Below are 550101 nucleotides of genomic sequence, written 5' to 3' on the forward strand. Positions count from 1 at the left end.
ATATAGGCCTTTCCCAAATACGATAAAGTGTTAAGGCATTAATTACTGGACATCAGTTTGTGCTTTTGACTTCTTATTGCAGAGAAACTAAAGATATTTGAGTCTGTTGGTAAACATGCATTGTGCTTAACTGATTCACAAATTTGCCTTCTAAAGAATTCTTGTGTAATAGTTCACAACTGATTACTATTTAGTTTTCTCTGGAAACCAAGGTTTCTAAGAATGCAAAATTCCGCTAAATGTAATTTAGACTGATGGAAATAAGAGAAGCAACTCTGTATGTGTAAGAAAGATATAAGGAACGGGAATACATTTTTGTTGAAAGTAAAAGAAAGCAATTTTGCCCTAAATGAGACTGGCTGTTTGAAGAGAAATGGCTTGGGACAAAATCTGAATGCAAAAGAAAGTTGTAGAAGATTTGTGATGGGAAAACATTGGAAAGGAATTTTATGTACGGTCAGGATGGAGTAAGATTGAAATGAATGGATTTTAAAAGCATACTAGTCTAAGATTGAAAGTCTGCATTTTCTCTGTTAAAAAGACAACGTTTTTTTGAATTGTCTGCTCTTGATGGGAAAACGTAAACAGTTGTTTTCTCTTTGCCTGACAAGAAAAAACAGTTTCTATATTTTGCCTTTATCAGGTCTTTGTTGCTCCCTAACCCTATTCAGACATGTGCTTTAAAACTTTATAAGGTTTTGGGGCACCTGGGTGGTTCAGTCAGTTTAAGCGTCTGCCTTTGGCCCAGATCATGATCCTGGGGTCCTGGGATCAGCCCCTGCATCAGGCTCCCTGCCTAGTGGGAGCCTGCTTCTCCCTCTCCCTCTGCTCCCCTCCTTCACTCATGCTCTCTCTATTGCTCTATCTCAAATAAATAAATAAATTCTTTTAAAAAGTTCTAAGATTTTAACACCTTCCCCAAGATTTAAATCATGAATGAAGTCTCATTGACTAATCAGGTTATTTATTTAATATGTTACACTCTGGTATAAGGTCATCATCACTAGATATTCTGATTATTAAAAAAAAAGATATTCTGATTATTAAAGTGTTACATGTCACAGAAATAAGTGAATTTCCCTGTCAATTGTATCATAATGAACTCTCACATCAGATCATTAAAAATGTCCATTTCTGAGTTTTTGACATTTCTAATTGTTCTTATTCTCTTACCAGATGAATTTCGTCTTCAAGGCGGTTAATATAAAGGACTTTTAAGACAAATACAGGTACTCAATATCTTTAAGATCATAAAACTGAAATGGCTAAGAATTCCCAGAACTAACTGAAAGGCTGCTTTCAACTTAACAAGACTTAGTAACATAGGACTAAATGAACTAAAGAGGTGATGATAGTCTTGTGATTCTTGTTTGAAACATTGCTGGTTCTCTAATGTTTACTCTTCCAGATTAAGGAAACTTTCTCTTAAGATATCTATAATTTACAGAAACATGATAAAGTATTCATTTGTGAACAAATTGAAGCATTTTATTCTCTCTACCTGAACCCTCTGCAATCCAAAAGGTCTCAGTATTACTATTTCCTCCTTAGCAATCATAGTCATCTGCATAAGTTCAATAAGAATCTGTTCTCCTTGTAACAGGACACCATTGGAAACATTGGTTATTTTATCAAGGCTTGACTAGAATATCATATTTGAGAGAGACATGCATAGACTCAGATATGACCAAACAGCTTTAAGGAACTAAGGTTGACTTTATGAAACATGGAGCCATAAAGCCCCTTGGAACTGTTGGCCTGATACCTTGCTTACAGAGTTCCCAGCAGCCTCACCAGATGAGTAAGGAATGTCACTTCCTGGCAGGTGCAGGAACCTCAGGATACTTTGGGAACCTCATGAAGAGGAATTTTCCCAAATCCATGAGTATTGCAGGCATCAGTATTAAAAAAAACTGATATTTATATTGACTATACTATTAGGCTTGGCTTCTGGACCTGAGGCCACCCAAAGTTCAATCTATATTCCTTATAAAGTTTCCAGCAGAGCAGATTTTAAAAGATCTATATGGCCAATTGCTATTCTTGCTGAGCTTATATAAATCATTAGGCCAAGTTTGTTAAAACTGGACTTGTTTTGCAAAAAAAAATTAGTCTTGATTTGGCTACCTTTGGAAATAAGGGCGAGTTTAGAGAGAAAAATTATGTTTCAATAACACACCTTTGCAGATGTTAAATTCTAGTTCTGATTGCCTTCGAGTGTTGTTTACCTAAGCTATACAACTTGAGGTAAACTTCAGAAAAATTGCCACAATAGCTCATGTACAGACAATCTTCTTGCTTGTTATTCTGTGGGGATAATAACAGGACCCTAAGGGCATGATTATTTGAACAGCTGAAAAATGGGATTGATTCACCAACAATTGTATAACTTGGCTAACACCTTGACCAAGTCTGTGTGTCAGGCATGACAAAATCACTCCTTAAAAGCCAAAGCATACCCCACTCTATAGGGTTAACTATGGACTTTTGGAGAAAATGAATGACCTCACTTTCTTTATGATTGCACTGGATGATGCCATGGGAATGCCCTTATCTCTTGAGACAAGTCTTCTCCCACTTGCCAATGATTCCTTATCATTAGGACATTATTAAGTATGGACCTCAAATAAAGAGGGCTTCTTGATGGTTTTGTTCCTTAGTCATATTTAACCTTGGAAGCCATGTCTAATAATATAAAATTGCAAGTAAAGCCTTTAGCCAAGGATTCAACAGTCCTCTTGATAGAAAAAGCCTCAAAGCTCACTATGGTACAGTCCGTGACTATAATGGCTTCATGTCAGATCCATCAAAGGATATGACCTTAGAATCTAAAAGAAACAATTCAGTAGGCCGTGCAGCCAAGTATACAGCACAAAATAAACAAATATTAAGTCTTTTACCAGTCTCACCTCCAATTAAGTCCATAAATCCAGTCTATTCAGACCAAGAAATTTAATTGCCCAGGAATAAAGATACTCAAAAATGCGCAGGACTGATTTGTTAATAATGGGGGAAAGTCTTTATACCCAAAAATAACCAGTGTAAATAATACAGGGTTTACATCAGGCTACTGATTTGGGTAAAAAGGCCATGGAGGGGATCCCTGGGTGGCGCAGCGGTTTGGTGCCTGCCTTTGGCCCAGGGCGCGATCCTGGAGACCCGGGATGGAATTCCACGTCAGGCTCCCTGGCATGGAGCCTGCTTCTCCCTCTGCCTATGTCTCTGCCTCTCTCTCTCTCTCTCTCTGTGACTATCATAAAAAATAATAATAAAATCTTTTTTTAAATAATAAATTAAAATAAAATAAAATAATAGTAAAGGATAGGATGGGGAAGATATAAATCTATAAAGATAAAGTGAAGGTGCAAAAGGACTTCAACTATTTTCATTTTGACCTCAAACCTTCTGATTAAATTTTTCTTTCCAGCTTATCTCTTAATTCAGACAAAAGACCTGTGAACAAAATATCCTGTAATGGGAACCAAACTACCCCCCTCAAGCAATAAGAATTACCCTGAACCAGCAAGACCCTGAGATAATGATTGACCCTAAGATAATGATTCACCTGGGCTTTACTGCTCACCCACATGTATCCACCAACCCTTGTCCCACGTTTGTCTTATATAAGCCTCAAAGTCGTTTCAGCACTTTGTAGACAGTCATTGAGATAGTCTGTATCTTCCTAGTGTTGGCCTCACTGAAATTCCTTTCTGATTTCACCACCACTCATCTCTATACCTTTGGATTTTGTCAGCGGTGAGTAGCTGTTTGAGACCCCCAGAACCAAGTGCTCTTGCACACACACACCCCCGCCCCCACACGCTAGTTACAAATGGAAGAAGAGGTGCCAGCAGATAAACATTTAAATACATTTTTGGACAATGGAAAGAAGATGGGGGGAGGGGCCTAGATGATACAGCAGAGAGTAGTAGTTGGCCAGCAGCCAAAATCGGAGGACTGAAAGCCTAGACTCAGGCCCCCTCCTCCACCAATCACAGCTAGGTAAATACCCAACCCCATCAGCACCAGGCAGATAACTGATGCTATAATCCGAGAAAATGGATGTGAGAAACTCTGGAACAGTAGGCATGCTATGAAGGCAAAAACAGGTATATGCCTTTCTGGCAGAAAACTGTCAGGTTCCTTTAAAGAAACTGAAGAATCCTAAAGAATGAACCCTCCACATACTGACATGTAGGAGTTTCTCAACCTAAAGGAGAGCTCCCAGCCCAATAACTTTAGGTCATCAAGCCCTACACAATATATATATATATACCCAATCATCCCTATATCCAATCAACTTTGTAATTCCTAGTTTGTATATGAAAGGACAGTCACCATCATAAAAGAGACAAAAGAAACAAAAAGAAAACAAAAATCCAGAGGAAAAAGAAAAATGTAGAGAATAAAAGGACAATGACAAATATAAATAAATAAAAGAAGAAACCTTCCTCCAAAATCCTTAATTATGTTCTCTCAGGAAGCTAACAGATTGTGTGCTACATAAAATAAGAATGCTGGAGTACCTGGCTGGCTCAGTCAGGGGAGCATGCAACTCTTGATCTTGGGGTTGTAAGTACGAGCCCCACGTTGGGTGTAGAGATTACTTAAAAATAAAATCTTTAAAAAAATTTTAAAAAAAGTTATTCCAACGTAAGAAAGAGGTCTTGGAAATTAAAAATATGAGACAGACAAGGGAAGTAAGTGTAACTATTAAGAAGTAGTTGGTGGTTTTGGGTGATTAGTTTCATAAATGTTGAAGATGAATAGCAAATTTTAATGCATATAAAGACTGGTGGGTTAGTGTGTTAATTGGGGTAAGTTGAAGCAGTAATTTTAAATCTTGGGGTTTGACATCACAAAGGTGGGCAGCCTGGGTGGCTCAGCGGTTTAGCGTTGCCTTTGGCCCAGGATGTGATCCTGGAGCCTGCTTCTCCCTCTGCCTGCATCTCTGCCAATCTCTCTCTCTCTCTCTCTCTCTCTCTCTCTGCCTCTCATGAATAAATAAATAAAATCTTTTAAAAAAAACACACCACAAAGGTTTATTTCTTACTCAAGCCAAGTCTGGAGCCCCTTCTCCTACCTTATAGCAATACCATACAGAACATATGGCCCCTGCAAGGTTACAATAGCAAGGGAAAAGAGACATTTGGGAGTCACTCTGGCTCTTTACTACCTTGGCCATTTCTGCTTATAGTTCATTGGCCATAACTAGTCACAGGGTCCGAAGCTGACTGCAAGGGAGTTGAAAAATCATAGGCACATGCATGGATATTGAGTGAGTACCAACCCCCACGTCTGCCATGGTGAGAAAGTGAGATTATTTTCACAAAATTATGGCAGGGAGGGAAAGAGGACAGTACTACAGAGAAAGCCAAGGTGTTCTAAGATGGGAAGCCCTACTGATAATAATAGACAGAGATCAAGGAGCCAATGGGAAGGAAAGAAAGAAGGGAGGAAGGGAAAAATAGAAAGACATCTTGAGATTGCTGTAGAGGGAAGGGAAGGACAGGGAAAAGTAGCAAGAAAAGAAGGATCTCACAAATACATTTTGTTTATTTCTATACAAACACTCCCACTTCGTTTTATAATTATCTCTTCATATCTTTCTTCCCACTAGGCACAGAGCTTCTTGAGGGCAGGGATTGTCTCTTATTCATCTTTGTATTGAGGGTCCAGCACAGACCCTGACTTAGTAAGTGCTCGGTGTGTTTAATTACAAAGTGAGAGGCCATATAATCTCTTCCACTCACCAGTTACTGTAACTGGGGAAAGAGGTGCTGCACTGGAGCAGTAGGAAGAATGAAGAGAATGTGTCTGACCAAACACTTGAGGAGAAAGGAAAATAGGCACCTGTTGTGTCAACAGAGACACAGCCTCAGTCCCATGCCCACCCTTCTTTTTTTTTTTTATTTTAAATTTATGTGTTTATTTATGATAGTCATACAGAGAGAGAGAGAGAGGCAGAGACACAGGCAGAGGGAGAAGCAGGCTCCATGCACCGAGAGCCCGACGTGGGATTCGATCCTGGGTCTCCAGGATCGCGCCCTGGGCCAAAGGCAGGCGCCAAACCGCTGCGCCACCCAGGGATCCCCCATGCCCACCCTTCTCTTGGAACACCAGCAGCGCAAGAAGGAGCAGACATGTTATCCAGTCATATTAACACAAAGAAAAAACAGCTTTCTGCATTTTAAAAAATGATTTATTTATTTGTTTTTTGTTTGTTTATTTGAGAGAGCATGCACGTGTGCACAAGCAGGGGGAGGAGCAGAAGGCAAGAGGCAGAGAGTGGAGACTCCCCACTGAGCACAGAGCTCTACAGTTGGAGCTCAATTTCACCATCCTGAGATCATGACCTGAGCTGAAACCAAGAGTCAGACACTCAACCACCCTGGTGTCCCACAAGTTTTTACATTTTTAAACAAGGTCTAATTGACTAGATGCTTTAACAAATATATTTTACTTATTCAGCAAATAAGATTTTGTAACAATCTGAAATAACATCTAGCCAAACACTTCAGCAAAATCTAATAAAGTTAAAGGCATGCATAACCTACAACCCATAATTCCCCTCTTGATCACAAACACTAGAGAAGTCTTTTTTTCAATGAGGATCATGAACTATTGGTACATATTGATATCAAGTTAGTGGATCTTAATCAACAATTTTTAGTGCATTAAAATAGAGGAGAAAGTGTCAGAGAACACACACTAGTATGGCAGCGTGTAATGTGGATATGTATGTGTAAGTATTATATGTGTATGTGTCTAGTGTATAAACATATGTGTATACTGGATAGCAATGTGTTTCTTACAGAAGATCTCAGTTAAAAAAAAAAAAGTTTGACGTCACAGGCCTAGAGAAATTCTCACTCTTGCTTAAAGGAGAATGCTCACTGCAGCAAAGTTTGTCATAAAATAAACAAATAGGAAATGATCCAAGTATTCCTCAACCTGACTTTGAAAAATTAAATGTGGTATAATCATACAATGAATGGATTAGAGCTACATGTAAAATCATGACTATATCTCAATAAAGATTAACCATAAAAACAACCTGCAAAATTATCCATTCACTGTAACACCATTAATATTAAGAGCATGCAAACTATATTGTATGTTCTCTTTAGATGCACATTGTATGTAAGGTAAAAAATAGGCATGGGATTGATAAATATCAAAGTCAGCAAAGTAGTGACCTCCAAGAAGGGAAAGAGGGAAATGCCATGGGGAAGGAATATACCAGCCTCTTCAACTGTATATGAGATGTTTGTTTCTTAATCTAGGGGGTAGGAGAGAGTTATCTTATTTTCAACTGTTCTGAATATTTCATATTTTTAATTTTTTCCCTAAAAAAATGGGGGAGGGAGATGAAATTAACAGACTTTTTTAAAAAGGATTTCGTTTATTTATTCATTTTTTCATTTATTTATTCATGACACAGAGAGAAAGGCAGAGACATAGGCAGAGGCAGAAGCAGGCTCCCTACAGGGAGCCCAATGCAGGACTCGATCCCAGGACCCCGGGATCATGCCCTGAGCTGAAGGCTGAGGCTAAACCGCTGAGCCACTCAGGCGTCCCAAATTTAACAGACTTAACTTTAAATTCAGTCTCTACCACTTACTGGCAAAGGAACTTAGTAAGTTCCTTAATTTCTCCAAGCTTCTGCCTATAAGAGGACATCAAAATTAAAAAAAAAAAAATCCTGTTTCACAGCCAAATTAAATGCGATAATATGGATATAAGTGCTTTATGATGCGCAAGGTGCTACAGAAGTATATGCCATAATTGCACAAGAACGTTCCACAAATTCCAGTTTTTACAAGAAACTCTTAGTGTTCTTTTGTTACGTACTCTCGTAGAACCTTGCTCCTTTCCTTCAGAGCACGTACTTTTGCTTTCAACTACACATGCGTTAACACTATTATGACTGTGCATCATCCCCCACTCCATAGCTTTGGGCTCATCATTATATTCCCCAGAGGACAGCACAGTCCCAGGCACACTTAGCAAAAAGCGCTCAACACATTTTTGTTAGCGCAATCCAAACAGTGGTTACGTTAGGAAGAATGGGGAAGCAAGGTGGCAAGAAAGAACTCTTATTTTAAGAGTTTAAATAAAAACTGTTTGAACCTTGACCATGAGCCCGTATTACTTAGTGACAAATTATTTTAAATGAAACTAAAAAGGACTAAATCGGCATACCTCAGTTTCCCCGCCTCTCGGAAGAGGGTAAGGGTTTAATATAAGAAATTACGTGAAAAGGGGATGCATGAAATAAAAGGAGCAGTGTTCTGGGGTGCTGGGCTCCCCCTAGACCCTTGCGGGGTGAAGGCGGCGCACCTAACGGTTTGAGAACGGCCCGGAGGTGCCGTTAGGAGGCGCTCGCGAAGCCGCTCCAGGAATTCCCGCCCTCTCCGTTACATGCCCCAGTAACCCCGGCGCGCCGGCGACCGAGAGTAACCTCGCGGTCGGGTGACGGCTCCCCCCCCCCCGCCCCGACTCTCGCCTGCTCCCGCCTCAGCCAATAGGGAGGCAGCGCACGAGCCGGCCGGACACTCGCCCTCACCGACTCCTCCCCCAAGCAGTTAGAACCGAGTTGTACAATCACCTCGCCGCCGGGTTTAGACTTTTCCAATCGCAACTCCAGTTCCCGATTCCAAGCCCCGCCCCCGGCCTGCCCCGCGTTCATTCTCGGCGGGAGTCACCTTTGCTTTACAAACGTTCAGACCCGCCCTCTGCCTACCTTGCTGCGTTAGGCCCCGCCCCCCTGCTCGGACCGACCAATAGCCGGAGGAGCCCGGAGCCGCTGGGCGGGCCCGCAGCCAATGCGCACGCCGTGGGCGGGCTCCGGGCCGGAATTGGGGGTGAAGCTACAGCCTTGTGCCCACATTCGGGGCGCGCGGAGCTGGGGTCCCTGGGGGACGCCCGGAGCTAAGATGGCGTCCGCAGCTGAGGGGGACGTGGGAACGGTGGCAGAGCTGGCGAGGGTGCTGCGGTGGGGGTTCGACGAGCTGAGCCTTAACAAGTTGGCGACGTCCCTGGGCGCGTCGGAACAGGCGCTGCGGCTCATCATCTCCATCTTTATGGGTAAGGACCCTCCTGCCTCGCTCCGCCCCCTCGCAGAGCCCCGGGGAATGGGGACGTGACCCCCTCCCTCACTTTCCGGAGCCACCGAGGGAGGCTTGGTGGGGGCGCGGGTGTGAATCCTAAATCACGCCAACCAGCTATCGAGAGGAAGACAAGTCTTTCCTCGAGTCTGGGGGCGCCCTCTGAACCTCTTTACCTTCCTCCTCGACCCCCTCTGTACCCTTCTGGCCCCTTATTTGGCGCCACCACCGTCTCATCCTGCCGTGATCTACCCCGTGTCCCCGCGACCTGTCCTTATTTGTCTCTCTCTCTTGAGTTCTACTCTGTCCATGTGTACTGCTGTCTGTTATTAATATCAACTCTCACACATGCGCGCTTCTTGTCGGTAGGCATAGGCTCCCTAACTTAGGTATTACCCTGTGGGTCCCTACCCCGTATCCTATACTTCCATATTCGGAGTCTTTTTCTGCATTGCCAGCTTATATTACACTTTCTTCTCTTTTTCTGTCCTGTTTGTAATATTTCCTCTGATACCATATTGCTTCCCCCCTCCCTTAACCTCTCACCTATCATTTACCCTGGGATATCATTTTAACGCTGCGCTTGGGAAACTGGATTGACAGCTCCCTTAAAAACTATGCTACTCCAAGCGTTTATTACCCATATGGTTCAAAGGATGTGCTGTGTCTGACTTTGTGTCACAACAAGCTGTATTATAACTGCTTTATAGGCTTTTTTTTTACTGCATCCTTCCTCCATGGTTTTTTTAATATAGGGAAGCAGCATGGCCTAATGAGGAAAAGAAAAAGAAGTGTAGACTTGGAAGGCAAGCAAGGGAAGACCCACCCCTGCTGCTGCTTGCAAACTGTGAGACTCTGAGCAAGTCACTTAACCTCTCTGCGCCTTGATTTGCTTATCTATGAAAGGAGGACAGTAATGCCTACCTAACAGGATAGCTTGCAAAGTCCTGTAGGAATTCAAAGGTCAAGATCTGATGCATAAATATTTGAATAGTTGGAAGGTTTTATGAAGGTTATGGGACTTTAGCTAGGAGAGTAGGGGTGGGGAAAGCAAATAGGACTAGAACAAAAGCAGATTAGAGATCAGAGTCGTTAAAAGTTAGAGATAAAAGTTGGGCAGATGTGGAACGCCTTGAATGCCAGAAGGAAGTTTGGAATGTACCCAGTAGTCAGTAGAGACATTGGCATATAATATCACTGAAGGGTGTTAAAGTAGGTCTAGATAATGTGAGGCATTATTTTATATTTAAATAACATTAGCAGCTAATAGAATTGTTACTTGCCTTTTACATATAAAACCAAGCTGATCTTCCTTTCTTCCAACTAGTCACCTTTTCCCTCCCTTGTAGAATTGTAAAATTTTCGAGGCGAAAGTCACCTCAATCTCTCTCAGATCTAACCCAGATTTATCAACACCCCTAATCTTCTTCGCACCACAGCAGCTTTGAACTTCTCCTTGAGCCTTGTTTCTCACCCAGTTATTTGTTGGGATTGTAATTGGCAATTAAGAGTGTTTACATTCATTAGTTTGGAAGCTCACTGTTGATTTCTCAACTATAAATTGAAAACATAACACAAGTAGCAACAAATTATTAGGGGCAACCTGTTAAATGGAGCTAGGGCTGAAATTAGGACTTGGAATGTGTCCTTTTTGTGCTGACATCATCAAATACTGCCTGTGTACTCCTGGTGAGCTACTGCTCCGTACTATCATGGGGGATACTGGGGAATTGTTTCTCCATATCTTTCCCATTATGATCCGTCATCAAGTGATAAACACTTTGTGCAATACACCTACTGCACTCCCAAGTCCCTTTGACAGTCTACCATTTTCCAGATCCCTCCTTCCTAACTCCCACGTGCTGTTGCCTTCAGTTAACTCAGTATTTCTCATGTTTAGATGGGCTTGGGGCTTCACGTTGCCTCAGATGAGGCATAGCTCTTACGCGTAGATATACAGGGTTGTGTTTTCTAGGTATGGATTAAATATGTACATGTCAACATAAGTTGATAAGCTTGACATGTGCATGAAGGAAAGAGTGCATTCTGGTTGTAAATGCTTTCCTTACAAAGGTACTACCATTTCTGTGTATTGTAACCTAGAGACCAGTAGCCTTTCAGCACTGGATGGAGTTCCTGTGGATGGAGTTCCTGGTTCAGGAACCCCACTGTCTTGGGGAACTGGGATACTGGAAAAAATCCTTGTTAGCTCTACCAAGAAGGCCTGTAGTCCATAATGATTTATGACCCACTTTCCACTAATTTACAATAAATATGGGTTAAAGACACTTTAATGCAGATACCCCAAGGAAAGAACTAGGTATATCAGACATTCATGTTTTAAAGTATGAATACCCTGTTTTAAAAAAGAGATTTTTTTTCTCTTTTTCTTTTCTTTTTTTTTTTTCTTTTTTCTTTTTTTTTTTTTTTTTTTTTTTTTTTTTTTTTAGAAAGATAGCAATTGGGGAAAGAGTGGGGAAGGGGCAGAAGAAGAGGGAGAGAGAGAGAGTTTTAAGCAGACTTCATGCTCAGCGCAGAGCAGGGCTTGATCTCACAACCCTGAGATCCTGATCTGAGCTGAAATCGAGTCGGATGCTTAACCAACTGGGCCAAGCAAGCACCCCTAAAGTATGAATAATTTTTAATCAGATAGTCTCATTGCTATTTCTTAACATCTTACCTTTCCTACTTGAGTTCTGTGTACAGATCTTGGGGTCGGCTGTAGATCATTAAAGCAGTAGTTTTCAAACCTTTTTGACTGGGACCCATGGCAAGAAATATGCTTTAACTATGACCCAGTACACAGACATGTATATATATATGTATCTGAAACAAAAGCTTCAAGAGAACATTACTCATCCTTACATAAGCTGTGTGTTTAGCTAGTTTCTATTTTGCTTTTTCTTATTACTTAATGACCCACTAAGTTGATTTCATGACTTATTAATGGGTTACAAGTAGTTTGAAAAATCTTGAGTTAGAGGCTGTAATTTTTAATATCCAGCACTTCAAGGAAAGGATAAGCTTATGAGGATTGTTGCATTGGATTATTTTGTACAGCCAGAAAACTCCATTAAAGGTATATGTGTATGTTTGTCTTTTTTAAGATCACAGGGAATTTGGTGGAAGGTGAATTTTGCTGTGGTGAAATTTGCTGGGAAATACAACTGGAAAATAATTCCCCTTGAACACCTGGGGTCTCATCACTTAAGTATCACTTAGGATACTTAATTCTGTAGTTTTGGAATGTTGCAAAGGTCCAGAGCCCACAGCCAAGAAGGAATTCTTGAGACATCTTTGGTGCCAAAAGGTGATTTTATGAAAGCACAGGGATGGGACCCGTGGGCAGAAAGAGCTGCACTGGCTGATTATATACTTGGGAGTCCCAAGGAGGTAAGGAAAAATGGAGGTGTCCAAAAGGACTTGGAAATGCTAAAGAAGAACCTCAGGATACTGGAGGCCTTACTATTATCAAGCTAAGGTTTACTTTTTCCCTCTACCAAAGCATTGGCCTTAAGATAGTTCAAAATAGGGGTGCCTAGGTGGCTCAGTCTGTTGAGTGGTTGAGCATCTGCCTTCAGCTCAGGTCATAATCCTGGGGTCTTGGGATTGAGCTTCCTGCTCAGTGAGGAATCTACTTCTCCCTCTCCTTCTGCAGCTCCCTCTCCTTGTGCTTGCTGTCTCTCTCTGTCAAATAAATAATTTTTTTAAGGTAGTTGGAAGTTTCCTGGAGGAATGTCATACATATCCCACCCAGGAGTGGCAGGGAGGGAGGAGTTTGAGGGGTGTCAGCTTGTGCTTTGTCCTCAGTTTGCTTTCTGATCCCTTGTCAATAACATGGATTGTTCCCAATAAATTCAATAAAATGTACCTACTATGAGTTAAACCCTTTGCTTGACCCTGCAAGGACAAGTACACTGTGCAGTATGAGTAATCAAGCCAGGCACTCAAAAGTATTCCATAGGGTTAGAGGGATGAGATAAGTACTCTAATAACCACAATACAAAGCAGAAATCTAAGTGCCATAAGAGAATTACAAAACTTTATGATACTGAAAGATTGGACCTTTAATGAACTTTGAAAGCTGAATAAGGTTCCAGCAGACTTAGACGGTAAGACTAAAGGAATAGCGTGAGCAGAGACATTGAGGTAGGAATGTGTGATGACATGGCCAAGAACAGGAAGTAGTCTACTTGGACTAAAACAGGACTTAAATAGAGAAGTGCTGGAAATAAGGCTGGAGGGGTGCCTGGTTGGCTTACTCAGTTGAGCATCCGACTCTTGATTTTGGTTCAGTTCATGATCTCAGGGTCCTGGGATGGAACACCATGTCAGGTTCTGCTCTGGCATGGAGCCTGCTTGGGAGTCTCCCTCCCTCTCCCACTGCACACTCCCAAAAAAGGAATACTGGAAAGGTAGGTCATAGAGCCTGGAAAGCCTAGGCAAAGGGTTCGTACTTAATTAAGTAGGTGATAGGTAGGTATTTGAAAGGGCAATAATTTGACCAGAGCTGTATTAGGAAGATAACACAGCATGGGGTGATATGAAGTAGACACAGACAAGAAGTAGGGAAACCAATGAGAAAGAACAATGATCCAGATGGTTATATTGATTTGGAGGCAAAGTGGTTACACCAAGAGGGGAAAATATGAATCTTGTGTGAGATATTTTCAGAACACAGAATCTTTTGAAAGGTAGCTTCTGCATACACTTGCATCTACATAGCTGCTCATGCCAGAAATCTAAGGATCAGCCTTGCCTCCTCCCTTTCACTCTCACCCCATATCGCAGTCCCCAAGTCCTGTCAGTACCACCTCCAAATTTCTAAATTGTGTTTCAGATACGTCCCCTTTTCTCCATCACCACAACCGCTGACCATCTGTTACCAGAACCACACGAATAGCCTCCCAACTGGTCTCTAATTCTGTTCTCGCCCCTCCCAAAGCAAAATGGTCCAATCCTGTGCCTCTCTTGCTCAGAACTCTTCAAAGGCTTCTGAACAGTCAGTAAGCCCCTGCCTGCTCTTCCAGCCTCATCTCAAACAAGTTCACAACTTTTTAGCCACATAGTGGTCTTCTTTCAGTTCCTTGGAGAAAGGCATTAAGCCCTTTCCTACCTCGGAGTCTTTGTACGTGCTAATGCAGCTGCCTAGAATGTTCTTCATTCATTAGTCACCTGACAGGCTCCTTTCATCTTTTGGGTCTCAGTTCAAATTGTCACTTCCTCTGAGAGTTCTTTTCTGGTTCTCATTTTATATGATGTCTCCTGTTTTACTTTCTCGTACAGACTGAAATTTCCTTCCACTTGTATATTCCAATTGGTAATTCTGTATTTGTGGATGAGAGGATGAGAGCCGAAAACGTGTTAGTTTTGTCCACCATAGTATTCCCAGAGTTGAACACTGTGCCTGCTTTATGGGAAAGGCCCAGGAACTATTTGTTGACAAAGTGAGCATGTGAATGAATGACTTGGCAACTGATTAAATGGATGATGAAGAAGCAGTTTAAAAACAAACAAACCCAAAAAAAGTTCTGCCTGAATAGCTAGAAAGATAATGATATCTCACAAATGCAGAGACATTAGGAGGATCATCAAATACTGTTTGATGCCAGGTAATGATCTCGTTTTGGATTTGTTCTAGGTTCCCAAGGCATCTCCAGGTGTCTTAAGAGTTGAGAAACCCAAACGAGCTCAGGAGAGAAGTTAGACTACAGATACGGTTTTAGGAGTCAGTACTGGTATCATAATTGAATCAGGGAGGGCATGAAATGCCATGGTAAAGCTTGTACGGAGAGAAGAGCACCCAATTCTTGTTGATGGAGTATGTTAACATTGCCACCTCTGATCAATAATAACAACTGTTGACATTTATGAAGGATTTGGCACATATCAGACATTGTCTGAAGTGCTCAACAATACCCCACCTACACCTGCTAAGTCACCCATAAGATCATTAAATTGCTGTTATCATCACCCTTGTGCAGGTAGGAAATGGGGGCCTTCAAAGGTTAAGTAGCTTGTCTGAGGTCATACCCATTTCTACCCAACTCTAATGTCCCTGCTGTTGAGCACATTGGAATTGCGAAGAGAATGCAGGGATGGAAACGGTAAATGCCCATGGTGTCCTCTTCTCTTCACTTAGGTGGTTAAACCAAGATGTAATCAGCATGTGAAATACCTCTCAGCATCCAAGGCTGGAGCTGGCCAAATGGAGCAGATGGCCACCTGCTTAGCCTGAGTGTGTTCTCCTCTGGTGTTGGCCATGACTGCAGCTTGGCTATTAGACTTATCAGAAATTGCATTTGGGGGGTACCTGAGGGGCTCAGTCAGTTAAGTAGCTGACTCTTGATTTCGTCTCAGGGTTGTGAGATTGAGCCCCATGTTGGGCTCCCTGTTCATCAGGGAGTCTGCTTCAGAATTCTCTCTCTCCTTCTGCCCTTCCTCTTTCTCTCTCTCAAATAAATACATAAATCTTTTAAAAAGGAAGAAAGAAATTGTACTCAGGAGGGTAAGGATTCATTCTTCAGAGGTTCATGTTAGCATCACTAAGGTTAACAACCTTTAAAATCAAAGTAGATCCTGCACTCAGTTCCCTTTGGACTAAAGTCAGGTCTGGCCCTTCAGAACTAAATCTGTTATTCAGTGCAAAAAACTCTCTTCAGGTAGCACTGAAATTGCAATATAAAGAGACCAAAGCCAAGCTAGATGGAAATTAAACAGCATTAGCTAAACAAATGGGACTACTGACCATAATAGGAAGCAGGGTCCAGAAATTCTACTACTAGAAAATAAGGGGGTTGTCTTAGATAACTTTAAAGCCTCCTTCCAATTCTAGAAGCCTAGATATATTCTACGTTTTGAGACTTTATTCTAATTCTTAGCCACAGATTTTATTGTAGTCTAAATCTTTCTGTTTGAAGATTTTTCTTTCTTTCCTTTCCTTTCCTTTCTTTCTTTCTTTCTTTCTTTCTTTCTTTCTTTCTTTCTTTCTTTCTTTCTTTCTTTTTAGAGAGGGTAGGGAATGGAGCAGAGGGAGAGAGAGAGAATCCCAAGCAGGCTCCACATCTAGTGTGGAGTCTGATGCAGGGCTCAGTTTCACAACCCTGAGTTCAAGACCTGTGCTAAAATCAAGAGTCTGTTGCTTAATCGACTGAGCCACCCAGCTGCCCCTGGCTATTTCTTTAAATTTATTTTTTTATCCCTTTTTTATCTGCACTCCAATATCTTACGTTGCACAAAACTTCATGTTTTGAATGCCAGTATAACTTTAATGTCAAATGGAATCATTTATTTGCAGAGGCATATATAAATTTGGGCCCATGAGACTGTAGGCACACACTAGCAAAAATAATTATATACCCACTGACATTAACTCTGTCTGGGCAGCCATCAGAACTCACTGGAGGTGTTCAATGCAGCAGCCTTTCAAAAATGGGATTGGTCTTCAAAATGGAAATGGCATTTCAGCTGGACCTTAAAGATTATGGAAGATCCTAGTAAGGTAAAGATGAGAGAGGAAGCTTTCCAGCTGCAAAGAATAATGAACCTATATGTGGAGATCAGGAAAAGGGAGAAGAACCTGAAGAACAGCAAGTGGTCCTGTTTGATTAGAACAATAGAGAATCCATAAATGAGTGATAGAGAGAAACCTGACAACCTTTCAGGTAGGCGGGGGTGAAAGAATGGAGTAGGTCATAGGATGTGCATTGTCTTCAGACACCTGCTGGCGTAGGCACAGATTGTGTTTGGATTAAGTAGGTACTAGTTGTGCCACTGTAGTCTAATTATTAAACTTCAGCCGTCCATTTCCTCATGTTCCCAAAGGGCAATTTTGCTAACAGATGGAGGTTAAGAGTTAAGGAGTTTATCTGATAATTACTTAAATTGGATTTAATTCGTAACAAGCACCAATATTTGGCAATGGTGAGAAATATACATGAATTTTGAAAAATAGCATAAGTCGTCAAAGAAATGCCTTCCTTGTAGAGAATGGCTCAGGCATAGCCTTGGTGAGGATGCATCCCTCCTCCTCTGCTCTGGAAAAGTTAGGGGAGCAAACTGGAAAGATCATTAGGCACCTGTGAGGACTGAATGAGGTTACGACGTGTAAACATTTGACCAAGCATGACCCAAAGTCATTGTTAAGTAATTGTTCCCTTCCTTCCCTCAATAAGTACTCATCTCCTCCTTTTCTGAGTTTGGTCTTGGGTCCAGAAGCCCCAGGACCTCCTAGCATCTCCTGGCTTGCATCCTAAGAACTTGTTAGAAATGCCATTCTCTGGGTGCCTGGGTGGCTCAGTGGTTGAGCGTCTCAGGTTATCCCTGGGTCCTGGAATCGAGTCTCCGCTCTCCCCACAGAGAGCCTGCTTCTCCCTCTGCCTGTATCTCTGCCTCTCTCTGTGTCTCTCATGAATGAATGAATGAATGAATGAATGAATGAATAAATAACTATAAAAAAAAGAAATGTCATCTTATATCACTTGCTGTTCTTCAAATACTATTATTCTTACTGAATCTTACTGTTAATATTATTACAGTGATATCACTGTCATCTCTACTGTCTAACTCACACTCTTACCTCCACCGTCTGTTTCACACTTTTGATGAAAAGGTTAAATATGTAGGGTTGTTTTATTCACATCAGGTGGTTGGACTCCTAGTTTCATCTTTCCCCTCCTGGCTTGTGTCAGTCACCTCAAGCCATCCAACCTTCTCCTCATCTATTGTCTCCCACTTCAGAATATAGTTAATAAACTGTAACTTGTAGCTTTAACAAAAATGAAGCGCCCTAGTTGCAGCTGCCAGGGAAAGCTGTTCTAAGTAAACTGGCCTCCTCAAGCATAGAGTTTTTAAGGTAGGGCTGTGTGTGTGTGTGGATATTTTTCAGCAATTGCTGAAGTAAGGGCCCGGAGATTTAGGGCCCATCTGGAGTTCTTGGGATAAAGCAGCAGTAGTTCCTGTAGAGACCCTCAAAGCCTGTCCCTAATTCCTGCAGCCCAAAAGATGTTGTATGCATCTTTATTCCTCCCAGTTTTCAAAATGAGAAGGGGGGGTGGCGAGTCAGACACTAAAAATAAGGATAAGTAATTTCTGGATAAGAATTGCCTTTGGGCTTAAAATGGACTCGTTTTTAAATCCAAGTTCCTCTCTATTCAAACACTGGCTTTGAAGATAAAGTGAGATTCATTAAATTCTGGACACCTTGAATGAAGTATTCTAAGAACCATATGTACCAGAATTGTTAGTACTAGAGGCTTCGGGTAGAAATATCATTGCCTTCTAACTGTAGGGACATTTTGTCAGAAAGCCAGTAGAAGATCAAGCCAGAAATTATCAGACCCAGGTTTTGGTTGGGCAAATAGTCAACATGAAGTCATCAAATTGACTATTTAAATGTCCCACTATAAGCATAGGCTAAGTTTAAATTAAAAATAAAAAGCTTTTGTCAATTAAAGATGCTTTTCAGTACCAAGTATTCATGTTGCTATGGCATTTTCATAAGAAAAGCCTACATGGTCATTCTGCTACATAAAATTATAAATGGTGAGATAGTAATTTTGCAGGCAGTTCACTATAAAAGAAAAGGATTCATGTGCATATATCATGTGCAGATCTGAGGAGGATATGAGCTCCCATTAGGTTAAAGTTCTGATCACTGTATATTTGTGTATGCTGTAATGAGAAGTGGCATCCACAGAGACGTGGTAAATGCCTTCTGGCTCCTAAAGTTTCCAATTTCTGCTGTGATAGCAATTCTAAACTCAGATGGACTTGGACACCACTCTGGATCACTGTTCATAAATATGAAACTTCTCTTTGTAAGCCAGCAAACAGAGGCCAACTGGAGTGGTGCCTGTAAGTCTCCTAAGGCATATACCTCCAACAAAAGGGGGAAAGATTGATTATAGTTCGAGTACAAATATACTGGGGCCCTGACAAAAAACATTGAACCATAGTGCTTCTAGAAATCCTCATCCTCTAGCCAAAGGATAATCTGGCTCCACTTTTTAATTCTTCATTGGTTCTTCCAAAAGAGTAATAAACAGGGGTGCCTGGCTGGCTCAGTCAATAAAGTATCCAACTCTTGATCTCGGTCTTGTGAGTTGAAGCCCCATGTTGGATGTAGAGATTATTTTAAAATAATGATAATTTTTTTAATGAAAAAGGAGAGGTGCGTGGTGTCTCAGTCTGCCTTCAGCTCAGGTCATAGTTCCAGGGTCCTTAGATCAAGCCCCACATCAGGCTCCCTAGTAAGCAGGGAGTTTGCTAGTCCTTCTCCCTCAGCCCCTCTCCCCTGCTCATGCTTTTTCTCTCAAGTAAGTACAATCTTTTTTGAAAAAATGAAAAAATGACAAATGACAGAGTAGTAAACAAAAGCAAAACTAGGAACTAGACGGCATGCATTTATATTATATACACTAAGAACCTAACATAATTATGGGGACCCAGGTCATGATATCATCAAAAGCTCCCAATTTTTCAAGTCTTACCCTCTTGTTTTATAAAGTATTTAATAAATATAATTTTCTAGGGGTGCCTAGTTGGCTCCTTTGGTAAAGCATTTGACTCTTGATCTCAGCTCAGGTCTTGATCTCAGGGTCATAAGTTCAAGCCCGCATTGGGCCCCATGCTGGATGTGGAACCTACTTTAAAAAAATAAAATATATAATTTTTAAGTGTTTTTTAAATTCTTCCCAAATCTTCAAGTAACATTGAGATGCTGATAAAGAAGTAGATAATTTCCAACTTTTGTACATCAAAGGATACTATCAAGAAAATGAAAAGATAACCCACAGAATATAAAAGTATTTGTAAACCGGGCAGCCCGGGTGGCTCAGCAGTTTAGCGCCGCCTTCAGCCCAGAGCGTGATCCTGGAGACCTGGGATAGAGTCCCACGTCGGGCTTCCTGCATGTAGCCTGCTTCTCCCTCTGCCTGTGTCTCTGCCTCTCTCTCTCTCTCTCTCTCTCTCATGAATAAATAATTTTTTTAATTATTTAAAAAAAGATATTTGTAAACCACATATCTGATAAGGATCTAGTATCCAGACTATATCAAGAACTCTTATAACTCAATAATAAAAGGCAAATAACTCAATTTAAAAATGGGCAAAAGGGTATGAATAGATGTTTGTCTAAGCAAGACATACAAATGGCCAATAAGCATAGAGAAAAATGCTCAACTCATTAGTCATTAAGAAAATGCAAATTAAAATCACAGTGACATACTACTTCACACTCGCTGGTATGGCTATAATAATTTTAAAAATGGAATCAGGGGGGGATCCCTGGGTGGCTCAGCCTTTGGCCCAGGACGTGATCCTGGAGTCCCGGGACGAGTCCCGCATCAGGCTCCCGGCATGGAGGCTGCTTCTCCCTCTGCCTGTGTCTATCATGAATAAATAAATAAATAAATATTTTTTAAAACATGGAATCAGGAAGTGTTAGAACATGGATTGCTGATGGGAACGTAAAACAGTGCAGCCACCATGGAAAACCGTTTAGCAGTTTCTCAAAGTTAAACAGTTACAGTAATGACATAGTAATTCCACCCCTAGTTATATACTCAAGAGAACTGAAAGCATGTGTTCACACAAAAACTTGTACACAAATAAATGTTCATAGCATTATTATAATGGCCAAAAAGTGAAAACACCCCTTTGTCCACCAACAGATGAATGAATAAACAAAATGTTATACAGTGGAATATTCTATAGCCAAAGGGATGAAGTGCTGCTACCTTCTACAGCATGGATGAGCCTTGAAAATATTACAGTAATGCTTTCGTTATGTTAATATTATGCTAAGAAATAGCCACATTTGGTATGATTCCATTTATATAAAATGCCCAGAATAGACAGATGTAGATTGGTGATTGCCAGGGGATGAGAGGAAGATTGAATTGGAAGTGACTGCTAAAGGTGTGGGGTTTATTGTCCCAGCTAATGTAAATGTTCTGGCATTAGACACTGGTCATGGTTGCACAACACTGTGAATACACTAAAATTCCCTGAATTCTACACTTAAAAAAAAAAAACCAAAGAGGGACTGTGTATGATCTCAGGTAGAGAGAACCCAACAATTACACCTATTTAGATTCATGAGGACAATTACAGGGTGTAATGCTGTTATCTTTCCTCTTGTTAAGAGTCTTGGCTGTAAGAAAGAGCTTATTGTTTCATTTGCTGAAATGCCTGCTGAGAAAAAAGTTTCACCTACCTTGTTTGTATTTACAAAGATTAGATTTGGCAACTCCAAACACAAGAGAGAAATTCTCATGACAAGTATTTGGGAGTGTTGGAGAAAGAGCAGCTAATTAGCCACTTGACAGGTGCAATGGGACAACCCTTGGGCAACCCTAGGCCAGATCAAGTCACAACAGGAGCCAACGGGCCATTTCTCCACTGAAAACCAGTGCCATAAATTAAAAGAGGGGAAAAACCCAGGTTACTTCGTGCTAGTTAGGTATTTTTGAGAGTGAACCCATAACATGTAAAATCCAGAAAGCATTAAAAATAGGGGATTAGGAGCAACTGGCTGACTCGGTTAAGCATCTGACTGTTGATTTTGGCTTGGGTCATGATCCCAGGGTCATTGGGCTCCCTACTCAGCAGGGAGGCTGTTTCTCCCTCTGCTCCTTCTCCCTGCTCACTCAAGTTCTCTCTCACTCTCTCTCTGTGTCTCAAATAAAATCATTTTTTAAAAAACGAGGGATTGGGACATCTGGGTGGCTCACTGGTTGAGCATCTGCCTTTGGCTCATGGTGTGATCCTGGGTCTGGGCATTGAGTCCTACATCTGGCTCCCTGCAGGGAGCCTGCTTCTCCCTCTGCCTATGTCTCTGCCTCTCTGTGTCTCTCATGAATAAATAAATAAAATCTTAAATAAACAAACAACGAGGGATAATACATTTCAGGTCTATACAAGGGAAGGAAGAGGAAAAAACAGTAACAGAAAGGAAAGAAAGGAAAAGAAGAGGCAAGAGGAGGGGCGACCTGTCAGAGAGCAGGGAAGGGGGGGTGGTCTGTGGGAGCCCAGCCAGCCCACTGCTACTCACTGTGCCTGTAAAGGGCCTGTTTTCCCAGGTGATAAACATCTATGCTGAATGATTTCTATAATCCTGTCCTCTCCTGGACTTGAACAGATGCCTCTGCTGTCTGAAATACACAGCTTTAGCAAACGAAATACTGGATACTTCACCCCCAACCCCCATCTCATGGCCCCCTCCCATTTTAACCACTGCAAATCAGACTGTTAATGAACAAGGAAGAGGGGTTGTAGGGAGCAGGACACTCCCTTACTCCACATACTCACCGAGAGGTGACAATGTATCTCAAACTTCTTTTCCATATTTGCTTCCCACATACCACCCTTGCATCCCACATCCCAGCTGGCTCTTCCTACCAGTCACAATCCTGTCACAGCCTTCTCGGCCTCATGCCTCCTCAGGCCTGTGCAGCCATGGAGCCAGGATCCCACTTATGCCAAATGCCCTACCCCACCCCAAACCCCCACCAGAACTTATGTGGGGAATATGCCTGTCATTTGGAAGACCTCAGATGAAGCCCAAAACACAGGATTCTGGGAGTAGAGTATTTTCTGACCTGTGCCAAGTTTTGTTGTAGTGGCTGATTTTTTTTTTTAAATCCAAGATTTGGGAGACCTGAAGTTTTTCTAATCTTGGGGACCTTTTTTAAGAAAAAGGCTACAAAAATAGCTTATAAGTTTCACAAATACTTATGACAATGTGAACATGTTAGCTCCTACCTCCACCACCACTCTACCCTCCCCAGGGACTTAAAAAGGGCCTCTGCAAAGGAAAGGCCTTGAAACTGAAGCTTTATTGGCCTCATGGCCAGTGGGCCTCTTCCTGGGAGTGCCAGGTGCAATTCACAGACCTTTATTTTTGAAACTTGCTAGAGGTTTAATTTAGTTAAATTATAATGAGGTGGATAGAGGCCATACCAGTTAAAAGAATACTCTAAGTTAGGCATAGATATGCTTATATAAAATATTTGCCCATACATAAATATTCTTAAAGTGGCCTCAAGGGTGTCCATGTATGATACTTTTACAGATATTTTCTCTTTTAATCTGTACAACAGCCTGCAGATATGGCTGGCACTTTGCCGAGTTCACAGATGAAGACATTGAGATACAAAGGGCCTATCTATTCACCTAAGCTGCAGAGCTGAATTTCTCAACTAGATAACTCTTAACCCCTGAGTCCAGGGATATTCTAGTTGATCAGATAATCTGGCTGGAAGTTGCCACCATGTGGTTTATTAATTTACAAAGAATTTTAAAATGTGATAAAATGCACTGAATACAGGCAACAGGGTGTCATTTCATCTTTGCTAGTTAAGGCATTTTGGTGTCTTAAAGTGCCTCAAAGTCAGTCTTGAACAGCTGTTTTCCCTGTTTAACTAAAATGGAGAAATGCCAGTCAACAGTCTCTTTTAGCATTAACATTCTTTCAGTTTAAATTTTTGTAGAATAAGTTTTAGGGAAAAACTGCTATCTAAAGTAACAAACTATGTGACCATTCAAACAAACTAGTAGTACAGAAAAATACCATAACCAGATGCTCAGATGTATGGCTAATGCACTTGATGTCTCTTCTGCCATCCAATCAGACTTGAAACGCTCGGTAGGGCTTGCCATGATGGATAGCTAACTCCCAGACTAAGAAGCTAGTGAGAACCTGTGCGTGTCTAACTCCTTGTGGCATGACAAAAGGCAGCATTGGTAACATCCAAGTCAGTCTTGTGTTGTATCATAATTTTTCAGCTTTCATAGCAGGTTTTACGTTTTTTTTTTTTTTTTAAGATTTTATTCATGAGAGACACAGAGAGAGAGGCAGAGACATAGGCAGAGGGAGAAGCAGGCTCCCTGTGGGGACTCGATACAGACTCAATACGGGACTTGATCCCAGGACCCCGGGATCACAACCTGAGCCTAAGGCAGACACTCAACCACTGAGGCACCCAGGTGCCCCATAGCAGGTTTTACCAGTTAGCCAACATGTGTCCATGAGCGAGTAGCACTAAGCTTGAGATGGCCTTGCTTATTACTAAGAGCACTTGGCGTAAATGGAACCATTAAAGAATTACTTTTGGTAGGGCTTTGGGGCAGCTTGGGTTCAAGGTGATTTGGTTGGGTCAAGTGACTAAAAAACTAGTATTTCGGGGATCCCTGGGTGGCGCAGCAGTTTAGCGCCTGCCTTTGGCCCAGGGCGCGATCCTGGAGACCCGGGATCGAATCCCACGTCGGGCTCCCGGTGCATGGAGCCTGCTTCTCCCTCTGCCTGTGTCTCTGCCTCTCTCTCTCTCTCTCTGTGTAACTATCATAAATAAATAAAAATTAAAAAAAAAAAAACTAGTATTTCTTAACCTTCTTAGCAAACTCTTTTTCTTTCTTTCTCACAAGTAACAGCCATTCCACTAGTTTACCTTTGAAATATCCCCTCTATTATTCTATCCCCAGGACATTTTGATCACTTGTCCCAGTTTTCTTGAATCCTGGATCAGAGTTGACAAAATGTTTGAGACACTCAGGGGGAGGAAACTTTCAGAAAGGAACTGCTATATTCTTACTACACTGCATGAGGATAGGGACAGGGAGTCCCCAAGAATTAGATTAATGAAGAGAGTACAGGAGAGCACCTAGATTTAATATTAAAATGTAGTTTGGGGGCAACTGGATAGCTCAGTCAGTTGAGAATCCAGTCTTGATTTCGGCACAGGTCACGGTCTCCGGGTCCTGGGATCAAGCCCCGCATCCCACCCATCTGGCTTCCCACCCAACGGGAAGTCTGCTTGTCTCCCTCTCCCTCTGCTCCTCCCTTGCTCACTCTGTCTCTCTCTCTCTCTCTCAGATAAATAAATCTTTGGGGAGGAAATGTAGTTTTTAATTGTTTTTAGATAGGAAGATGAACAATTGTGAGTGTGCATGCATCTGCAAACAGATGCTTGAATATAGATTGTTGCTGAGAAATCAGAGAATAATACAGCTGTAGCTTTAAAAGCACACAGCTAGTTACTAGTGATTCCCTTGTAGGTCATTGACAAGTGCCAAGGCATGTGGCAAGAAGATCAGAATGGAAATCAAGTGATGTGGATTCTAATTTGAGCTGTGCTCTGTTAACCTTGAGCATGCCCTCTATCCCTTTTAGGCCTTCATTTCTTATGTATCTTGTTTAAAGATTTTATTTATTTGAGAGCAAGAGTGAGAGAGATCACAGAGAGAGGAAGAAGCAGACTCCCTGCCGAGCAGAGAGCCTGATGTGGGGCTCGATCCCAGGACCCAGAGATCATGACCTGAGCCAAAAACAGATGCTCAACTGACTGAGCACCCTGACTTCATTTCTTATCTAGTGAAGGCTTGAGAGTCAGTGATTTCTGAGATTTCTTCACATCCTGGAAATCTATATCTATGACTCAGCCTGAGCTATACAGGATTATCAGAGGATGGAAGGTGTGTTGGCACCTTGCCCTTACTATCAACAAACTTAATCTGGTAAAGAGAAACAAAGGACCAGTTCTGAAGAAATTCCAAAGATGAGAGCTTCCTCCTCACCTAAAATGTCCCTAATTTGTAAGTGTGCTTCCAGCTGACAGAGTGATCAGTACCTCTACATAAGTGCCTAATCAGTTCCTGATCGCTTGAATAGGCAGTGGCAAGCAATGTCCTTCCTATTTCTATGTCTTCTTTTCTCTGCCTGGTTGTTTAGCACAAGGAATTTCCACTTTGGCGGAAAAAGAATTGAATGGCAGATCTTCATAGTTGAAGTAATTAACGATAAAATTAACGTGAAAATAATAGATAAAAATTAACTGCAAAAAAAAAATAAAAAATAAACTACAAGTAAGCCAGGTTCCAAAGTAGTCCTATTTTATATTCTGGTCTGTGGTCCTTGGGAAAATTTAAATGAAATTTAATAGATCCTTTCAATATTGCCCAAAGCAAAATACCCGTTATCTATGGTAACCTTCTGTGGTCTAGAAAAATTACAACATCGAGGTAAGATAAGGAAAAAACTGAGATTTTTTTCAGCCATCTCTAAGTAGACATTCCAAAGAGTTGCCATAATCTTGTCAGTAAACAGGCTGATAAAGAAACGGGGGTAGGCAAGAAATAGAGGATAAGTTAGGCCATGATTTTATGAGATTGACGACAGGGAGTAAGTGAAATTGAACAGTAGCTAGAAGCAGCAGCAAAGGGACACAGTTGGGTGAGGAGACCTAGAAGGGAGAGCCTGTGCTGTTTGAAGGTAAAGGAGATCACAAGCTAGAGCTAGAAGTGAGACCCGGAGCTTAGCATCTACCTGCATCAATTACTCACTGATCAGCACAGACCAAGGAGCTAATAGCTTTGATGTGTTTGCTTATTCAGACAATGAAAACAATAATATTATTCCTTACTTTAAATAGTTATGGGGATTAAGGGAGTTAATGTGTGTCAAGTACGGAACTCAGTGCGTGACTGTGCATGAGTAAGAATTCAGTAAAGGTTCGTTGGTATTAACTGGCGTTAGTGACAATAATAAATTGTTATTGTTGAGAAGGAAAGAATAAGAAAGCTAGCAAGAAAGACCCAAAGGAAGTTCCCGGGGAAGACTAGGATGGATAAGATTCTGAGGATTGGGACCCTGGGAGGGAGGAGGAGATGTTTAAAGCAGAGAGAGGGACACCTTCCTCTGGATCTGGAAAAAAGGATATAAAAGCATGGATTTCAAGCCGAGCTTCACAGTTTTCTCACAGAGAGTTCCCTGCAGACCGTGGTGGAAAACTAAATAAATGTGTGCTCTCAGGCTTGGGGTCCTTACCATACAGTGTCTGTGCACAGACAGAAATGTCATTGAAGTCTCACATTGTGTCTTTAAAATACAGGGCAACTGTGCATTCTGATGTGTATGCTTTATTTGTTTTAATACAATGAAGTTACTTACCAGTTATGTTGCTTGGAATCCTTTGTGCAAAACTTCTCATAATGCAGATGTGCCACGGGTTTGTCTTGCAGCCTCCATCAGGCTCCCCTACTGGAGCAGCTCGTGTTCAGACAATGATAGATGTAAACTGGCAGCAATGCTTTAAATCAAAAGTCAGAGCTCTCTGCCACATTCCCATAGAATTGCCAACTTCTGAAGAAAGAAAAACATTTCATAGGGGCGCCTGGGTGGCTCAGTGGTTGAGAATCTGCCTTGGGCTCAGGTCATGATCCCAGGGTCCTGGGATCGAGTCCCACATCAGGCTCCCTACAGGGAACCTGCTTCTTCCTCTGCCTATGCCTCTGCCTCTCTCTGTGGCTCTCATGAATAAATAAATAAAACCTTTAAATAAAAAAAAAAAAAAGAAAAGAAAAGAAAAACATTTCATAGCTGAGGAATTGCCCACTGCTATTTTCAGTAACGTCAGAGAAGGAGGATCATCTCATTGATGGATGCCCTGGGGATAGGCTGTTTCCCCACAAGTCCCCACCCCTGTCACACTATGCTTCTCCTTCACTCTGTTCTCCCCAAGAATGACTCCCATCACCCCTTTCACTGAGGAGATGAAGATTCTTTCCAGGAGCTTTGTCCTCTGCCTTCCATGTTTCTGTGCCAGTCTCCTCGCCTTGCCCTCCAGTCTCAGGGGAAGAGTCAGGGGTTTTCCTCCTTTCTAAGGTAAATCCTTCGTCCTATGGCATACACAGTCTCCTTTCTGCTCTACTACTTTCTTCTCCCATAAAACATATGTGGACAGGACGTCTCTGTGTGAGAAATTGTTCACCTTCACTCAGTGGCCAAGCTCTCTGGCCAACTGTCCTTTCCTGCCAAACTTCTCACCCAGGGAGTCTTCATATCCCGCCTGCATTTCCTCTTTATCTGTTCACTGCCTTCTTACCCGGCCTCCGTCTCCTGGTCTCTCCGTCCCCCGTCCCCCCCCCCCCCCCCCCTGCTGCTGCCATTGCAGGTCCTAGTGACGTCACTAGGAATTCAGTGACCTTGCCCTCTTCCTCACCCTCCTTGGGCTCTGTAAGGTCTGATGTAATTAAATTCCTTTCCTACTGAAATACTCTGCTTCCTTTCTCACATGTACACTCTCCTGATTTACCTCCTTATTTTCCTGTTTTTTTTTTTTTTAAGATATTATTTATTTATTCATGAGAGATACAGAGAGTCAGGGAGAGACATAGGCAGAGGAAGAATCAGGCTTACTGCGGGGAACCCAGTGTGGGATTCTATCCCGGGACCCTGGGATCATGACCTGAGCCAAAGGCAGATGCTCAACCACTGAGCCACCCAGGTATCCCCTTATTTTCCTGCTTTATCTCAGTTTCTTTTACTCGCACTCCCTTAAATTACAGGCATTTTCCAAGACTCAGCCCTGGGGCTGCCCTTCTTTTGTGGCCTGTCCCCTGGAGAGCTTATCTTTTTTCCTGGCTTCAGCTCTCCCTAGCAGCAGCACTGCCAGAGCCAGCAACTCCCCTCTAGTCTTTGTGTCCCTGTGAGTGGCACCCCCTTCTTTCTAACCTCTGACAAGGGAGACCTCAAGGCCAGGGGTCTTCATGTTGGGGTACACGTATTCTAGGGGTACACAGACACTTTCTCCAGGGGACACATGAGCATGGATAACAAATTTATTTCCTGATTTTCAGCTTCCAGGTGTACTCTTGTTTAAAGCGGATATGCTTGAGACTGTCTGCTCCAAAAGATCTCCTTTCCCAATTACCTTAAAATCATTCTTTAGGGACACCTGGGTGGCTCAGTGGTTGAGCGTCTGCCTTTAGCTCAAGTCATGATTCTGGGGTCTTGGGATCAAGTCCCACATTGGGCTCCCTGCAGGGGGCCTGCTTCTCCCTCTACCTCTCTTTCTGTGTCTCTCATGAATAAATAAATAGAATCTTTTTTTAAAAATCAAAAATAAAATTAAGTCACCCTTTAGCCCTTAGACAAGGGGGAAAAGGCGTAGTGGGTTGCCCCACGGTATAAAAATTTCACAGGACGCCACGAAAGTAATGCAAAGAGGAGCAGCCCCTTATTAAAAAAAAAATTTTAAGTATAATGAACATACAGTGTTATATAAGCTGAGCGCCCCTTGTTTTATCCAGGTGACAGACTCAAGGCAACTGTATCTATCTGTCTAAAAACTAGAATTCAGAAATAAGATGGTCATTCTGAGGGGACGTATTAACATGTTCACTGGAACTTAAAAAGATGAGCTTAGACCTCTTTAGACAGAAAGGAAGTCTGATCGAGCCGATTAGCCTGCCATCAGCAGACATTTTCCATGTATACTTAAAGGACATCTTCAATGGACATTTAAAAAAACACATCCTTTGCTCTCGTTGAAGCTTACAAATGATAGATGGCAACTTAAAACTATGACAGGAAATATAGAGTTGTTCATATTTTAGGGGCTATTCCAGTGAAAATCTTAAAAACCACCATAGTGGCTCACTCATCTTCAATGTATCCTTTTGTATCATCCCCCACATCCAGTTTCAGTCAATCCATTGATCTTTTCCTGTTGTGTCACTTTCAGACTCTTACTGGGTTTTCCCAGCCTTCCTGTCCTGTTACTCTGTATTACCCCTCCTGTAATTAGCCCCCCTTGAAGTGACTCTTCCAGGTTCTCTCCTACCTCTGTCTTTAAGTTACTCTCCTCTTCCTCCTCCTCCTCCTCTTCCTCTTCCTCCTCCTCTTCCTCATCCTCTTCCTCTTCCTCCTCTTCCTCCTCATCCTCTTCCTCCTCCTCCTCGACCTCTTCCTTGTCCTTATCCTCATCCTCCTCCCTCTCCTCCTCGTCCTCCTCCTCACCTCCTCCTCATCCTGCTCCTCCTCCTCCCCCTCCTCCTCCTCCTCCTCCTCCTTGTCCTCGTCCTCCTCATCCTCTGCCTTCCCCTCCTGTTCCTCCTCCTCCTTGTCCTCCTCATCCTCCTCCTCCTTGTCCTCCGCCTCCCCCTCCGGTTCGTCCTCCCCCTCTTCCTCCTCCTGTTCCTTCTCCTCGTCCTCTTCCTCCTCCTCCTGTTCCTCCCTCTTCCTTCTCGTCCTCCTCCTCCTCCCCCTCCTCGTCCTGCTCCTGCTCCTCCTCCTCCTCTTCCTCCTCGTCCTCCTCCCCCTCATCCCGCTCCTCCTCCCCCTCCTCCAGACTGCTCTTTCCTTATCTTTCTTCGTCCTCATTACTCTGGTCACTGTTGATCTCTCTCCTTTCTGACTTCTACAGCATTGGCTGTCCCTTGCGGTTAGCACTTACAGAACATTGGCATCTGAGATTTCTTTTCTCGCTCTCTAAAAAGTTCCTGAAGAGTTTAAAAAAAAAAAAAAAAAAAAAAAACACCTCTTGGGCAGCCTGGGTGGCTCAGCGGTTTAGCGCAGCCTTCAGCCCAGGGCGTGATCCTGGAGACCTGGGATCGAATCCCATGTCAGGCTCCCTGCATGGAGCCTGCTTCTCCCTCTGCCTGTGTCTGTGCCTCTCTCTCTCTCTCTCTCTCTCTCATGAATAAATAAATAAAATATTTTTAAAAAAACACACCTCTTTCAGTTCTGCCACATCCCCCTTTTGGCCTAATGCAAAGCTGACCACATAATGGACGCTTAATAAGTATTTTATTGACTGCCTAGAGATAGAGTGCTCACTCATTCATTCTTTCACTCTATCACCCATTCAACAAATATTTGAGACCTTTTTTACCAGGATTTGTACTAGGCACTGGGGTACAGCAGAGGAAAAACCAGACAAAATCTCTACTTCCAAAGGCGGATAAATAAATAAAATATCTAGTGTGTAAAAGACTAAGAAGTGCTAAGAGGCAAATAGAAAAGTGAACCAGAAGAACAGGAAGAGTGTGTTGGTGGTGGGTGTGGGCTGGGGGGAGCGGGAAGCATGTGCAGTTTTAGATAGGAAGGTTAGGGAAGGCCTAACCGATAAGGGGACATTTGGTAAGGACCTCAGCGACTTGAGCTTATCTGTGCCAAGGACATTTCAGGCTCAGAACCTATGAACATGGAGGCTCTGGGGCCAGACCTGCCCGACAACCAGGAGAGAGAGCTTTGGCTGGGGCAGGGTGGTTGAGATGAGTCCAAGAAAGCTCAGGCTGGGAAGGGCAACCAGATCCTATTCTGTTTGGATTTTGGCTTCTACTTAGCAAGATTGGAGACTTGAGGATTTTGAGCAGAGGAAGGAGCTGATCTGACTGTGTTATTATAGAATCCTCGTGGGTGCTGTGTATGATAGAAGCAAGAGGTCCATCAGGCTGCAAACGATAACAACACAGGCCAGAGATGGTATTGGTTTGGCCCAGGGGAAGAGAAGGTCAGATTCTGGGTTTATTTTCAAGGTAAAACAGACAGGATTTGTTGACTGATCAGGTTGAGGTTGGAAAGGGGGCCGGTCAAGAATGGTGGCAGGGTTGCAGGGATTCAGTCATAGGGGAAAGAAGGTTAAGTTGCTGTCTGCTGAAATGGAGACAGCTAGGGAACGAGCAGGTTTAGTGAGGACGGTACGGTACGTCAGCAGTGCCTGTTGACTTGGAGGTATCTGTTTAGGAATGCACCTCCCCCCCCCAAAAAAAAAAGAAAAAAAGAAAAGAAAAGAAATAAATAAATAAAGGAATGCACTTCCCCAAAGTATTGAGTGTGCATACCCCAGTATGGGGTCCAGGGGAGAGGTCCAGGCTGAAGATGAAAATTTGGGAGACGTCAGCAAATGGATGGTATTTATAGCTGTGCGACTAGACGAGATCGCTGGGCACTTCACTGTTAAGGCAGAGGTGGAGCGATCTCACATTTGCTGAGCGTCTGATGTGTACCAGGCTTACTAGACAAACCCACAACTGGATGCTCATTCTACCAATGAGAAAGAGGGACGGGGATGCCTGTGGCTCAGCAGTTAAGCTTCTGCCTTTAGCCCAGCGCATGATCCTGGAGTCCTGGGATCAAGTCCCGCATCGGATTCCCTGCATGGAGCCTGCTTCCCCCTCTGCCTGTGTCTCTGCCTCTATCTCTTTCTCTCATGAATAAATAAATAAAATCTCTTAAAAAAAAAAAAAAAAGAGAAAGAGGGACAGAAAGGTTAAGAGTCAGCCAGCCTGAGGTGACAGCTAGTAAGTAGCAGGACAAGAGTTCAAATTGAGATGTCTTCACTCCAAAGTCCATGTTCTTCTAACCATCCTGCACCATAATTCAGTAGTACACTGCATTTTGGGAGAAGTGCTCTTGGCAAGCCAAAACCAGTATCCTTCTAAAATAAATATGCTATCTTTTGAAATACAGATGGAAAGGAAACCCCGTAGTCATTTGGTCATCACATGGAATGAAGATTAGATTCAGAAGTTCTGATATCCATTTGCCCTAGAATTTCTCAGAAAAGCCTGCCCTTCTCCCCCACTAACTTCTTTTTTTTTTTCCTTTTTTTTTTAAGCAGAAAAAAAATGAGCTAAGGAGAGTGGTAAGGGTCTGAGAAGACAAAGGGAAGAAAGGCCATTAGCTGGAGGGTGAAAGGAATGTTTGGAGAACAAACATTGCCCTGTTTTCCTCCCTCTCACTCTGTGCAAATGTGTATTCGCATAAGTCTGTGGCCACCTGCAATATTTTAGGCACTGTGTGAACTGCTTTATATGTGTCGTCATCTATAGCTCTTAGAACAACTCATTGAGGCAGGTGCTAGCCCATTTCACAGATGAGGAAATTTAACCTTGACCAGATGTTCAAGGTCAAATGGCCATTAAGTGTCTGTTACCATTAATCAATCAATCAAAAAATCAAGTATACAGGATAGTGTGCGAGAGAAGATCCAAAGACATAGGAGGCCTATGGGAAAAGAAATGGAACAAGGGCACCTGGGTGGCTCAGTAAGTTGGGCATCTGGCTTTTAGTTTGGGTCATGGTCCCAGGGTCCTGGAGTCAAGCCCCACATTAGGCTCCCTGCTGGATGGGAGCCCGCTTCTCTCTCTCCCTCTGCTGCTCCCCCTGCTTGTGCTGTACTCTTTCTCTCTCTCTCTAATAGATGGATAAAATCTTTTTTAAAAAAGAAAAGAAAAGAAAAGAAAAGAAAAGAAAAGAAAAGAAAAGAAAAGAAAGAAAGAAAAGAAAAAAAGAAAAGAAAAAAGAGATTGAACATATAAAAATTGTAATATAGGGGTGCCTGGGTGACTCAAAGGTTGAGCATCTGCCTTTAGCTCAGGGCATGATCCCAGGGTACCAGAATCAAGTCTCACATCAGGCTCCCCGGTGGGGAGCCTGCTTCTCCCTCTGCCTATGTCTCTGCCTCTCCGTTTCTGTGTCTCTCATGAACAAATAAAATCTTTTTTAAAAATTGTAATATAAAACAAAAATATAAGGAGTGGCATATTCTAGTATACAGTGATTTACCAAATGAGTTGTAGTCCTAAGTGCCGTGTATTTAAGGCATGAATCCGTAATACACAGGGCCATGAGTTCAGTGTGGTCTGAGATGGCCTTAAGAGAAGGAAACATTTGAGCTGGGTTTCCGAGAATGGGTAGGAAGAATTTCACTTGGTAGAGGAGCAGTCAGAAAGGGTGTTCCACACAAAGGATTGGCATGAGCTAAGGTCTAGAGACAAAAGACATAAGATATGTTTGGGCAAAAACTAGCAGATAAGTTTTAGCTATAGTCAAGAAATGGAAGCTTTACCTAGAAATGTAGTTTAGAAGATGGACCTTGAGTCTTAGACTTAGGGACTGGTCCTATGTTGAGTAGTCATTTGGGGGTCACTGTTTTCTGAGCAGGACTTGAAGGAAAAGTATTCTGGTGGAGGGTGGCTGGGAGCCTGAGGCTGCACGAGAGATCAGGTAGGAGTCATGGCAGGAGTTCAAGGGCAACTGCTTGAAGGTCTTAGCTGCAAATGTAGCACAGAATGCAAAGGATGGGGGGTGGAGGTGACAGTGGTGAGAACTGTTGGAAAGGAGGGATGTCCAGGGAACCAAGGATAGGGAGGAGACAAAGACACCTTTAGGCTTTTGAATGTGATTGAGTGATTTGGAGAATGGAAGCTCCATAAATTTATTTAAAAGAAGAAGAAGAAGAAGAAGAAGCAGCCGCCACCGCCGCCACCGCTAGAAGAAGAAGAAGAAGAAGAAGAAGAAGAAGAAGAAGAAGAAGAAGAAGAAGAAGAAGAAGAAGCCGCCGCCACCGCCAAGAGAAGGGGGAAAGTCATGTTTTTGTAAATACAGAGTTTGAAATGGTATGCAATACCAAACGAAGAATGTCCTGCCAGGAAGTAAGAAATGCAGAACCGAAACTTGAGAAGTTAGGATTAAAGATGAAGATGTGTTTGTCTTTGGCATGAAGATTCTATTAAGGTGCAGGAGAGGAGATGTGGTTTCCAGGGAGGCGGTGTAGCAAGCACAGTAGAGGGTCAAGGCCGAATCCTTAGGACCCAGAGAAAAGCCCTCAGTGAATGAGAAAAAGAAAAGTCCGTGCGATCTATGCAGATTCTAGCCGGCCACCCCTTGCCAGTCAAAGCAAGCCCAGAAAGTGAGAGAGTAAATGTTTAGGAACTTTTGTAGCCTGTGATTTGGTATTTTGCAAAAGTATTGGTTCCAAACAAATGGGAAATTTAAAAAACTGGTCTACACCACCAATGGAGAGCAGTGCAGGGCTCGAGAGTAAGAGGACTGAAAGACCCGCTCTTAGGTTTATGCCTAAGAGAACAGAAACTCTATGTTCCCAGGACGCCTGGGTGGCTCAGCAGTTGAGCATCTGCCTTTGGCTCAGGGTGTGATCCTGGGCCCGGGATCGAGTCCCACATCAGGCTCCCTGCATGGAGCCTGCTTCTCCCTCCACCTGTGTCTCTGCCTCTCTGTGTGTGTCTCTCATGAATAAGTAAATAAAATCTTTAAAAATAAATAAATAAAACTATATGTTCCCACGTAAACTTGGACATGAATGCTCCATAGCAGCATTACTCTGTAATACCCAAGAAGTGGAAACAACCTGAATCTCCATCAGCTGCTGAATGGAAGCATAGAGAGGAGTTGAATCACTGTTATACACTTGAAACTGATAGAACATTGCTTATGTGTCAACTATACTAAAAAAAAAAATTGTTTTTAAATAAAGCATTGGTAGGTGCTTCAACATAAATGAACCTTGGAAACATTATGCTAGGGGCTCCTGGGTGGCTTTGTGGGTTAGGCATCTGCCTTCAGCTCAGGTCATGATCTCAGGGTCCTGGGATTGAGCCCCACATCTGGCTTCCTGCTCTGTGGGGAGCCTGCTCCTCCCTGTCTTCCCTGCTCATGTTCTCTTTCTCTATCTCTGTTGCTATCTCTGTATCCCTCAAATAAATAAATAAAATCTTTTAGAAAAAAGAAAAAAATTATGCTAAGTGAAGAAGACCAGACACAAAAGTCCACGTATGACAGGATTCCACTTATATGCAATCCCCAGAATAGGCAGTCTGGATAGACATAAAGTAACCCCAGGGGCTCCCAGGGTCTGGGGACAGGAGCAAATGGAGAGTAGTGACTGGGAAACAGGTATGCGGTTTCTTTTGGGGAGCTGGAAACGTTCTGAAATTAAGTAGTGGGATGTTTCACAACCTTTTGAATATACCAAACACCACTGAATTCTACACTTTGAAATGGTGAATTTGATGGTATGGGAATTATACCTCAGTAGAAAAAAAAAAAAAAAAAACACAGGAGAGCAGGTGAGTAAAGCAGGGAGGAAGAAAAGGCCTCGATTTGAGCATTAAAGGAAGGAAGATGAAGCCAAAACATGACTCCATATGTCAGCAATTCAGCAGTTCCCCAAGTGTAGTCCAAGAACCCCTAGGTTTGCTGCATCAACATTTGCTCTGATGGTACAAAAGCAATGGTTGTAACTGCTGGTGCCTGACCGTGAATCAAGGCAGGAGCACCACACCACACTAGCAGTGTTCTTCAGTGCTGCACACTCTTAGTTCCCCCCAATCCCCCCAAAAAGGCCATGTTCACTTAAGACTGTCCTTGATGGGGGTGCCTGGGTGGCTCAGTCAGTTGAACGTCTGCCTTCAGCTCAGGTTATGATCCTGGGGTCCTGGGATAGAGGCCCACCTCAGGCTCCCTGCTCAGTGGGGAGTCTGCTTCTCCCTCGCCCTCTCCCCTCCCTCCTATTCATGCTCTCTTGCTCTCTCTCTCTCTTTCTCTCAAATAAACAAACAAACAAACAAACAAAATCTTAAAAAAAAAAAAAGTCCTTGGGGGACACCTGGGTGGCTCAGCGTTTGGGCATCTGCCTTTGGCCCAGAGTGTGATCCTGGAGTCCCCAGGATCGAGACCCACATCAGGCTCCTTGCGGGGTGCCTGCTTCTCCCTCTGCCTATGTTCCTGCCTCTCTCTCTGTGTCTCTCATGAATAAATAAAATCTTTTTAAAAAAAGTCCTTGATGAAGCATTACTTTATTAAATCTCAGCCCTTGAATACAGTCTTTTTCACATTCTGTTTGAAGAAATGAGAAGTCTGCACAAAGCACTTCTACATACTGAAGGGCAGTGGCTGTCTGGAGGCAAAGCTCTTGTGCTGTGCTTGAGCTGCGTGTTGAACGAATAGCTTCTTTTTTCATTGAACACCATTTTTTTTGAAATAATGACTGACAGGCCAACCATGGCTGTTTAGACTTAGGCATTTGGCAGATCGTTTCCCGAAAATGTACAAAGTGAGTCTCTCACTTCAAGCAAAACAACTGACAGTATTTGTAGTCAGTACTAAAATTCAGGCTTTCAAGTGAAAATTTGAATTTGGGAAAACTTGTATCTGTTACCAAGAGATTGACAACTTCTTGGTATATAAAGACTTTGCTGCTAAAAATTGGTGGTGATATTAAGATATAGGATGGGAGGTTGGGGCATGCAGCTGAGTGGCTCAGTAGGTTAAGCATTTACCTCTGGCTTAGGTCATGATCTCAGGGTCCTGGGATTGAACCCCAAGTCAGGCTCCCTGTTCAGCGGGAAGTCTGCTTCTCCCTCTCACTCTGTCTCTCACTCTGTCTCTCTCTCTCTCTCTCAAATACATACATACATACATATGTAAATAAATCTTTTTTAAAAAAAGAAATAGGATTTTTTTTTTCCGTATCGTATTCTAACGACATAGGTCAGTATCTGGAAGATCTGCTTAACTCAGTGAACTAATATTTTCCAAATGACCAATGCATGGTGTTAGAAAAATCATGCCTGGATGAAAGATCCATTTGAAGCACACAAGAGGCCCGTAGATTTTAATGTAACAGCAGAAAGTTCACTAATATGGTTGGCAGGTCCTGCGTTGCAACTAACCTTTAAGAAACTACTTACTTGTCCAGTTTCAGTATAGTATCAAAGAATAATATTCAAAACGATCTGAAAAGACTATTAAGGTTCTCTTTCCAACTGTATATCTGTGTGAAGCCAGATTTTCTTCATATGTTTTAATCAAAACAACATATTAACAGACTAAATGCAGAAGCAGATTTGAGAACCCAGCTATCTATTTAGCCAAAGGCCAGAAATTTGTAAAAATGTAAAAACAGTGCCATTCTTCTCATTAAATGGTTTGCTTTATTTGTTTGTTTTGGAAAATATAGTTGTTTTTATTAAAAGTATGTTATTTACATATGATGTCATCAGTTTACTGTTTTTAAATGAATTAGTAATTAAATTAAGTTTTTCTTAGTTTTGTTTTCTAACACAGTAGATATTGACAGATAGTATCTACACTAACATGTTGCTTGAGGTCCTCAGTAATTTTTAAGAGTCTAAAGTGGTCCTGAGACCAAAATGTTTGAACTCCACTGGTGTGCTATGTGGATTTTATGTCATCACTTTGCATGGTGTTTGAGGTAGATTGTTTTTTTTTGACAAACCAGTATCAGTATCAGACTAAGCCAACACATGCCAGTTCTGTCTAATTCTATCTTCTACCACACACTTGCCAAAAATGCTCTATTTTCTTTTCACCAGGGTCATATGAACCACTGACTGATCAAATGGGGTCATATCCTATCTAGAAATAGCTATAAAGGTTGAAAGGTCAAAGAAATTTATCAGGCTGTAAATGTAAACACCTCATTTCTATTTCTTCAGATGAAACCTCAGAACGTGTAGGATTAATAAGTAATTTCACAACTATTATAGAGAATAAGGAGTTCCATGAGTGATCTAGGTTGTGACAGATCCTAGTTTCTGACTCAGATGGCACTTAGACCCTGGTAAACATCCAGGGACTGACTGGAGAATACAGCTGGATACTCCATGACTTCCTAAACCTCTGAGGAGGACCCAATTCTGTGAGCTTTAAGGTTCACATCATTTTGAATGCCCTAGTTTTTGCTGTTGGAATGTTCCCATTCTAGTCGGGGTTCTCAGGTTTAGCATGTGTATTAGATCATCACCCTGCATCTGCTAATAAGTTTCTGAAGGCCCTCTCCCCTTAAAAAAATAATCAGAAGAAACAGTTACAGTATAGCCAAACAAATGCTTACATGCTTCATAAACAGGATACCTGGTATTAGTGAGCACCGAATAAACATTTGTCAAAGGAACAAATGAGCCAGCAATCCACCGGATATCTAGAAAATTAACTAGTTGCATGAAGCTATACATTTGTTTATAAAACAAACCTCTGCTTGTTTGGTGCTATTAAAGGAAAGACCATCACCCCCAGTTGACAAGCTCAGAATTTTATTCTCGGGACCTAGTACAGACCGCTGCCTTCCCTTAGGATTTTTATAGTAAAGCGATGCTTCTTAACCCAGGCCACACGTCACCATCCCTCAGACCTGTCAAATCAGACTCACAGGTGGGTGAGTGGGTGAAGAGGTGCTTTGTTGGCTTTTAAAAATTCTTCAGGTGACTACAGCCATTATATTAAGCATTGGCTCCCATGAAAAAGCATTAAGACCCAGAAACAGCTTGTAGGACAACACCCTCCCCAAAGCAGCACATCCCTGAAGAGCAGCCAGGCCCCAAAGCCTGCTGAGCTGAGCGGCAGCCAAGAGTAAGGTTTGATGTTTACACACTCAAAAATCAGCTCTGGGTTGTCCCAGCAACTCGCCCAGCACGATTCCTTCTTCCTCTCTGCGGCTTCATTCCCAGCTTTGCTATTCTGTGTGATAATCCTCTGTTTGGGTCACCTGGCCTGCCGTGTTTTTATTTTTCTGCCGGTCACTCCATCTTGTGTGTTTGTTTACCTGTGTGCACCAATACTTCACTTACCTGTATGGAACTCAGTGGTCCCCACCACACACACACGCACACACACACCCCAACATATACCTGAAAACAGGTGAAAGAGGGTTTGAGTGGCCAGGACAGATGTCACCAGGCCTATGCACTGAGTCTATAAGGAAAGCACCTAAGACTCTTGCTCTTAGATCTTTTTTTTTTTTTTTTATACCTTTAAAACATGGTTATGGTTTCTAAGGCCTGCGATAAATTAGAAATAGGGAAAGGAAGGGTTCTTGGCAGGCACTCTGAAAAAGCTCAAGAAGTGACTCCTGATCCCTGAATAATAAGGAAAGGGGCATAAAAGCTCTAAGGAATGGATACGAGAACTCAGAATGCAGGGCAGTGGACGGCCTACGAGGGTCAGCGCAAACAGTTAACACACCTTGATAGGTCATGACTGTACTCTAATTATGGCCCACATCACCAAGAAAATGTTAAATTATGTTCATTAAATTATGTTTGACTTGAGGCAATGTGTTGTGTTTTTTATTTGGGGGTTTTTTGTTTTGTCTTTTAATTTTAAGCATTCTAAATGGCTTTAGGGCTTCCATTTAGTTAAGGCTCTTTTTTTTTTTAAGATTTTATTTATTTTTTTTAAAATATTTTTTTTCTTTATTTATTTATGATAGTTACACAGAGAGAGAGAGAGAGAGTCAGAGACACAGGCAGAGGGAGAAGCAGGCCCCATGCACCGGGAGCCCGACGTGGGATTTGATCCCGGGTCTCCAGGATCACGCCCTGGGCCAAAGGCAGGCGCCAAACCACTGCGCCACCCAAGGATCCCAGATTTTATTTATTTATTCATGAGAGACACAGAGAGGCAGAGACATAGGCAGAGGGAGACGTAGGCTCCATGCAGAGACTCCATTGCAGATTCAACCCTGGATCTGGGATCGCTCTGGGATCACGCACTGAGTGGAAGGCAGACACTCAACTGCTGAGCCACCCAGGCTCCCCATTTGGTTAAAGTTCTTAGCACCTAAAGAGGTAAACTCTTGGCTACCTGAACTTATTTATCAGTACTCTAGAATTTAAAATCTACCCTATTTATTGCTTCTATTCATTTTACCCCCGTTCCTAAAACATTAAAAAGCAGGGTGCCTGGGTGGCTCAGTCAGTTAAGTTTCTGCCTACGGCTCAGGTCCTGGGATCTCAGGGTCCTGGGATGGAGCCTGGGGTTGTCGGAAGCTCCCTGCTCAGTGGGGAGCCTGCTTCTCCTTCTTCCTCTGCCCTCCCCACTTTGTGCACCCCTTCATGTGAGCACACGCTCGCACTCTCTCTCTAATAAATAAGTAAAATCTTTAAAATAAAAAGCAAAAGATTTAAGGCAATTAGACCCCATTCTATACTTTCTAGTATCTAGCTCTGGTTCTTAGCAAAACTTGCTGCTAACCTGGTGCTCTGTCCCTGCCAAATTTCTGCCCATGTGATATGTAATGAAACTCAATCCTGTTTCTTCACTCATTCATCTGACTGTGAAAGGGTCATAAGTGTCTCCCTCTCCCTTGAGCTAGTAATCGTATATCACTTCATCTCAGCTAGCAAGAAAATAAACCCTGACATGCTACCTCCTCACTCATCCTATGCTCTACAAACAGAATACCGGGCATACAGTAGGCTTTAACAAATGTGTCGAATGAATGAGCCAGTGATGCACAGGATGTCTGTAAAATTAACTACTTGCATGAAGCTGTAAGCTTGATAAAGAGCCTAGTCCTTGATGAGAACAGCAATCCAAGAACATCAGACCCTGGCACCAAGATCAAATAGTTGATACACTGTTACATGGGAAAAAAACAAAACAAAACAGGATAAGTTGTGTTTTGTAAGTACCCAGGATAAGTACCCCACTATGTTGTTAAGTTAAAAGAAAAAGCATGGGAAAACAGACTAGCAGGACATAGGCCAATATATAACATGGTTATCCATTTTCTTGTTCACTTGATAAATAATTAAGCACTTTCTCTGTGTATAACACTTTCCTGAGCACTGCAGAGTTAGCCAAGCTCACCATCATGCTGCCCATGAAAAACTAACTGCAATCTATAATTTGACGGCAAGAATTGCAGCAACTGTAAACCATGAGCAACTCAAGAATGCTAATTATGCAATGATAGGGTAGTTGAAATGTCCTTGCAGAAAGACACTGGGATTCCAATTCATTGCACACACACTCCTGCCATAGAAGTGTTGCTGAGCACATTAGCCAGACTTCTTGATGGAACACTGAATTCGGACATGTAGTAAAACCATGGAACATGCCAATTGTAGTTGAGGAATACCCAATCTTTAGTGACCCCTTTAATTCAGCAAGCTGCCTTTCACCATGCATAATCAGTTTATGGCCTCACCAGAGATCCCTTATAGTTCAGGCATGGCCCTGGGACCATACTTGGAATCACAGCTTTAGATGACATTTTTCCAGGATACTCACAAGGACTCCTAACACAGTTGATGCCCAGACCTCAGTATATGTGGAGTATGCAACTGTGTATGCAGTCAGGAATACAACTTGGCAGCCCGACATTAATTTATGTATGTCCTCTTAATCTTAAAATAAGCCGATCTTACTCTGCTAACATGACAGGTGATGAAATCATAATGGATCATTAAGATGTAAAATAGTGTCTTTGGACAGAATTGGGCACTCTTAAGTCCTTGAGTCATTTAGAAAAACGCAAGAGAGGGATGTTGTATGGCTCAGCGGTTGAGTGTCTGCTTTCGGCTCAGGGTGTAATCCCAGGTCCTGGGATCAAGTCCCACATCAGGCTCCCTATGAGGAGCCTGCTTCTTCTGCCTGTGTCTCTGTGCCCCTCTCTATCTCTCATGAATAAATAAATCTTTAAAAAAAAATGCAAGAGAAAAAGCCAAGCAATATTTAGTAGGGCCATAAGGGAAACCTAGTCTTTGGACCCAGTTTTGTATTGCCTCCATATACAATTCATATCTTCAGTTTTAAATTGTATTTGCAAGAGACTTCTGATTCTTGGGAATGCTCTTATCTTCTCTGTCGCCGTCCATATAATGTACGTATTTTCCACTCTGGGCTGCATTTCATGCCAGCTAAACTTCTAAGACAAAACCAGGAGGGCATCAGGCATGGGTAACACTCTACTGATTTCTCTCCCCTCTAGGTTACCCCTTGGCTTTGTTTTTTCGGCATTACCTTTTCTTCAAGGACAGCTACCTCATCCATCTCTTCCACACCTTCACAGGCCTCTCAATCGCTTATTTTAACTTTGGTGAGTGAATTAGCAGTGGCACCACGATTGGAGGGAAACCCAGGAAAGAGGAGACTTGAACAGAATTTCCGGAGAGAATTTGCTGGATAGGGAAGTTAGGATGTTCTGCTTGCAAAAAAAAAAAAAAAAAAAAAAAAAAAGCGTTTGTATGCACAGGAACAGAGCTTAATTTTCCTCTTCAGTACATTCCGATCATTCCGATAACATTTTGAGAGTGGCTACCTTGGGCTGACTCCATCATTTTCTCTGGAAAAATGGGCTGTCACTGGATGACATGCAAGTAGCCTTCTTCGGGAGCATCCCTTTAGCTCAAACATTCAAAAATACAGTAACTCCCTGACAGTCCCTTATATTTATACAATTCATTTCCTTCCCTACCTCCAAAACACAAGTCTCTTTTTCAAAAAGACCTTATACCAAGGTTTCTTCTTTAAGTATTCTCTTTGTGTTTAGAAGTTTCAGAAAGGGTGGGAATGCAAAACAACAAAAACAACAACAAAAATTCCCAACAACCACAAGCTAAGCTGTGCTCTCTTCCCTCTGCATGCAGGAAATCAACTCTACCACTCCCTGCTATGTGTTGTGCTTCAGTTCCTCATCCTTCGACTCATGGGCCGCACCATCACTGCTGTCCTCACTACCTATTGCTTCCAGATGGTAAACGCGCTGCTCCCTCAGCAGCTCAGATCACAGCTGACAGCACTTTGGGGTGGGGGAAGGTTGGGAGGAAGGTGGCAGAGAGAAAGCAAGCTAGGAGATACAGTTTCTAGTCCTTTCTCCCAGCATCACTTTAGCAGCACGACTTCAGGTAGGTCACTTTTCACGGGCGCCAGGTGGCTCCCTACAGATGGTATTGGTGCCTCCAGGGAAGGGTGCCAGCTAACCCTTTACTCAGGATTGTGGCCACTCGGGGTCTTTGTTTCTGACCAGGATTGGCCCAGCTAGCTGGCCATGAGTGGTGTCACTTAAAGGCAAGGAAGGAAATGAGCCACAGACTCTAAGCTCTGAATTCTCTGTTAAGCCCTCATTTTGCTGAGAAGCCTTGAGCACATCTCTTCCCCTCTGCAGGTTCGCTTTCTTCCATTTATAGGAACTTAAAGCCTTTAAAGAGGAGAGCAGGAGAAAGGAAAAAATGAAAGAATACAGTAGATTTCAGAGCAGGGTGAAAATGAAGAAACCCTAGCAAGTGGTAGAATAAACTCCACCCCCCTCGTAGGCCTACCTTCTTGCTGGATATTATTACACAGCCACTGGCAACTATGATATCAAGTGGACAATGCCGCACTGTGTCCTGACCTTGAAGCTAATTGGTGAGTGGTGGCTCGCTGCCTTTCCCTTTTACACTTAGGCTCCTCCCTGTCCCACCATAAACTTACTCTGTGTCCTGTGCCCCGCCCCCTTATGCTCCTGGCTACACTCAGCCCACAGGCCACATCCTCAGTGCCCTCCCTCTGCTCTACCCACACCTTCTCTCTCTGCTCAGGTTTGGCTGTTGACTACTTTGACGGAGGGAAGGATCTGGTAAGTATCCTCCACAGAGAGGTTAAGGAATGTAGCCAGAGGGAAGGAGAAAAAGGTTCCTGCTACCAAAAGACTGGACCCCAAGGCCAGGAGCAGAGTCTCTCCCTCATCCCCAGCCTGAGTTCTGTTTCAGATAGCACTGAGCAAGGATCAACAAATCTAATTTCCCCAGATCCAGCTCATGCACAAAGTCCAGAGATCAGTGCCAGCATGGCATTTGGAAGAGAGGCAGCCAGCTGTTGCTAAGTTACCCTCACCCCCCCCCCCCCGCCCCGCCACTGCCCAGCGCATACTCATTCCAACGTGAAGCAAATGACTTTTCTCCCTATTGTGCCCTCAAAGAGACAGCTGTTTAAGAACCCCGGTTCAGTGGGGCACAAGGGTGGGGAACACACAAACTGGCTCTTGTGGGGAGATGCAAGGCTATCCTGAACCATTCATTCTCTTCTCGGCATAGAATTCCTTGTCCTCTGAGCAACAGAAATATGCCATACGGGGTGTCCCTTCCCTGCTGGAAGTTGCTGGTTTCTCCTACTTCTATGGGGCCTTCTTGGTAGGGCCCCAGTTCTCAATGAACCACTACATGAAGCTGGTGCAGGGACAGCTGACTGACATACCAGGGAAGATACCAAACAGGTAAATGCCCCTCTTGGTCAAGACCTCTGTGTAGGTGTCTCACCCAATACAAAGCCACTTCAAGGTGTCTTCCGGAAGGCCAGTCCCAGCTGGCCCCCCCACGTGTCTTTCAGCATGGTCCTGGCTCATAGTCTGTGCCTCGTCGTCCCTGGGCCATCTGCTGTCATGGGCACTCTGTACCTGCTCATCACAGGCAGTGGGCCTTTTTCAACCTCGACTACTTCCAGCCACCCATTCTGACCCTGTAGCACAAACATAAGACTTCACTCTGATGCCACAGGATTTTGCCCAAACAGTCATGTCCATGCCTTTAAAACCCATTTTCTCAGTTTAAAAAAAAAAAAAAAAAAAAAAGACTTAAATATATAAAAATGTTATCTGTATATCACAGTAGCAAATTGAAGTTATCAGAAAAAAACCCTTTCCTGAGAAGTTGTCTAGCCTGTGTGGAAGCATGGATTCAACCAGGGTAGGAAGGTGCAGATTCAGAATTGGTCACTTCCTGGCCTCTGCATTGGCCTTTCTGTCCCAGTGTGGACCGGGAAGGCCAACAAGGCCGTGAGACCTGTAGCATCCCCAAGGGGAAGCTCCCCAGACTCCTGCACACTGTTCCTTTGCCTGTGAATGGCAGGGTTTTGCATTCACCGTTCCTCAAAGCCAACCACATAAAGCTTCTTCCCGGACACTGAGTATCGGCTTTGGACAGAGAGCTACTTGTCCCATTCCAGGCGGGTAGCCACTCTGAAACACTCCTCTCCGTAAATTAAGGTTAGAAGGTAGAGGGACCGGCCTCTGCCTGTCGTGACCCTGCTCATTCCTTTCCAGCACCATACCTGCTCTCAAGCGCCTGGGCCTGGGCCTCGTCTACCTAGTGGGCTATACTCTACTTAGCCCCCACATCACAGAAGACTATCTCCTCACTGAAGACTATGAAGTGAGTGGTTACTAACACAGCAGCAGGTTGACTGCATCAGAGCTAGAAATGGACAGGCCAGGATCCCTGTAGATAGCCAAGAAGTGGGTAATACCATCTACAATTGCATGTTGGTTTTGCTCTAGATCTGTGAGAGTTGGCGTCCATGCCAGCCGGGCCGGGACATGTTCATCAGCCAGCATTGAACGACCTTCGCGGGCACAGGGCTGTGCCAGGTGCACTTTTAGCACCCCTTACCTCCCTCAGGAGCAGCTCTTAGCTTGATTTATTACAGCCAGTGACTCCTTGGAGCCTAGTAGCTTCCGGTCCTCTCCAGCCTGTTTTCTTCTCTTGATAGATTGGGGGCTTCTAGGGAATTCAAAAACCAAGGGAGGGGGAAGTGCTGGCTTTTGCTCCTGCCCAGCTGAAAGGCTTGCAGCAGTTCCCTACGCACTCTGGGTAGGTTTGCCTCTTAAATTAACATTGACCATGGATTTATAAAAGTCCCTCAATACTTGGTCTCCTGAATGCTCGATGCTTTAGAAGAGTTAGGGACAGCTGTTTCTGGGACTCTACAAAGGAAAAGGTGAATGGATGTTCACTGGGTTCCCTGTGTGTTCCTCGTAGCCTGTTAGAAGGACAGCCCAGCAGATTGTCAGGTGGACGTGCAGTAGTCAGCAGCACGTTTGGAAAGGAAGAGCATTGAGGGAAATTTGCCTTGCCCAGGTAGTCGCCCTAACGTGTGTGTTCTTTTTTCTCCGAAGAACCACAGTTTCTGGTTTCGCTGCATGTACATGCTGCTCTGGGGCAAGTTTGTGCTGTACAAGTATGTCACCTGTTGGCTGGTCACAGTAAGTAGAAAAGACGAAATAGGGTCCTCATTCAGCAAGCCGTGGGGCGTGGTGGGGAGGAGAATAGCAAGAAGGCTAACAGAGTGGCTCCTCCCCTTAGGAAGGAGTGTGCATTTTGACGGGGCTGGGCTTCAATGACTTCAATGAACGTGGAAAGGCAAAGTGGGATGCCTGTGCCAACATGAAGGTGTGGCTCTTTGAAACAACCCCCCGCTTCACAGGCACCATCGCCTCATTCAACATCAACACCAATGCCTGGGTGGCCCGGTAAGCAGCTGGAGGGGAGGTCTGGGCCCGAGCTCCTTCATTCAGCCGCTTTCCCAGATTTAAGGGCACAGATGTGCGTACCATCCATCTTTTACCACTTTAGGTAGAACCTCCAGTCATCCACATACCCACACACACGTACTTAGTTTTATCCACACTCCCATCTCCCCAAAACCCATTCCTGTCATATTTGCAAGACACAAGCAAGACCTGGAAGTGCCTTGAGTTTTGTTTTTGGTTTTTAGAGAGTGGAAGGGAGAGATGGTGAGGGGCAGAGGGAGGAGAATCTGAAGCAGGCTCCATGCCCAGCTCAGAGCCCGATGCAGGGCTCCATCTCATGACCCTGAGATCATGACCTGAGCTGAAATCGAGTTGTACACTCAACCGACCAAGCCACCCACGCACCCCAAGAAGTGCCTCAAGTTTTAATCTCATTTCTGCCACTGGTTTTATGTTCCCCATTGCCATTGACCTCTTTGTGCCCAACACACGAGTGTAAGCGGCACAAGAGCTGGTCTGTCCTGCTCACCCCTATAGGCACAAGTATGCAGCAGGTGCTCAGGCACCTGTTGACGAAGTGGCTTGCCCAGGCTCACCCAGCTAAGCTTGGGGTCTGTTTTCTGTGTCTGAACTGAGTGGTAACTTCACCTATGTTCATCTCTAAAACTAATCCGATGGTGCTGCCTCCTTTACCCCAGGTGGCCCCAAGCAGGAGCCAGTCGCCACCACTGCACACCTCAGGGCACTAGGAACCCAGAGGCGAGATGGTGGTGGTGCAGACTGGTCTGAGGCTCATCCCCGCCACCACCCCCCCCCCCCCACTCTTTACTCTAGTTATTTCTTCAAACGACTCAAGTTCCTTGGAAATAAAGAACTATCCCAGGGACTCTCATTGCTCTTCTTGGCCCTCTGGCATGGACTACACTCAGGATACCTGGTCTGCTTCCAGATGGAATTCCTCATTGTTATTGTGGAAAGACAGGTAGGCCTGAAGGGTGGTGGGTGAACAGGGAACATGAGAAGGGGCAGGACACTGATGACCTCTCCCTATGTTCCCCAGGCTGCCCGCCTAATTCAGGAGAGCCCGACCCTGAGCAACCTGGCTTCCATTACTGTCCTGCAACCTTTCTACTACTTGGTGCAGCAGACCATCCACTGGCTCTTCATGGGTTACTCGATGACTGCCTTCTGCCTCTTCACATGGGACAAATGGTTTAAGGTAAACAAGGGCCTGTTGGCAAGGTCGGGTAGGGGAAGAATCGCTGAAACCTCAGGCCGTAAGGGCTGGTGTCTGCCCCGTGTCTACCTCAGTGGCCTGTATCTCTCCACAGGTGTATAAGTCCATCTATTTTCTCGGCCACGTCTTCTTCTTGAGCCTACTCTTTATATTGCCTTATGTTCACAAAGCAATGGTGCCAAGGAAAGAAAAGTTAAAGAAAATGGGATAATCTATTTCCCTGGTAAGTAAACATCCCTGTAGCCAAGTTACAGAATAGAGCAATAGATTGGGGGTGGGAGGCAGGGAGTACTGGACATTTGGAGTGAATCTCAAGTTGGCCTGGCTTCTAGGAAACACAGCATGGGGCATGGACTACTCAACTTGGGCTTGCCAGGAAACAGCTGGAAGGGCTGGAGACCAGGGACTAGAAGGAGTGATTCTGACCAGACTGCCAATCAAGTATCTTTCTCTTGCAGGTGGCCTAGAGCAGGGCTGGTGCAGAAATGACTCGTATCCCTTTCCACAGCACTCCTTCGCCTCAGAGCACAGAGAACAGAGAAGCCAGGGAGTGGGAAGACATGGTACTCCTAGCTGTGCCTCTGCTGCCAGCCAACTCTTCACCTGGGGCCAAAGGGGAGACTCTCGTGGGAGGAGTAGAGGGCCCATGTCTCCCCTCTGGGCTCCCCCATGCACGTTGCCTTATCTCTCCCCCTCTAGCCAGGAATCTGTTGTGTTTTTCTTCTGCCAATTTACTATGATTGTATATGTGCCGCTACCACCACCCCCCCCATGGGGGGGACGGGAAGGTGTCAGGCCCCACCTGCTCCACTTTTTCTACCTTGGAACTGTACCAGATAAAATCACTTCTCTTTGTTCAGTTTTTCACTGCTAGCATTCCTGGATGCTTTCTTACACACAGCCCTCCAGGCTCACCATAGCTGAAATAAGCAGGGCTCTCTCCTTGATCTCCCAGAAGTTTGGAGTCAGAGCCTACCTGCAAAGCCTGGAACCAAACTGCAAACACTGTAACCTCACGTCTTTTTTCCTGAAGCCTGAGGACAAGAACCAGTTTACACCATTAGATACTGCTAATTTTAGAAATTCTTGCAAACAACCAGGTTTACAAAAACAGTATTTATACGATAAACCAGCAGCAAATATACAGCCTCGCCTCCCCGAGCCCCCACAGTCTGGGTGCAGGAAGGTCCCCTCCAAGCAGTGAGCTGAAAGCAGGGTCGAGGGATGCCATGGCCAATCTCTGTCCCAGAACAAGACGCTACTGTCAGATGACCCCCCAGACTTCTTCAAAGGCTGTGGTGAGTTTTGCGCAGGTGAGGGCTGCAGAAAGGGGGTAGTTGCTGATGGACACCATCTTCTCTGTATATTCCACACTGACCTAAAAGAGAAAGAGTTGTGTCTGCTGACTGTCTGTGACAAGTTCGGCCGTTCTTTGGGGCAAGAAAAACACAGTTGAGCTAGTATGTCACAGAACTGTTGAACATCGAATTTGTACAAAGGATGAAGAAGGTCCTGACTTTCCCTGTCACATACATGCTGGCAGCCCTCAAAAGATACAGCCTGGGGCAGGATGTAAAGGCCCCATTTGTCTTCCAGCTGTGTTCTCACCCTCTATTTCCCAAGGTCATCAAAATGCCAGCTGTTCTGAGAATGGTATACTAAGCCTCCGCTCCATGAAGAACCCAAGAGTTGAGCCCAGACCTTACCTGGCCGTGGGCAAAAGCCCCCACCACAAAAACAATAGGGTCGCTGCTGGGCACCAATTCTCGTACATCACTAACGACTGGGATGGAAAAAGATGTGCCAATCTTCATACATCCAACCGGAAAGTGATCTGACACTGGATTCTTAATTACCTGAAGAAAGAAGGGGGGGGGGGGGATCAGCCCCAGAAATGATCTCAGAACCCTACCGCCAGCCAACCAGTAGGTGCCTATACCTCACCTTCAGGAGTTTTTGGGGGCCATCAGCTGCTCGAACACTCAGCTTGTGTAAAAGCTGAACTGGGTGGGGAGGTCAAGGGGGAGAGAGAAGAGAGTTCAGAGCTAGGTAGAGACCCTATTTCTTCTGCCCAGAAATCTAACCAGAAAAATCCATAGTTCAGGTAGTTCAGGTGGGCTCTGTGTGCCCTTTACATCCACACTTGGTCCTAAAATGTTACGAGCAAGCAAATTGTTGAGCATATGACTAGGTGGATGACAAAGGCAGTCCCTCTCCCTTCTTCACTCAGCGAGGAAGCCATGCAAGTCTTACCCATGCCCCTGGAAAGACAATGAAGAGCCTTTGTTCTGGTATCAAACATGTTCCCCACTCCCCCCACTCAGAAAGTTCATGTTTCATTTAACCCTTGTCCTCTTCCTCCCTTCTTCACTACTTCCAAGTTCATTCTGAACTTTAGTCCTAATGGTCTCACCCATGAGGCCACAGAAACGGTCAAAGGTTCTGGGAATTCGAGTCTGGGGGTTCACTTCAATCAGCACATTCTTCTGTGTGTGGATATAGACCTGTAGCAAGCCAGCTCGGTTCAGGGGACTGTCCATGAGCATCAGTAAACTCTGAGGGAGGCAGAAACCATGGCACAGTTCAGCACGCTGCTGCCTGGTCTTCTGCTCAAAGACTCAGGGGGTTGTAAGTTCTGTCCCTGGAGTTACCTGGTGAGCTATGTCCGGTCTCACTTCCCCAGGGTCCCGTCCATTCTTCAACAACACAGACTTGTGCTTGTCACAGTTTAGTAGCTCATACGTTTTCCCTACCTTAAGAAAAGAGAACATGACAGAGAGCAACATAACCTTTTATCTCAATTAGTAGTTCTCAAAGTGTGGTCCCCAGACCAGCATCATCATCATAATCATCATCTGGAAACTTGTTAGTCAAATTCTCAAGTCTGCTCTAGATCTTCTCATTAGGAACTGGGGGGGTGGGACCCATCAAGCCCTTCAGGGAGTTACTGTGTGGCCGCTGACCCTTTCTCCCTTTCTACCATAACTGATCTTAGAAAAAGGAAAGGAGGACACAGCCTGTTTATAGATTTCACATGATCTAAACTCCTGCAAGGCAAAGGAAACCAAAAAACAAAAAGGCAACCTCATGAATGGGAGCAAGTATTTGCAAATGACATATCCAAAATATATAAATAAAGATATGCAAATGACATCCAATAAGGGCTTAATATCCAAAACACATGCATAACTCAGCACCCAAAAAACAAACAGTCTGCTTAAAAAATAGGTAGAGGACCTGAATGGACATTTTTCTGAGAAAGACCTACAGATGGCCAACAGACACAAGAAAAGATGCTCAACGTCACTAATCAGGGAAATGCAAATCAGAACCACAATGAGATATGACCTCACCAGCCAGAATGGCTAGTATCAAAGACAAAAACTAAATGCTGATGAGGATGTGGAGAAAAGTGGTGCACTGTTGGTGGGAATGTAAGTTGGTGGACAACCAATTTACCAAACCACTGTGGAAAACAATGGAAGTTCCTCAAACACTTAAAAATATAAATACCATACAACCCAGGAGTTCCACTACCAGTATTTACCCAAAGAAAAAAATATTAATTTAAAAAGACCTATGCAACCCTGTATTTTAATTACAGCATTAATTTACAATAGCCAAGATTAGAAGCAACCCAAACCCAGGTGGTTCTTGATAGATGCAAACTGCCTTGTAAACTGCAAGTTCCTCAAGTATCAAGCATAAAGCCAGAAATAATCCTAGAGTAACAGGGACATGAATTGAGTGAGGAATATTATCCTGGCAACTCTGTACTTGAAAAGACACTAGATAGGGCAGCCCGGGTGGCTCAGCAGTTTAGCGCCACCTTCAGCCCAGGGCGTGATTCTGGAGACCCCGGATCGACTCCCACGTGGGGCTCCCTGCATGGAGCCTGCTTCTCCCTCTGCCTGTGTCTGCCTCTCTCTCTCTCTCTCTCTCTTTCTCTCTCTCTCTCTCATAAATAAAAACTTAAAAAAAAAAAAAAGAAAAAGAAAAGAAAACACACTAGCCAGAAGTGCAATACTAAAGATCTGGCCCAATACATCTACAGCAGCTAAAAGAAATAATTACAAATTGCAATTTGGACTCATAAGGAGCATTAAAATGATCAGTAAAAAGTCTTAAAAACACACCATTAAATATAAATACAGGATTTGAAAGGCTATGTTTCTATGAATCAGAACATTTGCATGTCTGGCAACAGCTTGAGATCTAGAACTCCACAAAGTTTGGGGGCAGAAGCATGTAGATTTTGAAACTAAGTGAAATGACAGGCATGTCAGAGAGTAAGCACAGGGAAAAAACAAAGGACCAAGAACCACCTCCATGAGACTATTAGTTATCAAAGAAAAAGAATCTCTTGAATAGAACATCTAGTTTCTATTCACTAGTAAGTTATAACTAGGGGTTTTGTTCTTTTAACAAAATAGAGTAGAAGACCGAATACTTTACATGTAGTAATGGTAGTTAGTGATTTATGAAATTTTTGGTATCTTATTGTTGCATGTGTGTACTTGCTCACGACATAATTTTTTCATTGTGGTTTGTGTTAATAAGCTTGAAAACTATTAACTAATCAGAGAATGAATACTATGTGTATTCATTTTCTGTAACAGGTATTGGAGATATAAGAACTTTTAAAACTTTATTCTCTGCCTTCATGGAGACTTCTAGTGGAGCGACAAATGGTAAACAAGCACCTGAAACTACAACCAAATTGTGATAAACATTTTGAAAGAAAAGTAGATGGTTCATTAAAGGATGAACAGGAAGGCCTGGTTTACACCAGGAAGAGAGTCACTTCTATGAGGAGATATTTAAACTAATTAATTGAAGAATGAAGAGCAATAACAGATTCAGTAATTGTTAAATGAATGAACATTAAGTAGGAATTAATGAATCAAAAGAGATGAGTAAAGGAGACTCAGAGAACACTATGTGTAATGGCCTTAAGATATCAGAGAACACAGTGCTTCCAAAAGAGCTGAACAAAAGCCAATGAGGCTGGAATATAAGGATAAATGGGAGAGAGAAGGCTTTGTGAGGCTAGCAGAACAAGAGATGCCAGCAAAGGCAGGTAAGAGAAAACAGTATAGACTGCCGCCAGCTATGAATTCAGTCATCCCTGGAGTACCATTAATGACAATGTGACCTAAATTCTTCCACCACGCTCTAAGAATTTTAATTTGACCATGACGTTTTCTTTTTCTTTTTTTTTAAGATTTTATTTAATTTATTCATGACAGACACAGAGAGAGAGAGAGAGAGAGAGGCAGAGACACAGGCAGAGGGAGAAGCAGGCTCCATGCAGGGAGCCCGATGCAGGACTCAATTCTGGGTCTCCAGGATCACACCCCAGGCTGAAGGCGACGCTAAACCGCTGGGCCACTCGGGCTGCCCGACCATGACGTTTTCAACTTTTTTTTCTTTATAAACTGTATGAGTGGGGGGTGGGAGGGGTTGGGGCAGAGGGAGAGAGAATCTTAAACAGGCTCGGTGTGGAACCAGATACGGGGCTTGGTCTCACAACCCTGAGATCATGACCTAAGACACCCAGGTGCCCCCATTTCAATTTAATAAGGAACCTATAATCAACAGTAATCATTCCAAGTGACAGACATTATTCTGAACCCTTTACTGATCACCTCCTTTCATCCCCTCAACAACCCAGTATGATAGGTACTATAATCCCCATGGACTATATGAAGAAGCAAAGTGGTTACCTGACATTCAGAATTAACAGACTGGAAAGACAGCAAGTGATTAAGTGAAGGATGACTATCAGATCCTATAATTAAGTTAGAAATATAAATTACTTTTTTAAAAAAATGAAAAGGGGCTTTCTAGTCCCTTTTTAATAGCTTAATATAGTAACTGGTTGAGGAAGCTGAAATGGAAAAGAATCACACTATATTACTATCAAAATAATTTCAAAGCACTTTCAAAGTATTAACCCCCACTTTACAAACTGCAAACTTGTTTTCTCAATCAAGATCATTTAAAATAAGTATAAAAGCCAAGATAAGGGATCCCTGGGTGGCGCAGTGGTTTGGCGCCTGCCTTTGGCCCAGGGCGCGATCCTGGAGACCCGGGATCGAATCCCACATCAGGCTCCCGGTGCATGGAGCCTGCTTCTCCCTCCGCCTGTGTCTCTGCCTCTCTCTCTCTCTCTGTGACTATCATAAATAAATAAAAAATTAAAAAAAAAAATTTAAAAGCCAAGATAAAACCCAAGTATGACTTATAAACCAGGGCTATTTCTTCTAGGTCTACTAGAGAGAGAGAGACTGTGAACATCGCAGTTTTAAGATAGGAATTTGCTGGATTTATTCGGGAAAACAGCCGAATGATGTTTAAAAATAACTTGTAAAAGTATCAAAGGATAATCTGATCCAGTGTTTCGAAGTGGATAGTAACATAAAGGAAGCTGACAACAAACGCAGGTTAACGAATTAAAACACAAAGTCCTGACGGATAAAGGGGCTGAGCTACAGTAACTACCTTTCTCTTTTGCTCAAAATCTTGGTTTAGACTATGGGATAACGCCATGGACATACTTCCCCTCCCCTCAGATGCCTGCCTCTCTATCGCAGAATCCCAGTAAATCAACTGGTGGTCAGGACGTGACAGCTGCTGTGGGATTCAAGGACAGAAGGGACTCCTGGGTGGCACAGCGGTTGGATGTCTGCCTTCGGCTCAGGGCGTAGTCCCGGGTCCGCGGATCGAGTCCCGCATGGGGCTCCCTGCGAGGAAATTGCTTCTTCCTCTGCCTGTATCTCTGCCTCTCTGCTTCTCTCTCTCTCTCTCTCTCTCTCTCTCTCTCTCTCATAAATTAAAATCTTAAAAATGAAAAGAGCAGGAAAAAACGAGTGACGCCAACCTAGGATGTTAAATCAAGAGCCTACTGGGCCACTTTTCCTCCAGAAGATCGTTTCCCCTCTCTGCCTCTCCATCGTCTCATCCCTCGGTGTCCCATCCTATCCATCTAGTATTTCTCCACTTCCTCGTCCCAAGCTACCTTGACCGTCTCCAGACTGGCCCCTTCCAGCACCACAATGAGCCTTCGCCCTCCGATCTTGTTTCCCGCCCCAAGTCGGGGCCGCTTGGGAACCACAGCATCCCAGCTCTCTTCTGGCTCCCGACCACGCCGCTCACGAGGTTGGAATCCGCCACTGGGCGCAGCCATCTTGCAACCAGACCGGAAATTGTGCGAAGGTCCTTAGATTAAACCTCGCGCTAGCCCTACTCTCAAATTTCCTTCCGGCTGCCATTTTGAAAGTGGGCACCTGGAAATGTCAACTGCTAGCAGCCTGGCGCTACTGAAGCCTCTCTGGAAGGGCAGAGTTCCAGAAAGGGGCGGGAACTCCCGAGTGCGTAATTCCTGTGCGCGAGGTTCGGGCCCGCCGTGGACGCTGGGGAGGGTTTAGAGGGGAGCGCACTTCCGGTGCCCTTTCTCCCGAGAGCTCCGCGGGCCCCGGACCCTCGTGGGAAGGGTGCGATCTCTAAACTGGAGTGGGGTCGAGGTAGGCCGGCGCCCGCTTCTGACGCCTGGTGCCGCCGGCCTCAGGATCCGACATGGCCCAGAACCTGAAGGACTTAGCGGGACGGCTGCCCTCGGGGCCGCGGGGCATGGGCACGGCGCTGAAGCTGCTGCTGGGGGCCGGCGCCGTGGCGTACGGCGTCCGCGAGTCGGTGTTCACCGGTGAGCAACCTCTGCCCGCTCTCCGGACCCTGCGGCTCCCCGCAGACCCCCTGCCCGGTCCCGCCGGGGCCCCGCGCAGACCCCGCCCCTCTCCCTGCGCCACCGGAGGCGAGTACACACTCCGCACGTTTGGGCCTGATCCCCACCCCTCTCCCCACAGTGGAAGGCGGGCACAGAGCCATTTTCTTTAATCGGATCGGTGGCGTGCAGCAGGACACCATACTGGCCGAGGGCCTTCACTTCAGGTAATGGCGGGCAGAGCGGACTGACCCTGACCCTTCACCCTTGAAAGCCAACCCACCAGTGGCTGCGGGAGGACTTCAAAGGCTTGATTCAGCGCTGCCCTTTTACTTCCCCACCCCATGTCCTGGACAGTAGGTGCTGCCCAAAACTCCTGCAGCACAAAAAGTGTTCTCCAGAGGGAGAAGAGAATTTCTCCTTGCCCTTGGTCATTGAGAGGTGGAGCAGGCCAGCAAACACGTGGTGAGGAAAAGCCGGCAACCTCGTGAGACTGCAGGCTCCTAATACCTGTCCCTGCACCCTCCCCTGCAGGATCCCCTGGTTCCAGTACCCCATCATCTATGACATTCGGGCCAGACCGCGAAAAATTTCCTCCCCCACAGGCTCCAAAGGTAGGTCTGGGCACTTGGAAGTCCCTGGCAGGTGGCCACATGAAGTAAGCAGGGGAGCCTGGCAGGAGATCCTAGGGGAAGAGGAGAGGTCACATCTCTTGGGCCTTAGTTTCTACATTTGCAAAAGAGCTGTGATAAAAAGTATCTGCCTCTGAGGTTAAAGCAGTACATTCTGGACACACTGTGTTCATATCTATCAAGTGAATCTTCCTGCTAATGTAAATTCAGCAAGAGCAGATTGTCCTTTGTCTTATTCACTGCGTAGATCAAGGCCTTATTGTGAAGCCTTGTTTTAACTGCTTGACTGATTCTATCCACTAGTTTCCCCTGTCTTGGGGAAACTTGGCCCCACTTTTCTCTGGTGCACGTGTTCCCTTCTAGACCATACATAGAAGCTGTGTCTTTGAGATGCTCTGGACTCCTTTCTCTTACACAGTAATTCAAGTAATTCACCTGTAATGTACTGCTTAGTACTGTTTTTAGTGTGATAGCTTAGCATTCCCTGAATCCTAGGCCCTGGGAATAAAGGGTTCATAAAACAATCTTTGTTCTCAAGTCCATACAGTCTGGTAAAAAAGGCAAATGATTATGATGAAGCTTGACAAACCTATGGTAGAAGTTGAACACAGCGCAGAAGCAAAATGGGAGGTCAGCTTTACTGGTGCAGAGCTGGTGGATAGGCAAGACTTTACAGTGGGAGAGGAACATCTGGCCTGTCACCCTTCACAGCACCGCACTGGGTGTAGAGAGAGGCATGTGGAGGAGAAAATGCTTGGGGCAGGGTGCTTGGCTAAAAGGCCAGATGAGGCCCCCAGTGCCCTGATCAGCCCCTGCTGACCTCTCAGACCTGCAGATGGTGAACATCTCCCTGCGAGTGCTATCTCGACCCAATGCTATGGAGCTTCCCAGTATGTATCAGCGCCTAGGGCTGGACTACGAGGAGCGAGTGCTGCCGTCCATTGTCAACGAGGTCCTGAAAAGCGTGGTGGCCAAGTTCAATGCCTCGCAGCTGATCACCCAGAGGGCCCAGGTCTGACCTGTCATCGTCTACATAGCTTCACACCTTCCCTTCTCGGCCTGGAGCAGTGGGTATTAGGAAGGACAGCTTGTTAGGAAAGGCTCATGACTCTGGTTTCTTTTTCACCTTAAAACTGGACTAACAGCCACTGTGGGGAAACAAGGAGAGTCAGGACCAGTATTCAAGGGCGTTCAGCCTTAGGAAGCATGGGAGAAAACACTAGCAAGGTCTAGAGGTACACACTGTACAGGGGAGAGCAGAAGGTTAGACTTCACTGTGACGAGCTGGAAAGATTGGACCAAGTCCTTTCCAACTCAGATGTTGTAGTTGAGGAACCAAGAAAGGGTTAGTTGTATCTGCCATTTTCAGGAGATCTGGTATTCAGATGATCACAGCAATACTCCTCCCTTCCAGTTCTCCAGTCCCTTCAGTCAACCCCTCCCTGACCCCCAGGTGTCCTTGTTGATCCGACGGGAGCTGACGGAGAGGGCCAAAGACTTCAGCCTCATCCTGGATGACGTGGCCATCACAGAGCTGAGCTTTAGCCGAGAATACACAGCTGCTGTGGAAGCCAAACAAGTGGGTGAGTTCCGAGAGGGATGCGGCCAGGGTTTCTGAGAACGTGAGAGGTGGGGTCCCAGACGCCTCACATCTGTGACTTCCTGACTTTCCCCACCACAGCCCAGCAGGAGGCCCAGCGAGCCCAGTTTTTGGTAGAAAAAGCAAAGCAGGAGCAACGGCAGAAGATTGTGCAGGCCGAGGGTGAGGCTGAGGCCGCCAGAATGATATCCTTCTGCTAGAGAACTCTCTGCCCAGCACTGGCTTCCCCCTTCTCCCTCCTGGGCCGGCTGATGACACTAAGGCGAATGCGACTCTGTGCTTTCTGGCCCTTGGCTCCCTGGGGTTGGGGGTTTTGAACGGGATCTGAAATCTTAGTGGGGTGCCCGAGGCCTGGCTCCTCACTATAAGGCAGATCCATAGCAATGCCGGCCTTGTCTCCACTTCTGCTGCTGCCTCCGGTTCCTGGCAGCCGCCTGCAGGGAGGCCTACAGGTGGGGACCAATATGGGACTGGGCACGAGCTATCTGAGCGCAACCTTGGATCTGACAGCCCATAGAGGGGCTAGAGTAGTAAGCACAGCCAAGGGTTGCGGCCAGGCCTTGTGTGAACCCTTAACCCAACCTGCTCACCTTGGAGAAGCCCTGAGCAAGAACCCTGGCTATATCAAACTGCGCAAGATCCGGGCAGCCCAGAACATCTCTAAGACGGTGAGCCCAACGTTCCCCGCAAGGCAGCCATGAGTCTGGAATTGTTTTAAGTGAAAGCACGTTGAAATGAGGGGATTAAAATCCTGCTTGTTGGGGTTTCTACTCAAACGGCTTTTCCAGCACACTTCCTCCATTAAACATTATTTCTGTGGGCTCCCTGGCCTTTTTATGCTTCTGTTCGGTGCTAATACATCATAGTTGCTCCCTGCTCTGGATCTTTGTCTGAGGGCAGACACCATGCCTTCTTCACTGATTGCCACAGCCCTGTTCCTAACCCACGTGTATTCCATCAGTGGTTATTGAATTGCAAGGTAGGCATCCAGGTGTGAATACTAGCATCCGTTTTTTATTTCCTGCCTCTAGATCGCTACATCACAGAACCGTATCTATCTCACTGCTGACAACCTCGTCTTGAACCTACAGGATGAAAGTTTTACCCGGTAAGACACATGGCCTACACGGTGGAGTGTCAGAGCACGGGACCTGAAAAGGTGCCATTTCTGGTTGCTGAAAGACACCATTTCTCTGAAACAAAGTTAGAAAAGTGGGTGGTTGACCATCTCTAACTTGATTTTTCCCTAAGATTGGTTTTACGAGCTCAAACAGGATTATTCATATAAAAAGCACTGGATTTGTGAGGTTTCATCCTAACCAAAAAGTAGTAAAAGATAATATTGCGTACTGGGAGGCCCTAAAATTGCAGCTCGAGGGCGAAGGAAGGATGCTAGAAAGGAGATGTGAGAAGTGGCAGTGGCCAAGGGAACCAGCCTCCTCCTCCTTGGAGTGAGACTCCTGGCTTCAACCATTTGTCCAAGGAGGGTTTAGAGTGGGTGGGACCCGAAACTTTCTAATCACTCATGCATTTTTCTTCTCTTCCTGTGTTTCCCATTTGCCTGTTGATCTGGTATCCACAGGGGCAGGTGAGTTGTTGGCGCATCCTTGTTCCTTTGGGGTCTGCAGTCCCTGCCTCTTTCCCCCCCACTCCCTGCGTCCCCATTCTGACCTCCTCACAGGGGTTGTCCCCTCACTCCGGAGGAGGGAGTGCCTGCGGGGTTCTGCCTCTCAGGTTTAGTTCTTTTAACGTGCGTCTTTCCCATTTGCACAGTGACAGCCTCATCAAGAGTAAGAAGTGAGCCTGGTGACCAGGAATCCGACTCCCAGAGAAGTTGATGTTTCTTCCCTGGTGTTTGAGGAGCCAGCTTGAGGTCCAGCATACCCCTGTCCCACCCCCAGTATCATGTGATGGCCCCTTCCTACATCTTTCCTCCCAGCCCTTGGATGAACAAAGCCTGACCCGTTTCCCCCCTGGGGAATGATTTTTGCTCCTCCCTGTGTTGGCCAGAGGTGTTGGGGACAGTGTGATTTCTGAGTGATTTCCTACAGTGTTGGTTCCTCCCTCCAGGTCGGGAGGCAATAACCACCATCCCAGGAATTCTCAATAAATTTTTATTACTTAAACGGAAGTCTTTGCGACAAGTGTCTCATCTGGGTGAGGGGAGGCACGCATGCGCAGGTTCACATTACGCCCTGCTGGGTCCGTGTCTGCCAGCAGGGGGCGTAGAGATTCCGACCAGGGCAGTTCAGGAGTTAAGGGCCCGGGCCTGCTGGACTGCAGCTCACCCTCGAGGCCCAGTGGAATAAAAACCAAAACAGGACGCTCGCTGGGAGCAACAGGTCCTCCGTGAGGCCCAGCTGCACTTTTCACTCCACCCTCCACTTGTACATCACCAACAGTTATTCACCAACGTTTCCTTTTTAAGGTTGGAGCAGCTGTGGCTTTGCTGAGCTAGACCAAAAAAATCTGATGACCCCAACACGAGCTGCTTCCTTGGTAACAAGGTTCCATGTAGCTGTGGGGGAAACCAGTTGTGCCTGTCGAGGGACTTTGTGTTCAAAAGCCCAGTGGATCATGTTCCTTGCTGTGAGCTACCCACGCTCAATCTCAGTCACCGCGTGTGAGAAGCCGTTTGTGGAACAGGGTTTTACCTACAGAGGTAGCTCTACGCCCGCAGCTCTGCACCCCCCACAGCAGGTACCCTTTTAGTCCCTACACAGCTACCTCATATCCTTCCCAAGGCAGCCCTCAGCATCTCAAGCACCAGAGAAATGAATTGCCACAGCCCCCATGTCCCATCCCTTGTCTTTATGGGGAGACAAGGAACATTTGGAACCATTAGCCCTGGGGGCAAAAGTATGGGAATTACAGAGTACAGGGTAGGGAGAGGAGATGAGTCCTAGAGGGTCAGGGACTGGATTCATCTTCCATGCCTCAGATCGTCGAAGAAAAGTAGATTAATGTTCCTCTGCTCTGCAGGTAAGTATCATAAAAGAGTCAGGGAGAGGAAGCAGATCTGGAAGCCCCACTCGGGCTGGGAGCCTGAGATGAAATCAGCAATTAGACAAAAGACGCGTCAAGCGACCTGAATCAATCCACCACCAGTTCCGATCCACACTTTATTTCTTTCACCTTCCCGAGGCGGGAAGAGAATGGAAGTACCTGGCAAACAAGTGTGTTTCCAAATCCTGCTGCGGCTCCGGGGGCAGCCATTTTGTCTCCTCCCCATTGTTCCCCTTTTCTAGTGATTTATACCCCCCATCCAGAGGCTAAAGGTCAGAGGTGATTCATCAGGAGGCCTCCATGGTCTTCAGGGCGCCCTGAAGGTCACTGCTGAGGGAACCGGCCCGGGGGCCATCTTTACCAGACAGTGTTAGGAGCTTCGTGACTAGACCATCCAACACTGTACTGGAAGATGGACCCAGAGCCGGCGGACGTGCAGCTCCAGGCCCGAGCTGACCAGTTGCTACAGGGACCCTGGCCACAGGCCAGGTGAGGCCTCTTGAGAGGATGTAGCCAATCCCAAGCTCAAGGTCGGCTGTGGGTTCTGGATCCACCAGATGACAAATCACACCGGGTTGGGGGAGGGGCTCGGGGCCATTGTGTCCCTTCAGTGGGCAGCCAGCCAACCGCGAGCCACCTCTTTGGCAGCACCCTTCACTCAAGATGAAGAGGCTTCCACGGTGTGGGGGAGGTTCGGGAGAGGGGATCACAGCCAGCAGCGGGGGCCAGGGGCCCCAAGGCGATAGATGTCGCTGACACAGGGGCAGGGGCCTCCATCATTACCCGGCAGTATTAGAGACTCCCGACCAGCACCCAAACACTGCTGGGTAAGACGGGGGCCCCCACCCAGCCTGCCCACGTCCAGGTCAGGCGGTCCTCCGCCGGGGCTCCTTGTGGAGAGGCTGCGGAACCCTGGTTCCCATCCCCCCACCACCCGAGTCCCTGGGGACACTTCCGGGTGAGCCCTGGAGCCCGCGCCAGCCCCACCCTGAGCTGAGGATCCACTGCGCCCCGGCAGGTCTTCCGCAGCCCCCTGCCCAGCCGCTCTCCGCCTTGGAGCCCCTTCCCCGCCGCCCGCAGGGCCTGTCCTGCCCCCACACACATCCATCAGCCCTGAGCCCCACTGCGAGGTCCCCAGCTCAGCCCCAGAAACCAGCTCCCAGAGGCCTTTACCTGTCACTGGGCCGCCTGCCCCCAAGGAGTGAGTGCCGAAGAGAGGAAGGGGAGTCGAGGCCCAGGATCCAAAGGCCTAGAGCCCGCCTGCCTGGGCCTCCACTCTTCCTCCTTCCTCCTCCGCCTGCCTGGCAGCGCAGGCTCCTCACCTGGGCCCCGCCCGCCGCCCCTGCGCACAGGTGTGTCCTCCTGCCATAGGCTGCCCCCCCACTGCCTTAACCCCTTCCCTCCCCGGCCGCCGCAGGCACCTCCTCTGAGGCCTGGCCGCCTCACTAGGCCTTCCTACCCTTTCCCACAGGTCTCTTCTCTCCGACCAGCCTCCTCTGCCGCCTGGGCCTATACTCGGGAGCCTGATCTCCTTTGGGAAAAGAGTGGGACTGGTCTTGGGCTCCTGTGCCTTCCTCCTTGGTCTCTCCCCACAGCTACTCCTGCCCTGCTAGTCCCTTTCTCTGAGGCCTCCTACCCTGCCCATGGCCAGAGAGCCCTGAGGTCAGTGAGGGGTCGGCTCGGCATGGGTTGGGGTCCCCCCAAGCTTGTGCTGGGCAGCTCTGCCTGTTGTAGGGCAGGCAGATCCCAGAGGGGGTTGCCTCCCTGTCCTCAGCCCTCATGTTGGGGAGCCCACCCCTCCGGGAGGCCAGAGCTGGCCAGAAACACCAGCACTGACTCTGACCATTAAAGTACTGAGCAGCTCCCCTGCAGCCCTTGCACTGGCCCCATTGGGAGAAGCGACCCCTGCCCCGTCCCGTGGGGGTGGGAGTACCAAGCACCCTTTCAGGGCAGAGCCGCTCCTGGACCCACTTCAGTGAGCTGGGTCTAGGTCCCAGCCCATGGGCAGTTAGCCCTAGGGAGGCTAGAGGGGTGGGACCTGCCTTTCTTTTGTGCAGCCCTAGGCATTGCAGGGAGAGGAACCTTGAGGCCCACAGGCGATGCCCCACCCACTCACACCCCCCCCCCCCAGGGCGATGGCCCCAGGAGCTATAGTGTGGCCCAATCCAAGCTCTCCTCTCTGGAGCCATCTCTCTCTCTCTCTCTCTCTCTCTCTCTCTCTCTCTCTCTCTCTCTCTGTCTGTCTCCTCCCCCCACCCTGCGCCCCCTGTCTCCTTTGTTTGCATCCTTAACACCTATCTGTACGTATTCGCTGTTTGTGGCCTGTTTCTGCCTCCTAGCTCCCCACGACAGGAACTGTCTTGTTCACACCGTGCCCCAGCACTGCTCCAGGGCCTGTGACACAGTGGACACCCAACCATAAAGCACCTGCTGTACAATAGTCAGGGTCAGTGCCCTTCTTGGCCTGGCCTGCAGTAGGGAGCCAGTCCTTCCCAGGCAGAACTTCACAGGCTTTCCTCGCCAGGACCCGGACCTTTAATCAAGGTAAAGCCCTAACACAAGGAAGGAGTCTCTAGCAGTTCACCCTGGACACAGGGCAAGGAAGAGGGAACAAAAATAAAACTGCCAGGAGCACAGGGGCAGAGGTGGCCCCAGAGAAGGGAGGAGCAAGAGGCACTCATGAGCCCGCAGGAGCCCAGAGAGGGGAGGGGTGGTGGGTGGTGCTAGGCCTGTGCTTCCTGGCCTTGGCTCTCAGATCTAGAAGTCAGTCCCAGAGGAGTGTGCTTGTGTCCCCTCAGGGCGACCCCGGCCATGCCTCCAGGAGTATGTGTTCTGGAGCCAGGCAGCCTGAGCTAGAATCCTAGCTTCACTACTCAGTAGTTCTGCACCTGTGAGCAAGTCATGTAGTTGATCTGTGCCTCGGTTTCCCCCACAGTGAAATGAAAGTGACACAGGTACCTAGACTGAATTAATATGTGTAGTCTTTTGGGGGCACTTGATTGGCTCAGTTGGTTAAGTGTTGACCTTTGACTGGTGATCAACTCCCACCTGGGGCTCCCTGCTCAGCGGGGAGCCTGTTTCTCCCTCTCCCTCGGCTGCTCCCCATGCTTGTGGCCTCTCTCTGCGTGTCAAATGGTTAAATAAAATCTTTAAAATATATATATCTGTAGTGTTTTAAGTGGTGCCTAATGCATGACAAGTGTGTAATGAATTATCATTGCCAGTTATTTTTCTCCCTTGTCACAATGATCTTCACAATCACTCTGTCAGGATCATCCTCCATTTTATTATATATATATATATTTTTTTTTAAGTGAAGTATAGTTCACACACAATGTTACATTAGTTTCAGGTATACAACATAGTGATTCCACAAGTCTGTATGTTACACTCGCTCACCACAGTAAGTGTAGCCACCGTCTGTTATCATACAACTATCACAACTCCATTGACTATATTCCCTACGCTATGCCTTTGATCATTCTTCCCTGAAAGGACAGGCTGAGGAACCTGGCCCACGGTCACACTCCTAGTATGTTTAGCAGAATCCAGAACCAGGTCTGTATGGCTGTGAAGCCCTAGCTTTAATTCATGCGAGCGCGCTCGCGCGCACACACACACACACACACACACACGCACACACTCACCTCCCTCTTCGTCCCCTTCTGAGCCCCTCCTACCCAAGCGCTCAGAATTAGAGACCCACACACAGTGATTCCCTGGGGCTTTATTTACAAGAGTAAAGGGCCTAGGTCCGCCTGGGGCCTTGCTGGGCTATATACAGGGTCAGGAAGAGGGAAGTAGGGATGCAGTCATTTAAATTACAATAGAATGGGGGCGGGCTCCTAAGTTCCGGCTGTGGTTGGTCCACGGGAGGCCTCTGCAAGGATTAGGCCTGAGGCTGCAGAGAGAAGGGAGTAAGAGAGTAAGAGGGTGCCTGGACCCGAAAAGGGGACCAAAAGGATCCATAATGGTTGGAAAGGGCAGGGTGAGGTTGTAGCCACCCCAACCATCCAGGGGAAAGTGTTGGATCCAGGGAACACTTGGGGCAGGGCAAGGCGGAGCCCGGAGCAGAGAGGCCATACCCTGGCTCACTTCCTCTTAAGGGAACCCTTGCTCTTCTCCTTGTCCGCCGACCGCTGCTTCTTCACCTTCTCCTCCTTCTTGTTCTTACTCTGCAAATTCTCATATACGTCCTCCTTGTGTCTGCAGGTGGGGTGGGCAAGTGTGGGCAGTTGCCACAGGTCAGGAGATGGGGCAGGATTACCCAGCACCAGCAGCCCCCTCTGGCCCACCCCTGTTTCACAGGTGAACAAACTTAGGCCAGGAGAAAGGAGACCCGGTCAGCGTCCTTTCCCTAGACTAGAAGCTCCTTGCGGGCAACAGCTCCATCTCACACATTAGTAATACCACCAGGACCTGGCATGGGACCCAGGTAGAGGACACTCAGGGAATATTTGTGAGCAGAGGTAGTAAGAGGCAAGCTTGAACTTGAACCCAGGTCTCTCTGACAGCGGCACTTGTCATCTCTGGAAAGGAAGGATCGGGCCAGGGAGGAGGGTAGGCAGGGGTCACTTACTTGGAAGAGGTGCGGGATGCCTTGGCATGGGCGTTCTTCATGGCTAGGGGGTAGGTGATGTTCCCATACTCTGACTCCCGGCCCTTCTGGGACTGTGGGCAGAAGTGTGGTGGGAGGGCAGTGGTCCCAGCAGGACCAGGAGACACCCACGGCCCCCCACCGCTCTGCTGGGCCCTGCTCTGCACATACCTGTATGACCTCCAGCTTCTTCTTCGTGGTTTCAATGAACTGGGCGATGGCCACATAGATGAACTTGTACTGTGCCTCCGTTTGCACCATGCCCGAGCGCTGCGCCCGCACCATCTGGATTGTCTTCTGGATGTCGATGTCACAGTCCAACCCTGGGCAGGCATGACAGTTGGACCTCAGGCTCAGGGAGAAGAGGACTCACCCAACACCCCCCAATACCTGCATCCCCATGGGTCACCCTCACCTTTGGTGGAGATGCTCTCCATGAGCATGTCGATGACAATGATGGTTCCTGTGCGACCAATGCCTGCACTGGGGAGGGAAGGGGGCACCATCAGAGGCCCCGGCCATGCCTCACCAGGAAGGGAGAGCCCCAGCGTTCAACTCCAGCACGGTGGCAGGATGAAACTGAGGCTCCGGCGAGATGAGGTTACGTGCCCAGGGTCACTGGGCAGCCTAACCAGAGGCAGAAGCCTGCCGGACCCTGAGGTCCGGGCACTTGCACTCAACACTTCAGCCAAGGGATTTGTGGGTGGGCCCAGTTCTCCCAGGGCCGCCCCACCTGGCCTTCCTTCTTTCCAGCATCTCACCCTTCCACTTCCTGCTCTGCCTCCTCATTGCTGGCTGGGGGCTGCTCTTCAGCCCACCAGGGTCCCTCCCCCCACCCACTCTGGCACTCTGGGCCTCCCCTGGCCCTCTCCCGCACCCTTGGCCTGAATGAGGCTTCCCTGCCACTGCACACCCCAGCCCCACCTTGCACTCTTCAAAAGTTTTATTTAGATCTTCTTTCGAGAGGACTTTGTTTCCCGTTTTTTTCAGACCCTGAGGACCAGGAAAGGGCAGCCCTTGAGGCAGCAGGGCAGAAAGGTCACTGGGGTCAGGAGATGATGTGGAGATGCTGTATGAAGTGTGAGGTCTCCCTTCTTTCCCCACCCTCCATCAGCATCCTAAAGCAAACAGATCCCAGGAAACTCAGGATCCCTCAGAGACCCCAGTCCTGTCCGCTTCACGGGGCCGCCAGGCTAGTGGCCTGAGTTGCACTAATTTCAAACCCAGATTGTCAAAAATAACCCCCCCTTACCCACTTCCTTCCTGTAACATCTAAATAAAGGCCATGGGGATTTCAAGAAGTGGAAGGGGAGTAACAGGAGGGTCGTACTTAGCAATGGGCCAGCCCCCAGAGGCAGAGTCCCTGAGATGACATGTGAGGGGCACCCCCAGATTCAGCCCACCCAGCCCTGCCCCAGGGCAAAAGTTTTTGGTGGGAAGAAGGAAGACATGTGAGGCCCCAGCCTGGGGTCACTTGAAAGGAGTAGGAAGGGAAGCAGATGAAGCAGGCTCCCATTTCCCCATTCCCAGCCTGATGGGAGTTATTAAACCAGCAACGGCTCCCATTTCTTGAGGGATTACTACATTCCAGACACAGGGACGGGGTCTTATTGAATCCTCACATCAACCACAGGAGAGCCTGAAGTGACAAATGAGGAATCTAAGGGTCAGAGAAGTGAAGTAATTTGTCTGAGATCACACACACAGCCAGTGAGTAGAAGAGCCAGAATTTTAATCTACGGTGTCTGTCCAGGAACCTGCACCCACAGCCCCCCACGGACCCAGGCCAGGTCAGTGAGGACTCTGCCCCTCACTCCTCCTTGCTGACCACACCCCCCTTGCTGCCTAGCAGGAACAGGGTCTCCTGATCATGAACACGAGGTCCTCCAGTGACCTAGAGATACATGTGCCCCTTTGGAAGACATCACCCATCCCCACACAACCCTGGAGGCCAAGCTGGGGTCACTAGCTGGGAAGGGGGAGAAAGAGGAAGGCTAAGCATCCCTGGGGCTACGGATAGAAAAAAGAAAAAAATGGAGAGCCACACCGACCCCAGATGGAAGGTGGCAGGGCCCAAGAAGAAATACAGGCTGAGGAAGCCAGTGAGAGACAACAGGAGCGACCAGAGCCTAGGTGTGTGGTGAGTGTCAGTGCACTTTCCCGCTGGCCAGCTGGCAAGTCACTGGGCCTATTTCCTCATGGGTATTTGGCAGGGTTGGGTGAGATGGTACGTACAGGGAAGTCTCTAAAGAAGCCACCCCTCAGGCACAGGATCAATCAGTGGGGTTAGCTCAAGCTACGCTTCCGCTTCCGCCTTGGATCTGGAACCATCAAGGAGCCCGGATGAGGCCATGAGCAGGCGGAGGCATTTAATGCGTTAACATGTAAATTAGTGCTTCCAGGGCACTGAGTTAGCAGTATTTACTAGCCAGCTACTACTTTTATTTTAAAAAAATAAAAGTTTTTTTTTTTTTTTTTTTTTATCTTGCCTCGGTGGCAAGAGACACTTTAAGGAAGAAAGCCCATTTAAAACCTGGGTTTGGGGGTGCCTGGGTGGCTCAGTCAGTTGAGCGTCTGACTTCAGCTCAGGTCCTGATCTCAGGACCTCTCTTTTATTTTTATTACTACTACTCACATCATTATTGTTCTCACCTGCAATGCACAATGATGGGGCCTGCGTGAGGCAGACTTTCCTGCCGTTGGTTGATCTGGTCCAGGAAGCTGAGGACACCTCCAGGCTCACTGGGGACCCCATGGTCAGGCCAGCTCAGGTACTGGTAGTGCCAGATCTCCCGAACCAGGTCCTCCTGGGCAGAGCGCATAGGGCCAGTGCCCTCTGTTCCCACACATCTCCCCATCCCACCCAACCAGACAAAACAACAGATCCAAGGAGGGGCCCCAAGAGTGAGGCAGGAGTGGAGGATACTCACATTTTCCAGTGGGGAGACCTGTAAAGTACGGAGTTTGTACTCTGCAGTGTCATGTTCCCTGCAGTTGGTAACTACGTAAGGTCCATACACACGCTGAGTGCCCACCTCTGGCCAATACGGGACACACTTGTTCTGCAAAGGGAGGGTGGCGGTGAGAAATGAGGCACAGAATGTACGGGGGCATGTTCCAGGCCCCTTTTGAGGTCCTGAGTCCCTGGTGCTGGCCCAGTTAACATTTGCTAGATGAATAGAGATGCTGGCCAAGAGTCAGAGGCGGGATCTGGTCCTGCTGGCCACCAGCAGGTGGTGAGCCCTGACTGAGCCACTTGGCCTTACAATTCATTCAGTAAACACCGGCTGGGGCACACAACGTATCTGAAGTTGTACAGACCATGCTGGAGTCCCAAACATAACTACAAAGCAATCTGGGCCTCTATGTCTCTAGGAATTCACAGAGAGCGGAGCAGGGAAAACAGAACCGCTCAGGGACACAGGGTACAGAGGGAGAGGGTAACCCTCCCTCTAGATTATGGAGGAAATCAGAGGTGGCTTCACAGAGGAGGGAGCATTTGAGCGGGGTCTTCAAAAATGAGGAGTCTGTCCAGCAGAGATAGTACAGAGAGAGGAAGTCCTTTCCTAGCAGAAAGCAAGCTTGTGCCAAGGCGTGAGAACCTGAGGCAGGGCGGAACGTTGTAGGGAAGCCACCATGCCTTGAGTGCCAGGTCTTAGAGTGTGACTTTATCCGGAAGACCACTGGGAGCCACTGAAAAATTCCCAGGGAGCCAGGGAGCATCTTGATGCAGTGAATGCTCTAAGAGCATTGAAGAAGTCAGAGCACCCTCTGACTTCTGTGCAGACATGTGGGAGGAGGGGGCAGCCCCCAGGGAGGGAGGCCAGCTGGGCAGTGGGGTGAGGGTGAGGGGCAGACTCCAGAGAGAGTTATGAGGCAGAGAGGACAGGAGTCAGGTTGCTTCTGGCAAGAGACACTTTAAGGAAGAAAGCCCATTTAAAACCTGGGTCTAGGGATCCCTGGGTGGCGCAGCGGTTTGGCGCCTGCCTTTGGCCCAGGGCGCGATCCTGGAGACCTGGGATCGAATCCCACATCAGGCTCCCGGTGCATGGAGCCTGCTTCTCCCTCTGCCTGTGTCTCTTGCCTCTCTCTCTCTCTCTCTGTGACTATCATAAATAAATAAAAAATTAAAAAAAAATTTAAAAAAAAAAAAATAAAACCTGGGTCTGGGGGTGCCTGGGTGGCTCAGTCAGTTGAGCGTCTGACTTCAGCTCAGGTCCTAATCTCAGGATCCTGGGATGGAGCCCCATATCACATGGGGTTCCCTGCTCAGTGGGGTATCTGTTTCTCCCTCTCCCTCTGCACTGCCCCCCACACACAAACTCATGTGCTTTTTCTCTCTCTAATGAATAAATAAAATCTTAAAAAAATAAAAATAGGGATGCCTGGGTGACTCAGCGGTTAAGCGTCTGCCTTCCACTCAGGGCCTGATCCCAGGGTCCTGGAATCGAGTCCCACATCTGGCTCCCCACAGAGAGCCTGCTGCTCCCTCTGCCTGTGTCTCTGCCTCTCTCTGTGTATCTCTAATGAATAAATAAATAAAATATTTTTTAAAAATAAAAATAAAAAAATAAAACCTGAGTCTGGTGGTCAGGAGAACCCCAGGTTGGAAGCAGAGATCTGGGAGATAGTATATCCCCAAGAGTGTCTCTGTGCCTCAATTTCCCAACAAGGGTTGAGGTTCCTTCCTGCCCTGGTATCTGGAGTTTCTCTGGTTTAATGGTGGTGGATAGCAAGCACTGGGGAGGGGTTGGAGGTGGGGACCAGGGGACAGCATGGGACTCGGCCTTACCCGGCCTTTCTCCACCTCCCGGGTGGTCATGACGATGACGCGGGTGTTCTCCTGCCATGCCATTTGCCAGAAGTCATTGACTGTGGCCTCCAGGCAGCCCTGGCTGGCGATGTAGGTCTTAGTGTTCTCATCGGGGCCTAACAGCTCGTTCTGGAAGCAAGTGTAGAGAGCTGCACCCCAGGACTGTGAGTCCATTCACCCTCAACCCCCCTCACCTGCTAACTGGCTGGCTTCGGCCTTGCCTACATGTCTCTGGACCCAGTACCCGCCCAGAGACGGGGAATCCCCAGGGCCCGGCTTCTCCTCCCTTAACAAGTGGGTGCCACCCACCTTGACATAGTTGGCGTTGATGTAGTCGGACCCAGGGATGTTACTGTCACGTCCCTGCAGGATCACTCGGGTGTGGTCAACTGGGAGGAGACGAGACAGGCCTGGGTCAGCCAAGAGTTCACCAGCCCCTGGATCAGACCCTTCCTAAGCTCACAGGCCATTCTTGTCTCAGAAGCCAGGAGGCTCTTAGAGCACTGTGGGCAGGCAGGGGTGGAGGATCTGCATGGGAAGGGGGGTGAAGGTTTCCAAGGAGGGAGGATGGTGGATGGTGGGGAGGAGGGTGGATGGCGGGATGTGAGGAGGCTCCCCTGACAGGAGCAGAGGCTTCCTGGATGCAGGGAGGCTCTGTTGTGTGGGTGTGGAGGTAGACCCTCCTTGAGCGGGGGGCAGAGACCCGTGAGATAGGGTGGAGGTTGGCTCGGGGAAGGGGAGTCTCCTGGGTGAAGAGACGCTGCCTGGGAAGGGGGAGGGATGGAGGCTGCCTGCAGGTATGGTGCTCACACGGGAGAATGTTCTTATAACGGTTCTTGCTCTTATTCTCTGGCCGCTGCCCTTCCAGCCGCTGGTGCAAATTCTTCACCTCCTGCTTCTGCAGACTCTGAGGGGAGAGAGAAGGAAATAAAGCTCCAGCCCCTGGAGGGGCATCGTGCCTGGAGATACAATGGAGCAGACCAGTGTGAGAGGTGGGGAGACAGGGAGCGGGGTCGCCACGTCAGTCGCCCTGACGGTGCCCACCACACACCTCAAACTCTTCCCAGAAGCCGGCTTTGGCTGTGTCCTCAGACTCCTGCTTCTTGTTGAGTTCCAAGACCCGATTCTCAATGTCAGCTGCATTCACCCGAGTGGCATAGTATGGCTGGGCGAGGACAGGGGGAGGTCAGCAACTTGCTATCTCAGAAGCCCCCATGTCTGAGGGATTGCTCAGGAAAATGGAAGGAGGCAGCCAGGCCCACCCCTCTCACCTGCCGCAGGTAGACGAAGGCACCCGAGGCCTCCTCAATCCCTGTCTTCTTGAAATGCTCCACCAGGTCTGTGAGGCTGTCAAAGGTCTCTGCACCACCCACCGTGTAGCGTCCACCCTGAGGGATGCCAAGTCAGGCCACTCACATGACCTGAGTCTCCCCCCCTCGACCCCCAGCCTTGGACCAAAGCCCAGGCTCATCCTCCCCACCATCCATGCTCCACCTGGCAGGATGCCCTCCCACCACTCAGTGGCCTTACCTCACACATGACCTTGATATGAGTAACTCTGAGCGGGGAGCCCAGGCCAGCCTTGGGTTGGTCACTGAGCACGGACAGCACAAAATCTCCAGGCTGGCTGAGACTCTCACGCACGAGAAATGTCCAGGGTTCACCCTTGGCCTGCAACAGTGTCTCTGCCTGCCCCCCAGACATGTGGCCATGGTACCACCTAGAGAAGGCGACATTGGGGAAGGTGATACTTGAGCCAAGGGGCCAGCACCAAGCAGAGACATTCATAGAGGGGGACAGGGAAATCGAGTGACTGTGACGTGCCACGCATCATGTTAGATGCTTTCAAATCCACCATATTTTTTTAAGACTTTTTAAAAAATGTTTTAAAGATTTTTTTTTTTTTTTAAATTTCAGAGAGAGGGCAGCCTGGGTGGCTCAGCGGTTTAACGCCGCCTTCAGCCCAGGGTGTGATCCCAGGCTCCTGGGATCAAGTCCCACGTCGGGCTCCCTGCTTGGAGCCTGCTTCTCCCTCTGCCTGTGTCTCTGCATCTCTCTCTCTCTCTCTCTCTCTCTCTCTCTCTCTCTCTGTCTCTCATAAAATAAAATAAAATAAAATAAAATAAAATAAAATAAAATAAAATAAAATAAATTTCAGAGAGAGAGTGAGCAAGAGTGAGTGAGAGAGCACGAGTGGCGGGTGGGGAGAGGCAGAAGGAGAGGGAGAGGCAGAGTCTTCTCGGAGCAAGGAGCCCGACGTGGGGCTCCATCCCAGGACCCTGGGATCACGACCGAAGCCAAAGGCAAATACTTAACCGACTAAGCCATCCAGGCACCCCAAGACTTTTTTTAAAAGATTTTATTTATTTGAGAGAGAGAGCTAGAATGTGTGAGAGCACGAGTCAGGGGGACAGAGGGAGAGGAAGAGGAAGAAGCAGATTCCCAGCTGAGCAGGGAGCCCAATGCAGAACTCGATCCCAGGACCCTGAGATCATGACCTGAGCCAAAGGCAGACACTTAACCAACTGAGCCACACAAGTGGCTTAAAGATTTTTTTAAAGTCATCTCTACACCCATCGTGGGGTTCAAACTTAAAGTCCGAAATCAAGAGTTGCACGCGCCTCCAACTGAGCCAGCCAGGCACCCCTCAAAGCCACCACCATATTTAGGTCCATTGCTCTCACAAAAATGCTGAGAGGTAGGGACCATCTCATTTTACAGATGAGGAACCTGAAGCTGAGCGATCGTACACTGGCCCAAGGCCCTGGCCTGCTAAGGAAGCTTCGGGAGTTCTAACCAGACCTGCCTCTGAGAGTGTTAAGCCAGAGACAGAAAGGCAGGCCATATGCAGAACAACTGGAGGGGAAAAACTGAGGAAGGGTCCCAGGAAAGCCAGGACTGATTAGGGAAAGAGGAGGGAGACCAAGAGAAACAAAGAGGCCAAACAGCAAGGGCAATGGAGATGGGGGTCACAAGGGATTCATGGGGCCACCCACCCCTCAATGACAGGGAAGACAGACAACCCTGTGGGGGAAGCGGTGGTTTGGGGGGCTCTGGGGGGCTCAGGATAACATCACTGGAGGGGAGACTGGGGCTCAGAGGGGTTCAGAAAGGGCAGAAAGCAGAACTAGGACCTTTCCCCGAAGCACACCCCCTTCCCAGGAGGAAACCGTAGCCCCACAATGCCCAGCCCCACAGGAAACCACGTGATGGAAAAAACACAAAACTCCTTCTGGGGAGAGAGTGAGAAGTGAGGGTGTGAGGTTTCCTCAGCCCAGGGACCAGGGGAGGGGGCATTTTCCAACCGCAGGGATGGGGGGGGAGGATGGAGGAGCACATGGGTCCTGCCCAGACACACTCCTGCCCTGTCCAGGAGCAGTACCGGGAGGCCACCCCACCCCACCATTCAGGGATAGACCAGGGCACACCCCACACACACGCCCACTCTGGCAATGGGGTGGGGGCTGACACTGGTCCCCCTGGCCCAGGATGAGGAAGTTTCCATGCAAATATCAGGCTGACCACAGGCAGAGTGCTAGCCATTGGCGGGACAAATGCAAATTCCCTCAGAGGAGGAGGGGCAGCCTCCAGAGCCAGGAACACAAGAGAGGGTTGGAGAAAGAGCCTCCCATACACAATCCCAAGGTCAGGGGTTAGCCAGGTGTCCTGATGTGAGGGACCAAAAAGGCTTCTGAGAGTCAGCTTCCCTGGCCTCAATACCCTCTATTCTTCCCTCCCTGCCAGCCCCCAGCTCTGTCCTCCTCCTGCTACTCCAGGCCTCAGGCTCTCCCAAGGAGAGCTTCTCCTTCCTTCTTCTAGCTCCATCCATAACCTCCTGCTCCTCTAGGGCCTCCACCAGCCCACCATCTAGGAGGGCAGAGGCTGGTTTAGGCCAAAGAGGAAGAGAGGACCCCAAGAGTTCAAGAGGGTCTGAGTGGCAAACCCCCATGAATGCTGTCAGCAGGATGGAGGAAGAGGGCAAAAGGGTGTGGATACCAAGAAAGGACCAAGGAGGGCCACCATGAGCAGTCATCCAAGCTTGGGCTTTACTCCTCCAAGAGGTGGCTTCAAAGGAAACGGATCTATGGCTTCATGTTGGCTGGAGAATGGCGTCCAGCAGTGGGCCACGAGGCCCTCACCTAGGCCTCATCCTCACGCATCTCGAACTTGCCATCAGTGACTTGAACAAAAATACTGGGCAAGAGTCATGCATCTTAGGAAGAGTGAAAACTGACGGAATCAAGGTCCATCATTAGGTCAACAGTCAATGCACAAATACAGGACAAGGGCAAGCTGCCTTGGCCCCAAAACGTAAAAAAAAAAAAAAAAAAAAAAAAAAAAAAAATTTCCTAGAATTATTCGTCTGCCATTCACCTTAATGGAGCTGTCACTGGGATACAGCTGCTGAAATAAGCTCCCAACCCCCACCCATGCTTTAGGAAGACCATGTGAGGGGCAGCCTGCCCAGTCCTGGAGACCACATCTTTGGAGCCAAAGGGGACAGGAGGGCAATGCCTTGAGTACTACCCTGTGCCCAGGTACTAGGCCCCTTGCACACGCGACCATATCATAGTTATCCCCTGATCTGTGTTCCAGGCAAGGGACTGGTCAAGCTCTCCCAAGTCCCCAAAAGCAGACCCGTCATCACTGTGTTACTGAGATAAGGCATTAAATGTCCTCATAAATATAAGTCCCTATGTTCCTCCTCAACATCAATCTCTCCATGTATTAACCTGTGCTGGGGGAGAGAATAGTATGGCAAGGCAGATTTGTTTCCACAGAAGGAAGGAGAGCTTTCTAACAACAGAGCTGGCCTACTACCAAATGTAGCCACTAGGCCTCTCCATCACTAGGAGGGCCTGGGTTGCCAGCTGGTGGAGACCCTGGAAAAGGGGAAGGTGATGTTCCCTGCTTTCCCAGGGGCTGAGGGAAAGGAGTGGGAGGTCAGTCCCCTGAGGCACAGGCCTGGGATCACACAGAAGAAAGAGGCCCACAGAGCCCTGGGCAGGACAGGGTGGAAGTCAGCCCGCCTCCATGTGGGAGTGGGCCAGGAAGCCCCTCACCTCTCACTGGTGGGGTCGGAGCAGTTCAGCGGGTACTTGAGGTGGATGATGGTGCCATCTCGATCCTGCAGGACGCCTTGCTGCTGCGTGTAGTACTCCACTAGCTCTGTCAGCGTCGCAAACTTTTCCCCTCCATACAGGTCATAGAAATCTCCTGAGTTCTGGATCCGAATGTGGGTCACCTGATCCCCCACCCTGCAGGGCACCGGGTGGTGAGACCAGTGGGTGCAAGAGGAGAGATGGGGACAGAGGGGGGATGGGCTGAGGTCCAGAGTCCCAGGCACACACAGGGGGCCGGGGGACACATTGGGTGCCGGGGCCTGGGGAGTCGGCACTGCCACAAGGGAACCAGAAGGGAGCCACTTGCCCTGGCCGGAGTTGAGGGCCACCTACCTGACAGAGAGGGAGAAGTCACCCTGGTTCTTGCGACTGGGCCGGGCCAAGAAGCTTCCATGGACACCGCGGCCCTTGAGCAGGGTCTCTGCGTCCAACCCGCTGAGGTCTCGGTGAAACCACCTGGAGGCCCACAGAGCAATGAGGAGAGGTCCTTCGTTCCATCCGCAGGGCCCCCCCTTGCCTCCTGCATCCCGCAGGCCCCAGGACCTTACCTCACCATCCTGGGGGCTCCCTGAGAGGAAAGGGGTGCAGGGAACGAGGTGCACTGGCGAGTCCGGGCGGGCAGAGAGCTCTGGGCCTAAGGCCTCCACACGGCTCTGCTCGAGCGCCCAGGCTGCCTGTCAGCCCTGGCCGTGGGTTCTGGGGCTGCCACTCCACTGGCCCCAGGGCCAGGCGGCAGCAGGGCGGGGACAGGAAGGGGCGCGGCCGACCCCTTGGGGGAACTCACTGTACTTCTCGTTTTAGGGCAGAGCGAAGAGAAGCCAAGCGGGGTGGCAGTGGGGGTGGGGATGGGGCCCACTTCCCACACGGCTGCCATCAAAGGCTCCAGGAGCATGGCACTCTGCAAACGTGACGACACACGACATAGGGACACAACTATGCCTGGCACCTGATGAGTGGAGGCCACGCTTCATAAGCATGAACCCCCGCAGTCACAGGCCATCTCATCTTCCTCCACAGGCTGCTTCCACACACCCTTCCCCTCCCCTGTCCAAGCTCGTGATAATGGTGACGGTGACAACTCTCGTTCCACGGAGTCTCACTGTAGGCCAGGCACCATGCTAGCATGTCATTTATGTACCTCATCTGGTTCATTCTTCCTAATAGCCCCACAAAGCACATGCTGTTTTTTCCCCCATTTTACAGAGGAGGAATCTGAGGCTCACAGAATGTAGGGAACTTGCCTGAGGTCAGCCGGTCAGTAAGGGGTGGTGCTGGGACGTGACCTCACACTGTGGTTCCCAAGCCAGGGATTTTAGCAGCTGTATGCCAGCCCTTGGGGACTCAAAGGACAGAGGTGGGGACCTCTTGTCCACTGGGGGCTGCAGGGAAGGGGAGACTTTATTAGAAATAATAGCCAAGGCCAAGCAGATGCTTGCAAAGGGAAAGGCACCCTCACCTCCTCTGGCACACACATCTGAAGAGGCACCGCCGGGACAGAGGGATGGACAGAATGACTCCTGCACAGCTGTCAGACTTACACCTTTTCTACTTCTTATCCCAAGTCTTTGCCCCACTGTGCCCTAACCAGGTAGTGGAGCCAAGGAACAGAATGCAAGGGGCATCAGATCTAGGAATGCAGGTGGGGGTAGCCCCCTTGGGTATGTCCACCCTATGCCTGAACCATAGATTCTTGTCAAGGGGTCTGGTCTGAATCGGTTCAGAGCTCAGAACTCTGACTAGGGGCCTGTCTCCTGTGGGCTGGGGACCGAGGTCCCTGCCATGATTGATATTCTCAGGGCTGGTTGACATTGAGAGGCCCTACACCCCAGGAGCTCATGATGATCCCCATGTGTAATTCCACATACAAACACTGGGATCCTGAGTGGCGCAGAGGTTTGGCGCCTGCCTTTGGCCCAGGGCGCGATCCTGGAGACCTGGGATCAAGTCCCACATCGGGCTCCCAGTGCATGGAGCCTGCTTCTCCCTCTGCCTGTGTCTCTGCCTCTCTCTCTCTCTCTCTCTCTCTCTCTCTCTCTCTGTGACTATCATAAATAAATAAAAATTAAAAAAAAAAAAAACCCACAAATACTACCAAACCAAAACAAGAGGAAAGCAATCCAACAAAGGAAACACAGAAAACTCAGATTGGTGGCTTCCCCCAGGGAGGGAGCCTGGGGGAGAGGGCTGAGAGGGATATTTACATCTCCCTTATGCCGGTTTTATTTTTTTAATTGACGTGTAGTTGACACACAATGTTGTTAGTTTCAGGTGTACGACATAGTGATTCAACAGGTCTATGTAGTATGCTCCGCTCACCACAAGCATAGCTACCACCTGTCACCATCCAACATTATTACAATACCACTGACTATATTCCCTATGCTGTGCCTTTCATCCCCATGGTTTTTCACTCTGTAACTGGAAGCCTGTACCTCCCACTCCCCTTTCACCCATTTTGTCCCTCTCACCTCCCCCTTCCCTCTGGCAACCATCAGTTTATTATCTGTGTTTATGGATCTGTTTCTGCTTTTGGTTTGTTCATTTGTTTTGTGTTTTAGATTCTACGTATAAGTGAAATCATATGTTCTAGTCTTTCCCTGACTTATTTCACTAGTACCCTCTAGATCCATCCATGTTGTCACAAATGGCAAGATCTTATTCATTTATGGCCAAGTAATATTCCATTGTATGTATGTACTATATCTTCTTTATCCATTCATCTGTCGCTAGACACTTGGATTGTTTCCTTACCTTGGCTACTGTAAATAATGCCACAGTGAATATAGTGGCACCTGTATCTTTTCAAATTAGTTTTTGTTTTATGTGGGTAATTACCCAGTAGTGGAATTACTGGATCAAATGGTTTTTCTATTTTTAATTATCTGAGGAACCTCCATACTGTTTTCCACAGTGGCTGGGCCAATTGACATCCCCTCCGCCCAGCAGTGTACAAGGGTCCCTTTTTTCACATCCTCACCAACATTTGTTATTTCTTGTCTTTCTGACTCTAGCCATTCTGACGAATGTAAGATGGTATCTCATTCTGGGTTTGACTTGCATTCCCTGATGATGAGCGATGTTGAGCATGTGTCTGTTGGTGATCTGGATGATTTCTTTGCCTACATTTTTTTTTAATGTTATAGCATGGATATGTATTACCTTTATAAAAATTAATAAGTTGACTGGGAGATGGCAATTTCTAGGAAACCACTGGGGTGCTGGGAACACTCTGCATCTTAATCTGGCTGGTGTATACACAGGTGTACATAAACATGTTCATCAGGCCGTTTGCTTAACATTCATGAAAACTATGCTATACCTCAATAAAAAATAAGAAAAATAAAGTGCCAAAGCTCAGTTAAAGTCTTGGTTTCCTACAATGACTACTTTATCCCTTTTTCAAACATCAATTTCTCCCCCCAAAAATGGGCTTTCCCCCTTTCCCCCCTCCTTTCTGGTACCTGGGAAATTTGTTCTGTTTATTTTATGACCTAATACTGACTACCCTTTCAGTCTTGGACTTTGAGCCCCACCGAAAGCCCACATATCCCTTCCCTGAGCTAGAGGCATAAAGAGGATCTGCAGAGTGGGGTCCACTGCAGGGGGTGCGGGGGTCCACAGTCAGTCATGCTCACCTTCGGAAGTTCAAAGGCTAGCATAGTGCCTCATGCAGAGTACGTGTCCAATAAACAAGCTCACCAATAGCCATGCACAGGCATGTTCAGCTCTCAGTCCTACACGTACACACCCTGCTTGTCATACACAGATGACATACAAACATACACATGCACACACAGTCCCACTCCGTGCATGCACCTCACCATCTGTGTCCATCTACACACGTACCTGGCCCAGTGCAAATACCCACACATGGACACACCATCCTGGCCACACATGACACTGCGGGTCCATGTCTCCCTCTCCACTGCTTTGCTCTGTGCACCCCTTCCTTTGTTCCCACAGCGGGGCCTGTGCCTCCCAGGCATTTGACTCTTGGTCACCACCTGGCTGGCTCTTAATCATCATCCAGCTCTCGGTGTACCTGTCATCTCCACAGGAAAGCCCTCCTGGATCCCTCCAGTTAATGATGCCATTGGCGCTCCCAATCATTTGCAAACACACGAAGAAGCCACCTTCGTTTTCCACATAACACTTCTGAAAATCTAAAATTAGTCCTATTTATTGGATTCTTTGTGGTGTCTATTGCCTCCCACTTGAATGAAGCTCTATGAGAGCAAGGACTATGTCTGTCTTCTTCACTACATGGCTGCCAGCATCTCAAAAAGTACCTGGCCCCTAACAGATGCTCAACATGCATCTATAGAAGAAATGATACATGGGAGGGGGAAATGAAGGGACACCGAAAGAAGGTGGAATGAACACCAGATGTTGGGAAGTTACGTGGAAAGGGGGAGCTCTGTCAGATTTGCCTTTCAGACGTGTTCCATTTCTGATGATGTGGGCTACCCCAGGTTTCGGGTAAGCAGACAGCAGAGGCAGGGGACCAGAGAGTGAAGGGAGACAACCAACCCAAGAAGAGAAGAAATACACATCTGTCAGGGGGAAAGTGCTACAGAAAAGGAGGAAGGGGCTGGGGAGCCTAAATGAGACTGGAGTTCCTCACATCTCAAGGGAGGGCCAGGAAGCAAACCCAGGCCAGGGGGCAGCGGTAGATCTCACACACTCATGCTCTGCACACCTGCCAGCAGCGAGGAGTATGAACCCTGCCCCTCTCTCCCAACCTAACAGGAGACTGTGGCATCCAGGTGGAGCCGGGGACTTACCCACGGGACAGCATCTCCCCAGAGGGACGGGAGAGTCACAGGCTGAGGGCCACAAGGGGTGGGGCTGAGCCTGGGCGCAGCTGTGCACAGCAGCACAAACAGGTGAGGAAGAACACTGGGAGCTCGGCTACTTCCTCCTTGATGCAGCCCGCCAGGCCAATGACACCACAGCAATGAGCCACTGGTCTAATAATCCCAGGAAAAGGGACCGGTGGGAGGGCCGCACCTCAGACTGCCCACAGCCACCTGCCTCTCCCTCAGGCCCCACTGAGTAGTCCAGGGCCCGCCTGTCCTCACCTCCCTCCCTTGGGAGGGGAGGAGCCACCTGGAGCTCCACCTGGAGCTTAGGCTGACAGAGCTGCTGGAGGGAAGATGGGTGGGAGCAAAGACCAGGAAGTAACCCTGGCCAAGGGAACACGAACCAATGGGGGAGCCTCCCCGCACACAGAAGCTAAAGGGATTCTGAAAAAGCTCAGGAAGCTGCACTCTTCAGAGGAGGCGCCACCTGGGCAGGCCCACCCCCATCCCTACCACCAGGGTGTTAAGGGGCAAGTCCATCCTCCCACCCTGCCCTGAAGCACAGCAGGATTGTTCCCAGCAGGAGCATAGGAAGGATGTGGACAGGGAGATGAAGCAACCTGGAATGGCGGAAGGAATCTGGGACCAAGAGGTGGGGGATGTCAGGGTCACAAAAGACTAACGCTGAGGCTGTCACAGGCACGTTTATTATCCTCCGGAATGTCAAGATCTTCCCTTCCTGGGCAGTGTTGCAGAGGAGGGCCAAGCCTCAGGAGGCAGCCACACTGCCACCAGAAGCAGGCCCGTGGGGAGGCAGTGTCATGGGTGGCAGGAACAGCGCCTTCAGCTTGCCCGACAAGCTGGCAATCTCAGGATCCTGGGCTTCGTAAGACTTGACCAAGCGGGCAAACTTAAGGACACCTGCAAGGAGAAGTGGAACATCAACCCACACCCCCAGGGGACAGGTGTGCCCCACACATCAGGAGAGGGCAGCGTGAGCAGGAGTCACTGGCTGCTCCCCCTCTGGTCAGGTAGCTGTCTACAAAACAAGGCACAACTGGATGGGATGTAATGAATGAAGTATCCCAAAGCAGTGTGCTTCTTGTGATCACGTGGACCATTTTGGCGATTCAGTCCCATGAACACGCACAAGACCCCAAATCTATAACCTGAACACACACAGGAAGGCCATGGGCCAGCAGGGCAGAATCAAGAAGCACCCTTGGGGAACACCATGATCTCATCAAGGAAACTGACCAGCCAACCCTCCAACAGAGATTAGCTAAAACACCTAAGAGGGGCTGCAGGAGACATCCCACTACAAGTTATCAGAAGAGGGTTCAGGTCCAGCTCTGCTGTGACCTCAGGCACTTAGTTTCCTACTAGAGTCTGTTTCCTCATCTTACAATGGGATAACAGTATAATAACTGGTAACCACAAAAAGCACTTTGGACTTCACCAGGCCCAAGTTCAGACTAGGCTCTGAAGGGCTCTGACAGCCGATACTGTCGGTCCCAATACTATCAGTCCGATTGTGGTTGCCTCCGTGCGACACGAGGAGGATCCGATGGATGCAGCGCCCTCTCCTGGATCCACTCCACCCCAACTCCCAGGCCGACCCACCTTCCCCGTCGCAGCTGAAGCCATAGGCCTTGATAACCTCCTGCTGGATCTGCGTGGCCACGGGCAGCACGAACTGCAGCATCTTGCCCATGTCGTTGCAGGCGTTGTCCCGAGCCTCGTCCATGCGCACGGCGTTCTCCGGGGCCGAGAACGCCTGGATTACCTCGGCCAGGACCACTGCGAGATCAGACGCGTCCCCGGGTAGGCGCGGAGCAGGGCAGGCGGGCCCGGCCGGCAACGCAGGGAAGAGGGCAGGCAATTAGTGGACTGCAGGCATAGCAGCCCGATAAACTCCCTCGCTCCAGGGGGCCAGGGCTCCTGGAGGAGGGGGGTACCGGTGCACCCACACCCCACGCTCTGTACCTCCCCCCGCACCGTTCCCCAGCAGGGAGCCCGCCGGGCGGCTAGAACGCTCCTCACCCTTGGCTTGTTCGGCGCTCAGGGCCGCGGGCGGGGCCGAGGCGGACGCCATAGGGTAACGGTAACAATCGCTGCACGTGCAGCGGGGCCAGAGCCGCTCGGGAGAAGAGAGGAGCTCTCACGGCTGACGGGAGTGGAAGGGAAGCAGCATCCACCGCGGCCGGAAGCAGAGGCAGCTTCTCCGCGCCGCGCGGCACCACCGCCCAAACGTCTTCGGAGAGAGACCACCCGGGCTCCCCGGCCGTCGGCAGATGCACAGGAGGGAGACGACCTCCGCAGCTGAAACCCCTCTATTGTTGACAACGAGCCGTGGGGGGGTTTTCCGGCGAGGGCCGGAAAACCTGCTAGACAAATTCTAAAAGAGCTGTAACACTACAGGAAGTGGCCTGGAGAGACCATGGGGTATCCAGGAATGCCACTCTTGGTGAGGGTGAGCTCAGGGTGGTGTTTCCTAATCTCGATTGACGTATAACCAACGGGCAACATTGTGACTTTCAGAAGGAAAAACAGGGGAAAACGAAACTTATTTATATCATTCATTTCTAGAGTTTGTGAACATTTGATTCGAGTCTATGCAAATTAACTCGAAGCTGATTGGCTGGCAAGGCTGGCCACACCCCCTCAGATGTTTGAGAAAGGGATTCGCAGCAATGAAGGCTGAGAGCTAAGGCGGTTCTTCGGCTCTCCCAAGATGGTCTGGTCCCTGCTGTGCGCTCCAGCCTAACGTCCTCCGATTCTTCCTCTCTTCTAGACGTCTGAAAGGGGGTCTCCCACCCCCTTCCCAAACCATGGGGTACTTAACGCCTCCAGAGTTCTAATCGCTTTAACCTAATGAAACTATGCCCCTGCTCCTCCGCTTCGTAAGCGTTTCTCAATCTCTCCGACCGAAAGGATTCTGGCCTCTGGTGGCTCCCAGCTGTGGGGCCAGCGGCTTCTTAGACCTGACCCTGTCCGAGGAGTGCCCGTCCCCCGCCTCCACATCTGGACTTCCCAGCCTTGGATGCAGGGACCAGGTCTGGGTACCCCTCCGGCAGAGCCAGGTTCCAGGGCCCTGGGCTCTCCCAAGAGCTCCTCTGCAACCCTCCAAGGTCCCTACACCCACTTGTTCCACAGCTTTCTCTTCAGGCACCGCTGGCAAGTTCCCCACCGCGCCCCCTCCCCCAACTCCGCCCCATAACCCGCAAAGAACTAGTCACAGCCATCATCCTGGGGAGTCGTGAGGATGTTTTTGTTTGGTTTTGGTTGGGATATTTTTTAAAGAGCGTCATATAGATATTTATATATATAAATTATTAATGTGGGGGAGGGGCAAGGGCCATACATCGCAGAAGGGGCGCGCGCACAGGGACTGAGGAGGGGCGGGGCGGGGGCAGCACACGATGCTACGCAAAACAGCCACATCTAACAGATGAAATAATCACACCAAAGGGGTGGGGGAAGGGCGGTGGCCACCAGGGGGGTTGAGCTTCAGGGAGGAAGAAAGCAGAGGGACTAGAAAGAGGGACCTGGCCCAAGATTACTGTGCGCTTTCTGCCCCCCCCCCCTCACCTCACCTCCCCACCTCTGCATACCACAGGAGGCTTGGCCTTCCATCTGTCCCTCCCTCCCTCCCTCTGCCCAGCTGCTGAAACTCTGCAAAGGAGCAGCACCCCTCCCTCCTCAGCTCTGGGCAGCCGGATGGGACAGAGGGCCTCCGAGTCCAGATGCAGGGGCCATGGGTACTCTCTTGATTGCAGGTTCTACAGTGGTTTGTCACTTTCCTTCTTCAGGTGACTGGTGGAGAGGGGATGCAGAGCGGAGGCATGAGACTGAGGTCAACCTTGACCGAGCCCCAGTTAGAGGCTGGTGGAGGAGGGGTTCCCTCCCTCCCCCAGGAGCCTGAAGCCCAGCAGTCTGCTGCCCACACCCCCATCTGGCTAAGCTCATATCCCATCACTCCCAGCCTAGGGGAGTCCAGGGGTACCTGTAATAGTCTTCCTGGGCAGGTAGCGGCACACTGTGCAGTGGGTGATGAGCGTGCAGCCACTGCTGCTGCTCCAGCGCGAGGCGCTGCAGCTCAGCAGACTGTGCGTGCATGGCCTGCAGCTGGTGAGCTGCTGACATCGGGGCAGAGAGGGAGGCTGGCAGGTCCCGGTAAGGAGCAGCTGTGGGCAGGAAGGGCAGAGGGCATATGACTGGTGGAGATAGCTAGCCACCTTACATCAAACTGACACTACAACAGGGCAAAGCCAGACCTGCAAGTTGCCAATAGTGGACAGGATTCAAACTTCCACCTGGCACTAAAATCTGTGCCTCTCTTGGGCAGAGGGCTTGGGCCCTCCTTCTCCTATTCCCAGCCCCTCTGGTGCCTCCTCACCCCTCCCCAAGCCCAAATAGCCCAATCCCACCACCCAAATTCATCCTTCCTGCCCTTCTCTCATTAGACCTTCCCCACCTGTTCCTCCATCCTTACCAAAGAGCTGGTGACGAAGAACTTCGTTCTCGTGCAGAGGGTGAGGAAGAAGGGGGTTGGGGAGGGTCCCAGCTGGGTAGGGGATCCGGGTAAGGTGAGACCCTGAGGCCAGGGGGTCAATGAGAGGGTGCACAGAGGCAGAAGCTAGAGGGTAGAGAAGAGGAAGGTGTCACCAAAAGGCAGGTTTGGGGAAAACCATGCATTTGGGTGAAAGGATCCAAGCCTGGAACGAGATGGATGATCAAACACAGGGAGACCCAGTGAGGAACAAGGAGGTGCAGTGGGAGAACTAGGAGCCTGGTGGGCAGCCAGAACAAGACCTTACTGCAGTAGGGATATATGGATGGCAGAGAACAGAACATTACAGTTGTCAGAGGGATCTGAAAGGAGAGACATGGACTGCTTGGGGGGGTGGCGCAGAAAGTTTAGAAAGACAGGGAGAGAGTTGGTTAAGAGAGAGAAAGCACAAGGGAGCCTGGAATGACCGTGACTATAAGGCTAGATCAGGCAATGTTCTGGACAGTAAGAAATATGGCAAAAGGATAATAAATAAAGATCACTAGCACCTATGAAATCCCCAGCCAAAGCTATAGAGCTCTTTCTGGAAAGTTGCAGATCTAGAGATGGGCAAGAACATGAAATACCTCCACCTGGGAGGAGAGAAGACAGCTAGAAATGACAACAGAGTTGAATCCAAAGAAGCAAGGAAACAAGTATGTGAAGCAGGGGAGGGACTCTGAGGGAAGAAAGGTAGCATTCCGTCAAAGGTTTCCTCTATCATGGAGGAATGCTAGACTCTGAAGAGGGGTGGGGTGTGGGTTATTAGTCTCTGTGGCAAGGCTGGGGCATGAGAAGGTGGAGGGTGACAGGGAGGCAAAGATCAGGGGAGCAATCCCTGAAGAGAGGCTCATGCCAGACTAGAGGGATGTCTTGGCCTGAGCAACCAAAGAGCCCAATCACTTACAGGGATCAAGGTGGCCCCCAGGGACCAAGACAAAGGAGTCTCACCTGCATGGATGGCATCCTGCTGGTGGAGGTGCAGGTGGGAGTGGATGTGGGAGTGCTGGTGGTGATGGGGGGTCACATTGAGCATCTGCAGCCGGGCCAGGGGGTCATTGCCCAGAGCTGCCACCCTTTCTGCATGCTGCCTCTCAGCTGCCAAACGCTCGGCGTAGGACATGTCAGGCCGCAGGGCTGGCCCAGCTGCCAGCGCTAGACGTTCTCTCTCCAGGGGCCCCAGACTCGGATGAAAGGGAAAAGGGTGCAGGCCAGGTGGGCCAGGCTGCAGAGCCAGGCCCCCGTGTCGGGGGAAGGGATCCAGGCCTGGCCCAGGGACCCCATGCAGGGGTTCCAGCTCACTGGGCTTCACTTCGAAGCCAGGCTTGAGGCGGTCACGGAGGTCTCGTTCACGGGCTTCCCGCTCCCTCTCCCGGGCTGCTGGGTCACTGCTGTACAAGGCCGGGACATTGTAACCCAGAAGCCCCGGGTCCACTGCCCCTAGGGGCACGTAGAAAGGATGGTTGCGATTGCCAGGAGACATGACGTGGGGCCGGGCGTATTCACTGAGCGTGCGCAGGGCCGGAGTGTCAGGACCCAGGTAGGGGGGCACCGTAGCTACGGCACTGCCCGGCTCAAATGGAGGGCGATGGGGCACCGGGCCGAGAGATGGGCACTCCACTGGCGCCCGGCCCTCCTGAGCCAACTTCTGTGGGACACAGGGAGAAACAGAGTCAAAAGGGCAGGTCTGGGAACCGGGGCTGGCCTCGAGCCGCTCACTTGTCTCACCAGCTGAAGGCCCTCTGCTTGCCGGCCCAGCGCAGCAGGCGCTCCCCTAAGCCCTCTCCCGATGTCGGCCTCCCCACCACCCACAGGGACTCTGATCTGAACTGGCCTTCCACCAACGCAGGAGCGCCAGGATGCCTCCCGCGGGATCCTTCCGCCTCCACTCCCGGGGCCGCCGTGCTTCCTCCTCTCCGACAGGAGGCGCAATGACCACCCCCGCCCCCCCCGGCCCTCGACCCTCCCTGCGCGGCGCGGAGGAGGGGCCGGGAGGCGGGCGGCGCGTGTGGTGACGCACTCACCACGCTGCGTTCCAGCTCGCGCTCCTTCTCGCGCTCCCGCTCCTTCTCGCGCTCCCGCTCGCGCTCGCGCTCCTTCTCTTCGCGCGCGCGCTGCTCGGCCTCGCGCCGCACCTTCTCCACCAGGTCGGCCCGCTTCTTGGCCAGCTTGGAGCCCTCCAGCGGCACGAAGTACAGGTCGCTGCGCGCGCACGAGTTAAAGCCGCGGTCCAGGTGCTTGTTGAACCTGCCGGGCGCAAGGGCGGCGCGCGCTTAGGCCCCTGCGAGCGGCCGGAGCGGTCCCGCGCGGACCCTGCCCCGTGCCCGCCTGCGCACACCGCCAGGGGGACGCAGGGCTCCGGAGTCAGCTTTGAAAAGCACCGCAGGAAGGCAGCGTTCCCTCTTGGGCCTCCACCAGTCTCTCCCCATCTTCATCCCCCATTCCAGGCCCAACCGCACCCCCCCCCCCCCCCCCCCCCCCCGCTCACCTGGCCGACTGGCTGGCGTGGCTGGGCACGTCTACCACCTTGGGAGGGGGCGAGGGGCTACGGGCCGGGGGCACTGGGCTCTCGGGGGTCTCATACTCTTCGGCTGGCTCTTGTTTGATCTGCGTGGCATTCAGGGGCGGCCCCGAGGCGGGGGCTGCAGGCGGTGGTGGCAGGGATGACAGGCCTGCAGGCCCGGCAGGTGGCAAGGGGCCCTGCCCCACCGTAGGCGAGCCCGGCTTGAAGGTCCCTGGGCCCGCGGGCGGCGAGGCGCCTCGGTAGCCGGGTGGGGTTCCCGTTCGGAAGGAGGGAGGTGACCCCGGCTTGTACCCCGGTGGGGTGGCGGTCTTGTAGGCCCCTGGGGACGGGGCTCTCTTTCCATACGGCGGGGGCCCAGGTGGGGAAGCTGTTTTGTAGCCTGCTGGCGAGGAAGCCACTGTGGCAATGACCGTGGAAAGCGTAGCCGAGGAGGTGGTGACCGGAGGCACCGGCGGGAAGGGGTAGGGAGCTCCCTGGGGGCCCTGGGAAGGGGAGGGGTGCGAACATGGGTAGGATCCTTGAGAGGAAGAGGAGGAGGAGGCGTTGGAAGAAGAGGAAGAGGCAGGGGGCCCATTAGGGCCTGCTTGGCTGTAGGACACCTGGCCGTGAGGTGGGGGCAGGTGTGCTGGCCCTGGCGGGTAGGGCCTCAGAGACCCCAGGGAGGGAGACATGGCATAAGGATGGGCATGATGGGAGCTACTGCTCTCCAGGGGGTGGGGATATGCTCCAGGGGGAGGGGGCCCAGAGCTCCCATGATGCTGTTGCTGTTGCTGCTGCGGCTGCTGCTGCTGCGGCTGCGGCGGCGGCGGCTGCTGCTGCTGTTGTTGCTGGTGGTGATGGTGGTGTGTTGGGGCTGGTGGGTGGCCTGTGGATTGGCCTCCAGTAGAAGGAGGGAAGGGGCCTGGGTGAGCATTGCTGTTGGCTAAGAGACGGCCATAGGGAGGAGGTGGGGGGGGACCCTGGCTCCACACAGCCTGGGATGGAAGGGAAGGCTGAGTATACTTAGGTGGCTGATTAGAGACAGACAGGCTCGTCGGAGGAGGGAAGGAGTGGGGATAACTGGGCAATGCCTGGGAAGCTGGGTACTGGGAAGCAGAGGAAGAGGAAGAACTGGAAGAGGAGGCTGCTGCCGAGCTACTACCAGAGGACGAATATGGATACCTCATTGGGGGGGCTGGGGCAGAAGAGGAGGAAGCAGGTGGCAGAGGATGGGGTGAGGGAGCAAGAGTGGGGCCCTTCTCTGAGCCAGGAGGAAGTCCACCCATACCCTGCCCCATGGCATGGGGAGAGGGCAGATGCCCGGGTAGTGGCTGGGCCCCCAGGCCAGGAGGAGAGGCTGAAGCATTGTTAAGGGGTCTCAGAGCAGGTGGAGGAGGCAGGTTTGGTGTCACATGAGGGAAGGTGGCTGGTGGTGGAGCAGACGGTAGGTTTCCACCACCCACTGAAGTGTTAGGTGGTTTTGTTGGAGGAGCACCACCAGCCCCAGAGCTTGATATGGAAATGGGGGTGGTGGGTGGGGGGTGCTGTTTGCCCCCACTAGGAGCCCCCACTGAAGAGGCAGCTCCTCCTCCCTTGGGACCTATTGGAGGTCCAGACAAAACTCCTCCACCAGTGCCCCCAGAGTAGAGCTGTGGATGAGGGGGAGGGGCCCCAGGAGGAGCCTGGAACATTCGAGATGGGGGGGGCTCCATGGGAGCATGATATCCAGTGGGTGTCACAGAAGGATGGGGTTCAAAACCAGGCTCTGGCTGTCGGGGGGCACTGTCTGGCGGCGGGGGGGAGGGAGGAAAGAGTGGAGGTGGGTGGTAGGGGCGGGCTGGGCCCTGGGAAAGGCCAGAAGATGAGTCGGAGTCATTCTCCACGCTTCCAGGGCTGTAGATGCTAGGAGACGTGCTTCGGTTATCCTGGTCAATATCCCTAGGGTCACTGCTGCCATCATCATTGAGGCTCCGCCCATCTAAACTATCCAGATCGGAGGGAGACTGTGGCCGAGGGAGCTCCTGCTGCAGAAAAAGGAGGATCATTTCATCTCTCTTCTTTTTCCTTGCTTCCCCTAGATTTGGGGCCTCCCTTGCACAAAATAATTTCCCCCTCCCAGCACACCACTGTACCTTGTGATGAATACTCTTGCTCAAGCCCACCTCCCTGCCACATGTGGGGATGCCCCTGTCTCCCCACATTGTCAGTGACTCCCTGGCAGCCAGTCTTGTTTCCCTCCTTGGAAAACTGCATTCCTTCCTCAATGTCCATCTCAAGCACCTTCGCCCACCATCCACAGCTAAGCCCAAATCCCTCTCTTCCACTAGCTCATACTCACCCACCCCCATCTCCTTTACCCTATTTAACTACACATGCCAGAAACCCTTGGTTCTTAAAAAGACCACTCCTGCATTTTCCTTATGATTTATTTGTTCCTTCCACGAAGACCTCTCCCCTTTAACCTCCTCCCCAGCCCCTTCATGAGAACCAGGACCTTGAAAAGGAAAGGCTGGAATCCTCCTCACTCTCCCAGTCCCCTCTGGCCCTGCCTGGTCATCTGGTGGGCTGGCTACTAGCCCTAAAGATCTGTGACACATTACAGACAGGACTCCTTTAATAGGCACAGCAATAGGACTTTTCCCTCCTATATCAGGCAAGATTCAAGTAGGAATCAGGAGTGAAAGGGAGTTTTCAGGAACGAGTGATGAGAAAATGGGTCAGGGTCTCCCACCTCAGTTTTGGTCTTTTTTGGTGCATTGGTCTCCTCACTTTCGCTCTCTGAGATCTCCTCGCTCCGGCCCTGTTTGCTGACCTTTGGGGTGGAGGCTTCTTCCACACGGGCCTTCTGTTCAGGAGAAAGAGAATATTCCTGTCTTATGCCTCCCAAGCCTCCACCGTTCCCCTCTGCCAGACAGGAAGGTCCCTCACAGCACGCACACATGTACGCCCTCGGCCCCAGTGTCTGGGCATCCTGTGGGAGGACCTGAAGACAGAATACCTTGGCTGTCTGCCTAGACTTCTCGGCTTTGCCATCACTGCTGGACGTGCTGACCCCTCCAGGGGAGGCCCGGCCCCTCGATCTCAGTTCTTCCCGGGGCCCAGGGGCCTCTTTCTTCCGTCCACTCCTCATTGACATCTGTGGGAGAAGGAAGGAAGCGGGTAGTGTAGGGTTTTTTTTTTTTCACAGAGCACCTAACTTTACCATGTGCCTTATTTCTATTCTTCCTCTCCAGGCCCTCACCCCTAGTTACTTTGCCCCTCATCTTTCATGTCTCTCGTTTTAGCTGTTACTCACTGAGTCTTTATTCTGTCGTGTCTTCATTCTTCAGGCTGTGGAGACCCCATTCTCCTCTGCCTGGGCAGCTGAATACAGAAACTTCTCTGCTTCACCCCAAGTTCCCCACAGCTGTGGTCTGGGAAGCAGGAAGCAGGATCTCCCAAGTTCCCAGTGGAGGCGCCTGGAACTCACGGGATCTGTTTCCAGTGAAGCCTGTTAGGAAAGACCATCAGAGTCTCCATACTGGGGAACAGTGTCTGAGGGGCTAAGTGGCCCAGCCCTAGGCCTCTGAGCCAGGAGGCACACGACCCGTTAAGATGTTGTTGGCTTGCCCCATGGACTACCCAGCTATCTACAAGTGGAGGAGACTCTGCTCACAACATCATCTCTTTCATTTCTGGAGAAGGCACAAGATTCAGATGTACCTATGAGCTCGCGTTATTTATCCTTCATGATACCTAGGAAATACCTGTGTCCAGCAGTTCCACACAGCCTTACCAGGGAGCATAAAGAAATGTAGCTGAGGTATTAAGGAATTTATTGAGTGCTATCTTTACGTCAAGCCCTTACATTCAATTTCATTTAATACTTACAACCAACCAAAGTTGGTTGTATCCTTGCAAAGTAGGTTATATATTCTTATTTCTATTATATAGGTGGGGAAGCTAAGGCTTGAAAATTGAGATTGTGACTTGCCCAACTTCATGTGATAAATACACAGAAACCAGTGATAGCACCAGAATCAAATCCACATCTCCCTGACTTCAAAGCCCATGCTATTTCTTCCAGACTTTGCTATACTCTCGTCAGAAGCAGGTAGGGAGAATTCTCAGAAGGCCTAGATCAGTCCTAGAGATATGAAAAGAGTAGAGTAGGTGGGAGAAGCATGTCCCATTCTATAACACAAGTGCACAGAGTCCTACCCACCCCAAGCCCAAACCTGGGTATCCTCAAAGTACAGAACTTCACTTTTGCGAGCCCCATAGAGACCCCCTCTCTAGTGCTTAGGTTCCCTAAGGCTAGAAAGTCACAACTTTCAATTTACCAACCAAACCAATGAGTATCAGTGAGCACATAATACAAATTCACAAATTTCTGAGCCTGCACCCCCACTTGGCTTAGCCAGGGACACACACCTCACCACTTGTCTACATCTGTACCTATATATATGTATAGTCAGCTATTTTCATTCACACTTGTTTGTATTTCTTGCTGTTATGTGTCTCCTTATGACTGACCATAAGATCTTTTGAGAGCAAGAACGGTAGCTTCCCACTGTTTTCTTCCTTTCTGTATCTCCCACTGATGTCACATATATATGGGTGCTCTGTTCTATCCTTGATAGTGACCTGTAAACCCACTAACTTCGATGGATCTTTTCTAATAAAATCCTGCTGGCTTTGGTGAGAACAGGGTAAACTTAGCTACCTATCCTGAAGTAGGAGGCCTGGCTAGGTAAATGGCATTTCCATAGTCTATAACATATTTTTCCCGAGGAATACAGAGTAATTACTTCTCATTCATCTCCACTGAACCCTACTGAGACAGGCAGTGAGGGGGGAACCTGACCTTTCCAGGAAACTTAAATAATAATAATTTACTTAGAGTCACAAAGAACTGACACAGAGCTCCAGATCTTCTGAAGTTAGAACTGATGCTCTGCCCAGTAAGCTAGTCCTTTTTCCTCAACTACAACTATTACCACATTTTGGAAATGTGTAGATTGGTTTTAAAACACTGTCAAACCCCCAAAATCCAAAGAACAAAACCCTATTAATAGAAGGGTTAACAGAAGGGAAAAACACTCTTTAACAAAACCACAGCAAAAATGACTATTTGTGACTGGTGTGTCTTTGCCCTCCTCGAGAGGAGGGTGCCCAACTCTCCTCTTCATCCCAGAATCCAACCACCACATCAGTGAGAGTGAAGAGATCCAAAAGGTCAGTGAAATGCATGAATGTAACTGAAAAACACAACAATCAGCGTGCCCCTCCCCCTACCGCAACTGTTTTAAACAGCTGAAATCTGATAAAATTATCAGTTAGTAGCTTTGAAGGAGAAAAAGAAGTCATAAAAGCACAGGCAATCCTGGGGGAAAGGAGTGGCAAAGGAGAGGAGTTAGGGTTGGGCTGTGCATACGTTTCTGAACTCCGAGCATGTGTTACATCAACGAGGTGAGCTGTACTCGTCCTGCCCTAGTAGCCAGTCACCGTAACTGATACTTCTAGAGCACCTACTATGTATCTGGCAAACACACTACCCACATTCCCCTTCACAGCCTTACTACAAAAGAAAAATGACAAAGACCATGTGCACCTGGTGCACCAGGTGCGGTTGAGTGTCTGCCTTTAGCTCAGGTCATGATACTGGGGTCCTGGGATCAAGTCCTGCATCAGGCTCCCTGCAAGGACCCTGCTTCTCCCTCAGCCTGTGTCTCTGCCTCTCTGTGTCTCTCATGAATAAATAAATAAAAATCTTTAAGAAAAAAAAAAAGAAAAGAAAAGAAAAGAAAAATGACAAAGACCAGACAGGCAAAAGTGAGAAAAAGGGAGAGGTCTCTAAGAAAAGGAAAAGAAAGGGGAAATAGAGCAGGATGTCAGAGGGAATACACAATCAAGGCACAAGGCTTTCTGGGAAAGGCTTGCAGGGTGAATTTCAGGATCACTGGCCCAGCCCCCATCATCATTCCAGACCTACCAGCCTAACAAACCAGTCCAAAGCGACTCCTAGATAACAATGCAGCCCAGACCAGCAGATAACAATGCACCAGTCTAAGCCTTCTTAGAATCCGAGGTTGTCAGAGGGGCCTCAGAAATCATCTTCTCTATAACCCCATCATCTTACAATGAAACCAAGACCCAAAGAGAAGTGACTGGCCCAAGGCCACAGTTGGAGGTACAGCCAGGACTAGAGCCAGGTATCCTGGCTCCTGCTCCAGAGTATTGCCATGGCCCTCTCTCCTGGGCCACCCTCACAAGGTCAGGGAAATAGAAGGTTGAAGGTTAGCTGAGGGAAGGGGTCACTGTCTTGATAGTCTGGGAAAGAGGCAAAGGGAGGCTCAGGAAAGGACACTCAAGCTTAAGAAAATGGAAGAATATCAGTGCAAAGAATCCTTAGGACTACTGTACACAGAAAGTTCCTAATAATAAGAGAGGTAGAGGCCAGAAAGAACTAGCAAAAGATGGTGTGTAACTTAAGCATTTCTATGCTCTCGCCATGCCTAGGGGGAGGAACCTGGAACAACACTATGACCTGCAAATAACATGTCTACCTGTTCCAACAGACTGCTGGATGGAAGGTGGGGGTTGGGGGTGGGAGTGGGGAACCCCTGGGAAACCTCCTATCCACCAGCAGCACCAGAAACACCTTCCAGAACCCAGCCAAGAGTCCCAAGGACACAGCCAAAGGCCAAGATCCAATCAAGATTCTGAACCCCACCTATAGGACATCCCACTGGATCATTGCTATGGCAACAAAATGGTAGAACCTGCCCCTCAAGAGTCTATCCCAGGAGTCTATCTGCCAGCCACTCCCCCTCCAGTTGCCAAAGCAACTCCTACCCTCCTATAGCACCCTCAGGGAAGGGAGCTTAAGAGTACCTACCTCCGAAGAAATAAGCCCCGGCACAAAGGGAAATCTGAGTTCAAAACAGAAATGAAGATATGCCCGCCCCCTTCAGAAACCACAGCTAGAGGGGAAGGGGGTGCCCTAGGGATTTGAGGGTGGAGGTCACAACTTGCCTGGAGTGCCTACAAGATCGTCCAGTTTTCTCCTCCTCTTCCACCCTCCCAGGAAGCCCTTCTCCCTAACTCTCTTTTCAATGCTCCCATCGTCCCCCTCATTAGTTCTTGGGGGACCACCCTCCTCTGCCCCAGTGTACCCCCCTCCAAGAAGTAAGTCTGCCTGGGGTTGGGGAAACAAGGTCAGAGGTGACCTGAAGTAGGGGAAAGAAAATCGAGTCACAAAGGCATCCCCTTCGTCCCTGTAACACCTCTGGTTCTTCTCAAAGGTGGAACCTCTCCTTGGCCCTTTCAGAGCCCCCTCTCCCCAGGTTCCCTACTCCCTCATCAGCTACAATCCCTCTCTCTCCGCCTACCACACCCCTTCCCCCCTTTCCCACTTCCCTTCCATACCTAACACCCTCCACCCGAGTTCTGAAACACGGGCTCTGGGCCTTTTGCTGGAGCCTTGATGCCCCACCTCGCTGCCATATCTCCGTTCCTTTTTTGCCTTCGCCCGAAGCCCCCTCGCGGGCACCCCCTTTTCCTCTGCCAACCCTCCGCCTCGGAGCTCCTCCTTTGGTCCTGGGCTCCTGGCTCCCCTCTGGCCCCATCAGCCCTCCTCCTGAGACCCTCCCACGTCCCTCTCCACCTTCCCGACCCTCTGGGTGCTCTGGCCCCCATCCCTCCTCCGGGGCCGGCCCCACCCCCAGAGCCCCCCAGCCTCAGGCCGGCCAGAGCCCGCAGTGGGGGAAACCGGATCGGGAAAATAACAAATGGAGGCGGCGGCGGCGGCGGCGGCGGCGGCGGGAGGGGGAACTGGGAGGGGTGGGGGTGGGGAGCCGCGGGCCAGAACCCGGGCGGGCCCGAGGCCCGGGCGGCAGCAGATCTTACCTGGTCGCGGCTCGGGACGGCTGGCTGGCTCCGAGCGGGATTCGGGGCTCCGGCGCCTCTGGGGGGGCGGCGGCGGCCGCTCCCCCGCCCCCCTCTCCTCTTCCCGGCTTCAGTCGCCGCCGCGACGGCGGCGGCGGCGGCCCCGACCCCCCCGGAGGGCGGCCCCCATCCCCCTTCCCCCCACCGGGCCCCGATCGCCCGCCTGCCCCCGGAGCAGCTCCCGACCCCGCTCTGGCTCAGCCCCTCCCCGGGCCCGCCGCCCGCCGCTGCCCCCGCCCTCCCCCGCCGCCCGGAATGCCCGGGCCGCCCGCCCCCGCCCCCGCCGCCCTCCCCCGCGGCCCCGGCCGGCCCTCCGCGCCGCTCCGCCCGCCGCCGCCCGCGCCCGCGCCCGCGCCCGCCCCGCGCAGCCCGCACTCGCGCGCTCCCCGGCCCCCCGCGCGGCCTCCGCCCGCGGCCCCCGCCCCTTCCCGGGCGGCCGCCCCCCACCTCGCCCTCTCCTCGCCCCCTCCTCGAGGCCGGCGGTGCCCCCCGAACGGGTCCCGGCCGGAGGCCCCGGCCCGACGCGGGGCTGCGGGCGGGCTGGGCGGCGCGTCCGGCGACTCGCACAGGAAAGCGGACGGCGGAGGGAGGGCGCTTGGGAGAGGGGGATGGGAGAAGGGAGGAAGAGGGAGAAGGAGGGAGCGCGGAGGAACGGAGGAGAGAGGGGCCAGGAGGGAGCCGCGAGGGAGGGAGCGAGGCAAGCTGCGAGGGGGGGCGGCGGGGGAGCCGGAGAGGGGAGGCGCCGCGCGACTTGGCCGAGGCCGGCCGCGGGGGTTGGGGCGCGGGGAGGGGTTCGCCGCGGCCGAGGCGGGGAGCCGGAGGGCTGGGGGAGGGGCCGTGGGCTGTGCTGGCAGAGGCGGGGGCGGACGGAGAAGTTTGGGGGCCGAGGGGCCGTGGCACGGAGGAAGTGGGAGGCTGTGGGTGTGCGGCTGGGATTGGCCTGTCGGGGGTACGCGGGGGCTTAGGGGGCGGGGAGGCGTGGACGGGAGGGGCGGCTGGAGCTTGGGGTGACGGCGTCTGCGGCCGACCTGTAGCGGGAGACGTGGGGTCACGGGGAGGGGAAGAAATTGGAAAGATGGAGATATATATATATACACCCTATATCTATAGTCCTATATCTATATAGATATGTGTATCCTATACCTGTAGTATGTATCTGTATATACGGATGGGGTTTCTGCATGAGAGTAGTTTGGAGGTGATTGGTGTCGGGAAAAGAATAGGGAACACAAGAACTGGGGGGGCGGTGATGAGGGAAGGCTGAGGAGAGTCCAGAGGGGTCAGCGCGGAGAGAGGGGGAGAAGTGAGGAACTTTTAGAAGCGATGAAGGAGGTGGGGGAGGTGGGGCCGGAGACTTACTCTCGGGAGGCCTGAGTGCTGGGTGGGAAAGCTGCGGGGAAGACACTGGCTGGACCGCTGGGGCGGTGGGGGTGGGGGTCTCCGAGGAGGATTTCGGCTGGCTAGACAAAGGTAGATAGAATGGGGTGGGGGCCAAGGGGGAAGTAGGTAAAGAAGATTAGAAGGAAATGGAAGATAAACAAGGCCATGGAGGGAGGTCAGAGATTGGGAAGACAAAGAGTGGAGATGGGAAGGGAAAGCAGTAGAAGGAAACCATAGAAGCAGGGGAGGGCAAGCCCCCATGTAGGGAAGGGATTCATTTATAGGAGTGGGACACTATCTTCAGGCCCTTCTGTCTGGTGGTGTCTCAATTTTCCTTCTCAGACCTGTTTGAAGTCACCACAGACAGTACTCTGAGCCACAGATAAGGGGCCCAGTGGGGATTAGGCTCAAGGTAGAGCCAAATCTCCTCGATGTCCTGGTTCCTGGTTCCCCAATCCCAGTTGTTCTACTGTGGAGACAATCCCCACCCTACCCCCAGACCACAGGTTCTTCCTTCAACCCTCCTCACTCTCCAGGCAGCCTAACTGTCAGCAAGCCAGCCATTTCCAGTCTTCAGCCTGAAGCCAGCACCCCATCCCAGTGTCTTCTTCTGGGATGTCTCCCTGGCCCCACACCCTGCAGCAACATCTCCCAGGACAAAGGACACCAAGACGCTGGGTGATTTTTGGCAGCTAAGATTGGGAAGGCCAGAGAATAGGAGGGAGCAGGCTGGGAAACTGGAAGAGCTGGAGCTGGAGCTGGAGCCTGGATTGGGAGCTCTTACCAGCTCTCCAGATTTGGGGTGGGAAGAGGGCAAATTCGGGAGCCCAGCCAACCAGAGGCCCAGGATGGATGGGCCCTGGATGGCAGGATCCCACCATCCTTCTGGGAAGGATGGAGATTGGATTTGTAGCAACTCAGTGGATTTTGCCTCATATTTCCTTGGGCCAGACTCAGCTGAGTTCTGGGAATACCCAAAAGCTCTGAATAGATTCTAAAGTACTGACGAATCTGAGCAAGGTGGCCACCTTGGCCCAGCAATGAATCACCACTCTTCATCACTGCTGAATTGGTGGGCAACTCACTTTTCTAGCCCAGCTTCACCTTCTTTATCCCCTCAGTGCCTTCCAGAGACCTGGCCAGCTCCTTATCTCCCCTCCATGGGATTCCCGCCCTCCCTTCCTCAGTGCCCTAGGATGACCCCTGCTCCCTCTCTCCACCCCACAACAACTTTGTTCCAAGACTCCTCCTCTTCCTCCTCATTCCCCATCGCATTTCCTCTCCTTCCTCACATCTCAGCTCATTCTCCCACTGGGCCTGGGCTCAGGCCCTTCCCAGCTCCCTTGTAGGCCGGAGCTGCTCTCTCTTGTTTTTTAACCACCGAGGGATGGGCTAAGGGTGGTGACATACCTGAGCCTAAAAGAAAAATTTGAGGCAAAGGTAGGAACAGAAGATAGGGAGAGTCAGAGAAGCCAGGGCCTATCCTCTCTGATTCTTCCCCAGCCTGAGGACCAGGCTCACCATTCAGCTTTGGGGTGCATCATCACATACACACACCCCACACCATCCCTCACCCCAGCTCTCTTTATGGCCTCAGCCCCCCACAACTCACTGGTCTCCAGGCAACAGCACAAAGGGAAAGTGGAGAGAGGGGCCAGGGAGGCCCAGATGGAGCTAGCTGTAACCCAATCCAACCCAGTACCTGGGGGAGCGGGGGGAGGCATGGCTACCAGAGGAGGCCACCTAGCAAGGAGTGGGGGGAAAGGGCAGAGGTTAGGAAATATGGCTCCAATCACAATCGTCTTGATCAGTCCAGGAATTGGAGGAGAAAGATGGATATCACGGACCCCAGAGAAAACGGAGAGGCACAGAGAAAAGCATGCCCCAAAGGGAACAGAAAGGGGCGCCAGGAGACAGGAGGGAAGAGAAAGATGAGTTGCCCACCCTGAAATTAAGAGGCATAGAGGAGCAGAGGCAAGAAGCTCTCTGAACTGAAAATGGCTGAGGTGTCAGTGACACAGGAAGAAGAGCAGAGACATGGGTCCTGCCCATTCAGGACGAAAATCCTCTCCTTGTCCTGGAGCTGGGCAGGATGGCAGAGAGCCCAGGACCAGAACTCAGAGTAGAAACAGTTTAGGAGGCCCACAGAGGGGACAACCTTGAAATTCCTCCCATCACACCCCTAGCTCGGGCTGAGTGTGGCGTCCCACGGAACCTTGCCTCCCTCTAGTGGCCACAGCTCCCGTGTGTAGCCCTTGCCTGCTGGGTTCTGCTCTGTGTCCCAGCCCCAGGAGAGGGTTTCTCCTCCTGGGGAGTTCCTGGGTCCCTGTGCCAAAGTCAGGGCTCCCTTGGAACTGAAGAGTGATAGTGGGTCTCCAGCCACACACTGGGGTCCTGCTCAAAGGTAAACCCAACACTTGTGGCTTTGACTCTCCAGTTTCCTGAAGATTCCATTTCCTCAGACCCTCCTTTGTAGCCCCGGGTACCACTCCCCTCCCTGGGTCCCCATCTTGCAGGGGGTGATGCCCATACAGTGCTCTTACCCAGAATGACCAAGACTGCATTGGGGAGAGGCCTAGATGGGAGCTTTTCCAGTACACAGCTTTATCCCCTCTTTGGTCATGGCCCTCTAGGAACCTGAGAATAGTTTGCACCCCTTTTCCTAAAAAATGCTCACACACATTTTTGACACTTCTGGGAATTCTCGGTGGAGAACTTTTGGTTCACCCCAGTCCCAGGGCCAGGCTTGATGCTGAGAAGGCAGTGGGGGGGGCAACAAGGGTCCCCGCCTGGCCAGGGAGGGGAGGCAGTGCCATCGTCTTAGCCATACTTGTTCAGTTTCTTCCTCTTTTTGGGTCCTCCCCAGCTCTGCTATCCGAGTTCACCAACTTTCGGGTGTGGGCGCTCCATCTTCTCTCCCCGCATATGACTAGAGTAAGACTCTTCAGACACAACAACGCACTGTGATTCAGACTTTAATGGTGGTGCTCATTCCCACGCCACAGATGTGGTGGCGACTGTGGAACATGGCACAGGGGAGCAAGACATTGCTCTGGTGCAGCTGGAGGAAGAACAGGGAAGCCAGGGCTGAGGAGAGAGTGATGGGGAAGCGTCCCCAGGGTACACAGCCCCCACCTCGACCTAGCCGGCTTCGGTTCAGGGCTGGTGTAGACACAAAGGGGCGGACACCAAGGCCCTTTCCTTGTTACCCTTCCAGTTCCAGCAAGACCCTCCCAAGCCCAGGCCATCTTCGATTCTACGACCCGTGAAATACACACACAATCTCTCCGGTCAGGCCAGATTTGGGCTCTGGAGTTAGGGAGAAACGATCAATCAAGACTAATCAACGATAAATAAATAAATAATCCCCTAAAGTCTCAGGCCAGGCGCATTAGATCATGCAGCCAGCGCTCCCTTCCACCTGGGCATGATGACCTTCCTGGGCTCCCCGAGACATGGAAAATGGGTGGATGCAGCACAAAGCACGGTGACCCATGGCCCTTCTCTGAACACCTCACCAACCAACCCTGATGCACCTGTGAGACCCTGATTGCTCTGCCTGGATGTCCTTATAATCCTCAGTCCCATGGCCAATTTTTGAGGAGAAAGGACAGAGAAGTGGAGAGTATGGAACCAGGGCAGGGGGGGGTGTAGTGGGGGGGGGGGGAGCACACAGCAGGGGGCCAGACAAGCCAAGGAACATGGCGCAGCAGGTCAGCAGGGGTGTCCAGGGTGAAATGTCCTAGAGCAGGACAGGAAGGAAGAAGCTCCAGGAGGACGGGAGGGGGGGTTCCAGGTCTCCGCGCAAAGTCAAGGGATCACAGCACGCTGGGATTGCGGAAATTATGTCCGGCAAAGCGGGCTTCGTCTCCCAGCTCTTCTTCAATTCTGAGAGAGATGAGCCAGAAAGGAAAGAATCAGGGAAGCAGGACGCTCCTGCTCTGAGGAAGCCCCTATGCTCTGAGCCAGGCACACCACCTGCTTCTAGGTCTTGGCCCAAGCGTGGACATGCCCTGGCTTTGACCTCCAGGAGCTGTGGATCAGGCCCTCAGTAAAGCCATCATTCAAAAACAAATATTTTCTGGATATCTACTGTTTTCCAGGCCCTGGGTATTGGAGATGGAATGGTGGGCAAACAGAGCTTTTAACCCTCTGGGCCCTGGGTTCCCATCATTCCCCAGGTGTCCTCACCTCATGAGCTGGTTGTACTTAGCCAGACGCTCAGAACGGCATGGGGCTCCAGTCTTGATCTGAAACATCCCCAGAGATAAGCAGCTCAGTGGCTGCTTCATCCCCTAAAAGAAAACTTACAAGCTCCCTTGACATTCCCTTGACACCTGCTGACCCCTGGAAAGAGAGCCCCACCCACCTGACTAGAACCCACCAATTCCACACAGATCTCTCTTGCACTCACCTGGCCTGTGCACAGCCCCACCACCAGGTCAGCAATGAACGTGTCCTCAGTCTCTCCTGAGCGATGACTCACCATGACCCCCCAGCCATTCTCCTGGGCCAGCTTGCACCTGCAGCCATACACACCAACACTGATCCCCCAGCCCACACACCAGGCATTCTCTTCCTAGCCCATAGAACCAACACTGGTTCTATGTCAAGAAACACCTGACAGAAAGCTCTCTGGGAGGAGCACAGAGTGTAGGGTGGATTGGGGGGTGGGGCAGAACCAAAAGAGCTGGGAAGGTGACTGCAGGTTTCCCACTCCCTTCAGCATCTGTACCAGTATGAGGCTGGGCGCACTTGCCAGAGGTGTCCTATAGAAACGGGCTGGGTTGGGGAGAGTCTGGGGACACTCACGCTTGGATGGCTTCAGTGACCGAACCAATCTGGTTGACCTTGAGCAGCAGACAGTTGCAGGCCTTTTCCTCCACCGCCCGCTCAATACGCTTTGGGTTGGTCACTGTCAGGTCATCACCCACAATCTGGATCCCTACATTAGCTGTGAACTTGGACCAGGCAGCCCAATCATCCTGGTCGAAGGGGTCCTCAATGGAGACCACTGCAGGGAGAGCAGGAGGGGCTGCTGACCCTCCCTGGGGCTCTGCAGCAAGCAGGAACACCTTCCCCTATCACTCTCTGAAATGTCGAATCCCCTGGCTAACTGAACCTGCTTATCCTTGCTCCCTGCCTCCAAGATAAGCCTGCCCTGATTCCTATCTCAATTCTTTCAGAAATCCTTCCAGGGGTGCCTGGGGCGGTGGGGGGGGCGGCAGTTGAGCATCCAACTCTTGGTTTCAGCCCAGGTCCTGATCCTGGGGTCATGGGATTGAGTCCCTTGATGGGCTCTGTGCTCAGCATGGAGTCTGCTTGAGATTCTTTCCCCCTCCCTCTCATTCCCCTCTGCTCCTCCCCTGCCTCATGCTCCTTCCCTCTCAAATAAATATTTAAAAAAGAAAAGAAAAGCTGCCAAAAAACAAGGATACAGAGTTTTTCTCAAAACTATCTTTGCATTTTTCCCACTTTCACTACTGGGAAGCTTTTCCTTGGTGCTATTCTAAATCCTCATTCTGCTGCTTTCTCTTGCTCTGTCTCAGGGAAATAGAAACCAGCTTCCTCCATGCGGGGGTCACAGCCCTTGGAAGGCCTGGAGAGAGGAACCCAGCTCCTCCTCAGCCTTCCTGTTCTGCTCCCACAGAGCTTCCAGCTCCGCTCCACATCCACAACTTCCTTAGTCAAAAACACCTATAAGTACAAGTTCTCTGCTGGGCCCGGTAACCGTCTCACCATCTCTGGTTCCTTCCAAAGCCCTCCCCATGATCCCAGTAGCTTTGGAACTTTGATCAGGACGAAGTAGATGAAACAGATTCACCATAGGTACCTGCACATTTACACTACAGACACAGCCCGTCTCTGCAGGAGGCTCCTTCACCCCCAGGCCTGATTCTCAGGCTCTTTTCAGACCTCTGACACCTGAATCAGCACCCCATAAGGTCCAGAGTTGCCCCACATGTCCCTGCCTGCCCCTTGACCCTCGCGCTGCCCTCCCTCCCACAACCCTTGTTCTCACCAGGATAGTCCCTGACAAAGTCCTGGTAGAGGGCCCCCAGCTGGTCCCCAGTGATGTATCGGGAAGGATCAGCAGGAGACTTGAAGTCCAAGTCATATTTGCCATCACGATGAAACTCCGAGGCAGCGACATCCATGCCAATGACAATCTTTTCTGTGTAGCCAGCCTTGTCGATGGCTTCCTTCACCAGTTCCAAGGCTGGGGATGGAATACAGTGAAATTATCAGCGGGAAGGGTGGGCAAAGGGGAATGAGAGTAAGAAAGGAATTCAGAGCCCAGGCGGAGCACTGTTGCTGGGGAGAAGCCGTACTCCAGTTGCTGGTGGGGTTATCCCCAGAGCTGGGAAGAGAGGCCCATCTTCTAAGAGGGCAAAGGAATGCAATTCTGTTCATAACAGATTTTTTGTAAACAGTTATTATTTATTGAGAGCTAACTATGTCACCTAGTACAATGATGCTAAGAGGTAGATACTGTTATTATTCCTGTTTTACAGATAAGAAAGATAAGCACAGAGAAGTAAGAAAGATCACGAGGCTCCTGGGTGGCTTCGGCTCAGGGCGTGATCCTGGGGTCCTGGGATCAAGTCCCACATCGGGCTCCCCACAGGGAGCCTGCTTCTCCCTCACCCATTGTCTCTGCCTCTCTCTCTGTGTCTCTCATGAATAAATAAAATCTTTAAAAAAAGGAAAGATCACCAGCCAGTAACTCTTCAAGTCAAGGTTCAAATACAGGCAATTTGGCCCAAGTGGCTGAACTCTCAGCCACTTCTTGTTATTGTTTCTATTCATTATACAGCTCCTGCCAAGGCAGAGAAAAATTGGACATCTTCAAGGCCTGAGAGGTTGGGGTGGAAATGGGATAGACTCAGAATAGAATCTCTAGAGTATGGTGTGTCTCATCAAACTGAGAATCCTATGAGGTTCAAGTCCAGGATGGATCCAAGACACCTAGACCACCTCCCAGCATTCCCAGGGGCTCTAGTAAGAACTTACAGTTGCTAACAGATCTGGCTGTGCAGATGAGGGCTGTCCTCTTAGGCCTGCCTGTGAATGAATGTGGCAGACCCTCGGGGACCCAGCCCCAGCACTGGTACCTCTCTGAGCCAGATCGAGGGCCTCCCACCCATACTCCTCAGGCCCCGATGAAGTATGCAGCTCTTCCTGGCCCTCCGTCCCAAGACGGAGTGAGACCCAACGCAGTCAGTGGGGCTCCTGGCCTCACCTTCACTGTTCTCCAGGATGTTGGGGGCAAATCCGCCTTCATCTCCCACGTTGGTGGCATCCTTGCCATACTTGTCTTTGATGACGCCCTTGAGTGTGTGGTAGACCTCCGCCCCAAGTCTCATGGCATCCCGAAAGCTCTCAGCGCCCACTGGGAGGATCATAAACTCCTGCATGGCCAGCTTATTCCCAGCATGAGAGCCACCATTGATCACGTTAAAGGCCTGGGGGCCACAGAGCAGAAAAGTCACAGAGCACTTCCCTCCTCCACTCCTGGGAGTGTTAAGCCCCAACCTCCCAGACTCGAAGTCTGCTGTCACCATCTTTTCACTTTGGTTGACTTGATGCACTTTGCCCTCATCATTCCTCACAGGGTTTCATGCTTTCCCCCACCCCACTCCTAGGAGAGGCCTGGGCACGGCGGGCAGGGCTCACCGGCACGGGCAGGATGAGGTCCGAGTTTCCAGCCAGCTGAGCAATGTGACGATACAGGGGCAAGTCCCGCTCGGCCGCCCCTGCCTTACACACGGCCAGGGACACACCCAGGATGGCATTGGCCCCAAACTTGGCTGGGAGATTAGAGAGGAAGGTGCTGAGCATGTCCCCTGTCTTCTTGAGCCCTGGCCTCCACCTATACTCCCCAAACGGAGCCAGTAAAGGAGACCCCCCCCTTCTGCATTCCTAGAATACCTCCTTGGTACTCTCCTAAAAACAGTGGGGAGACACGCACACACACATGTGACTTGATGGGAAAGGGCAGAGAGCTCCACCTATTTCTAAAGATCCTGAGACCACAGACTATCTCCTGCCAGCTCGCCCTCTTGGTGCTGCAAGAAGTTCTCCCTTCTGTCCTAATGTCACTCCCTCCCACTACAGTTAAATTCATTCTCTTATTTTGGCTTTGGACGAGAATGGGAGATGGGCTCAGTCCTGGCAGGCCTTCCTTGGGAAGCCCCCACAGTGCTCCATGTGGTCTGCTCCACACGTCCTCCCCCTCATGCCTCCCCACTTGCTCCCAGCCCTGGCTTACATTTGTTCTCGGTCCCATCCAGCTCCAACATCAGATTGTCCAGCTTCTCCTGTTCCACCACAGAGAGACCCTGTGTGCAAAGCCACCATCACCACCCGCCAGAATGGAGGCTGGGCCCTAAAGAATAGGGCCCCACCCCATACACACATACTCTCCTTGAGAGCAGCTTGTCTGCATCGGGGGACCTGAGCTTCATGGGAGCAGGGGCCAATGAAGGAGCCTTCCCACTCTTCCCTTGGTAACCATGATTCCCAAGAGGTGGGCCTTTCTCCCTTTTCTCCCTCCTCCTCTAATCCAGGATTCCTTCTGGGGACCCTGGTCCTGCCCATCCACATCCCCCACCCCCGCCCCTGCTGCCCCCAGCAAATTGTGGGCCTCACTGAGCTGATGAGGGCAGGAGCAATGGTGGTGTTGATGTGGTCCACTGCCTTCAGGACACCTGGGGAGAGGCAGAGAGGCCAGAATGGGTCAGGCTGGGAGGGGCGGTGGGGGGCATGCAAGAAGGGAGTCAGGAACCTGTGGGAGGTAGGAGTATAAAGCTGAGCAATGAGAGAGCCTGGAGGAGAGCAAAGTCCTCACCTTTGCCTAAGTAACGCTGCTTGTCCCCATCCCTCAGCTCCAGGGCCTCATAGATACCAGTGGAGGCTCCACTGGGCACTGCAGCCCGGAAAAGACCTGGGAGAGGAACATGAAATAAGGGGGGGGGGGGCACAGAAGGATACTAAGGGGACCAGAGATTCCTTCAGCCTTCCAGTTCCAAACTGCCTGCTTCGTCCAGTCCCATCCCCACACTGCTCGCTCGCGCTCTCTCTCTCTCTCTCACACACACACACACAGTCTCAAGCACAGGCATTGGCCTCCTCATCTGCCCAGCTGAGGTCCCACATGCACAAGTAGGAACCCACAGATATGAAGCTATGCAGGCAGCACACACATGCACACATGCACATGCACATAGGTGCACACACAAAAGTGCAGAGGCACGGTATATTCCATATACTAAAATAGAACACAGAGATCGGCCTATCCTGGCGCCCCTGGACGAGGAGGACCCAACCCCCATAACCCAGGCTTTCAAGCCTGGCCCAGCACCCCATCCCCACTGGGAATCAAGGCAGCTTCCCTCCGGGGCCAGGGGAAATCCAGCCTGAAGGCTGGGGAAAGGCTCATGCCCTGCTCACTACCTTTGGCCGTGTGGAGATCCACCTCCACCGTGGGATTCCCACGGGAGTCCAGGATCTCCCGGGCCCAGATCTTCTCTATCGACATGATGGCTGAGATCTTGGGTGGAAAGGAAGGAAGGAGAAAGATAAGAGGTTTAGAGAGGTGGAGCCTGATCAGTGGGCGGGGCTAAAGGCTGGGAGGGACGGGAAAGAGGTTACTGCAGTGGGTGGGGGGTGGGGAGGAGCTGGCTGCAGTCCGGGCTTAGGAGGGACCCCCCCCCCGTGGGGAGAGAAGGTCAATGCAGTGGGGGGCGGGGTAGGATCAAACGGTGAGAAGGGAGGACACCGCAGGGAGGAGGGAGGGGCACTGGCCGAGGTTCCCTGGCGCCCCCTCAGTAGCTCCAGCAGCCGACTGGTGGGGTTCCCCCATTTCAGAGTGTAATGGCTGCCAGGCTTGCATTTCTCCTTGGAGCCAAGAAGAGGATGGGCTGTCTGGGCAGCTGGGGCCTCTCCTCCGGAGCCCCCATCCCACGCCAACTTAACACCCAACCCCCACTCTACGATCCCAGGTCCTCTCCCAAACTACGTACGTCCCTCCTCTTCCCAAGAGACAGACAGTGGAAAAGTCTGGGGAGGGGTCCTAAGGAAGCCCTCAGTCCCTAGGGGTTGAGCAGGGAGGGAGAAGAGATCTGGGGAGAGAGGCAAGGCTGGGCCCATCCTCCCTGTCCCAACCCCTGCCCGCCCTCCCCACCCCCCCTCTGCTAGACAAATTCTCCCCTCCTCCCATCCCTCCCCCGTGCAGCAGCAAGAGGTAATGTAAAAGGAGAGAGGCAATGTGGGGGAGGAGTGAGAGAGGAGAGTCTAGAAGTCTAGGGATGCTGAGGAATGGGAAAAGAAGATATTTCCCCACAAGCAAAGCCAGGGGACGTGCCAGGATAAAAAAGCACAGTCGGCGGGGGGGACCCCTAACTTAACATCGACAGAACCGGAGGCGAAGAGGGGTATGGGGAGAGGGTCAGTCAAGGGTGGAGAAAGGCCCAGTTAGAGAGAAACAGGTGTAGAGAGGCCTGGTGCCCAAAGGAGTTGGGGGCGACGGCCAGAAACCGAGAGGAGAGGTCCCAGAAGGCCGGGGAGGGAGGGTGCCGGGGAAGGTGCGGATGACGGAGCAGGTGCGCAGCGCGGCTGGGCGAGGGATGCGCGCGGGCCCGGGGCGGGGGCGGGGGACGCGGCGGCTAGGGCAGGGGGCCGGAGGGGCTTAGGGGCCTGCTGGGGCTTCACCTCGGGGCTGCAGACTCAGCCTGTGGCGGCGGCGGCGGCGGCGGCGGCGGCGGCAGTGGCGGCAGCGCAGAGAAAGCGGGAGTGGCGGCGACGGCGGCTGCGGCTCCGGGCGGGGGGCGGGCGGGGGGAGGCGCCGATAGGGCCGGGCGGGCGCATGTGACCCGGAGCCCCCGATGAGTCAGGAGCCTCCGGCGGAGGAGCACGTAGGAGCGCGGGCGGGGGGCCGACGGCGGTGGGATGAGGGGGGTCCCGGAGGAGAGCGATGCGGAAGAGGCTGGGGGCGACCCAGGACCCGGACCCCAGCACCCACGCGCGCTCACACCCACGCCCCGCTCCCCTCGAAAGTAACAGGCACAGCCCCGCACCAGTGAAGCCCATGACAGCCTTGGTGTCTCATAAACTCCCTCAGACACAAGAGTATCAAAATGTCTCTTTATTTGATAACCAAATTGTTCCTAACACACCCAGCCGCCTCCGCAGCTCCTCCGCAGCCAACTCTACAAGCGTCCCCTGGGTGCAGGCCTGGCTCCCCCAGACCTGCCTGAGGGCCCCCCCGCCCCACCCACCCCCACCCTACCCCACCCTACACACGCACCCCCAGGTTCCAGGCGGGGCTCGGGCCCACCCCGAGGCTGCCCAGGTGCCCATCACAGAGCCTGGACGGCAGGCGGGGATGAATTCCCAGGGCTGAGGCAAGAGAAGGTGGGCTCTGTCTCAGAATGAGGGGTGTGACTGTAGCAGCACGGCTCCTAGGAGACTTCTCAGGTCCTGGGGCCAGTGTCAGATCTCCTGGAGGAAGACAGCAGAAGTAAACCCCGGGCCATGCCTCATTCCCCTTGCTGTCTGCGACCAGGTCCAGAGTGCCCAGCCACCACACTTCCTTGGCTCATCTCCTCAGTCTCTTGCTGCCTCATCCTACCCTTCTTTCCCTACCCTCCTTGTTTCCTGTCATTTTTGGCTTCAGATTTTTAGTGCGAGATCTTCTTCCCCTGCCTCCTCTCCTCCACCCAGCTTCTATCCTCCACCACCACCTCCACCCTCCTTCCCCTACCCCCACCATGCCCCAAACCTGTCCTTTCTGGCTGATCTACAGATGTGTCAGATGTGGCTATCTGCCCCACACAGGCCTCTTCCTTCCTTTCCCTCTCCTAATGTATTCTCCTAAGCCTTTCCTCACCCCTTTCCAGGCCCCTCTGGTCGTCTCTACTCACCCTGAGACACACACCCTCCACCAGACCCCTAAGTCTGTCTTTCCAGGGGTTCTCCTTGCTATATCCCTTCCTCAGCCACCTCCTCAGTGAGCAACTTCTCTTGCCCTGTCTGACAGACCCTTGGCCTCCTCCTGCCTCTCCATCAGCTTCCTTACTATCCTGGGAGGCGGGAAGAGCTACATAGATGTCTGGTCCAGTTCTGAGTCGTGCTCAACCTCAGCCTCCTGCTCCTGGGTCTCCTTCAACCTCTGACGGATCTCATCAGCATCAGCCCGCTCCTCCTCTTCATAGAAATCTTTATCCAGGCGTTCGAGGTGTGCTATCTGCACCAGGGCCTCCTGGCGGTAGTCAGCCTCATCTGTACATGGGTTGTCCAATAGCACCAGGGCTCGCAGCTTGGGCAGGTCCCGAAGCTTGGCCAGCTCCTCCAGGTGGGTCACCATGTTGCCCCTGTGTGGTCAGGAGGGATTTACCCCGGGGGCATAATGGGTTTGGGGGCCCCTCCACTGCCAGGAATAGGACCTCTGGGGGACTCTCCCACTGGGTTCTAGTTTCCCTAGAAACTGCTAGGCATAGCCAGATAGTATGGCAGAGCCAGGGCTGTCCGACCTTCCTCCACTCCTGCCTCTCCCCTTCCAGGAAGCTGTGAGAGCCACAGTGTGTTCTGTAACACACCAGTGTGCTGATCATATTTCTCCTTCTGCAGCCACAAAGCTAGGTCACAGCCCTGTCTTGTAGTTGGAGGGATGGGGAATCTCCCTCTCAGGGTCAGACTTCTTCTCTGTCAGTCTTATCTAATCAAAGGTTAGAAAGGAGGCCCCAGGCCAGTGGAGCAGGAACTAGATCTAAGCTCAGGAAGGTGGGTGCTGTGTTGGTGCTCCCCTCAGAAAGAAGCCTAGGGTTAGGGATGGTCTGAGGCCTCCTGGCCTGAAGAACAAGCTTCATCTAATGTGCCTCACTGTGCAGTAAGTTTCTTTTCATGTTCTTGCCTCATGCCTTTATGAAATCAGATTTTTTTTAAGGTTTTATTTATTTATGAGAGAGAGAGAGGCGCAGAGACACAGGCAGAGGGAGAAGCAGGCTCCACGCAGGGAGCCCCGACATGGGACTCCATCCCAGGTCTCCAGGATCAGGCCCTGGGCTGAAGGCGGCGCCAAACCACTGAGCCACCCGGGCTGCCTATGAAATCAGGTTTAATCGTTTCGGCCTTAACCTCAATAGAGGTGACTAAACCTCATGAAGAGTTTATCACTGGAGCGCTCCGTGCACTCTGTGCTGGACTGTCCTGTGCTTTGCAGGGCAGGGGGCTTAGTATCTTTGGCCCCAGAGGCATTTCCTAGTCATTGAGATACCTCTTTCCCACTACCCTTCCTTCCAAACAACCCCAGTTAGCAGCCACTGAAGGCTGGGGCAGGGGGGGAGGGGTCTCTTATCTCTATCTGGACCATCAATAAGAAAAGAGCACTCCCCCAACCCTACCCAACCAGAATGGCAGAACTAATTAGCAAAAGATCGCTCTAAGAACCATGGCAGGAACTGGGAGCTTCAAGGTGTAACCATCTCTCCCTACTTGGAGGTTCTCTTTCCATTGCCAGCTTTGAGAATTTGACCGTGTTGACTAAGCAGGCAATTTCCTGACATCTTACTTAAAGAAACATGCATAAAATCCTCCATCAGACGAGGAAAATCCCCCAAATCAATCCCCAGTGGCTTTCTATCTAAAGATTTTCTCTCAAATACTCTTATCTCCTCAAATAGCACATCTTTTTTTTTTATATCAGTAAGGGAGCCATCTTCTCAGGAGAAGAGAAGCAGGAAATGGGAAGGGGAAATAGGGGTCCAGGAGATGTATTAGGGCAGTGGAAATTTACATGGAATAGGACCAAGAAAAGAGAATTGGAGCCAGACTGCAAGTCCCTTGAGAATGAGGACCATCTCTGGCACATACCATGTTCTCAATAACTGTGGATTTATTGAATAGAGAATCAGAGAGGGATGCCCGGGTGGTTCAGTGGTTGAGTGTCTGCCTTTGGCTCAAGTCATGATCTGAGTCTTGGAATCGAGTCCTGTATCAGGCTTCCTGCAGGGAGTCTGCTTCTCCTTCTGCCTTACGTCTCTTCCTCTCTCTGTGTGTCCCTCATGAATAAATAAATAAAATCTTTAAAAAGAAAATTATAGCAGAGAACTTCTTTAGTCTGGAGAAGGAAATAGCCATCCAAGTCTAAGAGGCACAGAGAAACCCCCCTCAAAATCTGTCTCTTATGAATAAATAAATAAAATTGTAAAAAAAAAAAAAAAAAAAAAAAAGAAAGAAAGAATCAGGGATCCCAGGCTATACACAGTCAGGAAAGGAGGGGTAAATATCAGGTTGAAGAATGAGGTGAGAATCTAGGAGTGGACTAGGATTGGGGGTTTGGAACCAGGGAAGAACATGAGGTCAAGAGCTTCTCCTGGTCTAGGGCAGGAACAAGGTGGGACCTGGAAGGGGTGCCTACCTCAGGTTGAGATACTGCAGTGATGCCATTTCCTTGGAGAAGCCACTCAGAGTTTCAATCTGGTTGTCTCGAAGATGCAAGGTAGTGAGATTGCTTAGGTTCTCCAAACCCTCCACCTTCTTCAGCATGTTCTGGGCCTAGCCCCCAGGATACAGTCCATGGATTGGGAAAAGGTGGTAGGGACAGGGAAGAGAAGTCAGAGATGCAGGAAACTTAAGAGTGGAGATGGAAGGGTGAAGGAGGGGAGTGAAGATGGGTAGAGATAGGTGTAAACAGTAAAGAAGCCTAGGAGAAGCTGCTGGTCCAGAGAAAGGCAGCAGTAACCCCCTGCTGCTCATCCCATCAAAGCCACCTCTGATTCAGGAGGAGATGCTTCAAACCACCCGGATGCCCAAGAACCCTCACTGCTCCACTAAGGAGGAATGCCTTCAGCACCATCCTAGAATGAAGAAGCTCACAAGTCAAAAAGACTTAACATTTCAGTGGCTCCCTTGGCTTGATATCTGTACCTCGGTTATGGCAAATTATGCTACTACCTGTGTCAAAACAAATTGTCTCTATTCTCATGTATTATACATTAGCAGCCCTGCTAAGTAAGTAAGTAAGGACCTTGTCTTGTCTGTTTTAATTTTGCATCCCCACAGCATCTGGCACCAAGTGAGTGCTCAATAAATGATAATGATAAATGAACCAAATGATCGTGGTGATGATGATGGTGTTAGTAGAGCCTACTAGAAGCCAGGCATCCTGGCCCCCAGAACACCACCCTTTTCCCTACACCAACCACCCTCTAACCCAGCGAGCTACCAGGTAGAGGTTCTTCAGCTTAGGAAGATTGATTCCCAGAGTGCTCTCCAGCTGGTTCCCCCGAAGCTCCAGTGTGTGCAGGCTGAGCAGCTTCTGGGGGTCCAGACCTGTCACCCTGCGGATGCGGTTCCCTAAGGAGCAGGAGAGTGTTAAGAACTCAGAGGGCCGCTTCAAATGTTCAGCAGCAGAGCCTGAATGTTGGGAGCCTCTGCATCATCCTCTCCCTCCCATATGAGGTGGCTATGAGGAGGGACAGCTCCAGACTTAACACCTCTGGGGCCCTAGGGCACTCCTTCTCCTCCCTCAAATATTGGCTCAGATGTCAGCTTTTCAATGACCCTTGTCCTAACCAACCTGTTTGCAGTTGCTACCTGTGCCTATCTCTAGTCCCTTTATCCTAATCTATTTTCCACCACACATATCTCCTCTTAACATACTCTATAGATTTACTTAGTTATTACGTTTACTGATAGTTGTCTGTCTCCCCCTGACTAGAATGGAAGCTGTATGAGACTAGGGATTTTGTTTGTTCACTGCTACATCTCCAGCACATAGAAATGTCATAATGGAGCATAAGGACTGTCTGAATGGATGGATGGATGGATGGAAATTGCTGTGTGGCACAGCCAAAGACCACACTGCCCACTTCTGTTGGCCCCAAGCTAGGAAGGAGAGAACCTTGTGTAGCCCAACTTAAGGACCTACCTTTGAGATCCAGGCTGCCCAGACGAGGGTGAGAGATGCCCTCAGTGTCAGTGATCTGGTTATAGGCAAAACTGGCAACCTGCAGGTAGGGCAGTTCATTCAGCTGGGCACTCCGCAGATTATTGCCATCAGCCTTGAGCCAGAGCAGGTGGGTAAGGTAATTGAGTGGCGACAAGTCTGTCAGGTGGTTCTCAGAAACATCCACATAGCGCAGATGGATGTAGGAACGCAACAAGTAGATGTCTGTCAGGTCCCTAAGAGATGAAGGAGGCCAGAGTTAGGGTTAAGTACCCAGTAAGGAGCAGAGGTCCTAAAGCAGAGGACAATGTGGAGATGGAGAAGAATGGGTGACTGATGGGAGTGGTGAGGGAGGAGGAGAGAAGATAGGTGTGTTCTTAACAGTGATCAGGGGCATATGTCTGCAAAAAGCCAAGAACCGACATTCTGATGGACAATTGAAGGAGCCCAGTAGGAATTCCCCAACATACCCTTGCAGCGTCTAATTCCCCAGGCTAGCTCTAATGTGGGGAGTCACAGGGTTCTGGAAAAGCAAATTCTATCCTTCCCTTCCACTGGCCAGAGTAAGAGAGATCCAAACTCCCAGCAGCAACACCCAGGAATGAGGGTGAAAAAGGAGATTGGGCCCTACGACGGCAGCCTGGTCCTCCATAAGCGCACCTCTCTTTAACCTCCAGCTTGACATAAGCATGAGCCAGTCCATTGCCTGTCTTACAGAGCAAAGAAAGCCCTTCCTTCAACATGTCCTCTGTGAGTGGCGTGGGCATCCACTGCAAGAGGAAGTGGAATCAGGCATCCCCTTCCAGCCCAACCAGATCCCTTAGCTTTAGGACCCCACCAATTCCAGGATTTCATGCTCTCACTTCCTCTGAGTACTCCTCTCCCTCCTTCTTGTAATCCTCCCACTCCTCTGTTTCCTTCTCATCATCTTCCTTTTCCAGATCATCCTGATCTGGCTCGAAATCTTCCAGGTCTTCATCTGACATCTTTCTTCTCTGCTGACGACTCTGGAGTAACAGATCAAGCTCAGTGCCCCTCCCAAGAAAGAATGTCTGTCTCCTCGGCTTGCCTCCATTGACGGGATACCCTTCCCATCCATCATCCCTGACCTCTCCCAACTGCGTTTCTCTCCTTATCCCTGAGAACACCTCATTTTGACTCCCAGCCTCCACTTCCGATTTCCCACCAAGGACTTCTGTCCCTTCAGTACGCCTTTCCAGGCCTTTCCAGCCCTCCAGCGGGGCTCCAACTGTCCCATTGTAGCTCCGCCTCCCTGCTTCTTGGCCTTCTCCTCCCCAGTTCTTCCCACATCCTCCTTAAACCACGTTCCCCTACCAACCTCCTACAACCCTCCCCTCCTTTCTATTCCTAACTCATGCTCCATTCATTTCTTTTTTACTTTCCCACCCTATCTAGCCCCATTTCCCTGTCCCCTCTGGGGCACCAGACTGACGCAGTCTCCAACCCTCCCACCCAATCCTTCGCAAGGGGCGCAGACCCTGGCTCTGCTCCACTAAAGGTGAGGTTCCGGAGAGGGTCTTGGCTCTGACTGAGAAAGGTAGTTTTGGAAGAGGGGAAAGGCTCAAGGAGGCGTTGTGTACTGCTGTTATGGCAACGAGGGGGCGGGACACTTGGCTACTTCTTTGGGGCAACCGCTGAGAGGAGGGCCTCGAGGGGCCCGCGACAGACAGAACGGAAAATCCGCCCCAGAGCAAGCGGACCAGTAGTCGCCCGGTAAAGAGGCCAAATTCCCAATCCGATTACAAGCGTTAATTGGCAGGTAGCAAGGAGCAGTGGGTGGGGCTTGGAACTGAGAAGTGGGAGGGGAGATGGGTGGGGCTATGCGAAGTCGCTCAAGACGTTAAAGGGACCGCACATCCTCAAAACAAAAGTATTGTGAATTCAAAAGAAATATGCTCTGAAGCTAAAGGGGGAAGAGGACCAAGAAATTCCAAGGTACGTGATCTGGTTTCTACTCCCACCCAGCCTTGCACTCAGTTGACCTTTGGAAGGTGGCTTGGTGGAGTGGAAGGAGCCCAGGCCAATGTACCTTAAGACCTGGGTTGAAGTCTTGGCAGATCTGCAGTTTACTAGCAGCTTACCTAAAACTACTTTCTCATCTGTAAAATAGGCTTAGCTACACCAACTGAGGGGTATGAGTACGAGCGTAATCTATGCTAGTACATTGTAGATTGCTAAACCCAATCTACAATGGGTTGGGTTGTAGATTGCTTCTCACTTTTCCTCATAACTTGGACTGGTTTGTTACAAACTTCTTGGGGGTGCTAGTAAGAGAGAAAATCCAACAAGTGCCCAATGAAAAACTCCTCATCCAACGTTGTTATTTAGACAACAAGACCTGATAGAGCCATGCCCAGGCACTCAGGTCTGTGTGACTTGTTGAAAGAGATGAGAAAAAAGTTAAGATTCAACAAATATTTCCAGAGCATTTGTGTCAGATACTGTATGAGATGCTTTCACAAGTGATTTAATTTTTACATCAATCCTGTGAGATAAATACTTGAAAGAGGAGGAAACTAAAGCTCAGGGCAGTTAATATTTATGACACAATTCCTGCCAGGAGAAAGGAAGACAGTACCAATCTTTTTTAAAAAATATTTTATTTATTCATGAGACACAGAGAGAGAGAGAGAGAGAGAGAGAGAGAGGCAGAGACACAGGCAGAGGGAGAAGCAGGCTCCACGCAGGGAGCCTGATGTGGGACTTGATCTGGGGTCTCCAGGATCACACCCTGGGCTGAAGGCGGCGCTAAACTGCTGAGCCACCAGGGCTGCCCCAAGACAGTACCAATCTTATGGAATCTAATATAAATAAAACAATTAGGCAACAAGGTAAGATATCATATGATTAATTGTTAAATTGTGTGTTACAGATATTATAAAATGTGCAAAGTGATCTAATGGAAGATGTGGTGGGCTGGAAATCAGGACATGTTATCTCCTGCCCTGTCCAGCTTGGATAATACAGATAAGTCTATTTGAGGGACGCCTGGGTGGCCCAGTTGGTTAAGCGTCTGTCTTCTGCTGAGGTCGTGATCTTGGGGTCCTGGGATCGAGCCCACAGCAGGGACCCTGCCTCTCCATCTCCCCTGCCTGCCTGCTCCCCGTGCTGTGCTCTCTCTCTCTGTCAAATAAATAAATAAAATATTAAAAAAAAAATCTGTTCACTTGATATCATGGAACTAGTAGGGGCTGTAAAGTCAGACACACCAGGTTCAAAACCCACTCTACCATTTAATAGCTATGTGTTCCTCAGCAGGTTATATGATTTTACTGAGGTTTAATTTTCACATTTGTGAAATGGGAATAAACATGTCCACTTCCAGAAGAATTCTTAGAAGGTTAAAAGAGACAATGGGGGGAAACCGCCTTATACTTAGCTGACCCTCCTCAGCCAGGATCTCCCTGCCCTCCCCACTTCCCGCCTGTTTCCTCAGTCCTGGGATTGTTCTGTGAAGTAAGACAGTAAACATGAAAACACTCGAGAAGGTTAGAAATGCCGGTGCCAATAAATGATACCATATTACTGGAGTGGGAAAGGAAGAGTCCATGTGGTTTGATGTAGCCAAAGGGAAAGGATGTGGTTTTTTCCTGGCCCAGAAGAAAGAAGAAGACATATTAGGTGGGAACAAAAAGCCATGACAGAAAGATTGGGGAAGTATCACTGAGCATACTCTTATTAAGCACTTTCTCTGTACCAGGCTGTAAGTACTGGGCACTCAAAGACAGTAAAACGGTTCTCATCATCTAGAGCCTTACAAGCCACTGACTGGGTTAAGTAAACGAGTAATTCAATATAATGAGACAGATGTTATAATAATGATACCTGACACTTACAGAGCTTTTACTGAGTGCCAGGGGATAATTTTATAGTACACGTATCTAGATAATATCATATGTTCAGGGCAGAGATTCCAGACAGAGGAAGCACTTTTCATAAGGCCTCGAGGAGAAAGAGCCCAATTGGTACCTGTGCAAAGAAAGTAGGTAGTTCTACTGGATGGAACAGTAGGTATGCTTACAGGGATGAGGCAGGAGCTGCAAACAGAGCTGATCACACTAAGGCCTTTATCCTAAAAACCGTGAGGAACCACTAGAGGTTTTATTTTGTGTTTCATTGACGAGGATTGAATCTACACTGTGTAATGACAGCTAGATGCCTACATCCTCTTTGATGACATCCTTTCCTCTAGAATGGTCTAGGTAGAATTTCCTGGAATTATAAAAGTAATATTGAATTAAACTTAAAATGCAAATACTAGAGAAGTGTATATAGAGGAACACACAAGTCCATGAACTCCCTCCAGCATCACTATCATTTATGAATAAAGATATAGATTTTTTTAAAAGACAAAAATGCTATCAATCATACACACTGTTCACCAACAGGATTATTTTCATTTAATAATATGTCTTGGACATCTTTAATATCATTAATCATATATCTACCTCTTTCTTTCTGATAGTTGCCTATTATATGGACATATGGTCATTTTTAAGTGTTCCCTATTGCTGGATATTAACTTTATTATTATTTTTAAAAGATTTATTTATTTATTCATGATAGACATGGGGGGGGGGGGTGCAGAGACACAGGATGAGGGAGAAGCAGGCTCCATGCCTGGAGCCCGTCGTGGGACTCAATCCCAGGACTCCAGGATCGCGCCCTGGGCCAAAGGCAGGCGCCAAACCGCTGAGCCACCCAGGGATCCCCTGGATATTAACTTTAAAAAATTGTCAACATTAGGGCACCTGGCTGGCTCAGTGAGTAGAACATGGGACTCCTGATCTTTGGGTTGTGAACTTGAACCCCGTGTTGGGGGTAGAGTTTCCTTTGAAAAAATGCTTTTTCAAGTTGTTTTTCATGTTACTGTGAATCATTAATTTTTTAATTGATGTTTAGGAGCTCTTTATGATTTGGAGACTAACTGTGGCAGGAACTGCCAGTTGCTTACCTATTATTCAGTCTACCCCTCTTCCTTACTAACTGAACTGCTTGTAAGCAGCATTATTTTATTTTTTTAAAAAAGATCTTCTGGGGGATCCCTGGGTGGCGTAGCGGTTTAGCGCCTGCCTTTGGCCTGGGGCGCGATCCTGGAGACCCAGGATCGAATCCCACGTCGGGCTCCCGGTGCATGGAGCCTGCTTCTCCCTCTGCCTATGTCTCTGCCTCTCTCTCTCTCTCTCTCTCTGTGACTATCATAAATTTAAAAAAAAAAAATTAAAAAAAAAAAAAAAAGATCTTCTGGGACACCTGTGTGGCTCAGCGGTTTGGCACCTGCCTTTGGCCCAGGGCATGGTCTCGGAGTCTCGGGATCAAGTCCCACGTCTTCTGGGGGGCTCAGTGGTTGAGCGTTCGCCTTTGACTCAATTTGTGATCCCGGGTACCCAGGATCGAGTCCCACATTGGGGTCCCCACAGGGAGCCTGCTTCTCTCTCTGCTTAAGTCTCTGTCTCTGTCTCTCTTTCTCTGTGTCTCTCATAAATAAATAAAATCTTTAAAAATAAAGTAAAATGAAATGTAGAATGCAGTGGCTTTTAGTATATTCAGAGTTGTGCAACTATTACCACAATCAATTTTAGAACCTTTTTGTTACCCCAAAAAGGAACCCGATGTCCCTTAGCCATCATGTCCCTCCCCTCTCCCCACTCACCTCTGCCCCTGGTAACCATTAATTTACGTCCTGTCTCTATAGATTTGTCTATTTTGTGTATTTTATATAAATGAAATCCTATAACATGCGGTCCTACGTGACCACCTTCTTTCACCTTAGCATTGTATTTTCTTTTTTTTTTTTTAAAGAATTTATTTAGTCATGAGAGACACAGAGAGAGGCAGAGACATAGGAAGAGAGAGGAGAAGCAGGCTCCATGCAGAGAGCCCGATGCAGGACTCAAACCCAGGACTCCAGGATCACGCCCTGAGCCAAAGGCAGACGCCCAACCACTGAGCCACCGAGGTGTCCTAGCATCGTATTCTTTCTTTCTTCTTTCTTTCTTTCTTTCTTTCTTTCTTTCTTTCTTTCTTTCTTTCTTCTTTCTTTCTTTCTTTCTTTCTTCTTTCTTTTTTTCTTTTTTTCTTTTTTTCTTCTTTCTTTTCCTTTCTTTCTTTCTTTCTTTCTTTCTTTCTTTCTTTTCTTTCTTCTCTTTCTTTCTAAAGATTTATTTACTTATTCATGAGACACACACACACACACACACACACACACACACACACACACACAGAGAGAGGCAGAGACACAGGCAGAGGGAGAAGCAGGGTCCATGAAGGGAGCCGGACGCGGGACTCTATCCCGAGTCTCCAGGATCATGCCCTGGGCTGAAGGCGGCGCTAAACCGCTGATCTACCCGGGTTGCCCAGCATCGTATTTTCAAGGTTCCTCCATGTTGTAGTATCTACCAGTATTTCATCCCTTTTGAGAGCTGAGCAATGTTCCATTGTATGATTTATATCACATTTTATTTTTTCATTCATCAATTGATGAATATTTGGGTTGTTTCCATTTCTTGGCTATTATGAGTAATGCTGTTATGAACATTCATATACAAATTTTTGTGTGGCCATATGTTTTCATTTGTCTTGCTTACATACCCAATTAATATCAATACAAAAATAATATTTTTAGTATCAAAATATTGAATTCTATGCTATAATGAATAGATTCCAAAGGAGGACATAATTCCTTGCCACAGAGATTTCTTTTCTTTTCTTTTTTTATTTATTTATTTATGATAGTCACAGAGAGAGAGAGAGAGGCAGAGACACAGGCGGAGGGAGAAGCAGGCTCCATGCACCAGGAGCCCGATGTGGGATTCGATCCCAGGTCTCCAGGATCGCGCCCCGGGCCAAAGGCAGGCGCCAAACCGCTGCGCCACCCAGGGATCCCGCCACAGAGATTTCATTCTGAAATATTTACAGTATCAAAATATTCATTCAGTCAACTATATGTTGAGCATTTGCTATGTACTAAGCATTTTGCTAAGAGCCTAATGTTATATGCAAATCCTCAGAAGGAAACTATTTTCATTTGAACAATCTATTACAGGAGTGCCTGGCTGACTCAGTTGGTAGAGCATGCGACTCTTGATCTTGGAGTTGTGAATTCAAGCCCCATGTTAGGTGTAGAGATTACTTAAAAATAAAAAATAAAAGTTTCAAAAAAGTGAAAAATCTATTACAAATACAACCTAACCTCAGACATTTCAACTTAGTTTGTTGGCAATTTTTTCCTTACAGGTAGAACTGTAAGGAGTGGAATTGCTGGATCATATGGTAACACTATATTTAACTTTTTAAGGAACTGCCACATTGTTTTCCAAAGTGGCTGCACCATTTAACATTTCCACCAACAGTGTTTGAGGGTTCTAATTTTGCCACATCCTGGTCAACATTTTTTATTATCTGTGTTTTTGATTCTAACCATCCTAGCGGCTGTGCTGTGGTATTTTCTTGTGGTTTTGATTTTCATTTCTCTGATGGCTAAAAATGTTGAGCATTTTTTTATGTGTTTATCAGCCATTTGTATATCTTCTTTGGAGAACTGTCTATTCAGACTGTTTATTTTTCAACTGGGTTTTTCAGTCTTCTCATTATTAAGCTAACTAAGAGAACTTTTATATTACTGGGGGCAGCATTGTACCCAGCTAAAAAATATTTCTCAGCCTGCATTGCTGATAGGTCAATGATATTATTAGTGAAAGTCACTGGATGAAACTTCTAGAAAGTCCCTTTTTCCTCTCCCCTTCTCTTACTGTCTAAAACAGGAATGTGGTGGCTGCCATTCTAGCAACTACATGGGACCATAAGATGACGGCAAGAACATAAGCCACATGCTAAAATGCTAGAACAAATATAGAGAGCAGCATATGAAATATAAACTATCACGAAGCTCTTATACTAACCCTGAACTGCCTCTGGAGACTTAATTTTATAAAAGAGAAAATAGGTTAAGCCACTGGGTTTTGGGGAATCTATGTTGTAGCCAGATGCAATTCTTACCTGATCATAACCAATTATCTCAAAACGTAGTAGCTTGAAACAACATTCATTATCTCAGTTTCTCTGATCAGGAATCCAAGAGTGGCTTAGCTGGGCTGCACCCAACTGTTGGCTAGGGCTGCAATCATCTGAAGGCTTGACCGAGGCTGAAAGATCTGCCTCCAAGGTTCATCCATGATATGACAGCTGGCAAGATAGTTCCTTGCCATATGGCTTCTCTATAGGGCCACCTGACTGTCTTCACAATATCGCAGCTGGCTTCCCCCAGAGCAAGTGATCCAAGAGAGAAAGAGGCCAAGATGAAAGCCACTATGCCTTTTATGACAGTCTCCAAAGTCACATACCACTACTTCCACTTTATTCTGTTCTTTAGGAGCTAGAGCCACCCAGGTGCTCCATACCTTATTATTTCTAATAATAAAATAGATAGCCTGTCTATTTAATAGAGAGAAGTGGAGGATTCAATAAAGTTTAAAATGGTGGGTCACCTGGGTGGCTCAGTGGTTGAGTGTCTGCCTTTGGATTGAATCATGATCCTGGAGTCCTAGGATCAAGTCTCCCATTAGGCTCCCCAGAGGGAGCCTGCTTCTCCCTTTGCCTGTGTCTCTGCCATGCTGTGTCTCTCATGAATAAATAAGTAAAATCTTGAAAGAAGAAAGAAAGAAAGAAAGAAAGAAAGAAAGAAAGAAAGAAAGAAAGAAAGAAAGAAAGATCTATTTGGAGGGAGAATGGATTACTCTCCTTACTGGGAGGCCAATGGGGAAAAGTGTCATTGAGGGAGAAAAAAATGACAAGGATGACCCCAAGGGTTTCTGGTTTGAACATCTGAATGGTGATACAGAAGAAAAGCAGAGTTAGGGGGAAAGATACAGGATTTGGTTTTGGCTATGTTAAGTTTGAGATGTCTGTGAGTCACCTAAAGGGAGAAGTAGGAGGTTAGCTAGATAAGCCTGGCACTGAGAAAAGAGTTCTTGGTTGAAAATAGAAATTTGGAATTCAGTGTAATATGCAATGATATGCTGAAGCTGGGTCATACAGGCTTGTAAGAACTGATACTTTTTCATGAATTCTGTAAGCCAGGTGTTAAAGGCAGTCACTATTTTTTTTTTAAATTGCATACATATGATTTAACTAAATTGTGTTTTATGTATTTTTTAAATTTTTTTTTAGGGCTGCCTGGGTGGCTCAGCTGGTCAGTTAGACGTCTGCCTTTGGCTCAGGTCATGAGTGTGTGTGTGGGGGGGTGCCTGCTTTTCCCTCTGCCTGCTGCTCTCCATGCTTGTGCTCACTCTCTCTCTCAAAAATGATTTTAAGTAATCTCCACACCCAATGTAGGCCTCAAACTCACAACTCAGAGATCAAGAGTCACACACTACTTACTGACTGAGCCGGTCAAGCACCCCTAAATAAATTACATATTTTATTTATATATATTTTAAGAATAAGAATTATTTACAAGTCATCACTTTCCAATTATTTCTACTATATTTTTATAGTAGCTTGCCATAACAAAACACTGAGTATTTTAACAAGAAAATTTAATTTTCTCATAGTTCTGGAGGCAAGAAGTCTTAGGGCAACGTGTCAGTAAGTAGGTTTGGTTTCTTCTGAGGCCCTTCTTGCAGATGACTGCCTTATAGTGTCCTCACACAGTCTTCTCTGTGCACTGCACTTTTGGGTCCAAATTTCCTCTTCTCAAACTGACACCAGTCAGATTTGGGCCTACCCGACGGCCTCATTTTAACTTAATCATCACTTTAAAGGGCCTATTTCCAAATACACCACATTCTGAGGTACTGAGAGTTAAAGCTTCAAAATATGGACCGGAAGAGGGCAAATTTCACACCTAACAATGTTGCTATTATCTATGTTCTTAAAGTTATTTACCTCTTCAAATCAGTCATGGGGGGAGTATTTAGCATTTCAGTAAATGCTCAAAATTAGGGCTTTTTGTTCTCCCCGCCATGCCTGCCATCATTTAGTAGCACATCACAACTAGGAAGGTGTTAGTCTCGAGTATAATTTGAATCTGAAAAGGAAGAAATACACACACACACACACACACACACACAGGAGTGTGTATATGTAGATGGTGTACAGTGCATAACCTACATATAGCTTATATATATATTTTTTTTTCTATTTTATTTATTCATTCATGAGAGATCCAGAGAGAGAGAGGCAGAGGGAGAAGGAGGCTCCCTGCAGGGCGCCTGATGCAGCACTCTACCCCCGGACCCCCGGGAACATGACCAGAGCCAAAGGCAGACACTCAACCAGTGAGCCACCCAGGTGTCCCTCGATGTTCTTTTAAAAAGTGAAAGTAATCGGGGACATCCTCCCATCGGTTTGGATTTACCCACAGGGATAAAACGTCCTTCCCTCCTCCCTACACTTTGAGAGTCATTGAGGAGGAATGAACCAAGCACCAGCCAGTGCAATACCCCATTAAGATTCACTAGAAGGGGCATCTGGGTGGCTCGGTGGTTGAGCAGCTGCCTTTGGCTCAGGTCGAAATGCCTCGGTCCTAGGATTAGGATGGGGTCCCAAGTCGGGCTCCCCGCAGGGAGTCTCTTCCTCCCTCTGCCTATGTCTCTGCCTCTCTCTCTCATGAATGAATAAATAAAATGTTTAAAAAAAAGGGGTGGGGGGGATTCACTAGAAGTAGAGGCCCTGAAGGATATAAAGGTGGAAGAAAAACTAGAAGAACTCGAGTATTTTTTAAATAAGCAAGGATAAACAAAAGCGTATTAGACTTGGCAAGCAAGATACGGGCTGACCAATCCAGGTGAGGTTTGCGGAGCTAAGGCGTCTATGATCATCATAATAGGTGTGCGCCCCTCCACCCTCGCGCTTCTAGTGGAAGCGGCGTGTCTCCTGCTTCCGGCCTCCCCGCTCCCGGTGAACAGAGCTTCACTCCCTGAGTGGGCAACCTCTACACTGGTCGGGAGGGAGGCCAGGGGGCGAAGCAAGGAAACTCCGAGGTGGAACCACAGGGGGCCTCTGACTGTAGAGACCCAGCAGGGAAGCCTGGAGCCCGAACCTGGCCGACGGCCCCGGCCCTTCCACGCCCCTCTGGAGCCCTGAACCAGAGCCCCCCGCCGCGGCCGCTTCAGGGGCCGTCGCCTCCGAGCGCCGGTTCTCAGCTTCGGGGTCGGGCTTCCGCCCCGGGGCCTTTGTTCCGGCGCAGAACGTTCCAGGCGCGCCGGAAGGCTGGGGCGGGGGCGGGGGCGGGGGCGGGGGCGGGGCTGCCTCCGCGGCGGCAGGCCACGGGTGCGGCCGCTGGGGGGCGCGCGAGCCCCGGCTCAGGCCGCCCGCCCACGTGACCGCGGCGGGCCTGGAGGCCGCCCCCGCCCGCTCCTCCGCCCGCCGCCAGCTCCGCCGCGGTTACGAAGGGAGCGCCCGGGGCGGCGGCGCGGGGAGCCGCGCGTCGCCCAGGCCGATGTATTTTCCGTCGCCGTTTCGTCGCCGCCCTTGTGTTTTGCGAGCGGCTCCCGTCTTTAAGTCCTGATGGTGCCGTCCTGCAGCCCCGTAGTCTGGGGCGGGTCGTGTAGCCTCCCCAGGCGGCGGGTTACGAATCTGTAGGGATGGGGTCTCCTGGCGCCGAGGACTTCCTGAGATGCGGCGGAGTGTCGTCCAAGGCGCCCGACGCGAGCCAGTTGAATCGGGCGAAGGCTGCCAGGCGGCGTTCCGCGCGGGGGCCCGACGGGGCCCGGGCCCTGTTCTCTTTGGCTCCAGTTCTCTCGGTTCCTCTGTCCGCCGAGGCGGACCGCAATTCTAGCATTCTGGTTTTATTTTTATTTTTTTTTATTTTTTTTAATTTTTTTTTTTAATTTTTATTTATGATAGTCACAGAGAGAGAGAGAGAGGCAGAGACATAGGCAGAGGGAGAAGCAGGCTCCATGCACCGGGAGCCTGACGTGGGACTCGATCCCAGGTCTCCAGGATCGCGCCCTGGGCCAAACGCAGGCGCCAAACCGCTGCGCCACCCAGGGATCCCCCCCCCCTTTTTTTTTTTTTTAATTTTTTTTGCATTCTGGTTTTAAAACTAGGTTCTAGAGTTTTCCGATGCCTCTTTTGTACCACGCCCCGTGTGAAGGCAGTCGCGGCGGTCCGTCTGCCCCCAGCGTGGCACGTAGATACGACCTCAGGAAATCCTCCCGGGTGGTCAAGATTCCACAAATTTGGGAGCCAGGTCATCAAGTTCTCCCCCAACTGCTAGAGTGACAGCAAAGTACAGGTGATGATAAGCCTTTAATGAAGACTGAAAGAGCACTAGACTTACTGGTGGAAAAAAGGAGTCAGGTATATGAGCTTAATGATGGCAGTACATGGCAAGGAAAGGAAAAAGAAACTCAGGTCAGAGTTCAAGCCTCCTGCCAGAGAAGACAGCTTCAGGTGGAAGAATTTCAAACATAGCCAAGGAGAACAGGGAGTAAAACTCACCCAGAGCTACTAAAAACAATTATTGGCCAAATAGCTATGTTCTGTAATAGAATGAGGCTGGTATCTTGGGGTGGGGTGGGGGCAGGGGAGAAGTCCCAACTGCTTTTATATTTCCAAACTAGAAACACAGGCCCTGGATTGAAAACAATTAATGACCTTGTGACCACCGTTCTGTCCCTCTTTCATGGCGGCAGTGTAGCCCTGTATGTAATAAAGCCAGACATGTTCTACAGTGATACAAATGCCAGTGCCCTAAAAAACAAAAAAGATCTGCTTGTACTCCAGCAATTAAACGCAAAGTGCTAGGTGACTGCAGCACTTTCCACAATTGGGATTTATAGTTCTACATTCTAGAAATCCAGTAGGACCTTATAGAGAAAGGCTTTGGCTTTAGTGTTGAGCATAGACTACAGTACCATCTGAGGGGCCACACTGTATGAACGTGCTCCAAAAGACATAAAAGGCTACCTCTCCCCACTATCACCCTTGTGCTTCACTTTGCTGACCTAGGCAGGATTTGCTATTTCAAAGCCACATCTATGGGAATGAGTGAGATTCCTCTCTGACTCCCAGAGCCATGAGTGCTGACCCTAATCTAAATGTGATAATGAGGGGTGCCTGGGTGGCTCAGTCAATCAAGCATCTGTCTTTGGCTCTGGTCATGATCCCAGGGTCCTGGTATAGAGCTCTCTGTTGGGTTCCCTGCTCAGCAGGGATCAGAGAGCCTGCTTCTCCCTCTCCCTCTCTGCTTCTTCCTCCCTCTGCTTCTCCCTCTCCTTTTCCCTCTGCCTGCCATTCTGGCTGCTTATACTCTGTGTCACATACATAAAATTGTTAAAAATAAGTAAATGTGGTAATGTGTTGGAAGAGTTGGACAATCTTCAGTATTGCCAGTTACATCACATATATTAAACAGTCATGGCAACAATCAAGCTTAAAACAGCCCATGCATGTTAAGAAGAATGTGTTTAGGATTTTAAGGGGTTTCTATTAACCAAGAAATGAAACACACTGTTCAAGTGGCCTAGCAAGTGAATCATGTTGGCTTTGTGAAAGAAATTGAACTTGGAAGCCACAGAGAAACACTAATAAAAAGAATGAGGAACTGATAAAATCATCCCAGAAGATAAAGATATGATAAACAGGAAGGGAAACCCAGATCACTTCTTCATGAATATGTTAAAATTGCTGCAAAAATGCTGAAATACCTGAATGATTTCATTCCTTTTTTTTTTTTTTTTTTTTTCAAAGTAGGAGCCTCATCTAACATGGAGCTGGACTTGATGAGATGCCGTGGAGTTTCAACATAGGTGCATCTAACGTGAACTAGTTAAATTGGGCAGAAGGTTGCCAGCCACCATTCTGTGCAAGTGTCAGATGGGAGACCAGACTTTGTTCTCTTTGGCTCTCACAACCCTGAGATCAAGACCTGAGGCTGAAATCAGGAGTTGGGAATGCTTACCCCACTGAGCCACGCAGGTGTCACTGAATGATTTAACTTCAGAATAAAATCTCTCTGTGGAAGAAACCAGAAAATTAAATGTGGTTCACACTATATCCTTATAACTCAGCAATTCTGCATATAAGTTATACACCCAACAAAAGTGAGTGCCTAGGTCCACTAAAAGACTTGTATAATACTCTACATAATAGCTTTCTTTAGAACAGTTTGAAAACAACTCAGATGGCCAGCAACAGTAGAATAAATTGCAGTATGTCCATACAATGGAGTAATATAAAACAATGAAAATAATGAGCTACCATTTCATGCAACAAGATAGAGGACTTACAGTCATAATGGTGAGAAAAATAAGTCAGGCACAAAAGAATATATGCTTTATGGTATCATATGAAATTGAACAGGCAAAGCTAATCTATACAGACAGAAGTTAAAATAGGAGTTTACCTTTAAGGATGTAGTGTCAGGGAAAGGGCAAGAAGAAGCCTCTGGAATGCTAGAAACATTCTTGATCTTTTTGGTGATGGTCACACAGCACCTGTAAAGATGCATTGAACAATTTAAGATTCATTTACTTTGTATTTGCTACAGCTCAATACAAAGTAACAAGATAAAACCACTTGTAGCATTATGTAGTATTTGAGCTGTTATCAACAAATGTTTGAGCAGTTCAAGATTCAGTGGTAACAACTGGTGAATACCATGTTTAAAACAACCAGCAGCTGAGCAGGTGCAGTTCTCAACCTTGAACTAGAGTCGGCCGTGTTTGAGGCTTGCTCTTTGTCCCCGAAGCCTTCATCCACCCGGTTATCATACAGCTCCTGCACTAATATTCATCATAGGCCACTGCCCACAGTCATGATGTCATTTTTGTAGTCACACTGGCAAGAACACCCACATTGGGTAGATGATGGGTATTCAGGTTCACATCTTTTTGATATATTTTCTTGTCTTCAATTAAAATGATACAATTTTATTCATACATTATTGTATGATACTGCCCATACTATATTTTATAAATACAATATATAAAATATTTTATAAATACTAAATGTAAAACTAACATATGCTATGTCTAATAGATGGGATAAATAAGGGATTTTCAAGGGTAACTTTGACGGTAAGACATTGTTGTCCTCTCATCTCTCCCAACTCTCTATCCCCACAAAATGTGAAGCTTGTAGCCTAGTGCCTGACTTACAGAAACTGCCAGTTCAGCGCCTTCTGCCTAGACTCCCACCTCCCACAATCCACATGCGCTCTTCCCACCAAAGTTGCCAATGACCCGAAAGATCTCCTTTAATCACACTTGAGTTTTCTGTTCAGTGTCTCCTCCTTAACCCTCTTACTCTACACGCTTTCTCTGGGACCCCTCACTGATTCTCATAGTTCAGCTTCTTTTTTCTTTTCTTTTCTTTTTTTTAATTTTTATTTATTTATGATAGTCACACAGAGAGAGAGAGAGAGAGGCAGAGACACAGGCAGAGGGAGAAGCATGCTCCATGCGCCACCCAGGGATCCCTCTTTTTCTTTTCTTTCTTTCTTTCTTTCTTTCTTTCTTTCTTTCTTTCTTTCTTTCTTTCTTCCTTCCTTCCTTCCTTCCTTCCTTCCTTCCTTCCTTTCTTTTTTATTAAGATTTTATGTATTTGAGTGAGAGAGCAGGAGCAGGAGGGAGGAAGAGGGAAAAGCAAGATCCCTACTGAGCAGGAAGCCTGATTGGGGGGACGGGGAACTCCAGGACTCAGGATTCAATCCCAGGACCCTGGAATCACGGCCTGAGCCAAAGGCAAATGCATAACTGGCTGAGCCCCTCAGGTGGCCTCATACCTCAGCTTCTGACTAAAGAATGTCGAACCTCCCAAATTTATACCTCCAGCACAGGCCTCTTACTACTGCTCCAGCGCTGCAATTTTCATATGCATTCTGGATGGTTCCATCTGGTTGTTGCTCAGGCACCTCAAAAACATGTCCTACAGTGAATTCACCATCCCTCCCTCACTCCTCTGGCCTGTTCCAATTGTTTGGTACTACCTTCCAACAATTTTCCAAGCTAAACCTCCCTTTCTCTCACCTCTGCATCTAATCAGCCCACGAATCTTGCAGTTTCATCAGTGTTTTCTTGAATTCTTTTCTTCCTTATTTCTACTGCCTTATTTCAGGTTCTTGACACTTGTCACCCAGGCTGCTATAACCGATCTCTTCAAGTTCTCTTTCCCTTGAAGCTTCCTCTATATTTTTGTGCCAGGATGGCTTTTCTAAATTTTTTAAAAGTAATCTTTACACCCAACATGGAGCTCAAACCCATGACCCTGAGATCAAGTGTTGCATGCTCTATCAACTGACCAACCGGGCACCCCCAGGGTGGTTTTTCTAAAATGAGTATCTGACTATGCTTCTCTCTTGCTCCCTTCCTATGTATCTCCCCATGACTGGCCTGTCCTGCGGAGGACATTTGCATTCCTTAACTTGGCCAACAAGGCCACTGTCATCTAGCACTGACTTCTCTAGGCTTGTCTCTCATGCTTCCTTCTAGCTGCAGGAAATCTGAAGTCTTCAAACATCCTCAAATCCATCTATTGCTTTTTTTTTTTTTTTAAAGATTTATTTGAGGGGATCCCTGGGTGGCGCAGTGGTTTGGCGCCTGCCTTTGGCCCAGGGCGCGATCCTGGAGACCCGGGATCGAATCCCACGTCGGGCTCCTGGAGCATGGAGCCTGCTTCTCCCTCTGCCTGTGTCTCTGCCTCTCTCTCTCTCTCTCTCTCTCTCTCTCTCTCTCTCTCTCTCTGTGACTATCATAAAAAAAAAAAAAAGATTTATTTGAGAGAGAGAGAGAGCATGCACAAGCAAGACAGAGGGAGAAGCAGACTCCCGGCTGGCAGGGAGACCAACACGGGGCTCTATTCTAGGAGCTGGGGATCATGACCAGAACCAAAGTCAGATGTGTAACCAACTGAGCCACCCAGGCACTCCTGCTTCTGGCTTTTGGCCGACCCCTCTGTCTCAAATGTCCTCTCCATGCAGCAGCCCTGTAGAACACCCATCCTGCAGAGCTACCTCTCCAGGTCAATTCCTCATCATTCTTTGAGATTGAGCCCAGTGTTACCTCCTCCAGGACACTTGCTTAACTACACTTGATTCTTGGTTAGAAGTCCCATCCCTTTGACTCCCATAATACTTTTATATCTCCACAATTTCATCTATTACATGATAAAAAATTTTTTTTTATAAATGTCCTGTTAACCTCCTTGGGGATTCACTGTTATACCTTCAGTGGCTTAACACAAATGGTTAAATTTGAACCAGAACTTCTCTGAGTTCACATGTAACCTCACTGAATGTCCTAGGCAGCAGATACCAACAGGATCTCCATTTTACAGAGGAAGAAACAGGCACTGAGGAAGTTAAGTAATTTGCTCAAGGGCAAGTGCATATTGGCCTTCAGGAATGCACACCAAGTTAGCCTGGCTCTACATTTGCCATCCTTCATCACTATATTACATTGCCTTTCTACAAGAGTGGACACTTAGTAAATATTAGCAATAGTTTTGCTTAGTGATTGTATCCTAGGTATCATACTTTGTGCTAAGTGCTTTACCTCAATTATTTCAACTCCACAACAATCCTGTGAGGTTAAGTACCATCATTATTCCCGTTTTACATAAGAGAAAACAACTTTGGGGCACCCGGGTGGCTCAGTGGGTTGAGTATCTGACTCTTTGATTTCGGCTCAGGTCTTGATCTCGGGGTCCTGGGATGGAGCCCCTGTCCAGCTCTGTGCTCAGTGAGGAGTCGGCTTGAGATCCTCTCCCTCTGTCCCTTTCCCCCTGTCTCATGAGTGAGAGCTCTTTCTCTCTCTCTCAAATAAAAACTTAAATGACAGAGGGAGAGAAAACAGGTTTAGAGAAGTTTGGTGACCTCTCCCCCAAGGTCATAGAGCTAGTTAGTGACATAGCTTCACTCACAACCAAAGTCTTAATCAGTATACTGCACCATATGAGACCGACAGCTCAGGAAGGCAGGGACGTCCAAGATGAAGACTAGAACAGCACAGAGACCTAGGACACCTACTTCTGAAAACAGAGTTCAGGACCTCAGGTATAAAACAGACCGACTCACAAGTGGGGCAGAAAGAGACCCGTCCAGAAACAGTGACCCAGAATCAAAGGGACATAGAAATAGATTTCTGTGCAATGAAAGCCCCTCCTTGAGGAATTGGTTGCCCAAGCAGCTCAAAGGTCTTGACGTCAGAGAACACACTTCCTGGGATCCCCAAGCACTGATAAATCAAAGAGCTCATTCTGAGCCCCGACAGCCTGGTGCAGACTCCGCGGCCGCCCAGAAGGGTTAACCACCCCGGGGCGGGGACCCGAGGTTACCCATCAGGAAATGGGCTCTAGGGGGGCGTGCCCTCCACTGGAGCGAGCGGTCCCGGGTGTTAACCGCCCACGAGGAGCCCCCGCGGGGGCGTGGCCACGGGGACGGGCGCGACCTGGGGCGGCGACGAGAGGGTTAACCGCCCGGGTGGGCCGCCGGGGGCGGGGCCGGGCCGGGCCGGGGCGGGGCGAGGCCGGGGGAGGTGCTGGAGGCGGAAGCCGCGGGCAGTCTGCGCCCAGCGCGGCTCGCCTTACCTTCGGCCGAGTTCCTCCGCAGGGCTGGTGACCTCCGGGCCTGGAAGCTGAGCGAGGTTCGAGGGCGGTGACGGGGCACGGGGTGGGCAAAAGGGACGGCCCGTGGAGGGATCCAGAGGGGCGAACTCGCGAGTCTCGAGAGAGCGGGACAGATGAGCGAGGGCAAGGTGATGGGCCTAGGACCTTTGGGGGAGCCAGGGGGGCGGGGAGGGATGGTGGGCAACCATGCGGCGAAAGCTGGGGTGCCAGGGCAAGGAGCTCCCGCCAGGATGCCGCACTTTAAACCCTCTTCTTTCCCAGTTCCTCTCAGGTTACTCCCGAGCGGGAGCTCAACTTTCAGAAGAGAGGAGCCCCAACAAGACTCGGGGATTCCTTCAACTCCTCACCTCCATGGGCCAGACGGCCCTGGCAGGGGGCAGCAGCAGCACCCCCACCCCACAGACCCTGCACCCTGACCTCTCTTGTCCTGAGGGCTTGGAGGAGCTGTTGTCTGCTCCCCCTCCTGATCTGGGAGCCCAACAGCGCCACGGCTGGAACCCCAAGGACTGCTCAGAGAACATCGAGGTCAAGGAAGGGGGGTTATGCTTTGAGCGGCGGCCCGTGGCCCAGAGCACTGATGGGGCCCGGGGTAAGAAGGGCTACTCGAGGGGCCTGCACGCCTGGGAGATCTGCTGGCCCCGGGAGCAGAGGGGTACCCACGCCGTGGTGGGCGTGGCCACGGCCCTCGCCCCGCTGCAGGCTGACCACTATGCGGCGCTGCTGGGCAGCAACAGCGAGTCGTGGGGCTGGGACATCGGGCGAGGGAAGCTGTACCATCAGAGCAAGGGGCCTGGGGCCCCTCAGTATCCAGCCAGACCTCACGGTGAGCAGCTGGAAGTGCCGGAGAGGCTGCTGGTGGTTCTGGACATGGAGGAGGGAACTCTGGGCTACGCTATTGGGGGCACCTACCTGGGGCCAGCCTTCCGCGGACTGAAGGGCAGGACCCTCTATCCGGCAGTAAGCGCTGTCTGGGGCCAGTGCCAGGTCCGCATCCGCTACCTGGGCGGAAGGAGAGGTGAGGCCTGGGGCAGGTGTGGGGAGAGTGTTCTGTTACTGATGGCCGTGGTTTGGGATGGAAGCTCGACGCCTTATAAGAGCAGAGGGAAATGGGCCTTCGTCTGACCTGCCCCTGACTTCTAGTCAGTGCAGGGCAGGGGAATGACAAAAGGTCCACACAGCTGTTACTTATCTTTATCGCCCCGGCAACAGTAGATATGAAAGCTAGGCTTGGGAAGGCCACTCACTAGTTAGTGGTGAGCCCACAGAACAGAGAGGCACTCCGGGGATTAGGACTTTATAGCAGGTGTTATCAGCTCCTGGTGCAAGAGGTGTAAGGCATTAAATGGGGACCGGGCTAGGTGTGCGAAGAGGACTGGCAGTGCTAAGCACTCAGGGTGTGGCCTGATTCCCTGGGTTCTGACCGGTCTGTGCGTCCTTCCTTCCTCAGACCCCAGTAAGCGGACTTTGAGGCCCTGGGCACTTGGAAGGAAAGCAGTGAAGGGCTCAGGGCCTTTGGGTGGGGCTACAGGGGTGGGACCTGCTTTAGGAAGGAGGGGGCCAGGGCTTGGGGCTGATGGAACCTCACGGGGCTCTGCAGCAGTCTTCAGCACAGGGTGGGTACCTCTCCACCCCTTACGCCCCTTACCCATGGTCAGCTATTCTTGAGTGGGGGTAGGGCCATCCTTCCTTTGACTTCATCAGCCCCAGCCCTAAGGCTCTATGCAGTCAAAGCCTGGACCAGCTCCACCACTGTCTTGAGCGTCCTTGATCTATTAGAGGGCCTTAGTGAGAGCTTCACCCGCAGCTGACCAGGGACGTGTGAAATCTGTGACGCCTCCCAACCCAAGAGAAGGTGCAGAACTTCGGGGTGCCTTAGATCTCCCTATCAACCAAGACGCAGGGCAGGAAAGCAGCAGGGAACCTGGGCAGGACAGTGTAGTTTGAGGAAGTGTGGCTGGTGGCTATACCCCTACTTACCTTCCCCTCCTTCTCTCTCCCAGCGGAGCCACACTCCCTTCTGCACCTGAGCCGCCTGTGTGTGCGCCACGCCCTGGGGGATACCCGGCTTGGCCAGGTATCTGCTCTCCCCTTGCCCCCTGCCATGAAGCGCTACCTGCTCTACCAGTGACTCCTGTGATACCACAGATTGCGCTGGGGCCTTACTACCCATCCCCTGGGGGGTGGGGAGGCGGCACTGCTGGCCTAGACCAGCTACTACGTAAAGCCAGTGAGGTTGGGCCTCTACCCCAACCCAAGCTCTGGGGATCCAGCAGCCCCGAGCCACCCACAGGGGTGGCAGGGAGGGAGCTATTATTTGAGGCTATGGCCACCTGGTACACAAGACATTTTTTCCAGTAAAAACAGTAAGAGACACGCTATTGCAGAAACCTGTTTGTGGTATTTTGTACGAGTGTCCTGTGGCTGTCTCAAGAAAGAAAAAGATGATATGGGCAACTGTTGTGAAGAAGGACAAACCCCAGGGCTCAGTGCCAGGTGTTTATTTCCCCCCACATGTGGGATTGCTCACATACACAACACACACAGGCGTTGGCACCATGGGAGAGAGCAGCACCCCTGGCCTCTGAGGGGAGGACAGGGCTTTTCTCTCAGCCCTTGGCCTCATGGAGCGAGATGGGAGAGGAGGACGGCTTCTTTCTCCTGCCCTCACTGGGGACTGAGGGGGCCCATAGGCAAATCCCACCCCTTCCACCTCTCAGCCAAGGAGAAGTCACCTTGGTGACATGCTTAGTTCCAACCATTACAGTAAGTGGAGAAGGGATTGGCCTGGTCCCAACCGTTACAGGGTAAGGTGTAAACGTAAGGAAGAGGTATAGTTTGGCCACGAAGGGGGCAGGTGACACCATCAGAAGCATGTGCAGGGTGGGGGTGGGGGTAGGAGCACAGTTACTGAGCTTCTGAGCTACCTAGTCCCTGGCTTAGCAGGAATAGGGGAGATGGATGGGCTTATTGTTTGGCGTTGATGATATCCACAAACTCAGGCTTGAGGGAAGCCCCGCCCACGAGGAAGCCATCCACATCAGGCTGGCTTGCCAGCTCTTTGCAGGTTGCTCCAGTCACAGAACCTGGAAAGGGAGAAGACAGAGGGAATGGTCAGGGAAAGGACAGGAGGCTGAGTTCACCCCCATCTCAGGTGGGAGCCAAACCTGTTTACCTCCGTAAATGATACGGGTGCTCTGAGCCACTGCATCAGAGACGTTGGACTTGAGCCATCCCCGGAGCTTTTCATGTACTTCCTGGGCCTAGAACAAGAAACCAGACTAAGTAAGCCCTTTTCTGCTTTTCACTCAAAGGCTAAAAGACCCTAGGCCCCAATGAAGAAAGGTAGTGTGGGGCAAGAACCCACAGATCTGAGCCAGAATACCACAGCTCCAATCCCATCCAGACCCTGGAATGGATGTCCTTGGACAAGTCACTCTCCTCTGGGCCTGGGGACTCCTGTCTTTAAAATGAGCAGTTGGTTCAGATGATCTCTGTTGCACTCTAGTCCTACTGAGGCAGGTAAGATGGGGCAGAGCTCCTGGGCTCAGTTACCTGTTGGGGTGTTGCAGTCTTGCCAGTCCCAATGGCCCATACAGGCTCATAGGCCAGGACAACCTTGCTCCAGTCCTTCACGTTATCTGAGACAGAGATCACAGATGGAAGGGTTAATGGGAAGGAGCTGGCCAGCCTGTAGCCCAGGGAATGAAGAAAGATGGTGGCCTAATGCCCCCTGGTGGCTGTTGGAGGAACTCCAAGTGGCATCTAAACCATCTGGGCAGGAACAGACCCGATATGGAGGATGCAAGGGTTCTCCCCCTCCCCCTCCCTTTCCAGTGTCAGCATGGAATGGGGAATCAAGTCAGGCCGCAGAGCCAGAGCATCTCACCCTACCCTCTGTGCCTCTAGCCCTAGCCAGGCTCAAAGGTCCCCTTCTCCAGAGTTACCTGCGATGACCTTGGTTTGCTCGAAAACAACCTTCTCAGTGATGCCAGCTTCCCTCTCATCTAGCTTCTCCCCAATGCAGGCAATTACTCCAAGTCCCTCTGCCAGGGCGTGGGCCACTTTCTGTCCAATCAGCTGTTGAGTAGCAGATCTGGTGAGACACCCCTCTTGGAATAAGGGGTCTCTTACCTCCCATTCTGGTTACTCACCTCATCTGACTCCCCAAAGACATGCCTTCTTTCTGAGTGCCCCAGGACTACCCATGTGGCTCCGCAGTCTTTGATCATGCCAGGGCTATTGGAAGAGATAAAGCCATGCTTCAGGAGAAAGCCCACCCTGTAGCCTCCCCCTCAACAAGGAAAGTGAGGGCACAGTCCCCACCTGCCCCTCTCCTGCCTGCATCTCACCTGATCTCCCCAGTAAAGGCCCCGTTAGTCACTTTGTAGCAGTTCTGTGCAGCCACAGCAATCTTGGCATCTAGCTTCTGCCGAGCGAAGTCGATGTAGGCAGTGGGAGGTGCACAAACCACTTCTGGAGAGATGATGGCACAAGAGGATGAGGTCACAAGGAAGCCCTTCCTCAGACTCCATCCAGTGTTCTGGAGTCCTCTTGCCTTCACCTGATTTCTTAGTTCTGCTTCCTATCCCTTCTCTCTCCAGCAAGATCATCTCTGTCCACTTAGCAGCTCAGGCTGGGCCTGTACCCAACTCCTTGAGCCTTCCAGGTGTCCCTGGGAGGCCATGGCCCTGGCCCTGCCCTCTGCTCTTTAACAGCTGTGGTTCTGATTTCTCGGGGCTATTCTGGGCCTGGGCACCTCCTAGACTCAGCATTCTCTTGAAGCCAACCATGCCTCCCTTCTAAAATTGTCCATCCCTACCACCCCCAGGCAAGGATTTTTAGCAAAAGCAGAAGGAGCAGACACTCCTGGGGTTTGTACTGGGGTCTGGGGAGCACAAACCAGGGCCTCTTTTGATCAGGCCCGGGTTTCTGTGAGTTAGATGAGTGGGAGGGTGAGGGCTGAGGACAGCACTCCGGGCCCGCGGGTGGCACGAAGTTGACTGGCTCGTGGAGGCCTTGCGCTTTCCCGTTTCCAGCCTGCACAACGCTGTGGGATCGCTCCTCATTCCCCCAAAGCGCCTCTCGTCTGGCACCTGCTCAGCCCCTCGGTCGGAAGGCGGGCGTCATCGCGCCTGTGGCTGCGAAAGGCTGGGGAAAGGCTGGGGAAAGGCTGGGGAAAGGCTGGGGAAAGGCTGGGGAAAGGCTGGGGAACGGCTGGGGAACGGCTGGGGAACGGCTGGCGCGGGGAGCGCAGGCCGCCGCCGCCCGGCCGGGGATTCGGCCCGCCCCGCGGGGAGGCGGCGCGAGGAGGCGGCGCGGGCTACGTGCGGCGGCGCACGGAGCGCACGGCGAGGGGCAGGCAGCAGGGTCCGCGCACCGAGGCTCAGCTCCTCCCCCGCACCCCGGGCGGCCGCCAGCAGCCCGCCGTCGCCGCAGGGGCTCGGGTCCGACCCCCGTCCCGAGTCCGCACCCCGGGCCGTCTCCCCCACGGTGGCCCGAGAAATGCTCCCCCGGCCCGCGGTCGGACAGCACGGTTCGGTGCGGCCCCGCTTTCGGCTGCGGGGCCCAAGTCCCGACCCCCGAGGCCCTCGGGCGCAGCCCCGCACCCAGTGCACGCGGACACCGGCCGACGGGGCTCGGGAGGGGGCGCCGCCGCGCCCGCCCCCCCCCCCCCCCCCCGCGGCCCGGCGAGGCTCACCGGTGTCGGCCGGCACCTTGGCGGCGTTCAGGGTGGTGATGAGCTCCCCCAGGTTCTTCTTGCGCCCGTTCATCTTCCAGTTCCCCCCGACGAAGAACTTCCTGGAGGGCGCCATGGCGCTGGGAGCGACACACTGAAGGTCAGGAGCACCGCGCAGCCGCTGCCACTGCCCGCTTATGTAGAGCGCCGTGAGGCGGAGCTCCGCCTCCTCCCCGCCCTCGGCCATGGCTCGGCCGGCCCCCCGCCCGCCCCGAGGCCCGCCCGCCGCGAGGCCCGCCCGCCGCCGCCGCCGCCGCCGCGGGGTTCGGAAGTGCCACCCCCCATTGTAGCAACGTTCCAGGGCGGCCCGGCGCTCGGGCGCTGCGGATCCACCGCCTGGCTTTGGGGAGGAGGCGGGACCCGGCACTCGGGGGAGCCCCACCCCACGATCCCAGCACCCCCGAGGGCCGGAGGGTTTTCCCAGGGGAGCCTTGGCCTGAGATTACGCTGCTGGCGCGGGCTGAGGGCGCTCCGCGGGGCAGGTCTCCAACTCCCTTCCCCCGCCGGAATAGCTGCATCCCTGATCGCTGAGCAGGCACCTCTGACCTATGGGGCGGGGGTGCGGAGTGTCGTCCCAGTTACTGGGCCAGTGGCAGGGTTCAGAGCGGGAGGGACGGTCCACACTGGCTCGAAACTGCAGCTGAGACAGAGGCAGTTCAGACCCCCTCCCTCCCCAACTCCGGGGGTTCCCCTCTGCTCCAGCTGGCCCGCCCCACTGGAGACTGCAGGGCCTAGGGGACCAGAGACATCTGGGAAATAGCCACTTGGGACCTGTCCAGTGTGGCCGCTGGAAGGCAGGTAGAGCTCTTCACCGCCCCCCCCCCCCCCCCCCCGTTTGCTCGGTGTCACCCCCCTCCACTGGCTCTGATTGGACAGCCCCTACCCCTCAGCTTCCTCTACTGCCCCCACGTTCACCCCACCTCATCTCACACTCCGCTTCCCAAGAGCTCTAGAACTACTGAAAAGTAGAGAACAGCCAAAGGAGGGGGGCAAAGAGGCAAGGGGCCCAACGGGCTATCTTGCCAGCCCCAGGCAAGGTCAGTCTCCCCCAAGGTATCAAAAAGGACACGACTTAGCCATTATACTTTTATTCACATCGTGTATTTTGGCATTTTTCCAGAGAAGGGGCAGGGAAGAGACTGGGTGGGTGGGGGAAAGACAGGCCGGAGGGCAAGGGGGACTCCCATTTCCTTCGCAGCCCTCCCTGCCTGGCCACACAGGGAGCAAACACTAAGAGGGAGGGGAGGCACAGATGCCCCCTCCTGTGGAAGAGGCTGCATGAAGCTGCACCCACGCGCACGCACACACACAAACGAGCCCCCCTCCAAACCAGGGGCCGGCAGGGTTACACAGAGAAGCAGAGCACTGTGGGTTCAAGGGGTGGGGTGGGGTGGGGGGACAAGGAAGTCTCCTCACAGACAGGTGGCCGGCCCCTCCCATCCCCCTCCTGCTCTATCCCCAAAGTCTCTCAAGTGTCCCCCGCTTTGCTTGGCCATTCTCCTATGGCCTCTAGCTTCTTCCCTGCTGCTGAGGACAAAAAGAAACAGGGTACAGAGCAGGGGGGGAGCTGAAGTCCATCATCCACCCATCAGCCCCTGTCCCTCATGCCAATGGTCTGTCCCCTGTCCTCCGTGGTAAGGGCTCAGGGCAGGCCTTTAGCTGGCCACTCTCTGGTAGAAGTAGATGTAGCCCAGGTCCTTGGGTGGCTTCTCAGAGGCACACACTTTCTGGTCATTGTAGATCACCCATCTGGGGGAAGGGGGAGAAGGATGAACAGACTGGGCATCCACTTTGCATCAACTTAGTCTCTGACACAACCCCAGAGTTGATCCTGGTGATTTTGGGGCAAACATTCCCAACACCCTCAGCCTGGGCCCCAACACCTGCAGTCGAGCTGCTACCTGCCTGAGGGGAGCATCCCAATCTCATTCTCCACCCAAGTCTCTAAATCCTTCAGTATCTCTGCGGCCACCCCCAACCCATTCCTGTCAGGCCCAGGTCCGCAAACATTTTCTGGAAAAGGGCCAGACAGTAAGTAGTTTAGGTTGCATCGGCCATCCGGTCCCTGACACAATTACTCAACTTTCCTGTTGCAGTAGGAAAGCAGCTACGGATGATAAATATGTGAGTAAGTGTGGTTATGCTCATTAAAAATTTTATTTATAAAAGCAGGTGGCCAGATGTAGCCTTGAGCTGTAGTCTGCTGAGCCCTGCTATCAAGCATTCTATCAATTTCTGGTGTATCTGTGCCATCCCCCCACCCCTAATCAGCAGGCCTTTCCTTTCTCCCACAAATACTCTAAGGACTTCCAGGATGCCCCCACCTGTTCATTCATTCCCACCACACTCCCCAGTTCAGAACGTACCCTGCCAGCCCCTCACCTGCCTTCCTTCTTGATGTGGCAGACATAGTGACCACACATGGTAGAGGTGCCCATGTGACTGATGAAGGCAAAGAGCTGATACTCTAGAGGAGACAATGAGAAGGACCCCTGAGCACCAGTCCAAAAGATGCATCTAACAGCCCAAATTCAGGACGCCAATCTCAGGGACGGGGGGGGGGGGGGGGGGCAGGGACTCGGTCATAAGTCTGTCTTCGCCTCCTAGGACCCCACCTTCAGAAGCCACGTCAGTGGAAAGAAGCTTCTGACCCTGCTGCCACCTGAGGGAAGCAGAGTGGCCCTGCAATAATGAGCTGGTAGCAGACTGGCTAGATTGCACTGGCCTGTCCTGTTTCCCAGGGACACTCACTTCCAGGGCCATCCCGGACTTTAGGTCCCACCGGCACAGACTCGGAGATGGAGTCGGCAGCCGAGCGGCCCTCCGAGATGTCCATGGCGGCTTCTGCATCCAGGTCATCAATGTGACTGAAGATCCAATCCACGGCCCTTTCTAAACTATTGTTCTTGGAGAGGAGGGAAGTGTTACTCTTTCCAACACGTTCCAGGCAAGAAAACCACTAGCGAAGGCCTCAGCTACTTCAGGACAGCCACAGAAACATGGAGCCTTGGCCTTGGCCACCTCATACGGGCTGTCCTTCGTCTTGCTCACAAAGGACAGAACCTCATCCCCACCCCCTTCTTTTCCCCACAGGCCCCCGGTCCTCAGCCGGGGGCAGCCCATACCGTGGCCCGAAGTGCTTTCAGGGCCTGGTCCCGGGAGAAGCCCATGGAAACGATGGTGCTCACGCAGTCTTCTGGTGGGGGGTCAGCTGCCGCACTGGTGGAGCCGGGCCCACTGGAGCCAGGCAGGATGAGGGGGTTTGCAAAATCTGCAGAAGTGAAGGGGTTGAAGCGTGTGTGGGAGGACAGTGGCCCTGTGCCACCCTGCTACCCACCCCTGCCTACCTGGATCGTCCATGTGTGACATGACCCAGTTCATGGCAGCCTCAGCCCCACTGTTGCCCGTGTAGTAGACAGCTTTACGGCAGGCATCCATCGGAAAGCCCATCTCCACCAGCTGGATGATGACTGATTCATCCAACATGGGTGCTGCGGGGGGGAGAAGTGAGGGCACGGTGACCTAACTCCTGAGGCCACCATCAGCTCCTCCTGCCTCCCCGCTCTACCCAGCCCTCTCCCAACCACCCATGCCATGCATTTTTCTCCCACAGCCTGGCCCCTTACTCCAGAACTAAAATGACAGAACAACACAATGTGGGGCCAGCAGTACTAAAGACACAGAACTGACGCTGAAGATCTCCCCAGGGACCCCTTCCATGCCCATTCTCCCAGAATGGGCCCCATTTCTGGAGTATGCTGCCTCTCCCTATCCCCAAGCAGTGAGGTGACAAGGGTAAAGAGGCAACTGGCCAGCGCACCTGCCAACCACACAGAGAATGTGGCTGGGAGTGCTCTAGCCGGTCCTCATGTCCATCAAAAGAGGGCAGGGGAAATTTCAAAGGGAAGACAGGAGAAACATGAAGGACAAGGCCAAGGGGAGGCAAGCGGAGAAGACCCCCATCAGCAAAGGAGAGAGACAGGCAGGAAGAAGAGTCACTAACATGTCGGAGAGGAGAAGTGAGGGGAGCAGAAGGAGTCTTCGTCTTCGTTGCCATAGAAACCAAGGCTACCTTTGGGCTCATCCGGAGTGACCAGGGGTGGGGCAATGTCAGGCAGCTCCTCCTCCCCAGGCTGCAGCCCTGTACCCCTCAACTGGGAGATGTCTAGCTCCTCTGGCATCTCGATGGACACATCTGTAATCAGAATGGCAGGAAAAGGGTCACCTCAGCAGCTCCCTGGGGCCCTCCCCAAGAAAGTACTTGGGGTTTCTCAAAGCCCTGCCCCACACTTTGGCGCTGCTTTGAGCCAGTACCAATCGCAGGGGTCCTCATGTAATACAGCAGTGGGCCTGGGAATCAGGAGACTCTAGTCCTAAATCAACCTCACATGTACTATGGACAAGGACAGGGGCCTCCGACTTGTCCCACAGAATGATCTCGTACCTCTGTGGGTCTCAACTTTATCTATGACGTGAAGTACAATCAGTAGTTCTCAAAAGTCGCCAGGGGCTATAAGCCTCATGAGAACGGTTTCAAGGTTATCTAAATGAGAACGTCTTAACAAGTATAAAAATAAAACCCTGAAAATCATTTTTGGTTGTAAATCATCACTGTAAAATCAAGTGTTTCAATATTTTTAGCCAGTGCTTTTCAAACTTGACTCATTTGGAAACATTTAGGGTAATGTTTTCCTCCTTCCGGGGAAAGGTGGAAGAAATGCTAGTTTACACACAGTGAGGCCCCTTCTTTTTCTAGCATTTTCTACATAACCTCCCTCACTTGTCCCAGCCACCATACCCAGTTTCTTGGGCACCCAGTCTAAGCCGAAGGTGAACTTCTTGATCTGGATGACCAGGTAGTCAGGGAAAGAGGCAAACCGTGTCGTCCTAGGGAAGAGAGAATGTCCTGGTACCCAGAGAATCCCAAAGTTCTCTCCTGGAACCGCCACCCTGGGGTTCAGCCTCTTGCTGGTGGAAGTCCTGATAGCCCAGAAAATAGTCCATATTCTTATTTTGCCCTGGGCAGGCATCACAGCATCTGCAGACAAGGAGCAGCAGAAGCCAGAGGCCTGTTCAAGGGGGGGGTGGAGATGGCTGAAATCCCTTGAGACTGAAGCATTCTTTCAGATCTTAAGCTTATGCCAACAACAGAATTAGGCCGAAACTAAGGTCATTTGCTAGAAATCCATATTCTGTTCAAAACTGATACTCTGTGCCTTTGCTCTGCCAACGTTGAGGGGATGAGTGGATGGAAGCTGACTACCGTGACCCTGTACCGCAATAAAAGAGGGAGTGGGGGGGTGGGGCAGGACAAGGTGATGTGGCAACCATCCACATCTACTCCTGCTCGGGGCAGGGGGCCTCTTGCTTCCCTGGGGGCCAGATTTCAACCCCAGCTGACGCAGCCCTGGGAATCCAACCACAAAGGGATGAGAGAACAAGAAAGAGGTAGAGTATCTGTGGGACTGTCCTGACATCGGCCTGAAACCTTTGGTGCAGACCACCAGGACTTACTTGACAGCTACTGATTTGGCCTGCAGGGCTGTGCTCCAGAAGTCGTCCACCTGCTCTGGGGCCCCATAGGCCTCCAGGCAGGAGCTGAAGGGCACCTGAGCGCGGACCAGTTCTGGCAGTGGCAGCTTCTCCTCCTCAGCTTGCCGCTTCTTTTCCTCATACTCCAGAAGCTCCTCTGGTGACAGAAGTGGTGGGTGAATCCTTCAGGGGCTACGTCTCTTTCCCTCCTCAGCCTCACCAGACAGGCTCTATGTCCCTGACTGCTTTAACTCCTCCACCCTCCCTCAAACCTGCGCGACGCACACCCATATGTGACCTCGTCTCTCGTCCTCAGCGTAAAGGTCATCCTGCCTCCCCGAGATGGCCCAGCTTCAGACCTCTGGCTGGGGGAGCAGGGTACACAATGGGTTCTGCTCCTACAGGGCACCCAGGCACTCTTCCTAGAGCTTGGAGGCCCGTGGCACCCAGGCCTCGCTGAGAGCAACTTGCCTTTGTTGAGGGCCGCATCCATGGGCACAGGCAACTGCATGATATAGTCCACTCGCTGGGTGTACTTCACCTTCTCTGTGGCCAGGCACTTGATCTTTTCCTCCACCAAGAAGCGGAACACCTCATTAGGATTTTCAGAGCTCCGGCAATTCCTCTATGGGAAAGAAGCAGAGTGGGGAGGTCTGCACAGCCAGGGAAGGGGATGGGGACCTGAAAGAGTCGCTGGGGGGGTCAGAGAGAGAGAAGAGTGGGAGGGGGTCTACCACTAGATCTTTCCCTAATTAACGCCCCCTCCCCAGTTCTGGCACCGTGATATACTAGGACACTGTAATGGAACATGACTGTATTTTTCTCTATAGGTGATATGCATCCTCATATCATTTTCTTTGGGTGTATCCTTAATTCAGCTGCAAGCCCATCAAGTGTAAGGATCATTGCTTAGCTTTACTGTTCTCACAGGGAAGGCCCAGGGCGTGCAGACCCCTTGGCTCCAGGGGTGGGGCTGGTTGGGGCCGACTGGAAAGAATGGTCAGGAGAGAGAAGGGAGAGAGAACTTCGGGCAGATGGAGGGAGCGTGAAGTACCCTCCCTTACCATCTTCCCGGCTCTTACCTCCACCATGTTGATAAGGTGAAGAAAGAACTCTTGGGCATCCTGCTGCCGGTTGGTGGAGAACTCAGGGTGACCCTTGCCAATGAGGGCCTTGAACATCCGAGGGGCAATGCCATCTTGAACTTCCTAGGCAGAGCAAGCACAGCGATTCAGCCGGGGCTCAAGGGGCCACCAAGGGGCCATGTTTAGACATCTCCCAGACCTCAGTTTCCCCGTAATTCCAGACTGAAAGGAGAGTCCCAAACTCACCTTTTGTTCTGGCACCTGCTCCCCATCGCCTGATTCTGGCGCCGGCTTGGAATACTCTCCCGAGAGAAGGCCATGGCCCAGTTTGGCCCTGCATTAACATCGAAGAGAACCATTTAGCTTCAACCAACTAATGATCACCTGTCATCTCTCTGTGCCTTCCCCACCCCAACTCAGCCCCTGCTTACAGCCTTTAGGCAACCCTCTGAGATGTGAAAAACCTTAGATTCCCCGCTGGAACCCAACTCAAGACAGACAGCAGGGCCAGAGGCAGACATAAAAAAATGCTGCCCACCACAGGTGGTCATGGGAGAGGAAAGAAGACACATGGGCCGCAAGGCTCTCAAGAGCCTTTGAACACAGGACCTGGCTACGTACACCTGGGTGCTGAAGTCCTGGGTAGGGTCCGTTGGGGCATTCTGGAAGATCTTCTCCAGTTTATCCACATACCTAAGAGCCAAGGGAAGCATAATCAGAGGTGCTCTGGCCTGGATTCCAAGGGAGAGGGAAGGGAGTATAATCCACTTGCTCAGGAAACAGGCTCCCCCCTCAGTGGGGAGTTACGTGGTTGAACCACAGAGTCCCATCTTCTAAGCTGCCTGCCTTTCCTCCCCTTGTCAACTATGCCAGCATGCAATGTATTCTGCTGCATTATTTCCTGGCCTCCTCCCCAGGAGTGAGCCCAGGGAGGGAAGAAGGCAGCCTGGGAGAAGGGGAAGTACAGTTCGCATTCCACAGGATGGAATGGGCCAACATGCTATGAAGTTTCCACACATGTATTAAGTCCTTCTCAGTTAGAAGGCAGACTTACTTCTGAATGTGTCTTTTTGTCTCTCTCCTAGTGTCCCAGGCTCTCCCCCCACCCCCCAAGTGCTACATATCCTTGTTTGGTCCCCATCTGCTGTCATTGGTCAAAAGCAAAGAGTACCTCCTCCCCCGAGTCAATCAGGAGGCCAGGGAGCACACTGGGATTCGGGGTTCTGCCCTTGGTGGGGCTTGCATGGCTAGGTGACCATGGTGCTCTAACTGATGGAAGCATACCAGCCACAGGGTAACAAGAATGAAGACCGAGCTAGAACACAGAGGTACTGACGGTAGCTGAAGGAGGAGTGTGCCTAAAGGCTGGCATCTAGGAGAGCTGCAAGGTCAGGGGTACAGGGCCTAAGGGCCAGGCATGGGGAGGGGGTGCCACTCACTTCCTCTGGAAGTCAGGGATGCTGAAGAGCACCTGGACCACAGAGTTGAGGTAGCAGCTGTTACCCAGGTTCCGGATGCCCGTGTAGCCAGGCCCAAACAGGGGCTTCAGAGGCACACCCGACTCCTGGATCAGCTCCCATTCGCCAATGCGCTGGTTCATATCTATCTCCAACTCTGTCATTGTCTTATCCGTCTGCAAGGGAAGGTGCATTTCAGACAGGGTGAGAAGCTCAGCCCCATATTTTTTCACACTGATCCCTCAGAGGGTCCAGGACGGCACCCAGCTGAAGCTATGAATCTGTTCAATTATGGATTCTAACGTGGGAGACACACTGGCTAAGCTTGGTCCCAACCCTGGAAGGCCATGAGTGACTATCCCTGAGACCTGTTAGTCATCAGACCTCCACTTGGGTGAAAGAAAGAAATGAAGGTGAATCCTTCCATTCGACGTATTTTTTCCCATTCTGAAGTCACCCCATCTTACCCCTCAAGCTTCACTTCCTTGATCCCCGCGATGAGCCAGTCCTCCTGCTGTACACTACTCCTGTCTCTCTCCCCCTCTCTTTTTTTTAAAGATTTTATTTATTTATTCATGAGAGACACAGAGAGAGCAGAGACATAGGCAGAGGGAAAAGCACGCTCCCTGTGGGGAGCCCAATGTGGGACTCGATCCCAGAACCTCAGGATCGTGCCCTGAGCCAAAGGCAGATGCTCATACACTGAGCCACCTAGGTGTCCCACTTTTTCTTTTCTTTTTTTGAGTAGGCTCCACACCTAGCATGGAGCCCAACATGGGGATGGAACACACAACCCTAAGATCAAGACCTGAGCTGAGATCAAGAGTCAGACCCTTGGGCAGCCCCGGTGGCGCAGCAGTTTAGCACTGCCTGCAGCCCAGGGTGTGATCCTGGAGACCCGGGATTGAGTCCCACATCAGGCTCCTTGCATGGAGCCTGCTTCTCCCTCTGCCTGTGTCTCTGCCCCTCTCATTCTCTCTGTGTTTCTCATGAATAAATAAATAAATAATTCTTTAAAAAAAAAAAAAAAGAGTCAGACCCTTAACTGACTAAGCCGCCCAGGTGCCCCTCTACATCTCTTTCACAGCGCCCACCGGTTTGTGGTTATTCACTCATTTGCCTGAGCAGACAATGAATGTCTGCCTTTCCATCTAGAATGTAAATTTCTCTTATTCATATACATAAATGAATACTGGTACATAGTAGGTACTCCAGTAGCATTCAATGGATGAATAAATTATTCTAGAAAGTTTTTTAAAGGAAGCACAGATGCCCTGGGACTAGGAAAACTGTGGCAGCTGTTGTGGATGGGCTACTTCAGCCTCCGGCCAGGAAGGGCCCTGGCAGGCAGGGATGAGGAGAATTGGAAGCTGAAGGGGGACCTCACCTTCTGCATCTTTAGCATGTCGATGCCAAAGTGGGACAGGTGCTCAGCCAGGTTGGGGTCCAGGACCATGTCATCCTCATCATATGAATACACATCTAGGGCGGGAGGCAGAAGCAGGGTCAGAAGAGGTGGCTCTGGACTGGCCTGGCCACTGACCAATCCCATTCCCTGCCCCAAGGGGGCGTTGATGGGACAGGAGGAGGATCCCAGAAAGGTAACCCTCACAAGCCTTTCTGAGACTGGCTGTCAGGGAAGGGATGACTGAGCATGAGGGCTGGAGTTTCCTGGGACTCTACCATGTAGGATAAGGTGCTAGGGTCAGATGGGTTTGGAAGGATACTCACTAAACACATAATGCTGGTGATCTCTAAGAAAGGGACTGGGATTTGGGGGGCCTAACTGAAGATTTAGTGTTATCTGCAATATGTTCATTGTTAATCAAGAGAACGTACTGATGTGTTACTCGTGTCATACACAATGAGTAACAGTTAAGCACACTTCAGCGCGGAGGGAGCCAGAGGAGGGAGGGAGTACCAGCTCCGTCGGGTGTGATGGTGCCCAGCTTGACAGCTAATGGGTAGCCTGTCTCCCTGTAGTGCTCTACGGCATGGTTGTTGCCACCACTGCCATCGAAGTAGCGTCGGCCACAAAGAATGGAGCCATCTGTCAGGTTGAGCCACAAGTTCTCTCTCATGTCACACTTGGAACACTTCCAGCCACTAAGCCAGGGAGAAGAAAGTTAGCTGAAATAGGGGTCAAGGGTATCTGGGATTGGCCCCCTGCCAGTCAAAGAGCTCTCTCCTCTTCTCCTCTGGAGGTCCCTTTGCTGAGCTCATCTCCCCCAGTCTCCCTCTGGCCCTCTCTCCCACCAGATCCCCCAGGAGGGGGGCCTCTCTGCCCCTGCTCTGGGGATTGTGCTCCAAGGTGGAGGGGCCAGGCCTCACCAGGGAGGGATTCGAGCAGGGTTGTCCAGCTGCTTGAGGTTGAAGGCATGCTTAGACACCTGCCGTACTTCCCCATCCCACGCCTGTACCTCCTGCTTGCGGGAGGCCGAGTCAGCCGACAGTAGGGCCTCCACCGCACTGGTCACCTGGGGGAAGCAGAGGATCAGAGACGGTCCCCAGCCTGCCCCCCTCCCGCGCCCCTCCAGGCCCTCCATCTCCAGCTTTCTCAGTGGCTTGCCCAAGACATCACTGCTTGGGCCCCTGCCTGCCCTAGAGCTCCTGAGAGGGTGGGAAGGTATTCGCACCCGATCTCTGACGAGGTCAGGCAGGCCCCCCAACCCATCCCGGGCAATCTCCAGGTAATCCGGCAAAATGACAATCTTCACATCCTCATCATATTCAAACTTCTCCTCACTGAGGTCAAACCCGCCTTCCATACCTGGTGAAACAGGGAAGAGAGAGGGTAGGACAATCACCACAAGTAAATGTCCCTCCTCTGATACAGCATCTCATTTTGTCCCCTCCACTGATCAGGCCCATTCTTTTGGGGGTTGCCAGCACCTCTGAGAGCAAAAGAGACCAGCTCAAGAGGAGGAGGACTCTAACGGTGCTCACCAATAGCCAGCCGGGTGGGCTTCTTACGCGGGGGGTCTCCAGTGCCTGTAGTGGTGTCCTCCTCTTTCTACAATGAGGCAGGAAGGACAGGATCAGCAATGAGTACCAGGGAAGGGACAAGTGGGGAGGATGGACAGGGCAGAGTCGATTAATCTTGGAAGGGAACGGAGCTTAAAAACAAGACAAAACAAAAACACACAACACATGTGATGAGTTCTAATGATACAAACAGAAATAGGTGGGAAACTGAGGCCAACGGGAGGTCAGAATGGATGTGACAGATTCCAAATGGAGGCCCAGTAGCACGTGCCCAAATGTCCCCAGGCCTTGCCCCCACCCTGTCCCTACCGGGCGCCGGGTCCTCCGGAGGTGCAGGTAGACTCGCTGGCCCGTCTTGTTGAAATGTCTCTCCACATACTGTTTCCCAAAGCCCAGGAATGTGTTCATGCAGATGTAGAGGCCACCCTCAGACTCCTGCAGTGCAAGAGGTGGGGACAGAGCACAGGGAGGATGAAGCCAGGCTAGGTGGGGAAACCAAGACCCAGGGCCAGACACTGCCTGTTTCCAAAACAAAGCTCGGTTCTCAAGCACCATGTGGCTCCTAGCAAGTCATTTAGCCTTTCAGGCCCTGGTACAGGGTGAAGATTCTTCCCATTCTCCGCTGACTTTGATAACAACCAAGAAGGACCCCAGGAGCTGAGCAACACCTGTCAATCACATTCCTCCTCCTTCCGGTCTCTTCTTTGGGCTTTGGAGCCTTCCAATCAATTGTAGAGAACTCCCTTTACCTCCGTCCTTGAGGTAAATGGGAATCAAATACCATGGACCTCCAGTGCTAGTGCTTACATTCCGAAGGAAAAGGGGTCCTTTCCTGGGAGAGGAAAGACCTGCATGTCAGACACGGAACCTAAACCAGGGACACAATGACAAACCCTGCCTAATCTCCAGGACCAGAAAACTTTCCAGACTGGAGGAGCAGAGATTCGAGTACCTGAACAATACACCCAACTCCTGAGCTTGCCAGCAAGCCCAGACTTTTCTTTTACCACACCCTACAAGGGTGTCAGACCTTGGTCCACACTGAGAGAGAACTCTCCTTTCCTGCTAAAGCCTGGCTTCAGGGTAATAGTGCCTTATCTGGGGCTCACTGCTATACTTGGGCCCAGTTCGACAAGGCACATGAAGACCAGCATTCTCCAACCACCACCCTGCTGCCTTCCTTTTGACCAATAACTAAATCCCCACTGAAGTCCATCAACTGCCAACCTCAGAGCCATTCCCTCTGTAGAAGAATCTAGCAACACCTTCTGAGACAGTTAAAACACATAAAACCCAGGAAGAAGACAGAGAAAGACAAGGGCCCAACCTAAATCACAGCTAAGGAGGGAGGATGAGCTGCTCTAAAATGCAGCAAATCTGCTAGTGCCTTTGTGAACAGTGATGGATAAGGTGGAGGAGGTAACTGGAGAAAACAAGAGTCTTCCCTCGGATTCAAGCAACGACAAGCATCTTCTTCCTTGAATAAACGCCTCACTGGCCTTGAAAAATTCTCTGCTGTGATACGAAAAATAGGGCATCGTCTAAGGCAGTTCCTGGTCCCATACACTGCTCTGTACCACTCCCTAGAACAGTATAGATTACAATGTTCATGAGCAAGTGGAGCATTTTTCATCAGGGAGATCTAATAAGCTCTCTTCTACCATGAACCCAATGTGAAGATAATCAAACATGCTGGAAGTCGGTTAGGAAAGCAACTAAGGAAAAAAAAAAAAAAAGGAAAGCAACTAAGCCACACTGGAGATCTCCTGACTTGGGATGAGAGAAGGAAAGTATAATAAGCTTACAAAAACACCATTTGGATATTTGAAGCAGTTACTAAGGAGAGACAGGCAGGAGTGTGAAGAGGGAGCCACTGACTTCTACCATCTGTTGGTAATTAACAAAAACCTTTCCCTCCTGAGAAAGACAGTCCTTCACCAAGCCTTGCACTTGATGAACCGGGTGGCATGCCAGAGCTCGGTGGTAACCGAACTCCTCTGTTGGAAATAAAAAATGCTGGTTTTCCCAAGGCTTGGGAACCCTCGAGCACTGCTCTGAGCCGTCCTCTTTTAGCTCTGCCAAAGCTAGACTCCAGAGAAGCAGCACATTGTCTGAGGCTCAGATCAAAGCCTAGCAAACCAAGCAAACCACAAATCACAGTGATGATACCGAACTGGGCCTTAGATCATGTTGCTATCCTCAGCACTGGCGATGCATTAATGAAGCCTTTCCACTCTGACTTGCAGTTTTCCCAGCCATGAGCTGGTCTGGCTGAACACCCTGGGCAGGGCCCAGCCCCCGTGGGTCGGGAGGGGTGGTGAGGGGGGCGGGTCCCAACCAGGCTGCTGCCCTCTCAGTTCAGGCTCTGGCCAGGCCAAAGGCTAGTCTCTGCTTGGTGGTGACAGGGGATGGCAGAACTGCAGGAAGGGAGGTTCCGGGTGGAGCCTGCAAAACGTGAAGCATGGTGTGGGTGGAGGCTTTGTCTAACTAGTCAGGAGTGGGAGCAGGTTGGGAATGGGGTCTTAGTATCCTCCACGAAAAACACCTTCTCTCTGGGAATACTTTGAAAAGGGCCCCCTCTGCTCTCTGTGACGGGCGGGGGGGGGGGGGGGAAGAGACGGGGGTGGGGCCCCAATTCACCTCAAAGGAGAAACGACTAGAGCTCTCCTCCCTTCTTTCCTCTCCTCCCTACCAGCAATGACCCACCTCCCCGCCCCCTGTCCACATTAACCATGGGTGGAGTCTCTCTAACTAGGCCCGGCTCAGACCCAGCCTTCTTCACGGTCACTTCCAGACTACTAGGCGCGTAGCAACTGCAGTCCCCACCCTCCAGCCCTCACCCAGGCCCCGAACAGTGCGGGGTCGCCCCATCCCTCCCACACCAGACTACAAAACCCGGGGAGCCGTGCGCGGCAGGCAAGGCCAACTCCCAGGCTTTCGCAGGGGTCCACTTGGGGGATGTAGTCCGACGATCGGGATGCACCTCTACCTTGGAACGGCAATGAGGGGAGAGAGCGACTACGATCCCCACAGTGCTCCACGAGACCGGGAACGGGTGAGGCGGGCGCGGTGGCTTCCGGGGGTGGTAGTCCCACGACAGCTCCAGCTAACTAAAAGCAACGGCAGGGAGGAGCGTGGGAGACTACAAGTCCCATGGTGCATCGCAGGGAGGCGGTAGCTCAAGCCTTGCAGGCCCCGGCAGAATGACCAGGGCGATGGAAGAAGTCGTGCTCGCTGCGGGCGTGGGGAATGGGCTTACCGGTGTGTCGAAGGAGAAGGCGCACTCGTCTTTATGGACCCGGTCTCCCGCTTTAGGAACCCGGATCGTCGGTAATACTGACAGCAGCGCCTCCTCACTCAGCTCCGCCATGACACCGGCAGCAGCTCCTCCACACACAGCGGCTCCCACCGTTCCCAGTCCCCCACCCCCTAGGCTTGCCGTCCAATGAGCACTACTCGTTAGGCGCATGCGCTAAAGGGAAGCCGCGCGAGAATGGCAGTTGGACACCGCCTGCTTACTAGTGCTCCGCCCTCTGCCCTACTCCTGACTAACGCCAATGAAAAGCGCTTCTAACGCAACCGATGGTCGAAAGAACCAATCCCACTCTCCTAGGGCAGAGCGCATGTAGAGCAGCGAGGTGGGTCCCGGAGTTTTGGATGCTCGGACTCTGGGACCCCGACGGCCCCCTTCCCGTGTCTTCTATCAAAGAGCAGAAACAGACGGTTGTTTAAACCAATCAGTCCCAGAAACTTTCCTGGGCCCTGCCGAATCGGAAAATAGAAGGACAGTTGTATTTCTTGATATTTGAAAAGGGGCTGCCCAATGAGGCGGAGTCTGAGAGGGCTGGTGAAGAGTGACTGATAATGCTGCCAACCAATAAGGGTTACCGCCTCTCTCACCTCAGAAAAACCCTCAACTACCTCTCCAGCTGAACCTGTACAAAAGAGCTTAAAAATTCAGAATTTTTTTTTTAATAAAATCATTTGGTTTTGAAACTGAAGCGAAGACTGGCACTCCTCAAAGTCTCAGGACGGACAACTCGCGACTCGCTGCGGAACAAAAGTCCCCTGCTCCGGGAGGCGTCCGCCCCGGCAGGCCGAGCCGCCGCTCATTGGCCCCCCCACGGCCTCATGATTGACGTCGTCCGGGCCCAATGACTCCCTGCGCTGGAGGCGGGTCTCACACACGGGCCTGTAGGAGCCTGCGGCGGCTCCACCAATGGAATCAAGGCAGGGGGCGTGGCGGGAGGTTTGAAACTCGGCGTCGGGAGTTGAGGCTCCAGTTCTTGTGCTCCCAAAAGAGGAATCGGGGCCCGGTGAGTGATTTGAATAAATTAAGGAGTCTTTAAGAGGGCCCGGCAGGCCGGAAAGAGCCGGCTTGGCATCTGCACCAGCCATCATCTATCTACACAGAGGCCTCTGGCCCAGCGGCCCGGAGGCTCCTGGGCGGGGAACCGGGAAGACCGAGTGGTCTAGAGTCAGAGGTCGGACGTGGTCGCGGGAATGGCTGAGATCTGAGTCATTTGTCACAGGCATCCCCTCCTCGCCCCGGGCAGGGCCCTGCCCCACCTTATTCCTCCTGGTTGAGATGGGCTCAGCCAAGAGCGCCCCAGTCACTCCGGCGCGGCCCCCGCCGCACAACAAGCTTCTGGCCAGAGTGGCGGACCCCCGTTCACCTAGCGCCGGCATCCTTCGCACTCCCATCCAGGTACTCTGGGCCGGGTTGGGAAGGCAGAGTCGGGATTCTTGGGCCTCTGCTGACCCTGATTCTGAGAAATCCCTTGCGCCCTCCTCCTCCTAACCTGGGGCCTTATTTTCTACTCTCTTAATTCGGATGGGGTAGGCTGAATGCCTAATGGCCTTGGCAGTGCCTCTCTGGAATATCATCCTGGGCCTAGAGTCCTGGGAAGGAGAAAGAATCAGGGTCCAGACTTGTTTTAGCTTTTGGTTCTGCCAGGTGGAGAGCTCTCCACAGGTAAACCTACCAGCAGGCGAGCAGCAGGAGGATCCTAATCAGGCCCAAGACTCAGATCCCCGCTCTCCTACCCTTGGTATTGCACGGACACCTATGAAGACCAGCAGCGGAGGTAAGTGGTGGGGTCCAAGGAATTGTGGTAGGGTTGTCACCTAGCATCCTTGGGTTGGGCCAATGATGAACCAATCTTGCTCTTCTCTCAACATTTCTCCCTCTTACCTTGATTTCTCTCGTCCCAATCCCTCACCCACCAGAGCATGAATCCTATAGTTCCTGTACCTTTTCCTCCTTTTTGAGTTATTTGTATCATAGGGTCACTATTTCACTTTACTTCTCCCCTCTAGAGCCCCCAAGCCCACTGGTGAAACAGCTGAGTGAAGTATTTGAGACCGAAGCCCCCAAGTCGAATCTTCCCCCAGAGCCTGTTTTGCCCCTAGAGGCAACTTCATCTTCTGAATTGGACTTGCCTCTGGGCACTCAATTTTCCCTTGAGGACCAGATGCCACCCTGGAGCCAGACTGACCTCCCCTCCAAGCAGGTTTTTCCCAAGGAGGAAGCAGGACAGCCCTCAGAAACCCCCATAGCCAGCCAGGGCTCGGACAAGCCCTTGAGAGACCCTGAGACTCCCCGATCTTCAGGTACAGGATCTAAGGGCAAGGTAGAGGGAAGAGAAATCAGGATAATGTCCATGCATGAGTAGAGGGGGAATAAACTGTAAGCCCCTAATTTTGGCTTTTGGCTTTAACTCCTGACCCACCCTAGGTTCTAAGCACAATAGACGGAAAACAAATGGCAAGGCACTAGGGAGATCTCCCCTCACCATCCTACAAGATGACAACTCCCCTGGAACTCTACCACCACGGCAGGTAAAGGGAGAGAGTGCGCAAACTATTACTAAGAAATCCAGGGTAGAGGGAGGGAGGCCTTTTACCCAATCTTCCATCTCCTGAACAACATCCCTCCCTGCTCCAACTCACACACTGCTTTTGGCAGGGTAAGTGGCCTTCTCCCCTGAGTGAAAATCCTAGGGAACTAAAGGAAGGGGCCTCTCTGGGATCTGGACGACTTCTGAAAACTGGAGGCCGAGTGTGGGAGCAGGACCAGGACCAGGACAAGGAGAATCAGCACTTTCCAAACTTGGTGGAGAACTAGGTGCGTGGCCCTAGTGCTGGGCTCACCAGGGGCCTGGTGACGTAGCATCCCTTCAACCCCATCTTTCCCTGGAAGACGGGAAAGGCTCGACCCCCCCTGAACTCACAGCTTGGGGACTGAGCACTTTCTTGGGCTATCTTTGTGTCTCATGTGTTTCTTGTATATTAAAGAAAGTGGTTTTAAATGATGTTTTTAAGTGTTACACCTAAACCTTTCTGTATATAGAAAAGCAGCCAGGGAAACTTGGGTTCCCTGACGTCCAAGCCACTTTCACACACTTCGCTTAAGTCCTGGTGTGCCCCAGAGCTCCGTCCTTGGCCTTTTCCTGTTGCTATCCCTAGGTGTTCACTTCTAGGGCTGTAGCTATCCCCTGCGTATATTCTGGTAACTTCAGGTCTTTCCAACTAGCCCTGACCTTTATCCAACTGCCCCATAGGCACAATAGAGTCAGTTTGTCTAAGGTTGAATTTGTGCTCCCCCCACTCCCCAAGGTTATTCCTCATTCCCTATTCTCTATCCCTGGGAATACTGGCCTTATCCACCCAGTTGCTCAAACCTAAACCTTGACCATTATCTTGAATGCCTCCCTCCTAATACCCCATACCCTAGCACTTGGCACTAAATCCTGGTGTTTCTATGTCTTTCATCTCTTTCCCAACCCTTTCCTTGCCTCCCTGTCCTACTGCTCTTGATTTTTTGCCCTCCTACCTTGTTTCCCTACAGCCTCCCTTTCTACAATTTCATCAACCTACACTGCAGCTAAGTTCTGAGAAGCACAACTGACCATGTGACTACTCTGCTCAGAACTCTTCAGTGGTTCTCTTGCTGCCCTTAGGATAAAGTCTCCGCTGGTATTCAAGGTCTCCTGTAATCTGATTCCTTCTCAACATAACCTTCTTAAACGTACACACACATACACAGCATGGGCCGGTTGTAGTGAACTGTTAGGCATACGCTCTCCTGGCCCCCTGGTGAACACCTCCTCCTGACCCATCTCAGGCCTCCATGAGGCTTGGGCTTCTGCCTCCACCCAAACTTTCTGCTCACAGGCTGTTTGGTACGCAGCCTTTATCAACTGCGCCTGTAATACTTTATTACTTAGGTTAGTCCTGTGTCTTCTTGGAACCGAAGTGGAGCAGAAGCCAAACATCACAGACATAGTAGGGCGCTACACTTTATTGTCCTTTAGGTCCTTTAGGAGGGAAATAAAGGGAGAGAAGAAAAATCATGAGGAAGGGGGCCAGGATCCTAGTGATGCCAGAGCCATAGTCACAAAGCTGACACCTCTGCTACCCAGGTCTGGACAAAGTTAGTGGCTCCGGGGAGGAATTCTAGGGCCTGGGGCCTCAGACTGGAAGCCTGCTAGGCCTGCCAAGGGCTGGGGAGGGATCAGTTGTCCTTGCTCATTAAGGGAGAAGCTGCAGGACCATGGAGAGGGGAGGCCATGGGAGGAGATGGAGCATTTCTTTGCCCTGTGTCCCTGATGCTGTCTCCCAAAGGCATACTCCCCATTTTCCCCACTGCCCTCAAAGGACAAAGCTGGGTGGGAATGGCAGCTGGGGTATAGAAAAAAAAAATATATAAAGAAACCTCAGAAGAAAAATTGGGCAGGGGAGGGGAGGGGGTAGCTGAGTGTCTTCATGGCCTTTTACCTCCCCTCGTCCAGCCTCCTTAGTTCCAGACTTTGAGGAAGCTGTCCCAGGAGCCAGTGGCCACAGCCATCCCATCAGCTGTGACCCCTAGGCAGCTGACTCTGTTGTCATGGCCAGAGAGGATGCCTGAGGAAGAGGGAGAGGAGTCAGCCTGTTTGCCCTGTGCTGCTTTGGCAGAGAGCACATGTGCAGATGCAGGAATCTACCATTAGATGGCCTTGGACTCTCAGCCTTGGCAGGGACTGAAAGAGGATTATCCTAAGGGGCAGGGTTTCTCTTATGGCCAATCTGTAAGGAAGTCGGTGGGGGGTTGGGGGGGTAGTGCGGAGGGATAGGAAAAGTTGGCATTGACTTGTGCTATGGAAAAAGCAAGGAGTGAGGTGCCTGGGTGGTTTAGTTGGTTAAGCATCTGCCTTGGGCTCAGGTCATGATCTCAGGGTTCTGGAATCGAGTCCCACACCAGGCTCCCTACTCAGCAGGTAGTCTGCTTCTCCCTCCCCCTCTGCCGCTCCCCCTGCTTATGCTCTTTCTTTCTCTCAAATAAATAATAAAAAAGTCTTTAAAAAAGTAAAAAAAAAAAAAAAAAAAAGAAAAGAAAAAAGAAGGGGCATCTTGGTGAGCACTGGAAAGTGGGGAGGTAGCTCTTTAGTCTCATGCCTGAGTTTCCAAATGAAGAGACTGCGAGGCCCAGAGAGGAGTGACTTGCCTGAGGGCCCTCAGCTCCTAAGCAACAGAATTCAGATTTGGCTTCTGACTCTCAGGCCAGTGTTATTTTTGCTCAGCACCTGGCCTCTGCTAAGAGAAGCCACACTATGTGATTCCGCTTCAGACCAGAGTGGTCCTAGAGAAGCAAGCTCCTAGGTCAGGGTCAGGGCCCCCAGATCGCTCCAGACAAGATCTTGATTCTGCTTATTGCAGTTGCCTGAGATGCCCCTGAAACTATAGAGGCCTTGGAGATCCAGACATAACTGGACATTTCTAGTCTATAGGTCTCTGGTGTCACAGGAGCTCCTTTGGCAGGAAGCAGCTAGAGCTTTAGGGCCCTGGGCGGTAGAGAAGACCCTCTAAAGAAGATGGTCCTAGGTTGGGGACCAAGAGGTACTGGATTGTAGGAGTAGAGCTCAGAGTCATCCAGTAATTAGGAAACGGTAGAGTCCCCCAGAAAGGGAGCTTGCAGCTGAGGTGGCAGCAGGGGGGCTGGCCCTTACCCACTCGCTCGCCCTTCATGGAGTCCCAGATGTTGCAATTGAAGTCGTCGTAGCCTGCAAAGAGCAGGCGGCCGCTGAGGGAGAAGGCCACAGATGTGATGCCACAGATGATGCTCTCGTGGGAGTAGGCAGTCAGCTCCTGGTCAGCCCGCAGGTCAAACAGGCGGCAGGAGGCATCGTCCGAGCCTGTGCAGATGGCCTCTCCGTTGGGGAAAAACTGAGGGTATAGGTGGCAAAGGGAGTCAGGACTCCGCCCTGGATAACTCTGCTCGCTTCCTCTCTCTGGCTCCTGCCTGGGTGGCACCAGAGCAAGCTCTTTCCCTCAGCCTCTCTGCCTTTCCCTTCCCTAGCACTCTTCACCGCTGACATTTATGCCACGCCAGCTGCATGCCAGTGGCTCCCCTACACCCTTCACTTGCCCCTCACTACAGCACAGCAGGCAGGCATTATTTCCACATTGCCCATGAGAGCACGAGGCTCCGGGAGGATGGGCAGCTTGCCCAGGGTCACATGGCTAGAAGGGCAGAGGCTCTCCCAGACTCTAGGCTCCAGGCTGGAACAGAGTATATCTCAGGGCCAAGTGCAAATGCATGACCTGAGTCTCATCATGATGACATAGGGGACTAACATCTGCAACTTATTCTCCAGGGAAGAAAAAATAATAACAAAAGATATCTATATCCACATCTAGGTGTATGTGTCCTTCTTTCCATCCATCCATCCCTCCCTCCATCTACAGAGAATGATACAGCAGGTGTGGTAAAATGCTAGCAGTGAATATGGATGAAGGGTAGATGGGAGCTCTTTTGGTTACTTTCTCAACTTTTCTCTAAGGTGAAATTATCCCAAACAGGAAAGTTAAAAAGGAAAGGGGGAGGGAGCTGGATGGGGGCGGGGAGTTGGGGCGCAGTGGGGGGGCTCACACAGATAGCATTGATGTCGGACTCATGGCCAGTGAAAGTCTGCCGGCAGGTCCCCTCCCTCACATCCCAGAGCTTGGCGCTGGCGTCACAGGCCCCCGAAATGAAGAGTTTGAAGTCAGGAGACACAGCCAGACTCATGCAATCCCCCGTGTGTCCCACAAACACCGTCTTTTGCTGCCCAGTCTCGATATCCCACAGAGCACTGCCAGGAGGAGAGAATGCTGTCACTGTGATGGAAAGGCCAGGACAGAGCCACGCCTCAAGCCCTGGCCCCTACGGGACCCCCACAGTATTCAGTCCTTACCAAGTGGTGTCCCCAGAGCTGGTCACAATGTTGTTGTCATCCAGGAAGCGGCAGCAGGAGAGATATCCTGGGGGGGTTGGGGTAAGGAGAGTGCCCTGGCTGCCGCACCACACCAGAGTGCTGCACCTTTCCCTGGGCCTCTCCAAACAGGGACAGGAAGAGAGGGTCCATCACTCACCTGTGTGAGCAGACAGCTCCCGGCTGACCTTGACATTACCCTCACGGGATTTGAGGCTGTAGATGGAGCACATGTTGTCCAGCCCCCCACATGCTACAAAGTTCCCTGATGGTGCATAGGCACAGGTCATGACCCAAGAGGAGCGCAGTGGGATAGCATGCACCTGCAGGAGGGTAGGCATAAGCTGAACCTGAGCTGAGTTCCCAGATGGGGAGGGCAGAGGAGGAGAAGCACAATGCCCCCAAGGAAGGACAGGCGGGTAGAGGGGTGGGGAGACAGGTACCTTATTGGTGGTATAGGTGTCCCACACGATCAGCTTCCCATCTTGCGAGGCACTTACCAGCAGCCTGGGGAGAAGGCACCCCACATCACTCAAGCCTCTCTTTCTTGCCTCCTGCCTCCCCCACCAGGTACCCCTCAAGCCTCACTTGGAATCGGTGGCCCAGTGCATGGCATAGATCTTGGCTAGGTGTCCCCTTAACGTCCGCCGTGTCCGCATCTGGACTCTTCCTACAACCTCTAGGCCTGACACCAGCTGCAGAAAAGAGGGCACTAGAAATCAGGCTGGGTAGGGTACATGCCTAGATGTCAGTGTCACAGCCACTGATTTGGACAAGTTTCTGTTCTGTGCCAGGCTCTGGATCAGACCCCCAGCATTAGAGAACTAAGCCCCTGCCCTGGAGTGGCATAAACCAATGTGGGAGAGATTATGCATGGCCAGTGGCATGTTGCTAAGTGTTTAACAAGCATCTCTCTGGTATGGGGTAGGGGAGGAGGTGGGTGCGGGAGAGTGATTTCCATCACGGAAATATTCCCACCTTGACCAATTTCAAGCCGCCAGTGTGAATTCACGAAACATTGGCTTAGGAAGAGATAGATGCACACATTTGCATCCTAGGCCACTAGGGTCCCTCACAACACTGCAGTACTGTTGGGGAGCCCCATGACTCTGAACTGCACCTCCTGAAATTTGTGGTCCTATGTCCCTTAAACTCTATCCAGCCTCTAGATTTTGGCTGGGGCTCACATCAATGGCCTTGACTTGTCATGCATTTGCTTTGTTCTCCTACGCAAGTTGCTTACCCTCTCTGAGCCTGTTTCCTCATCTCTAAAATGAGGTTGATAGCATCAACTTATGTGGCTGTTGTGAAAATTGAATGAAATTATGTCCTGAGGCAATTTAGCCCAACATTTGGTTCACGGCAAGTGTTCAGTCAATGTTCACTCCTACTATTAACATATTTAAATCCAACATAAGATTCCACCAACTCTATGAAGCACCACGCTTTCAGATATCACTGAGAAAGAAAAAAAAATGTTGCCAATTATAATCGTAAGGCATCATCTATTTTTGGATGCATCTTGATCTCAGAGATGTCAAAATGTGAAAAGACATGACCTTAGAATTGATGAAGTATGCTATTAGAAAACTAGCAACTGCTCCAGAAGGGCTTTATGGCTTACAAAGTGCTGTCCCTCTCTTCATCCTTGCCACCCTGTGAGGGGGTGTAATCGTTCTTGTTTTATGGTTGAGGTCAGAGACAGCATCTGTATACTTAGCTTCCAATAAGATGCCTGCCCCAGAGCAGAGCTCACTAAATGTTTGTTGAATGAATTAATTAATGCCGTTCCTCATTCCCAGAACATGCTGTACTAGAGCTTGGGCACCAGGCTCCCCTCCCCTCCGCTCCCCTCTGGCCCTACCTTAGGGGGACAGGAGGTCTCACCTCTGCCAGAGTAATGTCAGCACAGGCTTTCCTGGCATCCTGGGGGAAAGCAGACATCAGGGGGGGGCAGAAGGGCAAAGCGAGGAGGGTGGATGCATGGGCCCCTGAGGTAGGTGGGCTTGGGGCTCTAGGGTTTGGGGGGCATCTCCAAGATGAGATCCAAGTTCAGAAACTCTCTGTCACTGCCAGGTCAGGGGTCGCTAAGGTGTCACTCAAGAATGAATCCAGCCCCCGACCCACCCCCCAAGTCTACACTCCCTCGTGTCCCAGTTCCATGTTTTCTGGGGTCCCCTGGTGGGAGGGTTCTGGAGTTACTGCAATCTGCTTCTTGAGCTGCTCTGCTTCCTGCCGTAGCTGCTCCATCTCCCCCATGGCTGATAGGTTGAGGTGTAGCTCTGGCTCCTGTCAGGAACATGGGGTAGGTGTAAGGGGTCCCCACCAGGTCAAGTTTCTGTATCTCACACCCACACCAGACTCAAGGGCTGGAGCCCACTCCAAGAAATAAAGAAATGGCTGGGTGGCTTACACCAGCTCCCCACTAGCCCCTCCACGTTTGGAGTCTGGTGTGCAGTCAAGCCCGGCCTTGCCTGAGCCCTCCCCTCAGACCCCGGGCCCGACCAGCAGCGCCATGCCAGCTCCCTCTTACTTGGACTCTGACTGCACCTCTCCTGGGTTTCCAGCTCCAGTTCCCAGGCGCCTCTTCACTCCCTCAGCTGCTACGCCAACCCGTCACCTGCCCCAGCTCTGCTGCCAGAGGAGCTGGCCTGGCCTGGCCCCAACTCTGGGGGGGTTGGGGGGAGCACTGACAGAGAAGGTAGGGCCAATGAGGACAATGTCAGGCAAATGAAATCAGCTGGCAACAGTGTGGGGAGAGGGCAGGAAGGGAGGTGTGTGGCTTCCAGAGAGCCTTGGGCCCAGCCCAGGGGACCAGAGGGGCGGTTAAGTGGGAGCAAGAGTGTGGGGTGATAGGAGCAGCCCCCCCACAAGGCCTGGGGGGAAGAGGGGTCGAAGGGGCGCTTCCCTGAGCAGTCTCCCTGTAGGCAGAGATAAGAGCATCAGGCCCCATGGGATTAGAGCAAAGCTGTGAGGATTAAAGGTTGGGGTTTGGGAGGAGTACAGAGAAGCAGAAGCAACCACAGCTCCAATGCCACCACCCCCCACCCCAGGCCCTATCTCCCACCAGTGCTGATGATTGTGGCAGTCAGGACCTGCCTAGCAACTGGTCCAGGAGCCAGAATATGAGGGAGAGAGGTGGCCCATTATCAATCCCCAAGATTTTGTCTCTAAGCTCAGGGTTGTGGAAAAAAGGGGTTCTGGCAAATATGGGCAGGGTGCAGGCAGGAGCTGAGATTAGAAGGGACTGATCTGGATAATCCTTATTCTCAGCAAACCCCAACCAGCTGCCTCTGGGTTTGATCCTGGGGGTGGGGAAAGGTACAGGGGATCCAGAGAGAGGGATGGACAGGCCTGCTTCTGCTCTGAGTGGACAGAGTGTGGGAAGTGGGGTGCAGCCTCAGCCTGGCTTCCATCTGGGGTCTGGCCCATTCCTTGCCCCCATGACTCACAGAGTCCTGCTGGGGTTGTGAAGGCTGGAACCAGAGGGATCAGGCTGCTGCTATATGTCTTGGCCAAGCTCAGAGAGGGAAGACAGGGCTTAGAGTTAGAGGCCCAAGGAGCAGCTGTCAGGGGTTTGGGTCCATTTGCATGTGGGGAGCAGGTGGCCCAGATTTCCCTGACAAATCACGGGCTTTGAGTGGCCCCGCCTCTGGGAGGCCCAAAGACACCTGTCTCCTCCCAGGCCTGTCACAGCCACTCCCTGCAGCAGACACCACAGAAACTGTGATACACTTGACTGGGCCCTGGCTGAGGGATCTTCAGATGTTTATTACAAGCCGGGACAGGGCACTAGGGTTATCCTCCCTCTCATCTCCACATATGACACAGTCAGGCCCTATATTCCCTGCCATTTGTTTCCAGGGAGGTGTCCTTGGTCTGTCCTAGGGCTGGAGGTCCATCAACCAGGCCTGGTGAGCTCTAGGCTAGTCTGTGCAGTTATCCTCTGAGTCCAGGGCTGGACAGCCCTTGTGATCCCCAAGGTAGTAGGGGTGCAGGGGCAGAGAGCTCACTGTTCTGCTCCCATCACATGGGGGCCTCTCAGGGGTCCTGGCATCAATGTGGCGCTGCACAAGCCAAGTGGCCACATCCCCAAGATGCTGGCTCAGCCCCTCATAGTTCCTCTCGGACCCGAGGCAGTTTCCCAGTCTTGTCCTGGACCCGCTGCAGCCTGCGGCTGGGGGGTTCTGGGGAGGGGTCTCTGCTGGGCATTTCTTCCTCTTCTTCCTCCTCTTCCTCTTCCTCCTCTGGCTCCTTTAGCAGCTCTTTGGCTTCTGTCCACTCCTGAGGAGTAGGGAGGAGAGTCTGGCCCCATCCCCTACATCATCTGGGCCCGAGGACCCTCCCTAGGACCCTCCCTAGGACATCTCAGCCACCGCCCTCATCCTTCACACACCAGGAGGGACATCCCTTCCTCCTCCCACGCCTCCTCACCTGCTCCCTGTGCTCAGGCGCCCAGGTGTGCCACAGTGCCAGGGCGCAGCGCCGCCCGCGTGTCACAGCCCACACACCATGGGGATTCTCCCCACCGGAGCTGAAGGCCACAAGCCGTCCACAGCGAGGCCGAACCTGAGCCTAGGGGATGAGGGCAGCTTCAGCGCCATGGCCAGGTGCTCTTGGAGAACTTGGCCCTGACTCCCTATGGCCAGTGGCAGGCAGGTACACAAGCATTCAGCTCTTCTGCCCATCACTTCCCACTCCTTAATTCAGGGACCATGGATGGGGCAGTGGGGGGAAGGGGGGATGGGAAGTCAGCCTCAAGTTGGGGAGCACAGATGCCAGACTGAAGCTAGAGGAATCAGAGCTAAAGAAAAGGGGCCTCCTCACCCCCTGCCCAGGCCCTGACTTGTCCTACCCAACCCTTCAAACCCCAGGTGTGAAGCAATCCGAGGGTATGAATGCAGTACCACACTCTGGGTACTGGGGATAAGGATCTTGGGGACATTTTTGCACCTCAGGGAGGCCTTGGATTATCAGGAGCTGGTGGCAGTCAGCAGAGAAGGAGGTATCTGGGTAAGACAGAGCAGCACCTGATGCAAAATCACTGCCCCTCCCCTTCTGCCCAATTCTAGCTCCTGGTTTCTACCTGGAATAGGGCCTTGGGGACCTGTGCTTTCACCCATCCTCCTTGAGGGGGTGAGGCAAACACTGAAGGCAGGGTCTGGAGGGGCCACTTGAGATCTCCTGGGAAGATGTGATCAACCTCTGCTAGGAGAACCCCCAAAACCCAAACAAGGAGTAAAGAGGGCTGGGAGACCAGGAAAGGAAAGGGTAAATGCTCCCCCACCCCCCATTTCCCTGCATTTGCCTCTGCGAAGCTTCTATTTTGAATTCAGAGCCCACAGCTGGGCTCCCTGCCCACCCCCACCCCTCACCCCCCTACCCCCACTTACTGTGACTGTGAGGGCATTGGGCTCTGTGAAGAACAGGTCCCCACCGTGGAAGTCATCGTTGAGGTAGAGGAGCCCACTGCAAAGGGAGGAAGTGGCAGGCAGTGAGACCCCAGCCCAGGTCCACCTGCCTGACCCCTGGGGTGGGAGTGCTGCCCACCTGTAGTCCCGATAGGTATAGGCTGGGGGCTCCCGCCAGCACTCCCCCGTGTCAGGGTCCAGGACACAATTGTCTGCATGCACCGGGTGACTCAGGTCCATGCGCTGGTCCTGCTCTCCTGGGAAGCAAAGGGACGTGGTGAATGCACCTGTGCCCATCCGCTGCCACCCATCCTCGCCCCGCAGCTTTGGGGGATCATGGCTGGGCTGAGGAGCTAGGCCCTCATCCGGGCAGGAGAGTCAGGAGCCCACAGAGTCTGGGGATGCTAAGAGTGTCCAGTGCCCGACCGGGGCGCAAGATTGGGGAGGCACAACTAGGGTCCCTGGCAGTCACCTTCTATGGCGCTACGGCACACCAGCTGCGTGAAGGAGAGATGCAAGGGCCGCTCCGGGGAGAAGTAAGCCTGTGTCAAGGTCCTCACACGCTCGCTCACCTCCAGAAGCAGCTTAGCCCCCTGACTGCCCACGGCTCCAGCGTGTGCCAGCTGCAAGCCCGGAGAGAAAGGATGGGAAAGGAGGGGGCAATGGAAGGGTGGCCCTGCCCCAGCCCCTGCCCTACTTCCATGCCCTCCACCCACGGCTTTGGTCTCAGCAGCCAGCTCTGTCCTGCTCCTTCCCATTGGCTCTGTGACCATAACCCAGGTTCTGATGTCTTAGAACACTTCCCCTCCTGCCTCCCTCAACTCTAGGGGGGTGGTGAAGGGTGGTTGGGGGCCCTCGGGTGTTCTCAGTCCCAGGAGACCCCTCCATGGGAGAGGCCCAGGCCTGGGCACCCAGCCTCCTGCGTGCCCTCTCCTCTGATTCTGGGCATCAGACCAGGGCACGGGGGCCTCCTCTTACCTGTGCAGCCTTGAGCACCGTGAGCCCCTCGAAGCGTTCATGGGGGCTGTGAGGGGAGCGGCGGCCTCGATAGCCAGATCTGGCTCCAGCCTCAGTGGCATCCTATGGAGGGAGAGAGTTGGCTGTGGAGTCTCACTCCCTAGGCCCCAGGCCATGCCCCACCTCCCTACCCACAGGGCTACAAGACCCTCCTCCAATCCTCCCTCTCCACAAAAGAGGCTAGCAGCCTGCAGGGTCCTCTGGTGACTCCTGTTCCCTGAGCTGCTGCCCCTTCCCACAGAACCACTGTCTTCAGGTCTATATCATCACTTTCTGATAAAGATCTGGAATTCCACCAGCCAAGGGGGTTATGCCCAGAGCTCTGAAGAGCCTCCTACAGTGGAGAAGGGGCCTCTGAGAGGGCAAGGGTGGTTAGAGAAGGGGGGGCAGGAAGGGCTCGCTCATTTGTTTCTGATGAGCCAAGGATAGAGGAGTCTTTCCAGAACCAGGGTCCGAGTAGCAAGTTGGATAATCAAGGCCGGGTCCTGGGCAGCTCGAGGTGGGGAGACAGCATCAGCTGAGGGGCCTCTCTCTGACACCCTTGACACACTCCTGGAGGATGTGGGAACCCTGGTGCTGAGCCCCAACTACTCCACCACCTACCTGAGTCTTATTCCCCGGGGGGCTCCTGGTATCTGGATGTCGCTTTCCTGACATCTATTCTTTTGGCAGCTTTTTGCCACCACTACCCAGTTACCCTGTATATAAACCCCATCTCTGAGAGACCACATACTCACCCAAGCCATCTAACCTCCCCTTCTGGTATGTATTCATTTGACAAATTTGTACTGAGCACTTCCTATATGCCAGGCACTGTTATAGGCACTGAGGACACACCCGTGGACATGAAAAGTTCCCTGCTCTCATGCGGTTTGTTTGTTTATTTTAAAATATTTATTTATTCATGAGAGACACAGAGAGAGAGGCAAAGACACAGGCAGAGGGAGAAGCAGGCTCCCTGTGGGGAGCCCGATGTGGGACTCGATCCCAGGACCCCAGGATCATGACTTGAGTCAAAGGCAGATGCTCAACCACAGAGCCACCCAGGTGCCCCTATAATGCCCCTATATTTTGAGTAAATAAACAAACCAACCAACCAGATCAATTCAGATGGTGATAAGTGATATAAAGAAAATTATAACAGGGCTACAACCTTGAGAGTGCCCAGGCAGTGGTTAGGGGGTAGCAAATTGTTGAGTGAGGTGACATTTAAATTGAAAGCAGGGGTGCCTGGGTGGCTCAGTGGTTGAGCGCCTGCCTTGGGCCCAGGGCATGATCCTGGAGACCTGGGATCAAGTCCCACGTCGGGCTCCCTGCATGGAGCCTGTTTCTCTCTATGCCTATGTCTCTGCCTCTCTCTCTCTCTGTGTCTCTCATGAATAAATAAATAAAATCTTTAAAAAAAATAAATAAACTGAAAGCAAATGATATGAAGGAGCCGCTTGAATATGTGAAAGAAAAAAATGTTCCAGGCAGTAGAAATAGCAAGTGCAAAGGTCCTGAAACCAGAGTGAATTTAGTGTGATGGAGGAATAGAAAGAAGGGCTGATACTTGAGAGTTATCCCTGACTCTATCCTTTCATCCATCGTCTTCCACATAGATTTAGTCCTGAACTTCTCTAGCTTTTTTTTTTTTTTTTTTAAGATTTCATTTATTTATTCATGAGAGACACAGAGAGATGCAGAGAGAGAGGCAGAGACACAGGCAGAGGGAGAAGCAGGCTCCATGCAGGGAGCCCGACGTGGGACTCAATCCCGAGTCTCCAGGATCACACCCTGAGCTGAAGGCGGCGCTAAACCGCTGAGCCACCCAGGCTGCCCTGAACTTCTCTATTTTTGATTTTCTAGATAGTTCTCATCTGTCCCCCTCTCTTCATTTCCTAGAAACGAGGATCTAACCTAAGGCAGTGGCACTCTTGCATCATCCCAGAAGCTTCCCCTCCTTCCTTTCATCTCCCAGTGCATTCTCCACAGTTCCACTAGAGGGATCTACCAGTTCTGGAGGATGGTGACTCCAGACCCAGCTCCTGCTAATGCATGGGGACAGAAAAGCTAACCTCTCTTTATATTCTCCGATAAGCTGTCCACCAGTGACAAACCCCTTGGCAGGGTACAGAAGGCCCTTCGTCATCTCTCCTGTGTCTCCACCTCTGGCTTCTCTCTGTTACCTCTTCTGGATAACATACATCTTGATGACATAATGACAGCTAATTCTGAGCACTTTTTTTTTAAGGTTTTTTTTTTTTTAAGATTTTATTTATTTATTCATGAGAGAGACACACACACACACAGAGAGGCAGAGACACAGGCAGAGAGAGGCAGGCTCCATGCAGGGAGCCCGACGTGGGACTCGATCCCGGGTCTCCAGGATCACACCCTGGGCCGAAGGCAGCACTAAACCGCTAAGCTACCCGGGCTGCCCCTGAGCACTTTTTATATTCTTCCAACAGCTTTACCATGTACTACCTTGGTCCTCACAACAACTCTAAAAGAACCCACTGTATTTAGGCCCATTTTACAGATGAGGGAACAAGGCTCAGAGACATTAAAATACATTGCACGAGGTCACCCAGCTAATTGCCGTTGGGGCTGGCCCATGCTCTTAACTCCTGTGCTCTACTGAACTTGCCAGACTACCCCCTTATTCTCCTTCCTTATGACCTGGCTTTCCTCCCCTTCTCTGCCTTAATTTATCCTTAAGACTGAGCTCAAGAGGCGCCTGGGTGGCTCAGTCAGTTAAGTGTCTGCTTTCATGGGATCCCTGGGTGGCTCAGCGGTTTAGCACCTGCTAACCCCAAGATCAAGAACTGCTTACCACACCAGCCAGGTTCCCCAAACCTTACTATACTTGCTTATTAGTTCCAGGAGGGTTTTTTTTGATCAATTCTTTCAGATTCCCCACATAAATGATTATGTCATCTACAAAGACAGTTTGATGTCTTTGTTCCCAATCTGTAAATGTTTTATTTTCTTCTTAAATTTTTATTTTATTTTAGGGCAGCCCGGGTGGCTCAGCGGTTCAGCGCCGCCTTTGGCCCAGGGCGTGATCCTGGAGTCCCGGGATCGAGTCCTACGTCGGGCTCCCAGCATGGAGCCTGCTTCTCCCTCCTCCTGTGTCTCTGCCTCTCTCTCTCTCTGTCTATCATGAATAAATAAATAAATAAATCTTTAAAAAAGAAAAGTGTCTGCTTTCAGCTCAGGTCATGATCCCTGAGTCCTGGGATGGAGCCCTCAGTCCAGCTCCTAGCTCAGCTAGGAGTCTATTTCTCCCTCTGCCCCTCCCTACTGCTCATGCACTCTCTCTCTCACTTTCACATAAATAAATAAAATAGTTTCTTTTTTAAAAAAAGACTGAGCTCAAGTGCTCCCCCATAAGCCTTGGTATTTGGTGCTTCTATTTGGACGGGTACATGCTTCTTGTTAGCAAACTTAACCACTCGCTCTAATTAGGTGTCTCCATGTCTGATTCCTTCTCTATATGTGAGCTCCTGAATGCACATCTATGTTGTGTTTCCTCTCCCTGGAACCTAGTAGTTCTAAGTATGCAGCAGATACTCAGTAAGTGTATACAGAAGGAATGTTAACCTAGAATGAAGATGGAAGCTTCCCAAAATGGCAGACTCAACCTGGTGAATATGGATCATTCAACCCAAACTAGCAGGGGATGCAACAGGTGGGGAAAGAGGCCTATGTGTCCGCTAAGCCACTGGCCAAGCCGATAATTTTTTTTTTTTTTAATTTATGATAGTCACAGAGAGAGAGAGAGAGAGAGAGAGAGAGAGAGGCAGAGACATAGGCAGAGGGAGAAGCAGGCTCCATGCACCGGGAGCCCGATGTGGGATTTGATCCTGGGTCTCCAGGATCGCCCCCTGGGCTAAAGGCAGGCGCCAAACCGCTGAGCCACCCAGGGATCCCGATTTTTTATTTTTTATTTTTTATTTTATTTATTTATTTTTGCCAAGCCGATAATTAAACTCTTGGCTAACCAAGGAAACCTCACCTGCACACTCACCCTTTTTTATGCCTTTGCAGGTTTTTTTGTTTTGTTCTTCCCATCAATTTCTAGTAAAATTCCTTTGTAAAGAGTGTCCATCAACCCCATGTTGAGAAGAACAGGACTTGTCCACAGCAGTGAGGTGGGGGCAAGTGCAGTGCCCGCTGGAGAACCAGAGAGGGCAGAACAGGGGCAGGCGGGGCTGCGCCTGAGGTCCCTAACTAGCCACCTACTCACAGGGCTTACCTTGGCCAGCTGCAGTAGCACCCCACACTCGGCAGGGGTGAGCAGCCCGTCCAACACCACACGCTCTGACCCATTCAGCTGTCTTGCGTCATGGGTTAGGGTTACCCCCTCCAGGAGGAGCACATCTGCAGGGGAAGGACAGGGAAGGGGGTGTTGAGCACCCCTTGAGGGCAAGCCCAGCTGCAGCTGGCAGCCCCCAGACTCTCTGCATTCCTGCTTCCTGCTCTCCTAGGAACCTACCCTTCCAGTGAGTCAAGGGCTTCGGCTGTGGCGGCTCATGGTCCCAAGGCCTCTTCTCTTGATCCTCTCTCAGGGGTGAGAGATGTGCTCAGCGTATGTGCAGGCCAGTCCAGACCCATCTTCCCCAGACCTCCCAGGACCCCTCCCTCACCTTCCAGCTCAGGCCAGGCCCCTCCTACCACAGGGCATCACCTACCTGAGCTTTTCTCTGAGCACCTCAGGGATGACAGCTGCTGGGGTCCAGGGATCCTGGGAGAGTCAGGAAAAGCACCATGACCCACTAAGTCCAGCCTGAGTCCCTGACATTAGACTCTCAACTACCAAATTAAGGTCCTTCTGCTTCCAGAGTGGAAGGCAGAGGTGGGAGAAGCCCTGGACTCATGCTCGGGAGCTCTGGGAACTGGGCCAGACTACCACAATTCACACAGCACTATTTGTTAGGCACTATTCTAGCAGCTTTTTTTTTTTTTTTTAAGATTTGATTTTTTAAAATTAATTACTTTATTTATGATAGTCATCACACAGAGAGAGAGAGAGAGGCAGAGACATAAGCAGGCTCCATGCACCGGGAGCCCGATGTGGGATTTGATCCCAGGTCTCCAGGATCGTGCCCTGGGTCAAAGGCAGGCGCCAAACCGCTGCGCCACCCAGGGATTCCTATTCTAGCAGCTTTATCTACAGAAGTGGAATACGTGGAGCTTTATCATGTAATGTTCACAATAGTCCTATGGAACACATTGTATGAATGTGCCCATTTTGCAATTGAAGACTCTAAGACACAGACAGGTAAAGTAACATGCCCCAGGTCACATAGCTAGTAAGTGACAGAGTTGGGATTCAAACTAGCTTGCGAGGGGCACCTGGTGGCTCAGTTGTAGAGCGTGTGACTCTTGCTCTTAGGATCATGAGTTCCAGCCCCATGTTGGATATGGAGCCTACTTAACACACACACACACACACACACACACACACACACAATAAACTAGCGTTGGAGCGATGCTTTGATCCAGCAGTTCTCAACCAGGGATTCTGCTCCCCAGGGGACATTAGGCAATGCCTGGAAACATTTTTGATTGTCCTGACTCAGAGAGTGCTATTGATATCTACTGGGTAGAGGCCAGGGAAGCTGCTGAACATCCCACAATGCCTAGGAAAGCCCCCTTCTTCTGCCCTACAAAGAATGACACTTCAAAAATGTCAATAGTGGGCAGCCCCGGTGGTGCAGCCCAGGGCGTGATCCTGGAGACCCTGGATCGAGTCAGAGTCATACGTCAGGCTCTCTGTATGATGCCTGCTTCTTCCTCTGCCTGTGTCTCTGCCTCTCCCTCTATCTGTCTCTATGAATAAATAAATAAAATCTTTAAAAAAATGTCAATAGTGCCAAGAAGGTGAAGAAAAAGATTTTTGTTATTGTCCTAGCAATGAACAAACCTCTGCCCTTTAGTTTCCTCTCATAACTACAACAAAAAGAACTGTAACAAAAGCAGCAGCAACAGAGCCTTCTCTACTGTGCAGCAAATGATACAGCTTCAGTAATTATGAGATAGGTGTGATGTGCCCATTTTACCAGTAAGGAAATTGAGGCTGAGGCAAGTGAAGGTCCAGAGCTTGTTTATGGCAGAGAAGAGACCAACACTCAGGCCTGTGTGACCCCAAAGTCGCCCTCTACTATAGGTACCTGCCCCTGCCCCTCAGAAACTGGGACTGCGGACTCCTCTCCAAGCTTCCCAGGGGTGTGGGAAATGGGAAGCCTTGTTGCAAACTGAAGTGACACAAATGTAGGGCATCATTGTTCTCTTCCTCTGGAGGCGGGAGCACTAAGGGGCCAGATGGAGACAAGGGGAGATATTCACCGGATCCTTGAAGCTGGCCCCCAGGTGCTCCATGGCATAGTAGAGCTGTCTCTTCTCCCCCAGGGATCGAAGGATGAAGTGCTGGATGTCCTGAGGTGGAGCAGGCAATAGGGAGGAAGGGGTGAGATGAGGAATAGAGTGAGGCAGGGAAGTGAAGGCTGGAAGAGGGCATGGCAGCCCCAGGTTCTAGGGGATAGCCTGCATGCTCCTAAACCTCTCCCTGTGCCTTTTGGTTCAACAACTTCAGGGCATCTTGGCTCAAAGGGGCGGGGGTGGGGTGGGGGGGAGGGGATTACCTATGCATGCAGGTGTCATAGGAGGGCACATAAGGGGGGAGCAAGTAGCGGGGAGGTGAAGGCAAAGGGGGTGTGGGCTGGCACTTGGACCCAGAAAGTAGAGTCTGCAGCAGGGAGCAGGAGGTGGAGGTAGGTCAGATGCTGGACTTGGGGTTGCCTATGGTGACTGGATAGGGGGTACAGAGTCCAGGTTTGCTTCTCAGGTATATTTGATTTAAGGTCACCTCACAAGGTAAGTATGGAGCAGGGGGCTACCTCTCTTGGCCCGAGGCCAGGTCTCGGCTCTCCCAGCTGGGTCTGGTACTCATTCAGGGCCTTCTTGGCAGCCTCATCCTCCGGGTAGAAGAGCAGAACACTCAGGACATTTTCCATAGCTTGGGACAGATTCCCCACTGAACAGACAGAGTGATAGGGTGGGGTGGGACATGGGGATTGAGGACGACAGCAATCCGTGGGCAGAGGCAGAGAAGACAGGCAGACAGGCAGAGCTGGAGAAGGTGGTCTCCCGCTGCCAAGCCACTCCAAAGCCCCCACCCCGCCCTGGTGGACCTGCTCATCCCTTGCTTCTTTCCAAAGCTCACTCAAACACACCTAAGCTGGATAGGCAGAGTTCAATGGGGAAGGAAGAGAGGAGGGAATTAAGAAAGGTGAGAAACAGCAAGGGCAGAAGGAGCCCCGTGACCCATCTCCTGAGCTTTCCACAGAGGTGCAAAGGGGAGCCAATGAGAATCCTCCTGCCCAGCAAAGGGATCCAGATAGACAGGAGGAATGGAGAGAGAGGGGACTCAGGACATCATCAGAGACAAACCTTCGCATCCCCTTTCCCACCCCAGTCACCCCCAGCACCCCATCTTCCCCAACTGACCCTGAGCATGGGCCTTGTGCAGCTGCCTCAGCAGGCTGGGGAGGAAGTCAGGGACGGGGAAGCTGCGGCCAGGACGCGTGGCTGTGTCTCCCACACAGCGCTGCCGACACTGCAGGACCCGAATCCAGTGCCCTTTAGACAACACACGTGAACCGTTCAGCTTGTGGCGCTCCTCTCCGTGGCACCCTGAACCCCCCAGCTCCTTACCTGCAATGATCTCATAGAGGCCTCCCTGGCTCCCAGCCCCTTCCTCCTCTTCCTCACTCTGCTGCTCCTCAGGTCCTTCACAGCCAGCCCGGCAGCTCTCCATCTGGGCCAGGCTCTCCTGCAGGGCCTCCTCCAGCCTGGGCAAAGCCAGCTCTGCCTCCTGGCGCCCCAGTAGCTCCAGGCCCTCATCATAGGCTGCCTGTCGGGGAGGGGAGTGAACAGTCACCTGGGATCCTGCAGGCAAGGTGCCAAACAAGATTGGGAGGTGGAAAGATGGGAAGGGGTGTTGCTCTCATTGGGGGCATGGACTTCAGGTCCCACTTTCACCTTGGGGAAGATAGGGTGGGCCTCAGGACCAGAATGGTAGAACATGGGACCTTAGTGATCCTCAGGAAGAAAACTAAGTCCCAGAGAGGGATTTTCCATCTGGGGTTACCGAGGACAGTACCCAGATCTTGTGAGGCCTGAGCCACACAGGTCCCAGTCCAGTAAGCCTGGTGTATTCCGCCAAAGTGTCTCACCCAGTGTGGTGGTGTCTCCAGGTCCCGGAAGCTCTGGGGCCGCACCCGAGACATGCGTCTGTACTTAGCCATGTCCTCCCGCATCTGCAAGTGTGTTGGGTTTGCTACAAAGAAGGTGTGTGCTGCCGCTGCTGCCAGGTCCAACTTCTTCAGCTGAGAAGCAGGAGGGAGCGGGGAGTCAGTGCCCTCAGGCAGGGGTGTCAGACCCTCTGCCTGCTCAACAGGCATCCCCCTCCCACACCTGGAACTACCCCAGAACCTTCTAGAAGATTTGTCAGTCAGAACTGCCCACCTCTCAACCTCCAGAGCCCCTAGAAACAGTGTGCCTCAGTTTGGGAGACAAGGCACAGGTGATGTCTAAATGACGTGGGGAAGAGGGGGAGACCAGAGGGACCAGCAAAACCCGCAGGTCTCTAGGACCCTGGGCAGAGGTGTGTGTGACCAGCAGCCACCCCCCCTCCCCCAGCCACGTAGGCAATAGCTACCGGACTGGTAGCTGCGCAGTGTCCACTGCCCTCCCCCCAGATGCCAGGCCTCGGCTCCTCAGCCTTGCCCCTGCCCCGCGAATGCTCACACTCAACACCTCTCCCCCCACCATGCTTCCTGTCCCGCGGCGGGGTCCCCCCATCCCCTCCGCTTCACTCTGCCCCCACGTCGGTCTCAGTAAGACCTAAGGTTTCAGGCCCCTTCCCTCCATCTCCGACCTACTTCCACCCTGCCTTGGGATCCCATGCAGCCCCGCTCCAGCTCTGTTCCCCCCTCCCTTAGGCTGTCCCTCGACGACCCCCGTGGGCACTTGACGCGGTTTTGATGGGACCGACTCCAAAGGAGACGTCGGCTGACCGCCCCCCGGGCCCCACCCGGAGTCCGGGGCGCCGGCCCTCCGCCCTCTCCCGGCGCGCTCCGAGTAGCTGCGCGGCGTGGGTCCGGCGGGGCTCCCGCACCTGGTAGTAGGCCCTCTGCAGGTAGTTGTAGGGCTCCCGGCGGCGGAAGGCGTCCCGCAGCGCGCCCCCCACGCGGAGCCGCGCCGCGCCCCCGGGGCCCAGCCTCCGCGCCCCGCACTGGGTCAGGCACTCGGCCCGGCGGAGCGCGGCGCGGAGCAGCAGGCGCTCCCAGGCCCCCTGCGCCCGGCCGGGCCCCGAGTCCGGCCCCGGGGCGTCGAGCGGCACCGCGGGGAGCGCGGCCCCCGGCTCCGCCGCGCAGAGCGCCCCGCAGTCCCGGCGCGCGCGGCCCAGCGCCGCCCGGCTCCGCAGCGCCTCCCGCAGCAGCGCCACGGCCGGCGCCCAAGCCCCGGCCGCGTAGGCGCGCAGACCGTCGGCGTAGAGCAAGTCGGGAGCCTGGGGGGGCGCCCCCGGGGACAGCGGGGCCAGGCCCGGGGGCTCGGGGGACCCCGGCGGGGGCAGCAGCAGTAGCAGCAGCAACCGGAGGAGCCGGAGCATGGTGCCAGGGGCGCCGGCCGGCTGCCGAAGCGGAATGCGGGAGCCGAGAGGGGGAGACAGGGAAGGGGGAAGGGGGAAGGGAGAGGGAGGGGAAAGGAAGAAGAGATGGAGAGGAGGGAGGAGAGGAAGAAAGAAGGAATGAGCCGGGCCTGGGAGAGCTGATGCGGCCCAGACTCAACCCTGGGAGAGGCCACATGAGAGCCAGAGACGTCAGGAAGCCTGGCAGAAAGTGGGGAAAGCAGTCTTCAAGACAAGGGACAGTGTGGGACAAGGAGAAACAGGCCCTGAGGAGCAGATGGCAAGCGGCAGGAAGCAGAGTAGGCTGGGGCTTTGGAAAACAGCCTGGGGAGCCTCTTAGGACCCTTGACTCCAATCCCTGAGGCCCATGGGGCCAGGGGAACCACTGGGGCTGTGTTCCCCTCTGCTCTGTCTGCACACCACAGGCACTCTTGAGTCCAGGACATGGATGGTGGATGCCTCCCACACACCTACCCACACACACTTTTGGAAAAAAGAGCTTTAGGTTGCAGCAGGGGATTCGGACATGTGACACCAAGTCAGGCCCAAGTCCTTTCCTGCCCAGAATGTGAGGTCTAGGTGGATTTGGGGGAAGGAGGAGAGTTGGGGCATGGCACATGGACTCGCACTCTGCAACAACTTCCACAAATCTGGACAGAGATCCTTCATACCCCAAACCAGTAAACTCAAGTGTCTCCCCATGCCCATGCCCAGCACAAGATGCTTTAATCAGCCTGTCCCTCTGTATGTCTTCGTGTTTGAGTTGGTCTTTGTCCAGGTGTATTTCTGTGCCGCTGTTCGTGGCCTCTGCTCTATGTTGTCTTCTGTGAGCCACCTCACCCCCAAGCCTCCCACCATACCCTCTGCCACCCAGGCACACTGGACACGGAGGTTTCCATGGTAACACTTCAGGCTTTAATACATTTTGCTAAGGATGATGGAAGGTGAGTAGGACATCTGGTCATTGAGATGGGAGGCAGCAGAGGGGTGGGGGGCCTCCAGGCCCCAGATCCAGTGCCCATCTCCATGGAGTCTGGAGGCAGCTGCCCTAGGCTCAGGGCCAGAAGTGGTATTACTCACTCTGGGCCCCTCCTCTGAGTCTTGCAGGCCCACGTGGGCTCACAGGGTCAGCTGGGGGAAGATGGGGTTACCTGGGCCCCAGGATCCTCCCCAAGGTCTTGCGTTCCCCTCACCCCCTGTCAGGGAACAGCGTCTCCCTGCACTTAACCCCAAAGGAAGTCCAACGGCTCTGCTGTCAGGGGACCCAAGGGAGAGCCTGCGGGGTGAGAGGCCCAGGGGTCTGGGCCGGCGAGGAGAGGGTCCTGGGGAAGCAGTCGGAGAAGGCAGAGGTGTCTCATCGATGAAGGTGGTGATCTCTTCCCGGAAGAAGCCAGGACCCCGTGGAGGTCCCCCACCTGACCCCAACACCCCACCCTCCAGGAACTGGCGAAGGCTAGCCAGCCCTCCACCTTCACCTTCCTCCTCATCCTCCTCATCCTCCAGCCTTTGCCTCCGACCCAGGTACTCAGGAGGGCCCCCCAGGGCTCGGCTCTGGGCTGGGAGGACCCGGATGTCATCAGAGGATGACCACTTATGCAGGATGGAGCCTGGTGCCCGAGGAGTAGAGAAGATGTTGGTCTCATCATGGGACAGACGGCGGGATAGAGGGACCTGGGAAGAGGAGCAGGTAGACACAGAGATGCTACAGGGACAAAGTGGGGGTAGAGGCAGGAACCAAAGTGGGGACTCTGCAAGATGGCTCCACCCCCTTAAGCTTTTGCAAAACATCTCTAATGGGCAAACCTGGTTCTGAGAGGTCTGAAGGGGAGCCTCTCTCACCACACCTTTCACCTACCCCTTAGGTGCCCTGCAGGCCAGGGCTAGGGAGTGGGGAGTCAGGATGGTTAGCAGAGACTGGAGACAAATAGTAAGGGGGTACCTAGAATAGGAGGTGCACTCCCTAGTTCCATACCTGTAAGTAGTGGACCCTCTCAAGAGGGGGAAAGAGCATGTGCCGTCCAGGCAGCAGCTTCACCTGGGAGGGGTCCCTGCTCCCTGGTCCTGTGGCACCGTTAGCATCAAAGCGAACTTTACACACTCGGCCATCTGCATAGTCATCACAGCCCCCGTCTAGGAGAGAAAAGGGGCAGGCTGGTTACAGGCAGGGAATACCCACTTCCCTCCCCACCCCCCTTTAAAACCTCCTGCCTCCTTTGTAAGCTTGGGTGCAGTGGGGTGTGGAATCCTTCTGTTCCCACTAGTCTGTAAGCTCCAAGAGGAAAAGCAAGAGTTTCTAACGTCTTTGCATTCAGAGTTAGGTCCCTAGGGCTTCATACATAAAGAGGCATTTATTGAAACAGTTAGAACCCCACCCAAGAACTGTCCCTCCAGGTGGGGGTCTCTCTTAGGGAGCTCAGCCTCCTCTTAGTTCCACAGCCTCCCTTTATAGTTGTGTTAGGGCTCTGGACTGTTTTTCGGGTACTCGGCCTGGAGAGTGGAGGCAGAGCTGGGTAGTGTGGGCTTCCAGAGGGAAACTGACACCGGGTGCACGGAGCCCTCGGTGCAGAAGGAAGCGGTGGGTGTACATGGGGTGCGTGATTAGGGAAAGGGGAACCCAGAGTCAGCTCAGGGCCGGCGCAGGTTCTGTCCAGGAGGGGGCACTCCAGAGCAGCCCGTCCCCACACAGAGAAGGGCCGGTGGAAAGGCGCAGAAAAGGGAGCCGAAGCCCGGGAACGCCAAAGCCCAGTCCTTCCTCTGACCGTCGTCGCCGTCCTCCTCGGACATGATGGCCACGCACTGCTCCCACACGGTGCGCACGTCGGCCCGGTAGCGCTCGCAGGACCAGATGAAGGAGGGCAGCAGCAGTGTCTGTGCCATGGAGCACCACAGCACAGCCAGCACCATCCACGGCGGAGCCGAGTCCGACTTAAGGGAGAAGAAGCTCACCACCTAGCGGGAGGATGGGGAATGGAAAGGCGCGGGGTCACGACCCAGCCGGCTCCCAGAGGTCCCACTTGGCCCCCCACCCAATATCCTAGTGCGGGGGAGGGGGTGCCGAAAAGGGATGGCCCAGTTCACAGAGGATCGTGATGGGGGCAGAGTTGGAAGGGGAGATGGGATGAACAGAGGGGAAGGGACTGATTCAGGGGAAGGTCCGGGGTAAGTACTGCAGACAAAGCCCTGACATCCAGAGGGACAGAACACTTGAACACAGAGAGAAATTCAGGAATCCGAACTAGCTGGGGATGCATAAAGCTGGGGTGGTGGGGTGAGCTCTCTGGGGTTGCCACCCTGGAGTGCTCAGGGACCCTGTGGGATGTCCTGAGACTGTTAGGGAATGGAGACTGGACTGGGCTGCTGGACAGTGGGCTGGGGGGCTTAAGTGTGGAGTCACAGGATAGATGGTGGAGCTGGAAGACAGGGAGTGGGGTTGAGTAGCAGAAGCTGGAAAGCAGATGACAAGACTGGAGGCAATGGGAACTGGGAGTTGGATGATAGGGATGGGGAGCTCACAGATGGGGGTGGGCAGAAGAGACGAAGGTGGATGGCAGAGTTGCTGTATGGCTAAAGGACTTGAAAGTCAAGCGATTGTGCTGGGGCCCGGACTAGGGAGAGCAGGTGGGGGACCCCAATCTCACCAAGATGGGCACCCCTGTGAGTGAGTCATAGAGAAAGACGATGGCGCTGACCAAGTTGGTGACCTGCAGGGATGTCTTGGCCGACTCAGAGCCATCCAGCGAGGACCGCCGCTTCCCTCTGGCATCCTCCACCACAATGGCTGGCACCTCAAAGGCTGGCCGGGTACCCAACCCCCCTGGCCCACCCCCCTTGGCACCACCCCCAGCCCCTGCTCTCGGGCCGCCCAGCCGAGCCCTCCGGGGCCTGGCCCACAATGTCTGGTAGAAGGTGATGGCCACACAGACCAGCCCCATGACAATGCCCCCAAGTAGCAAGAGGCTGAAGCACACGCCAAAGCCCAGGCCGATCTTGGAGACTATGAACTGGCAGCCACGGGCATAGTACCGCTCGCCATTGTTGTGCCAGCCAATGGAGGGTAGTGTGGAGAGGATGAAGCTGACCATCCAGATGCCCATGACAGCGTGCAGCGCCTGCTTCTTGGCGTTGCTAAGGCGGTAGTTGACAGGCCAACGCACCATCCACATGCGATGGTAGGAGAGTGAGGCGACTGTGAAGCAGGTGGCCAGGGCCAGGGTATAGTAGGTGGACACGAAGACCTTGCAGATGCTCTCGTTCCAGTCATAGTCGGAGGAAGCCTGGCGCCGTAGCTGCACCACAGCGAAGGTGGTGAGGGGCACAGCCGCCATGAGTATGTGTGTGCCCGCCAGGAAGCAGAGCAGCAACTCCAGCGGCTTGTGCTTCTGCTGCTTGGCCGAGATGCTGAGGATGATCCAGGCATTGGCCAGCAGCGCCAGGAGCCCACAGGCAAGCCAGGACAAGGCGTTTGAGCGCAGGGAGGCCTCCTCTGCCCCTGCTCCTCCCCGAGCCATCCTATCCCCGGCTCCCCCCACCCCCTTGAACTCCTGGGGGTGGGGGCTGGGTCTCACCCAGGAGCCCCACTCACACACACACCCATGATGCACACAATTCCTGCCCTGTGGTGAAGCAGGCCGCCTCTAGGCCTACCCAGCTGCTCAGCATTGCATGACTGACCCAGCTAAAGTCCGGTGTGGAGGGCAGGGGAGGAGACTGAGGGTCAGCAGAGGTGGTCCTCAGCCTCCATATCGGGTGGTGCCCTTCCTGAAGTATCTCTGTGGTCAATGAGGGAGGCAGGCTGACTGCTTTCCCAACTATGAGGCTGGCTGAGGAGCTTTGATCCCCATGCCGGGACTTCCAGGTCTCCTCTTCCTCTGGTTCTTGACCAGTCAAGGATCTTCTGGGCACCCCCAAGGGGTGTGGAGGGTTAGGCTCAGCCACCTGGACAAACAGCAAGGGAAAAATGACATGTGGGAGGGGGAGGGTAAAGGTAGGGCAGGCTGGTCTCTGACAGATTTCTCATGCCCCCTTCTCTCGAAATCATAGAAATAACGGATTACTAGGGGCCATGGGGCCATTCAGAACATTCTTCTGACTTCAATCAGATGGCCAGTCACAGCCCACACAGGTAGGAGACCTGCTTTCCAGACCTTGAGAAAGAAGGTATTCAGACCCCCATCTCCTATACTTTTTGGCCCTTTTTCGTCCTTCTGGCATTCCCAGGTCCCCTCTTCTTATAAACCCTGCTCAGTGCTATTCAACCCTTATCTTCACGTCCCCGAATCTCTCTCCAGAGCTACTGCTGGAGATGTAGGACTTGTTTCTTCTTGAGGGTTCGCAGTAAACTGGGATATGTAACCTATTCCAGCTCCTGGGCCCAGGGGTGTTGATGCTTAGCCCTATTTCCCCAAGCCTGCATGATTCCCCTTGAGCTCACTAGGGATCTGGGAAGATAGAAGAAAGGAGGCTGGGACCAAGGGAGGGGGGCTAGGGAACACGCAGGCGGGGAAACCACTGACATCAGAAGCATCCAGAAATGGAAAGATGGGGATCTAGGGGGAAGGAGGAGAGTTTGAGCAGAAGAGAAGAGGGGGCAAAGTGATAGTATCTGAAAATAGAAGGGAACCCCCAGAGACCCCTGGAGTGGAGGCTTGGGAGGGAGAGGGATTGTGTGGAGGGAGGGAGCAGGAAACAGGGAGGCTGAGAAGAAAAGCCAGATTTCAATAAGGTGCTGACTCCCCCTGGTGGACCTCCATTCTTTTCTCCCCTGCCCCAGCCTCAGTCTCCCTCTGCAGGGAGGGAGGAGAGTCCTGACTTGCCAGAAGCTGAGCTTCAGGGAGTCCTGGGGAGGGGGCTAAGAGGAAATCAGGTGAAACCCTGAACAGAGTGGAGGCAAGAAGGATGAGCTAACGGCTTTGGCTTTGGGGGGGGGGGTGTAAAAATGGGGCACAGTAGTGAGAAGGTCTGCTTTCTGTGGAAGACCCTCCGATCCTTGATCCTTGCCCTCCCAGAGAGGTCCTAGTCCGCCCCCCACCTTTGTTCCCTTCGGAGCCCAGTACACCCCAGTTGCCATGGCAATGGCCAGCCAGAGGGAGGTGGAAGGAATTGGTCAGCAGCGCCCCCCCCCACTACTCTCCTCTACAGCCTGGCACCCCTTCCCACCTACCCCCCCACCCCAGCCCCAGCGGGTGGGCTCGGGAAGAAAGAGATGGGGAGTCAGAGAGGGAGGGAGGCAGGAAGGATGTGAAGGACAGAGGGGAGGTGAAGGACAGAGGAAGGCGGGGGGTTTCTGGGGGACTCTGCCGCGGGCAGGGGTCCCTCGCCCTTCGGGGTGAAGGGGTCAGGTCAGGCGGCTCCTCCCTCCCGCCACCCACCCTATTCTCCCGGGCGGTGACAGCAGGTGGCTGGGGAGGAGGGGCCGGCCGGAGGGGAGAGGAGGCGGCCGGCGGCGGCGGCGTGGGGGAGGCGGGAGGGGGCCGCGGGGCCGGGGCCGGGGCCGGGGTCGTCTTACCTCTGGCCGCGCCCGGCACTGCCGTGGAGACCGCGCTCCCGACGCGGCTCGCCCGGGCGCCCGCCGCCCGCCGGCTCCGGCTCCGGCTCGCCCGCCCTCCTCCTTCCCTCCCTCTTCCCTCCGGGCCTCCCTCCCCCGCGGTCCCGGCCTCCGGGGCTCGGGCCGCCGCTCCCCCGGGCTCTGCCCCCGGCCGCCCCGCGCTGTCGGAGCCCCGCGCCGAGAGCCCCAGGGCGGGGGCCGGCGGGAGCGGCTCGGGGGGCGCGGGGGCGAGTGCGGGGCGGGGAACCGGACGGCGGCGACTTGGAGGGGGAGGGGCAGCGAAGGCGCCGGCAGGGAGGGGGCGAGGACGCTGGCTGGGAACCGGCTTCATTGGTGAGACGGTTCGTGTCCTGCCCCCACCCCACCCCGCTTTCCGACACGAACACAAGCTTCGGAGGCAGCTGGTGGTGTTCGGGGAGGAGGAAGCGTGTGTCACTGTGTGTATCCGCGAGGGCTGCGCCCGGCGTGTAGCCCGGAGGGACAGTGCTGGAGGTTGTGAGGACGCTGGGGCTGCTGGGGGACGGGGGGCACAGGTCTGTAAGAATGCACCCCCCAACACACACGCGCATCGCTTCCTCCTCCTGGAACACAAACTCACACTTCTGTTGGGGATGCACACAATTGGCAGGCACACATTACAGTTTCTCTTGGTCCCTTTTCCACCATACACATACGTGTACGTGTGTAGCACACACAACCTTGCAGCCTCTCCCTCAGTACATGAGCGGGGCCTGACTAGGAATCTGGGCTTCCTGCAAGCACACCCGGCCCCCGTGGGGTGGGCAGGTGGGTGATCAGCCTCCCGGGAATGTTTCTTTCTCCAGGGAAGCTTCGTCTCCTTCCCCTGGCAAGCCTGGCAACCTCTTCTCTGGGTCTGATCCCAGAGATCAGAAGATCCGGGTCCCGGGAGAAGAGTCTGTCTGCCTGTCTCTCTCACATACACACATGTACACACGAAGGAGAGCATCTTCTTGACAGTAAGTTTATTGTATTCTTCTGTCAGCTCAGGGAGGCAGGGGCGGGAGTGGGCAGCAATGCGGAGCCAGCAGTGGGGAGTCCTGGCAGCAACTGGGTGTTCTTCCTGGAAGGGGCAAGCTGGAAAGAGAAGACTCCTCGGGGAAAGGCGGTAGGGACTGAGACAGATGGTGAGAAAGGGAAGGAAGGAGAGGCAGAGGAGCCCGCGGATCCTGAGAGAAATGGATCAAGAAGAGGAGGAAGAATAATTGTAACCCCAATTTTCCTGTATCCTGAATGGTTTTGGGGGGGAAATGAAGGAAAGTACAGGGCAGTGGCACTGAAGCCCAGCATGGTCAATCCTTCATAGGAGGTCCCCTCAGAGGGTTCCCTCTCCAGCCAACTTCCCACCCCCTCTCCCTGGCAAAGCTCACCTTCCAGAAGGTTCTGCAACAGGGTGAGTGGTAGGTCACTGGGCACTCTCCCACAGGGCCTGTGCTCCCAGCCTGTGCTCTGATTAGGAGAATTGGCAGCTTTGTCCTCTGGTAACATGATTCTGCCACCAGCAGGTGATAGAGCAGGGATTTTAGGCAGGGAAGTCTTCTTCTGTGTTCCTGAACTCTCTGAGGCAGGCCCTGCCTGGGGTGGGGTGCCCTTATGAATCCAGGGGTAAGGACTAGGCATCAGTGACTAATCAGCTGCAGAGATCTGTGGGATTCTTGTCTCTGTGTTCGGGATAGAGCCCTGGAACTAGGGGTTAAGAGACCTGGGCTAGTCCTGACACTGGCACTTCCTAGCTGTGTGACCTTGGGCAATCATCTGACCCCTCCTAGTTCCATTTCTGATCTATAAATTGGAGATACTAGTCTTGGTCCTGACACTACTGCTCTGTAAGATTTTCTTAAGGTTTAAACAAACAAAGGATGCGAAACTGGCTCTGAAATTGAGTGGTCCTGTTTGGGTGACAAGGAATTGTGTCTGTGTACAAGTGTGGGCTCTGTACATGGGTGTGTGTCCAGGGCTGCCTGTTTGTGCACATGTCAGGATGTGAGTCTATGCCCTGCCGACACAGAGTGAGAAGTGGGCAGGATGGAGCAGTGGAGGCTGGCAGTCAGGAGCCTTTTGATCTGGATCTACCCTCGACTGGCTGTGTCCCAAGGTCCTTCCAGTAATAGGACAGTCCTGTGCTTCATGTTTCAGACAGCCTGCCTTGCCCTCCAAGCCAGGCAGGGCTGGTCCCGCATGATTCCCTGGGATCAGGGGGCAGTGGGGGAGAGAGTTGGGAAAAAGTCACCCATAGGGCTAGGCTTGATGCAAAGGAAACGGGGAAGAAATGGCATAAGACTCTGCAAGAGGAGGACCAATGGCTAAGTGTGAATAAGGAGAGCTGGAGAGGGCTGGAAGTGCTGGGGTCTGCTACATTCATCTGGTCCGCAGGCCCAGAAGCCCAGCAGGAAAGGCAGGGGAAGACAGCTGGTGAGCTTGCAAGCCGGAAGCTCCACCTGGCCCCGCGCCTCAAATGAGACTACATGTCTTCTGGATCCGGCTGAAGGACAAGGAAGAGCAAGTTTATTCTTCTCCAAATCAGTTTGCATCCTCGAAGCTCCATGTCTCCCAGACCACTCTCTCCCTTCTTGGGCAGTGGTGGTCTGTCTCTGGGCCATAGCTGCTGGGTGGCACCCAGAAATATCCCAGGCCTGCTGCCCCCTCACCTCTGCTCTCCGCCTTCTTCCTGCTTCCTACCTCCTCAACCACCCAACCTTTGCACCCTTCTTTGCCCTCCACCACCTTCCTTGAGCACCCACTTTCTTACTTCCATCCTATAACCCCGCCCCCCACCTCTCCCCACCAATTCCTTACTGGGAGCACTGGCAGGTCTTCTTCTCACTGAGGAGTCTCTTGATCTGAGACATCCGCTCTGCCTGGCGCTGTCCAGGAAGAAGGAGGGGAGTGGTGAGGGCCCCAGGCCTCCAGAAGGGACATGCCCCTTGGAGGGGGGAGTGGGGAGAGCTGGGAGAGAAGCAGTTACTGTAACTGAGGCCACCTGTCCCAGGGTTAACTCTTTGCTCTTTCTGCTCTCTCCCAGTGCATGGATGGGTGCATGGGTGGGATCTGGGACTGGGAGAGAGCGGTGCTGGCGGTGGGGGGGGGGGGGGGGGGCGGGAGGCAGGCAGAGGGAGCCAGAGCAGAAGCAGGCCGCATGCACAGGGCTGCCCTTGTTTCTCTATGGGTTTCAAGTGCTCAGATGCCCTGTGGGGGTACAAGGGGGGCCTGGGGAGGTGCACTCACCCTGCGGCGCCAGCACTTAACACAACAGAAGACGCAGATCCCAATTAGAAGCAGAAGGCCTAAGATCCCACCCAGCGAGATAGCCAAGAACTTTGGCCAGGACTTGATGAGCACTGGGGATGAAACTGCAAAGGAGAGAGAGATGTTCCCGCTCACTGCCCTCCGTCAGGGTGTTCTGGAAGGCCCCAGGAAGGCCTTGCTTCCCAGGTACACCTGGGGCTGGGAGAGCAGAGCAAGGTCCATGGGGCTCTCTCCCAGGCCATCAGGGCTGAAGGGGAAAGGCCGGGAAAGGGGCCTTAAGGTTTAGAGACTACAGGGTACTCTGGGGAACCGGAAGCAGCAGTTTCAGGCTGTGCACAGTGCATGCATGTGTACCTGCGTGAGTGTGTGCGGGTGTCCAGGTTTGGAAAGGAGGTAGGGAGGGGGCTCTTGGTCAGATGCGCTGCATTCCTGGACTGTGAACCTTAGGGAGGTGAGAACTTATGGGGTTACAGGTAGGAACCACGCCTCGCCTTATCTCCTTCCCCCTGTAGGTCCAGGCAGTTTGAGAATAACCTACCCATCTCAGGGGAAGAGGGAAGCTGGGACTCTGGGTGGTCTCCACCAACCCAGGGAAGGTCCCAGAGCTGAAGAGGGAGGGGCTTGAGGTTAGGCCAGGAGCCTGGATCATCACTCACCATTGAGGCTGGATGCCAGCAGGACTTTGTCCTTGTCACTCAGCAGACACTGCCACGTTCCCCCCTCAGGATCCACCACCCATACCAGCTTCTGCTGCTTTGAGACCTTGGCAGCCTGCTCTTTCAGATTCAAGCTCAGTGTCAGCTCAGGGGAGGTGGGTCCCAGCACCTCACAGGTCAGATTGTTCTGAGAACAGTTTGCTGTGGGAGGGACAAGAGCCTGAGGCTGGGAGCCTGGATCTCTAAGCTCCTGGCACCTCCATACTTTAAGGGGATTCAGTAGAACAATCAAAATGCTTCACATGGATGCTCCTCTTTGAGCTTCTCAGAGCACATTTTCAAGTAGTTATAGAAAACACACACACACACACACACACACACACACACACACACACACAGCTTTTGAGACCTGGGTCTTGGACTTGTATCTTAACCCCACTGCTTACTATCTGTGTGTCCCTGCAAGTTACTTGACAATCCAAGCCCCAGACATTAATTAAATAGACAATAAATTCACAAACACATGTAAAGCTCTCAGATGGGTCTGGCATGTACTGAGCATCAAATATTAGCCATTACTATTTGTGGAGTTATGGTGATGGGGGAGATAAGAAAGTGAAGAGCTGGGGATCCCTGGGTGGCGCAGCGGTTTGGCGCCTGCCTTTGGCCCAGGGCGCGATCCTGGAGACCCGGGATCGAATCCCACGTCGGGCTCCCGGTGCATGGAGCCTGCTTCTCCCTCTGCCTGTGTCTCTGCCTCTCTCTCTCTCTGTGACTATCATAAATAAATTAAAAAAAAAAATTAAAAAAAAAAAAAAGAAAATGAAGGGCTCAATGCAGAGCCTGATGATACCCTCCTCACTACCCTAGTAAGAGTGGATTTCGCTATCCTCAGAAGAAAGAGGCCCACAGAGGCAGGGGGCTTAGGGCCATAGAGGGGTGGGCAGAAGCAGAATTAGAGCCCTGGTTCTCAGCTCACACTCTTTGGGGATTCTCAGCAGAGCCCATTCTAGGCTGGCTCATAGATGTCAAGGAAGAACATGTGGATTCCAGTCTCAGTTCAAAACCAGCCCCAAGCCAGAAGGCCCTGGTTCAGCTCCATCAGGGAAGCAGGGTGGAGGGATCCCTTTTGGGGCCTCAGAGTGAACCCTGGGCCAGGTCTCTCTACCTCCTGCCCCCGCCCTCCCCTTCTCAGCCTACCTCCTCACCTCTCATTACCACGAGGTTCACTTTCTGGTACAACGTCCCCTTGGCAAGATTCAGGGTCAGGGTTCCAGAACCAGCATACCGAGACAAAGCGTGGGGCAAGGTAAAGCGGAGTGGGAGCGATTCCTTCATCTGAAGTTTGAGGGGGGCATGGGCCTCTTTCATAGACAGCTTCTTGTTCTCTAAGGTGAAGGAGATCCAGAGCAAGGACGAGGAGGCCCCCTGTGCCTGCCACCTCAGTTCCCCGACCAGGTTTTCATCTTCAAAGCTAAGTGGGAAGGAGAACTCCACCTGGTCCCCTTCTCTTGCATAGAATGTGTTAGAGACCTTCTGGAAAGCTGGAGGTGGGAAGAGAGAGAAGCTGGGTCAGGAGATAGGAAGTTGGGGGTATACAGGGGTACGGTAGGCATGGGCCAGGAGCACAAAGAGATGGAAGGGGAGGGACCGGGTGAAACCAAATCTTTAGGTTGCCACATCAAGCCCTTAAATTCTCATCTACTTCTCCAGTCCTCTCTGGTCTCTCCACCTGGCATGTTCCCAAGGCAGTGCCTCCTCCCGCTGGAAACCCTCATAGAGTGGCCCAGTCACAGGAGGCCTCTCCCTCCTCAGGATCTCTGGAGCACACAGGGCATTTGGCATGCACTACTTAGGTGCATAATTTATCAGCCTTCACAAGATAAGGAGCAAATGCTTGCCTTGGGCTTACTATGTGCCATGCACTGTTCTGTTAAGTGCATTACACATATTAGTTCTCGTGGTAACACTACAAGGTAGGTACTATCATGGTGAGCATCATCCCTGAAACCAAGGCACAGAGAGGTTCAGTGACTGGCCCAAGGTCTCATGGTTAAGTCACAGCCAGGATTTCTGTTGGTCTGTGTGTTTAACCACCATACTACCCTCCCTGGGTCACATGAGGACCCAGCGGACAGGATCTGGGGTAGGACTTGCATTTTGGGCTCTTGGTGCAACAACCTCCCACCCCACTGGGGTGTGCAGCCTGGGATTCTACAGGTGCAATGTATACAACAGGGAGGGCTTGCTGGTGTTAATGTTCTCTGAGTAAATGGATCTGCAGCTCGGTGGGAATGGGGGGCTAGGCAGCAAAGAAAACATGAGGCCTCCCTTGTTTCCTCCCTTGGGGCCTCCTCCAGGGGTCTTTGGGGCCCCTCACATCCTTATATCCCTTGTCCCTTTCTTCCTGTCTCTCTGTCCATCACTCAGAGGGGCGGCTCTTAGCATCCCGAGGAAGAGAGGGCTCAGTGTACCCCTTGGGACAGATTTCAGCTTCCCGGGGTGGCAGGGGGGAGACTGGCCCTGGCCTCCCTCTGTTGGCCAGAAGCAGAGGGAGGAGCAGAGCAGTGAGAGCAGAGGGCCCGTCTGTGTGCCACTGAAGCAGACGGGAGAGGCGCCCCTCTTACCCAGCACCAAGACGTTTATGTTGAACACCACTGTCTTCTGGCTCTGGGAGATGATACATGTCCAGGTGCCACCGTCCTCCAGCTCCGGCCAGGACAGTGAAAGGTTTTGGCCACCATGCTTGCTTTTGTTCCCTGGACCTTTCCATTGCACTGAAGGGCTACTCCCTGAGGGGTTTTCCAGGGTCAGGGTCAGCTGCTGCCCTTGCAGCAGGCGGATATTGCTGCTGCCACTGCTGCTGCCAGAGTCCCACTTGGCAGTCACTGTGGAAGGAGCAGGCCACCTGTGTCACACACGCCCTCCCCAAGGAGAAAGCAGAAGCCAGGAAACCAAGAATGTCTCTCCATTCCTCCCCCACCCCAACACCCAGGGACCCAGCCCCAGCCCAAGGCAGAGTTTCCCTCTCTCCTCCTCCTGCTGGCTCCAGTCCTCTCTGCCTTTGTCACTGCCCTACTCCCTCCTTCCTCTGGCTCCTCCCCGCCCCGCCTCCCCACCCCCCTCCCCACCCCTCTGGATTTCTTTCTTTCCCACTGGCCCACCAACTGGGGGGCCCAGAGGGGGATTTGAGGAGACAGGGGGGCCAGTTAGGCCAGGGCCTGTTTTTCCTGTAGGAACGGGAGTCAGGGAGGAAGACAGATTGGTTGGAAGGATCCTCTTCTACTCACAGTTGAACACCAGCAATTCCACCTCTTGCCTCTTGTCTGTGTCACAGAAGTAAATCCCTGAGTCAGCAACTTCGAGATCCTTGATGACCAGAGGAAAGGATCCTTGGTCCCACAGGTTTTTTTTCGATTCAACACGATGCTTCAGCCTGGAGCTGCCTGGGAGCAGAAGCCACATGGAAGAGGTTGGGGTAGCCTGAAGATGTGACAGCCCTGTGGAGGGCAATGCCCACGACTTTTCTGAGCTCAGCCGCTAACTTCCCGCAAAATTTGCCCCAAGTCAGAAAACCCCAGACTGGTGAGGAGGAGATTCCATCCCATAAGCTTGATTGGCCAGGATCTCATTAAGCCAAAATAAAATACTATCTTTATTTCAAGAGCACCAACCCCTACATGCCCAATACTTAGCATGCATCATCTCAAGAAATCTTCACAACAATTCCAAGAAGTGAGTGAAGTGGCTTATTTTGCAGATTAAATAGTTGCCCCACCTCTTACGCATTGTTGGCAGGAATATAAACCAGTACAATTTCTTTGGGAGGTAATTTATAGTATCTATCAGAATGACAAATGCACATACAAAGATACCAGTCCACCAAGAAGGAATAGGGTAAGTAAATTATAGTTTGCCCATTCAATGGAATGCTGTACGAGAAGAAGGAAGCTCTGTATCTACTGAATGGAGTAATAGCTAAGAAATATAATTAACTGAAAAGAGCAAGATATTGGACAGGCTTTGTTTGTTTACAAAGGAGGGAGAAATTTCTCTCTCTGTCATCTGCCTTGCATGGGAACAAATATTTCTAGAAGTAAACAGAAGAACACAGTAACTTTGGTTGCCCCCGGGGAGGAGTGAATACCCACCGACAGGTGTGGGATGGGGGGGTGATTCTCACTACATACCCTTTTCTACCTTTTGGATTTGACTCCAGTAAGTGGCGGAGCCAGGATTAAAATCCAAGCCCATTGGGTATACTATGCAGTACTGTGTCTGGAAAGTTCCTCAAGCAGGGACACGTGGCCTCCCCCAGTCTCCTCTCTTAGTACCTAATAACCATCACCAGGAGGTAGTTCTTCTCTTTAGCTAATCACTTTCTGGGTGTGGTGGCACCTTCAGAATTCCTGTAGAGGAAGGTTTTAAAGGCTATTCTCACATAGCAGAAAACGCACAATTTTTTACTTAGAATACATATTTGGAGGGATTGGGGTGAAGGTAGCTGAGAACAAAACCCCAGCTTCAGCCCCTCGGGCTCTACTTCTGAGCAGTTATGGGTCTTCTCTCTGTTTGCAGCTGGGTGTGGGAGACTGGATGTCACACTGGCCCAGCATTCTCCCCTGCCTCCGCCTGCAGGCCTGGTAGGCCCATTCCCACTGCCCAGGTTCATCCTCCACAGGAGACCTTTCCAGATTAGCTGTAACCCTGGGATCTCCCTCAGCATACCCCCAAGCCCTCTGTCCTTGGTTCTTTGGAGGTCCCTGCCCTCTGGCTCCTTCCCTTGCTCTGCACTTGGCTTAGTTCTTAGTTACTCTAAAATCCTGCTGCATTCTTTTCACAATCTACCAAGCTTCTTGGACTAGTAAGTAGCCTTCTTGGGTTCTGCCCCCTTTTCTACTTTGTTGGCCCTCTCCTCCTTTGTGAGCACCATTTCCTTTTCTTCATCTTGGGCTCTTGCTCGGACAATAGCATTTACATGTTCCCCAGACTCTGTCTCACATCCTCTTCCCAATTTCTACAGACATTCTAAATTCCAGGGCACCACCTGTCAGTGCTATGGGTGACTCCCAAACTGATATTCCTCGACCCAGCCTCTCTCCTCAATTCTGAGATAGTTCCAGTGGCCCAAGGGATAACTTTATCTGAAAATCCTGCCATCCCCCAAAACTCACTTAGTTGTAAATGAAATGGGTCACCCTTTCCCTAAATTAACTCTCCCTCCTTGCTTTCCCCTTCCTCTTCTGGGCCCTATCATGGCCCTGTCACTTGTATAGGCTGTCACACACTTTGTAAAAGAGATCACAAGGTGGTGTGAAAGATCTAAGAGTATGGATGAGTCTGGGATACATCGTGGAGAAGATCGGTATTGCACCAAGCCTTGAAAGAATAGGCAACAGGCCAGAACAAAGGGGAGGAATGAGCATATCTGGGAAGTGGAAAGGCTCCAGTGAGGAAACCACAAAGGCGTCTAGGTTTCCAACTGGGAAGCTGTGGGAAGTGATGCCCAGTAGTGAATGTCCAGCAGAGGCTTCCAGACCTGATCCAATGGACTGGGGGGTGATGTGTACAAGGCATTGCTTTGCTAGTCAGTACTGAAGCAGGTGGAAGAGAAATCTAAGTAGGAGAGACTAGGAAGAGAGAGAATTGCCAAATTGCCAAGAAGCTTCCACTGTAATCCAGATAGGAGTTCTGTGGCCTTGGCTAATGACGGTGCCATTCTCAGAGGAAATAACAAAACAAAATAAATAACAAAATTCAACTGAATGAATCGTGGAGATATAATTGGCTTTATTAATGCATTCATGAGTTGGGCAGTATCCTGTCTAGCAAGTAAAGGGGAACTCTGAAGGCCTACAGAGAAGGAAAGGTTTGTGGGGTTTTTAAAAAAGATTTTATGTATTTGAGAGAGAGAAAAAAAAAGCATTAGCAGAGGAGGTGCAGAGGGACAAGCAGACTCCCTGCTGAGTGGGACTCCATCTCAGGACCCTGAGATAATCTGAGCAAAGTCAGACGCACCACCCAGGCGCCCTCAAAAGGAAAGATTTTTAAAGGTAGAGAGGAGGTGGAAAAAAGGAAATTATTAGCAGAGAATCCATTGTTTTTTGCAAGATCACCCTCCTAAGGGAAACAGAAGGGGTCCATCAGTAAATTTCCTAGTGCTGACCAGGAAATGCCCATGTTGATGGGTCAAAGGTCACTTTTCTGGGGGTTGAAACTGCAGTTAAGTTAGCTCTTAAGTCTTGGTTTACTGACTCCGGGCCTTACCCCAAGTGACACCATTTTGGGCCTGTCACTTTCATTTTAACAAGATGAAACAGCAAAAGGAAGGAATAGGCTATTCCTTTTAAAGGAAGGAATAGCCATCATGGGTGACTGATGGGAAAACAGGATTGAAGTAGAGAAAAAGAAAAAATCCTGACTCCCTAGTTCAGAAATCGGGGGAGTGAGGAGAATGAAACTGTCCTCGTGAGAGATCAGGAACTTGAGAAGGGGAGCTGTTCTGGAAGAAGATCAAATCCTAGAAACAGAACAAAAGCACTGACACAAAAGACAAGAATTTTTAGAAAGGAGCACATTGTAACACCTCACAGGCAATCGAAAAATGCAAATTAAAAACAACACTGATATATTTTTCAATATCAAATGAGCAAAAAAAAAAAAAAAAAAAAAGAAAAGAAAAGAAAAAGAAAGTGTTAAATAATACTACCCAGTACTGGCAAGGCTGCTAGTGGAAAAGGCATAGTTTAACTAGACTTCATGTAAATGAATAGAAACTCTCCAGAAGCAATCCTGCAGTATATAACATCTGTTATTAAAACTTTATGTCCTTAATTTCATTTCTAGTATGTTATTCTTAAAACAATAATTTAAAAATGCAAACCAGTACATATAAAAATAATAGTGTTGTCAATAAGGTGCAACATTAGATAAAAAGATAATGGCTGTATATTACAGTATATTAATTTTTTTTTTAAGATTTTAGTTATTTATTCACGAGAAACACAGAAAGAGGCAGAGACATAGGCAGAGGGAGAAGCAGGCTCTCTGTGTGGAACCAGATGTGGGACTCCATCCCAGGACCTCAGGATCACGACTTGAGCCAAAGGCAGATGCTCAACCACTGAGCCACCCAGGTGTCCCTAAGGTATATTAATTTTTTAAGAGTATATTAATTTGATGGAATATCAAGTTGGCACTAAAATAACCCAAATAATATTATTTCTTTCTTCCTATTAACCCATCCTCCCACCCACCTCTCCTCAGTAACCATCAGTTTGTTCTCTATGGGTAAGAATCTGTTTCTTGGTTTGCCTCTCTCTTTTATTTTTTTCCCCTTGACTTGTTTGTTTTGTTTCTTAAATTCACATATGAGTGAGATTATATGGTATTTGTCTTTCTCTGACTGACTTCTTTTGCTTAGTATCATACTTTCTGGCTCTGTCCACATTGTTGCAAATGGCCAGATTTCATTCTGTGTAATAGTCCACTGTATGTATGGACTACATCCTCTATATACATAGGGATGCACGTATCCCTTTCAATTAGTATTCTTGTGGGGATCCCTGGGTGGCTCAGTGATTTAGTGCCTGCCTTCAACCCAGGGTGTGATCCTGGAGACCCAGGATTGAGTCCCATGTCAGGCTTCCTGCATGGAGCCTGCTTCTCCCTCTGCCTGTGTCTCTGCCTCTCTCTGTGTCTCTCATGAATAAATAAATACAATTTTTTAAGGGTTCCTTTTCCTCCACATCCTCACCAACATTTGTTCTTTCTTATGTTTTTGATGTTTGATTTAGCCACTCTGACAGGTACAAGGTGATATCACATTGTGATTTTGATTTGCATCGATTTGCATTTCCCTCATGATGAGTGAAGTTGAGCATCTTTCCATGTGTCTATGAGCATCTATATGTCTTCTTTGGAGAAATATCTGTTCGTATCTTTTGCGCATTTTAAAATAGGATTATTTGTTTTTTGAGTGTTGAGTTGTATCAGTTCTCTACATATTTTGGATACTAACCTTCCATTAGGTATGTCATTTGCAAATACCTTCTCCCATTCAGGAGGTTGCCTTTTAGTTTGATTGATTGTTTCCTTCACTGTGCAGAAGCTTTTATTTTGATGTAGTCCCTACAGATTATTTTTGTTTTTATTTCTCTGGCCTCAGAATACATTTTTGAAAGACACTGCTATGGCTGATGTCAAAGAAGTTACTGCCTGTGTTCTCTTCTAGGTTTTTTATGGTTTCAGGTCTCAAACTGAGGTCTTTAAGCCATTTTGACTTTACTTTTGTGTGTGGTATAAGAAAGAGATGCAGTTTCATTCTTTTACATGTTGCTGTCCAGTTTTCCCAACACTATTTGTTGAAGAGACTGTCTTTTTCCCATTGGATAGTTTTGCCTTCTTTGTTAAAGATTAATAGACCATGTAATTGTGGGTTTATTTCTGGATTTTCTCCTTTGTTCTGTTAACCTATGTGTCTCTTTTTATGCCAGTACCATACTGTTTTGATTACTGATGCTTTGTAATATAACTTGGAAGTCTGGAATCGTGATGCCTCTGGCTTTGCTTTTCTTTTTCAAGATTTCTCTGGCTCTTTGGGGTCCTTTATGGTTCCATACAAATTTTAGGATTGTTTGTTCTAGTTCTGTGAAAACTGCTGTTGGTACTTTGACAGGGATTGCATTAAATCTGCAGATTTCTTTGGGTAGTATAGACATCTTAACAATATTTGTTCTTCCCATCCATGAGCATGGAATGTTTTTCCATTTCTTTGTGTCATCTTCAATTTCTTTATCAGTTTATATTTTTCAGAATACAGATCTTTCACCCCCTTGGTTAGGTTTATTCCTAGGTATCTTATTATTTTTGGTGCAATTATATTAAAACAATTTTTAATTAAATGGGAAATATTCATCATATGCATTTTAGACATTACATTAGAGTAGACTACTTTTTAGTTTTGAATTACAATATTTATACAGACTCAGTACTTCCCTTTTCCCTTGCCTACCTTTCTAATATTACTGTAGAGAGTTTGGTATACATTCCTCCATACTTTCTTCTTTGTTCATGCAAACATATATTCACACATATTGAATTTTTAAATTAAAATGGAATTCTACTGAGTGCCTGGGTGGCTCAGTCGGTTAAACATCAGACTCTTGGTTTTGGCTCAGGTCATGATCACACAGGTGATAGGACTGAGCCCTGCATTGGGCTCCAGGCTCAGCAGGGACTCTGCCTGAAGATTCTCTCCCTCTCCCCCTCCCCCAATTCTCTCTCTGGAATACATAAATCCTTAAAATAGGATTATATTAACATATACTCTTTCCACTTAAAATATGCTTTGACATCCTCCTAAGAATATACCTGTGGAGCATGTTCATTCTTTGTGTTTATTTTGAAATTATGAGAGCTAATCTTTTAATTCTCAAATTTTTAAATCAAAATTTTTATTTCAATAGAACTATAAGAAATAATACAGAAATCTTGAGTACCCTTTACCCAGGTCACCCCAATGGTAACAACTTGCAAAATTGTAGAATATCACAGCCAGGATATTGACATTGACACAGTCAAGATACAGAACGTTTCCAACACCACAATGATGTTGCCCTTTTCTGGCCATCTCTCCTTCCTCCCAAACTCCTCCCTCACTTAACCTCTGGTAATCACTAATCTGTTCTCCATATCTAATTATCTGTCATTTCAAGAATGTTACATAAATGGAATTATACAGTATGTTACCTTTTGGAATTGACTTCTTTTCAGGTTACTGTATGTATCTATAGTTCATTCTTTTTACTGCTGAACAGTATTCCATTGTATAGATATAGCTAGTCACTCATTGAAGGACATTTGAGTTATTTCTAGTTGTTGGCTATTATGAGTAAATCTGCTATAAACAATTGTATACAAATTTCTGGGTGGACAGAAATCTTCATCTCATTTCTCTGGGATAAATGCCTAGGAGTGCAATTGCTAGGTTGTTGAACATTTAGTTAAGAAACTGCTGAACTTTTTTCCAGAATAGCTATACTATTATATACTCCCACCAACAATGCCAGAGTAAACCAGTTTCTTGGCATCTTCACCAGCATTTTGTGTTGCTATTATTTTTTTTATTTTGGCCTTTCTGATAGGTATGTAGTGATGTCTCATTGTAGTGCTGATTTGCATTTCCTTAATGACTAATGATGTTGAACACCATTTTATGTACTTTTTGCCATCTCTATATCCTCTTTATAAAATATCTGTTCATATCTTTTACCCATTTTCTAATTGGATTGAGGTTTTGTTTTTTATTTTTTGGTAGTGAGTTCTGAGAGTTGTTTACATATTCTAGGTACTAGTCCTTTGTTGGATGGTGGTTTGCATATATTTTCTTACATTTTATACATTGTCTTTACGTCTTCTTAGTAGACTTTTGCAGAGCAAAAAAGTTTTTAATTTTGATAAAGACCAATTTATGCATGTTTCCTTTTAGGGATTGTGCTTTTGTGGTTTTGTTTGTTTTAAAGATTTTATTTATTTATTCATGAGAGACACACAGAGTGAGAGGCAGAGAGACACAGCCGGCTCCATGCAGGGAGCCCGACATGGAACTCGATGCAGGTCTTCAGGATCACGCTCTGGGCTGAAGTAGGAGCTAAACCGCTGAGCCACCTGGGCTGCCCGGGATTATGCTTTTGGTATCAAGTTTAGGAACTCTGCCCAGTCCTGATCCTGAAAACTCTCTTATATATGTTATAATTTTACATTGAAGTTCACAGTCCATTTTGAGTTAGCTTTTAAAGAAGGCATGAGATTTAGGTCACGGGTTTGTTGTTGCTGGTGATCGTTTTTACCTATGGATGTCCAATTTTCTAGCGCCATTTTTTTTTTTTTTAAGAATTTTTTTTTTTTAATTTTTATTTTTTATTTATGATAGTCTCAGAGAGAGAGAGAGAGAGAGGCAGAGACACAGGCAGAGGGAGAAGCAGGCTCCATGCACTGGGAGCCCGATGTGGGATTCGATCCCGGGTCTCCAGGATCGCGCCCTGGGCCAAAGGCAGGCGCTAAACCGCTGTCTAGCGCCATTTATTGAAAAGGCTATCTTTCCTTCAATTAATTGCTTTTGCACCTTTGTAAAAAAAGGAAGTCTGTTGGGCATATTTATGAGGATATATTTATGGGTTCTCTATTTTGCTCCATTTATCTGTGTCTGTCTACCTCTCTACAAATATCACATGATTTTTAGTACTTCAGTTATAGAAGTCTTGAAAGCTAGACTGATTTCTCCTACTTTATGTTCCTTTTTCAAAATTGGTTTCACTATCTTTGAGTTCTTTAGATTTCCTTATGAATTTTTGAATAATATTATTTAGATCTACACAGAAATCTTTCTGGGACTTTGATAGGAATTATGTTAAACCTGTATATCAATCTGGGGAGAACTGACAACTTTACAGTGTTAAGTCTTCCACTTATAAACAAGGCATGTCTCTCCATTTATTAGATCTTCTTTGACTATTTTCATCAGTACTGTGTAGTATTTAGCATACAAATCCTGTACATATTTGTTTCATTTACCTAAGTATTTTTGAGCGTTTGTAAATGGCATTTTATTTTTAATTTCTGTATGTACACATCCATTTCTAGTATATAGGAAAACAATAAATTTGCCTATGTATCTCTTATATTCTGTAACCTTACTAAACTCACATATTGATTCTAAGAAGTTTTTAAGATAAATATTCTTTAAGATTTTCTATATAAACAATCATGTCATTTGCAAATAGGAACAGTTTTATTTCTTCTCTTCTAATCAGTATTTCTTTTTTATTCCTTCCTTGCCTCATTGCACTGCTAGGGGTTGCAGTACCATGTTGAATACAGGTAGTAAAGCAGGTATATTTGCTCTGTTCCTGATCTTAGGGGAAAGTATTCAGTCTTTCATTATTAGGTATAATGTTAGTTGTAAGATTTTTTTAAGATTCTTTTTAAATTTTCACTCAATTTGAGGTGCTCAAGTGGCTCAGTTGGTTAAGGGTCCAAATCTTGATTTTGGCTCAGGTTATGATCTCAGGGTTGCAAGATTAAGCCCCATGTTGGGCTCCACTCTGGGCATGGAATCTGCTTAAGATTCTCTCTCTCTTTCTCCTTCTGCCCCTCCTCCCTCCCTCCCTCCCTCCCTCCTCTCAAAAAAAATAAATACATAAATAAATAAAATTTTGAAAAAAATTTTTTCACTCGATTTAATGTATTCTTCTCTTTTTCTTGAGACTTCATTATTGACCCATGGAATACTGAAAATTTGTTGTTTTCAAGTGTTTGGAGATTTTCCTGTTATATTTCTGGTTTGATTCCATGTGGTCAGAGAACATACTGCACAATTTCAATTCTTTTAATTTTGTTGAGTTTTTTTTTTTATGGCTCAAGATATAGACCATTTTGGTATATGTTCTGTGGACATTTGTAAAAGATGTGCATTCTGCTGCTGTAGGATAGAGTGCTCTATAAATGTCAGATCCTGTTGATTGATGGTGTTGTTGAGTTCTTCTATACCCTTGCTGATTTCTATGTAGTTGTTTTGTCAATTGTTGGGAGAGGGGTGTTGAAGACTCAACTATTTCTCCTTTTAGTTTTATCAGCTTTCCTCCACATATTTTGCAGACCTGCTGTTTAGTACATACCCATTTAGGATTACGAAGTCTTCTTGAAAGATTGACACTGTCATTATTATTTTCTTTTAAGATTTTATTTATTTTTTCATGAGAGACACACACACACACAGAGGCAGAGACATAGGCAGAGGGAAAGGAAGAAGCAGGCTCCATGCAGGGAGCCCAACGAGGGACTTGATCCCGGGACTCCAGGATCACGCCCTGGGCTAAAGGCAGGCACTAATCTGCTGAGCCACCCAGGGGTCCCTCTCCTTTCTTTTTTTAAAAAATATTTTATTTATTTGAGAAAGAGAGAGAGAAAGAGCACAAGCTGGTGGGACAGGCAGAGGGAGAAGGAGAAGCAGACTCTCCATTGAGCATGGAGCCCACACAGGATCTATTCCAGGACCCTGAAATCATGATCTGAGCTGAAGGCAGATGCTTAACTGACTGAGCCACCTAAGCACCCTTTTTCTTGTCTATGTGTTACTTAAATGTCTCTTTTTTTAAAGTTTTATTTCTATTTAAGCAATCTTTACACCCAATGTAGGGCTTGAACTCACAACCCTGAGATCAAGAATCACATGCTTTTCTGACTGAGCCAGCCAGGTGCTTCTTGAACTTCTTTTTGTAACACACTTTTTAGAATAGTTTTAGATTTATAGAAATATTATGAAAATGGCAGAGTTTCCCTATGCTCTATACCAAATTTCTCCTCTTATTAACACTTTACATTAGTATTAAATATTTGTTATAAATAATAAAACAATTTTGGCACATTGTCATTAACTAGTCCATACTTTACTCAGATTTACTTAGTTTTTATCTAATGTCCCTTTTTCACCCCAAGATCCCATCTAGGAGACCATATTACACTCAGTTGTCACGTTTCCATTGGCTCTCGTTGGCTATGACAGTTTCCTCAGATTTTCTTTGTTTTCAATGACTTTGACATTTTTGAAAAGTACCAGCCAGTTATTTTGTAGAATGTCTCTTTTAAACACATTTTAAAATGTGCTTTAGAATCCATTTTAATTGACCTGTGGTAATTTTGAGTGTTTCTCTTTGTACATTTTTAGTGATTACTGTAGTTACTACATTTTACATGTATATAACCTATCATGGTCTACTTTTGTTATCATTTTACCTTATCTGCCTTTACATTCTTTTAACCTCCCCATTTATTATTTTATTTTATTTTTTAAGATTTTATGTATTTATTTATGAGAGACACAGAGAGAGAGAGAGAAAGAGAGAGAGAGAGGCAGAAACACAGGCAGAGGGAGAAGCAGGCTCCACGCAGGGAGCCCAACGTGGGACTAACTCACCCTGGGTCTCCAGGATCAGGCCCTGGGCTGAAGGCGACCCTAAACCACTGAGCCACCCGGGCTGCCCTTTATTTTATTTTATTTAAAGATTTTCTTGGGATCCCTGGGTGGCGCAGCGGTTTGGCGCCTGCCTTTGGCCCAGGGCGCGATCCTGGAGACCCGGGATCGAATCCCACATCGGGCTCCCGATGCATGGAGCCTGCTTCTCCCTCTGCCTGTGTCTCTGCCTCTCTCTCTCTCTCTCTGTGACTATCATAAAAAAAAAAAAAAAAAAAAAAATTAAAAAAAAATAAAGATTTTCTTTGGGGGATCCCTGAGTGGCTCAGTGGTTTGGTGCCTGCCTTTGGCCCAGGGCGTGATGCTGGAGACCCGGGATCGAGTCCCACATCAGGCTCCTGCATGGAGCCTGCTTCTCCCTCTGCCTGTGTCTCTGCCTCTCTCTCTCTCTCTCTGTGTCTATCATAAATAAATAAATAAAATCTTTAAAAAAAATAAATATTTTCTTTATTTATTTGAAAGAGACAGAAAATAAGAGAGAGAGAGAGAGAGAGAGAGCACAAGCAGGGGGTGGGGTGCAGACAGACAGGGAGAAGCAGGCTCCCCACTGAGGAAGGACCCTGACTCAGAGCTCAGTCCCAAGACCTTGAGACCACAGCCTGAGCCAAAAGCAGATGTTACCGACTGAGCCACTTAGGTTCCCATATCTAATTAGTTGTCTTAAATATTTCCCCTATGTACATTTAGAAACACATAGATAATGTTTTCATTTTTGTTTCAAACATAATTTAGAAAACTCAAGAAGAAAAGGAAAGCCTAATATATTTATTCATATATTTGTTTACCTTGTTCTTTCTTCCTGATATTTTAAGATTCCTTCTCCATTATTTCCTTTCTGTTAAAAAACTTGTATGAGCCATTCTTTTGGGCTAAGTCTGGCAACAAATTCTTAAGTTTTCTTTCATCTGAAGGTGTCTCGACTTCTCCTTAATTCCTAAAGATATTTTTTCTGGGTATAGAATTCTGGGCTTATTGTTCTCTTCTTTTAGTATTTGAATAATATCATGTCACTTTCTTCAGATTTGCATTGTTTCTGACAAGAAATCTGCTGTCATTTAAAATGTTACCCTGTAGGTAAGGTAGTCAATTTTCTCTGGTTATTTTGAAGATTTTTTCTTTTGTCTTTATTGTGCAGAATTTTAATTATGGTATTTTAATATATGATAATAATACATAATATATTTCCTTAGATGTATCCTGCTTAAGGTTTGCTCAGCTTCTTGAATCTATAGGCTAATATCTTACCAAATTTGGGACATTTTTCAGCCATTATTTTTTCAAGTATTTTTTCAGCCCCATATTCTTTTTCCTCTCCTTCTTGGACTCCATTGACACAAATACTAGATCTTTTGTTATAGTCCCACAGGTCCCTAGGCTTTGTTTATTTTTTTCCAGTTTATTTTCTCTCTGTTGTTCAGATTACATAATTTCTATTATTTCTATTTTGCAGCTTACTGATTCTTTCCCCTGTCTTTTTCATTTTTTTTGGGTCCATCTGCTGATCTTTGTAGTTGGGTTATTATATTTTTCAGTTCTAAAATTTCCATTTGTGGAGCACCTGCATGGCTTAGTCGGTTAAGCATCTGCCTTTGGCTCAGGTCATGATCCCAGGGTCCTGGGATGGAGCCCTGCATTGGGTTTCCTGCTCAGCTGGGAACCTGCTTCTCCCTCTCCCTCTGCCTGCTGCTCCCCCTGCTTGTGTGCTCTCTCCCTCTCTCTCAAATGGATGAATGAATTTTTTTTTAAGATTTTATTTATTTATTCATGAGAGACACGCACACAGAGAGAGGCAGAGACACAGGAAGAGGGAGAAGGAGGCTCTTCACAAGGAGCCTGATGTGGGGCTCGATCCCAGACCCTGGGATCACGTCCTGAGTCAAAGGCAGCCGCTGAACCGCTGAGCCATCCAGGCGTCCCCCGATAAATAAAATCTTTAAAAAGTAAAAATAGGGATCCCTGGGTGGCCCAGCGGTTTGGCGCCTGCCTTTGGCCCAGGGCACAATCCTGGAGACCCGGGATCGAATCCCACGTCGGGCTCCTGGTGCATGGAGCCTGCTTCTCCCTCTGCCTGTGTCTCTGCCTCTCTCTCTCTCTCTGTGTGACTATCATTAAAAAAATAATAATAATAAAAATAAAAAAAATAAAAAGTAAAAATAAAATTTCCATTTGTTCTTCTTTGGTTATATCTTTTATTCCTTTGCTGAGTCTTTCCATTTCATTTATTTGTTCCAAGTATGTTTGTAATTGCTTGCTAAGAACTTTTTACACCAGCCAAGTGCCCCTCATGAATGATTTTTTATTGCAACCTGGACACTTGAATGTTATGTTATGGGACTTTGGATCTTATTTAATCCTTCTATTTCAACTGGCTTTATCTGACATCACTCTGACAAGGTAAGAGAATGGTGCCACCTTACTACTGTCAGGTAGAAATAGAAATCGAGGTTCCTCTCTCATTCTCCATTGCCACTAGAAGGGGATGCTCCTTATAATTGGGCAGGGCTAGCAGTTCCAGCTCCCCACCTGGTCTCCATAAACCCTATGGTTGTGGCTTTGTTATTGCTGAGTGATGGTGACTCCACTAGACCTCCTCTGACAACCACCCAACAAAGAGGGGTGCCTCATGACTGCTGGGTGGAGGTGGAAATCCTGGCTTCATATGTGATCTTTACTAACAGTACAGAAGGTTGAGGACCCTTGCCACTGGCTTATGAGAATGAATGGCCCAATTTTCTACTGGGGCCAGTGGGGATATTGGGGTGCCTCATTATAGCCTCAGCAGGGTGGAAGTTTAGGCTCCCCATTCAACCTTTTCTGGCATGGGAAGGGGCCACTGTTTTTCTTCAGATGTTTCTGAAGATGTTTCTTCAGATGTTTGCTTCAGGAGTAGAGCAGTTATTATCTAAAAGTAGTTCATCTTTCTAGGTTGCTTCTTTCCTGGTCCTTTGGCTAAGAGAGCAGGCGTTTGGTTGAGGCTTATTTTCATCTGTATCCATTGAAGTTTCCCGGTTGCTGGCTTCTTTACCTCTGAGACTGGGATATTCAAGACAAAGAAAACTTACTACCGTGTTGTTCCTCAGACCCTGAGGTCCTTACCAGTCTGCCCTCTTCTCTACACCCTTCAGAGTCTTCTTATGTTAGTTCTATATGTAATGACCAGGGTTTTCTGTTATATTTAGTGTGCTTAGCAAACAGTATGTTAGTTACTATGGATTGAATTGTGTCTCCCCTCTCCAAATTCATATGTTGTATCCTAACATTCAATGTGATAATATTTGAAGATGGGGCCTTTGAAAGGTAATTAGATTTATATTTAGATGAGGTCCTGAGGTCCTCATGATGGGATTTGTGCCCACCTGAAAGCTTGCTTCTTCTCTCTTTCTGCCATGTGAAGACACAGCAAGAAGACACTACCTGTAGGCCAGGAAGAGAGTTATCTCCAGAGCCCAACCGTGTTGACACTCTAATCTTGATCTTCTAGCCGACAGTACTGTGAAAATATAAATTTCCATTGTTGGAGCCACCTAGTTTATGGTATTTTATTATGGCAGCATAAGCTGACTAATACATGTGTCTACTCCATTTTCCTGAAAGCCCTCACTTTTTTAAATACCTGAATAGTTTTCCATGATTGTAACATAGTTCAATTCTTTCGTCATTCATGGATATTCAGGTTAAATTTTGTTTTTTCATATTATAAACAATTCTTATAACAACATCCTCGCACAGATATCATGAAATACTTACAATTTTATATCTGTCCATTAAATTTTCCAGAGTAGGGACACCTGGGTGGCTCAGTGGTTAAGCATCTGCCTTTGGCTCAGGGCGTGATCCCAGAGTTCCAGAATCAAGTCCCGCATCAGGCTCCCTGCAAGGAGCATGCTTCTCCCTCTGCCTGTGTCTCTGCCTTCTCTCTGTCTCTCATGAGTAAATAAATAAAAATCTTTAACAATAAGTAAATAAATAAATAAATAAATTTTCCAGAGTAGCTATCATTGTATAAAAAGTTATAATTTTGTATTTATTAAACATTGGCAGATTACTTTTTAAAAATCACTCTAATAATTGATTGTCCCACCATGACAAAATGTTAGGAGGGCGTAGGATAAAAGGTATATATAGCATAATATCATCTATGTAAAAATATATATACTATATTTTCCACACCAAACAAAGCCTTGGGGATGCCTGGGTGGCTCAGCTGTTGAGCATCTGCCTTTGGCTCAGGGCGTGATCCCCGGGGTTCCGGGATTGAGTCCCACGTCAGGTTCCCTGCATGGAGCCTGCTTCTCCTTCTGTCTGTGTCTCTGCCTCTCTCTATGCCTCTCATGAATGAATAAATAAATAAATAATATTTTTAAAAAAACAAAGCCTGGAAGGAAATAAATCAAAAGTTAACAGAGGATATCTCTAAATAGTGGAAATATGCATGCACTTGATTTTATTCCTTATTCTTTTTTGTATTTGCCAAATATTCTGTAATGAGTATGTAATACTTTTTAAATCTGGAGGAAAAAAAACAATAATATCAATATAATTTGCATAAAGGAAGTAATTATTGGAAAGTGCCAATTATTGGAAAATTAATTTATAGTCAAATCTTACAGCAGTTGCCATTTGAGAAAAATCTGTATAACAGAAAGATATTTAAAGATCAAGCTGACCTGACCCACCAATTTCAGTTCTAGGAATTTATCTTACAAAGACGTTTGCATATATGTCCAGAGATATGCAGTTTGATTCACTGCTTGTGATAGCAATAAACAGAAGATGCCCTAAATGTGCAACAATATGGAATCAGTCAAATAAATCACAGTATAATTATGAAAAAGAACAATGCAGTCCCTGAAAAGAAATGAGGTAGAAATAGATAGACAGATATAGATATATATAAACACACACAAATGAATATAAAACAACCTTCAAGATAGCTTTCTAATTTAAAAAAAAAAAAAGGTTAGAACCACTATCTGAATGTCTCTTTTGTTTTCCACTATATTATATCCCAAGCACCAGAGGGAATATAGAACATCACCTAGCACTTGTAAGCGTTCACTATATACATATACATGTACATCCATATATGATGAATTTATTAATTTATATAAGAAAAGAGGGGACTATATACATATATGCATAGATCATCTCTTGAAGAAAACACAAAAACTGGTTAAAACTTGCCTTTGGGGAAGGAAACTAAGAAACTGGGGATCAAGGGTAGAGGAAGATTTATTGTCACTTATTAAAAATGAGACAATAGGCCCAAAATAGAGTCACTTATGCTAATCCCCACATCAGCAAACCAAGACCCTCCTAGGAATGTAATCTTTAGCCAGTTAGCCTGGAATTACCTGGTTAGACAGCATGGTATATGATGTCTGTCCCCCTTAGGGAGGTGATCCTGCTTGAAACATGCACTCTTTGCTAATGAACTTCCTTCCTAATCTAATTAACTTTCCAGTCAGCTCCTCATTTGTCTAGAATCACTAGTTCCATGTTGGGAACTGGTGGTAATTCAGATCACAGTTCAGCATTTGATTGGAAAACCCAGATCTTGGCTTCATCCCCTGATTCCAAACTGGGAACTGCTAGCAATTTAGTCTGCAATTCCTCTTTTACTTGGAATTTCCCTAGATTCCACCATAGGAACTGCTGGTTGGTATCAGCCCACAGTCCCCATTTTGGGAAGTTTGCGAATACAATCCTTTCTTCCAACCCCAGCTTCATGTTGGGAATTGCTGGTGGTTCACACAGGGCCTCATTTTGGCCAGGCCACAGTAACATCTCTTGGTTACTACTGGTGTGTTAAGATGCACGTATTTTGTTTTGTGTAGATAAAGGCTCTTGCTACTCAGGAGCAGCTGCAAAATTGGTGGACACAGGTTGAGCATTTAAAAGCTGTCAGAGCACTTGCCACCTAACTCAAAGACTCCTGTGTCAGTACAAGTTGCTCATAGGTTTAGACTGACATTAGGTCACCCATCAATCTCAAGATTGAGATGCATTATAAAAGATCACACAATTCCCAACCCAGCATTACATCCCCTTTAGGCTCCAAGAGACCCAAAGCTTAAAAGATAAATAAATAATGATAAAGATGGGATCCTTAAAATTCTAAAAAGTTAATCATGTCACTTTCCAAGCATACATGCTTATTTTATGTCTAAGAACTATGGTTCAGAGCCATAAATCTCTACAAAAATGACCAAATCCTACTAAAAACAACCTAAGGGATGCCTGGGTGGCTCAGTGGTTGAGTGTCTTCGCCTTTTGCTCAGGGCTTGATCCCAGGGTCCAGGATTGAGTCCTGCACTGGGCTCCCTGCAGGGAGCCTACCTTCAGCACAGGACTTAATCCTGGAGTCCTGGGATCAAGTTCTATATCAGGCTTCCTGCAGAGAGCCTGCTTCTCTCACTGCCCCCACCTCTCTCTCTCTCTCTCTCTGAGTCTCTCATGAATAAATAAATAAAATCTAAAAATAAATAAATAAACAAAAACAACTAAGATTAAACAAGATCATTTTTGTATCCTGAGAACTTAGATAGGTAACAGCCAGGTTGAGGGCCCCAAAACATGGCTACACAGAAATGTGGTTTGACCTCCATTTGTGGCTAAGGGTCCTATAAAAACTTCAGCCAGCCCTCATGGAAATTGTAATAATCATTATGAGAAATACTCCAATTAGATAAGGTCATTTAAGAAATGCGCTTGAGGGACACCTGGGTGAATCAGCAGTTAAGTGTCTCTGCCTTTTGCTCAGGGCATGATCCCGGGGTCCAGGATTGAGTCTTGCATTGTGCTCCCTGCAGGGAGCCTGCTTCTCTCCCTCTGTCTATGTCTCTGCCTCTCTCTGTGTGTCTCTCACGAGTAAATAAATAAATCTTAAAAAAAAAATGTGCACTTGATAAAGTTTCCTAAATTAAGCAAATAGAATGGGTGCTTATTTGCAGAAGCCTCCAAAAGGCACAAAAATTCCAAAGATAAACAAAATTGATAAACACTAGTCAGACTCATTAAAAAAGAAGAAGAAGAGAAGCTGAGAGGACCCAAATAAACAAATGTAATAATGTAAAAGGAAAATAGCAACCAACACCGTAGAAATACAGTTACAACAGACGATGAAAACCTATGTCAGGACACCTGGGTGGCTCAGTGGTTGAGCGTCTACCTTTGGCCCAGAGCATGATCCTAGGGTCCTGGGATCAAGTCCCACATCGGGTTTCCTGTATGGAGCCTGCTTCTCTCTCTGCCTTTGTCTCTGCCCACCCCCCCCCCTCTGTCTTTCATGAATAAATAAATAAAATCTTGGGGGAAAAAAAGAAAACCTATGTGTCAATAAATTGACAGCTTAGAAGAAATGGATAAATTCCTAGAAACATATAACCTACCAAACTAAAGCAAGAAGAAATAGAAAATTTGAATAAACCCAATTACCAGCAATGAAATTGAATCAGTAATCAAAGAAGTCCCAAAAAACAAAACTCTAGGACCAAATGGCTTCCAGGTGAGTTCTACCAAACATTTATTTATTTGTTTATTGATTGCCCATAATCAAAACTTTATTGGAAAATAAAATAGGAGATGACTGTTATATACCTACAAAATTAAACATAATATCTTGGTATATTAACAGGAATTACTGAACTGATAAGGCTTTCTTCGATATAACACTAATTCAGGAGGTTGTGTAGATCATTAGTGTTACTTTCTTCTAAATGAACACCCTTCTGTGGGTCTGGCCTTTTCTCCTGTTTGCTTCAACACTGTTGAGCAGCCTTCACAAAGAACCACTGTCTGAGCATGGCTGAAAACCATGGTTGTCTTATAGCAACCTGGACATTTTATAACCATAAAATAGGAATTTGAGTTTTGAACTACCCATTTCTTTTTATGTTTTTCTTTTCCTCTTCCAAGAATAGATGTAGTAAATCTCTAGCCCAAGGCATATTGAACCTTTCACAAACCCAGCCAACCAAATCTCCAAGGTGACACCCCTAGTGAGAAGCATGTGACTAACTTTTACCAAACATTTAAAGAAGTATTAATACCTATTCTCAAACCATTCCAAAAAATTCAAGAAGAAGGAAAACTTCCAAAGTCAATCTATGAGGCCAGTATCACTCTGATTCCAAAACCGGATAAAGACACCACCAAAAAACAACAGCAACAAAAAAACACAAAACTACAAGCCAATATCTCTCATGAATATAAAATACAAAAATCTTCAACAAAGTATCAGCAAACTGAATTCAATAATACATTAAAAAAATCATACACCACAATCAAATGGTTTTTTTTTTCTTGGAATGCAAGGATGGTTCAATGTTCATAAAACAATGTAATACATTACATCAATAAGAGAAAGGATAAAAACCATATGATCATTTCAGTAGACACAGAAAAAGCATTTGAAAAAGTACAACATCCATGTATGATAAAAACCCAAGGGATGCCTGGGTGGCTCAATGGTTGAGCATCTGCCTTTGGCTCAGGGTGTGGTCCTGGGGTCCCAGGAACAATCCCACATCAGGCTCCCTTTGAGGAGTTTGTCTCTCCCTCTGCCTGTGTCTCTACCTCTCAGTGTCTCTCATGAATAAATAAAATCTTAAAAAAAAAAAAACCTCTGTGAAGTAGGTTTAGAGGGAATATATCTCAACATAATAAAGGACATATGAAAAACCCACAGCTAACATCATACTCAATGGTGAAGATCTGAGATCTTTCCCTCTACGGTCAAGAACAAGACAAAGAAAAAAAAAAAAAGAACAAGACAAAGATGTTCACTCTCACCCCATTTATTCAACATAGTACTGAAAGTCCTAGCCACAGCATTAGACAACATAAAGAAATAAAAGGCATCCAAATAGAAAGGAAGAAGTAAAACTATATGCAGATGACATGATACTATATATAGAAAACCCTAAAGACTCCACCAAAAAACTTTTAGAACTGATAAATGAATTCAGTAAAGTTGTAGGATACAAAAACAATGTACATAAATCTATTGCATTCCTATACTAACTAATAAAGCAGGAGAAACTGAAATTAAGAACACAATCCCAGTTATAATTGCACCAAAACCAATAAAATATCTAGGAATAAACTTAACCAGTACTCTGGAAGCTATAAAACACTGATGAGGGGATCCCTGGGTGGCTCAGCGGTTTAGTGCCTGCCTTTGGCCCAGAGTGCGATCCTGGAGTCCCGGGATCGAGTCCCACATCGGTGCTCCCTGCATGGAGCCTGCTTCTCCCTCTGCCTGAGTCTCTGCCTCTCTCTGTGTGTCTCTCGTGAATAAATAAGATCTTTAAAAAAAAAAAAAGAAGAAGAAAGAAAGAAAGAAAGAAAGAAAGAAAGAAGGAAGGAAGGAAGGAAGGAAGGAAGGAAGGAAGGAAGGAAGGAAGACAAAACTGGAGATACCACAAATCCAGATTTCAAGTTATATTACAAAGTGGTGGTAAGTATAACAGTATAGTACTGGCATAAAAATAGACACATAGATGAATGAAATGGAACAGAAAACTCAGAAATAACCAAAATTATTTGGTCAATTAATCTTTGACAAAGGACGGTGGCTCAGCGGTTTGGTGCCTGCCTCTGGCCCAGGGCATGATCCTGGAGTCCCCGGATCGAGTCCCGCATTGGGCTCCCTGCATGGAGCCTGCTTCTCCCTCTGCCTGTGTCTCTGCCTTTCTCTCTCTGTGTGTGTCTCTCATGAATAAATAAATTAAATCGTTAAAAAAAAAATCTTTGACAAAGGAGATGAGAATATGTCATGAGAAAAAGAGTTTCTTCAACAAATGGTGTTGGGAAAACTGAACAACAACATGCAAAAGAATGAAACTGGACCACTTTCTTTCACCATACACAAAAATAAACTCAAAGTGGATTAAAGAAAAAAAAAGTGGATTAAAGACCTAAATGTGTGGGATTCCTGGGTGGCTCAGCAGTTAAGCATCTTGCCTTTGGCTTAGGGCCTGATCTCAGGATCCATGATTGAGTCCCACATCAGGCTCTCCGCAAGGAGCCTGCTTCTCCCTCTGCCTTCTCTGTCTCTCTGTGTTTCTCATAAATAAATAAATAATTTTTTTTAAAAAGGGGCCTAAATGTGAGACCTAAAACCATAAAAATCCTTTTCCCCCAAAATTTTTATTTAAATTTAAAAAATACAAGAACACTAACTCAAAGGGATACATTCACCCCTGTGTTTATTGCAGTATTATTCACAATCCCTAAGATATAGAAGCAGTCCAAGTGTCCATCAGTAGGTGAATGGATAAAGAAGAGGTGGTATATATACTACTAAGCTACAAAAAAAAAAAAAAAAAAAAGAACAAAATTTTGCCATTTGTAACAACATGGATGGAGCAAGAGTATAATGCTAAGCAAAATAAATCAGTCAGAGAAAGGCAAACACTATATGATCTCACTCATATGTGGAATTTAAGAAACAAAACAAACAAGCAAAGAAAAAAGAGAGGGAAAGAGAAAAAGAGGGAGAGAGAGAGAAACCAAGAAACAGGTTCTTAACTATAGAGAACAAACTGATGGTTATCAGAGTTGTGGGGGTGCGGGGACAGGGGACATAGGGGATGGGGATTAAAGAGTACATTTATCATGATGAAAAAGAAAGGTTTCTGGGGCACCTGGGTGACTCAGTGGTTGAGCAGCTGCCTTCAGCTCAGGTGGTGATCCCCGGGTCCTGGCATCCAGTCCCGCATGAGGCTCCCACAGGGAGCCTGCTTCTCCCTCTGCCTATGTCTTTGCCTCTCTCTGTGTGTCTCTCAGGAATAAATAAAATCTTAAAAAAAAAAAAAAGGGTTTCAAAATTCCAAAATACCTTCATGAAAAAATTCATTGCAGGGCAGCCCTGATGGCGCAGCGGTTTGGCGCCGCCTGCAGCCTGGGGTGTGATCCTGGAGGCCTGGGATCGAGTCCCACATCGGGCTCCCTGCATGGAGCCTGCTTCTCCTTCTGCCTGTGTCTCTGCCTCTCTCTCTGTGTGTCTATGAATAAATAAATAAAATCTTTAAAAAAATTCATTGCAAAAAAGCAAATGAATAATTAAAGACACAAGTGGTACCTAAAACAAAAGACTGTAAGGCTGAAGTAACACCTACTGCTCCCCTCTATCCTTCATGTGAGGATTCATTGTAGTAACCCTCCACCTGAATTGTCTTTCCACTTTGAAGGGACTACGAGACCATAAACAAAAGTCTGTCAAACGAGTGACCTTACACACACACACCCTTACTACCCTCAAAAGAGGGCCCCTGTCTGCACCCCTCCCAGAATTGATGAGACTCTACGGGATTTTCTGGTAAACTGCTATGTTCTTTGCTTCAAGCAGCCAAGGGAAAACTAAAATAAAAACTAATGGAAAGAGGTGCCTGAGTGGCTCAGTTGGCTAAGTGTCTGCCTTTGGCTCAGGTCATGATCTTGTGGTCCTGGAATCGAGTCCTGTGTCAGGCTCCCTGCTCAGCAGGGAGTCTGCTTCTCCCTCTCCCTCTGTCTGCCTGCCCGCCATTCCGCCTTCTTGAGCTCTTTCTCTCTGTGTGTGTCAGATAAATAAATAAAATCTTAAAAAAAAAAAACTAATGGAAAACTTTGCCAAATTCTGGTAGATAGCAGAGCTACAGATGGGATCCTGGAAAAACTAGCAGAGCCCAGCTATAGGTGAGAACTCCTACCAGTGTCAGCTCTTCTGTATCTCTGACTATAGTACCAAGTGGAGAGAGAAAATAAAATATCTTTTACATCCTCTTTGCGGCTACCTCTTGAGTCCAAGGGGTTGTTAATACTGCTAAGAATATTTACTGTTTGTCCTAGCTGAACACTGACAAGGTATTTAAAAGGATTTCTTTTTTTTTTTTTTTAAGATTTTATTTATTTACTTGAGAGAGAGACACACAGAGAGCATGAGCTGGGGAATGTGCAGAGGGAGAGAAGCAGACTCCGGGCTGAGTGCAGAGCCCGATGTGGGGCTCCTTTCCGGGACCCTGAGATCATGACCTGAGCTGAAGTCAGATGCTTAACTGACTGAGCCACCCAGGCACCCCTAAAAGGATTTCTTTTAAGTTTTTCAGTCTTCTCTCCCTTTTGCTAAAAGGAAACTTTGTGCCCAGAGAAGGTGGGGGAGCAATTTGAAGATAATGTGACTGGATGGCCAGATGGGCTTCTTGCTATCTTTTAGGCTACAGCCCAACTCCTTGGAGAATTGAAAGCAGCTGCCTTTACCTAGAAACAATTCAAAAAACATCTATTTTTTTTAAATCAATCCCAAAACCTCCTCTATTTATCTCAAAAGACTTGTAAGTACTGTAAAAATTTTTGGCTCTAAGAAACAAAAATTCTTCTTAAGGGAACTTGCCTTCTTTCCCTGTGCCTTTGAGATGTGTATATCCTATTAGTCTATAAATTTAAGGGAGATAATTCTTATCAGAACAAAAACAAAAGGGGAGAAATGTTATTTGGGACTTGGACAAATTAAAAATATTGTGTCTTGCCACTAATATCGAGAAAAAGCTTTAGCCATCTGAGCAGGTAATCTTAACTTTTTCCAACTGTTCTTTTATAAGCTAGTAAGTTTTGCTTTATCATACCGGTCTCGTGGTAGTAATTTAAAATGAAACCTATAAGGTCTCTGCATCTGTCTATATGCTTACATGAATCTCTCTCTATATATGTGTGTGTGTGTGTGTGTGTGTGTATTACAGATGTGTATTTTCTACCTCCAGATGATATTGTCAAAATTAATTTGTGGAAGAACTCTATTTAAATGGGCTAAAGATAATTAAGTGCCTATATAAATCATATATTCATAAAATTCTTAGAAAGGTAAAAATGAAACCAAACACTTTTCAGGTTCATGTGATCTGAGGAATCTTTGGTAATTAAAAAAATAGTTTACATTTGTTTGGCTTAATTAAAATAGACATGTCTTTAGAATTTTCAACATTAAAAACAATGCAGATATAGAACTTTTATTATACCTGGGCTTACTAGTCAAATAAGTTCCTGTTATCTCTGTTAAAAAACTTCTCTGTGGGCAGCCCCGGTGGTGCAGCGGTTTGGCGCGGCCTGCAGCCTAGGGCATGATCCTGGAGACCCAGGATCGAGTCCCATGTCAGGCTCTCTGCATGGATCCTGCTTCTCCCTCTGCCTCTGTCCTTGCCTCTCTGTGTGTGTGTCTCTATGAATAAATAAATAAATAAATAATCTTAAAAAAAACTTACCTGCAAGAAAAAAATAACTTGGCATGATGAAATTTTTAAAATTAATCTAAAAATAATAATTGTTGAAAACAAGTAAATAGATAAAAGTGAGATAAAAGTTTTTAGGTGAATTTTTTATGGTTTCCCCCAACCTTTTTAGTAAACTAAGACCTTAAAATTTTGCTAAGTTAAATTAAACAATGGATAGTCTAAATATCTGGATCATTTCTAAATAAGATAAAATACTGAAACATGAATTACTGAACGTAGGTTTATCCACGTTTGGCTTCCCTTTATAAAAGAACTAAAGATATTTGCATCTACTAGTAAAACATGTTTTGTGCCACATTAAAAAAATTACTATGAGAAAGCATATGTTTCTAGAAATTATAAAATGTATTTATACATCTGCCAAACCACAGAATGCTAATGTAAAAAATAGTTCATAATTGCTTACTTCATAGTTTCTGCTAGAAATTAAAGGTTTCTATGGGCTGAAAAAGTCTAATATATATAATTTAAACTACTTGAAATAATAAGGGAAACATCTCCATTTACAAGGAAAGTAGGATGTAAGTTTTTGGTAAACGAAGGTATGGTAGGGATGCCTTGATAGCTCGTCAGTTAAGCATCTGAGTCTTGATTTCAGCTCAGGTCTAGATCTCAGGATCATTGAGTTCAGGCCCCGTGATTGATTGATTGATTTAAGATTTTATTTATTTATTTGAGAGAGAGAAGAAGAGAGAGAGAGAGAATGAGTTGGGGGGAGTGGCAGAGGAAGCTGCAGACACCCCATTGAGCAGGGAGCCAGACATAGGGCTCAATCCCAGAACCCTGGGATCATGACCTGAGCTGAAGTCAGATGGTTTCACCAACTAAGCCACTGAGGATCTAAAAAATAAATAAATAAATAAAGTATGATAAAAGAAAAATGGAAATGCTTTTTTTGTTGAGGGAAGAGAAAATAACTGTCCTAAAGTAAGGCTCCAATTGTCATTTTAAAATGTGTTTCAGAGTGCCTAAGTGGCTTAGTTGGTTGAGTATCTGACTTTTGATTTTGGCTCAGGTCATAATCTCAGGGTCATGAGGATGGAACCCCACATCCAGCTCTGTACTGAGCATGGAGCTTGCTTGGGGTTCTCGCCCTCTCCCTCTGCCCCTGCTTGTGCACGCTCTCTCTCTCTCAAAAAATAAAATAAAATAAAAATTGTCTGTCACAGAAATAACCAAATTTCCTTGTCAATTCCATTATAATGAACTTTCATCATGTCTTTAACACTGAGCCTTTTTTAGGAGGCTTTTGTCATTTATTTATTTTTATTTTTTTAAAGATTGTATTTATTTATTCATGAGACACACACACACACACACACACACACAGAGGCAGAGACACAGGCAGAGGGAGAAGCAGGCTCCATGCAGGGAGCCCGATGTGGGACTTGATCCCAGGACTCCAGGGGAAGGCAGGCGCTAAACCCTGAGCCACCCAGGGATCCCCGTCTTTGTCATTTATAGATGGTTCATGTTTTACGCAGATGCTTTTGCATAAATTCCTACAATAGTGCTTCACCAAGAAGATTCATTGAAAGGACTCTGGGAAACACACGGTTCTGATAACTTTAAGATAAAAAAGTGAACTAGGTAAGAATTTCCAGAATTAATGGGGAAAAAAACTGGATTTAAGCAAGAATTAATAACATGGGACTTAATGAGCTGAGGAGGATGATTATAATTTTTATGATTTCTTGCTTGAAACAATGCTCGTTCTTTAATGTTTTATCTTTCCAGACTGAGGAAATTTTTCCTCTTAAGCCATTTATGACTTGTAATGTTAGTAAAGTATGACGCCTCTGTGATCAAAAATGAAACATTTACTTTTTCTCCCTATCTGATGCCTCCAAAATTTGAAAACTCTTGAGTATTCTTTTTATGACAAAATAGTTATTTACACAAGTTCAATGAGAATATGTTATCCTTGTAATAGGGCACAAATGGAAACATTGGTTAGATGACAAGGCTTTTTTAAAGATTTTATTTATTTATTCACGAGAGACACACAGAGAGAGGCAGAGGCAGAGGGAGAAGCAGGCTCCCCCCAGGGAGCCCGAAGTGGGACTCCAGGATCAGGCCATGGACTGAAGGCAGCGCTAAACCGCTGAGCCACCTGGGCTGCCCTATTACCAAGACTGACTAGAATGTTTTATTTAAGAGAGATGGGCATAGACCCAGATATGACTAGACAGCTTTGAAGATATAAGGTTAAAAAGAAAGAAAGAAAGAAAGAAAGAAAGAAAGAAAGAAAGAAAGAAAGAAAGAAAGAAAGAAAGAAAAAAAGAAGGTGGACTTCATGGAGCCAATAAAGCCCCTTGGAAAAATTGGCCTGGTACCTTATTCATAAGGTTTCAGCAAAGCAGTCTTTTTTTTTTTTTCATTAAAGATTTTATTTATTTATTCATGAGAGACAGAGAGAGGGAGAGAGAGGCAGAGACACAGGCAGAGCGAGAAGCAGGCTCCCTACAGGGAGCCCAATGTGGGACTTCCCAGGATCACGCCCTGAGCCAAAGGCAGACGCTCAACCACTGAGCCACCCAGGCATCCCTCCAGCAAAGTAGTAAAAAAAAAGTTTATATGGTCAATTACTATTCTTGCTGCACTTATGTAAATAACCAGACCAAGTTTAATGCAAGCAAATTTGTTTTATTGTGATTATCTTTGATAAAAATGGGGATAATTGTAGAGACAAACATTATGTTTGCATCTTTGTCCATGTTAGATTCTAACCCTGTTAGCGGTCTTTGAGTTGTTCTTATATACCTGTATACCAGACTGGGTCCTGAATTCTTCTACTTTCCTCAAATATCTGGCTACAACTCCAAATGAACATTTCTGATTTTCTTTCCTCCTTTTGATCTGGAATCACTAAGAATAAAAACTGCCTTTGAATCTCCTTGGATGGAACTAAACCAGGTCCTCCTTGCTACTTGGATGGCAGCCAAACTCCAGGGACGTGAGCCTTGGGTACATGTCTTACAGCTGAAGAAGTCTCCACCTGCCATCTGGCCCTGTGCACCTCAAAACCTTTAAGCTGGAGACCTCAGAATCAAATTGTCTAAGAAGAGATGTAGCTGACAGTAGATAAATTGCTTCCACCAAAGAAGCTGGATCAAGACTTCATACTTAAACTGAACATGAAGCTCTTTCTTTTCTCTTTCTTTCCTTCACTCTAGTATTGGCTTGGAAAGATAACACCCTCATCTGTATCTCCCAGGTCGTTACTAAGGGTGGGGTGCGGGGGGTGGGGCGGTGGGTGGAGGTTAACCCTTCAGACTGCTAGATTTGTCACCAAGAAATTTGATCTGTCCATGATGCTAGAGACCTCCCCCTGGTCCATTTCCCTGCCTCTGTTTTACAATCCCAAACCTAGGAAAGGGACACAAGACAAGGGTAATCAGAATAAAACCACCTGTATGGTCTACAGACCCTTACATTTCACTGGTCTCCCTGACTGTCACCTTTCCAATCCTGAACCACAGACTCAAGCAGGAATTACCAGGAAGCATTCATGATTCAAAATTACCTTGGTAGCTCAGGGCTCCCCTGGCTACTATTAAATGCAAATGAGACTACAATCAAGAACTTATCCTTAACTCTAAAAAGTATTGCAGATGGGGGCAGCCCAGGTGGCTCAGCAGTTTAGTGCCGCCTTCGGCGCAGGGCATGGTCCTGGAGACATGGGAGGGATGAGTCCCGAGTCCACGTCGGGCTCCCTGCATGGAACCTGCTTCTCCCTCTGCCTGTGTCTCTGCCTCTCTCTCTCTCTCTCTCTCTCATGAATAAATAAAAAAAAAATCTTAAAAAAAAAAAAAAGTATTGCAGAATCCACTGCTAAAATAAAAAGTGCCTGGCAAAAATCCTTAGATTCTGGCCAAAGTTATTCCTGATGATAAGACAGACTTTAAATCTCTTTTAGCTGAGCAAGGAGGTGTCTGTGTTGTGGCCAACACCACCTGCTGGGCCTGGATTAACACCTCTGGGGAAGTTGAAACTCCATTACATAAGGCCACTGAACAAGCATCTTGGTTTGAAAAGTGACTCTTTTAGTGGTGCCTTTCTTTTTGACTTACTTGATTTTTATTGTTTTGGGTTTTAGGGATCATGACTCCAAAGTGCACTCCAAACATTGGGAATTACCCGGCTTATAATGATCACAGTAGTCTATCTGGTGCACTGTATCTTCTCAAAGGCTTTATTTATTTATTTATTTATTTATTTATTTATTTATTTATTTAATTTGAGAGAGAGGGCACAAGCAGGGGGAGGGGCAGAGGAAGAGGGAGAAGCAGACTCCCTGCTAAGAGGTGTGCCCAACCCGACCTGGGGTTCAATCCCAGGACCCCAGGATCATGACCTGAGCTGAAGGCAGATGCCTTCACAGGTGACACTGAACCACAGGTGCCCCCCTCTCAAAGGCTTTAAATGCATGTTTGCACTTGCTAACCACGAAGCAAATGATCTCCCTAAGCCTGGAACATCAGAAAAGGAACAAAAAGACAACCAACTTAAAATTTGTAAGCCTGAAGTTATAACCTGTGAATGTCACAAAGATTGGGGGCGAGATCTCTCACGGGGGGTGAGAGAAGTCACAACCTGTGAGTACCAAAGAATCAACAGAAACTTCAAGAATGTTAGAGTAGTAGCTGGGAGTGGCACTAATGCCACTCTATTTTGCTGAAAGATGTAATCAAAAGAGGGGAACTGTTAAAAAAAAGAGCCAACAGGACCAAAATGGAATCAGTTATGCTAACCCCCACATCAGCAAACCAAGACTTAATATCTAACCTAATTGCAGTTTCAGCTTTTCCCAGGAACATAACCTTTAATGAGTTAATCTCGAATTACCTGGTCAGCACTAGTGAGGAAATCTGCCTGACAGACCCCTTCCGTCCCCTTAAGCAGGTGACCTTGCCTGAAACAATGCATTCTTTGCTAATAAACTTCCTTTTCTGCCTTTACAAATCTTTCCTCTCCCCAGCTCTTCGGAGCTCTTTTCTATTTGCTAGACCAGATGCTGCCCAATTTATGAATCACTGAATAAAGCCTATTAAACCTTCAAATTTACTCAGCTGAACTTTGTTTTTAACCCACTGGGTATCATCTATATGGTTTTAAATGTTTACCGTGTACCGGTATAATTTTTTTTCAAATCATTTTAACTTTAAAATTAATAAGCTAAAAGTCTACTTATTTAGCAAGCAATTTAGCAGAATGAAATTCTAAGACAAGAAAATCACTTGCAGAGTTTGTGAGAGTGTTTTGAGCTCTATCCAGGGGTGAAAATTACATAATGGGTACCAGGGGCCCACAGGCCAGGGGAGGACCCAGGTTACTTTGATCATAGGGTCCTCTTTATTTTATTTATTTTTAAGATTTTATTTATTTATTCATGAGAGACACATGGAGAGAGGCAGAGACATAGACAGAGGGAGAAGCAGGCTCCCTGTGGGGAACGGGATTCGAGACTCTATCCCAAGGACCCCAGGATCACAACCCAAATCACAGGCAGACAGATGCTCAACCACTAAGCCACCCAGAGGCCCCCATAGGGTCTTCTTTAAATAGCTGTTTGAAGGACAAGACACGGGCAGGCAAAAAGCAGTTAACCTGGTGATTTCTGCTTTGTGTGTCTTTACCAGAAAGAGACCAGGGATTGGGGGTTTGTAAATTTTAGGGAATGGCTTTGATCCAGCCCACGGGACGCCTGGGTGGCTCAGTGGTTGAGCATCTCCCTTTGGCTCAGGGTGTGATTCTGGAGTCCCGGGATCAAGTCCTACATTAGGCTTCCTGCATGGAGCCTGCTTCTCCATCTGTCTTTGTCTCTACCTCTCTCTGTGTATGTCTCTCATGAATAAATAAATAAAATATATTTTAATTAAAAAAAAAAGATCCAGCCCAATATTCCCCTTTTTCTTCATGTCCAATCATGAAGAATGGACATGGGTGGGTGTCTGAATTGTAACTCTGGAGGCCCAGCAAGAACCACCTTGCCAAAAACAGAGGACTTTTCTCCCACTGGACAGAGGCAGGAAGAGGAGACATCCATTTTTAACAAAGATGATTTTCTTTTCTTTTCTTTTCTTTTTTCTTTCTTTCTTTCTTTCTTTCTTTCTTTCTTTCTTTCTTTCTTTCTTTTTTTTTTTTTTAAACAAAGATGGTTTTCAATACACAGTGGCCAGTTCAGGTTTTTCTGCCCTGAGGATGACTTTCCATGGGAGAGCCTAGGCCTGAAAGTTGAAAGACCAAAGCTCTAGCCCCAGCTCTGCCTCTAATCTAGCACAAACTGAGGCCAGGGACTTCTCCCTGGTAAAATCAAAGTCTTGTACTAGAGCCGTATTTCCCAGACTCCAACCGTTCACACAGCTTATACATGATTTTGGCCAAATTTACCTATCTTTTTAATGTAACATCTTTAAATGCATTCACTTTTTTAGATTAAATAAATCTATCTTAAAAGGAAAGTTGAGGTGGCTCAGTTGGTTAAACAACCTACTCGTTTTTTTTAAATAAAGATTTTATTTATTTTTTCATTAGAGACACACAGAGAGAGGAAGAGACACAGGCAGAGGAGGAAGCAGACTCCCTGTGGGGAACCAGATGCCAGACTAGATCCCAGGATCATGGGTTCACGACCTGAGCCAAATACAGACATTCAACCACTAAGCCACCCAGGCATCCCAAGGATCCTACTCTTGATTTCACCTCAATTCATGATTTTGGAGTTGTGAGATCAAGCCCCACATTGAGCTTTCACACTGAGTGTGGAGCCTACTTAAGATTCTCTCTCTCTCTCTTTCCCTCTGCCCCTCCCATCCCTGGCTCGTGCTCTCTCTCTAAAAAATAAAAATAAATAAATAAAAAGAAAGTTTACATCACTATAATAAACAGAAAGTCCATATCATCTGACATAAACAAAAGGCAATTATAAAAAACTAAGAGGGCAGCCCAGGTGGCTCAGCAGTTTAGCGCCACCTTCAGCCCAGGGTGTGATCCTGGAGTACCAGAATTGAGTCCCACATTAGGCTCCCTGCATGGAGCCTTCTCCTCTGCCTGTGTCTCTGTCTCTGTCTCTCTCCCTCTCTCCCCCCCTCTCTGTGTCTCTTGTGAATAAATAAATAAAATCTTTAGAAAAAACTAAGAAACTAAAAATAGTGTTTTATAATTACCACTTAAAGCTAACACTTGAACCCAGCAATTAATCTTAATAGCACAAAAAGAATGATAGACATCACATAGCTCCTGATGTGATGAAATTGGTAGTACAAACCACCACTTATGAGGTATTCCTATCAAAAAAAATGAAATGAAAACTTAATCAAGTCTCTAGATTTAACCACCAATCTATAGGAGGTTCAAAGGACAGAGGAACATGCTAAATAATACCATGGAAATGCAGCCAGCTCCTACTCAAATGTACAAAACTTCACAGGACAATTGCCTGGTTTCTTCAACCAATCAGTGGTAAGGGGAAAAAAGTCTGGGGAGTAAATATAGACATTCAAAGGGACTTAAGGGACATATCAACCAAATACCATACATAAATTTTTATGTGGATCCTGTTCAAATAAACAAAATGTAAAAATAATATTAGAGGTAGTTGGGAAAATTTGAACACTGGCTGGATATTAATCATCATTAAGGGATTATATTTCATTTTTAATGGATTATAATGATACTGTGGATATGTTTCTATTTTTTTAAAGATTTTATTTATTTATTTTAAAGATTTAAAGATATTTTATTTTAAAGATTTATTTATTTATTTTATTTATTCATGAGAGACACACAGACAGGCAGAGACACAGGCAGAGGGGGAAGCAGGCTCCTTGTGGGGAGCCTGACACAGAACTGGTCCCAAGATCCCGGGATCATGACCTGAGCCAAAGGCAGATGCTCAACCACAGAGCCACCCAGATGCCCCAAGTTCAATTTCTTTAGTAGAAAGAGCTATTCAAAAATTTTCTGTTTCTTCTTGTGTCAGTTGGTAAATTATAAATTGTGATTTTCAAGGAATTTTTCCATTTTATATAAATTGTTAAATTTATTGGCTTGCAGATATAATATTTGCATATTATCCTTTTAATGTCTTTATAGTAATATAAAGAAGATATTCTATAGAAATATCTTCATTCTTGATACTCATATTTTGTCTTCTCTCTGTTTCTTGGTAAGTAAAAATGTATCAACATGGGTCTATCACAATAATATTCATGAAATCACAGGTTTTATATGATAGTTATTTTTCTAATATCTATTAAACTAAGGCCATGAATATTAAAATTCTGAAATTATAATAGACACCAAATGCCATTCCCCCGGCCACCTGCAGTTAGCACAGGGAAACTCTGGACTGGGAGAGTGTACCTGAGTCTGTCAACCAGAGCCCTCTGGGATCTCAGAGTTTACCAAGAGCAGAGCTCTGACACCAGGGATGCTCAGTCCATGGTGGTTTCCTCCCTGCATGGGAGCTGGGCCACCCTACCTACAGTCCAGAAGGAGCCCTTATTTCCCAGAATCTTGACCATGGAAGAATCTCTCCAGTTGAAGTGTATGTTCTTCTGGGAAGTTTGGCAGGGCAGCTCCACTGCATCTCCTGCCTTCCCCAACACCACTTCTCTTACAGGAGTGACCGCTGAGAGCATCACTAGGTAGAAAAGAAGGAAATCAGGCCTCAAGGCTGTTGCTGCCCTGCCTCCACCCCATCTCCCCACCCTGGCATTTACCAGGCAGCCCCTCCTCCCACTGGATCTCCAAATCTGCGCACTCACCCAATTGCAGCATCAGGAGGAGGTGCCTAAAAGCCGCTTCTCGATTCATTGTGGCTTCCCTGAGGCAGGCAGGGACCTGGGCCTTCCCCCCACACCGCACAAAGCGCAGGGCCTAAGGGAGATACTGACCATTAGTTAGTAGGCATTTACTGAGCTTGGGGTGCAAAGGGACATATGGGGATGGTATGCAATCTCACCCATACAGCCAAGCCAGGGACCTAAATGTGCATACTTCTAAGCAGACATCCACCAGGACACACCACACAATGCTGTGCCCAGGCCATCTAAGTGGAATCAGAAAAGGATTCACAGGGATGCCTGGGTGGCTCAGGGGTTGAGTGTCTGCCTTTGCCTTAGGTGGTGATCCCGGGGTCTGGGATTCAGTCCTGCATCAGGAAGCCTGCTTCTCCCTCTGCCTATGTCTCTGCCTGTCTCTCATGAATAAATAAAGTAAATTAAATTAAATTTAAAAAAGGATTCACAGAGAAGGTGGCAAATTGGTGGAGACTGAGAAGGGGCGGGGGGTGGGGCGTGGCCAGGTCATGAAGGTCCTTGAATGCCATGCTATGATACCGAGCTGTGACCCTAGGCACTACCGAGCCACTCAAGGACTTTATGTGGAGAAGTACATGATTTGATTTGTGTAATGGACCCCTTCAGCTGTTGTGTGAAAGACAAGCTAGAAGAGGCTGAGCGCAGGAGGTATGATTGAAATGATCCTGGTGAGAGAAGTTAGGCCTGAGCTCAGACAACTTAGAATGATGGAAGTGTAGAAAAACAGACTGTCTCGAGAGCAGGTTTGAGGCAGATTCCCAGGACTTGGGGAGGGCCACACTGTGTGGGGTGAGGAAGAGACGGAGCAGTGGGTAAACTCCCTGCTTGCTCTCAGACCAACCCTGTAAAGCCTCTGAGGGAGAGCAGAAAAATGCTATTTCAGAGTTGGTTTCTGTGAGCTCCGGAGGTGGTTGAGGCTGGGGGGTGGAGAGAATTTAGAAAAGGTCTGGATGGACCTAGCACAATGGGAGGTTAGAGCAGTGATCCTCCAAGTGTGGTCCTGGATCAGCAGCAGCCTAGGTGTCACCTGTCAACTTGTTAGAAGTGCAAATTCTCAGGCCCTACCCCAGATCTGCTGAATCAGAATCTGGGGGTGGGTCAAGCCTGCTGTGTATTCACAACCCCACCCCCCACCCTGGTGGCTGGCACCAGCTCCAGTTTGCAAACCATGAGTTACAGGGAAAGGAAAGGGGAGGAGCGCCCCACCGCTCTGCTGCCCCGCGTCAGAAAGAGTGGCAGGTGGCAGGGCTGTGCCCCCGCTGGGAGTCTGGAGAAGACTCAGGGAGGGAGCTGGTGGGATGTGGGAAGACATCTCAGGCCTGACTAAGAACCTGGACAGGTTGGTCAGAAAGTCAGGGCTTTGTTCTTCAGGCAACTAGGAGAAACTGGTTGTTTTTGTTTTTTTTTTAAGATTTTATTTATTTAGTCATGAGAGACACGGAAAGAGAGGCAGAGATATCAGTAGAGGTATCTGCTATCCCCATTGAACAGGGAGCCCGATGCAGGACTCGATCCCAGGACCCTGGGATCACGAACTGAGCCAAAGGCAGACACTCAACCACTGAGCCACCCAGGTGCCCCAAAACTGCTGCTTTTTGAGAGAAATGTGACATGGTCTGTGTAAAGTTTTAGGAAGGGGACCAGATGACACGCAAGAAGTGGAGACTTGAGGAAGGCCACCAGATAATGTCTGGAAGGCAGGCAGGAACCGGGCTCGGATCTCTGAGCTCCAGGCCTCCAGGCCCAGACTGTAAGGAGGCCTCAGAGGGGTGGTTGCCTGGATGAGGGCGGGGCGGGCAGCATGAACTCCTCTAGAGCTTGGCAAGATGAGGTCCTGCATCCAACCTCGTTTTTCTATCCCCTAGCCCAGTCTTTGTTGTCTGAGCTCTGCAGCTACCTGCCCACTCCTACAGCACCCTGTTGATGCCCTGAGGGCACAACCCACCTTCTGTCTCATGATGTGGTGATTTGGGTTCCCTCCCATCTTCGCCCGGCCCTGAAGCCTGATCTCATTCAGAATGAAGATGATGGTCTAGCCAGTTCTGCTACCAGTGTAGGCCTGGCACCAGCTGGAGCGTAGAGAGGGGATTTGGAATGTTTGGTTAAGTTAAACGAAAATTGAATTGAACGAAGAAGGAAAAATCACTGATTTCTTTCTGTACTCAACATATTAATTCTGTTACTAAAGTGGATCATTGAGGGACACCTGGGTGGCTAAGTGGTTGAGTGTCTGCCTTCTGTTCAGGGCGTGATCCCCGGGGTCCTGGGATAGAGTCCTGCATCAGGGACTACAGGGAGCCTACTTCTCCCTCTGCCTATCTCTCATGAATAAATAAATAAAATTGTTTAAAAAATAATAAAGTGGGTCATTGAAGTTTGTGTATGCAGCCAACCCTGGCCTGAATGAAGCCAAGTCACCCCATCCATGCTGCTTGTTCTTGTGCCCCCTCATCACCACCACCTCTCCCCCACCGCCCCATCCCTGGGCCATTCTCCTACCTCTCTGCCCTGCTCTCTATAAGGAGATTGACTTGGGCAGACTGTACCACCCAGGCTCCCTTGCCCTCCTGCTACTAGTTGGGGTTGGCCAGTGGGAAGAACCCACAAGAGGTGGGAGGGGCAGGGAAAGAAGTGGGAGCATTTTTCCTAATTCTCTTCCTAGTCTGGCATGCTTTCTGGCAATAGCTATTGCCTCACCCCTTCTTCTCTCCACACCCTGACTGTAGCTTCTTTCAGGTGGCTCAGCTCAAACCCTCAGTGGGTTCCGGAAACATCGTTCCACCCTTGCCCCTTCAGGACCCTGCCTGCTATTGGTAACATCAGTGTGCCTCCATGCACTGTCTGGTTCCCTCTTCACACCCCTGGGAATAACCCCGTTTCTGCAGTCTCTTGAACCATCCGAGGCAGATTCTGTTTCCTGTTGGGTACTAATCCATGATAGGGCTGTCATACTCAGATGGGTGCTGGGGACATGCGCCTCCTAATGAGATTTGCCGGAAGATTTAAAACAAGACAAAAAAGCGAACTCCACTCACTCCATCTGCCTGAAGGAAGAATGTCCCAGGGCCAACTCAAGGCAGAGGCTTGACAGAATTTTCTGTTGTTTATTTATTTTTTGAGTAATCTCTACACCCAACGTGGGGCTTGAACTCATGACCCTGAGATCACCATTTGTATGATCTTCCAACTGAGTCAGTCAGACGCCCCTGATAGAATTGTTTTCTAAACAAAGGAAATAGGAAGTGAAGAAATCATGAGGTCTCCAGAAGAGGAGGAAAGAGGCTAGTCATGGGTGCAGTTGTTTACCAGTTAGCATGGGGCGTGGGGAGGGGAGAGACTACGGTACAGCCACTCTTCCATCTGAGAGTGGCTTCCACTGTCCCCCTATCACAACTCACTGTGTTCTTAGTGAGCAGAGAGTAAAGGAGTCTCCATTTGGAATATCCCTTCCCTGGTGTCCAAATTCAGCATGAATGCCTGGAGAAGGCTAGGAACATTCTTGACCCTTCCCCAAATGGTGGTCATTTCCTTCTTCTTCACGCCATGATCCTGTGGTCTGTGCCAGAGGGCTACTTCCCCACCTCCAGCTCCTTGTACTGCCCCAACTTACCCAGGGCTCAGCTAGGTGGAGGAGGCTATGGGTTTCCATCTGCTGCTTGCTTTGGTGACTTGGGCTTCCGCTGCCGCCCCAGAGAGCAGGCGTTTGATTCCCACATCCTCATCCTCCCCAGAGGCACTGTGCCCCAGTACAGTAGCATCCTGTACACCATAGCCCCTTGAGAGAGGCTGGGAGGGCTTGCTGGTCCCCCAGGTCCTGGCATCACGCTCTCTCTCTCTTTCTCTCTCTCTTCTTATTTCTCTGCTCACATCTGGGCATTTCTGTATCCTGTCTTCAACTCCCCACATCTGTAGCTCTCTTCCTCTTGGTCCTACATGCCAGGACCCAATTCTGGCTCTGTCGATCTTGCCTAGAGTGCCCCTGGCCTCTCCCTCTCTTTCATCTCCACCTCCAGCTGCCACTAACCTCTAGCCCCTTCTTGCCAGTAAATAGGCATCCAGGCTTCTGGCAGGAATGCCAGCTTTCAACAAGCTTTGATGTGAAGGGAGCCTGCAGAGCACAGCCTGGAGCCAAAGGTGGGTGCAAGGGAGATGTCCGCAGGGTAGACCAAGGGAAAAGGACAGATTCTAAGAAACACACAGAGGCCCCAAAGGAGGATGAGGAAGGATGGGCCGGAGAGACCCAGAGCAGCTCATTAAAGCCACAGCTACACTTCACACGAGCCCTGACCCCACACCAAGCCCAGGGTAGTACAAACCGGATAGTCAGAGAGAAAGAGGTGAAGACATTCTGAGAGGCAAGACACAGCCCCAGAGCAAGAGACCACAAGAGAGCTCAAAAGAGAATGAGAGAACTATGAGAGCAAAATGGCAACACACTGGCAAACTCTCAGAGCTTTTGAGGTTCCTGTTGCCCTGGCCCTGGCCTCCCAGGTGGGATGAGGAGCGAGACTGGGGAGAGGAAGAGGGCACAGCCCCACCACAGCAACAGTCTGTGGTCCCATAGACACTTTCATCTTCTCCCCAGAGCCCCCAAGCAGCCCCTCAAGCCTCGCCACGGGATGTGCCCCCCCACCACATACACCCTCTCTACTGCTCATTGGCTTCATTTAAACTTCCTAGAGACCATGACCCTCTAAGGGACCCTTGTGGTTCAGTGGCTACAACCTCCGCCATCCTCTCCTTTGCCTCAGACGCCCACGTGGGTGGGGGAGCCATGCCCTCCTTCCTTCCCCTAAATCCCCCAAAAGGTGTGGAACAGAGCTCAACCGAAGAGCCCTCCAAACTCAGGCCCCCATCTTCCCCCTTCCATTGCCCACCCTCCTCAAATTTATTTTATTTAACATTTACTGAGTGTCCAAAATGTGCAAGGCCCTTGGTCTGCTGAACTCCCCATGTCACCATTATGGCCAGGATCAAGGCCTAAGATGCTACAAGTCTTCTGCCTAGAACCAGTTGATGAGGGGGAATTCTTATTTCAAGGTAGAACTCTTTTGTATACGTGTCCCCTAACTGAAAGACCAAAATCTTATTGGGTGTTCTCTCTGACCCTGACCTCTGGGAAGTCTTCCATCTGAGGTTAAGAGGGCGGCCATTTTGTGTGAGCCCACAGACTCTAACACAGCCCAAGAAATTATTTGTCAAAATATGAAACGGAGTCACCTCCTTCATCAGGTTCTACTCTTAGCCTTATGCCCCTAAAATTTTGTCCAACAATGGGACTTTCAGGAAGAGCTATTCCACCCAAAGGGAAATATTTGAATTAGCAATAATGGGGCCTTTCTATTTTGAAGAATCCGCCGGTACCAAGAAGGTCCTTCTCCCAGAATATGTCTAGAAGGGAAGGCAGAGGACACCTGTGGGGTAGCACAGCAAAGCCACGGAGGTCTTAGGAAAGGGGAAAGGACAAAAAGCTTGGAGGTGGGAGGTTAAAGTTGTACAGGGTGTCCCATCTTGAGGGGTACCACCGCCTGCAAATCCTTTTCTAAACCACCTAGCCTCCTTTTCTAGAACAGCTGAGACATCTAAAACTAATGCCTTAGAACCCCTTTTTCTAATGACATATTTACCTAAAGAATATGTATCTATCACTTGTATAGTATTGCATACCTAAGAGCTCAGTTTCAACCCTTTTTGAGAATTGCATTAATCATTTTAAAGCTCATTAAAGCAGGAGGGCCCTTAGACATATCATTCAAAAATCACAAAAAATGCCCAAAAGTTAAAAAAAATGTAGAAATACGTGTTAACAGAAAAGATAGTTAAAGGAGGCTACCTCAACCATAGGGCTTTTGAAATACTGCAAACAAGTCTTATTTCTGGTATAAAATTCTGGCAATTGCGTCACTGGGAAAATTGACTTGAGAATTGCTTCTAGACTAGATTTCACTTCTTTCTCATTTTATTGCTTTTCCTTTGTTTCCCTTTTTCATTTTTTTATAGGCATCCTTTCTCCTTAATGTGTATTTATTCTTTCTATTCATTTCCTACCCTTTCTTCCGTCTTTTCTCCTTTTTTCCCCTCTTCCTATCTTCATCTCCTCCACTGCCCCTTGACTAGTTGCCTCCCATGGTCTTTCTCAGCCCAAGATGGCCTAAAGTCTCTGTGCCTTCTCTGATTTTATAATCCAGCTCAACGCCCCTCTGAGGAGCACCGTCTGCTCCAAGCACTAAAGGGATATGCACAGGGGGACGCAGAGAGAAATTTTCCATAATCCCCAGCCTCAAAAAAAAAAAAAAAAAAAAAAAAATCCCCAGCCTCTTGAAACTCACAGATCCACTGTGAAATACAAGACAAGATGGCCAGAACTGTGGGCAGAAAACTGGGAGTCCAGAACATTTCACCACATCTGCTGCCGCGTTCTCCTCCCCTTCCCATACCCATGGAAAGGAATGAAGCTGAGTCTGTCCATCTTACCTCCGGGCCTGTGTCTTTCCTCCCCTCTGCTTCTCACGCAGGTGTGTCTATGTGAAGGCTAGGAGCCCACTGGGAAGAACGCTTGTTACTTCTGCAGAGATGTATGTAAACGAAGAGACAGGAAGCCCGGCGGTAAGGCTCCTCCACACCCCAGGCCTGGGCCAGCCCCCAGTGTCACCATCTGGGGCTGGGGTGCCCACCCCCTGCCTCTTGGGGAAGATATCAAAGTGAAAATGCCAAAGTCAAAGGAAAAAGTTGAGCAGAACCAGGCTGGAGAATAGAGTGTCACAGCATTTCTTGTTGTGTAACAAGAAAAAAGATGGCCTCAATGATACTTGCAAGCTGGTCTGGATTTCAGTGGAAGAAGTAGAAAGGAAGTAGAGGGCACATGAGGACACTCGTGGTAAGCCCCAAACATCCCCTTGCTCCAGAGTCCTGAGGGCATTTGTTCAGCAAGGAGGCACCAAAGGCATTCCAGCTGGCCCCGTGTGGCAGAGAGGGTCTGGGCAGTTACCTGAGACCTGAGGACTGACCCCCAGAGTGACCATGGACCAGACCCTTTTTCTCTGGACCTTCCTGTCTGGCCTGGCCTCAAGTGTTTCTCCAGCCCATGTCTCTCTTGAGCTCCAGATGTGTAGATCCATCTGCTCATCAGACATCTCCTTTTGGATGCTCACCACACGTAGCAAACCCAACATGCCCCAAACTACACTTATCATCTACTTACCGCTACCCTCCAGACCTACTTCTACAAGTCCCCCACTTAGCGAAGGCTTTGGCACCTCCCAGCTGCTCATGCCAAATAAACTGGGTGTAATCTCTGACTCCTTCACCCAACTCCTTGCATGTGTTTATTCGCCATTTCCTGTGGATGTTACCTTCAAACTCTCTTAGATGTCTATCAGAGTCACTCTGCCCAACTACCACTGTTCCATCCATTCTAACCCCAAATGCCATCCCCATCCTGTGCCTGGGTGACAGCCCCTGCCTCCTCACTGGTCTCCTGGCCTCCCCATTCTGTTGTCCTCTAGGCCATCCTGCACCAGCAGCCCAAGTGCTCATTTAAATGTGCCCATGTGACCATAACCTTTTCCTGCTATGAAAAAAGTGGCTAGTTGAGCTTGCAACTCCCAACAATTAATGCAGGTGTTTCTATTTGAGACAACATTGTGATTCATTTGCAGCAGAAAGGCAGTCATGCTACTTCTCATTTTATAGCACAGTGTACTCAAGGTTTGAGATTTAATAACATTAATATTTACTGCTTCATCAAAGGCATTCTTAAGTGAAAGTGGCATTAATATTTTTATTCTTTTTTTACTGCAAGTGCCTGGCAGTTGAAGAACAAAATGACTACAGCACAGTTTGGCTCTGCTGCCTTGATTTATGCTAAGGCAGCAGTCTAACCCAGATTGCTTTTGCAACATCATTGTAATGTCAACATAGTGACAAAAGCCAATAATGTCTTATTATTTTTATGCAAGTAGCTTGACCTCAAGATCTCCCTGAAAGGGTCTCAGGAACCACCCCCCACACACACACACACACACACATACTGTGGTCACACTGGTAGAGCCACTGATCTAGGACATTTTTGTTCATTCTTCAGATCTTCTCTATTTCTCTGCACAAACTTTTGGTTGTCCCCCAAATGTTGTCTCTTTCTTCCTTTATACTAGAACCCTCCCTTTTTAGCTGAGCTCATGGCTGCCCAGATTTAATGTATACTGAATCCCAGTCTCCCTTACAACTGGATATAGTTAAATGACTTAATTTTGGTTAAAGGATGTAAGTGCAAGTGTTCTGTGCAACCTCTAAGGACTGTCCCTACAGGATGGGTATGTGTCCTCCGCAGGCTGTATCTCCTTCCTGCAGGCTTATTTATAGCCAGCCTGCTTTTCTTGTTTGCATTACCTTGCAGATCCTAATGGGCATTTAAGTATCTAACCTCTGATCTAATCCAGTCTGCCCATTCATTCATATATTCAACAAGTTGGGTTTTTTTTAAGATTTTATTTTACTTTTTAAAAAGATTTATTTATTTATTTATTTATTTATTTATTTATTTATTTATTATAGACATAGACAGAGAGAGAGAGAGGCAGAGACACAGGAGGAGGGAGAAGCAGGCTCCGCGCCGGGAGCCTGACGTGGAACTTGATCCTGGGACTCCAGGATCGTGCCCTGGGCCAAGAGCAGGCACCAAACCACTGAGCCACCAGGGATCCCCCTTTTTTTTTTTTTTTAAGATTTTATTTTTAAGTAATTTCTACAACCAATGTGGGGCTCAGACCCATAACCCCGAGATCAAGAGTCGCAGGCTTTACTGACTGAGCCAGTCAGGTGCCCCTATGCAAGTGTCTTCCAGACCCAAGCCACTCTGTGGGTGCTGGGGATGTAATAAGTAAGCCAGACATGGTCACAACTCCAGCTTGTGTCATCGACACTGAACAATTAATACCATCACAATTAGTCATGTGCTACAAAAGAGAAGTCCAGAGGGCTGGGGATCTTATTATAGAGAGCCTTATTTCAACTAGAAGATCAAGAAAGGCTTCCCTGGGAAGTGTGTAACAGGGAGCACTGGGCTCTGCTATCAGTGAAAGAAAATTCAACATAATAGAGGCTTAACTGAGACTGCTGATTTCTTACCTGAAAGAAGTCTGGAGGCAGGTGCTTCAGAGGCAAGGGAGGTGAGGGAGCACCCTGCCACACGTCTCTGCAGGATTTGTGTGTCTGGATCTTGTTGCTTGGCTATCCTCTGCACATGACCCCTCCTCTTAAGCTCCTCAGTTGAAACAAGGCTCCTTTAATAAGGTAGGATCTCCCAGTACTGTGTGCTTCCTCTCCCTTGCAAGCACTGGTACAAGCGTAATAATTATGAAATTGTTGTTTAGTGCTTTTTTGGCAGGGTTGAGTGGTGACCATGTCTTAGCTGGGTCCTTACTTAGCAACCAGCAGAGTGCCTTGGGCCTGGTAAACCCTTAGTATTGAATCTTTTATTAAAAATATTGACGGGTGCCTGGGTGACTCAGTCTGTTTAATGTACAACTCTTGATTTTGGCTCAGGTCATGATCTCAGGGTCCTGGGATGGAGCCCCACATGAGAGTGGGGTGGTCCCTGCTCTGCAGGGAGTCTGCTTGTCTCTCTGCCCCTCCCCCTACTCTACTCTCTCTCTCTAATAAATAAATAAAATCTTTAACAAAAATTTGTTGTGGTAAAATATGCATACTGTAAAATTTACCATTTTAACCACTTTAAGTCTACAGTTCTGTGGCCTTAAGTACATTCATGTTATTAGGCAGCCATTACCACCATCCATCTCCAGGACTTTTTCATCTTCCCCAACTAAAGCTCTGCACCCTTTAGACTGCCCATCATCCTCCCCCAGCCCCACTGTTGAATACTCTTTGAATGAATGAAAGGAAAGCAATGATCACAAAATCAAATGTCTCACGTAATGAGGGCAGCCACTGACCACACAGCTCCAGCTGAGTTGATAGGAGAGGTCCACCAGAATGTGAACGCAGACTTGCCTTCCAGGTCTGCCAAACTTTCAAGGGAAGGTGGAAAACCAAACTTTTATATGATATCCCCTAATTTTTTTTTTTTAAGATTTTATTTTTTCATGAGAGAGAGATGCAGAGACACAGGCAGAGGGAGAAGCAGGCTCCATGCAGGGAGCCCGACGTGGAACTCGATCCCAAGTCTCCAGGATCAGGCCCTGGGCTGAAGGCAGTGCTAAACCGCTGCCCGACATCCCCTAACTTTAATGTTGGCAACTAATTTCCTGTGGTTCCAACCCTGAGAGAGTCAAACAAAGCATTCCAAAGGGCTGGATCTAGCTTAGGGCCACCAATTTGCAAGCAGTGGACCAGATGGAACTGTGTGAGGACTTCTAGCCCTTGGGTCTGTGACTTTGAGTGCCTATGAAGATGTATTCTCGGCAGTTAACAGGCCCCAAGAAACTGGATTTTCCTCTGTGATTTCCAAACAGGAAAAGACAACAGGAGGAAAGAGGAAGTTTCTGTTAACAAGACTGCTATGTGATTTGTACGGCTGTGTATTTGATTTAATTCTCAGGACATCGACTGGGCATAAGTATTTTTCTTCAGATCACACAGAGGCGGAAACTAAGCCTCAAAGAGTTGAAGAAAATTGCTAACAGTCAGAGCTGGTAACTATAATTGGTGGAACTGGGATTCCAACTTACCTGCTGGGGCCCCAGCCCTTGATGGTCCCCCTCACTCCACTATCTCTATTCTGCATTCAGAAAGACCAAGATGGGGGGGAGGGGTATGCCTGGCTGGCTCAGTTGGGAAAGCATGCAACTCTGGATCCCAGGGGCATGAGTTTGAGCCCCGTGTTAGTGGAGAGATTGCTTAAAAATAAATAAATGAATAAATAAACCTTTTACAAAAAGGGAAAAAAGAAAGGCCAGGCTGATGGCTAAGAGAAGTCTTCTCCCACAGTGATGGAGGGATATGAGGCTGACAAGCGTGTCTGGGGCTTCTGACCACTGTAATCCCTTACATCTACTGAGTGATTTTTCTACTTTCCAAGCACTTTCACATACATTAGCACGTGGAACTTTTTGATAGGTATTACTATGCCCCACCCCCACCCCTGCCTCCTTTACAGAAGAAAAAACTGAAGTGAAGCTGTCTGCTCCATCATAGGCCTGTAAGCATGGAGTATGGGGATTTCCAGAAGTCTCCTGCTTCCTGGTAGAGAGCTATTATTTGCTGCGTGGATTCTGTCTCCAGGCTGGAGGAGGGGAGGGAGCCTAAGGTGGGAGAAGGGTGGAGAGTTGAGTGAAGCCCATCTACCAGGGTGACCTGCTGATGGAGTGTCAGGAACCAGGCTGCTGGAAAAGGGGTAGGACAGCACGTAGGGAGTTGGAAGCCCCAGGTGCAGTCTTGTGGTGGCCTCCTTACCAGAAACATCTGCAGCTGCATTGACACCCTCTGCAAAGGGGGTTGGGGGCAGGGCTAAGGATGGGGATGTGGGGGAAGGGTGACAGGGGCCATTTTTGGGAAGCAGAGTCTTGGAGGGCTGACCCACCTCTACCCCAGCCATATTGTCCCTAGTTCCATGATTATGTTTGGCAACTCTGGGGAAGGCTCCTGGGCCTCCCACATCCTGTGGGAGGTTTGAGCGGGCAAATTTCAGAGCTAGGCCTGGACTCAGCCAGCTGGCACCTGCAGCCCTTGGAGAAACTGTCAGCGAGAGTGGAGCAGCTAGAAGCCATCCCCACCCCAACTCCATTCCCTTCAAAGGGCTAACTCCAACTGGGGGTGGGCCTGAGCAGGAACACCTAAGCTCTTTGCTCACCTCCTTTACAGAGGGGTGGGTGGCAAGAGCAGGAACTCAGGCCTGAACCCTAATACTTCTTGCCTGGTCGGGGAGGTGGGCTGGGAAATTTCTGCACCTGCCCTGGGCAGGGAATGAGAGACCAAGTCAAAGTTTAGGGGAGACACTGGCAAATGTGACCACGGGTCTGAATGAGCACAGTATGGCCTCTTGCCTGACACATTTGTCTTGGCAAGGCTCTGGACCTCGTTTGGCCTCTAGAACTTCTGGACAGTAGACAGTGGAGGAAGCTGTCAGGCCCAAGGCTAGCAATGGAGGAACTCAGAGATGCTCCCTCTCCTCATTTGGCCTATCTCTCTTTATAGGCACTGTTCCCCCATGATAGCCAGGCTATCATAAGCAAGATGGCCCACAATGATTCCTACTATTTCTAATTCACACCTGTATGTTGTCGCCTCCTATTTATTATACCAGCATTGGTCTGTGTGACCGATAGAATAGGGCAGAAGTGATGGTATATCACTTTCTAGATTATATTATAAAGATATGGTATTTTTTTCATGGCCACCCTCTCCCTCTCAGGAAGTCAGTTGCCATGTAGTGAGCAGCCATAGGAAGAGGCCCACTCTGGAAGGAACTATGGCCTCTGGCCAGCAGCCACCGTTTTGGAAACAGATCCTCCATCCTGGCCAAGCCTTTAGATGACCACAGCCCTGACCCACATCTTAGCAGTTTCACAAGAGATCCTGTACCAGAATGATTCAGTGAAGCTGCTCTTAGCTTCCTGACAGTGTGAGATCATATGTTAATTGTTTTAAATTACTTACTTTGGGGATGACTTGTTATGTGGCAACTATGTTATGTGGCAACTATGTTATGTGGTAACTAATAGGTAGGTCTCCCCCCCCCTTTTTTTGCTTCCTTCTTTTTTTCTATTTTAAAGATTTTATTTATTCATGAGAGACACAGAGAGAGGCAGAGGTATAGGCAGAGAGAGAAGCAAGCTCCCCATGGGGAACCTGATGTGGGACTTGATCCCTGAACTTCAGGATCACACCCTGAGCCAAAGGCAGACACTCAACCATGGAGCCACCCAGACATCCCCTGCTTCCTTTTTTTTAACAAGTGTTTAAGATGATCTCCCACCCTGGCCCCCAGTAAAGGCCTGAGCTCCCAGCCTCCTTAATGCCCCTTCCCCTTCAAAACTCCAACCTAGAACACTGGTTTGCCAATGAACTTGGAGATGCAAGATGAATTCATCTAGCTCCCTGGGGGTCCTTAAGAGGACAGCAAAAGTATTCTCTTTTGCTGGATGGGGAGTGGGGTTTTGGGGGAACGGTGCTTGGGAAGGAACAGGAATGTGTCACTCCTAGGAGAGACCCCACAGAGAAAGAAGTAAGAATGAATAAAAGGAGGACACCTGGATGGCTCAGTGGTTGAACATATGCCGTTGGCTCAGGTTGTGATTCTGAGGTTGTGAGATCATATCTTGCTTTGGGATCCCCATGGGGAGCCTGCTTCTCCCTCTGCCTGTGCCTCTCCCTCTCCCTCTGTGTCTCTCATGAATAAATAAATAAAATCTTTAAAAAAATGAATGAATGAATAAAAGAAGCCCTGTATGCATGAGCCCCATGTCCCCTCTTATTTCTATCCTTCTTTGCTCTTCTCTTCCTGAGTGGGTAGAGGAACCAGGTGGCCTTTCATTCTGCCTCTGTCCCCTCCCTGTCCCCTTCATTCAGGAGCATGGGGAAGTCCCCATATAGGTGATGGTGAATCCTTGATGACTACTCTCATAAGCCCAAAGGGCATAGGATGTTACCCAGTAGAGAGGAAAATTGCCACCCACAGAACTTTCCAGGAAACCCCTGCTCCATTAAAACAGGGGGGCTTCCACCACAGCTATGGAGAACAGGGTCACAGGGCAGATTTGAGGAGTCTTCTCAGCAGCTACCCCCAGCCCACAGCAAAGGGTGGGGATGATGGTTTTGAGGCTACTCAAAAGAACTTCAGGACTTCAGCTGACAGTGTGATTATCTCTGGTGAGTGCCAGAGCCTTCACTGTCTCTCTAACTGTGACAAGGCTCAAAGGTTACCACCACCCTAAGGCTCAGAACCTCAGATTGCTTTTAGTGGTTCATTATTATTCAGGCTTCAGAGGGTGCCCCTCTCCCTCTAAGTCTCTGCCCAGAACCAAGGTATCCAACCCTCTGTCCCCAAGTGTTCTCTGTCCCCAGGTCTCTGGCCACTGCCAGAGACACAAGGATATATCTTCAGCCTCATGGTTCGTGTCACCGTGCACATGGAGCCCAGGCTCAGTGGGATATCCAGTAGGGTGTGTGCCACACTGTGGGTATGTGCCAACATGTGCCTCCCACTCCTGCAGGTCACTCCCACTCCCTTTCAATATTTTTTTCCTAAAATTCCCCAGCAGAACTGTCTGTGGCTGAGTCCAGAGCCCCATGCATTATTGCACATGGAGGTCTAGATCCCTGAGGCGGGGGGTCCCCAGAGGCCAAGACTGTGTGTGTGTTCTGCTAAAGGATAGTCCGCCTGGCTCAGGTGAATGTTCTCTCCAGGAGAGAGACAAACAAAGAGGAAGGTGGGCTTGTGGGTCTTTTGTACCCTTCCTGGTGTGACCAGAAGGACTGGCTTCCTCCTTCACAAATGGGTCATCAGAAAAGCACATCACATGCATGGAGCACCTCAGTTTTCAAAGCCCTTTTACCATCTGATAGAGCAACTCATTTTAATGGGTCTTTATCATTATTCCATTTAATAGGAGGAAACTGAGGCAGAGGAGATCAGCTCTAGTCACATCAGCAGAGATAGAACAAGAAGCCAGGTCTCTGGATTCCCGGAGCTGCGCCATGGCCAGCTGTCTTACTGGCCATTTTTCTTCCCACGTGGGGCCTTTGTTCACTGCACTCTCCTTTGTCAGACTCGGATCATAACCTTACCAAGACTAGGGCTATGTGTCCTGAGGCAGGCACTGCTCAGCCCCTCTCCTGGATGGTCCATTGGGTGTGTGACCGCTCCTTGGTGCACACTCATACGCAAACCATAGAAAGTGAACACCGCAAAGGTGATGTGGGCACGCAGGGATCTGTGCCTGTCTAGACCACTACACTGTTAATCTCCTCCAGCCTGCCCCAGCCAGCCCAGTGACCTCCCATGGTATGACAATCAGGGACCACTGGGTGGCAGTGTGTTCTCATGCCTGGGACCAGACAGGTTGCCCAGAGCCAAGGAACATGGGGGTGGGGCGGAGGCAAGCAGGAACCTCAGCCAGCTGCCCAGAAAGGTTACAAGACCTGATCCCCTGGAGGACGTGACAGGCAGGGCTCCTCCGTGTGTGTGTGTGTGTGTGTGTGTGTGTGTGTGTGTGTGTGTGTGTGTGTCTGCGCGCGTGCGCTGCACCAAAAGGGCCAAGGACAATGTGAGATGCAGCCAAGTGTGGAGTGGGGTGGGCCAGGGAAACAAAAATACAAAAGAAACCAGGGCAGCCAGCATAATATGACGAAGGACCCAGATGAGAGCTGTAGAGGTAAGTAGACAGGGCTTTGGGAGCTTCAGAGAAACGACTAGCCAGGAGAGAGAGACAGACAGAGAAAGAGAGAGAGAGCAGGAGAAAGACCAGACAGAAAGAATCACGAAGAGGCCAGGAACAGAAAAGATGAAGATAAGAGAGACTGGCTGGGGAAAGTAGGTCGGAAGGCTGAGGTGGAAGCAGGGAGCCCCCAGAGGCGGGGCAGAGACAAGAACCTGTACTGGACAAGAAGGAGCCAGACTGGGCTTGCTGCTGATGGGGAGTTTATTTGGACAGAGTTATGCAGATCTGCCGGCTGCCTCAGCTCCAGGTCAGAGCTCCTCAGGCTCGGGCTCTGGCTCCAGCTCCGGCTCCGGCTCCGGCTCCAGCTCCGGCTCCGGCTCCAGCTCCGGCTCTGGCTCTTGCTCCAGCTCACCTATCTTGCTCTGAGCCTGAGGTGGGTGAGTCCCAAGCTCCAAGGCAGAGAATCTTCTTGGCCGCCACTGGGGGAAGACAGGGAGGGTGGGTGGGGAAAAGGATGAAGAGAAAGAGAATAAGGAGCAAAGGGAGTGCAGAGTGTGGCTCTTCTCTCTCAGCCCCCTGCCCACCCCATCTGGTCCCAGGCCTTTCTCAGCACCTTCAAGCCTCCCTTAGGTCCTTCAGAGTCCTGGAGACTCCAGAGTCCCTGGAGAGACTCATGAAGACAGGGCTCTGAAGGCAAGATGAAGAGTCCACCTGGGTCATCTCCTCTAAGGGATGCCAGGTGGCACTCAGACACCTGAAGAGAGGGGAAGCCAGTGGCCACTTAGGGATGGGGGGTTCCCCCTTGCCCACTTACCTGTCTTCTCCAAAGTTGAAAGCCGAAGGCTCCAGTCATCAAAAGGAGGAGAAAGAGGATACCAAGGATGAGAAGGAGAGAGAGATGGCCTGTTTTCAGGACACCTTGGGCCCTCCCAGAGCGCTGGGCACCTATAGAAGAATATCATTAGGCACAAGGTCATAGCCCAAAGGCTATCTTGCTGCACCCTCATAAGTTACAGGTACAATGAGGCCCAGAGTTTAGGGACTTATCCAGGGTCGTTAACTAATTAATGGCAGAAGTGGGTTCAGGCCCAGAGAAGACCCGGAAGTTAGAAAGAAAAGATCTGGAATGTGGTGGTGGGGAGGGGGGTGTCGGGAAAGTGGAATCAAGAGGACTGGTCTGGAGCTGTGGTGTCATGGGGTCTCAGACCTGGGCTAGCCGGGTCAATGAGGTACACCGCTCTGCCGAGAAGCCTCTCCCCCTGGTACACGTGGCACTGCCAGGGCTGGGAAAGGAGTCTGGTCTCCTGCAACTCCAGACAGGGTCCTGGGGAACCTCGCCAAGACTGCTTATCCAAAGGGCTCCACACAAAGCGCTCTTGTCCAGACGCTGGGGTCACCTCACAAAGCAGTTTTCTCAGGTTGCCAGGTAACCCGGAGGATTTGGGAGTCACTGAGGAAATCAAAGGGAAGAGATCTTTGGGAGCCGACCCCCTTACTTGAAACCATAGATTCAACTCCTAGGTCTCTGCAGTCACCTGGGCTCTGATTGGGTGAGGCTGAGGGGAGGACACGGGAGGGGGGAGTCAGGGCCAAATTAATCTTATCAAGACAAAGCTCTGGGCAGATCACTCTGCAACTCAAAAGCTGTCCAGGCTCTCTACTGCCTATGGGGACTGTTCAAATTCACATTGGCCCGGAAGGATCACATAACAAATACTACCTTGGATTCTTTTACGTGACTTTCTACTCAAATGCTCAGAAACCCCAATATCATCAGTCAGGTGTGTTGGCACCCCCATACACCTGGCTTTTTTTTTTTTTTTTTTTTTTTTTTTTTGCTTCCATGACTTGGCTCACATCATGCCCTCTGCCTCTAAGTGCCCTGCAAATGAACTCTACCCCCTTTTCTGGATGTCTGGAGAACAATGAACTGACCCACTGATCTACAGACAAGAGCACCTCAAAGCCGTACATGAGAGGTAGGTTGGGTAGGAGGACACCCACAGGGAAGGGTCTTAAGCCAAGCTGAGTGGTGGAGGCACTTGAGGATTTCGTGATGCAGACACCTGGCCTCAGACCTCGAGGCTGGCACTTCCCAACTATGTGATTCAAGAAATTCCTTTCCTGTAAAACAGGGGTCACAATCTCCCCCATTCACCTGTTACAGTGCAGAGAGTCTAGAAAACTAACAAGAAACCACAGGGGGAGTGGGATGCAAACAGAGTTACTGAGAGTGGCTAAGTCAGCAAGAGAATGCAGTATGAGGAAAGGATGGAATTCAGAGTGAGGCTGGGGTGTGGGTACGATGTCTAGGTAGAGATATCCTGGAGCAGGCAGAAAGTTAGCATGGGCCCCCAGGAGAGATATGACCTGTTAGCATGTTCATTTATTTGCTTAACCAATATACATTATTTTTTTAAGATTTTATTTATTTATTCATAGAGATGTAGAGAGAGAGAGAGGCAGAGACACAGGCAGAGGGAGAAGCAGGCTCCATGCAGAGCCTGACGTGGGACTGGATCCAGGGTCTCCAGATCACGCCCTGGGCTGCAGGCGGCACTAAACCGCTGCGCTACCGGGGCTGCCCCCAATATGCATTATTAAGCACCTACTATGAGATGCTACTGTTTAGTGGCCAGGTGAGTGTTACAGGCACAGCTGAGCTGTCGTGGCTCATAGTTACCAATCAATCAACATGTACTTTCTGAGTTTTTGGTGGTTGGTTTTTTTTTTTTTTCTGTGTTTGTTTTATACTATTAAAAAAAAAAAAAAAAAGCTCTCGCTCAGTAAATATTTGCTGACCAAGGGACTGATTTATTAGCTCCTCCCAAATCCAGGCCACTTCCTGCAACTTTCCCCCAAGCACTGGTCCCAAAGTAGACAAAGATTCTAGAGATATATTTGACCTCTTTTGAGCCACTCGACTATCTGCCACCTCTCTTTCTAACATCTTAGACGCCCCCCCCCTCCCAATTGAGAGCAGGGGAGTCCCTCAGAGAAGAATGGAATGTTCACCTAGTGACTCAGGGGAGGTTTTCAGTTTCAGTTTTTTATATGTGGGGGTGAGAAAAGAGGAGGCCACCAGGGCAGCCTCTGCAACTTGTGCCTGGTGGCCTAGCATCCTGAGGCAATTTGCCCGGTGTTTCCCCAGCTGGCCTTCCCTTCCCTATGCCCCCTCCCCTGTGAGGGGAGCTACTCCATTCCCACTTGAGGCTGACCTGTGATGACTGCCAAAGTGACGGTGGTACTGAGCTGCTGCCCCTGCAGATGGATGCGGCAGGTGTAGGTCCCAGCCTGGGCCTGGTTCACTACCTCCAGTTGGAGGGTAAAGTTGCCATCGTCTCCAGCCACCAGGAGGTCAGGGCCTCCCCCAGGAGGGGTCCACTTGGCAGTAAGAAAAGACTGGGTCCCCACCCCAGGAGGCAGGCGGCAGGGTAGACCCACCCTGGAACCTGCTCCGGTGTACACCGTCAGAGGCCCTGAAGGCTCCAGACCTGGAAAAGAAGGAGAAGCCAAAGTGGAAGCTGAGAGGGAGAGATACAGAGAGGCTGAGCATTGGGGTTGCAGGGAAGGGAGGAGAAAGAGCAAAGGAGGTTGTCTGGCTCTGAAGAGCACAAGGGAGCAGAGTCAGGTGGATGAATGGAGGATGCTCACACACACCCCACCCCCGCATGTGGACTGGGCCAGCAGGAGGCCAAAGGCTGCCCAGGGAGGCTGGATGGCCCAGGGAAAAGCCAGGAGTGGGGGAGTGAAATGACAGTTTGCAATGCGAGGGAAAAGCGAGTTGGACCAGGATTGTTAAGGGCCAGGGCATTCACAGTGGGCACCAGCTACTGGAGACCTAGTTTGGGGACCTGTAAGTCAGGGGGAGAGGATAGGGGGCAGGAAGGGGTTGTGGTCAGGTGTGGGGGCAGACTGGGGGAGTTACCCAGAACAGTGAGGTTGTACATGATGGAGACATTGAAGCCATCTCTGTAGGTGAGGGTGCAGCCCCATGGCCCAGAGTCTGAGGGGCTGATTTGGGGCAGGAAGAGGAAGCTTCCAGCTAAGTGGTAATGGGGGGACTCCGGGACTGGGACTCTGCCCCGGAACCAGTGAACAGAGGCTGGCAGGTCAGGGCGGCTGAAGGAGCAGTTCAAAATGACCCAGTCGGAGATCCTGAGGGACCCTGGGGGGCTGGCAGTCACTGCCCGTGGATAGAGAAGATTTGATTAGCCCCACGCAAACACTTCTCAAACGCAGCAGGTCAACGAAGCTAGAAACCTGCCCCAGCGGTAGATTTGTCTTCTCCCCCCCAACCCTCCTCGGATGACCTCCCCGCAAACGTTTACTGGAGTCCAGCGCCTGGTACCTGGAGGTGCTTAAAATGGATGCTCAGAATCCCCTGCCTCCAGGTAACTTGGCGGGGTCTCCCCTAGCCTTTCTCCAGGCCTCGCGGGAGGATCCCCACTGAGCCCACCCCCTGAGCTACAGAGGTCTGAAATGAGTCACTCTAGCCCTGCGCTCTACCCCCAGGCCAGGGGTGCCTCCCCTCCTCCACCCTGGCACTCCCAGTCGGGGGGGAGCTCGGCGGTGAGACTGTCTCTCCACAGAGACCTCCCCCCACACGCACGTGCTTCTCGGGAGGGGGGGCGCTTCCACTCTGCTCCCCACCCCCTCCCGCTCCCCTTGGGGGCCGGGGGCGCTCTCCGGGGCGGGGCCCAGGGCGCATCCCGAGCTGCTCGGCCCAGGCCCCGGCCCTTCCTGCCTCGGGGGACGACGGGGAACTCGGCGCCCAGCTCCAGCCCCGCTCCCCTGCGGCCCGCCCCCACCTACTGGAGGCCTGGCCCACGCGCAGACGGAGGCGGCAGGCGAGGGAGCGGTCCCGGAGGTGCACGGCCGCGCGGTACTCGCCGGCGTCGGCGCGTTGGGCCGGGCGCAGCCACAGCGAGAAGTCCCCGCGCTGGAGGCCGCGCTCTTCCAGCTGCACGCGGGGCTGCAGGGGCGGCCTCCCGCTGCGCAGGCCGCCGGGAGCCCGCATCAGCACCACGTAGCTGCGCGGCCCCGGGCCCCGGGCGGAGGGCGCGGCGGGCCGCAGGCTGAGCGCGGGAGCCGGCGGGCCACTGCGCGGGAGAGAGGGACGGGACTGAGACTTTCGAGGAGAAAGAGGCCCCGGGCCCACCCCACCTCGAGGATGCGGAAGCCCACCCAGAAGGAAGATCCCTAGACCGCCTACCGCCCCCAGCCCCGTCTCCCCTCGGGTTGGGCCCGCGCCATCCACTCGGAGAGGCAGATGCCGAAGGGATGCGGGTGTGAGGGGGGCGGTCTTCCCGAGGAAAGGCAGGACGGCTGGCGGGGGAGGTCGCGCCGCTGGCCTCAGAGGGGCTGACAGCTCAGGGGAGGAGACAGGGGGGCCAGCCTGGGCCTGGGGTTAGGAGTCTGGATGCCATTGCTGTTGGATTTTGGGGTCCTGATGCCCAAGTTTGGGTGCGTACCTCTCTGGTAGGTGGTACCAAGTGACCCCTGCGTTTCGCAGAAGGCTGGCATCCTGGAGAGGGATTGTGGGGCTGCAGGGGAGCTGGACCGGGGCCCCCTCCTGGGCCCACACCACCTGGACCTCTGTCCCAGACCCTGGAGCTGCCACTGGGAGGAGAAAAGAGGCCAAGGGGAGGGGCCATGAACCAAAAGACTTAGGAGTAGAGGAGCCTCAGTTACCTGAAGGATAATCAGGGCTGAGGAAGACCTTGGGTTTCTGCCCCTTCCCCACCTAACGGTAGGATGGAGGAGAGGCTTTGGGGGCAGAAAGATGCCCAAGCGAGGCATTAGAAGAATCCACCCAAGCTAAGGACTGTAGCATCTGTGAGGTCCAGGCATCCCCACTGACCACCCCTACCCCACCCGTGGATCTGGAGGGCAACCCTCCCAGGGAGTCAGCCCCATCTTACCTGGAGCCACCCACAGCAGTTGCAGAAGCAGCAGAACCAGGAACTGAACCTCCCACATCTCCCCTTAGGCCTGGGCCACGCTGAGCCCCCCAAAGGGAAGAGGTCAGAAAGGAGGGACAATGGGCAAAAGAAAGTTCTGCAAAGATATAGGGCAGAGGAAGGGAGTCTAGAAGAGGGACGAGGACAGAGGCCTGGAGATGGAGGGAAGAACCAATGACCAGAGGCTGGAATCCAGAGGCAAGCTGGCCAGATCAGGCAGCAGGAGTTGGGGGTGGAGGGCAGGTCCCAGCAAATGGGCAGGGCAGTGGCAGAGAGCAGAGTGAGGCAAGGTGGCTGTCTAGAGCTGGGAGGCAGTTTTGTTGCTCCCAGGGCCCTCACCCCTGTCCTTCTGCCTTCCCTCCACCTTCCCCACTTCCCCTCCCCGTTGCCCCCCCACACACACACACCCCAGGGCTCACGGTTTCGTTTCGCAGTGGAAAGTCTGAGGGGGTTGATTCCCAGCAGCATTACCCTCCATCTCTGTGGTGGCGCTCCCCTTGTTTATTTCCTCAGTCCTGGGTGTCCCCGCCGACCCCCCCTCCCCCCCTATTTATTCCTCTTTCTGGGGACCTTCTGCGGTTCTCAAGCCATTTCTGCCTGGACCTACTGCTCACCCAACTCTAAGCTGCCACTCCAGTCCCAAAATTAAAATTGGAGCTGCCACTCCAGTCCACTTTCTTCCTGGCAAAGCCCTTCCCTTGGTACTCATCTCCCCCCTAAATGCCTTAACCTCCTAGGACTTCCACTTAGCATCAGTCCTGCCTCCCCACTCATCCCTCAGTTCTGGGGATAAGGCAGACATAAAAGAGGATAGGTCTGGGGAAGGGCACCCCATGTCCCAGGAAAAGAAAAGCTGCATGATATCGAAGCCTTCACTATATACTACTGACGATACGGGGTGGAGACTGTATCGGACACTTTACATACAGTAACTCATGAAACCTAACATCTCCCATTGTAGAGATGAAGGAACTGAGGCAGACTCAAAAATTAATTGGCCAAGGTCAGTTAGGGAGAGTGAAGCCAAAAGGTGTGTATGTCTGTCCGTCTGTGACTGTAGTCCTGACCCTGTGTGTTACAGGTGTCCCCTTGAAGAATGGTGTGGTCAAGGAGTCACACACACTCCCTCCTCCAGTTCAGAGCCCTGTGTACTCAGCAGCTTCTCCCAATCAAGAGGTTTTGCTCTAAAGGGGCAAGGGTGACATGGAGAAATGCAGAAATCCTGCAACAGAGAGCAAACTCAAGAAAAACCAAGACAGAACCAGGGAAGGAAGTCTGGCTGACAGAGGGGAACTCTAGCTCCCCACCCCATCCAGCCTGAGGAACCCAGCCCAGAGAGGTGGAGCACAGGGCACCAAGAACTTGCACCACACCTGGGAGCCACAAGAGCCCTGGACTTCTCCCCTGCCAGACCAAGTGCTCACTTCCTCAGTGCCAAGTGGAGGACACATCTGATGCTCAACAGCTCTCACTTCTGGTCCCAGGAGGCTGAGACCCAGGCCTCCCAGCCCTCTCCCACTTCAGGGGCGGGACTTCCTGTTTCTGAGGCTGCTTCTTTGCCTGGTTCAGCACAACAGAGCTAGTAGCTTTCCACTGGGCTCAGCAGTGTCTAGACCTGGTTTGGGCTAGCAGGGAAGTGTGTGTGTTCTGTTGGGGAGGTACATTCACAAGACTCCAAAACCAGGAAAGAAGTTAGTTCTCAAAGAAGCTGTGCCCTCCGTGTCCACCCCTGGAGTGCTGATCTTGTTTTCTTGAGTGGTGGGTGGTAGGAGGGTACAGCTGTTTTTTTATAGAAGAAAAGGGTCCTGATGGAATGTGATGTCAGCCACCCTCCTCCCTCTGCCCCGGGAAAGGAGGAGACAGGTTAAAAACAGAAGCGCGACCGTTTCTTTATTAAATTATACAAAAAGGGGAGGGGAGGGGGGCAGCTGTGGGGCTCGGCCCCAACCCTGGCCCCACCCCGGCCTGGCGCTGTCTGAGAGGAGGGGATCTGAGGGAGACCCAGGGATCAGGCAGGGCAGGGATGGACAGGACATGAGGCTGGGATGCAGATGTGAGGAGGAAGAGGCTACCAGAGGGAGTGGGGAGAGAGGAGGAGAGCAAAGATAGGGAAAGGAGCAATTAGGGACCAGCTGGGGAGCTCAGATGGAGCAGGTCGGGAGGTGGAACAATGGCAGAGTAAGGATGGAAGGGGCAGTGTCTGGAGAGGCGGACATGAGAAAGGCTGGGGGCAAAGAGGGTGGCAGCTCTGGTGCAGTGTCCAGAGCCAGGAGCCAGGTGAAGAGTGGCTGTACTCGTCTGTTCCCACTCCCACCTCCAGGCCCTTGAGGGGCCTCCCACCCCCAGCCCAACTGCAGGGGGGGCTCATGCCGATGCCCCATTTTCTGTCTTCTGCCGCTTGGGATCCGCTTCATCCTGTGGAGGGAGAGTTGGGGTAGCTGCAAAATGGGAGCAGGACCTCCCTCTGTCCCTGCCCTGCTCCAGCCCGCCCCAGCCCGCACACCACAGGGATCCAGGTCCAAGTCCAAAGGGCTCCCAGCCCCTGTTGCATCCCTGACAGCCCCTCAGGCCCCACAACCCAGCCCAAACCTCCTCTTCAGCAGCTCTCTTCAGCGCGGGCCCTTCGTCGTCATCTTCTTCTTCTTCCTCATCTGAGGAGCCAGAAACGGGTCATTGGGGAAGGGCAGGAAGCTCTGGCACAGACCCCCTGCTTCAGGTCTTCAAACCCACCCTGACTCTGTTCCCTTACACCCTGCCTCCCCTGCCCCTCCCCACCTTCTTCTTCCCCTTCATCTTCCTCCTCTCCGTCCTCGGCAGTTTCTTCTTCTTCCTCCTCGGCTCCGTTCTCCTCTTCCTGCAGGAAGCGGGAGAGGGAGCGGGTCAGGTGGGGTCAGGGGTCTGCGGTCAGGGGGCACGGGGAGGGCCTGAGGGGCGGGGCGGGGCTGGTGGGCGGGGCCAGAGCCCAGGGCAGGACCCGCCCCCAGGTAAGTGGAAGGGGGAGGAGGGCTCCAGCGCCCGCACCCACCCGCACCCACCCGCACCGGTCCCCTCCACACCTCCACCACTTCTTTCTTTCGCTCTTTCCGGCTTGCCTTCTCCTCCACCTTCTCTTTTTTCTCCTTCAGGTCCTGCAAGAGAGAAAGAGGTCACCTTCCTGGCACCACAAACAAGCTGCAGCTGGCCCGTCACCCCATCTCCCTCTCTCGCCCCGTTCTCCCTCAGCAGTGAGCCTAGAGGAATGAAGGAGTTGGCCAGAGGCAGAACGGAGGCCCCAGGGCCCATAAGGCCACAAAGGGGCTGGGACCAGACACCTTCCCCAAGACTCAAGGGAGGAGCAAAAGTGATGAAGACAGAGGAATGGACAGCCGAGGTAACTCTTCATCACTTCCACCAAGTTCTCCAAAACCTCACGGGCTGAAGAGTTCAGCTCAGCAAAGCAAATCCCCTCCATCTGCTCTGCCGCCCCATGCCCCACCCCCTCTTGAGGTCCCTCGCCTTCCTGGCCTGCCCCCTCCCGCTGCCTGCCCCGCTCTGCCTTTTGTCTACCTCTGGGGCTTTTTCCTGAGTACTCACTCTCCTGGGCATCCCTCCCAGCTTCCCCCTCAGCCTCAAATGCCTTTGTTTCTCCGCCCGTGGATCCCCCTACTCCTCAGGCTCCTACTTGACCAAAAACGCCAACATGATGCACATCTACTCCAAACCAGTTCAGTAGTTTCTTCCTCCCTACATCCTCTCCCCCGACCCTGCCATGCGCACAGTGGTGTGGTACAAGGGTAGAAGTAACCCTCTCCAGGGGTGGTATCGGTAAAGGAGGATAAAGGAAACATGGAAGGGAGAGGGTATTGGACATTGTAGATAGAGAAAACAAGGTCTGTATCTGGGGTGGGATGAGAATGCAGATGGAGCAGATACCTGTGTGGAGGACCTTCCCTCCACTGCCCCCCTCTCCACCCCAGGAGCCCAGCAGACACACCTGTGATGTCCTATTCTGACGTGGCAGATGGAGATGCCCATGGGTCCCTCCTCTCTGGACATCACACCAGCCCTTCCAGTTTAGATTCCAGTCCTCTTCCCACCCACCCCACCCCAACAGCCCATGGCAGGCACCAGACCAACTGTGGATGTCCCTGTGTGATCTGATCTGGTGTTGGCGTACAACTCTGTGTATCTGATACCATGTGGATGGAAGTTTTCACTTCGAGTAGATCACCCTGGAGGGTGTGTCCTTTCTGGGCAAGGGGTTGGTTATAGAATGGTTGACCTGGAGGAACACTTGATTCCCTCTTTCCTTTAAGAGGAACACAGAACACAGGACCCTCTCACTACAGCTAGGTTTCCTCATGCCCCTTCCCTGTCCTCATTTCTTTGCCACATGGTTGATATGGCATTTCTGCTACCTGGTGGGCTTTCCCCTGCATTCTGGGCCTAGAGAACCAGGGGGGCTAATCAGCTTCTCTCTGGGGGCCTCAGCACCAGGTCTGTGCTGCCCTGGCCTGAGTTTCCCATCTGGGCTGCTAGAGAGAGGGAGGGAGGGAGGGGAAATTATGGGAATGGGGGGAAGGGAGGCTACCAGAGACCAAAGTCCAAGGGGCCGGGCCCTCGCCTCCCCTGTCCTGTCCTTCTGGTCACTGTCCTTCCATGATCCCTTTTCCAGGAGGGTATGTGACCTAGGTCTTGTGCTAAGCAGCTCTCTGGCCTCATTTACTCAACACAGGCACACACACTGCCACAGGCTGACACCGATTCACACACACAGCTACAGAGGAGCGCCCATGAGATCCAGAGACACATGGCCTGGGTGTTTGGGCATTCTGACACACACTCTTGAGACAGCACAAGAGCACAGTGGAGCCACTCGGTACTCACAAAGCAGCAACATGGCTCCAGAAACATCTACGTCTCCACATGCACACATGTAACTGACACGGGCAGTCCCACACACTCGCTGGATTTCAGACATACAAAGACACCTACTCAGTGAAGTCACATGCCATTGCACAGCCCATCGGAGGGCCACACCGCACACCTTGTCAGCTCACACGTAGCCCCTCTGCCACTGCCTTTAATCCCACTGGTTACCCCCACTCACATTTCGGGGGGCCTCTAGGAGACCTCTGTGACCTCTTCAACAACCGACCCCCCCAAAGTCGGGCTCCCAGCCCCCAAACGCTGGCCGAATTAATTTCCCAAAGCGACACTCAGCAGGTTCCCTAGGGAAATTAGAGGAAGGCTGGAAGAGAAGCAAGGGCAAAGGGATGGAGCCAGGGAAGGGAGCTGATGAGAGCAAGGACGGCTCGATGCAGTGCCAAGCAACGCGAGCTTCAGCTTTCTCGAAGGCTACTCCCGCTCCCCCCCTCCTTCCGATTTTTAGGAATCCAAGACTCTTTTAAGTGTGTGTGGTTGGGGGTGAGGGGAGGAAGGGGAGAGGCTGTAGGGGGCTATGGAGAGAAAAAAGAGCTGAAGGCCAGTGGGGGAAGAAATGGTTCTAACGGAAGGAAAGGAGAGGAGAAAACAGAGGCAGTGGCCGTCCGAGGAGAGGCGAGAGGCGGCCGGGCCTCGAGGGGAGGGGCCGGGAGCAGCAGCCTCCCGGGAGAGTCCTGTTTACTCTGGAGAATCTCAAACCGCTTAGCAGAGGAAAGGTGAGGTCAGAATGGAAAGGGAGACGGGGAAACGGGGCGCGGACAGAGCGGGCGGGGGAGGGGCACGGTAAAGTGAGCTGCGGCGCGCTCCGACGGGAAGCGGACGGGGGAGAGGCGCGCGGGCCGGGGCCGGGGCCGGGGCCGGGGCCGGGGCCCGAGAGGGTGGGGACGGCGGCGGGGGCCGGGCGCGGGCCGGGCGGCGAGGCCGGGGCGGGGGCCGGGCCGGGGCCGGGGCCGGGGCCGCGGCGCGCGGCGCTCGGGAAGCTAGAGGGCGCTGGCGGGAGCCGCGCGGAGCGGGGTAGGCAGCGCCGGGCAGGGAGGGGGGAGGGCGGAGCAGGGTCCGCCGGGACCCGGCGCCGGGGCAGCGTGGGGCCGTCGGGGGCGGCGTGGGGCCCGGGGCCGCGCGCAGCCCGGGGGTCGCGCGGGTCCGGCCGCCGCCGTCCCCGCCCGTACCTTGGCGCTCAACTCGGCCGCTGCCTCCACGCTCTTCTCCGACATGGTGCCGGGGCCGGGGCCGGGGCCGGGGCTGGCGGGGAGCCGGGGTCCCGGGGCCGGGACGGAGGGGCCCTGGACGGCGGAGGGTGGCCGCGGCCGGAACCTGGCGCGGTGGCGGCGGCGGCGGCGGCAGCGGCAGCGGCGGCCGCTCAGCAGGCTGGGTCTCTGGAAGAGGCGGCAGAGGCGCGCGGGGTGGGGCGGGGGTGGGTCTGGAGCGGAGACCCGCAGGGCTGCGGCCGTCCGGAGGGCGGGCGGAAGGGCGGTGCGGGCGGTGGCCGGCGCGCTCGGCCGCGGTCGCTCGGTCCTCGGCTCGCCGCCCCCGCACCAGCAGAGCTGCCGCCGACCAGCCGCTGCCGCCCCCGGGCAGGGAACCCGCTTATAAAGGCGGCGCTGCCCGACGGGAGGGGCTTCCCAGGGGTGGGGCTGGCGGGAGCGGGGAGGAGAGGAGAGGGGAGGGGGATGAAAGCGGAGGTTGGCGAGGTGGGGATAGGAGGATGAAAGCGAGGGGAGGGAGCGCGCGAGAGGCGGGAGGGAGGACAGGACCAGGAGGGGGAGATGGAGAGACTGACGGTCGCGGAGAAAGGAGTGGGGCGAGGAGGTGGGAAGGGGTGGGGTTCCTGCGGGGAGGGACCTCCGAATCCCGACCTACTGCCTGCCAAAGCGGAGTCTGTCTTTTGGGGGCGGACTGGAGGGATGGCCAGAATCCTACTGACCCTACCCCCCACACACCCCCAAGAAACCCTGAGATTTCGCCAAGGGATGGGTGGGAGAAGCAGATGGAAAGACCGGGCAGGTATCTGAGAAACCAAAAGCTTAAAGAAGAGGAAGAGGGTGGCGGAGCTTCTTCCACATCACGCTGGCTTTCCCCTCCCGTCTTGCATCTCCTTTCTCTCGGTGGCCCCGAGAGGGGATGGGAGGGCCGAGCGGGCAGCCCACCCTCGGTCCTGCCCGAGGCTGACTTTGGTGAACCCTGCTGGGTTCTTCCCTTCCTGGATCTTTCGGAGAGATCTGGAGAAGTCAGAGGCCCTTCGGGCCCTTTCCTTCTTCCTCCATCCTGGACCGCTCTTATTCGCCCATCTCATCTCACTCATCTTTGCCTGGTCTTTCTTTTTCTCCTCATACCTGCTCATTCATCTGTACCCAGACCCCTCTGTCACAACCATTTGTCCCTTACATCTCTTGTTCATCTGTTGTCTCTTCTCCCTTCCATCTCTGACCTCGTTCTCCCTTCTCCCATACCAACTTCCTCTGTCCTCCGAGTCTGTCACCTGGCCCTGTACCTTTCACTGGTTTCCCCCAACTCCTCTTCAGGTTCCTGACTGATCTTCTACATTTTCCCTCCCTTTGCTTTTCTCTTTCCTCTGCTGCCATCTTCCCCAGCCTTTCTGGATTCTATCTGCCTCCTTTGCAAGGGGTTCAGGTCTGGAGTTCCAACCTCACTCCATCCCACTCATCCTCAGTTATCTGTGCATCATCTTGAGAAGTTTAGGGGTTTCAGGAGCTGGGTGTATTAACAGGAAGGTGGATGGGAGTGGAAGACTGGGGTTTGGAAAAAGATATCTTTGGTGTGTGTGCACTCCCATATTTGTATATCACTGTCCTTAAATTTATTTATTTATTTATTTATTTATTCATGAGAAAGACGGAGAGAGGCAGACATAGGCAGAGGGAGAAGCAGGCTCTCTACAGGAAGCCTGATGTGGGACTCCATCCCAGGACCCCAGGATCATGCTCAACCACCGAGCCACCCAGGCGCCCTATCATCCTTTTTATCATTTTCATTTTCTTAATAAGAAAGACACTGATCAATCATCATCATTTGGTATCTGAGTGCTTAAAAATGCCCTCTTTTGGCCCTATGGTGTGCACACATCCCAATTTCTCTTTCTGACTCTTCCCATCAGTTTCTCAGTCTCCATCTCCTCAAAAATCTTGGAGCCCCACCCAGGTTTCTCCTAGCTGGACTCTGAACATCTTTCTCTGAAATCTTTCCATCTCTATCTCAATGTTTCTCTGACTCACTCCGTGATGTCTTTAGCAATCTCTGACCCTTTCCATCTCCGTACTCTCCTGCTTCATTTCTCTCCCTCTCCCCTCTCCTTTACCCCCGCCCCCCCCCCCCCCCCCCCCCCCCCGTCTCCCTGTCTGGCTCCCTCCTGTCAGTCTCTTTCCTCTCCCTCCCACCCTCCTTTCCTCTTCCCCTACTCTACCTCCGAGCCCCGCCTGCCGTCTCGGACACCCTGCTGGGCTCTTACCCTGTTGCCCTGGTAACCGCCCCCCACTCCGGTCACCTCCACTCCCTTCCCCCCTCCAATCACCGCCACGGACAACCTCCATCCACCTTCCTCCTATTTTTCCCGAGAGCCAATAGAAAGCCTGTTGCCAGGTGGAATGCTCATTTGAATCAGCCAATCCAGGAGTCTAACTACTTGCCCTGCCTTATATGGGGATTTGAGGAGGGCCACTCCCCCCAATCCAGCCCCACAGGGGACAAGCCGGTCCACTGTGCTTTCTCCCCGCCCTGGAGAGAGGCTGGGACCCTCCCAGTTACCCTTGTATAAGGCCTGGCCTCCCATTTCCCTAACTGGGACCACCAGGGTCAGTGTGGGGAGAGGGGCCGGGCTGTGGGCTGAGCCTCCGGGCTGGGGGTGGGAATGAGGTGTGATTAGGAAGGGGAGGCGGAGGGAGCCGGGAATTTTGCCCAGGGAGGGGTGTCTGGGAGCGGAGGCAGCTGCAGTGGAAAATTCCAGGGAGATGGAGAGGCAGAGAATGGGAATCCTGCCCCAAGGCCCAAGGGAGTGCCTTGAGAATCTAAGAGTTTGGACACCAGGGTCCCCGGAGACCACAGGAAAAAGATCCAGGAAACAGAAGGCTTGGATCTAATTCCCTTCCTCCATGAGAGAAGCATCTCTTCTCCTTTCCCGCCTGACTGGACCGCAGACCGGGTCTCCTGAAGTCTTGGCTTCCTGAGAAAGAAGCTAGAAGTGGAACTTGGGATGAATTTGAAGCAAGTGGGATGCTGAAAGCCTAACCCCATACTCTTGAGGGTGTCTCTGGGCCTCTGGGGCCAGTGGGGTTACATGATGCCAGCTCGTTTTTTGTTTTTGTTTTTGTTTTTTTAATTCCTTTACAGAGAACTGCTTCTGAGACCTTGTAGAGGCTTGCCTGTTCCTAGAGTTCCTTTGCTCCTCAGTCCAACTGAGAATTTCTCCCAGTAGTTGAATGGGGAAAGCTGGTGCTTCTTACACATTTTCTGGAGGTGGGGAAAAGGAAGCCAGGTGAGAACAAAGGAGGCATGAGCCCCCAAGGGAAACCGCGGCTTCTGGTCTGACCTCCTAGAAATTTCCTTCACTCCCGTGTGGAAGGTGTTCAATTCTAATTACTGCCATCTCATCTTAAGTGAATTCTTATTTATCTCCAGCTTCCGGAGGAGCTTTTGCAGCTTGCCTATTTATCTGATAAGTGCTAAGGAAGGCCTAGTGATCCCTGAAGCTATGGGACAGCAGAAGCCTGAAAGTTGAACCTCCCTGCTCCTCACTGTACTTTTGTAGCCCTGTTCCACTTCCAGTATAACTTATTTTCTATTCCTCATTTTTCCTTTTTTTTTTTTTCTTTTTTAATCTTTTCAAAACTCAAGTCAGTGGACTTGAGAGTTGAGGGACCCCTAGAGAGAGGTCTAAACCCACCCAAGTTTGATCCTGTTTGAGTTGGTTGCCTACAGGAATGTTCCTTAAGAAAGCCTCTTCATAACACATCCATCAGGGGTCACATTGTACCCATCGTCACCACATTCCATGCACTTTTAAGTAGAGGTGAGCTTTTTTTCATGCTAAGCTTTCTTTTTGCCCCTTTACCAAGCTTGAACTCTTGGACTTCAACAAACAGGGAGCTCTTCCTTGTGTCAGACACAGTGCTATGTTACAGAGACATAGCTGAAAAAGAGATGATCCCTGCCCTTAAGGAATAGATGGAGACAGCTCAAAGTACAGCCTGAAAAGGGACATGTATCTAGCACTCTTTCCACCAGGCAGACAGCACACTGTCTCCACCATACACTTCTAGAAAGCCTCCAAGATCTCTCCTGATTTCGCAAATCCTTATCCATTGTTCCCAACTCCCAACAGCGTCCCTTGGTTCCTCCACCCTTACTGATTGTCTCCTCTTATGCCTAATACCTAGCAAGATGCCAGGAACCAAAGAAGAAGAGCTCAATAAATCATTGACTTCCTACCTCTGACACACCATGGTGGACTCATTCTCAGTGCCCTCTCAACCTTCTTTCTTTGAGTAGGCCAGGAAAACACTTGCTTGTCTCTCTGACTTGGGATCTTCTAACTAGTGATGTCCTGGTGGCCACTGTCTTTTATGCTATCATCATCACAACCAGACGTCGTCATACGTATGGCTTGCCTACTTCCCCATGAATCTTCTCCCCAACGAAAAGAATTGGTTTTGCCATCCTACATCTCCTCCAGATTTGCTGATTGGCTTTATAATTCTCTATGCCCTCTTCCTGACCTCCTTCACTTTTAGATGAAGCATAGCTGCCACTGCCCAACCCTCTACTGCCCCCCTTTCAATTTCTCCTCCATGTGCACTCTTCAGAAAGCCTTCACAGGCCTTCAGAAAAGTCTGGAAGGAAGATCACATTTATAGATGTTTTCTGGCTCTCTCCAATAGCATTTATTGTGATAATAGAAATATTCTATATCCACACTTTTCGTACAGAGGCCATTGGCCACGTGTGGTTACTGAACACTTGAAATGTGGCTAAGGAACTGCATTTTTTAATGTTATTCAATTTTAATTAAATTTAAATAGCTACAAAAAAAAAATAAATTTAAATAGCTACATGTGGCTACTGGCCACCATATTGGACAGCACCGCTTTAGATCTCACCATAAACTGTCTCTTCTTTTTCCGCATTCTTACCTTTCTCCATCCCCCTTGTTCCTTTTTTTTTTTTTTTTTTTTTTTAGGATTTTATTTATTCATTCATGAGAGACACACAGAGAGAGAGGCAGAGACACAGGCAGAGGGAGAAGCAGGCTCCAGGCGTGGGACTCGATCCCGGGTCTCCAGGATCAGGCCCTGGGCTGAAGGCAGCGCTAAACCGCTGAGCCACCCGGGCTGCCCCATCCCCCGTGTTCTGCAGGTAGAATGGCAAGAGCAACTCTGGCTGCTGTGAAGGTCACCAGGGCCAGTGTTGTCCAGTACTGTACCATAGGTGCGACTCTGTTCAGGGTTTTCAAAGTTAAACAGACTCTGTGGCTGAGGCAGAGAACTGAAAGTAGAAATGTAAAGTCTACAGGAGAGGCTACCAGGAGTGACAGCTAGATACTCATTTTGCCCAGAGGGTAAAAGCCTGCAGTAACCAAGAGAAGGCAACGACCATGTTGCCTGAACCCTTCCCAGTGACTCCAGTCTCCAAGGTCCTGTCCTTACTTTTCACACTCTCCCTTAGCGGTTCCACATGGATTGCCTGGTTTTCAGCGCCATTGCCAGGAGAAACCTCCAACACCAATACTCTCAAACCTCTATCTCTAGGCCTGGGACTCCTTCCCTGCTGGTCATCAATCCCTGGATCCCCTGGGGCTCCTCAAACCCCACATGACCCAGATGAGATTCTCTCACTTTCCTAGTTCAGGAAATGGTACTGTCCTCCACCCATTCATTCCTGCCAGGGGGTCATCCAAGACCACCTTTTCTTTCCCTCCCCAGCTCCTCCACATTTGACTTTCTAAAGATTCCTTGAGTGTTCCCCTTCTCTCCAAACTCAAGCCCTGTCTCTGCTCCAGGGGTCAACTTCACTTGCTGACTTTAAACTAAATTCATGAGGGCTTTCTTTCTTATTTCCTTTTCTTTTTTGATTTTATTTGAGAAACAGAACACAAGCAGGAGGAGGGACAGAGGGAAAAGGAGAAGCAGACCCCTCGCTGAGCAGAGAGCCAGATGTGGGATGTGATCCCAGGGCCCGGGGATCATGACCTGACATAAAGGCAGACCCTCAACCAACTGAGCCACTCAGGCGTCCCTTCATGACAGTTTTCACCCATGATTTAAGAATTTTTGTGTTGGGGGATCCCTGGGTGGCGCAGCGGTTTGGCGCCTGCCTTTGGCCCAGGGCGCGATCCTGGAGACCCGGGATCGAATCCCACGTCGGGCTCCCGGTGCATGGAGCCTGCTTCTCCCTCTGCCTGTGTCTCTGTCTCTCTTTCTCTGTGTGTGTGACTATCATAAACAAACAAACAAATAAAAAAGAATTTTTGTATCGGAACACCTGGGTGGCTCAGCAGTTGAGCATCTGCCTTCAGCTCAGGTGGTGATCTTGGGGTCCTGGGATTGAGTCCTGCATCAGGATCCCCACAGGGAGCCTACTTCTCCCTCCGCCTCTGCCTCTGCCTCTCTCTGTGTGTCTCTCATGAATAATTTTTTTAATTAAAAAAAAAAGAATTTTTGTATCTTCAGCACTTATCTCTCTACCTGGTATATTGTAGAAGCTCAAAAATGTTTCCAGAAATGCGTAAGCTGACTTTCTTCCTAAAATACAAATAGACTAAAAAATAAAAATAAAGTAAATAAAATATAAATAGGCTATTGTCATTTCTCTACATAAAACTTTTAAGATTTTATTTATTTAAAAAAAATATTTATTTATTAGAGAGAGAGAGAGCGAGCACATGAGCAGGGGCAGAGGGAAAGGGAAAAGCAGACTCTCCTGCTGAGCAGGGAGCCCAATGTGGGGCTGGATCCCAGGTCTGTCACACAGGTAGCACAAACTTTGATCCTTAATGTCCATGTTCTACACAATGTGTTCTGCCTCTTTCTGGATGTTTTCTTGAAAAGATCAGACAATAAGAAGTTCTTAAAACTTAAAACTTCCCATTCTAATGCAGACTACTCACATTAGCATATCCACTCAAGGTGGTCTAACAACTACTATAATGTGATCAAACTGCGCATGGAATTCACTTATTTTGGGGGATCCCTGGGTGGCGCAGCGGTTTGGCGCCTGCCTTTGGCCCAGGGCGCGATCCTGGAGACCCAGGATCGAATCCCACGTCGGGCTCCCGGTGCATGGGGCCTGCTTCTCCCTCTGCCTGTGTCTCTGCCTCTCTGTGTGTGTGTGTGTGTGACTATCATAAATAAATAAAAATTAAACAAAAAAAAAAAAAAGCTGAAAGCTTTCTTAAAAAAAAAAAAAAAGGAATTCACTTATTTCTACATCTCCTCCTACTTGAGGTAGGTAACTGCTAAAGGTAAGACTGTCTGAGTCAGTTATCCTGTGTAGCCACATCTATCTTACAGCTAGACACAATTTCGATATATTCTCAAACCCGTACTTGTATGTTCTCAGTACAGTGTGGCAAGAAGAATGGTCCTTTCTTTCTTATTTCAGTTGCCCAGATCAAAAAATCTCAGAGTCCTTCTTGACTCTTCTTCCTCACACTGCATCCATCCATCAGCGCATTCTGTTAGTTCTATCTTCAAAATATATCTACAATCTGACCACTCCTCTTCTGCTGCCTTTTTTTTTTTTTTTTTTAAGATTTTTAATTTACTTATTCACAAGAGATACAGAGAGAGGCAGAGACATAGGCAGAGGGAGAAGCAGGCTCTCTGCAAGGAGCCGGATGCAGGACTGGATTCTGGGACTCCAGGATCACACCTTGGGCCAAAGGCAGAGGCCCAACTGCTGAGCCACCCAGGCGTCTCTCCTCTGCTGTTTCCAATCTACTTTAAGGCACCAGAGGGGGCACCTGGGTGGCTCAGCGGTTGAACATGTGCCTCAGGACATGATCCTGGGGTCCTGGGATTGATTGAGTCCTGCATTGGGCTCCCCACAGGGAGCCTGCTTCTCCCTCTTCCTCTGTCTCTACATCTCTCTTTGTGTCTCTCATGAAATAAAATCTTTTTTTTTTTTAAGATGTTATTTACTCATGAGAGACACAGAGAGAGGCAGAGACAGAGGCAGAGGGATAAGCAGGCTCCCTGTGGGGAGCCCAATGCAGGACTCAATCCCAGGACCCCAGGATCACGTCCTGAGCTGAAGGCACATGCTCAACCGCTGCGCCACAGAGGCATCCCGAAATGAAATATTAAAAAAAATAAAAGCAAGGTGCCACAGGGTCTCACCTGGACTATGGCAACAGCATGCCAATAGATCTTTGTTTCTGCTGTTGTCCTCCCTATCGTCTATTCTTCATCCAATGGCCAGAATGATCCTTTTGTTGGTCTTACAAAGTCCCACGTGATCTGGCTTCCTTCTTTGTGACTTTGTCTCTTATTACTGCTCTTCCTTTCATTCACATCAGTTTAGGCACATTGAACACACTAAACATACTTCTGCCTCAGGGCCTTTGTACTTATTGTTTTCTTACCCAGAATGCTCTCACCTCAGCTTTCCTGAGCATATTAGTTCTCTTCTTCAATGTCATCTTATCAGTGACAACTTCCCTCATCACCCTAAAAAGCAATCACCACTTCTCAACTATTTACCTATTACTCTATTCCTCTTTCTACCTTGCTTTATTTTTCTGTCACTACTGTATCTCCAGAGCCAGGATTATTACCTGACACATAGTAGGCATTCAATAAATATTTGTTGAGTGGATATTGATATGAAAACAAGCTGAAAAGTTGATTTTTAAAAATCCTCAAGTCACTTTTTTTAGATTTTATTTATTTATTCATGAAAGACACAGAGAGACAGAGACATCGGCAGAGGGAGAAGCAGGGTTCCTGCGGGGAGCTCTATGTGGAACTGGATCCCAAGACCCCAGGATCATGACCTGACCCGAAGGCAGCATCTCAACCACTGAGCCACCCAGGTGCCCTTCAAGTCACTTTTTAATCTTACTTACCTGGTGTCCACAGTAAAACTCACTCTAAGGGCACCTTAGCACTAATTTTCAGGCTTTTCCTCTCTTCCCCTATACCTATGCTCATTTACATACACACATACACTCAGTCACACCCATTCACTTTGGCTCAGGCAGGAAATCCAGTCTCCCCTAACTCACACATCATTTTGCCCCTTCTTCACGCTGTTCCAATACCCAACTATCCTGAGAATGCCGTAAATGTGTGACCTCACATCTAAAGAGGGTTCATCTCACCTGCACCCCGATGTTTATAACAGCAATGTCCACAATAGCCAAACTGTGGAAGGAGCTTCAGTGTCCATCGAAAGATGAATAAAGAAGATGTGGTCTACGTATACAATGGAATATTACTCAGCCATTAGAAACGAAAAAATACCCACCATTTGCTTCAACATGGATGGAACTGGAGGGTATTATGCTGAGTGAAATAAGTCAATCAGAGAAGGACAAACAGACAAACATTATATGGTCTCATTCATTTGGGGAATATAAATAATAGTGAAAGGGAATAAAGGGGAAAGGAGAAAAAATGAGTGGAAATATCAGAAAGGGAGACAGAACATGAAAGACTCCTAACTCTGGGAAATGAACTAGGGGTGGTGGAAGGGGAGGTGGGTGGGGGGTGGGGGTGAATGGGTGGTGGGCACTGAGGTGGGCACTTGACGGGATTAGCACTGGGTGTTATTCTGTATGTTGGCAAATTGAACACCAATAAATAAATTTATAAAAAAATAATAAAGAGGGTTCATCTTCTGGCCCAGCTCTACTTTCACAAGGACTTTTTGACTTTGGCTCCATCAGATAGAGCAGTGAACATGTAAGAAACACATTGTTCCTCTTCCTTCCCCAAATTCTATCCTCCTTGTGTTAAACCTCACTCCTGGCAGGGCTCACTCGCCATCCTACATCTTATCATATACAGGACACTCCAGTGACTGAGAAATTTTTGTTCTTCAGAGTTCACTGGACAAGGAAGGAAAGAAGGAAGAAAGGGAGAGAGAGACAGGAAATGGAAGGGAAGGAAGGCAAGAGAGAAAGGAGACAGACACAAACTCTGGTTGTGAGGGACATAAAGGTTACTCGTAAAATTATATTCCTTCCATTTTTGGAGTGGATGGTTGACTTTGTGCTATGTCTCTGGGGACTCTGAAAATGAGCTCTTGCACTTCCTTCTTCATCCCCACCCAGTCAAGAATTTCTTTCTAACCTCAGACAAAGCCCAGGTTTGGAGCTTTCCCTTCTAGTTAGAAGCTAAGCTGTAATTTGTAAATTCTCCTAGGAGAGGTAATACACTGATTTAAAATCAGGCAAAGGTAAATATGACTGGTATCGGATTCTTTGGTTTTCCAAGGAAGAGAAGAAAGGCTTCTAGGGGGCAGCCCAGATGGCTCAGCGATTTAGCGGTGCCTTCAGCGGAGGGCGTGATCCTGGAGACCCAGAATTGAGTCCTGCATTGGGCTCCCTGCATGGAGCCTGCTTCTCCCTCTGCCTGTGTCTCTGCCTCTCTCTCTCTCTCTGTCTATCATGAATAAATAATAAATAAAATCTTTAAAAAAATAAAATAAAATAAAGGTTTCTAGGTCCCTAAAAGCAGTAGGTAGACAGCACCAGGTAATGGAAAAAGAAAAAAGGAGGAGGCCAGAAGCTGAGTTTTATCTCCTACCCAATTTGGTGAAGGTTGGACATAATGGAATGAGAAGGGAGAAGCTGGAAGGTGAGGAATCACACTTACTTGAGTCTGGGCCACAGAACTCTGAGAGAAAACCTGATCACATGTCAACTGCCTTAGAGGCAAAAGGAAAAGGGGCAGATGCAGAGTGGAATGTCCAGAGAAAAAGGATCTGGAGAATAAATTTAAAAGACTTGACTAAGTCTCTTCCCCCAGAAATATCAACGAAAAGCAAATTTTCTTTTATCCTGTCTTTATCTTTCTTTGGTTTTGCCAGCCTGGCAGCTTCTAAATTATCACTGTTCCCCTCTGTCTCCACTATTGTTTTTCCCTCACTAATAATGATCGTGTCCAAAGAAACCTGAGAAGCCCTGCTCCGGGTACCTTTTCCTGAGTCACCTGGGACCCCCCTCCTCCTTCACCCCTAGGGAAGTATTGGGAACAAGTCTTTGGCATTGTTGGGCTCCACAGAGCGCTAACATGGCTAGCAGCCAGAGTAAAGAACCAGGGAGAGCTAGAGTTTGGATGAGTCTGGTTTAAAGTCCATCGTAGACCGTCCAAATTCTCCTGACACCCTGGGGGAGGGCCCTTCTCTCCAGTTGGGCCAGATTTTATGCAAGACATTTAGTATGTCAAAGTTTCAGTCTTTGGCCCTGGCCTTCTGGGTCTGATTCCAGCTCCGCCCCTGGGTGATCCTGGTTAATGGAGCTCTCCACCCCTTCCTTCTCCCAAACTTTAGACCCTCGACCTACCTACCTGACTAGAGGCGAGAAAGATCAGAGCGGGACTGGGAGCTCTTGAGAACACAGCAGTGAGAGAAAAGAAAGGGGAGAAACTGGCATTCCACGAAATGATTTCAGAACGACAACCTTTGCCCAGACCGACCCTGCGCACGGAGCAGCCGAGGGTCCGGGAGCCCGGCCAACCGCAGCTCCCGAAGCCCCGCCGTTCCAGGCCGGCCGAGGAGCGCCACCTGGCGGCCGGCCCGCCCAGCCCGGATTCTCTCCCGCCCCGCCGGAGTTCTGGAAGCCGGAGCCAGACGGGGGCCGAACGGTCACCTCCCCTGCGACGTCAGTCCGAGGGCCCCGCCCCTGCTTGGAACTCGCCTCCTCCCGACGGGACTGGCCCCGGCGCCTCCCCCGCGAGGCCGCTGCCCTGCCTCCCTCTCGGGCCGAACGCCGCTGGGGGAGAAAATCCGCTTAATATTCCCCCCAGGGTCCGCCCCACGCCGTCGCCCACGGGGAGCCCGCCCCTCCCCCCGGGCGCCTGCCCCCCGGGCTCTTCCTTCCCCGGAGGGAACATGCCGCACCGCCCCGTCCCGCCCCGAGCCTCACGAGGCGGGGCGCCCCGCTCTTCCCCCGCAGCCCCGCGGGGCGCCTCCTCCTGGCCACAGGGCCCGAGTCCAGCTGGGGATGAGGCCCCCCTCCCCTCGCCCCCGGAGGACCCCGCCGCCGGAGCCGCCCCAGCCCCAGCCCCAGCCCCAGCCCCTCGCTCGCCGGTGGGCGGAGCTCCGCGGGCCCGGCCCCGGGGCGGGCCGGCCCATCGTGACGTCACTTCCGCCCGGGCCTGGCCGCGGTTCGGGCTCCGTGGGCCGCGGGGGGGTACGGAGGTGGCAGCCGTGGGAGGAGGCGGCGCGGGAGGCCGAGGAGAGCCAGCCCGGACCAATCCCGCGTCCCGGGCCGCAACCCCCGATCCTGCAGCGCACAGAGAGGCGAGACCGGCCGGATGGGCCGCTGAGCCCGGATCGGGGACCGGTGAGGCTCGAGCGGCGCGGGCAGCCGGCGGCAGGAGCGGGCCCGCGGGCTGCGGGGTCTGGGAGCCTGGGAGGCGGGGAGGGGAGGGGGCCGGGCCTGCCGCTCCTGCTCGCCGGGGGGAGGCGGGGGCCGGGGGCAGCGGTGGGGCTAGTGAGGCCCGCCGGGGGGAGGCCTGGCTGCGGCTGGGGGTGAGGAGGGGGCGAGGTGGCCGGGGTCATTGCTGGGGCGAGGGCCGGCCCTCGAGATTCGCATCCGAAACAGTGGCGTCGGGGGAAGGGGGTGTGCTTCTGGCCGGGGCTTCGGGGAGAGGATGGCTGAGTGGGGGAGGCAGAAAACTGCGAGGCTGGGAAAAATTTTCCACAGCCCTCCTCGAGAGGTTTGAAGAGCCCTAATCTCCCTTGAGGGTGGTGTCCATCGCCGCCTGGAGAAGGGGCTCACTGGAGTTTGTGGGGGTCGGTTACAGCATTTGCAAGGGACAGTGTTCTGAGAGTCCCTACACTGAGCCGGGTGTGCAAAAGCCTGGCTGCCTCCGAGTATCTGAGCCTCCACATCTTTACAGTGTGGAGCCCCCTGGAGCTAAAATCAGGATGTTCCGCTTCATGAGGGACGTGGAGCCGGAGGATCCCATGTTCCTGATGTGAGTATTCCCTCCCCCTCCTGTTCTAGAGCGCTCATCCTACTCCACTTCGGGTCTCTAAGTAGTTCAGACAGACATCTGGGTTCCCGTTGCTGGCATTGGTTGGAACTAGCTGGATACTCTGCTTCAGCTCCAGCTTAGGGGAGGAAATAGGCATCTGTGCCACCTTCTCCCTTGGACTTTTCTTTTTTGTGGGGGAGGAAGGTGTTGACTGTCCCTTCTGCCATCTACACTGTATACTCACTTCCACAGGGACCCCTTTGCTATTCACCGTCAGCATATGAACCGAATGTTGTCAGGTGGCTTTGGATACAGCCCCTTCCTCAGCATCACAGATGGCAACATGCCCGGGGCCAGGCCTGCCAGCCGTAGGATGCAGGTAATGATGCCGAGACATACCCAACACCCAAGGAAATGCTGGAGGGTGGCTAATAAAGTCCTTGATTTCTCTTGCACTTCAGCCAACTTAGCAAGTGGAATGATCATTTTTAGGAGTTGGAGAAGGGGTCTGGCAAAAGGGCTTTGTGATCCCCTTTTGAGAGGAGGATGGAAGAAAAAAAAAAAAGCTGAGACCATGCATTTGGTTTGGGACTGTAGTGAGATAGGACGTGGTCTTTAATTTGTTCTTTATGTTTTCCTGTAGGCTGGGGCTGTCTCCCCCTTTGGGATGCTGGGAATGGTGAGTCCTAATGTCCTCGTGTCCTTCCATTCTCAGACACACTCTATATCCTTAGATGTTATTTCCAAATGTGGCTCTCTGGAACAGCCTTATGGGTAACCCTAAAATCTTTTTATAGTGTTCATAAAGCTCTGGGTCTGTTGTGTGCTGAGTCCTGTGGGTTAAAGATGCTAACTTACTGATTCCTCCATTCTAAGAGCCACACCTATTAGGAAAATGTAATTGTCTAGCAAAGTTTGTTGTTCTGAGGATGGAGATGGAGTCGAAGGGCCAACCAAGATGGCTTTTAGAAGTTTGCTGTTGCTGTTTTTATGGTTTTATGCCCAACCCTTTTATGGGTTAGAATCTATTTACTTGGGTGTGCTTCCTAAAGATAGGAGGAAATAGGACAGTTGGGAGAAAGCAGATTGGATCAGAGAAGCTGTAGAGACTGAGGAGGAAGGCAGCATGTGCAGGGAGGGAGATGTGAAGGGGAACACCCCCTGTTCTGGTGTGCTGAGGAAGAGACAGAGCAGTGGCTCCATGTGAAGAAGAGAAAGGGAAATGTGTAGCCACGTGTCTGTCTAGCAGGTACCTAAAGATAATCTGAGTTCTGACTGTGCCTTCCTGACTCTGTTTTCCATCTCTTTGCTGCAGTCGGGTGGCTTCATGGACATGTTTGGAATGATGAATGACATGATTGGGAACATGGTGAGGCTCTTGCCCCATATGCTTTTGTACTCTTGTTCTCGGTGATAGCTGGCAACACCTTGAGTCCTTTGAGGCAGGAACAGGGAAGAGTGTGCTGGTGAAGGAAGGGCTGGAGCTAGATAAAGTCATGGAGCCCGGAGAGCACTGGGTTCCCTTATCTGCTCTCATGCCTGAGTATGAAGCAGCAGCAGCAGTCTCATGAAGTGTGCAATTAAGGCTCCGTCTTATTTATTATTGGGCTCCAAGGAATTTGGGGGTTACTGATGAGTCCTGACATTTTCTTGGCTCCCCCGTTCTGTGAGAAAGACAGGGACAAGAACAGGCAGCTGAAGTGTGGGATCCCTTTTCCAGAGGGACCATTCAGTCCTGTGGTACCTTTTCCTCCTCAGGAACATATGACAGCAGGAGGCAATTGCCAGACCTTTTCATCCTCCACTGTCATCTCCTACTCCAATACGGGTGATGGCGCCCCCAAGGTCTACCAGGAGACATCAGAGATGCGCTCGGCACCAGGCGGGGTGAGTTGGGCAGCTTCTCACCTCCCAGAGAAGGCAGCTCGGAATGCTGCAGGCAGCAGCCCTGCCTTCCTTTCTCAGGACTGGGCTGGGGGTGGTTTGCTGTCCTGGCGTGGTGTGGCCAGGGCTTCGGAAGGGGTGGCTGAGGGCTGTGTTCTCCCCCATCCCAGATCCGGGAGACTCGGAGGACCGTGCGGGACTCAGACAGTGGGCTAGAGCAGATGTCCATTGGGCACCACATCCGAGACCGGGCTCACATCCTCCAGCGCTCCCGAAACCACCGCACGGGGGACCAGGAGGAGCGGCAGGATTATATCAACCTGGATGAGAGTGAGCCTCCTTCCTGCGCATCACCCTTCTGATCTCTGGACCAGTAGCCACTGGTCCAGTTCCTGCGAGCCTAGGAGATAAAAACTTTTGTTCCCTACCTCTGTAGATATTTCTTGGCAAAGTTATCGGTGGGGGGGGGGGGCACTTCTTACCTCGCTTGAGCCTTGTCATCTTCAGGGGCTAAGTCAGATGCTGGCAGGGTCAGTTATTTCCTTTCTCCTCCCCCCCTTTTTTTTCCCAAGTCAACAAATATTTATCAAATACTTGATAAATGTGTACATGGGACTATGCTCCTTAACTTAATAATATCCCCTTCCTGATTTCCTTCTTCAGTAGCCCTGCCTTGGGCTTGTTGGTGGCTTCCATATTAGGATAGCTATGGGCTCTCAGCTAGCAGAACCATATTGAACCCTGAGTTAGGGAGAAAAGAAATTTTTCTTTATGCTGCTCCCCCTCAACATATCCCCCCCACAACATAACACTTTCAGCCTTTGCCCTGTTTCTTCACCTGAGAAGGCCATGACTCACTCTTGGCACTTGATTCCAGAAGCCAGCCTGTGCCTTTAGTAAGTGTCACGCCTGGTCTCTGTGCTCCTCAGGTGAAGCTGCAGCATTCGATGATGAATGGCGGAGGGAGACATCCCGATTCCGGCAGCAGCGCCCCCTGGAATTTCGGAGGCATGAGGCTTCAGGTGGTGGGGGACGAAGGGCTGAGGGGCCACCCCGCCTGGCTATCCAGGGCCCCGAGGATTCCCCCTCCCGACAGTCCCGCCGCTATGACTGGTGAGGGCCCTAGGCCTTCAGCCTCTCCTGTAAGTACCAAGGGGGAGACTTGTAAGGTGTAGAGCACGGAAGGGGGTGGAGGAGCCGACCTGTGCACCTTCCTCTGCAGGGAGGTGTTGCCTTTAGTGGTACAAGTTTTCACTGGTGTGGAAGGAAGAATGCTCTCGCTGGAACAGGGGATTAAACCCAACTCCCGGCTTTTATACTTTGTCTTTGTTTTGACTTGTGCTCTTCTCTCTTCCTCTTCCAGGTACAGGCTGAGAGGCTGAAGAATCATCCCCTGAAATAACTTTTTCCTTTCCAACTCCCACTCCCAGTTTAATATTAAATTAACAGGCAAGCTGGCCCCCACCTCTCCCTGGGGGTCTCAGGGAGGACCTTTCACTGCCCCCTTTACCTACTTTCTCCTTCTTTAATCCCCTACCATGATGACTCCATTTCTCCTGTGTCTGCTAACTCCTTCTTTAATCCCCTACCATGATGACTCCATTTCTCCTGTGTCTGCTAACTTGATTTTTCATTCTGCTGCTCCATCTTTGAACCTCCTTACCTGCCCCGTTCTACCCTTGCCATGCATTGGAGGGGCTTTGGGGGTGAGCTCTGGGTTTAGGGGCTTACTCCATCCTTCAACCACCCTGGATCTTTGCCCACCTCCACCTCAGATCCCCTGCTGCAGGGTCCATAGCCCTCATCCAGGGCTGTGTGGAGGGAGAGGACTGGCTCCCCACCCTTCCTCCCTACCCACCCCCTGCACATCACAGAAATCTTCCCCACACCCTTCTCTGCCTTTATTTTTTGATTCGTGCAACTTGTAACTAGGTGTTTATGGAATAAAGGAGAATGGAAAAAAGACCAAGTGGGATTCTTGTTTTACTTTTGATCTTTACCCTGTTCGGCTTCACCTCGCCTGCTGTCCCCCAGGCCCCTTCTTACATTCCCTCTGTCTCCATGTGTGGCCTTCCTAACTTGAGCTCAAGCCCAGTACCTCCGTGGTAACGACAGTGGGACTGCCGGAGCCCCAGCAGAAGAGAAACAGTGGCAGCACTCGTCTAGGCTGGCGGGGGGGAAAACACTAGCAGCTGCCTTGCTGGCTGTCTCCCCTGCTTTTGCTACAACCTCACACGTCTGGGGGAATGTAGGGCATATCTCAGAGGCACCTGAGGAATTTGTTGCCCCTTGCCCCCTGGGGTGAGTGTCTCCCCTGGACTATGGGTGGGAACACTTGTACTGAGCAGGAAGGCACAGGCCTTCAAGGGGAACGCACCCCAAGTTCAGCAATGTTCTTCCACCCTCAGTGGTTGAGAATTTGAGCCCAGGGAAGGAGACCAGAGAAGAAAACTAATCTGGAACCGGAGTGGTACTGGAAGGGCATGAGGTGCTCAAATTTCTCAAGGTGTTCACTCTTGCTTGACCTGGCTCAGCCAAATGGGGTCACCCTGTTCTTCCTGGGAACTTATTTAATGATGGCAGATGCTTATAAAGAGTGGTGATGGTTTCTTCTTTATGAAAATCTTCAGTTCCTTGTAGTTTATGGTAAATCGAAGTCAAAAAAACAAAGTAACGGGTGCCTGGCTGGCCCAGTCAGTAGAGCACACAACCCTCAATCCTGGGGTTGTGAGGTCAGGCCCCATGTGGGACGTAGATCTTTCTTAAAAAATAACATAAACAAAAATGGCTCCTCTCAAGGAAGGGGGGATCTTTCCCATGTCCTCTGTGAACAGATTCCAGAGATCTGTCTAGTTGCTGAATGAGTAGAGAGATAAAGTTGAGTTTAACAGCCAGGCGCTGACTCTATTTTAGGGCAGGTGCCAAATCTTGTTAAATAGGCCTGGTGAAGATGCATGACCAGGGTTAAGGGAACCCACCGAGTGGCTAAGAGAATCCAGGAATCTCAGAAGTCAAATAGGCACAGGTTTCCCTCTCTCCAAAAGCAGAGCATTCCTGCAAAATCTTTTATAAGCTGAAATGGCAGAAAGTGAACCAATTGCCATTAACTTACATGGAAAAGCTCTCAAGCGTTCCCAGACTCCAAATAGAACCTCTTGGATTTTCCTGAAACCATCTTGCTAAGGGATGCACAAACTAGAGCTCACAGACAGTTCCAAAGTTCGGTTTGATGGAGAGAAGCTGCATAGAGCTCAGGGGGAAGGAGCTTGGTAGTGCCACCCTTGCGGTGTGTGTCGCCTCTATAACCTGCAAAACAAATGCTGATAGCTATTTTCACCTGTCTCGTAAAAGCAAAAATCTCTTTGTATCTCTCTGTTGGCCAAAACCGGTATTAACGTTGGTGTTTTGTAAATGTGAAGTGGCGTAACATGAACTTTTGTAGAGTTGGGTGGGGTGCCTATATAGATAATTCATCTCCACCTGTGTTGTTGAATGTAAATGATGGGACTCTGAGCACAGCTCCCCTCAGTTTCAAGTGTCCCCTGAGCTCTGTTCAAATAGACTCATATTTCCTTCCTCTGGGAGTGGAAGCAGCTTTCATCAATCTCCAGAGGAGCCCACAGGAGAGAGAGCACAAGACTTGTATAAAAGATGCCCAGAGGCTTAGTCCTTGGCTCTGTCATCAACTATAGCCAAGTGGTCTTGGGCAGGTCATTCACTTCCCTGGACCTCAGCTTTGAAGTGCCTTACCAGCTATAAAATCTAAGGCTACAGTTCACACCGAACCTGCCAACCTGGATTTCAATCATAGTGCCCACACTGGCGGGTATGGCTCTGAGTGGGGGCCAGAGCAGGGCAAGGGTTGCCCTGATTTCAATCTAGGTGAGTCACCCTAGTGTTGCATAAGATCTCCCATGTAGGTCCTGGCTTTCAGACACATGAACTAATTCTCACCCCTACTCCCTGCTCTTGGGTGAGGACCACCCTTCAACCCAGCACTCCTTCCTAGGGCCTGTGACTAGTTGTGAGCAGCGAGATGTTGTGGGCAATTAGTTAGCAGCAGCCACCGAGTAAGGAGCTCAAGAACCAGCCCCTTGGCATGTACTGACCTGTCTGCCAGGTCAGTAGGGTGAGGGCCAGAGGATAGAGACAGAAAAGGAACTCTCAGGAAGAAAGCTGACATTTTATTTCTGGTCAGTTCTCCAACTGGGCTGGCCTCATTCACAATAGCCATCCCCTCAAGCCTTTGGCCTGACGTCCAGAGGACATGTCAGACTCATTATTTCCCCCATGGCTGATAGTTGGTGGGAGACTGAATTACCCAGAGGAGTGAAATGATGACTACAGCCTGCCATAAGCAAGACCTGCTCCACTACTTAGCTACGATTGGGAAAGATTCTTAATCTTTCAACATCAGTCTCCCATTTTATAAAATGGAACTTTCTAGGCGCTGATGGCAGTGGGAACATGGGTCCATACTTTGGAACGACGAGAGATCCGTGAGCACAGAGAAAGCATGTGACACAGTACATGAGATATAAATGACTGATTTTTCCCTGATTATTGTCTTGCTCCTTCAGTGTTCTCTGGTGGTCCTCCTCTCTGGGTCCATCCTCGGGGGTCCTAGAATACTTCCAGACATAACTTGGAAATCATCATCCTGGCCTCCAGCCCTCTGTTCTCCCAGCTACCAGTTATTATCTTTCACACTTTTCATGCCTCGGCTTTAGAGACTTAACAAGTTGAAACAAATGTTTTGTAAGAAACGTTTGGTTCAGAGTTTTGGGCCACACTTGCAAGCCCTGCTTGCAGTTTGGAATGTTTTCCTTCCTATGATAACCAAGAGCCTTGGGTCCTACTAACACCCTTTACCTGATGCCCCCTTTCTCCACCATTCTGCAATCCAATACCCAGCTCACAAACTGGTTACCCAGAGAACCAGGAGTTGATCCATAATAAAAACCCAGTATTCGAGTCTCCCAACCCACATATAACCAGTCCACTTAAATACTCCACAAATCTGCACTGCCATGATGCTCCCAGTCCTGGGCACAGGTCGTTGTGAGGGCTGAGGGAGCAGCAGGGACCAAGGACTCTTCTCCCAGACCATTCCAGTTGGGATAGGAATAAGAAAAAAAAGTAGCCTCTACCTCTCTACCTCTTAGATATCACCGGGGACCTCAGATAGGAGCAGTGGATCCAGGCAAGGTTGTGCTAGAAGCTGGGGAGGTGAAAATGGGGACAGTTAGGTATAGGAAATGCTGAGAGGGGATCCCTGGGTGGCGCAGCGGTTTGGCGCCTGCCTTTGGCCCAGGGCGCGATCCTGGAGACCCGAGATCGAGTCCCACGTCGGGCTCCCGGTGCATGGAGCCTGCTTCTCCCTCTGCCTATGTCTCTGTCTCTCTCTTTCTCTCTCTCTCTGTGTGACTATCATAAATAAATAAAAAAAATTTTTTTTTTTAAATCTCAAAAAAGGAAATGCTAAGAGACAAGAGAAAAAACTGGGGACTGTGGGCAGGGGGGGGGAGGGTAGATGGTTCTCCTAAGCAGCCTCCCCACTAGCCTCTGTCCCTGGGGAGAGCCTACGGAAGGCACAGAGCTGGCATGGTATGGGGCCCGGGATGCAGGAGGCCAGCAGAGCTGCTGTGGAAGGTGGGCAGAGAGTGCCGACAGCTCCGAGCCTCCTATCCTCAATGTCCACCCTTAAATGGTAACTCCAGGGGCACCTGGGTGGCTCAGTGGTTGAGCGTCTGCCTTCAGCTCAGGTTGTGATCCCAGGGTCCCGGAATCGAGTCCCGTATCAGGCTCCCCACGGGGAGCCTGCTTCTCCCTCTGCCTGTGTCTCTGCCTTCCTCTCTGTCTCTCTCATGAATAAATAAAATCTCTTAAAAAAATAATTAAAATAAAATAAAATAAAATAAAATAATAAAATAAAATAAAATAAAATAAATAAAATAAAATAAAATAAAATAAAATAAAATAAAATAAAATAAAATAAAATAAAATAAAAAACGGTCTCCAGGGAGACCAGGACAAGCAAGTGGTACTTCTCCCTCTCAGCCCTAGACTGTCCCTGGGATGAGACAAGCTAAGTTAGTACTTAGAGTTCCTTGCCCTTTTTCTGCCTTTTATGATTCTTTTCTTCCCTGAGGACCGTATTTTTTGCATAGGAATAGGGTGCTGGCCCAAGTTTTTCTCAGCATCCATCCCATCCTCTTCATCTGCTGTCACCTGCCACCTGAGAGCTTGCAGGTTCTGGACAATCATCTCTAAGACGTAAGTGTTCTCCAGCCAAGAGGCCAACCATGTGTCTGAAGGGTCGGGCCTAGGACATTGGGACACATGAAATGAGGATAAGAGAGAGGGCGTGGGAAAGGGTCTTAGATATCACATTGAGTCTCTAAAAGGGAGAAGCAGAAATACACTTAGGAAAGGTCAAGGTCACACTGAGGTGGGAAGTGGTTTGATGGCAAGGTTCTTAGAAAACTACTGGTGAGCTTAGTTAAGATATCCTGGATTTGTGTGTGTCAGGGGCAGGGAACATGCCAGGCAATGACAGACACTGATTCCCAATTCAGATAGACCCTTAGTTTAAGCTACCCCAGTATATGATATAAATAACATCTCTAGGGTTAGAGACCTCACAGATCACCTTCCCTGCACCTTCCCAAATGTGGCAGTAGATGGGCATCACCACTCCAGACTTACTAAAGCAGAATCTCGAGGTTAGAGAGGATTCCAACGCAGCTTAGCAACAATTACACATATCCAAACCCCCTTGCGTCATTGCTTAAGAAACAGAGGTGACTTGTTGAACATCATCCGGCAGCTAGCTACCTAGCAGCACTGCAAGAGCCAGGACTCAAAATCTAGATTGACACAAATGATACCAATGTGCTATAAAGAAAGATTCACCATGGGAGTCCTTTCAAAGTTTTAATTCATATTAAAATTTACTCCAGTAATAACATCATATTTAAAATGATGAATGCCAGCAGCCCAGAACATCTGTTTTTTAAATCTTGTATTTTTTAAACATATAATAAAATTGCTGTGTATGTGTGTGTGTACAGTTCTGTGTTAACACACGCAGATTGGTGTAAGCACCGTCATCAGGATCAAAACAGTTCCATCACCCTGAACACCCTCCTGCTGCTCCTTTGTAGTCACACCCTTCCTCTAATCCTAACCCTTGACAACCACTGATTTGTTCTCCATTGCGGTAACTCTGCCGTTTCAAGAATGTCATATAATGAAATCATATATGAAAGTAGCTATTTCACTCAGCATAATGCCTTTGAGATTCACTCATATTGTTTGTTGCATGTTTTTTTTAAATTTTATTTATTTATTCATAGAGACAGAGAGAGAGAGAGGCAGAGACACAGGCAGAGGGAGAAGCAGACATCATACAGAGAGCCCCACGTGGGACGCAATCCAGGGTCTCCAGGATCACGCCCTGGGCTGCAGGCGGCGCTAAACCGCTGCGCCACCGGGGCTGCCCTGTTTGTTGCATGTTATTCATAATTTATTCCTCTTTATTGCAGAGTAGTATTCTGTGTGGGGTTGTTTTTGTTTTTAAAGATTTTATTTATTTATTCATGAGACACAGAGAGAGAGAGAGAGGCAGAGGCACAGGCAGAGGGAGATGCAGGATCCCTGCAGGTAGCCTGATGTGGGACTCAATCCTGGACCCCGGGATCACGCCCTGAGCCCAAGGCAGACGCTCAACTGCTGAGCCACCCAGGCGTCCCTCTAACTGTGTGTTTATAGTCTGTTTATCCATTCGCCCATCTGAGGATATTCTAGTTTCCAGTTTGGGGCAATTATGAACAGAGTTGCTATAAACATTTGTGTACAGGCTTTTGTGTGAACATGTTTTAACTTCTTTAGGAATGAAATGGAGTGGGATTGCTAGGTCATATGGTAAGTGTATATTTAGATTTACAAGAAAATGCCAAACTTTTCCAGGGAAGCTACACCATTTTTCATTCTCACCAGCAATGGAAGAGAATCCTGGCTGCTTTTTGCATCCTTGCCAGCAGTTAGTATTGTCAGTTTTTATTTTATTTTACCCATTCTATTAAGTGTGTAGGTGTTCTTCTATTTATTCTAATAGATACCTTGTCATGGTTTTAATTTGTATTTCCCTAGTGACTAATGATGTTGAACATCTCTTCATGTGCTTATTTGCCATCATTATAGCCTCTTTGATGAAGTGTCTGTAAGTCTTCTTGCCATTTTTCAAAATCGGGCTGTTTATTTCCTTACAGTTGAGTTTGGAGCATTCTCCTTTTTTTAAAGATTTTATTTATTTATTCATGAGAGAGACAGAGAGAGAGAGAAAGAGAGAGAGAGAGAGAGGGGCAGACACACAAGCAGAGGGAGAAGCAAGCTCCATGCAGGGAGCCCGATGTGGGACTCGATCCCGGGACTCCAGGATCATGCCCTGGGCCGAAGGCAGGTGCCAAACTGCTGAGCCACCCAGGGATCCCCAAGAGTGTTCTTTACAAATTCTGGTTAGAAGTCCTTTGCTAATAGGATTTGCAAACAATTCTCTCCCATTCTGTAGCTTGTCTTTTCCTCCTCTTGACATCTTTTTCTTTTTTTTTACCTCAAAAAATTTTTTTCAGATTTTACCTACTTATTCATAAGAGATACAGAGAGAGAAGCAGAGACAGGCAGAGGGAGAAGCAGGCTCCTTGTGGGGAGCCCAATACAGGACTCGATCCCAGGACCTGAGCCAAAGGCAGACACTCAACCACTGAGCCACCCAGGTGTCCCAACATCTTTTTCAAAGCAAAAGTTGCAATTAAGATGAAGTCCAACTTACCATCATTTTCTTTTGTATCATATTTTGGGTGTCATTGGGATGCCTGGGTGGCTCAGCGGTTGAACATCTGCTTTGGCTCAGGGTGTGATCCCGGGGTCCAAGAATCGAGTCCCGCATCAGGCTCCCTGTGAGGAGCCTGCTTCTCCCTCTGCCTATGTCTCCATCTCTCTCTGTGTGTCTCTCATGAATAAATAAATAAAATCTTTTAAAAATATGTTTTGGGTATCATATCTAAGAACATTTTGCCTAACTCTGGGTAACTAAAAGATTTTCTCCTATGTTATTTCTTAAAAGCTTTATAGTTCTGCACTTGATATTTACATCTTTCTTTCTCTTGGGTGAGTTTTAGTAGCTTATGGCTTTCAAGGTGTTGGTCCATTTTATCTAAATTGTTGAATTTATATGTGTAGAATTATTTGTCATATTTCCTTACTAACCTTTTAATGTCTGTGGGGGCAGTTGAGTGATATCCTGATATAGGTATTTTTATTTTATTCCTGATATAGGTATTTCTTGTTGTCTCTCTTTTTAAAAAATTTTTTTAAAGATTTTATCTTTAAGTACTCTCTACATCCAATGGGAGTCTCAAACTCACAATTCTGAGATCAAGAGTTGCATGCTATTAAAAAAAACAGTCATATGCTCTACCACCTGAGCCAGCCAGGCATCTTTTTTTTTAATTAAAATTTTTGGGGGGTCAGTATGGCTAGAGGTTTATCAGTTTTATTGATCATTTCAAACAATTGACTTTGGGTTTCATTAATTTTTTTCATTAATTTTTTTCTATTTTCTTTTTTTTTTTTTAATGATAGTCACAGAGAGAGAGAGAGAGAGGCAGAGACACAGGCAGAGGGAGAAGCAGGCTCCATGCACCGGGAACCTGATGTGGGATTCGATCCGGGGTCTCCAGGATCGCGCCCTGGGCCAAAGGCCGACGCCAAACCGCCACCCAGGGATCCCTTTTTTCTATTTTCAATTTCATTAATTTCTTTTTTAAAAAATATTTTTTTATTTTTAAGTGATTTCTACACCTAGCATGGGCCTCAATCTCACAACTCCAAGATCAAGAGTTGTATATTCTACCAACTGAGCCAGCTAAGCACCTCTAAATTTCACTAATTCCTGGAAAGCCTGGGTAGCTCAGCAATTGGGTGTCTGCTTTTGGTTCAGGGCATGACCTCAGGATCCAGGATCAAGTCCCATATCCAGCTCCCTGCATGAAGCCTGCTCCTCCCTCTGCCTGTGTCTCTGCCTCTCTGTGTCTCTCATGAATAAATAAAGTCTTTTTAAAAAATAAATTTCACTAATTCCTGCTCTTATTATGTTTTCCTTCTGCTTGCTTTGTGTTTATTTTTGCTGTTCGTGTATCTTCTCAAGGTAGAAGTAGAGATTGTTGACATCGAGACCTTTCTTCTTTCCTAATATAAACATTTGTTGTGACCATTTTCTTTAATCACTACTTTAGCTGCATCCCACGTATTTTGATATTTTGTATTTTCCTTCTTTTTTAAAAAGAGTTTATGTATTTATTTGAGAGGGAGGCAGAGAGAGCATGAGCAGAGGAGAGAGGCAGAGGGAGAGGAACAAGCAGACTCCCCACTGAGTGCAGAGCTTGACATGAGGCTCAATCCTAGGATCCTGAGATCATGACCTGAGCCAAAAGCAGATGCTTAACCAACTGAGCCACCCAGGTGCCCCTCTTGGGACTTTCTTTTTGATCATTGGATTATTTACAAGTAGGTTGTTTAGTTTCTGTGTGTTTGGAGATTTCCCTGTTATCTTTCTGTTATTGATTTCTAGTTTTAATTCCATTATGGTCAGAAAGCATACTTTGTATGACTTCAATCCTTTTAGACTTGTTGAGGTTTGTTTTAGGACTCAGGACATGATCTGTCTTGGTAAATGTGCCATATGCATTTGAAAAGAAATTGTCATTCTGCTGTGTTGGGTAAGTGTTCTATAAATTTCAGTTAGATCCTTTCTTTTTTTTTTTAAGATTTTATTTATTAATGAGAGACACACACAGAGAGAGAGAGAGAGGCAGAGACACAGGCAGAAGGAGAAGCAGGCTCCATGCAGGGAGCCCGATGCGGGACTCGATCCCTGGACTCCAGGATCACACCCTGGGCCAAAGGCAGGCACTAAACCACTGAGCCACCCACGGATCTCCCAGTTAGATCCTTTCAGTTGATGACATTATTCAGTTCTACATATTTCTATACATTTGCTAATTTTGTTTACTTGTTCTGATGGTTACTGGGAAAAGAGTTTTGGCATTTTCAACTACAATTTTGGATATGTCCATTTTTTTCCTTTAATATGTCAGTTTTTGCATCATGCATTTTGAAGCTCTGCAATTAGATGTAGAGACATTTAGAATTAAATCTTCTTGGAAAAACCAAACTTTTTATCATAATGTAATGTTCTTCTTTATCCCTGGTAATTTTCTTTGTTCTGAAGTTAACTTGCCTGATACGATTATAGCTACTTCAGCTTTGTTTTTAAAGATTTTATTTATTTATTAACGAGAGACACAGAAAGGCAGAGACACAGCCAGAGGGAGAAGCAGGCTCCCCTCAGGAGCCTGATGTGGGACTCGATCCCTGAACTCCAGAATCACACCCTGAGCCAAAAGCAGAGCCCAACTGCTGAGCCATCCAGGCGTCACTTAAAATCCATTTTGATAATCTGTCATTTAGTTGGTGTATAAAGGCTACTTATATTTAATATAAGTATTAATATGTTTGAATTTACTTCTCATTTTATTATTATTGTTTGGTCCTGTTTATAATTCAGCTATCTCCACTTTTCAGCCTTTTGTTGTTGATTTGGATATTATTTTTTTAAGATTTTATTTATTTATTCATGAGAGAGAGAGAGAGATAGGCAGAGATATAGGCAGAGAGAGAAGCAGGTTCTATGCAGGGAGCCCAATGTAGGACTCGATCCCGGGACTCCAGGATCACACGCTGGACCAAAGGCAAGCACTCAACTGGTGAGCCACCCAGGCATTCCTATTTTTAAAGATTTTTGAGAGAGAGAAGATGCTTGCACAAGTAAGGGGGAGTGGCAGAGGGAGAGAGAGAAGCAGACAGCCCACTAAGAAGGGAGCCTCACATAGGGCTTGATCTCAGGACCCTGAGATCATGACCCAAGCTGAAGGTAGACACTTAACCAACTGAGCCACCCAGGCACCCCTATTTGGATATTATTTAGTATTCTACTTTATTTTTTTTTTCACTAAATTTTTCTTTTCTTTTTTTTTAAGTGGCTGCTCTGGGGCAGGAAAGGCAAGCTTTTTCTGTGAAGGACCAGATAATATGTTAGTTTTTGCAGGTCACACAATGTCTGTTGCAACACTCAACTCTGGTGCTGTAAACTGGTGCAGCCACTGTGGAAAAACAGTATGGAAATTCCTCAAAATTTAAAAATAGAACTACCCTATGACCCAGGAATTGTAATACTGGATATTTACCCCAAAATACAAAAACACTAATTCAATGGGATGCACACATCCCTATATTTATAGCAGCATTATTTACAATAGCTAAATTATGGAAGCAGGCCATGTCCATCGATAAATGAATGGAAAAGAAGATGTGGCATATATACACAAAGGAATATTATTCGGTCATAAAGAATGAAATCTTGCCATTTGTAATGACAAAGATGGAGTGAGGGAATGTTATCCTAAGCAATATTAAGTCAGTCAGAGAAAGATAATACTCATATGTGGATTTAAGAAACAAAACAAATAAAAACAAACAAAACAAAACAAAACAAAACAAAACAAAACAAAAAAGAAACAAAACAAATGAGCAAAGAGAAAGACACGCCGAGAAACAGACTCTTAACTGCGAATAACAAACTGATGGTTATCAGAGAGGAGGTGAGTGAGGGATGGGTGAAATAGGTGATGGGGATTAAGAAGTGCACTTATAATAAGCCCTGAGTAATGTACAGAATTGTTGAATCACTATATTTTACACTTGAAACTAATATACCACTATAGGTCATCTATAATGGAATTAAAAAACAAAGACCAGAAAAACAACAAAGAATCCATACGCAAACCTCTGGGCCTGTGGTTCTATCATGGGAAAGCAGCCACAGATAATATGTAAATGAGTAAGTGATAACTATGTTCTCATAGCATATTATTTACAAAGACAGGTAATGGGCTGGATCTGGCCTGTGGTGTGTGTCTTACTAATTCCTGCTCTAGGGATTCGAAAATACACACTTATCATAGTTCACTCAGAATCTGTACATAAAAAGAAAAAAAAACACATCTGTACATCACCACTTCTAAATGTAGACTTTACTACCATGTTAGATTGCTTTATTATCTCTTTTTTTTTTTAAGATTTTATTTATTTATTCATGAGAGACACACAGAGAGAGAGAGGCAGAGACACAGGCAGAGGGAGAAGCAGGCTCCATGAGGAGAGCCTGATGTAGGACTCAATCCTGGATCCTGGGATCAGGACCTCAGCCAAAGGCAGCTGCCCAACTGCTGAGCCACCTAGGTATCCCTATTGCCTCTTCTTTATAATTGTCATATGTATTACATCTACAAATGCTGAAAACCTATCATAGTTTTATAATTTTTACTTTCAACTGTTGCAGACATTTTAAAGACTTAAGAGAACAATCTAGGGATGCCTGGGTGGCTCAGTGGTTTAGTGCCTGCATTCGGCCCAGGGTGTGATCCTGGAGACCCTGGATCGAGTCCCACATCAGGCTCCCTGCATGGAGCCTGCTTCTCCCTCTGCCTGCATCTCTGCCTCTTTCTTTCTCTCTGTGTCTCTCATGAATGAATAAATAAGATCCTGAAAAAAAAAAAAAAAAGAGAGAGAGAACAATCTATATTTACCATTCATGTTGCTCTTCCTTCCTGATGTCCCAAGTTTCCTCAGTCACTATTTTTCTTTTGTCTGAAGAACTTCCTTTAGCGTTTTAAAAAAATATTTATTTTAGGGAGAGAGTGAGCAAGCAAGCATGGGGAGGGGTAGAGGGAGAAGAGATTCCTGAAGCAGACTCCCTGCTGAGCATGGGACACCCCCCCCCCCCACCCCGACTCAGGGCTCCATCTCTTGACCTTGATATCATGACCTGAAACAAAATCAAGAGTCAGCTGCTTAACCAGCTGAGCTGCCCAGGCACTCCCTTTAGCATTTTTTCTACAGCAGCTCTGCTATGGCAAATCCTTATACTTTCTTTCACCTAAGAATCTCTCTCTCTCTCTCTCTCTCTTTTTTTTAAGATTTTATTTATTCATGAGAGACACAGAGAGGGAGAAGGAGAGACATAGCCAGAGGGAGAAACAGGCTCCACGCAGGGAGCCAGATGTGGAACTCGATCCTGGGACTCCAGGACCATGCCCTGAGCTGAAGGCGGCTGCTTAGCGGCTGAGCCACCCAGGCATCCCAAGACTGTCTTTATTTTACATTAATTTCTGAGTGACACTTTCATTGGATATAGAATTTTGAATTGACAGTTTTCTTTCAGCACCTTAAGTGATTCCAGTTCCCTCTGGTTTCCATAGTTTTGATGAGAAATCTGCAGTCATCTGAGTTATTGTTCCCTTAAATGAAATTGGTTGTTTTTCTCTAGATGTTCTTTGGATATTTTTGTTTTTAATTTTCAGCAATTTATTGTGTCTGGTCATAGATTTGAGTTTATTGTTTGCTCTTCACCAAGCTTCTTGAATCTGTATTTGGCTTTTGCCAAATTTGGGACCATTTTAGCCATAAGAACTGCCAATAATTTTCCTATTTCATACTTTTTCTCTGCACCTTCTGGGACTCTGTTGACACAAATGTCAGATCTTTTGGTCTTGTCCCACAGGTCTCTGAGATTCTGTTTTATCTTTTTTGTTTGTTATAACTTACATATTAACTATCATCAAAGTCACTCCTCTGCCATCTCCATTCTGCTATCCAGTGAACATTTTGTTTTGGCTACTCCTACTTTGCAGTTCTAAAATTTCCATTAGGCTTTTCCTTAGGTCTTCTATTTCTTTGATAAAACTTTCTATCTTACCATTTGTTTCAAAAGCCTCCTCCCTTTCTTCTTCCAGTATAGTTATACTAACTGCTTTGAAGTCTTTGCTTTAAATTCCAACATCTCCGTCTTGGGGTTGGTTGTCTTTTCCCTGGAGAGTTCTTTGTATGCTGAGTAATTTTAGATTGAATTCTGGATACTTTGAATATTGTTTTGAGACTCTGGATCTTACTAAAATCCTAATGAGAATGTTTTTCGTTTTAGCACATGATTGACCAGTTTGATTCAGGCAAGAATTTATCTTCTTCGCCTTGTGGTTCCAATGTGAGTTTAACTTTGTTTGTGATGCCATTTAAATCAATCCTGTATGTGTGCTGCCCAATGATTAATCAGACCTGGATAGCAGTCCACATTGTAGCTCAATTCATAAAGCTTTGGTAGGATGCTTAAGGTCAGATGCATGCTTGTGCAGCTTTGCAGTGAGCCCAGGAGTTCACACACAACTCTATAGGACTCTCAGTTTCCCTCCTCTCTGTGATCTCCCTGACACTTTGCTTCTCTGGGTCTTCCTTTCCCAATCCTCTGGCAAAAGAGGGGGGAGGGGCTTTAGTTTCTCTACTCTGCTGAGTATTTCCCATTATGTGTCTGAGCTAAACATCAACAGAACAAAGAAAAAAAGCAAAGAGATTGGCCTCACACTTTTGGGACCACAGCTCCTGTAGTAGGGGAATCCTCCTCCTTCAGTTTTCAGTGCCTGCCCAGTCACTACTGCTGTCATTTTGCTGCTGTACCTACACCACCATGGTACCGCCTGGGGCTAGAGGTGGAAGAGAAGGAAAAAAGAAAAACAACAGGTGATTCCTCTATTCTCTGACCCTGAGGAGTCCCTTTCCTGCTCCTCAGATTTGCAATAGATGGCTCCAAGAGGAGTTCATTCAGTTCACACCTGATATACAGGTTTCGGGTCACCTTTGAGTCCACTCTGGGCAATAATGGAGGTGAGGGAAATGGCAAACACCACTGGTTTCACGGAACTTCAAATTCTGGTTTCTTCCTGTCTGTTACCATTTACTTCTCTGAGATCTCATACAATTGCCCCATGCATTCTGTCCAGGAGCATTGGGAGTGATGGGAGTGGGATGCGCCTGTTCCATTTATAATCTGTGTAGTCCTGAGCAAGTTACATAACGTCTCTGTGCCTTTTCTGTCATCTTTAGAAGAGGATAATAGTGGTATCAACCTCAAAAGGCTATTGTGTGGATTAAATGAACTTATATATGTAAAGTGCTTACAATAACGCTTGACTATAGTAAGCACTTAATGAATATTAAACTATCGTAAAAAAGATGGGACAACAGAGATAGGTAAAAAAGACAAAAATCACCCAAAACCCCTATTGCCAACAGATAAAACATATACATTATGGTTTATATTATTTCAGATTTTTCAGTCAAGATATATTTAACAATTCATTGAATAGACAAATGAATATCTAAGTATAGAATTATATTCCCTGCCCCATTCCCCAAATTATGCATTTATTAGGGTAGAGGCAGTAAGTTACAGGATAAAACCTTTCATCACACTCTTCCTCCCACCCAAAATGTTCATCCTCTGGGCAGCCCCAGTGGCCCAGCGGTTTAGCGCCACCTTCAGCTTGGGGTGTGATCCTGGAGACCCGGGATCGAGTCCGGCATCAGGCTCCCTGCCTGGTGCCTGCTTCTCCCTCTGCCTGTGTCTCTGCCTCTCTCTCTCTCTCTCTCTGTGTCATGAATAAATAAAAAATCTTAAAAAAAAAAAAAAAAAAAGCTAATCCTCCATCAGGCTAACTGCCACTTTAGCTTCTAGTTTCAGTTGAAAGGTCACATCCTTGAAGAAGGCTTTTCTGACCCCAGGTAAGATATAGATCCCTATGTTAAATGCTTTCATGTCACCCTGTACATCTTAGTACTTATCACACTTTTAAATACCTAGCCATATACTTAAGAACCTCAAAGCATGAGACAAGTCCTCTCTCTTGTCCTGTACTCAAAGTTTCACCTTTTCACATCCTTCTGTTCCAGATGGTGACCCTAGGCCTCCTTACCTGTCTCCAAGGCCCTGCACTGCCTTTTAGCTGATCCAAGTTGGCACTAATCTGAGCAAGTCTGCTTATATAAATGGGACTTCTCAGCTCACAGCTGAGTCAATGAGGACAGTGAAGGCATATTTCTAGTCCACATCCTGGAGATTCTAATTCAGTAGGAACTGGGGTGGGAGTGGGGTCCAGGAATATGCATTTTCAAAAGATCCCCTAGTGTTTCTGTGGGCTACCAGCATCAGATGCTGGTATGATATGCTTCTGGCCCACCGAAACACTGCCTGTGGTAAGAAACTTCTAATATGACTTCCACAGTGACCCCTGCCTTCTGACAGTCAATAGGCTGGAATGGGGGACTTGTAAAACTAATGGGATACCTCTGCTGTGACTAGATAACAAGACCAATTCTGCTTTCCTGATGTAGTCTCTCTGGCTTTTGCTCTGATGGAGAACTACCTGGGCTGCCTCTGACGAACAGCCAGCCCAGAAATGAGGTATGGCTCCAGCTAACACTTTGATTGCAACCTTGTGAGAGACTCTGAGACAGAAAAGTGTGCCCCATATTCCCAAGCCACAGAAACAGACAATAAATGTGTTGTTTTAAGCCACTAAATTTTAGGGTAATTTGTTACACTGTATCAGATAGGTAATACATTGCCTAGACTGCCCAAAGCTCCCTTCTATCATCCATGTTGGAAGACACATCTACACGGAGAATTTCCAATCTCTCCTCAACAGGATTTCATGAATACTGACTGTAGACGTTGTCTTTGCTCTTCTTATGCATAAAGATGTACACAGTCTGGTTGCTGTTTTTAGCTTCAGACACTATGGCTTAGTATTTTAAGTGTCACTAGTTTCATGTGCATGAACTCTGAATTCTCATAAAGGCAAGTCCTCTTTCTCCTCCTACCATAGTGGTCCAGCCGTAAGACTACCTAAGACTGCTGTACATTAGGGATCAGTGTGTGCCAGTGATGGTAAGATTGATTAGAAATATTCTGGTGCCCTGAGCTTGGTCAAACATGAAGTCTCTAAATCCTGAACCAAGTTTCATGGTCAAAAACTGAGTCCCAAAATAATCTGCTCCCCCTTCTTCATGCCTTGGTAGCCAAGAGCCCTGTCTTTCTAAGTCAAAGACAAATTGCATTTGCATGTCTTCAGAACATGTGAATGGTCCCCTTCCATCTCTGGGTGTTAAGCCAGGCAGTCCCGACTCAGCCCACAGTTGGACTCAGAGCCATCCACTGAAGGCTGGAACTAGAGAGCTCAGAGAATTATGGCGTGCCACTGGCTGGAACTAGCTTACAAGAAAACAAGATACTAAGTTCAAGTGAAAAGTTGGGGTGGCGGGGGAGGAGGGGCAAGGGGACAGGCTCAAAGTGCCAGAAATTAGCAACTTCTACACAATGGAGGGTGTGGAGGGAAGGGCTTTATTGAAGAGGTAGAGACTGAGAACCAAGACAAAAGAGGCTCAACAAACTTGTCAAGAGCAAAGCTAAACTGAGAACTCAGGAGTGTCAACTCCGCAAGTAGGGCTCACTAGACTGGCCCTGGGAAGTCCCCACTGCCCTCTCAAAACCAGAGGCTCACCCAGCCCACTTTTAACCAAAATCCAGGATCTCACCCCACTTTCTAGTTCTGTGACTGAGACCTTTGGCACTGGTAGAGCAGTCTGTACTAAATCTCTACCTAGAGAAAAACACAATCTCTGGAAAGCAGCTCAGTCAACATTGGGACCCTTGGGAGGCAATGGCTTCATGTCCAAGTTGGGTGGCGGGGGGCGGTCAACCATCCCTTACACTAGAGCTTCTCAATTCTAAAAAGTACGCAGCAGTCCACTAGACTGAGACCAACTCTCCCAGCATGGGAAGCTCTGCCTTGGATAGTGGATAGGAGCCTGCTGCTTCTTACAGCAGCTCTCAAGAGTTGTGTGGTCCTGATGCAAAAACTGAAGGTTATTATGAACTCCTCCCCCTTATAATTCTGTAAGAAGGAAAACAACAGGCTGAACTCCAGCTCCTTGAGAGCAGAGCCAGCGACAGTCATTTTCCATGTCAGTGCTTTTTGCACATTGGTGCTCAGAAAGCATCTGCTGCTTCTGAATGAGTGCTGGGACACTGAGCAATTTGTCTACAGTCATATGACTCAAGATCTAGGTCTCCTGGCTCCTAGGCCAGGACTCAGCACATAGTATCTGGTTCTCCTCTTTTTCCAGCACTTTGCTTTAGAATGGACAATGAGCCTTCTTCCCATCCACACATAACAAAGACAGAAGATACCCATTTCAGGGCATGTTTGTAGATAGACTTCTCATAGATTTATTTCTGTTTCATGTTATATATAGATATATGTATATATACTTTTTTTTTTTTTTTTTTTTTTTTTATATACAATCTATATCCGCTTCCCTTCCCCAAACTCACAAAAGGAAGTATAAATCCTTCCAGGATTGCCATCAGGCTTTCCAAGATAGCCAGGGCTAAGAAAGAACCATCTCTCAACATCTCAAGAGACAGCTGCTGTTCTTAGGCTCTGGGGTCATTGAAGCAGCAGCATTCCCAGGACCCAAGGGGAGGAGAGAGGAGAGGAAACAACTGTAGTGTGATGGGATTCTAGGATGAAAGTGTCCAGTGACTCCTAGAATGGGAGACTGGCTCCCAGAATTCTCTGGGTGGGAATAAAGGTGGAAGCCCTATGGCTCTTCAGATGCTGCCCAAAAAAGGCTGGGGGTAAGGAGTACAAATTGGGGATCAGGCATGCAGGGATGGGGGTTAGAAAGAGAAGAAACACACGTGGGTTATGCTCCAGAAGCAGCAGCCCCACCTACTCCATGATGTATAACGAACAGGGACAGATGCTGGCCACCCTCCCCCCCTTAAAGAAACAGGGAGAGAGCATAGCAGGGAGGGGGAGGGAGACAATGGGACACACAAGAAAGTCACATAAAGCAAAAGTACCAACAAAAACATGACTTGTACTTGCCTCCTCCCTAGAGGAGGGTCGGGAGAGAAGGGGAAGGTTAAGGGTCATGAACCTAAGATTATCAGCTGGCCAGGGGCACAGGAAGGCTCTCTGAGGACTCCTAAAGGACAGGCAGGCAGCTGGGACCCCACATCCCCAAGGAAGAAACGACAGTCCCTTCAGTTCGACTTGGACCAAATCTTGGCGCTCCCTCGGAGCCTGGCAAAGGGAAGAGAGAGAGAGAGGCTGCAGGGAATCCCTTGACCCCTGTGGACTCCCACCATGTCTACCCCCATGCAAATGACTAAAGAGGGTGAGGACAGCCAGGTCACTGAAGTAAAAGCAGGGTACCCCGGAAGCAAGCAGTTCCTGCCATAGTGGCTCACCCCTTGCCCTTTGAGGCTTTCTTGCTGGGCTGGCGCTGGTTGGTGCCAGGGGCAGGTTCCCTCAGCTCAGTCAGGTGCTGCTCAGGGTCCTGAGATGTAGCTGCGGCAGCTGCGGCTGTTGTAACTTTAATGGTTTTTTTCAGGTTGGCGACCTACCGGAATGAAAGAAATGGGGGAGGATGACGGAAGACCCAGAATCAGCCAATCCCTGCCTACCTTGTCTTTTTGCTATAGCCACAGTCCCACATCCCCCACCACACACCCCCATCCCGCACAGAACAGCTGGCCTGGACTGCACGAACTTGGGTCCATCCGGATCCCTGGTCTGCTCACCTCACTCTCGATCTGCTGCTTCAGGCCAAGCTGCTGTTCTTTGTGCTGGTTGGCACGGCTCACCTGCTCCTCAATGCCTGACAGCACCACCTCACAGCCCACACACCTGCAAGAATCAAGAAAGGAGAAGCATCAGCAAAGGGAGGCTGTGATCACATACTCACAAAAAACAGACTTGGAATATCCTGCATCCAAACCCTTGTCCTGATTCAGGAACCCTAGCCAGGGCACCTGGAGACCACGGGCAACAAGGGTCTCAGAAGCCACAAAGACACTTGTTGGACAAGAGAGGTAGGGGAAGTGCCTGGAATAATGTGCAATGTTGTGAGGAGGAACTAAATATAACAACAGGTGGATGCTGAAGGGAAAAACAAAAAAGCATGTTAGACAAGAATATAAAGAGAGAAACAGAAGTGGAAGAGACCCATGGCCTACAGTGTTGCTTACAGACCAGTGGGATGAATCCAACTGAAGACAGTGAGGCTCCAACATCCCAGTGAGGATCCTCTCCAGAGTACTGCTCCCTCTCCCATCCCCCAGTTACTAGGCCAAGGACACTGCATCCAGCCTCTTGCTCTTCAGGCCCTCCTCTGCTCCCTTCTGCCCTCGGAAGCTTTTGGAGGAATGAGCTCACTTCCCTTCTTCCTCTGGGATTCCACCTATGCAGCCCAGCCCAGTCCTCCCCCCTACCCCCCAAGAGTGAGAAGAGAAGAGCCAGGGCCAGGAGCCAGTTCTCACCATTCCTGCAAGGTCCGAGTGATGGCACTGAGGTCCTGGCGCTGGATGTCCCGCCCGATGCTGTAGTCAACCTCCAGCCGCTGGTTGCGCTGGTCCAGAGAGCCGCGGAGCACATCGGCGTACACCGCCTCAATGACGAGGTCTTCCAGCTGCCGCACATTACGCAGGGCAAGGGCCTCCAGCAACACTGCATATGGGATACACTGGGGCCCAGGGAGGTCAGGCTGGGATTTGTGAGGTTCTGCAGCATAGAAGGGCTCCCAAGATTCTTCCCTCCTTATCCCCCCTGCCTATCCTCCACTCCTACTCCTAAATGATTTCCTCTTAGAGGCTGGTTCTTTTGTTTGTTTTAAAGATTTTATTGATTTATTCATGAGAGACAGAGATAGAGACATAGGCAGAGGATAAAGCAGGCTCCCTGTGGGGAGCCTGGTGTGGGACTCGATCCCAGGACCCCAGGATCACGACCTGAGCCAAAGGCAGACACTCAATCACTGGGCCACTCAGGTGCCCCTAAGAGTCTGGTTCTAAGGCAAAATAAGGGAAAATACTGCCACCTGAAAACATTCCAAGAAGGAAAACTGCAAATAAAATAGAAGATTTACGTTCCCCTACCACCCTTTACCTCCCACACCATCGAGGAAGAAAGTGACATCTGCCTGGATGTCAATCCTCCAGCCACAGCTCAAGACAGCACACAGACCTTGGAGCATACAAGCCTAGCATTAACGGGAAGAGGTGGGGGAGGGCTCTGGTGTTACTGTTTATCATTTATCTCCCACTTCCTTCCAAAGCGGCATCTCACGATAGGGAGCCTGATTTAGGTAAAGTCATGAGAATGACAAGAGAATCAAGTAACAGTTGAGAGAACGTAGGTGGGGGGGGTGGGAGAATATTTAATAAAAAACTGAACCTAACTGAAACTACTTTTGGACCATATACTTCTGACTCTAGCATATAGAAGCCTAGTACTTCGCCAGAAAAGAGCTTTGTTGCCAAATCTGAAAGCCGAGGGCATTCGTACGGGACTTTATTTTTTTTTAGGATTTTTATTCAATTGTTTGACAGGGAGAGAGGGAGAGAGGGAGAGGGAGAGAGAGAGAGAGAGAGAGACAGACAGACAAAGCGCACACGCAGGAGAGCATGAGTGGGCATGAGCTGGGGAGGGGCGGAGAGGGAGAAGCAAGCTCCCTGCTGAGCAGCGATGAGGGGATCCCAGGATCCTAGGACCATGACCTGAACAAAGGCAGACACTTAACCGACTGAGCCACCCAGGCACCCCTGTGTGGGACTTCCAATTGTGAGGAGGCAGGCGATTGCTAAACAAGTAAATGGTATCCTGGTTGCTATTTTGACCCAAAATGCAAAAAAATGCTGAATGAAACACAAAACAAAACTGAAAACTAAGAATATTCAGGGATGCCTGGGTGGCTCGGTTGGTTAAGTGTGGGCCAAGGCTGTCTAAGTGCAAACTCCCTTTGGACCATCCCTTGTGAAGGGACTCTTTGCCTCATGACTGGGTGTATGTGTGTGTTTGGGGGGGTGATGGACTGTCACTCACCTTGACTTTAGCAGCCAAGGTGACAACTGATAGGTGGCGAAGCTTATTCTTCTGAGCCTCCGTGAGTGGGGGAAGATTCCGGGCTTCAGCTGGGATAAAAGGACAAAGCAGAGGAAATCTTGATTACACTTTCGTGGGAAGCCCTAGCTTCCTACCCTCTACTTAAAAAAATTTTTTTAGTCTTCCATGTCAATTCAGGTCTTGACCCTGACCCTGTGTACCCCAGGAGGGTTTCCCAGGAATTTCTTTGAAGTCCTTCCAGAAACTGCCCTTCTCCCACCACGACTCCAGAGCTCTAACCCTCTGGTTACCTAAGTAATCAGCATATGTCCCGTAGGCGAACACGGTGAGCAGCCGGAATGTGGAAGCGAAATCACTCTCAGCCAGCTGCAAAAATACGAAGGAAGAGGTGACAGGACAGGCCTCTCTCCAGTTCCCCAGCCTCATTCTGTTCTCAATTCCACTTTCTGGCCCCATCTCTCCCTTCTCCCATCGGCTCTCCCAGCCCCCCCCCCCCCCCCAGGACTTCTCTGCCTCTCTGATGGCTCTCCCTATACGAAGGCCTCATTGCCACCTCCAGGCCCTTGTCTACACTACTCCCCCCAATCCACCATGCCCTCTTCCTCCGTACGTCTTCATTCTTACCCCAAATTCAGACCTGAGCACATTCAGAGTGTTTGGTAGTGAGCGCACGTGCATGTACACACACACGCACTCAGACATTGTAAACTGCATTTTGGTCCTTAGAGCATGTTTAATATTTCTGAATCTGAGTAGGCAGTCTGCCGTACCTCCCAATTCACCAAACACTCCTGCGTTAGCCTCACTCATCTCTGAGAGCTGCATGGCCTCTACGTCAGACCTGCAGCACCCAGGAGGCTTTCATCATCCAGGCCAGCCCACTCAGATCTCCTCTCCAATCACTGATCACTCATTCTGGCACTTAATCAAATCCTTAGGCTGTTACCGAAGAATATCTTTCTTTCCAATATGATAACAGGCCCTGGTATCCCACCCAGTTAGGTCTGCAGAGCTATTCAGGTCTGCAGAGCTATTTGGCTCTCAGAAAATACTTGCTAAATGAGTAATTTACATGGCCATATCCATTCATCTTATCTCTGCAACTGGAATATAAGTTTTGGGAGGATAATAAGCACTGTGTCTTACACTTTTCTGGTATTCCCAGATGACCCGCAGAGATAAACAAGCACTCAACAAATGCTTGTTTTTTTCACCTTAACGGACCCTCTTTAGTTCCACTGCAGAAGAAAGCGCAGGGAAAGAAGGCAGCCAGAGTTTTCTCCATATACCAGTGGCTCCTGAAGGCTAAATCCATGGACTCCATCAATTACTGGCTCTCAAAAAGCTAACACAGTTTGCCCGCATATCAATACCATAGCACCTCAGGACTTGAGCTGATGTCACACATCTTGGTGATCCAGCACCCTCTAGACTTTAAACTCTTAACTCTATGTGAACAGTTCTCTCTGCTGTGTCCCTAGCATCTTGCCACATGTCTCGGGGAGAAAGACACCTTCTAACACTTCTAGGCACTTATCTAACTTAAGTGAATGAACAAAGGAGTGAGGAGAAGAGGAGAGTGAGGAGAGGAGGGACTGCCAATTTCATGTTCATTCCTCCCAATTGTACCAGATTCCACACTTCCCATAATCTGACCTGATTCCTATAATTGACACTGAGGGGCAGTATCAGTTTCAATTTTATTTTTTTTTTAATTTTTTAATTTTTTTTTTTAATTTTTATTTATTTATGATAGTCACAGAGAGAGAGAGAGAGAGAGAGAGAGAGAGGCAGAGACACAGGCAGAGGGAGAAGCAGGCTCCATGCACCGGGAGCCTGACGTGGGATTCGATCCCGGGTCTCCAGGATCGCGCCCTGGGCCAAAGGCAGGCGCCAAACCGCTGCGCCACCCAGGGATCCCATCAGTTTCAATTTTAAAGGGAGGTCTTAAAGTAAAAGTGACCTGATCAAGGCAACATGATTTTACTAAGAGGTACTACATTGGAGGAGACAGGATGGAATTAGGTCTCCTTTTCTGAATCACTCTTTGGCCTAAAAATGAAAAACAGTGGGTTTTACAGATGATTCATCAGCAAAGGAAAGTGAGAGGTTTAGTTGCCTACTTATTTTGCCAGCTGCTAATTAATCATCACCATATTCCTGTTCAACCGAATGGTTATGCGGTTGCAAATGAGCCCTGCCCACCCATTCTCAAATTCAGACTTAGACCCAAGCTTCCATGTGTGCCTTCTAGGCCAGGAACCCACCTCTCTAACATTAGGCATATCCAGCAGTTCCCCAAACACGTAGACACCAGGAGCCTCCAGCACCTGGTGGATGAGTGTGGCCAGCGCTGCCCCCTTGGCCGACTTGGCCAAGAGCAGAAATTGCTCCTGGTTCTGCCCTGTCACCTTCACCTCGGCACTCATGGCTGCACTGAGCTGGGAGGGCCTGGGCTCAGGATATCTGGAGCTGCAAGGAGAGAAAATGTGAAGCTGGAAGTCCCTGAACCCTGGGAGGGCGGGAAGCACAGGGGCCAAGGGCTGGACTGCAGAGGCACTGAGTCACTTCTACAAATGAAGAACGAGAGATGGAGCTGTCTAAAACTCGGTTCTAGAAATCCGAAAACCGGCCACTTTGATGGAAGCCTGGCTGAGACAGAGTTGCCAGGCCTCCTCCCCCATCCCTGGGCCTGATCCCAAGGCCCACCACGTGCACCCCACTGAACCCCAAGGCATAGGATGTCGTGGGGGAAGGGGTGTCACATGGTGTCCACCCTAACAACAACGCTCCCTCAGATTTCCACGGTGCCCCACAAGTACCCCCAACCACGTGACCTCGCCCTCACGATCCTTCCACGTGGCTCCGCCCCCTCCCTTAAAGAGGCCGCCCAGGGACCACGGGCTCACGCCGACTGCCCCGTCGTACCCTGGGTCAGACTCTGCGGGCCGCTACCTGGAAGCTTCGTCTTCCAGCACACCGGGCGGGGCAGCCACTCCGTCACCTCCGGCAGCTGTTCCAAGCCTTTCCTGCCACCTCCCTGTAGAGTCGCTCTGGCCGCTACACTCTATGGCGGGCTTCCGGCTCGTACTTCCGCTCTGGCGAGGCCAGGCCCATCCTCCGCCTTCCGATGGCTGAAGCTCCGGCGAGCGCCAGTCATTCTACTCTCTGATTGGCTGTTGAGGAAGAAGGACGGCGTCTTTTTTTTTTTTTCCTGCTCTGTTTCAATAAAACTTTATTGTCCGATGAGCGCTAGATGGTAGATGCAAAGGGAGCCCCCTGGTCTGCAGCAGGTACCGGGTGGTTATGTGTCTGTTCAAAGCTGCTTGAAATCTGGAGATCCGGGCTGCGCAGGGCGCCGGAGGCGGCAGGAAAGCTGTAATGAGAAAGAGCGGTCTGGAGAAGGAAAAAAGGGAGGGAGGGAAATGAGAGACAGGAAGAAGACAAGAATCAATAATAGAAGTTTAGCAGCAGGGATCCCCTGGCTATTTTAACCACTCCTTTTTTTTGAGGAGCAAGAGGAAAGTAGTGGGAAAAGTAAAGGAAGTAATAATAGGTAACACTGACATTGTAGGAACACTGCTTACTATTGGTGAGGCATCTTTTAAAATTGTACCCCGTTGAATCCTCATAACTATACTGCATCCCCAGTGTGACTCCGGGAGTACTTGTAGAGTGAGGCTTTCGTGTGCATCGAGTCTTTTCATTCCTGCGAGACGAAAAACCCCTAGGTGTTAGGAAGGTATCTGTTATTAATTTAACTTTATGGATAAGGAAATTGATGCTCATAAAAATTTAGAGATTTCGGGATGCCTGGGTGGCTCAGTGGTTGAGCGTCTGCCTTTGGCTCAGGGCGTGATCCCAGAGTCCCGAAATTGAGTCCCACATCCGGCTCCCTGCATGGAGCCTGCTTCTCCCTCTGCCTGTGTCTCTGCCTCTATCTCTGTGTCTCTCGTGAATAAATAAAATCTTAAAAAAAAAAAAAAAAAGTTAGAGATTTCAAATTGAACACCAATAAAAAAAAATAAAGTTAGAGATTTGCCTGGAACTCAGGTCTCTTCAAGCTGGAAACTATCTTTCCACGTTACCATGATACTTTAGGAAAAATAATAAATAACTAACAGTTCTATAGTATTTTACGTCATACGGGCTTGCAGAAGGTCAAATGAGAATAAAGTTAATGACGTTTTGGAGGACTTTGTGTTAGATGCTGAATGAAGAGGTTTAGTTAATTCATTTGATGCTTATAACAATCTATTATTTTTATTTTCTAGATGGAAAAACTGAGGCCCAGGGAAGTTAAGTAATTTATAAACAATGGAAAGAAAAGAAAGTGAGAAAAAAAGAGAACATAAATGAAGAGAGTATCACAGTACTGGTAGACTGCTGAAGAGGAAGGGACCTTAAATTCAAAGTTTATGGTCCACATGGCTGAGTTTATGGTAGCAAATGAGAAGCAGAATCAGACAAAGGAGATGGAAAGAGGAGAAGGAGGAAAAAAGGAGAGGAAGTGGTAGAGGAAAAAGTAAAGAAGAAAAGAATGGGAGGGGCACCTGGGTGGCTCAATTGGTTAGGCGTCTGCCTTCCACTCAGGTCATGATCTCAGGGTCCTGGCATCAAGCTCCGCATCAGGCTCTTTCCTCAGCATTGGGTCAGTTTCTCCCTCTGCCTCTCCCTCTATGATCTCTCTGGCTCTCACTCTCTCTCAAATAAATAAAATCTTTTTTAAAAAATAAAAGAATGGGAGAGATGATACATGAAAGTGAGGAGAAAGAATCAAAAGCATTATAAAACATCCAAAATTTGAAAGAACCAAAGAATTAATGAGTCCAAACTTCTCAATTTAATTTTTTTAATTTTAAAGTTTTATGTATTTATTTGACAGAGAGAGCACAAGTAGGCAGAGTGGCAGAGTGGCAGGCAGAGGGAGAAGCAGGCTCCCCACTGAGCAGAGAGCCCAATGTTGGGCTCCATCCTTCTTAGGATGGGATCATGACCAGAGCCGAAGACAGGTGCTTAACCGCCTGAGCCACCAGGTGCCCCAATCTTCTCAATTTAAAGAGGGAAGGGGAAAAAAATGCAAGGAAAGAACAAGAGCCCACGTATGTTCTATCATGTACCATGTTTTTATCTGTTCAACTTTTCTTTAAGAATTTTTTTAGAGTAGTTTTAGGTTTATAATAACATTGACAGTGAGGTACAAAGATTTCTCGTACTAACTCCTGCTCCCACACATGTATAACCTCCCCATTAACAACATCACTCACCAGGATGGTACATTTTTGTACCAAAGATGAACCAATATTGACTACATCATAATCACCGGAAATCCATAATTTATCTAGGATTTCAGTCTTGGTAGTGTACATTCAATGGGTTTGGATAATGTGTAGTGACATATAGCCATCATTACAATATCATACAGAGTATTTTCACTGCCCCAAAAATTCTCTGTGCCCTACCTGTTCATCTCACCCCACCCACAACCCCTGGCAACTACTGATCTTTCTTCATTGTCTCCACAGTTTTACCTTTTCAAGAATGTCATAGAGTGGAAATCACACCATATGTGGCCTTCTCATGTTGGCTTTTTGCACTTTAAGATTCTTCCATGTTTTTTCTTTTTCTTTTTAATTTTTTTTTTAATTTGTTTATGATAGTCATAGAGAGAGAGAGAGAGGCAGAGACACAGGCGGAGGGAGAAGCAGGCTCCATGCACCGGGAGCCCGACGTGGGATTCGATCCCGGGTCTCCAGGATCGCGCCCTGGGCCAAAGGCAGGCGCCAAACCGCTGCGCCACCCAGGGATCCCCTTCCATGTTTTTTCTTTTCTTTTTTTTTCTTCCATGTTTTTTTTTTAATTTTATTTATTTATTCATAGAGACACAGAGAGAGAGAGAGAGAGAGAGAGAGAGAGAGAGAGAGAGAGAGAGAGGCCGAGACACAGGCAGAGGGAGAAGCAGGCTCCATGCAGGGAGCCCGACGTGGGACTTGATCCTGGGTCTCCAGGATCATACCTCAGGCTGCAGGCGGCGCTAAACCGCTGCGCCACGGGGGCTGCCCTCTTCCATGTTTTTTCATGGCTTAATAGCTCATTTCATTTTAGCAGCACTAGTCTTCCATTGCCTGGATGTACCACAGTTTATTTATCTATTCACTGACTAAAGGACATCTTGGTTACTCCCAAGTTTTGGCAATTATGAATAAAACTGCTGTAAACATTCATGTGCAGGGTTTTGTGTAGACAAAATTTTCTGCTCCTCTGGGTAAACATCAAGGAGCACGATCACTGAAACATATGGCAAGGGTATGTTTCGTTTGGTAAGAAACCACCAAACTGTTTTCAAAAGTGGCTGTACTCATCAGCAATGTATGAAAGTTTCCTTTTTTTTTTTTTTTTTTTTTTTGCTTTTTTCATTGTTAGAGAAAGAGGGAGAGAGCATGAGCAGGGAGGGGAGAGGAAGGGGGAAAAGGAGAGAGAGAATCCCAAGCAAGCTTCGTGCTCAGTGTGGAGACTGGACTCCACTCGATCCCACGACTCTGAGATCATGACCTGAGCAGAAATCAAGAGTTGGATGCTTAACCAACTGAGCCACCCAGGCACCCCTTATAGTTTCCATTGCTTCACATCCTGGCTAGCTTTTGGTATTGTCAGTGTTCCAGATTTTGACCATTCTACCAAGTGTGTAGTGGTATCTCACTATTGTTTTAATTTCCCCGATGACATGATGTGGAACATCTTTTCATGTGCTTACTTGCCATCTGTGTGTCTTTGGTAGAGTATATGTTAAGATTAATTGGGTTGTTTGTTTTCTTATTTGTTGAGTTTTAAGACTTCTTTGTTTATTTTGGATAATAATCCTTTATCAGATGTGTATTTTGCAGATATTATCTACCAGTCTATGACTTGTGTTCTAATTCTCTTCTTCTAATTGGTCTATTGCAGAGCAGAAGTTTTTTGTATTAATTAAGTCCAGCTTATCAATTATTTCTTCAATAGATTGTGTCTTTGATGTTGTATCTAAAAAGGCATCACCATAGTCAAGGTCATCTAGGTTGTTTCCTATGCTATCTTCCAGGAGTTTTACAGTTTTGCATTTTAGGTTTAGGTCTCTGATGCATTTTGAGTTAATTTTTGTGAAGAATATAAACTCTGTGCCTGAATTCTTTCTTTCTTTCTTCATGTGAATATACAGTTCTTCCAGCATCATTTTTTGAAGAGATTGTCTTTGGGGGATCAAACCATTTTATTGAAGGGCTTCAGAGAAAGGTCAGAGAAGTTGGAGCACAGTGAGATTCGACATCCTCAGCTATGCCAGGATCTCCCCAGCTTCCCAGTTATTGAAAATGAAGAACTCATCTTTGATCCATTGTTTTGCTTTTACTCTTTTGTCAGAAGTTACTTGACTATATATATAGGGATCTATTTCTGGGCTCTCTATTCTGGTCCACTGATCTTTTCGTCTGTTCTTTCACCAATACTCCACTACCCTGATTACTATAACTTTATAGTAAGTCTTGAAATCAGATAGTGTCAGTCTTCCAACTTTGTTTTCCCCTTTCAGTACTGTATGAGCTATTCTAGGCCTTTTGCCTCTCCCTATAAAATTTAGAATCACTTTGTTAATATCCATAAAATAACTTGCTAAGTGTGAGATTGGGATTGCATTGAATCTATAGGTCAAATTGGGAAGAACTGATATCTTGATAATATTGGGTCTTCATAGCTATAAACATGAATTATCTCTCCATTTATTTAATTCTTTAATTTTACTCATCAGAGCTTTTTAAAAAAGATTTTATTTATTTACTCATGAGAGAACAGAGAGAGAGGCAGAGACACAAGCAGGGGGAGAAGCAGGCTCCCTGTGGGGAGCCTGATGTGGGACTTGATCTCAGGACCCCAGGATCATACATGAGCCATCCAGGTGTCCAGTTCATCAGTTTTTTTTTTTTCATATAGCTCTTATGTATATTTTGTAAGATTTTTTAAAAATTATTTATTTATTTATGATAGTCACAGAGAGAGAGAGAGAGAGGCAGAGACACAGGCAGAGGGAGAAGCAGGCTCCATGCACCGGAAGCCCGATGTGGGATTCGATCCAGGTCTCCAGGATCGCGCCCTGGGCCAAAGGCAGGCGCTAAACTGCTGCGCCACCCAGGGATCCCTATTTTGTAAGATTTATACCTAAATATTTCACTCTGGGGGGTGCTAATCCACTAGTTCACTATTGGTGTATAGAAAAGCAATTGATTTTTTTTAGTTTTTGAGTTTTTTTGTTTTAAGATTTTATTTTTAAGCAATCTCTACACCCATCTCGGGGCTCGAACTTACAACCCCAAGATCAAGAACTGCTTACCACACCAGCCAGGTTCCCCAAACCTTACTATACTTGCTTATTAGTTCCAGGAGGGTATTTTTGATCAATTCTTTCAGATTCCCCACATAAATGATTATGTCATCTACAAAGACAGTTTGATGTCTTTGTTCCCAATCTGTAAATGTTTTATTTTCTTCTTAAATTTGTATTTTATTTTAGGGCAGCCTGGGTGGCTCAGCGGTTCAGCGCCGCCTTTGGCCCAGGGCCTGATCCTGGAGGCCCGGGATCGAGTCCCACATCAGGCTCCCTGCATGGAGCCTGCTTCTCCCTCTGCCTGTGTCTCTGCCTCTCTCTCTCTGTGTGTGTGTGTCTCTCATGAATAAACAAATAAAATCTTAAAAAAATAAAATTTTTTTTATTTAAATTCAATTAACATATAGTGTATTATTAGTTTCAGAAGTAGAGTTCAGTGATTCACAAGTTGTGTATAATACCCAGTGCTCATTATATCATGTACCCTCCTTAATACCTATCACCCAATTATCCCATCCTCCTACCTCCCTCTCCTCCAGCAACCTTCAGCTTGTTTACTATGACTGAGTATCTTATGGTTTGTCTCCCTCACTGATTTCATCTTGTTTTATTTTTCCCTCCCTTCCTCTATGCTCCTCTGTTTTGTTTCTTAAATTCCACATATGAGTGAAGTCATAGGATAATTGTCTTTCTCTAGTTGACTTATTTTGCTTAGCCTAATACTCTCTAGTTCCATCCACATCATTGCAATGGCAAGATTTAATTTTTTATGCTGAGTAATGATCGATTGTATACATATGCCACATCTTTATCTATTCACCTGTTGATGGACATCTCAACTCTTTCCACAATTTAGCTAGTGTGGACATTGCTGCTATAAACAATGGGGTTCAGGTGTCCCTTTGGATCACTATGTTTGTATCTTCGGGGTAAATACCTAATAGTGCAATTGCTGGGTCCTAGGGTAGTCCTTTATTTTTTTAACCTTAATACATTATCAAGGATTTCCAATATAGTGTTGAAGAAGAATGGTGAGAAGGGACATCCTTGCCTTGTACCTGATCTCAGTGAGAATGCTAGTTTCTTACCATTAAGTATGATGTTAGCTGTAGGGTGTTGTTGTTGTTGATATTCAATCCTTACAACAACCCTTTGAGATGTTTATTAATATCTTAGTTAACCTGTGAGGACACGGAGAATCACAGAAGTTAAATAATTTATTGATGGCCAATATAAGTGATGGAGCTGAGATTCAGATGCAAGTTTGTCTGATTTTAACACTGTGTTAAGAAAGAAAAGAAGGGCAGCCCGGGTGGCTCAGCGGTTTAGCACCTGCCTTTGGCTCAGGGCCTGATCCTGGAGACCAGGAAACGAAGCATGGAGCCTGTTTCTCCCTCTTCCTGTGTCTCTGCCTCTCTCTCTCTCACTCTCTCTCTCTCTGTGTCTCTCATGAATAAATAAATAAAATATTAAAAAATAAAGAAAGAAAAGAAAAGGGGAACCTGGGCGGCTCAGTCAGTTAAGCATCTGCCTTTAGCTAAGGTCATGATCCCAGGGTCCTGTTGGGCTTCCTGCTCAGCGGGGAATCTATTTCTCCCTCTCCCTCTGCTCCTCTCCCTGCTTGTGCTCTCTCTCTCATGCTCTCTCTCAAATAAATAAAACCTAAAAGAAAGAAAGAAAGAAGAAAAAAGGGTGCTTGGCTAGCATGCGACTCTTGATCTCAGGGTTTGAGTCCCACATTGGATATAGAGGTTATTTTAAAAAATAAAATCTTAGAGAGAGAGAGAGAGAGAGAAGGAAAAGCAGAAAGGAAAGAGAGAAGAGGGAGAAATGATAATTTGAGATCTAGTCCTGATTCATCCTTAAACCAGCTTAAAGCAGATTGTGCCATCCTCTACTGTATCTTCAAAGTGAGAGAATAGACAACAGAATTTTTTTAAAAAATTTTATTATTTTTAAAGTGATCTCTACATCCACGTGGGACTTGAACCCACAATCCCAAAATCAAAAGTCACACACTCCACAGACTAAGCCAGCCAAGTGCCCTTAGACAACAGTGTTTTGTTTTTTGGTTTTTTTTTTTTTTTTTTGAGAGAGAGAGAGAGAAGGAGAGTGTGTGAGTGATTGGGAGGAGGGAGGGACAGAGAGAGAGAGAATCTCAAGCAGGCTCCATGCTCAGTGTAGAGCCCGCAGGGGGCTCCATCCCACAATCCCAAGATCATGACCTGAGCTAAAATCAAGAGTTGGTTGCCCAACCAACTGAGACGCTCAGGCACCCCTAGACAACAGACTTTCTTTCTTTCTTTCTTTCTTTCTTTCTTTCTTTCTTCTTTCTTTTTTAGATTTGTATTTATTTATTCATCAGAGACACAGAGAGAGAGACACAGACAGACATAGGCAGAGGGAGGAGCAGGCTCCATGCAGGAAGCCCGATGCAGGAAGCCCGATGCAGGACCTGATCCCAGGACTTCGGGACCATGCTCTGACCCAAAGGCAGACGCTCAACCCCTAAGCCACTCAGGCATCCCAACAACAGACTTTCTAAAGCCAATTTTGATTTTTATGTTTATGAAACAGATAAGGAGGAATAAGGAGAGAAAATGAGAGAACAATAAAAAAGTAGAAAAGGAAAATGTGGAGAAATAAAGGAAAAGGGATGGACGATGGACTAAAAAAAGTGAGATTAGAAAGAGCCAAGCATGGGACGCCTCCGTGACTCAGCAGTTGCGTGTCTTCCTTTGGCTCAGGGCATGATCCTGGGGTCCTGGGATGGAGTCCTGTATCAGACTCCCGGCGAGAGGCCTGCTTCTCCTTCTGCCTGTGTCTCTGCCTCTCTCTCTCTGTATCTCTCATGAATAAATAAATAAATAATCTTAAAAAAAAAAAAAGAAAGAAAGAAAGAGCAAAGCACTCAAATGGTTCTGTCTGTTGAGCAGACTTTTGGTTTCCGCTCAGATCATGATCTAAGGGTCATGAGATGGAGCTCCCAGTTAGTCTCCATGCTTAGTGAAGAGTCTGCTTGAAGATTCTCTCCCTCTGCCCCTCCCCTCACTCTGCCTAAAAATAAATTAATAAATCTTTTAAAAAAAGGAAATGTGAAAAAGAAAAGAAAAGAATAGAGATGAGGAAAGAAGAGGGAAAGTGCAGAAAAATAAGCTCTCCAACAGGAGGATGGGAGCTCATTAAAAACTTAAGTAAAGGGATCCCTGGGTGGCGCAGCGGTTTGGCGCCTGCCTTTGGCCCAGGGCGCGATCCTGGGGACCCGGGATCGAATCCCACGTCGGGCTCCCGGTGCATGGAGCCTGCTTCTCCCTCTGCCTGTGTCTCTGCCTCTCTCTATCTCTCTGTGACTATCATAAATAAATAAAAATTAAAAAAAAATAAACATATTTGGTGTTTAAAAAAAAAAAAAAAAAAAAAAACTTAAGTAAAGCCTAGGATATGACATTCATTCATTCACTTGCTACAAAGTGACAGTTATATACAAAGCCATGTGCCAGATGGTCTGTTTTTGTTTTTGTTTTAAGATTTTATTTATTCATGAGAGAGAGAGAGAGAGGCAGAGACACAGGCAGAGGGAGAAGCAGGTTCCATGTATGGAGCCTGATATGGGACTCGATCCTGGGACTCCAGGATCATGCCCTGAGCCAAAAGCAGACGCTCAACCACTGAGCCACCCAAGTGTCCCTAGGTGCTCTGTTCTAAATGCTAAGGATAGAAAACAAAATGTATGGAAATAAAGCTAGAGAGACTGCCTGACATCAAGGAGTCAGACACATAATAAAACATTTACCGTTGATTCAAAAGGTATATATTGAGCACCTCTTATTGCCAGGCATCATTCTAGCTACTAGGCACATAGATAAAATACCTGCCTTCTTGGTATTTGCATTCTTGTGGTGAGACTAAGGAAATACATACATACACACATTAATGGTCAGGAGGTAATAAATATTATGGAGAAAAACAAAGCAAGGAGAAGAGGAGTGAGACTGCAGGAGACATTTTCTATTTTATATATTGTCGTAAGTAAAGACCTCTCTGATAAGAGAACAATGGAGCAGAAATGTTAAAAAAAGAAAAAGGAGTAGGGGCCCCTGGCTGGCTCAGTTGGTTAAGCATCTGCCTTCAGCTCAGGTCCTGGGATTGAGCCCCAGGTCCTGGCTACCTGCTCAGCCTCCCTGCTCAGCAAGGAGTCTGCCTCTCCCTCTCCTTTAGCCCTTCCCCACCGCTTGTGCGCGCTCTCTCTCACGCTCTCTCTCTCTCTCAAATAAATAAGTAAAATCTTTAAAAAGAAAAAAGAAAAAGGAGCAAGTCATATGGATTTCTGTGGGGGCAGTGTTCCAGGCAGAGAAAACTACAAATGCAAAGGCTCTGAGATGAGAGCATACTTGATGTGTTTGAGGAACATCAAGGGGGGTGGTGTGGCTAGAGCAGATTGAGCAAGGGGAGAGATGTAAGGATGAGGTCAGAGAGAGAGAACAAGGTGGCCAAATCCTATCAGGCCTCATGAACCATTGTAAGACTTTGGTACTTACTGTGAGTGAGATGGGCAGCCAATGGAAGATTTGAGTAGACAAGTAATAGGATCTGACCCATATTTTTAAAATAGTAGGACTGCGGGGCACCTAGCTGGCTCAGTCAGTAAAGCATGTGACTCTTGATCCCAGGGTTGTGAGCTCAAGTCCTATATTGGGTGTAGAGATTAGTTAAAAAATTTTTTAATATGATGGCAGCATGGACTAAAGCAATGAGTCCAATTAGGAGGTCACGGTAATTATCCAAGTGAGAGATGGTGGTGGCTTAGATGAGGGTGGTAGCAGTGGAAGTGAGAAGTAATTGGATTTGGAATTTAATTTAAAACTAGAATAAACAGGGGATTCCTGGGTGGCTCAGTGGGTTAGCGCCTGCCTTTGGCCCAGGGCATGATCCTGGAGACCCGGAATCGAGTCCCACATCAGGTTCCCTGCATGGAGCCTGCTTCTCCCTCTGCCTGTGTCTCTGCCCCTCTCTCTCTCTCTCTGTGTCTCTCATGAATAAATAAATAAAGTCTTTTTAAAAATAAAATAAAATAAAACTAGAATAAACAGAATTTGCAAATGGATTAGATGTGAGATATGAAAGAAAAAGAAGGAGCTGAGAACATTATACAAGTAAATTGCATCAAATTGCCAAAGTGCAGATCATTTTAATTTTATATAAACTTTTGCAGAAAATAGGAAAGGAAAGGACTATCCTCAACTCATCATATAGGGCCAGAATTGCTTTTGTAACCAAGCCAGAAAAGGGCAATAATAGGAAGGAAAATTATAGGACAATCTCACTTTTTAACAGAGATGCAAAAATCTTCGGTAAAACACTAGGAAATTGAATCAGGCAATGTGCAAAAAAATAATACACCAAGACTAACTTGAATTTATTAAAGAAATTTAAGGTAGCTTAATATTAGAAAATACATTCATTTTATCCATCATATTGGTAGATTAAAGGTATAAATCACATGATCTTCTCAATAAATTCAGAAAAAGTGTGTGATGAGGGAACCCTGGGTGGCGCAGCGGTTTGGCGCCTGCCTTTGGCCCAGGGTGCCATCCTGGAGACCTGGGATCGAATCCCACGTCGGGCTCCCGGTGCAGGGAGCCTGCTTCTCCCTCTGCCTATGTCTCTGCCTCTCTCTCTCTGTGTGTGACTATCATAAAAAAAAAAAAAAAAAAAAAGTATGTGATGAAATCAGTATCCATTTGTGGTTTAAAAATATTTTAGAGGGCAGCCCCGGTGGCGCAGCGGTTTAGCGCCGCCTGCAGCCCAGGGTGTGATCCTGGAGACCCTGGATCGAGTTCCACGTCAGGCTCCCAGCATGGAGCCTGCTTCTCCCTCTGCCTGTGTCTCTGCTTCTCTCTCTCTCTCTGTGTCTCTCATGAATAAATAAATAAAATCTTAAAAAAAAATAAAAATAAAAATATTTTAGAAAACTAGAAGGGAACTTGTTAATCTGATAAAGGAATGCTTGGTATCACTAATCCTATTCAGTCTTGTAATGGGGATCCACAGCAGTAAGACAAGAAAAAAAGGTAAAAGAGTTAGATAAAAAAATAAACAAAGCTGTTATAATTCACAGAAAATATAAAAATGTGATAGCATATGTAGAAAATTCAAGAGAATCCACAAATAAATTATTAGCATAAAAGCTTAACAAGTTTGCTTGACCAAAAATATACAAGTATATATATATATATATCCATCCATATATGAACAACGGTTAAATGATAAATAATTTTTTAAATTACCACTTGTAATAGTATTAAAAATACCAAGCACCAAGGTATAAACATAACAAAATATGTGTAAGATTTGTATGCAGGAAATTATAATTTATTGTGGGACAGTGAAGAAGACTAATATAAATGAAGAGATATTACCATGTTCGTGGATTAGAAATTTCAGTATCATGAGGGTGTCAATTCTCCATAAAGTGATTTACAAATTCAGTGCAACACTAATCAAAATCCCAATAGGCTTTTTGTGAATATACGGAACTGACAAACTGATTGTAAAATTTACATGAACAAACAAATGCCCAAGAACAGCCTCTTTAAGATGAACAGAGTGGAAAGATTTGCCTTACCAAATACCAGGACATAATTACAAAGCCATAATAATTAAGACAGTGTAGTATTGACACAAGATGCATAAATTGACCACTGGGACACGATACAAGCCAAAACAGATTCACACATATATAGACATTTGATTCATGATAGAGTTTGCACTTTTGAGCAGGAGAAAAAGGACACTTTTCAATGTTGCTGTGACAATTGGGTATCTATATAAAAAAATAAAACCAGAGACGCATGGGTGGCTCACTAGTTGAACATCTGCCTTCAACTCCGGGGCGTGATCGTGGAGCCCTGGGATTGAATCCCACATCTGGCTCCCTGCGGGAAGCCTGCTTCTCCCTCTGCCTATGTCTCTGCCTCTCTCGCTGTGTCTCTCATGAATAAATAAATAAAATCAAAATCTTAAAAAAAAAGAAAACCAAAACTCTTACTTTAAGCCATACACAAAAATCATTCTCCACTGTACTATAAGCTAAATGTAAAAGGCATATTAAAAACCTTATGGAAGGGACACCTGGGTGGTGGCTCAGCAGTTAAATGCCTGCCTTCAGCTCAGGGTGTGATCCTGGAGTCCCAGGATCGAGTCCCACATGTGGCTTCCTCCATGGAGCCTGCTTCTCCCTCTGCCTAAGTCTCTGCCTCTCTCTCTCTGTCTTTCATGAATAAATAAATAAAATCTTTTTTTTAAAAAATGTGTGGAAGATAATATAGAATATATTTGTGATTTCAGGGTAAGGAAATATTTCTTAAGACTCAAATATACGAACTAAAAAGAAAAAGATGAGAAAAAAATCAAAAATAAAAAGATTGATCAATGTGACTGCATTAAAATCAAGAACATCTGTTCCTCAAGACAGGCCACAGAATAGAAGGAGGTGTTTATAACATATATAACCAACAAAGGATGTGTCCACCTGCAAATTAGTAGGAAAAAAAAAACTCGTAACAATAAACATTATAAGCATTAAAAGATTTAAACTAGCACAAGAGGAAATTCGTAAGATCAACAAACATATGAAAAGGTGCTCAACTTCATTAGTAATCAAACCAATGCAAATTAATACCATAATGAGATATCACTGTATGCACCAGAATAGCTAAAATTAAAGTCTGAAAATAGGAGTGCCTGAGTGGCTCAGTTGATTAAGTGTCTGCCTTTAGTTTAGGTTATGATCCTGGGATTCTGGGATTGAGCCCTGCATTGGCTCCCTGCTCTTCAGGGAGCCTGCTTCTCCCTTTCCCTTTGCCTGCCCCTCTCCCTGCTCATTCTCTCTCTCTCTGACAAATAAATAAATAAAATATTTTAAAAAATAAAAAATAAAGTCTGAAAATAGCAAGTGTTGACAAGAATACAGAGTAAAAGCAACTCTCATATACAGTTAGTGAGAGTACAAGAGGTTATACCACTTTGGAAAAGGGCTATTATCTAATAATGTGGAAGATGCCCTATGATGCATTAATCCCACTTCTACACACATAGCAAATACATACAGCATTGTTATGCGTATATCTTCAAGAGCAGACCAAAGAAACTATATTGTTAAGGAATGCACAAACACATTTGAAAACTATTTTTTTTACATGTGAAAACTATTAAGAAAAGCAAAGAAGTGATTATCATAAAAATCAGAACATTGCTTATGTATAGTGAGGAGGGAATGATGTATGAGCGAGCAGGGATACACAAGTCCTTTTCAAATACTGTTAAAGGGGGGGGGGGGGCAGCCCGGGTGGCTTAGTGGTTTAGTGCCTCCTTGGGTCCAGGGCCTGATCCTGGAGACCCGGGATCAAGTCCCATGTCGGGCTCCCTTCATGGAGCCTGCTTCTCTCTCTGCCTGTGTCTGTGCCTTCTCTCTCTCTCTCTCTCTCTCTCTCTCTCTCTGTGTGTGTGTCTCTCATGAATAAATAAATAAAATCTTAAACAAAAATAAAAGCATAATACATTTAAAAAAAATACTGTTAAGGGTCTTTTAGTTAGCCTGGTTGGTAGTCACATGAGTATTCTCTCTGTAAGTATTCCCTTTATAAGTATTCAATACATTTTACATTTATGTTTTGTTGCATTTGTCTTTATGTGTGTTGTATTTCACTATAAAAATGAGCTTTTTATTTTATTTTATTTTATTTTTTTAAGATTTTATTCATGAGAGACACAGCGAGAGAGATTGAGAGAGAGAGAGAGGCAGAGACACAGGTAGAGAGAGAAGGAGGCTCCATGCAGGGAGCCTGATGTGGGACTAGATTCCGGGACTACAGGATCAGGCCCTGAGCTGAAGGCAGCGCTAAACCGCTGAGCCACCTCGGCTGCCCAGAAATGAGCTTTTTTTTTTTTTTTTTTTTTAAAGATTTTATCGATTATCTGATAGGAAGAGAAAGAGAGAGAGAGCGCACAAGCAGGGAGCAGCAAGCAGAGGGAGAGGGAGAAGAAGCAGGCTCCTCGCTGCGCAGGGAACCTGATGCAGGGCTCAATCCCAGGACCCTGAGACCACAACCTGAGGACCTGAGCTGAAGGCAGATGTTCAACTGACTGAGCCACTGAGGTACCACAAAAATAAGCTTAAAAGAGTATTTAATTCAACATCCATACTTGACAATCTCTTAGCAAACTAGGAATAAAAGGGACTTTTCTTAACTTGATAAAAGTCATTAGAAAAAAAACAAACAACCAACACAGCAAATACTATTCTATTTTTTTTAAGATTTTATTTATTTACTCATGAGTGACAGAGAGAGAGAGAGAGAGAAAGAGAGAGAGGCAGAGGGAGAAGCAGGCTCCATGCAGGGAGCCCGATGTGGGACTCGATCCCGGGTCTCTAGGATCATGCCCTGGGCTGCAGTAGGCACCAAACCGCTGCGCCACCGGGGCTGTCCCAGCAAATAATATTCTTTTTTTTTTTTTTAAGATTTTATTTATTTATGCGAGAGAGAGAGAGACAGAGACACAGACACAGACAGAGGAAGAAGCAGGCTCCACTCCATGCAGGTAGCCTGACATGGGACTAGATCTCAGGTCTCCTGGATCCCACCCTGGACTGAAGGCGGCGCTAAACCGCTGAGCCACCAGGGCTGCCCAGCAAATACTATTCTTACCAGGAAAACATTGGGAGCATTTCTTTTAAAACTGGGAACAAAAGAAAGATGCCAGCTATCACTGCTTGTATTCAACATTGTACTAAAGGTCCTGGCCAGCACAAGAAAAGGAAATTATAGGCATCGTATTGGAAAGGAAAAAAATGGGGCAGCCCGGGTGGCTCAGCGGTTTAGCACCACCTTCAGCCCAGGGCCTGATCCTGCAGTCCTGGGTTTGAGTCCCACATCAGGCTCCCTGCAGGGAGCCTGCTTCTCCCTCTGCTTGTGTCTCTGCACCCCTCCCCTCTCTGTGTGGCTCATGAATAAATAAATAAAATTTTTAAGAAAAGGAAAGGAAAAAAACGAACTGCCATCATTTGCAGATGACACAATTGTCTTTTTTAGAAAATTCAAGAGGTCTATAGAAAAACTATGCAGAAGAGAGGGCTTATCAAAGTGGTTGGCTCTAAAACCGATATTGAAAATCGATTGTGTTTCTAGGTACCAGCAAAAACCAATTTGAAATGTCATCTTAAGTATACCATTTGGGGGGGGGGGCCAAAAAGGATACCATTTACCATAAACAGAAAAGCAATAAAGTGCCTAGGAATAGATAACAGAAGATATACATAATCTGCAGGAAGAAAATAGTACTACATCATCAAAAGGCATTAAAGACCTAAATAAATGAAGAGATATCCAAGTCCATGGTAGGAGATTTCAATATTATTTCTTTTGTTTTTCTTTACATTTTTTAAATCTATTTTTTTTTTTTTTTTATGATAGTCACACAGAGAGAGAGAGAGAGAGAGAGAGAGAGAGGCAGACACATAGGCAAAGGGAGAAGCAGGCTCCATGCACCAGGAACCCAAAGTGGGATTTGATCCCGGGTCTCCAGGATCATGCCGCCCTGGGCCAAAGGCAGGTGCTAAACCGCTGCGCCACCCAGGGATCCCTACATTTTTAAAATCTAAATTCAATTTGCCAACATACAGTATAACACCCAGGGTGGAAATTTCAATATCAAAAGGATGTCAATTTGACTCCAATTGGACTTTGGATTCAATGCAATTCCAAAATTCAAAATCCCATGGAACTTGACAAGTTGATTCTCAAATACAGCAATGGCCAAGAAGTGGCAAAATATTCCTGAAAAAGTATATTGACAAAGTGGTGTTTGCTCTGGAGATATCTAGTTTTATTTTAAAGGTATAGGACAGGGGTGTCTGGGTGTCAGTTAAGCATCTGCCTTTGGCTCAGGTCACAATCCCAAGGTCCTGGGATGGAGCCCCATGTTGGGCTCTCTGCTCAGGGGGAGGCTGCTGCTTCCTCTCCTTCCGCCTGCTCCTACACCTGCTTATGCGCTCTCTCTCTCTCTCTCTCTCTCTCTGTCAAATAAAAATTTTTAAAAAGCTATAGGACAATGTGTTATTGGTGCAGTTTTTAAAAAGTTGACTAGTGGAAGAGAAAGTGTCTAGAATCAGATCCATGTACATATAGAACTTCGATACATAATTGAGTCAGCCAAGCAGATCAAGCAGAGAGGAGGGAATATTTAATAAATGAGGTTGAGATAATTAATTTTCCATATTAAACAATGTAAAATAGACTATCAAAAAACATTACACACAAAAAGTCAATTCTAGGTAGCCTTCGGACTTAAATATAATGAGCAAAAGTTTGAAATCTTTTGAAAAATATGTAAGAAAATGTTTTTCTGACCAGGAGGGTAGAGAGTGATGTTTTTATACAAGATACAAAAAGCATGATCATAAATGAAGTGTTGATAAATATGCCTATGTTAAAATAAAGAACTTCTGATAATCAATCATGAAAAAAGTAAAGGACAGGTCACAAATATGTCACAAAATAGAAAATATTTGCAACCTATAAAGCTGACAAAGATTAGTATCCAGAATATATAAAGAACTCCTACTGCGCAGCCTGGGTGGCTCAGTGGTTTAGCGCTGCCTTCAGCCCAGGGTGTGATTCTGGAGACCCGGGATCAAGTCCCACATCGGGCTCTGTGCGTGGAGCCTGCTTCTCCCTCTGCCTGTGTCTCTGCCTATCTCTGTGTCTCTCATGAATAAATAAACAAAATCTTTAAAAAAAAGAAAAAAGAACTCCCACAAATCAATAAGAAAAATACAAACAACCCAAATGATTGGGCGTTTCCCAGAAGAGGAAATTCAAAAGGCTAATAAGCATATGAAAAGATGCTCAGTTGCCTTAGTAATTATAGAAATGCCAAATAAAACCACAATGAGGGATGCCTGGGTGGCTCCGCAGTTGAGCGTCTGCCTTTGGCTAGGGGCATGACCCAGGAGTTCTAGGATGGAGTCCCACATCACGTTCCATGTGGGGAGCCTGCTTCTCCCTCTGCCGGTGTCTCTGCCTTCTCTCTGTGTCTCTCATGAATGAATAAATAAAATCTTTACTAAATAAATAAATAAAACCACAAAGAGATACTATTATACACCTACTACATTGGCAAAAATTAAGAAATCTAAAAATACAAGTGTTAGAATGTAAATCAATGGGAACTCAAAAATTAATGGTAGGAGTGTAAATTGAAAAACAATTTGGCATTCTCTCTCAAAGATTATTATTCTTATGCCTTACATCTTAGCAGTCTCACTACTAGCTATACATTCCAGAGAAACTCTTGCACATATGCAAGAAACAAATACAGTAATGCTCATAGCAACAATGTTTATATAAAAGGAAAAAAGTGGGGCACCTGGGTAGCTCAGTCAGCTGAGTGTCTGCCTTCAGCTCCAGTCATGATCTCTGGGTCCTGCGATGGAGTCCTACATTGGGCTCCCTGTTCATTGAGGAGCCTGATTCTCCCTCTCCCTCTGCTGTTCCCCCTTCTTGTGCTCTCTGGCTCTCTCTCTTTCTCTCTCTCTGTTAAATAAATAAATAAAATCTTTATTAAAAAAGAGAAAGAAGGAAAGAAGGAAAGAAAAAAGAAAAGAAGAGAAAGAAAGAAAGAAAGAAAAAGAAAAAAAGAAAAAGAAAAAGAAAAAGAAAGAGAGAACTCATAAATCTATCAACAGGAGAATAGACAATGATTTATTTGACATATTCACACAATGGCTCATTATATTCCAGTGAAAGTGTATGAACTCCAGCTACCTGCAACAATATGGATAAATCTTGGAAACACCATATTGAATGAAAAACAAACATGTACCAGAAGACAACATATAATACTATTTTTAATCAAACCTAAAAATAAGCAAGACTAAAAGCATATTTAAGCTTATCTGCATTTGTAAGAAAAGTATATTTAAAAAACAATGGAATAACAAAAATCCGGAGAGGTAGTGATTACAAAGCAATGGGAGGATAGGGGAATCCCATAGATACAAGTTAGTGGCAACTTTCTAGTCCTTGGGGTGGGCGGTGGGTTTACAGATATTCATTTTATTTTCCTACTTTATAATTATCATACATATAATATCTTGTGTGTCAAATTTTATATATATGTAAAGTTATATTTATATATAATACAGGGGCACCTGGGTGGCTCAGTCAGTTAAGCATCTGCCTTCAGCTCAGGTCATAATCACAGGTCATAATCAAACCCCTCATGGGACTCCCTGCTCAGCAAGGAGTCTGTTTCTTCCTCTCCCTCTGCCTGCTGCTTGCTCTGCCTACTTGTGCTCTCTCTTACTCTCTCTCTTTCTGGGTCAAATAAATAAATAAAATCTTAAAAAAAAAATATATATATATATATAATATAAATACTTTAAAATTTTTATTTGAGAGAAAGAGAGAGAGAGAGAGAGAGAGAGAGAGCATGATCCAGGGGAGGAGCAGAGGGAGAGGGAGAAGTAGATTCCCAGCTAAGCAGGGAGCCCCATGAGGGACTTGATCCTGGGACCCTGGAATCATGACCTGAGATGAACACAGATACTTATCCAACTGAGCTACCCAGGCACCACATAAGTATGTATTATAATTGTATATCTATATACTTAAAGATTAAAAAGTTACATAAAATACTAGCCAGCTGGGGATCTCTGGGTGGCTCAGCAGTTTAGCGCTTGCCTTTGGCTCAGGGATATGATCCTGGAGACCTGGGATTGAGTCCCAAGTTGGGCTCCTGCATGGAGCCTGCTTCTCCCTCTGCCTATGTCTTTACCTCTCTCTCTCCCTCTGTCTCTCATGAATAAATAAATAAAATCTTAAAAAAAATACTAGCCAGCTATATAGACATTTAAAAAGAGAAAGGATGGGGATCCCTGGGTGGCGCAGCGGTTTGGCGCCTGCCTTTGGCCCAGGGCGCGATCCTGGAGACCCGGGATCGAATCCCACATCGGGCTCCCGGTGCATGGAGCCTGCTTCTCTCTCTGCCTCTCTCTCTCTCTCTCTCTGTGACTATCATAAATAAGAAAAAAAAAAGAGAGAGAGAAAGGATGACCCCAAGGTTTTTGTCCTGATCAACTGGAAGAATAAAGGTGCCATTTAAAAGAGAGGAAATGCTAAAGGGGTGGCATATTTGCAGTTGAAAAGTCTGGAAAGAGGGAAGGGTCTGGATTGGAGATAAAAATTTAGGAGTCATCAGAAAAAAAATGATATCCATCTACATATTTAAAAATGATATTTAAAAGCTCAGATATAGAATATCCCCTGGAGTATGACCATAGATAGAAAAGAGAGCCAAGGTGTAGCTGTCCAGGAGATGAGCTAGGAAAGGAGGCCGAGAAGGAGGAATCAGTGTGGTCCAACAAAAACCAGGACAGTGTAGTATCTTAAAAATCAGGTAAGGAAGGGATTTGAAAAAAAAAAAAAATCAGGTAAGGGGGCTCCTAGGTGACTCAGTTGGTTAAGTGTCCTGACTCTCCATTTTGGCTCAGGTCATGGTCTCAGGGTGTTGGGATAGAGCCCTGCATTAGACTCGGGGCTCAGCAAGGAGTCTGTTTATCACTCTCCCTCTGCTCCTTCCCTGGTTCATGCTCTCTCTCTCTCAAACAAGTAGGTAAATCTTTAAAAAAAAAAAAAAAAAAAGCCAGGTAAGAAAGTTTCTGGAAGGGGACATAATCAACCGTAACAAAGGCTGCTGATCACCAAGTAAAATGAAGCTGACAACTGAACTTTGGATTTGGAAACATAAAAGTCACAGGTAGCCTTGACAAGAGGAATTTCAGCAGGGTGGCTGGGGCAAAAGCCTGAATGAAGTTGGCTGGGAGGTTAGGAGGACATTTATATGTCAGAATATGATGAGGCTGCATGAAAAAGGATGAAGACCCCTATTCATTGATACTGTAAAAATAGCAAAGGTACATTGTTAAGTCAAAAAGGAAAGATGTAGAACAGTATACACAGTATGCCAACTTTTATTGAAAATACACGGGGGAAAAGAATTTATAGTACTATTTGCTTGTGCATGCATAAACTGGAAGAATGCATAGAAATTAGTCACACTAAGGGTAGAGATGGGAACGGGAAAGATGATGGACAGGGGAAAGAATGGGAACTTTCACTATATACCTTTTTATATTAGAAACTTTTCTTGCACATGTGAATGTACTACCAATTCAAAGCAATGAATTGCAGGGGCACCAGGGTGACTCAGTCAGTTAAGCATCTGACTCTTGATTTTGGCTGAGGGCATGATCTCAGGGTCTTGAGATCAAGCTCCACGTCAGGCTCTGCACTGGGCATGGAACTTGCTTAAGATTCTCTCTCTCTCTCTCCCTCTGCCCCTCCCACCCCTCAAAAAAAAAAACCCATTAATGAATTGCAAAAATAAAATAGTTAAAAAAAAATTTTTTTTTAATGATAGTCACAGAGAGAGAGAGAGAGAGGCAGAGACATAGGCAGAGGGAGAAGCAGGCTCCATGCACCGGGAGCCCGATGTGGGATTCGATCCCCGGTCTCCAGGATCGCGCCCTGGGCCAAAGGCAGGCGCCAAACCGCTGCGCCACCCAGGGATCCCCTAATTTAATTTAATAAAAGGGAAAGAGAAGGAATAGGAGGAGAGGTGGAAGAGATGGTGAGTAGAAATCATTTTCTGAGATGCTTTACTGTAAAGGGAAGGAGAGAAGGGCAGATAACCGGAGTGGAAGGTGGAGCTAAGGAAGGCTTGTTTTAGGCTGTAAGGAATTACAGTGTGCTCACATGCTGCTGGGATAATCAAGTAGAGAGGAGAGTGATGCTGCAGAAGAGGGAGGACAGCTACCAGAGTGATGACTTTGGCGTGGCTGAGAAGACCAGGGATCCTCCACAGAAGGAGAGGTGGAGGGCAGCCCTGGTGGCCCAGCGGTTTAGTGCCGCCTTCAGCCCAGGGTGTGATCCTGGAGTCCCGGGATCGAGTCCCACGTCAGGCTCCCTGCATGGAGCCTGCTTCTCCCTCTGCCTGTGGCCTCTCTCTCTTTCTCTCTCTCTGTCTGTCATGAATAAATAAATAAAATCTTAAAAAAAAAAAAAAAGAAGAAGGAGAGGTGGAGTGGGATGTGGTGGTAGTGGGGAATTGAGAGAGGTCTCTTCTGTCTGCTGCTGTTCCCTCAGAGAAGCAGCAAGCGAAATCATCAACTGAGAGTGAGAAGGGTTTGGAAGGATGTTGGACATTTGAGGACAGGAAACAGACAGAAATTTACTCTGACAAATGCTGGGAAACCCCAATGAGCACAAAGATAATGATAAAGATACCAGTGGAGCCAGACACAGGGAGAGAATTTCTAGATGGTGGAGTGTGGGAAGGTTCTCAAATCATCTGAAGACACATTTATCACTCTGCATTTCACTGTCTCGTTTACTAGATTCTAAGTTCCACGAGGACAGTAAAGACTTTGGTCTTGCTCTCTGCTGTATCCCCAGCCAGCAGTACAGTGCCTGGGATTTAGGAGGCATTCCAAAAAGAGTTGTCAAAGGAATTAATGAATCAGGAATACTAGAAATAATTGATAATGATCCAAAGTCCTCCGCGTAAAAGGCACTCACATAGGTAGTGAATATTTACTTGGAAAATTTGACCCACACCCATCACATAATGAGTCCTCTTGCAGCATATCCTTAGGATATGGGGCCTACTAGGGCCCAGGATATGGCATGATTTGCACACTCTGCCTCACATAGCCTCCTTTGGATTCAACATATACTGTCTTTCCCTGGCCACTGGGAAACACCAGGAGGGTAGCTCACTCACTACTATTCTGACATGTGAATGAAGGGCTGTCAGGGACAGACAAGCAGAAGGGCAACCACTGCAGATGCTGGTCAGAACAGCAGGCTTCCTTCCGGGAGGCAAGAGTGCCAGGCTAATCACAGTAATAATGCAAAGGATGAAAGGCAAGTGTTTGGAGGGGCGTGGGTGTGAGCAGAGACTCAACCTAAAGCATTCAGCACAGAGCAGAGATTAGGGAAGGCAGGCAGATAGAGAGGAAAGGCAGGTGGAGAGCAGAGAAGAGAATGGGCAGGGGTCCCAGGTGAAGTTTACTAAGCAATAAATATTGAACATATACTATGTGCCAGGCTCTGAGGATACAAGGGAACAAGACAAATATACTCTTTGTTCTCTAGGTTATGGTGGCAGGGATGGGGGAGCAGGGGATGAAGCAAGGGAGGCAATAAACAGTAAACAAATATAAGATCATTTCAGAGAGTGATGAGTTGGAAAGACAATGAAACATTGAAGAAACAGAGTGGGTGACTGAATGACAAGAGAGAGCCCACCAGGTGAAGAGGAGGGTGAGGGGTATCAGGAAGAGGTAGTCAAAAGTACCAGGGTGCTAAGGGAATCATTTCAGATATTCTAGAACATCAAGAGATCTGACCTGGCAGGAGCATTGTTTGAACATGGGGGAGGAGTACAAGTTGAAGGGCCTTTCCTAACAATGAGTTCAGATTTATTCCAAGCACAATGAAAAGCCACTCAAATATTTTACACAGGGAAGAGCATGATATGATTTAGATTATAAAAATATTACTAGATATTGTGAAGACTAGTTTGCAAAGAGCAAGAGCAGAAGCAAGCGACCACCTGAGAATCTATTGCGCTATTTCAGATGACAGATGATGGCTTGAACCAGGATGGAAGTAACAAAAGTGGAGAGAAGTGGATGGATTCAATATACATTTTGCATGCAGAGCTCACAGAACTTGGTGGCAAAGTTGATACAGGGCAAGAACCAGTGAGAAAAGGGAAAAGAGGAAAAAGATGTTTCCTAGGTTTTCAGCCTGAACAAGTAGTTGTCATATCCCAGAATGGGACACAAGGAGAGAAATAGATTGGCGGGGGAAGAATTCAAGCCATTTATTTTAGCCACATTAACTTCACATGGCCATTAGACATCCAAGTGGAGATGTCAAGCAGGCTGTTGGATAAATGAGTCTGGAGCTTTGGATATAAATTTAGGACTCGCTGACATTTACATAGTATTTAAGCCCTGGGACTGGATGACATCACTGGAGAGAGAATGTGGAAAGAGAGGAGAGCCAGGGACTGAGCCCTTGCAATCACTAACATTTAGAGGTTGAGCAGAAGACTGAGAGGGAAAGCCAGTGAGATTGGAGGGAAACTAGGAGAGTGTGGTGTCCTGGAAGTGCAATCAAAATAAAACATGGTAGAAATGGTTGGGGTAGGATAGAGAGTGGGGATTGGGGAACTACTTTTGATAGAGGTTAGGGAAGGCCTCTCAGAGGAGGTGACATTGGATCTCAGGGAAATTTTAATGAAAAAAAAGTGAGTCATTGTGCAAAGGAGGGAGGCATTCCAGGCAGAGGAAAACAGTGAGTGCCAAGGCCCAGTGGCAGATTAAGGTCCTCTAGTTCTAGGAACATAGATCAGGTCGAACGAGGCTGGGGCATGAAGAGTGTTAGGAGAGAATATCAGAAAGAAATCTCGTGGACAGGTCACAAAGGGGCTTGTAAGACAATAAGGAATTTGGATATTCTGAGGGCTAGAAAAGCTGAGTAATGCAACTTAATCTACTTATTTTAAAGATCATTTGAGTTGCTTCTGGGAGAATGCACTGTATCAGGGCCATGGAATGAATGGAACGGGGATATCAAGCCTTTGGGATAATACAAGGATGGTTCGAGGTATTCACCCCCAGCCGCAGCCCCAGCCCCAGCCCCACCTAGATCCCCGGCGCTCCGCAATGTCCACCAGGGGCGAAACGGAGTTGGGGATGCAGAGCCTTAGGTGACTCAGAATCTCGGTAACTGACTGGAGTGACCTTGGGTATCCATGGAGTTGGGGCAAAGGGGTGGAGAAGCTGCTATTAGAACGCGGGGAATGAGACTGTCGGTCATCCTCTGCTCCCCTCTCCGACCCTCCACCTGCGACCCAGCCGAGTGCAACTCCTGCGGCGCGGCAGTAGGAGGGTTAAACCGTGCGTGGCCCACCGCGGGAGCGGGAGAGGCGGAGACCTTGCGCTCTGAGCTGCCGCGCCGAGCCCAGCCGAGCCGAGCGCAGCCCGAGCCGAGCCGAGCCGAGCCGAGCCGAGCATCTCCCGCCGCCGCCGCCGCCGCCGCCGCCGCCGCCGCCCCGCGCCCCGGGCGCCCCCCCCCAACCTCTCCAGCGCCCCGGCTGCCGGCCAAGCCCCCCGACCATGCCCCGTGCCCCACAAGCCCCCGCGACCCCCCAGCCCCGTGCAGCCCCGAGCGCCCGCAGCTGTGGTGCCGCCGCGCCAGGCATGCAGGTGAGCGAGAGCCGGACCCCCACGCCCCCGCCCGCGGGAGCCCGGCCCTGCCCTTCCCGACTCCGCGCCCTCGGCCCCCCGCCCCTCCCGGCGCGGCCCCCCGCCCGGGCTCGAGCCGCCTGCCCCTCGGCGCGCCTTCCCCGCGGTGCTCTCCATCCCTCCGCGGGTCCCGACTCCATCCTGCCCTCCTGGCGCAGCGGTCCGCGTCCCCGCGGCTGCCTCCATCCCGCCTTCGGCTCAGCCCTCGGCTCCGGCATCCTTCTGTGTCGGGTTCCCTTTCTGCTCTCGACGCTCCCTCCCTCGCAGTCCCTTCGCTGACCTCCTGGTCCTCGTTTCTCCCCCCGCCCCCCCCACCGCCGTTCTCCAGCCTGTCCGGGGAGCCGGGCCTGTGGGAGGGGTGGGCCCGGGGCCGCGCTGGGGATGGGGCCTGGTTCCCCCACCCCAAGGCTCCCGCCCCACCCCCAGCTCGTCTCCTGCGCACAACAGGTCGGTGAGAAGCGAGGAGAGGGTGGGGGTGGCGCGCCAGGCTGGGGACTGCGGGCTTCCTGGAGGGGGTGGCTAAACGGGGTGCGGGGCTCCGGGACTGGAGTTGACGTTGGGTGGTGGTGGGGGGGGTGATGCACAACGCTGAGAGGCAAGTGAGTCCTGGAGTCAGCTGGCCACAGATGTCCCCGTGAGCCCTTCTCCGCTTCACTGGTTCGCTCTAACCTCCTCCTTCCCTCCCTTCCTCCTTCCCTCCCTCCAGCTTCCTAAGCTTCCCGGCCCTCACCCCCTTAGCCCACCAGGCTCCCACCCCTATCTCGTTCCAGAGCTCCATATCCCTTTACATCTGAAGAAGCACTTTCCAACTCCTCCATCTTTGCTGCTCAGCTGTCATCCCAGTCCCTTCCTCTTCTCATTTTATCCTCAGCATGATGTTCTCTCCTCTTCCATTCCCTTGTTCCCGGTCTCTGGTCTTCACTCCTTTTCTGTCTTCCCCTTCCACTCTCTCCACTTGCCATCTTGTCTAGACCTTTCCTTTCTTGTCCTCCTGCCCTTCCCCCATCTTCCCCTGATCCTGCGACCCCTTGGCCCTCGACCCCTTGGCCCTCGACGCTTCCCTCTCTCACCTGTACTCTTATTCTCCCTGCAGCATCCTCCAGGCTTCCAGGCTTCTGTACCCACCCCCTTCCCAGTCCACTCTTTCAGGCAGACTCCTCTCCCTCACCCCATGCTCTGTACCCACTTCTTCACCTTCCTTCTCTCCTCACTCCTAACCAGCCCTTCCTCTCTCAGCCTCTAACCCCTCGCCCCTCTCCCCACTGCCCTCTTAGCCTTGCCCTTCCCCAGATTTTCCCATTATATTCTCCTGATCTTCTCTGGGAGCACTTAATGTGCAGATTTAGACCAGAATCTTGAGGATCCAGGGTGTCCTATCCTCCTCCACTCTGAGGAGTCTGGCCCCCCTGGGTCTAACCCCCTCAGCTCTGAGAACATTTCCTTTCTCTTTCAAAAACCGACCATCCAGATTTTCCCAGGACTCTACCCAGGAGAGCTACATTTGAGGGGGTGACCTCTCCCCAGCTCCACTTCCCTTCAGAGAGCACCTATGCATTGGATGATTTAACATTGAGCAAAAATTATACTCTGTAGTTTCTCTCCCACCCACCTCTGTCTTTCTCTGTCTCTTGCTTTCCATCCCTCCATCCCCTACTCCCCTACTGCTGAAGAGGTAGATTCCCTAGGGCTCATCATAAGAGAAATGCTGGGGACTCCAAGCAGGCTGGACAGACTGGGGTGCTCCCTTGTGTGCATGCCACGCACACATTCACAGACACTCTGATTGACTTCCTCTTCCCTCCCCCACCCTCAGGCTCCCTCCCTAGCGGTAGGTGCTCAAGGAATCACAAGGTTCTTGGCTCTAAATTAAGCTCCAACAAGAGCTTGGAGCTGTGGGCAGAGGAAGTGAGAAGGAAGGAAGCCAGAGAAATAAGAGTACACTCCGAGGTGGGGAAGTTGCAGGGATCTCTGGGCAGTTGTAGATAGGGGCTGGGGGCTAGATAAGAAACACTCTGGGAGCCACCCACCCACCCAAGGATGAAAAGTGGCAGCTGGCAGCCTGGGAGACAGATCCGGGTAGGACTGGTGGCTGAATGAAATGGGAAAGCACTCAGGGCAGAGTTGGGATGTGACGACCCCCTCTCTCCCCCAGTAAAGGCTGAAAATCTGGGTCACAGCTGAGGAAGAGCTTGGACATGCAGTCCAAAATGTGGTAAGTCTGGCTCAGCAGATGGAACCTGGAGGCCACTGCTCCTGGGGTCTGGGGCCCCTTCCCTCCTATGTCTGCCCTGGGCCTTCCCTCCTGAGGACCAGACCCAAGGAGGGAAGGAAATGAGGCCAGTCTTTCCAAGGCCCACCTGCTTTTCCAGAGAACGCTGGAGGGAGGCAGCGGGATCTCTGGTACGAGCCTGTGCTCCCCACATATTAGCCTGAGACAGGCTTGTGTCTCACCACCTTTCTCTCCCTTCTTGCAGGCCTGCACTGCTGCTGTCCTACCTCCTCCCTCTTTGGCCACTGCTCTTGCTGCCCCTCCCACCACCTGCTCAAGGTTCCTCCTCCTCCCCTCGAACCCCACCAGCCCCAGCCCGGCCCCCCTGTGCCCGGGGAGGCCCCTCTGCCCCACGCCATGTGTGCGTGTGGGAGCGGGCACCCCCACCGAGCCGATCCCCTCGGGTCCCAAGATCACGTCGGCAAGTCCTGCCAGGCACTGCACCCCCTGCCACCCCATCTGGCTTTGAGGAGGGGCCACCCTCCTCTCAGTACCCCTGGGCTATTGTATGGGGCCCTACAGTGTCTCGAGAGGATGGGGGGGACCCCAACTCTGCCAATCCTGGATTTCTGCCCCTGGACTATGGTTTTGCAGCCCCCCATGGGCTGGCAACCCCACACCCCAACTCAGATTCCATGCGGGGTGATGGAGATGGGCTCATCCTTGGAGAAGCACCTGCCACCCTGAGGCCTTTCCTTTTCGGGAGCCATGGGGAAGGTGAGTGGGAGCAGGAGAGGCTGATGGAGGGTACGAGGTGTAGGGAGGCTGGCTGAAGGGCCACGACAGAGATCTTGTCTGCTAGTTCCTCCCACAAACGTGTCAGGCACTGTGCTGGCACAGGGGGGCAGAGATGAAATGCCCTCTGAGCCCTGGAGGAACTGAGGTCCACTGGAGAAGACAGATGTGTAAACGCTCAGGGAAGAGTCAATATAATAAATGCTCTAATAGAGGCACACAGCATGTTTTTAGCAAAAGAGGTAAGGGAGAGATTACTGGTGCCTGGGGATCAGGACACCTTCCAAGAACTGACATTGGAGCTGGACCTTGAAAATGGAGTAGGAGTATTCCATGCAGAAGAACACCGTGAATGAAAGGGATCTTCAGGGTGACATCTCAGCTCAAGGAATGCCAAGATAGGACCACTAGTTTGGGGGTGGGGCTAGTACAGGGATGGACATTCCTACCCCTAGTTTCTATGCAGATACAGGGGTTCTCTCTGACCTTGGAGCCTCCTCCTCATCGCATGTATACAGAAGATTTAGGAACATAGAGGAGAACTAAAAACTTCAGTGAAAGCTGATGCTAAGAATAAAGGGGGGAAGGTGGGGTTCAAGAAAGCAGAAAGAGTTGGGCAATGTAGATTTGAATAGCAACTCTGCAAGTTTATTGAACTTGAAGCTTAATTCCCCCCCCCACCCCCCAGCTCCAAGTTTATTGAACTTGAAGCTTAATTACCCCCACCCCCACCCCCCAGCTCCTACCACCTCAGGCCTCCTAAAACTTTCTCCCCACCCCAATCAGGTGTGGATCCCCAGCTCTATGTCACAATTACCATCTCCATCATTATTGTTCTTGTGGCCACTGGCATCATCTTCAAGTTCTGGTAAGCTGCGGGGAGGAGGGTGCTGGCGGATGGGGATTGAATGTTTGGTAGTGTTTGGTTGGAAGGAGAGCAGGAGCAAGGGGGCCACATATTTGCTGGAGGTGGGAGAGAAGTGGTGGATTTAGGCAAGGAAGACCTTGGGAAAAGGTGGTAAGGATTTGGATGTGGGAGACAGAAATTGGGGCAAATTCCTTTTCCCAGGGAAACACATGGATAATGGGAGAGGCAGGGGAATTATGTGCACTGGGGGGCTTCCAAAGGGATGCCTACGTGGGCATCCCTTGTCCCCATTTCCTCCAAGACAGAGAAAACGGACCCATTCTGCAGAGCCCCTTTTTGGAGCCACCTGGAGAGGAGGGAGAAAGTCTGGAGCTTTCTTTGCATGCATTTAATAAGGGGTCACTCAGTCCTTCACACTTTACTGAGAATCATTAGACTCAGGTGTCCAGGTCATTAGCTGATTTTGAACTAGAACTAAACCAAACCTTCCAGGCACCTGCTAAGGAGAGAAATGGCTCTCCTGGGAATGCATGGGGGAGGGGGCAATTCTGGGAGACTGTGTTGGTGGGGAGGAGGTACTGATTCTGTGGATCTGGACCAGGTCTGGAGGATTGTTTATGCCCCTGGCCGCCTAGAGGTAGAGAAAGTAGCTTTATGAATACTCAGTCTCCAGATATTTCTTATAAGGAACTGTTAAGAGGCCAGTTTCTCTGCTGTAGGATATTGGGGTGTCTGAGGGAGGATGGGGGTGGCCAGCACTGCAGGCCCAGGATGGGGGTTTCTTAAATGTGTGAGAGAACCTCTTTCTTTCCCGTGTACCAGCTGGGACCGAAGTCAGAAGCGGCGCAGGCCCTCTGGGCAGCAAGGTGCCCTGAGGCAGGAAGAGAGCCAGCAGCCGCTGACAGACCTGTCCCCAGCTGGGGTCACTGTGCTGGGGGCCTTCGGGGACTCGCCTACCCCCACCCCTGACCATGAGGAGCCCCGAGGGGGACCCCGGCCTGGGATGCCCCAGCCCAAGGGGGCTCCAGCCTTCCAATTGAACCGGTGAGGGCAGGGGCCAAGGGCTGGGAGGGCTGGGAGGTAAGGCAACTTTGGTCCATAGCCTTGGTTGGGAGAACTCCCTCCTGGGTGGGCGGGGAGAAGGTAGACCTACATCCCCTCACAACTCCTGGCCCTCCCTAGGACTGGACTAGATCCTCTCTAGGGGACCCTTCCTTCTCCCACTCTCTGTGGATCTCTGTCCTGTTCTCACGTTGTCGTTTAACTCAACTCTGCCCTCTTCTCCTTGAGTCCCTTTCTTTGCCTTGGACTTCCCTTCGATTCTGGCCTACCCAGTGGTTCCTGACTGTGCCCTTTCCCTCTTCCTCTCAGGATCCCCCTGGTGAATCTGTGATGCCCCCTCAATGTTGGGGTGCCGCCAAGCAGGAGGCCGAGGGGCCAGCATAGCCCCCATCCCACTGAGGGTGGGACAGCTGTGGGAGCTGGGGCCACGGGTACTCCTGGCTCCTGCCCTTGCACACCACCCTGGAACCCTCACTGGCCCCATAGGTGATCCTAGCTGCTCACCCTCCTCTAGGTGGGGGCCTCACATATTTGTGGCTTCTGGTCCCCCATCCCTACCCTTGCACACTCACATGAAAGCCTTGCACACTCACCTCCACCCTCCCAGGCCATCGCACACACTTGTGCTCTTGTACAGCCAGTCTTCTGCACCCTCTCTCCACCCACACCACCCTTCCAATTCCTCACATTTCTCCCTTCGTTTCACACTTTTCACTCTCTCTTCCTCTCACACTCCATGCTCAGCTCAGTTGCTCAGTGGTCAGTGGGTGACTTTCCTGTTACCTCTCACAAGCATTTCCTGGCCCATGTTGTGGTGTTGTGTGTTGTGCTCACACTCTCCCTCATGAACACCCACTGATCTCGTTTCTGTGGCCTCTGCATGCTGCCCCAGAGGTGGGTGGGAGGTGAGCTGGGCGCTTCTCTGCCCGTATCTGTCATGGTCCCATCCCATTCCATATCATGTGTTTTGTTGTCTCCCCCATCCCACTTCAAGGGCGTGCTCATTACCCTGAGGGCTCCCCCATGGGAATGGGGGTAGTGAGGCCCCAAGCTTCTCCCCCCCCCCCAACTGCTAAATTCTGTTGTCTGGAAGATGGGTTTTGGGGAGTCACCTGCTGCACTACACAAGAAAGGGGCTCCCATTTGCCCTTCCCTTCCTCCTAAGACCCTTTTGTCTTATCTGTCTGGCTGTCTGTGTGTGGGTCACTGGAATTCAGAGTCCCTGAGCCAGTCCTCTACTTCCCAGCCTCCCTGGGGGCCTCCCTAACTCCACCTAGGCTGCCAGGGACTGGGGCCTACTGGTTCAAGGCCATCAGGAGCTCTGCCTCCCAATCTATCCCTCCTTTTCCTGGGCTCCCTCACACTCCTCTTCTCCTCCCTCCTTGGTTCTTCCACTCTCCTTCTTTTTGCCTGTCTCCCTTCTCCTCATATTTGTCCCTACTTCTCACCATTTTTCCGCCTTCCTCCCTTCTTCCTCTCTTACCTGGCTCCTATGCTGTGATATATATTTTTGTATTATCTTTCTTCTTGTGGTGATAATCTTGAATTCTTGTGGGATGTAAGTTTCAAAATTTTCAAATAAAGCCTTTGCAAGATACTGGAGTTAGTTCTGCTTATGAACTCTGAAGAGAGGAGAGGGAGCAGGCAACAGGCAGCCAAGAAGGGAGGAAAAGAAGGATGGGGGTTTGAAAGGAACCCCTTAAGACTCTCTGTGACATGGGCTGCTCCAACCTGGAGTTAGGGTTCCTGGGTTTTTGTTTTGTTTTGTTTTTAAGGGGGGAGAGGGGCAGAGGGAAATGGAGAAAGAGAATTTTAAGCAGGCTTCCAGCCCAGTAGGGAGCCTGATGTGGGGCTTGATCTCATGACTCTGAGATTCCGACCTGAGCTGAAGTCAAGAGTCATATGCCTAACCTACTGAGCCATCCAGGCGCCCCGTGGCGCCTTTGACTTGGAACAGAATGGAAGAAGAAACTGAAGGGAACAGCCAGAGCAAGAGAAACTAGAAGAGTGGCTTGCTTGTTACTTGCCAGTAAAGGTCAAGACAGACCATAAGAAAGGAGACAGAGAGTGGGACACCTGGATGGCTCAGCGGTTGAGCGTCTGCCTTTGGCTCAAGGCGTGATCCCGGAGTCCCGGGACCGAGTCCCACATCAGGCTCCCTGCATGGAGCCTGCTTCTCCCTCTGCCTGTGTCTCTGCCTCTCTCTCTCTCTGTGTCTCTCATGAATAAATGAATAAAATCTTAAAAAAAAAAAAGAGAGAAAAGGAACAGGCAATGAAGCCAGCAAGAAAAGGAGTGAGCTGATAACCAGACGGAGGGTAAAGGGTGAAAGGAAGAGAAAAAATGGAGTAAAGGGGAAGAGGTGAGAGGGGCCACAAGGAGGCTGCCCTTCTTGGTGTATTTTCAGCCTCGCTCCCGAACTTGTCCCCATCTACAGCTGCCCTCCAAAAGCCGTGCAGCGTTAGAACCCCTGTGGTTAACTCTCACTAGCTTTCTCCCCCTCCGCTCTGCCCTAAGAGAAAGGAACTGCTAGGGTACAAGGGCAGGATCAAGGGGTATGTTTGGGGGAGGGAACAGGCTGCCCAGCTGGGATCAGTCACCTCTGAGCCCCCCATTCTAGGTTTGGCTCTAGTGAAAGCCCTGCAAAAGCCCACATATCAGCCTCTCAGCTGTTGCTAAGTTCCATTGCCATGGTAACCACCCAGGTCCCATTTTTTCCCCCCACCCCCATCTGTGCCCCACTTGCTCCCTGGAAATGAGGAGCTCCTGGGAGGAGAGGATACTGTTATGAGCCAAGGGCAGTCTGGGCTACCCCAGACTCTGAATGCCTCCAAGCATTTTGCAGCTGGAATTAGGAGTGTATAGGTGTTGGTAGGTGTATGTTTTAGGTGTTGGGGAACTTTCCTGTCTACTCAAGGAAGTGTGTGTGAATCCATATAGCATACAATGGCGAGGGGAGGAGGGAGCATATTTCTCAAGACCAGAGCAGCACATTTGGGGTATCAGACTCCCTGAGAAAAACAGTGCTACAGAAGAAAAAGCCAGAGCAGGAGCAAGGAGTGATGAGCCAACCAAAAGCAGAGGTGTAAAGCCAACAAACTGCTGAGGAGGGCTCAGAGTCAACTCAGAGAGCCCTAAAGAGAGCCCAGCGGCAGCTGGCAGAGGGAGAGGGCTGGATGGAATGGGAGGGTGCAGGAAAAGGTGCTGAGGACATGGGTCGGGGGCAGTGAGGGATGAATCTGAGGTGGATGGGAGAAGAAGCCTCACTAACCTTTCCCTTCTTTCCCCCCAGGAATCTAGTCCTTGTCAGGTGGGGGGTGGGGAGGAGCTCAAGTGCCTGGAGAGCACACCACTGCTCTATCACCCTCTGCAATGTGTTCTTCAGAGGGACAGTGTGACCCCGAGGCTCATCCATATGCAAAAGGCATGCATGAAGGCCCCTAATGAAGAGGGAATTAATTATTGCCTGATTAGCCTGCTGTTTCTCTAAATTTAAATAAATTAAAATACACCAGCAAGACACTGGGAAATCCTCACCTGTTCCTTCTCCCAAAATGCCCTCCTTCCCCGTGGAAAGTCAGATGGCAGGGAAAGACAGAGGAGAAAGGAGACGTCCTAGTTTCCTGAACTGTCCTAAAGGAAATACCCCAAACTAGATCACATTGTCAGGATAATCAGGATGAGTTGGGAGGCCCTGAGGAACAGATCCTAACTTTTATCTTTCATGAAGTTGAAACAGACTATGGGGCCTTTGGAGGTCCTTGAAGGTAGCAAGTGGTAGAGCAGAGAGTCACTGCTTAGTGACAGACCAAGAACACAAACAATGGCCATATGACCTTTTTGGTTCTTGGAAGCCACACATCACAAGCACCACTGGGACCAGTATCTCTCATCACTATGCTTTCTTTGCCTCCTGAGCTGTGCATCAAATGACTCAGCCCATTTTTCTGGAACGCTTACCATTATGGCTCAGACCAAACCAGGAAATGGGGAAGCCCCCAGGAGGAGGGATCTCCCAGGCAGAGCTCAGGGTGTGGAAGTGATTCAAGATGGAAACAGTGTGCCAGCTGGAAAACCCCAGGCTAAAATTAACAGCCCTCCTCCCCCTACGCCCCACATTTATCTCTAAAGCTCTTCTCTAAGGAGTTCAAAGCACTTTAAAATCTGGCTTCTTATAGCAAGGGCAGAAGCCAGGCTGACAGTTGGAGACATGGAGTCTCAGCGAGTACCTGTTAATGAAAATAGGAAAAGAACAAGAGGAGAACCAGGACTTAAGAGTGATTACTATGATTTTGCTCTCACTTCTCTATCTCAGCCTCCAAAATTGACGTTTCTGGAATTAGCAATTCTCCAACCCATGCAGCAACTAGGTCTGGTCACATCTGAGCCCTTAAGATCTTATCCTGCCAACTGTTGCTCCTCAGTTAACACAGACTGAGTACAGAGCCCCCAAAGTGTGATCGAGACAGTAGACACTTTCTAAAAAAAAGATACAAACTATAATGACAAACCAAAGGTACCTATCTTCTATTTAAACATTTAACTTAACTATTTTTAGGCGTCCTTGGTACTTCCTTGCTGTGATTTTGGAGAAAAAAAAAAGGACCATTTAAATCTTCAGAGTCTAATTTTCATTATCCATAAAGTAGGTAATTAAAAATAAATTTATTTTTATTTGACTTATTTTCTTTTCTAAGTAAAGGGCTATTACTGTTAGCAGGGGGGAACTTCAATTCTGCTTCAGCCAAAATAGAGCTCAGCTCAGGGGATCCTGGCCAGATCACGGTGAAGGCAGCATTCATTTACTCAAAAGCATGTATTTATGCACCGTCTACTATGCACCCAGCAAAGCAGTGGGAAGGATGCCATGTATGAGACTGTTTCTTCCCTGAGGAACTGACAAGTTTGCTGAGGAGTCAAATATATGAAATAGTTAAAAGAGCAACAAAAGGTACAGACTAAATGCTGTGGAAATTCAGAGAAAGAAATCGTTATGCGTTCGAGCAATCTCGTAAGGCTCCTGAAAAGGCTTCATATCGTGTTCATTTATGGAACAAACGTTTCCTGACCACTTACTAAATGCCAGGCTCTGAGGATACTGGGGTGAACAACTCAAAGCGCTTGCCCTCATGGAGCCGATATTCCAGCAGGAAGAGGTGAACAGCAAACGATCTATCAGGGGGTGATGAGCGCTGTATTTAAAGGTAGAGCAAGGTGAGGAGATAGAGATTGGGGGGTGGAGGGCAACAAGAACATAGAGACCGAAGGCCAAGAGCACTGGTGAGCTCAGGGAGAGGTCATCAGTTACTCTGGGGGGCCTAAGCCCCTACTGAGGGACCACAGAAAACAACTGACACATCCTCATCCCTTCCCGCAATTCAAAGCACTGAGACATTCTTGAGAACGAAACGAAAAATAATGGCAACTTCCTACATCAGTCTATTTTACACTGAGAGAAGGGAAGCGGACCCACCGTCATTTAAGAACCCCTACCCCCCTACCTCCCTACCTCCCTACCTCCCTATCGCCTCTCGTACCTGATGCATAATTCATAAACCTGTCGGCTTCCACCCTCCCACTTCCCCAGAAGTCCCTTCCGGAAGCCCGGGACAGCACTTCTGAAGGTTCAGCTTCTGCCCTTAGCGGAACCCGCCTCCGCTTCCGTTGTGACGTCACATCCACACAAGGCTCTCTCGCGTCCCCGCAGAAGCCACTTCCGCCCCTACTTTTCGTAACTTCTGCCCTGAGACTCCCAGAGCGCTGGCAGCGCCGGATGTGCTCTGCCGCTCCCGGAAGTGACTCGACCTTTGCATTCCCTCCCTCCCTTTCCCCATTACCGCCCCCCCTGCATTGCCATTTCCCTCCCTCCCCCCCTTTTCGTTTCCGGCGCTCCCGCCTTCTCTCCGCCGCAGCTCTACTCCGAGTCTGTTGGGGGGAGGGAGGGAGGGAGGGGGCGTGGAGGGATCGGGGTTCTCGGGAGCACGAGCTGCAGCACCACTTCCGGGTGAGTGTTAGAGGAGGGAGGGAGGGGGGCCACCCACTGCCTCGCGCCCCCGCCCTGCGGGTGTCTCGCGCGCATTCCGTGCGTGTGAGTGTGTGGGTCTGTCTCGCGCCGAAAGTGCGTGCCCGCGCGCTCCGCCTCGCGCTCTCCCCCCTCCCCTCGCCCCCTGCTGGTCCTCCCGCCCCACTCGGCTCCCTCCTTTCCCAGCAAACGCCGCCCCTCCCGCGCTCTGGCTCAGGCTCTGGCGCCGCCGCAGCCGTCGCCGCCGGGTGAGTCTCGCGCCGCTGCAGCCGGCGCGCGCCAAGCTCTCTGCTCCTCCCCCCTCCCCTTTTCCTTGGGGGGGGGGCGTGGAAGGGGGGGTCCACGGTGTGACTGTATGTGTGTCCGTCCCGGAACCGGAAGTGGTTGTGGAGGAGCGGGCGATGGGGAGGAATGGGGGGGCTTAGGGGGCGGGTGTCTGTCTGGTGGGTGGCAGAGTTTAGCTCCCTGGAGGGGAAGGAGGGACGTCCCAAAGAAGGGTCTTTCAGGAAGGGGTGGGGGGCGACATCAGGGGAAGGCTCCCGGGGGCTGTCTCGGGGGAGCGAAGGTTTTGGGGGGACAGCTGGGGTCTCCAATAGATAGACCCCTGTGCAGGCTGAAGGAGGTACTTCTTGGCGCAAGGCCTTGGGTAGGCAGGGGCGAAGTCCTCGCACAAGTGGGGGGAGGCCAGAGGAAGTGGCCGGGCCTGAACTGGCACTGTGCCTGACACAAGGGCTTGTGCATCCCCCCTGGCCTTCAGCTTTGCCTTCTGAGCCAGTCCTCAGAGGGCAGGGGCCCATCTCTTCCTCCACCTCTTCTCTTCTCTGACCCCTGGTGACCTGTGGCCTTGGGGAAGAAAGAAGAGCCAGTATCTCAGCCCAGGAGTGGAACCCAAACACGGGTGATAGAGTTCACCTTAGTTCCTGGGAATTGGATTTATTTCTCTTGTATCCACATAGTGGGTGGCACTGCACTCCTTACCATACCATTGCACCTTTGGATTGTTGGTTCGGGGTCTGCCTGCCTTCCAGACTGACTGCTGACAGTGGAAAGAATTCCTGAGGTTCTCCACAGTTCTCTGGTGGCTGCACCCTTACTGGCCCCTGTAACCCAGACGATTTGTTTACAGAAAGTTCAGGAGCCCTGGAAAGGAGAAGGAATAAGACGACAGGAGGAAGAGAGAGAGAGGGTAAGACAATTTTGGGTTAATGGCTTTTCTGGTTTGGGAGGAGAAGGGGTCATAATTAAATGGGCTTCTTGGGGGACAATGTGACAGAGTCCTTCTAGTAATAGCAATTGTAATACTGGTGTTTGCTGTGAGAGGAAGATTAATTCTTGAAGATACCCAGGAAGTTTTTGTGTATAAAGTTAGCACTGTATCCCCATCACTTTCCCTTCCCACTAGTATTCAGAAATGATTTATGAAATGCCCAAGTGAAGTCACTAAATAGAGTTGCACTGTGTCCAAAGGAGGAATTTATTCTGCTCTGGGGACAAATGGGCCCCAGTGGCCAGTATAGTCTTTGTGGTCTAGCTTATGGAATTGCTTTCCTGTGTTTGGAACAAGCAGAGTTGAATTTAGAGTGGGGTTTATATTCTTAGTATCAAGTGGACCTGTTGAGTTAGTTAAATCTGTGACAAAGGGTTATTTCAGTTTGATGTGTCAGGGTGAAGTTTTCAGGAAAGGAATACAAAACAAATTTCATCTGTGGGTGCTTTGAAGGCAAGTGGATAAAATTGTATGGAGTGAACTTCAGAAGCAGGTCTGGAAGAATTCAAAATATGAAGTTTGATGGTGGTAGAATTTTAGGTAGTCTAGAAATGACAGTGTGAGATCCACCAGAGTTTGAGTTCAGAGTCTCTAATCCTAGAGGTGTCTTGTAAGAACTGATTCCAGTCTGGTTTATAAAACTTATTCCCCATCGATTTCTGAGCCAAGTTGATAATTAAATATTAAGTGCACATTTCCTCTTCTGTAACTGCCCCACCCCCTTTCCCCTGCCCACTTTTTTGGGGGGTCTTATATTTCCCAGATCCATCATTTGTAGTGGAATGGGCAGGACAGGGGAACCACTATGCTCTTCTTCCCACAAGGTACTGGGTACCATGGTCCAGCAGTACCCAGGGTAGAAGTTGCTGGCTCAGATTGCAAACTGTGTGGTGACAGTGGTCCTGTGGGTGTGTTTGGGCATGGTGTGATGATCTTTCCCAGTAGGATTGGGATAAACCTTTTCTGAGTTCACAGATGGTAGGAAGGCCACAGATTGTATTGGGATGGCCCTTCCTGAATACCCTTAGAAGTTGAGGAAGAAGATTTTGTTATCTTACTGAGAAAAAAAAAAAAAAAATGGTTCTCTCTGTTTCTTCATTTCAAATCCTTAGCTAATATCACAGCCTTTCTGCAGTTGTGCATTTTGGAGCAGTTTTTCACTGTAGAGTGTCTGAAGTCTGTGGGTCAAGTTCTTTTCTGTAGTTGAGTTTGACTTGATTGTTCTTTGAATCTCTTATTGTTAGTGCTTCCAGTTGATGATTACTAAGCTGGAGGCTATAGATCTGGTACTTTTGGTAGTACCTTTGTAATTATGTGGTCTTTACATAATTGTCAGTAATTGTCACTAGTAGTCCTCGGCACATGGAAGTATTTCCCTAACTCTCTTCATTTCGGGAGCACTTGAAGCATTTTATTCTTTTTCTTTTTTGAGCTGCCTCCCATCACCATATGCCTTATGAATTTGTTTTAAGAAGTTTATTCTCCTCCATTCTCTCTCTACTCAAATAGAAACTTAGTAGAATAGTAAATTACTCAGAGTCAACCACTGATGTGGGACCCAGAATTAGATTCCAGAAGTCTTGATTTCTAGGTTTATTCTCCAGCTACTACACTTGGTTGGCACAAGTCTTTCATGATTTTCTAAAGACTTGTTGCGTTAAGAGAATATTGCTTTTCTGAGGAAAGGTCGGGCTTTATCTGAAAAAATAACAATTTTTAAAAATGCAATAAGTACCAGGAAAGAGATTGTGGTCTTTTGCCATGTCTGTGAAAACCACATGGTGCAGGCACTGACAACTTTGTTCCTGGATGGCTGGTAGCAGTATGGAAGGATGGACAGATGGACAAAGCTTTGGTGCAGGAGTTCAAGTCCTACTAAATGTTCTGTGGGTGTTACTTAATATTGTCTTTTTTCTTCACCTCCTCAGTGCTTCCAAGATTTCTTTTGAGACTGGGAAAGAAATATGTAGTGCTTTGACCCTCTTGAGAGAAAAATACTGTTCAACCTAATTATAGCAAACTTTCCTTTTTATTAACAGAATGGCTGTGGGATGGTAAAGTTGAAATTAGAACCCAGGTTTTCAATCTGCCAGCAATCTTCTTTCTACTTACTATGTTTTTCCATCTTTCCTGCTCCTTGAATCTGTTAATAAAAGCCACCTACTTCCTTCCCAATCCAGGGTAAACCAATTCTTTTTATTATCGTTGATCTATTGGCATAATCATCAAAACCAGTACTCTGTAGAAATGAGGTTTCCCCATAATGTCATTGGGTTCAGGTTTTAAGAATATTGGTTATGTGCCTACTTGGACATCAGGATGGTTTGAGGAGAATCCCTCCATAAAACATAGAAAGTTACAAGGTTAATGGACAGTAAAGAGGTATTGAGAGATCTGGCACCAGAAGCACCCTGTTGCACAACTCCAGGGGGCACTGTTTACCTTGTATGCCGGCAGGAGCCTTCCTTCTTGACTCTCCATTTGATCTCATTTCAGGGATATAGAGATTGAAGTCAGCCTTTGTAGAACAGTAGTTTGGCATATAGGTGTCATTTTGCAGGCAAATAATTGCTTTTAGTTGAGTGAGCAGAACTCTCCATGTACCCCCTTCTCTTGGGTGGGCATATTTATTGGATGCCCACAAGGCGCATTTATTACTGTGTCTTGGGACCAGCTGTGATTCTGATCTTCAGCGCAGAATGGGAGCCTGGGTGGCTCAGTGGTTAAGCGTCTGCCCAGGGCACGATCCTGGAGTCCCCGGACTGAGTCCCACATCGGGCTCCCTGCATGGAACCTGCTTCTCTCTCTGCCTAAGTCTCTGCCTCTTTCTGTGTGTGTGTCTCATGAATAAATAAATAAAATCTTAAAAAGAAAAGAAAAGAACCAAAGCAGAGTGATAAACTGGATATACAGGGAAATGGAGGGGCCTTTTATTCTAAGTGTACCCCCTTGGATGATCTGGCCTTTTTACTATGATTCTGTTGTTCTAAAATCAATTACCTGGTGGCCAAGTGAGGTCTCCCAGGTTGTGGGCAGAGAATATCATCTTTAACTGCACTTTTGCTGTTAACAAAATTTCATTTTTTGGAAACATTTATTGAGAACTATCTCAGAAACATATGGTCCATTCCTGGAAATGTTGTAATTTTAATTGATGCATTAAGCCACAGTATCAGAGAGTGTATACTTAAGTTGTAGGGTTTTGGTCTCTTGTAGAACCCCCGGTCTTAACTTGCTCTTTGGTATCTGCATTCAGATCCATGCTCAGATATTTACTGTTTGACTCTGGGATTTCAGTTTCCTCCTTTGAATCATGAGGATCCCAGTCCCTACTTCATGGAGTTGCTGTGGGGATTAAATGATGGAATAGTGGTGAAATACTTAGAAGGGCTTAGAACAGTGCCCTGAACACAATGAGGACTTAATAGATGTTAATGGTGTTGGTGGTGGGGACATTGTCCTGTCCTCCACATCACTTTGTGTGCCTCCTTTGTAAGAACCCATGGGGGCTATTTCAGAAAGTGTTTCACCTGAGCCACTTGTAGGACGATATGAATGGATCTAATCTTTATTGGTGGGGAGGGGCATCATGCTTAGGAACCCTATCTGAAGACATTCTTATTTTCAGGCTTTCAGTTCCTCCCTCCTAAATTTTCACATCCCTAATGTGTTTACTTCCTTGACTCTAGGGAGAAATTATAATTAGACCCTCCTTTCTTTATTCTCCAGCCTAATTCTCTACTTCATTCCCACCATAGGCCACCACTGTGTCATTTCTCTTGACTAGAAGGTTAGACAGATAGGGGTTGTAGATTATGGGTTGAGCCTCTAGCATTGTACTTAAAATCTGCATGTAGACAGCCCACTGTCATTCTGTTCATTAAATATGGAATTGCATTCTGGGTGAGGAGCTCTGTGTTAGAGATGGTAGGGAGGTCCAGGATATGATCCCTGCTTCCCAGAAGGCTTGGCAAGTTTGGATCCCCTTTAAAAACTGTGATCTGATCATCTCTTGATTTCGGTTGCCTAGGAAGGACCTGAGGCCCCTTTATAAAGTTAGTGCTGGAAGGAAAAGGTTAGTACCTGTCTTGGAGACTGTTCTGATGTTTTTTATAAGTTGGGGAGCAGGATTTGCCCATGGCTGATTCTCGAGTCAGTTAATGTTGAGTCTTACTTGTGTGACGTTGTAGTCACAGATTTGGTGCATTCCTCTCCTTTCCCTTTGTTACTTTTTAGGAAAGAGTAGGCTGCAATTCAGTTCTCCTTGCCTTTATAGGCTTTATGAAAATTAAGAATGCTGTTTAATAGAGCAAAAAATGTGATGAGATTTCTTGAGAAGAAGGAATAGGGTTACATTTAGAGTGATGGCCCTACTGTTTGTCCTTTGCTACAGATCTTTCCTAATTTCCTTAATCTATTTTGAAACTGGTTTCTCTGCCCAGGGTACCCTCTGGTACTTAGTGGCTCTGGTATCTGCCTCCAGCACATCCTCACTGCTCCCTCTCATGCTCCCTCTTTACCTGCCTTCTGCTGTGCTGGATTTCTCTGGATCCAGGATTTGGGGACGTTACTCTTGAATACCTGCAATTAACATACGACCTTGCTAGGAGAAATGAGTGGGAAAATGATGGGATGCCTAGATTCTGTACCCATCTGTGGCTTACAACATGATTCTGAGGGATTACTTTTCTTGCTTATTCCTCCCTCCCAAAGTTGTAAGCTTAATTATCATCTACATACAGAGGAGAACTTGGACTCTCAGAAGCATTGTGTTTGAGAATCACAAAGCAAGAGTCTAGTACTGTGTATGTGTTCTGGCCGGCTCTCGTCCCTATTCGGAATCCCTGTAAGTAGAAATCTGGGGTGCTGCTGCTACTCCTGGAGATAGAACACTTTTTTAAACTGGTAATTCCAGATTCTCACTGCTCAGCTCAGCATGTATAGTACCCAGTGTAGCAGCATGGATGTTCTTAAACCTTTTTTTTTTTTTTTTTTTTTTTTTAAGATTTTATTTATTCATAGAGACAGAGAGGCGGAGAAGCAGGCTCCATGCAGGGAGCCCGATGTGGGACCGGATCCCGGGTCTCCAGGATCACACCCCGGGCTGCAGGTGGCGCTAAACCTCTGCGCCACCAGGGCTGACCGGATGTTCTTAAACCTTAATGGGATTGGTGGGGCATGGTCCCCAGGTATCATCTTGTACTCAGAAAAATACCTTGATTGTGATTCCTGCCAATTTCACTCTTCAGTTCTCTTGGGCATTTTGTGTTCTTGGCCTAGAACCTTTTTGCTGCCGAGAACTGTACATTTGTCCATTGGTAATCTTAAAATGTTTTATTTCAAGGAAGATGGATTTGAAGGATAAAGGAAAAAAGCAAGAATAGGTCCCCTGGCTGTTTTTAAGTCAGCTGGTGATTTACTTTGTATGACCTTGGGTATATCCCTTCCCTGTTCGTGACCCTAGTTTCTCTTTTTGTCACCAAAGGAAAGTAACAGTACCAAGTCTGTTTCTTTGGGTTACAGGAGACATTCTGTGGGTAAGTGAGATGTGTAGAAGTTCTTTCACTAGCATCTTACATAGTAGGCTCTGTTGGATTTCAGGCTGAGTGGCTCTCCAGGACTAATATGGTAGATCCCGAGATCATCACTGCTTCAGATTTCCTGAATATGATGTGGTCTGTCTTTTTTTCTTCAGGTAGAATGGAAGAATCTCACTTCAATTCTAACCCGTACTTCTGGCCTTCTATCCCCACAGTCTCAGGACAGGTAGGTGGTGTTTGTGTTTGCTCCTCCCTATCATGTGCTTTTTTCAATTCTGAGTAGTAAATTCTATTACTGCGGACACTAAAGCAAGATAAATCACTGGCCGTTTCACCAGGGTCCCCCATCACTGAGAATTATAGCATTTCTCTCTTGGCTTCTCTCTGGAAGACAGAGATACTAACCATTCCCTCCTTGACTGCCAAGAAGGACCAACAATGCACAGTGCTTAGGGAGCAGACGGAATCAGACTTTCTTAGGAGGTCGCTCGCCTCCCCTTTCCATTTCTTTTAGATTGAGAACACGATGTTCATCAACAAGATGAAGGATCAGCTGCTGCCAGAGAAGGGCTGTGGGCTGGCTCCACCCCACTACCCCACCCTGCTGACAGTGCCTGCCTCAGTGTCCCTGCCCTCAGGCATCAGTATGGACACAGAGTCCAAGTCAGACCAGCTGACCCCACATAGCCAGGCGTCCGTTACCCAGAATATCACCGTGGTCCCTGTGCCGTCTACAGGACTGATGACTGCTGGTGAGCCACTCTGCTCTTCTCCAATCTGAGGTGTTGATCTTCCATGATCAGTACCCCAGGCTGGAGGGCTCCAAGGACATGGGGAGTGGGATATGTGTTTGATTACTCAATCACATTTTTATTAAGTGCCTACTGTGTGCCTAGCAATGCGCTAGGCATTGTGGGGGATACAAAGAAGTAGAAGATGCGGTCCCTGCCTTTGAGGAGGTGACATTCTTTCCTTCTCTGAATCAAGGAGTCTCCTGTTCTCAGAGGTGGAGAAGAGAAGGGAGTCAATCAAGGGGTAAATCTCACTGTTACTGGGGGTGGGGTGGGGACAGGGGTTAGGAGACCATTATTTTTCTACAGGGTTTGGGGTTTCCTCTATACTCTGGGCTGGGGGAGCGGTGGTGAGGGGTTAATTAGACAATGATCTGGGGGAAATTAAATAGGATCAGGACCAGACAACATGACGCCATCTCCTTTTTCTCCCAATCCTAGGTCCTGGTTTGGTAATCACGTCCCCCTCAGGCTCCCTTGTGACCACAGCTTCATCAGCTCAGACCTTCCCCATTTCGGCTCCCATGATTGTCTCAGCTCTTCCCCCTGGCTCACAAGCCCTGCAGGTGGTCCCTGACCTCTCCAAGAAGGTAGCATCAACCCTAACAGAGGAAGGAGGCGGAGGTGGTGGTGGAGGTGGCAATGTGGCTCCTAAGCCCCCTCGGGGCCGGAAGAAGAAGCGGATGCTGGAATCAGGGCTGCCTGAGATGAATGATCCTTATGTCCTCTCCCCTGAGGATGATGATGACCATCAGAAAGACGGCAAAACCTATAGGTAAGGATCAGAGCCAGGGCAGCAAGGGGTGAGGATCACTGTCTCAGCTTACCTACCCCCTTTGTGTCTTACCCCTAATCAGGCTCTATACTGACAGCTTCCCACCTCAGATCCACTTGCATGTCAGGTGTTCTGTTGTGGGGTAGGAAGGTAGAGCTTATTCCTAGTAGGAATAACACTTCTCTAATGACTCTTCCCCAGGATACAGACCCATTTTACACCTTCCTTTCTGGGGTTGTCAGCATTGACTAATTTTTGAATGACCTAATGGAGTTTCTTCCTTATGATAAGGCTTTAGACTGGGTTTTAGACTCTGTCTCCAGCTCCTTTGTGCTTTCTACATTTTCGATTGCTATTTTTTCTAAGACACTGTTCTGATAAGCCCCTAACCTTAACCTGTGTGCCATCTACTGGTCTTGGGCCATATTTGAGCAGTGAGACTGCCTGACCCTGCATGGTTGGTATGATGGGAGGGGTCTATATAAAAAGATGGGAGGAATAGGATATCACCCCCCGACCTTGGACTGTATGCTTATAAATTCCTGTTTGCTCACTTTCTAATTCATGAAAGTCATTTCGTTTCTCCACTTCCTTTAAGTTGTCCATTGCCAAAAAGTGTTATATTTGCATGTGGTGCGATACAGAAAGAATTGCAGAAGCAAACTCCCTGCCCTTTGAAAGTTGGAAGTCTTTTAATCCCCTTGAAAAACTATCAAGGGCCCTAGTGGGATTGGGAAGTCTGGTGCCAGGTTAGAGAGTGGGATAACCACGGTCACAGCTGTGATGCAGACAGGGGCAGAGGTGCATGGCTGGGAGACTGGGTCTGTCCTTAGTGTACCGAGATGGGCAATGTTGTTCCCATTTTAGGAGCGAAGGGAACTGCGGCACAGGAAATGGACAGAGCCTTGGGCTCATGGATTCAGTCCCCGGCTCCACCACCAACTTGCTGTGTGACCCTGGGCAAGTCCTTTCCCCCCTCTCTGGGCCTCAGTTTCCTCATCTGTAAAATGGGGAGAATTCTGTTTATGCCTCCCATTTGGTAGGAGTACCTATCAGCTGAGATTTGAAATGTTGGGAACTGCAAAAGAAATCATCATCATTTAGCGTTTGTTTCTGTGTCATACACTTCTACTGTGGGGAGTAGCCAAGACCACAGAGTATTTAAATTCCTACTTGTAAGTGAAAATGAGGGGAGTGTTGCTATGCAGAAAGTATCAAGCACCACAGAGTTCCAGCTCCTAATCTCAAAGTTCATTGCAGCTTTATTATTATAGGTGTATCCCATTTTATACAATAAAAGTGTTTCTGGAAAATGTTTACATCATACCATTTTATAAAGGTACCTGACAAGTTTTATTTCATTTAAAAGCACCTTTTATGTATCACTTCATAAAACGAAAATCCCTTTGCTTTGTAGAAATTTGGATTTTTTATGTATTTGCTTACAGTGAGGTCATTGTGACACAGAGATACACCTCCTCTAGAAAATTTCTTGTAAGAGTAATGGGCTAATTCTCTGACCCCTATGGAGCTTTGCACATGGATCAGGGTCCTCTGATTCTGCCAAGGGTTTGTTTTTGTTTTGGTTGTATATTTTTTGGACCCACATTAAAGCTATCTCTGGACTTCCCAAACTGTGTCTGTGGGCAGAAACGTGAATATACAATTGGAAGGAAGCCCTGATAGCATTTTCTATACCTTCAGTGTTTTTGGGATTGTTGACTGGCCCCATGCCCCCAGGTGACTAAGGAGAACTCTGAAATTAAGGGCACCTCATTATATTCTTGGTGAATGGAATTTCTTCAGAAACTCAAAACCCTGAAGTTCTTAAGGATACTTTTTAATCACATACAAAAACAAACAAAACCTATTTCTCTGCACGTTTGGGTCAACCACATCCATTCCTGTGGTCAGTGGATTTGACTGGGTATCGTTGGACTTGGGTTCTATTAGTCTAGACAAGTAACTTATTTCTAGCTCTTTGATCCCATCTTTCAAATGGAAAGGTCAGTCATGGCCCCAATTTATCATTTGGAAATGTTTTTTGGAGGGAAAATCAGAGTATCTGAAATTATTTTTTAATATCTTCAGGAAAACGGTTGTTATTGTAAACAGGGCCATTGCATTGCGTGCCCCCAAAGGAGCTGGCTGTATTCTTGTGTTGGATGTGAATGGCCCTCTGGCATTGTGCACCTAGTGATATGGGGTGGTAGCTTTTCTGTGTCCTGCTAACTAACTGCTCACTGCCACAGTGCTCCTAAATCAGATTTCTTTCCATCCACCCAACACTTCAAATTAAAGGACCTCTGCTCTTTTATCTGGCTTCATAGGATTTCAGAGTTGGAAATACTTTAATAGTCACCTAAGCTATCCCCTTCTCTGTAGTTTTAGTCTTCCGGACATTCGACAGATGAGTCCGCCTCTCCTTGACTACCTCTAGTGTGAGGAATCTCAAATTAGGTTAGAGTCATAGCTTTGTAGTGAATAAGTGTTTGCCCTTTGGCAAATTACTTAACCTTTCTGAGCCTTGGGGTTCCTTTCTGTAAGCCAGGGATAATACTTGCCAGGTTGTTGTGAGGAGTGGAAACAATGTGTCTAAAGCACCTAACTGATGTGTGGGTGCTGCTGGCAGTATCCACACAACAAATGGCAACTATTACTATCATTATTTATGATCATCACTGCTAAATCTTCTGCCTTGTGAGACAGCTCCTGTCCATTGTGAATTTCAGTTTTTTGCAGATTCTTCTCTAGTTGAAAACTTGGGTAAAGAGAGTTATTTTTTCTTGTATTGTTAATTTCACGTTAAAGGTACAGTTGTGTGTTCCACACTTACACACAAACTATGAGCTTTTGTTCCAGTTAAAATGAATGTTGTTCCACTTGTGGGAGAAATTTTAGCAACCAAGGGAAATTATCTTGTAACTTTAATAATGTTCCCCTCCTAGTGACAATGTGTCCAGTTTCTAACCTCAGTGGGACGTATAGTAGCCTGAGCTCATCCATTGTCACTGGTACTGTTAATATTAGTGCAGTTTTCTTATTAGAGAACATTTGGCTTCCCTTTGACTGTGCTGGGTGTTTGTTGTCCCTTCTAGGGGCAGATATTTATTTATCTCTCCATTTTACAGACCAGAAAATTGAGGTCTAGATTGAGGAGCAAGCTTGCCACTGAGCCCTGAGTAGAGCCCAGGTGTCGGAACTTCCATTGGCTGTGTCCTTTGGACTTTACTGACTATAAACAGAACCTCTGACCTCCCATATAATGGTTGGGCATGCCAGACAACAGCCAGGAATTGGTAACTGGGAATCAGATTTCTTTCAGAGTTCTCAAGTACCCAGAGAAATAGAAATTGACCTCCATGACTAGAATTTTCATGACAACATTAATATAGAGATCATACCCCCGAATAATGTAGTCTTTTTTTCTTTCTTTGAGAAGCACAGAGTTCTTTTTAGTCCAGAGGATAATCTCCGTTATCCTCTAAAAATTCTCCTGGGACCAGAAAAAAGCCGAAATCATCACCCCCCACTGTCCCCAGCCTCGATTCTAGAAAGAAGCTGGGGAGGAACCAGAGCAGAGGGACTTTTTCCCCAGTTGCCTGGCTTCCAGGTGTTGCCCTTCCTACTAGCTCACACGGTGCACTGCAGAGTTGTTCAGGAACGAGAGCATTCCAGCTTCAACACAGATAACTCCTACTTGATAAAGTCTGAATAGTTGTGGCTTATCTCGCTCAGAGGCCTCCTTATTTGATATTCTTGGGCAATGTCAGAACAGGAAGGATTGCCCACTCAGGTGATGGGTGAAAGTGTATCAGCTGCTATGGATGTCAACCCAGAGCACTGCCTTTGGCTCCATGTGCTAGGAAAGAGGAAAGGTTCAGCATGGAAGCTCAGTGTTTCACAAGTCTTTTCCTTCTAAATGAGGGCTATGGCCCACTCCCAACACTTACCTCGGCTCTTTGCAGTAGTGGTTGATTACCAAGGGACTCGAGGGTGGAGGTGGTCGGTGGAACACCAGATCCAGGGTGGAGGCCACACACACATGATTTGGAAAAGGCCCTCCAAATAATTCCTATCCTGTACCCCCATAGAAATCACTGGCAGAAAGGAAGTAAGAGAGAATCTAAGAGGATAATTACGTGAAAGATAGGAGAGAAGTTCTTCTGGGGAATATAGTCAGTTTGTCTTCATTATCATCTCAGGAACTTGAAACTACCCAAGGGATGTACTTTATACACAGGAAGTCGAGGAAAGGAGCCTTTTCAAAGTCTGAAATCAAGTTCTAGGCAGAAGGAAAGCAGAAGTTAGTTGATATTCCTGGCCTGACAAAATCCGCCTGAGCCTAGAGCCGATAATAAGATTTAGCTGTCTTTTCTGGTTGGAGTTTTGTTTCTGTACACACTGAGGGAGTCAGATCATTCAAATGTGTATTGAATATTTGCATTGTGTAGGTCTATATTAGACACTTAGACTATAAAGAGAAGTAGAACAGATGCTCCTGTTAGGGGCCTTACGGCATTGTTGCAGTAAGAAAGAGATCAGATAGGCGGCTTCTGTGGAAGTGGAGGGGCGGGTGCAGCAGCTGCTTGCCAGTGGGAAAGTTCTAACCGCTGCCCTCACTTGGCCCAGGTGCCGGATGTGCTCCCTGACATTCTACTCAAAGTCGGAGATGCAGATCCACTCCAAGTCACACACCGAGACCAAGCCCCACAAGTGCCCGCACTGCTCCAAGACCTTCGCCAACAGCTCCTATCTGGCCCAGCACATCCGAATCCACTCAGGGGCCAAGCCCTACAGCTGTAACTTCTGTGAGAAATCCTTCCGCCAGCTCTCCCACCTCCAGCAGCACACCCGGTAAGGCTGCTCTTGGTTTTGCCCTGCCACCCAGCTGCGAGCCCCTGCCCCCGAGGCCACGTCGCCTGAGCCTACTCTTCTCTCCTCCTGGTTTCTTTTTTCCCTTTTGACTTTGCCCTCGGGGAGCCTCAGTCCACTCTTGTTACTGTCTGTAAGAAATAAACTGTGTGTATTTTAGCAGCTTGCGGGGGCCTGGGAAAGTGTGGTCTCCAATCCCAAGGTCTGGAACGGTTTTTGTGGTTTCTCTCTGTGTCTGTGTTTGGAAATCTTCTGCAGAGCAGGCCCTGCTTATACTCTCTGCTTCAGGTCAGAGCCAAGGTGTGCATTCAACCTCAGGTCCATGGGGGAGCAGGCGGTATTGGCCTTTGTTCAAATTACTATTTGGAAGCAGGGTATCTGTGGTGAGTTTGTGTGACCTTAGGACAAAGCCGAGGGTTGACAAGACTGGAATCGTTAAGGTTACCAGGAGCCAGGGATCGCAGTTCTTCACCATCTCACTGCCATCCTAGCCACCGACAAGAGCAGCAGCAACCTAGATCTGGGTGTCCTCGTCATTAGCCTCTCCAGGCCGGAGTGTGTTTGGGAGGAGGGAGGAGGGGGTGCTCTCATCCGTCAAGCAACATCATTTCACCCAGCAGAGAGCTGAGCCCATGGTGTCGAACCGCTTCCTCCTCCCCCCTTCCCTCCTCTCCTCTCCTCTCCGGCAGGATCCACTCCAAGATGCACACGGAGACCATCAAGCCCCACAAGTGCCCGCACTGCTCCAAGACCTTCGCCAACACCTCCTACCTGGCCCAGCACCTCCGAATCCACTCGGGGGCCAAGCCCTACAACTGTTCCTACTGCCAGAAGGCCTTCCGCCAGCTCTCCCACCTCCAGCAGCACACACGGTAAGGGAGAGTGGCGGGCTACTGCCCCCGCCCCCGCTGGCATGCCCTCCCCACCCCCCCGCCCCGGACATACACAACAACCCGCATGCGGGGGGCGGGGGAGAGACCTGGCTGGAGGAGAATACGACTGGCATCTGGGAGAAGAAGAAGCAACAACCACCCTGGAGACACAAGCGGACGCTCAGAGAGAACCTTTCTGGGGCATAAGCAGCACAGGGGAGATACAATGACTGTATGAACATTCCCTGATCCATGGGAGGAAGAGACTCAGCTCACCTGGAGCAGAGGCAACTTCTGCCTTCATTACTCTCCCTGAAAATACCAACACACACATCTTGGCAAGAGTTTCTCCTTTACGCCAAAGCAAGGGCATTTGATTGGAGAAGACCATACCTCTGGCCCTTAGGGCACCAGTTATAAATAGGAGATACAATCAGACTGTAGCTGGGTACCGGCCTGGTGACACCAACAGGATCAAGCAAGGCTCCAAGGATGACAGGAGTAGAGAATAAAACAAAACACATCTGAAACGGTCACAGGGAACTGGCAAACAAAATGAAAAGGCTCACGCTCCATAAGGATGCGCACTGCTTGTCCCACGAATCTGGAGTGACTAGGAGGAAGTGCACCAGCCAACTGGAAGAGTTGATGATGTCCTTCAACGGTTGCTCAAGTTGAGCTGGAGTCTAGACTTACTACTGGTCAGAAGCCTTCTCACGTGGTTGCTTCTGGATGTGGTGATTCCCCTCAAAGTGGCCAGACATCTTGCTTTGCAAAGAGGAGAAGTCGGGCTTTCCTCACAAAGAGATGCATCCCGTGAGGTTTCCAAGATTTTATACTGGAGGTCCAGAAAAGCACCTGGTTGCAAAAATGGTTCTGAAGTGTTCCTGATGAGGAACAGGTGTCTGCAGACCCTCAAGTCCTTGGCTCATCTCAGTGGAGGGCCCTGTCGTGTTTGGGAAAGAGGTCAAACTAGTACTAAACTAGGCATTAGGAGGCTGGACTGGGAAAATCCCCCAAGGAGTTTCCATGAGTATTAATATCACTGCTACTCTCCATAATTAGCATAACTCTGTTCTTTGATACCAGAACTTTTTCTGGGAGCGGTGTTCAAGGCTGAGGGAATAGGTTTCGGCTGTATGGTGGGGGCCAAGGAAGAAGTGTTCTGTGTTTCTTTTTCCTTACCCATGTGTTTTACCTAATGTTTCTGAACATCATTAAGGACAGATACTATAGGAGTTGACTTGTCTGCCATAGTTTGGACTGCCTGTCTCTTGGCTGCCAAGCCACCAGTCCCTCCTCCCCCAGCAGAGGAGCCCAGCTCGAGCTGAGTGATGGAGGCAGTGAGCAGGGATCAGGCCCCATGGCATGATCCTCTTGAGAAAGATGCTGGGGCTGGGACCTCCTGGAAAGCCAGCTTGTGCTCCTGTAGGAGGGCAGGCATGACCTGGAGGAGGTCTGTTAAGGAACTAATCCCTGAGTGGCCTTGCTGACATCCTTTTCGTTTCTTCTGTTCTCATCCCCTGCAGAATCCACACCGGTGACAGACCATACAAATGTGCACATCCAGGCTGTGAGAAAGCCTTCACACAGCTGTCCAATCTGCAGGTAAATGTTTCACCTTCCACACTGGGGCCTTGTATCAAAGATTTGGGTCAAAGTGCCATTTGACCAGCACAGTGGTTCCCAAACTTTTTCAGGACCCTTTTACACTCTTAATAATTACTGGGAAGCACAGAGAGTTTTTGTTGATGTGTATAATGTCTGTCTACACAGAAAATGTGAAACTGAAAAACTTGAAAAAATATTTAGTAATTCAATTAAAAATAACAAACCCATTGCACACTAACGTGTATAACATATTTCCTAATATACTCCTCCGCTAAAAAATTGAAAGAATGGCTGTTTTGTTTTGTTTTTAAGGGACTGTGTGCACAAGCAGGGTTGAAGGGCAGAGAGAAACTCTTAAGCTGGCTCCATGCTCAGTGAGGAGCCCAAAGCAGTGCTCAATTTCACAGGACTCTGTCTCACAACCCTGAGATCATGACCTGAGCTGAAATCAGGGCGGATGGTCAACAGACTGTGCCACCCAGCGCCCTGGCATCATTTTACATGTTGCACATTTTTAATGTTTAGCCTACGAGAAGACAGCTAGATGCTCCTACCTGCTGCGCTCAGTCTTTGCGACATTACATGTCATGTAATCTCTGTAGAGATGTGAGAGAGTGAGAGCAAAAAGGCAAACATGGTCTTATTCTCATTTGGGAAACCATTTTAACTTTGGGGGCCCTGTGGAAAAGTCTTGGTATTCCCTAGTGTGTCCCCAGGCTTTACTTTGGGAACCACTGGCTAGTGGGGCCAGCATGTCCATCCTTCTCACTTTTCATGATCCTGGAGTGTGCTGCAGGAGATAGCCTGTACCTCCTCCAGTTTTATTGAAAGCCTCTGGATGGAAAGAGAACCTGGGAGGCTGACACCCAGTTCAGGGCTCTGGCATTAAGGTCACAGAGGCAGGAAGGATGAATCCAATGCACTCATCCTGATTTCTCCTCATTTTTCCAGTCCCACAGACGGCAGCACAACAAAGATAAACCCTTCAAGTGCCACAACTGTCACCGGGCGTACACGGACGCAGCCTCCCTAGAGGTGCACCTGTCTACGCATACGGTGAAGCATGCCAAGGTGTACACCTGCACTATCTGTAGTCGGGCATATACATCGGTGAGTGCTCAGTGCTTCCCTTTACTTCCCCATGGGCCTGTAAGACTACAGTCTTTGCCCCGTCATCTCAGATAAAGAGTTGTCGCCTCGAACATGCGAGCGCCCTCGCGCCAACTTCCCAGCATCAATGAAGAAGTTACTAGATCTGTAGCTGAGGAATTTAGGGGGTGCCTGATCCCTCAAGCCCACAGAGAAAGATTGCTAAGCAAGGATTCTTAATTTTACTTAAACATGAGGTAAAATAGAGTGACTTGCAATTTGGGGAGAAGGATTTCAGTTAGAAGTTTTCCATTAGACTCCAGGAAAAGGTGGTAAGACCACTTATTCAAAGATCTTTGAGGCACTGACCGCTTTCCCCATGCCGGTGAATGCCCACCGTGTCCCTAACAGTCTCCCTCGCCTTCCTGCCCGATAGTGAGCACTGATAGAGGCTCCCCGGGGAGAACTTGCTCATGGCTCCGCAATGTCCTTGTAGAAAGGAGTATGGTTGTATTTAAAGGTGTATTATAAGTAACCTCTGCTTCTCTTTCATCCTTCAACTCTTTTTCAACATCTCCCTCAGGAAACGTACCTTATGAAACATATGCGCAAACACAACCCTCCCGATCTCCAGCAACAAGTGCAGGCAGCGGCAGCGGCGGCAGCAGTGGCCCAGGCCCAGGCCCAGGCCCAGGCCCAGGCTCAGGCTCAGGCTCAGGCCCAGGCCCAGGCCCAGGCTCAGGCTCAGGCCCAGGCCCAGGCCCAGGCCCAGGCCTCCCAAGCATCACAGCAGCAGCAGCAGCAACAGCCACAGCCACCACACTTCCAGTCCCCTGGGGCAGCCCCCCAGGGTGGGGGTGGCGGGGACAGCAACCCCAACCCTCCACCCCAGTGTTCCTTTGACCTGACACCCTATAAGACGGCGGAGCATCATAAGGACATCTGCCTCACTGTCACCACCAGCACCATCCAGGTGGAGCACCTGGCCAGCTCGTAGAGACCTGTGCTGCCACCCACTGGGAAGAGGGGAAAGAAGTTCTGGTCCCTTCTTTCTCCAACTTCTCTCGGTGGGAAAAGTCTTCTTCCTTGACAGGCCTCGGCTCCATCTCCTTGGGCCTCAAGCACGGCCTTCCTACACAGGATACCATGCTTATTCTCACCTCTTCTTCAAAAGGAACATCAGCCCTCCTGATTGGCAAAGGAATAATGAGCTGCTAGTGTAGTCCAGCAGCCTCCCCTTCCAAGCATAGCTTTTCAAAATTGGGGGTTGGTGCTCAAGGGAGGGATTTGCTATGACCTCATAGAAACTTTTCCAGTGTGGGCACTTACCCTCTCGTTACCCTCATAATCCTCAAAGTTGGGGCTGGTGGAAGAGTAGAGGCTCGACGTCCCTGATCTCTGAGAGAAGGGAGCCCTAGATGCAACCGGCCTCCCATTCTATTCTTGCCTGCAAAAGAACAGAGGTTTTTCAAATGCTCCGACCCCCGGGAGCTGTCTTCCCCTTGTGGTCTCACTTCACTTCCTACCTACTGCTGGAAGAGGGAGATCGGGGTGGGGGTCAGACCCCCTTTATTTGTAAAGGGGCAAGGGCTGAGATGTGGTCCCCAAGGGGCCGGAGATCCCCAAAATGGTCAAGGGTGGCTTAGAAATGTGGGTTATCGTTTTCCTTGGAGCCTCTCCCCTTCTCTGCCAGCCAAAACCCTATACTCAGTCTCCCAATCCCAAAGCCAGAGGAGCTATGGGAGCTTTGTGTTCTTTATGAAAGCCCAAAACAAGGGGTGTTGCAGAGAAGGGAGAGTTCAGGGCAAACACAAGGACTGGACTTAGCTCCCTAGGTGCCACGGTCAGTTGCCGGACACGGATTTATATATAAATATATATATAAATATATATATATATACCCACTCATCACGGCCATCTTTGTTGTAACCATTTCTGTGTTTATAAATGCATTATCTCTGAGAATTTTCATATTTGATGTTTTATTTTTTTTGTCCTTTTTGTTTTTCTCCACCCTGTCTTCTGGCCAACAGCATTTTTATTTCCTTTTGTCCTTATTTTTAAATCATGGCAGATTTCAGAGAAAAGAGAAAATGAAAAAAAAAAATCAGGAAACCAGTTGTTATAAAGCAATTTAAAATGAAGAAAAAAAAAACTTATGTACAAACCAAGGGGTGTTTTTAGAACCTTGTATAGAAATAAATTCGTGTAAAAGGATCAGAGGCAGTGGAGCTGCTGATGTGAGTGAGCATGGGAAGAAGATACCTGGGGAGATGTTCAAGGATTTACACTAGAATGTGTGTATGTGAAGAATGAATGCTGTTTGATGAGGCTCTATGTGTGTATCCCCAAATGTGGAAGGGAAAGCTTTGGTACTTCCAAGTGAGATCTTGGTTTATGAGGATTTCTTTCTTTTTTAAGATTTTATATATTCATGAGAGGCAGAGACACAGGCAGAGGGGGAAGCAGGCTCCATGCAGGGAGCCTGATGTGGGACTCTAGGATCATGTCCTGGGCTGAATGCAGGCGCTAAAGCGCTGAGCCACCCAGGAATTCCCAGTTTATGAGGGTTTCTAAAATCTTATTTGTGGCCTGCAATGCTTACATATTATGAGAGCAAGATTTCAATCGTGTTAATAAAACCACTTAGCTCACCATTAAAAGAAATGGAAGCGTGCTCTCTTGAAAGGGCCTATACTCCTGCCTGAGCATCACCAGGCTCAGTGCTAATTCCAGCTGGCACAGTGTGTGCATACATTTGTTACCCATATCCATAGGTTTGCGATGGTGGCAGCCATAACCAGAACTGAGTAACAATGCAGTCGTGCTGAGAAGTAGAAGTGGTCAGGAAACCTCAACTTTTCAGCCCTGGCTCTACTGCCAACCAGTGTTCACTGAGAGGCGTCCAAGACTAGATAGCCTCCAAGGTTCATTTTGGGATATTAAAAGCCTTTAAGCACTGAAAAGGTTGACAAAGCTCTAACATTGACTAACATGGCTGTCTTCTGTATACTGCTGGGCAACCATGCTCATTACCAAGAAGAATGTGGATAGTCCATGAAATCATGCCTACTTAAGTTTTGGGCTCAGCTGGTCTCTTGGGTATTGAGGCATCCAATACCTCTCAATCTGCAGTGTGAGTCTAATGAATGTGTTACCTGAGACGAAATCTGTCAATGTCTGTTAGCTTCTGAATACTTTTTTCCCCCTGCTCTTCATCAATCACTGAAAATGCCCTGACAGCCCTGTCTTCACCACAGGTATTAGAACCAGAATCTACTAAAGGATTCACTCACAATCATTGCAAGAACTCTATGAGGTAGGTACTACTAGTCTCCATTTTACAGAGCAGGACATAAGCACAGAAGTTTACCATATCCGGGGGCAAGACACTTGGAGTGAAGTCTTCTAGATCCAACTACTGCATCCTACCACTAAACCTGAGATTTCATCTTATCCTTCTTCACACTTTTGGCCCAAATCAGGTGGCTGAAAAAACTTTCATTAAAACGCTGCCTTGTGGCATTGACAACAGTCACGAATATGTGAGTTAGGAAGGACAACAGCCTCCAAAAGCTTTCTTACTAATACCACTATTAGGCTATGGGCTTTGAGTTGCTTCTCCAGCGTGGTGGCAGCCTGTCAGGCTCTGGACTGGTTTCTGTCCCCATATAGAGACCTCCTCACTGTACCCTAGTGGACCAGGATGGGAGCTGGCCCGGTTGTGACAGCCATGGTTCTAGTTAACATCAGATATAAACTGGAAAACAAAATCAGCAGAAGGGTGGCGGGGGGTGCGTGGTGGTGGTGGTGGTGGAAGTATAAGAAAAGAAGAGGGCAAGGCTGGAAGTACTATGTCACTTTATACGAGAATGTAATCAAAGATAAAAGGCCAGGAACCCTGACAAGAGTCTTGGAGAATTACAGCTTTATTGTGTAAGGCTTAGTATGTAGATTTTATAAACAATTATTTTTTTTCCATGTTAAAAAAATTATCCCGGTGAGCTTACGCTCAGGCGAGTGAACAGAAATGCGAATGGTTTCAATCTCGCAGCACCAGCTAGGCCTCCCCAACTTCGTTAAGAAACTAGCTACCTTGAAGGAAGTCTTGGCTCAGCCAGGACCTGCTGTGGTCATTAGATTTAATATCCTGTAAAAAGGAGAAAAGAGTCCCCATTCGCTGAAAAGCGGTATTTCTGGACCACAATCCTAAAGAGACGGGGGTGGGGGAGGTGGGGGGGTGGGATGAGGGTTGGTTTGCCCATCATAACCCCACATCTCTGTTTTGGAGGGAAAAAAAAAAAAGTTTGATAGGGAATGCAAAATGGCGACCCGCAGTGACGTCATGCCCGCCTCGGTCGCGTACCGGGGCCTCAGTAAGGGCGGAAACGGGCTAGAGCCACCTCAAGGAGCCTCGGCACCCGCAGCCCCGGCTACCTACGCAAAAGGGAAAGTTTTTAACGTCGGGCGGATGTGTCCCCGCGGATAATTGACTGAGGGCGGAAGCTCTCCTTTTAAGGGCGGAAAGGCTCCAACCCACGGATAATAGCTTCAGCGCCTGTTGCGTTTCAGTCACTTCCGGGGCGGATCGGAAGTTGCTTTGTTTTGCTTCAAGATGGCTGCGGGGATGTATTTGGAACATTATCTGGACAGTAAGAGCAGGCTGGAGGAGGGGGTCAGGGGTCATAGAGTGGTGGGGGGGATCGGGGCTGAGGAGCTGTACGGCCCCGAAGTCCCGGTGGTCAGAAAGTCCCAATTGTGAAGGGGTTCCGTGAAAGAAAATATTGAAGGGTGTGAAGAAAGAGGGGGCGGGGCAGCAGGGTCGAGGCCTGGCTTTTGGGTGTAGACGAGGGAGGGGCTGCGCGGTAGGGCTGAGGGGGGTGTCTCTTGAGGGGCTAATGGGCAGAGCCGGGAAGGTATTTGCCGACCCCATCTCCAGGGTCTCCAGCCTCATATCCATCCCCCATACCCCCCCCCAATCCTTCAGGATCGGTCGTTTTAGTGTATCACCCACTGCCATTTGGAGCAGTGACAAAGACTTGCTAGCAGCTTCTCTGCTCTGTTTTTTCTCAGAAACGGTTTTTCGGGGGGGATCGGGGGTGGTCAGTGACTACTGTCAGATGATAAACTGGAACGCTTCTCTTCTTCCAATTCCTACCAAATGGAAATCTGGTGCTACGCTTATGCCATTTGTGTAACCCACCCCTTCACAGAGCCTGTCACCCTTATGCGCTTACATTCGTGTTGAGAGTCATTCATTCATTCATTCATTTATTGAGGCCTTGCTCTGGGTCAGACATAATGGCAAGTACTGCGGAGATGCCAAAATGATGACACAGACCCTGCCCTCCAGTGCTTATAGTTTAGGAGGAAACAGATTCTGCTAATAAATAATTATAAAACTGTGACAAGTGAAATAATAGAAATACATTACAAGGACAGTTGGTAGCACTGGAGAAAGAGGGGCAAATTACTTGGGGACATAGGTAAAGTTTTACCAGAGGATGTGATGTTTGAATAGAGTTTTGAAGATCGAGTGTTTATTTGCCAGTGTGAAGAAAGAAAGGAAACTGCTGGTTGGGGAAAGCATCAGCAAAGGTATTGTGGTGGGTTTGTGGCAGGTCTAGGAATAGTGAAGTCAGAGTGCTTGATGTATAGGACTCTTAAGGTGGACGATTGGCAAGTGAGCCTGGAGAAGGAGGTGGGAGCTAGGTTGTGCAAGGTCTTTTAAGCCAAGCTAAGAGGCTTGCACACTGTAGATAGTCAAGAACCAACAGATTTAAAAAATAGGTTTCAAAAAAAAAAAATAGGTTTCAATAAAGGAAAATAACTGATGTATGGTAAGTTCAGGTCTCAGAGAGTGACCGAAGTCTTTAGGAGCTAAAGGGACAGATGAAATGGCTCGGTAGTTGAGAGAGAAGGAAGAATACAAAGTGCCTCCTTGATTTCCTGCTTGGGAGGTGAGGTAGATAGGATACCTTCAGCAAGATAGGGAATTCAGGAGTAACAGCAATACACCTAACTCAATTTAAACTTAAGCACAGGCATGGCGATTGTATGAGAGTGAATGAGATCGAGATCATTCAGGGAATATAAGCAAAGTGGGAAACGAGAGGGTTAAAGTATAGTCCCAAGAAAACATTAGCATTTAAGGGACAGGCTAGCAAAACGTCACTGTTGGAATTATCAGAAAATATAGGATGAGATTTGGAATCCTAAGAGGAAGAAAGTTACTGAAGGACAGAAGATGGTGCCAACTGCTGCAGATGTATTTTTTAAGATAGGACATATAGGGATCCCTGGGTGGTGCAGCGGTTTAGCGCCTGCCTTTGGCCCAGGGCGTGATCCTGGAGACCCGGGATCGAATCCCACGTCGGGCTCCCGGTGCATGGAGCCTGCTTCTCCCTCTGCCTGTGTCTCTGCCTCTCTCTCTCTCTCTGTGTGACTATCATAAATAAATAAAATTAAAAAATATATATATTAAAAAAAACAAGATAGGACATATAAAAGATCATTTGTTTTGGAGCTATTTTAGAAGTTTGAAATGGTGTCATGGGAAGAGATTTTTTCTTTTATGGATAGACTTAAGTATATATGTCTTTATTCAGGTATTTATTGAAGACCCTCTGTACTCAAGTCATAGTAAAATGAGAGAGAAGCTAGATGTGTCCAGTCCTTTTGGAGGGTCAGGGAGATAGATACCAAATAACCAGCAGTCCTTCTGGAGGGTTAAGGAGATAGATACCAAATAACCGATTACACAACTAATTCCTTAACCACAGCTGGATAAGTGCCCAAAAGGGTAGAGCTAGAATAACTTGACAGCATAATCCAGAGCACTTGGAGTCTGGAGAAGTCAGAGTTGAGCTGAACTTTGAAGAATGAACAAGAATTCAGTAGGAAAAGAGGTATGGTGGAGGTGGGATGAAGAACACCAAGCAGTGCATTCTGGACAGAGAAGGCAGTGCTTGGAAAGCTGGGGAGCAGGATGAGCCCTGGCAGGTTGAGGGCACTCAGAGAAGGCCAGTCTGATTAGAGCAGACAGCACACAGGGGGATTGACCTGAATCAAGGCTGGAGTAAGGTGAGCATGGGGCAGAAAGTACAAAATAGGAACAGGAATTGTGTGATAGAAGTTATTAGTTATAAAAGCAAAGAGGGGGACTTGATGAGATTTGCATTTTTTTTAGGAGAACATTCTGACTACTATATAGAGAAGAGATTAGAAGTATGTGTGTGTGATGAGTGGAAGGTTCCACTCATCAGATACCAGGTAGGTATCTGGATTGAGGGGAAGGAGCTTGGAGGAATACAAGATTGAGGACAAGGAGCTTGGAGGAGTACAAGGAAAGGAGGGACTGATTGGTAAAGTAAGGTCACTGAAGGGGCAAGTGATGGGAAAGCTGTAAAGAGGTGGCAGAGTTAATTGTGCAGAGATGCAACCACAGCCTCCACTGACAAAGCAATGATGGGTGCTGTTCCAGATAAATCCAGCTGTTCCAAGGAGGGGAAACTGAGTCCTGCTGGACCTGTACTTTAAAAGCAGCTATCACGGGATCCCTGGGTGGCTCAGCAGTTTGGCGCCTGCCTTCGGCCCAGGGTGTGATCTTGGAGTCCCCAGATCAAGCCCCACGTCAGGCTCCCTGCATGGAGCCTGCTTCTCCCTCTGCCTGTGTCTCTGCCTCTCTCTGTGTCTCTCATGAATAAATAAAATCTTTTAAAAATAAAATAAAATAAAATCAGCTATCAGGCCTATGAAGTGCCATGATTCTCAGTTTTTCTTCTCCCTAGGTATCGAAAACCTTCCCTTCGAACTGCAGAGAAACTTTCAGCTCATGAGGGACCTGGACCAAAGAACAGAGGGTACGTATAGAGTAGGGATTTTGAGTGTATAATGAGATTGTACGATCACTTCTTTTTCTCTTTGATGTTACTGTATCATCTGGTCTGAACTGGGGAACTGTGGCTCCTCTCTTTTTTTTTACTCTCTTATATTCTTAAAAGGAGAACAGTGAAGATTTGCACTTCTAGATCAGCTTTTCCATAATAAGTAGAGTATTGTGATGATGCCTCAAGAATTCAAGGATGCTATGTTCTTTGTATCTGCGAGAAGAATTAAAAAAGAAGTCAACCCTAGAATCATTTCTATTCTCTGTATTCAATATATCTATAGGAAGACTGGGATGTTTCTACCCCACTGGATTGTTAATGTTACTATCAAAAAATTCAGTGTGGAAAAAAAAAATTCAGTGTGGCTGTAGACCACAAGTCATGTTGGTAGAGAAGCTCTTAAGAAAGAAAGAGAGAAAGAAAAAAACGAAGAAAAAGTAGCAATTAACAACAGGATCTCTACACTGTATTCTTCAACCTTATAGAAGCACTAGATACCATCTGTGGCCTTCCTTGGATGTTGAGCAAATCTGGCTGCATTGAGGCATTCACTTAGAGCCTAAGACTACACTACAGTGTCAGATTGGTCTCTTCAGGGGCAAAGATATCATCTTTTGGAGCCATCCCCCATACCTGCTAAAGGATATCTATATATAAGACCTATGTCTTATCTTCCGTCCTTATGTAGCCATGCTTAAGGATATGACTGGCTGGTGTTAGAATACCTAAAGCTGTGATTTCAGCTACTCTGGGTAAGTTTACTCATGAAAAGGTGAACATCATGGAAAATCCTGGGTCTAGACCCCCGAGAACTGCCTGCTGAATGCTGAGAACCAGCTTGCTTCCTTTGTATTACACAGTCCCTACTCTTGAGTTCATGCATAGGAAGACCAGTTGGGAGATTATTGAACTACATGCATTTTCAGCTTCCTCCCAAGGCATCACGTGAAACGAGACACAAATATAGTGTGTACACAGAGCCTTCTGGTTGTCTGTCATGGCACCTTGTTATAGTCATTCTTTTGCCTCTTTTCATCAACATTTTTTATGAGTCCTACCAAATAGGAGGCAGTAGACATCTACAGCCTCAGTGTCTGGGGACGTCGCCAGCCTTCCGCTATTAAAATGTTTGGAGCAACATCTAAGATGAACAAACAGGAAAAAAAAGTGATGGGAAATACAAGCAGGTTGCAGACGATGAGCAAAATAGGGTAGAAGAACTGTTACATAAATGAACTAGGGCCTAGTTTTAAACGATGAGTCACAGATGTACAGACCTGGAAGGCAGCAGCAGCAGCAGATGACCCAGCCAGCTTTGCCGCACTCAGAGCTGTCGCAGAATGTTTTTGAGACAAGAAATCAGGAAGCCTGTTAGACAAGACTCATGGTTCAAGAAGCAGCAAGCCCTGCGAAGAAGCATCCTCAGACATAACAAAAATAGCCTTCGGATTAGTGCAACGGGCAGAGACCCCCTCCATGGTTTTCAGGAATTTTAGTTCCAACTCTGATAGCAATGTTTTCAGCACCTGGAGGCACCTCTAAAACAAATACTGTCAATGTGTTGCGTTTCTTGAGTAAGTGGCACAGTACCTGTGAACTCTCGGGGCGTTTTGGTTCGAAGGTTATGATGATGGTCAATGGCAAAGGTCCAAGAAACAAGAGGAAGAAGTGTGTTTCACCTAGCCACTCCGGGGCCTTTGTGACCAGGCCTCTGTCTCTGTTGTAGACCTGAAGGCTGAAATTGACAAGTTGGCCACTGAGTATATGAGTAGCGCCCGCAGCCTGAGCTCCGAGGAAAAACTGGCTCTTCTCAAACAGATCCAGGAAGCCTATGGCAAATGCAAGGAATTTGGTGACGACAAGGTGCAGCTTGCCATGCAGACCTATGAGATGGTATGGCCCTGTTCATGGCTCCCCACCTACCTCCTGTCTAATCCTCGGGGTCCTAGAACCCTCCTTCAGCTGTGTTGGGATCTGTTCTGGGTCTGGGAGAGACACAGAGTATGCCTTAGCCTTATTTTCTTTTTCTGGAACCAGCTGTGTACCTCTCTTTTCCTTCCTTTGCCCCTAGGTGGATAAACACATTCGGCGACTGGACACAGACCTGGCCCGTTTTGAGGCTGATTTAAAGGAGAAGCAGATTGAATCAAGTGACTATGACAGCTCGTCCAGCAAAGGCAAAAAGAGTGAGGAGGGGGGCGGGGCTTGAGAGGTGGGCCAGGACTCCAAGGGAGAAGCAGCTACTGCTCTTCAGCCCAGAGGGAGGGGCAGCAGCTTGGAAGGAGGGGGAAGCAGGAAGACTTAACCATATCTTTTTGTCTCCCTGCCTCCTGGCTTTCCCCCTCTTTCCTAGAAGGCCGGACTCAAAAGGAGAAGAAAGCTGCCCGTGCTCGTTCCAAAGGGAAAAACTCAGATGAAGAAGCTCCCAAAGCCACCCAAAAGAAGTTAAAGCTTGTGCGCACGTGAGTGTACAAGGGAGCATTTTGCCAAATTAGTTTTTCCCCTTGCCCTGCACCCTACCACACACACACACAGACACACACACACACTGCACACACTGCCCCTTGCCACCCTCTCCATCTTCTGTGCCAGCAACTTCTCCTTATCATTGCAGTCTTTGCTGGATAGAGAAGAGAAGGCACAAATCACTTGCCCCACCAGGATGTCTTTCTACCACCTCTGTAGCTTCCCTTTTTGCAGATGACACGTTCTCTTCCTCTCGGCATGCAGAAGTCCTGAGTATGGGATGCCCTCAGTGACCTTTGGCAGTGTCCACCCCTCTGATGTGTTGGATATGCCTGTGGATCCCAACGAACCCACCTATTGCCTTTGTCACCAGGTCTCCTATGGAGAGATGATTGGCTGTGACAACCCTGATGTGAGAACCAACTGTTTTGCCTCCAGATGGGGTTCTGGGGGCCATGAGGGTATGGGTACGAGAGGGGAAGAAATGCTTGAATAGCGGGACTCCAGAATAAGAGGAAGGTGGAGTTGGTTGACCTTGGGACCTCCCAAGATTTCTCCGAAGGGACAGAATATAGGAACTTTTCTAAGAATCTGTGGAGGACCCTTCTTTTCTTTCCTCTGCTCCATCCGGGCCCCTGACTTCCGCTTCTTCCATCTTCCTCCTTTTCAGTGTTCCATTGAGTGGTTCCACTTTGCCTGTGTGGGGCTGACGACCAAGCCTCGGGGGAAGTGGTGAGTGAGAGAGTTGCGGCAGGCGCCGGGCTGCCCCTGAGCTGCATGGAGGAGGGCACTCCCTCTCACTCACATTCTCCCTCCCGCCTCTCTATCGCGTCCCCCTCTAGGTTCTGCCCACGCTGCTCCCAGGAACGCAAGAAGAAATAGATAGGGACCTTGGATTCCCACGGTTTCTTCCACATCCCTGGACCCGGGCTAGTGGGGAGAGGAGAGCCTGTGCTGGGGCCTGGGGGCTCGGGGAGGGTGGATGGCACAACTGCTGTCATCTCTTCTCCTCCCCTCCTCCTGCTCCTGGTGCTGAGGCTGCACCCCAACCCTAGGAAGGAGGGGTGCCACAGCCGCTAACTGGCTGTGCTCTTATTCAGCCTGCCCCCCCTCAGAGGGAAGTGGTCTTGCCCACTGTCCTTTTGCCTCCATGCTGAGGTTGGTGCTGTATTTCCAAGGGATGGTCCTCTTCACCCCCCCCTCGCTCTGTATTAAGGACTAGGGCAGTAGCATGGGGGTGCTCCCCAGCCCTCCTGACTCCCTCCCCCTGCAGGGGGGTGGGCTACGGTGTGATAAACTCTCTTTGTTCTCTTCCCATTTTGTCCCTGGTAGGGGCTCTCCCACAGCATCTGGGCTGTGGCCTTATTTGAAGGGCACCCCTTCCTCTGTGCCAAGAGGATTCATCCTGGCCTTGTGAATGGGAGAGGGGGCAAGGTGGAATGCACAGAACTCACGTGTAAAGGAATTTGAGTAGGTGAATAAAAGCTATACATGTTGGCCTGCTGTGTTTATTGTACAGACCGTATTTTAGTACATGTGCTAAACTTTTTTTTTTTTTTTTTTTTTTTTTTTTGCATCCTCTGGGTTGGATTAGAGGTGGGAGGGTAACATGCCAAAAGTAGAATGAGACCTGGAACCAGATGTGGTACTGGTACCCCTGCACCAGAATTCACAACTTCTCAACTTGGGAAGGATGGAGCCGGCTAGGGGATGGGCCTCAGACCAGGGGTTTCCAAAACGTTTAAGATCATGCATCTTTTCCCCATAAAACATCTTTCACTTAATTTCCAATAAACATGTATTTGTGTTTTCTGCATGTACTATCATACTATTAGCTTGATTTCTTATTTTAAACACAAAACAAAAATATTTCTCTCCGAATTGGATGGATTGTCTTGCTCACCTCCTGCTTGGAAACCACTTCCTTAGATTGGACCATCCTTATACCTGACCACCTCCTCACCTGAACCCTGCTTGTTTGCCCTTTGGGCTCATTTCTTACTGGAGGCTCCCTCTAGTACCTACCCAGGTAGGCCCTGACTTTGTTCCTCAGCTCCATCCCTGCCTGCCCCAGGGCCCAGCCCACGTTCCCAAGGCCCCACCACCCCGTGGGTTAGATTGTTTCTCCAGGCCCCGGTTTTGTCATCTGCAATGCATGGATAAGAGTAACCCCTTTCTGGGAATACCTCTGGGAGTACCTTTCTGATACACAGAACACCGCAGGGCCTAGTCCATGGAAGGTACGGAGTCCGTGCCCTCTGATCCGCGAGAGGCGGGACCCCTACGCCCCGGGTTTGGGCTGGGGGTTGAACCCTGAGCGCGCGTCAGTGCCCGAGGCCCCGCCCCGCCCTTTGTGACGTGGAGGCCGCACCTTCTACTCCCCCGAGGGCGACCCGCGCCCGCCTCCGGCTCTCTGGCTTGGCCCGTTAGAGGCCGCTTCGGTCCGGGAAACGCGGGCAGATCCACTGGGGCCATGAGGAAGCTAGCTGCTGGCTTCCTTGTCTCACTCCTCGAGGGTGAGCTGCCCCCGCCTACCGGAGCCGGCTCTGGCCCGGGGTTCAGTCCTCCGCCTCCCAAAGCCCTTGCTGTGTGGTCCTGAACCACCTTCCTGGGTGGTCGCGTTGGGTTTGCTCCCTAGCTTCTGGGGTCAGACCTCAGCCTGTGTCCCCGGAGTGTGTCACTCCATCAGCCGAGGTCCCAGCATACGCCCCCAGCTCCTGCCTTCCACCGGGCCGCTTGCCAGTCGGTCAGTCCAGCGCCCCGAGCGGGTTTCGGGGTTTGGTCCATCCATCCATCCGTGTGTCTCCTGGCCCCGCAGTGCTGCTCCTACTTCTGACACCCGCCCCAGCCCAGGATTCAATTTCGGCCTCCACGCCAGGCAGCCCTCTGTCTTCCACCGAGTATGAACGCTTCTTCGCGCTGCTAACCCCAACCTGGAAAGCAGAGACTACCTGCCGTCTCCGTGCAACGCACGGCTGCCGGAACCCCACCCTCGTGCAGCTGGACCAGTACGAAAATCACGGCTTGGTGCCCGATGGTGAGGGCCAGACTAGGGGGGCGGGCCTGTGCTCGCCTGAGACCGGAGGGGACGGCCTGCTCCTCACCCTGAAGCCAGAGTCTCCACTCTGCAGACCCGAGGAGCCCACCGGCCTCCCAGTCAGGGAGGACGACGCCCCCTTGTCTGTGTTCACCTTCTCCACCCCTGCCCATTCTCAGGCGCTGTCTGCTCAGACCTCCCTTATGCCTCCTGGTTTGAATCCTTCTGCCAGTTTACTCAGTATCGTTGCTCCAACCACGTCTACTACGCCAAGGTGAGGCTCCAGACAAAGGTTGAATTCAGTGTCCTAGGACCAGAGGTGGAAGGGGTGAGGAAATGAGGATGGGCTCCAGTAAGGCTGCCCTGATATCCTCCCTCCCTGCCTGCCACTTGGCCAGTTTACTGAGATTACATATGAGGTAGGCCCCAACTTTGCTCCTCCACTCCATCCCTGCCTGCCCCAGAACCCGGCCAATGTTCCCACCAAGGTGCCACCACCCCCTGGGTTAGATTGTCTCTCCAAACCCTGGTTTTGTCATCTGCAATGCGGGGATTAGAGTAACCTGAGTCAGTCTCACCTTGGGCATTCAGACCTTCGGGAACAACCTTGTTACTACAAGAAAATCAGGGCAGAGGGAAGTGAAGGGGCAAAGGGACAAGCCCTCCCATTTCTTCTCTAACTCTCTCGAGTGATTTCAAGTCAAACACAAGAGTGAGGGCAGAGGTGTGGCCCAGAGTCTTATCTCACAAGGGAACCCTTTCTCAGGTCTAGAGGGTTCCACCAGGGACCATATCTCTTCATCCCTGCCCAGGAACTGTTAGAGAGGAGACATGCCAGAAAAGGACTGAGCCATGCACTGGAGTAAAAGTCTGCCCCATGGGAAAGGCATGCCCACTGTCCTTCTCTTCTTGCAGAGGGTCCGGTGCTCCCAGCCAGTCTCAATCCTCTCACCTAACACTCTCAAGGAGATTGATGCTTCCTCCGATGTCCCTCCCACCACGATGACCTCCCCCCTCTCATCTCACGTCACAGGTGAGACCCTCCCAGTACCTGGGAGGCTACCTGCAAGCCGTTGCACAAATCCCAGAGCCCAGGAGTTAAGGCACCAGTGTAAGGAATGGGGAAGAATGTTGAGCAGGGTTGGTGGGGGTGGCTGGCAGCAGGCAGCTATTTACATAAGGCAGGAGACTGCTTTTTATGAATACAAGTTGGGGCTTCAGGGTATTTTTCCGACATTACTTCCAAGGCTAGGAAAAATTCACTTTTCCCAGCTCCCCAAAACATTCCTGCATCTGGAAGTCCTCTTAACATCTTCACTCTAGGAACGATCAGTTGCTAGCTATTCAGAATCTTGGGGGTTTCCTAAGTGAGAGGGCCAACAGGTAGTATTTGAGGTGGGAATTAGGGCAGAGGAGCACATGTAAGGGAGGTGGAAAGAACCACAATTGCCTTGGCAATTTTTCTTTTATTTTGATGGTCGTATTAATCCCCCATGCTTTTTTGTGCTTGACTGTGTGAATCAGTGTCTGGGCGGCTTTCCTGTGCCTTTGTGTTTCTGTGCATGTCCCTCTTGCTGCAGAGATGCTCAGGGAGCAGAAGCCTGACTGTTCCTTTCCATTTTCTTTCTTGATCCTTTCCCAAACCCTTGTGCAGCCACAGAACGACAGGCCTTCCAGCCATGGCCTGAGAGGCTTAACAACAATGTGGAGGAGCTGCTGCAATCGTCCTTGTCCCTGGGGGGCCAGGAGCAAGGTTCAGAGCGCAAGCAGGAACAAGGACAAGAGCACAAGCAAGAACAAGGGCAAGAACATAAGCAGGAGGAAGGGCAAGAGCAAGAAGAGCAAGAGGAGGAGCTGGAGGAGGAGGGAAAGCAAGAGGAAGGACAGGGGGCAGAGGAGGGACTGGAGTCAATGGCAGGGCTGCAGACAGACCCAGAGCTCAAGTTCCAGTCAGAATTTGTGTCTTCCAACCCTTTCTCCTTCACTCCCCGGGTGCGGGAAGTGGAGTCCACGCCTATGATGATAGAGAACATCCAGGAGCTCATTCGATCAGCCCAGGAGATGGATGAAATGAATGATCTGTATGATGAAGAACCCGTCTGGAGAAAGCCAACCCGTGACAGGTACAGGCAGTCCTGACTCCCTTCCCGCCACCACCAACCCTATCCCTGATGCTGCCTTTTATGGGAAGGAGAAGCTCCATTTCCCAGCTTTGGCTTCCCAGACCCACTCAGACCTGCTTGGGCTTCATGTGTGTCTAGCAACTGTCTGCCTCAGCTGTTCTGTCACCATCGCTGGCTTAAGCACTGTCCTAGATGCTCATTCTCTGTGTGATGTAGTGGCAAGAGCCCTATACCTGCAGCCACCAGGCTTGGTTTCTGCTCTTGTCTCTGTCTCGGATTAGCATTGCAACTTTGGGGAGATTACTTCCCCTTTCTGGACCTCAGTTCCTCATTTGTAAAAGGAGGCAGCTGGTTTGGAGGCCTCTAAAGCCCCGTCAGCATGCTGAATGTGTGTGACCAAATCCAGACACCAAGAGGAGGGGCAAAGAGTGGATGTGGCTTTCTGTCCCAGCCCTCTGGCCCATCCTCACCAGCCAGTGCTGTCTTCTTGCAGCCTCCTGCAGATGCCCCATGTAGAGGCTTTGCTGGTGCTGTGCTATTCGATTGTGGAGAACACCTGCACCATAACCCCCACAGCCAAGGCCTGGCAGTACGTGGAGGAGGAGATCCTTGGTTTTGGGAAGCCGGTACGACTGCAATGCTGTTTAATGGATACATGCTCAATGATAGCTATCCTTTGGGCCTGGCGCTATACTGGGACTTGAGAGTATGGGGAAAGGCTGGTCTCTCCAATGAGTGAGAATCCCTTCTTTGGAAGGACATCTCCAGTTCACCTTAAAGGAAGAAGGCTCAAGACCTAGTCTGGAACCCATTCCAGTCCAGAGTTCATTCTTCACTTCTCTAAGCTGTTAGGCTTGAGTTATCTCCTGATCTAGTTCACCATCTTCAATACTTAGCATTGCCTTAGATGCAGTGATCCTTTCCAAAGGGGTCACAGAACCCATTCCAACAATCTGTAGAGAGATCCTAGTCTCAATATGCCCTCAGAACCCAGTGAGTCCTATTCCCAGGAAGGTACTCTATAGGTTTCCAGATAATACAAGTTAGCAAATATGTGTTAAGAGTGAACATGCCATCCATTCATCCATTTGCTCAACAAATAATTGATTTTTTTAGTACAGCATACCAACTCTGTGCTAGGTACTTGAGATGTTGGTGATGAGTAAAATCTTCTTAGAGTCTGGTAGGAGAGACAGATGAGGAGACAGAAGAGTATGATGGGTAATTGCAGCCATGGATAAGTACAAAGTCTAGAGGCAGCAGATGCGGGACCCCATGGTCCATGTTTGGGAAGGAACAGAGACCTGAAAATAAAAGAATTTAAGCAGGCAAAAGAAGGGGCTTGGTGGAGATTCCTGCTAGAGGGAATAGTAGGGGACCCAGAATGAACATACTGCTCCTGGCCTTAAGGGGTCCAAGAGCCATGAAGGATTCAATAGCATTGTAAAAGAAGTGTGTGGTAAGCATTGGAGAGAGATTCTTTTTTAAGATTTTATTTGTTGAAAAAAAAAAAGATTTTATTTGTTAATTGATGAGAGACACACAGAGAGAGGCAGAGACATAGGCAGAGGGAGAAGCAGGCTCCTTGCAGGAAACCCGATATGGGACTTGATCCTGGGACTCTGGGATCACTCCCTGAGCCAAAGGCAAACACTCAACCGCTGAGCCACCGAGGCATCCCAAGGGTTTGTTTTGTTTGTTTTGTTTTGAGATTTTATTTATTTGGGAGAGAGAGAGCATGAATGTGGGAGGGTGTGAGTGGGGGACAGAGGGGGGACCAGAGGGAGAGGGAGAGGCAGACTCCCTGCTGAGCAGGAAACCCAAAATGGGGCTTGATCCAGGACCCTGGGATCATGACCTGAGCCAAAGGCAGATGCCTAACTGACTGAGCCACCCAGATGCCCCTGAGACTTTTTTTCCCCCTAGTGTAGCAAGTTCAGGAGTCATGGAGAGCTCCCTGGATATCTGGGTTTGGTTAAGGGAACAGTCAGAAGCCCATTTTACTGGGAGCAGGGTGGCAGGAGATAAGAGTCAGAGAGATAGGAAGGATCACAAGGTGAAAAATCTCAATCAGCTGTCTGAAGTATTTGTATTTAACTTGGTAGGAAAAGCTAATCCGATAACAATTTTGAGTCAGGGACATGATGATGATCTCTTACATGTGAGGAGTAAACAGGTGACATAAGAGATTTCATGTGCTGTGACCAAGGGGGAGAATGGTGTGGACCGGACTTGCTGGTTAGCAAGACCCACCCGAGAATGCTGAGGAGGCCCAGTCAGGGCACGGACCCCAGCTAGGAGATGGGTAACTCCACTCTGAAGAACATCTTCCGAGGACTTGGAGGTTTTAGACTTAGGTTCTTGGGTAGAGTGTAGGTTTGGGGGTTAGCTGGGAGAGAGCTCCACCATCTATCAGGCTCCTGTTCTGAGTGGATTACTCAGCCTCAACTGAGCCCCGTTTCCTCATCAGTCAAATGGAAATGTTTCTAGTGGAGATGTTTCTAGCCTAGATGTTTCTAGTACAGGGCTCTGGTGAAGGCTAGCTGGACTGCGAGCATTTGTGGCCGTGGTGCCTAGCAGTGTGTCGACTCTGTAAATACTAGTATTATCATTAACAGAGAGAGAAAGGGACTGGCATGAGTCCTTGTCAGAGGCTAAGGATGTCTGTCAGATACTTGGCGATGAGGATTTGGAGCTCAGGAAAGAGATTGGAACTGCTGATAAAGATTTGGGTGTGGCCCACAGGAAAGTGAAGGTTACCTGGGAGTAGGCACATCATTGAAGAAGAGGGTGAAGAGTTAGAGCCCTGAGGAAAGGTCCTGGAGGAGCCTTTGGGGAGGGGGCGGGGAGGAAAGCTGGAGAAGCCTTGGGAGGAGCCTTAACACAAAGACATTCTGCAGGGGCTCAAAGTGTCTCAGCCTCATTCTATCAACCACACTCCTGCTCCAGGTCTGTGATAGCCTTGGGCGGCGACACTCAGCCACCTGTGACCTCTGTGACTTCTGCTCCCTGAAGCTGGAACAGTGCCACTCAGAGGCCATCCTGCAGCGGCAGCTGTGTGACAGCTCCCACAAAACACCCTTCATCAGCCCCTTGCTCATAGCCCAGAGCATGTCCATCGGTACCCAGGTACCTAGCCGGGCAGCCTGCAGTGGGGAGGCCTGAGGCTCCAGGCAGGACTGGACAGTGGGAAGGGAGGTCTGTAGGGGGGAAAGGGGCGTGCACCTCTCCCCTGTCCCTTGTGCCACAGGTAGGGACCCCAACATCAGGCCGCTTCTACGGGCTGGATATGTATGGCGGGCTCCGCATGGACTTCTGGTGTGCCCGACTAGCCACCAAGGGCTGTGAAGATGTTCGAGTGTCCGGCTGGCTCCAGACAGAATTCCTTAGCTTCCAGGATGGGGATTTCCCCACCAAGGTTGGAGCCTTTCCCCAAAGCCCAACCCTGCCCCAGTTATTCCAGTTCCTTCCAATTCCTTGCTCCAGTAGCCCTAGGATGTACGAGGGGGCTAGGGAACCGGCCCTCATTGAGCCCTCCTGCTTCTTTCCAACAGATACCCTGCCACCCCCTCTCAAAGAAAAGAGCAGGATTGTGTTGGTCAAAGGAGGAGGAATCAGAGGGGCGGAGGGGTGGGAGAGCCAGGGACTGGGAGGCAGGAGACTGAGGTTCTGATCCCCGCTCTGCCTGTTACCTGCTGTGGGGCTTCGGTCAAGTCACTTCCCACACTGGCCCAAAGTGAGACTCACCTCTACAACTGATGACTAGGTAATGCCTGAGGTGTCACTGACCTGTGACCCAGTGCTGGCCTGCTTCAGTCTGGCAGGGCTCCTTGCCCTATAGTTCCAGGGCTTCCCCTGCTCAGTGGGATCGACTTTGCTCCCTCCCTGCCCAAAGTTACCTCCCTTCTGGAGCTACCAGTTGTTCACTGACAGCCAGATCCCTCTTTTCTGTGGTTTAACAGGAAAAAATCAAGGCCAGGAAAAGCCAGGACAGCTTAAAGGGCTGGTAGGGCCCCTGCCTAGCTCTTATCCCCGGGCCCCTAGACCTGAAAAGGGTCTCAGAGGTCATCCTTCCCTCTCCCCTGGATTTATAGATGGGGAGGCAAGATCCACAGAGGGGGAAGTGGTGCACCCAAGGTCACACATTAGAGATTCTTCTACCCTCTCCCTCACTTAACCATCACTAGAAGACTCCCTGAGATTGGGCCATTAATTGGGCCCCCTTCCCCATTCCCTCTTCCTTGGCTACTTTCCCAGCAAGCTGACCAGCAAGGCAGGCACTTCATTCTCTGGCTCCTGGTGTCTTTTCAGCACCAAGCTGTGACTGAGGGTGGGGCAAGAAAGGCAGAGGCGACAGAGGCCTATTCCTCAGAGAGGGGGCACCCCAGGTGTGGAAGGGCTGGGTCTCAAGGGATCTGCCCCTGGCCCTGGTTCTGCCATCATGGGCTCTCTGGAGGATGGGTGTCTTAGAAGGCTTCTGATATCTCCCCACCTCCCCATTCCTGGATCCTGGCTTAGATTTGTGACACAGACTATGTACAGTATCCAAACTACTGTGCCTTCAAAAGCCAACAGTGCCTGATGAGAAGCCGGGACCGGAAGGTGAGCCCCTCACCCTGCCCCCTCCTCCTCCTCCCTTCGGTCACCACAGGGGGTCTACTGGGGTGAGAATGAGTTCCCAAATTCTATCTCTGGGCAGAAGCTTCCACCAAAGCCTCCTCTCCCACTCCTCCTGTCTTGGAGTAAGTGAGGCCCTCCCAGGCAGGGACGAAGGGGAGTCTAGGAGGCATGCTACAAATAAGAGGCACCACAGCAAGACTCCCTAGCTGGGTTAGGCATTGGATATTGAAGTGTCCTTCTTGCCTCTTACTCTTACTCACCCAATAGTCTAGAATAAGTTACTTCCTCTTCCATCCTCAGCCTCCTCACTTCTTGAAGGAGAGGTTGGGCTACTTGGCGTCTCTCGCAGCCTTAAAAACCTACATCTGTTTCCTCCTTCCTTCTACTGCCCTGTGCCCATCCCTGCTCACATCTGGTTCTTGCGGGACTTCTGACACTTCCCTCCTGCCACACCTCTGCCTCTTGGGCTCTGTGATGCAGACTCCGTGTCCCCAACCCCTGTGTAGGTGTCCCGTATGAGATGTCTGCAGAACGAGACTTACAGTGTCTTGAGCCAGGCTAAAAGCGAGGACCTTGTACTTCGATGGAGCCAGGAATTCAGCACCTTGACTCTAGGCCAAGCCGGATGAACTCAGGTCCATGCTACCTCCACCCCAGCCCTACCTTCCCACATTCTCCATTGCCTTTAGACCCCATCTGTCAGTTTGCTTTCCTGGCTGCCACTTGTGGGTCTCTCACCTTGCCCTGACTCACATTTGCCTTGGGTTGGAGCAGTAGTCCCAGAGAGGTCCATGATGGGCACTCCACTCGCCTTAAAAAGGATGTCTTTACATAAAGTGTTTATTTTCAATCTGTGTGGCCTACTTTGGTGATGATCCCATCCTCAGCACTGCCATCCTACCCCATGGGAATCAACACTTCAACCCCTGGGATTCATGGATCCATCTGAAGATGATAGAACCTCATGAATTGTACTCAAGGAAGTAGCCACTTGCCAGGAAAAGACCTAAGGAATCAGGAAGTTGGATTGAAGGAAGCCATGGCTGGGGTCTTAGGGATTGTGTGGGTCATGAGGGTGTGTGTCTTCATTTCTAAAGCCTATGCCCTCAGACAAGTATAAGATTGTCCCTCAGGAGGATCAAGGCTGGAATGTGACTGAGATTATGTCCCAGGGGGAACAACCCCAGGAAAGTAGGGCAAAACTTACACTTTATCAGGAGGGAGGGGAAAGCTGGGACCCAGAGCTCAGGAAACCCTTGATTTAACATCCAGTGATGGGCCAGATGATCTGAAGGTTGAGGTGGTCCTATCTTGACAACATACATTCAGGTCTGCCTCCAGCATTGGCCTTTAATAACTTGGGAGCTCCTGAAATGTGTTCTAGGGACACAAATATTTGGGAAACTGTAGTCTCTCCTTCTACAGGTGCATGGTGGTTAACAGCATTTAAAAAAAAACCCTGTTTATTATGGAAAAATTCAAACATGCACAAAAATAGAATAGTATGATGCACCCCATGCACCGTTCACCCAGCTTCAATTATGAACACATGGTCAATCTTCTAATGGCAGGGTAAACGCTCTGAGAAACCCTGTCATAGAGAAACCTGTTCAGTCTAGTGTTTCTCAGACTTATTTGACCACAATATCCTTTTTCATCTATGCTCAAAAACTTTAAGTTGCTTTTGTGTATTGGGCATGATACACCTAGCCTTGTTGAGGCAGGAGGTGACGGGCTCAGCCAGAGGGGCTACCATCTGAGTCCCCCGTTCCCTAGAGCCCACAGCCTAGGGGAGCCAGACAGAAGCAAGGAGGAACGGCTCTGGACAGGGTGTGGCATGGGGCTATGAGTGGCAGGAATGAAACCACCTGCTGGAACCCAAAGAGAGACACCCAGGGGGAACTGGTATAGTACAGCTAGAGGTGGGTGGGTTAGTCATCTAGCATCGGTGAGTGGGTGTGTCAGTTGAACTTCCCGGAAGCTGGGGAGTGTGTGAGCCATGGGTGGGAGCAGGCATTAGTAGGCAAGAGTTGGGGCTGGATTAAGTGCCATTCTCTGCTGGGGTTTCTTCCCTAGTCAGCGGTGAAGGCCACTGAGGGCACTGCTTCCTCTCTCTCCCTGCCCTATGTGGGGTTGGGTGAGTGCAGGGAGCTGGGACACGCTGAGATCTGCCAGGAGAGTGTGTCCCCACCCACCTCAGGAGCAGGTCCTACCAGCCTAGCCCAGCCCAGAGCAGGCAGCGGAAGCCACAGAGAACACAGGTATGGGGCTGTCACAGGTGGGGTTGAACCTTGCAGGGGGCATAAGAGGCAGTGGCCTTCTTTTAGAATGGGGTCTGTGGGCGGGGATGGAGATGAGGAGGGCCATGGGCCCTGGAAAATCTTTTTGAATAGAGTAAAAAGCTAAAGGGGGTGGGAGGTGCCTGGGTGGCTCAGTCGGTTAAGCGGTTAAGTGTCTGCCTTTGGCTTGGGTCATGATCTCAAGTCCTGGGATGAGTCCCACATTGGGCTCCCTGCTCAGCTGGGGGTCTGCTTGTTTCTCTCCCTCTGCCCCTCCCCCTACTCATGTGTGCTCTCTCTCTCTTTCATAAATCTTAGGGGAAAAAAACGATAAGGGGCTGCCTCCGGCAGACAGACCTTTTCAGACCCAGCCAGGGGAGGCACCACACTTGGCACACCCAGGAGTGCCCCTCTGAAGCCCAAAGCCCCCACACTGGACCACCTTGGGGAGATGTGTCTTCCCCTTCACCCCTTGGGCCCCCACTGTTATGCTGAACCCTAGGCTTCCTACAGCCACTTAGGAGGGCTCTGTGGGGATGGTGTCTCTTTTCCCACTCTCAGATAAAACTTAATCCTGGACCCATTCACCCTCTCTCCCCAGGCCAAACCCTCTGCTAGATACAATGAACTAACCTGATTAAACTCCACGAATGAGTTTAGTGGCACAGATGTGTTCTTCCAGTTATCCTTCCCAGCTAACCAAGATGTATTTTAATGGGGTCTTTGAGAAATACTGCCTAAACGCAGTGCATTCATCTTCTATAGGAGATTAGACGAGATGGTCTCTAATGTCCCTATAACTCTGATAGAATGTGGCTCATGAGTGGCATGAAGGGGATGAAATTTCCGATGTTGAGTGCAGGTGGGGGAAATATCTGAGGGTCAGCAAGGCCTTATGATAACTTTAGATTACAATACTAAGGGCAGCTGCCTACCCATCCCTTATGTTTAGGGTCGCCCCTGTGACAAGAAGGGGAACTCCCACCAGGTTGTATCTCCAGCTTCTTTTAGGGTAAGAAAATTGTAGCCCCAGAGGGAGACAAAGGCAAGGAGTGAGGGAAAAATAGGAACTTGCCTATACCCGTAAGCCTTACCTCCTGGCCATTCAGAGACCCTAAGGCCCAGCTCCTTGTCTGGCTGATGTTCTTGGCCTTCCACAGCCTGCTGCCCCCAGAGTATACCCCAGCAGCACAGACCCCTTGTGTGCCCAGGCACACAAGAAAGGAGGCAGCAGAAAGGGTGAGGGTGAAGCCAAGGGTGTGCAAGAAGTGCTGCCCGAGTTCAGAGCAAGGTCAAAGAGGCCAAAACCTCCGGGCTTCTCTGCGGGGGCAGGACCCATCCAGGCCCCAAAGCAAGGGTAAGAGGCACACAGACTACGCAGAGTACAGGGCTGCAGCAGAGGGCTGGTCCAGCTCAAGCGACTTCTCTGGATTGTGACTTTATTTCCTGTTTTTCAAGCTCTTGAAATCAGGGTGGAGGGACATGGGCAGGTGGTGCAAGGTGACATCCACACATAGGGGAAACGAATCACTGAGCTGTAGGCCACCTTTACTTTCTGCTTTTGCCTGGGGGAAAAAATGGGAGAGATGAGATCAGAATACCCAGGGAGGGAGAAGACATGACTGAGGATGATACTGGAAATGAAAGAAGAGACAGGCTGAGGTGGGGAAGGGTGGAGAAAGGCTGGGAGCAGGAATTCTGGCTGGAGAAGCAGAGCAAGCCTGGGACAGGAAGAGGGACAGGGAGTTAGGACACAACACCCCCAGGGGCCTGTGTCAGATGCTCCTCTCCTTGGGAGGACTGTGGCCCCCTGAAGAAGAGGCCATCCACTCACCATGGTGACATTGTACTATCTCCATGCCGAGACCCCTCCAATGAGTGGGTTCATCCGTGTCCTCAGAGCAGCTCTAAGAGCTTTTCACAAAGCCTTCAGACTTCGTTAAGCTTCCACTGGATGCTTCAGCCTAGTTTGGATCTGTTTGGAGAGTCTGAACATACATGTATTAAGAGGCATAATTGAGAATTAAGCCTGTCTGGGGGTCAAGGGTGTATCCTCCCATGGCCACCCACGCACAGCAGCAGAAGTGGGCTCAGCTAACGTGGTGGTTAGAATCCATACCGTGTAAGTGCGGGACATGCTGACTGGCCGTGACTCTCAGCTGTGGCCTCCAGTCTAAAATGAAGTTTGGGGCTGTTCTAGAACAGATTTTCTGGGGCAAGGAGGATGAAATCTGAGATTCCTCCTTTTCAAACTCCTGGAGAATATGAATTACTAAAGAGAGGAGACAGAGCAAGGCATTTGGTAGACGCACGAGAGTGGCCGGTGGAAGGGGGACAGTGGTGTTCATGGAGAGTGTGACAGACAGGAGGAGGGTGGACAAAAGTTATTTCTATCCCCTCACTGTCCCCACCATTCTCCTGAATCACCTATTCCTTTCTCTCCAGCCCTCTGCACTGCTGGTCAGCCGCCAGAAGGGTAGATATCACGGGCAGGTTGTGTGGAGGAGAGGGAGGGATGGCCACGACCTAGCCTCCTGCTCATTTTTACTCAGTTTTCACTTCCTGCCTGGCAGAAAATAGCTCTGCCCCTCTGGCTTATCTCAGCAAAGAGCAGTGCCCAGCCCAGCTCAGAGGGCAATGGGACAGGTCCGATAGGCCCTGAGTCTGTCAGGAACCGGGGCCTCGGATGTGAGCATGGAAAGCTGGAAGAGACCCGAGGGAGGAGAGGAAAATGATGTCCCCCCTGCTCTGTGTGTGAGTGGTGGTGGTGGTGGGGCGGGCAGTGTGAACTGGGCAGTCCCCAGGGCCGTCCCCTTAAGCAGGGTGCTTCCTTTGCTCCCGAGTGTTTGTGCGACCCCTCCGTATGGCTATGTGCTCCTGAGGCTGCATGACTCTGTCTGTGCAAGAATATTGTCCCTAAGGCAAGGGCTGTGCCTTCTCTTCCTCCTCTGGCCTTAGCTGTCCGCACCTCCATGCGTGCACATACTTGTGCGTTGGTGGGTGTGTATGTATAGTGATTGTCCGTTACCAGGGATCTTGTGTGCACTTCTCTCAGTGTACCTACACCTCTGTGTGTCTTTGTACGTGCATGTGTGTGTAGTGGCGTGCTCATTACCACAAACATGGGGGTGGAGGCTGCTAAGATTATGGGGACCTAAAAAAAAAAAAAGATTATGGGACCTCCATGTCCCTCCTCTCTGGTGAAACGAAGCCCTGGTGTTGGTTCTTTTCTGGGACAGCTGCTGTTTCTTTCTTCCAACATCTTTTCTACAACCTGACCCCTTTCTCAAGGCAGGACTGGGGAGAGATCCTGGGCTGTCCCTCCCCCTCACCCCCCCCCAAGCTAGTGCCCTCCTTCCATTTCCTGTTTGCCTCCTTTTTGGCAGTTTTCCCCATCTTTGCCATCTGGCCTGGCACTGTGCCCATTCAGCTCCACTGACAGGAGCCCCAGGGAAGCAGGCAGATGGGGTGGGGACCAGGGCAGGGGCCTGGCAGCTCTCAACACCCAGCTTGGGCCATTGTGTGTGTATCTGTCAGAAAGGGATGACTTTTTGACAAAAAGGGCTTCTCCATTTTGGGATCCAGTAACAAATGCATTGCCATCATGCTTTACTAAAGGTTTCCTAACTTTACCTATAAGTAGCAGCTCACCTAATATGTTTTTGGTTTCTTTAGTGTTGTAACTTTGTTGACAGAGATACTTGAGATTCTTGGAAAATAAATATTCACTCATTCATTGTCTTTATGTGCCCCCTGGTTGTAAGAAGCGGTTGATTCTTTAGGTAGTGGTTAAGAACGATAAAGTGTTATTGTAATTATAGTGTAAACTGTTTTTTTGAAATTTTAATGCAAGCTGTTTCCAAGCAGGCCTTTTAGGGGCCATAGTCTTTTACTAAGTGAATGATACATGTGGACAAGATAGTCAGGAGTGAGATAAGAAGCGGGTGGTGGACCTATACAAGAGATATTATAGCAAGATTACAGGATGGATGAACATAGGGGAAAGGGACAGATTTTCTTCCAGGCGGTCAATGAATGTCACGAGGGCTACTGAAGTGTGAGTGTGCTTGGAAATAAGGCAATGGAAGATGGGGCCCCACCTCACAGCCTTACCATCTAGCTGGGGTTGATGGAAGCAAATAAACATACATAAAACAACCTGAGTTCAAAGCAGCGAAGTAAGCACTTAAGTAGGTAAGAGGACATCATAAGGAGGAACACTCCTGTTTTGTGTGTGTGTGAAAGTGAGTTGAGTCTGTGTTACCAGTGTTTGAAGTTTGAGAAAAAGTGGGCTGTTAAAAAAGTATATTTCATCTGGGCAAATAAGGAAGTAACCTAGTTTTTCTGTGGGCACAGACTCCTTATGGGCAGGTGCTCTGTGCAGCATGCATCCTCATATCTGACCAGCTCCCCAAGGGCAGCTTGGAGCTGGGTTTGAATCTCAAGTCTGAATACTGACTGAGCTCTAGAATTTCTGTTTCCTTTCCTGTAAAAATGAGGGAAGACACCTCCCTCAAAGGGCTGTTGGAAGGATTAAAGACTATGCGTATAAAATACCCTGGGACTGACGCCTGGGTGGCTCAGTGGTTGCCTTTGGCTCAGGGCGTGATCCCAGGGATGGAATCCTGAATCTGGGCTCCCCACAGGGAGCAGGCTTCTCCCTCTGTCTATGTCTCTGTCTCTCAGAGTAAGTAAATAAAACCTTAAAAAAAAAAAAAAAACACAAACCCCTGGGACATGCACTGAATGGTCATAAATGATCACTAGTATTTTTCACTCCACATTTATTGAGGCAGTGGCTGGGGAGACAAAGATGACTAAGTCACAGTCCAACAGCCCTTCCCTCTAAGAGCTCACAGTCTAACAGGAAGGGCAGACTAAGGACAATTACAGTAGAGGTGGAACACCTATGGTAAACCTGTGCACAAAGTGGAATCCCCCGGAAAGGAAACGACATCTGTCCTGTGGGAAGGGAGGGAGTCAGGCAAGGCTTCACAGAGTCCTAAGAAATGATTGACTTTGCCAGTTGGAGAATGAGAGGAGGCAGGGCATTCCAGGTTGAAGAGCTGGCCCCGCACGTGCAAAAAAGCAGAGTCCTGAGAACATAAGGTTGGTGCAAAATTATTATTAGTTTGGTGTGACTGGAGCAAAGCAGCATGGGAGATGGGGGCATGCATCAGGGAAAGAGTCTGGGTTTTTTTGCTTTTTGGCGTGTTTCAGCCCCACTTAGTCTGATTTTCGTTGTTGAAATTGGTGTTTTGCAGAGGAAATGTTTATTTCCTTTAACTGATCTACTAAACCTCATACAAGTTTTAAACTGCTGGTAGTCATGGTTGGAGGGAGAATAAATGAACAGAAAACCCACAAGAAAACTTCTTAAGAGTCAGATTTACAGCCTGGTTGCATGTAAGAATTTAAGCAGTTCTGGGGTGCCTGGTTGGGTGTCAGTAAAGAGTGTGACTCTTGATCTCAGGATTATGAGTTCAAGCTCCTCATTGGGTGTAGAGGTTACTTAAAATTAAATCTTGGGGTGCCTGGGTGGCTCAGCCAGTTAAGTGTCTGCCTTTAGTTCATGTCATGATCTCAGGGTCCTGGGATCCAGTACCCCTGTTGGGATCCCTGCTCAGTGGGGGGCTCTGCTTCTCCCTCTGCCCCTCCCTCACCTGCTCATGCTTTCTCTCTCTCAAATAAAACCTTTAAAAATTTTTTTAAAAAATCTTGGGGCACCTGGGTGGCTCAGTTGGTTAAGCAGTTAAGCATCTGGCTTTGGCTCAGGTCATGATCCCAGGGTCCTGGGATAGAGCCCGGTATCAGGCTCCCTACTCAGTGGAAGTCTGCTTCTCCCTCTGCCCTTCCCCCACTCATTCTCTCTCTCTCTCTCTCTCTCTCTCTCTCTCTCTCTCTCTCTTTCATGCTCTCTCTCTGAAATAAATAAAATCTTAAAAAAAAATCTTAAGGGATGTCTGGGTGGCTCAGTTAGTTAAGTGTCTGGCTCATGATTTTGGTTCAGGTCATGATTTCATGGGTCCTCGGATCAAGCCTTGCAAACAAGCTGGAGTTGGACTCCCTACTCAGCGGGGAGTCTGCTTGTGAATTCTGCCCCCTCCCATTCGTGCTTGTGTGTGCACTCTCTCTCTAAAATAAATAAATCTTTTTTAAAAAATAAAGTCTTAAAAAAAAGATTTATTCCTTTTAAAAGGAATAAATCCAGTATCTTGGGATAATTGCTCAAGGCCTCTGGATGACTTTGCTCCCTCAGATGGCATGTGGACCCCATGTTCACAGCATTATTCACAATAGCCAAAAGGTGGAAGAACCCAAGTAACCATCGACAGATAAATAGATAAACAAAAAATATAAAAATATATATTATTCAGCTATAAAAAAGATTGCAGTTCTGATACATACTAAAACATGGATGAATATTGACAACTTTATGTTAAGTGAAATAAACCAGACACAACAGGACAGATATTATAAATTCCACTCATACGAGATTTCTGGGATAGGTAAATTCAACTTACACAACACCGAAAAAAACACAAATAATCTTATTTTAAAAATGGGCAGAGGACCTGAATAGACGTTTCTCCAAAGACATCCGGATGGCCAACAGACACATGAAAGGATGCTCAACGTCACTCATCATCAGGGAAATGCAACTGAAAATCACGAGAGAGGCACCTGGGTGGTTCAGTCTGTTGAGCATCTGGCTTGATTTCAGCTCAGGTCATGATCTCAGGGTTGTGGGATAGAGCTCCATGTTGGAGCTCCACCTGGGCGTGGAGCCTACTTAAGATTCTCTCTCTCCCTCTGCCCTTCCCCCAACAGAGATAAGAAATAACAAGTACTGGCAAGAATGTGGAGAAACAGAACCCTCATGGACTTTTGGTGGGAATGTAAATTGATGCTACGACTGTGGAAAGCAGTATGAAGGTTCCTCAAGTAATTAAAAATAGAATCAGCATATGATCCAGTAATTGCACTACTGGGTATCTACCTAAAGAAAATGAAAATACTAATTCAAATAGAATAGGCAAATTCCTGGAGACAGAAAGTAGAATCGACATTACCAGGAGCTGGAGGGAGTGTGGGGAGGGAATGGGCAGTTAGTGTTTAATGGGTATAGAGTTGTTTGGGACGATAAAAAAGTCTGGAAATAGTAGTGATGGTCATACAACATTGTGAGTGTACTTAATGTCACTGAATTGTATATTTAAAGATGGTTAAAATGGTAAATATGAAGTTGTGTATATTTTACACACAAGATGGACTTTGTGGGTTAAGATGGCAGAGTAGCTTCTGTGGCATTAGGGCATTAAGGAGGATGGGATCCTGAGACCATGCCCTGTCCTCGGGCCCTTTCACCTCCTAGCCATATCCTGCCTGAGAGAAGCTGCTGCCTGAGCACTGTGGCTGCCGTGGGCTGCTCTCCCTGTGGCCTTGGCAGTGCCCTCGGTACTTTCTTGCCTCACTGCCACACTCTCTGGACTTTGGGTCCCCTCTGAGCCCTCACTAAAAAAACTACTGTCTCTCTCCATCACAGAACCCCAGCTGGGAAGCTCCCTAGGTAGATCCTCCAGGAGAGCACATGGAAATGCTCAACTCACAGCACCTTCCCCTGCCTGGCAGGACTGTGCTGGTATGTGATCAGCCTATGAGAGCCCATTATGTTATTCTCCCCATTTTACAGATGAAGAAATGGGGAGAGTGGTCAAGCAATCGAGCTGAACCTGGGTTGTTCTGACCATAAACCCAGCCCACACAGGAGCAATGGTGGATGTGATGAATGAGGCTTGGATTTTGTACGGTACTAGGGAGTTTGAACTTTATTCTCTAGATAATGGGGAGCCAGCAGAACTGGGGAGTTCCAGGGGAGGTACTCCATCATATTTCTCACCATCTGACACAATACCTATTTACTTGCATTTTACTATAGGTTTCCCTTCAATGGGAGTAAAGTAGATGGGGGCAAGCCCTTTGTTTTTTGTTCAGGGCTGTGAACATGCCTGGAACCTTCGAAAAGCTTCTAAAAAGTTCAGTAAACATCTGTAGAAGAAAGAAACAGAGAGGTATTATGTATTAGCAGCAACTTGTGCATTTTACACATACCTCGTTTAACATCCTCATGAAGTAGGAGACACCCCCCCACACACATACATACACACATGACCACCTTTTTCCCCAGGTAAGGAAAATGGGGTTCAGAGAGATTAAGTCACTTTTCTGGGGACAAAGGTAAGCAGGTTGGCAGAACCAGGATTTAAACCCAGGCAGTTGGGGATCCCTGGGTGGCATCTGCCTTCCACTCAAGTCCTGATCCTGGAGACCCGGGATGGAGTCCCACATCGGGCTCCCTGCATGGAGCCTGCTTCTCCCTCTGCCTGTTTCTCTGCGCCCCCCCCCCCATGAATAAATAAATAAAATCTTTAAAAATAAAAAAATAAACCCAGGCAGTCGGACTCCAAAGCCTGGACTTCTAACACTACCCTATCTAGCCTCACCGCGGAAAGCTATTCTGGCCGCATGGAAGGGGGAGGGGGGTGTTTCTGAGGCTGAGAAAAGACTCAAGAGGCTAGCGGAGGGGGACACCTGGGTAGCTCTGTGGTTGAGTGTCTGCCTTCGGCTCCGGGCATGATCCTGGGATCCAAGGGTTGATCCTGGAATCCTGGGATCGAGTCCTGCATCGGGGTCCCCACGGGAAGCCTGCTTCCCTCTGCCTATGTCTCTGCCTCTCAAGAATGAATGAATGAATAACTAAACAAATATATGAAAGGAGAGGGCAGCCAGGTTAGCTAGATGAACGTTTGAGGCTTCTACCCTGTCCTTGCATCACCTTGACTTTGGCTTGCCTTCCTCTTCCAGGTCCCCGCGGCTGAGGAAGCGGTGACCCAGAGCACCCCGGCGCTAACGGCCGTGCCCCCTGCAGCCCTACAGCCATAGCCCACACTCCCAGGCGCTGCTTGCTCCGCGATGCGCTCTGCGCAGCCTCCGGGCCTCGCCCCGGAGACTAACACCAGGCCGGGGCCCCGGCGTGCCCGCTGATGCCCCGGGCCCAGCTCCTCGTCACGCTCCGGTACCATGCTGACCGCCTCCGCCAACAGCTCCGTCCTGCCATGCCCCGACTACCGGGTCACCCACCGCCTGCACATGGTGGCCTACAGCCTGGTGCTGGCCGCGGGGCTCCCGCTCAACGCGCTGGCCCTCTGGGTCTTCCTGCGCGCACTGCGCGTGCACTCCGTGGTCAGCGTGTACATGTGCAACCTGGCGGCCAGCGACCTGCTCTTCACGCTCTCGCTGCCCGTGCGCATCTCCTACTACGCCCTGCACCACTGGCCCTTCTCCGACCTCCTGTGCCAGACGGCCGGCGCCGTCTTCCAGACCAACATGTACGGCAGCTGCATCTTCCTGACGCTCATTAACGTGGACCGCTACGCGGCCATCGTGCACCCGCTGCGGCTGCGCCACCTGCGGCGGCCCCGCGTGGCGCGGCTGCTGTGCCTGGGCGTGTGGGCGCTCATCCTGGTGTTCGCCGTGCCCACCGTCCTGGTGCACCGGCCCTCGCCCTGCAGCCACGACGGCGGCCGGGCGCGACTGTGCTTCGAGAGCTTCGGCGACAAGCTGTGGAAGGGCGGGCTGCTGCCGCTCGTGCTGCTGGCCGAGGCGCTGGGCTTCCTGCTGCCGCTCGCGGCCATGCTCTACTCGTCGGGCCGGGTCTTCTGGACCCTGGCGCGGCCCGACGCCACGCGGAGCCGGCGGCGGCGGAAGACCGTGCGCCTCCTGCTGGCCAACCTCGTCATCTTCCTGCTGTGCTTCGTGCCCTACAACGCCACGCTGGCCGTCTACGGGCTGCTGCGGGGCAACCTGGTGGCGGCCGGCAGCGAGGCCTGCGACCGGGTGCGCCAGGTGCTCATGGTGATGGTGCTGCTGGCCAGCGCCAACTGCGTGCTGGACCCGCTGGTGTACTACTTCAGCGCCGAGGGTTTCCGCAACACCCTGCGCGGCCTGGGCACTTGGCACCGTGCCAGGACCTTGGCCACCAACGGGGCGCAGGGGGCGCTGGCCGAACGGCTCACCGAGACCACCTGCATGGCCGGGCCGGCTCCCGCCAGCCGAGAGCCTCGCGGGTCCTCCCCGCCGGGGACGCCCTTGACCCAGCGCCGGGAGGACTCGGCCCTCTGAAGTGCCCAATGTGCTGCCGCTCGGTCACCCCCACCTCCCACGCACACGCACACTCGCAGGGTGTGTACATGAGGGAAGCGGATTGGGCACTTGGACTTCCGCGTGGCCACTGCTGCCCATAAATACACAAGAGAACCAAGTGTGGGGATCCAGGGGCACAGGGAAGAGTGACGGTAGAAATGCCTTCACTTTGGTGGTGACGGTGAGGTGGGCCGGGGCAGACCCCTTCCCCAGCCCCGAGGAAGAGTTGCTGTGAGCTTTCCCAGCGCAGCGGCCGACTAGGACCGGATGACACGCCCTCGGTGTGGGCATGAAACACTGTGGGGAGCTAGTAGTTGGAGCAGAAAATGAGTGTCCTGAATTTAGACCAACCACGGCAGTCTTAGTGCCTCGGATGCCACCCACTCTCATTTCCACCTGGCCTTCCCCTGCCCAGCACTGAGGCATGAGTTTACTGGATGCAGACAGAATTGGTTTCATTCTTGGTTAGTGACTTGTAACAATTTAGACCTGATACCTAGCATGGGGTGTTTGGGGACAGGACAAAACTGTGAGTTAGAGGCTGTTCCCCCCTCTCAAGATTCTGGTCCCTTTAGCCCTTTCTAGGTATCCTTCCTCCTTCCACCCCACCCCACTTTTGGGACCTCCTCCATTCTAGGTCCTAAATTCTCTCTCTCTGCCTCTGCAGCTTCATCTAGAATTAAGGAGAAAATTCTTTGTACTAAAGTAGCAATTCTCAGACTCTGTTCCTGACCCTTTTACAACTCTTAAAAATCGAGGATTCCAAAGAGTTTTTGCTTATGCTTTTGATACCATAATAGAAATTAAAACTCGTAAGTTTTAGCAACAGAAACACACAAGCAACACACTCCATTAGCTGTGAGAGCAATAATGTCATCTCACTTCATGAAGCTTCTAGAAAACACGGTAAGCAAGGAGATTGCACGGGACAAACAACATGGTGGGAGTAGTAGTATTCTGAAAATAACCTTGACCTTGTGGACATCCTCAAAGAGTCAGTATTAGAGTTCATGTGTAACTTCTTCCCAGGGCATACATATACATTGTTGCTTATTACTGGCGGAAGGGGCAATACTCCATAAATTAAGTGCTAACTGGAGTCCCAAAGTCTTAAGGGTTTGCAGGGGGAGAAGTAGGAGCTGCACATTCAGTGCAGTGCTACCTTGGGTTTCCTGGTGCTGGGGGCAACTCTGAGGTGGGGTGAACTAGTCACACACACACACACACACACACACACACACACACACACACTCAGAGGAGGGGTGGCCTTCTCTTCCTGCAGAGACAAAAGGGAACTGTTGCCACAGCCAGGAAAGAAGTTTCCAGGGAAATAAGTGCAATGGGAGGACAGGAATAGGCTGTCTGTTCTGAGCAAGCTGGAGGCAAGGAAATGGAAGACTGGTTAATGGGCCACCTACTGTTTCCTTCTTCCCTCTTTATCAAGTAGGGCTGGGAGGGGTTGCAGAGTTGGCATCTTAGGCTCTGCATAAGTGAGGAAGTTGCTGCCATGCGTATGTCCTGTATGCATTTCTGTTTCTGTCTCTAGGTCTCTCAATGATGTGTGTGTGCGTGTGCGTGTGTGTGTGTCAGAGAGAGAGAGACAGAGAGAGAGAGAGAGAGACTGTCAGGGTCTTCCCCTGTGTGACTATGTATTTTAGTTTGGAGTAAGCCTTTTGTGTGTCTTCAAGAGATTGCTCCAGGTGGTGATTTACAGGGGTAAAATGACCCCTGGTGGCCAAAGCGGGGAACTGACCCAGATTCCTCCGTGATAGCTTTCAAGTAGAGCCTTACACCATCTGGTGGGAAGATAGAGCCCTGGGCCAGGCCCCCCTGTGGCTCTCCTAGAGGCCTGATGGTTAGCACCTGCCCCATCTTGCTTCATCGTTAGGGTTCAAGTGGCATGCCCCGAGAGCATAAAAGGTAGTGGTAGTCCAAAGTTTCAGAACTTTGCCCTATCCAAACTGAACTGAACTGAGTACAGTTTTTAAAAATTACTTGAGTATTTTTATATTCTGGTATGTGAACAAATTCCAAAGTAATAAAAACTCACATAGAAAGTAACATACTATATAACTATTTATTTTTATAGTTTTTACAGTTTCTTGTCTGTTCCTCCGCCCCTTCCCCTCAGGTAGAATGTAAGGTCCCTGGGGGGGGGGGGGATTTCTGTTTGCTTGGTTCTCTGTTGTATCTCCAGCATCTAGAACAGCGCCTCGCACAAAAGAAGCACTTAATAAATATTTGTTGAATGATGAACTGTTGAATTTTGGTGTGGAGTAGTTTACTGTCTCGTGGGGGACCACAGAACAAGTCAACAATTACCACTCAAGACAGGATGCAAGAAGGCAGAGTAAGGTGGTGGAAGTTAATTTAGTGGGCATTGGGAAGCTCCTAAAGGTTTCTGAGTGAGGCTCTGCTCACTCTGACATACCATGTGGCATCAGCTGTAGGGAAGTGAGGAAAGGAAGGGGGAAAGGAAGACTGTTTGGGGTGCTGTTAAAATTGCCAAGGAGAGGTGTGACCATGGCCTGTGGAGGTGGATGGAAATGGGTCATCTCCAGTGTGAAATCTCTGGTGTGTAAGCTCTGGTGGGCTGTTGGCCTGCACTCAGTATATGCAAAGAGTTCTGATCACGAGAATAGAGAGGCAGGAATAGGTTCAGGAGATGTGGCAGGCAGAGGATGCATGAACAGAAGAACTTTACAAGTAACAAGCTGTGGAAGTCTAAGGACACCTGTAGCCAGCCACTGCCATTTTCACAGGATTCTCCAATTACCAGATGCACAGTAAGACAGATGCAAGATGGCGGGGGGCGGGGGGTGTGTGTGGAAGTCCAGAGCCCTAACCCAGCATCCTGGAGAGGCCGCATTTGCAGTTTTAGGAAAATCCAAATGGGGGAAATGAGAGCATCCTAGATGGAGGAAGAAGAGCGTTTAACAAGTTTTGAAAATATTCCCTATACCAGGATCTCAATGTGGTGCTTATTACTATTGATTATATTATTTAGTGATTGGTTATTATAACAAGCCAATGAGTTAGGGATGATCATTATCCCCATTTTCCACATGAAGCACCCAAGAGAAGCTGGGGTCTGAAAGTCACACAAACAGGAAGAGGCACGGTATCTATTTGGTTCCCAAACTCCCATTCTTTGCAGGACATGCTACCGTATCTTTTCCTTCCTGAGCCTTCCCACCTTCTCATCCTGGCTCCGTTCCATCCACCTTTCTCCTGGCTTCCTTTATCCTCCTCACACAGGCCACCTCTCTCAACTATGTCTCTCACCCTGAATCTGCTGCACCTCTCTGCTCCCTCTTCCTACTACTTCCTCCATGCTACTAACCCATTTACCCTTCGGCACACCTGCCCCAGGCTCCCACACAGAGCACCGGTGCCCCTGGAGAGAACTGGGCTTGTTCACCGTTCCAGTTGTGTTGAGCCCCGAAACACACCCCATTGAGGCCTTAGAAGGGAATAGCTAGTTGGTGGCATATCAGAGCAGGATGGCTCAGCCTTGGTGGAGTTGGCCATGACTCCCCACCCTTAGCCAGGAGGTACCCAGCATCTGGAAGGCAGCCCTCTTGCTTGTTCACCAACTAAGCCAAAGAGGAGACCTCCCCCTAGGTCTCCTCAGAGTCTGCTTCCTCTGCAGAATGGTCCCTCCACATGGTGAGAGTAGCCGGGAGAAGATAAACAATAACTGGTCTTGAAATTAAACAAATTTAGGAGAACCAGGGTCAAGATAAGGGGTCCCAGAGGGGCAGGGATGCTTCTTTCTTAGCCCTGAACCGAGGGGTTGCCACCAGGGGTCCCATGGAGGAAGTGGGGAGGGGGAGGTTAATTTTCTCACACCACTGGCCTGCCTTCTTCATTCCTTCAGGAGGCCCTGGAGATGGAGATGGCCCTGGTTTATATTTATATTTATATTTTATATATTTATAACTGGCTACCCAGTTATAAAACTCTCTTCCTGGTTTATATTACCCCCTATATCCCTTCCAGAGGAGGGAGCACCAAAAAGTGAAGTTTCTCCCTTGGGCTTTGGGGAATCCCAAAGGCTCTCAGAACCAACCTGGGCCAGTAGTAATTGCAGCCCTGTCACTTCTTGAAAATGTGACTTTAGCAAAGTTACTTCACCTCTCTGAACCTCTGTTTTCTGCTCTGTGAAATGGGGATCATAGTATTTACTTGTTGGGTTGCTGTGAGGTCAATGAGATCACCTGTGAAAGACACCTGAGAGAAATCCCGTAAGGGGGAGCTCTCTTTTCAACACAAGTATGGGGAGGCGTAAAGGAGACTGTAGGATTGGTAAAGTCTGTTTGTGATGCCCAAGGGGAGTGTTTCTGGAAGACAGCAAGGGCTCCAAGGTAATCCTCACGCAGACAGAGCTCTGCCAGCAATCAGAACCAGGGCCAGGGGATGGGTGAGCAAGGCAGGCTGGGCAAGTTTCCATGGTGCTGGGTCAAGTAGACAGCTTTCAGGGGCAGTGACCGGCCTGTTGCCCTCTGGGGGCACTCTCTCCCCACTAGGCCTAACATCCATCCCACAGACAGAGGAGTGGGTAGAAAAGTGCCTGAAAGGGAGAGGAGAGGGGGCATGGGTTGAAGAACCAAGCAAAGGAGAAAGGGCAAGAGAGGAGGCTGGAGGGGAAGTAAGGGCCCAGGCAGGCACAGGGTGGGGCCGGCAGAGGGGCCTAGGGCAGGAGGGCGGGAGAGAGCCTGGGAGGGAAAGCGCCGAGGAGGGAGGAGGGAGGGAAGGGAGGGAGACCAGCGGCGCTGACACAGCCTCGATGTGCGGAACGGGCTGGGGTTTGGCCCACAGGTCAGGCGTCTGGCAGTATTATGGGATGGAGAGGCCTTAGGAGACAGGGAGAGTATTATGGGCTGGAACAGCCTTAGGAGACTGGGGAATATTATGGGCTGGTGAGGCCCGGATCCAACTGGAGGCGGGAGGAAGGGGTGCGGGGCGGGAAGGGGGGGGTGGTGGTGGAAGGGAATATTATGGGCTGGAGGCCTCCTGCGACCAGAGGCAAGAGTATTATGGGCTGGCAAGGCCTTCGGTGGCCAGAGGGGGGAGCAGCGGGGGATGGCACCGGCTGCATGTGACTGAGGGGGGGGCCAAGTTGGGGGGGTGGCGAGTGGGGGTGGGGGAGCATATTATGGGATAGCTCTTTGTACCTACTGCGGGGACTGCTTCTCCAGAAGATATTATGGGATGTCGTGTGTGGGAGGGGGAGTGGGGCTGGGGGGATTATTATGGGATGGTGGTGCAGAATGGGGAGGGCCTAGGAGCTCTTCTCCAACACCCCCCCACCCCTTACTCTCTTGCCATCCTCCCTAAGGTCTGTCTTCTCTTTCAAACGGCCCAAGGGGAACACCTGAAATCCACCCCGACACGCACACACTTTGAGCACCTCAACCCATCCTGGGCATCTACCCTAACTAGCAGACACCTCCAGGGTGCTCAGGGGGGAAAACGGCCCCTGGGAATTGGGAGAAAGCCCCAAAGCAGGGTTGGAGTGGCCAGTGGACCACACCTCCCACCTGCACTGTGTCCCCTTGGCTCTCAATCCCCTTGGGCCACTCTCCTCCCCTTCTCCCTCCACAAAGTGGGGGCCCTTGATCCTCTTCCCCTCCCCCCTCCCCTCCATTTCCTCTCCAGCTCCCTCCACAGCCGTAACCAGTAAAACAGGCGGCCAGCTATTATGGGATGGCTGCTCCCGGCAGCTCTGCAGGGAGGGGGCGGTCACCGCGGAATGTCTCTTGTGGGTGGCTATTATGGGATGGCCGCCTCTCTTTTTTTTGGGGGGGGTGGGGGCTAGCAAAGAGAAGGATTATTATGGGATGTGCCCTGCACAGCTGGGTGGGGCTGTCCTGGGTAGGTGAAGCTCTGGGGAGGTTGGGGGGGGGTGGTGAGGAAGGAAAGGAAGGAAGAGGGAGGGAAAGGAGCTGGGGAGGGTGGGGTGAGCCCTGGAGTCAGACCTGAGGCCTGGCAAGAGTAACTGGCTGGAGAGGTTCTTCTGTGACAGCTGTTTGAAGGGGCCCCTGGGGCAGGCAAGAGTTGGTCAAATCTGAACCCTGGACACCTGGGTCCCTTTGCAGCTTGTCAGCTGCAGGGTGGCTGAGTCCAGGGCCTGCAGCACTGGGCTGGCAGTGAGAATGCCTGGGTTCTGGCTGTGTGGGCTCTAGTGCTCCTGGGTGACCACAGTACCTAAGCACTCTCCTCCCCACTTTGTCTTCCTGGATTTGAGACTTGGGACTACAGCTCAGGTAGGTAGGTTGGGCCAGGGGGGCTTTGCAACCTTGCAGTAACACGCAGGGGACAGAGGCTTTGTTGGCTCCTGAAGGGCAAATGCCTGGCCTGTCACCCCCCCCCCCCCCAAACCCTGCACACCTGCATCCTGTCTAGCCATTAGAATGCATTGTCACTTTGGCTTTTCTTCCCTATGTTGTCTTTATAAACCCCTTTTTCTGACAAAGCAGGAGAACACTGGTCCCTTAGACCTCTTATGTGCAGAGTTTCTGGGGCTCACGCAGAACAGATATGTAGAGAGAGCATGTGCTGAGACGTCCATGGACAACCCACTCTGAGTGTTATTCTAGGTTCTTCTGTACCATGGGATGGAAACATGGGATGGAAACAGAACTCTAAGGTAACCGGCTAGAGAGGCTGTCCCCCTGGGTGCATTAATCAGGAGATTATCCCACCCTCAGTCTCTGTGGGCCAATCATGCTAGTGGTTTATTTGTAATTTATCTGGAAGAGTAGCATGGGGCCAGAATAGGGAGTGGGGGAGTATAGAAGCACCAAGACCACAAAAGCAATAGTTAAACACACACATCCTAGCCCTCTCTGGAACTCAAGAAGAGAGGAGGGGATTCTAACATTCTCCTTGTGGTGGTAGCACGGAGAGGTGGGGAGTAAGATGAGGAAGGTGGTAAGTGGGTAGAACTTGCAGGGATGGGGGCAGAGGGCTGTGGAGGACAAAATCTATCCATATTTATAACCATAGGCACAAAGCTGTGGCTACCCAGTTATAAAACTCTCTTCCTGGTTTATATTATGAATCACTGTAGTAATGTGGTATACATAGGAGAAGAAAAGGCTAAGGGCCAGATGGAGATATTACAGAAGGGAATTTGAGGCCCAGAGGCAAGCTGGATCCCCGAGAGAAAAGGGGGGAGAGAGGAAGGCATAATAGATCTCCAGCAGCTCTACTTGCAAAAGAGAATCTTGTTGGAAGAAGGTATACCCACATTATGGTATCTTAAAAGAGCTGCCTCCTCTCCCCTAAGCAAAGAGTACAAGGTTCATCTTTAGTACTCAGAGAATCATGGGAGAGGGTTTGCACAAATGGATGGGGCCCAATCTTGGTGTCATGAGAATTGAATCAGGGAGGCTATGACAGCCTTACAGAATGGGGGAAACAGCCTGTACACCCATGGATGTGGCAAAAGGGTGGTCTAGGCAGTTAAGTCAGGCAGGAGTTGGTGAAAAGAAGTATCCACATCATTGGTGCTCTGCTTGGAAGCAAAGGGATAGTAACTTTCTTTCTTTTCAAGATTTATTTATTTATTCATGAGAGACACAGACTGAGAAAGAGGCAGAGACCTAGGCAGAGGGAGCCCAATGCGGGGGGGGGGGGGGGGGACACCATCTCGGGATCTCAACCTGAGCCAAAGGCAGGTGCCCAAACGCTGAGCCACCCAGGCGTCCCGGGATAGTAACTTTCTTGGAGCAAGTTCTTACCTCCTGAATTTATTTCTCCTTGCTACATCTCCAGCCCTGGGTTCCTAGGCAAGGGCAGAGTCCTCTGGCCAGGCCCCTTCTCTAGGAAAGTGAGATTAGAAGAGCAATGCAGTGATGGCGTGAGGTCTATCCTATTCACTTCTGATTAGGAAGGCTCCTCCTAGAAGAACATCCCAGTTTCTCTACCACCTGTCCCACTGCCGTAGGTCTTGGATTTGTATGAAAAAGGCACATGAGAACAAAGAAAGGCATTATCTCTGCCTCAGGGGTCAGGGGCAGCAAGGCAGTGGTGCCGGGACATTGGTTCTCATTTGGGTCCTGGCTCTCTGGGAATCAGGAAGAGGGAAAAGTGACAGATTTATGGGTGCAGGCTCTCTGAGGGCTAACAGGTCTTAAGATTGAGCTCTTGGACTTTCTAGGGCTGGGTCCCCAAGGTACTGCAAGATAGGCCCAGTCTGGGAAGTGGAGGGTACATGTTGGAAGACTACCTTGCAGCATAATTGAATGAAGGAAGCATCCTGGAATGTTGACTTGTACACAGGAGGGAAGATGGTGAATATTATACATCGAAAGGTTTTTTTGGATGGAGCATGGGGCCCCAACAAGATAAGAATGGGGGCAGTTGGAAGTATGAGACTTCAGGATACAAACAATCCAGGTTAAAAATGTCCAGGACAGGGATGCCTGGGTGGCTCAGCGGTTGAGCATCTGCCTTCAGTGCAGGGCATGATCCTGGAGACCCGGGATTGAGTCCCGCATCGGGCTCCTTGCATGGAGACTGCTTCTCCCTCTGCCTGTGTCTCTGCCTCTCTCTCTGTGTGTGTCTCTCATGAATAAATAAATAAGATCTTAAAAAAAAATGTCCAGGACATTGAGGGTCAGCATAATTCGGTGTTCAAGAATGAGGGTAACAATTCTGGTGTGTTAAGAGTCTCTCAAGAAGGAGGCACATGATAGGATATTATAGGATTCAGAAACGCTGGATAGATGGACATTGCTTTCCAATCAAAATCCCTTAGTGTGGTAGGGAACAGAGAGGAGATATCTTGGCCACCCATCTATATCATCCTTTTGGAATACCTTGTAGCCTATAGAAGGACTATCAAGAACCTCTGTTGGGATCTGATCTCTCCTGAGACCAGTTGGGATTTATTTTATTCTCTGTAACAGGAAATTGGGAAATAGCACTGAGCAGTGTTCCCTTGACACCAGACATTCTATCTTGTCTCATTGTTTGATGAAGGGAGGCACCTGTGGTCCTTGCATTCCCTGTGGTGCCCACCTTGGTGCCTTACTAGGTATGCTGGCAACATCTGTTAAATGAACATGAGTAGCAGTGAGTCGAGGGAGAGTGGGTCTTGGATCTTGGCATATATATTATATATATATAATATGTATATTATATATATATATTCTCATGTCACACCATGGTGGGATGTCCATCCATGGGAGTGGCCCAGGTGTGTTGCACCACCTGACCTGGAGAGGTAGGATGAGGTGGGAGAAGGACTGCTGAAATGTTGAGAAGTAGGCTAAAGACTCCTTTCTAAAGATTGGAGTTTATTATGATTAGGGGAAGCTGTGGGGCGAATTAAACTTTATGTAAATGGTTCATCTGGTCAGCCTGGTATTTGGCTGGTCTTACTCAGTATTTAAGAGCTGGAGCTGGAGGTAAGCATCTGGAGAATAACTGGATTTGGGTGGGATTGGGTGGGGCCCTAGGTTGACTGGCAGTTCCTGAGAGTCTAGAAATGGTCTGAGGGAAGGTAGGGCTTGCCCTAGACATCAAGAGGTTTTATGCCAGGATACTGCTTTGGCCTAGAAAGGGATAAAGGTATGTACAAGTTGGGGTGGGCAGTGTGGGTAGCAGCCTGCTTACAACCTTGTGGCTCTGGGTGTTAGAATAGACCTGACAGCCTGAGGAGGTGGGGGAGGTATGAATGTGAATATTATGGGATGCCTGGCTGGAAAGGTATAGGGGTGGTGGCTGGCGATGAAGCATTATGGGATGTGCTGGGAGTATGAGAGTATGTCTGGTGGACCTCGGGCTCCTTGACATTATTATGGGATATCAAGGTGTGGGTGGGAGAGTAAAATTATGGGATATCTTTCCAGCGTTAGAGGAAAGGAGATTGGATGTCCATCTGTAGGGTGACAGTAGGGCTGCCGATCATTAGAGGATATCTCTTTGACAGAGGAGAAGAGGTGATTATGGGCTGTGGAGTTAGAACGCATGTATGAAGGCTGAGGGTGGTGGTGTGAGGATCTAGACCCTAGTCTGCAGGGGCTGAGGGCAGCTCAGGCTAGGGGGTTGGTTATTATGGGATGTCAGTATAAAAGTGGGAAACTGATTATTACGGGATGTGTGTGGGAGGAGGCCGAAGTGTCCGTTGTAGTACTGGGGGGGGGGGGGGCGTTGTTTCTGACTATTATGGGATATCAAACTGGGGGTGGATGAAGAGTGGTTATTATGGGATGTCTGTGGGGGATGGGGAATGAGTATTATGGGCTGTGAGGCTTAAGTGCTGGGAGGGGTGCTTATTATGGGATGGCCATGGGGAAGGAGAGGTGACGAATTATTATGGGATGTTAGCATTAGGGCCAAGAGTGAAGAAGTTGGCAAAGGATGGCTATTATGGGATGTCTGAGGTGGGGAAAGGGTTAGTTGCAAAAGGTCTGCAATATTATGATATGTCAACAACCTTAGCATATAGGTGTATGGAGTGTATGTGTGTGTGGGGTGGTGGTGGTGGGGTGTCCGTGTGTATTATGGGATGGCCGGAGGTGGGTGGTTGCCCGGGTGACACGCGCGCGCGCGCTCGAAGGGGGCGTGGCCAATGGTTGCCGGAGCGACGAGGGGGCGGGGGTTGCCCGGGAGACCTAAGGAGGAGGGTGGCGGTAGTGGAGGGGGGGTTGGAGTTGGTTGAGGTTATTATGGGCTGTCCGTGGGGGGGCGGGGCCTGTGCGGTGGGATTTCCCGGCCGGTGTTTCGGGCCCTTTAAGAGGCGACGCCGGAGCCGGAGCCATTTTCCCCCCTTCGGCCGCGGCGAGGAGGAGCCGGAGCGGGAGTGACACCGGGCCGGACCCAGCGCGACCTGCGGCGGCTCCGGGGTGAGGAGAGCGCGGGGTTCCTAAAGAGACGCCCCTCTGAGCCTGACCAGCCCCCAAGCTCATCCCTGCATCCACCCCTTCCTCAGATGTCCCGGACTCGCGGACCGCCCCCTGCCCAGAGGAGCCGACCCTTCCTTTTCCTTGCCTGCAGGGCGCCCTGCCCCCCCACCCCCCCACCCCCGCCCTAAGCCGGCCCGAGTCCTGCTCCCCGCGACTCCCATCTCGGGCTTGGTCTCCCACAATGCCCGGCGCCCGCCCCCTCGCCCTTTGCTCACTTGCCCCCCGGGACACGTGGCCCGGCCCCCTGCCCGGTGGGCGCTCCCTCGCCCCCCGCGTCCCAGCCTCCAGCCCCCTGGAGCGCCCGAGCCTCCACGCCCCCTCGGCCCCGTGGCTCCTCCGGAGAACCTGAGTTGTCCCAGAGGACAGCCTTTGGAGAGCTGCCCTGTCTGGGGACTGGCCCCTCCCCAGGCGCAGGGAGGCGCCCCCCCACCCCCAAGTGACCTTGTGTCCCCGAGCGCCTCGCTGCCTGCCGCCTCCCCCGACCCCCCCGCGCCGCGGCCACTCAGACCCCCCTCCCCCCGACATACCCTGCTCGGTCCAGCCTGGTTTCTCCCCCTCCCCACGCCTGCACCAGCCTGCCCTCGGGGGCGTCGCTCCCGCTCATCTGGGGGGCTCCAGTTGGGGAGCCGGCTTCCGGGCTGCCCTCGAGGAGTGTGGAACTAAGTTCAGCCTGAGTGGTTCGGGTGCCCTGCTAGGGTGGCTGGGGTTGGGGGGGCCGCTTTGGTGGTGGGCGGAAAGAGCGGGTGGGTGTGGGGGAGGGGGACAGTGCGCGTCACTGACTGTTCTCTCTTTCTTCCCCCCCTCCCCCGCACAGTGACTCGGGCCAGTGTAGAGGGCCCCAGGCCGCAGGCAGGAGCAGCTGGGCCAATTCCCTGGCCGGGAGCGGAAGGGGATGGCGTCGGGCCTGGGCTCCCCGTCCCCCTGCTCCGCGGGCAGCGAGGAGGAAGATATGGATGCACTTTTGAACAACAGCCTGCCCCCACCCCACCCAGGTAAATCTTCCCCAAGGGCCCAGGGCAGGAAGGAGGCATTTGGGCCCTCCCTAGCGACTCTGGTGAGGCAAGGTTGAGTTTCTCTCTCTCCGTGCAGAGTCTGAGGTGGAGGGCATCCGAAGGGAGTGGTTCCCTTCTGCGGAGCTCTTGTGGGAGGGGGTGGAAGCCATGTGCCTCCTGGGCTCTGGGACCGAGATGCAAGCTTGCTGCACTGTCTGTTTTAAGGAATGCTATGCAGTTCCCAGTTGAGGGAGCCCTCTGGTCTGGAGACCTTACCTTGTGTGGGTCCACGGAGGAATGCAGGTGGCTGGGACCCCTTGGAGGTGGGGTGGGGGTTCGGGTGGGTGTCGAGGATTGCATGTTGAAGACCAGCCCGGCATCTGTGTTAGCAGGATCCTGTGGTTGCTGCTGTGGAAAGGAGAGAGGGAGTGCTGGTTACTCTCTATCTGATTATTTTTAGCTTCTGATCAGTTACCGGTTTTCTGTGATGTCTCAACTGTGAAGTTTGAATTGCGCTCCTCCGCTGGGATGTAGAGAGCTTTTAGCAGGCAGATTGCTGGAATGTTTCAAATGGGGAAATGATGGGGGCTTGGGGTAGGGTGTCACAACCTGAAGGATATACTAGGGAGGGGCAAAAGAAGGGAGGTGACACCCTGGGCACCCCCCCCCCCCCTCCCATAGCAAATGGACATAATACAGACTTTTTTCCTAGAGGCTTATGCTTTGGTGCAGGGAGCCTAGGGTTTGGGCTGGTGTCATGAAGTGTTTGTGTAGGTGTGTTGGGGGTTGTTCTGTGTTTGTGGGTGGCTCCTGGGACTGGCCAAACCCGTATGGTTGTAATCATCCTGCCTGATTGGAGAAGCTCTTGACTCTCCTCAAATGGTGATTGATGTCATGCATCTGAGTGGATGTCTCTCTCTTGTCTGTCTTTCCTTTTTCACAGCCCGTAGCTAAGTCACCTACTTGTTTCCTTGACCTTTTTTTCAAGCTTCTTTTTTTTTAAATGTCATTTCTTTATCCTTCTGCTTATCTTTATTTTCGTTTTAATTCCGGAGCCTGCTGGTCGTGTTTTTGTTTCCCATCAAACATCTTTCACTTCTGCCTTCTCTCTCCTTAGCTGTAGCAGTAAGTTGTGGAGGTCTGGGAAAGATGTTCCTACATTTTGGTGTTTTCTAAGTTGGAAGTCTTCAAGTCTTAGTTTGAAACTGAGGCCACTTAGTAAAGGGGTCAGTCTTGTTGCTGAGTCTTCAGCTGTTGGGATGAGAAACTTAGGCTCGAGTCTCATCACTGTGTAGACCAAGGTGGCAAATTTCTGTACTGTTGCCCAGGGTGGGGGTGGGGTAGCAGCATTGGTAACATGATCTGACTCTCTCTCTGAGGGGCGAGAAAAGTAGTAGTGCTGTCCAGCCAATGTTGGTTCCACATTTTGGCTTCCCATTGGCCCCTTGGGCTGGGGCTGCCCCTGTGTTGATTGGGAGCAGTGCAGGCTCCCAGGGTGAACTCTGCCCCAAGCTGTAGCATGACCCAGTTTTTCCACTTGCCACACCCCATTCCTGCCCCTTTCCCAAATCTTCTTTTATGTCTCAGCCACTTTGAATGTTGTCTTGGTGCATTATCTGCTTGAGAAGTTTGGGGGTCTTATGTGGATGGGCGTTCCCTTCACCTGCATGGGTTTGTCCTGGTATCCAGCTTTCACGGAGGTGAGGAAGATGAGGAACTGAGAGATATGACTTATTAGTGAGGGGGATGACATGGGGGATTGCTTTGAAGAAGCCTTAAGAAAATGGTTCTTTCTGGTGAGATCCAAGCTGGTGTTCCATTCCCAAGGGAATGGGAGGGGCTTTCATATGCCTGGCCTGATCCTGGGCTGAGTGGGGGGAGGCTGATGGTGCTTTGTCAAGCCTAATGTCTCATATTCCCTAGTATCTGCCTTGCTCAGGAAGGGCGGAGCCAGAAGCATTTTAGGGCTAGTTCTGGGAGTCAGGGGCGAAGAGAAGAGAAGGAAGCATATTGTCCCGCACTGTCCAGGTGCTGCTCTTCTTTTCTTCGTGTGAACATCACATATGCTGGATAGGTGGCTACTTCTAATCTGTGAGAGGTAGTTTAGGGCCTATGGCTTGGACTCTTGAGGAGGTAGGTGGTGAGAAGGGAACTGAGTTGTGGAGACTTCTTCTGGTCTCCCATTCCTCAAGCTAAATTTTTTGGGTATCAAAAATTCAAGAAAGTTGCATGCTGTGACCACAGCTCCACTGAGCCTTTGTTAAATCTTAGTTCTGATGATTGGAAAAATAATTATGATTGAGGCAGTGACCCAGTCTTTCTTGTAGTATTACCCTTCATGTTTGTCTTGGGTTTCCTTGCCTAGGACATTAAAGTGGCTTGTTGAGAACTGTGTCATCCCAAAATAGGTGTTAGGAGAAGTGGTATGTGGACCTGGGGCCAGGTAGCAATTTGGGAAGTCTTGTGAGGGTAGTCTTTCCTCGGCTACCTCTCTCAACCCAACCCCCTCTCCCCTGCTACTTCCTGTCCTATGTTGGCAGCTGGGTGCCCTGGGCTGGCTTTTGCGGTCAGGAGCCATTTTCCCTCTCTTCAGTGGGTGAGGCACTCCCTCCTTCTCTCCACTCCCTTCTCCACTCCCGCCTCCCTGGGCGGGGGTGGCTTAGGAAGAAGGAGAGAGAGGAGGGAGGAGGGAGTTGGTGTGAATGTGTGTTAGTTACAAAGGAAGCTGCGTCCTGGCCTTCTCCTCCCCCTGTGCCCCTTCCCACCTAGCCCTGCCCAGGAGCTCTCAGTATTACCCTAGGCTTTGTGTGTGCTCCCAGCCAGGGAAGGAGGTGGAGCCAGATGGGAGGAGGATGGGGGTGTGTGTGGAGGAGATGGTGACAGCTGGGCTGATTTGGGCCCCTGGGGAGAAGAGGCTACTGACCCAGGAGAAGCTGGGGAGGAACAGTAGAGCTGGAGATGGGGAAAGGAAATTATGTTTGGGAGTGGGTGTGATATTGGGTGGACAACTGAACCTGGGGCTTGAGGATTCTGGTGGTTTTGAGCAGTGATGACCCAGAGTGGGTAGTCAAGGGTGTGGTTTCTGGGCCCCCTGCACTGATAGGCTCTTTCATTTTCATTCCTTGCTTTGTAGAATATTTGGTGGGCAGTTAGAGGAGGGCTAGATATATTTCTCTTATTTGGTTAATTCTAAGCAGCTTGCTGGAGCTGCACTGGTGAACATATAGAGGACTCCTGTTAGAGATGAGGGAAAGGAGGCAGGGGTCTGGACAGCTGCCCGAGGTGGGCCTGGTCTGGCCTGGCAGGCCTATTTCGGGTATATACAGCTCTCTCTTTGTCTGTTTTTGTCCTGAGTATCAGCTTCCTTCTGTGGAGAGTATAGCAGTTCTCTTCAGTGGAATCTGGGACAAGAGGTGGGGGAATAAAGTCTAAAGCCTCTGGATTAGGCTCTAACCTTTTGCTATTGATCTTTTCTCTACCTGTCTTTCTCTGCCAAATATATGTAGAAAATGAAGAGGACCCAGAAGAGGATTTGTCAGAAGCAGAGACTCCAAAGCTCAAGAAGAAGAAAAAGCCTAAGAAACCTCGGGACCCTAAAATCCCTAAGAGCAAGCGCCAAAAAAAGGAGGTGAGTGGGTGACTGGATGTTTTGGGGAATAATAAGAAGAAGGGAGCAGCTCTGAGAATGGTCGAGGGGTAGGAGGGGCATTTGTTTCTTCTTCTAGAATGGTGGGCCAGGTCCTGAGGTCCTCAGCCCTGGGGATGAGCCTCAGGGCTGTCCTGAGGTCAGCATGTGTGTAGCATGTGTGTGTCTGTCTCCCTCTCCCTCTCCCCCTTCCCTGCTCCAGCGTATGCTCTTATGCCGGCAGCTGGGGGACAGCTCTGGGGAGGGGCCGGAGTTTGTGGAGGAGGAGGAAGAGGTGGCTCTTCGCTCAGACAGTGAGGGCAGCGACTATACCCCTGGCAAGAAGAAGAAGAAGAAGCTTGGACCTAAGAAAGAAAAGAAGAGCAAATCCAAGCGGAAGGAAGAGGAAGAAGAGGATGACGACGACGATGATTCAAAGGTGCCTTGGACCTCTGTCCTTTCCTCTGTGCTTGCTGTCCACCTCTGTCCTTTATCTCCCAGATAATGCCCTGCCCCTTAGTGCTCTTCTCTCCCCGTTTGAAATGATTTTCTCTTTGCTCTTCTTCCCTGGTCTTGCAAGCCTTCATCTCAGCTCAGATTCTCTTTAGCAAGTGTGGGTACTAGGTGTCAGGTCTTTGACCTTGCTCTCTCTGCAGGAGCCTAAATCATCTGCTCAGCTCCTAGAAGACTGGGGCATGGAAGACATTGACCATGTGTTCTCAGAGGAGGATTATCGTACCCTCACCAACTACAAGGCCTTCAGCCAATTTGTCCGGTAAACAAGAGGGTCTTGGGCCTGGGAGAGGAGAGTGCTTGTATGATCTCTTCTCACTTCTCTTTCTCTCTCTTTTATTCTTAAACTTCTTTTCACTTTGTTGTTCTTGTCCATTTGTCCCCCAGACCCCTCATTGCTGCCAAAAATCCCAAGATTGCTGTCTCCAAAATGATGATGGTTTTGGGTGCAAAGTGGCGTGAGTTCAGCACCAACAATCCCTTCAAAGGCAGTTCTGGGGCTTCAGTGGCGGCAGCAGCAGCAGCAGCGGTGGCTGTGGTGGAGAGCATGGTGACGGCCACTGAAGTTGCACCACCTCCTCCCCCGGTGGAGGTCCCTATCCGCAAGGCCAAGACCAAGGAGGGCAAAGGTGAAATGGGATCCAATGCAAGGCGGGACTGACATGGGCTTGGGATGTTGAAGTTAGAGGAAGCATGGGGGTGCTGCTCTGTTAGCCTAAAGATAGAGGAGTGTGAGGGAGAAATGAGTCCTGGATTTAGGAGGTTTGGGAAGCTGAACATGGGGAAACCAGCTTAGGTGGAGAATATTTTATCATCTTCCCCATCTTCTACCTTGTCATGCATTTGGATTATACTATCTTACTTGTGCTTTTCTGATCTTTAGGTCCCAATGCTCGGAGGAAGCCAAAGGGCAGCCCTCGTGTACCTGATGCCAAGAAGCCTAAACCTAAGAAAGTAGCTCCCCTGAAAATCAAGCTGGGAGGTTTTGGTTCTAAGCGTAAGAGATCCTCGGTGAGAGCCCAACCCATCCCTTTGGTGAGGGTGTCTTATCTAATAATGATGTTACTTTATGTCAGAGTCTAGCCTTTATAGTAGGCATGTAAGAATGGGGACAGGTGGCTCCACAACAAGGTGACTAGGCTTCTTACTTGACTGTCCTGGCTGGGGTTCTAGCACCCTTAGTAAGAGAGTGATCCCTTCTCTAGCATTCTCCTTTCCCTTGGCTTCAACCTCTAACTTTCTTTCTTTTCATTCTGCCAGAGTGAGGATGATGACTTAGATGTGGAATCTGACTTCGATGATGCCAGTATCAATAGCTATTCTGTTTCTGACGGTTCCACCAGCCGCAGTAGCCGCAGCCGCAAGAAACTCCGAACCACTAAAAAGAAAAAGAAAGGTGTGTTTCTTTTTTGTGTCTGTGTGTGAATGGGATAGGGTGGGAATGATTGGGGAAGAATCTCCCTAAGGAGATCAGGGTTAAGTTTATTTTAGAGGGGGCGGGGGGAGGTAGTTTTTTTCTAATAACTGGGCTTTCCCTCTTCCTTGCCCAGGCGAGGAGGAGGTGACTGCTGTGGATGGTTATGAGACAGACCACCAGGACTATTGCGAGGTGTGCCAGCAAGGCGGTGAGATCATCCTGTGTGATACCTGTCCCCGAGCTTACCACATGGTCTGCCTGGATCCGGATATGGAGAAGGCTCCTGAGGGCAAGTGGAGCTGTCCACACTGCGTGAGTACCTGGCCATTGTGTGGCCCTTTGGAACCCTTGAGAGGAAGGGTGGGATGATGAGGTTTTTTTGGGCCTGGGTGGTGGTGTTCCTGGTGTGGACTTTGGGAAGCATTCAAAAGAATGGGTGTGGTTCTGATTTGGGTGGGTGGGGGGTGGTGGTGATCTGACTCTGGTCCTTTACTGCAGGAGAAGGAAGGCATCCAGTGGGAGGCTAAAGAGGACAATTCAGAAGGTGAGGAGATCCTGGAAGAGGTTGGAGGAGATCCTGAAGAGGAGGATGACCACCATATGGAATTCTGTCGTGTCTGTAAGGATGGTGGGGAGTTGCTCTGCTGCGACACTTGTCCTTCATCTTACCACATCCACTGCCTGAACCCCCCACTGCCAGAGATCCCTAATGGTGAATGGCTCTGTCCCCGTTGTACGGTGAGTGACTGACCCCAGCAAAGGTGGGAGGTGTGGGTAGTGCAGTCTAGCAGAAGGGTATACCTCTTTCATGTGTCGGCTTGGCGGGGGAGGGGCGCTGAGGTGCAGGAGAGGTCATTGGAGAACTCTTTGTCTTTTAGCCCTGAGACAAGTTATTTTCCTTTCTCATATAGTCTGGGAAAACGTAGGACTAACTTTGAATAGAGGAGTTGATGTTTTGCCAGCTCTCTTAAGGGTTGTGCTTCTAGCTTAGAGCATCCACCCTGTCTTGGCACCCAGCCTTGAGGTCTTGGTAGCTTATTTTATTTTACTTTATTTTTAAAAATATTTTATTTATTTATTTGAGAGAGAGAGAATGAGCAAGGGGAAGAGCAGGGGAAGAGGGAGAAGCAGACTCCTGCTGAGCAGGGAGCCCTACATGGGGCTGGAACCCAGGACCCTGGGATCATGACCCAAGCAAAAGGCAGATGCTTAAGCAACTGAGCCACCCAGGTGCCCCAAGGTCTTAGTAGTTTAAAATGGTTAGTAGAGTCACTTAATTGCTTGTCAGTTGGTTATGAGAGGAATTTTGGGATCCAAGTCTTGGGGTTTTCTGTGCTTTCCTTGTTCTGGTTTGTTGTTGAAGTCTAGTTACTGGCCTTGTTAAACATATAGTAGCAATAGGGTCACTCAGGTACTGGATGAAGTCCAGAAGTAGAGCAGGAGTTCTATTATTATTTACTTAGAGTGGTCCTTCTTGAAATGAGATTTAAATTTTTTTTTTGAGATTTTAAAGTTTTTATCATTTATTTATTTAAGAGAGAGAGTGAGAGCATGTACGTGCACGAGTGGGGGTGCAAGGGTGGAGGTGAGGAGAGCAACTCAAGCAGAGTCCTCGATCCCATGACCCCGAGACCATGACCCAAGCCAAAACCAAGAGTCAGGTTCCCAACTGTGTCATTTCCTCCTCTTGGTAATGATTTGGTGTTGAATCCTCTTTTTTTCTCAGTGTCCAGCTCTTAAGGGCAAAGTTCAGAAGATTCTAATCTGGAAATGGGGTCAGCCACCATCTCCCACACCAGTGCCTCGGCCTCCAGATGCTGATCCCAATACTCCCTCTCCCAAGCCCCTGGAGGGGCGGCCAGAGCGGCAATTCTTTGTGAAGTGGCAAGGCATGTCTTATTGGCACTGCTCCTGGGTATCTGAACTGCAGGTAAACCTGGGATAGGTGAGAGATCTGGGGGCTGCAGGGAAGAGGGTCGTGAGAAACAGCCTTGTGGATGGATGCCACTCCTTGGTGACTGCTATCCTCTCTGCCTGCAGTTGGAGCTGCACTGTCAAGTGATGTTCCGAAACTATCAGCGGAAGAATGATATGGATGAACCACCTTCTGGGGACTTTGGTGGTGATGAAGAGAAGAGCCGGAAGCGTAAGAACAAAGACCCTAAATTTGCAGAAATGGAGGAACGCTTCTATCGCTATGGGATAAAACCTGAGTGGATGATGATCCACCGAATTCTCAACCACAGGTACCAGTGGAGCTGGGCCAGACTGGTGGTGGTCTTGGGCATATTGGAGGTAGGCAGCATATCCATTGAGAGACTGCTGCCCAAGGGATTAAGAAAATGGATGTCACCGGTGATTTAAACTTGGAAGAGATGTGTACATGATATATTATTAACTGACTGAATCCTGGTATTTGAGCCACAGGAGAAGACTATAGATTAGATGTAATTTTAGGTCCAAAGACTGTGTAGTAGAGACTCTGATTACATGTGGCATCTGGCATTCCTAGAAGTCTAGTTTTTGGAATACCCATTATTGGCACTTTTTGAGAGTGAGGCATGGCCTTCTGGCTCTGAAGATTTTTTTCTCCTTGACCTTGTAGTGTGGACAAGAAGGGCCACGTCCACTACTTGATCAAATGGCGGGACTTGCCCTACGATCAGGCATCCTGGGAGAGTGAGGATGTGGAGATACAGGACTACGACCTCTTCAAGCAGAGCTATTGGAACCACAGGTGGGCAGCTTTGCTGAGGTGTGGAGTTTGTTCTTATTGAGAAGGACTCTAGACAGCTGTGTGATGTTTGTCTTCTTTAGGGAGTTAATGAGGGGTGAGGAAGGACGACCAGGCAAGAAGCTCAAGAAGGTGAAGCTGAGGAAGTTGGAGAGGCCTCCTGAAACTCCTACAGTTGATGTGAGTTGGGGCAGAAGAAAGGGTAGAATTTGTTGGGTAGGAGGATAAATCTCATGTGCTCTAGTCCTCTGATGGTGCTCTTACTGATGCTCTGCCAATAGTAACTTCAGAGTAGAATGCTTCCCTACTTCTCCACAGCTCTAAACCAGGGATATGCTAGAATCATTTTCTTCTTGCATCATCAAAAATAAAAACATAGGAGATGGTGTTTCCTGTGATTGAGAAAGTATTATCTAGGGATGGGTCACACAACCACACTTTAATGAAACTGGTATTGGAACCTGGGTCTTCTGACTCATAATTCAGTGGCTCAGTTTCTCTGGGTTTTATTTGTGTAATATAATGTAAGGGCTGTTAAGGTTAAAAAGATGACCCTAGGGGGAACATATGATTATTTACCAGGTGAACCTTGCTTAGCAGAATTACTGTATTGCTAGGGAGGCTACGATGTATCTTTCATCAGGGATCTGTAGGACCAAGATCTCCCATCTGTCTGACAGGTTAGTTGCCTTCCTGGAGGATCCTAAATCAAACACAAAGTTACAATGGCTGTTGGGGATCTTTCCCTCCCCCACAATCTTTGTGGCTCTTAAGAATCTAGTGAGGATGTGTGAGGAGCAAGCATCTGTTACCTTACAGAAGGGAGTTCTTGCCGGCACTTGACTTCCTTCATTTCATCCTTCAGCCAACAGTGAAGTATGAGCGACAGCCAGAGTACCTGGATGCTACAGGGGGAACCCTGCACCCCTATCAAATGGAGGGCTTGAACTGGTTGCGCTTCTCCTGGGCTCAAGGCACCGACACCATCTTGGCTGATGAGATGGGCCTTGGGAAGACTGTCCAGACAGCAGTCTTCCTCTATTCTCTCTACAAGGAGGTAGGAAAGCTGGGGCTGTTAGTTTTTTTATGTGGGTATTTTATGTTGTGGTCATTTCACATTTTGAGGAGAGAGGAAAAGGAAGGAAAAATTGGTCACAAAACTTGAAGAACACTGTTGAATGACAGTCAGGTAGACACATGTCCACAGAGATAGACTGGGGAGATGGCAACCTGGGTAGAGTCAGTGGTAGATGCATAGAGCCTCAGTCTTGGAGGAATAAATACCTGTTGAGATAAAGAGAGTTGTGAGTGGAATTAGCATGGAAAGACATACAGGAAAGGCTCAGATTTTAAACTCTCTGTAAAGGTGGCTGTGCTGTGGGAAGTAGACAAGGCGTTTACGTACGTAGAGAAAGGCAAGGGTAGGAGCAGCACACATGCCGGTCCTTGGCTGGCTTTGTGGGCAGTGGTAGAGATGGGTGCTAGGCCAGTACTATGCTGGGCCTTCAGTCCTTACTCTGCCACTTTTCTTCTTTCTCCAAGGGTCATTCCAAAGGCCCTTTCCTAGTCAGTGCCCCTCTTTCTACCATCATCAACTGGGAGCGGGAGTTTGAAATGTGGGCTCCAGATATGTATGTGGTGACCTATGTGGGTGACAAAGACAGCCGTGCCATCATCCGAGAGAATGAGTTCTCCTTTGAAGACAACGCCATTCGTGGTGGCAAGAAAGCCTCTCGTATGAAGGTATCTCAGTGGGAGGGAGAGCACCCTAGAGGGAGTTGTTGCTGTGGGCTTACTGCTTCTTCTGACCTCAGTCCCTGAGGTGAGGCAGAAGGATAACAATTGGGAGGAGGAAAGACCCCATAAGTCTCTTGGGTTAACCTGCATTTGAGGAGTTGCACATTAGTGACCAGGTCTTCTCCTTGTGTAGAAAGAGGCATCTGTGAAATTCCACGTGCTGCTGACATCTTATGAATTGATCACCATTGACATGGCTATCTTGGGTTCCATTGATTGGGCCTGCCTTATCGTGGATGAAGCGCATCGTCTCAAGAACAATCAGTCAAAGGTGAAGGAAAGGAGGGAGGTTATGGCCCCTGGTTTGAGTTTTCTGGTACCACCTACTCATTAAGAGGGGACCTAGGAGGAGAGGAAAGGGTCAAGTGGTCTCTCTGCCTTCCCTCCTCACTTGGGATTCCCCTTGGTGGCCAGACCTTAAAAGGGAGATAGAGATGGGGGAGCGGGGAGGGCTTAACTATTGGGCAGCAAAACAGCTCAGTTTGCAGAAATTTACCAGAGCCCTCTTTTCATTGAATTTTACCTTCTCCATCTGCTTCTTCAGTTCTTCCGGGTCTTAAATGGTTACTCACTCCAACACAAGCTGTTGCTGACTGGGACTCCGTTACAAAACAATCTAGAAGAGTTGTTTCATTTGCTCAACTTTCTCACCCCTGAGAGATTCCAGTAAGTGTACATTTCTCCATAATCAGCTGATAATTCTGCTTCAAATCTTCCTGTTGCCCATTTCCTATATCACTTTCCTTTCTTTCTGAAGCAATTTAGAAGGCTTCTTGGAGGAGTTTGCTGACATTGCCAAGGAGGACCAGATTAAAAAACTGCATGATATGCTGGGCCCTCATATGTTGCGGCGTCTCAAAGCTGATGTGTTCAAGAATATGCCATCCAAGACAGAACTGATTGTGCGTGTGGAGCTGAGCCCCATGCAGAAGTGAGTCAGAAGGTTCAGAAGCATCGACTCCATTTTGTAAAAGTAGTTAGACACCTACTAGTCTGAAGAGTGCTTCCGATTCCTCCCTATACTTTGCTTCAGGGCATCTGGTGACCAGCGCAAGCAAGATCTCCAGAAACTTGATGCCATAGTTCTTATTTAGTTGAATACCTTATTTAACATGGTGGTGCTGGTGCTTATTAGGGTTCCATCTGTTAGGTCCCAAAGTGAGGTATGTTGGGAGGAAGATCTCAGACTTTGGGATGGTATTATGAGTCATGTGAAGTTAGGAGTCCTATAAAAGCTCTTGAGTCTGATCTTTCTGTCTTGTCCACGTAGGAAATACTACAAGTACATTCTCACTCGAAACTTTGAAGCACTCAATGCTCGAGGTGGTGGCAACCAGGTTTCTCTGCTAAATGTGGTGATGGATCTGAAGAAGTGCTGCAACCACCCATACCTCTTTCCCGTGGCTGCAATGGTATGCTGTGCCTTCTCTTGCTCCTCACTGGGCTGGAGTTGCTCCATTTGGTTCAATGTTTTTCTCTTTTGTGCTCCTTTCCTCAGGAAGCCCCTAAAATGCCTAATGGCATGTATGATGGCAGTGCCCTAATTCGAGCATCTGGGAAATTATTGCTGCTACAGAAGATGCTCAAGAACCTTAAGGAGGGTGGGCACCGTGTACTCATCTTCTCTCAGGTATTTTGTGGGCTAGGCTGGGAGCTTGAGGAGAAAACGGTAGACAGCCCTCAGCGACATGAGGCAGGCAATTGTCATCTGACTCCCCCTTAATTAAACTGTGATTCTTTTCTAGATGACCAAGATGCTAGACCTATTAGAAGATTTCTTGGAACATGAAGGTTATAAGTATGAACGTATTGATGGTGGGATCACTGGGAATATGCGGCAAGAGGCCATTGACCGCTTCAATGGTAAGTGAGAAGGAGTGGCTTCAGTCTGTATGTTCTCATTCACTCACGACTTTGCATGGATCATTTGTTCTTGTATGTCTGCTTTTCTGTGTGGTTCTTTAGGATTTTTGTCAATTGATGTGGAAGAGTAAAGCTTTTGAATGCCCTGATTGAATGTATTGGGCTTTTCCTAGCAGATAATTTTTTCCTTTGGAATCTTCATCCTTTTTTTTTTTTTTTTTTTTAATTTATTTATTCATGAGAGACACAGAGAAAGAGGCAGAGACACAGACAGAGGGAGAAGCAGGCTCCATGCAGGGAGCCTGACATGGGACTCGATTCAGGGTCTCCAGGATCACACCCTGGGCCGAAGGCAGGCACTAAACTGCTGAGCCACCAGGGCTGCCCCGTCTTCATCCTTTTTGATACACGAGGAGCTTTCATTTAACCCTCTTTGTTGTATCTTGAGGCCCAGAGAGGGACCAGGACTTACTCAACTGAGCCATTCATAGCAGACTTGTCTCTCAGTAGCTGCTGTTCTTCTTCCTCCTCCTCCTCCTCTTTATTTTTAATTTAATTAATTTTTTTAGAAAGTTTTTTTAAAAAAATATTTATTCATGAGAGACACACACACAGAGGCAGAGACATAGGCAGAGGGAGAGAAGCAGGCTCCATGCAGGCAGGGAGCCTGATGTGGGACTCGATTTCAGGACCCCAGGATCACTCCCTGGACCGAAGGCAGGCACTAAACTGCTGAGCCACCCAGGGATCCCCTAGAAAGTTTATTAACTTTTTTATTAATATCTGCACTCACCATGGGGCTTGAACTCGTGACCCCAAGATTGAGTATTACATGCTCTTCCAACTGAGTCGGCCAAGTACCCCCTCACTTTTTATTTTAAAATAATTTTGGGGGATCCCTGGGTGGTGCAGCGGTTTGGCGCCTGCCTTTGGCCCAGGGCACGATCCTGGAGACCCGGGATCGAATCCCACGTCCGGCTCCCGGTGCATGGAGCCTGTTTCTCCCTCTGCCTCTCTCTCTCTCTCTCTCTCTGACTATCATAAATAAATTTAAAAAAATAATAATTTTGGACTTCTTTTTTTTGTTTTTTTTTGTTTTTTTACGATTTTATTTATTTATTTGGCAGAGAATGAGAGAGCACAATCAGGTGGAGGGTTAGAGGGAGAAGGAGAAGCAGGCTCCTGGGAGACCAGGGAGCCCAACACAGGGCTTGATCCCAGGACCCTGAGATCATGACCTGAGCTGAAGGCAGACGCTTAACCTACTGAGCCACTCAGGTGCCCCTAATTTTGGACTTTAAAGTAGCAAAAAATAATACAGGATTCACATATATTCTTTACTCAGCTTCTCTTAATAACCGCTTCTATAACCACAGTACAACTGTCAAAAGCAGGATGTGATGACTGATGTCATACTAATAACTAAAATGTAGACCTTATTTGAATGTCACCACTTTTCCTCCTAATGTCCTTTTTCTATTTCAGGATCCAATACCAGATCTCCCATTGGGTTTGGTTATTGTGTCTCTTCCTCTCTGTGACAGTTCTTCATTCTTTCCTTTGCTATCATGCTGTTGATACTTTTGAGGATCACTAGTTAGTTTTTCTGGACTGTCTCTAAGTTTGGGTTTGTCTGACGCTTTCTCTTGAGTAGGTTGAGCTTATTAGACATTTTGGGCAAGAATGCCATAAAAGCAATGCTATGTTCTTTTCATTGCATCATACTAAGGGGAGGACATGATATTGATAATGTTCCATTACTGGTGATGTTAACCTTGATCACTCAGTTCAGGTGGTATCTACTTAGTATCTCTACTGTACTCTTTTTCATATTATAATTGATATCTTTTTTTTTTTTTTTTTTCTTTTCTTTTTTTTTAATTGACGTATCGTTGACATAGTAAAGTATCAGGTGTGCCGGGTGGTAATTAGACAACTGTGAGTTATGCTCACTACAAGTGTAGCTGCCATCTGTCTTCATACAACACTATTATAGTATCCCTGTATTTCCTGTGCTGTGCCTTTCACCTCCATGACTGGATGAGGGAGGTATTTGAGACTGTGGTCTTATACTGTTTCTCCTTAAACTTGCACATTGATCTCAGCATCCATCCGTGGACCTTGCTTACAGTGATTTACTACTGTGGTGTTTGCCTGATGATGTTTTATATTTCTGACATTTCTTCTACATTTATTAATTGGAATTCAGGAGACACTAATAATGCTGTTTTGGTTCCTTTTGTAGCACCGGGTGCTCAACAGTTCTGCTTTTTGCTTTCCACGCGGGCTGGGGGCCTTGGAATCAATCTGGCCACTGCTGACACAGTTATTATCTATGACTCTGACTGGAACCCCCATAATGACATCCAGGTGAGCAGAGGTAGCGGCCTTCATATACAGTAACTTACTGGTATAATGCAAGTATTCTCTGTGAGGGCTTTACCACCTGGAATTAGTTGTTCCAGGGGGGAAACAATAGATTCTTTCTATGTCTTTTATATCACATGAGCCAGAGAGTTTGGATTAGCTATGGTCTTATTTGGGATACCATGATAAAGGGTGGGGTCGGGGGGGGGGGTAGTTCATTTGAAAGCAAGTTGCAGCTCTTGCCTTGTGCTGGATTTAGCTTATTATGTGGACATCAAGGCAACAGCAGAAGCAGGAAAATATGGTTACTTCAATTTCTGGCTTTGTTGTGTACCCAACTTCAGGCTTTTAGCAGAGCTCACCGTATTGGGCAAAATAAGAAGGTGATGATTTATCGATTTGTGACCCGTGCGTCAGTGGAGGAGCGCATCACGCAGGTGGCAAAGAAGAAGATGATGCTGACGCATCTAGTGGTTCGGCCTGGGCTGGGCTCCAAGACTGGATCCATGTCCAAACAAGAGCTTGATGACATCCTCAAGTTTGGCACTGAGGAACTATTTAAGGATGAAGCCACAGATGGAGGTGAGCTGGTCAGGAACTTGTTTTGGTGCGGGGCTCGGCCTCTCTAAAGGGTATATTGATACTTAGGGTCCTGAGACTTGGACCTAGGGTCTTCTAGGATGTGCTTTTACCACTGCAGCTGCTGAAGCTGACTTTGAGGGTGTGGACCCCTGATTCTTTACAGGAGGAGACAACAAAGAGGGGGAAGATAGCAGTGTTATCCACTATGATGATAAGGCCATTGAGCGACTTCTGGACCGTAACCAAGATGAGACAGAAGACACAGAACTGCAGGGCATGAATGAATACTTGAGCTCATTCAAAGTGGCCCAGTATGTGGTGCGGGAAGAAGAGATGGGGGTGAGTATGAGTCCAAGTCAATGCTGTGCTTGGTGATTGGTCTGGAAATTGTTACTGAGACCAGGATGGTATTTGATCCAAGAGGAAAACATCTGTACGTAAGTCAGTACATTGATGAACTGATAAACCTCTTTCTTTGAAAATAAATACTATCACATATGGGCAGTCGCATTTTCATTTTTGCCATGGCTGTCAGAAAACTCATAGCTAAATCTCCTACTCAAAACTTATCTGTATTAGTTTTTCCTCTTCAGAATCTCATTTTCACTAACTCATTTTATTAACCCTACGAATTAACTTTTGATTGTTACCAAGTCTCTGGAGAAAAGGCAAGAGATGAGATACCTATCTAAGCAAATCATTTCCCTGTATTTTTTAAAAACATTAGAATTGTTTTCCCTTCTTCTCTTCCTTTCCTTTACTTGGTCTCTTATACAAAACAACAACAACAAGAAAACCTAAAACTGATAAATGCGTGGTTTCTTTAATACCCCCCCCCCCCCCCCCTGCAAAATAGAGTATAAAATGGGAAAAAAAAATCACTTTCTCTTCTGGTCCCCTTTAGACCACTCAACTCAGGGTTCTTTGAATTGGCGTAGATTTCTGGCAGTATTTGCTATCTTTTCTTTTCTCATCTTTCCCATTCAGAACCATCTCCCTTGCTGTGCTTTTCTGATATATACCTATTACCTTTGTTCCCTTCTGGAGGTGATGCCGCCAGCCTCTGTTGTGGGTAGTGGTGGCTAAAAAGTCTGACCTGGCTCTATGGACCAGCAATGTTTAATCATGACAGCCCTTCTGTAAGGTGCTCCCTGTTTTGGTCATGGCAGGGCTGTGTGATTGACTGGGGCAGCACATGTGGGTGTTTGGGAAGGGAGGGTGGTTCTCTCACTGATGACCTCTGCTCTCAACTACTCAGGTCCACAAATGGCCCTCTCTCATAAGTGGCTGCTTTGGCTGTTTACAATATTTTTTAAACATATTTTTTGAATAAATAGTAATTCACATTCAAAAGATACAAGGAATCACTTTCTAATCTAGTTCCCTCCCTGGGGATAACTGATTTTTTTCAGTTTCTTGTATGTTTTTCTTTTCTATTCTTTCTTTCTTTCTTTTTTTTTTTTTTTTTAAGATTGTATTTATTTATTTGAGAGAGTGAGCAAGAGAAAGAACGCAAGCAGGGGGAGCAGCAGAGGCAAAAGGATAAGGCTCCCACTGAGCAGGGAGCGCAATGCAGGGCTCAATCCCAGGCCCTTAGGATCAAGACCTGAGGGCAGATACCTAATGGACTAAGCCACGCGAGTGCCCCAGTTTCTTGTATATTTTTCTAAAGGTATTTTATGTGCATACAAATTATGTGCATATCTGTCCATCTATATGCACACATGCATGTGCTTACAAACACCTTTTTTCCTTTTTTTTTTTTTTTTTTCTTTTTTTAGAGTGAGAAAGCACATAAGTACAGTGGGGCGGGGAGAAGTAGAGAGAGAATTCTAGGCAGACTCCATGCCCAGCGCAGAGCCTAACATGGGGTTGAATCTCAAAAATCCTGAGATCTTGACCTGGGCCGAAATCAAGAATTGGATGCTTAACCTACTAAGCCACCCAGGCGCTCTTCCCTTTTTTAAAAAAAACACAAAGTAGAATTTGTTATACATAATGTACTTTGGTTTTGTCCACTTAATAAATCTTAGAGATTTAGGGGTGCCTGGGTGGTTGAGCATCTGACTCTTGATGTCACTATTTATTTGTTTATTTAGATTTTAATTATTTATTCATGAGAGACAGAGAGAGAGAGGCAGAGACACAGGCAGAGGGAGAAGCAGGCTCCATGGAGGGAGCCTGATGTGGGACTTGATCCTGGGACTCCAGGATCACGCCCTGGGCAGAAGGCAGGCGCCAAGCTGCTGAGCCACCCAGGGATCCCCACTGATGTTGCCTTTAGTCATGATCTCTGGGTCTTGGGATCAAGCCCAGTGTGGGGCTCTGTGCTCAGTGGGGAACCTATTGGGTTTCTCTTGCTCGCTGTCTTCCTCTACCTCTTCCGCTTGCACTCTAAGTAAATAAAATATTTTTAAAATGAATAAATGAATCTTTGAGATTTAGTCCAAATTATTACATAAAGACCTTCCCTCCTCTTTAAAAAAAAAAACAAAGTTTTATTTTTTTAAGTAGTCTGTACCCACCATGGGGCTCAAACTTCCAACCCCGAGATCAAGAGTTGCATGTTCAGAGCGCTTGGGTGGCTCAGTGGTTGAGTGTCTGCCTTTGGCCTAGGTCATGATCCTGGGGTCCTGGAATGAGTCCTGTATCAGTCTCACTGCATGAAGCCTGCTTCTCCCTCTGCTTCTCTGTCTTCTCATGGATAAATAAATAAAAATCTAAAAAAAAAAAAGTTGCATATTCTACTGACTGAGCCAGCCAGCTTTCTCCCCTCCCCACTCCCCCCCCCCCTTTTTTTGGGCTGTATAATATATATCCTTATTTGGAAGTACCATGATTTATTTTTAAAAATTGAGGTACATAATTAACGTGAGTTTCAGGTGTGCAACAAATTGATTTGATATTTATATATTTTGTAAAATGATCACCATGATAAGTCTAATTAACATCTGTTAACATGCATGGTTATATGTTGTTTTTTTTTTCTTGTGATGAGAACTTTTAACATCTACTGTCAGCAGCTTTCCAGTATGTAATACAGTGTTACTAACTGTAGTTACTGTGCTGTGTGTTGCATTCCCAGGACTTGTTTGTACCTTGAAGTTTATACCTTATACCTTTTGACCCTCTTTACCCATTTTGCCCACTTCTTATCACCAGGAGTTTATTTGGTTAGTTCCATAATGATGGACATTTAGGTGTTTTCTGCTAGTATGCTGTTTGTAGTGGTTTTGTACTAATGTAAGAGATTTGGAATCAGTTGCTGGTCCTGAAGTGTCTGAAGAAAATAAAAGACTTTCAGAGGAACATAAACATTATTGGGACCTAAGAGGATATGTTTGTATAATTTGCTGGATTGTTTTTTGCACACAGTTGGCAAACTTAAATGAAGTTACGAAGAACAAAAGAGCTTATGACTCTTCTACTTTATGTCTTATGAAGTCTTTTACAGTATTTCAGAAGACCTTCCATCCTACCTTGCTAACCTTTCTTCTCTACATTTTGCTGCCTCCCAACCATATAGGTGTCTGCAAAGGGGGTTAGAAGAAAGCATACTCTCTTCATCCTTCTCTTGTGATAACAGCATCATCTCACGTTTTTCTTTAGTTATGTTGACTGCTAATCTCTACGTAATGAGCGATGTCCTGTCGATTAAATTTCCTTTTAAGTTCTTAGGTCCAAAGAGGCACACTAAAAGTATTTCAGAGCCCAGTCCTGAAAAGGAGCTAGTAGAATGGGAACTGTGAGGACCAGGGGTAGCTGGTGGTGCTGACTTCAGCACCCCTGAGTCCTGGCCCTCCCTCTGTCCCAGGAGGAAGAGGAGGTAGAACGAGAAATCATAAAACAGGAAGAAAGTGTGGATCCTGACTACTGGGAGAAATTGCTGCGGCACCATTATGAGCAGCAGCAAGAAGATCTAGCCCGAAATTTGGGCAAAGGAAAAAGAATCCGTAAACAGGTCAACTACAATGATGGCTCCCAGGAGGACCGAGGTGTGTGTGGCCGGCCCCGCCCCCCACCCATGGGCCGTTCCACTAGAGCAGTGGGCCCCGCTCATCTGCCCTCTCTCCCTCCAGATTGGCAGGACGACCAGTCCGACAACCAGTCCGATTATTCAGTGGCCTCAGAGGAAGGTGATGAAGACTTTGATGAACGTTCAGAAGGTGAGAGCTTTGCCTTTCTGCTGACTTTTTAAATATTGCTTTGTTTCACACCCCTACCAGCATCACTCACATGTCCTTTTCTTCTTGCAGCTCCCCGCAGGCCCAGCCGTAAGGGCCTGCGGAATGATAAAGATAAGCCATTGCCTCCTCTGTTGGCTCGTGTTGGTGGAAATATTGAAGTAAGTGCCATTTGGTTCTAAGGTGGGGTGGGTGAGTGCTAGATACTTGGTCATCGATGGAGTAAGGCCTACTCCCTCTCACTTAGGCTCCTCCTTCCTCTAGGTACTTGGCTTTAATGCTCGCCAGCGAAAAGCCTTTCTTAATGCAATTATGCGGTATGGGATGCCACCTCAGGATGCTTTTACCACCCAGTGGCTTGTGAGAGATCTGCGAGGCAAATCAGAGAAAGAGTTCAAGTAAGTGGAGAGCTGGAACAACTGATGGTAGAGCAAGAACTTCTGATCTCTGGTGGTTCCATGGTACTAGTCAAGGCTGCGCAGGGAAACAGGCAGGTTCCTCTGTTGAAGTTGGTCGGTGTAACCACTAGTAATAGGGTTCCTTGTGTTCCTGGTTTCCCTAGAGGAGAACCTGGGGCATGGTGTGGGTTCTGGAGAACTGGCCTTCAGTGTGATGGCAGGCTTTATCTTAAGATGGAGCCAGAGTTGTATGGTGGAAAGATCTCCTCTAGGAGTTGGCCTGATTGCTGTTGAACTCATTTTCTCACTTCTTTGCTCAGGGCTTACGTATCTCTTTTCATGCGACATTTATGTGAGCCGGGAGCAGATGGGGCTGAGACCTTTGCTGATGGTGTCCCCCGAGAAGGCTTGTCTCGCCAGCATGTCCTTACCAGGATTGGTGTCATGTCCTTGATTCGAAAGAAGGTGAGCCCTAAGCCTCTCTGCATTGTTCAGAGTTTCTACGGGAAACTAGAGGACAAACGGGAGAGGAGCCTAGAGCTGGAATTGGTCTTCACCTTCCTGTCCCATTGCTACAGGTTCAGGAGTTTGAACATGTCAATGGGCGTTGGAGCATGCCTGAGCTTGCTGAAGTAGAAGAAAATAAGAAAATGTCCCAGCCAGGGTCACCTTCTCCAAAGACTCCTACACCCTCCACTCCAGGGGACACACAACCCAATACCCCTGCACCTGCCCCACCTGCTGGTAAGTCTGTCTGTACTGTCTGTCCTTTTCTGTTCTTTTTTTTTTTGTCCTTGCCAGTGTTTCTTCTGCTCCCTTGTGTTCAGCTCTGACAGAGGAGTCTGGCAGGACACACAGCAATCTCCCTCTCAGTTTAGGAGAGCCGTCCTAAGAATAGGGCTGGCTCTTAAAGGCACGAGAGGACAATTTAAGATAAGACCAACTGAGAAGGCATGACCTTTTCTCTGATCTAGAACTTTCTTCCTAATTAATTGCCTTCTATTGGTCTGCAGAGGATGGGATAAAAATAGAGGAGAATAGCCTCAAAGAAGAAGAGAGTGTAGAAGGAGAAAAGGAGGTTAAATCTACAGCTCCGGAGGCCACTGTTGAGGTAAGAGATGGGGGTGACCGGATGCCATACGGAAGATAAATGAAGAAGCCCATTCATCTTTTCAGTTGCTGGCCTGTCTGCCTCAACTTATGTATTTTTTCCTTTGAAGTGTACACAACCCCCTGCCCCTGCCTCAGAGGATGAAAAAGTCCTTGTTGAACCTCCAGAGGTTGAGGAGAAAGTAGAAAAGGCGGAGGTAAAGGAGAGAACAGAGGAACCAATGGAGACAGAGCCCAAAGGTATCCACGTTTCCAAGTATTACATCCAGATCCCTGTGAAACTTAGGTACTTCTAGCTGGGCTAAGGAAAGGTCAGGAGGAAGTGACACCCTGGAGAATCCCCTACCCTTGATTTTATATTGAGGGTTTTTAATTCCTTAAGACATTTTTTATGATGTTAGTCATTGAGATTTGGGGTTAAGACTGTTCCAGTTGGCTATGGTGTGGGACAGAGGAGAATCTTCTTTATTTTTCTTTTCTTATAAAGATTTTATTTTTAAGTAACCTGTACCCACCATGGGGCTCGAACTCACAACCTCAAGATCAAGAGTTGCATGCTCTAATGACAGCCAGCCAGGCACCCCAGAACGTTCTTTATATACTCTCAAATCCCATCTGTTCCCCCCAGGTGTTGCTGACGTGGAGAAGGTAGAAGAGAAGTCAGCAGTAGATCTGACCCCCATTGTGGTAGAGGACAAAGGTGAGTGTTTGGCGAAGCTGATCGTGACTAAAAAGGACTCTAAAACTAGATGCAAGGACTTTATCTCTGGTACACCCCCTGGCTTCTCACACCCATATAACTATTTAATCCCAAGCTAAAAGACTCCATCTGTCCCTACATATGATTGTCACGGGCCAGTGACATTTTTCTGGGTTTGAGAAATACCTGTATGGAGAAAGGGTGAAGGTGGCTGCGTGCTTAGAGCATATAATGCTGTGGGTAAGGGCCAAGGTGCTATGCTTTTGTCTGGAGCTGACATTTTTTTTCTGCATATCCTGTAGAAGAGAAAAAAGAAGAAGAAGAGAAAAAAGAGGTGATGCTTCAGAATGGAGAGACCCCCAAGGACCTGAATGATGAGAAGCAGAAAAAAAATATCAAACAACGTTTCATGTTCAACATCGCAGATGGTGGTTTTACCGGTATGACATTGAGGGACCAACTGGGGTTTAGAAGGATCTGAAGTGAAAGTAGGGTTCTTGTCAGAGGCCAGGATACAAAGATTTTACCTCTACCAGATAAGGGACTGCCAAGTTGATTGCACATTCCTGACTCTATGTTAGAAAGCCAGAGGCCTACTCCTAAGATGGCATCTGTGGGCCAGGAATAAATAGCTTTTTGAATTCTTACAGATATTTGCCTCTCTTGTTCTTCTCCACCTTCCCCAAATTCCTATTCAGAGTTGCACTCCCTTTGGCAGAATGAGGAGCGGGCAGCCACAGTCACTAAGAAGACTTACGAGATTTGGCATCGGCGGCACGACTACTGGCTGCTGGCTGGCATCATAAAGTATCCTTTGCTGAAGTCTGGGCTGAGGTTCTTGGTAAAGGGTTCTGAAGGTCCTACTGTTTGAAGTTTCTGCTTTCCTTGTTTTGTTTTTCCTGAGCAATTTTCCAATAGCCATGGCTATGCCCGGTGGCAGGACATCCAGAATGACCCACGCTATGCCATCCTCAATGAACCTTTCAAGGGTGAAATGAATCGTGGCAATTTCTTAGAGATCAAGAATAAGTTTCTAGCCCGAAGGTTCAAGGTGAGCAGGATAGGGAGGAATATAGTGTTGAAGTGACAGCCTTTGAAGTGCAGAAGGGACTGTAGAGGAGGGTGTCTCTTCATGCAGCCATGCTGTTTATTGCATTCTCCTGTTACTTAACTCTTTGTATTGCTCCCAAGTGTCTTAAATATTAGAACTAAAGACACAGGAGCACCTGGCTGGCTCAGTCTGGAGAACACGTGATCTTGATCTTAGGGTTGTGAGTTTGAGCCCCATATTGGGTGTAGTGATTCCTTAAAATAAGTAAATTAAAAATTAAAAAAACACAACAGGACAGACTTGAAGATTAGCTCTTTAAGGGCCTAAGATGACTGTGCCTAATAAATGACACAGAAGAAGGGGCACCTGCCTGGCTCAGTCAATAGAGCATAGGACTCTTGATCTCAGTGTTGTGAGCTTCAGCCCCATGTTGGGCATGGAGCCTACTTAAAGAAAACAAATAAATAAAAGAAATGTAAACTAATAAATGACATGGATATATCAGGGGAACAGTATAGGTTAGAGTGTTAGGAAAGATGGAGAGGTAGGACTGAATTGGATCTCTGAAGAGGGAAGGCTGTCAGTGGGCTAGTGGTACTTTTTTTTCCCCTAGGTTTGAGAGAGCCTCTGTGGATAAAGGGGTGTGTGGGGTGGATGCAAAGAGGAGATGTGAAGGTAGAGCTTCATTCTCAGAATCACTAGGGTTAGTAAGCCCAGGACTGAGAGGAGTCTCAGTCTGGAATTCAGCAAATGTATGTTGAGGGCAACTTGTGTGTAGACTGTCAAAATGGGGTACCAGTGGATAAGTCGTGGGTTTTAAGCTGAGTATCACTGGGGGAGTAAGAAATGTACACTAACCGTTAGACATCATGTGCCAAGCAGTGAGTAGCACAAGGATACAAAGACAAAGACATGAGGCACGGTGCCTGTTTTCAAGGAGCTTTTAGTTTAAGGTAGAGGCAAATGTGTGATCAAATGAATGCCACTCTATGTATTGGGAGAGCTCCGTATGAAAGTTCTCCAGGGGGGAATTTTGGGGAATCCAGAGAGAGCTCCTGAATAGCTTCATGGAGAAGGCATTGGAATTAAATTTTGATTAATGTCATAGAAATAGCTGGATAGAAGCAGAAGGCTGTTTGAATCAACAGGATGAAGTAGGGCAAAGGCCTAGAGGCAGCAGAGCTTACAGAGTTTGGAAACAGCCCAGTGGGCTGTAGAAAACACTTGTGTTGGGTGATGGTGGGAGGTAGATTAGAGAGCAAGGTAAGAAGTAGAGGTTAGTAGGTGGGTTTTTGGCACCTGATAAGAGTTGGGCAGCCATTGAAGGTTTGTGAAGAGTTGTAATACAACCAAGGGAAATGGAAATAGAACATTCATAAGATTATAGAACTGTCATATAGTCAGGAGGTGTAAGGCTGGGCTGTGATGCTTTTTGTAGAAAATGAAAAGGGCGGGATGCCTGGGTGGCTCAGCAGTTGAACATCTTTCTGGCTCGGTGTGATCCAGAGTCCGGGGATTGAGTCCCACATCAGGCTTCCTGCATGGAGCCTGCTTCTTCTCTGCTTATGTCTCTGTGTCTCTCATGAATAAATAAATAAAATGTTTAAAAAAAAGAAAAGGATGAAATAAAGGAAATCAGATACGAAATAATTGATAGGATTTACTGATTTATTGCAGTCAGTAAGCCTTTTCTCTTAAAGGGCCTGATAATAACTATTTTAGGCTCTGAGGGATACACATGTTGCAAATACTCTGTCATAGTGTGCAAGCAGCCACAGGTTATAAACAAGTGGGAATGAGTTCCAATAAAACTTTATTTACTAACATGAAAATTTGAACTTTATGGTTTTTTTTTCATAAAGTGCCACAAACTATTTTTCCAGCCATTTAAAAATGTAAAAAACCACTCTTGGGCCATAAAAAAACAGACAGTAGGCCAGATTTGGCCCATAGGCCATAGTTTGCTGACTCTTGACTTAATGGATTTGAGATTAAAAACTAAAATTTGAGCCTGAGTCGCTGAGAAAAATTATCATTGGCAGATCAGGGAAGTGAGGAGACGGAGCAGTGTGTAGAAAAGAGTTAAGTTCAGTTTTAGAAAAGTGCTAATATCCTCCCTCTACCCATCCTCCCGCCCCAAACGTGGGATCAAAGAATGATCATACATGAGTGAGATCAGAACACTCAGTGCTTGAAATGCAGGTTCGAAAAGCATCAGATCCTTTGTACGGAGGGGCTGGCTGAACTGGGAGAGGAGAAATCACTTAAGGGAGTGCTTTAAAAGAACAGCAAGCCAAGGGCTGATGATCCTGGGGAAGGGTCATAGTTTGGGACAGGAGGCAGTTGGTGAAGAAAACAGGGCATGTAGATTGAAAGTAGGTGCTTGGTCAGTCTGGGGATAAATTACTCTGCTCATTGGAACACATCTTGTAGAAGAAACAATAGCCCATTATTCTCATACTGTCCTATTTCCTGACCCCTAATGGCTTTATTGTCTTTAAGAACCAGTGGATGGATACTTGAGCAAATTAAGTCTTATAACTTCTGAATCAACATTCTGTCTCTTGGAATATATTGCAAAGAACCTTTTACATAGCTCCATCAGGTGACACGTGTAAGTGTTCATTGCAGTATGATTTTTGGTGGTGGGGCCTGGACATAACCTAGATGCTTGCCTGGGACATCGACTGGGAGTGTAGATAGGTAAAACGTGGATTCACATGGAGCATTTTAAGCAACAGTTAGAAGGAATGAAATATATATGATAGAACAACATAAATTGAACATTTTAAAAAGATCTAAAGTGGGGAAAGGAATAAAAGGTTTTTATGTGTACAGGACAACAACATTCTGTAAATTAGAAATGCACACATGAAACAATACTCAGTTTTCAGGAATACCTGCACAAAGCCATGTGGTAAGTATATTAGAAGCACTGCTTGTTGGGAAAGAAAGGAATGGGAGTAAGATACGGAGACAAAAGAAACAAATACTCTTAAAACATAAAACCACTTAAACAACATGATGTGGTAGGTATATCCATAGGACAGACTATCATGCAATCATTAAAAAATCATCTTTTATCAAGGGCAGTTTTAATAAAGGAAGGTTTTTACTATGGAACTTTGAGTGAAAACAGGTGTACAGAGTGATCTCAGTTACATAAAAAATACAGATGCTAGGAACCTCAACATGTTAACAAGTATCTATAGGAGGTGCAATTACTATGATCTTAGTTTTTTTATCTGCTCTATTTTCTAGATATTTAACATTTTTGTATAACTGAATTCATAAAGGGCAAAGAGTTTTAAAAACATGGATTTCCAAATGGGGATTAAAAAACACAGTGTTGAAGGGCTTGGGTTTGGGGGAGCCATCTGTAAGTTTCTTTACAGATTGGGAAAGGCCCATCGGAAATAAGCAAAGTGAGCGTCAGTGCAACTCCCCTCTGCTCTTTATCCTTCTCCAGCTCTTAGAACAAGCCCTGGTGATTGAGGAACAGCTGCGTCGGGCAGCTTACCTGAACATGTCAGAAGACCCCTCCCACCCTTCCATGGCCCTAAACACGCGCTTTGCTGAGGTGGAGTGTTTGGCGGAGAGTCACCAGCACTTGTCCAAGGAGTCAATGGCAGGAAACAAGCCAGCCAATGCGGTCCTGCACAAAGGTAGCCAGTGGCTCCCCTGCCTCCTACTGACTCAGCTTCCTTCTGCTATCTCTCCCTCACACATAGTTACTCCTGGTTTCCAAACCATTTTTAGAGCCCCTCTGTCTGGGTGCTTAGGATGTGCTGGGGATCTTTGCCTTCTTCCTTGGAAAGCTATTATCTTAGGGGCAATCCAGGACACTAGTTCTTTGGCTCTTAATATATTCAAGTTCTTGGAGGTAGAAAGCAAAGCAGAATAATAGGGTGTTACTGGCTTACTGTAGAGGTAACTTCTGGTGTTTTAAGATCCTGTCAAATTCAAGGCACCTGGGTGGTTCAGTGGTTAGCGTCTGCCTTGGGCTCAGGTCGTGATCCTGGGATCAAGTCCTGCATCAGGCTCCCCACAGGGAGCCTGCTTCTCCTTCTGCCTATGTCTGTTTCTCTCATGAATAAATAAATAAAGTCTTTGGGGAAAAAAAAAAGTTAAAACATGAAGAGGGGTGGAGGGCGAAATGAGGGAAAGAAGGCTGATATAAACAGGAAGGAAGAGAGCTCCAAAAGGTGGAGAGGAAAGATGGTGAGAAAAGGAAACAATAGAAATCTCTCAAGGAGTGGAAAAAATAGGAGCAGTAAGGGAGCAAGGTTAGTGTGAGGGTTCAAGAATGTAAAGATGCATAGCATCATGGACAGTTGAAACTGGAATCTGAGAAATAAGAATTTGAGTGTGGCGGAGGCTGGTCAGGTGACTCCAGAGAAACAGTACTCCAGTACTGGAGCATAGTACTCCAGCATTCCAGCACATCACTCGCTTGGTCACTGAGAAGTAATGAGGGGCTGGGTAAGAAGGTTCTCAGTCTTGACGACCACAGCTCACCTTCTGTATTTCCTTGTGCAGTTCTGAAACAGTTAGAAGAACTGCTGAGTGACATGAAAGCTGATGTGACTCGACTCCCAGCCACTATTGCCCGGATTCCCCCAGTTGCTGTGAGGCTACAGATGTCAGAGCGTAACATTCTCAGCCGCCTCGCAAACCGAGCACCTGAACCTACTCCACAGCAGGTAGACCCCTGTCTTCTGGCCACCTGTTTCAGCAGAGCCATACTGGAACTTGTAACTTTGCTCTCGGTCCCGAGTTTCATATACTGGGCAGGTGGGGCTCTTACCAGGGAGTTCCCTTGGGATTGGGTAGATCCTGTGGTTTGGAATTCTGATTCCTTTGGCTTTTTTCCTATAGGTAGCCCAGCAGCAGTGAAGATCTGGATCTATGATACCACCTCCACCGCTGAGCAGTGACCTTCCTCACTTTCCCTTGCCCAGCTTCTCCCCGGGGGGCCTGAGAGACCCTCTCCTTCCTTCTGCCCCATCTTCCGTGTTGTAAAGGAACAGCCCCCAGTGCACTGGGGAAGGGGGGAGTGAGGGGCAGTGGTGCCCTTCCTGCTGGAGAGACATGCAGCAGTAGCGCCGGCGCCATCTGCAGGGAGCTGGCGGGCTGGCCTTCTTCTGGGTCCTGGCTTCTCCCCACTGTAACGCCTGTTACACACAAACTGTTGTGGGTTCCCGCCAGGCTTGAAGAAAATGATCTGAATTTCTTCCTCCTTTTGGTTTTATTTTGTTGGTTTATTTTGTGTTTTTTCTCCTTTTTTTGGGGTATTCAGAGTGGGCCGGGCCCCTGGGCGAGACACAGCTACCTCTGTTGGCATCTTTTTAATACCAGGAACCCAGCGGCTCCAGCCACTGAGCAGCTAGAATGAAATAAAGTGGAAAAAAAAAAAAAAAAAAAAAAAGGAAAAGAACCAAAAGCATAAAAACCACAGCAAATTTCTTGATGAAAATTGAAAATAAAAATTTCCTTGTATTTTAGTGCTCTGGTTCAGTGTGGGTGTAGGTGAAGGTGGGTGAGTGTGTCGGGTATCCTACAGAAGAGCCATGTTCCGTGTGCTTGTTGTGCCTTAGGTGCTCGGGACCCAGGATGACCGACCACCACCTGGAAAATGAGCTACAAAACTAGACCTGGGTTCATACCCTGTGCTGCTGTTCCATAGCTTTGTGAGCTGAGAAAGTTAACTTACTGGGCTGTAGATGTCTCATAAAATAAAGATCTCTTCCCATAGAGGTGGGGAGATAAAACTAGTAAAGTGCTTGGAAAACTTTGTAACAGCTGCTAAGCGCACCGCCTTAGCGCTTCTATTCGAAAGAAGGCTGCAGGGTATGGTTAGCTTGTGTGAAATGAGGACCCAAGAGGCCGCCTTCAGCCTCTGGCGGTGTGAAGCCAGGCAGAGACCTTCCTCGACGGGCTGAGCAGGGGTCTGTGGGGCCGAAGAGGTGGCTTTCCTGGTCAAAGGGGCTGGGAGGAGGGGAGTGGCATGGGGTTCCGTGATCCCGAGACTAGAAGGAGGGTGGAGCGAGCCACGAGGGCCGCCGCCGCGTCCTGGTTAGGGGTGGGGCGGCTCGGAGGTACCAGTTCTTCCCGCTGAAATCTGCGGTGAATCAAGAAGCCAACACTGCGGGAAGGGCGGGAAGTCGAAGACGGTTCCGTCCTCCTCGTTTCTCGGCCTCGGAGAGTGACAAGCGGTCCGCCTCTGAATCTCCCCCCGGGCCCCGCCGCCAGCCCAGCGCGTTCCCAGGGCGGCAGTCCGTTCCGGGTCTGCGGTCTGCGGCGGACTGGAAGGGACCGGAAGAGGCGGGCCGCGAGGTCGGCGCGCCTCCGTGCGCCTGCGTGAAGCGCTTCCTCCGAGCGCGGAGTCGGAACCGTGACCTCGGGGTGCACGTGGAGTGTCGCGCCGCTCCCCCGGACCTCTGGGGCCTGGAGCCTGTTTCAGGTGAGCCCGGCCTTCGCGCGGGTGTGGAAGTCGGGGAAGGGTGACTGCACTGATCCAGACTGGGGCGTTGCGAGGGGGACGCCGTACAAACGGCGTGGGACCCGAGGGCCGGGCCGGGCCGCGCCGCGCGTGGGATGGAGGTCTGGGCTTGCCGTGAGGGTCCGTTGAGGGAGAGGTGCTGGGTCGAGGCCCCAGGGTGCCCTGCCCCACTCTGATACGCTGAGTCTGCCGTCTCCGTTTCCCTTTCCCTTTCCAACACACGCGACTCTGTCCTCTCCCATGTTTCTTTTCTCCAGAACTATGGGGCGCAAGTTGGACCCCACGAAGAAGGAGAAGCGCGGACCGGGCCGGAAGGCTCGGAAACAGAAGGGTGCTGAGACCGAACTCGCTAGATTCTTGCCTGCAGGTAAGGCTTAGGGCCCCCCCTCTCCTCCCAGGCCTCTAGGTTTTGCACCGTTCTTTCATCTGAAGCACATTCTCCTCCGTTTCTCGTCTCTGTATTTATTTTCTGTTCAAGGGGAATTTTCTTTGAATGAGTTACTAGCTTTATACATTTGAAGAGAAACCAGAGTTTGTTGTATGAGTTTTTAGAAAGCCAGTGTGAATGGAGGCACCTGGTGGCTTGGTCGGTTAAGCGTCCCACTCTTGATTTTGGCTCAGGTCATGATCTCAGGGTGGTGAGATGGAGCCTCACAGCAGGCTCCCCATCCAGTGGGGAGTCGGCTTAAGGTTCACTCTCCCCTTACCCACCCCACCCCACCCTCGCTCTCAAAAAAATAAAAATAAGTGTGAATGAAACACTTATTGTCATCAGCACTTAGAAATTAGGGAAGATGCAGCAGGGACCCAAGTACCCATGCAATGAGAGGTACAGGTTAATACTAGGTTAATACTGAGTAAGGTTATTAGAGGACCTACGCATTTCGAGTTTAAAAAGATTTTAATCTGGGTTTTGGAAAATGGTTGATGTTTTAGTAAGTGGAACTTGGGAAGGGAACAGACCACTCACATCAACTGCTTTGTGGAGGAGGTGAGCATGGGAAGGCACAGATCTGATTCCCATATGGTGAATAATCTATGGCATGGAAGGCTGGGGATGACAGAAGAGTGGACAGGTAGTTTGTGTTGGGCATTAGATAAAAGATGCAGGTTTTTGAGATACCAGAAAGTGCTAGCACTGGGACACCCAGGTGGCTCAGTCGGTTAAACATCAGACTCTTTTTTTTTTTTTTTTTAAGATTTTTTATTTATTTATCCATGAGAGACACACAGGCAGAGGGAGAAACAGGCTCCATGCAGGGAGCTCGATGTGGGACGTGATCCAGGGACCTCAGGATCAGGCCCCGGACTAAAGGCGGCGCTAAACCGCTGAGCCACCCGGGCTGCCCTAAACATCATCAGACTCTTGATGTCCACTCAGGTCATGATCTCAGGGTTGTGGGATCAAGCCCTGCATCAGGCTCCTTGCTCAGCGGGGAGTCTGCTTGAGGATTCTCTTTCTCTCTTCCCTTCCCCCTGTTCATGCACACTCTCTCCCCCTCTAAAATCTTTCAAAAGTGTTAGCCACTATACTGAATCTGTTGGACATGTTATGTCACCTCATTCTCTTAGTGCTTTGTGAAAGAGACATTCTGAAGGAAATGAATGTTGAGAGGTTAAGCAGCTTGGGCATTTGCAAATGACAGGGCTGGCATTTAAGCCTTTTATTTTTTGGAGAATGTATGGAAAACTAGTTACTAAGGTAAAATCTGTGGCTGGTCACTGATTAAATTGAGAATAAAAGAAAGCAGAAGAGGGGATCCCTGGGTGGCTCAGCGGTTTAGCGTCTGCCTTCGGTCCCGGGTATGGTCCCGGAGTCCCGGGATCGGGTCCCGCATCGGGCTCCCTGCGTGGAGCCAGCTTCTCCCTCTGCCTGTGTCTCTGCCTCTCTCTCTCTCTCTGTCTCTGAGTAAATAAATAAAATCCTAAAAAAGAAAAAAAAAAAAAACAGAAGAGAAGACAATTTTGTCACATAAATCCATTTGTTATAGACCAGCAGTGTTTCAGATGGTGGAGCTTCTGCTGGTCCCTCAGTTCCTTCAGTCTTCTGATGGCAGAGTTGACTGCCACAGCAGAAGTGGTGGTATAGGTCCAGGCACCACAGGCTACTCCATATTTATCATCCCATCCCCAATTCAGACCTTCTTGGGGGGTTTAGGCATGTTGCAGCAAACCAGGTCCAAGGCCAGAGAGAAAAGATTAATTTTGAATCTCTCTTGTTACCAGAATGATGGTAATACTATTTACTGAAATCAGAAGTCTGGAGGGAGGCCCAGTTTGGATTTGATTGATGAACAACCACATACAGATCACCTCCTTTACATCTCTCATCCAGCTCCTTGTAAAGCTCTGTGGAGCGAATTAGAATCTACTCCCTTTCATTAGTGTATTCTTTTTTTTTTTTTTTTTGTAAGATTTTATTTATTTATTTGACAGAGTGAGAGAGCACAAGCAGGGGGAATAGCAGGGGAAGAGGGAGAAGCAGACTCCTTGCTGAGCCGGGAGCCCAACTCAGGGCTCAATTCCAGGACCCTGAGATCTGAGATCATGATCTGAGCCACAGGCAGAAGCTCAGCGGACTGAGCCATCTAGATGCCCCTAATTAGTGTATTCTTTCTCTACGTTTATTTTCACTTCTAATTTTTTAAAAAAGATATGTTTATTTATTCACGAGAGACACAGAGAGAGGCAGAAACACAGGCAGAGGAGAAGCAGGCTATGTGCGGGGAGCCTGATGTGGGACTCCATCCTGGCATTCTGGAATCATGCTGAGTCGAAGGCAGACGCTTAACCACTGAGCCACCCAGGCACCCCTCTCTTCTAATGTTCTTTTTCATTTTCTTTGTAACCTATTGTTCTGCTTTTCTCTTTTTTTAAAAAATACAGCTGGTGATGAAAATTCTAAGAGGCTATCTAGTCGTGCTCGGAAGAGGTGAGTGTGGTTGTGCAGGTTTACCTGGATTAAATTGGTACTGCTTATCTTTAGTCCCATGATCACATGTGGAAAGGGCTGTTTGGGGACTGTCACATTTCAGTGGCAGAGCCTAGAGGTATGTTCCATTTCCTCACTTCTTTTCAGGGCAGCCAAGAGGAGATTGGGCTCTGCTGAATCCCTTGTGATGCATAAGTTCCCTGGGACCAAACCATTGCCTGGAAAACTACCCAAAGGTCAGTGAGTATAGGAGCTGTGTGCTCTATAACGAGTCTGCTGGGTTCTGGGTAGGGAAGGCCTTGCTGGGCATTTCTGGAGAGAAAGAAACAGGACATCTTTAGGAATAGAAAGTGTAGGTTCCATCAGTGTGTGGCTGCCGTCAGTCCAGAATTCCTCAAACCCTTAGGAATCTCTGGAGGAGCTGTCCAGACACCTGGTAAGAAGGGAGCCCAGCCCTTGCATCACGGTACTCAAGGCAAGAAGCGTCCAGCACTGACCCATAGCAGTGACGAGGAAGAGGTGGAGAAGGAAGACTCTGAAGAGGATGGTGTGCTGAACCAGGGGGACCTCTGGGGCTCTGAGGACAGTGATGCTGATATGATAGATGACTATGGCGCCGACTCCGACTCAGAGGGCGAGGATGAAGATGAAGAGGTGAGCTTTAGTTCTCTGGGTGTTAAGGAAGGGATCCTTGCCTTTTAGTCTTTCCGGGTCCTTGAGACTCAGTGACAAGGATGAGCTGAGTAGAGAAAAGGGGTTTTAGCATTCCATCATTGTTTTCCTGTCATCTGTGTTTGCTCAATGCACACAAAAGTGTAGAAAAGCTGTAGGATTGATCATTTTGAAATACGAGACTCCTTAGTGCTGGTGAGGACCTGGTCAGGTGGATATTTGAGTGCCCCACTGAGGGGAATAGAGAGCATACATAGTTTTTTAGTGAAGCATTTGGTGTTTGAGAACGTTGGAGAGTTTCTTCCTTTTGACCTAGTAATTCTGTTTCAGAGGAGGATCCAGAGTATGGACAGATTTATTGACTAGGGTTTAAGAAGTTATTTATGTAGGATTGCCTGGCTGGCCAGTCAGTAGAGCATGGGACTCTTGGACTTGGGAGTGTAGGTTTAAGCCCCATGTTGGGTATAGGGATTACTTTTAAAAAGGGAGGGGTTCTTTATGTATTATTATATAGTTAGTATATGAATATGTTAGGAAAACTTCTCAGGTGATACAAGGTGTTTTTTTTTTTTTTTTTTTTTTTTTTTTTATGAAAACAAAGTTCACATTTGCACCTTTTTCCTAGACTGCCTTTTCTCTACAGAGTTACTATCAGGAGATTTGCAGGCACCCTGTGGACTATAATGCTCCAAACTCTGGAAGCTGCCAAAATACCCAGTATGCTTAAGTAAATTTTAATTTCTTTATACGCTAAGTTATAAAGTGTATAAAGTGTATAAAGAAGCTTATAACTAACTAATAAGTTAACATTTGGCTATTATGTCTATGAAAGTCCTGGTGATCTGTGACTGAGAAAGGGCAGGAAACAAATTTGAGGATGCACTGGGTGGCTCAGTCAGCTAAGTTTTGCCTTTGGCTCAGGTCACGATCCTGGGATCTTGGAATCGAGTCCCTCGTCAGGCTCCCTGCTCAATGGGGAGTCTGCTTCTTCCCCCCTGCTTATGCACTTGTGTTTTTTCTTTCTCTCAAATGAATAAATAAAAGCTTTTAAAAAAATTATTCATTTGAGAGACAGAGCACATGCATGTGTGGGAGCAGGAGAGAGGCTGGGGGAGAGAATCAGACTCCTGAGTGGGGCTCAGTCTTAACTACTTTGAGATCATTGACATGAGCTGAAATCAGGAGTCAGCTGCTCAACCAACTGAGCCACACAGGCATGCCCCAGGTTCTGAGCTTTTTAAGAAGGGAACTACACACAAAAGTTGAACAGTTTTGGTGAAACCCCTTGATCTGTTACTTAGTTGCAGCAATGGTCAATATTGTACCAATCTGGGGATCCCTGGGTGGCTCAGCGGTTTGGTGCCTGCCTTTGGCCCAGGGCGCGATCCTGGAGTCCTGGGATTGAGTCCTGCGCCAGGATCGAGTCCCGCGTCGGGCTCCTGGCATGGGGCCTGCTTCTTCCTCCTCCTGTGTCTCTGCCTCTCTCTCTCTCTCTCTGTGTGTGTGTGTGTGTGTCTATCATAAATAAATAAATAAATCTTTAAAAAAAACTGTACCAATCTCACATTTCACTTCTTTAGGTTCCATGCTTCTGAGAGTGTACTTTTGCATTTAGGAAATGATAAAATACAGAGATAAAATACTACCTGGGAGGGTAGGAGGGTAGGCTTTGCATTACTAGCCCCTTGTCTCTTTTTTCAGCTGCTGCCCATTGAGAGGGCTGCTCAGAAGCAAAAGGTTCAGGAGGTTGTGGCTGGGTAAGTTTTAGAAACTCTTAAGATGGAGACCAGGCAACAGCTGGGGTGAAAGAATTGAGGGAGGAGCTGGTGTCTGTTTTATTCTGTGAATCCTTGTTTCTGAACCTGTTTCTAGGGGCCAGTGGAGTGAGGAGGAGACTGAGGAGGAAGAGGAGAAAGGGTCCCTTCAGTCATGCCCCCAAAAGGATGATGAGACAGAGGGGGGCTTACAGATCAATGTGGATGAGGAGGAGTCCTTTGTGCTGCCCCTTCCTGGGGAGATGGAGCAGGATATCCTTCCAGTGCTGGGTGAGGGGTAGGGGAAAGGTGCTTGTGAGAGGGGATTTCCAGGCTCTGGACATCATGAAGCAGTTACAGTTCCTTAACACATCCACATGCCCAGGCTCCAGACTTGCAACGGATTCACAAGCGCATCCAGGATATAGTGGGAGTGCTGCGTGATTTTGGGACTCAGCGGGAGGAAGGTCGGTCTCGTTCTGAGTATCTGCACCGGCTTCAGAAGGATCTGGCCACTTATTACTCCTATGGAGACTTCCTACTTGGCAAGCTTATGGACCTTTTTCCTCTGTCTGAGGTACTGAAGTGCTAATCTAATGCCCCTTCTTTTCTTTTCTCACCCTCTCAATCTTACCATGTGTGAGGAAGGCATCCTCCTTCCTCTTTCCTCTTCCAGCTAAACTCCTTGGCCAGCCTGACTTGCTCCCTGCCATTTTGCTTTCCCAGCTGGTGGAGTTTTTAGAAGCTAATGAGGTGCCTCGGCCCATCACCCTCAGGACCAATACCTTGAAAACCCGACGTCGAGACCTCGCTCAGGTAAGGGATGGATTTTGAGATTTTTGTTTTGTTATCTCAGGGGGGTGTTGACTTCTAACCACAGAGACTCCCCTAACTGACTTAGATGGGGGTTGAGGAGTGGGCTGTTAGTACCTAAACATTTCTTGGTCAGGCATGATCCAAAGGCAAACTCAGGTAGGCCTAGTGTCATACTGGATTTATCTGACTGGCTTGGGGCCCGGGAACTCTGAAGTGGGAACTTGTCCCTTCAGCTTGTGCTCTCTGTGACAGGGTTGAGATGCTGCATCAGGATTAAAGTTCTGCCTCAGAACAAAATGGGAGTTACCTGCTTTTTAGATCATTGAGGGGCTGGTGAAACTGATTCTTGCCCCCACACATGCACAAACAGTATTTTAAACTCACCATTTTAGAGGGTTCAGGGGTCCTATGTTAAATACTGGTGTTCTATGGTCACTGGCAGGACCCTGTGTGTAGTCTTCCTGGTGTGAATGTAACCTACCTGATCCTTATCTTTAATGTGCTATAGCCGGTGATGTTATATTTTATAGTGGTAAGGGGGACTGAGCCTACTGGAACATCAGAGTTCAGTTCCATGAAACCAAAGGACAAGAGCTGGCAGTCTGCTCCATTCAGATAGAGTTCAGGCCTTGAGTTAGAGCCTAAGGCTAAGGGAAAGGACGTCATGGGGTGATATAGGAGAGGCTGCAGTCAAAGAGTCTATGACGATTTTGTTGTAACTCAGTAGAACAATATTTTTATATTTCCACCTGTTTTCTGGATACGGTAGCCTACGAGGTTATAAAATCTTTATCTTTCTTATTTTCAGGCGCTAATTAACCGTGGAGTTAACCTGGATCCTCTGGGCAAGTGGTCAAAGACTGGACTAGTGGTATATGATTCTTCTGTGCCCATTGGTAAGTATCCCCTGCCCGATAGCCCCTTTGCCCCTGCCCTTGTCCCAGCATGTCACTGACTGGTCCTCCTCCACAGGTGCTACCCCCGAGTACCTGGCTGGGTACTATATGCTTCAGGGAGCCTCCAGTATGTTGCCGGTCATGGCCTTGGCACCCCAAGAACACGAACGGATCTTGGACATGTGTTGTGCCCCTGGAGGAAAGACTAGCTACATAGGTATGAGAAAGGCAGGCAAGGGTAGGAGCCATCTGGCTCTCTGCTTTTCTAAGTAAATGAGGTCATTGACTCTCTGGTGCTCAAGAAAACAGTGCATAAGCAACTAGCAGAAAAGTGAAGAGTACAGACTCTGGATTTGGCCTGGGTTCCAGCCCCTTGTACCACTAAGTACCCATATGACCACGGACAAGCCTCTGGTCTTGTCTTACTATGTGAAATGGGGCAACTGTGCTTGGCTTGGCAGTTACATTATACTTGAATTGTCGGGGTTGAGTTATGTTTTAGAAGTCCTTAGCAAAGTGTTCAGTATATAGCTAGTTATAGTCATTTTATTAAGCTATTATCATTTAAGTAAGTTAGTCTGGAGGACCAAAAAGATGCTTGGTAACTGAAAAACACCACACTGGCAGTCTTAACTCATCAGAGGGTGCAGGTCTAGATCTGTCCTGTAGACCATGGGGAGGAGGCCTATTCACACTAAAGTTGCCTTGAAATGGTGAGAATTCACCACTTCACATGGATTTTTGGGCTGGAGGGTGGTTGGCTGGTGAGCACCATACCATGCCTCTCTCCCTTCAGCCCAGCTGATGAAGAACACAGGTGTGATTCTTGCCAATGATGCCAATGCTGAGCGGCTCAAGAGTGTCGTGGGTAATCTGCACCGGTTAGGAGTCACCAACACCATCATTAGCCACTACGATGGGCGCCAGTTTCCCAAGGTGTGGCTCCCCTCTGTGTGTCTTCTAGTTTGCCTGTCCCCTTCTTGACTTCAGTGTTGAAATTTGCCCCTGGAAAATAATGGTGTGATATGGACCACCAAAAACACCTAATTAACCTATCCTTTTTCCCCAGGTGGTGGGGGGCTTTGACCGAGTACTTTTGGATGCTCCTTGTAGTGGTACTGGGGTCATCTCCAAAGACCCAGCCGTGAAGACTAACAAGGTGAGGTGTTGGGGGGGTGGGGCTAAGAGTGAGTGTGGGGGCTGGCTGAGAAGTCTTGGCCTAGTCCTTGCAAGCAGGGATGGGAGGTGGAGTCTCACCTCTTTTCCTGAGGCTGGCTTGTGACATTTTGACACCCTTCTATCGGTCTCTCCTTGGGATAGGATGAGAAGGACATCTTGCGCTGTGCTCACCTTCAGAAGGAGTTGCTCCTGAGTGCTATTGACTCCGTCAATGCTACCTCCAAGACAGGAGGCTACCTTGTATACTGTACCTGTTCGATCATGGTGAGGCCTCTGTTGTGGCGGAGCTCAGGGGACAGGGACAGGAGGCTGTTGGCCCCTTAGAGCTCCCTTCAGCTCCAGCTCTACTTTTCCTTCTCTCTTCTTGTCTCCTTGATGTATCCAGGTGGAAGAGAATGAGTGGGTGGTAGACTATGCCCTGAAAAAGAGGAACGTGCGGTTGGTGCCCACAGGTTTAGACTTTGGCCAGGAGGGTTTTACTCGCTTTCGAGAAAGGCGCTTCCACCCTACCCTGCGTTCTACCCGCCGCTTCTACCCTCATACCCACAATATGGATGGTTTCTTTATTGCCAAGTTCAAGAAATTCTCTAATTCTATCCCCCAGTCCCAGACAGGTAAGCATACTCTGCCCTTTCTGCCCTTCTTCACCACCTTTGCTCTTTCTACCTTTTAGGAGGTTTATGACTGCAGGGAAGGGAGGGATTTCTGCCTCTTTCATTCCAGTCAGAATCGTTCCAGAGCCTGGACCCCATCTGAGTATATGTTAAAGAATTCGTGCAGCTGGGAACCTTTTCCTTGATCCTGCCAAGTGGCTGCAGTCTTTGGGCACTAAATGCATTCCCAGTGCAGTTGTGGTTTCTTTTCCTTCTTGGCCAAGGGTTGCCTTCCTGGTAATAGACCTCAGCAGAGGTCCAGCATTGTCAGCACCGGGTTGGCACAAGACTCCTCTGGACTATTAGAGGTTCTTTGAGCCCATCACACTAATTGCAGATCTTTTTCTCAACCATCTTGAGTCTGGCCTAGATCTCGGAGAAGGGTGGGGTTTTCTGGAACAGGCTTCACAGTTCTGCCAGCTGGGATATAAGCCTAGGTTTAGTCTTTTTTTTTTTTTTTTTAAGATTTTATTTATTCATGAGAGACACAGAAAGAGAGGCAGAGACATAGGCAGAGGGAGAAGCAGGCTCCATGCAGGGAGCCCAATGTGGGACTCAATCCCGGGACTCCGGGATCATGCCCTGAGCCAAAGGCAGACAGAGACTCAACCGATGAGCCACCCAGGTGTCCCTAAACCTAGGTTTAGTTGGAAGAGGGAGAAGTGAGTTCTCTGAATACAAACTGTGACTGAGTTGATTTCTTTTTTAAGTTACTTATTTATGTAATCTCTACGCCCAATATGAATTGAATTCTTGATCCTGAGATTGAGTCGCATGACTGCAATTTTTTTTTTTATAAATAATGGTCCTCACGAAAGTCACATCTGAACGTTAAGGGAAACCGTAAGAACTAGCAAAATTTGCTGTAACTTTATTTTTATTTTTGTTTTAATTTTATTTATTTAATCATGAAAGACACACACAGAGAGAGAGGCACAGGCACAGGAAGAGGGAGAAGCAGGCTCTGTGCAGGGAGCCTGACGTGGGACTCGATCCCGGGTCTCCAGGATCACGCCCTGGGCCAAAGGTGGCACTAAACCACTGAGCCACCGGGGCTGCCCTTGCTGTAACTTTAAAAGTACGTATTTAGGGACTCCTGGGTGGCTCAGCAGTTGAGCATCTGCCTTTAGCTCAGGGTGTGATCCTAGAGTCCCAGGATCGAGTCCTGCATCAGGCTTCCTGCATGGAGCCTGCTTCTCCCTCTGCCTGTGTCTCTGCCTTTCTCTGTCTCTCATGAATGAATAAATAAAATCTTAAAAAAAAAAAGTATTTAATGTCATTTCTCATTTGTGCCTTACTAGCCTGTTTCTAGTTGCTGTGTATGACTTATTTTCTTGCATCTCATCAAAATCTACATAAACAAAAAACACCCTCAGACTGGTCTTTGATTAAAAAAGAAAAAGCCCAGTGCCTCAGTTTATTCAAGGTTCACCTCCTCCTCAAGAGTGTCATGTGACCTGTCCTGAAGGGGGCACAGCTTCCTCTGAAAACCTTTTTGCCCAAGGATGGATAATCTCTTCCTTTTTATTTATTTATTTTTGATCCCTTTCTCTAATACAAGATTCAGATGTGACTTAAATAAAGGCCAGGTAATATTAAGTAATACGGATCTAGATAGTGTACTTTTTTTTTTTTTTAAAATGTTATTTATTCATTCATGAGAGACACAGAGAGGCAGAGACACAGGCAGAGGGAGAAGCAGGCTCCATGCAGGGAGCCCGACATGGGACTCGATCCCAGGTCTCCAGGATCAGGCCCTGGGCCGAAGGCAGGCTCTAAACCGCTGAGCCACCCAGGGATCCCAAGATAGTGTACTCTTATGCCAACTACGTGGCATATTTGGTCATTAGTAGGCAGTTTCCTTATCTTGATACTGGTACTAACTTCCTCTAGTAATGATCAGGAACTAGTGGTGAGGCCCATTTTCTTAAACCACATGTTTCATTTTAACCTAGGAAATTCTGCAGCTTCCACCCCTACAAGCCTAGACTTGCCTGAGGTGAAGGGCCAGGTGACCCCCAAACCTGAGGGCAGCAGCCAGCCTGCCAAGAAGGCCAGAGTGGCTATGAAAGCAAAGCAGCAGTTGCAGAAACGGCAACATCCCAAAAAGGCCTCTTTCCAGAAGCAGAATGGCTTCTCCAAAGGGACAGACTCAGGATTGTCCACTGTATCTTGTGACACAAAGTCCCAAGCTTCTTCCAAGCTCCAGGACAGCAGTCAGCCAGCTCAAGAGATCAGGGGACCAAAGGTGACTAAGAAACTAAAGCAACAATCAGCTACGCTGCTGTCCTCCAAGAAGGTTGCCTTCCGGAAGCCGAATGGCCCTCCTAAGGGCACGGACACAGAAGTGCCTGTGCTATCCCTTTCCAAGACCCAGGACACACTCAAGCCTGAGGACTGTGATCAGCCCCTTAGAAGCACCAGAGGGACCAAGAAAGTAAAGCAGCAGTTGCCAGCACAGCCTTCCAAGAGAGCTGCCTTCCGGAAACAGAATGGCACCCCCAAGGGACCTGAGACTCCCGCCATGTCCCCCGTTGATTCCAGCCAGCCCCCACCAGCAAAGAGGAGAAAATCTCAGTCCAGAGGCAGCAGCCATCCAGTGTTGTCTTAGATGAATTGCTGGTACTAGACTGGGGTGGCTTACTGCTGTTGGCACAGGGTTGGAACTCTTAACCTCTGTGAGGCTGGTGTCCCCACTGCGTATGAAATCTAATACACATTTTATAATCTCTGGCCACTGTGTGTTTTTTGAAGGGACTGGGTACTGGCTTTGTTGCTTGAAGAGTAGTGGCGGGAGGGTGGGGCAGGGCCCCTCTGAAGAGAGAAAATAATGTAGTCTGCTGAGAAATGAGTTTCAGGCTCTTGGGCTGTCTCCTCAGGGGCTCAGGGTCTGGAGTCAGTTTGGATTCTGGGGAGAGGAGGGCAATGGGGGTGTAGAGGGGATGGGCATCCTGCCAGAACCCGTGGAGTAGCAAAGGACCTGGATTTTCTTCCTCTGTGCCACCCTGGCTTGCAGGCATGGACTGGGGTCCGCCAGCCTCAGACCCGGAAAGATCCCGGTGCCAGCTTCCAGCCCGGCCGTTCATTGGCTTCCTCTCTGCCCTGCCCCGCCCCCGTGACCTCTGCCCCTACCGCCGGGCCGTCTGATTGGTTGCCCCGCGTCCGCCTGGCGCCTCATTGGCTCTTCCCCCTCGCCCTCCATCCCTGCTCCTGTAGCGGTGTCCGTCTCCCAGCAGAAGACGCCACCATGAATCCGTTATTCGGCCCAAATCTCTTCCTCCTGCAGCAGGAGCAGCAGGGCCTGGCCGGGCCGCTGGGGGACCCTCTGGGAGGCGACCATTTCGCCGGGGGAGGGGACGTGTCCCCGTCGTCGCTCGTCCCGGCCGGCCCGGCTGCCTACTCGCCGCCCGGGCCGGGCCCGGCCCCCCCCGCCGCCATGGCTCTCCGCAACGACCTGGGCTCCAACATCAACGTGCTCAAGACCCTGAACCTCCGCTTCCGCTGCTTCCTGGCCAAGGTGCACGAGCTGGAGCGCCGCAACCGGCTGCTAGAGAAGCAGCTGCAGCAGGCGCTGGAGGAGGGTAAGCAGGGCCGGCGGGGCCTGGCTCGCCGCGACCAGGCCGTGCAGACCGGCTTCGTCAGCCCCATCCGGCCCCTTGGGCTGCCCCTGAGCGCCCGGCCGGCCGCCGTCTGCACCCCGTCGGCGCGGGTGCTTGGCTCGCCCGCGCGGTCGCCAGCCGGCCCCCTCGTGCCCTCCGCGGCCTGCCACTCGTCGCCCTCCACCTCCACCTCCACCTCCTACTCCTCGTCAGCCCGCTTCATGCCCGGCACCATCTGGTCCTTCTCTCACGCCCGCCGGCTCGGGCCGGGACTGGAGCCCACGCTGGTGCAGGGGCCTGGCCTGTCGTGGGTGCATCCCGACGGGGTGGGCGTCCAGATCGACACCATCACCCCCGAGATCCGCGCGCTCTACAACGTCCTGGCTAAAGTGAAGCGCGAGCGGGACGAGTACAAGCGGAGGTAGGGGACCGGGAAGGTGGGGACCGGGCTCAGCGTCATGCCACACATGGGGCCAGGACGAGGTGTGGGTGCTGGAGAGGACAGCAGTGCGGCCCAAGAATCAGGGAGGAATAGGAGAGTAAAGTTCCTGCTGTGTAAGGAGGAGCTTGGAGGTAGACAGACGGCACTGGGTACAGGAAGAGGGGAATCCACAGGGAATGCAGAAGTCGCACTCGTGACAGGAAGAAGGATTCTCTAAGCGGAGGATTGTGGGGAATACATATTTTTTCTTGTGGCTTTTCTTTCTGTCTCATCTAGGCTGCAGTGTTTGGATGACTGCATTAACTGTGGGGTCGTGTGCTGTGTGAAAGGGACACGCGTTTGAGTGGTCACATCTGGGGTACTAAGCCTCTCCAGGCGCAGCCCTCAGAGCAGTTTTGTGATAGAGGCTCCACATACTGATCAAAAGTAAGAGACATAGCATAGAGCTTTCATTTGGGAGTCTAAATGAAATTAGAAGGGAGTGGTAAGGGAGGGGCTGCATCTCGGAGTGGGCGACCCTGCCACTGCTCTGGGTTTCCCAAAGCAATGTTGATGGAAACTGGGAACTTACCCCAGTTCCATATGAAAGGCTCTGGGACCCCAGAACATTGCTCAGAGTAAGTAAAAAATAAATAAAATAAGTAAAATAAAATAAAATAAAATAAAATAAAATAAAATAAAGAAAACAAGGGGGAAAAGGAATTTGCTAGGGAAAGGGGAAGGGACTGGTAGTTGTCACAGGACTTGTGGAAGCTGGGGGAATCTGTGAAAGTGCAGAGAGCCAAAGGATGACGAATTGTGAATGAAGCCAGCAGAGGAACCGAGTGGGGAAAAGTTGAGAATATGGACACACCCTGTGAGTATAAGGCAGCTGGGGGCCAGGCCCAGTGCTGTCTGAGGAAGACGATTTGGGTTTTCTGCAGGGGACTGGCAGGGTAGCACAACGGGCCAGGGGAAGGGATGTGATGCTAGTGCTGGCTGTATATCAAGTGGATCCCTTAGAGGGTTGATAACCAGGCCATGAGGAAGGAGCACGAACATAGCCAGCCCTCTGTAGACTTCGTGAGGGATGCCATGGTTGAGAAGGAAGATGACAAGTCAGCAGGAGGCTTTATTTTGGGAGCCATTATGGTTAACCTCTTAATTGACTACTCTGACCCCTTGTGGGCAAGCCTGGGAACTACCCTTGCGGCCCAGTGTAGCCGAGATTGGTGTCCTCTGGGGCTTGGCTGAATGCTCCCAGAGATTACCCCAGGGTCTGGGGGCAGCCTTCAGGGATCTGTAACCTGCCAGAGTCTAGCAGATTGCAGACCAGCAGGCTTTCTGAGGTTGAGTCCTGTCCTCATGCTGGCTTCCTTCATCATAGCCCGTGTTATAAGTGCCTTTGGGAGTCTCAGTTCTTCTAAACCATTCTCCTCTCCATTATTCAGATGCCACCCAGAACCAGCCTGCCCCAGCCCCTGGCCCAGCCCCAGCACCTGCCCCTGCCCCTGCCCTTGCAGGAATTAATTAACATTGCCAGCAGCAGAACACGGACAGTTCTGGAATGCACCCATAACCACAGAAACAACTGCTGTTCTCGGGTATTTGTTTTTTCTTAACTGAAAGAGTGTTTGTCCTTGGTCCAGCTGTCCAGGGCAGCAGAGAGTTATTCCTTGGGGATTGATGAGCTCATCGCTCTGCAGCACGCTGCTGTGCAGAGGGCCCTGCAGCTAGAGTTGTCTGGTACGTGACACTGGCAGTTACTCGTTCCTCCACCCCAGATCCTGTGCCCTCGTTCTGTTCTCTTTAAAACAACACTGAAGCTCCTATCTGTGGCCTGGAAGGCATGGGTAGAGCTTTAGCAGTAAACTGGGAAGAATCTGAGGCCTCCCAGGTTCTATTTTCAGCTCCCCCTGCTTTGTGCAACCTTGGGTGGATCTCTCCTGGCCTCAGTTTTCCAGCATAGGAATGGCCCCTGCTTCCTCACTTTGCTCAAGGATACCGTTTATTTGGGAGGGAGGTCTTTAGTAAACGTAGAATTCATGGAGATGGCTCAAATTCTACCCATGTCAAGGGAACTTTGTGAGACCAGATTTGAATGGAGGTTGGAAGGAACCTACTCGTGGGAAAGTCAGGCTGGACAACAGAGAATTCTAGTAAGCGTCCAGGGGCGCCTTGGCTGGCTCAGTCAGAAGAACACGCGACTCTTGACCTCAGGGTCGTGAGTTTGAGCCCCACTTTGGATGTAGAGTTACTGAAAATAAACAAACAAACAAACAAACAAACTTTCAAGAATTCTAGTAAGCTTCCATATGAATTATTTTCAGATTAAAACAACAACAACAACAACTCTAAGGTTTTGTTCACCTCAATCTTTCCCTAACTTCCTTATTTAAATTTCTACCTGAATTTGTTGCTTCCTGCCCTTCCCAGTGCATCTTGCCCAGGGCTATTGTCCCCTTGCCAGTCTTAATTCCTCCAGGGACTCACGGACTCAGGGGTATGAGGGCACTGAATCCCACACCTGCAGGCTGTCAATGAAAAAACCCACAGGCCCAGAAAAGATAAAGTCTTATCTATGTAAAGATCTAACTTGATGCTGCTAGGGCCCCTCCCTGGCCCTGACTGACTAACTGATGGAGAATGCTAGAGCAAAAGAAGGAAGGACATGGGGACAGTGGGGAAGGGTGGGCAGAGGGCCAAGAGGCTGGGGAGCTGGGTTGCGTGATGGGCCGGCAGGGTGGTGGCCAGGCTGGCTCCACGAGGAGGGGCACTTGCTGATGTAGAGGAGTTATTTTTAGGAGCACTGCAATGCAGAGCCCAGTGAGGAGCAGGAGGGCATGGAAGGTAGAGGCTGCGGGCAGAGCCCAGGAAGGGAGAGGGGGGTGAGGTGGGAGAGGGAGGAGTAAGTCCCACGTCTGCAGAATCTGTCTGTCGGTCAGCCTTTCGTATTCTTGCTAAACTTTTTGCAGCCTCTGGCTCCCTTTCTGATCCTAATCCTGTGGCTTCTCTTGTACCATGGCTTCCTTCCTCAGCCTGGAAGAAGTGGCAGGAGGTGATAGGCTGTCTGAGTGGAGGCTGTGTGAGTGGGGTCTGGGCACCCTAGCAGGCCCCTGAAACCCTCCGCAGTGTGCCGCCCCCAGCACTGTCCTACCGCCTCTGCACTGCCATGGCCTGTGCACTGGCTTGCCAGGGACTCACGTCCGGGGAGAACCCTAGCTCTACGCAGCAGAGCCTGCCTGTGGCCAAGGGGGCCTCCTGGAATTCCAGGAGATGCCGCTTCTGGTTCCTACCCATCGGGTTGGCAGAGGTGCTTTTCTGTACTTTGATTTCCCTACCCTCAGATTTTGGGTGTCTGGGAACCCCAGCTTTCCACCACTTTCACGCCTCAGGGCCAGCCCCATCACCTCTCCACTGCTTGCTTTCAGGGGCTCTGTGTGGGCCTATTCTGGAGCTTGCAGGGGACAGACTTTCAATGTCTGCTCCCAGGCTCTTGACCTACCCTGTGGATGTGGTGTATGTCCTGCAGCTGCTTCTCTGGTGTTAAGTGGCACCACGAGAGGCAGGGCAGTGGGCTAGAGGAGCCCTGGTCTGGTGCGGGCAGGAGGCAGGAGACTGGATCTGTGCCACCAAAGGTGGGGGGCCGGGCTAGTGGACCGCAGTGGGGAGAAGGCCAGCCAAGCAGCTGGCTGGGCCAGGGCCTGAGAGGGACAGGCACTGCAAGGGCGCAGAGTGGTAGCAGTTGCTCTTAAATCCAGTTCCTGGGGCATGGCCCAGAGGTTCTGGGAAGGCAGCTGGTGAGCTTGCACTTGCCAGGAGGCGCGGAGCCCCCGACAGCTGCAGCTGGCCACCCACAGACTGGCCAGCCATTCCTGTCCACAGCCCCTGTGCATCTAGGGCACAAGACCTAGAGTAAGAGAGGCCTGAGCCAGAGAGGTGGGAGGCAGGGAGCTGTGGGGTGGGGTGGGACCCCACACCTACATTCCCCCCCTGTCCCCCATGTCTGCCAGGTGGGAAGAGGAGTACACTGTGCGGATACAGCTGCAGGAGCGAGTGAATGAGCTCCAGGAGGTGAGGGCTGCCCACCACTGTGCTCCCTCCATGCTCCCTCCTCCCCACCTGGCCCCTAGCAACCCCCCAGACCCTGTCCTCCCCTGGCCCTTCCTTGTCTTCACCTGCATTCTGCATCGACAGCACCACTAACAGGCAGGGCTTTCTCCCCAACTGCAGGAAGCCCAAGAGGCTGATGCCTGCCAAGAGGAGCTGGCCATGAAGGTGGAGCAGTTGAAAGCTGAGCTAGTGGTCTTCAAGGGGCTCATGAGCAATGTGAGTGCAGCCACCTCACGCCTGAGACCAGACAGATAAGGCCTTTCTGGTTTGGGCCTGTTGGTTTCCTGGACCCCATCCTCACCCACTTCATTTAAAAAAAATTTTTTTTTAGATTTTATTTATTTATTAATGAGAGAGAGAGAGAGAGAGAGAGAGAATGGCAGAAACACAGGCAGAGGGAGAAGCAGGCTTCACGCAGGGAGCCCGATGTGGGACTCGATTCCCGGTCCCCAGGATCACGCCCTGGGCTGAAGGTGGCTGAGCCACCTGGGCTGCCCTCCTCACCCACTTCACTATGCTTCCATCTACCTCTGCCTGCCCCTACACCACCCTCGTTCAAAAGGAAAAGAAGGGGGCACCTGGCCAGCTTGGTTGGTTAAGTGACTGCCTTCAGCTCAGGTCATGATTCCAGGGTCCTGGCATCGAGCCTACTTTGCCCTCTCCCTCTGCTCCCTACTTGTGTTCTCTGTCTCTGCCACAAATAAATAAGTAAAATCTTTTTAAAAAGAGAAAGGAAAAGAAGGAACAAAAGGCTCGGTGTCATATCCAAGAGGCACTATGGCCTCCATCATAACTAGAGGTTGTCAAGCGGTTAGTTAAGAACCCAGAGCCCAGCTCTGTGGTGTGGCCTTGGTGAATTCCTTCACCGCTCTGCCTCTGTGTCCTCCTCTGTGGAATGGGATAGTAAAGGCATGTACTTTGCAGAGTGACTGTGGAGATTGTAATGCTCTTAGGACCGTGCTGGCACAGACTTAATGCTGAATGAGTGTTAGCCATTCTTCTTCTGGCAATATTTCCTCCACTTTTGTAACACCCAGTGGTCTCACTGGGAGCATCAGTTCTAGGAGGGAGCCCCTGTGGGTCCTGGGCTGTGCCCTCCAGGGCTCCCTGTCCAACCAGGGGGCCTGTGGCATGAGCAGCCCATGAGTGCTACAGGGAGGGCATTCAGGAAGAGGGGGCCATGGTGGTGTGTGACTGGAAAGATGAGGATCTTACCAGGGCCATCCTGGGGCTCGTCTAGGGTACTGGCTGCCCTCTCACTGCACCCTACCTTCCCTGGACAGAACCTGTCTGAGCTGGATACAAAGATCCAGGAAAAGGCCATGAAGGTAGATATGGACATCTGTCGCCGCATTGACATCACCGCCAAACTGTGTGACGTGGCCCAGCAGCGCAACTGCGAGGACATGATCAAGATATTCCAGGTGAGGGGGTGGGGCTGCCCACAGGCCCTGGGCTCCTGCCCACGCCTGCCCGGTGCCTCAGCTCCTCACGGGAGGGGGGCGCAGGCAGGGTCCTTCCTTCATCCTCCTGGGGGCCCCACCCCGGCAGTGGGGGCCCTCCGTGGGACTAGGCTGGGGGGCAAGAAGAGCCTCTGAAGAGAAGGTTCGGAAGCCATCTCTAACGCCGTCTCCCCCTCCCTCTCTCCCCCTCTGTCCGCCTCCTCTCCTCTCTTCCTTTCATCTTCTCTTGCTTCCTCCACAGAAGAAGCTGGTTAGTTTGGCTCTCATGCAAGCTTTTGAATGTCCCGTCCCAGTTTCTCAGCCACCCTGGCCTTTGGCCATCAGTTTTGACCTGCTGGGCTATTGGGCCCAGACTTCTCCCATCTCCGTTCTCCTTGCTCTTCCTCCGCCTTTTCTCTATCTCGTTCCCTCTTTGCTCCATTTCTTTCTGCCCCTTTTCCGGCTTCCCAGATCTGGACATGAGACTCAGGTTCTCCTTTGTATACACCGCGTCCTCCTCTTCCTTGCAGCCTGAAACTTGCCTTTTGGTTCCGTCATCTCATTAGAAAGGCTTTTTTTTTAATTTTTATTTTTTTAGCAAACAAATCCTCCGTAGTCATTCTGCACATCTACCGTGGGTGCCCCAGGGCCATTTCTCCCCTGGTCTTACTGCCCTATTTTCTCTGTTTCTTCTTTTTCTTCTCAGTCTGCAGCCCTGTCCCCATCTGTGTCTATCCGCCTGTCTCTCGGTAATTCCGGTGTCTGTTGCTGTCGTCGTAACTGTGTCTTCTCTCTCTGTCCCTGTCTACCCCACCCTCCCGCTGGTTCACGCTTCTCTGCTCCCTCCCCACCCCCAACCCCCCAACCCAACCCCTGCCGGCACCCATCCGCCCTTCTCCTCATGCACCCGGCCTCGTCTCTGTAGTCTCTGCACTTGTCTCCCATTAAGGTCCCATCCATGGGGGGGCGGAAGCGGGAGCGCAAGGCTGCCATCGAGGAGGACACCTCCCTGTCGGAAAGTGATGGGCCCCGCCAGCCCGATGGGGATGAGGAGGAGAGCACAGCCCTCAGCATCAACGAGGAGATGCAGCGCATGCTCAACCAGCTGTGAGTCCTGAGTCCTGCAGGCCCACCTCTAGCAGCCCCCATCCCGAGGCCGGAGCCCCCACTACCCACCTCCCACCCCCAACAGTGGCCCTCCTCTGGCAGAAAGGCCCCCGCCCTCCTTGACAGCGGGTTCCCTGTCTCTAGGAGGGAGTATGATTTTGAGGACGACTGTGACAGCCTGACTTGGGAGGAAACTGAGGAGACCCTGCTGCTTTGGGAGGATTTCTCAGGCTATGCCATGGCAGCCGCAGAGGCGCAGGGAGAGGTAATGGCCCCTCTCTCCTCTCTGCCTCGGGGCCCCGCCAGGCCTGCCCCCCACCTCAAGCTGGACGTCCCGTCCCCTCCCCCTCCTCCCTGCAGTCGCTGCTTTCCCTCTGTGGCCTCCATCCTCTACCTGCTTCTCCCCTTCTCCTTTATCTTCTCCACCGTCTCCAGCTTCCTTTAACCTTACTCTCTCTCTCTCTCTTTCCCGCCTCGGCCCTGTGCAACACCCCCATCCCACCCTCCCCTCTGGCCTCGCCCTTGCTTCCCTGTCTGCTCCAGCAGCAGGAAGACAGTTTGGAGAAGGTGATTAAAGATACAGAGTCCCTGTTCAAGACCCGGGAGAAAGAATATCAGGAAACCATTGACCAGATAGAGGTAAGGCTGGGGGCTGAAGCTGTGACCCCAAGGTTGCCAGACACCAGACCTTTCCCTCTCTCTCTTTTGTGGGGCTGGAGCCTTAAGACCTCAGGCTCTGGAGGGGGGTGGACAGATGTGGGTTCTTTTTTTTTTTTAAAGATTTTATTTATTTATTCATGAGAGACACAGGGAAAGAGAGGCAGAGACACAAGCAGAGGGAGAAGCAGGCTCCATGCAGGGAGCCGGATGCGGGTCTCGATCCCGGGTCTCCAAGATCAGGCCCTGGGCTGAAGGCGGTGCTAAACTGCTGAGCCACCCGGGCTGCCCCAGATGTGGGTTCTAGTCTCAGCCCTGTCACTTACTTTCTGCTGCTCCTGCTTCTAATGGGCTACTTCCGCTCTCTGAGCCTATTTCTTTATTTGTCAAGTGGGGTCTGAATTGCAACCCCCTCACAAGCTGGTCTGAAGATCAAATTAAATGAGGCAATGAGCTGAGGGCAGTGCCTGCCTCCTAGTAAGCATGCTGCGTGGTGGTTTTACAATTATCAGTAGTACTGTCCGGGTGATAGCAGCAGCTACTAAGTAGACTGTGACTTTTCTGTTTCCTAGCTCAGCCCTTCGGCTGATGGAGGAACCTCTGTTGTCATTTCTTAGCCGGGAGGGTCCTTCGGAAGCAGGCAAGGGAAGCAGTGCTCTAAGTTAGAGCTAGGCCTGCAGCCACTGAGGGAGATTTGTGGTGCTCTGGGTGGAGGGGCGGCCTCCTGCTCACAGGGAGGGCCCTTCGCTTAGGGAAGAGGCTGTGGGCCTGTAACTCTCAGCCTCTCTTCAAGCCCATGTGGCATATTTATATACTTGCTGCTCTCACACTGCCTGCATTTTGAGAAGTTGACAGATGATTTTTCTACATGTGTGTTCTCCCAACACATATCACATGGTCTTGCTTCTTTAAACCACCTGTTTTGTCTCTTGCCCAGGCAGACAGAGGCTGAGTGGTTTTTTTTTTTTTTTTTAAGACTTTATTTATTTATTCATGAGAGCTACACATAGAGGGAGGCAGAGACATAGGCAGAGGGAGAAGCAGGCTCCACACAGGGAGCCCAATGTGGGACTCCATCCCTGGTCTCCAGGATCACGCCCTGGGCTGAAGGCGGCGCTAAACCGCTGAGCCACCCAGGCTGCCCGAGGCTGAGTATTAAAGGCCTGCAGCCACGTGTCTGCTCCCCGATGAGGAGGGGGTGAGGAGCCACTTGCTTTCCATCCACTTGCTGACACACGTGGCAGTCTTCTTCTCTTGCAGTGAGATGGTGTTAGGAGAGGTGTTGGGAGAGCTCATGGGGGGGGGGGGGGGCATTAGGTGCAATGTTGGCCCTGGTGACCCCCGGGGTGACTGGGATGAAGGCAAGGTGCATTTCCCATTATCAGTGGTAAAGCCAGGGCCAGATGGAGGGTGGGAAGGAGCTCCTACTGTCTTTTCTGCTTCCTCTCCATCGAGTCCCAGCCCTGTGCCGCCCTCTGGTCACAGAGCAAGGCTATGATTTTCAGTGGAGGCTGTTGGACACCTCCTAGCGTGTGGTGGCTGCCTTCCCTCACCCCTGCTTTAGACGTGTGAGATAAATAAGGGGACACACACAGATACATAGCGGCAACTGGTGGAGATTTGGAGATACATAGCCTTGTCTTTGTATAGAATACATTTGCTTCATTTCCTTCTTTCCTGTCCTAGTGAGTGATGGCCTCTGGAAGCTAGCCCCTTCCCCTCCTGCTCCCCTGAGCTAGAGAAACTGGGGTGAGGCAGCAGCCCATCTGAACAAAAGCTGGTAACCCCTGGTTGTCTTCCTGGATTGAGTGGTGGGTGGGCATGTCCTGCTGCTCTGGCTTGCTACCGTGTTTCAGCTCTGGAGTCAAGGCTGCCAGCCAAGCTGTATCTACTGGGGCTCCCGATGCACCCAGGCCACCATATCTTCTCTCTGGCCCCGTGACCCATTTGTTTCTTCCTCTGAGTTCCCATCCTCTCCCTGTCCAGTTTGGATTAGTTCTGGGTGGTTTCCTCTATCCAAGTTGGATTATTCATGGGTAGTTTCCTACCCTTTCTCTGCTCTCAGGCAGCCAGGCCAATCTCCTTCAAGCAGTTTTATTCAGCCTCTCCTTTTGGCCCCTGTTCTTTGTACCCCAAACAAAGAGAGGTCCAGATTGTCTCTGGCCCAGATCTTTTCCGCCTTTGCCCCGCCTCTCAGCTCTACCTCTGTGAAGGAGGCCGTATTTCCTTGATTCTGAGCCCCCATTTTCTCACGAACGTTTCCTGGAACATTTCCTGAATGGGGATACATCTTAGAACCATTAGGACACTGGCTGTGGCCGCATTCTTTCTGTTAGATGCTGAGTCGGCTCACAGGTGAGACAAGAGGGCACTAAGGAGAGGATTGAGCCTCTTCCAGCAGAGCAAACGGGAGGGCCCCCTTTGTGCTGTGCTATGTCCCGGGGGTCACTAAGTGATTTCCCCATCAGGGTGCTGGGCATGCACAGGCAGAGATGAATACGACCCGTGGCTGGCCTCCTGGGAGCACCTGAATGAGAGAGGGAGACAGATGGGGTGCAACCTTGTACAGGGCCATGTGGGAAGCCCGGTGAGGGGGCAAGGCTGTGCGCAGACGGCCGCCGGGCTCTCTGTTCTGCTCACATGTACGTTCCTCTTAGAGAGGGTCCGTAGCAGAGGCCTCTGCCTTCCTAGGCAGAGATTCCCAGGACAACTAGGAGGAATGAGAGTACACTGGGTGCCTTCTGACTTGGCCTGGCTTATTTTTAATCTGAGCCCTCACCCATGGCCACCTGCCACCCCTCACCCCCGGTGGTGTTCTTGGTGTGTTACCTTCCTGGGAGTTTGGGGCAAGGACAACGCTGACCTGGATGGCCTGCCCTGCCCCTGCCACAGCTGGAGCTGGCCACAGCTAAGAATGACATGAACCGACACTTGCATGAATACATGGAGATGTGCAGCATGAAGCGAGGCTTGGACGTGCAGATGGAGACCTGCCGCCGGCTCATCACACAGTCTGGAGACCGGTGAGGACCTCCCCTGGAGTGGGGGCTTGGCCTGCCTTCTTCCGCGTCTTCCTCCTAGGGTGCGCACGGGCGGGGCAGGGGAGTGGTGGACCAGAGCCCCTGTGACCCTGAGACCCCATGCATCGTGATGGGAGGCCCTTAGAGGCCACCTGGTATGTCAGGCCAGCCCGACAACCTTCTCTCCCTTAGCAGGCGGATAAGGGGTGTGTGCCCATTTGTGGCTGGACAGCCCAAACCTCCCAATGCCACTAACCCTGGTGGTTCCCCTGGTTAGGAGCAGCTAAAAATTGGCAGGGAACAGAAGAGGTGTGGGGGCAGATTTTTATCTAAAGCCAGGGCTACAATTGGTGCATTTAACCCTGTGTAAGCTCTACCTCTACAAAAAAGTAAATTTTAAAAAGTTACAAAAATACTAGACAGAGTAGATTTAGATAGACATAAATCAAGTCTGTGCACTCGGGCTCAGGCAACCTCTCTCATACTATGATTTAAGATACTTCTTTTTAAATTAAATTAAATTTATTTGAGAGCAAGCAAGTGAGCACAGCAGGGGGAGAAGGAGAGGGAGACTCCCCGCTGAGCAGGGAGCCAGACATGGGGCTCGATCCCAGGACCCTGGGATCACGACCTGAGCCGAGGGCAGATGCTTAACTGACTGAGCCACCCCGCAATTTGAGATATTTCTGAACTCTGAGCCTCCCAGAGTCCACAGGATAAAGACAGGGACCATATCCCGTCAGAGTAGGGTAGAAGAGCTTTCTCCCTTCCCTGCTTCCCTCACCCTGCGGCCATCCTCGCCTCTGTGGCCCTCCTGTCCTTGCCTGAGATGGTGCTCACAGGCTTGCCTGAGAATAAAGTCACGGGAAAGAGGAATGCCAGACTCAGCAGGATGCCTGCCTGCCCCAAGGTGACAACTGGTGTTTTTTTCTAGAAAGTCTCCTGCTTTCACTGCGGTCCCGCTTAGCGACCCGCCGCCACCGCCGCCAAGTGAGGCTGAGGACTCCGATCGCGATGTCTCATCTGATAGCTCCATGAGATAGGGACCTACCTCCAGCTTGGTGCCCTGGGGCCCCCACCCTGCTGGGAACTCACCGAGCCAGAGGGGGGTTCACAGAAGGGGAACATCATTCGTCTGGCCACACCAAGCCTTGCCCCTGGGGACTGGGGCGCTCCTCCCTCAGCCTTCCTGCCTGGTCCTTAGCCTCCAGGGCCCTAAGGTGTCTGGAGAGAGGCTCAGCCCGCCCGTCCCAGGCGACTCCCACCACAGCTGGGGCTCTGCTGCCTTCATGCGTGGGTGTCTGCTACTTTCTCATCTTTAAAATCCTGCCAGAGCAATTGTGGCTCCTTACTTTCTCCACTGAGTAAGGAATGTGGTTGTCAGAGCTTCCTTCCATCTCTGGCCTCGAGCCAGCTGGCTGATTCTGTACTGGTGCTAACCAGCCCAGGTACTAGTATGAAGTGGATTAGGCTGGATGTTCTATGGCTTATAAACACATGCAGTGGGAGGAGGACAGACTGGGTAGGCTGTTCTGTCCTCCCTCTGTCGTTCAAGTGCTCACTGCCGTCTGCCCGTGGATGGCAGAGACACAGCTGTGACCCTTCCCTCATGGAGCCTGGGTCAGGCAGCTTCTCAACCTGACTGGGTGCAGTGTTGTGGAGGGAAGTGGAAGCCCTTGCTTGTTTCCCAGTCAATGCTGAGTGGCAGAGAAAAAGGTGAAGCTACTTGTGTGTGTGTGTGTGTGTGTGCGTGTGTGTGTGCGTGCATGTGTATGTGCTCAGGGTCTTAGTCTCTTCAAGAATCCATTGGAGATCTGTCTCCTCCGTGTCTGTCATACACTGAGGGGCAATAGGCTAAGATGTCCCAGACTGGGAAGAGGTTGGGAGAAACTGGGAGACATGCAATGAGGGAGGACACGTCAGCCTAACTGCCTGAGGAAGGCTGAGCTGACATTGGAATGGAATCTTTAATAATAACCTGGAGAGTAATTTACTGAACACTTGTGTGTCACTGTTTGAAGCACTTTCTGGTGCTGGCTACACAGTCCCTTCTGGGAGGTACGCACTGTTCATCACCTTACACGTGAGCAGGTACAAAGTAAGGCGGGGAGGTTGTAAGGAACTTGCCCCAGTGGAGGCTCCAGTGGCAGAACTGGGGCCTCCATCTGTGGCTGAGGCCAGCCTGTGCTTCCACCCCTGAAGCCCTCACCCAGGGAGATGGCACTGATTCCTTCAACATGTCCCGAGAAAGTACTAGAGGTGGACATTACCCTCACTTTCCTGACCACTTACCACAGTGCTTAATACAGCCACAGAATGTAATCCTTCCAGACCTGCAGGGGCTGGGCACTGGCTTATCTTGCAGATGGGAGTAACCAGGGCACACATGCCAGTAACTTACTCCAGATGTCACAGCTGTGAGGCAGAGTAGAATTTGCACCCTGGCAGTCACTATACTCCACACTGCTAGGGCTCCACTTCACAGTGGCCAGGTAACCCAGCCTGGCCAAGGCTGTTAGATTTGCTAGCCCAATTCCAAAGCCCTGATTTCTCTGCAAGGTTACCCTCCAGGGGACTGCAGACAGTACAGCTCTGAGCTGGCCAGGTATCTGGTGACAAAATGGACTGGTCCTCTGAAGTGGCCATGCAGGATCCTGTAGCACCAGGGGCTCCAGAGGGATACTAAGCCATAGTGAAGAGCAACAGCCCTTGGTAGGGAGTGCTGTGTGCACGCAGTCATGAAGGATGCCTTCTGTTAGGGGAGGCCCATAGCTGAGTTTTGCCGGTTAGGGTAGGCTGGACTGACCTCTCTTTGGCACACAGCCTAGCTCCCCTCCCCTTTACCCCAGACCCTGTAATAAACTAAAAAAACAAAACACAAAACCCCCAAAGACTTGGCTGGGTACAGTATATTTTATTGATGGTACATGACAAGGTAGGGCTCCCGAAGCCCCTCCCCTTCCTCGGGGTCTAGGATGTTGATTGGAGGTCAGGAGAATCTCAGTGTGTTGGGGGATTAAGTTGGGGCAGGGACTCCCCAGCAGCTGAGGGCCTCTCTCTTCCTCTTGTTCTTGCTGGGGCTGGTGGTCCAGGAGGCTCTTACTCCTTGGAGGCCATGTGGACCATGAGGTCCACCACCCGGTTGCTGTAGCCGAATTCATTGTCATACCTGGAAGGAGATCAAGAATTTAAAGCCCATTTTCCTGAACCGGTCACCAGAGGGCACCAGACTCCAACTTCTTTCCTAGGTGCTGCTCCACACCGGGCCACTTACCAGGAAATGAGCTTGACAAAATGGTCATTAAGGGCAATGCCAGCCCCAGCGTCAAAGGTGGAAGAGTGGGTGTCACTGTTGAAGTCACAGGAGACAACCTGGTCTTCAGTGTAGCCCAGGATGCCCTTGAGGGGGCCCTCCGATGCCTGCTTCACTACCTTCTTGATGTCATCATATTTGGCCTAATGAGGTAGAAATGAGATGCTTATTCAAGGTCCAATTTTGCGGTTTTCCATGGGACACTAATCCCTAGGCCACCACCTTTTCCAGGTCATACTTACAGCTTTCTCCAGGCGGCAGGTCAGATCCACAACTGACACATTGGGGGTGGGGACACGGAAGGCCATGCCAGTGAGCTTCCTATAGATGGGAGGGGGCAGAAGCAGGGTCAGCGCCATCCCCCCTGGCCCCCCCCCCCAGATGCCCAGGGCAGAACAGCAGCAAGGAACCTCACCCGTTCAGCTCAGGGATGACCTTGCCCACAGCCTTGGCGGCGCCAGTGGAAGCAGGGATGATGTTCTGGGCAGCCCCTCGGCCGTCACGCCACAGCTTCCCAGAGGGGCCGTCCACGGTCTTCTGGGTGGCAGTGATGGCATGGACAGTGGTCTGGAGACAAGGGGGAAGGAGTGAGGGCCTGCCAGTAGTCATCGCCTCACCGACCCTTTGGCCTCCCTCTTCCCCTTAGGAAGAGTTTAGGGATAGAGTGACCGGACCTCGGAACCCCCAATGCCCCATAGCTCCCACAGCCCAGGATCATGTTCTAAGTGGGGAAAACAATGTAGTCCCAAGTGAGAAATGAAGGGCCTAGGCACTTTCCCCATCACTCATACCATGAGGCCCTCCACGATGCCGAAGTGGTCATGAATGACTTTGGCTAGAGGAGCCAAGCAGTTGGTGGTGCAGGAGGCATTACTGTGAAGAGGGAGACAAGTCAAGGTCAAGCCAAGTCCATCCTGGAACACGCACAAGTACTATGGGACCGCTTCTCCACTACCCTCCTGCCATACCTACCTGACAATCTTGAGGGAGTTGTCATACTTCTCGTGGTTCACGCCCATCACAAACATGGGGGCATCAGCAGAAGGAGCAGAGATGATGACCCTCTTGGCCCCGCCCTTCAAGTGAGCCTGCAGTAGGAATCATTATGATCCAGGGGCTCCCTTTCCTGGTCTACATTCGTACTCCCTACCAAATCCCAGGGTCACCCTTCTCCACCTTTATAGTTTCCCTAGCACTCACCCCAGCCTTCTCCATGGTGGTGAAGACCCCAGTGGACTCCACAACATACTCAGCACCAGCATCACCCCATTTGATGTTGGCGGGATCTCGCCTACGAGGGAAGACAAAGATGCCAAGTTCAGAGACACAAGGTACCATGAACCTTGAGGTGGTCACCCCATCCTAGTATCTTCCCTCAAAGCAAACTTCTCCCTGTTGTGTCTTGCACACTTACTCCTGGAAGATGGAGATGGACTTCCCGTTGATGACAAGTTTCCCGTTCTCAGCCTTGACTGTGCCGTGGAATTTGCCGTGGGTAGAATCATACTGGAACATGTACACCTGGAGGGAACAAGGGAGGGCATTGACGGGCTGCGCTTCAGCCAGGCTTGGCTCCCTAGCTCAGCTGCAGGGGCAGCACTCACCATGTAGTTGAGATCAATGAAGGGGTCATTGATGGCGACAATATCCACTTTGCCAGAGTTAAAAGCAGCCCTGGTGACCAGGCGCCCAATACGGCCAAATCTGAGAAGAACAAAAGGTGAGATGGAATGAGGTAGGGGCATGGAAGCAGCCCCAGGCCAACTTACTCTCTTCCAGAGGTTAGAAGATGGCACTTCCCAGCCACCAGAAAGTCCCAAGAAGTCTAATTTTATCTTTCTGGGCAACCTTGCCAGGACACCCTGGCCAAAAAGTGAAACCTGCCCCAAGAGGTGATCAGATTCAAAGACTTGCCCAACTCGCCAGTCCCCACAAAGAGGAGCAGTGCAGGGCCCCCGCTCCGGCCGCTCTGGCCACTCCCACAGTCTGGTGCATGGTGTTTATCACCCCCCACTAGCTGTGCCCTGAGAAATGCTTGTTCTTGTCTGGCGGAGCTTCAGGATACACCCTCTGGGCAGCAAAGACGTGCACACTTGGCATCACCAAGTTCAAAGGGCAAGAGTAAAGGTCAGAAACTAACTGGCCATGGAAAGCCCATTCCTTCCTCCAAAAGAGAAAGGGGAAAAAGGAGTAGTTCTCAACCTCCTAATCTCATGGTTCCAGTTTGCTAAGCCCTCTTCTAAACATCAGGCTTGAAGCAGCAGATGTGTGGGCGTGGGCGTGGGGGGCCGGTGGGGGAGGTAGAAGACTAGAAGCCCAGGCCCCCGCTGCAGAAAGGTCAGGCAGCTATATTTAACCCCAGATTAGGACGAGTGGGGATCTGATTTCTGTTAGATGGAATGGGGAGAAGGGCAGGATTCCCAAGGCTCACGGACACCTAATCCTCCCAGTGACCTTTCTAGCCTGGCCCTTAGGGTTGGGTCAGCTCTGGGCGTGGGTGAAGAGAGCTTCCAGGAAAGCCAAGGTGCAGGAAGGGGCTGCCGCCTCAGGAGCCATCTTGTGGCGCAAAATCTCTGACTGCCCATGACTCAGCTCCCCCAACATGGCACTGAGCTGCGCTTCCACACCTCTTTTTCTCTCTAGAGAAAGGAAAAGAGGTAAAAAAAAAAAAAAAAAAAAAGACGAAAAAAAGACAGGAGGGCACCCTTGGATCCTTGTTCCTAATCCCCCAGAGAATGTCCTAGGAGGAGCATCCCCAAGGGAAGTCGCCGGCAGCCTAGGGATGGTCCGCGGGCAGGTCTGCAGCCCCGCCCCACCTGGTTTCCGGGGCGCCGGCGACCGCACCCCGCGGGCCCTGAGCAGGGCTGAGTCACGGGCGAGCGGCAGCGAAGCGCTCCGGGAGCTTCCCTAACGGCGGTTCCTGCGCTTCCTTCCCGGTTGCAACATGGCGGCCGGGTGACCGCAAGCGGGCCGCGCACCCCGCCGGCCCGGGCATCCCGGCCCCCCCCCCCCGGCTTGGGGGGCGGGGGCGGGGGAGGGGCGCACCGCGGCACGTGACCCCGCAGGGCGCGAAAGCGAAGAAAGCGGCCGGGGGATTAGGGGGCGGCGGCGCCGCGGACGCGCCGCGGGTGGGAGGGAGGCCGCGCCGGGGGCCACGAGGCCGTCTGCGGCGGCGCCTCGCGGGTCCCGGGGCCGACCTTGAGCTCTCCTTGGGGGGGGTAGGACCACCGCGCCACGCTCCCACGCACCCGGCCCGCGGCCCCGAACTCACCCGTTCACTCCGACCTTCACCATCGTGTCTCGGGGACGCGGCTGCGGACAGAGGGGGGCGAGCATGAAGGCGCGGGCGGTGCCCCCCTCCCCCCCGGCCTCCATTCCCACCCCGCGCTCGGGCACGTCCGTCCGTGCCCCGCGCGCCTCCCGCCCCGCAGTGCCGAGGTGCGGCCGGGTACGCGGGGCCCCGCGAGGCGCCGGGCTCCTGGGGCTCCCCGCGGCTCCCGTCGGCGGGGCCCGGCCGGCCTTACCTGGCGCTGCACCAGAGGACGCGGCTGTCTGTCGAACGGGGACGAGCAGAGAGCGCCGGCGGAGGCTGCGGGCTCCTTTTATAGCGCCGGGCCCGGCGGGGGGGCAGGGGGGCGCGGGCCCCGCCTCCCGCCCGCTCGCCCAGTCGCGGCCCGAGGGCGCGGAGGCCTGAGCTACGTGCGCCCGTAAAGCCGCGAGTAGCCGGGCCCCCCCCTTTTTTTTTGGACGGGTCTGCGGCCCCCAGCGCGCGCGCACCCAGCGTGGGGGCCGGGGACGGAGTGGGGGAGGGGACGGAGACCGGCCCGGGGGCGGCGGCGAGCTCCGAGGGAGCTCTGCGGGCCCGGGGCCGGCTCCTGGGGACGGCGGAGGGCCTCCGGGAGCCGGGGCCGTTAGCGTTGCTGCACGGATGACACGGGGGGCCCTGGGAGCTGGCGGGACGGGGAACCGGAGCCGGGACCCCTCGCCCCTGCACGCCGCCACCCCGTCCCCTTTCTTTCGGAGGCTGAGAGGCGGGAGGCCTGAGACACTTCTCCAGGCTCCGCGGTAGTGACGGGGGATCCGCGGAGGAGAGGGCCCGGCAGGGGTCAGCCCGCCGCCCGCCGGGCCCGGCCCAGCCCCCACTTCCCCCGCCCCGGGGCCCTGGCTCCCGGCCTCTGTGGGCCGGGGACCTGGGCTGGCGCCAGGCAGGGGTCCTGGGGGCTCGGGGGGCGGCTCGGAGGCGGCCGACGGTGGGGGCGGCTTCTGCACTGAAGGTCACGCTGCCCTGCGAGCTGATAATTGGGGAGGACAGACCGGGCCCTGTGTGCACCAGCTGCTGGGCCCCAGGCGGGCTGGGCCCCGGGGGGGGGGGGCAGGCCGGAGGCCCCCCGCTAAGTCGCTCCGGGAGAGCTGAGGGCTGCGCCGCCCGGGCCTGGAGACAGTGCCCCTTTCACCCGCTGCAGCCCGGGCGGGAGAGCGGGACGTGCGGGCGGAAGTCCCTCCCCATCCTGGGACGTGCGGGCCAGCCCCGGAGCCAGGGACGCCCCGGCCCTGCGGGCGCCGGGAATGTGGGGGGCAGGGCGAGCGGTCGGAGGAGGGAAAAAAGCCGGGAGGTCTCCGGCACGCGGTGGGAAGCGCCCCGGCCGCTCGCGAGGGAGAGGAAGGGGCCCTTGCCCTCCAGCAGTCCGCAGCCCCAGCTGAGGATGGATGGAACGACGGCTTAGGAAGGGGTGGGGTGGGATGGACTTGGCCCAGCAGCAGGTGCTGGGGGCTGGGGACCCAGGGGCCTCTTTGCTGGCCCAGCGTAACCTGAGACCAGCCCCCTTCTCTAGCTGAAGAGCCTGCAGCTAAGTTTAGCCCGCCTGGTGATAACCTTTGCTTAAAAGGCAGAGAGCACACTCCCCGGCACCCCGGCTCCCAGTCCCTGCCCTTTCTGGGATTGCCCTCCCTCCTTAGGGCCCCAGAGCCAAGCCAGTGTCTGGCAGCCATGTGCATGCTTGGTTCCCAGGGGCTTTTCACGAACCCCAAGTGCAGGGCCAGAGGGCACCTAATGGGGACAGGAGGTGACAGACAGGATGCACCACAGGCTTTCTATCGTGGCCTGGGATGGGGACTCAGAGGCTCAACCAGGACCATTAATCGTTCTCTGGAAAGGGTCCTAGCCCCTTCATGTTCCCACACTACCCACAATGCGTTGTCTGAGGTCCCATCTTCCCTTTTGCCTGTTGCGCATCCTTTTTCAGTAGTGTCCTCAGCCAGAAAGAGGGAGCTCAGTGCCCACAGAGCATTACTGATGCAGCCTGCCGTTGTCATGACAGCAAAGACATCACTGTCGTCATGAGAGCATGCTCACTGCCTCCTGGTCCAGGTGACTCAGCAGACAGACTTGGGGAGTTGAGGGGGTGGGCAGGCTAAAGCAGTGCCTGCCTGAAGGGCTGACTTCCTACAGACTCTGTAACAGTAAAGGGATTCTTGGTAGGTGGAGTTCCCACAGATGGTGGAGAGGACCTGACCTTCCATCAGCCCGGTGTCCAGGTCAGTCACCTGTCCCAGAGATGGGCTTACAGAACATAAAGCGGGGAGGGGAGCACACAGACCAGCCCTTGGTCTGGAGAAGGGTTTCTCCACCTTGGCACCATTGATGTTTTGGGCTGAGTAGTTATGTTGTGGGGTCTGTCTTCTGCATCGTAGGAAATTTAGCAACATCCCTTGTCTCTACCCACTAGATGCCAATAGCATCCCTCCAACCTAGGTTGATGACAAAAATAATCTCTAGACATTGCCAAATGTCCCCTGGAGGGCAAAACTTCCCCCAAGTGGAGCAGCATTGATCTGGAGACTAGACACTGTGTGCTCTGCTGCCGTGAAGCAATCCTGCTATTTGGGCAGCATGGGGAGGTTGAGAAGGGGAAAATAAGGCACCAGGGGGAGCATGGAGCTTGAAACAGCCTCTAGAACCTCCCCTTTCTGGACTGATAATCCTCTGCCTGCCTCCTGTGTCTTGGCTAATGTGAAAGATGAAACAGACAAGGCTAGGAAGAATAAAAACATATAAAAACATTTATTCACTAGGAATAATTGTGGCAGACACAATCCAGTGAAAGCAGCTCAATCCTGCTCAGTTAGGCTAGTTGAAAAACCATGCTTTAAAAAAAGAAAGGAAGACAGGCAAAAGTGTTTTACAGGAGCAACAGACTTCAAGGTCACCCCCACAAGACACCCTGCACAGCAGGGACGGGGACAGGGAGGATGACCTCTTAGGGCCTGTGCCTTCGAAGAGGTGCTCGGCGGATGGGTGTGGTCTTCTTGGGTGTCTCCTCTTCTGTCATCTCTGCCGAAAGCTCTACTCAGAGGATTGGAGAAATAAGAAAAAGCTGAGTCACAAAGATGGTGAAAAACAGATCTCAGAGAACAGTGGGATGGCCCCAGACCACACCGCAGAAATCAAACCCAAATTGCGCGAGGGGAGGACACCTGGGGGAGGGGGTGAAGACCATCTACACAGCAGGGCCCCATCGGAACCAGCCTCACCACCCAAGTTGTGCTCCCTCTGGGCCAAGGCCGGGGGCAGCATACCTTCCTCGCTGGACTCATCACTTGAGAAGACAATTCTGGGTTTCTTTTTGGAAACTCGCTGTTGGGTATTTGGATGCCGATGGGCAGTACGGCAGGACTTAGGGGTGACAAAGTCACCGTCTGATGAGGCTGCAGAAGCCAGATGCTGGTGCCGCTTTGAAACTAGAAAAGGCAGAGACACCAGTCCCAAAAAAAGGAACCTATGAGAGGAGGCCTGGTCTCTCCACCCGTGGGGCTGCCTCACATACCAGTGGAGGGTTTCTTGGTGGATGGGGCTCTCTGGCTACCCCGTTGGCCAACCTCCAGGTCTTCTACTGCATCCAACCCTCTGGTGTGGCAGACCCGAAGCTTCTGCTCAAATTCGTCAATTATAGCCTGGAAGGGAAGAAGAGATGAAGAATAGGCCTGGAAACAGTTTTTTTTTTTTTTTTTTTTTAAGATTTTAAAATCTTTTTTTTTTAAGATTTCTTAAGATTTTAAGATTTTTAAAAAGATTTTATTTATTCATGAGAGACACAGAGAGGCAGAGGAAGAAGCAGGCTCCATGTGGGGCACCCAATGTGGGACTCGATCCCGGCACCCCACAATCACAACCTGAGCCAAGACAGATGCTTAACCACTGAGCCACCCAGGCGCCCCTGGAAACAGTTATTTCTATGATGAAAAAGAAGTCCATGAAAAGACACAGTAAAAACTAAAATGCAGAACACAGAGAGAGGCCAAGCTGAGAGGTGTACATTCTGCCTGACTCAGGTATAGGATGTTCTGGAAAAGGCAAAACTGTGGCAACAGTAAAAAAGATCAGTGGTAGCTGGGGGCTTGGGGTCCAAAGAGTGGGGGAAGCACAGACACTTCTCTGGCAGTGAAACCATACTGTATGATACTATAATGATGGACATAGGCCACGACACACTTGTCCAAACTCACGGAATGCACACCAAGAGTGACCCCTAAGGTAAACTATGGACTTTGGGTGATAATGATGTGTCAACACAGATTCATCGATTGCAGCAAATGTGCCACTTTGGTGGGGGATATTGATTGTGGGGGAGGCTGTGTGTGTGTGGGGGCAGGGGACATATGAGGAACTCTATGCCTTCCACTCAATTTTGCTTTTGAACCTAAAAGTGCTCTAAAAAATAAAGTTCAACTTTAAAAAGAGAAAAAGAAACAGGAATTAAAGACAGAAAGACCTGGTCTCAGGTCATGCTGGTGACTTGGCTGCAGTGCAGCCTGGGGCAGGTGAGGCAGGCCCGGGCAGCACAGACACAGGTGTCTTTGCTAGGGCTGGACCATACTCACCTTGCCCTCAGGCTTGGCTCCACGCCGCAGCTTGCCCACGACCGACAAAAAATCACCAAAGATGGACTCATCTGACAGTTTATCCCCAAAGCAGTCAAAGTTGTCCAGCATCTTGCGGAGGCCTCGCTCGGTGAGCGGCAGCTGTGACACACAGTACGCCAGGTCCCGGTACTGCCGCTCAGTCCTGCAGATGGCAAGGGCTTGTAGGAAGCAGCAGGATGCAGGGGTAAAGGCCCGTCCTGCCTGGGCCTTGGAGGCTCCCACCGCTGCGGGGAGCCCCTGGGGGAAGGCAGTACCTGGCTGTGCGGAAGCGCTGACACAGCTTCTCCACCAGGCTCTCAGTCTGCTTGTCCTTGGTGATGTAGGAGAGCAGCTGCCTGAGGAAGGGGAGACGTGTGACCTCCCAGGGCCAGCTCAGACCTGTCCCTGACACAACCCCGTCCCTCCCTGGGCACCAGCCTGCTGCCATCCTCCTGGTTGACGGAGAAAATCCCCTTGGCCATGGCCTAGGCCTGCCTCAACATTCCTCCTGCCCTCTTCGTATGCTATCGGCAATAGGTACACCCCACGCCCCTGAGAAATTTTCACTGAGAATGGAAATTTATAACAAAAGCACTGCCGTGTAGTGAGGACTACTGTGCCTACCACCATGTTAGAAACTTTCTTGTACTGAACTTGCTCAGGAACTAAGGGACAAGTCTCACAGGCCTCATCCTTTAGAGGAGGAACATGCACAGAGAGGTTAAGTTATTGCTGGAGGCCCTATGGCTAAGGAGCAGAGCCAGAATTCAAGTATAGATCCGTCTCCTTCCTAAGCATCTACTCCATGAAAAGTGTGCTTCTGGGCCCAGGGAGCCATACTTCATGATGATGTGGAAAGGTTCTTCCTCCACCCCTCCCTCGGGGTCTGACAGGCGGCTGATGATATCTGGAAGGAGGTTATAGATCGCGTTGCCCTGAGACAGAGAGTGTCACGTTATAGAGATGGTGGTGTGCCTATTTCCTGAGCAGCGAGCCCTCAGCTTCCTCACTGCCTCTCACCTTGTGGGAAAGCTCATTGAAGAAGTTCTTGGCCAGAGCAGTGATCTGAGGCACGGGGTCAATGAGCAGCACAGCCATCTCGCTCACCTGACCCTTTACCTTCACCATGTCCTTTAGAATCAGGTGCGTCATCACCAGTCCCGCTGTTTTCCGCACTTGCTGTGCTGGGTCCCGGAGCCTGGGGATGAAATCTTAAATCACTGGCAGGAAAGGCCCTCGGGGGGAATCTATTACCCTTTCTTCTTCTTCTTCTTTTCTTTTATTTAAAGTAAATTCTATCCCCAATGTGGGGCTTGAACTCATGACCCCAAGGTCAAGAGCCTTATGCTCTACTGACTGAGCCAGCCAGGTGTCCCTCTATTACCCCTTCTTAATGTGACAGTCTAGAAGCAGTTAGAAAGCTGGGACCAGGGAAAGAGGCCAAGCTTGCAGTCAAGGCTTGGGATTGAGGCGCCAATCCTTTTGGGGCCATACAAAGCCATGGCCTGTACAGGCCAAGTATCAAGCAGATGTTCCAAGTAATGCTAAAGACCAGACAAATACAGTTTTAGTGATTCTCATACTTGCCGGATTACAGCATCCCAGAGCTGGTGAGGCCTGCTAAAGTGTCATGAGGGATCTCCTACCGAGCATACAGATGAGGTGTCCAGGGGTCCACCAGGTTTGGGAAGCGGATGGCCAGATCCCCAGTAGCAATCATGAGGTTAGACCGGACAATGGGGAGTGAGGACTTTTCCAGCATTGTGAACAGCAGACGAAGCTGGGAGTCACAGAAAGTGGCACTAGGGGCCAGAAGAGGGTCATCAGGGAGACTGTCCAATCCCCATCCTCTCAGAGAAGGGACTAACGCCCCAGGGCTTACCTGATCATGCAGAACTTGCCCAGGGCAAGTGAAGCTGCTGCAGAGAGCTCAGGGTTACTGTAGAGGCCAGGGTTGTTGCAGACTTTGAGTAAAAGCGGAACAAAGGCAGCCAGGACCTGTTTGCCTGTCAGAAGAACAGCTCTAGGTTTGGGACATGTTACGCGGGCCAGGGAGCAGACCCCTCAGCAAGTCTTACCATCTAATAGCTCCTTCTCGCAGATGCCGCGGATGAGCTCTGCCTCTGTGTCATCAGCAGTGGCACCCGCCAGCCCCATCTCCTCCTCCATGGTGGTCTCGGAGCTGGTGTTCTGGTGGGATAAGAAACCAGACGTCACAGCTTATCTGGGACAGTGTTGTTGACTAGAATGCATTTTGCAGGAATGCATCTGGGGAAAGGCAAGTGCTGCAAAAGTACTCCTACGACTGTCAAATGTGTCTGTGAAGAGGGAGGACTCCTCAATTAAACAGGAAAAGAACTAGGTCTTTGTCATTTTGTTTTCATGTTGCCAAATCTGAATTGGCAAGTTTGAAACTGAACAAATGGCATTTATTTTCAAGTTGCCAAAGCATATTCCTCCATCTCTGAACTCGTCCTCAGAGAAGCATGTCATGTCCTGTATACAGTCAATAGATGGATCACGTGGACAATGGTTCAAGGTCACAGAGGTCAGACCTTATTCCACTGCTGCGAGGCTTATTGGACTGCAAGGCATCACTGCCTCTAGTGGAGAACACAAGGTCCCCATCAGGCGGCAGGCCCAGTGCCCAGGGCTGATGGGAAAGGGGGGGCAAGTGCGTGCTCATCCTCATAAACAGCACCTCGGGGGGGGGGGGGGGGGCAGCCTGTACTGCAGGCCGAGGCCCCTAACACAGTGCTCTGTGTTTCCCTAAAACCTTCCTTCCTGGGTAATAGTGTACGGCCTGCTCCATCTTTGTTCTCACTAATCTTTCCCAGAGTAATAGCAGCAGGGAGCAGAGTGTCTTCCTTGTTTAATTTATTGGTAGAAAAGCACAGATCCCCAAGAGGAAATGTGAATGACCCATGGTCATGAAACAAATCTGGGCAATGGTTGACAGAGAAACCCAAATGCCCAGGCACTTCATTCACCTTCTCCTTTGGGTCCTTAGTCTTCTGCTCCTGTTCCTCCTGAAGAACCCGGCGCCGACAAAGCTCTCCGCTCACTGCCTGTTCCAAATGTACCAGCTGCTGCAGAGCCACATCTCCAGCCAAAGACAGTAGGTTCATCAGTAGGAAAGTGGGGAGCACAGGGGTGTCCTCTGGAGGAGGGGAGGGGGATAGCCGGGAGAAAAAGACAGAATCAAGTCTCACATGGCCCTGCACCCTATTTTGATAGATCTTCTTCTTGTTTGTGTGCTGTACACAAACTAGCAAAGAAGTAAGAGATGGGGACAAGGGAATGGTAGAAGCAACAGGCCCAACCTAAGGGTCTCACAACAGTGAGAGTATGGTCTGGGGTGGGGAAGGGGCTGGTATAGAAAGTAGTATTGGCAGTGGCTGCTGGCCTGACAAGGAAAGCAGTAGAGTCTGGCTGCTGCCCACTGAGGACCCTCTTTGCCTACTTACTCGGGCCCTCCTGGGTGGTGCTCTTCTCTCCCAAATTCTCCAGGGCCTGTTTTGCACAGCCCTGCAGTATCTGGGCACAGATCACGTCGGGGCCCTCTGCCAGTTGGTAAATGAGGGTCACTGCCACCTCTTTGAATGGGATCCAGAGTGGGTCTGGGTGGACAAAGCCTGCAGAGAAGGGAGAAGTCACTCATTGCAGCCAAAGGACTCGATTCTACCCAAGGCCTTCATGATAACTCACCTCTTGTGATCACCTCCCGCAGTCGCTCAAATAGCCTATGTTCCTGAGGCAGCCGGAAGGGAGGGTGACGTTTGCTCAGAGAAGGCTGTTGAGAACAGCAAAGACAAAATGTGCCTATGTGTTGAGAGTGGGTAAGAGGAGCCCCACTCTCCTTGGTTTGGAGCCCCCCCATACCTTTCTCCTGTCAGAGAGGTTGGCGATGGCATGGCACACCTGCTGGGCCAGCCGGTAGTCTTGTGGAAACTTCTCATCCAGCCCTATGTTCACCAGTGTGTCTAAGTTGCTTCCCACAATTTCTGGTTTTCCTCTAGGAAAAGGAAGCCACAGAGTTAAAGCTAGTCGCGGACAGCACTCTGTAGGGAATAATGCCCAGTGGGGTAGGTAACAGCAAGCACTCTGTGCGAGGCTTTGAGAGTCCTGGAGCACTACACAAGAGGCTCTACAGGGCTGGCCCTCAGAATCCCTCTCCCTGTACCAAATCCCATTATTTCTGTTGGGCGGGGTGGGGGGGCTGGTACTTGCACTGTTTTACTTTTCATTTAAGTAGCCAACTACTACCTGGTACAGCTGTGGGCCTGACTGCTGGTACCGAAGGGAAGGGAGCCTTCTCAGAGCCCTTCCTCCGCCTCTTATTCCTACTGCCTGTCTGGACCCGAGCCTTACCGTGCCATCATCCCAAGAAGCATGACAGAGGAACAGCGCTCCAGAGGAGAGCAGGGGACCTTCTGGGTTGCCCGCTCCCACAGCACCTGGGTCACTGCTGGCTTCAGTTCATCCTTCTGCACAAACTCACAGAGCTGAAGAGAGAGAGAAAAAAAAAAAAAAGGCTCAAGCCAGGAAATAACAATTCGCCTGATCCTTGTTCCACTTCTCTGAAGAGAGCACTGAGAACCCGAGGTGGGTAAAAGCAATGCTTAGGCATAGAAAAGGAAGGAGGAGGAGTCTGGGGAGGGGCTTCCATCTCTGTCACTTTTCCATCCTCATGCCCTCAAAACTGCATTTAAGATGACATTTTCAGAGTGACCTTGTTGAGTTCTGTGTGGATCCGTGGCTCTGACCACATTTTGGAGATTTCTAGTAGGTTTTGGTGCTGTTACAACAATGCAACATGTCTAAAATGGAAGTCTGCATCCTCCCTTGCCTTTTCATTTTGCCCAGAATACCAACACTCTTAGTCTCATATGCTTGAAACTTCACAGTCAACGTTTCTTCACTTCGTCCCACCTACTCTTTAAAATTCATCTTCCATTAAGTGCAATTCCATAGCTTTTCCTCCAAGGCCAGCCCCTCACCACTGCACACTGACAGCAGCCTCCTCTCCACCAACCTGTATGTTCCTGTTGGACCAGTCTTCCCAACACCTACTTCATCATGCCATACCTCAGCTCATCTTTTAGAAACAGCTCTTCTTTGCCTACAGTAGGAGCTCCGGGACCACGAGCTAGCCTCCTAGCCTCGAAGACTTCAGGCCAGTGGCTGCCACGGGGCTCTTCTTTGCCCCAGAGAAGAGAAAAGGTGGCTGGCAGGAATGCTCCACCTAGTGGATGCTGGTGGTCAGCACCACTTCCGCCTTCAGGCTCCACAATCCAAATGCTTCAAAGCACATGGGCCTCACTAAAATGGGGCAAACTGAAAGTCCTGGACTTGTGAAAGGCATTCAGGGACCTTTCAATTCCGTTCCAACCTACACTCCCACTTTATCTTTTGCAGGTAACAATTTCCAGCCAGAACACAATCTTCACTCTGCAACTTTTTGTGCTTTTTCTTGGCTCCCTCCTTTCTCTAATTCTCTGTATCCTGCTCATCAAGACCCCGCTTAAGTCCTCCCACTGTTCTCCTTCCCACATACTCATCAGAGAAACATACAAGGTAAGAGTATGTTTTCCGGAGCTCATATTGCCTGTGTCTCTCCCACAAACCAGCTGTCATTAGCCAAGTACCTTAACCTCTCAGAGCCTCAGGACCTGTCACCGTAAAATGTACATTAGCAGCATCACTTCAGAGGGTTGTATAAGCATGATGCAAGCTCCTACGAGCAAACTGCTGAGGACAGGCCTGGCATATATATAATAAGTGTTATTATATTACCATTCCTGCTACAACCATTACTTAGGCCAATTTTTCTGGCACTGATGTGCTACCTCGTTCTATAAACGTTTTATGTTTTTTGGCTATCCACTATATTGTTGGTTCCTTTAAAGTTGGAAACTTGAAAATAATCTTATATTCTGTAGGGCTGAGTAAATTGCTGAACACACGGTAATACTTATTGAATGAATAAAGAAAGTAGAAGTAAGGGGGTGCCTGGCTGGCGCAATCAGAGGAACGTATGATACTTGATCTTGGGGTGTTAGGGGTTTGAGCCCCATGCTAGGTGTAGAGATTATTTAAAATAACTAAATAAGCCAAAAACAAAACAAAACAAACAAAATAGAAAGAAAGTAGAAGTAAGGAGACTTACAATTTCCTCAAGACACTGGATGGTCCCAACTGAGGCATCCACTAGCAGCAAAGAGAGATTTTGAATCAAAGCCTGGGCCTTGGCTCTGTGGGAATAGCAGAGCAGAGGTCATTAAAAACTGCTACGTTTGAACCCACAAACAGGTTATTAGGGCTATCCCACTACAACGTCGGATAACTATGTAGGATGGGTTTGACTGGAAGTCTGAGCTCCACTGAATCCCATTACAGATCTATGTCCAATGATTTCAGAACTCCTCTAGAAGGATGCCCCCACATCCCCACCATTCTTTTAGGAGACTGCAGACTCCTAAAAGACTGTAGTCCTATGAGAAGCCGACCTCAGAGAAGTTGGCAAAGGCCAAAGTACCACATATACCTGGCGGAGTCCCCTTTGGGGTTGAGGTAAAGTTGGCGGTAAGCATTAAGCACAGCTTCCCGGACACCAGGCTCCTTAGACCAGATGAGAGGCAGCATGCGGCGCACCCCAAACAGGGCCTGAGGTACCCCAAATTGGAACACCATCACAAAGAATTCAATCACCTCCTGTACCACTGAGAGGATAGATACAAATATCACCCATTACTTGGCCAAATTCTCCTAATACTTAAAGACAGAACCTTTCTTAGTGTAGCAACACGCAAGTGGAAGCTTTCCTTACTCTCCCTGAGAAAGTCAACTCCCGATGGCCCTATCAGGAACTGTGTGTTAAAATGTGTATGCTCCATGGGGATATACACAGCCAAAAGAAATAAAGAATCCAAAAAAAATAAAAAAATTAAAAAAAATAAAAAAGAATCCTTGCCTTTTTAAGGAGCAGATAATTATCATTAAAATATGGACAAGACTGGTTTTCCCAACCCCAAGACCCAGTCCTTACAGAGAGGGACACTGGCATACCTGTTGTTGTATTTTCATACATCATCTTGCTGATGATGCCAATGGCCTCTGTGATCTTCAGAGAGAAGCTATAGGCATCCTGCAGATACTGCACCAGCATCTCCTGCTTTACCAGTTCATCATTGTCCCTGGATTTCATAGGCTCTGACACACAGGGCTTATCTTTACAGTCTGGCTGTTTTGGGCCCGTGTTCCCTGCAGGCCCCTGGGTATTCTCCTGTGTGGAAGCTACTGGGCCTAGGAGTTAGACAATTATAGGATGGTTATTCCTTGAGGGCATATGGGGCAACCCAACACCTGTAACATCCCTGGACATTTCTTTCCACAGTGGGAAGTTCTACATTTAGAACCTACTCTAAAATATCTTGGTTAGGGGCACCTGGGTAGCTCAGTGGTTGAGCGTCTGCCTTTGGCTCAGGGTGTGATCCCAGGATCTGGGATCAAGTCCTGCATCGAGTTCCCTGTGGGGAGCCTGCTTCACCCTCTGCCTATGTCTCTGCCCCTCTCTCTGTGTCTCATGAATAAATAAATAAAATCTTAAAAAAAAAAAAGATATCTTGGTTCATTTCTCAAAAAAGACTCCTAAAGTCCTCTATGGTTTAGAAACACCCTTTCCCTCCACCAAATGACTATCAATCTTAGGCCTTTGGGCTGCTTCTGTTCCAGAGTAGAGCTCTGACAGCTCTCTGGATTTCTTCAGCACTGGGTTCTGTTAGCCAGATCAGCATCTAGCATGAAGTCAATGGCACATAAATACTAGTAGAAATGTTTTGTTTGCTAGCTGATAAAGGAAAAGGAATTACCTTTGAAAATAGTCTCCAGAAGATTCAGGAACCTGGTCTCCTCTGACACTTCTGGGTCCATGTGACTAAAAGGTTCAGACTCCTGGAAGTGGCCTATAGCTTCCTGAGTGAGAACGATGACCTGCCTGTCAGAACATCCACCTGTCACCAACTCAGAACTGACAAGAGTGTCACTGCAGTCTTCTATAAGGGAGCCTACCTCATGGTTCCATAGAGAAGCTAGACCTACTGCCCCAAAGAAAAGGAACACTTCTCATGCTTACAAAGTTGAGAAACACCTATTAAAGGCAGAGCTCAAAAAACACTTCTCCCACTTCTACATTGACAATGTTTTACTACACAGTCTTCAAAACACTCAAATAAGACTTTTCAAATCTTGTGGCAAACATCTGCTTAAAAACTTTGCTAAGTCAAAGTCTGTGAAAAATAAGAGTTCAATAACTGGTTAATTTATGGTATATCCATACAATGGGATTCAATGTAGCCATAAAAAATAATGAGGCAGCTATTTATTAGGCATATATATTAAAAACACACAATATATGGTTCAGTGAAAAAAAGCAAGGTGGTAGACCAGAGGGTAGAATACTCTATCATCTGTGTAAGAAGGGGAGGAAAAGAACATGTTTAACATGTCTGTTATCTCTGGAAGAATGTGCAATAAACTCAGAATGTTGCTTCCTTGTGGAAAGAGGCACTAAGTGGCTAGGAAATAGGTCTGGAAAGGACTTTACAATACATGTCCGTTTTATAATTTTAAATTTTGTACCATGCAATGTACTAATTTTTTAAAAAAAGATTTTATTTTTAACTAATCTCTATACCCAGCGTGAAGCTACAATACATGTCCTTTTTATAATTTTAAATTTTGTACCATGCAATGTACTAATTTTTTAAAAAAAGATTTTATTTTTAACTAATCTCTATACCCAGCGTGAAGCTTGAACTCATGACCCCGAGATCAAGAGGGTCCACCCACTGAACACCCAGGCACCCCTCAACCATTTCTATTTTACAATGAAACTGAGGCCCAGGAAGTTTAAACAACTTACTTGTGATTATACAACTAGAATTATACTCAGACTTTCTTTTTCAAATGGAGAACATTTGCATATATAATTATAACATTATTTACAATTAGTTGTTTGTGAAGTTTCTTAGAACCTTTCACATACTTGTAACTAGCCTTGGCAAGCAACTGACGGATGCGTGTTTTCACACCTTCAACAGTCTCTGTATTAGCAATTGCCTCAGGAATCTCCTCTTCTTCCTGGGGAAGCTTTAGCAGCTGCTGCAGAGTAGACTTCAACTCTGGCAGCATGGCTTCCCACTCCTCCTCTGGGTCCAGCACTGTGGCTGAATGAGAAATTTTCACTTAGACCCTTTCTTTGGACTTTCTGACAGCAAGAAGCAGAAATGGCTAGGGTGAGCAGGAACTACTTACAAACAGCTGCAGCTTGTCTCTGGGCCCTCATCTCTTGTAATTTCTGTGTCTCCTTCTTCAGTGGTCCAGCGAGGTCAGTATCACTAAGCTACCAGGGTCAAATGAGTATCAGAGTCACTAGGTCACAGAATTTGATCCCCGTTTCCATTTAATTCCTTCTCTTTGGGGTAGATCAAGCTTACTTACCTTGCAGGAAAAGGGATTGTTGGCAAGAAAACTGGCCAGGAGCTGAATGGCATTTTTACATACTAGTACCGACTTGTCTGCCAGACGACCCACTGCTAGGGCCACCACTGCTTGGAAACGTGTCAGTGGGAGAGCCTGCATGGGGTACAAAGAGAAGGATGAGCTCACACCCCACACTATCCATTCTGCTAAAGGTGATCTGGAAGTACACTCTATGTGAGCAACCCACTATCTATTTATTTTTAAGATTTAAAAAAAAAATTTATTCAGAGAGAGAGAGAGAGAGAGAGAGAGAGGCGAAGACACACGCAGAGGGAGAAGCAGGCTTCATGCAGGGAGCCTGACGTGGGACTCGATCCAGGGTCTCTGGGATCATGCCCTGGACTAAAGGCGGCGCTAAACCGCTGAGCCACCAGGGCTGCCCAACCCACTCATTCTAAAGGAACTTTTCTATGGGATATAGAATAGTTTCTCCTCTAAGTGGTTAAGACATAGTATGGAGGGGATCCCTGGGTGGCGCAGCGGTTTGGCGCCTGCCTTTGGCCCAGGGCGCGATCCTGGAGACCCCTGATCGAATCCCACATCGGGCTCCCAGTGCATGGAGCCTGCTTCTCCCTCTGCCTGTGTCTCTGCCTCTCTCTCTCTCTCTGTGTGACTATCATAAATAAATTAAAAAAATTAAAAAAAAACAAACAAAAAAAAGACATAGTATGGAGCCAGGTTTAAATGGAGCCAGGCTTCCTTGTCCTTGATAGAGGAAGACCTTTATTACTGGTAGTAACAATGTGAATTCCAGACTATTCTATGGGATACTGGATTCCTTTTTCCAGAGTACTGTATGTGTTTATCATGTGTAAAGTTATTCACCTTCTGCTGCACAATTCGGGTGAAGAGTTGTAGAACACGGCTCCGCACAAAGGAGTTGACATCATGGCCATGGGCTTGCAAGGTGTCCAAGAACTGGTCTCTGGTGTCTCGGGCCGCTTCTTCCAGTTGATCACCATTCAGAACCTGCAGGACCATCTCTGCCATAGCTGCCAGCACAGCATTGCGCATCATATAATTCTAAGGGAGAGCAATAAAAAGGGTCTGAGGCTCCACACTCCAATCCTAACTCTCCTTCCCCCAAACTCTTGGGCCTGTCCAGGCACAAAGAAGTGGTAAGGCCCTCAGTGAAGGGTAAGCTTGCTTAACTGTGACTTTTTCAGGTCAGCTACTTAGGTTTACCCCTGAGATCACTAGAAGGGGCCTCGTCTGCTCAGAGAATATAGAGACAAAATAAACAAGAGGCCCAAACAATTTTCCCCCATAAGGTTCATCACATATATGCACATTTGAAAAGTGTTCATTTCTACCTTTCGTTGGGAGGCCTCAAAGCCTTTGATCTTTACTAATAAAACACCCCCTTCCCTCCCACTCCCCTTCTCACATTTTACTGACAAAGAGTGAGACATGAAGCACAAGTCAGCCCCCAGGGTGCCAAGCAAGTCCACTGCAGAATCTGGTGAATAGGGATTAGGGCTTCTGCCAAGCCAGGAGCCAGAGAATGGGGTCTTGCACAAGAAGTTCAAGTGAATTAGATGACTGAGTGGACTGTTTTTGTCTTTGACATTCACCTATGAGTGCCCTGCATCAGTTTGGGAGGCAGCCAGGCAGAAAGAATTGAGAGGCGGCATTGTTTGGAGAGTGCAGGCGAGCCAGGTGGTAGGAAGAACGGAAGGGGCTTCATCCTGAGGAACGGAAGGGACTCAGAATCACAGCTGAGTGACTCTCACTAGACCTAAGGTGTGGAACTGCCAACCCCCCACCAGACCAGGATAAAACCAATTGATACTGAAATGGGGATTATTCAGTGGCTCTTTAGTCAATGAACTTTATCTGCTTCTCTGTAGGAAGAAACTGTCCAGAGTTATGCTTAGATACCTTGACTTCATGGGAAAGCCATCTTCTTGTTCTAAAGAACAGCCTTATAGCAATGTACTTAAAATCCCCAGACGAACTGGAGATCCCCAGGGGGCCACGTACCTCTCCATCCAGATAATCCAGCAAAATGCACATGCTGGACATCAGGACGGCCGGGATGCGTTCTGCTAGTTCTGTCAGGAAGGCTGCAAAGCCCTTTACTCCCACAGGGTCCCGACTCAGCTCCTGGGGACACTTTTGTCCAATCTCTCTACACAGGGAAGAAAACACAGCCACAGCAAGTTAATTCACTTCCTAGTAAGGGAAGGTAAGACTGCTATCTAACATATGAAGAAATCTAGAGTGCACAGAGAAAATACTTCCCACCTTTCTGTGTCTTCCCCGAGGGAGGGGAGAATCAGAAACTCAGAGAAGAGTCACCTTACGATCTCTCCCACTATGCTCTTCATTCCATAATCAGTCGCCCACAGACTCACAGCCGCCACCAGTACGGATGCCAGGTGTTCAAAGTGCTGCAGCATCTGGATGATTTTCACACTGGCACCTGTGGACATACTAAATGTGAGAAAAATTATAGGCAAAATGGAAAATATGGGGCAAAGCAGAGGACTAACTTACTGAGCATATGGTTATAACGTGTCAAGGCGACACCGAGCAGGCGTGTTATGGCTTCCCGGGTAGGGCGGTTCTTCTGGTGACTAATAGTGGGGTTCTCCAGGAGGCGGTAGCAGCAGCCCGTAACCAAACTAAGAAAGGAAGGGAAGGAGATGTGAAGTCAGCTATATGGATTCCATTCTGTTCAGGCCCTGCATCATTCATTCTCCCTCACCTGCCCCCAAAGTCAGGGGCTTCTAGCTTTCTTCATTCTATTGCTCACCTTCTATACCAAGTTGCTTTGCTCTGCTGACCCTAGATAGATGTTCTGATCTTCAAGATGACCAACTTTCAACAGTTATGATGCCTACGCAGAACCCAAATAGATGATAAAAGGTAGGAGAAAATAACCAAAGACCTCTCTCTCTCTCTCTCTCTTTTTAGAGATTTTATTTATTCAGGAGAGACAGAGAGAGAGAGAGAGAGAGAGAGAGAGAGAGAGAGAGAGAGAGGCAGAGACACTGGCAGAGGGAGAAGCAGGCTCCATGCAGGGAGCCCGATGTGGGACTCGATCCTGGGACTCCAGGATCACGCCCTGGGCTGAAGGCAGGTGCTAAACCGCTGAACCACCCAGGGATCCCCCAAACCAAAGATTTCTCACAGTCCTCATCTGATCAACCATTCAGCTGCATGGGATGTAGCTGATCATGCCTTTCTCCTGGAAACACCTCTTCTGGCCACATGCCAGATTCCCTTCCCCAGGGTACAATAGGGATTTCTGCTCTCCTCTAGCTACACTTACTGATTTAGTAATCTCATTCAGTCTTGGGGCCATAGATAGCATTCATATAAATACACTGTATTCCCAAATGAGTACCTTAGCTGACCTCCCTCCAGCGCTCCAGATTTGTACACTCAACATCGGAGTCAGAGAACATTGCTAGGTTGTCTGGTAAGAACCTCAAACTTTGTATCCAAAACAGAACTTCTGGGATGCCTGGGTGGCTTAGTGGCTGAGAATCATGCTCAGGGCATGATCCGGGAGTCCCAGGATCAAGTCCCACACTGGGCTCCCTACATGGAGCCTGCTTCTCCCTCTACCTATGTTTCTGCCTCTCTCTCTCTCTCTCATGAATGAATAAATAAAATCTTTAACAAAACAAAACAAAAATCCCAGAACTTCTAATTGTCCATCCCCCGTCCCATTCCCCCCACCCGACCCCAAAACATGCCTCACAGCCTTGCCTGTATTTCAGTTATTGGCAACCCTGTTCTTCTGAATGCTCAAGCACATACCCTGGGGGAGTCATCCTTGACTGCACTCTCCCTCAAATCTCACACACATCTGTGAGCTCATCCTGTAAGCTCTACCTCTGGGAAACAGGTACAGGATCCATGCACATCCCTTCATCTCCACTGCCACTCTTGGGTTGAAGCTCCCACCATCTCTTGCCCAAGTCACTGCAACAGCCCCCTAACTGGTCCCCCGCTTTCTTCCTTTCCCTTCATAGTAACCTAACAGTAACCAGAGCTTGATGATCCCATTAAAATTCAAGTCAGATCACCTCACTGCTCTGCTCTGAATCCTTGAGCGGTCCCAGGTCATGCTGAGAAAATGCCAAAATCACCACAACAGCCAAGGGTCTACACACTTGGCTCTGCACCACCTCTGGGACTTCATAGCGTGTCCCTCTCACTGCGTGGCTGCCCTGGCCTCGCTGCTATTCCCTGTCCTGTACATGCCAGATACATGCCCTCCTCGGGCTCTTCGTACCTATGGTTTTATTCCTTGACTTTCCTATTCCTCCAGACCCTCTCATGGCTCACCGGGCTTCTTCTTCATCTTTGCTCAAATGTCACCACTTAAAGAGGTCTTGCTAGGATAGCCGATTTAAGACCGCAACTCTTCCATCAAACTCTCCAATCCCCACCCCTACTGTTCTCCACAATAATAAACTATAAAACACACCATATATTTTACTTATTTAAAAAATCATTTTCTGCTCTATAAACTCTAAGAGGGTAGAAACTTTTGTTTCCAGTGCCTGCCATACATACCAGCCATGTGCTCAGGAGACACTCAGTAAAGTCTGTGTCACGAATGACTAATGGGATTAAAGCTGAAAAATTCACGGTAGTTTCTAACATTTATTATCTACTTCCTAACAACTCAGTGTTATGAGTATACTTCTATGTGTTACATATAGAAGTGAGGCATGAAATGAAGTATTCAGAAAGATGTCTGGCAACAAAGCCCTTGTTCGTCACAGCTCACTAACCCATAGGCATCTTAACCACCCACCTGACAAATTCCTCTTCAATTATTGAGTGGTTCCACAGGTGACGAATATCCAACTGGAGCAGCTGTGTTAGAAGCTGAAGAATTGGTTGTCTCTCTTCTTCCCAGTCAAAGCCATGGGCTGTTTTGGCCCGGGCTTTCTTCCCCTAGAAAAGGGTCATATATTTAGGGAAATATAAGGAAACAAAAGCAGATTAAGATCTGCTAGTCCGAGTGCCTAAACTATCCAGTGTTGAGACAATGTAGAAACTAACACAGAAGACGTATTACAAGCTCTAAAATATAGAGGAGGTTCTTGTCAGGGAAGGATATGCTGTGATACTTTTGAATACTTCCCCATAAACCCTAAGTAAGGACAGAAAAGATTGCCAGAACTGTTGGATTCCCTTCTTTCCATTTCCCTACCTTTCTAGGCCCCATATTAAGTAAGCCAGAAACCGCCAATTACCTTCCCAAGGTCCAGGTCCATGAGGTTTGTCTGGCTGCTCATGGTCTCAAAGGATTCCAAGAGGCGTATCAGAGCATAGCAGTTCATTTTGAGAGCATTTAGGTGGGCACTCCTGTCTGACACACTCAAAGCTGCATCATCCAGGATAGCGGGAAGTTCCTGGGAATGACGGGATACCACTAGAAGGGGCAGAATCTGGAGTCAGCTTCATTCACTTTCCTCACACATCCCAACTTCAAAACACCTTTTGCATTTGCAGCCATCAGATTACCAAAGATCTGTGTTTCATCTCTCAGTGGCCACAACACAAGCCAAATCCTTTGGGACCCCTGACCTCTTTACCCTGAACATGCCCTGTCCCCACTCTCTCACTCCAGCTACCCTAGTTTCTCTCTGGCAACTGGAAGAACCCTCTTATTAAAGAGAGGTAGTTCAAAAGTAGGAAATATTTCTTGTTGGTCTGCCCTTACAGCGAACACACATAACTCTGTATTGCCCACCAAGATTACAGACCTTAATAGGTCAAAGGTCCCCGGGCTTAGCCAAACCAACTGAATCATCACAGCCTTGATATCATCACATGGCTGACAAAATACAGGAGTAAACAAACAATGACAAACACCTTCCATCACCTAACCCCTGACCCACAGATACCTTTTATCAGGAATTCCAGAGTATCTTCCTGGAGGCCAGGATCTATACTTCGAAAGTGACTACGAGGGAAAGAAAGTGTGGGGGTTAAGACAGGAAACTGCAGATCCCATTCTAAATCAGATCAAACCTAAGAATCTAATACTTAAAAATATCTGTGAAACTGCTCGAATGAATGTGGTGTTAAGTTGGGTCAATGCTCATTAGTAGGGATCTCAGCACCCAGAACCTTTGTCAGTGCATCTGTAATTTGGAATTTCAGGACTAACATGCAAAGTTAGGGTAACTAGCCACTGGTTCTTAAAGTACCAGCTAGGTGCTTTATACTTACTGTAGAATGCTGTAGACTGTATCAAAGTGTTCCAGCATAGCCAGGGACCCCTGAGCTCGGAAGGCAGCCTGAAATGCTATAAAGATGAAAGAAACTAATTAATATGGAGGGGAGAGGCCTTTTTGGTAAATTCTATTGATGGCAGAAAACTGAGTTAATTACTTTTATTGGTTGAAACACCAAAAGAGCTCATTTCGATGTAACCTATTATAATATCTTACATTTGTCATGTTTTATAATGAAAGCCTTACTTGAGTTTCATGACATCTGTGAGTTAGATAAAGCAGATGGTATTATGCCTATTTTACGGAAAAAGCAATGAAGTCTCAGACTAGTTGTGTGACTTGTCCAGTGTAGTTAATAGTGAGGACCTATTTTTTTTTTTAATTTTGAAATTACGAAAGTGGCAAAAACCATACAAAGTTCTTACACTTTTCACTCTGATAATGTTAACATCTTATATAACCACCACTCAAGAATCTATTCTAAATTAAGAAATTAACATTAACTGAATGCCATTAATGAATCTACAGACTTTATTTGAATTTTGTTGGTTGTTCTATTTGTCCTTTTCCTGGTCCAGGATCCCATCCAGGGTCCCACAATGCATGTAGCTGTCATGTCACTTTATTCTTCTGTCTTTGTCTTTCACAATTTTGACACTTTTGAAATGTGCTAGTCAGTTATTCTGTAGAATGTTCTTTGGTCTGGGTTTGTTTGCTATTTTCTCATGAGGTTATGCATTTTTGGCAACATAACTGTAGAAGGGATGCTGGATTCTTTCAATGCATCATACCAAGGAGTACATGATATCATTGCCTTATTACTATGTTAACTTTGACCACTTGGTAGTATTTGCCAGGTATCTCTATTGTAAGTTACTATTTTCTGCTTTGCAGTAATTAAGTATCTTGTGGGGTGATACTTTGAAGCTATGCAAATATCCTGTTTCTCATTACATTGTGCCCCTGAACTCCACAATTCTACAACCAACAGACTGACTAAACCTGCTCCTCTCATATTCTACTCCATTTCAGTTAATGGCAGCTCCATTCTTCCACAAGCCTTGTCATCATGCTAGTCTTCTTTCTTTAACCCTAAAATTCAATCCATCAACAATCCTGTTTGCTCTCCTTTCAACATCTGTTCAGTACCTAACTTTTCAGATTACCTCCACTGCTATTACTCCAGGCACGCTAACTGGTACTGCTGTATTAGCCTCTCCATTGGTCTCCCTGTTCTTCCCTTGGCCCTCATACTCTGTTCCACAGAATAGTGATACTTTTAAAATGTCAGACCGTGTTACTCCTGGGCTCAAAACCCAATGGCTTTCAAACTTACACTGACGCTGTATCTTTACTATGACCTACGAGGCTCTAGATTAGTGCTCCTCCAACTTAAATGTGCATCCAAATTACTCGGGGATCCTCCTAAAAAATGGATTTTCTGATTCAGTAGTTCTGGGTTGGGTCTTGGATTTCCAGTAAGTTCCTAAATCATGATTCTAATGTTGCTAGTTTGAAGACCACACTTTGAGGAGCACAACTCTAAGAGAATCTGCACCACTTCTCACCTGATCTCCCTTTCCCTAGCTTACTCCACTCCAACCATATTCGCATTTTCCCACCTCAGAGACATGGCACTGGCTTTTCTCTCTGTTTAGAATGCCTATGAGAATTGGCATAGTTCACTTCCTTGCTTCTAAGGCCTCTGCTCAAATGTCACCTATCAGCAAGCATTCTCCGATCATCCAACATAAAATGTAGTTCCTACCCACCACACTGTATCTTATCTTGCTTATTTTTCTCCCTGGCACTTGCAACTATCTGATATATATTGTATTTATTTATTCCTTGTTGAGAACCTTGAGAAAAAACTGTCAACCTGTCTGTTTTGTTTACAGTTGTATATCCAGTATCCAGAATAGTGCTTGGCACACAGTATATTGTTAGTAAATACTTTTTCAATAAATTAAACAATTTGATCTTGTAGAACTTATAATTAGGATTCTAAACACCAAAAGCAATGAAATTATTATAAAAAGAACTCTAAAGAGAGTGATTATCTATTTAAAAAATAATGCATTATGGGATGCCTGGGTGGCTCAGAAGTTGAGTGTCTCCCTTTGGCTCAGGGTGTGATCCCGGGATCCAGGATCGAATCCCACATCAGGCTCCTTGCAGGGAATCTGCTTCTCCCTCTGCCTGAGTCTCTTATGAATAAATAAAATCTTAAAGAAAAAAAGAAAATTTTAAAAAATGATGCATTATAATACCCAAAGAACAATTTGCTACAGTGGGCAGCCTAGGCAACTGGTGATGCACATATCAATACAGTATGGAGAGAACAGTCTATCTCTCCTCTATAGTGGATACTGTTGGCTAGCCACCTACCCATTGACTTCCATACTCTGCCTTCTTTGCTTACCAAATGGTGATACGTCTAGGTTTGGGGAGGCTCCTAGATAACGATCTTTTTTTTTTTTTTTTTTTTAAAGGTTTCATTTATTTATTTGAGAGAGTGTGAGTGAGCAGGAATGGGGAGAAGGTGAGGGCAAAAGGAAACTCCCTGCTGAACAGGGAACCTGATGTGGGGCTCAATCCTGGGAGTCCAGTATCATGACCTGAGCCAAAAGCAGACAGACATCCAACTGAGCCACCCAGGTGCCCCAATAATCTTGATCAATTTAGACAATCTAGGTGATTCCATTTCCCTTACCAGTAAATAGTTAGGGAAACAGGCAAAATCAATTTTGGCTAACTCTGATTGGGAGGCTTCTGATAAAGCTTTAAAAAAAGAAAGAAGAAAAGATAAAATGAAAGAAGAAAAGAAAAAATCTTTTAAAAGATTAAAAAAAAATCACCCTTTCTACCTTTGGAAATCAGAGCTAGGAGCTGCCATTTAGCAACCATGATGGGAAGGCAGAGAAGAGATAAGACGGAGTTAAATTCTAGCTGATGTATTAACCAACACTTCTTGTAGGAGTTAACAAATTAAGTAGGCAATTATCTCTATCTTACAAATGAGGAAACTGAGGCACCAAGAGAATAAGTAACTTGTCCAAGGTCAAAGTGGTAGAGCCAAGATTCAAACTGAGATAGCTTGGCTCCTAAGTCTTAATCTCTACTTTATGTACCTCTCCAAAACAACCTAACCGACACAAGACCACTTCCAATAAGTATAGTGACATTATGGGATCTTGTTGATAATGTATAAATTGCCTTGTTCATCTGTAGGTTTCAAGGGATAACTGCATTGTACATATGCTGTTCAGTGTTGCAGCTGTACATGTCTCCCCCCCCCCCCCCCCATTATTGCATACTCTTGGAAACAAGAGATCTAGACTTTTAAAAAATATTACCGGATACAGGTCAAGCAAGTCCCATACATTCTGAGAAAGATACCCTCTCCTATAACTTTTAAACCTACCAGAACTTAATTTTGGCATATGGTAAGAGGTAAAGATCAAAACTAAGTTTTTGTCCAAAGAGTAGCCACATACATCAAGACTGTTTATTGAATAATGGAGAAAATGAGGTCAATGTGTATGTATACTTCCCATGTAATACATCCCAAGCAATGCTAGGAAAAAATTGACTAGGAAAGACAAGTTCTTTGCCCTCATGGAGCTTAGTGGTGTGGTGGAACAGAGAGATGATATAATTACATGTAAGATGGTTGTTTTGAGGTGCTAGGCACAGTAGCAGCTATGGAGTCTTACCTCTGAGCTGTGATGGAAGATGTTTGATCGACAATATCTCTTGCACAACATATTGATTCACTCTTCCACTTTTCAACAACTCCTCTGGGGATATGGGTAGATGGAACTCATACAGTTGGGGCGACATCTTTCTTCCACTGACTCACAGGGCTGGAAACCAAACAGCAAACAGGTCAGGGTCTGTAAGTAAGGCCTGTCTTTTTATCTGGATATATTATTCCTCCCCTCTCCAATATACGATGCTTATATTAAACTTATTTCAGGCTAGTAATGTTATCTTAGAGGATGTGAGATCAACCCTGAACTAGAAGCTAATTCTAGTTGTGACTCTCATTTGGTCATGTCACTTAACCCTATGAACCTCATCTGCAAAACGAGTTACCAATCTCTGATTATTTTACAAAGTTGCTCTGAGGATCAAATGAGTCAAAGGGTATGAAAATGTTTAGAGAGTTGTAAGGTGGCATATCAATGCATCACGTTAGCATTATTATTTCTGTTTTTATGGACAAAGCTTAAATACTGAGAAAATGTCTCACCCGAGGCCAGGACAGTGGGCCAGCATAGGCTAGTGGGTGTTCCGACCCCAGAATGGGGAGAGTATCAACATTTAACATTTGTTTACTGTGTCACGTTCTTGTTAGGCTATCTAAATACATATCTGATCTAGTTCTCCGAATGCCAATCTCAAGGAATGCATCAAAATATAACCCAGTTTACAGATGAGGAAATTGAAATTAAGAAAGGTTAAGCGATTTGCCCATATTCCGTTGCGGATCTGTTTCTACGGCATCTTACCCCAAGAATATACACGCCTGCAACCTCTTCGCCTCTCATACCCGGATTAATACCGCGACATCCCGCCCCGCACCCAACATTCCTAGCCTTTCATGCCCCCAGCCCATTAACACCACACCTCAAGAGTTCGCCCGCCGTTCCTCCGACTCGGGTTGTGAGGACGAAAAGAAGGAAAAAACACGGAGTGCACAATATGCACCAATCAGCATGGCAGCACTCGAGCGGGCAAAGAAACGAGCCAATCCCCAGCAGGCCGAGGCAAAAGCCCGCCTCCGAACCAGGAGCCGCGCGGGCAAAGCCACAAACGTGGAGTTCAAATCTCAACGGCCGCTAGGAGGCCAATCGCGACACTCCCTGCAGAGACCGGCCAATCACATGCCAGAAGCCGCCGGAAGGGCGGGGCCTAGACCCAGTACCCGCCTCCTCGTCTCCCGGCCGCCTACTCCTGCGGCGCCCCTAGCTGGGAAGTGGTAGTGCCCTGGGCTAGGGACCCACTCAGTCACTCCCCCCACGTCCCCCAGTACTGGAGGCAAGTCCAAGCTGGGAGTTGGGAGGCTGAGGCTCTCATCCACGTTCCGCCATCTCCTCTGCTATGTGACGTCCAGCAGGCCACTTCACTCTCTGAGCCTCAGATCTCCTCCCCTGTATAAAAGGGGTAATAAGAGCAGCCTCAGCGCAAAACTGCTGTGAGGCACAGAAAAAAGAAGCTCGGGGTTCCAAAGTCCGCACCTTCATCTTCCTCACAGTTGAGGGACGCCCCAGGAAAGGGTGAATTTTCTTGAAATTCAGTTTTGAGGCGTCCCAGGCAACGACGAGACGAGTCCTCAGCCCCTCCGGCGTTCCATGATTTCTGCAGGCGAACCGGAAACGCCTGGGCGGGGTGGGACGGGAGGACGTCAAGGCCTCCGTACGACGGAACCCGGGGGGCGGGGCTATGGCTGGGGAAGGCGGGGCCAAGGCGGTGTGAGGCCCAAGATGGCTGCCTCCACTTAGCGTCGAGTGTCGCCAGTGTGGAAGGTCCCCGTCAGCTCCTTGAAGGCCACGAGCAAAGCTACTCTTAGGCTTGTGCGGTGTGCTGTTGTAGGGGAGAGACGAGAGCAATGACAGGGAGCCTCTCTTTGGGGATAGGAAGGGTCCTATGGGGCCAGGTGCTCCTGGCCTGCAGAAGCTTCTCTCTGGGTAAGTGGCTGATGTATTAAAGACGCCCCGAGAACTGCTTGTCAGAAGCGGCTCATAGCCATTCCTTTTCTTCTCCATCCCTAGGTATTCCTAGAATGTTCCATGTAAGGGTCACCCTCCCTCCTCCCAAAGTGGTTGATCGTTGGAACGAGAAGAGGGCCATGTTTGGGGTGTATGACAACATCGGGATCCTAGGTAAGACCCGACCCCGTGGTACAGAATTTCAGAATGGCAGCTGTGCTGTAACGACTTTTTTCAGCTGTGTAGGAATGGTATCCTGCTCAATAGTAAGAGCAGACACCTACGTGTCAATTTAGGTTGTGTGCAGTGTTCTGAGTGCTCTACACTCATTAACTCACTTAATCCTTATAATAGTTTTTTCACCTTAACAGGCAAGGCCCCAAACAGCCTAGCTCCAGAGTCTATGCTCTTGATCTAATGGTGTAACATGTCTTGTTTATAGGTATAGCTCAGGAAAAGCAACTCTGCTAAAGGCTTAGCGGATTGAAGCTGGGTTCTCTCTGGTCTTAGAACTAATTCATTCTCTTATATTACACAGGAGACTTTAAAATGCACCCCAAAGAACTGATCAAGGGCCCCAGATGGCTTCGAGGCTGGAAGGGGAATGAATTACAACGTTGTATCCGAAAGAAGAAAATGGTTGGAAATAGAATGTTCCTTGATGATCTGCACAAACTTAACAAACGCATCAGCTACCTCTATAAACACTTTAATCGACATGGAAAGTACCGGTAAAAGAGAAAGCTGGAAACTAGAAGAGGCACATCTGTCACGCAGGAGAAGGGGAACAGTACTTTTCCTTATAAGGGAAGGAATTTGTATGCTCCCTGTAATAAAATGGGGCTTCTTTGGAATCTGTTAGCCACAAACTTTATTTTACTCTAGATGCTGCTTTTGTTCATTCCTGTAGGCTATGAAAGTCTGACTCATCCATAAGTCCTATAGTCTTAGGTTTGGACTTAACCACTTGCCCTTTAAGAAAAAAAATTATTTTTGGCACTTTTTGATATTTAGGCCTTCATGTATTGAAAGTGGTCATTTTTAATTATCTCATAATTCTGTTATGTTAAATATATTTTTCAAAACACCTTCACACTGGTTAAAAAGTAACAGATAATTGGAATTATGCTTCTGCATGATTCTCATCAAAAATATTTGGTACCTTTTCTGAGTTAAGAACTGTAGGAAAAACAAAACGTAATAGCTAATATGCTCTTCTAGTTAGGGAATAAAGACCTATTCTCATATGTACACTTTAATATGAGGCATTAAGTACCATTTGAGGGACGCCTGGGTGGCTCAGTGGTTGAGCATCTGCCTTTGGTTCAGGGCGTGATCCCAGGATCCTGGGATTGAGTCCCACGTGGAGCTCCCTGCAGGGAGCCTACTTCTCCCTCTGCCTGTGTCTCTGCCCCTCTCTCTCTCTCTCTCTCTCTCTCTCTCTCTCTCTCTGTGTCTCATGAATAAATAAGTAAAATCTTTAAAAAAAAAAAAAAAGTACCATTTGAATGGCTTATATCCTAAGCCTGACTGATTATCAGAATCATCTTGGTAGTTTCATAATTTCAAAAACTTGGTCTCTGCCTCCAAAGATTTGTGATTTGTAGAGCTGGGCTGAGTCTTGAACATCTATGTGTGTTTTCTTAAAACACATTTTAAAAGTGTATCCCTATATATCATGCAAAATTTAAAAATTGCTAAAGGTGGGATACCTGGGTGGCTCAGCGGTTGGGCAGATGTGGTTTGGCTCAGGGCATGATCCCGGTCTGGGGTCAAGTCCCATGTCGGGCTCCCTACAAGGAGCCTGTTTCTCCTTCTGCCTGTGTCTCTGCCTCTGTCTCTCATGAATAAATAAATATTTTTTAAAAAATTGCTAAAGGGTAATCAGGTGAAAACTTTTCTCACAGTGAAAAACTTTCTCACAAAAGTTTTTGTGCTCCTTCACAGAGGTGACCACTCTTAAAAAATTCTTTTTAATCCTTTGGACATAGACTGTGCATGTACAAGCATATATTAACTGTATATTTCTTTTTGAGAAGAGTAGGATTCCATACTTACAGTTCTGTACCTGGCTTATTTATTTACTATAACTTGGATATTCTTTTATATCCTCACATTCTATACCATAATGTTTTACTAGTTCCATTTTGATAGATATTTAGATTGTTTCCAGGCTGTACTTATTCAAAGTATGTGTCCTCTAATTTTAGATGAGTCTGATTTTAAAATCTTTTAGATGATTTTAATTAGCCATGTTTGGAAACCTCTGAAATGGAGATGAATGATCTAGATAAAAAAATTTGGCCTAATTAGGAGAGGCTTCCTAGAAGAGGTTGGATTTCAATAAGGAAAGAAAAGTGGTAGAACATTTCATGTGCGGAAGACAAGAGTGATCAGTGGTACATATGACCCAGCAATTCCATTCCTGTTGGGCATATACACAACAGAAATGAAAACATGTTCATACAAAAACTGGTACACAAATGTTCATAGCATTATTCATAATAACCAAAAAGAAGAAACAACCCAAATGTTTATCAACTGATAAATGCTTAATGGACTAGTTGGCTTAGTCCATTAAGCAACTGTCTTAAGCTCAGGTCATGATCTCAAGGTCCTAGGATGAGTCCTGTGTTGGGCTCCACACTCAGTGGGGAGTCTTCTCCCTCTCCCTCTGCTCTTCCCCCTTCTGCTCCTCCCCCAACTTGTGCTCATGTGCCTTCTCTCTCTTTCAAATAAATAAAATCCAGTTCCCTGGTGGTCTAGTGGTTAGGATTCGGTGCTTTCAAATAAATAAAATCCTTTAAAAATGTATATCCACACAATATTCCATTATGAATGGAATATTATTCAGCCATAAAAAAGAATGAGATACCAATACATATAACAATACAGATGAACCTTGAAAAGTTGAAAACACTATGGTAAATCAAGGCAGTCATAAAAGGCTTTTATTTATATTAAATGTCCAGAATAGGGGCGCCTGGGTGGCTCAGTGGTTGAGCGGCTGCCTTTGGCTCAGGTCATGATCCTGAGGTCTGGGGATCAAATCCCACATCAGGCTCACGCTCACTGTGGGGGGCCTGCTTCGCCCTCTGCCTATGTCTCTGCCTCTCTCTGTGTGTCTCATGAATAAATAAATAAAATCTTTAAAAAAAATGTCCAGAATAGGTAAATCCACAGAGACAGTAGATTAATTGTTGCCAGGAGATGGGGTAAGGGCTGATGAATGAGAGATAACTGCTAACCGGTACAAATCTTTTTTGGGGATGATAAAAATGTTCAGGAATTAGCAGTTGCACAACCTTGTGAATACACTTAAAAACATATACTAAATGAGTGGATTATATGGTACATGAGTTATATCAATTTGTAAAATGATTTATTTCTAAATTAAGCTTTATTTTTTAAATAAAAGTAAATACATGCATATGGTTAATCAAAAAGAAGGGAAAATGGGACATGTAGGTGGCTTGGTTAAGTGTCTGACTCTTGATCTCAATTCAGGTCTTGATCTCTGGGTCGAGTTCAAGCCCTCTGTAAAGCCTACTTTAAAAAAAAACAGGAGTAGGGGCGGGGAGTTGACAAAAACAGCAGTCCCCTGTTTCACCTGTCTACTCTTCACATTAGCCTCCCAGAATGAAAGCCTTTCACATTTAAAAATTTTAAATTCAATTAGTTAACATATAGTGTATTATTAATTTCAGAGTACAGTTCAGTATTTATCAGTCTTATATAATACCCAGTGCTCATCATATCACGTGCCCTCCTTAATGTCCATCACCCACTTATTCCAAGCAGTTTCACTTCTGTGAACTATCATATTTATTATCATAATTTGAAATAATACACCCTACTGCTCTTTAGGATTTATCAGCTTTAGACTTTATTAGCTTCCTGTTATGAAAGATGAAGATTTAACCCTCCATGATTATCTTAGTTGATATTGAAAAGGAAATTTAAAAATTCAACTCCTATTTATGATTTAAAAATAAAACAGGGTTAGTCTGGTGACACACTAGCAGAGGCAGTGGACGGGATTGTTCTCTTGGAGGGGAAGCAAGATAAAAGGGTTAGCCATGGCGTCTCTGATCAGAAAGGTGATCAGCACTGCGAAAGCTCCAGGGGCCATTGGTCCTTACAGTCAAGCTGTGTTAGTCGACAAGACCATTTACATTTCGGGACAGCTAGGCATGGACCCTTCAAGTGGACAGCTTATGCCAGGAGGGGTGGCAGAAGAAGCCAAACAAGCTCTTACAAACGGGTGAAATTCTGAAAGTTGCGGGCTGTGACTTCACTAATGTGGTAAAAACAACTGTTTTGCTGGCTGACATAAATGACTTCAATACTGTCAATGAAGTCTACAAACAGTATTTCAAGAGTAGTTTTCCTGCAAGAGCTGCTTACCAGGTTGCTGCTTTGCCCAAAGGAGGCCGTGTGGAGATTGAAGCAGTGGCTGTCCTAGGACCTCTCACCACAGCATTGCTATAAGTGGGCCCAGTGTTATTTAGTCTGGAATCGTAACAATGTTTTTAAGTTTACATCTTAATTTTTACCGTTGATGTTGGTAAGTATATAATTGGCTAAAACATTTGAGGTCATTATGGAAATAACCATAAAATAACCATTATGGAATTAAGCATGAATTGGAGATTAGATGACAACTCCAATTACTGGTGCCAAAAATCACACACACACATACTCATGGTACTAGACGTCGGGAAAGAGATGCTTATTTACATACGCAAATAAGTGAAAGTAGAGGGTAATAAATCATGCAAGAGAGGAATTACCATTCCTAATAAATAATTAAGAGTACACATAATTCAGTTAAATCCTATTAATTTAATGATGTGAAATAATTAGTCCTCACATCAGCTATATAATTCTGCTTTTACTTGAATAAAATTAAAGTACCTGAAATTTGAATGATAGAGATAAAAGAGAATAAAGTGGATCACAATTTTAATATATAGTATTTTTCTAATGGAAATAAAATAGACATGCAGATTTAATAAAATAAAATAAATAAAATAAAATAAAACAAAGGGGATCCCTGGGTGGCTCAGCGGTTTGGTGCCTGCCTTTGGCCCAGTGCACGATCCTGCAGTCCCGGGATCAAGTCCGGCGTCGGGCTCCCGGCGTGGAGCCTGCTCTCCCTCTGCCTGTTTCTCTGCCTCTCTCTCTCTCTCTCTGTATATCATGAATAAATAAATAAATAAATAAATAAATAAATAAATAAATAAATAAATAAATAAATCTTTAAAAAATAAAAATAAAACAAACCTTGTTGATTTCAGCTCAGGTCATGATATCAGTGTTGTGAGATAGAACCTTGCCTTGGGCTCTGTGTTGGTGGTCATGGAGCCTGCTTAAGGTTTTCTCCCTCTCCCCTTCACCCTACCACTCTTGCTCTCTCTCAAAAAAAAAAGAAGAAGAAGAAAAATCAGCAACAAGACAAGGATGCCCAGTATTACTGCTGCACTTTAACTTAGTATTGAAGGTCCTTGTCAATGTCATGAAAGGGAGAAAGAAAAGGAGAGAATGTTTATGAGAACTGAAAAAAAAAAGATCAAATTGTGATCATTTACAAATTATGTGATTTTCATTGTCTAAAACAGGAATCTTTAAAACTTAAAGCTGAGTGGGAAAAAGAAGTAGATTGAGATTTAAAACCTCACATGTGGGATCCCTGGGTGGCGCAGCGGTTTGGCGCCTGCCTTTGGCCCAGGGCGCGATCCTGGAGACCCGGGATCGAATCCCACGTCAGGCTCCCGGTGCATGGAGCCTGCTTCTCCCTCTGGATCTGTCTCTGCCTGTGTCTCTGGCTCTGTCTCACCTTCTATCTCTCAAGAATAAATAAATAAAATCTTTAAAAAAAAAATAATTGCATTTAAAAAAAAATAAATAAAAAAAAATAAAACCTCACATGTGCGGGGATCCCTGGGTGGCGCAGCGGTTTGGCGCCAGTCTTTGGCCCAGGGCGCGATCCTGGAGACCTGGGATCGAGTCCCACGTCGGGCTTCCGGTGCATGGAGCCTGCTTCTCCCTCTGCCTGTGTCTCTGCCTCTCTCTCTCTGTGTGACTATCATAAAAAAAAAACAAAACCTCATGTATGTAAATTAAAAGTACATGCACAGAAAATAATACACATTTTGCAAAAACCCAGAATTACATCAAGCAATTTATGATGTTTATGGCTGGGGAGAATAGGGGAAAAAGAAATTTAAAAAATGAAACAAAAAAAATCTTTCAATGGATAAGTAAAGATCATGTGGTTTCCTGGAAAAACAATGTTCTATTTTTGTCTTTAGGGTGATTCATATTCTAAGAAACATATTTATTTATTCTTGTTGGTTTCTTAAACTTATCAGTGTTTATTATAACAAATTGAACTTTACACACCCTCAAGTTCCTTTTGGTGTTCTCACACCTATTCAATAATCATGTGTAATGTACATGCACAATATAGCTGTACACATTAATTTTCTGGGGCTGCCATAAGAAAATACCACAACTGGGATCCCTGGGTGGCGCAGCGGTTTGGCGCCTGCCTTTGGCCTAGGGCGCCATCCTGGAGACCCGGGATCGAATCCCACATCGGGCTCCCGGTGCGTGGAGCCTGCTTCTCCCTCTGCCTGTGTCTCTGCCTCTCTCTCTCTGTGTGACTATCATAAATAAATAAATAAAATTAAAAAAAAAAAAAGAAAATACCACAACTTTGATAAGTTAAACAACAGAAATTTATTGTTTCTCATTTCTAGTGGCTTAGAAGTCTGAGATGCCAGTAGGTCTCAGTAGGGTTGGATCCCCTGAGGGCTGTGAGGGAGAGTCTATTTCATGCCTCTCACCCGGTTTCTGGTAGTTTGGTGGCAATCTTTGATGTTCCTTGTCTTGTAGACATATCAGCCTGATCTCTGCCTTCATGTTAACATGGCATCCTCCCTGTGTATGTATATCTTCAAATTTCCCCACTTTATAAAGATACTAGTTATACCAGAGTGGGGCCTGCCCTACTCCACCATGACCTCATCTTAACTAATCACATCTACAAAAACCTGATTTCCAAATAAAATCACATTCCTAGGGACTGGGTGTTAGGACTTCAACATAAAAAAAATATTTAAAATATTTTATTTTTAAGTAATCTCTACACTGAATGTGGGGCTTGAACTCACAACCCCAAGATCAAAAGTCACATGCTTCACAAACTAAGTCAGCCAGGTGCCCTGGGACTTTAATATAAAAATTTTTGAAGGACATGATTGAACGCATAACAATGGTCTTCAGTCTTCCCAATACATATTTTTACTACTTTGGTATAGATTGATATATATATATATATGATTTATATATATAAATATATAATATAAATATATAAATATATATAACATATAATATAAATAAATATCAATATATATATATATGAATTAATGCTCTCACTCTATATATATCACATTCTTATGCTTTTGTTGTTGGTTCTTGAAATTCAGGATTCCTTCTAACTTCAGTAGATTCTCCAGATTTGGTTTTGGAAGAGGAAGCCAGTGACCTCTCTTAGTTATCTTGTCAGGAAACTGGATTTACATGTCTCAATCCCCTTCTTTCTTATAGTTCCCATCCCCCACTCCTCTTCATTGTAGTTATGCATTTTGGCTTGAATCAGTAGGTAGTGTCTACATTATTAGGACCATGTAAGTATTGTTTCCTACTTAGTGTAATGTGGAATAACTTGGGTTTCTTATTCAAAAACTCTGTATCTTTGAGATATGATTTGCCCAATTCAATGGCTTTTAATATATTCACTGAGTTGTATCTCCATAATCATGATCAATTCTAGAATTTTCATCATTATTCCAAAACGAGACCCTATACTCCTTAGTTGCCACCCTCAATTCCCCTTTCCAATTCTAGACAAGAACTAATCAACTTTGTGTCCCTATAGATTTTTGCCTATTCTGGATATTTTGCCTAAATGGAATCATTCCATGTGACTGGCTTTTTAAACTCAGCATACTGTTTTCAAGGTTCATCCAAATTGTAGCATGTATCAATACTCCATTCCTTTTTATTGCTGAATAATATTCCACTGTGTGGATATACCACACCATATTTATCCATTTATCAGTTGGTGGACATTTGGGTTGTTTTACTTTTGGCTATTCTGAATAATGCAGCTATGAACATAAAGGTAAGAAGGTTTTGTGTGGATATTTTCATTTCTCTTACATATACACCTTAGAAGTGGAATTGCTAGGGGACACCTGGGTGACTCAGTGGTTGAGCCTCTGCCTTTGGCTCAGGGCATGATCCCGGGTCTGGGGATCGAGTCCCACATCAGGCTCCCTGCAGGGAGCCTGCTTATCCCTCTGCCTATGTCTCTCTGCCTCTCTCTCTGTATCTCTCATGAATAAATAAATCAAATCTTAAAAAAAAAAAAGAAGTGGAATTGCTGGGTCACATGATAACTGTTAGAGAAACTGTCAACTCTTTTCCAAATTGGCTGCATTATTTTGCATTTCTACCTGCCGTGTATGAGTTTATTTATTTATTTATTTATTTTTTTAATTTATGATAGTCACAGAAAGAGGGAGAGAGAGAGAGAGGCAGAGACACAGGCAGAGGGAGAAGCAGGCTCCATGCACTAGGAGCCCGACGTGGGCCCGGGTCTCCAGGATCGCGCCCTGGGCCAAAGGCAGGCGCTAAACCACTGCGCCACCCAGGGATCCCCCGTGTATGAGTTTAATTTCTCCATATGCTTGCCAACACTTGGTATTATCTTTTTTTCCCCACTATAGCTATCCTAGTGGGCAAAAAGTAGTATCTCATTGTGGCTTTGATTTGTATTTCTCTGATGGCTAATGATGTAAAGCATCTTTCCTTGTCTTTTTTTTTTTTTTTATAAAAGATTTTGTTTATTTATTCATGAGAGACACAGAGAGAGGCAGAGACATAGACAGAAGGAGAAGCAGGCTCCTCACAGGGAGCCCAATATGGGACTCCATCCCTGCACTCGAGATCACACCCTGAGACAAAGGCAGCCACTCAGAGGCTGAGCCACCCCGGAGTCCCTCTTTGCTTGTCATTATTGGCCATTTGCATATCTTCTTTTGAGAAATGTCTATTTAGATCCTTTGTCTATTTTCAATTTTTTTATTATAATTGAGTTGGATGAGTTCTTTATATATTCTAGATATAATTACCATGCCAGATATCTGATTTACAAATATTTTCTTCCATTCTATGAATCATTTGAAACACAAAAGTTTTTAAAAAAAAAAAAAAAAAACATTAATTAGGGCAGCCCGGGTGGCTCAGTGGTTTAGTGGTGGCTTCAGCCCAGGGTGTGATCTTGGAGACCCAGGATCGAGTCCCATGTCGGGCTCTTTGCATGGAGCCTGCTTCTCCCTATGCCTGTGTCTCTGCCTCTCTCTCTCTTTGTGTCTCTCATGCATAAATAAATAAAAATCTTTTTAAAAAATTAAGAACTTTATTTATTTAGTTTAGAGAGAGGAGCAGAGGGAGACGGAGAGGGAGAATCTCAAGCAGATTCTGCACTGAGTGCAGAACCTGACTCAGGGCTAGATCTCACAACCCTGAGATCATGACCTGAGCCAAAAATGAGATTCGGAGGCTTAACGGGTGAGCCACTCAGGCACCCTGAAGCACAAAAGTCTTAAATTTTTCTGATGCTCTGTTTACTTTTTTCTTTTGTTGTTTGTTTCTTTGTTATCATATCTAAGAAACCATTGCCTAATCCAAGGTTGTGAAGACATAGTTATGCTTTCTTTTAAAACTTTTATAGTTTTAGCTTTTACATTTAAGTTTTTGATACATATTGATTTAATGCTTGTGTATGGTGAGAGGTAAACATCCAAATTCATTCTTTTGCATGTTGACATCCAGTTGTCCCAGGAGCATTTATTGAAAAGATTATTCTTTCCCCCATTAAATGGTTTTGACACCTTTGTTGAAAATCAATTGACATAAGTGTGAGGTAACTTCCCTTTCTTATTTAACTTTTTGTTTTTCCTTAAGTTAATGATTGCCTCTTTTTATTTTGTATAATTTTCTATGTATCTAGCTAGAATTTTTTCCGTATTTCATCAGACCTGTAAAAATACGTGTTCATATTATTTTTCAAATATTTAAACATGTTAGATACTTTATCTGCTTTTTTCTCTGGAGTCTTTCCTGCAGCTTTTTCTAACCTCTTATTTCAGTCAGGACACATTGTTTCTGGGTCTATGGCACAGCTATCATTCCAAGGATTTTCTTTCCCCAGTTATGTGTGTGGATCCACCACTCCATTCCTTATTATCTATTGCTTTTCTCTTTCCTCTTTGCCAGAGTGTATTTTGTAGAGGCCTACTTGAAAAGAGAGGTAAGAATTTTGATGCTGAAAGAAGTCTATATTCTAACTTTTGATACATATTGATCTTTTTTAAAAAGATTTTATTTATTTATTTGATATATATATATAGAGAGAGACAGAGACAGAGACAGAGACAGAGGCAGAGGGCACAGTGGAGGGAATGGCAGAGGGACAGAGAGAAGCAGGTTCTCCACTGAACAGGGAGCCCAATTCTGGGCTTGATCCCGGGACCCTGGGACCATGACCTGAGCTGAAGGCAGACGCTTAACCAACTGAGCCACCCAGGCGCCCTGATCTTTTTAAAAATATTGATCTTATATTGATAGTTTGGTTAGTATGGAATTCTAGATTAATGATAATTTTTCTTCAGAATTTTAAAGGCACTACCACATTGTCTTCTATCTTCTAATACTGTATTGAGATGCCATTCTGATTCCTGTTCTTTTTTCCCCTCTCTTTGAATTCTTTTAGGATCTTCTCTTTTTCCATAATATTCTGACTTCACAAAAATGTGTCTTGATGTGCTTTTTTCTTTCATTGTGTGGGGCACATAGCACATTATTTAATCCAGAAGGATTTATTCAATTCAGGAAATTTTTCTTGTATTTCTCTAATAATCTCTCTCTACCTCATATCCTGTTTTCTCTTTTTAGAACGCCTATCAGTAGAGATTGGACTATTTGGCTTGATTTTCTAACTTTCTTTCTTATTTTGTATCTCTGTCTCTGTTGGCTCTTGCTCTTGCAACCTTGTTCCTTATTTGTTTGTGATTTTTTTTTTTTTTACCACAATTTATATTTCTTGGAACTATATCTGTGGAAATTCCCCAGGGCCTAGCTTGAATATGAGCTCATCCAGAGAGGATTGCATTGGTTCTGCTTAGTGCTTGGTGGCACTATTAACCTAAAACCACTTTAAATTCTTGCCATTTTGTTTTTAGGATCAACAAAAAATTGAGGTAGAAAACCCATAGCTTGTGGTTGTAAATTCTCTGCTAGTATTTAAAAGAAAAAAATGAAAGATCTCCACTAGGAACCTAGGTTCCAGACAAGCAATTTTCAGTGAAGTCCCCTAGGGCAGTGGGGGTGTTAGTATATTTTAAATCCACTCTTACATGACAATATAGGGGGTTCTGACTTTATGGTGGGGAACTTCAGTTAAATTTCCAACCCTAGAAAAGCCTTGAACTCTGTTTTGTATACCATGCTGGCATCAGTGAGGCCGTCATCATGCCTAAATTCAACTTTTTTTTTTTAAATTTATTTATGATAGTCACAGAGAGAGAGAGAGAGAGAGAGGGAGAGAGAGAGGCAGAGACACAGGCAGAGGGAGAAGCAGGCTCCATGCACCGGGAGCCCGACGTGGGATTCCATCCGGGGTCTCCAGGATCGCGCCCTGGGCCAAAGGCAGGCGCTAAACCACTGCGCCACCCAGGGATCCCTAAATTCAACTTTTTAGCAAACGCCCTCAATGCAAAACAGGCTTCAGTGCTCAGCTTACCTCTGTGAGATCAGCTTTGACTTAGTTTTTGGCCTTCACAGTCTTTATTTTCTTGTTTGCTCATAAATTCATTTTTAAAATAATCTTTAAAAAAATTTTTTTAAAGTTAGTTTATTTATTTATTTATTTATTTATTTATTTATTTATTTATTTATTCATTTATTTATTCATGAGAGACACACATAGAGAGAGGCAGAGACACAGCCAGAGGGAGAAGCAGGCTCCATGCAGGAGCCCGACATGGGACTCGATCCTGATCTCCAGGATCACGCCTCGGGGCTGAAGGCGGCGCTAAACCGCGGAGCCACCTCCCGGGGCTGCCCAAAAATAATCTTTGAGACAAAGTCTAGAATAGGTAAAACAATTTTGAAAAAGAACAATGAAATGGGAGAAATAATTTTATATGACGTTAAGGCTTACTATGTAGCTATAGTAATTAAGACAGTGTGTTATCAGCTTAAGGAAAGACACAGATCAGTGGAACTGAATAGAGAACCTGGAAATAGACCTGAACAAATAGGCCAAACTGACTTTTTAAAGGGAAATAATAATATCTTTTCGTTTTTTTATTTTTTCAAGTTTTTGTTTATTTAAAAATTTTTAAAAGATTTTATTAATTTATTTGAGAGAGAGAGAGAGAGAAAATGAGTGGGGGGAGGGGCAGAGGGAGATGAAGAGAGAGATAGAGAAGCGGACTCCCCGCTAGCAGGGAGTCCAATGCAGGGCTCAATTCCAGGATCCCGAGATCATGACCTGAGCTGAAGGCAGACACTTAACGAATTGACACCCAGGCGCCCTTCAAGTTTTTATTTAAAAATGTTTAATTTATTTATTCATGAGAGACACACAGAGAGAGCGAGAGACGCAGAGACATACACTGAGGGAGAAGTAGGCTTCCTGCAAAGAGCCTGATGTGGCGCTCAATCCCAGATCCTGGGATCATGCCCTGGGCCAAAGGCAGCCGCTCAACTGCTGAGCCACCCAGGCATCCCTCAAGTTTTTACTTAAATTCGAGTTAGTTAACATAGTGTAGTATTGGTTTCACGAGTAGAATTTCATGATTCATCACTTACATATAACATTCAATGCTCATCACAAGTGCCCTCCTTTTTTTTTTTTTTTAAGATTTTATTTATTTATTAGAGAAAGAGAGGGAGAGAGAGCATGAGCCAGGATTAGGGGATAGAGGGAGAAGGAGAAGCAGACTCCCCGCTGAGCAGGAAACCTGATGTGGAGCTTAATCCTAGGATCCTGAGATCATGACCTGAGCTGAAAGCAGCTGCTTAACCAACTGAGCCAGGTAGGTACCCCAACAAGTGTCCTCCTTAATGCCCATCACCCATTTAGCCTATTCCCCTACCCACCACCACCCCTCCAGCAACCCTGTTTGTTCTCTATAGTGAAGAGTCTCTTATGTTTTGCCTTGCTCTCTGTTTTTATCTTATTTTATTTTTTCCTTCCCTCTTATGTTCAACTGTTTTTTTCTTAAATTCCACATATGAGTCAAATCAAATGGTATTTGTCTCTCTCCGATTTATTTCACTTAGATAATACCCTCTAGCTCCATCCACATTGTTGCAAATGGCAAGATTTCATTCTTTTTGATGTCTGGACATTTTGGCTCTTTTCATCATTTGGCTATTGTGGACATTGCTGCTATACACAATGGAGTGCATGTGCATCTTTGAATCAATATTTTTATATATTTTGGATAAATACCTAGTAGTGCAATTGCTGGGTCATAGGGTAGTTTTATTTTTAACTTTTTGAGGAAACTCCGTATTGTTTTCCAGAGTGGTGGCACCAGTTTGCATTCCGACCTTTTTCCCCATCTTCCCCAACATCTGTTATTTCCTGAGTGGTTAACTTTAGCCATTCTGACAGGTGTTAGGTGGTATCTCATTGTGGTTTTGATTTATATTTTCCTGATGATTAGTGATGTTGAGCATTTTTTCATGTGTCTGTTAGCCATTTTCATGGGTCTTCTGCCATTTCTTAACTGGATTATTTATTTTTGGGGTGTCAAATTTGACAAGTTCTTTATAGTTTTTTTTATTTTTTAAATAAAGATAAAAAATTTTTGAATACTAATCCTTTATCTAATATGTCATTTGTAAATATCTTCTGCCATTCAGTATGTTGTTTTTTAGTTTTATTGATTGTTTCCATTGCTGTGCAGGAGCTTTTTATCTTGATGAAGTCCCAATAGTTCATTTTTGCTTTTGTTTCCCTTGCCTCCAAAGACGTGTCTAGTAAGAAGTTTGCTGCAGCTGAGGTCAAAGAGGTTGCTGCATGTGTTCTCCTCTAGCATCTTGATGGTTTCCTGTCTCACATTTAGGACTTCCATCCATTTTTAATTTATTTTTGTGTATGGTGTAAGAAAGTGGCCCAGTTTCATTCTTCTGCATGCGGCTCTCTAGGTTTCTCAACACCATTTGTTGAAGAGACTGTCTCCTTCCATTGGATATTCCTTCCTACTTTGTTGGAGATTAGTTGGCAATAGAGTTGAGGTCCATTTCTGGGTTCTCTATTCTGTTCTATTGATCTATGTGTCTGTTTTTGTGCTAGTACCCTACTGTCTTGAGGATTACAGCTTTGTAATACAGCTTGAAGTCTGGAATTCTGATGCTTCCTGCTTTTCTTTTCTTTTTGCATATTACCTTGGCTATTCAGGGTCTTTTCTGGTTCCATACAAAATTTAGAATTGTTTGTTCTAATTCTGTGAAAAATGCTGATGTTATTTTGATAGGGAGTGCATTGAACGTGCAGATTGCTTTGGGTAGTGCAGACATTTTAACAATATTTGCTCTAACCGATGTGCACAGAATGTTTCCCCGTTTCTTTGTGTCTTCTTCAATTTCTTTCATTAGCTTTCTATAGTTTTCAGAGTACAGATCTTTCATCTCTTTGGTTAGATTTATTCCTAAGTATCTTACAGTTTTTGGTGCAATTGTAAATGGGATCAATTCCCTGATTTTTCTTTCTGCTGCTTTGTTATTGGTGTATAGAAATGCAACAGATTTCTGTATGTTGATTTTATATCCTGCAACTTTGCTGAATTCGTGTATCAGTTCTAGCAATTTTTTGGTGGAGTCCTTCAGGTTCCCTACAGAGTATCATGTCATCTGCAAATAGTGAAAGTTTGAATTCTTCCTTGCTGATTTGGATGCGTTTTATTTCTTTTCATTGTCTGATTGCTGAGGCTAGGACTTCCAGTATGATGTTGAACAACAGTGGTGAGAGTAGAAATCCCTGTCTTGTTCCTGACCTTAGAGGAAAAGCTTTCAGTTTTTCCCCAATGATGATGATATTAAGTATGGGTCTTTCATATATGGCCTTTATGATGTGGAGGTATGTTCCTTCTATCCCTAGTTTCTTTCTTTCTTTCTTTCTTTTTTTCTTTCTTTCTTTCTTTCTTTCTTTCTTTCTGAGTTTATTCATTCATTCATGAGAGACACACAGAGAGAGGCAGAGACATAGGCAGAGGGAGAAGCAGGCTCCATGCAGGAAGGCTGATTTGGGACTTGATCCCAGGACTCCAGGATCATGCCCTGAGCTAAAGGCAGATGCTCAAGCAACCACTGAGCCATCCAGGTGTCCTGATTCGTAGTTTCTTGGGGGGTTTTATCAAGGAAGGATGCTGTATTCTGTTAAATGCTTTTTCTGCGTCCATTGAGAGCATCCTATGGTTCTTATTCTTTCTTTTATTAATGTGGTGTATCATGTTGATTGATTTGCTGTTATTGAACTACTATTGAACTGCAGTCGAGGAATAAATCCCACTTGACAGTGGTGAATAATTCTTTTAATGTACTGTTGGATTCAATTTGCTAGTGTCTTGTTGAAAATTTTTGCATCTGTGTTCATCACAGTTATTGGTCTGTAACTCTCCTTTTTAGTGGGTCTTTGGTTTTAGAATCATAGAATGATTTGGTTTCTGGCCTCATAGAATGAATTTAGAAGTTTTCTTTTCATTTCTGTTTTCCATTTCTGTTTTTTTCATTCTTCTGTTTCACAAGCATAGACATTAACTCTTCTTTTATTTTCTTTAAAGATTTTATTTATTTATTCATGAGAGAGAGAGAGAGAGAGAGAGGCAGAGACACAGGCAGAGGGAGAAGCAGGCTCCATGCAGGGAGCCCGATGTGGGACTTGATCCGGGGACTCCAGGATCACGCCCTGAGCCAAAGGCAGGCGCTTAACCGCTGAGCCACCTGAGCCTCCCAAAATCTCCCTCTTGGGAGATTTTTGATCAGTGTTAAAATTTCTTTGCTGGTTATTGGTCTGTTGAATTTTTCTTTCTGCTTCAGTTTTGGTAGTTTACATGTTTCTAGGGATTTATCCATTTCTTCCAGGTTGCCCAACTTGTTGGCATATAATTGCTCATAATATTCTCTTATAATTGTTTGTATTTTTTTCAGTGTTTGTTGTGATCTCTCCTCTTTCATTCATGATTTTATTTATTTGGGTCCTTTCTCTTTTCTTTTGATAAGTCTGGCTAGGGGTTTATCAATTTTGTTAAATCTTTTAAAGAACCAGCTCCTAGTTTCGTTGATCTGTTTTACTGTTTTTTTTTTTTTTTATTTCTATATCACTTATTTCTGCTCTAATCTTTATTATTTCCCTTCTTCTGGCTTTATTTATTTATTTTTATTTTTTTATTTAAAAATTTTTATTTTAAAGATTTAATTTATTTATTCATGAGAGAGAGAGAGAGAGAGGCAGAGACACGGGCAGAGGGAGAAGCAGGCTCCATGCAGGGAGCCTGACGTGGGACTCGATCCCAGGCTCTCCAGGATCAGGCCCTGGGCTGAAGGCAGCGCTAAACCGCTGAGCCACCCAGGCTGCCCCCCTTCTGCTGGCTTTAGGCTTTATTTGCTGTTCTTTTTCCTATTCCATTAGGTGTGTGGTTAGGTTGTGTTACCAAACTGGTTTTTGACAAAGGTGCAAAAGCAATTCAACAGAGGAAGGTTTGCTTTCTCAACAAATGGTCCTGGAGCAATTGGCAATAAAATGAACTCTGACCTAAACTTTACACCTTATACAACAATGAACTCAAAATAGATCAGAGACTTACATGTGAAACATAAAAATATACAACTTTTAGAAAATAAAATAAAATAAATCATCAGAGTCTAGGGCTAGGCAAGGGTTCTTAGACTTCATGCTGAAAGTATAATCCATAGAAGGACAAGTCGATAAATTGGATTTTAACAGAACTGAAAACCTTTGCTCTTTGAAAGATTCCTTTAAAAAGAAATGACAGACCAGGAGAAACCATTTATCAGACAGAGTACTTTACCTAGAATATTTAAATAATCCCCAAAACTCAATAGTAAAAAAACAAACAAACAAACAAAAAAAACCAAAAAACAAAACAAAAAAACCAACCCAATTAGAAAATGGGCAAAAGACATGGGCAGACCCTTCACCAAAGACGATACATAGATGGTAGAAACAACAACAACAACAACAACAACAACAAAAACCACACACACATTAAAACATGTGCAACATCATCAGCCATCAGAAAACTGATAATTAAAACTACAATGATATATTGCTACAGACCTATCAAATGGCTAGAATAAAAAAAAATCGTTGACAACACCAAATGCTGGTGAAGATGTGGAGAAACTGGATTCTGCATACATTGCTGGTGGGAATTTAAGCGGTAAAATGACTTGAAAGCAATTTGGCAGTTTCTTCTAAAACTAAACAGGCAATTACCTTCCTACCCAGTAATTGCACTTTTGCGCTTTTACCCCAGGGAAATGAAAATTCATGTCCATGCAAACCTTTACCCAACTGCTCATAACATCCCCAACCTGAAATCAGCCCAAATATCCTTTAATCAGATAGATGGTTAAACAAATTATGGCATGTCCATTCCACAGAATACTACTCAGCAATGAAAACTATTGATACACGCAAGTTGGTTGGATTTCAAGGACATTATGGAGGAAAGGCTGCTTTTTCAACAAATGGTCCTGGAGCAATTGGACATCCATAAGCCAAAATAGGGGGAAAAAGCCAATCTTAAAAAATTTCGCACTGTATGATTCCATTTATCTATTTATTTATTTTAAGATTTTATTTATTTATTTATGAAAGACACACAGAGAGAGGCAGAGACATAGGCAGAGGGAAAAGCAGGCCCCTTGCGGGGAGCCCAATGTGGGACTCAATCCCAGGACTCTGGGGGTCATACTCTGAGCTGAAGGCCGATGCTCAACCACTGAGCCACCCAGGCATCCCTGTATGATTCCATTTATATAACATTATTGAAAGAAAGTTATAAAGATGGAGAACAAATTAGTGGCTGACAAGGGTTAGGGATTGGGGTGCTTTTGGCTATAAAAGGATAGCACAAGGGAACCTTGTAGTAATGTCCTAGTTCTATAGGGTGATTGTGGTCGTGGTTACAGGATTCTATACACATATTGCATAAAACCACACACACACATGAATGCACGTAAAACTGGTGAAACATGAATAAACTCTGTGGATTGTACCAATGTTAATTTCCTGATTTTAATATTGTACTGTTTCTATGGTAGGAAACTAGTGGAAGAGAGACAGGGAAACCTCTCTGTACCTTTTTTGGCCCACCTCATGTGAATCTATAATTACTTTTATTTCAAGTTTAAAAACATCTTAATTTTTACAAAAGTCACTGATTTTAAGGTTTTTTTTTTTTTTCTGGCGAGATTTGGTAGTGTTTAAGGGTTTAAACAGGGTTGTGACATTTGGATAGATCTTTCTGGTAGTTTCTTAGAGGATGGATGTGAGGGATGGTAAAACTAGAAGCAAAAAGATATATTTCATTGATTCTAGGAGGCATTTAAAAATCATTTTAACATTTAAATTGGGATGTTTCACTATAACTATTAGTCAGACAATAGTCAAACTATATTCGTCATACCCACTCAGAAGAATCAAAACTTACCAAATGGTTGTCTAAGGCTTAGAAGAAGATTCCAGAGACAGAAGGGGAACACTCTTTTAAGAAATGCTGCATCACCAACGCCTTTGATGGCATGCACAGAGGACTACATTGTGAAAAATCATGGACATCTAAGACTGAGTAAAAAAAAAAAAAAAAAATCCTAAGACTCAGGCTCTGAATATGAAGTTTTGAAAATACCATTACCATGTTACCCTTTAAAAAATTTCCTTTTTATGTATGCATAAGAGTGAAGAATTATAAAAATCTGTATCTATATAAATCTACACTTTCGATAAATGTAAAATAAAAATCCAAAGTGACAAAAAAGCATGGTGTCAGTTTATTTGCCACCTTTTTTTCCTTCGCAGGAGCTAAAGTAATGGTTAAGTTTTACAACTGATGGTGTCCAGGCAAGGGATAATAGTCAAAAGTGAGAGTAGGACAGTGATACCAGAAGAGCAAATCCTTGAAAAACTAAGAAGGAAAAATCGGCTCGACTTGGTGAGTTATCATTAGAGGAGGTGTAGAGATGAACGGGTAAGGAAATCTGGAATGATTTCCAGGTCTTTGGTTTGGGTAGCTGAGTCGTTGCGGTGACCTCGTGCGGGGGAGAGGAGGCGCGGGCTTGCAGGGGGAGTTCGATTTAGAATACACTGCGTGAGGAGCCGGCTATGTCGAAGGAAAAGGATGAATGAAGCCTTCGTTGATTGCTCTGGAGGGACCGAACCCAGCGCCCGGTACTGGGTCGCTCTCCACCTAGCACTTCGGGGTCTGCGCGAAGCTGAGCTGGGGCCCGGCCCCGGCTGTGATTGGCCGGAGCTGCGGGCGCCGGGGGCGGTGGGCGGGCCTGGGCTTCAGGAACTGCTCAGTGATTGGCTGGCAGGTACCCAGAGCCCTAAATCAAACTGTTGGCACCGCCCCTCCAGGGAGCTGGCGCCTGTTTCCAGCCGACTGTGGTTGTGGTGGTCACGCAACGATCCCCCCAGGACCCCGCTGCTTTCGGGGGTCGGGCGTGGGAGGAGAGCTGGGATTGGCCAATTTGCAGGCCCGGGCGGGCGCGGCCTCGGTCGGACTGGGCTTCGGGACGCGCCCCTGTCCTGTGCGCCGATTGGGCGGCGGGGTCGCCCACGTTACCGGGAGGCGTGGCCGGCGCTGATAAAGGGTGGGACCCGCGCGGCCCCTGCGGGTCCTTCCAGCGCAGCTAGAGCTCCGGGTGGTCCGCTGGGCGCGGGACTTGGCGGTTCCGCGGGCTTCAGCCGCAGCGTTCCCCCGGCCAGGCATCTGGCCGCAGCCTCGGGGCACGAGATGGAGCCCTCCTCTGTCACAGAAATGTGAGTGGACTCGGGTGCGGGGGGCTCAGCGCCTCCTCGCCAGCTCCCGCCCCTGGCGCCGGCCGCTGCGGGACGGAAAATGGCGCATTGCAGCAGCTGCGGCCATGCGGGAGCCACCGCCGCGCGCCGCCCGCCGCCCGCCGCCCGCAGACCGCGCCGCCCCCGGGCAGCGAGAGCAGCGCCCCGTTCCTGCCGCAGCCGCGGCGGCACCGCACGGGCGGGGCGGGGCGGGGGCGCGGGGGTCCCACCTTCGTGCCACGCTCTCCTCTCGCCCGCGGGGCGCCCCGAAGCCCGGGGCAGGGCGAGGTATCGGGGGGGGCGGTTCGAGACCCTTCCTTGTTGTCTGGTCGAATCTGTAGGGCCTCTGCAAGCTGTAGGGGGTGCGCTTGCCACTTAGTGACTTGAGCTGCCCTGCCCTGCCCTCTCCTCGCCCCAACGGTGGCGCGTCCCCTACTCCCCCACCCCTCTCGGCGGGGAGCAAAGATCCGGAAACTTAGCTGACAGTTCTTTGGCGCCAGGTGAGCGGCTCTGAGAGACTCCAGGGGCAGTGGCATGTGATCCCAAGCAGCCACTCCTCTCCAGGCCACCTGTACAGGAGGTGTCTTCCCTGTCATCGGGTCTTAGCCAAGTACTTGCAAGAGAAATCGAACTGAGGATCTCTGCCTTCCTCCAACAATTCGATTTTAGTTTTCGACACAACCCGCACCCGGAGATCCTGAGGGAGAACGGTGGCCGGACAAAGGAAGGATTTCCCTGTCAGGACCACCAAATACTTAATAGAGAGTCTTCTTTCTTCTTACTGCCTGGAGTCCTGCCTTGGTTCTAGATATATTTGTGTTGCTTCTCAGAGTGACAAAAAAGGGGGAGGATTTACTTATGTGACACATGGGTTATGACTACCCCTGGATATTTTATTGCTGAGTGTTCCCAACTCCCAACAAATAAGAAGTGAAATGGTCCCTTCGAATGCTTTATAACCATTTCACTTTTTCTCTATTTGGTTTCTACAGTTTTTTTTTTTTTTAATTTTTATTTATTTACGAGAGTCACAGAGAGAGAGAGAGGCAGAGACACAGGCAGAGGGAGAAGCAGGCTCCATGCACCGGGAGCCCGATGTGGGACTCGATCCTGGGTCTCCAGGATCGCGCCCTGAGCCAAAGGCAAGCGCCAAACCGCTGCGCCACCCAGGGATCCCCGGTTTCTACAGTTTTAACTGTATGTGATAGTCTATGCATTTTGGCCAAGCCCTAAGATTCCATTCCCCTGCCACACACATTTTGGGGGAAGAGGGGGACAGACAGGTACCCAACAGCAGGGAGCTGGCATGTGGGATGAACTGAAGGAAATGGAGAAAGCATGGTGACTAGCAGGGCATCACGAGATCTCTGACCTTAATCTTGTCATTGGGGCCACCATCTTGGACTGCTTCCAAGACCAAATACTGGCTGCTACCTACTCACTGACGTTTCCACCTTCAGAGAACTACATTGCTTAGTTCAGTGGTAACACAAGAGTCTTGTGGCTTCCATGCCTCTGTATCTTTCTTTCCTTTGCTTCCTCCAGTGCTTTAGAAGGAAATAAGAAAGTGATTTTTTGAATGAGGGTGGGTTGGGTATAATCTGCTAAGAAAGCCTCTTTGAGGAGTTATTCCCCATCCTTTTTATTATTATTATTTTATTTAAAGATTTTTATTTATTTATTCACAAGAGACACACACACACACACACACACACACACACAGAGGCAGAGACACAGGCAGAGGGAGAAGCAGGCTCCATGCAGGGAGCCTGACGTGAGACTCAATCCCGGGTCTCCAGGATCAGGCCCTAGGCCGAAGGCGGTACTAAACCACTGAGCCACCCGGGCTGCCCATTCCCTATCATTTTAGACCAAAAGAAATTCACTTAGGGAGGGGGAATTTTCTGGGTATTACTTCTATTGTGAGTAGTCAAGGCCTCCTCTCCAACCTCCAACCTCCTCTCCTTTTTGGTGACTTGTGATTAATTCCTAATGCATTTACTCTTGGACTGCTCCTATGAGGTATGTTTTGTGAGATTTTGCTTCTATTTGAAGAGTTCTTACTGTAACTTCTATTCTCCATTAAGTTTGAGAGATCTTCCTCTGTCGGTAGGTTCTTTCTTGGTAGAGAAAAATCTCATGCCTTAGGTTAGACTTCTGGGAATTCTTTAAGAGATGAATTTAGCCTCTGTGTGTTGGGACATGGAAAGGAGTTTATCTTGAAGACCCCATACTAGATTAATGCCATCTAAGTGTAAGGGAAAGAAAGAACAGAGGTGCCTGGGTGGTTCAGTGGTTGAGCGTCTGCCTTCGGCTCAGGTCGTGATCCCGGGGTCCTGGAATCGAGTCCCACATCGGGCACCGCACAGGGAGCCTGCTTTTCCCTCTGCCCATGTCTCTGCCTCTCTCTCTGTGTCTCTGTGTCATGAATAAATAAATAAAATCTTAAAAAAAAAAGAACGATCTCTGTGTGTAGTGTAAACCAAGATTTCTCTCTGGGATAGAAAGAACTAGGGAAGCCTCCTGAGACTTGATACCAAATCTAGAAAAGGAAAGGACAGGATGTCTATGATGCATGTACATTGAGGACCATTATCTATATTCTTGCATCCTGTCTATGCTCTTGGAACAGTTTCATAACTAACACAATTGCTTTAGGACCCAATTCTATCTAAGTGAAACACTCTTCTCTGCCAAAAACAAAGCAAGCAAATAGTTCTGTCTCAACTCTACCTTTAGAAGCCTTGCCTTTGGTGATTCTCCAAGTTGTTCTTACAGTAGCCCCAATATACTAATCACTGTGGGAAACAACTAATAACCGGTTTCCTTTAAACAGAGTCTGTCAACTTGCTTGTCTTTAGGCTTGGATAAAAGAGATGTTCTGTCTGTAGGCTTTAGTCTTTTGTATGGATTTCTCCTAATCTGGATAGGAGTTTTCCAGTTTGACTTCATGTGAAAGGCTTCTTTTTCAGTCAGGAAAGTGCCATTTAGTTCAGGGTTGGCACATTTGTCCCTGTAGCCATTGTGCCAGAGGATGTTTGAATTTGATCAAAGGATAGCTCCAAACAGGATCTCATGAAGCCACCCTGGATGTTCCTGAACCCCATTTAAATGTTATTACAAGATCTTTCACCTTTTGCTTCCTCCTCTATGCTGCATCTCCCTACTTGGTGTCACCAAGAAGTTAGAATCCCTTCTAGTTGCATATAGTCTAATTACCATTACATTTGTGATACTGGGCTAGAATGCACGTGGTTCCTTTCTTGTCTTAGTTACTTTGTGTACTTGGTCCACTTCTCTCCACAGGTCTGCCCCAGCTCAGCCACCCACTGAAGGGGCAGAAGGGACTGCCCCAGGAGGTGGTCCCCCTGGCCCTCCTCCTAATACAACCAGTAACAGACGACTACAGCAAACCCAGGCACAAGTGGAGGAAGTAAGTGGAGAACTTTTTCTCTGAGTTTCCAGATAGTAGAAGTTTAGAAACTTATTAATTAATTAATTAATTAATTTAATAAATACAGGGGGAAATCTCTGAGAAGCAAGGTGTCCCTGAGTTACACAGGGCCAGACTTGAGATTCTGTTGTATTTACCCCTGTCTCGAGCCAGGAAGCTTACTAGCTTTGTTTCTGCATCCCTCACCCCCAGGTGGTGGACATCATGCGTGTCAATGTGGACAAGGTCCTGAAGAGGGATGAGATACTGTCACAGCTGGATGACCGAGCGGACGCCTTGCAGGTGGGAGCATCACAATTTGAGAGTAGTGCTGCCAAGCTAAAGAGGAAGTATTGGTGGAAAAACTGCAAGGTGAGTTCTCTTGTCCTCTCTGGCTTCCTTTCTTGGGCCTAAAGAAGGCAAGAAAATCCTCAAGTTCTACCTTCCTAACCCAAGGTGGCACAGGATCTCAGGCCCTGCAGAACCCTGGGGAGGAAATCTGAGTCTTCTTGACATGCATTACCCGGAATTGCCCACCAGGGTAGGCTAGAGTATTCAGAACCACTAACTGGATGCCAGCCATACCCTGAACAGTGGTCATTTAGGCTGCTTTTTCCCAAAGACCATGGGAAGATCTCGCATGGCCCTTCCCCACACACAGCCAACATAGACACAATGGCTAGGGTAGGGAGGTATATATTTAAATACCTGCAGCTTTTAGGAATGAGCTGAATGCTTCACGAAGAAAAATGAAGCAACTGACTAAAGATCCCAAGTCTGCATCTCTGCTGACATTCCTTTCAGAGCCTTCAGGCAATAGGAGAGAAGCAAAATGGAGCAAGCTGCAGATGCTCTCATGTTTTTGGGAAGCCTCAGCTCTGGTGCAAGGATGGCTGTCCCATGGGGAACAGGAGGGTCGAGCCCTCCCCAAGAGGCCTGCATGTATCCTGGGTGATTTGTGGCTTCTTCCACTGTCCCAAGGACAGAGGAGGTTCTTTTACCACACCCCTAGTGGGAACATCTCTCTCCTCTTCCCCGAATCCAAGGGCCCATTTTTTGGTCAATGTTTCCTCAGATGATGATCATGCTGGGAGCTATCTGTGCCATCATCGTGGTAGTCATTGTAAGTAAGTATCGCTGAGGTTGCTGGTGGGGTGAACAGGTGGGAAGGTCCTGGAGTCTTCTCCCAGCCCTGCCTGCCTGCCTGCCTGCCTGGGGAGTGGGGCTGCTCTGACTGAGGTATGGAGATCGCTGCTGTGGAACCATCACCTGGTTCGGGAGGGAGGACGGGCAATGACAGGGGACTTCTTTGATGGACGAGCCTGCTCCCCTGCAAGATGCCATGGGAAGATGGCCCCTCCTGTTCTGAGGAAGTGGGGCTGTGCTGTTTGTCACTGGCTTGGGTCAGAGGGAGACCACGGGGATGGGACAACTGCAACGGAAAGGCCCAGATGTCTAGTAACTTGATGTAATTTGCCGTCTTGTTCTCTCCTGTCTCTTTCTCTTCTCCATCTGGGACTTCCTGATTCCTGTGTCCAGTCTACTTTTTTACTTGAGAATGTGCCACCCCCTTCCCTCTTCTCCATCGCCATCCAGACTTAAGTCCATCTCCTTCTGTTTGCTCTCTCAACGAACGTCCCCATATACCTTCCTCCACCCTGTCCTGGCTTCTCCATTGCCCAGTCCTCCTTTTCTGTTGCTTTCATTTGCACTGTGTCCCTCAATGCTAGAGTTGCTGCTCGTGGCACAGTCTTGAAGTAACTTCCCAAAGAGCATTAGCTGGTACCTCCCTACCCCCTTCTTATATGCTCTTAAGTTCCCCAGGGCCAAAAAGAGCTGGAGGCCAAGAGAAGAGGAGGGGTATAGCTGAGGTGACATGCCCAAGAAGGTGCCAAGATCGGGGGAGAACAAGGGCGTTGATGCCCATGGTGTCATCAGGAAAGGCCAGGGCACTGGCAGGAGGTGGCTAGGGACAGCTGGAATAGCAGCCCAGGGCTGCCCTGGTCACTTGGGGCTCTTCTCCTAGGCCAGGCTGGAAGAGGATCCTGGAATGGGCTCAAAGTCCAACTTGGTTCTGGGCATTGCCCTTTAAGAAAGTCAAACCTGTTTTTGCAGTTATTTCTAATCTGTTAGTCCAAGAATTTCTATGTCTGTTGGGGATCTTACAGCCTTTTGCTTTGTTTTCTGGAGACCTATAGAACATGTTAATTGCAAAAGTACTGGCTTCATTCCCATCCTGGAAGCAGCCCCATAATCTCATAACTACAAGGGGCTGTCTCTTGTCTACATTTTCTGTGGCATTCTGTATTGTTCAGGAGAGCATTAGATAATTTCAGATGGCCAAAACTGGGGACTCTCAGTTAGTTTTAGTTTTTGGCATAGATAGAGAACGAGCGTTAACTATAGACAGACAATGAGTCAAGGGCCTAATTTGAAAAAACAAGGTTGGAGGAAGCCACTTCTTGCCAGCTCATTGGGGACGGTCCTGCTCCTCCCTTCCCGTTGATAAAGTGTGAGGTGTTAGAATTGAGGACCCTTGGGCTCTCAGGGATTCCTTTCCTCTACACTGTTCCCATGTACTCACCAAAGACAGGGTTGAGGCAGGAGGTCCTTCCTGAGGCTGGCCGAATCTGAGTATTCAGAGAAGTCTAGGATCCCTGCCACCCTGGTCTTGGCAGGGAGGCGGGATGGTCTGGACAGGTGTGCTTGTGCACTGCTGTGCTGTCATGGGGCATCTAGAGCCACCTGTCTATTCTTCCTGCATTGTGTTCCCCTTCTAAACCACCTGTACCCTTCTGATTTCCACTTTGTCTCCTTGCCTTTCCTCTCTGCATGGTTTGTGGGGGCAGACAGTGGGACCTGAGGATGGGAGACACAGCTGGGCTTCAGGATAGGTTGTGGAGTGGGAGAGACCCAGATTTGACGGGAGGAAGGTGGCTGGGAGCAGGAAGGGGGAACATCCATCACCCCTTAGTCCTCTTGTCTTCTAGCCCACAAGCAAAAAGAGGCTGAGGCCAGGCCAGGCTGGGTCTGGATGTTCACTTTCCATGCAGCAGCATTTCATTGCGCAGAACCATGCTTTCTCTCCCTTCGCCCCTGCTTCCCACATTCCCTTCGTCCTGCCCCAGGGCAGGCCCGAAGAGCTGGAAGAAAGCAGTCAGTATACCCTCCCAACGGCCCCCCTCGAAGGTCTCCACTCTCCTCTGGGCTCCTCCTTGCCTAATGCAGGGGGGTCACCGCTGGAGAAGAACCACCACTGTCCTCGATGTGTCCCAAGCCTGGAGCAAATTCACCCTCTTGGCCCACCCAGCCCCAACATGGGAATTTTTTCCTGGGTCTCTGTCCCTCTGTGGCTCCCCAGATGTAGTTGGCTTTGTTCTCTTGGGGATGCTCACCCTTCTACTTTCTTTCTTACCCCACCCTGTGCCCTCTTCTGTGTCTTTGCCGTGTCCCTCTTCCCTCCTGCCACCCATGTGCATGAGCAGACGTGTATCCAAACTCCGGGACTTTGCAGTCAAATGAAGCTGAGCTTCCCACATCCCCTTCTTCCTTGGTTTGCCATGAGGCGATGTGGGGTTTCCACTGTGTGTCTGTCATCACCTCTGTGTTTTTTCCTACCCCCGACCTCATACTTGTATAGAATAAGAACAGTTGTACTTCCACCAAAGGCATGTGGCATATTTACCAATTTCATGTATTCTGCACAAAGGCAAAAAATATAAATTCCTACCACTAAACTGTCTTGGTTGTTGTTTGGGTTGGAGTAACTGAGGTGGGGTGGGGGAGGGGTGGTTTTCCTTCTACAGTGTGATGTTGCTCAAGGCTGGAAGGCTCACATGTGCCGCATGGTACTCAAGATGAAAGATCTGTGTTGGCAGAGGAAGTGGTCTCTGCCCTGTCTTCGTACCTGGCACAGCCCAGCTCTCCCAGGTGCTAGCGAGAGGAAGTGATGACAGGAAGCTGAGTGCATGTCTGAAACATCACATCACAAACCGCTACAGGATTTCTCAGACACCACCCATGTACCTCCTTCACAGGTCCTCAGGCTGCCCAGCCTAACCCAGGGGGTACCCAGATGAGGCCTCCACCAACACACCCAGCTCCCCAACCTTACCTGCAGTTGAGGGAGTGAGGACCCTGTAGGTATCCTGAAATACTCAGTAGCTGTCCAAAAGGGCATGACCTTAATTGCAGCTCAAGGTTACACAGAGCACAGCATGGTGCCCCAGGGCTTCCTCTGAGGGCCTTCATTTCATGCCTTGAACACTGCAAGTTGGTGGGAGTAGGCCTGGGTACAGGGCTTAGTTGGGTCCAGTGTGGGGAAAAGACAGGAAAGTAGAAAAGCTTTGTTTCTGAGGACACAAGGGACTTTTACTTGACTGGGGTTCAAATGCTTATGTGTTATGGCCCAATCCCCACCGTTGGCCCACTGTCCCTTACTTGCTCCTTAAAAAAAAAAAAAAAAAATTTAGAGAGCAGGAGCATGAGTTGGGGAAGGGGCAGAGGGAGAGAGAATCTTCAAGCAGACTCACTGCTGAGCGTGGAACCCACTGTGGGGCTCTATCTCATGAACCATGAGCTCATGACTTACCCGCTTACTCCTTAATCTCGTCCCATTTTCTTTTCCTACCACAGGCTCATTTTTAACCTCCACCCAGACATTCTGCTTTCCTACCACCCTCTCACCCCTTCACATTGTGTTCAGCCCAGGGACACAATGAAAAAAGGCAGAGACCTACACAGAGACAGAGTACCCATGATCTGTGCCTTCTTCATGCCTTTCTTGGAGTCTTTTTGAGCTCTGAGACTTGGCTAGAGTCCTTCTGGGAGAACGTGACTACTCTTCTTTTATCCTGAGGCAGGAGAGTGGTTACCACTTCAGAGTATAGACAGATCTTGGTGAGGTAGCTAGGAGAAGACAAGAGAGAAGGAGGTTGGTTTCAGTTGGGGTAATCCCAAAAGTAAGGGGCTGTGGGGACTGCTGGAACTCAGGACACTTGGGCTTCATCCTCATCTAGGTGGGGAGGTGGCTAGAGCTGGCTGATTCACAACTGAGGAGGGGTAGGGGCAGGGCTGAGGGCAAGCAGGTGTTTACCTTGTCATCTTTGAAGTCCCAGGAACAACAGTGCAAGAAGGAAGAGGCCGCTGGCAAATAGGACTCCAAAGGTTGTTTCCTGCTCTTTAGGTTGAGATCAGCGTGGGCAGAGATCAGTAGGCAGGAATTATGTCTGAGCCCAAGCTCGAGCCCACACCTGCCCCAGCAAGAGGGACAAAGCTGAGAGAGGAAGAGAAGGAATGTGCAAGTGTCCCCATCCCTGGTTAAGGAACTCATAGCAACAAATGTTCTGCCTTCACCCAGGAACTACACACACTAGTATTCGTACTTGTTAAAAGTTGTCAGATGTTTGTGTGTTCCTCCACACAGAATTTCCTGCCTCTTCCCCTGCTTGGAACATTTTTAATTGCTTTGCAAGAGAGACTTAGGTTAGATTAGTTGTTGACAGGTAAACTGGAATTTTGCAACTAGCTGGGGAATGATGTAAGCTGAGATAAAACCCCAGATTTTGGGAAGCTTGCAGGCTGGCAAGCCGCCAAATAATGCCCAATGCTCCTGGATGTTTGCAGGTCTTGTTTAAAACCTTTCAATGATATTCTGTGACTTCAGGATGAAATTCCAGCTTGCAGGCCCATTGTGATCTGCCCATTAAAAGCAGTAAAGGATGTAAGGCTGTAGGGGAGTCAAGCTGCCCATATTTCATATTTTCTCTCTTACCATTTGCTAGGCAGGTGACCTTGGGCAAATTCCCTAACATCTGTAAGTGCCAGTTTGCTCATCAATAAAATGGGGGTCGTGATAATAATACATGTAGTCATACAGCTAAGTGCTCAGTAAAGCACTTGATTCATGTAAATGCCCAATAAATGTAATTATTCAAGTTTCAGAGCCGCTTCTCTCTTTTCCCACACACCCTTGGCTCTAGCTGTGCAGTTCCCCAAATGTTCCTGAGACTTTATAATTTGGCCTTCACATTCAGCTTGCTCAGCTGGCGTGTCTCCTCCAGGCCATCCTCCCTGACTGCCTAGTCCATCCCTCCAAGCTGACTAAGCTCTTTGAGGGCAGGAACAATTCACCCTTTGTCTCCAGCTCTCAGTATATTACCTGGCACCCTGGAACCTGGGGTGTAATGGAGTCTCAGGATGTAGTGGCAGCTATGGGGGCTGCCATCTCAGGAAATAAGAAGTAGAAATGGAACAAAGTGCTGTGGGAAGCAGAACAAGGCCAGAGACGAGCTGGGGGCAGGAGAGCCAGGAGCCCCAAGTATAGAAGTTGAGAAAGGACGGCACTCCTAGTACCTGGTGGGGCAATCCACGTGCTGACACTGAGGGGCTGTTCCAGGGAGATGTGGGTAATCTGACAGGTGTAAGTGGTGCCCTCAGGGCCTGGTTCTGGGGTCAGGAAGGAGGAGATGCTGTAGGTGCCGTCTGAGCTTTGCCGGAGGCCAGAGAAGGAGGCACCAGAGACCAGAATTGGGGCTCCACCTAGCTCCTCTCGGGTCCACTTCACAGTCATGTCCAGAGGATAATAGCCAGCGATGTTGCAGACGAGGGTGGCTGGCACAGCTTTGTTCGCCAAGCTCAGTCGTACTTTGGGGGAAGCTGGAAGAAAGAATGAGGAGTGAGTTTCCAGAGGGATCTAACCTGATAGCAGAGTTGCCCAAAGCCTGCTTTCTTTTCTTGCTGGTGTGGAAGCTGGAATTAACCCTTTAGTGGAGTGCCAAGGAGGGGGTGGAAGGGGTCCACCCTGGTTGCAGGCCAGAAGGGGGCATGTCTTCCACAGGTAATTAAAAAACAATAGTAAAACTTAGTAAAACCAAGTAAAAGTTGGCTTCTTAACATCACTATTAGCTCGGGATGCCTGGGTAGCTCAGTGGTTGAGCATCTGCCTTTGGCATGGGGCATGATCCTGGTGTCTGGGGATTGAGTCCTACATCGGGCTCCCTGCAAGGAGCTTGCTTCTGCTTCTGCCTATGTCTCTGCCTCTCTCTCTGTGTCTCTCATGAATAAATAAATAAAATCTCTAAAAAGAAAAAAAAATCACTATTAGCTGGTGATTTTCAAGGACATCAGTAATGGAATACTCCTGCCAATCTGACGGCCCCCATGGCCCCTCGGTTTGCTGCTGGTCCTCCCCAGGATGTGGTCCAGAGGACTGGGGTACTTGGGAGCCAGCCAGCCAGGACAGGGCAGCAGAATCCTGGATTGGTAGACTGCTTGGTGGAATTATCCTGGAGTCTGACAGGGAACAGTCTGTGCTTCTAGAATGGAGGTGGCAGTTAGGTCATGGCAATGCATTCTGCCTCTCAAGAAACTGCCCTTGTGTTGGACTCTGTCCTGAAAAATACTCTCATAGGCATATCCCTTACCCTCTCCCTGGAGAACTGAGTATGGCCTCACCTTGGATGTGGAAATGGATGTTTTGTTGAGCTTGGTACAGAGAGGTGGTGATCTGACAAATGTAGGTCCCCTCGTCCTTCAGAGTGAGGCTAGGGAGGGTGAGGGAGGCGTCCCCGGCCAGGAGTAGCTGCTCAGGCTCCAGGGTGGCGCCCTCCCGCTTGGCATGCTGCTGCCCTTTGGTCCACCTGTACACCATCTGGCCACTGCCCTTATGTTGCCGCCGCCATTCCACACTGGTCAGGACCAAGCCCGGTGCCACGGAGAAGCCACAGTGCAGGGAGGCTGAGGACCCCAGCAGCAAACTCAGGGATGGGGTCTGTGTTGTCACTTGGAGCTCCACTGTAGTGAGAAAAAGAAGGGTAATTGTGGGCTACTTCCTCCTTGAGTCCCCCTGATCCCTAGCTATGGGCATGTTGTAGGCATACACCTGCCCCTGCCTCCTCCTTTGGACAATGAGGCCAGTTGAGCTCAATTCCCACTAGATGGAACACAAAGAAATAGTGCTCTGGGAAGGCAGCCTGACACACATGATAATCCTGAGTATTCTGGAGTCACTTACCCCGGGACAATCTGACAAAAGCTATGGACTTCTCACCAAAAAAGTACATATGCAAAATTATGAGTTACTGTTGACTCTCAGGTCAGACCACTGGAATAGCAGAAAAAACTTTGGAACCCTGCTTCTTCCACTTATTAGCTCTGTGACCTTGGGCAAGTCACTAAGGGTTGCCAAGGTTATCTGCTTAAGGCAAGGCTGCTGTGAAGACTAGGAGTAAGAGGGTTTTTAAAAAAATTTATTTATTAATTCATGAAAGACACACAGAGACAGAGAGAGAAGCAGGCTCCTTGTGGCCTTATGTGGGACTCGATCCCAGGACCCTGGGGTCACGACCTGAGCCAAAGGCAGATGCTCAACCATTGAGCTACCCCGGTGCCCCAGGAGTAAGAGTTTTAAAAAACACACAGTAGCAGTATTTGTGCCAAATGTGCTGATTTGAGTCTAATGAGGAAGACAATCAGACACTTCCAAATAGTGGGATATTTTATGAGACAGTGGGCATGCACCCTCAAAGTGTCCTTGCCAGGAAAAGAATGTTCTGGACTTAAGGAAGCTAAAGGCACAGGACAGCTAAATATAATGCATGATCCTTGTTTGAATCCTGGCCTTAAAAAAAAAAAAAAACAAAAAACCCAAAGCAACCCAGAAAGCTACAAAGAACATTATTAGGGCAACTGGAGAAGTCTGAATTTTGACAGTACTACTGTATCAATTTGAAAATTTCTTTAGTCTGATGCTTGGTGGCATACCCTCCCTGGCAGGGAGGAATATTTTATCACTGGTAATATTCAAAATGGCCAATATGGTGATAGTGTAATGGTGAAAATATGTTCTTGAATTCTTTACACACTGTAGCCCCTTATTGTCTGCACCATTGTAGATTGCTCCCCACTTTGGTTTGCTGCTGGGGTGATGGTTTTGTGATTATGAAGGAAACATCCTTGTCTTTGGTTATAAACATTGTTTTGTTTTGTTTTTAAACGTGTTTTAAACAAATACATGCTATACATGGAAACTTTTGGGGTGAAGTGCTGAGATATCTGCAACTTTCTGTTAGTTCGGGGTGGGGGTTATTCTATCCTTTCATCTATCAAGAGAGTGGATGTGGCAAAATACTAATAACTGGTTAATCTAGGTGAATGGTATACAAGTATTCATTATGGTTGATACTGGACAGACATGAGAACTCCTCTTTCCTGATGTGGCAGGATAAATTTAGGTTGCACCACAGAAAGCTTCGAGTGTTCTGGGGCTTTCTACGGACAGGAGGGTAGCCCCCTAATCGCTGGACTTGGTTGTCTCTTTTTGGAGGCAAAATACTGTATTTGATCAACTCTAGAGAAACCTATCATCATGATCTCAATTTCCTATACCCTCTGGTATGTGCTGGGTGGGAGAGTGTAAGGGCCAAATTTTACTAACAAGAGATAATGAACAAACTTGTATCCCTGTGCCTTGCTCTAACCATCCTAAAACACCAGACCAGGCTGGCTTTCACTGGGATACAACTGTGCATGGCTTAATAAGACTGCTAGGGATAGCATATGTGAATAGAGCATCACATGTCATTTCCTCAGATGAGGGAGGTGAAAATAATCCAAATCCAATTATTTGGGTCTTTCAGAGAAGGGGCCAAGGCTAGGGGACACCTTGAAATGACTGATATGGACAGAGGTGTACTTGTTCCCTTCCTTTTCCTCCTATCCCCCCATAGCTGACTACTTGAAAAAACCCAAAATTTCCTTTCTGCTACTTTTAATCTTCTCACCGGTAGTCTGTACTGTCCCACGGGGGCTCAAGGGCAGGTTCAGTGTGGGGTGCAAGACAGCTCCATTTTCAGCATCCCTGGGAGTCTTCATCACCATGGAGATATCAGGTCCCTCTCCAGATACCTGCACGTTGGTGATGAACCAAGCTGCCTTCTCAGTGGTCTGGAGAAAATAGTAGGAGATCTCACACGTCACCTCCTTCCCGTTGCAGTCAGCATGGAGCAAGGCCTCAGCCTGGGGAATCTGTACCAAGTTCACTGGGGGAGGAGAGGACACAGATTTGGTTGGATTGAGGACACTTGGGCCCATGGAAAGCAGGTGCAGCGAGTGTACTTGGGAACTGGGCTGTCTCAGCAGAGAGAGCCCTGAAAGATTGGGGCTCTTACCTGAGGCCTCGAAGGTAATGGATGGGTTGTCTTTAGCCAGTGTGCCCCCTTGGAAATCGATGAAGCCTTCCAGGGAGCCATCATCCAGCACTGGTACCTGCCTCAGCACGAGCATGGCCTTCACCATATTTCTACTGCCGGCAAAACCTCCAAGGTTCCTACCTTCCTCCACCAGGAAGCAGTCTAGGACCACATCCACTGCTTGCCACTGCCTTTCTGCTGCAAATTAAAGATGGGGTGAGCACCCTCTTGCCCAGAGAGTTGTTCCTGTGCTCGTCGTCACCCACCCCAACTGTGGAGTCATGAAGGAAGGGGTAAAAGTCTTCCAGGGTCTTAGCTGGCTCTGTGTCCCATTCTTGTCACCTCCAAACCAGCCTTCTGGGAAGCACCTGCTACTCTAGGTACATACTTGGTATGAATTATTTAAAATCCTGGATTTGCCTTGCTCAGAAGAGTTTGTTTTTATTTTACTACAGCTGTCACAGGAAAAACTCTCTTTGGGCAAAGGCATTCTCAGCAAAAGCAAATAAAGAATTGCCACTGGGAGGGGAGACAGGACACTTGTGTGGCAAGGGGCATTGGCAGCCATCTTCTCCATTTCCCAGCCAGCCCACTGAGTCTCCTCTGCTTTTTGCCATTAAGGTGGCCTTCCTCTCTTCCACGTTCAGGGCTCACCTCCTCCAGGGATTTCCTAGCCAGGAACCCTTCCTTCTTGGGTGTCTGCTCCCAGGCATTGTCCTCTTCAGTAGGCCCACCACCACATCTACCCAGGAGAACACACTTTTCTTCATCTGGCCTTCCCCACAATCTTCCTTCTCCCCAATGCTACTGGTGCCTTACTTTGCCAGCCTTTTTTCCAGTTGGGCTTAGGAGGCAATTGGAGGCCATCCCTGGCCTTTCCCCACAACCTTTTCCCCTTCTGGCATCTCAGGAATCTTGGGGTGGGTGGCTATCACATCTGCCCTGGGCCCAACGTTTCCCCTCCCCAGCCAGCACCCCCCACTCACCTGGGTCTGCAGCTGCACCGGACAGAGCCAAGCAGAGCAGCAGGTACCACCCCTCCTCTGGGCCCATGGGGGCCGCCCTGGACAGCCAAGCAGAGCAGCAGCCACCACCCTGCTCCTGCCCCTCTCCCCAACGGCCTTTTTGCACCAGCTCCTGCTGACTGGTGCCTCTGAGCTGCGGAAGAGGGGTCTCTCCAAACCACCCCTGCCGGCCTGTTGCTTTCTCTTCAGTCCTCAGCGCACTTTCGCTTTCACTTTGGCTATCATCGTGGCTGCCTTGCCAGTCAGTGAAGCCACTAGGTGCTCGTTCCAGAGTCCTCTTCATTGTTCTCCTTTTTTGTCGCCTCGCCCCGCCCTACCACCCCATGGCTCCCACCCTCCTCCCCCTTCTGCTTAAGACCTGACTTGACGGCATGTACCCTTTTGCTCCCCACCCAAGAAAGTGGAGCTGAAATAAGGGGGAGACTGCAGCCAGATGCAGGATCCCCAGTAGCCTGGGGACTCTCTTCATTTTCTGTGGGTGCCACACCCACTTGCAGTTCCCATTCCCTGACTTGGGCGGGGCCCTCACCACTAGTCTGCGCTGGAGAAAGCTCCTCTTTCAGATCTCTGATCTGGAGGAGGAGGCTGGGAGTGGCCTGCACCTGGAGAATGGAATTTCAGAGAGAGCACCGCTGGGAGAGCTTCTGTGTGTGGCTGGCTGTCACTTTATTTTGCCGAGTTTCTAGGTCAGTGATACAGCACATGGTGTTTCGTAGGGGAAACTGTGTTCTCCAGCTAAGGCCATAGCCCTCTGGTGCAGGGCAGGAGTGAAAGTGGGTGGGTCAAGACACACTTGAGTCCCTGTGTCCCACCTTCCACCTCATCCCCATGTGTCCTTTTCACTGCCAATCTCCAAAAGGCACTTTCTCAAGTCTGCACATAGGAAAGGGTTCTGATAACAGGATGGTACTGAAACTGGGGGCGGGGGTGGTGGGGCAGTCTTGTCCCTTCTGGATGGCCACTGGGGTGGGATGGAGGCTGAGGTTTTATTGTACTGATGACCTGCCCACCCCTCTCCGTGGTGTGCAAGCTCAGCAGTAGGAAGCGGGTTCTGGTTTTCGGTAATCTTCCTGAATGGGGATGGCGCCACCCTCTTCCTCCCTGGGGCAGCTGTAAGGACAAGGCTCCACAGGCACCACTGGGCATTCTTCTTTGTCTGCGGGAAGAGAATCAGATGAACCTTCACTGGCAGTGAGGGTGGGGGGTGGTGACAGGAGTGGAGATGAGCCAAGGAGGGTCAGCTTAGCTGTCAGGGGGTTGCCAGCTAAGAGGGAAGAAAGAAAAGGTGGGAGCCAATGTTGGTAAAGATGGAGTAAGGAAAGATTCCCTGAGGTTCCAGGCATGGGCAGGGGGCCTGGGATGGTAGGGCTGGGGACAGGGAGAGGACTGGAAACCTGTATGTTGTCTCTTACTTAGCCTGTATTTTCTTTGTTGGTGGAAGAACAGAGCTCCGATCATGGTGAAAGCAAGAAACATTCCAGAGAGGATCACAAAGATGCGGATGCAATCTGAGCTGCACAGAGACCTTTGGGCTGTGACAGGCAGAGGCCACACAGGGTTTTTGGAGAGAGCCTAGGCCTTGACTCCCCTCAGCCTAGGCCCATTGTCACCTCCCCTCCCAACTGTCGCCCATCCCCTCCCCTACTGCTACCACTGGACTCAGTTCTTTCCTAACCCGTAGACTCTGCTTCTCCCCCTTCTAAACTCTCCTCCTAGGAGCTTTCTGGCTGGCTTCCCTCTCCTGTATGCAGTCTCTCTGGGGGTAGAGAACAGGGAGAGAAAACTCACGTGGCCAGTGGGTGGAGAGAGCTGGGGCAGGCAGCCACCTGAAGTCAGCCAGGGTCTGCATCTGCCGGACTGTGCTGGTCTCCTGCATCTCTGGAAAAAGAAACAGGCTGAGCAGGAGCTGGGGAATCTTCTAGGCCTAAGGAAGGCCTGAGACCTAAGACGCACAATGAGATGGGAGGGCTGACTGGCTGGCCAGGCAACTTACTTGGGGATGGTGGTGATTGTGGCGAGAGCTTTACTATACCTGTCACTGGACAAAGCGTTGCCTGGAACTTAATTTTGGCGTAAGGTAAGTGGGTGGGTTGCAAGTGTGGGCCCGGGGCTGGAGACGGATGAGGTATCAGTAAGGGGTTTGAAGGAGGATCACACTCCGTACACTGCTTGTCTCTGCACTTCCAGCCCTTGGGGCAGTCACACTCCGCATTTGCCGTGAGAGTGCAGTTTCGAATGAGAAGACCTGGTGACAGAGGGCGGGGTGGGGGGGACAGGGACACACAAGCAGTTCAGGCCTCAGAGACTTGCAAGGTGCACTTGCTAAATCCTGCCCTGAGCTCCCAACCCAGACCCACAGTGAGGGACTCCTGCCCCTCGCTCCCTGTCACCTAGTGCCTCTGCCTCTATTACTAGGGTCATTAAAGGGAACACTGAGACCTTTTAGAAAATTCATTCATGGGTAAGCAGTATAGTAGTTCAGTTACAGAGTCCTCACAAGTGTCCTGAGGGGGAACATTTGTGCAAAGGGGCCACTTGAAAGTCTGCTACTCTATGTAGGCTGGCACATGGTTTCTGAAATTCTAGCTAAGCTGGAGAAATAATAAAAGAATCCATAACACAGCTGCAGACATTGCACTTCTTCATTTTATAAAAGATAAAATTCTAAAATAAACAAAAACATGGGCCACACACACATATTCATTTTCCTAAATTGGCTTTTGTGTGAAAAGAAGAAAGATATTTCCCCCAGGCTGGTATTGTTATATCCTAAGAAAGATGTACTCCAGGGTCCAAACAAATGCATGCTTCAGATGCAGCCAGTTCATCAATAAGGGGTCGCTTATCTGAAATCTAGGGACCTAGGGCCACTTCCCCTCCCGTTTTTTTCACTTACCCCTTCTTGTCATGATCTGAGTTATACACCCATTCTCAGCAGCCCCCCAAATTCTGCTTTCCCCTTAGCTGTAACACTAGAGTTCTCCCTAGGGTATATGCCCAGGTCACCCCATTTCCCAGCATTGCCTCCACTTGCAGTAGCCTCGAAGTGACAAGCTCTGACCCCCTCCTCTTTGCTTCTCCACACCCAGCTCTGCCACCTTGCTGCCCCGGAGGCTTGCCCATCTCACCAGAGTTACAATGCCGACAGCTCTCACAGTGGCGCCGGGCGTGGTGGTCTGGTGAAAAGGAGGCCCCCGGTATGCAGGGATCACACTGAGCAGCCTCTCCATGCCTTTCACAGTCTTTCACGAGGAAAGTTCCTGTGAGCAGAGGTCTAGGGTCAAGGCGCAAGGAAGGCCACTTCTCTGCCCTCTTCAAGGCAGGACAGGATTCCTCTCCTTGCTTGAGCTCAGACACACTCTCTGCTACCCCCCCACCCCCAAACCCCTGGCGAGGCCTCCTCTCTTACCTGGCTTACACATCTGGCAGCACCGTTCTCCCTGGACCTGGTAGTGTTTCTCCGGACAGTGCTTGGGGGCTGGGGTGGCTGAGAGCCCCGCCAGGGTCCCCAGAATCCACAGCCAGCAGGGAGGTGGCCGGGCCATGGTTCTCACTCAGGGGAGCTCTTTTTGCACCCCAGTTGCAGACTGCTGGCCTCGGTGGAGCTGGCACGTCCAGCTGGGTGCTGGTACCTACTCTCTGTACCTCCTGGGCAGCAGCTGCAGGCCCTCTTCAGAAGTTGGCTTCAGGTGGTAAGGCGACCTTTGATGGCAGCTGAAGCTCTATTGTGCCTGTTTTTTTTTTTTTTTTTTTCTCAGAACAGCGACTTCCACCCCCTCCCCCTTTTCCGTGTGCTGGGTGCCAGCGAGAGTATTAAAGGGCAAGCTTTGTCAGAAGATCTGCTGCTCTTCAAAGGCATCCATCCCCTCCAACATGCCGGCCTCTCCCAGTTTCCATCTGGCTCCTTTTTTTTTTTTTTTTTTTTAAAGATTTTATTTATTTATTCATGAGACACAGATAGAGAGAGAGAGGCAGAGACACAGGCAAAGTGAGAAGCAGTCTCCATGCAGGGAGCCCAACGTGGGACTTGATCCTGGGACCCCAGGATCACACCCCGGGCTGAAGGTGGCACCAAACCACTGAGCCACCCGGGCTGCCCTCCATCTGGCTCTTGTGCTCACTAAGAACATAACCCACTCATGCCCGTCTCTTTTAGAATGTTGGTTGCATGGGTCACTACCTCTTCCCTTCACACACTTGTGCACAGAGATGCCCACGTTGCCCCCTGTTCACAGCTTACAAACTAATAACAGTTTAGAGAAGGAGGGGGGACCTGAGTACAGGTCTACCAACTTTTATCTGAAACTCTTGGGGTCAGGTAAGTTTTAGAATTCAGGATTTTTCAGATTTGGGGGAGAAACTAGCCCTGCAAAATGCCCTCACAGGGCTGGCATAGCACTCACAATCAAGCACAACATTTCTGCAGCAAAAGAATATTGGGGCACCTGGGTGGCTCAGTCAGTTAAGCATCTGCCTTTAGCTCAGCTCATGACCCTGGTGTCCTGGGATTAGAGTACTGGGTCAGGTTCCCTCTGCTTCTCCCCCCAGCTCATGCTCTCTCTCTCTCTCTCTCTCTCGAAAAATACATTTTAAGATTTTATTTATTTATTCATGAAAGACACAAAGAGAGGGAGAGGCAGGCCGAGGGAAGAAGCAGGTTCCCTGCAAGGAGCCAGACGTGGAACTTGATCTTGGTTCTCCAGGATCACATCCTGGGCTGAGGGTGGCACTAAACTGCTGAGCCACCCGGGCTGCCCAATATATATATTTTTTAATTTTTATTATTTTTTATTTTTTTATTTTTTTTAATTTATGATAGTCACACACACACAGAGAGAGAGAGAGAGGCAGAGACATAGGCAGAGGGAAAAGCAGGCTCCATGCACCGGAAGCCCGATGTGGGATTCGATCCCGGGTCTCCAGGATTGCGCCCTGGGCCAAAGGCAGGCGCCAATCCGCTGCGCCACCCAGGGATCCCATATTTTTTAATTTTTAAAAAAGAATGAACCATTGAAGCTAAGTGGGTTTAATAAGGACCGTAACTAACCCTTGCATCGAATGAGGTCTGGTTTTATGGCCAAAAGACTTTGCTACAGAATTGTTCAGAATTGCAAACAAGGGACTTACACCCGTGTCCTCCTCTCTGCTAGGAGATCACATGCAATCTCATTTCATCCTCCTGCCAGCCCGTGGGGTGGGTATCACTGTGCCTCTGGGCCTTCCCTTTTCACCTCACTACCGATTTCATTCTTCCAGCCTTGGGACTTGGGATGAGATTCCCTGGGTAATTGTTTGCCTGTTTCTGCTGTTCTCCTGGGAAGGCTGATCTGGGGATATTGGAACTTGTTGGACTTTTCTCTCTTTGAACCCACAGTTTATTTCTCCAGGCCCCTTTTCATTCGGGGGCTTTGGCGCTGTTTCCACACTGCTCATAAAATGTCACACTCCTGTGACCTCACCTGTTAGCTCTGTTCTCTCTCTCACTCTGGTTTCCTTTCTCTTCATATTTTCCATCCCCCTGCTTTCCTCCAGGCCCCTCTTCTCTTCAAGAGGGTCCTCACACGTGGGAAACCACATGTGAGTGTGATCTGAAGAATTATTTCTACACAACCACTCTTCTACCTTGCAGGCAGGGTGCCTGAATTCCCACCTCAGAGAGACAACCTTGTCATCTGAGGATTGTGCTGTCACTAACAGTCCTGTCCCATCCCCAGATTATGGTCATTCTTTTCACTGTGCATCTTTTTTTAAAAAAATTTAGTTATTAGGGCACCTGGGTGGCTCAGTGGTTGAGCAACTGCCTTTGGGTCAGGTCGTGATCCTGGGGTCCTGGAATCGAGTCCCTCATTGGGTCCCCACAGGGAGCCTGCTTCTCCCTCTGCCTATATCTCTGCCTCTCTGTGACTCTTATGAATAAATTAAAAACAAAAGTCTAAAAAAGGATTTACTTATTTGAGAGAGAGGGAGAAGCGCAAAGGGAGAGAATCTTCAAGCAGACTCCCCACTGAGTGTGGAGCCCCATGAGGGGCTCCATCCCACAACCCCTGAGATCATGAACTGAGCTGAAACCTATGGGTTGGACACTTAACTGATTGAAGCCCCCAGGTGCCCCTTCACTATGAGTCTTAAACCTGGGCATGGGAAGTGGGGGCCTGTGGGGTTGGAGGACACCACACAAGAGCAAGGAGGAGTTGGGACCTTTAGGGAGAACTTGCAGAAGGGGGAACTGGAGGACCCAGAGAGGACTGGCAACTTTCACAATCTCACGGCTACTCACCCATGTGAGGGAGGCTTCGGTGCTCTGTACTAGGGCCCATCATCCCTCTTCATGGGGGAAAGGGCAGGAGCAGGGTCTGTCTGGCTTTCCTGGAGTACTGTGGCCCAGAGGAGGAAACCCAGCTTTCTGGACCTCACTTTGCTCTAGGTGAATGGAACCTGGACTGGCTCCCTGGGTAGTGCCTTCATCTTGTCTACAGGTCTGCGAGAGCAACCTGCTGACCTCTCCCTCGGAATCTTCCTTTACCACATTCTCTTTTGGGGTGCAGCTTCTCTCCACACCTGCTGGCACAGAGATCTTTTTTTCTCAACTCTTCCCTCCTCCTCCTGCATCTCCAGAGACAGGCCCACGGAAGCACATCTCTTTTGATGATTTTCTTTATTTCTGAGGGCCTGACTAAACCCTCAAACTGGAACAGTGACCATAGCCCAGATGGCAGCTGGGGCCACCCTACTTCTTGATATCTAGGTAAGACACTCCTCACCTTTCAAGCAGGACAGGTCCTGGACAGAGTGAGGAGGAGGCAGAGCTGTCAACTGGCACCAACTCTGGTGGTCCAGCTGTTATGGCCATCTCTTGTTCCCACTCAGCTCAAGTCCAGTTCTTGCCTTTGTGCTCCTGGCTCTTCCCTTACCTCTGCCCTGACACAGGTTCCTGCCCTATACAGGCTTTCTTGAATTTTCCTCCAAACCAATGGTAAACAGAAGGCTGTTAGGTGTGGCTAAACTTTTGCTTAAGAAACGTTTACATATCACAAGGTTACAACTTAAAATTGAATTTTAGGTATTGTTTTCAACGGTCCTTCCTGCCCCAGAGATTTATGGGTGGTCTCGCTACCTCATAAGGCAGCAAAGGCACTGACCGTCTTGCTGGCACTGCCCCAACCCCACCCTTTCCTGTCACAGACTGTCAGGCAGCATACCCCATCTGTCTTCAGCCCCTCGTCCCAGAATTGGTCTTGGCTCTTCAGAAATCTATGGGATTTCTGAGTGCCTGGGTGGCTCTGCAGTTGAGTCTGCCTTTGGCTCAGGGCGCAATCCTGGGTCCAGGGTCCAGGGATCAAGTCCTGCATCGGGCTCCCTGCGAGGAGCCTTCTTCTCCCTCTGTGTCTCTCATGAATAAATAAGTAAAATCTTAAAAAAAAAAATAGAAAACTATAACCAGTCAAAGTATTGAGTGGAACAGGACTCTCTCCAAGATCCTTTCTTAGAAGGAAGTTCTGTTACATAACACAGATGTCAGACATCACTGTTCCTGGAGCACCTGGGTGGCTCAGTAGGTTAGGCATCCATCTTTGGCTCAGGTCATGATCTCAGGGTCCTGGAATCGAGCCCTACATTGGGCTCCCTGCTCTGCCTACACTCAAAATACATACGCGGGCACACACACACACACACACACACAAATCTTAAAAAAATAAAATAAATTAAAAAAAAAAACACTGTTCTTGATCCTTACCAATAAATCCCTCAGTTTTTCTAGCCTTCTCTGTCCCTCCCACTCCATTCCCTACCCCTACACCTCCCTGCTTTAGGTCCTCCTTCCCAGCGAGTCTTTAAGAAACCAAGTGGGCAGGACAGTAGGGTGAGCTCACTTCCCAGTTCTGTAATTTGCATTCATGGGACTCCTGGCCGGATCTCACAGAGGACTGAGTTTTCATGGGCATTTCTTTCTTTATTTCTGATTTTATTTATTTATTTATTTATTTATTGATTGATTGATTGATGATAGAATGAGAGCAAGAGCGAGAGCAAGAGAGCACTAGAAGTGGGAAGAGGCAGAAGGAGAAGCAGGCTCCCCGCTGAGCAAGGAGCCTGATGCAGGGCTCTATCCCAGGACCCTAACATCATGACCTGAGCTGAAGGCAGACACTTACTGGACTGAGCCACCCAGGCGCCCCAGTGGACATTTCTTTCAAACTTTGACTACTTTTCAGTATCTCAACTCCAGCTCCTAATATTGCCTAGCACATTAAGGTACTCACGAAATACTGGGTGGTCTGTCCTCAGCCTTATTCCTTAATAGTTCCAACCACAATTATAAGTTTGACATTTCAGGGGGCCCAAAGCCACACTGACCTCCTAAATTCCACTCCTCATTCAATAAGAATTTGTTGCATATCCATTCTGTGCCAGATACCAGCTAAGTAATGGGTCACAAAGGTGAAAAAAAATAAGCATGTGGTTTCTGCCCTCGTGGAATCAGCACATCAGTGAGAGAATCAGAAATGGATCAACTAATCTCAAAGACAAACGTAAAGTTATTAGAATGGTCATTACTGCAGCACCAAGAAGGGCAGAGACAGAGTGCAATAATGATGCCTGTCCCCTAAGGGGTGAAGTGCTTCAGCCAGAAAGTTTTGCTGAGCTGTGTGGGATGACGTCTCTCCACCTACTGAAGAATTGTTTCTTCCTTTGGTTTAGGTTTCTAGATGTCACTCTATTTTTTTTCTTTGGCCACTTCTCTTCTTGAGCCTTAATAGTTTTTCTTATATAGAGATGATATAAAATAGGGGTAATCTGTTCCTTGAAAGCTTGGGAGAATTTATGTGTATTTTGAGTGTAGGCTTTACACTGATGATTTCATTCAGGTTTTCAGTTTCTTCTAGAGTCAGTTTGGTAGATCATATTTTTCTGGGAGACTATTTAATCTGCTTCACATTTATGGGTGTAAATGTTTAAATCACCACTAGATCTATAGTTATTTTCCCTTTTTCATTTCTAATATTGTTTATAATTTCCTCACTTTTTTCTGATATATTTTCATGAAATACATCTAATTATGACTTACATCAAAGAACTAGTTTTTGATTTCACTATGTTTTCCCATTATTTCTTTGTTTTCTGTTTCATTTTACTCTCTGGAGTAATTTTAAAATTATCTCCTTTGAGGAGCAAAAAGATTTTTTTTTTTTTTCTTTCTTTGGGTACATTCTGCCATTCTTTTTCTAACTTCCTTTTTTTTTTTTTTACAAGTTTTATTTATTTAAGTGATCCGTCTACCCAATGAGGGGCTCGAACTTATGACCCCAAGGTCAAGAGTTGTATGCTCTCCTAATTGAGCGAACCAGGTGCCTTCTTTTACTAACTTCTTGAATTTGGTGCTTAGTTGATTCATTTAAATTTCTCTTTTATAATGCATGCATTTAAGACTATAAATTTCCCTCTAAGAACTGTTTTAGCTATGCTGAAGCAAGATTTTGTGAAAATATATTATTACTAAATATTGTTATGTTGTATAAAATTTTGTTATAGATTAATATTTTAGTGGGAGCAAAAAGATCTTTATGTTATAAACAAGTAAAAATAACATTATCTTTAACTATTGTTTTCCTTGGGACTCCTGGGTGGCTCAGTGGTTGAGCGTCTGCTTTTGACTCACAGCGTGATCCCAGGGTCCTGGGATCAAGTCCCACGTCGGGCTCCCTGCATGGAGCCTGCTTCTCCCTCTGCCTGTGTTTCTGCCTCTCTCTCTGTGTGTCTCATGAATAAATAAATAAAATCCTTAAAAATAAATAAATAAATAAATAAATAAATAAATAAATAAATAAATAATATTGTTTTCCTCAACTTTATCTCATCTTTTTTAATTTAAAAAGTTAGAAGTGAAAATGGAAAAGAAAATTGAACAATTCTAGATAGGATTCAAAGTCCCTTTGATCAGTCTTCTCTCCCAGTCCCGGTCCTTTCTCTGCTTCCTCAGAGGTAATCACTGTTGCAGATTAGTGAGTATTCTTCCAGAACTTTTTCTTTTTAAAGCTTTTATTTATTTATTTGAAAGACAGCATGAGCCAGAGAGCACAAGCAGGGGGATGAGGAGAGGGAGAAGGAGAAGTAGGGTCCCTGCTGAGCATGGAGCTGGATGTGGGACTTGATCCCAGGACTTTGAGACCATGACCTGAGCTGAAGGCAATCGCTTAATCAGCGGAGACACCCAGGGACCCTTCCAGAACTTTTTCTAAACAAACAAATAAATTATATGTTGTATGTTTCATTAGTTTAGGGATATGCATGACCACAAATGAGGAACGATCCCCTTCCTTTGTTAGGCTATATGGTAACAAACAGGTTCTTTTTATATAGGAGAGAATGGAAGAGCAGAACCTCCAGAGACAGACATCTGTCAGCAAAGAATCAAGCGGATCTTTCCAGCAAAGTCTCTTTTCTTTTTTCTCTTTTTTTTAGTCTCTTTTATTTTCTACCTAAAATATTATTGAGCAATAATCAGGTATTTCTTACTCTGATCTCAGCCCCTCTCCTACTGTGAGAACCCTCTGCTTGAATTTGTCAGAGCAGGGAAGACCACCTGTCTCCCGGGAAGGGGATGAAAATCCCCATGTGCAGCATGTGGTCACGACTTCTCCCTGGCAAGGGCTTATCCCCCTCTTTTATACCTGAGGTCATTGACAGTGAGGACATCTAATTTTAACTTTTCCTTTCGTATCTAGGGCATGGCACATTATATCTGTCCTCTTAAGAAAATATTACACAAGCCTATAGTAATTCTCCTAACGCAGAATAAGAGATTAAGCCAAAGGAACAAATCATGCGTTGGTTCTCTCAGTCATTAGAGAATTAACTGTCAGGGGTGCTTGGGTGCCTCAGTAGGTTAAGAGTCTGCCTTCAACTCAGGTCATGATTCCAGGGTTCTGGGATCCAGTCCCGCATCAAGCTCCCTGCTCAGTGGGGAGTCTGATTCTCCCTCTATCCCTCACCTTGTTCATGCTCTGTCTCTCACTCTCTCTGTCTCTCTCTTAAATAAATAAAATCTTTAAAAAAATAAAAACATCTTAAGAAAATCAATAAAATCTTAAAAAAAAGAAAATTATTTCTTGGAATCAAATAGCCCCAAGCCTGGCAATTCCATGTTCTTCCTGCAATTACTTTTTAAGGCCTATCTTTGTCCAGATAAAGAGTTCATCTCAGTCTGCTCCTAAGAAATCTCCAAAGGCCTCAGCCCAAAATATTTCGTTTTTTTTTTTTCATAAATGATATGTAACCTTCTAAAATTTGCTTTTTGCTTTTTAAATCCAGTAACATACCTTGGAGATCATTTTATGTTTTTTTTAATAATATTTATTTATTTATTCATGATAAACACACACAGAAAGAGAGAAAGAGAGGGAGAGAGAGAGAGAGAGAGTGAGAGAGAGAGAGAGAGAGAGAGAGAGAGAGAGAGACAGGCAGAGGGAGAAGCAGGCTCCATGCAGGGAGCCCGATGTGGGACTCAATCCCAGGACTCCAGGATCACACTCTGGGCCAAAGGCAGGTGCTGAACCGCTGAGCCACCCAGGGATCCCGCATTTTATGTTATACTTATGGAACTACTCATTTTGTTAAATAGACAATGGATGTACATAGGCTTTTTAGCCATTCTCCTGTTTACCATACTTCTGTTTTTTTCCCCCAACATTTCATTATTACAAGTGGTGTTGCATAGACATTTCCTACCTCCTCGTACATATGGGAGTGTGCCTTTAGAATAAACACTGGGCATTGGGACCACTGAGTCACAGAGTATGTGTCCTATTCACTTTAATAGATACTGGCAAGTTGCTCTCCAAAGCAGCTCTACCAACTCACGCCGACCAGCAGTGGAATGAGGACACATTTCCTCACATCCTGCCAAATTTCATATTAGCAAATCATTTTAGACAATCTAATTGGGGGAAAATGCTGTCTCATTGTTGTTTCAGTGTATGTTCTTTTGAAAGCCAGTGAGCCACATCATTGGTGGCGTGGATCTCCTGTTTTGTGACATCTTTATCCTTGTGTCACCACCAGTGTTCTAAAGTCCACTCTTGGCTCTTTACAGAATCCTTGGCTGTGTGACCCCACCTGCAGGGCCTCTGCCAATCCTGTGGAACCCTTCAGATGTTTGCCTAGGGCTGAGAATAGCCTCCTTGTGGCAAGGCTGGTCATTCCTGTCCTGTCCCTTAATAAGCCTTAGGAGACTGCAGACTTGCTCATGGGTGGTATTCCTTAGCTCATTTGTGAGATGGAAGTTGAGACATGTCTGACCCTTAGTTTCCTTTGCTTCAGCACTAGATTCCTCTGTAAAACCCTACAGTGACCCCAAGCCCAAACTGAAGGGCTCCTTGGAGCATGTTGATTCTTTTAAAGTTGAACTAAAATTCAACATTTTAACCATTTTATAACGTACAATTCAGTGTTTTTTTAGCATTTTCACAAAGTTGGTCAAATATCACCAGTATCTAATTCGAGAACATTCCTATCTCTTGAATTAAAGGAAACTTCACACCCATTGGCAGTTTCACTTTTTCCCTCCCCTAGCTGCCTTCCCCCACCCCTACTTTCACTGTTTCCTGTCTCTATAGATTTGCCTATTCTCAATATTTCATGTAAATGGAGTCATATAAGACATGACCATTTGTATCTGGTTTCTTTTACTGTATTATAATATCTTCAAGGTTTATCTATGTTGTAGCATATATCATCAGTACTTCATTCCTTTTCTTTTCTTTTTTTTTTTTTTTAAAGATTTTATTTATTTATTCATAGAGAGAGAGACAGAGAGACAGAGACACAGGCAGAGGGAGAAGCAGGCATCATACAGAGAGCCTGATGTGGGACTCGATCCAGGGTCTCCAGGATCACGCCCCGGGCTGCAGGCGGTGCTAAATCGCTGCGCCACCCGGGCTGCCCTTCATTCCTTTTTATGGCTGAATAATCCGTTGATAGATATACCACATTTTGTTTATCCATTTATCAGTTGATGGACTTTTGGGCTGTTTCCACTTTTTGACTATTACGAATAATGCTATCAACATTTGAACCTTAAACATACAATATACAACTATGAGTGAAGTTGCTGGGTCATATGGTAACTCTAACTTCTTGAGGAACTGATAGACTGTTTCCCACAGAAACTGAATCATTTTACATTCCCATCAATGGTACATGAAAATTCCAGTTTCTCTGCATGCTTACCAACACATGTTAATTTCCATTAAAAAATGATAGCCATCATAGTTAGACTGGAGGGGAATCTCATTATGGTTTTGATATGTATTTCTCTAACACTAATGGTGCTAGACATTTTTTTCATGTGCTTACTGGCCATTTGTATGTCTTCTTTGAGAAATGTGTATTCCTTTGTCCATGTTTAAATTAGGTTGTCTTTTTTTGTTGAGTTGTAAGAGTTCTATTTATTTATTTATTTATTCATAAAGATTAAAGATTTTATTTATTTATTCACGAGAGATGCAGAGACATAGGCAGAGGGAGGAGGAGCAGGCTCCCCTCAGGGATTCCAATGTGGGACTCAATCCCTGAACTCCAGAATCACTCCCTGAGCTGAAAGCAGAGCTTAAGGGCTGAGCCATCCAGGCGTCCCTAAGAGTTCTATTTTTAAAGATTTGTTTAATTGAGAGAGAAAGCACATGCATGAGTTGGGGGAGGGGCAGAAGGGGAGAGAATCTCTAGCTGAGTGCAGGGCCTGAGGCAGGGCTCCATCCCTTGACCATGAGATCGTGACTTGAGCCAAAAACCAAGACTTGGTCCCTCAACTGCTCAACTGACTGAGCTACCCATTCACCCCAAGTTGTAAGAGTTCTTCAGGGGTACCTGGGTAGCTCAGCGGTTGAGTGTCTGCTTTTGGCTCAGGACATGATCCTGTGGTCTGGGATCCAGTCCCACATCAGGCTCCCTGCAAGAAGCCTGTTTCTCCCTCTACCTGTGTCTCTGCCTCTCTTATGAATAAATAAATTTTTAAAAAATATTAAAAAAAGTAAATATTCTGGATACTAGACTTTTATTTGGCATATGCTTTGTAAATATTTTCTCTATTCTATGGGTTTTTTCATTTTCATGATAGTATCCTTGATACATAAAATAATGTTTTAAATTTTAATAAAGTACAATTTCTTTTGTTGCCATATTTTTCTTTTTTGATTTTGGTGTTATCTGAAATTTGTTCTCTAAGCCAAGATCACACAGATTTTTATCTGTTTTTTTTCTAACATTTTTATGATTTTTAGTTCTTACTTTATTTTTTCTCAATTTTGAATTAATTTTTGTGTATGATTTGAGGTAAGGGGCCAAGTTCCTTCATTTGCCTGTGAATATACATTGTTCTAGCACCATTTGTTAAAAAGACTATTATTTTCACATTGAATGGCATTGGCATCTTTGTTAAAATTAATTGACTATAGGTATATACATTGATTTCTGGACTCTTGAATTTATTGTATTGATCTAAATATTTGTCTTTATGTCAGTACCACATTGATTTAACCATTGTAGCTTTTTTTTTTTAAAGATTTTATTTATCTACTTGACAGGGGGAGAGAGAGAGAGCACATGCAGGAGTGGGAGAGGGAGAAGTGGATAAGGAGCCGATGTGGGGCTTGATCCCAGGATCCTGGGATCACGACCCTAGCCGAAGGTAGACAATTGACAGACTGAGCTACCCAGGCAACCCTAACCATTGTATCTTTGTAGTAAGTTTTGAAATCAGGAAATGTGAGTCCTCCAACTTTTCCTTATTGTTCAAGATGATTTTGGCTATTCTGTGTCTCTTGCATTTCCATAGGAATTTAGAATTAGCTTGTCTACTGCTGCAGAACTGTATATTAGTTTGGGGGAGTACCGTCATTTTAACAATAATAGTAAGTCCTTCAATCATAAACACAGAATGCTTTTCACTTATTGAGGTCTCCATTAATGTCTTTCAACATTTTGTGGTTTTCGGTGTACAAGTCTTACACTTTCTTCTTTATTATTTTTTTTTAAGATTATTTATTTATTTATTTATTCATGGGAGACACACACACACAGAGAGAGAGAGAGAGAGAGGCAGAGACAGGGGCAGAGGGAGAAACAGGCTCCATGCAGGGAGCCTGATGTGGGACTCCATCCAGGGTCTCCAGGATCATGCCCTGGGCTAAAGGCGGTGTTAAACCACTGAGCTACCCGGGCTGCCCCACTTTCTTCTTTAAATTTATTCCCAAGTATCTTTCCTTTTTCATGATGTTATAAATGAAATAATTTTCTTAGTTTCATTTTTTAATTGTTCATTGTTCATGTAACATGTTGACTTTTGAAAGAGGCAGTTGTTTTCTCCGGAGTTGGAAGGGGATGCCTTGTAGTGTAGGTGTGTTGCTATCACACCCTGTGGGCTGTGGCTTGGGCTTACTTAGAACTTATCTGAAGTCACAGATGGAGAGTTAGATTCTGTGATGCAAAGGGAAATATATCTGACTCATCTTTCCCATTCCCCTTTTGCTTCTGAAGGCTTCCTTGACTGGAGAAGAAGAGAGTGGGTTAGTGGCAGAGGCTTCCGCCTCTCTCACAGATGCTTCTCTTGACCCTTCTCTCCTTCATGGTTTTTAGGGGCCCTACTGCAGTTATTCTTGAAGAGCAAGGATTTTGGTAGCCTTCTCTCTTACCTGCAAATTGGGCCAGAATCTTCTCTCCTTTGGTGAGCACCTTGCCCATAGAGGAATGTTGAGGGTGATAAGTGCAGGCAGGATCCTGAACACTTGCAGTGGGGAGGCTGTCAGAGGAATCTTTTGGGTAAGCTGTATAAGCATCAACCAGATGGTGAAAATCTGAGAAATGGAGGATCAGTCAGGGTAGATCTGTGCTGTCTAGACTATGTCCAAGGCCATCTCTCTGCTTGATCACTTGCTAGCTGGGCCAGTTACTTAAGCTATGAGTCTGTTTCCACTGTAACATGAGGATGCCGATGTTTGCCTCACAGGGTGGATGTGAGCAGTTAATTGTGGTAACTTGGGGGCACACCTCTTACAGGGTTTGATGCAGAAGGTGTTAGTAAATGTTCCTTGGAGTATGAGTTGATTATCAAGTTCCTTTCCTTCTTGGGGTTGGAGCAGTGGGAGAGCTCAGGATTCCTGAGGAAGAGCTCATAATGGAAGGGAAAGGATAGAGAAATTCTTCAGGAGAGGTATATGGAAGGCATATGGGACAAATCTTTCCTTTACTAGAGCTCAGAGGTAGCAATGTGAGCTTGAAGATGGGCAATGTGGAGGTTTCTGGGGCTGAAGAAACTCCATCACATTTCATGCCAAAGAAATGGGACAGGCTGGCTAGGGACAGTTGCAAGAAGTAAGTCATTGCAAGTTTGTATATTTTTATATTTGAAGGCACAGAAAAAAGGTTAAGCATAGTTACTAGAATTTTTTTTTTTTTTTTTTTGTGATAGTCACAGAGAGAGAGAGAGAGGCAGAGACACAGGCAGAGGGAGAAGCAGGCTCCATGCACCGGGAGCCCGATGTGGGATTCGATCCCGGGTCTCCAGGATTGCGCCCTAGGCCAAAGGCAGGCGCTAAACCGTTGCGCCACCCAGGTTTCCCCAGTTACCAGAATTTTAAACAAATATTAGTTTATTAAAGTAATTAATTTCAAAATATAATTTTTCTTATGCTTTTTTCTTTTTTCTTATCCTTTTTTCTTTTTTTTCTTATGGTTTTTAAGTTCAAATTATAATTTTTGTTATTCTATTTTGAATCTAATAAATTTGAAAATCTTACTTATTGCTTTTCTTTAATTTCAGTCTATAGTTTTTTTTTATAATACAGTAAAACAAAGACAATGATCTTCACTTTTGGGGAGCATGTGTTGTTTTGGGGTAAAGAACACATAACAAAATTTATGATCCTGTTAACTATGCAGTTTGATGGTATTAAAGACATTCACAGGGATGCCTGGCTCAGCTATTGAGCAGAGTCTGCCTTTGGTTCAGGGTTTGATCCCGGAATCCTGGGATCGGGTCCCACATAGGGCTCCCTGCATGGAGCCTGCTTCTCCCTCTGCCTGTGTCTCTGCCTCTCTCTCTGTGTCCCTCATGAATAAATAAATAAAATCTTAAAAAAAAAAAAAGACGTTCACATTGTTGTACAACTATTACCATCCATTATCCTCCCTTTTAATCTTTTTCATCTTGTAAAACTGGAACTCTATACCCACTAAACAAAAGCTCTCTATTCTTCCCTTCTTCCAACCCCTGGCAACCACCATTCTACTTTTTGTCTTTATGATTTTGACCATTCTAAGTACCTTGGTAAGTGGAATCATACATATTTATCTTTTTGTGACTGTATGAAGTTCGATGTGTTTATTTCTTTTATTATCTGTGCTTTTGATGTCATATCTAAGAAATTATTGCCAAGCATGTGGATATCAGTTATCCCAGTACCATTTGTAGAAAAGACTGTTCTTTCCCCATTGAATAGTCTTGGTACCCTTGTCAAAATCATTTGACATATAAATATAAATATATATAAATGCACAAAGATTTATCTGGGCTATCTATTCTGTTCCATTGGTCTATATGTTTGTCTTTATGCCAGTACTACACTGTTTTATTTACTGTAGCTTTGTAATAAGGTTTGAAATCAGCAAGTGTGAATTCTCCAGTTTATTTTTGTGTGTTGACTTTGAATCCTGCTATTTTACTGAATTCATTAGTTCTAACAGTTTTGTGTCTGTGTAGTTTTTAGGGTTGTCTACATGTAAGATCTGCAAACAGATTACTTCTTTTTTTCCAGTTTAGATGCCTTTTTAAAAAAATTTTTAAAAATTTATTTATGATAGTCACACACACACACACACACAGAGAGAGAGAGGGGCAGAGACATAGGCAGAGGGAGAAACAGGCTCCATGCACCGGGAGCCCGATGTGGGATTCGATCCCGGGTCTCCAGGATCGCGCCCTGGGCCAAAGGCAGGCGCCAAACCGCTGCGCCACCCAGGGATCCCGCCTTTTATTATTTTTTCTTGTCTAATTGCTCTGGCTAAAACTTCCAGTATTATGTTGAATAGAAGTGGTAAAAGTGAGCATTTTTAAAAAAAGATTTTATTTATTTATTCATGAGAGAGACAGAGAGAGAGCGAGTGAGAGAGAGAGAGAGGCAGAGACAGGCAGAGGAAGAAGCAGGCTCCAGACAGAGAGCCCAATGTGGGACTCAATCTCAGGACTCTAGGATCACTCCCTGGGCCTAAGTCAGGAGCTAAACCCCTGAGCTACCCAGGGATCCCCCAAAGTGGGCATTTTTAAGGTAATTCCTTATCTTAGAAGAAAAGCTTTCAATCTTTTACCATTGAGTATTTTATTTGTGTGGGTTTTTCATATATGGATTGTATTATGTTGAGGTAGTTCCCTTCTATTTCTAGTTTTTATCATAAAAGGGGGTTGTTTTTTGTCAAGTACTTCCTCTGCATCAATTGAGATGATCATATGTTTTTCTCCCTTATTCTGTTGACGTGGCATATCACATTGATTGCTTTTCATATGTTGAATCATCTCTGCATCCCAGGAATAAATCCCGCCTGGTCATGATGTATACTCCTTTTATTATGCTGTTGAATTTTATTTGTTGAGAATTTTTTTTTGCCTCAGTGTTCACAAAGGATATTGCTCCATAGTTATTTTTTCTTATAATGTCTTTGTCTGGCTTTGGTGTCAGGGTAATGTTAGCATCATAGAATGAGTTAAGAAGTGTTTCCTCCTCTTAAATATTTAAAACAAAATTTGAAAAAGATTGGTATTAATTTTTCTTTAAATATTTGGTAAAATTCACCAATGAAGTCATTGGGTCCAGGGCTTTTCTTTGTTGGGAGATTTTTTTGTCGGGGGGAGGGGAGATTTTTATTACAGATTCAATCTTCTTACTAGTTATATTCAGATATTCTAGTTCTCTGTGATTTAGTTTTGACAGGTCTTGTGTTTCTAAGAATTTATTCCTTTCATCTAGGTAATCCAACTTGTTGGTATACACTTGTTCATAGTACTCTCTTGTAATTCTTTTTATTTCTGTTGAATAGGTAGTAATACTCCACTTTCATTTCTGATTTTAGTAATTTGAGTTTTCTCCCTTAGTCCATCTAACTAAAGGTTTGTCCATTGGGGGGCTTTTGAGAACTGCATTTTGGTTTCATTGATTTTCTCTATTATTTTTATATTTTCATTTAGTTTATCTCTGCTCTAATCTTTGTTATTTCCTCTCTTCTGCTAGCTTTGGGTTTAGTTTTGTTTTCTTTTTCTAGTTACTTAAGTTGTAAGTTGGGTTGTTGATTTGAGATTTTCCTTACTTTCTTTTTAACATGAGTGTTTACAGCTATAAATTTACCCTTTTATATCACATTCATTGCATCCCAGAAGTTTTGGTGTGAGCCTTTTGGCTAGAACCACCATCTTCTGGTAGTTTGCCCGAATGACCAATGTAAAGGGAAAGATGAGAGATATCCACTGTATGTTCTCTAGGCATTTTGGAAAACATGGAGTTGGTCCTTTGGTCACATACATGTGAATCTGCAAGAAGTGTGATATTGTAGACATCAAGGGAATGGGCACTGTTGAAAAATTAATGCCCCACAAATGTTACTATGGCAAAACTAAAACAAACACATTAAGGGTATGATTCCTTCTATGAGAATGAATGTACATGTTGAGTATACTAAGCATTCTAAGAGCCAAGATAGCTTCCTGAAGCATGTGAAGGAAAATGATCAGAAAAAGAAGGAAGTCAAAGAGAAAGGTACTTGGGTTTAACTGAAATGGCAGCCTGCTACACCCAGAAAAGCACACTTTGTGAGAACTGATGGAAAGGAGTCTGAGCAGCTGGAACCTATTCCCTATGAATTCATGGCATGATAAGTGTTAAAAAAAAAATACCTCTAGTCTAGTCTCTAAAACTATTTCTCTGAATTAAGTAGAAATGTGATGTTTTCTCCCCTAAATAAATATTTAAAGCCAAAAAGAAAAAAAAGTTTTGGTATCCTGGGTTTTTATTTGCATTTATCTCTAAGTATTTTCTTTTTTTGAAAGGAGGAGGGGCAGAGGGAAAGGGAGAGAAAGCCTCAAGCAGACTCCCCATTGAGCACAGAGCTTGATGCTGGACTTGATCCCAGGACCCTGAGATCATGACCTGAGTGAAGCTAAGAGTTGATGCTTAACTAAACTGCCCCTCTAAATAGTTTCTAATTTCCCTTGTGGTTTCTTCTTTGACCATTTGGTTGTTTAAAAGTGTGTTGTTTAAAAAAAAAAAAGTGTGTTGTTTAGGGCAGCCCGGGTGGCTCAGCGGTTTAGTGCTGCCTTTGGCCCAGGGTGTGATCCTGGAGACCCAGGATCAAGTCCCACGTTGGGCTCCCTGCATGGAGTCTGTGTCTCTGTCTCTCATGAATAAATAAATAAATTCTTTAAAAAAAAAGTGCGTTGTTTAATTTCCATAATTTTGTGAATTTTCCAGTTTTCATCCTATTGTATTCAGAGAAGATAATTTATATGATATCTACCATTTTTTCTTAAGATTTATTATTTATTTGAGAGAGAGAGAGAGTAGTGGGGAGGGGCAAAAGGAGAGAGAGAAAGAGTCCCAAGCAGACTCCATACTAAAGGTGGAGCCCATCTCAGGGGCTGGATCTCATGACCCTGAGATCATGATCTCAACTGAAACCTAGAGTCAGTTGCTTAACCAGCTGAGTTACCCAGGTACCCCAGTATGATATTTGCCTTTTAAAATCTATTGAGACTTAGTTTGCAGCCTAACATATAGTCAGTCTATTCTGGAAAATGTTCCATGCACATTTTCAAAGAACGTGTATGCTATTATTGTTGGGCAGGGTGTTCTATACATGTCTGTTAGTTCTAGTTGGTTTATTGTGTTGTGTCAATCTTCTGTTTCCTTACTTTTCAGTCTGTTTTTTCTACACATTATTGTGAATGAGCTATTGAAATCTCCAACTATCATTGTAGAACTGTTTCTCCCTTCAATTCTGCCAGTTTTTGCTTCTTATATTTTGATGGTCTGTTGTTAGGTATGTAAATGTTTTTAATTGTTATATCTTCTCGATATATACTTCTTAATATATAAATATTAAGAAATATATATAAATATATATTTATATATATTTAAGTGATATATACTTGATATATACTTCTTGATATATATTTCTTAATATATACTTCTTAATATATAAATATATATATAATATATATATATTATATATATATATATATTAGGCTGGGCATGGAGCCTAATTTGGGGCTTGAACTCACAATCCTGAGATTGAGACCTGAGCTGAGATCAGAAGTCAGATGCTCAACTGACTGAGCCACTCGCATGCCCCATCTTCTTGCAGTATTGAATTTTTTATTAACATGTAGGGTCCTTTATCTTTTGTAACCTTTTCTGATTTAAAGTCTATTTTGTCTGATATTAGTGTAGCCATCCTTGTTCTCTTTTGGTTACTATTTGCATGGAATATCTTTTTCTATTCTTTCACTTTCAATCTGTTTGTATCTTTGGATATCAAGTGATTCTGTTATACACAGCATATAGTTGGATCATGTGTTTTTAGTCATTCTACCAATCTTTTTTTAAAAGATTATTTATTTATTTATTTATTCATGAGAGAGAGAGAGATTGAGAGATTGAGAGAGAGAGAGAGAGAGAGAGAGAGAGAGAGGCAGAGACACAGGCAGAGGGAGAAGCAGGCTCCATGCAGGGAGCCCGGCGCGGGACTGGATACCGGAGACCTGGACTGAAGGCGGTGCTAAACTGCTGAGCCACCGGAGTTGCCCACCAATCTGTTTTTTGATTAGAGACTTTAATCCATACTTTTAAAATAATTACTGATAAGAGGGTGTACTTTGGTCATTGTGCTATATGTTCCATATGCCTTATAGCTTTTTGTCCCTCATTTCCTGCATTTCTTCTTTTGTGCTTAGTTGATTTTTTGTAGTGAAATAATGAAATATTGTAGTGACATAATGGTGTTTACATTTAACATCCCAAAGTCATAACACTTTAGTTTGAACCTGTAGCAGTTTAAATAACACAGAAACACAGATTTCCATTTTATTCAACACCGTATTTTCTTGACTTTCTCCACATCTTTAGTTCTTTAAGCATTTTATTTTTATTTATTATTATTATTTTTTTATTTATGATAGTCACACACACAGAGAGAGAGAGAGGCAGAGGGAGAAGCAGGCTCCATGCACCGGGAGCCTGACGTGGGATTCTATCCCGGGTCTCCAGGATCGCGCCCTGGGCCAAAGGCAGGCGCCAAACCGCTGCGCCACCCGGGGATCCCTCTTTAAGCATTTTAAAAGACATTTGTTTTAAAGTCTTTGTCTAGTATATCTGCCATTAGGTCGAAAGTGGCGCTAAACCCCTGGGTCACCGGGGATGCCCATGGCTGCTGCTTTGATTCTGCCTTTCCACCTTCCCAATCTCTTGTGGCCAACCCTAACCTCGAACCATTAGAAAAATGTGGCTTCATCTTCGCTAAGCTGATGTTGTACAAAGCCACCATGTTCATTCCAAACCTTCTTGGAGTTCAAAGGACATATCTCCACTTAAGGGAGCAGTTTTCCTATCTCATCTGTACAATGTATGACCATGATCTGTGATTAGCAACTCAAGAAGGTTAAAGTTGTCTATTTGCCAGAAATTTGAGGTTAGGATGCCAGACCTGGTGCCCACAAACATCTAGGTCAGTCTCCTTGACTGAGTGCACGAAGTAAATGTTTTAAACTCCATTTATAAATTTGATATTTTGATTTCCTCTAAGTTCATAGTCTTCTGATGGATTTAGATTTGCATCCTGCTTTCTGTATCCAAGTTGTACCTTCACTGGAGTACATGGCAGTCTGGGATCCCCCTTCAAGCTGCAGCTACTCTTGGTGACTCGTCAGTTTGGCCTGAATAAATATTACTCCTTTCCTTATTCTTGTCCGAGTGGATCACAACTGTGGAGATGTTTTAATGACATCCTACCTTCATTCCTTACAAGGCTGTGCTCACAACCTGGAAATCACATTAAGGCCTATTCTGAGCACTGGATTAGGACCCTGCAAAGCCTCAGGAGTCCTCCAGGGCATGGAGATAGAAGCATGTGCACTGTGTACACCCAGGATCAGGATCTTCATCGTCTATATTACACATCCATGGTAGACCCCAGGGAGGAATGTAGGGTTCAGGGTCACCTCTAGGAAAAGGACTGAAGCCAGCAAGAACCACACACAAACTTTTGAAAAAGAGCAATGAGGCCCCTTGTGGGATACTGAGTGTGGGTAAAAGGCTTTGTGGACCAATTGTATAACAAGAGCTCAAGCTTTGGCTTGGTGCCTGAGAAATTCTGCTCTTGAGTCCTACAGTCAAATTTGAGCAGATGTAGGATGATTGTTGTCCCATCTGTCTGGGCTTTGGGTGCCACCTTGTGGTGGAACAGCAATTCTGGTCTTCTGAGAGTCCCATGCCCTCACAGGAAGGAACCCAATCTTCTGTCTCCAAGGCCGTTACTATTAAAACATAAGGACACAGGTGCCAGTCATCCGATATCTCCCCAAAGCTTTCCTGTGTCTGCAGAGCAGGCTGGGCTTCATTGACTCCTAGAGGTTTGGGGAAGCCCCCAAATGAAGTCAACTGATATGAAGGGAGGGACTTAGTACCAAAGATTCCAGTCTGTAGCTGTTGAGGATTTTGTCTTTAATATAACTCCGAAGAATGTGCCAGAACATTATCTGATCTTAGAAGCCCCTGTACTTTCCAGCCTATTTTAGCCCAGGCTGTAGACCATGGCTCTTACTTAGCTCTTTTGGGGTCAAGGGGCTCCTCTGAGGACCCAAAGAAAGATGTGGATTTTCCTTTAGAAAATGTACAAGCATATGCGAGTAGGATTTTGGGGAGATAGTGAGCTCTTCAGGGATCCAGGGATGCCTATAGTTTGTAAAAGCCTCTACTCTAGATTCCTAATTCTGTCAGTGTTTTGGAGGCTTGATGCCTTCAAATAGATTTGCTATCATTCTGTGGAGATTGACAATGTCCGCATAAGGACAAGACATCTAGAGATGGAGAAAGGACATTGTAAAATTTCTTCTCATGAGAGAAGTAACATCATTAGCCTCAAGATATACAAGGAGCTGCCTTGTGTTGAGAAGCAGACGTTCCTTTTGTGAAAGTATCTGAGAAAAAGAAATAACAAAAATAAATTACTCACATAATGAGCGGAAGGCAAACCACTCTCTAGAAGGGTTTCCTAAAACAAGTCTTAACTCTATTTCAGACGTCTGAAAGTCTCTGAAAGTCTTCTGGAGGCAAGGAAAAATATTTAAGAGTTTCAAAAACTCACAGTGGGGCAGCCCAGGTGGCTCAGCGGTTTAGCACCTGCCTTCAGCCCAGGGCGTGATCCTGGAGACCCTGGATCGAGTCCCACGTCGGGCTCCCTGCATGGAGCCTGCTTCTCCCTCTGCCCATGTCTCTGCCTCTCTCTCTCTGTGTGTCTCTCATGAGTAAATAAATAAAATCTTAAAAAAAAACTCACAGTGGCCTGATTCTAGAATAAAACTAAAACATATTCATCCATGATACCTTTCTTTAAAGGCATTTTCTTTTGGTTTGGTGCTATTCATTTGCTCAACAGATATTTACTTAATGTATATTGGTAAAGAGAAGTTTAGAGTTGGTAGGAACTTCTGGCATCTGTTATTTTGATTCCTTTTTTCTCAGACAAGCAACACCAGGACCAGAGAGGTAAAATGTCACTCATTCATTTATTCGTCATTCAAGCTTACCAGTCATTTCTTATGTGTCAGGGACTGGGCTTTGTAGGAGGAATAAAAGAGGAAAAACGCTGAGAATAATCTAATGAGATAGAGAGGTATATAGACAAATGGCCATGATTATTTAAGTTAATTATTTTAATAGAGGCTATTCAAAAAAACAGAGGAAGCTTAACAAAAACAAAACAAAACAAAAAAACACCCAAATTAATTATATCTGCTAAGAGTAAGATGACTTTACAGAGGAGGTAGCACTTGAGCTTGCAAATTGATGGATAAATGGGGGTTTGCTAGGTAGGCTAGCTGTGTTTGTTACAGGCTTCAGACATAGTAACCAGATTGGTCAATGCAATATGGCACCAGACCAAGGGATGAGTGGGGCCTAAAATCTAGCCTGTACTCCACTGTGAGGAAGAGGTGCCTTTTCCTATTTTGCACAGAGGCACAATATGGGTCTCTAGTCCTAAGATGTGGGCGAAGGCATGGACATGTAGAAGAACAAGGTATGTTCTGAGAACTATCAGCTCTGAGAAGCATTAGTTCAGAATTACTAGTGTAAAAGTATAGATGAGAGGTGATGAGTCCCAACAGGTGAGTAAGGCTAGGTAATTAAGGGCTTTGTCCCTCACCATAGCTAGTAGTGGTCATGCTGGGAATGGGACCTGAGTGCCTTCCTTCCAGACCACTGACCTTTCTACAACACTGAACTGTGTCTGGGTAGACACTGAGCTCTGTGCTGGGTGCTAGGCAGCACACAGGAATATGCACAGGCCTTGGTGTCAGGGTTTGCAATCAGGGAAGAACACAAGACCTACAGATGGAGAATAAGAACAGCAAAATGTGATTAGGAGCAAACAGGAGGAGAAGGAGCACAGGGCATAAGTTCAGCACCCAGGAGTGCTTTGCCACAGGCCAAGGGGCAGGCCAGTGAACAGAATTCAAGGTCAAAGCTGTCTGACTCCAAAGCCTTAAAAATGCCCACACTCGAACTCAACAGCTCCAGTTCTAAGAACCAATCCTAAGGAAATAACTGAAGATACTTTCAAAACTATAAGGATGGTCTGTGAAAAATATTTTGTAACGTTAAAATATTAAAAAATTAAAACATTAAACATTAAATACAAAAGAAAGTAACATAAAAACAAAACAATGCAAAACATTAAACATTGACCAAAAAAAGGGAAGTAATCTAAATGTCCAACAATAAGAGATTGGGTTAGTGTATTAAAAATGATGGAATATAAGGTAGGCATTAAAAAGATGTTTCATTTTTAAAAAAGATTTTATTCATTTATTTTAGAGAGAGACAGAGACAGAGACAGAGAGAGCATGGGGGGAGGGACAGAAGGAAAAGAGAATCTCAAACAAACTCTACACTGAGCACAGAGCCCGATGGGGGGCTTGCTTGATCCCAGCTCCCTGAGATCATGACCTGAGCCCAAATCAAGAGTCGGACTCTCAACTGAATGTGCCACCCAGGTGCCCCCCTAAAATAATGTTTTTTTAAAAAAAGATTTCATTTATTTATTCATGAGAGACACACACAGAGAGAGAGGCAGAGACACAGGCAGAAGGAGAAGCAGGCTCCCCTTGGGGAGCCTGATGTAAGACTTGATCCCAGGATCCCAGGATCACAACCTGGGCCAAAGGCAGATGCTCAACCACTGAGCCATAATATGTTTTAAATGTATATTTATTAATAGGGGGAAAGGTCAGTTCATTATTGAATGAAATGAGCAGATTAAGCTGCATACTGCATAATACTGTCTTTATAAAGATATTGAAGAATTTATATCTGGTAGGGCATGGTAGTGATTAACTTTTTTTTTTTTTTTTAATTCATGAGAGACACAGAGAGAGAGAGGGAGAGACAGGCAGAGGGAGAAGCAGGCTCTCTGCAAGGGAGCCTGATGCAGCACTAGATCCCAGGACCCCCAGGATCACAACCTGAGCCAAAGGCAGATGCTTAACCACTGAGCTACCCAGGTGCCCTAGTAGTGATTAACTTAGAAAGATGTGATGCTGGTTGACTTCTATTTTATAAATTTTTTGCTAACCTGAATCTTCCAATTTTTTCCTATAATGAATAGGTCTTACTTATGCAACAACAAATAAAGTTACAGTAGAGTATTTTACAGAGTTTCTATCTCCTCCCTGGTGTAAGATGGGGGCATCTGTTAGGATTAAATAAGATAAAACATTTAAACATTCAGCACAGAGGTTGGCATATAGTTAAGCATCATTAAATGTTAGCTACTAATGCTACTATAATAACAATGACAGCATTAATAATCACTGCTATTCTAATTACTAGGCGTATTAACAACAGTACTATCCCAAACCACAACTATCACTACTGGCTACTGGCTACTGGCTCTGGTCCAGGGTCAGGCCTTGGAAGAAGGACTGGGGCTGTGATTTTGGTTTTCAGGACACAGTCCAAGTAAGAGGCTTTGCCTCAGTAGCAAGTTTTGGGTGGGAGGCAGAGTCAGAGATTAGAAAATGAAGTAGAAACTGTTCTCAGGCCAGCTTCTGGCCTTGGTGATGTTGGATTCAGTGCCAGGGTGCTGGGTTGGAACTGCAAGTGTCAGGTGAGGGCCAAGGCATGAGTGGAAGCTGCAGAAGCTGGACACTACTCAGAGAGCCTCCCTAGGCCTATGATTGCCATGAAGGCCCAGTCATGTTTGCCTTTGTCCATATTCCATCGGAACCCATACCAACTAAGAATCCTTCTCCCCCTTTCTTGAGTCTACCCCCGTGGAGGTCTTGCCCACCAAAACAGATCCTCCTTGACCCTTTGTACCACCTCTCTCCAAGCTCTTACCCAGGTTCTCTTTCCAAAGCCAGACCTTATCCAATCTTTTATTTTATTTTTAAGATTTTATTTATTTATTTGAGAAAGAGAGAGAATGAGAATCAACATGGGTGTTGGGAAGCAGAGGGAGAGGCAGAAGCAGACTCCCTGCTGAACAGGGAGCCTGATGCACGGCTCGATCCCAGGACCCTGAGATCATGACCTGAGCTGAAGGCAGACATTTAACTCACTGAGCCACCCAGGCACCCCAGACCTTATTCAATCTTATCGCTGCTTCCCAAGTTTGCAGCAGTTGGTGGTGCTCTCTGGACTATCTTCCTCTTCAAAAAAGGTCTCCCACTAGGAGGTATTGGACTACCCGTGGCATCTTAGCCTATGCCAGCTAAATCCAACTACTTCTGGCTAATTAATTTGTAAGATCCCTAACTCATGATGCCCCAATGATAAATGTACATTCTTTGTCTCTGATAGCATTTTCTGAGAAGATGTGCAATGTGGCAGGATGCAGGGGTATTTGAAAAGAGCTTTTTGTTTGTTTTGTTTTAAAGAAGTAGCAAGTAGTGACATTTGTTTTGAAGTGTAATGTATGTGTAATAAAACAGATATTAAATGTACAGTTTGATAAATCTTGGCAATTGCGTATGCACGTGTTACACCATTCTAATCAAGTTATGGAATATTGCCATTACCCTAGGAGGTTCCTGTGTACCCATTTCCAATGTGTCTCCCCCACTCCACCAAATACAATGATTGTTCTAATTTTTATCATCACAGATTGGTTCCGCCTGTTCTAGAATTTCATGTAAATGGAATCATTGTTTTTATCTAACTTTTTTGCCCAATGGAATGATTCTGAGATTCATCTGTGTTGCTGCCTGTACCCATAATATCCTTTTACTGTTGAGTGTATTCCATCATGTGAATATATGACAATTTGTTTATGCATTCACTTCTTGGTGGAAATATGCATTGTTTCCAGTTTTTGGCTAATAGTGTCAAAGCTCCTGTGAACATTCTTATACAAGTGTTTTGGATACATGTTATTATTTTTCTTAAATAAATACTTAGGTGTGGAATTTTTTGGTCATAGGGTAGGTGTATATTTAGCCTTCTAAGAAACTCCAAAAGAGTTTTCCAAAGTAGTCGTAACATTTCAGACTTGCTTTAGCAATTTCATGAACATTCCAGTTCTTCTACCTACTTGCTAGTATTTGTGGTTGTCAGCTTTTAAAATTTTAGCCAGGCTGTGTTATTAGCCTTGTGTTTTATTAATGTAGCAGTGATACAAATTCTCGTTTGCCTTAAAAAAATGTATGGCTTTAAATTATGATTTCTTTTGATTATGGAGTAAATATGTGAATGATAAAACCTCATCAAAAACAAAACAAAAAACCCCACCCACAATGCTGTATACACCGCTGGGTGTATAATGGTATCTCATAAATACCTTTGGATTATTTAGAAATGTTTCACTTTTCAATTATTAGGGTATTTTTTTGATATTATTATTTCTAATTTTATTCTGTTGAAGTTGGATAACAATCTCTTATTTTCATTTCTTTTAGAGAGAGAGAGAGAATGAGGTGGGGGGAGCAGGAGGGGGAGACGGAGGGGGAGAGAGATAATCTCAAGCAGACTCCCTGCTCAATCTCACAACCCATGAGATCATGACCAAAGCTGAAATTACAAGTGGATAACCCAGGTACCCCAAAAGATAATCTTTTAAAATGGTTGAGATTTGCTTAAAGACAAGCCTGTGGTATATTTTAGTGAAAGTTGCATGTGTACTTGAAAAGAATGCAGGGACACCTGGGTGACTCAGTCAGTTAAGTATCTGCCTTTGGCTCAGGTCATGGTTGCACGGTCCTGGGATTGGGTCCCACATAGGGCTCCCTGCTCAGCAGGGCATCTGCTTCTCTCTCTGCCCCTCACCCCACTCACGCTCTCACTCTCTCTCTCTCTGTCTCTCAAATGAATAAATAAAATCTTTCCAAAAGAAGAAGAAGAAGAAGAAGAAGAAGAAGAAGAAGAAGAAGAAGAAGAAGAAGAAGAAGAAGAAGAAGAAGAAGAATGCAGTCTTTTGTTATTGGGTGGAGTGTGTGATGAATTTAAGTTAGGTCAGGTTGGTTGCTAGTGTTCAAATCTCCTACATCTTTCCTGATTTTTTTGTCTACACAGTCTATCAGTTACTGAGAGAGGAATTTTTAAATCTTCAACTAGGATTGTCTACTTCTTCCTGTAATATTTTTGTTTCATTTATTTTGAAGTTCTTTTTTAAGATGTATACACGTTTAGTTTTATCAATTCTTAAGTATTCATACTTAATTCTTTTTAGTGAATTGACTTTTTTATAGTTATGAAATTAGTTTGAAAAAATCTCTGTAATACTTATATTGAGACTGGCTTTCTTACCTTTAGTGTGTGCATGGTATATATTTTTTTCCATCCTTTATTGTCAACCAGTCTGTGTCTATTTTGAGTGTGTCTCTTATAAAAAGGATATAATTTGGGCTTAGTTTTTAAAATCCAGTCTGATAATCTTTTACATGGAGTGTTTAATTGATTTACATTTAATGCACTTATAATATGGTTGGGTTTAAGTTTTGCAGTACTGCCCTTAGACAGAAGCAAGACTGTCCAGGGTCCCACAGTACTTAGGGGGCCTTGTGCTTTGGAGTGCCTTTCTCAAGAATTTTAAGTTCTGCTGCAATGCCTTGGACCAGTGAGCCTGGCAGTGCCATCTGGGCAAGGTGCCGTTAGACCAGACATGGTCCTGTATGGATCCCTTCCACCAGAATGGTGCTGATACACTGATTTGGGGTGACTCTCAAGTTGGACACATTCAGGGCTCTGGGATATTAAAATGGCTATTGCCAACCCTTGGGGTTGAGTACCATGGTGCTGCTTCTGCTCTGTAGTACCCCAAAGGGGAGAGGCATTAGCAGGCCTCCTACCCTAGTCAACCCCCCATTCTGCAGAAGAAGTCAACCCAATTCTTCTGCAGGCTCTGAACAATGGGTCCTCCCTTGCCTGCAATTGATGTGATGTGTGATCTGGCTCAGCCTTTTTTTTTCACCCTTTTGGCGATATAATTCACATATCATACAGTTCACCTATTTGAAGTGTGCAAGTTGATGGTGTTTAGCATATTCACAGAGTTGTGCAGCCATTCCTACAATTTTAGAGCATTTTCATCATCCCCCAAAAGAAACCATGTGGCCATTAGCAGTCACTCCCTATTTCCCCCATTAAGGCAGGTCTAGGCAACCACTAATTACTTTATGGATTTGCCTACTGTGCACATTTCGTATAAATAGAATCATATGATATGTGGTCCTTTGTTATTGGCTTCTTTCACTTAATGTAATGCTTCTGGGATTTATCTGTGTTATACCACCTATTAGTACTTCATTCCTTTTCATTGCCAAATAATATCCCATTGTATGACTATACCACATATATTTTTAAAAAAAGACTTATTTACTTATTTCAGAGACAGCACAAGTGGGAAGGGCAGAAGGAGAGAGACAATCTCAAGCAGACTCTGCACTGAGCATGGAACCTGATGCAGGATTCAATCTCAGGACCACGAGATCAGTACCTGAGCCCAAACCAAGAGCTGGACGTTTAACTGACTGAGCCACCCAGGCACCGCTCTTGTCATTCTTGAGGAATATGCACCCATTGCTACAGTCAATTTTATTTTATTTAAATTTTAAATTTTTTTTTAGTTTTTAAAGATTTTATTCATTTATTCATGAGAGACAGAGAGAGAGAGAGAGAGAGAGAGAGGCAGAGACACAGGCAGGAGGAAAGGAGGCTCCATGCGGGGAGCCCGATACGGGACTCGATCCCGGGACTCCAGGATCACGCCCTGGGCTGAAGGCAGGTGCCAAACCACTGAGCTACCCAGGGATCCCCACTACAGTCAATTTTAGAACATTTCCATTATTACCCCCAAAAGAATGCCCATACTCCTGAGCCATCATCCCTCATTTTCCCGCAAACCCTTCCAGCCCTAAGCAATAGCTAAGCTACTTCCTCTTTCTTTCTTTTAAAGAATTTATTTATTTATTTATTTGACAGAGAACGAGTGAGAGAGCATTTAAGCAGCAGGGGGAGGAGCAGGGAGCCTGATGGCGGGGCTCAATCTTAGAACCCTGGGATCATGATCAGAGCTAGAGGCAGATGCTTAATTGACTGAGCCACCCAGGTGTCCCTCTCCTTCCTGTTTCTCTGGATTTGCTTATTCTCAACATTTCATATAGATGAAATCTTACAATATGAAGTCCTCTATGAGACTGACTTCTTTGACTTAGCATAATATTTTCTTGCTTTACCCATGTTGTATTTTCTTCTTGTTGCTGTGGACACATTAACAAGAGTGCCAGTTTCTTCTTGAGCTCTATCCACCCTCCTCCCCACACCATGCACATCATGAAAACCTGTAAAAGCCAGATAAATATAGAGCCCACTCAGCATATTGTCCTTTTTAAAATCACTAACTCTCTTCCAGTTTGTACCCTTTTGGTCACTCTCCAATGTCTTCAAACATTTTTTATATTTTATTCAGAGTTTATAAATATATACAGTAGCCCCCCCTTATCTGTGGGGGATATATGAGAGCACAGATAGTATTAAACCTATATATGCTTTGCTTTTTCCTACATGTACATAGCTATGATAAAGTTTAATTTATGAATTAAGCACAGAGGTTAATAACAATAATGAAATAGAACAAATGTAACAACAGCATATTATAATGAAAGTTATATGACTGTAGTCTCTTTCACACGCACACACACACACACACAACACAACACATCTTCTTGTATTCTTCTCACTCTCCTTGTGATAGTGTAAGATGATAAAATGCCTCTGTGATGAGATGAGGTGAAGTGAATGATGTTGGCATTGTGATACAGCGTTAGGCTACCTTCTGAGGATATGTCAGATGAAGGATCATCTGTTTCTGGTCTGTGGTTGAGCAGAGGTAACTGAAACCACAGAAAGTAAAACCTCAGATAAGAGGAGACTACTGTATTTCAATACCAGCTACTTTGCTGTTATCAGAACAATCTGATCTTTTAACCTCAGTGTTAGACTTTGACTAGTCTGTGTACAAGAATATTGAAGGACCAGCTGTTTTCTGGACTAGAAAGTCCAAAATTCTGGCAGGGCCTAAATCTTTTTTTTTTTTTTTTTTAATTAACTTTTATTGGTGTTCAATTTACCAACATACAGAAAAACACCCAGTGCTCATCCCCAGGGCCTAAATCTTAAAGGAAACTCAGCTCATTTGCTCATCCTTCTAACACTCATAGGTTCTTTAAGCATGTATTTGACATTAGGCAGTACGCTAGCAAGAGAAATGTCTGAGACATGGTTCCTATCTTCAAGTTTATCATCTAGCATAAGAACAAACAAACATCGATGTAGTGTTTAAGTGTTTATAAAGCACACATTCTGTCACATTTATTTTATTTTATTTTATTTTATTATTTTTTAAAAATTTTATTTATTCATGAGAGACACAGAGAGGCAGAGGGAGAAGTAGGCTCCATGCAAGGAGCCCGACGTGGGACCTGATCCCAGGACTCCAGGATCACGCCCTGGGCTGAAGACAGGTGCCAAACTGCTGAGCCACCCAGGGATCCTGATTCTGTCACATTTAATTGTCACTACAACTCTTATTTCCCCCACTTTGCAGAGAGGGAAACTCTTTGACCATAACCTCCAATTCTTGCTCAACTACTCCCACGGTTCCTGGTCTACTTTCAGGACAACCAGTCCACTGCCTCTCCACTTGATTTTCAGGCATTTTCACTTCCCTGTCCATCTTAGATCCAATAGTCCACCATTACTTCTGTCACTCTTTTGTGGATTTTATAAAATCCTTTGTCTCTCTGAGCTTTAATCACACTTTTGCGGAAACACCCTAGCCCTAGATGGACTGAACTATTTCCTTCTCTATGCATACGACTGGGTCTCTGAGTACCACTGAGCAGTCTCACATGTCAGCATAGATGGGTACTTCAAGTTTATGGCCACCAACTGAGCTCTCAACACTACCTGTTGGTGATCCAGCTCCGTCCTTCTGGCTAATATGCTCTTTCCCTCCATGCAATGACTACTTGCACTTCCTCCATTCAAACTTCCAACTCCTACCTCATCCTCTTGCTCTCAACAGCTGACTTAGCATCCATCTTTACCAAAAAACTAAACACTACCAAATATACAAACACACCTGCATTTACACATATCCTCACTCCCTGTCCTCCTTTACGATGGACATAGGTCCTTCCTCCTATCAATTCCTCCATATGCACCCCGAACCCCACTTTTTCCAGCCTGCTCAAAAATCATATATTGATGATTCCCTCCGTTTTGAGGTTTCAACCTCTTCTCTACTGGCTCCTTCCCCAAAACTTTTAAATATTCTCAAGTTTCTCCTCACCTTAAAAAAATACCTTCCATTCAATATTGTCAAGATAACAGTTCTTCTCAACTTGATCTGTAGTTCAACATGATCTAACCCAAATCCCAGCAAGTTATTTTATGTATATTGACAAACCAATCTAAAGTTTAAAAAGACTTGGGACGCCTGGGTGGCTTGGCGGTTTGGTGTCTGCCTTTGGCCCAGGGCGTGATCCCGGACTCCCAGGATCTAGTCCCACATCGGGCTTCTGGCATGGAGCCTGCTTCTCCCTCTGCCTGTGTCTCTGCCTTTCTCTCCCTCTCTCTGTGTCTCTCATGAATGAATAAATAAAATCTGGCTGGCTCAGTTAGAAGAGCATGTGACTCTTGATCTCATGGTTGTGATTTGTGTTGGGTGTTTTTTACTAAAAAAAAAAAAAAGACCCAGAATAGCCAATTTAGCATTGAAGGAGAACAATAAAGTTGGAAGAAGACTGAAACTACCTGTTTCAAGACTTACTATAAAGCTACAGTAATCAAGATAGTATGGGATGGGCAAAAGGAATAGATACAAAATAGCCCAGAAGTAGGTGCACAGAAATATAATCAACTGATCTTTGGCAAAAGACCAAAGACAGTCAGTGGAGAAAAGATAGTCTTTTCAACAAATGGTGCTGGAACAACCAGACCTACAAAAACAAACAAAAAAAGAGAGTCTAGAATAGACCTTATACTTTTCACAAAAATTAACTCAAAATGGATCATAGACCTAAATGTAAAATGAAAAAAAAAAAAGTAAAATGCAAAACTATAAAACCACTAGAAGATAATATAGGAGAAAAATTTAGGAATCCTTGAACTTGGTAATGACTTTTTATTTAATTTTATTTTTAAAAATATTTATTTATTCATTCATGAGAGACATACAGCGAGAGGCAGGGACATAGGCAGAAGGAGAAGCAGACTCCTTGTGGGGAGCCTGATGCAGGACTCGATTCCAGGACCCCAGAATCATGACCTGAGCCACAGGCAGATGTTCAACCAGTAAGCCACCCAGGTGCCCCTGGCAATGACTTTTTAAATACAATAGCAAAAGTAGTATTTGTGAAAGAAAAAAATGGTAAATTAGACTCCATTAAAATGAAAAGCTTCTACTCTATGAAAGACGCTGTTAAAAGAACAAAAAGATAAGCCACAGACTGAGAAAACAGGCAAGACACAAATCTAATAAAGAACTTGTGTTAAAAATATTCAAAGAACTCTTTAAACTCAACAATATGAAAATAAGCAACTCAATTTAAGAATGGGCCCCTAAGGGGTGCCTGGGTGGTTCAGTCTGTTGGGCGTCTTGCTTTTAGCTCAGGTCATGATTCTAGGATCTTGGGATGGAGTCCCACTTTGGGCTCCTTGCTCAGCCAGGAGCCTCCCCACTTTCTCTCTGCTGCTCTCTCTGCTTGTGCTGTCTCTCTCTCTCTCTCTGTTAAATCACTCACTCACTCACTCACTCACTCACTCACTCACTCACTCACTCAATCAATCTTTAAAAAAATAAAAGTGGGACCCCCAAATGGGCAAAAAGATCTGAACAGACAACTCGCCAAAGAAGATGTACAGATAGCAAATAAGCATATTAAAAGATACTAAATCTCATGTCATTAAGGAATTGCAAATGAAAACAAAATATTATTGCACACCTATTAGAATGGCTAAAATCCCAAACACCAATCTCCAGTGAGTAAAGGAAACAACAGGAACTCTCATTCATTGCTGATGGGAATACAAAATGGCATAACCAATGTGGAGGACAGTTTGGCAATTTCTTTTTTTTTTTTCAAAGATTTTATTTATTTATTGATGAGAGACACACAGAGAGAGAGAGGCAGAGACACAGGCAGAGCGAGAAGCAGGCTCCATGCAGGGAGCCCAAAGTGGGACTCGGTCCCGGGACTCCAGGATCATGCCCTGGGCCAAAGGTAGGCGCCAAACCGCTGAGCCTCCCAGGGATCCCAGTTTGGCAATTTCTTACAAAGCTAAACATAGTCTTATCATAAGATCTGGCAATTGTCAACTTCAGTATTTGTCCAAATGAGTTGAAAACTTAGGTCTCCACAAAAACTTGCACATGTATGTTTTAGCAGCTTTATTCATTATTGCCAAAGCTTAGAGGTAACCAAGACATTTTTCTATAGGTAAGTGGATAAAAAACTGTGGTACACCTAGATCGTGAAATATTCTACAAAAAGAGAAATAAGCCACTGAGTCACAAAAGAACAGGGACCAACCTTAATGCATATTGTTAAGGGAAAGAAGCCAGTTTAAGAAGGTTATCAATTGTGTGATTCCAACCAAGACATTCTAGAAAAAGCAAAACTATAGAGATAGTAAAAAGATCAAGTGTTGTCAGTGGTTTTGGGGGAGGGAGGGATGAAGAGGTGAATCATAGGGGATTTTTAGGGCAGTGAAACTACTTTGTATGATACTTTAATGATGGATACATGACCTTATACCTCAAACCCACAGAACAGCACAACACAGAGTGAACTCTAATGTAAGCTATAAACTTTAGTTATTAACAATGTATCAGTTTGAATCATTAGCTGTAACAAGTGTGCCACACTAATACAAGATGTTAGTAGTAGGGGAAGCTGTGTGTGGAGGGGGAGAAAGAATATATGGACACTCTCTGTACTTCCTGTGCAATTTTTCTGTAAACCTAAGCTTTAAGAAACAAAGTTAATTAATGAAATTAAGTTCAATTAAACCCAACCCAACCCAACCCAACAGTACCTCCCTTCAATTCCATGTCCCCCTGCAGTTATTGTAATTTTCTCTTCCCATGATGGACATACTTCTTGAAAGAGTTTGTCTAAGTACTACAGAAAATAAGAATTTACATTGATCAAATGCTTATTAATGTGTTGAACATTCTATGTAGATTGTTGTACTCACTTCTTACAATAGTCCTTTTGCATTGGTATTATTTTTATAGATTTGGATCCTGATGTGTAAAAAGTTTGAGTCATTGACCAACTTCAAATTGTTAATAAGTATTGAAACCAGTGTTTGAGCACAGCTGCTGGACCTTAAGGGTAATGCTCTTAAATCACTCTACTCATGGGCTCCATTTTTTTTTTTCTCCAGGGTCTTGGCAGGCATTGCACAGCTCCAAGGACACCATTATTCTATAGTCTGTGTAAATGGTGGCTCCTGAGGCATAATTTGAAAGATGCCTTCCATAGGTCTACCATGTGGTAGCCCTGCTTACCTCCCATCCATCCTTCATCCCCATCTCTTTACTGGATCTACTCTTGCTAAGGTCAATGACTACACTTTAATACATCCAACAGACACTTTTCTATCTTATTTCTCCCCTCAGCAACAATTGACCAATCTTTTCTTCTTGAAACATTTTTTTCCTTGGTTTCTTCCTCCTTCTTTGGCTGTTCTTTCTCAGTCTCCTTTGCCAGCTCTTCTGCCTCTACCTGGCATTAAATGTGGGAGAACCTGCAGAAGCAGGTTCTTGTCTAGGGCTCCTTCTCTCGTTACCCTCATACACCTTGTAGGCAATCTACTCTTATTCTTCATTTCTCATCTATATATCTAGGACTCTAAAATTTATGTCTCCAACCTATCTGGGACTAACATTTGATTGTCTCACAGATATCTTACACTCAAAATGCTCAAAATAGAATCTTTCAGATCCTTTGCCATACTTAATCCAGCCCCATCCTCCTTTATTTTACTTTATGTTTGAAATATACATCCCAGCCTAAAATTGCATAAATGTGTATGTATAGTTTAGTGAATACTTACAAAGTGAAATGACTATGTAATTACTATCTACATCAAAAGATGGAGCATCATTGAAAGCTCAGAAGTCATCTCTGTGCCCCTCTCCAATCATAATCAACCTTCTCCTTCCTAGAGCAATCACTTACATGGTCTTTGGTGATGATCACTTCTTTGCTTTTAGTTACATTAATTTCACCACTTATGTATATATCCCTAAACAATGTAGTTCAATTTTTAAAAAAGATTTTAAAATCGTATTTATTCATGAGACACAAAGAGAGAGAGAGGCAGAGGCACAGGCAGAGGGAGAAGCAGGCTCCATGCAGGAAGCCTGACAGGGGACTCAATCCTGGGTGGGTCTCCAGGATCAGGCCCTGGGCCGAAGGCGGCGCTAAACTGCTGAGCCACCAGGGCCGCCCCTGTAGTTAAATTTTTTAAATGGAAAAATGAATGGAATCACACTGTATGTTTTCTTTTCTGTCTTGCTTCTTTTTCTTAATAGGATGTTTATGACATTCATGCTTATTGCCATGTTTCACTCTAGTGCATCCATTTTCACTACTATATAATGTTCCATTGTGTGACTAAACACACAATGTTTATGATTATGAATTGTTTATGATGATGACATTGGATTTATTGCCAGTTTTTGGAACTAGGATTAAAACACTGTTTCTGTCGACCCCACTGTATAGGAATCTTTGTAATAATATGCATGCATCTCTCTTAGTATATACCTGAGAGTGGAATTGGTGGGCCACAGATTATTGTCAGCTTTGCTAGATAATGCCAAACTGATTTCAAAAGCAATTGAACCAATTTAGTCTTCTTGGACAGTATATGGGAGTTCTGGTTGCTCCACACACTTATCAATATTTCATACAATGTACTTTCAGAGTTTTGAATTTTTGCCAATCTAGTGGGTGTGGTTTTATTTGTATTTCTCTGGTGTCTAAAGAAACTGAGCACCTTTTTATGCATTGATTAGCCATTTGGATTTCCTTTTTGGTGAAGTGAGGTTTAAGCTTTTGCTATCTCAAGGTCTGGATTCTTGCTATCTCAAGGTCTGGTCTGGATCCCTTATGGGTAATTCCTTATGATCCTGTCATCTCTGTGGTGAGTTTTCCATGATTTATAAAAAGTATCCATTATTTTTAGTTGCTTTCAGCCAGAGGTCTGAACTGAAAAAACTAGTCTGTAAATACTGGGAACTGGAAGTTCTCTACTGGTTTCCTTAAAAAATTATTTTTCTCTTAAAAATTATTTTTTAATGAAATATTTTTCATTAAAATTTATTTTTAATGAAATATTTCTGGCATATAAAAGCATAGGTATTGGGGTGCTTGGGTGTCTCAGCTGGTTAAGCATCTGACTCTTGATTTTGGCTTCCAGGTCATGGTTTCAGGGTTGTGAGATGGAGCCTCATATTGAGCTCTACACTGAGAATGAAGCCTGGTTAAGATTCCCTCTTTCTGGATCTTAGGGGAAGAGAGGAAAAAATAAGACAAGACGAAATCAGAGAGGGAGACAAACTGTATGAGACTCTTATTTTTTTTTTAAGATTTTATTTATTTATTTGAGAGAGAGACACAGAGATAGAGAGCGTGAGCAGGGAGGAGAAGGAGAAGCAGACTTCCCCCTGAGCAGGGAGCCTGACCCAGGGTTCCATTCCAGGACCCTGGGATCATGACCTGAGTTGAAGGCACACGCTTAATTGAGTCACCCAGGTGTCTGCCCCCCACCCCCCCCCCCCCACACTCCAGGAGACTCTTAATCATAGGAAAGAAACTGGAGAGGGTCACTGGAGGGGATGTAGGGTGGGAACATGGGGTAATTGGGTGATAGGCATTAAGGCATTATTTTTTTTTTCCCTGCTCAAGGCTATTTATTATTATTATTATTGTTAATTTTTTTGTTTTTGTTTTGTTTTGCCGCCGGCGGAATCAGAGACACCGACGCAGGCAGGGTCACGCGAAACCAGAATTCCTTCCGGAGAGCAAATCCGTACAGAAGGTTTTGAAGGGAGGGGAGAGCTGGGGAAGGGGGTGCCTGGGAAGGAGGAGTTGGAGACACAAGGAGCTTTACTTCTAAAACCAATAATACATTATATGTTAATTAATTGAATTTAAATTTAAAAAAAAGATTCTCTCTTTCCCTCTCCCTCTGCCCCTCCCTAACCATGCTCTCTCTCTCTTTCTCTAAAAAAAAAAAAAAAAAAAAAGAAAAAGAAAAAAGTATAAGGAATAATATAATCACACATATAACCATGGTTCTGCTTAAAAAGTGAAACATTGCATGTAAAATTAAGGCCCTTTGATATTATTTTCCCCTAGAAGAAGTTAATATTTTGAATTTGGTTTCATCATTTCCTTGCACATTTTAATAATTTTTCTACAATGTCTTTATATGATATTTTGCTTATTTCTTAATTTCATATCAATGGTATTAAATTCTATGTATCGGGATCCCTGGGTGGCGCAGCGGTTTGGCGCCTGCCTTTGGCCCAGGGCGCGATCCTGGAGACCTGGGATTGAATCCCAAGTTAGGCTCCCGGTGCATGGAGCCTGCTTCTCCCTCTGCCTGTGTCTCTGCCTCTCTCTCTCTCTCTCTCTGTGTGACTATCAAAAATAAATAAAAATTTAAAAAAATAAATTCTATGTGTCTTTTTAGTAACTAGTTTTATTTTGACACCTCTCTTTCTACACTCAATGTGGTACTTGAACTCACGAACCTGAGATCAAGAGTTGTGCAATTTTCCGACTGAGACAGCCAGGTGCACCTCACTTTTTCAGCTATTAGAAAACAAAGCCCAAGTCAACTTTCTTTTATATGTTTCTTTGCACATGTGAACAAGAGTTTCTCTAGATAATATACTTAGATGTGAAATGTGAACCATATGTCAGAATATGTATCTTCTGCTTAGCAAGATATGGCCAAATTCCTCTTCAAAATGATTTCAATTTATTTTTCCATTAGTTATGCATGAAAGTGCTGCTTGCTTCAAATCCTCACCAATTCTTGATTTCATCAGATTTTTAAATTTTTGCTAAATCTCTATGTGTGAGGGATGCCTGGGTGGCTCAGGGGTTAAGCACCTTAGGCACCTTAGGCCCAGGGTGTGATCCTGGGGTCCCTGAATTGAGTCCCACATCGGGCTCCCTGCATGGAGCCTGCCTCTCTCTCTGCCTATCTCTCCGTGTCTCTCATGAAGAAATAAATGAAATCTTAAAAAAAAAAATCTCTATGTGTGAAATACTACCTTTCTATTTTAATATGTATTTTCATGGCTACTGGTGAGGTTGAGCATCTTTTTTTTTTTAAAGTTCTAATTTAAATTCCAGTTAGCTAACATACAGTATAATATTAGTTTCAGGTGTAAAATACAGTGAGCCAATACTTCAAACAACACCTGGTGCTCATCACTACATACGCACTCTTTAATCCCCATCACCTATTTAACACATCTTTCCACCCACCTCCTGACTGATGACTGTTCTCTGTAGTTAAGAGTCTGTGGCTGGACATCTTTTTATTTTTATTAATTTTTATTTATTTATTTATTTAATTTTGGGGACATCTTAAAAAAATTTTTTTGGGGGGGGGTTGGTTTTCTTCATTAGTGAGTTGCCTGTTCTTATTCTTGGCCTATTTTTCTGTCAGATCATGTGTCTTTTTCTTACTGAAATATATATATATATTTTAAAATTCTTTGTCAGTCATATGAATTGTAAATATCTTCACCCATTGTATCCTGTGTTTATATTGTCTTTCAGTGGACAGAATTTTTACATTTTAATATAATCAAATTTATTAACAAATAGATAAAGCAAACAGAAAAACTCAACCCCTCAAAACAAAAACAAACAAAAGAAAAACAGCAAACAAGATGGCATATTTTAACCTAACTCTATCAATAATCACTTTAGATGTGAATAATCACTTTAGATATTCTGAACATATATCACTTAAAAGAGGTTAGGAAGCAAGACCCAACTATGTGCTGTACTAGAAATTCACTTTATTTTATTTTAAAAAAATATTCTAGTTATTTATTTGTGAGAGACACAGAAGAGGGACAGAGACACAGGCAGAGGGAGAAGCAGGCGCCTCGCAGGGAGCCCAATGTGGGACTCGCTCACTGGACCCCAGGATCACGACCTGAGCGGAAGGCAGATGCGCAACTGCTGAGCCACCCAGGTGTCCCTACAAATTCACTTTAAATAGAGAGTGCTCAATAGGTTAAAAGTAAAAGAATAGAGAAAGATTTACCATAAAAACACTAATCAAAAGAAAACTGGGATGTTTATATTAATTTTACATAGAGTAGACTTCAAAATAAGACCAGCTCAGTGATATCCTTTATCAGGGATAAAGAGGGACATAATATATTGATGAAGCAGTCATTTCTCCAAGAAGACATAGAATCTTAAATGTATATGCACCTAACAGTAGAGCTTCAAAATATATGAAGTAAAACTAAAAGATCTAAGGGAGAAATAGAAAAATTTACAATTTTTATGTAAGGATATAGATACCTGAATTGCACTATCAATCAACTTGGCCTAACTGAATTGACATTTATCGAACACTCTGCTCCACAGCAGCAGAATATAAATTTTTCTCAGATGCACATGAACCATTAGCCAAGATAGAATATATTCTGGGCCACAAAATGAACTTTTATCACATTTAAAATAATGTAAATCATACAAAATATCTTCTCAAATCATAATGGAATCACAGAACAGTATCTGGAATGTCTGCAGATAATAGGAAGCTAAACCACACTCTATGGAATCACCTACAGGTCAAAGAAGAAGTCTTTGAGCAAAATGAAAATTAAAACACAAAATATTGAAATTTGTGGAATGATGCTAAAGCTGTGTTTTGAGGGAAATTTATAGTATGAAACATATATATTATAAAAGAAGAAATATCTAAAAGGAATAATGTAAACTCTAACCTTAAAGAAAAAAAAAAGCAAATTAAACCTAAAGCAAACAGAAGGAAAGAATTAAAGATTAGGGTAGAAATCAATGTCATAAAAAAAAAAAAAGGGGAAAAACTGATCCAACGAAAAAACTGGTTCTTTGAAAAGATCAATAAACATGATAAACAACTAACTGGACTGAGTAAAGGGGAAAAAAAGAGGAGAGAGAGAGGACACAAATTACCAATAACAGCAATGAAAGAGGGATCATCCGTACTGAACTCACAAATGTAATAAAAGAAAACCAGGGATGGCTTTATAGCCACAAATTTAATGAACTGAATCCTTGAAAGACACAAACTTCCAAAACTTACTTGAGGGAAAATAGATAACCTGAAAGACACTGAATTTGTAGTTAAAAATTTTCTAATTAATAGAACTCCAGCCGAGATTAACTCCCTGATAAATTATAACAAGCACTTAAGGAAGAAATAGTCTATTCCAGAAAATAGAAGAGGAAACACTTCCTAGCTAATTTTATAAAACTAGCATTGCCATAATACCAAAATCAGACAAAGACGTTATGGGAACATAAAACTACTAATATCAATATTCTTCATGAACATAGATGCAAAATTCCTCAACAAAATATTAGCAAATCAAATTCAGTAACATAAAAAAGATAAGAGCGGCACCTGCATGGCTCAGTTGGTTAAGTATCTAACTTTGGCTCAGGTCAGGATCTCAGGGTCCTGGGATGGAGCCCATGTTGGGTTCCCTGCTCAGTAGGGAGTCTGTTTCTCCCTCTCCCTTGGACCCTTCCCCTGCTTGTGCTCTCTCTCTCAAATAAATAAAACAACCTTTTTTTTTTTTTAAAGATTTTATTTATTTATTCATGAGAGAGAGAGAGAGAGAGAGAGAGAGAGAGAGAGGCAGAGACACAGGCAGAAGGAGAAGCAGGCTCCATGCCGGGAGCCCGATGCAGGACTCTATCCTGGGACTTGACCCTGGGATTCCAGGACGGCGCCCTGGGCCAAAGGCAGGCGCTAAACTGCTGAACCACCCAGGGATCACCCCCTTTTTTTGTTTTTAAATAGGATAATTCTTCATGACCAAATGAATGCAACTTTGATTCAACATTCAAAAATCAATGTAATACATCATATTAACAGACAAAATAGGAAAAACCATGTGATCATCTCAATAGATGCTGAAAAAGCATTTGACAAAATTCAATATTCGTTCATGATAAAAACTTTCAGCAAACAAAGAACAGAGGGGGCTTTCTTTAACCTAATAATGTGCAGAAAACACTAAATCTAATAGTGACAGATTGAGTGAAGATTGGGAATAAAGCAAGGATGTCTTCTCTTACCATTCCTGTGACATAATAAAAAATATGTATTTGGTTTCTGCTCTCAGTTCCTGACACATAGCTTCTAAAACCCTTGTAATTTCTTGAGTGATAGGAATGTCTTTTGTTTTATTTTTATTTATTTATTTATGCAAAAATTCTGGTTTTATTTTTACTTATATTGGTCAGAGTTGATGTCAGAAACTTACAGGCAAACAATAACTTGTGTTTTCTACCTCTTAGCTGAACAAACAAA

General features: G+C 48.2%; 34 protein-coding genes, 2 long non-coding RNA genes, 4 other non-coding genes and 2 pseudogenes across 113 annotated transcripts; 19 read left to right on the top strand and 23 right to left on the bottom strand.

Annotated features, from left to right (window-relative positions):
* Window positions 1–8582: 8582 nt before the first annotated feature.
* Window positions 8583–48830, top strand: LPCAT3 (lysophosphatidylcholine acyltransferase 3). The gene is made up of 13 exons (XM_025995293.2): window positions 8583–9090; window positions 42431–42538; window positions 43089–43195; window positions 43755–43848; window positions 44022–44059; window positions 44517–44695; window positions 45521–45629; window positions 46373–46459; window positions 46560–46726; window positions 47561–47708; window positions 47787–47945; window positions 48058–48186; window positions 48422–48830. The coding sequence occupies exons 1-12, from the start codon at window positions 8829–8831 to the stop codon at window positions 48172–48174; spliced, it is 1575 nt and encodes a 524-aa protein (XP_025851078.1). The 5' UTR covers window positions 8583–8828; the 3' UTR covers window positions 48175–48186; window positions 48422–48830.
* A 234-nt stretch (window positions 48831–49064) lies between these two features.
* Window positions 49065–55184, bottom strand: EMG1 (EMG1 N1-specific pseudouridine methyltransferase). Its single transcript, XM_025995295.2, has 6 exons — window positions 54985–55184; window positions 50615–50716; window positions 50377–50518; window positions 49908–49966; window positions 49670–49819; window positions 49065–49341 (listed from the first exon to the last, which is right to left on the bottom strand). The coding sequence occupies exons 1-6, from the start codon at window positions 55150–55152 to the stop codon at window positions 49228–49230; spliced, it is 735 nt and encodes a 244-aa protein (XP_025851080.2). The 5' UTR covers window positions 55153–55184; the 3' UTR covers window positions 49065–49227.
* A 70-nt stretch (window positions 55185–55254) lies between these two features.
* PHB2 (prohibitin 2) lies at window positions 55255–60049 on the top strand. Its single transcript, XM_072766097.1, has 8 exons — window positions 55255–55668; window positions 55829–55913; window positions 56221–56300; window positions 57146–57330; window positions 57772–57901; window positions 58000–58103; window positions 58509–58586; window positions 58950–60049. Exons 1-8 carry the CDS (start codon window positions 55542–55544, stop codon window positions 59028–59030), a joined length of 870 nt encoding a protein of 289 aa, XP_072622198.1. The 5' UTR covers window positions 55255–55541; the 3' UTR covers window positions 59031–60049.
* LOC112917641 (small nucleolar RNA U89) lies at window positions 58163–58427 on the top strand. Its single transcript, XR_003234503.2, has one exon. It is a non-coding gene; the product is annotated as a small nucleolar RNA U89 (small nucleolar RNA).
* A 4586-nt stretch (window positions 60050–64635) lies between the features above and the next one.
* PTPN6 (protein tyrosine phosphatase non-receptor type 6) lies at window positions 64636–80548 on the bottom strand. Of its 2 annotated transcripts, none has more exons than XM_025995296.2 (16): window positions 80242–80548; window positions 75791–75913; window positions 75398–75592; window positions 71865–72054; window positions 71606–71722; window positions 71386–71499; window positions 71145–71241; window positions 70644–70723; window positions 70314–70463; window positions 68452–68583; window positions 68174–68328; window positions 65937–66004; window positions 65693–65844; window positions 65504–65595; window positions 65010–65130; window positions 64636–64825 (listed from the first exon to the last, which is right to left on the bottom strand). In XM_025995296.2, the coding sequence occupies exons 1-15, from the start codon at window positions 80253–80255 to the stop codon at window positions 65016–65018; spliced, it is 1794 nt and encodes a 597-aa protein (XP_025851081.1). In that variant the 5' UTR covers window positions 80256–80548; the 3' UTR covers window positions 64636–64825; window positions 65010–65015. The 2 variants fall into 2 exon arrangements, with proteins under 2 accessions (XP_025851081.1, XP_025851082.1); XM_025995297.2 differs by lacking the exon at window positions 80242–80548 and adding an exon at window positions 76006–76355.
* A 396-nt stretch (window positions 80549–80944) lies between these two features.
* C8H12orf57 (chromosome 8 C12orf57 homolog) lies at window positions 80945–82768 on the bottom strand. Its single transcript, XM_025995298.2, has 3 exons — window positions 82303–82768; window positions 81883–82059; window positions 80945–81180 (listed from the first exon to the last, which is right to left on the bottom strand). The coding sequence occupies exons 1-3, from the start codon at window positions 82352–82354 to the stop codon at window positions 81029–81031; spliced, it is 381 nt and encodes a 126-aa protein (XP_025851083.1). The 5' UTR covers window positions 82355–82768; the 3' UTR covers window positions 80945–81028.
* LOC112917634 (U7 small nuclear RNA) lies at window positions 82616–82677 on the bottom strand. Its single transcript, XR_003234496.1, has one exon. It is a non-coding gene; the product is annotated as a U7 small nuclear RNA (small nuclear RNA).
* A 738-nt stretch (window positions 82769–83506) lies between the features above and the next one.
* ATN1 (atrophin 1) lies at window positions 83507–95513 on the bottom strand. Of its 2 annotated transcripts, none has more exons than XM_072766099.1 (10): window positions 95205–95513; window positions 90610–90804; window positions 90313–90450; window positions 90046–90159; window positions 87300–89338; window positions 86836–87058; window positions 85763–86459; window positions 84755–84898; window positions 84266–84446; window positions 83507–84075 (listed from the first exon to the last, which is right to left on the bottom strand). In XM_072766099.1, exons 2-10 carry the CDS (start codon window positions 90634–90636, stop codon window positions 84042–84044), a joined length of 3597 nt encoding a protein of 1198 aa, XP_072622200.1. In that variant the 5' UTR covers window positions 90637–90804; window positions 95205–95513; the 3' UTR covers window positions 83507–84041. The 2 variants fall into 2 exon arrangements, with proteins under 2 accessions (XP_072622200.1, XP_072622199.1); XM_072766098.1 differs by having other exon boundaries at window positions 87300–89335; window positions 95205–95508.
* A 4069-nt stretch (window positions 95514–99582) lies between these two features.
* On the bottom strand, window positions 99583–107768 carry ENO2 (enolase 2). 2 transcript variants are annotated; one of them, XM_025995300.2, is made up of 12 exons: window positions 107337–107768; window positions 106080–106176; window positions 105475–105570; window positions 105276–105334; window positions 104896–104965; window positions 104301–104434; window positions 103867–104089; window positions 102646–102843; window positions 101436–101637; window positions 101038–101146; window positions 100815–100873; window positions 99583–100511 (listed from the first exon to the last, which is right to left on the bottom strand). In XM_025995300.2, exons 2-12 carry the CDS (start codon window positions 106162–106164, stop codon window positions 100442–100444), a joined length of 1305 nt encoding a protein of 434 aa, XP_025851085.1. In that variant the 5' UTR covers window positions 106165–106176; window positions 107337–107768; the 3' UTR covers window positions 99583–100441. The 2 variants fall into 2 exon arrangements, with proteins under 2 accessions (XP_025851085.1, XP_072622202.1); XM_072766101.1 differs by lacking the exon at window positions 107337–107768 and adding an exon at window positions 106649–106871.
* On the bottom strand, window positions 107755–114158 carry LRRC23 (leucine rich repeat containing 23). Of its 4 annotated transcripts, XM_072766103.1 has the most exons (8): window positions 114071–114158; window positions 113436–113579; window positions 113233–113342; window positions 112555–112808; window positions 111850–111980; window positions 111043–111179; window positions 108703–108997; window positions 107990–108125 (listed from the first exon to the last, which is right to left on the bottom strand). In XM_072766103.1, the coding sequence occupies exons 2-7, from the start codon at window positions 113556–113558 to the stop codon at window positions 108724–108726; spliced, it is 1029 nt and encodes a 342-aa protein (XP_072622204.1). In that variant the 5' UTR covers window positions 113559–113579; window positions 114071–114158; the 3' UTR covers window positions 107990–108125; window positions 108703–108723. The 4 variants fall into 4 exon arrangements, with proteins under 4 accessions (XP_072622205.1, XP_072622204.1, XP_072622206.1 ...); XM_072766105.1 differs by lacking the exon at window positions 114071–114158 and having other exon boundaries at window positions 113436–113873; XM_072766104.1 differs by lacking the exons at window positions 113233–113342; window positions 114071–114158 and having other exon boundaries at window positions 107755–108125; window positions 108763–108997; window positions 113436–113752.
* A 16907-nt stretch (window positions 114159–131065) lies between these two features.
* On the top strand, window positions 131066–133550 carry SPSB2 (splA/ryanodine receptor domain and SOCS box containing 2). 2 transcript variants are annotated; one of them, XM_025995310.2, is made up of 3 exons: window positions 131066–131180; window positions 131435–132178; window positions 133164–133550. In XM_025995310.2, exons 2-3 carry the CDS (start codon window positions 131515–131517, stop codon window positions 133289–133291), a joined length of 792 nt encoding a protein of 263 aa, XP_025851095.1. In that variant the 5' UTR covers window positions 131066–131180; window positions 131435–131514; the 3' UTR covers window positions 133292–133550. The 2 variants fall into 2 exon arrangements, with proteins under 2 accessions (XP_025851095.1, XP_072622213.1); XM_072766112.1 differs by having other exon boundaries at window positions 131088–131180; window positions 131425–132178.
* Window positions 133551–133646: 96 nt separating this feature from the next.
* On the bottom strand, window positions 133647–137155 carry TPI1 (triosephosphate isomerase 1). Of its 2 annotated transcripts, none has more exons than XM_025995307.2 (7): window positions 136862–137155; window positions 135513–135636; window positions 135315–135399; window positions 135108–135240; window positions 134716–134801; window positions 134336–134423; window positions 133647–134246 (listed from the first exon to the last, which is right to left on the bottom strand). In XM_025995307.2, exons 1-7 carry the CDS (start codon window positions 137085–137087, stop codon window positions 134128–134130), a joined length of 861 nt encoding a protein of 286 aa, XP_025851092.2. In that variant the 5' UTR covers window positions 137088–137155; the 3' UTR covers window positions 133647–134127. The 2 variants fall into 2 exon arrangements, with proteins under 2 accessions (XP_025851092.2, XP_072622214.1); XM_072766113.1 differs by lacking the exon at window positions 136862–137155 and adding an exon at window positions 136257–136462.
* Window positions 137156–137972: 817 nt separating this feature from the next.
* Window positions 137973–151454, bottom strand: USP5 (ubiquitin specific peptidase 5). 5 transcript variants are annotated; one of them, XM_072766107.1, is made up of 20 exons: window positions 150949–151454; window positions 148269–148394; window positions 147921–147987; window positions 147611–147744; window positions 147306–147451; window positions 146896–147080; window positions 146362–146456; window positions 144957–145150; window positions 144139–144210; window positions 143764–143851; window positions 143515–143640; window positions 142904–143057; window positions 142415–142589; window positions 141699–141787; window positions 140973–141095; window positions 140248–140391; window positions 140026–140171; window positions 139652–139805; window positions 139283–139367; window positions 137973–138649 (listed from the first exon to the last, which is right to left on the bottom strand). In XM_072766107.1, the coding sequence occupies exons 2-20, from the start codon at window positions 148365–148367 to the stop codon at window positions 138556–138558; spliced, it is 2370 nt and encodes a 789-aa protein (XP_072622208.1). In that variant the 5' UTR covers window positions 148368–148394; window positions 150949–151454; the 3' UTR covers window positions 137973–138555. The 5 variants fall into 5 exon arrangements, with proteins under 5 accessions (XP_072622208.1, XP_025851089.1, XP_025851087.1 ...); XM_025995304.2 differs by having other exon boundaries at window positions 140904–141095; XM_025995302.2 differs by having other exon boundaries at window positions 140904–141095; window positions 151219–151419.
* Window positions 151455–151571: 117 nt separating this feature from the next.
* On the top strand, window positions 151572–154945 carry CDCA3 (cell division cycle associated 3). Of its 2 annotated transcripts, none has more exons than XM_072766110.1 (6): window positions 151572–152275; window positions 152492–152667; window positions 152917–153046; window positions 153279–153572; window positions 153697–153800; window positions 153928–154273. In XM_072766110.1, exons 2-6 carry the CDS (start codon window positions 152548–152550, stop codon window positions 154084–154086), a joined length of 807 nt encoding a protein of 268 aa, XP_072622211.1. In that variant the 5' UTR covers window positions 151572–152275; window positions 152492–152547; the 3' UTR covers window positions 154087–154273. The 2 variants fall into 2 exon arrangements, with proteins under 2 accessions (XP_072622211.1, XP_025851094.1); XM_025995309.2 differs by lacking the exon at window positions 151572–152275 and adding an exon at window positions 154810–154945 and having other exon boundaries at window positions 152329–152667; window positions 153928–154086.
* A 301-nt stretch (window positions 154946–155246) lies between these two features.
* On the bottom strand, window positions 155247–161512 carry GNB3 (G protein subunit beta 3). The gene is made up of 10 exons (XM_025995305.2): window positions 160725–161512; window positions 160394–160480; window positions 160079–160117; window positions 158780–158886; window positions 158635–158698; window positions 158352–158514; window positions 158174–158240; window positions 157870–158071; window positions 156947–157163; window positions 155247–155864 (listed from the first exon to the last, which is right to left on the bottom strand). Exons 2-10 carry the CDS (start codon window positions 160448–160450, stop codon window positions 155758–155760), a joined length of 1023 nt encoding a protein of 340 aa, XP_025851090.1. The 5' UTR covers window positions 160451–160480; window positions 160725–161512; the 3' UTR covers window positions 155247–155757.
* A 414-nt stretch (window positions 161513–161926) lies between these two features.
* Window positions 161927–174341, bottom strand: P3H3 (prolyl 3-hydroxylase 3). Its single transcript, XM_072766109.1, has 15 exons — window positions 173786–174341; window positions 172842–172994; window positions 172321–172519; window positions 172114–172245; window positions 171504–171640; window positions 170953–171042; window positions 169296–169348; window positions 169100–169167; window positions 168860–168984; window positions 164581–164682; window positions 164075–164225; window positions 163742–163859; window positions 163585–163660; window positions 162626–162766; window positions 161927–162475 (listed from the first exon to the last, which is right to left on the bottom strand). The coding sequence occupies exons 1-15, from the start codon at window positions 174278–174280 to the stop codon at window positions 162305–162307; spliced, it is 2211 nt and encodes a 736-aa protein (XP_072622210.1). The 5' UTR covers window positions 174281–174341; the 3' UTR covers window positions 161927–162304.
* Window positions 174342–175190: 849 nt separating this feature from the next.
* Window positions 175191–181086, bottom strand: GPR162 (G protein-coupled receptor 162). Its single transcript, XM_072766114.1, has 5 exons — window positions 180804–181086; window positions 177937–179233; window positions 177058–177247; window positions 176271–176428; window positions 175191–175969 (listed from the first exon to the last, which is right to left on the bottom strand). Exons 2-5 carry the CDS (start codon window positions 178804–178806, stop codon window positions 175418–175420), a joined length of 1770 nt encoding a protein of 589 aa, XP_072622215.1. The 5' UTR covers window positions 178807–179233; window positions 180804–181086; the 3' UTR covers window positions 175191–175417.
* A 724-nt stretch (window positions 181087–181810) lies between these two features.
* Window positions 181811–230313, bottom strand: CD4 (CD4 molecule). Of its 4 annotated transcripts, XR_012002967.1 has the most exons (11): window positions 227362–227486; window positions 220834–220945; window positions 220548–220709; window positions 188053–188208; window positions 187390–187650; window positions 185971–186306; window positions 184763–184963; window positions 184086–184210; window positions 183657–183724; window positions 182231–183342; window positions 181811–182029 (listed from the first exon to the last, which is right to left on the bottom strand). XR_012002967.1 is itself a non-coding variant. In XM_025995312.2 (10 exons), the coding sequence occupies exons 2-10, from the start codon at window positions 220880–220882 to the stop codon at window positions 183312–183314; spliced, it is 1389 nt and encodes a 462-aa protein (XP_025851097.1). In that variant the 5' UTR covers window positions 220883–220945; window positions 230014–230313; the 3' UTR covers window positions 181811–183311. The 4 variants fall into 4 exon arrangements, 3 of the variants coding, with proteins under 3 accessions (XP_025851097.1, XP_072622217.1, XP_072622216.1); XM_025995312.2 differs by lacking the exon at window positions 227362–227486 and adding an exon at window positions 230014–230313 and having other exon boundaries at window positions 181811–183342; XM_072766116.1 differs by having other exon boundaries at window positions 181811–183342; window positions 227362–227724.
* Window positions 206497–206755, bottom strand: LOC112917337 (small ribosomal subunit protein eS27-like pseudogene; annotated as a pseudogene).
* A 6155-nt stretch (window positions 230314–236468) lies between the features above and the next one.
* Window positions 236469–242572, bottom strand: LAG3 (lymphocyte activating 3). 3 transcript variants are annotated; one of them, XM_025995313.2, is made up of 8 exons: window positions 242150–242572; window positions 241700–241847; window positions 241041–241327; window positions 240154–240411; window positions 239444–239719; window positions 237433–237675; window positions 237040–237170; window positions 236469–236704 (listed from the first exon to the last, which is right to left on the bottom strand). In XM_025995313.2, exons 1-8 carry the CDS (start codon window positions 242205–242207, stop codon window positions 236534–236536), a joined length of 1572 nt encoding a protein of 523 aa, XP_025851098.1. In that variant the 5' UTR covers window positions 242208–242572; the 3' UTR covers window positions 236469–236533. The 3 variants fall into 3 exon arrangements, with proteins under 3 accessions (XP_025851098.1, XP_025851100.1, XP_025851099.1); XM_025995315.2 differs by lacking the exon at window positions 240154–240411 and having other exon boundaries at window positions 242150–242330; XM_025995314.2 differs by lacking the exons at window positions 241700–241847; window positions 242150–242572 and adding an exon at window positions 241441–241520.
* Window positions 242573–244052: 1480 nt separating this feature from the next.
* On the bottom strand, window positions 244053–249456 carry PTMS (parathymosin). Its single transcript, XM_072718804.1, has 6 exons — window positions 249445–249456; window positions 248281–248745; window positions 245245–245316; window positions 244964–245042; window positions 244778–244839; window positions 244053–244603 (listed from the first exon to the last, which is right to left on the bottom strand). Exons 1-6 carry the CDS (start codon window positions 249454–249456, stop codon window positions 244553–244555), a joined length of 741 nt encoding a protein of 246 aa, XP_072574905.1. The 3' UTR covers window positions 244053–244552.
* A 10743-nt stretch (window positions 249457–260199) lies between these two features.
* MLF2 (myeloid leukemia factor 2) lies at window positions 260200–265116 on the top strand. 2 transcript variants are annotated; one of them, XM_072766119.1, is made up of 9 exons: window positions 260200–260630; window positions 261190–261267; window positions 261520–261646; window positions 261911–261946; window positions 262583–262636; window positions 263026–263154; window positions 263322–263481; window positions 264081–264293; window positions 264515–265116. In XM_072766119.1, the coding sequence occupies exons 2-8, from the start codon at window positions 261218–261220 to the stop codon at window positions 264266–264268; spliced, it is 744 nt and encodes a 247-aa protein (XP_072622220.1). In that variant the 5' UTR covers window positions 260200–260630; window positions 261190–261217; the 3' UTR covers window positions 264269–264293; window positions 264515–265116. The 2 variants fall into 2 exon arrangements, with proteins under 2 accessions (XP_072622220.1, XP_072622219.1); XM_072766118.1 differs by having other exon boundaries at window positions 264081–264264.
* On the bottom strand, window positions 262838–264145 carry LOC140599915 (uncharacterized). The gene is made up of 2 exons (XR_012002968.1): window positions 264010–264145; window positions 262838–263551 (listed from the first exon to the last, which is right to left on the bottom strand). It is a non-coding gene; the product is annotated as an uncharacterized lncRNA (long non-coding RNA).
* An 11823-nt stretch (window positions 265117–276939) lies between the features above and the next one.
* On the bottom strand, window positions 276940–289416 carry COPS7A (COP9 signalosome subunit 7A). Of its 4 annotated transcripts, none has more exons than XM_025995319.2 (8): window positions 289029–289205; window positions 288341–288545; window positions 286364–286439; window positions 286053–286141; window positions 284492–284694; window positions 283754–283859; window positions 283421–283572; window positions 276940–278807 (listed from the first exon to the last, which is right to left on the bottom strand). In XM_025995319.2, the coding sequence occupies exons 2-8, from the start codon at window positions 288500–288502 to the stop codon at window positions 278765–278767; spliced, it is 831 nt and encodes a 276-aa protein (XP_025851104.1). In that variant the 5' UTR covers window positions 288503–288545; window positions 289029–289205; the 3' UTR covers window positions 276940–278764. The 4 variants fall into 4 exon arrangements, with proteins under 4 accessions (XP_025851104.1, XP_025851103.1, XP_072622221.1 ...); XM_025995318.2 differs by having other exon boundaries at window positions 289002–289173; XM_072766120.1 differs by lacking the exon at window positions 276940–278807 and adding an exon at window positions 282368–283253 and having other exon boundaries at window positions 289029–289416.
* Window positions 289417–313626: 24210 nt separating this feature from the next.
* On the top strand, window positions 313627–320335 carry PIANP (PILR alpha associated neural protein). 2 transcript variants are annotated; one of them, XM_072766122.1, is made up of 6 exons: window positions 313627–313765; window positions 315957–316016; window positions 316279–316790; window positions 317595–317676; window positions 318499–318720; window positions 319048–320335. In XM_072766122.1, exons 2-6 carry the CDS (start codon window positions 316000–316002, stop codon window positions 319067–319069), a joined length of 855 nt encoding a protein of 284 aa, XP_072622223.1. In that variant the 5' UTR covers window positions 313627–313765; window positions 315957–315999; the 3' UTR covers window positions 319070–320335. The 2 variants fall into 2 exon arrangements, with proteins under 2 accessions (XP_072622223.1, XP_025851106.1); XM_025995321.2 differs by lacking the exon at window positions 313627–313765 and adding an exon at window positions 314163–314251.
* A 4237-nt stretch (window positions 320336–324572) lies between these two features.
* On the top strand, window positions 324573–343797 carry ZNF384 (zinc finger protein 384). Of its 11 annotated transcripts, XM_025995323.2 has the most exons (13): window positions 324612–324742; window positions 324947–325008; window positions 325887–325946; window positions 331723–331793; window positions 332082–332319; window positions 332555–332602; window positions 332800–333133; window positions 334001–334093; window positions 337766–337990; window positions 338698–338880; window positions 340410–340488; window positions 341443–341601; window positions 342164–343797. In XM_025995323.2, the coding sequence occupies exons 4-13, from the start codon at window positions 331728–331730 to the stop codon at window positions 342575–342577; spliced, it is 1839 nt and encodes a 612-aa protein (XP_025851108.1). In that variant the 5' UTR covers window positions 324612–324742; window positions 324947–325008; window positions 325887–325946; window positions 331723–331727; the 3' UTR covers window positions 342578–343797. The 11 variants fall into 11 exon arrangements, with proteins under 11 accessions (XP_072622251.1, XP_025851108.1, XP_072622252.1 ...); XM_025995324.2 differs by lacking the exon at window positions 324947–325008 and having other exon boundaries at window positions 324636–324742; XM_072766150.1 differs by lacking the exons at window positions 334001–334093; window positions 338698–338880 and having other exon boundaries at window positions 324573–324742.
* A 2327-nt stretch (window positions 343798–346124) lies between these two features.
* On the top strand, window positions 346125–353432 carry ING4 (inhibitor of growth family member 4). 4 transcript variants are annotated; one of them, XM_025995329.2, is made up of 8 exons: window positions 346125–346232; window positions 349371–349442; window positions 351196–351362; window positions 351541–351655; window positions 351823–351931; window positions 352200–352347; window positions 352606–352667; window positions 352778–353432. In XM_025995329.2, exons 1-8 carry the CDS (start codon window positions 346196–346198, stop codon window positions 352815–352817), a joined length of 750 nt encoding a protein of 249 aa, XP_025851114.1. In that variant the 5' UTR covers window positions 346125–346195; the 3' UTR covers window positions 352818–353432. The 4 variants fall into 4 exon arrangements, with proteins under 4 accessions (XP_025851114.1, XP_072622257.1, XP_025851117.1 ...); XM_072766156.1 differs by having other exon boundaries at window positions 351541–351646; XM_025995332.2 differs by having other exon boundaries at window positions 351541–351646; window positions 351826–351931.
* An 893-nt stretch (window positions 353433–354325) lies between these two features.
* Window positions 354326–362565, top strand: ACRBP (acrosin binding protein). Its single transcript, XM_072766155.1, has 10 exons — window positions 354326–354451; window positions 354754–354972; window positions 355152–355246; window positions 355888–356005; window positions 356627–357095; window positions 357589–357721; window positions 360045–360224; window positions 360346–360513; window positions 361614–361697; window positions 362222–362565. Exons 1-10 carry the CDS (start codon window positions 354409–354411, stop codon window positions 362342–362344), a joined length of 1632 nt encoding a protein of 543 aa, XP_072622256.1. The 5' UTR covers window positions 354326–354408; the 3' UTR covers window positions 362345–362565.
* A 10510-nt stretch (window positions 362566–373075) lies between these two features.
* LPAR5 (lysophosphatidic acid receptor 5) lies at window positions 373076–376461 on the top strand. The gene has a single exon (XM_025995336.2). The coding sequence runs from the start codon at window positions 373076–373078 to the stop codon at window positions 374174–374176; it is 1101 nt and encodes a 366-aa protein (XP_025851121.1). The 3' UTR covers window positions 374177–376461.
* Window positions 376462–378484: 2023 nt separating this feature from the next.
* CHD4 (chromodomain helicase DNA binding protein 4) lies at window positions 378485–413953 on the top strand. Of its 24 annotated transcripts, none has more exons than XM_072766129.1 (41): window positions 378485–378564; window positions 384949–385056; window positions 385931–386108; window positions 389615–389736; window positions 389978–390172; window positions 390390–390508; window positions 390634–390875; window positions 391130–391257; window positions 391507–391642; window positions 391797–391975; window positions 392162–392401; window positions 393390–393593; window positions 393704–393909; window positions 394269–394400; window positions 394481–394577; window positions 395263–395454; window positions 395940–396140; window positions 396328–396465; window positions 396739–396860; window positions 396952–397125; window positions 397465–397606; window positions 397693–397824; window positions 397940–398057; window positions 400303–400427; window positions 400769–401006; window positions 401170–401345; window positions 404821–405001; window positions 405086–405172; window positions 405263–405351; window positions 405455–405588; window positions 405909–406053; window positions 406167–406332; window positions 406602–406699; window positions 406809–406938; window positions 407327–407398; window positions 407701–407838; window positions 408097–408205; window positions 408317–408449; window positions 411919–412114; window positions 412989–413152; window positions 413328–413953. In XM_072766129.1, exons 3-41 carry the CDS (start codon window positions 386009–386011, stop codon window positions 413343–413345), a joined length of 5718 nt encoding a protein of 1905 aa, XP_072622230.1. In that variant the 5' UTR covers window positions 378485–378564; window positions 384949–385056; window positions 385931–386008; the 3' UTR covers window positions 413346–413953. The 24 variants fall into 24 exon arrangements, with proteins under 24 accessions (XP_072622230.1, XP_072622241.1, XP_025851127.1 ...); XM_072766140.1 differs by having other exon boundaries at window positions 378521–378564; window positions 391836–391975; XM_025995342.2 differs by lacking the exon at window positions 378485–378564 and having other exon boundaries at window positions 384772–385056; window positions 411919–412117.
* On the top strand, window positions 406377–406516 carry LOC112917639 (small Cajal body-specific RNA 11). Its single transcript, XR_003234501.1, has one exon.
* Window positions 413954–414487: 534 nt separating the features above from the next.
* On the top strand, window positions 414488–426586 carry NOP2 (NOP2 nucleolar protein). Its single transcript, XM_025995345.2, has 16 exons — window positions 414488–414912; window positions 415209–415318; window positions 417838–417883; window positions 418031–418119; window positions 418290–418537; window positions 420257–420312; window positions 420428–420582; window positions 420687–420886; window positions 421036–421125; window positions 421934–422021; window positions 422098–422238; window positions 422818–422957; window positions 423091–423180; window positions 423342–423464; window positions 423586–423814; window positions 425809–426586. Exons 2-16 carry the CDS (start codon window positions 415213–415215, stop codon window positions 426462–426464), a joined length of 2457 nt encoding a protein of 818 aa, XP_025851130.1. The 5' UTR covers window positions 414488–414912; window positions 415209–415212; the 3' UTR covers window positions 426465–426586.
* Window positions 426587–427052: 466 nt separating this feature from the next.
* On the top strand, window positions 427053–440210 carry IFFO1 (intermediate filament family orphan 1). 7 transcript variants are annotated; one of them, XM_025995352.2, is made up of 9 exons: window positions 427053–427873; window positions 431887–431947; window positions 432107–432202; window positions 433270–433410; window positions 434378–434535; window positions 434680–434800; window positions 435082–435174; window positions 438085–438215; window positions 439147–440210. In XM_025995352.2, exons 1-9 carry the CDS (start codon window positions 427101–427103, stop codon window positions 439253–439255), a joined length of 1683 nt encoding a protein of 560 aa, XP_025851137.1. In that variant the 5' UTR covers window positions 427053–427100; the 3' UTR covers window positions 439256–440210. The 7 variants fall into 7 exon arrangements, with proteins under 7 accessions (XP_025851137.1, XP_072622268.1, XP_072622269.1 ...); XM_072766167.1 differs by having other exon boundaries at window positions 427060–427873; window positions 434354–434535; window positions 435079–435174; XM_072766168.1 differs by having other exon boundaries at window positions 427060–427873; window positions 434354–434535.
* An 896-nt stretch (window positions 440211–441106) lies between these two features.
* Window positions 441107–445523, bottom strand: GAPDH (glyceraldehyde-3-phosphate dehydrogenase). Of its 3 annotated transcripts, XM_072766174.1 has the most exons (11): window positions 445050–445523; window positions 444797–444837; window positions 443130–443229; window positions 442940–443046; window positions 442726–442816; window positions 442498–442613; window positions 442317–442398; window positions 441941–442092; window positions 441768–441846; window positions 441487–441668; window positions 441107–441381 (listed from the first exon to the last, which is right to left on the bottom strand). In XM_072766174.1, the coding sequence occupies exons 2-11, from the start codon at window positions 444817–444819 to the stop codon at window positions 441312–441314; spliced, it is 1002 nt and encodes a 333-aa protein (XP_072622275.1). In that variant the 5' UTR covers window positions 444820–444837; window positions 445050–445523; the 3' UTR covers window positions 441107–441311. The 3 variants fall into 3 exon arrangements, with proteins under 3 accessions (XP_072622275.1, XP_072622276.1, XP_072622274.1); XM_072766175.1 differs by lacking the exons at window positions 444797–444837; window positions 445050–445523 and adding an exon at window positions 444342–444536; XM_072766173.1 differs by lacking the exons at window positions 444797–444837; window positions 445050–445523 and adding an exon at window positions 443980–444303.
* Window positions 445524–446935: 1412 nt separating this feature from the next.
* LOC140599917 (uncharacterized) lies at window positions 446936–454250 on the top strand. The gene is made up of 3 exons (XR_012002970.1): window positions 446936–447060; window positions 452435–452546; window positions 453680–454250. It is a non-coding gene; the product is annotated as an uncharacterized lncRNA (long non-coding RNA).
* Window positions 447568–470577, bottom strand: NCAPD2 (non-SMC condensin I complex subunit D2). Of its 3 annotated transcripts, none has more exons than XM_025995355.2 (33): window positions 470420–470577; window positions 469809–470332; window positions 468893–469042; window positions 465172–465247; window positions 464844–464902; window positions 464190–464368; window positions 463745–463887; window positions 461467–461594; window positions 461269–461392; window positions 460951–461098; window positions 459793–459990; window positions 458926–459060; window positions 458740–458827; window positions 458471–458651; window positions 457296–457420; window positions 456493–456729; window positions 455972–456146; window positions 455594–455678; window positions 453796–453929; window positions 453307–453439; window positions 453133–453217; window positions 452892–453059; window positions 452415–452584; window positions 451503–451614; window positions 451307–451430; window positions 451071–451226; window positions 450445–450622; window positions 450265–450359; window positions 449700–449780; window positions 449404–449587; window positions 448350–448476; window positions 448102–448263; window positions 447568–447868 (listed from the first exon to the last, which is right to left on the bottom strand). In XM_025995355.2, exons 3-33 carry the CDS (start codon window positions 469017–469019, stop codon window positions 447783–447785), a joined length of 4203 nt encoding a protein of 1400 aa, XP_025851140.1. In that variant the 5' UTR covers window positions 469020–469042; window positions 469809–470332; window positions 470420–470577; the 3' UTR covers window positions 447568–447782. The 3 variants fall into 3 exon arrangements, with proteins under 3 accessions (XP_025851140.1, XP_025851142.1, XP_025851145.1); XM_025995357.2 differs by having other exon boundaries at window positions 470215–470332; window positions 470420–470572; XM_025995360.2 differs by lacking the exon at window positions 469809–470332.
* LOC112917642 (small nucleolar RNA U85) lies at window positions 464447–464774 on the bottom strand. The gene has a single exon (XR_003234504.1). It is a non-coding gene; the product is annotated as a small nucleolar RNA U85 (small nucleolar RNA).
* A 77-nt stretch (window positions 470578–470654) lies between the features above and the next one.
* Window positions 470655–471764, top strand: MRPL51 (mitochondrial ribosomal protein L51). Its single transcript, XM_025995361.2, has 3 exons — window positions 470655–470869; window positions 470954–471064; window positions 471429–471764. The coding sequence occupies exons 1-3, from the start codon at window positions 470791–470793 to the stop codon at window positions 471623–471625; spliced, it is 387 nt and encodes a 128-aa protein (XP_025851146.1). The 5' UTR covers window positions 470655–470790; the 3' UTR covers window positions 471626–471764.
* Window positions 471765–474896: 3132 nt separating this feature from the next.
* LOC112917592 (2-iminobutanoate/2-iminopropanoate deaminase pseudogene) lies at window positions 474897–475508 on the top strand (annotated as a pseudogene).
* A 15188-nt stretch (window positions 475509–490696) lies between these two features.
* On the top strand, window positions 490697–498233 carry VAMP1 (vesicle associated membrane protein 1). The gene is made up of 5 exons (XM_025995365.1): window positions 490697–491045; window positions 494370–494496; window positions 494710–494868; window positions 495572–495623; window positions 496036–498233. Exons 1-5 carry the CDS (start codon window positions 491020–491022, stop codon window positions 496050–496052), a joined length of 381 nt encoding a protein of 126 aa, XP_025851150.1. The 5' UTR covers window positions 490697–491019; the 3' UTR covers window positions 496053–498233.
* Window positions 498154–506280, bottom strand: TAPBPL (TAP binding protein like). 5 transcript variants are annotated; one of them, XM_025995363.2, is made up of 7 exons: window positions 505673–506280; window positions 504666–504881; window positions 504279–504536; window positions 501952–502290; window positions 500851–501153; window positions 499592–499675; window positions 498154–499404 (listed from the first exon to the last, which is right to left on the bottom strand). In XM_025995363.2, the coding sequence occupies exons 1-6, from the start codon at window positions 505992–505994 to the stop codon at window positions 499596–499598; spliced, it is 1518 nt and encodes a 505-aa protein (XP_025851148.2). In that variant the 5' UTR covers window positions 505995–506280; the 3' UTR covers window positions 498154–499404; window positions 499592–499595. The 5 variants fall into 5 exon arrangements, 3 of the variants coding, with proteins under 3 accessions (XP_025851148.2, XP_025851147.2, XP_072622278.1); XM_025995362.2 differs by having other exon boundaries at window positions 504666–504884; window positions 505673–506277; XR_012002972.1 differs by having other exon boundaries at window positions 498842–499404; window positions 499592–499748; window positions 504666–504884; window positions 505673–506201.
* Window positions 506281–506356: 76 nt separating this feature from the next.
* On the bottom strand, window positions 506357–509443 carry CD27 (CD27 molecule). The gene is made up of 6 exons (XM_025995614.2): window positions 509121–509443; window positions 508840–508971; window positions 507744–507956; window positions 507500–507589; window positions 507124–507243; window positions 506357–506867 (listed from the first exon to the last, which is right to left on the bottom strand). Exons 1-6 carry the CDS (start codon window positions 509254–509256, stop codon window positions 506743–506745), a joined length of 816 nt encoding a protein of 271 aa, XP_025851399.1. The 5' UTR covers window positions 509257–509443; the 3' UTR covers window positions 506357–506742.
* Window positions 509444–550101: the final 40658 nt, after the last annotated feature.

This window comes from Vulpes vulpes, chromosome 8, assembly GCF_048418805.1.
Source record: "Vulpes vulpes isolate BD-2025 chromosome 8, VulVul3, whole genome shotgun sequence".
Classification (NCBI taxonomy): Eukaryota; Metazoa; Chordata; class Mammalia; order Carnivora; family Canidae; genus Vulpes; species Vulpes vulpes.

What these genes read in the sequence shown, in the direction of transcription:
- ATN1 (XM_072766099.1), bottom strand. Translation starts at nt 90,636, where the DNA reads ATGAAGACACGACAGAATAAAGACTCA. An exon ending in CACGACAGAATAAAGACTCA is followed by an intron (nt 90,451 to 90,609) that starts GTGAGTAACAGC and finishes CTTCTCCCACAG; the next exon opens with ATGTCAATGAGGAGTGGACG. An exon ending in CACGCCAGCCAGTCGGCCAG is followed by an intron (nt 87,059 to 87,299) that starts GTGAGCGGGGGG and finishes TGCGCCCGGCAG; the next exon opens with GTTCAACAAGCACCTGGACC.
- LRRC23 (XM_072766102.1), bottom strand. Translation starts at nt 113,674, where the DNA reads ATGATGGATGGGAAGGGTATCCCGTCAATGGAGGCAAGCCGAGGAGAC. An exon ending in GAGAGGAGTACTCAGAGGAA is followed by an intron (nt 112,809 to 113,435) that starts GTGAGAGCATGA and finishes TTCATCTCTTAG; the next exon opens with GGACCTGACAGACATCTACT. An exon ending in CTGCAGTATCTCAACCTGAG is followed by an intron (nt 108,998 to 111,042) that starts GTAGGCACCCCT and finishes CTGACCACACAG; the next exon opens with GGGCAACATGGTGACCCACC.
- MRPL51 (XM_025995361.2), top strand. Translation starts at nt 470,791, where the DNA reads ATGACAGGGAGCCTCTCTTTGGGGATAGGAAGGGTCCTATGGGGCCAG. An exon ending in CTGCAGAAGCTTCTCTCTGG is followed by an intron (nt 470,870 to 470,953) that starts GTAAGTGGCTGA and finishes CTCCATCCCTAG; the next exon opens with GTATTCCTAGAATGTTCCAT. An exon ending in TGACAACATCGGGATCCTAG is followed by an intron (nt 471,065 to 471,428) that starts GTAAGACCCGAC and finishes TATATTACACAG; the next exon opens with GAGACTTTAAAATGCACCCC.
- ENO2 (XM_025995300.2), bottom strand. Translation starts at nt 106,164, where the DNA reads ATGTCGATAGAGAAGATCTGGGCCCGGGAGATCCTGGACTCCCGTGGG. An exon ending in CTCCTGCCCTCATCAGCTCA is followed by an intron (nt 104,966 to 105,275) that starts GTGAGGCCCACA and finishes CTTTGCACACAG; the next exon opens with GGTCTCTCTGTGGTGGAACA. An exon ending in TGGGGCTGTGCACAGGCCAG is followed by an intron (nt 100,874 to 101,037) that starts GTGAGTGCAAGA and finishes GGGATGTTTCAG; the next exon opens with ATCAAGACTGGAGCCCCATG.
- PTMS (XM_072718804.1), bottom strand. An exon ending in GAAAGAAAGAAGTGGTGGAG is followed by an intron (nt 245,043 to 245,244) that starts GTGTGGAGGGGA and finishes CGCTTCCTGCAG; the next exon opens with GAAGAGGAGAACGGAGCCGA. An exon ending in AGAGAGCTGCTGAAGAGGAG is followed by an intron (nt 244,604 to 244,777) that starts GTTTGGGCTGGG and finishes CTCCCTCCACAG; the next exon opens with GATGAAGCGGATCCCAAGCG.
- P3H3 (XM_072766109.1), bottom strand. Translation starts at nt 174,280, where the DNA reads ATGCTCCGGCTCCTCCGGTTGCTGCTGCTACTGCTGCTGCCCCCGCCG. An exon ending in CTGGCCTCGGGCCAAGAGAG is followed by an intron (nt 171,043 to 171,503) that starts GTAGCCCCCTGC and finishes GCTCCACCTCAG; the next exon opens with GACATCCAGCACTTCATCCT. An exon ending in TGCTACTGCAGCTGGCCAAG is followed by an intron (nt 164,683 to 168,859) that starts GTAAGCCCTGTG and finishes CTCCCTCCATAG; the next exon opens with GATGCCACTGAGGCTGGAGC.
- SPSB2 (XM_025995310.2), top strand. Translation starts at nt 131,515, where the DNA reads ATGGGCCAGACGGCCCTGGCAGGGGGCAGCAGCAGCACCCCCACCCCA. An exon ending in CTACCTGGGCGGAAGGAGAG is followed by an intron (nt 132,179 to 133,163) that starts GTGAGGCCTGGG and finishes TCTCTCTCCCAG; the next exon opens with CGGAGCCACACTCCCTTCTG.
- CD27 (XM_025995614.2), bottom strand. Translation starts at nt 509,256, where the DNA reads ATGGCCCGGCCACCTCCCTGCTGGCTGTGGATTCTGGGGACCCTGGCG. An exon ending in CTGCCAGATGTGTAAGCCAG is followed by an intron (nt 508,972 to 509,120) that starts GTAAGAGAGGAG and finishes CTCTGCTCACAG; the next exon opens with GAACTTTCCTCGTGAAAGAC. An exon ending in CTGTCGGCATTGTAACTCTG is followed by an intron (nt 507,957 to 508,839) that starts GTGAGATGGGCA and finishes CTCTGTCACCAG; the next exon opens with GTCTTCTCATTCGAAACTGC.
- MLF2 (XM_072766118.1), top strand. Translation starts at nt 261,218, where the DNA reads ATGTTCCGCTTCATGAGGGACGTGGAGCCGGAGGATCCCATGTTCCTG. An exon ending in ATGACATGATTGGGAACATG is followed by an intron (nt 262,637 to 263,025) that starts GTGAGGCTCTTG and finishes TTTCCTCCTCAG; the next exon opens with GAACATATGACAGCAGGAGG. An exon ending in TGCGCTCGGCACCAGGCGGG is followed by an intron (nt 263,155 to 263,321) that starts GTGAGTTGGGCA and finishes CCCCCATCCCAG; the next exon opens with ATCCGGGAGACTCGGAGGAC.
- CHD4 (XM_025995338.2), top strand. Translation starts at nt 386,009, where the DNA reads ATGGCGTCGGGCCTGGGCTCCCCGTCCCCCTGCTCCGCGGGCAGCGAG. An exon ending in ACCCCCATAATGACATCCAG is followed by an intron (nt 400,428 to 400,768) that starts GTGAGCAGAGGT and finishes ACCCAACTTCAG; the next exon opens with GCTTTTAGCAGAGCTCACCG. An exon ending in CGCAGATGGTGGTTTTACCG is followed by an intron (nt 407,839 to 408,096) that starts GTATGACATTGA and finishes ATTCCTATTCAG; the next exon opens with AGTTGCACTCCCTTTGGCAG.
- CD4 (XM_072766115.1), bottom strand. Translation starts at nt 222,871, where the DNA reads ATGGGAGGGAACCCAAATCACCACATCATGAGACAGAAG. An exon ending in ACCACATCATGAGACAGAAG is followed by an intron (nt 220,946 to 222,832) that starts GTGGGTTGTGCC and finishes TATCTCCCTTAG; the next exon opens with GCCCTGCGCTTTGTGCGGTG. An exon ending in GCTGGCATCCAGCCTCAATG is followed by an intron (nt 184,211 to 184,762) that starts GTGAGTGATGAT and finishes TCTCCTTTGCAG; the next exon opens with TTTCATCCCCAGTGCTCATC.
- GNB3 (XM_025995305.2), bottom strand. Translation starts at nt 160,450, where the DNA reads ATGGGGGAGATGGAGCAGCTACGGCAGGAAGCAGAGCAGCTCAAGAAG. An exon ending in GGAGCTGTCTGCTCACACAG is followed by an intron (nt 158,241 to 158,351) that starts GTGAGTGATGGA and finishes CAACCCCCCCAG; the next exon opens with GATATCTCTCCTGCTGCCGC. An exon ending in CATGAAGGGCGAGCGAGTGG is followed by an intron (nt 155,865 to 156,946) that starts GTAAGGGCCAGC and finishes CCTCTTCCTCAG; the next exon opens with GCATCCTCTCTGGCCATGAC.
- LPCAT3 (XM_025995293.2), top strand. Translation starts at nt 8,829, where the DNA reads ATGCGCACGCCGTGGGCGGGCTCCGGGCCGGAATTGGGGGTGAAGCTA. An exon ending in TTGACGGAGGGAAGGATCTG is followed by an intron (nt 44,060 to 44,516) that starts GTAAGTATCCTC and finishes TTCTCGGCATAG; the next exon opens with AATTCCTTGTCCTCTGAGCA. An exon ending in ACCAATGCCTGGGTGGCCCG is followed by an intron (nt 46,727 to 47,560) that starts GTAAGCAGCTGG and finishes TCTTTACTCTAG; the next exon opens with TTATTTCTTCAAACGACTCA.
- C8H12orf57 (XM_025995298.2), bottom strand. Translation starts at nt 82,354, where the DNA reads ATGGCGTCCGCCTCGGCCCCGCCCGCGGCCCTGAGCGCCGAACAAGCC. An exon ending in GAGCGCCGAACAAGCCAAGG is followed by an intron (nt 82,060 to 82,302) that starts GTGAGGAGCGTT and finishes CTGATCTCGCAG; the next exon opens with TGGTCCTGGCCGAGGTAATC. An exon ending in CTTCAGCTGCGACGGGGAAG is followed by an intron (nt 81,181 to 81,882) that starts GTGGGTCGGCCT and finishes TTCTCCTTGCAG; the next exon opens with GTGTCCTTAAGTTTGCCCGC.
- CDCA3 (XM_072766110.1), top strand. Translation starts at nt 152,548, where the DNA reads ATGGGCTCAGCCAAGAGCGCCCCAGTCACTCCGGCGCGGCCCCCGCCG. An exon ending in TATGAAGACCAGCAGCGGAG is followed by an intron (nt 153,047 to 153,278) that starts GTAAGTGGTGGG and finishes TCTCCCCTCTAG; the next exon opens with AGCCCCCAAGCCCACTGGTG. An exon ending in TGAGACTCCCCGATCTTCAG is followed by an intron (nt 153,573 to 153,696) that starts GTACAGGATCTA and finishes GACCCACCCTAG; the next exon opens with GTTCTAAGCACAATAGACGG.
- GPR162 (XM_072766114.1), bottom strand. Translation starts at nt 178,806, where the DNA reads ATGGCTCGGGGAGGAGCAGGGGCAGAGGAGGCCTCCCTGCGCTCAAAC. An exon ending in TCACAGGGGTGCCCATCTTG is followed by an intron (nt 177,248 to 177,936) that starts GTGAGATTGGGG and finishes TCCTCCCGCTAG; the next exon opens with GTGGTGAGCTTCTTCTCCCT. An exon ending in AGAGGGTCCACTACTTACAG is followed by an intron (nt 175,970 to 176,270) that starts GTATGGAACTAG and finishes TCCTCTTCCCAG; the next exon opens with GTCCCTCTATCCCGCCGTCT.
- EMG1 (XM_025995295.2), bottom strand. Translation starts at nt 55,152, where the DNA reads ATGGCTGCGCCCAGTGGCGGATTCCAACCTCGTGAGCGGCGTGGTCGG. An exon ending in CCGTTTCTGTGGCCTCATGG is followed by an intron (nt 49,967 to 50,376) that starts GTGAGACCATTA and finishes CTCCCCACCCAG; the next exon opens with TTCAGCTTTTACACAAGCTG. An exon ending in GGGCTTTTGCCCACGGCCAG is followed by an intron (nt 49,342 to 49,669) that starts GTAAGGTCTGGG and finishes TTTCTCTTTTAG; the next exon opens with GTCAGTGTGGAATATACAGA.
- TPI1 (XM_025995307.2), bottom strand. Translation starts at nt 137,087, where the DNA reads ATGGCCGAGGGCGGGGAGGAGGCGGAGCTCCGCCTCACGGCGCTCTAC. An exon ending in CAAGGTGCCGGCCGACACCG is followed by an intron (nt 135,637 to 136,861) that starts GTGAGCCTCGCC and finishes TCATCTCTCCAG; the next exon opens with AAGTGGTTTGTGCACCTCCC. An exon ending in CACCCGTATCATTTACGGAG is followed by an intron (nt 134,247 to 134,335) that starts GTAAACAGGTTT and finishes CTCCCTTTCCAG; the next exon opens with GTTCTGTGACTGGAGCAACC.
- PTPN6 (XM_025995296.2), bottom strand. An exon ending in ATATCAAGGTCATGTGTGAG is followed by an intron (nt 71,723 to 71,864) that starts GTAAGGCCACTG and finishes GGCATCCCTCAG; the next exon opens with GGTGGACGCTACACGGTGGG. An exon ending in GCATCCCGCACCTCTTCCAA is followed by an intron (nt 65,131 to 65,503) that starts GTAAGTGACCCC and finishes CCCCACCTGCAG; the next exon opens with ACACAAGGAGGACGTATATG.
- PHB2 (XM_072766097.1), top strand. Translation starts at nt 55,542, where the DNA reads ATGGCCCAGAACCTGAAGGACTTAGCGGGACGGCTGCCCTCGGGGCCG. An exon ending in CCGCGAGTCGGTGTTCACCG is followed by an intron (nt 55,669 to 55,828) that starts GTGAGCAACCTC and finishes CTCTCCCCACAG; the next exon opens with TGGAAGGCGGGCACAGAGCC. An exon ending in CTCCCCCACAGGCTCCAAAG is followed by an intron (nt 56,301 to 57,145) that starts GTAGGTCTGGGC and finishes CTGACCTCTCAG; the next exon opens with ACCTGCAGATGGTGAACATC.
- LAG3 (XM_025995313.2), bottom strand. Translation starts at nt 242,207, where the DNA reads ATGTGGGAGGTTCAGTTCCTGGTTCTGCTGCTTCTGCAACTGCTGTGG. An exon ending in ACTGCTGTGGGTGGCTCCAG is followed by an intron (nt 241,848 to 242,149) that starts GTAAGATGGGGC and finishes TTCTCCTCCCAG; the next exon opens with TGGCAGCTCCAGGGTCTGGG. An exon ending in CACTTTGGCAGTCATCACAG is followed by an intron (nt 237,676 to 239,443) that starts GTCAGCCTCAAG and finishes TGATTTCCTCAG; the next exon opens with TGACTCCCAAATCCTCCGGG.
- ING4 (XM_025995329.2), top strand. Translation starts at nt 346,196, where the DNA reads ATGGCTGCGGGGATGTATTTGGAACATTATCTGGACA. An exon ending in TTTGGAACATTATCTGGACA is followed by an intron (nt 346,233 to 349,370) that starts GTAAGAGCAGGC and finishes TCTTCTCCCTAG; the next exon opens with GTATCGAAAACCTTCCCTTC. An exon ending in TTGGCTGTGACAACCCTGAT is followed by an intron (nt 352,348 to 352,605) that starts GTGAGAACCAAC and finishes CCTCCTTTTCAG; the next exon opens with TGTTCCATTGAGTGGTTCCA.
- PIANP (XM_072766122.1), top strand. An exon ending in TTTCGGGAGCCATGGGGAAG is followed by an intron (nt 316,791 to 317,594) that starts GTGAGTGGGAGC and finishes CACCCCAATCAG; the next exon opens with GTGTGGATCCCCAGCTCTAT. An exon ending in GGCATCATCTTCAAGTTCTG is followed by an intron (nt 317,677 to 318,498) that starts GTAAGCTGCGGG and finishes CCCGTGTACCAG; the next exon opens with CTGGGACCGAAGTCAGAAGC.
- NOP2 (XM_025995345.2), top strand. Translation starts at nt 415,213, where the DNA reads ATGGGGCGCAAGTTGGACCCCACGAAGAAGGAGAAGCGCGGACCGGGC. An exon ending in GACGTCGAGACCTCGCTCAG is followed by an intron (nt 421,126 to 421,933) that starts GTAAGGGATGGA and finishes TCTTATTTTCAG; the next exon opens with GCGCTAATTAACCGTGGAGT. An exon ending in CAGCCGTGAAGACTAACAAG is followed by an intron (nt 423,181 to 423,341) that starts GTGAGGTGTTGG and finishes TCCTTGGGATAG; the next exon opens with GATGAGAAGGACATCTTGCG.
- NCAPD2 (XM_025995360.2), bottom strand. Translation starts at nt 469,019, where the DNA reads ATGTCGCCCCAACTGTATGAGTTCCATCTACCCATATCCCCAGAGGAG. An exon ending in CCCGAATTGTGCAGCAGAAG is followed by an intron (nt 459,061 to 459,792) that starts GTGAATAACTTT and finishes TACCCCATGCAG; the next exon opens with GCTCTCCCACTGACACGTTT. An exon ending in CCTTTCCACATCATCATGAA is followed by an intron (nt 449,781 to 450,264) that starts GTATGGCTCCCT and finishes CCCCTTCCTCAG; the next exon opens with GCAGCTGCTCTCCTACATCA.
- VAMP1 (XM_025995365.1), top strand. Translation starts at nt 491,020, where the DNA reads ATGGAGCCCTCCTCTGTCACAGAAAT. An exon ending in CCCTCCTCTGTCACAGAAAT is followed by an intron (nt 491,046 to 494,369) that starts GTGAGTGGACTC and finishes TTCTCTCCACAG; the next exon opens with GTCTGCCCCAGCTCAGCCAC. An exon ending in CCCAGGCACAAGTGGAGGAA is followed by an intron (nt 494,497 to 494,709) that starts GTAAGTGGAGAA and finishes CCTCACCCCCAG; the next exon opens with GTGGTGGACATCATGCGTGT.
- TAPBPL (XM_025995362.2), bottom strand. Translation starts at nt 505,994, where the DNA reads ATGAAGAGGACTCTGGAACGAGCACCTAGTGGCTTCACTGACTGGCAA. An exon ending in CATTACCTTCGAGGCCTCAG is followed by an intron (nt 504,537 to 504,665) that starts GTAAGAGCCCCA and finishes CTCCTCCCCCAG; the next exon opens with TGAACTTGGTACAGATTCCC. An exon ending in CATCCATTTCCACATCCAAG is followed by an intron (nt 501,154 to 501,951) that starts GTGAGGCCATAC and finishes TCTTTCTTCCAG; the next exon opens with CTTCCCCCAAAGTACGACTG.
- GAPDH (XM_072766173.1), bottom strand. Translation starts at nt 444,110, where the DNA reads ATGGGCAGTCAGAGATTTTGCGCCACAAGATGGCTCCTGAGGCGGCAG. An exon ending in GCATCGTGGAGGGCCTCATG is followed by an intron (nt 442,093 to 442,316) that starts GTATGAGTGATG and finishes CCTTGTCTCCAG; the next exon opens with ACCACTGTCCATGCCATCAC. An exon ending in GTCATCCCTGAGCTGAACGG is followed by an intron (nt 441,847 to 441,940) that starts GTGAGGTTCCTT and finishes TCCCATCTATAG; the next exon opens with GAAGCTCACTGGCATGGCCT.
- ZNF384 (XM_025995323.2), top strand. Translation starts at nt 331,728, where the DNA reads ATGGAAGAATCTCACTTCAATTCTAACCCGTACTTCTGGCCTTCTATC. An exon ending in AACTTGCTGTGTGACCCTGG is followed by an intron (nt 334,094 to 337,765) that starts GCAAGTCCTTTC and finishes CACTTGGCCCAG; the next exon opens with GTGCCGGATGTGCTCCCTGA. An exon ending in CACCTCCAGCAGCACACACG is followed by an intron (nt 338,881 to 340,409) that starts GTAAGGGAGAGT and finishes CATCCCCTGCAG; the next exon opens with AATCCACACCGGTGACAGAC.
- USP5 (XM_025995302.2), bottom strand. Translation starts at nt 151,329, where the DNA reads ATGGCGGAGCTGAGTGAGGAGGCGCTGCTGTCAGTATTACCGACGATC. An exon ending in ATCCCTGACTTCCAGAGGAA is followed by an intron (nt 144,211 to 144,956) that starts GTGAGTGGCACC and finishes CTTGGCTCTTAG; the next exon opens with GTATGTGGATAAACTGGAGA. An exon ending in TCACTTCTCCTCTCCGACAT is followed by an intron (nt 140,392 to 140,903) that starts GTTAGTGACTCT and finishes TCCCCCCCGCAG; the next exon opens with CACCCATGTTGGATGAATCA.
- COPS7A (XM_025995319.2), bottom strand. Translation starts at nt 288,502, where the DNA reads ATGAGTGCCGAGGTGAAGGTGACAGGGCAGAACCAGGAGCAATTTCTG. An exon ending in ATATGCCTAATGTTAGAGAG is followed by an intron (nt 286,440 to 288,340) that starts GTGGGTTCCTGG and finishes GTATTTTTGCAG; the next exon opens with CTGGCTGAGAGTGATTTCGC. An exon ending in CCTTGGCTGCTAAAGTCAAG is followed by an intron (nt 284,695 to 286,052) that starts GTGAGTGACAGT and finishes CCTGGGCCCCAG; the next exon opens with TGTATCCCATATGCAGTGTT.
- LPAR5 (XM_025995336.2), top strand. Translation starts at nt 373,076, where the DNA reads ATGCTGACCGCCTCCGCCAACAGCTCCGTCCTGCCATGCCCCGACTAC.
- ACRBP (XM_072766155.1), top strand. Translation starts at nt 354,409, where the DNA reads ATGAGGAAGCTAGCTGCTGGCTTCCTTGTCTCACTCCTCGAGG. An exon ending in CCTCTCATCTCACGTCACAG is followed by an intron (nt 356,006 to 356,626) that starts GTGAGACCCTCC and finishes ACCCTTGTGCAG; the next exon opens with CCACAGAACGACAGGCCTTC. An exon ending in TCCTTGGTTTTGGGAAGCCG is followed by an intron (nt 357,722 to 360,044) that starts GTACGACTGCAA and finishes CTCCTGCTCCAG; the next exon opens with GTCTGTGATAGCCTTGGGCG.
- IFFO1 (XM_072766167.1), top strand. Translation starts at nt 427,101, where the DNA reads ATGAATCCGTTATTCGGCCCAAATCTCTTCCTCCTGCAGCAGGAGCAG. An exon ending in CAGCGCATGCTCAACCAGCT is followed by an intron (nt 434,536 to 434,679) that starts GTGAGTCCTGAG and finishes CCCTGTCTCTAG; the next exon opens with GAGGGAGTATGATTTTGAGG. An exon ending in CCGCAGAGGCGCAGGGAGAG is followed by an intron (nt 434,801 to 435,078) that starts GTAATGGCCCCT and finishes TGTCTGCTCCAG; the next exon opens with CAGCAGGAAGACAGTTTGGA.